The sequence below is a fragment of the Odocoileus virginianus genome, chromosome 30 (assembly GCF_023699985.2).
Source record: "Odocoileus virginianus isolate 20LAN1187 ecotype Illinois chromosome 30, Ovbor_1.2, whole genome shotgun sequence".
Taxonomy (NCBI): Eukaryota; Metazoa; Chordata; class Mammalia; order Artiodactyla; family Cervidae; genus Odocoileus; species Odocoileus virginianus.
In genome coordinates, this window is record NC_069703.1 from 1,307,757 (window position 1) to 1,884,472 (window position 576,716).

Consider the following 576,716-nt stretch of genomic DNA (forward strand, 5'->3'; position numbering starts at 1 on the left):
TAAGTTACTGAGGAAAGATATAGAAAAGAGAGATACATTTTATGTAAGTGTTCAAGGAAGCATAGCTTATTTCAAACAATGGTTTCTGAAAATAACCTTTCATTCTTTGCCCTTATATTTTTCCTAATGGATGGCATAGAATGGATGCTCAGCCTGAACAGTGGCTTTCATTCAATTTTAAGTCACCCTGTCATGTTATGTACTGCTGCTTTCCACGTTAGCTGACATTGCAGGATGTAACACAATGCAGAGTGAAGAGTTAGAAATGTGACATGGCATGTCGGAAACAATGCTTGCTTTTTGCAGATCAGTTATCATTTAAAGGCTGGTATTTAGAACCATCTTTAGATAATTCAATAGCTCTGCATCTCTCGTAGGGAAGACGTCAACCCGAGTTAATTTTTTTTTGCTTATCAGATATGATGGGACAAGATGACACTAAAATGGTTGAAATAAACTATCCAGAGTGTGTGTAAAAAACCAAGCGAATCTTTAAGGAGCTTAGGGGTTGCTTGGACTGATTTACTGCAACCATGGAAATCAGAGAAAAGATGTTAATTATCAGAAACCGTTCTCCAGGATAAATAAACCCAGACATTTCCCATTGTTATCGTCTGTCCTGGTACATCACACATCACAGTCTTCTGTGACATTATAGTCTTCTAATTTTGATTTTCTGGTGGCTCAGAAGGTAAAGAATCTTCCTGCAATGCAGGAGGCCTGGGTTTGATGCCCTGGGTCAGAAAGATTCCATGGAGAAGGGAATAGCACCCCACTTCAGTATTCTTGCCTTGAGAATTCCGTAGACAGATTAGCCTGGCGGGCTACAGTTCATGGGATCACAAGGAGTTGGACATGACTGAGTGGCTAACACACACACACACACACACACACACACAATGTCAGGGAAAAGGTGTTTTAAAGTGATTAGGGTTTACTCATGTATTTGTCCTCTGAGTTGACCCAGGCTCACTAATCTGTAGATACAATGCAGTCACATTATCACAGATATCTCCAATTTGACAGGCTCTCACTATCACCTGCTCAAGCATCATGCATGCTTACTTGAAATGGTCATTCCAGTGATTCCCACATGTGCCTGAGGGATGACCAGCCAGCAAATATCGCTCTGCTCTCCCTCAGGCACTCCACCCCTCTGATGGGCACTCTAGGGACCAGGCAGAGCCCCTTCAGCAGCCAAACTGAAAGACAGTCTGTAGCAAAAGCGGGGAGAGGACTGTCTCCCACTTTGTGTTGGGATCTCTTGGGTGGACAGACCATGGTGATGCTGGTGCCTATATTCCCTGTCCGCATGGAGTTATGTGAACTAGCGTGCTGGGCTTTTGCCTGGAGCCCTTTATTCTCCTGGGTGCCAGACAGAGAACGCAAATAAGTAAGTGCCAGCACCTGGGTCGTCTCTTCAATCAGCAAAGTCACTGATGGTTTGGAAGTCATTTTTATTCTCTTAGGATGACTTTCTTTGGAAAGTTCTTTATCCCCTGAAGCAAATAAAATTCTATCAGGTCCTCTTTACTGGTTTTCCTGAGATGTCCAGACAATTTTCTGAAATACAGCAGTGATGTCATTTCAAGTTAGGGTCCCTGACACTTCATTCAACTAGAACTTCTGAAATATATTTTATGCGTGGATGATTTTCTTCTTATTCCTCTCCTCTCTAAAATTTTTTTTTTCTTTACAAGATTGGCTTAAATTGAAGAGCTGAAATTTAGAGGTACTCTTAACTGAGACAAGGAATCCATTTCTAAATAAAACACAATTAGTAGAGAAGGGATATACTTTTGGAATTTGGATTTCTCCAGTTAGCACCTTTATATATACAGAAGACTATTTATTATTAAGTAATTTTGATTTAACTGACTGATCACACATCCATGCAGAGGAATGGAAATAATTAGAAAAGTGCAGAAGTAACCAAACTCTTCAGAACAAGCTAATGATGGATAATATATAATCCAACTTTCTTCTTAGTGTTTGAGTAGATCTATGTCTATACAAGGAAAGCATGTTTGGGTCATTTTAGAATTGTCCAGCATTTTAACTGATATTTATCTTAGAATCTGAACATTATTTCAGTGACATTTTTTATATATATATTGATGCAAAATTATTTTAGGGCATTGCATATAATCACACTTACATAAGTGGAGTGTGCAATAATATTTACTCCTGCATGTATGTTGCTATTAAAGTTACCTGCATTAAAAAAGAGCTTTGTACTCACAACCTTTCATAAATTGTATGTTAACATTAAGGGACTAAATGTTGATTTAGAAATGGCTAGGCACTGACATGTTTCATTTATTGCTTATATAACATTCTCTGCTTCAGTAGAGTGTCTCTTGTCTGTGTTCTGCAATATATGGTAGTCTTTCATACTAATGGCAAAATATTACTGCCCTTCATGGTCATAAATGATAATACTGACAAAGATATGTAGGAATATATCTAACAGATCAATATGTGATCAATAGTTTGTTGCACACAGAGTGGAAAATTCTATAGCCACTACTGGCAGAGTCTCATAACTTTGTCTTAAACTTGGGGGTTCCATATACAAATAAATATATGGACTCAAGTAACCAATCAAGAAATAGTCTAACTGATAAATGTGTACATGTGACACCTTGGTCTTTCATCTTCTCAGGCCTTTGTTTGAAAGGATGTGCCACCTCTGATTGCGATGGAGTTGTGTGGTCAAGCCACAGGGTACTTCTCTCGTTTCTTCTGTTCGTTCTATTTCTGTTTGTTTCTCTACCAGGCTTGGGTTCATCCATTGTCTCCCAGCACATCTAAGTTAGTCAAGTTGTGTTGGATGGCACTGTCTTTCTACTTGGCAGGTCCTTGCTTGTGGCAAGACCTGTGGTGGCCAGTGTTAACATCCACTGTGCACACTTCTCAGCCAGATCCTCCACTGTGCTCTGTGGATACTGAAATGAATGAGCCTCTTTTAGTTCAGTGAAGGAGACAGGAGAAGGCCTCTGTTGATTTTCCTGCCCCAGCCTTCATTCTCCAGTTGTCTTCTTTTTTTGGTCCTCATTTTTGCTTTGGGGAAATAATCCTCCCCACAGGTAAGCAACGCTAAGCTTGTCAATCAAGACCAAGGGAGGGGACCCAACCCAAGTTATATCACTGAGATTTCTGGGGGAAAGGAGTCTTGGGCAGAGGAAGTGAGCACTGAGAATAGTCCCAGGCCATTCCCCCTGGTGGTGGTACCCTAAGACATCATCCATTTGTTCCAACACCACGACATCTAATGCTGCTCAGGTCTCCACCCTTTGTTAAGCTCTGTTCTTCAGCTTTTTCTTCTTCCCTGTAAGCAATCCTATATCCTTCCAATGATTTCCTTTCTAGATTAAGAAACTGTTGGTTCCTGCAGTTTGCCACCAAAGAACTACAACCAAGATATAAATGGTTAAATGCCACAAGACAGAATAGGACATTGTCCAGGAAAGGTAACACAGTGTTTATCTGACTTCTAGAACACGTTTGGAAGTTTGTTGAAGAAACAACTCATGCAGTGGTTAAAGCAGGTCCGTCTTTCCCATTGTACAGCACAGTTTTTGGAACTTGTGGCCACAGTACAACAAAGATTTGCTTGTTGGCTTTCTTGTTTTAGAGTTATCTCAATCTATTCCCTATGGCTCGAATGGAAAAGAATCTGCCTGCAATGCAGGAGACTGGGGTTTGATCCCTGGCTCAGGAACATCTCCTGGAGGAGGGAATGGCAACCCACTCCAATATTCTAGCCTGGAGAATTCCAAGGCCAGAGGAGTCTGGTGGGCTACAGTCCACGGGGTTGCAAAGAGTTGGACACAACTGAGCAACTACACTTTCACTTTTTCTTTCATGTTACTCTATAGCAAATGATATACTGCTGTAAAAGTCAAGTTTAAATCTTAGAATATTTTCTGGTAGCAGGAAACAAGTCAAAATGTATAGGTAGCAAATAATCACACTGCATGAACAATTAACATTTATTTTAAAGTCTCTCTAATTATGTGTTTACAAACATTTTCAAACTTAGCATGCAGGTGGAAATGACATTTTTTAGACCATGAGACCCATACCTAAGGCAACTTTCAGGATTTGAGAATAGAAAATAATTGCCAGGACTGCAAACTGTCAAACACAGCTGAGAGACTGAGCATACACACACACAAAATGAAAAGAGGCCTCACAGAAAGATACACATTCGACCTTAGTGAATTTAGGAACCTATCTTTACAAATGTTGTCAAACAATTAAATTTTCAAAAAGTTCTACTATGGAAAATTTTATGGATAAATAGAAAGAATATTATAGTAAACTCCATGTACGTATTCCTTTGCTTCAACAAGTATTAACTTATGGACAATTTTATTTCTCTGTTCCTCACAGAAGAAGAGAAGTCTTCCTCTCCATTTATCTTGGAGCAAATCCCAGATGTCATATCAATTCATCTGTGAATATTTCAGAATGTTCCTCTAGAACAAGACTTTTTTCTCTCCCTCTCTCTGTTAAACATAACAATATGATGAGCACATCTAGCAAAAGTTTCTGATCCTTCCTCTGTGGCATCAATATACAGGCAGTATTATTTCCAGCCTGGTCCTCTGTGGGAGAGGCCTTGGGGTCCTCAGATCACAAACTCTCAGCCCCTTAATTATTTCAGCCTCGGAGTTTTATGCATGCTCAGGCTCCTCTTGCAGGCAGTGTCTCACTCTGAGCGCGAGTCCCATGTCCCTAGGTACCAAAGGAAGACAGCATACCATTGGGCATACAGTCCATCTCAGAAGTGGAAGGCCATTAAAAACTCAGGGGCAACACTGTGCCTCCTGTATTGCAAAGACAGCTCTCAGCAGCCTGCCATATGCTTCCCAGAGGCCCAGGCAGAATCAGCCCTTAGGCATAGGCAACTTGATGTCAGCTTTTCCTCCTTTCCAGTGATACTTTTCCCTTCCTACAATTCTACTTCCCGAAGTGACAGCTCAAGCCCTTGGGGAATAAACACTGTGATACCTTATACTTCTGTTTTTAAATTCTGAATCTGGATCCAAATAACATTAATTACAGTTTGTTGCTATGTCTCTTAGTTCTCCTTTTAAAAATTGTGGCCAAATACATATAACATAAAGCTTATACCATCTTAACCATTTTTAAATGTACAGTTCTGTTCTGTTAAGTTCAATTCACATTGTGCAGCCATCATCTCCATCTATTTCCAAAACTATTTTCATCTTGTAAAACTGAGACTCTGTGTCCATTAAACAAGAATTCTCCATTCCTCCCTCCTCCCAGACCCCTGGCAATGCTGTTCTATTTTCTGTTTCTATGAATTTGACTATGCTATGTACCTCACACAATACGTGTCTTTTGGTAACTGACTTCTTATACTTTGCATGATGTCCTCAGATTTCATCTGTGTTACAGTATGTGTCAGAACTTCCTTCCTTTTTAACACAGAATACTAGTCCATTATATGTATATACTACATTTTATTTATCCACTTATTTATGGTGGACACTTGAATTGTCTCTACCGTTGGGTTATTGAGAATAATGCTGCTATGGATATGGGTATATGAACATCTCCTCAGGACTTGGCTTTCAATTCTTTTAGGTATACGCCCCAAAGTGGAATTACTGGATCAAATGGTTATTCCATTTCTACATTCCCACCAACAATATTTTGGCCACTTGATGTGAAAAGCTGACTCATTGAGCCAACTCATTGGAAAAGAGCCTGATGCTGGGAAAGATTAAAGCTAGGAGGAGAAGGGGGTGACAGAGGATGAGATGGTTGGATGGCATCATGGACTCAATGGACAAGTTTGAGCAAACTCCAGAAGATAGCGAAGAACAGGGAACCTGGTATGCTGCAGTCCATGGGGTCGCAAAGTGTTGGACATGACTTAGCAACTGGACAACATCAACTAACAGTACACAAGAGTTCCAGTTTCTCCACATCCTCACCGATACTTGTTATTTTGTAATATATTTTTAACATGATCAGTAAAATTTTATTTTTTAAAAATCTGAAATAAAAAAAGCACAATATCAGAGTATTTGAAATACTGGACTCAGAGGGCTGTATTCATTCCTCCCTCCTGGGTGGGAGGAGAGGGGTCAGGTGTGCTGGTAAATGTCCATCTCTACACTAAAAGCTTTTTGTTTTTGATAATAACCATCCCAATGGGTGGGTTTTAGTTCTTGTCTAATCAATAAGTTTCTCCTTTCTCTGTCTCTATCTTTCTCTTTCTCAAAGAAACAAGATGGTTCTATTTTTTTTACATCATCAGAGTTTTTCAGATTGTATGCCTTAATAGCCAGTTTATAATGCAAGACTTGTAAAAACACATCAGTCCTGAATTTGAGTTGAACTATCAGTGAGGTATGGACACATGATATATTTTATCCTTTTTCCAAATTCAGTTCAGTTGAGTTCAGTCACTCAGTCGTGTCCGACTCTTTGTGACCCCATGAATCGCAGCACGCCAGGCCTCCCTGTCCATCACCAACTCCCGGAGTTTACTCAAACTCATGTCTATCGAGTCGGTGATGCCATCCAGCCATCTCATCCTCTGTTGTCCCCTTTTCCTCCTACCCAAATTACATATTTCCTAATTTTGTTCCCTATAAAGGCCTAGAAAAGTGACCAACCCAAGCAGCAAATGACCACCACCAGCTCACATTTTCCATTTCCTCCTATACATAAGCCATAACTTCTTGGAGAAGAGGCTGATTTCAGATTTGGGGTAGAAAATGCACAAATAAGCATAGAAATCTTGTCATATCTGAAGGTAAATCCACTATCAAAGACTACTGAGATTGTTTCAAAAGGACTCTGGCTAAAGATGGCCTAACTTGGGCACAAATAAAGATAATAGTTGCAATGAATTAAAACACATCAAATACATTTAAAGAAATCAGTTAAGAATGACTTTTAAAAGATTCATTAGTCATCTTGGGAGGATCATATGAATCCAATTCATTATTTTAAAAGCTGGTAAGTAGATTAATAGAGTAAAGCTTTTATTCTGCCTTTTCTATACTAACTGCACCTGAGATAATCACATTACTGATCAGCTGGTTTCTTTTTATAAAATACTATAGTTCATAAGTGAAGAAAAACAATATTATAGTACTATTTTGCAACTCCAGCTTGTTGGATGGAGCAGGGTATTGAGCACCAGAGTCTGCTTCCATCATAAAGAAGACAATGACCAGACGTATGTGCCTTCCAGTGGAAGTTCATGGCATCATCTCTAAAACAATCTTGACAGTAAAAACTGAATCACATTAAACCTGTGGATTTACCTACCAATTTATAAGAAATATAGACAAAAGGGAACAATTGTGTTTTCTTCTTGAGTTATTTTATATGATTAATTTCAGAAACATAATAGACATGAAAGCTGAATGACTGCATATTCTTTGTGCAAAGTAAGCCTAGACTTTTTCAGAAATTTCATACAGAAGCACATAAGCATTTGCCTGGTTCAGACTTTTGTCTTAAGAAGGAGTTAATCCTAGTGGCAAAGAAGACTTTTTAAAAGAGGTTGGCACTTAACACAATGCCTATTATTTCTCTAGACATGCCATCTTATCTTGCTCTTGGTTTTGTGGAGAAAGATGAAAGAAAATTGCTAGCACTCGCAGCACTGTGTGCTTGATTTTTAGTAATCTCAGTTTGGATTCAGAAATTTTAAATGTTTTCCCTTCTGAAAAAAGGAAACAAAAAATAGAGTGAGATTCAAATAAGGGGCCAACAGGGAAAGGGACAGTTAAATTGGATTCTGTAGTGTTCAGCTCCCTGACTACAAGAATAATCCCGTGAGTAATCTTGTCTTCTGACTTTATGAAGCCTGGATTCTTTGTTGTCTATCTGCTGAACACACACATCTTTCAGTGAATAGTGAAAATCTGAAAAATTTGAAATAGCAACTTAAAATTTATTTGCTTTACTTGGAAACCAAGAAAGAATCCTAGGAGCTATGCCCTATGTCAAGTCCAGGAATGTTAGCGTATTATTCACCTCAGTGATTAATACCAGAACTCTTTTTGTATGAGAGCAAGCTGTAAACTGCAGGATGACTCATGAATCCACATCTGAGGGCAAGTTATTTACTGCTTGTTTCAAATCTGTTCATGATTAATGCTTATTGCTAAAAATATATTGTGTGGTGTCAATTTAGTTCTTCAAACACTTGACAATTATTCATTAAATATGTAGTGAGTGCCAGCTCTGTACTGGGTATTATACTGGGTGATGGGACTGTAGAAATGAACAAGATCTACACATTCTCTCCCCTCTGGGAGGTCTTATTGGGTTAGCCAAAAAGTTTATTTGAGTTTTACTGTAAGGTGGTACAGAAAAACCTGCACAAACTTTTTGAGAGCCCCTTGGGCAGCAAGGAGATCAAACCAGTCAATCCTAACGTGTAACTCCATGGCTGATTCATGTCAATGTATGACAAAACCCACTGAGATGTTGTGAAGTAATTAGCCTCCAACTAATAAAAAATAAATAAATAAAATAAAAAAAATAAATAACAAGGAAAACAAACAAACAGAAGATACATGCTGTGTCATTGAATTAAAATGTCCTCAATAAAAGGAGAGAACTTCCAAAAATTAAAAAAAAAAAAAAAAAAGGAAATGAACCCTGAATATTCTTTGGAAGGAATGATGCTGAAGCTGAAGTTCCAACACTTTGACCAATTGATGTGAAGCGCTGAGTCATTGGAGAAGACCCTCAAGCTGGGAAATACTGAGGGCAGAGGGAGAAGAGGATGACAGGGGATGAGATGGTTGAATGGCATCACCAACTCAATGGACATGAGTTTCAGCAAGCTCTGGGAGGTGGTGATGGACAGGGAAGCTTGGCCTGCTGGAGTCCATGGGGTCACAAAGAGTTGGACACAACTTAGCAACTGAACAGCAATAGTTTGGTGGATTTTCTAGGCAAGCACATGCCAGGATGGAATTAGAAGTTCAAGAGGTTAGAGGAAATACCTGTGAGGGATTGCAGGAGAAGGGAGTGAGGGTAGATGAGCCCAGCCCCTGATGCAGGTCTAACAGTGCTGCAGGGAGAGAGGAAGAAAGGAGAGTAGGTAGGAGAAACCCATGTCTACAGTGCAGCCCTGAGAAAGTCTCATCCAGGCTGAGGGGAAGCAAAAAGAGGAGTCACATCCGTCCTAAAGTCCGTGAATGGCCCAGCTTGAATACCTCTGCTGTGCTTAGTCACTGGCTCAGAGGAGCTCTGGCGAAGCATGGCCTCGGTGTGAATGCTATGTGGAGCCAGTAGGTGCGGCAAATGGAGGCAGTCAGCTCACTGTGCAGGTTCTTTCCAGCAGGCTGATCTAAAAGGTGCAATGCTATACATGACTGTAGCAGTGGGGGAGGCACACACTGAACAAACGGATGCAAGGTAGGCTGCATTATGGTAGGGATAGTACGTGGGCATTTGGTGGTTTAGCCGGAGAAGTTTACCGCAGTGGTTCACTGTCCTTCTCCTGTTCTGCTCTCTGTCATAGGGAACAACATTATCCCGGTTTCTTTAACCTGTGCCTTTCAAATGGGTTCGACCCTGAGAGGTAGAGCCAGGAGATTGAAAGATGGCTGGGGAAGAGTCCAGTGAAAGTCTCCCTTTCTCTGTCTGTCCCCTCCAATCCCTCCAGCAGTAGCTCCATCTCTTCTGGTGTTCCTCATTTTAGGGTCCTAGCTTCCTCCGAAAAGCCATGATTTCTGGGACCCTGCTTGTTGCCATCGTCTTTTTATTGCACAGAGATAATAATAGCCTCATGCTGTTATGAATCTCTGTTATTAACCTTTGTCTTCCTGTCCCCCTATTTATTTTCACAGCTTTTTCATCATCTTTGTAACTGTTTCCTTGTATTAAATCCCCTCTGTTTAAAAGACCAAAAAGAACTCTGGTTTCCTAGATATACCTGAGTGGTAGACCTGGTCTGAAAGATGTCATAGAGAAGATTTCTCTAATGGAATGACATTTAAGCTTAAACCTGGGGGATGGGAGGAGCTATCCAGAATGGATTTATCATAATGCTGATGTTCAGTCACTCAGTTGTGTCCAACTCTTTGCCACCCCATGGACTATAGCATGCCAGGCTTCCCTGTCTTTCACTATCTTCCAAAGTATGCTCAAACTAGCATCCATTGTATCAATGATACTATCCAACAATTTAATCCTCTTCTCCTCCTGCCCTCAATCTTTCCCAGCATCAAGGTCTTTTCCAGTGAGTAGGCTCTTTGCATCAGGTGCCAACATATTGGCGCTTCAGCATCAGTCCTTCCAATGAATATTCAGAATTAATTTCCTTTAGGATTGACCAGTTTGATATTCTTTATGTCCAAGGGCTGTCCTTGGTAATGACCTGTTCATTACCTTTTATTTTAGATGATTTGTTAGTTTTCAAACGGTGTAATGATTCAAAGTACAAATTTTGCAGCTGGAGTGTTTGGGTTCTTTCTAGATACGTGATTTCAGGCAGTTAACTAAGTTCCCTGTGCTTCAGCATCCTCTTTACTAAAATAATAATAATAATGTCACCTCCTATGGAAGCTATGAGAAGCAGTAAGCTGATATATATATAGACAACTTAATGTTCAAAGTTATTCTTTTTCATATGTGTGACAGTACTTTGTAGAAGCTTTCTATGTGAATGTACACTCTGAGCCTTAAGAAGGGTGTTGCATTTAGGACAGATGCTGCTTCATTTTTATCTAGAATTTAATGTCTCAGGGGAGAAATCTGAGGACAGCCTGATTTTATGTTACTTATTCTATGTCACCTTCTTTTTATGCCTGGATACTTTGGGGTTCTTTCTCCTCCTAGAAATTCAGTAATTTTGTTAAGTTATGTCAAGGTGTTAATTACTTTTATTTCTTTATTTTTTTTTAAGAATTTTGTTGTTTTGATAAACATACAAGTATACCTATTATTTTGTAGGTTTATTCATTTCTTTCTTTTAGGAGAGGTTTTTGCTTGTTTTTCCTTATTATGTCATTGACACATTTTTCTGATCTATTATATTTGTCTAGGGGAAGCCAGTGTTTTCCTTTCAGTTTACAAATTGACTCAATGAGTTTATTTGACATTTTTCATGAAAAGCAGCAGGCCCTTATAACCAAGTTTATGATTATGGTATCAGTACATATCATCAAAAGTAAAGGCAAATAGAGATAGCTTTATTGTTCCTTGGATATTTAGTGACCTCTCTGGTACAGATGGCACCTGTCTAGCTGCTGGAGTTTGTGTGATCAGCTGGAATCTGCTTGGTTGCTTAGAAAGCTGCATTTGCTTTCATAGTCTATTGTCTATCCTCTGCCCCTCATCTCTCTTTTGTTATGTCTTCTTCATTTGAAACAGTTCAGAGTTTCACTTACACTCAATATCAGGCTTTATTCAGTGACAATATAGTTTTGGGCTGTGTCAAGTAACAGGCTACAAATTTCTGTGCATCATAGAAATCATCAAAGCTTAGCTGGCCAAAACCAACCCCTCAGGGGTTGATTTGCACACGCCAGAGATCGACTGTCTTCTGATTCTTCATTAGAAAAATCAGAAACTTCAGGCTGTGGATCAACCACAAAGGAATATCTTAGGAACAAACATAACTATCCAAGATAACCTGGACTTTCAGAACCATTGTTACTCAGTGATGATGTCCTGGCTAAAAGCATGGACTCCAGAGAAAGATAAGCTCAACTCAGGTCTCTGTTCTTCCTTTTCCAAACTGTGTGATCTTTAACTTCTGCTAAACTTTAGGTTACTCATCAATTAAATGGTGATAATAATAATAATAATAATCATAATCATAATAATACTTTCTTCATATGGTTGTTGGTGATTATTAAATTAGCTAATACTTCGTGTGGTGCCTTACACAATATTCAGTATTCTTACGTTGTTCTTATTGTCACTTTGATGATTATTGCCCACTATTTAAATCAGCACTGTATTTTACTGCTGGGTCTTATTTTTATTTCATAAATGCACTCTATTCTCTTTTAAGACAAGACATTTGGGTGGTGACTTTCATCATTGGCTCCTGAGGAAAATAACCCATGAACTGGGCAAGAAGATCAATGCACTGGACATCTGAGCTAGCATTCAGTTTTTTAGCAAGAATAAACTGAAGGAGAATGCTAGAAGCCTAAATCCCTATTTCTTAAATGGCTTTGGACTGGGGTATTCTATTTTCTCCTCAAGGAAGATCAATTATCCAGATGTCAGATTTCTGCTGCTTGCTCGACTATTCTATCCTTTCTCTCTGACTTTTTCATTTCTTTTTCCTTTACCTTTTCTTTCTGGAAGAACATGTCAAATCTCTCTCCACATCCCAGCTTTAACGTTCTGCAAGGTCACTTTAGTTCTCTGCAGCTGTGAGTGTTATTTTAAATATGTCATGACATTATTAGTTACCTTACATGCTTTACGTTTTTCCCCTAGTGTAGTCATTCTCTTTCAAATACATCTTCCTGTATCTTATCTTTCATTTCTAATAGTATAAAAACAATGGTCTAAAATATTTGGTATTTGCTTTTTGGAACATATCTTTGTAAAAATACACTCTTCCAGCTTTATCATGTTATTTTTATTTTCTTGCCAAAACTTTTCAAAGGACTTAACACTGTTTATTTTGTGTATACTTATCTTTGATAGAAGGCAGGCCTATTTTTATCTGTTATTTGAGCAAAAATTTAAAATGATGTATTCTCTTTGGGTCTGCTCCCTGTTTAGCTTGATTTTTTTTTTTTTTTACTCTTCCTTTTCTATCTAATAGTAAAAGAGATAATAGAGATTCATACTAATAGTTTGAGTATTCGGCAGATGGATAGGAATGGAGAGGAAAATGGGGCATGGGAAGTTCCAGAAGGGGATAGCACTTTATAAGCTTTTGAAACCAGTGGTCAGACTTCCACATCTGATTTTCCTTTTAACCTGGTCATTGCTTTTCGGTGCATGATGTCATTTTTCTGTTATCTACCTGCCAATCCACATAAATGTCCTTTTGTTTTAGGAAAATGCCTCAGAGTCAGGAATTTGTCAGTTGGTGAGAAGCTGCCTGTCTGTACTTTCTTTTGTGTGACCTCATATATTTTCTCAGCCCTATACTTTTGCTTTGGAGTGTTTTCATAAAACACCGAAAGTGACTCTAAGGCAGGAAGTTCCTGTTTCTCCTAAATTTCCTCTGTCCTTGCTCTCCCTCTTTTTCTCAATCTCTATCTCACTTTCCTTTTAGGAAAAACTCTTCTTCAATTTAGACCCATATTCCATCACACTGGGGAAGGGAATTCGTAACAGAAAATTGGGGCCAGGAAAACCCCTGCTTCTCCCTGGTTCACATGCCTTGCTCCCACAACACTGATGTGGTACAAGAGGATCCACGTGGCCTTGTCCCTCCCTGAGCCTTGCCTCACTTTCTCACAGCTCAGAATGGTTGGTGAAGGCATTTGGCTGCGTGGGGGCTGACATGCATGTTCTTGCTGACCGAGCCATGTGCCCTGGAGTAAGGCATTGAGGGGAAGAGAAATCATCTAAAATTATCATAGGTACACTGTTTACTTGCCCAGGCTGGGGGAACTGAGTCTGACTCAGTATGGGGATGCCGATTTCTGTTTGCACAGAGGTTTAGCATGCGGTCTTAGTGACCCTGGCAACATTAGGTGTTTGTAGAATGGAGATTATAGCAGCTAGCTCTTGATAACTCACTTCAGTCTTGTTCATTTGGGCCAACTCTGGGAGAAATCCCTTTACACACTTTTCTTATTTTTCAGTTGAAACAAAAGACGGATTTTGATCAGTTCTTCTGTTCTCACCTTTCTGAGAAGTCATTACTTTATTTTAAAACATTTATTAATTTGTTGAAAAACTTAAATGAATGAATGAATGAATAAATGTATATAGTAAAATGTCTTTCTCCCAACCCTTTCCCCAGTTTACTGAGTTCTCACTCCACTTCTTATAGGTAACCATTATTAATAGTTCATTGTGTTTTCTTCTGCAATTTCTTTATATAAACACAAGCAAATGCAAACATAAATTATTTCTTATTTCTCCATTATTCTTTAAAATAGAAAATGTATACCATATGACCTACATTTCAATTTTTATTTTCTCTGTTATATGAATTGTAAATACCTTCATTGTTACCAGTTTATTTTTTGTCTTTTGGCCTTATTTTATTTTATTTCTAGCTAGAAATCATTTAAGGTGTAATCAAATTTCTCAACTTTTTAATGGCTTTTTCATTTTGAATAATATTTTGAAAGAAATCCTTAAAACTAGGTTTATAAAGAAGTTTTCTAATATTTTCTTCTATGGCTTAACTATTTACATGTAAATCTTTGATTGGTTTGGAATTTATTCTTGTATAATGCACTTTCCTGGTGGCTCAAATGGTAAAGAATCTGCCTTCAATGCAGGAGACCAGGGTTCAATCCCTGGGTTGGGAAGATCCCCTGGAGAAGGAAATAGCAACCTACTCCAGTATTCTGGCCTGGAGAATTCCATGGACAGAGGAGCCTGGTGGGCTGTAGTCCATGGGATCACAAAGAGTCATGACTGAATGACCAACACTTTCACTTTCAATGTGTAAGTTTATAACATATGAATATAATTTTTTTCCTAGATGGATAACCACTCTAAACAGGGATAAGATATCAATTCCTACTCTTACTACTTTTATTTGCCCTTGTGCTGGAAGTAGTAATTCATGTAATTAAAGGACAATAGAGTTACAAAAATTCTAAAGAAGGTTGAAAAAATTACTATTTCTGGGTGATATGATTTATACTTGGAAAGCTGAAGAGAATGAATAGATAAATATTAAAACAGTAAGAGATTAAGTAAAATAGTGTAATAAAATTATATACATATAAACCAATAGCTTTCATGTACAAATAACAAGTTTTAAGATCTAATATAATTTTTAAAAAGCTTATATACATTGTGGCACCGTAAAAATAAAAATAAGAATACACTTAATAAAGTATAGGAGTGGTCTATATAAAGAAAAGTTTAAAACACCGTTAAAAGGCACCAAAAACTATTGAGCAAATGAAAAAAATATATCTTACTTTGGATAGCCATAGTCAATAAAGATATCATCCTTACTAAGTTAATTTATACACAATGAGAAGATCAACACTATATTTAAAAAGTGCACGTATTGATGCAGGCTTCCTGGGCGGCTCAAATGACAAAGAATCTGCCTGCTATGCAGGAGACCTGGGTTCGATTCCTGGGCTGGGAAGACCCCCTGGAGGAGTACATGGCAACCCACTCCAGTATTCTTGCCTGGAGAATCCCCATGGACAGAGGAGCCTGGTGGGCTACAGTCCATCGGATCGCAAAGAGTCGGATACAACTGAGTACCTAAGCACAGCACAAACTGATGCAAAAGAATATTTGGAAAAATAAATATGAGTAGCTAGTGAAATTCTGGAAAAGAACATTGAAGAGAGTGGATATTACCAGATATTAAACCTATTATAGAACCTCAGAATTTAATGCAGTATGCTACCATTGCATAGATAGACAGACCAGAGAAATAAATAGGAAGTTCAGAAATGCACTCCAAAAAATAATGGAAATTTTGTACATGATAAGGGCACAGTCTTCACCTAGCAGGGAAAAGATGATGTTGGAAAAACTCATTTATTTTAAGCAGCAAGTTGTGAATCATCCTATAAGCATAGTGAAAATTCTAAAATGCATCACAAAGACCCCACATCCTAGAAAAGCTAATGAGGCTGAAGAGGCACTCTGTGTTCCTAGCAACCCTACAACTTCAGCAAAGAAATAAGCTACTTGTTCCTATGTCACAAAGAGGGGCTTCCCTGCTGGCTCAGATGGTAAAGAATCTGCCTGCAGTGCAGGAGACCTGGGTTCCTGGGTCAGGAAGATCCCCTGGAGAAGGGGATGGCTACCCACTCCGTATTCTTGCCTGGAGAATTCCATGAACAGAGGAGCCTGGCGGGCTGCAGTCCATGGGATCACGAAGAGTCAGACACGACTGAGTGACTAACACTTTCACTTTCACATGTCGAAAGGAAGCAAGTTGCCAAATTTCATCTATAGAGATTAGAACATAATTTATTTGTACCATTTATCTACTCTCCAATGGATAGGTATATAGAGGAGAGAGGAATTAGGCTTTTTGCAAAAATAAAGCAGAATACTTATAAGTTCTAGAAACCACTTGCTTTTAAACAATCTATGGCACATTGGGGAAACGAGATGGCATTCTTCAATGGTTTTAAAAATACCTGTTTCACTTAGCATACAGAAACCTTAGAGGATTGTTGGCTAGCTACCCTTTATTATCTCCCAAGTAATTTTTGCTTAGTTTTAATGCTATCATGGAGATGACATGTAGGCCACTGAAAGTCCACCAGCAGGCAGGATACAGGGAGGCAGGCAGTATGCAGTGTTAATTGCTTTCATTAGCGCTCAGGAATTCTTAGGGAAGTAGTTGGGCTTAGAGACTCGGCTCCAGGTTTTTCATCTCCAGGTGTTCTTATTCTAGGCTTGTTGCTTTATTGCCTTGCTTGCCTAATTTCACTTTCACCCATTTTCTAGGTTAAATTTGAATAAAATTCCTTCATATCTTTCTGAGCTGTTGTGCAAGGTAGCAGTGTTGTATAGATTAACTAATTCAGGGTCTTAAAGTCATTTGATTCAGGGTGCAGTATAAATGCAAAGCAGGATGCACCGTAAAGCAAAATGCTAATTATTGCAGGCAATGCAGATGCTCCTTTTAAAGGTACCAGATGTGTATCGCCTCTCAATATCATGGGCTGGCTCCTAGAAAACAATATGAGGCATGTGAATGGTATAAACTGACTAAAACAAATCACTCGCAAGAATAAAAACCACTGAGCAAGCAGAGTTACAATTACCCTCAGAAAAATTAGAATGCTACTTTCTGGGAGAGAGTCAGGTGAAATGGGCAACAGAATATCTGATAAAATACTAGATCCAAAATTTTGTTTTAAAAAACACTGATGAATTATACTTTTGTTTGTTTTCCTTTGTACATTGTTGTACAGTTTAGCAGTTTAGTAAGAGGCTGGAATGCCACTTAGTAGACTTGGACATAGTACTATCTAAGTTATGAAAAGTTTTCAAGATAATTTTTTCTGATGTAGGCTCAGGATGTTAGAATATTTAGTTTATAACAATTTATTATGTGTCTGAGTCCCTGGGATAGCAGAGATCAAACCAGTCAATCTTAAAGGAAATCAGTCCTGAATACTCATTGGAAGGACTGATGCTGAAGCTGAAGCTCCAATAGTTTGGCCACCTGGTACTAAGAACTGACTCATTGGAAAAGACCATGATGCTGGGAAAGATTGAAGGCAGGAAGAGAAGGGGACGACAGAGGATGAGATTGTTGGATCACTGACTCGATGGACATGAGTTTGAGCAAGTTCCGGGAGTTGGTGTTGGACAGGAAAGCCTGGTATGCTGAAGACCATAGGGTCACAAAGAGTTGGACACGGCTGAGCGACTGAACTCAACTAATTATGTACTATGAAGACCAGGTAAACACAGTGTTTAGGAAGAAATTGAACTTGCTTTTGACTATCCACAAGATTAAGTTGGTCTACTAACTATTTTATTTCTATTATATATCCCCCAAATTTTGTCCATTTGGGGCACATTAGTTCAGGCTACAGACTAGAGGAAATGGAAAGGGAAGAATAGATTAGCTACAAGGGTAAGTAGAGTTGCTCTGAGTAAATGTAAGAATTTCCCTCTAACCATGTCAAAGGAAGAAATCTAGTAAATTGCCTAACTTTTGTTATCAGGGAGGAAGGAGCATATCAATTCTTCAAAAGAGTTAATTTAAGCATTTGATTCTGAATGAAATTTAATACACAGGATCTAATAAAGGGATAGCTAAGCAACATACTGTACTGTGTTGAAAGTTTTACAAAAATGAATTTGAAATATAAATTTAAATAAATTCTGAAAATTGTAATATCCTATTGTAGAATATGGGAGATTAAAAGAATTTGCAGTTTCACAAATAGTTACAGCTGGGCCCTTTTATCTTATGGCAAAATTCTCCATATGATATTGCAGAGACTCCTGAAGTCCAATACGGATATAGAAATAGACAAAAAGAGTGATGCTGGATGGTTCTGAAATCCATCCTATGTAGAAATATTTCATCATTTCAACTGAAAAAGGAGCTTTATAGTAGGATAATTTCTTGATTTTTTTTTTCTTGACAGGCTCTATTTTCTCCTTCTGTAACTCCTTTTTGTCTAGCATAATTTCATTCATGACATTTAATATTTAAACTATTCCTCCCAAAATAATCAAGCAGGATGTACCTGAAGAGCTCCTGTGAGTGACTCGGCAATTTCAGGGACAGAATTGAGCTGCCCACACAAATGGTCCGTGAAGGCGGCAAAGAAGAACAATCACTTTGAATCGTGCCTTCATCCTCTCTTCCTTCCGGCAGATAACCTTGCCCCCTGTTTCTAAGGAAATAGAAGCTGTTACTCAGAAACGGCATCTGCTTCTTGCTCTGCTGCTACCAGATGCCTGTCTTCCATCCTTGTTCTTTTCCTCTCTTAAAAGATAAACTGAAGCATATTAAAAATGGTAAGAGTTTATCTGAGCAAAAATCAGTTTGAATCAGGTATTGCCCAACTGTAAGTGGTTAGGAGCACTCCGCCAATAGGAGTTAGAAGGAGACTTTCACAGAGAAAAGGAGGAGCTGGGAAATTATTGATTGGCTATAGCTTAAAGCTTCATTGGCCATTTGTGATTGGTTGTCCACAGATTTCAAATTTGTAAGCTTGAGACATTACAGGCTTAGGTTTTGTTTTGCTTCTGTAAGGTGCTTCAGCATTAGAGCCAATTCAGTGTTAGGGCCTCCTTGTTTAGTTAGTCCCCTGGAGAAGGGAACGGCTACCCACTCCAGTATTCTGGCTTGGAGAATTCCAAGGACTGTAGTCTGTGGGGTCACAAAGAGTCAGACACGACTGAGCGACTTTCACGTCTTTTCATCTGGGCCAAGGGATTCTTCTCTACCTGGAATCTCAATCCTGCCTTCTCTGGGACCTCTCTTCATAAACACTCTTGGTTCTCTGCTCATTTCCATCAATGTTTGTGTTCAGATCTTTGGGCAAAGCAACAGTTACAAAAATGATCACAAATATGATGACAACCATACTCTTCTGCCTGATTTCTTCTTCCCCTTCCCCACTCAACCTCCTGACATTGACAGCTTTTTTTTTTTTTCTTTCCCCCAAGATTTACAAATCTCTTAAATGTGGGAGAATTTTCTTCCCAGCTTTCTTTTATTTTCATGTAGCACACTTGCTGGGGTAAGGGAATCTCATCTACTCCAATGATTGTAATGACTCTCTCTCTTAACTTCGGATGTTCACATCTAGTTGCCTACTGGTCAGCACCTGCTGGATAAACAGCATGTCCAGGCACGAACTTGTGTCTGTCGCTTAACTTGCTCCTTCTGTGTGCCCTCAGATACCATCCACCCAGAAATGTGGGTTTCATCCTTGACTTCTCCCTCCCCATCAACCACCTCCAGTTGGTCACTAAGTTCTGTTGATTCTGCTTCCTAAATACTCTCGAATGTGTATGGTTGTTCCCATCTTTCCCGCTACTATCCTAGATCAAGCGGAATGATCTCCCACCTGCATATTTCTATCGCCTCCTTGTCTCGCTGCCCAAAGCCTTGTTCCTCCCTCATCTATTCTCACTGCAACCAGGGAGATCTTGGTACAAAGCAATTCTGATTATGTCATGTCCATGCTTAAAAACCTTCAGAGACTCCCCATTCTTCTCATGAAGATCTTAAAATTCTTTGATTTGGCTTATAAGACTCTTCATGATCTCCTTTTCCTCTCTAGCCTAGCTTTTTAAGTATAAAGCTTTTAAGCCATAGGAAAGTTACTTCACTTTCCTAACAGTATCAGCACATAATTTATGGTTAGAGGCACAGATTTTAGCCCAGACTATTTAGGATTCAAACCCTAGCTTTGTCACTTAATAATGTTGTGACCTCAGGCAGGTTACTTCTTTGTTTCAGTTTTTCCATCTGTAAAATGCAACAATAGTAGGATTATTGTGAGGATTAAATGAGCTGATGAGTATAGTAGAACACTTGGAAATTCTGGGTCAGAAATAGCATTCAATAAACATAAACCTTTATCATTCCTGTGGTTCTAAACACTGAAAAGATTGTGTTGATCCCATATTTGGGATTCAAAATAAATATAATTTAGAAATTTGAAGTACATTCAGGCAATAAGTAAGCCTAACAATGGTGTGCTATTTTTAAAGATTACTACTTTGTAGGTTCTTTGTGAAAATACTACATTGAATAAAAGGAGAGAAATTTTGTTGCTTCTGCTTTGTTGGTGATTGACCCTGGGCTTAATCTGGGGCTTTGATCCAGTACATGCTTTTCCCTCTTCCTGGAACACTCCGCTTATTTCTCGCAGCCTCTTTCTGAGCCAAATCCTCTCCGTCACTTAGGTCTCAGTTACATGAAAATTTTTCTCAAAGACTGTTTTTTACCTTGGATCTGAGCCACACCCCCACCTCCAACTGTCTTTGCCTGCTGTATTCTCATCACTTGGCACGTCCCATTCGTGTCAGAATGTCACTTTTACTTGTTTTATCTCTCATGGTAATACTAGTGCCATGAATGCAGAGACTGCGTCCACCTTGTTCACATTATTGTCCTCTGCGCCTGGCATTGTATATGCTCAGTAAATCAGTGAATGACTGTCCAAAACTTTTTCTTTAGGCAACATCTCACTGGAACAGAGATAATTCTGTGTAAGAGTATATTCATCTTTTTAAAAAATGGTTTGTTTATTTTCTTTTTTCTTCTGGCACTAGGGTGCTCTGCCTTAAACACCACTCATATCCCCAAAGAATTAGTAGCTTGGTCTTTGCTGTTTTCAGATTTAAATAACAGAAATGAGGTAACATGTCTTCTAAGAGTGTGTGTTTGAAAACCTTTGCAAAGTGTGACAGGATTTTCTCTGTGCTGGATGTAAGACACTGGTGTGGAGGCTTTGCTCTTGAATCTGTTGTCTTTTTCAAAAATTGAGTTATAATTGGCACATAATATTACTGAGTCTACTGTCTTAAGTCTATCTCAAGATCTGTAATGGTGGGAATCTCCATCTTGGGCAAACTGACAGGGAAGACATCTCTGGTTAGGAGCCTCTGATGCCAGGGTTTGGGGGCAATTACTCGTTCGTGTGCACACAGAGCAGTTCCTGTGTTTCCGACCTGAGGGCCCTGGGAAGCCTTCGATTCCCTGTTCGGTAGTTAGGCACTGGGATTTCATCTCACTATTATAAATTATTCATCACACATTCATAAGTCCTTCCTCGGAGGTCTGTGCCTGTGGAGGCATGATGTGATACACAAAGACAAGGACCTGGTCCTGCCCGCAGAAGTGCAGTCCAGATATCCCCTGCTGCTCTCAAGAATGGCCACCTGACGGCTTCAGGGAAAAGCCAGTACCTATCCCAGGAGTTTTGTACGTGTCTGGGGAGTTGGCTTCATCTTGTCATCTTGGGCTCTGGTTTCTTCCTGATGATAGATTTTCATTGTTTATTTTGTGTTTTGTGGATGTTCCTTTATCTCTGCCTCGGCATCAACCCAGACACAGGACACTTTTCTTCTACTTGATTCTTTCTCTCACACTCCTAAAATATCACCCTGGAAGCAGCTGTGTTTAGTGGCGTTTCACTGAAGAAATGGGCAATGGTGAGGAGAGTTGTATGGCATTCTGTAGTCTGATAATCTAAAACTGAACACGGGGCTTTTTAAAACATCCCTCCACCATTCTCCCAGCCTAAATTTCAGATGCCTGCTATTTTTTTTCCTCTCTCTCTCTTTCCTTTCTGTGCTGCCTTTCAGCCACTCTGAAAAGGAAAATAATATTTTCTCATACTTGTTTATGCTAAGCCATCCAGCTCTCTCCATTTCCTACCCATAAACCTGCTTGAGCTTCCTCTGCATGGCTGTTATTCACCAGTGCACTTTGCTAAACAAGGCATCAACTGTTCCACATCCCCCTATTCTTTCTCCCTGATGAGGTGACTTACGTCACCACCACCTGCACCCCCCCTCCACTGCAAGCGCATATAGCCACATTTGGTTTAAATGTCATTTTCTCCCATTTACCTGACAGAAGTTTGAGACCTAGGGAAAGCTTGGAAGAAAACGAGCTAATTTTTTGAATGCTTTGCTTCAACACTTGAAGGATAAGGACCAAGGCTTGTTCACCATTGTATTCCTATCCTCTGTGCATGCTATACGTAGTTATTACATGGCTGAGTTTACAAGCCCAGGAGAGCTGCACTGAGGTTATGTCCCTCTTTTCCTTTCTTTTTTTCTTTAAATGGCTCAGCACCATCTGATGTGCCTCTATCTAATCTGTGGTATATTCCAGTATATTCAAGGCACTATTAATTTGAAAACAGGTATAGCCACCTGGCTTGCACTCTTGTCACAGCATTCTTATTGACATCTAAGGAAAACAGTGAGGATCTGGCAAAACCTTTTGACTTTGCTGAGTGTGGCAATGTTCTCTTCAGGGCCCCTGGCTGCCAGTATCCCTGAGATGGAATGAACTTTTGACTCTGGGCACAGCACAGCGCCTCAAGCTGTGCCCTGTAGGGGTGAAGAGCTTGGATGAGGTTAAGGACTTGTGTGGCTTCTGCGTGTGTTGTAAGTCAGCTTTACCTGTATTTGCATCAGCAACAAGGTCTGTGCTGGAGAAGCATGAATGCCAGCCAAAGACCAAGGCTTGTTTTGAATATGTCATCCAGGATTCCTGGGACGCCAGCTATTGGAACCAATGTCTGACAATTATGTTTTTCTTTAAATAAACCCCAACAGCTTTGCCACCAGCAGTTGTCTCCCATGCGTTTTTAAAGCATCCACAGCGTCCTTGAAAGGAGTTTTGTCTCTTCCATATCCTGTTTATTTTCCCAGGTAAAATGATCTCACAAAGCCATTTGAATTTAATGAAACGATTAGCCTGGGCCGAAAAGCTTTACGTTTGAATAGGGCATTTCTTTACTTCCAAAGTAGCTTTTCAGTGAGAAAACTGACGGTGATATAGACATTGACCTTAAAGATGAAATATTTGCCCTTCTGCACCATGTACTTTCTCAGGAGAAAGTTATGTTATTTTCCTGGCCCTCCAGTGAAATATTGTGGTCCTCCACAGAGGTAGAACACTGTGGGTTTTAGATCAACAATGTCACAGTTTTCTTTACTTTCATCACCCGCTGCCTGCATTTTGTTTGGAAGCCAGAACAGCAGAGCTGCTGGTGCCGTTTGAGCGGATTTCTTTGTTGTATTCTCTCCACACTTTGAAAACCTTAAGAATTGCTACTCAATAAAAAAATAACAGTTGGGCTTCATTTCAGTATTGGTGTCGCAACTCCAGCAGTGCGCAGTGCAGCAGGCTCTGGAGGAAGCTTTCAGGAGACTCCATAATTTCTTCCTGACCCCAGCTGGTGATCAGTTTATGTCCCGAAGCTTGCAGATGAATAGCCCTTGTAATTCCCATCCTAGTGTGGGTTCATTCTGGCTTGCCCCTCTCTGGAAAGAAAATCTGAAAATGACTTGACAGTGTTTTGAAACGTTATTCCTCTGTAAGCAGGTGGAGAAACACCTTCGATTAATAGCCTCTTATCCACTAAAAAGAGAAAGCATTTTGTGTATCACATTAGAAAGCTGTTCAATGACCGTAACCCATTAGGGTGTTTATGCTCCATTTATGATTTTGTTCTCTTCCCTTCTCTTTAACATATTATTTTCATTTGTTCGATAACAATCATTCGATGATTCTTGGATTCTTTATTCATGTATTCTTTTATTCACACATCTATTAAGCATTTTTTTACTTACAAGATACTATATAAGATAATTATTCTGTCCTCCTAAGAATAGAGAACAAAACAAAACCCAAGAAAGAGATTGCTGACATCCATGGGCTTACAAGCTGACAGGGCAGATAATAATTGAATATGTACAACATAGGGTGGTTAAAAATACCTTTACATTCCATGCTTTTACAATTTTTTATTTTATTTTTTTTACACTTTCCAAATTTCCCCAGGTCATCTGGTGGTCATACCAATTGCAGAGTTGGGATTGGAGCCCACATCTCTTCTCTTTCCTCCTGTTTTTTTTTTTTTTAATTTTTTATTGCAAGATGTTTGCTTTACAATATTGTCTAGTTTCTGCAATACATCAACATGAATCAGCCACAGGTATACATATGTCCCCGTCTCTTTCCTCTTGTGATTTTGACTTTACCATCCTTGTGCCAACTGTATCTTACTTAGCATTAACACTGCACTTAAAGGATGCATTTCTTTTTCTGAAGATTTTGTCAAGGAACATGGCAGGACCTTTTATTTTATCATAATAATTATCCCCGTATCATCAAAGTTGTTAATGATGGTGTTTCTTTGCATGCTTGTTTATTTCACTCATCCTGAGACCGTTTGGAAAAGGGGGCATATTGTAATTAGATTGTTCGCCTAGAAAACTGGATGCCAGACTTCATTTCTGGCAGGGATGGCAGCAAGAGACAAACAAAGCCTTCTAAAAGGTACCAGTAACTACTGCTTAAAATATCAATATGTGCAAGAAGAAAAGAATTCCCTTTTTTAGAAGATAGAGTTAATTTATTTTTGAGAAGGGACACAGCAATCTGGAGCAGACTGTACTGCTCGCTTAACCCACAAAGGGGAAAAATAAAATTATATCTCCCAAATAAACTTTACTCTCAATTATAATCTCTATGGCCTCTCCCTTCCAGCTCTAAAATTCTACAGTTCTAATTATGTTCTCTGTGATTGTGCATCTCAATTTCTCTATCAGAAACAAGCAAAAAAGGTCATGAGGCTCAGGGTAAAGTGGGTATCTGAAAGCCACCAGCTAACATGACATCTGGAGAAAGAGAAGGCAGGTGATTTTTTTTCTCTGCCCTGACTTACATGACTCAGTTCACTTTGTGTTGTATAAATTCAATCTGAAAGGAGATCTGTATGGATGAGCCTGTGTTGGCAGAGTCCAAGTGAATTATCAACAACAAATTATTCTATACCGGGTGGATAGACATTTAGGTTAGTAAAAACTGTCAGCTTAATTTTTTCCTAGTAAAATATTTTTGTATTTGTTATCATAACAACTTGGTGATATAGGCTATGTGATAAGTAGCATGACCAAATCAGAGATTCTGAAAAGAAAAAAAAAAATCTTTTTTTCTTTTTCAAAATACCTGAGAGACACAATCCTCTCAGTCAGTACTAGTGCTCCTGATGGCAGTGATTTTCAACAGGAGGGCTTTTTTTAATACTCTCCAAGGATGCATATTAGAAATCTGAGGAAGGGGGAGGGTCTGCTCCATGGTGAATTTGATTTACAACTTACTGTCAACTAAAAAAAAAAAGATATGTTCTTCCCAACATTTCTCAGTTGTAAATGTTTATTTCTTCCTGGATGACCCTCTCTGATTATCTTGGAGTCCTATAAATGTCAGCTGATGGAGATCAAGGGAGTCAAGGGTCTGTTTACAACTTGAGTGGAGGGGCCAGGAGAGAGGAACCCTGGGGACGTGTCACTTATCCAGCTAATCTCTGCCTCAAGATGGTTTGTGGGGACACAAAGACCTTGTCATGGTACCGTGGAGAGAGCCCTTGTGGCGAACACTGAGGCTAATCATTGGGCAAATCTCATCTCCCAGTTATTTGAACTTGTTTGCTAACCTAATTATGTATATATTTTCCCCTTATATCATAGGAAAGAGTAATAGCTACATGCTTATCTCTATGTGGTATGTTTCATAAAATGATCTCAGACACAGACCCTCCTATCTTTCTTCAAAGAAAGAGAATACTGGAAAAATGTATGTATGTGAGCTTATTTATTTTTCAGGGTGGTTGCGTTAGCAGTTAGTTTATAGGGGGGAGCGGTTGCGAGGAGAAGACTGATAATATCACTACCCCCTGAGGGATATAGGATTTGAACAATCTAGAGATGAGTAGGATGTGACAAGAAGAAATTTATAGTTGGGACCCCAATGGTTCAGTGGGTAAAGAATTCACCTGCATTGCGGGAGACACAGGTTTAATCCCTGAGTTGGGAAGATCTCCTGGAGAAGGGAATAGCAACCCACTCCAGTGTTCTTGCCTGACAGAGGAACCTGGTGGGCTACCATCCATGAGGTCACAAAGAGTCAGACATGTCTGAGTAACTAACACTTTCACTTTCAAGCAGAGGGAAGTGGTTGTTTTGAGAAGTCTCTACTGTATTTTATTTGGCAAAAGAAAACCAGATGGATATCAGAATAAGTGTGGAAGGAGGGAAAGTGGGAAAATAGGTTTCTGCCACATTACAAAAGCTCTTTGATGCCAGATTAACCATTCTTGAGGTAGAAATATTATAGGAGGTTTTTGAGTAGGGGTATGTCATGCCCTGCATCTGGCTCAGATGGTAAAGAATCTGCCCGCAATGTGGAAGACCTGGGTTCTCTCCTTTTTTTTTAACTTTACAATATTGTAGTGGTTTTTGCCTGGGTTCTATCTCTGGGTTGGGAAAATCCCCTGGAGGGGGACATGGCAACCCGCTCCAGTATTCCTGCCTGGAGAATCCCCATGGACAGAGGAGCCTTGCGGGCTACAGTCCATGGGGTTGCAAAGAGTCGGACATGACTGAGTGACTAAGCACAGCACATGTCATGATTAGATAGATGTTTTTAGAAGCTGCTCTTCTTGCAGTGTATGTAACAAAGGTCAGTTAGGAAGTTTTTGCAGTGCTCCAGGTGGAAGTTTTGAGGATAGAAGTGCAGGCAGAGTCTTTACCAACTGAGCTACAAGGGAAGCCCTATCTGGAGATAACAGATATATAATAAGAGAAATGGAGATAGAGTCACAAGATTAGAAACTGACTGGATACAAATTTGGGGTATTGTAAACAGTCAGAAATGAGCTGAAGTTGGTTGGCAAGCAGGTATATAGAATGTATTTTCCCTGAAATACTATTATAGTGGTTATATTTCCAGTTTTATTCATGAAACACCATTTAATTCAAAATGTGGCTCCTAAATGAGAAGTGCATGGTGGAAATGGCATTCAGGGATCAATACAGGAGATGTAACGGTGGTAATCAAGGAAGGTTGCATCAAATTGGGTGTGGGAGACAAGAAAGAGAGAAGAGGATTACAAGGTTTTGAACTGGGTGATTAAAGATGTAATGATGTTATTCACAGAAACAGAAACACAAAAGGAGTCATGGATCTGCAGAATTGCTTGGTTTCTGTGTATCAGAAGGTACTGCTTTCCCACTCTGGGTACATCATTAGTGCCCTACAAAGGGCCAATGGGGATGTGCCTGGCATTTATAGATATCTGGGTTTTAGAGAGAGGTTGGTAATAATTTCTGTAGAGGTGATGGTTGAAATTGCAGGAAGGAATGAGCTGCTACTGCTCAAGAACAAATATAAAAAGAAGAGAGGAGAGGGAGGCCAGAAAAGATCTTTGGAGGAAATATGAGTGTTCTAGCTGATAAACATACTGGCTGAGTTTTGTTATATGCAGAAATCAAGAATTGAAAGTACACCACTGGAGCATACAGCTTCTCTGGAATCAGAAGTGTGTGTGTGTGTGTGTGTGTGTGTGTGTGTGTGTGTGTTAGTTGCTCAGTCATGTCTGACTCTCTTCGAAGCTGTGAGTCCAGCAGGCTCCTCCAGTAGCCTGCCAGGCTCCTCTGTCCATGGGATTCTCCAGGCAAGAATAACAGAATGGGTTGCCATTCCCTTCTTCAGGGGATCTTCCCGACCCAAGGATCGAGTCCGGGTCCCCTGCATTGCAGACAGATTGTGTTCAAACATTATATTCTGGTTCCCAGTTCTTAAGCCAGGCAGGGCATGGGTGATGTGATTTATCCATGTTCTTAGTTGTCAGTCCTACGGTAGTGTTTGCTTTCAGCTGGGGAATGTTTTCCCTCGTAAAGATTTTTTAAAAAAGCTAAAGCTTTAGGTTTGTGCCCACAAAATAACTCTCCTGGTTTGTAACATGCATGCTTTCCAGTTTGTTTAGCCAGTGACCTCCAATTTGATTCAGAAAGAGCAGTAGTCACCGCAGAATGAGAAATGATTCATTTCTGGTTCAACTTTAGCCTTGGGCCTGTTCCTACATAAAGAATTGCTGGGTGAGCCTGATTATACGCAGTGGGTTAGAGGCTTGAACTTCCAGAAAGTGCTCTCTTAATCATTTCACTCAGGTCCTCAACCTGACAGAGCCAAGAGCCCCAAAGGGAAAATGCCAAAGGCTTATCTGTTTTCACCCGACATCTTAAGGGATTTTACTGCTCTTGGGGCCTCTGGGGCCTGTGGTGTCCTTCGCCTTGTCCTCGTTCCCTTCTCCCCAGAGTGGGCTGAATGTAAAGACTAATTGATGAAAGGTACGTCCGTTACCATCCTTTCTGACAGAGATTCTGAAACACCTCACTTAATCCTCACTCTCTTGCAGGGCTCTGACAACCTCTCTATCTTGTTTCTATCTTTTTTTTTTTTCAGTTTTATTTCCTTTCCCAGACCCCTTCCCAGTCTCCCCTCCCTTTTGACAGCCTATTTAGGACTCTGCACTCCTGAGTGGAGAGAGAGTTGCTCGGCTGAGTGTCACGCTGTAATGGAAACTGGGTCCCACGGGTGCCCACTGCCTGTCCCTGAAAGCTTTTTCATCTTGTCCCTTGTTACCCCAGAGAATAATTACTTCAAAGACCAGTCCCAGTGCCTGGCATTTCAGTTTATCTCATTACCTCCGTTTTTTTTTTTTTTTTTTGCCAAGCCCGCCAGTGGTGCCAGAAATCAAATCAGGCTTGCTGGCAGGATTGCCTGCCTCGCGTGTTCAGCCTCTCCACTGCCCGACACTCTAATGTTCCCTGATTGCAAACCCTGTCATCATCTTCTTTGAATTAGCTGTGCCTCCTGAAATGGCATAATGGCTGTGCAGTGCTGGAGCGCTGATGTAGAGTCCTGTTTTAACTGTCTGTCAAAGCCCAGGCTAATGAATTCTATTAGCATATTAGCTTGCCAGCTTTGGGAGCCCAGAAGAAGTCAGGCAGCCAAACGCAGTTGGCAGAGCCCAGCCGCAGTGCTTCAGAGAGCTCCTTGGCGATTGTGGCACCGGAGACTCCAGTAATGTAAATGTACAGACACAGGAATGTATGCAGAATTAGAAAGGTTATTTGTTATAATATACTTGAACAGGAGAACATGGGATAAGAGTTGACATTTTTTGACTGTGGGGCCTACCTTAAGCATTTTAAAGAATAGGATAGCCTTGAGAGTGCCCCAAGGCACTCATAATCTAATGTTACATTCTCTTTGGAAATTAGAATGTATGGAAGCAAGGTATTCTTTCCATGTGGCTTAAAAAAAAAAAAAAAAGATGGCTTTTGTTACTCATCCAACATTAATTTCATTTTAACTGTGATGACCAGTGATTGGCATCATCACTTTAGTAATGAGTCACCATTCTTGGGACTGCTCATTGAGAGTGAATGATCACTTAACGACCAAGACACCCCCTTCTCCACCTGTACATTGACATTCAGCTCCCCAGGAGAGCAAAATACAGAAGCACTAATAACAGAAAAAGTGTGTTTTTCTAGCAAACAGAGACTTGAAGTGGATACATAATTATCTCTGATTTTATATTAGTGTTTAGGATAGACTTACTGTAAGCGCTGATACCAGGGTTGCTAGGCAACCACTGATGATTGTTATGCCCAATATTCAGTTCTTAAACGTATGCTTAATGGATGTAATCTTTGATTTATTTTGAGGTTAATTTAAACATGTATAGCTTGAAATACTTTATGTTAATAAACTTTTAAGTATTGCAACATGGTATTAATGCTAAATGTGTGACAGGCACTGAATTCCAGAAAGATTTCTTAAAACTGTATTAACTTGTGGTTAGAGCTAAACTATTATGCCCACCAAAATAACTTTTGAATAAATTAACAAGTTAATTAGCATTATCCTCAAAGATTTGGCGAAAACCTGCATATGTCTGGGTAAAGGATTGTAGACAGAGCAAATGTAATTATAAGAACTGTAGCTGGAAGTTCGGTCTCTGGTTGTTTTTCTTTAAATGTGTTTTGTGTTAAATATGATCACTTTTCAATCTTTACTGTCAACAGAAGAAATATATGAAGGAGCTTTGACTTACTGCATCAGATGCAACACTGAAATTTTAGTATTCATTTTAGAAAGATAACCCATGATAGTCAGACATAGTATTTTTTCTCTCAAAGATCATAGTACTTAAACTTCTTTATGATCTTATTTTAGTTTTCATCCATTTGCTTACTTTTTTTATTGAAGGATTATTTATTGTTTCTTCATTCTTAAAAGTAAATACAGTTAGGCCTCTTTTTGTGGAAAATGCAGTTTACTTGTTGCTTATTTGACACTTTGGAAGTTCACTGAGTGCAATAGAATGAAGTTAAATAGGCTTTGGCTATCACAGACACTCATGCTCAGTTTCCCCAGTCCTGTCTGACTCTTTGCGACCCCATGGACTGTAGCCCATCAGGCTTCTCTGTCCATGGAATTCTGCAGGCAATGATACTGGAGTGGGTTGCCGTTTCCTTTTCAGGGGATCTTCCTGACCCAGGGATCTAACCCATGTCTCTTGCACCTCCTGTGTTGCCCGCGGATTCTTTCCAACTGAGCCACAAAGGAAGCCCCATTGTGGACACTACTGGTTGCTTATATAATAGCAAATCCTGTCTGTGTCTCCCCACCCCGTTAATTTTTTCTTCAGAGCCCTAATTTTGTTCACGTTTTTGGAGGGAGATGGACTCCTCTCCAGTCCCTCAGTGAGGTGGATCTTCATTAATCCGTGGTTGAGTCAATCACAATAATTCCAGCTCCCTTGGCTGCCAGGGAGGCCTGGTGTGCTGCAGTCCATGGGGTTGCAAAGAGTCAGACACAACTGAGTGACTGAACTGAACTGACTGCTATTGGCTTAGGATGGACACATGATGCAATTCTGGCCAAAGAGACATGACAAAAATTCTAGAAAGAGATGTGCTGTCATTTCTCAGTCTGTCATTTGGATATTATGTGATTGTGTAATATTTGAAGCTACTGCACTAAATTATAACTATGAGAGAGGCAAATAGGAATAAAAACCTAAGGGTGGCAGATAAAATGTCACTATTGAGCCACTGAATTTATCAACCTTGAAACTTTGACTTCTTATGTGAGATTATACATTTCCTTACAGTTTAGGCAATAAACTTTCCATTTCTTATACCAAGACATCATAACTGATATACCTTGCCATTATTTTATTTTTAGGTAGGATTTATACAAAGATAAATATATTAATGTATGATTCCTTGTATGTCCTATTCTCAGATCATTAAAATCGAAGAAAATGCACAGTATTTTTCTTTGCCTTAGTTGGCTGGTTCTGTATGGCATACACTTACACACTTGGCCTTCTATGCATCAGTCAGATGAACATTGATTGATTGTTCTGGTCATCAGTCATTTGTAGGTAAGCCTCTCCGCCAGCTACCTAGGAACAGCTATAAATATAGTACAATCCCTATAATTAAAGAGTATTCAGAAAGGCAAAACTTTGTTTTTTGGCATATACTAAGAATGCATCTTTGACTAGAAAGTGGAGGAGGAAGTTGGATAGGGATAAGAGGGAGGAAGAGACTTAATTTGTATTTTCAGCCATAAAGCCCTATTGCGCCTATGTGCCGTGCTCATGTCGTGTCAGACTCTTTGCAACCCCATGGACTTTGTGACCTGCCAGTCTCCTCAGTCCATAGGATTTTCCTGGCAAGAATACAGGAGTGGGTTGTCATTTCCTCTTCCAGGAGATCTTCCCAACCCAGGGATCGAACCCACATCTCCTATTTTTCCTGCATTGCAGGTGAATTCTTTACTGCTTGAGTTGTAGGGGAAGCTCTACTGGTAATTACATTTTCATAAAAATGTATCAATTCTCTCAGGGTCAAGTTTCCTTTTAAGTGTTTGCAACCAAGTGGAGCAGTGGTCACAGCGCAGCTGGAGGTTCATTCATGTAACATGGTTGCTGGTAATCAGGAATGACAGCCCCAGGTGACTGTGGAGTGATAATCAGAGCTTCAGTTTGGACTGAAACTGCACAGCTGGGGGAGCCCAAACAGACCCAGCTCAGTAAGTAGCCCAGTCAGCGGAGCGATGGATGGATGATATACTGACTCAGAGGGCAGAGGCTTTCATTATTGTTCGCTTTTCATTCCAGCCAAACCAATTATTTACAGTTCCCCGAATACTAGGCTACCCCGTGCTCTGTACCTTTACACAAATTGTCCTCCATTCCTTGTTTGTTGGCTAAATGTCATTTGTTTTTCAAAGACATCTCAGCCACTAGTACTCAGATAATCACCTCCTCTGGGCCTTTTCTGGATCCCTTCCTGTTAAAGCATTAATGACACTGTTTTGCTGCCTGTTTCTTATTCAGTATAATATTTTTCACACTTGTGGCAGTGACTGCTTTCTGTGTCCTTCCCCATCACCCCTGGAGCTTCTTTGGGCAGGGCCCCAGGGTCTGTTCCTCTTTGTGTTTGTAGCGCCTAACCCAGTGCTCGGCACACAGTGGGCAGCCTGTACATGCTACCATCCTGGTGAAGAAAGCTGAGCACTGAAGAATTGATGCTTTTGAACTGTGGTGTTGAAGAAGACTCTTGAGAGTCCCTTGGACTGCAAGGACATCCAACCAGTCCATCCTAAAGGAGATCAGTCCTGGGTGTTCATTGGAAGGACTGATGCTGAAGCTGAAACTCCAATACTTTGGCCACCTCATGAGAAGAGTTGACTCATTGGAAAAGACCCTGATACTGGGAGGGATTGGGGGCAGGAGGAGAAGGGGACGACAGAGGATGAGATGGCTGGATGGCATTACGGACTCAATGGACATGGGTGTGAGTAAACTCCGAGAGTTGGTGATGGACAGGGAGGCCTGGCGTGCTGCGATTCATGGGGTCACAAAGAGTCGGACACGACTGAGTGACTGAACTGATCCTGGTGTTACGTGGGAAAACTTAGTGCAACGATGTAGCAAAGAATGAAAGAAATTAAGCTTTATTGTTATACAGGTACATACACTCCCCTTTCACCCAGCACTGGACTGCATTTGCCAGTCTAGGCTTCATACCAACAAATACGATGAACTGACTCACTTCAATGAATATTATTGAATTTATGATTATCTGTGCCTTTTATTTTTCTCCGTTACTGTTACCAGGGACTTTCAAGCATTGATTGCATGTTGTAATGGAGCAAACAGGAAAGATGAGACTCCGAGTTATTGTTACTCTTAGTATGTGAGGGGAGAAGTGAAGTTAAATTTAAGAGCTAATGTGAGAGGTTTTGATTGCCTGTGGGGTTTCATTTTTTCTTTCCCTCTGGCCCTACAATTGAGTTAATAGATGGGTGAGGTCTGGGCCAACATTGGTAGGTATGATTGGTTGGGCCCCAAGGAACTTCATTTCATTTTGTTATTAGGAGCTCATGGAGTAGGTGAGTCAACTCAACTGCTGCCTTTATTCCTGTTATTCATGGGATGACCCCAGTGGAGTCTGTCTTAGCAGTCTGTTTGGATCTTTGATAAACAGAGCAGTTAAAGACTGCTCTGAACTATGAAATGAAATGAATAAGAGAATATTGATGCCCCACTATTTAATTGCCTTTTAAATCTATGGTAAATATTTCAGTGATTTTAAACTCTGAAAGAATAGCAGACTCATTGATTTCTATAATTCATTTATTTAGGGATTTCTATTATCAACTGAATTTGATTGATGACTTCATGACAAACAGCTGTGTGTTCAGCATATAGCAGCCCTCTGTAAGCTCATTCAGCCATAAACAATGTGTGATATAATTCTTGGGTCCTTTTGCTGAGTCTGTACTTTGCTATTTGGGGAACAACTGATTGAGGTTCCTTAAGTGAATGAGGTAAAGCGAAACTCCCACTTAGTTCACTTAGCTAAGGAAAAAAAAAAATAGGTATCTGTATATGAACACCAATAATCCTCAAGTCTCATTTTGAGATCCTGTGGCATTTTACTTCAAAATATCAAACTCCCTCTTGTCATCCAGAACACAGCAGAGTCACTCAGACAAAGAAACAATGTTTTCCTCTGCATGCTACCGGTGCTTGACTGTGTCTCCAAGTCTGTTTAGTGATGATACGTCTTCATCAAAAATTCAAGTTGGAGGCCTTTAAATCTTTAAGTTTGTTTTTCTTATAAAGGCCTTTGATTCACAGCTTCCTAATGGATGGAAATCAAGTGCGTTTTCTATTTTAGAGAAAGCAGGAAGTCATTATATAAAACTACAGTCTTGAAAACTTGTTTGCCAGTGAGATGTTATTGACTCTAAATATTCCTTCCAGATCATATAAATGGAAATTTATGACATGTATTTTAAAATACTTTTAATCTCTACTCAATATTTTGTAATAACCTATATGGGAAAAGAATTTGAAAAAGAATAGATTTATGTGTGTGGATAATGGAATCACTTTGCTATACACCTGCAACTAACACAACATTGTAAATCAACATAATCCAATATGAAATAGAAGTTAAAAAATACTCTGAATGCTTTTCCTGATTATAAATCAATCTGTATTTTTTAAGTTTGGAAATAAAAATATATAAAGAAGGAAATTAAAATTATCAATAGAACCAGTAACCAGAAATCATGATGGTTAATATTTTGCTAATTAGCTGTTGTGACTGAATAATTTCCTTCTTGAATAGAATGAAGGCAAAAGTTATTAGGCAAGGGTTAATATTGGTTATAATGATAATGAGGCTTTTTTGTTTTTGCTAATTATCTGACATTCATCAAATAGCCTAGAGGCTGAGCCTGAAAGTTGAATCAGGGACATTGTGGCAAGTTGGACAAGTGTGTGGCTTCACTGGTTACCAGACATCCTTTGTCTCTTGTGAAGTAGCAGATGAAACTATCATCACCATCAGTTGCAAGAGAGGAACCGGAAGTTTCACTTTAACCTTACTTTTGGCTTTATAATTTGTAAATTCACAAATACAGTTTTTACCTATTAATAAGCAGACTTGAAAGAGATTATGAAATTATGCTATCTTTTTACATATGTAGTGTGAAAATATTTCCACTTGGATTGCAATTATTAATTGATTTTCTTCAGTACAGATTATAAAATTGGAAATTAGTACAGTAATTTTACAGAAAATCAAAAAAACAAATATCCTATTGTCATTTTATGTCTAACTTTTTTTACACTAATTTTATACTAACTTCCCTGAATGTAAAATAATCACTCTTGGTTATTGGATGACACAAGTAAACCATTTCAGTTTCTTAGGATTTAAAAAACATGGTATGTGTAATATGTTGAAACAATAATCTCTTAAAAGAATATCATTTGCTTTTTAGGATAAGTAAAGAATTTAGTTAGCTAATGTTTATAGAATTACTATAGCATTTAAGGGAAAACTAAAGAAAATAATTTAGTTATACTAATTTGCTAATCATTGCTGAATTAGATTCTGTATAAAAATAGTAAATCATAATATAAATATGTGGGACTTTTAATGAACCCATTTTTGTCATATGAGCTATAGTATACTAAATCTTCATAATTAGTAAAGTTAGAGTTTACAATATTGAGTTATATAACTGATATGTTTATCATTATAGTTGATTTTTAATTATAATGAGGAAAAAAGTTATACCAGTAAATAAAAAATGAAGTTAACTAGTAAAACTTGTCTAATTGTCCAGGTAGTCTACTGCCATTCCAACTCAGAGAAGCACTAAAGACATTGTAGTAATTTTCTTTGACCCTTCTTAGTTTCCTCCTTTTTTTTTTTTTTGAAAAGAAAACAAGAGAGAGATTTTTTTTGTTTTCTAAATATTTATTAGCAATGCTAAGTAAACTGGACATCAGTTCAGTCGCTCAGTCATGTCAGACTCTTTGCAACACCATGGACTTCAACACGCCCGGCTTCCCTGTCCATCACCAATTCCCTGAGCTTACTCAAACCCATGTCCATTGAGTCAGTGATGCCATCCAACCATCCCATCCTCTGTTGTACCCTTCTCCTCCTGCCTTCAATCTTTTCCCAGTCTTTTCCAGTGAGTCAGTTCTTCACGTCAGGTGACCAAAATACTGGAGCTTCAGCTTCAGCATCAGTCCTTCCAATGAACACCCAGGACTGATGTCCTTTAGGATGGACTGGTTGGATGTCCTTGCAGTCCAAGGGACTCTCAAGAGTTCTCCAACACCACAGTTCAAAAGCATCAATTCATCACTGCTCAGCTTTCTGTATGGTTCAACTCTCACATCCATACATGACTACTGGAAAAACCATAACTTTGACTATATGGACATTTGTTGGCAAAGTAATGTCTCTGTTTTTTAATATGCTGCCTATGTTTGTCATAGCTTTCCTTCCAAAGAGCAAGCATCTTTTAATTTCATGGCTGCAGTCACCATCTGCAGTGATTTTGGAGCCCAAAAAAAGAAAGTCTGTCCTTGTTTCCATTTTTCCCCTATCTATTAGCCATGAAGTGGTAGGACCGGATGCCATGATCTTAGTTTTCTGAATGTTGAGTTTTAAGCCAGCTTTTTCACTCTTCTCTTGCACTCTTAAGAGACTCTTTAGTTCCTCTTTGCTTTCTGTCATAAGGATGGCATCATCTGCATATCTGAGGTTATTGGTATTTCTCCTGGCAATCTTGATTCCAGCTTGTGCTTCATCTAGCCAGGCATTTCACATGATGTACTCTGCATGTAAGTTAAATAAGCATGGTGACAATATACAGCCTTGACATACTCTTTCCCCAATTTGGAACCAGTCTTTTGTTCTGTGTCTGGTTCTAACTGTTGCTTCTTGACATGCTAAGATTTCTCAGGAGAACATAAAATTGGACATAGAATTATATAAGGTTTGCTTGGATCCTTTACATTGTTAGTTTAAATCCTTTCTTGGGAATAATGTCTTTTTTAAGCTTGGTCACAGTGTATGGGCTTTTCTGGTGGCTCAGACAGAAAAGGATCTGCCTGAAATGCAGGAGACCTGGGTTCAATCCCTGGATTGGTAAGATTTCCTGAAGAATGGAATGGCAACTCACTCCAGTAGAATGCATGGACAGAGGAGCCTGGTGGGCTATAGTCCATGGGGTCACAAAGAGTATCTTACTTATTTTATTTGTCGAAGAGATAAACCACTAGCATTTCAAGAAGTAGCTCTTAATTCTATGTACTGATAAAGTCATGATCAGTTTATTTGTATTCTTTTTATTCAGTAAGAAAGGATCATACGATATCACTCAAGCTCTGTGATTCTAAGCTAATAGGTTTTAACTGTTTGAATCTAATATGATGCAATCTGCTCAGCTCTCTTACTGATTCTAGATGTTGCTCTCCAGAGTCATTTAGTTTAGAGGTACTGTCACTGAGATATGGTGACCAGGCAAAGCAGACACTCTGCTGCCTGAGACATACCTAGTCTTGAAGATGTTTTATTTCCAAAACACTTTCCAAGATTCTTTAGTGTTCTTTTTCTCTTTAGCCATAGAAGCAAAATAAGCTATTTTAGGAGGAATGGTTCATAGTTCTTCCTGAACATTTTTCTAGAATTGAGTGATTGGTGAGATCACATATCTTATACATATAGTCCTATATTACTATTTTCTAAAATTAATCTTTTAATATTGGTACACATTAAAAACCATATATTCATCTATCATTTTTTTCTACTTAGGCAGACTTGCAAGCTATATTTTTTTTTTTAGCATTTTTTTCCTCCCTATAAGCTTGGATGGCTCACTACTAAGATGAGTTTAATACTACCTACAAACTTGATTTTTCCTTTTTGCCTTTTTTTCTTTAATGAGTCAATGTAAAACTAATTCATCAGAATACCAGAGTTAGCACTTCATTATCCAAAACAGTTCCCATTTATCTTTACTACTGAACCACCTGGGAACAAAATAAAATTTTATTCATAAATACTTAGTCTGACTTCTAACAGCTAAGCACTCAAAAAGAAAACAAAATTTTGAAAATTTCTTATTATCCAGTTCAAGTATCCTGGATCATCTAAAAAATGCCCCTCGTAGATTATTAGAGAAGACGTTCCTCTGATAAACCATAACTCCCCCAGGTACTGCATTTTCAGTGTTTAAGTAGATGCCATCACCTTATCAAACTTAGAAACCAGACCAAGAGACTTTTGTTTCAGAATCTCCTCTGGAGGCCTTCTTGTGAACATGAGTCATGCTGGCAACCTGCCATGCCTCCCCCACAGTGGGATTAATAGGAACAGGTTATACGTTTTGGCCAACAGGTACATATTTCACCCTTGATTGCTTTGGAAGTCTTGGGTGAAAGTCGTCTGGTCTTGGTGATTTATTTACATTTAGTTTGTCACTTAAGTATAGGAATGTCCTGTATTTTCCACTGTTTGTTTTAATACTTCTGACTTGTCTGCTTTAAAGGAAAATGGGAGTGAGACTCTAAGGCCTTCTCCAGTTGAGAATGAGGCAAATAATTCAGTGATTCTCCCTGCCATCCCTTTGTCATCCTTGAGTGACCTTGGCCTTTTCCAGCTGGCTTCCTGACTTAGTCATACTTAAAGGGGTTTGCATTTTTCTTTGAAGTCCCTAGTGAGGTGCTCTGCTGATTTCTTCATGGGCCCTTTGTTTTTAGTTTGGCTCTGACCTGCTTCATATTCCTTTTCTTCAATAGTAGCAAGTTCTACATTTCAAAATATTTGTATAGCCCTTTTATGTTACCAGCTTGGCATGAGTGGCTTTTGTTTAAGTGCTCTCTGTTTTAATTGCTGCTCACATTTTTCTTGGCTTTCCAACAAGGTGTTTCAACTCACCTTGTTTATAAACAAGTATCCCAACTCACCTAGGGGTACTTGTTTATTTTGAAAATACTTCCTATCCAAAGCATACCTTTTCTCTTTCCTTCCTTTGCAAGAATTGTGAAACCACAAGATGAAATTTGAAGTGTTCTCTATCCTGACTGAACGTGTGGCTCATAGTGTGATTTCTGTTAAAGAATGTTTCTACCCCTCTTACACTGTTGGTGGGAATGTAAGTTGGTTCAGCCACTATGGGGAACATTATGGAGGTTACTTAAAAAACTAAAAAGAGAACTACTCTATGACCCAGCAATTCCACTCCTGGGCATATACCTGGAGCAAACCATAATTTCAAAAGATAAATACACTCTAATGTTCATTGCAGCACTATTTACAATAGCCAGGATATGAAAGCAACCTAAATGTCCATCAACAGAGGAATGGGTAGAGATGATGTGGCACATATGTACAATGGGATATTACTCAGTCATGAAAGGAAGGAAATTGCGCCATTTGCAGAGTCACGGATGGACCGAGAGACTGTCATACAGAGTGAAGTAAGTCAGAAAGAGAAAAGTATTATTTAATATCATTTACATGTGGAATCTGGAAAAAATGACACATATGAACTTTTGCAAAGCAGAAATAAAGACACAGATGTGGAGAACAAATGTATGGAAACCAAGGGGGCGGGAGATGGGATGAACTGGGAGACTGAGACTGACACATATACACGACTACGTGTAAAATAGATAACTCATGACTGCCTACTGCATATCACAGAGAACTTTGCTCAGTGCCCTGTGGTGACCTAAATGGAAAGGAAATCCAAAAAGAAAAAGAGGAGATATCTGTATACGTCCAGCTTATTGACTTCGCTGCACAGCAGGAACTACCGCAGCACTGTAAACCAACTATATTCCAATACATTTTTTTTTTAATTTTAAAAAAGAGTGATTCTCTCACAAGATCCTTCTAACTTCATTTCATGATCAACTCCTGAGAATCACATAACCTGTGTCTGGCTCTGGAAGGTACTGTCCAACTTTCTTCTGCACCCACAGCCCTACCTCGTAGCATCTCTCTTAAGCTGCTGTTAAGACTGCCTTTTCCATTTTTCCATTTAACTTACTGGACAGTGGAGAAAGATAATTGGGAATTTATTCAGAATTTAGATGGAGCAATTGGAGATTTATCATTTATGTTTATTATTTAGCATGGATATCTTACAGAAAATTAGAATTTGATCTTACATATTATTTAGATGAGATAGAACATCAGTATCCAGTAGAAATGTGTGTTACATGCAGAGCTTAAAAGTTTTTGGAAACCATATTTAAAAAGGGAAAAATCAACAGGTGAAATTAATATTAACCCTATTTTTATTTAGCCTGAATAGCCAAAATATAATTATTTCAACATGTTTTCAGTATTTGCAATATTAATGACATATTTTATATATTTTATACTGAATTTCTGAGATCCAGTGTGTTCTTCATATTAATACTTACAGCACATTTCACTCTGAGCTGGTTGTCTTTCAAGAACTCAATAGCCACGTGTGACAGTGGCCACCATATTGAATCCTCCTTAGAAAACTCATTTAATGCTGTACAAACCATTCAAAATTTATACAAGTATGTATTTAGTGTTTTTTCTTTTACTGACACCTGTGGCAGCATATCATTATAACTCTGAAGGAGCTGTTTTACCTGACAAGAAGAAAGTTGATGAATATATTTAACTGTATTACTCTAATATACTTGGTATAGCTCTTCTAATTAAAATAAGATTATCTTACAACTTATGAAATGAAGATCTGGCATAATAGACTCAGAACGTGATGAAAATGTTTTCATTAAGTGCTAAGATACCCTGCAAGGCATGGCATTTTATCTCAAGTCTCTAATAACATTAATATACCCTTTTAATCTCTGAAGCATTTAAGACTTAATAGGAACTCCTTTAAGAATGACAGAATTGTAAGACTTACAAGGTTACTTTAACTTGAAAGTACTCACAGTCTTCCATGAATTTAAGTAAGTGTGAAATTTTTCATTGATGGGAAGTCCAAGTAGAGTTTGTTTATTCAGGGACAAGACTCAGAAGCCACACGTGTGCAGAAGGGTGTGGAAGCAGGAAAGCAGGGTAAATGGTATCTCCAGTCATTGTCATGGCCTCAGGTCAAGCAGTGTGACTTGGCTGCCATTCTTGTGGGGGCTGGTGGCTGTGTGTGCACCACTTGGGAACTCAGTACAAGTGATTTGGTAATGTTACTATCACTTTGCAAAATAATTTGTGGGAAAACTTCCATTACAAATTCTTTCCCTTCTTTCACATTGTTTATTGGATATATGTCTATTTATTTGTTGTTTTCCTTTAGTAGATGAGCTATGCATGGATAGTGAATATTATTTTGTTTTCTGTATTGGGGCACATCTCATTTTCCATTCAAATTACAGAAAGCAATATGGGGATATTCCATGAGTGTTTTTTGCAATGTCCTACACTTGATGTAGGATACAGAAATAATCTGATGAGGATGAGGAGAACTGGACTCTGTTCCTTCCTTCTGTTACTAGTAGTTAATATCCACTTTGGACAGCTCTGTTTACTTTCTCTTGTCTTATTTTTACAGCTATTCTCATAGAACAGCTTACAGTTCATTAGGGGAGAGTTGCTACATTAATCCAAGAGACCAGTATAGCAATGTTTTGCTACTCTGGTAAGAAAATAATATATTCTGGAAGCATATCTTTCTAGACATTATGACGCCACTGGCCTGTACTGTTTTGGTCCTGTAACTTTTGTTCTATAAGAAACAGTAACTGAACAGTCTACATCCTTGTGAGAACCTTCACTCTGCTAGATGCAATATGTTTCACAGGAACTAGACAAGAGTCCTGTGATAAATACACTGACATCTAATTGTATTAAATGATATGGGAGAGGTGGAGGAGGAGAGTAGAATGAAGCTTAGTGTGTGAGCCACTTACTTGTTGGTTCTCTGAACATACAGATGGGAACACCAGACCACCTGACCTGCCTCCTGAGAAACCTGTATGCAGGTCAAGAAGCAATATTTAGAACCAGACGTGGAACAATGGACTGGTTTCAAATTGGGAAAGGAGTGAATCAAGGCTGTATATTTTCACCCTGCTTATTTAACTTCTATGCAAATTACATCATGTGAAATGCTGGGCTGGATGAAACACAAGCTGTCAAGATTTCCAGGAGAAATATCAATAACCTTAGATATTCAGATGCCACCACCCTTACGGCAGAAAGCAAAGAGGAACTAAAGAGCCTCTTGATGAAAGTAAAAGAGGAGAGTGAAAAAACTGGCTTAAAACTCAACATTCAAAAAACGAAGTTCATGGCTTCTAGTCCCATCACTTCATGGCAAATAGATGGGGAAAGAGTGGAAACAGTGACAGGCTGCAGATGGTGACTGCAACCATGAAATTAAAAGATGCTTGCTCCTTGGAAGAAAAGCTATGACAAAACTAGACAGCATATTAAAAAACAGAGACATTACTTTGCCAACAAATGTCCATATAGTCAAAGCTATGGTTTTCACAGTAGTCATGTGTGGATCTGAGAGTTGGACTACAAAGAAAGCTGAGAGTCGAAGAATTGATGCTTTTGAACTGTGGTGTTGGAAAAGACTCCCTTAGACTGCAAAGAGATCAAACCAGTCAATCCTAAAAGAAATCAATCCTGAATATTCATTGGAAGAACTGATACTGAAGCTGAAACTCCAATACTTTGGCCACCTGATGTGAAGAGTCAACTCATTGGAAAAGACCCTGATTCTGGGAAAGACTGAAGACAGGAGGAGAAGGGGATAACAGAGGATGAAATGACTGGAAAGCATCACTGATTCAATGGACATGAGTTTGAGCAAGCTACAGAGATGGTGAAGGACAGAGAAGCATGGTGTGCTGCAGTCACTGGGGTCGCTAAGAGTCAGACACGACTGAGCGACTGAACATAGAGCCAGCCACCCTTTAGACTCAGTTAGTACACCCTGGTAGAGGTGCACAACTCTGCATTCTTTACCAGTAGCCTGGAGGAAGTCAGTTATCCCAAGACCTCACTTTGGGAAACAGTGCCCTGTTCAGCAGAAAGAGAAAGACCCTTAGGCACGCTTTTCCTGATTCCTTGGGTCTAGCAGCTAATGAACGTGGAGGGTTTCATTTTTTTGCCTTGCTGCCTTTCAATGCCTCCAGTAACTGATCTTGACTTTCTGACTATAGAGCTACTTGTTCATTTTTTGTCTCTAGTGGAACAAGAATTCACACTTCTTTCAAAGGCCTGTTTACTCAGTATGGAGCTCTTGGCCTTTGACCCTGCTCCTGACCACACCTCTGTCTTATCTTTCACCCCCTGACCTGAATCCCTGAGTTTCCCTTTACACTTGGCCATCAACCCTGGTCAGTTGAATCTTCATCGTCATATAACTTAACCAGCTTTGCTCTAGCATTCTTTGCCAGTCCATCATCCTCGGAACCTGAACAACTATTGAAAGCCAGCCACCCTCAGGGTGAGTTTGGGCAAAACAGATAGGTCAGTTGTGCTAACTGCAGGCTTTTTAAGAAGCACCTCGCACTGCAGCTCTGGAAGAACAGAAGGAGGAAGCACTGCGTGGAGATCACAGTGGCTCACACCTCTGCTGAGAACATAAAGAAGGTCAAACTGCGCCTGACACACAGCAAAGGTAGCAGAGCTACAGGTCTTAAGGGGCTTTTTGATAACATCTTTCTAAATGCAACCAAATCTACAGAGTTGGTACCAATAAAAGGATATTAATATGTGCTCATTTCCTAAGCATTATAAACAGAAACTGTTTCTTAAAGCAAAAATGCTTCTTTTTTCTTGTTTGACTAGCATTTAGAACACTTCCTCAGCTGTTGCTGAGCTGCACAAGACTTATTGCCAAGATACTCAGAAACCCAGGCTGAGGGGCCTCATGCTCATTTTGACCTTTTCTCCTTCTTCAGGTTTTCTTTGGTTTGACCTTGTGTCTGGCTTGATCTTTTCACTTAGTGCAAGCCTCCATGTCAGAAGTAATTCCTTTTAGACTACCATATGGCTAGGTAACGTGGTTGGGTTCACAAGAATTAGAAGGGGTTTTCTTGTTGTTGTTTTTCGTATTTATTCAGCCAAGAACTGACCGGCTTAAATTCTGGGTTTACTTCAGTTTCTACAATTATTTCAAGGCATATATCTTTCATCAGAATCACCTGGGGGTGCTTACTAAATATTTAAATTCCCAGGTCCATCCTGGATCACCTGAATCTGAGTTTAAGGGTCTGGAGCTCAGCACTTTTATCAAAACAGCTTCTTTAGATGATTCTCATGCACACAAAAATTGAGATTCATTACCCCAGTTACCAGATTGCCTCATTTTTATTTTTATAATTTAAATACCTATGAGATAGTTTTAAAAATATGAAGCAAAGGACAATACCATTTAGTGAGCATTCTTTTAGCACAAGTTCACAAGCATATTGTACACATTTAAGCAGATGTACAGTGTTCCCATCTGTGTACCCAATAACTCCTATTAAACAAAGGCTCTCAATGCCTGCAGAGATATCTTTAGACTTTCTCATTACTACAACAGCTCTTGCCCTTATTTGGCAAGAACATTATTAGAGACTTACAGCTCCTTTCTTATCAGGCAATCACTCACTAGGTGAACAAACATTACTGATAGTGAAAGAATGGGAATCTAATTTAAAAAGAAAATTATACTTCTCTATTTATAATGTCAGAAAGCATCTCCAGGTAGCCTTTCTTCTTATGGTACCCTGGCCAAAGTGTGGTGACAGTGAGTGTTACTGAATAAAAATGAGACAACTGTATAACACATTTAAAAGCTTAACTCAATTTTGAAGCCTATAAGTAATGATAATAAAAGTCCAATTGGGTACTGTTGTGAATTGCATACACATGCAGCTTTATGGGGTTTCAAAGTGGCCTGTGCCTATCAGCTGTGGATTACGAACCATTCTGATGAATTAGCTGAACTTCAAATGGTAGTTTTAGACCCTGCTGTGATAAACCCTGAGTCATTTGTAGGAGTTATGACCCCAGGGGGTAAGACAAGTCAGAGAAGAAAGACTGAGGGTAGACAGACCTTTGGAAAGATGTAGTGGTCTGTTGGACACTAGCCCTGATCTTTTCTTCTATGTGTTTTGTGTCATGTAATACTCCCAACCCCCAGGTTGTTAGTCAAAGAGAGGATAGCTGATCCACACCAGATCAATTAGATAATCTTTCAAGAGTATGAAATCTTGGATTGGGAGCCCTAAGAGGGGAAGCTGGTAGCTCAAAGTTGGGTTTAGGGTGGAGCTGGAGAAAGTTGTTCAACAAACTCTTGCTGCTGGCTCCTGATTTTCATAGGCTTTTTTGGTGAAAATTTGTGTTTTGTTAAATGTATAAAATTCATGATATTTGACCTTACACAACTGTAGGATCTGGTTTAGCAGCCTCCATATGGCTGTGAACTGAGCACACACATCTGTCCCAGGATTCAGAGAAGGTGAAGGGGAAGCTGCAGGGGAAGATGGAGCAGTGGCAGATCTGGCCACTGCCTCATGCCAATGGGCAATGGGTGAGCCAGCAGATCAGCAGTGGTGTGTGTGTGCTATACAGTCACTACTACATTTCCACAGTCCAACTTGCCTACAGGATTCCCAGAACTCAGAACCAATTCAGATAACTTAGCTTTGACATTCTGTTCCTTTGGAACCACTCTCGGATTCAAACTCTAATTTATTATTGCATAATGCATTATAATAATACATAATGCAATACAAAATGTGGTAGCTGAAAATAACAAACATTTCATTTACCCATGGTTTCTGTGGGTCAAGCTCTGGGAGCCACTTAGCTGAGAGATTCTGGTTCAGAGTCTCTCACAAACCTACACTCAAGTATTGGATGGAGTTGCAGTCTGAAGTGTCAGCTGGGGAGGGTCCACTACTGAGTCAGTCTTGTGGCTATTGGAAGGCCTCTCTTCCTTGTTATGTAGGCGTTTCCTCAGAGTAACTGGCTGTTCCCAGAGAGAATGATCCACAAAAGGATAAGAGAAAATATCTAAGATAGACACCATTAAAAAATAACATAATCTTGTGCCATCCCATCACTTCTGCCATAATCTATTTTTGTTGTTCAGTCACTTAGTTGTGTCCAACTCTTTGTGACCTGGTCCCATGGCCTGAGGCACTCCAGGCTTTCCTGTCCTTCACTATCTCCTGGAGTTTGCTCAAACTCATGTCCATTGAGTTGATGATACCATTCAGTCATCTCATCCTCTGTTGCCCCATTCTCCTGCCCTCAATCTTTCCCAGCATCAGGGTTTTTTCCAATAAGTCAACTCTTCTCATCAGTTCAGTTCAGTCACTCAGTCGTGTCCGACTCTTTGTAACCCCATGGACTGCAGCACGCCAGGCTTCCTTGTCTATCACCAACTCCTGGAGTTTGCTCAACCTCATGTCCATTGAGTCGGTGATACCATCGAACCATCTCATCCTCTGTCATCCCCTTTTCCTCCCGCCTTCAATCTTTTCTAGCATCAGGGTCTTTTCAAATGAGTCAGTTCTTCCCATCAGGTGACCAAAGTATTGGAGTTTCAGCTTCAACATCAGTCCTTCCAATGAATATTCAGGGTTGATTTCCTCCAGGACTGACTAGTTTGATTGTCTTGCAGTCCAAGAGACTCTCAAGAGTATTCTCCACCACCACAGAGACAAAGCATCAATTCTTCAGTGCTCAGCCTTCTTTATGGTCCAACTCTCACATCCATACATGACTACTGGAGAAACCATAGCTTTGACTATATGGACCTTTGTCAGCAGGATAATGTCTCTGCTAATCTATTTGAAGTTAATAAATCTAGTTGACACTCAAGAGGAAGGGGTTATACAAGGACATAAATACCAGGAGGTGGACATCATGGGTGCTATTTGAGGCTTCCCACAGCAACTTAAATTTATTATTATTATTTTTTTCTTATGCTAACCTGAATTATTTTCTGTTAGCTAAAACCAAGTAAATATTCCATAATGTCATGGAGTTGTAAGAATTTGTGATAGTCTAAGCAAGAATTTCTAGTTTTGCAATGATAAGGGAAAGAGATAGAATAGTACAAAAAAAATAATATTTTATCAATAAGAAAATATCATGAAGTTGGAGTTTATCATATTGCCAATATTGGGTACTGGGTTTGCCTTTTGGTCATTGTTTTCACCAGATACATGACCTGGAGAAAGTTCTAAAGCAGTTTAAGTCTTAGTTTCTCCACCTACAAAAGAACACCTACATCTCAGGGTTGTTAAGAGGATTCTGGCATGTACATCAGAGGGTCCCAGCAGGGAATGGGTGGCCCACCCAACCCAAGTAATTGAGAAGAATTTAATAAAGGGAATGTTCACAAAGGGATAGGCAGGGCTAAGGAAAGGGACATGGGATGCTGAAATAATTGTCACCACTAATAGGCCTGAAGGGACGAGAGGAGGAATCTGTAGCTACAGGAGATGGTTGCTGGCTAGAGTTTTCCATGGGGGAACACAGCCAATCTGCTGTGATGAGGCAGGGAGATATAACACCCTGATCTGATTGCTCTCCCTCCCACTGAGCTGCTGCCAGGGACTTGAACATGTAGGCTCAACCTATCTAGAAGTCAAAAGGCAAGGGAGCTGAAAGATGCAGTCCAGAGTGGTCTGCCTCCTAGGGCACTGAGAAAGACACAAGAGGGTGAGGACACCTATAGAGTGGCTCTGAAGAGCAAATAGAAACTATTCAGCAATAAGCGCTTAACACCAATTATGTCAAAGACTAAGTGCCCAATTAATGCTAACTATTATTATCATTATTATTGGCTGCTAATAGGGTACATGAATGGAGACAAGCTGAGCAGAAGGTGTGTGTGGGGAGGGTAGAGAGACCTCAAAGAAACCTCCTTTCTCTACCTGTGAAGATGAGGTCTGGCTTTCCCAGCATCAGGAATTCAAGCAGAGCAGAGCTTAATGAATTGTTTGGCATCTTTATTTAGGTCAAACTAAGAGAAAACTCTCCTTCATTTCAATTCTCCATCCACTGGCTTATTAAGAGGAGTTCTCCTCTTCAGTTTCTAATTATTTTGGAATGACAGAAGCTTCCTACATGACATCTTCTAGCGACTTCTGAGCTAAGCCCCCACCTTTGAGAGCCAGCCTTGCTAGGCATGTTGCCCCAGCAAGGCTCTGCTTTCCAGCTTTCCTCCCACCCAGCTGCCTGCCTCGCTCAGTTCAAATAGCTGCGAACGGGGCCACGCCCACGTAATTCCGCGCGGAGCATTCTGGGGCTTTCTAAGGCGCAGGCTGGCAGCCAGCCGCAGATGGGGAAGCTGTGTAAACCTGAGCCGAGGCGGCAAGGAGAGGTGGGCAGCGAGGCGAGCAGCCAAGCGGGCAGTGTGGGCGACGGAGGGCCAAAACGCGAAGAGGGCTCTCACTGCCAAAAATGGAGTGATTCCTGCGAAGCTGCAGGCTTCGCAGCCCGTTCTCCGGCCCCTACTCTTCCCCTCAGCGCATCTCCCAAATTCAGCAGACCTCACTTATCCTTTTTTTCTTGGGTAGTAATGTGCCGTCTCTGGCCCCGAATCTGATTTTCCCTCTATTGTGCCTTTAAGGAAGAAATCAACATGGTGCGGATGGCAGTTCAAACGTATTTGTTTCTGTGTCATCTGCTCCGAGTGTAAATATCACTCCAGTAACTTCACTGTTGTATGTGATAAGTTGAAACATCATCAGTTGTTTTTTAGTTAAATCACAGTAACAAAATGAAAATCACCATTAAAAAGGCTATATTTGCATATTTTGATACTGTCAAAGAACATGGCACTAATGTAGCATAAGGAGAATTCTTAAACAGAAACATCACAGTTTTCAAAATCTAAGGAGGATCAAAAAATAAATGCTGAAATTTCATTTATAAAAAGAAATAGGGAAGAGATATTCCACTGGCAGAATAATAGAAGCACTTTCTAGTGACATTTTTATTAGCATATTAATTCAAAATTGTAATTTTGAGAAGGAGTGAGTCTACATAAACACTAAATGCATTCTAAATGCTTGCTGTTATCATAATGACTAGAAATTAAATTAATAATGCTAGGATAGTTAAAAATCTGATGTAACCTCCTTGAATCTTTTCTATCTGCATGAATTATTTCTCATTCTTATTGAACTTTCATCCTGAACTTCATTTACTGTTTTAATTTTTCAAAGATCTGAATGATTCTTCAATTTTGGGAATGTTTCACTTTTGAAAGTTGCCTTCAAGAGGCATTTATAGTCATTTTGAACCCACCAAGCATTTTAACAGCTGCAGGGCCTGAATGTCAAGCACATATACCATACACGTGTATGATCGTGACGTTTCTGGTAACTGTCTTGCTATGCTGCTGTATTTTCCTGTATTTTACAACCAAGATGGCTGAACTAACTAGATACTATTTCAATACTGAATGAAGAGAGAGGGAAGACTGTCTTTTCAGCGAACTTTTAATATCTGAGCAGTGTTTCATAAAATCAAGACATCCATAAGTCAGGGGAAAATGTTTCTAATCTCTTCCTAAAGAAGACTTTAAAAACACTGCAAAAGGTTGTGGTAAAGAGATTCCTTAGGGAGAGTTCTTCATTTCTTTTCTTTTCTTTCAGGTATTCATCAGATGGTCAACAAATCTAATCCTGCTGATTGTAGTGCCTTTAACAAGACATAGGGCAGCAGGCAGTCTTGCTTTCAACAGGTATGTACTACTGAGGGCTTCATAGACTCAAATTTAGAATTTGGTTGTCTGATGTATGAGTATCCAGAGTAATTCACAGAGAGTGGATATTTTCCCCAGGAAGTGTAAACATGATCCAGAAACTTAAACAGTATGCCTTGTCCCACAATTTGGTAAGCTTTGGTTTTTATTGAACAAATGCTCAGGTCTCTTTGTTTCCTAGACTATATCACACTTTAAAAAATGATTAGGACATGCAACTGATTCTGAAACACTGCACAAAAAAGGCAGATTGTGTTTTGCCCAGGATTCACCTTCCCTGCCAAAACATCCTGCTGCCAAAATGCCACTATGTTGTAATCTTTGGCCACAATAGCTGGGCCTTCACAACACCCAGACAAGACTTTACAAAGACTGTACAAAACAACCACCCTCTCAAAGCTGGGATCTGTGCTCTCAGGCTTGGGTTCTCATCACCCTTTCCCCCAGATCTCCCCAAACCCAAGTCTTGAGAATGGAAAAAACATGGCAATGCTAAACTGTAAATTTGCACAATTAGAAATCATATTAAATGTTTCATTGTTTTTTTTTTTATCTAGGAAACCATTCTATTTTGTTTTTTCATTTATTTTTATTGTTGGAGGCTAATTACTTTACAATATTGTAGTGGTTTTTGCCATACATTGACATGAATCAGCCATGGATTTACATGTGTTCCCCATCCCAATCCCCCCTCCTGTCTCCCTCTCCATCCCATCCCTCTGGGTCTTCCCAGTGCACCAGCCCTGAGCACTTGTCTCATGCATCCAACCTGGGCTGATGATCTGTTTCACCCTTTATAGTATACTTGTTTCAATGCTGTTCTCTCAGAACATCCCACCCTCGCCTTCTCCCACAGAGTCCCAAAGTCTGTTCCGTACATCTGTGTCTGTTTTTCTGTTTTGCATATAGGGTTATCATTACCATCTTTCTAAATTCCATATATATGCATTAGTATACTGTATTGGTCTTTATCTTTCTGGCTTACTTCACTTTGTATAATGGGCTCCAGTTTCATCCATCTCATTAGAACTGATTCAAATGAATTCTTTTTAATGGCTCAGTAATATTCCATGGTGTATATGTACCACAGCTTCCTTATCCATTCGTCTGCTGATGGGCATCTAGGTTGCTTCCATGTCCTGGATATTATAAACAGTGCTGCGATGAACATTGGGATGCATGTGTCTCTTTCAGATCTGGTTTCCTTGGTGTGTATGCCCAGGAGTGGGATTGCTGGGTCATATGGCAGTTCTATTTCCAGTTTTTAAAGAAATCTCCACACTGTTCTCCATAGTGGCTGTACTAGTTTGCATTCCCACCAACAGTGTAAGAGGGCTCCCTTTTCTCCACACCCTCTCCAGCATTTATTGCTTGTAGACTTTTGGATAGCAGCCATCCTGACTGGTGTGTAATGGTACCTTCTTGTGGTTTTGATTTGCATTTCTCTGATAATGAGTGATGTTGAGCATCTTTTCATATATTTGTTAGCCATCTGTATGTCTTCTTTGGAGAAATGTCTGTTTAGATCTTTGGCCCATTTTTTGATTGGGTCATTTATTTTTCTGGAATTGAGCTGCAGGAGTTGCTTGTATATTTTTGAGATTAATCCTTTGTCTGTTGCTTCATTTGCTATTATTTTCTCCCATTCTGAAGGCTGTCTTTTTACCTTGCTTATAGTTTCCTTTGTTGCCAGCACCACTTGTTAAAGAGGTTGCCTTTTTTCCATTGTATATCCTTGCCTCCTTTGTTGAAGATAAGATGTCCATAGGTTCATGGATTTATCTCTGGGCTTTGTATTCTGTTCCATTGATCTGTATTTCTGTCTTTGTGCCAGTACCATACTGTCTTGATGACTGTGGCTTTGTAGTATAGTCTGAAGTCAGGCAGGTTGATTCCTCCAGTTCCCTTCTTCTTTCTCAAGATTTTTTTGGCTATTCAAGGTTTTTTGTATTTCCATACAAATTGTGAAATTATTTGTTCTAGTTCTGTGAAAAATACCATTGGTAGCTTGATAGGGATTGCATTGAATCTATAGGTTGCTTTGGGTAGTATAGCCATTTTCACAATATTGAGTCTTCCAATCCATGAACACAGTATATTTCTCCATCTATTTGTGTCCTCTTTGATTTCTTTCATCAGTGTTTTATAGTTTTCTATATATAGGTCTTTTGTTTCTTTAGGAAGATATACTCTTAAGTACTTTATTCTTTTTGTTGCAATGGTGAATGGTATTGTTTCCTTAATTTCTCTTTCTGTTTTCTCATTGTTAGCATATAGGAATGCAAAGGATTTCTGTGTGTTAATTTTATATCCTGCAACATTACTGTATTCATTGATTAGCTCTAGTAATTTTCTGGTAGAGTCTTTAGGGTTTTCTATGTAGAGGATCATGTTGTCTGCAAACAGTGAGAGTTTTACTTCTTCTTTTCCTATCTGGATTCCTTTTATTTCTTTTTCTGCTCTGATTGCTGTGGCCAACATTTCCAAAACTATGTTGAATAGTAGTGGTGAGAGTGGACACCCTTGTCTTGTTCCTGACTTTAAAGGAAATGCTTTCAGTTTTTCACCATTGAGGGTAATGTTTGCTGTGGGTTTGTCATATATAGCTTTTATTATGTTGAGGTATGTTCCTTCTATTCCTGCTTTCTGGAGAGTTTTTATCATAAATGGATGTTGAATTTTGTCAAAGGCTTTTTCTGCATCTATTGAGATAATCATATGGTTTTTATCTTTCAATTTGTTAATGTGGTGTGTTACATTGATTGATTTGTGGATATTAAAGAATCCTTGCATTCCTGGGATAAAGCCCACTTGGTCATGATGTATGATCTTTAGAAAACTAGAGTGATGTTTGTTGAAAAAAAAAAAGGAAACTGTGCCTTATTCATAGGTAGCTTGCCTTCATGGATCTTGTATTTTGTTTTTGTTTTTAGAGCAAGTCTCCACTCGGAGATTAAAAGTGCATTGCTAGCATTTGGCCTTGGTTTCCATGTACTCACTATGGAGGTCCTTGCAGTTGCTAACTAAATCCCTGTATAGTTAGCTAAGGCTGTCCTTGTACTGAATTTGTAGCTCTTAATATAGTTCTGTCCCCATAGTCTCTTCTTGGAGTAGTTCATTGGACCCAGGACAGATCTGAATGGACCCAATTCAGATAACAAATACAACACAATTAAATCTCCTTGGACCTTCAGTTTACTTTTCTTATACCAAAGAGGGATTTTAATAATAAATGTGCAAACACGTAATAGTAATACATGTAATTAAGGAGAATTTTCTCTCCTATAGTATTGAGTTGGCAAAAAAAAAAAAAAAATTCTTTTGGTTTTTAAGTAAAAACATAAGACATCTTTTTCATTTTCAGCAAGAACTTTATTGAATAACATAGTCACCGTTTTGTTCTACTACTTTCTGCCATTTTTCAGGCAACTTCTTAATTCCATCTTCTAAAATTTTTTATCTTTTTGAGCAAAGAACTGTTCTAGGTGCCTTTTACAGTCTTCCAGGAAATTGAAAATTTTTCCATTAAGAGTATTTTTTAAAGACTAAAATAAATGGAAATCAGAAGGTGCAGTGTCTGGTGAATACGGTGGATGAAGCAGAACTTCCCAGCCAAGCTGTAACAGTTTTTTCCTGTTCATCGAAGAAACATGCAGTCTTATGTTACCCTGATGGAAGATCATGTGTTTTCTGTTGACTAATTCTGGACACTTCTCCTTTGGTGCTGCTTTCAGTTGGTCTAATTGAGAGCCATACTTGTTGGAATTATTTCATTTTCTGAAAGGAGTTCATATAGAGGACTCCCTTCCAATCCCACCATATACACAACATCACCTTCTTTGGATGAAGACCAAAGAAGGTGATGGTGGTGGTTCTCTTCTGTTCTGCATTATTATACAGTATCCACTTTTCATCACCCTCCCAATTTGTTTTTTTTTTTTTTCATTTATTTTTATTAGTTTAAAGCTAATTATTTTACAATATTGTAGTGGTTTTTGCCATACATTGACATGAATCAGCCATGGATTGACATGTGTTCCCCATCCCGATCCCCCCTCCTGCCTCCCTCTCCATCCTATCCCTCTGGGTCTTCCCAGTGCACCAGCCCTGAGCACTTGGCTCATGCATCCAACCTGGGCTGGTGGTCTGTTTCACACTTGATAGTATACTTATTTCAATGCTGTTCTCTCAGAACATCCCACCCTCGCCTTCTCCCACAGAGTCCCAAAGTCTGTTCTGTACATCTGTGTCTCTTCTTCTGTTTTGCATATGGGGTTATCATTACCATCTTTCTAAATTCCATATATATGCATTAGTATACTGTATTGGTCTTTATCTTTCTGGCTTACTTCACTCTGTATAATGGGCTCCAGTTTCATCCATCTCATTAGAATTGATTCAAATGAATTCTTTTTAATGGCTGAGTAATATTCCATAGTGTATCTGTACCACAGCTTCCTCATCCATTCGTCTGCTGATGGGCATCTAGGTTGCTTCTATGTCCTGGCAATTATAAACAGTGCTGAGATGAACATTGGGATGCACGTGTCTCTTTCAATTCTGGTTTCCTTGGTGTGTATGCCCAGGAGTGGGATTGCTGGGTCATATGGCAGTTCTATTTCCAGTTTTTTAAGAAATCTCCACACTGTTCTCCGTAGTGGCTGTACTAGTTTGCATTTCTACCAGCAGTGTAAGAGGGTTCCCTTTTCTCCACACCCTCTCCAGCATTTAGAACACCTTCTAACACCATACACAAAAATAAACTCCAAATGGATTAAAGATCTAAATATAAGACCAGAAACTATAAAACTCCTAGAGGAGAACATAGGCAAAACACTCTCCGACATAAATCACAGCAGGATCCTCTATGACCCACCTCCCAGAACATTGGAAATAAAAGCAAAAATAAACAAGTGGGACCTAATGAAACTTAAAAGCTTTTGCACAACAAAGGAAACTATAAGCAAGGTGAAAAGACAGCCCTCAGAATGGGAGAAAACAATAGCAAATGAAGCAACAAAGGATTAATCTCAAAAATATACAAGCAACTCCTGCAGCTCAATTCCCAAAAAGTAAATGACCCAATCAAAAAATGGGCCAAAGAACTAAACAGACATTTCTCCAAAGAAGTCATAGAGATGGCTAACAAACACATGAAAAGATGCTCAACATCACTCATTATCAGAGAAATGCAAATCAAAACCACAGTGAGGTACCATTACATGCCAGTCAGGATGGCTGCTATCCAAAAGTCCACAATTTGTTTTAAAAATGGAATGTTTTTGTTACGTTTAAGTAAGAGAGTCACACATGAAAATACAGGGTTGTTTTTTTTTTTCCTGTTTAACTTATGGGGAACCCAAACATCAAAACAATTAACATAACCAAGCTTGAGTAAATTATTTTCAGTGCTTGATTTGGATATTTTGAGTATGTCACTATCTTCTGTGTGTTATAATGTTGATTATTCCCAATTAATGTCTTGCTTTGAGCACTATCAACTTCAACCAGTCTACCTGACCATGGAGCACTGTCCAGTGAGAAATCTCCAGCATGAAATTTTGCATGTCACTTTTGACATGCTTGATCAGTCACTGCACCTTCTCCATACACTGCACAGATCTGCTTTTGCATTTCTGTTGTGTTCTCTTAATTCCTTTCTTGAAGTAATAAAACATAATATGCCAAAAATGTTACTTTTTTCAAACTTCCATGTTTGATATTAAAATGGCTACACAAAAATGTACTAATTTTGAAAAGTTTAAAAAATGCACATTTATATAACAACTCTCACAATACAACAAAATTGTTTTGAGTGGTGTTAAAGATAGCTAAGCACTACTGGAGCCATTTTATGGAAAAAACCAAATGAAATTTTTGGCCAACCAAATGTCTTACAGATTGTTCTCTCTGGCACATCTTGGGTCTGACAGATATGCCTTCCACCTACTAGTCATTTTTATTAACCATTAACTAAGCAGGTGGGCTTTCTAGTTGGCTCAGTGGTGAAGAATCTGCCTGCCAGTGCAGGAGATGATGGTTCGATCCCTGGGCCAAGAGGATCCCCTAGAGAAGGGAATGGCTACCACTCCAGTATTCTTGCCTGGAGAACCCCATGGGCAGAGGAGCCTGGCAGGCTACTGTTCATGGGGTCACAAAGAGTCGGACATGATTGAGCATTCAACATTCACAACAACACTCAACTAAGCAGGTTTTTTTTTTTTAATTTGAAATTTTAAAATAGGCAGGGATTGCAATATAGATCCTTAGAATTAGGTCATTTAAAATGATTTTTCCTGATAAAGGTTGGCAAGTGAAATCCAAAGGTACTCACTTTCCTCACCAGAAAGGGCTCTCTGTTTGCCTTTGCTGATGGTAATTTATTAAGAATATATCCCTTTCATTTATAGCTGACCTCAGGGAAAGCAGGCTTCCTTTTATAGATTCTACCTCAGTAACTTTGGATGAAATACCACTTGTTCCTATATTCCTACCTAGATTTGTGTTTGAGTTTTATCTTACACATCAGTTCACCTTTTAGTCATTCTGATCTCTGCCATGCAGAGCCCCTTAGAAACTTTCCCTTCTTTGAGAAAAGGTCACAAATAAGGGGTTTTAATAAAAAGTAAAATGAGGACACGATTCCATCCTGAGTAGTCTTAAGTGTATGTGTATGCCACCTCCAGATTCCGACAATTAGCATTTGCTCATTTTCTTAAATGGGTTGTATTATGCACCTTTATTTGGCAGTCAAGGTGGCCACACTGTGTTGTCCCCCTCATGCTGCTTTGTACTGGATGTTGAAAGTACAGAATGAGAGGCAGGGAAAGAGAACAGCTTTTACAAATGAATCTTAGAGTTCTAGTGTCTTTCAGAAGCAACAAATCATTTTTAATCCGACAGCTCCTAATTAAATTGATTGTGAGATAAAATGCACCCAATAAGTGTCAGGCTCACATGAGTTAAAAAGCCTGGTGGGTTGTGAAAGGCATTTAATGCTCCTAAACCTTCCTGCAAATGGATGCCCTTGAAAGCTCTCCTAGCAATGAGTTAAGGATCTCAACTGGGGGCTGCTGACACGTCGTAATGACTATAATTTACAGCAACCAGCGCCATACTACCCTTTGCCCCACCAGGGTGCTGCCTGAAGCTGGCCGGGTTAGAAGGAAAAAAGGGGAAAGAAAAAAAAGACTCAAGGGCCCTTTTAGCAGCCTCTCTACTATCAGTTTAGACTTTTGGGGCCTTTTTCAGAGGCTAGTAACTTTTAAACTGAAAATGTCTTATTCAACTTCTACTGATTTATACCATGATGGTATAGTTGCTGACTTGCTCGGCCAGTTATTCCAGGTAGGTTGGCAGAAGCTCAGAGAAGACTTTAATGTAATTAATTAATTCATTTGTTCATCAGTTATTAATTGAGCATCTACAATGTTTTAAAAACTGTTCTAAGCACTGGGGTCATATGAATAAGACACACTTCTTAATCTCATGAGTTCAACATTCCCTGGGGCTAGAAGGGGCTAGAGACAAAAAAGGGATAGGAAACCAAGTAAACATATAGACAGACAAGAAAATGTCTGATATAATACTATTTAGAAAAATCTGAAATTATCTTGTTTCTTTCCCTTGGCGTGAATAACTAAGTAGAAAGAGCTATGTGGCTAGCTGAGGTTAGCTGAGTCCCTAAGATTGAAATAGTGAATAGGAGGAGAGAAAGGAGAGAAGGGTAGGAACCCAAAGACGGTATCCTTGTAACATATTGAAACAGGTATTCTTGGGTGGCTCAAAAGTTGTCTCTGAGTATTATTTTGATAGCAAAATTTCGAAGTAATTGGAACAATGACAGCATTATTGAAATGAGCATTTGTTTAGTCAATAGGTAAATCTGAAAGATAATGGAAACAGCATGCTATAAAGGAGCAGAATGGATTTTGTTTCGATCTGGGCTCAAACTGTGACTGTGGCTTTTCCTGGCTCTGTGACCTTGGCCAAGATATTTACAACTTTACAAGTTGCATGCATGCTAAGTTGCTTCAGTCATGTCCGACTCTGTGCGACCCTGTGGACTGTAGCCCATCAGGCTCATCTGTCCATGGGATTCTCTAGGCAAGAAGACTGGAGTGGGTTGCCACGTCCTCTTCCAGGGAATCTTCCTGACCCCAGGGATTGATCCTGACTCTCTAGTCTCCTACATTGGCAGACAGGTCTTTACCACTAGCACCACCTGGGAAGCCCTACTTTACAATTACTTCATAAAAATGGTACAGAAATAACATGTTTCAGGGGTTTATTGTAAGAAATAAGTGAAATAGTATTCATAAAGTGTCCAAAATGATACCTCTCCTATAAAAGAGCAATGAGACATCAATAAAGCAGGTCTTGTGTTTATACTTAGTCATGAATTCTAATTTTATGTACAACATACATTGTCACAATCAGTAAATCATAATGTCAATTCTTAAAAATCTTCAGACATAGCTAGAAAAAAAATGTCCTTAAGGACAGTTTCATTCCATTACTGTTAGGTCAAACAAAGGGTTTTGCCTGAAATGGAAGGAGTTTTGATTTTGTGTGTTCTGGATCAAATTCAGCATAATGTTCCTTTGAGTGTGGCCACTATTCAAGTCACAGCTTTTGAGGCTTTGTGATACTGTGAAACAACAACTCAATGAAGGATCAGAGGATGAAAAATTCAAGGTTGATTCATGCATTTTAAAGTGTGAATGTCTTATAGCATCAGACACAATGTGAAGCACCTAGTGCCAGGAAGATGGTAACCCAAGAGAACAGAAAGACCTTCATCTCAAAGAAGGAAAAAAAAAAATCAACAGCTTAATCTCTCTAAAGCCTCAGATTCTGGCAGAAAAATTTGTACTGATGAAAAGAAGGAAACAAAACACAGATGACCAGACCAATTTCCCCCTGAAATTACCAGGTGGCTATATACTACCTCCAGCCTCTCCAAGGATGTCTTTGAAAATCTTTCACATAGAAGCCCTTCTGGATTCCAGGACTTAAAGAAGGTCTCATCACTTTATGTTTTGTTGCAGAATAAACAGGGAAGGGTTATGAAGTAAAATAATTTTGTATAGTGTACCATGAACTCGCACATGTTAAATGTAATTTTTGGTTAATGACCCTCCTAAACAAGTCCTTGGTATGATACACATATCTAGTTTATTATGCATAGTGTTTAAAGGTATTGCTAAAGAAATTAACTTAGGCCCTGAATTAGGAATGGATTTCTCTCTTTTTCAGTTTTCTGAAAATAAGAACCAGTTTGCCTAATTTCAATTTATGGTCTGTTCCTGGCAAATGCAATCTGCTCTGAGTATAAGATCTTGCTCTTCCATGAATTTTCTTAGGAACTCACAGGTTATCTTGTCTCTCTTTTTCCCCTTCAAAACCCTTTCTTATGGGATCCGGCACTTCTGTGTACCAGGTGAAAAGCGAGTTGACAAGGTGGCAAAACGAAATTGCCATCTTTTGTGGTCAGCCAGTGCGGTGAGCATTCGGCCCCTCGAGGTATTTTTGTGCAGCTTTTCGGAGAAGCATTGCCTCATCTCCACTGAACTGATAACGATGAAACTTCAATCCCTGTTGCCTTCAATCATTTTCTTATTGTGCCAGCTCACTGCCTTTTCTTCAGTTCCAGTTTTCTGGCACTGAGTCTGGCAGAGACTAGGGAAAAAAGAAGGCTTTAGGTGTGTGTTGCACTGAACTTCACTTTTAATTCCCCATAAATGTGCAATCTGAAGTCTTATTCAGAGAAAAATTGTGTTCATGTTTGTGGCCAAAAGGGATGCAGAAAAGTGACAGATGTAAGATGAGAGAAGAGGCAGCCTTTAATCATTTTGTTGTCAAAACAGCTTTGGATCGTCCTTTGATGAAAGCATTTTCCTTACTGCTTCTGGAAAAGTAGAGACTCGTTCTCTTGCCCTTTGCAGATTCCTTACCCAGGCAGTTTAAATCCTGCACTAAATATGAAACTTCTAAACCCTAGAGCATTGCTACAGAGCGTTCCAGTTTATATTAAATCATTCATATTGTGGATGAGTTGGATTTCTGGGGAGAGACTCCGGTGACTCAGTTTATACATAATCCTCATAGAAGGGATGGCAACATTTGGTAATTCCAGTGACCAAGGAACTCGTCTTCACTGCGATTGGGCCAGTTGCATTTCATAGAGACGCTAAGCATTAAAGCATATAATGTTTACAAAGTAAAAGCCCTTTCTCCCTTAATCCCTGCATGCCTGTAATTAAGCAGGACAGTTAATTTTATGTAAATCATGCATTACTGTAATTGGGCGCAAGTGAACATTCGTGTACATCTTATTTAAAAGAGAAATATAATGTTATTATGTGGATGCTGGTGCAGTGAAGTCTTAACCCTCTGGGGGATGTCGACAACGTCGCAGGCTGTTTACAAGGCTTGGTCTGGGAGCTTAATTACAAGTCGCTGGGTTCTGTTGGTGCTGTCTTGTGAAGAGCGGAGCCACGTGCCTTCAGAAAGTCTGGGCTTCTCTTCCTGTTTCTCCCCTAACTTCCACTTTATTGAGCCATCATTTTTGTCTTTCTACTCAACTTTTCAGACCTCAAGAATCCTCTCCAGTGGTTTGCTCCTCTTGGCAGTTCTGACCTGTATTTCCCCAGGCAGAGCACAGATGGTTTTGTCGTCTGTAAGCAGGGGCTGGTCTGAAGCAGACCAGACTTTTTTCACACTTCTTTTCTAAGGTTGCTCAGGGCTGCTTTAAGACCCTAGGATTTCCTCTTCCAAGTGTAGCTCGATCACATAGCGCTTATGTGATGGCCACTGTGGAGCTACAGCAGGAGACGGAGGGCTTGCCTCTGGGTGGGGAGGATAAGCTATTCCTTTGTTCTGTATCTAGAGAGTAGATCCAGTGCTTTGTGACAAGCTTGTCCAGCAGAATATAAAGAATCTGATCTGCATATCTTCAAGGTTAAGAATTGTGAGGAAGAAAATATGCCCATGACGGGCCTTTTACTTTAAACATTTCTCCTCACCCGGAGGCCTGAACAAACATCTTTGGAGTAATGCCTTGGCCTCATTCTGCCCGGCTTGACAAGCCAGCTCTTCACCTCCCAGCCCTGTACACGCAACAGGTTGGTCTTTTGAGACTTTAGGGTGAGAGACCTTCCCAGAGCACCACCTTCCTGCCCACTGCTTACTTGCTGCCACCACATATGCCTGTAGTCCTCCTTAAATGCTTTAGATGTGCTTCTTTTTGAAGGACTATTTGAATGAACCATCTTTTACACTCCTCTAGTCAAGGCTATGGTTTTTCCAACAGTCATGTATGGATGTGAGAATTGGACGGTGAAGAAAGCTGAGCGCCGAAGAATTGATGCTTTTGAACTGTGGTGTTGGAGAAGACTCTTGAGAGTCCCTTGGACTGCAAGGAGATCCAATCAGTCCATCCTAAAGGAGATCAGTCCTGGGTGTTCATTGGAAGGACTGATGCTGAAGCTGAAACTCTAATACTTTGGCCACCTCATGCAAAGAGTTGACTCATTGGAAAAGACCCTAATGCTGGGAAGGATTGGGGGCAGGAGGAGAAGGGAGTGACAGAGGATGAGATGGTTGGATGGCATCACCAACTCGATGGACATGGGTTTGGGTGGACTCTGGGAGTTGGTGATGGACAGGGAGGCCTGGCGTGCTGTGGTTCATGGGGTCACAAAGAGTGGACTGAATTAAACTGAACTTCCCATAACTGCTCCATTCCTTCCAATCCAGTTGTTGGCTGTCTCCCTCCCTCTTACCTTCCCCCTGCCTTTTAATCCTCTCTCAGCTCTTTCTTGCCTCTTTGCTTGTTCCCCATCCCCCATATTGTGTTTTCTCACTCTGAGGTCTTACTTGAAATGCCATTGGTCCAGAGATTATAGATCTAACCAGATGAAGTAACTTCTAGCTAAGAATTTTTTTTGGTTACAGTAATTAGGAGGTAAGTGTGTTCCCTAGTGGCCATAGCATTTTCTCTTCATCTTTGTTCTTATAAAGAAATCCCTTGACATACCACATAGTAAAGCCTGTTGGACGAACAAATGTTCTTTACTGGTCTAGTTCATCCAGTAATATTCAGTGCTTTTTTATAGTAGCTAACTTCAGCTCACTTGATGTGTGGCACTAATTTGTGCATTCCTTTAAGTGATGTAATATTCTTATGCTATTTTTAACTATTCAGTCTTGTGCTCAAGTTTAAAAGTTGGTTGCAAGTATCTTTCAGTATAACCAGGATATATATTTTTTAATAAATAAAAGTAATAAGTACTATCTTTAATTATTTAATGTGTTATTTAAATGTATTTAAAGTGTTATTTAATGCTACACTTTTATACTACCTGCTGGTTCTGAACCAAGATGATTGCCTCAGTTAAGGCTAGTGAGCAACCTTTTACTCACAGCATACAAGGAGGGAAGAGGAGCCCAGTGTGGGAAACAGCTCAGCACAGAGGTTAATACCCTCCTGAGCTGAATTTAACTGCAATGTGAATTCTTTTAGCAATGACAGCTTTGACATTAGTACCTTGAAGCTAAGTGACGGTGAAATGGCCAAACCCTTCTCTAGACTAGAAATCAGAGAGACCCTTGAGGTTGTTGCTGTTTAATTGCCAAGTTGTATCCAACTCTTTGTGACCCCACAGAGGTAGCCTACCAGGCTCCCACAAAGTGAAAGCAGAAACAAAACATCCTCGTGGTGAGTGGAGGGTAAAGCTGGTCTAGCATCTCTAGATCTACATAGATTCAAGTTGGCACAGGGACAATTAAGGAGAAACTCTGTAGATGAGGTCACATGCTTTGGACAGACTTGGAGACTGAGAATAGCTTACCAATAGTATGTGTACTGGGGCTGCAAGGGTCCCTTGTAAGTAGTGTGGGAGATGGCAGGAAATTAGTGTTGTGAGGGGAAAGAAAGATAAGCATACAAACAGATGGCCTAGAGATCCTCATCTAAACTTTTTGAAGGCCTCACTGATTTGCAACTGAACGAGATTGAAACTTACACAAGAGCCACACCATGTATCTGTATGTAGTTTGGTAAATTGTGCTTAAATGACTGTGAAACTCTATAGCTTATTATTAGTGAGCATTCAGTTTATTAAAAATTATTTTATTGTCTTATAAAAACCTCAACATACATTCACCAATATTATTTGAAAGGATGTATGTCAAAACCTTGGTGTTTATCTTTTGTCGGTGAGATTAATTTATGTGTTTGGCTTATCTACATTTTCTAATTTGGCCAGTTAACCAAGTGTTATTTATGTAATCTGTGTATTTAATGTACTGTGGTGACCGTTTGGGTCATTACTCTCTGCTTTGTTTTCATAGCCTGGCTTATAAAAAGGTCTTTGTTTTCAAGGTCTAAGTCCAGGGAGTATGGCCGAGAAGTGTTTTAACAGAGGATGGAGGCTTCATGAGGTGAAGGAAAAAGGTGGTTGGGATCTGGAGAAGGGGAGGAAGCCTGGCAAGGGGAGACACCCAAGGGGAGGCAGGGCACAGAGCCGTCTCCAAATGTGCCCTACAGAATGGGTTGACTGCTTAAGGATGGGTGCTGAGAAGCCACCGCCTCCAAGATCACTGTGGGTAAAGCCCCCTTGTGGAAGGAGTGCCTCTGTTGAATCAGGAAGACTGGCAGGTTTAGCAATGGTAGTGGGACCACTGGGAATAGAGGACTAGGACTGCCCCTGTCCTCTCTCCCCCTCTCCTATAATACCTGATATTGGACTCTCAGTAACTCTGAATTAGGTTCTTATGCTGGATTGAGTTTGGTTACATTCCCAAAGTAAATGGACCAGTAAAGTTGATTTCTGTCTAGATTGAGGCTGGAAGAAGGCCTGACTCTGACCCAGTGGGTTGCACATCATCCCCACCTTCCTGATGTTGCCTTCAAAGGGTCTTTCTCATTGACATATTCACACATAGGGTATTAAAAAAAAACCAATACCATTACCTTATATAATCCTTCACACTTCATATAAAATGGATGCTCATTTAAAGATATCAATTAATTCAATGAAAAGGTTCTTGTGATTGATATCCAGATGATTAATTATGTAAGTGAAACATCTCCTCTAATTAAGGAAGAGAAACAGCTGGTGCAGTGCTGCATGGTTTTGGAAAATGGAAGTAGCCTCTGAAGATAAGCATTAGTGGAGAGTCTAATGTGACTTTGAGATAATCTCTGTCATATTTCAGTAGTCTGTACTGACTTTTCCTCGAGGATTCATGAAATTGAAGAATTTGGCCTTGCAAAGTCACTGAAATATTGACTCACTCATCCCGTGCCTAGAAACACATGAGAGGCTTAACACTATGTGCGTTATCAGGACAGACCTCTTTTAAAGTGAAAGAATGATCACTCCTCTTGTTCAGACATGATGCCAGTGGACCCATTTGATTAAAAAAATAAAAGAGGACAGGTATTTTTTAACTCTACATTGTCTTATTTTCCCAGAAATAGCTCTCTTCTCCTGAAAAAGACAATAAATGCTCCTCTGAGTGAACGTGATTGCTTGATTCCTTCTAATTCTAACCATATGACACCTATTATGCCTTATTTAACTGATGACATATGGTTTTCCCTTCTTAACTACTTTTACAACAAATCTTTATTACATCCCTCAAAAATAATTTCCATACATTGCAAGTTCACGCTGTGTATGTCCTTGTTCTATGCACAACATGGACTTCCTTGTCTCTTAGAACAGTCATACTGAGTGTGGGAAGCATTTTTCTCTTGATTTTTAAATACAAGGCATAAAGTAATTAGGTGACTTGCCCAAGTCTAAATTCAAGTGGAATTTAGACTGGGACCATTTGTGTCTGGCTTCAGAGGCCAAGCTTTAAATACTACCCTCTCCTTGAAGGGATCCAGTCCCCCTCAAGCTCAGTCACCCTATACCTCATTCTATTTTTAATTTTTTAAATAGAGTTTAAAGCTTCCTAGCTTCTGGGTGTTGTAGACTGCTGTTTGATTAATCCTCACCTCCACTTCCGCTAGAATATGAACCTGAGTGTCGAGATCTCTCCTTTTCGTTGCTACAGAACAGCACCTAGAATGGTATCTGGAATGGCAGAGGCATGTTTGTCCAATAAATGGAAATAATTGGCAGGGCTTTGATTTTCTGCCTTCTTGTTCCCAGGCTAAGAGAAAGACAGACTTACGTGGACAATTAAGGAATAACATGAAAAGTACCCTAAGAGAGTTAGGAAGACGGCTAGTGAAATCACAGAGATCTCACTGATGGGCTGTTACTCGCTCTGAGTATTATGGATCGAAGAAGGGCGTGGAGAGCAAGAGCAGATAAAATCTCAGAAGCAAGAAGTCGGGGTTTGAGTGGGAAATGGTGAAGTAGTCTTATGTGTCTCACAGCCTGTGAAGAGGCACATTACTCAGTCTGGGGGTTCGTCCTGCAGGGTCCCTAAGGACACTGAACCAGCGGTTATCATAGCCTTTGTTATATTCTTTATACTTTACTATTTACCTCCCAGTCTCACCAATGAGGCTGCAAGATCTTTAATGCAAGGACTATGATGATTTGATCCCTTTTAGATAGGGACTTTGCCTTAATTATTTTTGTCTTCTCATAGCTTATTATGGTGCTGGTACTTGGTGGTCCTCAGTACCTGTATTGGGTCAGTCATTTTCATTTAGTCATGTGTGACTCTTGTAATTCCATGAACTATAGCCTGCCAGGCTCCTCTGTCCATGAGATTTCCCAGGGAAGAACACTGGAGTGGGTCGCCATTCCCTTCTCCAGGGAATCTTCCTAACCCAGGGGTCAAATCCAGGGCTCCTGCATTGCAGGCAGGCTCTTTATCGACTAAGCCACCAAGGAAGCCCAGTACATATATGTGCTGTGCTTAGTCAGTCAGTCATGTCCAACTGTTTGTGACCCCACAGACTGTAGCCTGCCAGGCTCCTCTGTCCAAGGGGATTCTCTAGGCAAGAATACTGGAGCGGGTTCCCATGCTCTCCTCCAGGGGAACTTCCCTTCCCAGGGATCAAACCCAGGTCTCCTACACTGCAGGCAGATTCTTTACCATCTGAGTCACCAGGGGAGCCCAGTATATGTATAATGGATAATAAATGGACAACGAATGAATTAGTGGTGAATGAAGGAATGAGTGAATGACATGGCTTAATAGCAGTTTATTTAAAAAGAGTTTTGAATTTAAGTTGAGCAGCAAAAATAGCTAATGTGGTCTTAGGTAGAATAACAAAAGTATAGTGCCTGATATCTGAGTATCTAGAATCTTGGAATTTCAGAGATTAGAAATGATGGGGAAACTGAGACTAGACGTGTGAGATGCCTTGCTCATGGTTCCACCCCAAGTTTGTGGTCAAAGTAGGATTTGCATTTAGAGATCACGACTCTCAGTTAAATTTGCTTTTTACAAGTTCTAAAAATACTATATATATATATATATATATATATATATATATATATATGTATATTCTGTGCTGGTCAGACCACAACAGTAGCAGACTGTGCAGTTCTGAGCTATACACTTAAAGATCTATAGCTGCAAAGTAGCATCTGTCCACGAAAGGATGATGCAGATGCTAGCGGAAAGTGGAAACCATATCACGTGAAGATGAGATGAAGACAGTAGGATATTTCACCTAGAGAAGAAAATACTTGCAAAGGGTCAGAATGTACTTTCAAAAGTGAATGGGAAAACATAGTATATCTGTCCTAATATTTTAAAATAGATAAGTTATTCTTCCTTTGCTCCAGAGAGGAAAAACAGAAGCCATGTGTAGAAACCATAGAGAAATAAATTTCAACTCAATATGAAAAAAATGGTCTTTCAAAATTAGAATTGACCAAGAATAAAATTCCAATCGATTAATATATATGCAAGAAGAGGGTAGATGATTATGTCAGGATGAGATTGTGAGATCCTTTAGAGTAGAGATCATATTTTAGTTGTATTTCCCTTAGACCTTGAATTATGCCTGGTTTGGCTTTAGTTACTCAGTCATGCCCGACTCTTGTGACCCCATGGACTGCAGAACGTCAGGCTCCTTTGTCCATGGGATTTCTGAGGCAAGAAAACTATAGAGTGGATTACCATTTGCTTCTCCAGGGAATCTTCTGGACCCAGGGATGAAACCCGCATCTCCTGCACATGTCTCCTTCATTGCATGTGGATTCTTTACCCCTGAGTCACCAGGGAAGTCCCAGGATAATGCCTGGCACATAGTATATGCTCTCTTAAGATTTGTTATGTGTCTTTTTAAAAAGAATTCTTTCATGGGTTCGGTGAGCATGGAAGTGAATAGGAATATACTGTATTATGAACTCAAGGGCTTTTGGAACACTTAGGTTTATGATCCTTTGATAAGCAAAGTAATGTATCAATACTTAATGAAGCAAGTCATTTCATGCTATTACAAGTAAAAGCCAGTGGAATTGTTGTTCCCTTCAAACTTTGCTAAGCCCTGTGGTGTTGCATTTTTGTTCTTCCCTTAGGAGAAGGAAAGATTTGCTACAACCCTTGTCTTACACAAAGGCAATCACAGCTAGTTACATCTCTGTACCTGGTGATGAAACTAAAATTTCATGTGGAAGTTTAAATAGAGTTTGTTTGTACAGATAGCCTACGACCAATTTATGGAAACATGTGAATGATGGTTATGTCTATAGATTCACACTTTTCAAAGTGATGACTAACCTAGAAAAGCAGATTTTTCCACAGAGTCCTATATCCTATTTAGGCTGTCACCTTTAAAAAATGTTTTAACAAATATCTTAAATATCACTTCAGGAAACTTACTTTTCACTGAATATTTTATTTTCAGAATGTGTTGGTTTGACATTTGTCCTTTTTTTGTGTGTGTGTGGCCACAGAAGTGTCATTCCTTTCAGTATATGCAGAGGTCATTTGAAGGAGACAAAGAAAGCTTTCTTTAGATTACTGTGTTAGCCACAGAAAGCTGTGAAAATCTAAATAATAATAAGGCAATTATTTGATTTGTTATTTTCATCTTATTCCTTGAGAATTTTTACAGTTTACTTTTTCCAAAATGGTCATGCCTATTTATATGCTCAAAAATCTATATCGATTTCCCACTAAGGTCTTTCATATGCTATGGGATTAATTTTCATTCTTATCACATTTATCTGTTTTTATGAAATATTATCATCTTAGTTCCATTTCAAATAATGCTGCTGCATTAGCCATAAAGTTATTCATGAGGTATTTGGTTGTGATTCTAACTTATTTTTAAAGAACCATATACTATAAATATAGCAAGGTGCTTCTGAGAATTCATGATTTGGTGTTACCCATTTAATGATGTTATTAAAAATTTTCCCTAGTTGTTAATTCCATGCACCTAAATGGAATAGATTTTGTGTTCTGTGCATTCCTAATATGTAGCTTGTTCAGGACCTTTCATATATATGCACTTAACTGGAAGAGTCTAAGGTATTTCCCAAATAAAAACCAATATCTTTTTTCTCTCTCCTTTATGAGTTATAAAACACTTTTCCTCCCCTTCTTCTTTAATTTATTTGCCAGAGATTTTTCTGCTCTGGGGATGAAAATGGAAGACCAGGGAAGAAAGTTGATGAGACAGAGATGATTCAAATATCTGAAATATTTTATCCTCACTCGATATAAAGTATTTTTTCTCTTTTCCAATAACCATCATTTTCCTTGATCTTGGAATCACTCAAAACCTAGCCACTGAGTCCTGTATAAACTAATGCTTTGTCTCAAGATGTGGAGAAAGATAAAATACTGATACCTGTACAGAGGTACTAGCTTGATTATATTTACAGTTATGAGATACTGCAAATTTAAGAATGCCAATTTTTTCTCATCACTGAGTATTTATTATATATAACAAATACATGGGAAAGAAAAAACTATATTGTGTGATATAAATAGTTTATTTACATTACAGAAAAAACATCAAGACAATGTATACTATTTCAAATATATCCATACATAATCAAATATAGCTGTAGTACATGTTTTCATTGGTGTAGATTACCACAAATGCAAGGCAACATGTGTAGATCTCTTGTCTTATTCTTTTGTCTATAATACTGTATTGTGTAGTCCAAGCTTTCGGTAGTCCAGCCACTGTGCAACATGCTCCCTTTAGATTAACCTCGTGGACGCTCTTGTTGTGTTGTCTGAACTGTAGTGCCCTGTATTTTGCTTCTGTCTGTGAATTCTGTTGCTTCTGGGGCATTTCCTAGAAGGTTGGAAAGTTTACAAATCTTAGTCCAGTGCTATTACCTGAAGTCCAGTCCCACAAAAACAGAGTGAAGTTGTAGATTAAGCAAATCATTAAAATATTTCAGATGTAAGAATTTATTAGCAGAAGCTGGAATTACTTTGGAAGAGATTTTTGGTTTTGTTTTTGCTTCTCCTTGCAGTTGTCTTTAAGTGTCTATGAAGGAGAACTGAAGATCAGAGATGGGAGTTCAAGAGGAATACATGTACCTAGTCTGCGACTGCTTACTCATTAAGGCAAGAAGAATGACTCAGCACAATGCAATCAAGCAAGTGTGAGCCCATCTAATCTCACGTTAAAGTCTTCAACAACTTTATATTTTAAACATCCCAAGGGTGAATGTTATATTGATATTTCAATGCTAAAAGTTTAAATTTTATCAAACCAGAGAATGAGCCAACTGTTAATATAGGATCTGTAAAGAAAAGGGGTATTGTTTTGGTTCAACCTAATATCATTTTTGTATATGAATACTATAAGCTAGAGACATAAATTGGTACTGATTATTTAGCTTCTATACAAGGCTAATACTCAAATTATTTAAAGAGCTCTGATCTTTTATGATAAAGCAATGCTTTGATGATACAAATAAAAATAATAATATAGAGTTCATATAAAATCCTATTATAATAGCCTATAGAGTATCAGAAAATACATATTCATATATATGTTCATATATGAATAAATGTATATAGTGTATATATGTATATATATATGATTTGGAGAGGGAAGCAGATCTGTCAAAATGAACATGGAGCTGGAAGCCACATTCCTCAAAAGTAAAGAGAAGACAGATTTTGTTTTTACATGGAAAGTGAAAACAGATGTGTGCCTAAAAAAGTGGCCAGCCTACTGTGGGGCTCAATTTAGGTTATCTTGAATAGCATAATACAAACATTATGACCAGTGGAAGGGGCAGTATGAGTGATGATGAAATGCACAAGCTCTGATATTAGGCGACCTAGACTTCATTTCTGCCCTGGTTGCTAACCTGTGTACACTCAGCAGCTTGCTGTCTTCTCATACCTGAGTGCCTATCTTGAAAATGGGGATAATTGTTCCCTCTTCATAAAGTTTTCACATGTATATTTATTTGTGTGTGTGTGTGTACACATATATGACACACACACACAGACACACACACATAGAGACACACAATTTCTGGGGGGATAAGGACCCTATGTATCCCAGGTTTTATTATGTATGGAAATGAAACTGTGATTAATAAGACTTTTAAACATCTGCTCAAGCATTGAAAGTTCTGCATTTTTGTTAGTACATGAAGTAGCAAATCAAATTATGAGATTAGATCTATTACATATGAATTTCATTTTTCATATGCTGATATTGCTTAGATATTAGAAGGCTCAAGACCCTTGGAGTAATATGGCACAACTTCCTGTGTTTTAGATGCTTTTCTATCTTTTCTTTTACACTTAGTGTTTTTGATTTAGGTTATTTTTACACTCCCCAGAATCTATTTTAATGTAATCCATTGACTCACTTGGCATCTAAACATGAGAGTCGAGTTGATGAACTCAACTTGGCTTCGAGCAGCACACAGCTCCCGTTGATGATCTTCCCTTAAGCCTCTAGGCCAGGGAAGGATTTATGAACCACATTTTGTCTTTTTTCAAGAGCAAATGCCACACTTGTCCTCAAAGAAGATAGCACAATACAGATACTGAGATATATTAGGACTTTTATTTTCTACAGATATGATACTTTTATTTTCTTGTCTTCTGAAAATAATTTTTTGGGAAACATTTTGATTTACTGTAGAGCTGCACAAACGATTGAAAGTCTAAATGCCTTGTGAATTTGGCAGAAACCTTGAAAAACTTCCTTGGAACTCTTCTCTTGAGCAGAGTGAAATCAGATCAGAACAGAATATCTTCAATAACATTTCTGGTTAGACCAGGATATAAATAATATGCATTTGGTCTGGAATTTATTTCTTGGTTACCATGAATTTACACGCTAATGAAGTTAAGCACTTACCCGGGCTCTGTCCTCTACTCCAAGCCCATTGTCAGAGATTAGTAATTATTCTTTTTTTCTGTTGAAACTGGATGAGATCTCTGTATTGCTCTCAACCCAACTCTCCAGGAAATAATTACTGTTTGGATTGTTCTGGGGTTTGATATGAAAGCTTCTTGTGAAATTTGCTGTGTGTTTCCACGTTTTCATGTACTACAACATGATCATTCTCACCATAATTATTTTCTTTGAATTTTGTGATTAAAGTTATTTTGCTAAGTTAAGATAAACATGAATTTGTTGTTTATATCAAATAAGTTAAAAATGGTTATACCTGAGAGTTATACTTAGAAATATAAGTGCTATAAGTGAGAGCTATAATTTAATATTTTCCTGGGTCTTCTATAAAATCTATTCTGATCTTATTTGGCATGCTGAGATCTTCCCAACCCATGGATTGAACCTGGGTCTTCTGCATTACAGGTCGATTCTTTACCTTCTGAGCCACTAGGAAGCGTGAGTAAGGAAATGCTGGTCATTTAAACAGTCTGTTAGTAGTTTGAATGAAGACTGACTTTATAGTTAGAAGTGAAGAGCATATTTAAACAAAGACTGGCATTACACATTAGAAGAGGAAAGAAAAGGTCTTTTCTTAGAAAATAAATAATCCTCATCAAAATGCAAAAATAAGGAAAAAATTTGTACTACTCCAGCGGGAAAGTCATTGTCTTTCCATTTGGCTATTTAAATGTTATGATGAAGAAATAGGACTCTAGAGAATGGATGGTTGTGGAGTCCATGAAGGGACCTGTAATTAGAGTGATTTGACTCAGACAAGGAGGAATGATGTATCCCTTTATGTGGGTGACCATTGAGTGTAGTTACTGACCTTGTGATGCAAAGAACTACCACACAGATGACGGCAATCTGAATCGTTCCAATCACAGCTGCGATTAAGACGTACTGAAATCTGACAGGGCCAGGAACAACATACAGTACACTGTAATCCTTTTTTTCACAGTGTTGTCCAGTATAACCAGCATCACACCTGGAACAAATGATAGCGTCCAGTTACCTAAAGCCGCAGTACTCATTTTTATAGTTGGCCTATGGCCATTTCTCTTCATTTTGAAATTAGGGCCTTTTGTTTCCTTTTCCTGCCTTTAAAAAATAGTACTTTGTAGATTTGTTTCTCAAATACTTATTTTCAATAAGATATCTTTGTGTTTTTTATTTCAAAGATACGTGGTTTCTTTTTATACTTATAATAATAGAGATTGAAGATAGGAGGGTTGGTAGATGATAGTGATAGTATAGGGAGATGATAGAAGCCCAGGAATAACTGTTCTATTTTTTTTCAGGTGAGCTTTACATTTTATTTAACTTGCTCTTTAATTAACCTAAGTCAACATAATTACTTGGGAAAAGGCTTGTTCCTGATGACATGAGTATAAAAAATAATGCTATTTATTTATTTTTTGGATAAAGCATTCTCTATTGAATAGTTAGAATGTGTTAAAAGATATCTTAGGGCCAGAGGTACAGCAAGACTGATTTCTTTAATTTACTGGTCATAAAGTTGTCTGCTTATGTTAGAGAGTTGAATTTCAGTAGTAAAAAGGTAATTACAATGTAGGCAACAAGGTTTAGCAAAACAAGCCCATGTGTAGTCATCTGAGAATGAAGACTGCCTCTCTGTCAATCAGCCCTCATCAGAAAGCTCAGGTAGATGTGTTAGAATCAGCAGTTGACCATGAAATGAGGAAACAGCTCACATGAGAATAACACTAGTGGGGATCAACTTGTCATTGACTTTGTGCAACTATTTTAGTACCTCACTTTGAATGTCTCATAACTGTATCCTAGGACCTGTGGTTTCTGCATCAGGAGGATTTAATGATGAGAGCTCTGCTGAGAATGACAGAATAGTGAGAGCAGCTCCTCAGTCGGCCCGACTCTGCTGGAAGGCAGGTGCTCATGTGCTCAGTGAAGGAAAATATGAAAGGAAGATAGATCTTGAGAAAAAGAGAGAGAGAGGAAGGAAGGAAGACAGAAGGATAAGATGAAGAAAATGAAGGAGGGGAAAGAGATGAAAAGGGGAGGGGGAGAAGGGAGGGAAGAGAAAAAGAGAGAGACACTCCTTTCCCTGTATAGCAATATGCAACCTGTTTCACCATTTGCCACTTGTATGTGCTGTTAGTTTGGAAAAGATGACCTACCCAAAGCAACCATGTTATCTGACTTAGAGTGAGGCCTCATCCAGTCATTTGAGAAATATTTGTCAAGTCTCTAATCTGTGCCAAGCACTGCCTTGCATCCATGGGAAAGAGTGGTGAATGAACCAGAGGAAGCCGTGACTTTAAGGAACTTGTAATGCCCAAGGTACAATTTCAAATTCTACCAGCAGAGTGTATATAATGATGTGTTACATAGTACTTGGGTATGGAAGGTACACAGATATTGTTTTCTTGTGTGTGTGTGTGTGTGTGTAGGAGAGGCAGAAAAAAGAGTGGCTGCTGATCACCCACTCAGGCAGATACCATCCAGAATTTAGTTTCTACATTTTTACTTTATGCATTTAAAAGTTAAAGGGTGAAATCCTTACCTGCAGGATGGCTCCTGCATATTGATGGAATGTTCACACTTCCCATGCATGCAGAAGCCGTTGTAGTGTTCTGGGCAAGGGATGTGGTGTTCTCTGGCACTTTCTTCTAATTTGTTAGCATTCTCTGTGAATACAGATAAAAGCAACATCCCCTGTAAATACTTTCTTAGCCCGGTAAGATCAACCAGGATATTAAGAAGCAAAGCTACAGTAGGCAAAAATATTTAAAAGGGCAAGAATTAAAAGGCCATATTTCAGAAGAAAGACAGAGAAAGAACTGAAAGACAGATGTCTTTCAATTGTGTTTCGAGATGAAACTGCAAAATTACCCAGTGCTTTTCATGCTTTTATGTAATTTCCTACATCTTTAAGAGCCAGTAATGTTTCTATGAGTTGTCAGACAGCTTTAACTTTCCTTGTGTAGAGACAGTACATTGATCATAAAATAATTCAGGAAGAAATATCCTATTTTGTGAATTTCAAAACCCCGCATAATGTCCCTAAAAGTAAATTGCTGCAGTGCCTTGACACTCTCTCCATGTGGGAGCTTAAAAGTTAAAATATGGCCGTGTTCAATTGTTAAACAGAAGTTTTCCAAACCAAATGCAAATTTCAACAAATGTATTCTTTCAGGCTTTTTTCATCTACAGTGAACATGAATTTTCCTAGCACCCGCACATTTTCTTATTGCCTAAATAATGCTATTGAAAGAGCAAATGTTATTTCAGAATCACTTATATAGATCCTAACACAGTATTTCTAAATGCTGTGAGTATATTCTAATTCATAATATTTGGCCTATGTTTACAATGTCATGTGAAACTTAAACTTATGATAAAGAAAAAACTTCTGTTCTAAAATGAACCCTTTCCTCTGTCATTAAGTCTTGTTTTCTCATGTTTCTATAAAGATAGTAAATATTTTTCCTGACCTTTGTTAGTTTAAATACATTTGCTTCCCGTTTGTAATACTATCTCTAAGCAGTCTTTTGATTCTTTACATGTTCATTTTATAATGTAAAGTTTTGCCTTTTTTGAGTTTCTTCTATAATCTGAGACCTGATATACTTTAAGATTCTTGCCTAAAGTATGAGAAATGTAAGTCTCTTGACTTTTCATTTCCCTGGAGGTCCAGTGGTTAAGACTCCAAGCTTCCAATGCAAGGGGCACAGGTTTGATCCCTGTTCAGGGAGCTAAGATCCCACATGCCATGTTGCATGGCCTCCAAAGTATAAAAATAATAATGCTTTTCAGGACCACAGTAATTGGTCAGCAGTATGGTTTTTTTTCCAGCGATGGAAGATTGAGAATAAATTACTATTTTTATGAAACAGATTATCTCCTACAATTTCTATACAGGGGTATAGCTTTTCTTTTATTATAGTGCATTCTTATAATTTTTTACTGTCCATCATGTGTGCATGCCAGGTCGCTTCAGTCGAGTCTGACTCTGTGACTCCATGAACCTGCCAGGCTCCCCTGTCCATGGGATTCTTTAGGCAAGAACACTGGAGTGGGTTGCTGTGCCGTCCTCCAGGGAATCTTCCCAACCCGGGGATCGAACCTGGGGCTCCTGCGGCTCCTGTGCTGCAGGCAGATTCTTTACTGCCGAGCCACCGGGGAGGCCCCTTACTGTCCATCATAGATGATTACTATATTCATCATGAGAAAAAATGTTCCTTCAGTATTATTGAAGTAGGCAAATGTATTATTTATGTTTAAGCAGAGCTATAAAAACCTTTAAATTTCAATACCTAGGTTGTCATCTGAAAAATATTAAAATTTGAAGTAAATTGTTAAATATGTTACGTGCTTTCTTGTATAGGGATATTTGTGCACAGAGGTATGAGGGTAATATTTCAAATTGCATACCCAAAGAATAAAGGACTAATCATAAGGATGCTGAAGAGACTGGCAATGGCATTTCAACCATTCCTTTGTTTTACATCTGTGTCTCTTTACCTATTTAGGTGATCTTTTGTTTGCTTTGTAATATTTCTACTTTGATAATTACTATTAAACTGCAAGAACCATTTTCATAGAAAAGACAAATATATAGAACTTTCTCTTCTGGTTTCTTCCATTCTTCCAAGTCACTATGGTGTTTTTGGTAACAAATAGTGCCTGCAGGAAGCAAACAACACCCAAACTGAAATGGATAGTGTGGAGTCAGATTTCCAATATGGGAGTATGTGACCAAAATGGAAGCAGGATGACTGCAGAATTTGGATACACCTTGAGAGGGCTTGTGGTCATTCATGAAGCCATGAAGACTGGACTCATCCTGTGCCTTGGTCAGAAGGCAATAAGCCAAAGTGGACAAACTGCACACCTGCTGCTGAAAGATGACTTGAGCAGTGGGGTTTGCCAGCCTCAGTGCTGATGTAATGAACCAGCACTGATTTCCACTCTTATTTCTGGATCTTCTCCCCAGAACAAACTATTCAACCTTCTATTTAGTGTTCGTTAGTAACTCTTCAGTGCTTCTGCACACCTGCATGTCGGGGAATTTTCTGTAACTTCCCTACAATCCACGTATATACTGTGATTTCAGTGGTAGTCTTTTTCAAACACATCTTATTAGGGCTATTTTATTTTTCCGTCAGTTGCAAAAGTAGAGATGAAGAAAAGAAGATCAAGCTTTTCTTAACTCAGATCCATTTTTATTTATTTATTTATTTTTAAAATTTTTTTATTTTTTCATTTATTTTTATTAGTTAGAGGCTAATTACTTTACAGTATTGCAGTGGTTTTTGTCATACATTGAAATGAATTAGCCATGGATTTACATGTATTCCCCATCCCGATCCCCCCTCCCACCTCCCTCTCTACCTGATCCCTCTGGGTCTTCCTAGTGCACCAGGCCCGAGCACTTGTCTCATGCATCCAACCTGGGCCGGTGATCTGTTTCACCTTAGATATTATACATGTTTCGATGCTGTTCTCTCGAAACATCCCACCCTCGCCTTCTCCCACAGAGTCCAAAAGTCTGTTCTATACATCTGTGTCTTTTTCTGTTTTGCATATAGGGTTATCATTACCATCTTTCTAAATTCCATATATATGTGTTAGTATACTGTAATGGTCTTTATCTTTCTGGCTTAACTTCACTCTGTATAATTGGCTCCAGTTTCATCCATCTCATTAGAACTGATTCAAATGAATTCTTTTTAATGGCTGAGTAATATTCCATGGTGTATATGTACCACAGCTTCCTTATCCATTCGTCTGCTGAATGGGCATCTAGGTTGCTTCCATGTCCTGGCTATTATAAACAGTGCTGCGATGAACATTGGGGTGCATGTGTCTCTTTCAGATTAACTCAGATCCATTTTTAAGGCTATTTTATTTTTAACTCTGTCCCTCACCCCATACTGTTTTTTGTTTTTTCTGAATTTGTACCATGTCCACAATTAGGAACTGAAGTTTAAGGGCAAAATGAGAGCTTATCTGAGTGGTATTGTTGCCTTACTGTAGTAAGAGCTGGATGTTTTCACAAAGTTCATTATCTAGACAGGATGATCAAGTGGGAGGGCAATAGTCTCCATCATAAAATCTGCTAATTAGTTTACATCATTCCTTATGAGCTTGGAGTGCTCTGTTATGCTGCTCATAGGATACTGTCAAATAAGAAAGTTAGATTGAAAATAAATGAGTAGAAGAAATGATCCCTGGGCAAGAAAATGAGGAATCATCAATATATGTCAACAAATTTATAGTCAACCCAAACAAGCAAACCAGTTGATTGAAAACCTGAATATATAACCACTTCTAGTAATGCAATAGACATGTTTCAGAAATGAGATTTGAGTGTATTAAGAAGGGTAGAAGCGCAGAAATCTAATATACAAACCAAATGTGTGTATGAACCGTAGTGGGTATTTGTGATCCTGATGTTTATGCATAGGCACTGAAGCAATAACAAAGCATTTAAAGATTTTAAATCATAGAAAAATGATACTTTGGAAGTCTGTATGTTTTCTCCAGTGGTTGATGATTTACGTATCAACTTTTCTCCATTTAAAAAGAGATTTAATGTGAGGATTGTGCACCTTCTTCTAAGAGAGCGAGTGATGATGCTAGAAACTTTCCATATCTTTGTTTAAAATCTTTGTCCAGTTTCCTGTTTTAAATGTTTACAAATGGTTTGTTCTGAATGAGATCCTGACTTCTTAAAGGAACAGTTTCTGGTATAATCTGAGTTACTTGCAGCCAGTCAAGAGCTATAGAAGTAGTCTGCTTTAAAACACAGCTACATGTATAGTTTCTGTCCTGGTGCTTTCAGGGAAGAGACACAGCAAGCTGAAGAGACAGAAGAAATGGTGAATGGCAAAACCTGGCTTTAATCACAAGTCTAGTAAGATAAGTGGACAGAAAGTGGACAGAGCCAGGCATAGCAATTCAGAGACTTAAATCAGTGCAGCCCAGAGTAGGGTGTGTGTGGATGTGTTTTTCATTACCCCCACTTTCTTCCCCCAGAGTTAGAAACAAGATGGCATTCAGGAATTAATCTGTCAAAGCAGGACATGATCTACTAAGCAGAAATGTGACTGTAAAATTCAACTAAAACTATCCCAATGTCTGAAGGAAGGAGGATTCCCTTAGGATAAGGGCTAGAGCTTGGCAAAAGAAGCATCTGAATGTCATGTTGTGTCACCTGTTCCAGTGCTCTCAGGCTTCTGGGCCCTGGGAAGCCAACTTTAGCTAGTAAACCCAGTCCCCAGCTGCAGATACGGCTGCACTAGACTGTTAGTGTCTGATGCTAGGACATATTCACGTAGTCAACAACCGAGTTCTCTTGTTTTGATGTTCTGCTTCCTAAATAGTCTTAAAATAACTGGACATTTATGCAGCCTACACATTGGGAACGACTTTGACACTACCACCTGGCCATCTTATCCACTTGACAGTTATATATTTCATTGGAGTGAACTGATTGGTTCTGCGCTTCCATACATGTTAGAGGCACAAGTCACCTTTCTTCAGCCTACTGAATTCTGAGGGTTTGTAAGGTCAAATTTCTGCACCTAGAGGCTAAAGGACCAGACCCTATCCACGGTGCATCACAGTCTGGGAGGACTTTGGGGGCTGGTAAGATGATATTTGTCTGGAGATATTCCTATTTTGCTTTAATCAGGACTTTTAAAAAATATATAATTTTTAAAATTTATTTTTGGCTGTGCTAGGTCTTGGTTGCTGCACAGGCATTTCTCTAGTTGTGAGTAGGGGCTACTCCCCAGTTGCAGCGTGCAGGCTTCTCATTGCAGTGCTTTCTCTTGTTTCAGAACACTGGTTCTAGGTGTGCAAGCTTTCAGTACTTGCGGTTCCCAGGTTCCAGAACACAGGCTCAGTAGTTGTGGCGCACTGGCTTTGTGCTCCAAGGCATGTGGGATCTCCCTGGACAGGGATCGAACCCATGTCTCTTGCATTGGCAGGAGGATTCTTTACCACTGAACCACCAGGGAAGCCTCAGGACTTTCTTTAGAATATGTCTACAAAGTTTTTAGGCTCTCAATTCCCCAGGGGGAGTCTGATTCTGTGTAAGGCTTTTAAAGTAAGTTGGAAAAATCCTAGAGATATCATCAGAATTTAGAGGATGCTTTAGAGAGGGAGATTTCCACTGCACATTTTCAAGCAACCAGATCTGTTCAATAGGGGAAATGAGTTAAAGAGTGAAGTGGTGAGTTTGAACATTTTTCAGATGTGTTACTATTTCTCAGATACTATAGAGTGTTAACGGTAGATTGGATTGTTTCAGACCTCTAGGTTCTTTGATTTTTAAGAGTAATATTTATTTGTAATATGAATATTTACTTGCAATAAATTACTAATATTAATATTTCTTGAAAAATATTACTTTTGATATCCTAGGAAAAGGAAGTAGAGAAATAATGACATTATTTAGATAAGAAAATCACTTTGCTTAAATTATGGGGACATCTTACTATTTTAAAGGGTGTAAAATATCTTATTTAACTTATATGCAGAGTACATCATGAGAAATGCTGGGCTGGAAGAAGCACAAGCTGGAATCAAGATTACCAGGAGAAGTATCAATAACTTCAGATATGCAGATGATACCACCCTTATGTCAGAAAGTGAAGAGGAGCTAAAAAAACCTCTTGATGAAAGTGAAGGAGGAGAGTGAAAAAGTTGGCTTAAAGATCAACATTCAGAAAACTAAGATCATGGCATCTGGTCCCATCACTTCATGGGAAATAGATGGGGAAACAGTGGAAACAGTGTCACACTTTATTTTTGGGGGCTCCAAAATCACTGCAGATGGTGATTGCAGCCATGAAATTAAAAGACACTTACTCCTTGGAAGGAAAGTTATGACCAACCTAGACAGCATATTAAAAAGCAGAGACATTGCTTTACCAACAAAGGTCCATCTAGTCAAGGCTATGGTTTTTCCAGTGGTCATGTATGGATGTGAGAGTTGGATGGTGAAGAAAGCTGAGCGCTGAAGAATTGATGCTCTTGAACTGTGGTGTTAGAGAAGACTCTTGAGAGTCCCTTGGACTGCAAGGACATCCAACCAGTCCATCCTAAAGGAGATCAGTCCTGGGTGTTCATTGGAAGGACTGATGCTGAAGGTGAAACTCCAATACTTTGGCCACCTCATGCAAAGAGTTGACTCATTGGAAAAGACCCTGATCCTGGGAGGGGTTGGGGACAGAAGGAGAAGGGGACAACAGAGGATGAGATGGCTGGATGGCATCACCAACTCGATGGACATGGGTTTGGGTGGACTCTGGGAGTTGGTGATGGACAGGGAGACCTGGCGTGCTGCTATTCATGAGGTCCCAGAGTTGGACACGACTGAGTGACTGAACTGAACTGAAAATATCTTAAGTATTTACTATGTCTATAATTCAGACATTCTAGCATAAAATGATCTTCACCACATATTGTCTTCCTTGTGGGGAACAAAATGCTGTGGATCTTACTTCAGTTTTTAACGTCATGAATTATCTTGACAAATGGATGCATATGAATTGTACAATGTGTATTATCTTCTCAAGTCTCTTTTCCTGTGGGTATACAAAATGTGCCGCATTTTTCCAGAAAAATGAAATTTCCATTTTGGGTGTCTTTATTTAATACTTTTATTTTTCATATTTATAACAGTACAAGGAAACCCTAGCAACTGAGATAGTCCTATACCTACACACCTGTTGTGATTATTTGATTTTATTCTTCTCTTGCTTACTGCCCTATTGCTAAAGAAGTTTAAAAATAGTTTTGTTTAATCAACTGGAAAAATAAAAATTATCTTTTTTTCCCATTATATTTATATTGTGCCTAGGACAGGAAACAAATTATGAATTTAGAAGTAAAGGCATGATGGTCCCCTTGTTGATTAGAGTTGGTTTCAAAGAAGATATACAATTCTTATGATTGTCTGTCCTTATCTTATCAGGTATAAACATATGAGGTGGCAGGAAAACCTCATATCTAGCTTGAATTGCAATCGAACTTTTTTAAAGACCAGAAAAGCATTCCAATTGAACGGATTCTGAATGTAATGCAATCTGATTTCTTGCAACTTAACAAATTCTATAATAGCCTCACCTGCTGTCATAGTTTCTTCAAGGCACAGATGAGTAGATGAGAAGAGTCTCTCCTTTTTTAAGCCTCTAGGACAGTCAAATGAGAATGCTCGCTAAAAGTGACAGCTTAGCACAAGGGACATGGAGGCATGTAAGGACACAATCAATTCTAAAGTTTTGTCAAGAGCAGAGGCCCAGTCTAGGAATAACAGTATTATCATTTATTTCATCTGTTAAAGATTTAGAAAAAATAACCTCAAAACAGAGATCACGTCTTTCAAGTGCTACATTTCTTCTGCAAGTTGAATATTATCCTATTTTTTCAGAAGAGTAATTGGAAATATTTTGATCCTAAAGTATGCTAATGAAGCAAAAATATGAGTTGGGAGCAGGATGGATGGGGATGCAGAGAAATTCTTTCTGATTGTACTGTTGATCAGGCACTAATATAAAATGTGAAATGTGATTATCTACATCATCACTTGGATATATAAAAATTCTTATTGGACATAAAATGAAAATGGAAGAAAACTAAGTTTCATGTTACTAGATTCTCAGGCAAGACCCTTAATGGCATTATTCAAGAATTGCTTGAATTTAAATTGGAAAAAGTATCAGTGTCTGAAATAGACATAGTAATTTGGGGACTGGAGTGAATGAAATGGAACAATACTGGATGATTATTTTCATGTGCTTGTATTATATCAGTTTCTACTGGTAATGTATTTATATGGATAAAAGCTGAGAAATCTATAAAATCTTGGGAAAGAAACTTGTATATATCATTTTAACTTATGACATCCAAATACAGTATTAACACATTTAAGAATTTGACATCACGTTTCATACTTGTGTCTAGCCAGAAATTCTCGACCTCTGAGATAAAAAGGAAAAATAAAAGTTGTTTGTTATCGAGAGAAAAATAAACAGATCTTTAGCCTTTTCTCTGTCTTGCCTTAAAATCGCCCTGCGTGGCTTCAGATGGCAGAGCCCTCCAGAGAGTGAAGAACTGAAGTGAAGTACTGGGGGAACTGCACTCTGCCTGTAATGGCCCTTTAACAAACTTCACCATTCAGTCAAAAGCCTATTAACGCTCAGCAAGTGGGTAACTCCTATAGGTTTAGAGGATTAAGCTTGAAGACCTTTTAAAAATATATGGAGCTTCCAATGTCTTCGACAACACTTCATAAACATCAGGCCTTAGGAAGAGGCAGGGATCTGTGGTTCATTAGTCTCTCAGGAGTCCAGAGCTGGAGTTGCCTTAAGCTTATCTGGGGCAGTCTGTTTCGGCTCTCCTTACTGGGCTCTTGCTGGAGCAACGCTGTTCTCTTCCAAGACAGTTTACTGTGAACCTCAGAGAAAGAAAGAATCCTGGGAAGCTATTTTATGCCAAGGATACTCTCCTCCCCCTTTTCTTTTGTCTTGAACTAAACCTAAGCATTTCTGGCCAAACTTGGCTCAGTGGCTAATCTGGGTGTCCTTTCTTCATGAGCTTCTTGGGTGACAATGTTGAAAATGACACCACCAGTAACAGAGGGCTCAGATCCTGTCCACGTTTGCCTTCTGGGCTAAGTGAGTCAAGCTCTTTTTTTCCTTTATGGGCTGCATATGCAGCAAATGGATGAATAGTTGAGATAAACCTTCTCAGGTGACACCTTTGTTTTCCTGTGTGACTCTGAAATTATTAGCCAACAGAGAATGAGGAGGATTTATACTGGAGCTTTCACTGAAATAGCAGAAAATTGTAAGGATTTTGATAACGTAGATAAGAACCAAAAAATTGGTAATGTATTATATCAATATTTCTTAAATACCTACTATGTGTCTGGCACTGTGCTATGTACTATGTGTAATATATATCTATTGGTTGTTTCCAGATGATTTTGCTTGTTGTTTTCTAAACACAGCCAAGAAAACAGATTCCCAAGACAGGATGATAAGTATATCTACAATTCCTGGAGAAACTACAACATGCCTAGCATTGTGTTAATACTTAACATGACAAAAATATATTCCTTAATATGGCCCTTCAAAGTGGATTTATAAAAATCTCATTTTATATAGATGATGAAATTGAAGGTCAAATAAGCTTCATTACTTGTCTCAGAAATTTATACAATTGATAAGCAGAATTGGCATCAAAACTAGGGCTCTTTCCAGTATAGCATGCAGACTATGCATTTAAGAACTTATTAAAATACAGGACAACATCTGGCTTCCGTATCTCATTTACTGTTTACTTTTTATAACTCCTGACACTTTACCTCACCTCGATCCCACTGATGCTTTGAAAAGCAATCTTTTCTTTTTCTTCCTTCTACCTTGGGAGAGATTTCTTATTGAGGGACAACCTATCATGCATCCCAACCCCTCCATCCCCCTCAAGTGTTCTCTCCATCAATTATTTCCTTTCTCTCCAGTATCTTTAACTTTCTTTACTCTTTGCTCCCAGCCATCAGTATTTAAATATTTTCAAGTACCTTCCATCTTAAGATAAAAATTCACCAACCTCTCTCAATCCATGTCCCTTGGTAGACCTCTTGTCTCCTTTCCCCCATTTACTGCTGAACTTCTTAAGAGTGCTATCCCTGCTCCCATTCTTCACTTCCTGAGCTAACTCCCACACACTCTTTAACCCACCACACTCTCTGGTCATCCCTTCAGAGAATCTGTTATAACCAGGTCAGCCAACAACATCTTTATTGCTAAAATTTAGCTATTCTTCTCGGAGCTCAACTGTTTCAATCTTTTAGTAATCAGCAGTTTCATACAGCTGACCACTTCTATCTTTTTGAAGCCTTCTCTTCCCTGGGCTTCCATATCATCTACCACTTGTTTCTTTTTTTGTTGTTGTTGTTGTTGTTTCTTCATAGCCTATTTTGAGGGCTCTTTGTTTCCAACTAATTATTAAAGTATTGGTGTTTTTCTAAAGTTCTTTTCTTTTTATACTTTAAACATTCTCAGAGAGGGAGCTCATTCTTACTCACTCAAGGCTTCTATTGAAACCTCAATGCCTCTGACTTCCAGATTCTGATTAACCAGCTCAGAACACCTTTTAATAAATGATCACACTTTCATAGAGTTTCATATCTATGTACTGAAGTACCAAACGTCTCACAGGCATCTCAAATCATATCTATGTACTGAAGTACCAAATGTCTCACAGGCATCTCAAACTCATCAGCTTCTCCCACTCCTTCCAATATTTCTTAGGCAAGGCATATTCATCCACTCACTAACACAAACCAGAAATCTGTTTCACTTTCAAATTCTAACAGAGTAAATCACCAAGTCCTATAGTTTCTGCTTTTTATGTTATCTACCAGATTCCTTCATTTTCCTACATTTTGGTGGCTATTCTCTAAGATCAAACCATCATTATCAGCTAGTCTTCAGTCTTGCCCTCTCTGGGTCAGTTTTCCACACTAGAGCCAGAGTGATCCTTCTAGAAGAAAAACATGGATGCATAATGACCCTGCTTAAAAACTCCAAAAGAAAAAAAAATTCTTGTTATTTCTCGTTATTCCTCCAATGAATTAAATTTTAACATTACTTAGAAGGTTGTTCAGAATCTGTTCCAGCTTTTCCACTCTCACCCCTTGTAATTCTCTTGCATCCTCCTACACTCATTACATGAATTTTCTCTCTGCCCTCTGGGACCTTCCATATGCAGTTTCCTTTATTGGGAATATTCATTTCCCCCTTTTATCATCCATCTACGTAACTCCTACTCATCATTTAGGTCTCATCACTGACATTACATTTTCTGAGGAGCTTCTGTAATTTCTCCCCTGCCCACTCATTCTGGACTCACTGCCTCCCTTACTTAAAACCATTCTCCTCTCCTAGTACTTTTCACATGAAATTTTCATTGTCCTTTACTTGTCTGATGCATTCGTTTAGAAACTCCTTTTTAAAGGCAAGTATTGTTGTCTTGTTTATCTTACTGTTGTAGTCTTTATGCCTATCACAGACCATAGCACAGGGAAGATGATGAACACATATATTCTTTTTTAAGTTACCTTTTCCCTAGGTTATCCCCTTACCACAGTTACCAGCATAGAGAACCTGCCAGAAACATCCAGAATTTATATCAGTAGAAAAAGAATCTTAACATGGTGACATGGGAACAACTTTTTGTAGGGTGAGAATGGCATCAGAAAATGAGGGGCGAGTGAGGAATACCTTAGAAAAGAATGTCTGAAGAAGTAGGGCTACAGACCCTGTAGAAATGGATCAGGAGAAAGGGATGAGGGTCCTTCTTTCTACAGTTTCTGGTAGGGCTAGTGGAGGCATCAGTATATCATCTGGTTTTTAAAATAGCATTCCCTCTGTTAACAAAGGAGGTGTGGTTCTAAACAAAGCATTTATAATCACCTTCATGTAATGACTGAAGGATATGGACAATCTAGTTCTTATGGGTAGAAAAATGGAATCCATATGTGTGTACTCCCTCAGAAACCACACTGGAACCATGTTGGCCAATTCTGAATTCATAAATTCTAATCTGGTCTCCACAGTCAAAGCTATGGTTTTTCCAGTAGTTATATACATGTGAGCATTGGACTATAAAGAAGGATGAGTGCCAAAGAATTGGCGCTTTCTAATCGTGGTGCTGGAGAAGACTCTTGAGAGTCCCTTGGACTGCAGGGAAATCAAACCAGTCAATCCTAAAGGAAATCAGTCCTGAATATTCTTTGGAGGAACTGATGCTAAAGCTGAAGCCCCAATACTTTAGCCACCTGATGTGAAGAGCTGACTCACTGGAAAAGACCCTGATGATGGGAAAGACTGAAGGCAAAAGGAGAAGAGGGTGGCAGAGGATATGTTTAGATAGCATCATCCACTTAATCAACATGAATTTGAGCAAACTCTGGGAGAGAGTGGGGGATGGGAGAGCCTGGTGTGCTGCAGGCCATGGAATTGCAGAGTCAGACATGGACTTAGCAACTGAACAACAACAATCTGATCATTCACACTGTTATGTACAGTATTATCCAGAAGTGAGAAATAATGGTTGAACCTTTTCAGGATAACAAAAAAGAAAACATTTTAAAAACAAAACACAACACAGGCAACTGTATTTCAGAATAAGAACTAAGATTATATATTAATAAAACATTTTCCCTAGTTGCCTTTTTCTGAATATGACCATGCATTTATTCTCATACTTAAAAATAATAGGTGGTAAACACCAAAACTATAAGTACAGATAAACTTAATGATATTGTTATGAATATGGCTAGCGATCAGCTTGGTTTTCTACAAGAGCCCTCTGAAAAGAATTGGAGGGCTTTTATAGTTTCTTAAACTAAAGAACAAAGGGTACCGTTTTTATTCTTTAACAGACTTTTGTGAGCAGAGTCTCAGAAGTACTTCAGAAAATACTAGGAATAAATGCAAAATTCTCTATGGAAACAGCTTTATAACTGAATTTCTCTTCTGGAAAAATAAAAAGAAATAAATAAGCTCTAAAAATTATGGGACAAGCACTTCAAATAGCTAGAAATGTCATATAATATTTAAGTGGAATATTGAAGTTTAATGTTTAATTCTAAACATTAATAAAGTGCCTAGCCTAAAAACTGTAGACAACCACAGTGGGGGATATTTATGCAATGCTATATACCTGAACAACATTGATAGGTATAGAACCTTGGCATTGACATGTTACAGCATCTTAGGAGATATCCTGGATACTCTGATACCCTCACAGAAGTGTGTGTATACTTGTGTGTGAGTTTTGTATAAACGCAATTCTACTGTAATTTCTCATAAATGACAAAATTTAATGAGTTGGTTAGTGTCTTCAAATTCCTCTTTTAAGGGTAATGTTGCTTGTTCTAATGCAGATACACCTTAACTGCTTGTCAAAAATAGATTTCCAGGGTTCAGTTGGTCCTGATCGACTGAATCAGAATCACCAGCTGAAGGATCTGAATTTTGTCTTTCAAAAAAGGACCCCAGGAAATTCTGGTGTTCAGATGATTTAGATCACAATACTTCTGACATTTCTCATTTCTCGTCCTTCTGTCTCTGACCAGCTCATGCTAGGTTTCCCCACTCCCTGGGTCCTGCTTGCTTCCCCTGATAGCTACACTGGCGCTGGGGCTGCACCACCTCTGTGGTCTCGAGTCTGTCTTGGCTCCTTCACATGAAGGACTGATCTCAGCCAGCTGCTCCATGTCTGGGAGAGTGTGAGCCGTGTCTTTCCCAGTGCTGCTCTGTCCATACCTGCCTTGGATGTGATGAGGAGTCATCAGGGGCCTTCAGCTATCAAGCTTTCCTTGAGTTTGGTAGTCAGCCTTACCAATTCATTTTATTTTAGAATGTCTTTGCCTCTTTTGAGAACACAGCACTCAAAGAATAGGCGGTGTGTCTGCAACAAATGCCAGCATCTGTGAGAGACTTCTAAATGTTGTCAATTCCTAGGTATCCTGAGACCAACTCTCACAAATCTCTAGGTTTCCTTAATGGCTCTGTTAGCAGCTAACAGAATAGCACAAGAATTAATTCCCTGTGTGAAAGCAAATGAAGCATTCTCTTGGATAGAGAAACAAATAGCCACAGCCAAGAAAAGGTATGGATTATATAAAGAATTGTGATTGGTTCGATTTCCAAATAGGAATAAAGAAGCTTTGGACAACTGGTGATATTGTTAGACATTCAGCTCATCTGTAGAAAAGATACAATTATAAGAGAAACAACGGGAGCAGGAAAGAAGAATAAATGGACGCAATGTCGCCATTTGTGGCTCTATGAAAACGGAGAGAGGTGATGCTGCAACAAACAGCGGGTGTTGACAGCACAGAATGGGGCAGCCGGGGAGGGAAATCTCTCTAGGTTCTTGGGCTGGACAAGACAGTCACCCTTGCTTCTAAATTACAGGCTTTAAAGACAATGAGCACAACTCCAGACCAGTGTTTCCCAAGGGGAGTTCTGTTGACACAGTGCTACTTCTGGAGCAGGCTTCATGGAAAAAGGAGTTCTATAGTCAAAGAAGTTTGGGAAAGAGTGGATTAAACACAGTTATATGTATTTCTTTATGGCTTGTTTTCTGAGTGTCTCAAAGGCTAAACTGCATTGTGAGATGCCTAGAAAGGACACATAGCATGGAGTGATCCTAAATTCATCTGCCTAGGAAGCTTCCATCTTCTATTTAGGAACATTCTGTGGGACTATTCCATCAGACTCCATTCTGACAAACATTGCAATAGACCATAGCATCTCCAAATTTTTCACATTAACACGCACATAGAAAAGGATAAGATCTGGTTTAGGCAAGTGGAAGATACAGCAAGCCTGGACGCTCCAGCCACCACAGCCACCTGACAGCTAAGGTGAATCTATGAGTTTACGCACCTGTTATCCATCCAAGACATGAGAAAACTTGGCAATAGATTATTTCTCCTGGAGCAGAGACTATATTATTTACTGTAACAGCTCAAGGGTATGGAACAAAAAGTAGCAATAGTGGGTGTTCAACCAGCAGAATGAATAAATGAATTAGTATGACAGGCATAGGCAATATATTTGGAAGCCACCTGTACCTTAGTGTGGTGGCTTTCAAAAGATTAGTCCCTCTTAGTTGTTGCATCAAAGAACCAGCTGCACTTCAGTGCAGACACAGACAGTCCCTGCGTTAAGTAACAAGGTAAGGTACAATTTGGTGAAGAACTCTAGTTCACCCAGTAGCATGATATATTCAGTGTGACAGAATTAGAAGCAGAGGTAAAAGCCATATTTGCTATGCACTTCAGGCTTATTCACTGAAAGACAAAAGGCTGGAGGGCAAAAATGTGTTGCTAACCATAAAAGAAAAGAAAGAGATCTATAAGTGATTTCGAAGAGCAAGTATAGGCAATTGACAGGTTGATGGGTTTGCACATTTCTCCTGTATGATCTCATGGCCCAAAAAGGATAGTCAGAAGATTTACAGTATAAAGTTAGAGTCATTTATAAATTTGGACTACTGCCATATGTTGGTACCTGACTAAATTAATATAATTGATTATCATTGAGAGCATTAGAAGGTATACCATCTCTTCTAAATGTTCAAGGATAATATAAAATAATTTTAAGAAACAAGTGCAATTGATTGTGCTATGAGTATTTCTGAAAGTTGGCTTGACATTTTAAACACACATTTTAGATAAAATTGATATTGAAAAAGTCATGGAGTCAACTCTAAGACAGAATTTTGTAGTTTTTTCTAAGAAGCAATTTCTGAGCATGTAGCATAGCCTCTGAACAGTTTCATGGTGTTTAAAGTTATTCTGTTTTGATGATATTTCTCAATGATGTCTTGGCAACATGTCTGTGAATCAAGTATTTTTGTATTTAAGCAGAGTAAGATATCCAGAAGAACATTTACTTTTGCTTAATTGCCTACACTAAACCCTTTGATTGTGTGGCTCACAAAAAACTGTGGAAAATTCTTAAACAGATGGGAATATCAGATAACCTCACATGTCTCCTAAGAAACCTGTATGCAGATCAAGAACCAACAGTTAGAACCAGACATGGAAAAACTGACTGGTTCAAAATTGGGAAAGGAGTATGACAACAGTATATATTGTCACCTTGCTTATTTAACTTCTATGCAGAGTACATCATGGGAAATGCTGGACTGGATGAATCACAACCCAGAATCAAGATTGCCAGTAGAAATATCAATAACCTCAGATACGCAGATGATACCACTCAAATAGAAGAAAGTGAAGAGGAATTAAAGAGTGTGTTGATGAGGGTGAAAGAGGAGGGTGAAAAAGCTGGCTTGAAATTCAGCGTTCAAAAAACTAAGTTCATGACATCAATCCCATCACTTCATGACAAATAGAAGGGGAAAAAGTGAAAAGTGACAGATTTTATTTTCTTGGGATACAAAATCACTGCTGATGGTGACTACAGCCATGAAATTCAAAGAAGCTTACTCCTTGGAAGGAAAGCTATGACAAACCTAAACAGTGTGTTAAAAAGCAGAGACATCACTTTGCTGACAAAGGTCCATATAGTCAAAGCTATGGTTTTTCCAGTAATCATGTATGGATGTCAAAGTTGGACCATAAAGAAGGTTGAGTGCCGAAGAATTGATGCTTTTGAATTGTGGTGTTGGAGAGGACTCTTGAGCGTCCCTTGGACTGCAAGGAGAACATACTAGTCAATCCTAAAAGAAATCAACCCTGAATATTCATTGGAAGGGCTGATGTTGAAGTTGATGCTCCAATACTTTGGCTACCTGATGTGAAGAGCCGGCTCATTGGAAAAAACCCTGATGCTGGGAAAGATTGAAGGCAAAAGGAAAAGGGGGCAACAGAGGATGAGATGGTTTGATAACATCACCAAATCAATGAATTTGAGCAAACTCTGGGAATAGTGGAGAGCAGAGGAGTCTGGGGTACTGCAGTCCATGGGGTCGCAAAGAGCTGGACATGACTTAGTGACTGAACAGCAACAACAAAGACTGTTATTAAAGGTGGTATTGCTTTCTAAAATAAACCTTTTGATGATTTGATAATCCATCACAGATTGCTGTGTGGTCTCTGTTTAACTTGTTATAGAGACATGAAAATACCAACGAACAAATCTTTTTCATTGTTCAGTATTATACATTTGTTTTATTGTCAATAATATCTTATAGCTAATGATTATTTGGTAAAATATTAACCAAATATTTTATTGGTCACTGCATTGGGTTGAATAATGTCCTCCAAAAACTCATGTCTATCTGGAACCTCAGAGTGTAAGCTCACTGGGAAATAATTAGTTCAAATTCTTTCATACTGGATTAGACAGGACCCTAAATCCAAAGACTGGTGTTCTTATAAGGTCATATGAAGACACATAATAGAAGGTCAGGTGAAGGTGGAGGCAGAAACTGGAGCCATGCTACTATAAGCCAAGGGATAGAGGAACCACAGAGCTGGCAAAGGCAGAGGAGGGTTCTCTGAGAACTTGGACCAAGTGTGGCCCTACCAGGGCTTTTCAAGTGGCACAAATGGTAAAGAACCCACCTGTCATTGCAGGAGACATAAGAGACGCAAGTTCAAGCCCTGGGTCAGGAAGATCCCCTGGAGGAGGGCATGGCAACCCACTCCAGCATTCTTGCCTGGAGAGCCCATGGACAGAGGAGCCTGATGGGCTGTGGTCCACTGGGTCCCAAAGAGCTGGACACAACTGAAGTGACTTAACAAACATGTGTGCATGCACCTGGCTCTACTAACACCTTAGTTTCAGAGTTTACCCTCCAAAACTGTGAGATAATACGTTTCCGTTAAATCACTCAGTTTGTGGTAATTTGTAATGGCAGCCTTAGCAAGCTAATAAAACTACCATTTAGCAACCAAACATTCACACTGATAAAATACACTTTTTAATAGTCCACATGGAATTAATGAAAATGAGCTGACAGATTGGATTCAGCTAGTATGCGACCTGTACAATGTTGGTTTGTGTTTATTTTCCCAGCATGATGACTCACAATGCCTCCTTTCACTCTCAAAAGTTTCCTACTTAGGGTGGTAAATTTTATGATGTCCCTAGTTTAGGCTTACGTTGACATCTCTATATATCTATGATTCATTGCATTGGAAACTTAGAAATTATGTTTTGAAGGTGCTAATGTGTCAAAGTATGCTAATAGCCACTGAAGAATTTTTGAAAAGTTAGGGAAACTTGATATAAGGGTCTGGATTCATTTTTTGACTTATTAATTCATTTTATAAGAAAGGCAGTTATCTTGCATTGTTTATTTTGTCATACAACAAATGATACTGCATTTTACCTTTATTAGAAAGAAGCAAATGACCAAGAAGCAAATTGACATCAATGACCTTTTCAATGAAATTCCAGGTCACATCTGGAGTGTAATCTCCCCCATTATCTCTATCTGCATTTTCAAAATTCCTGAATTACTGATGCTATTATGCAATTCTGAGCCATTAAGAAAATGCTGGAGTATGTTTAGCACCTTCTCTTTAAGAAGAATGGGAATTTGAGTACTCTGTTAAGAAAATTTGAACATTAAATGTTCTCATCTTTGAAGCATTATCCTTTGGTTAAGTACCAATGTTTTTAATCTAAGACAATTCATTCCTCAGATATTCTAAATAGCTATGAATTCTCTCTCACTCTCTCCTTCTTTCCAGTTTTGAACAATTGATTTCTTGTGATACTTCCTTCATTTCTAGTCAGTGATAACTTTGAGTGCAAAAACTGCTCTAGAAATAGTTAAGGATGAGATGTGGATCTTAACAGTTTCTTTCCACTTGGACAGTATTTAGGACCTGAAATTAGTTAACTAAATGCTGCTTTGTGGTCTCATACTGTCAGTTTACCTTTTAACAGGTCTGACACTCTCCCAGTGTATAATTTACACTACCCAAGTACATGGTTAACCACTCAAGAAATCAATAGGGGTTATAAAACATGTAGAAATTTGAATTTGGAGAGAGTCAAAACTTCATTTATCCATCAGAAATAAAATAGCTGGCCCTTAGATTCAGGGCTTACATGGAACTATTTCTTTTGAAACAGGAAAACCATAGAGTGGCTTTATCCAGAGATAGGAGTTGAGTGTGACCCAGGTGATTCAAACACCCTTTCCTTTTGCTGTAGTCAATGCTAACAATATCAACCCACAACTTCTGGCTCTTGGTGTATGACCATATAACCCCTTGGATCCAGAAAAGGTAAGAAACATGTTTTCTCTTACGAGATCTTGAAATTTACTAGTCTTTGCTTCTACCTGTACTGTACCTAATTAGTTCATCAATTTATTCATTCACTGAAAAAATGTTTCCTGATCTTCTCCTATGTGCCAAATGCTGTAGGTACAGGGTACACAGTGGGGATTTAAAGTTTCTCTCATCAAAGTCATACAAATTCATGTCAATGTATGACAAAACCCACTACAATTGTAAAGTAATTAGCCTCCAACTAATAAAAATAAATGAAAAAAAATGACAAAAAAAGTCATACAAATTATACATGCAATATACAAATTGAAAACAAAAACTGTGCATCTAAATTAGAAATGTTACAGAAAAAAAAAGGGTCTTCAGATACAGCAGAATAGGGTGGGAAGCTTGTTTTAAAGAGGTAAGGTGAAGGTACTGAAGAAGGAAGGATGAGAAAAGGCTGGATAGGTGACGAGTCCACTGAGTGAGTGACAAACAGAAACAGACTCTAATAGGGAAAACTGAGAGTCCAGGAGCCAGCACTGTGGCTGGAGAAGAGGGTTTCCCAGAGCAGTACAGACAGCCTAAGTCAGAGGAGAGGGCAGCAAGGTTCTTACCTTGTAGAACTTTGCACGTCACATTAAGGAATCTCGATTTAGTTTAAAGCACAATGAGGAACAATGTGGATAGTTTCAAGTAGATCTGACCGGTTGGAAAATACATCATTGAGGGCAAACAGAACAAGCAGGGAGAACAAATAGGAGACCATCACATGGTGCAGGAAAAAGTCTGTCCACGTCTTGGACTCTGGTAGCAATGGAGGGAGGAAAAAAAGACTTCTCTTCTGCATAGATCTTGGCAGTGGACTGAACATGACTTGTTGGTGTATTGCAAAATGAAAGGAGTGAATCAAAGATGCCTAGGATTTTGGCGTGAACCTCTGGGTAGTGCCATTTTGTATAATGGGGAAGACTACAAGAAAAACAATTGAGCTCTGATCGATAAACATGACAGATCTCTGATTTTGATTTTTGAGACTGAATTGAAAACAATGTGTTTATGATTGGGTATCTCTCCAATAGAATTGATGTTAACTGAAATAAATTAATTGTTTAGTAGGAAAACGATCAGCAGTGAATGTCTCTTAATAACATTAAGCAAATTTAGGATTATTAAAAGGACATCTTCTACATGATATCTAAACTTAAGAACATTTGTAATGGTCTACGAGAGCTGTGGAGGTATACATTTAAAAGCAAGATAAGAAATATCATAAAATGAAAGAGGAAAATTAGACTATGAAGAAACATCAGTGAGGAATACTTTTTAAGTAAAGCATTTTCCTCTCTTCTTGAAAAAGTTATTATGAGAAAATAAAAGTTATTTAAAGATAAGAAGTATCTAGATTTGCTCTCTTCAATTCCCATTATGTAACATAAATTCTATTTAGGCCATAAGATTATTCAATTACATTATTATCTTTTTCTACTGATTTGCATTTTTAAAATTTTTTTGTAGCTATGTTTTTACTTAAGACTGCAACATCCCTAAATGTTAAGTTAAACATGTGTGTGTGTATGTGTGTGTGTGTGTGTGTGGTGTATTTTTTCCTTGATGTATTTAGAGGATGAAGATCAGGAACACTCAGTTAACCCTTAATGGCTCACAGGGTCAAAGGGCATCAAGCTAGCTCCAGAAACCATATGTTCTCATTTTTGAAATAATTTTTAAAATTTTAGAATAGTTTAGATTTATAAAAAAAGCTACAAAGAGAGTACAGAGAAACCTCATATACCCACAACAAATTTTTCTCTGTATTCTCCTTTTTAATCTGTTGTTTTCACCACAATTTTTAAATGGTAAAGAATTGTCAGAGTTGTACATATAGACTTAAGGGGAAAAATGAAAGAGGCAGTCATCTGGATAATTCCAGACCAGGAAACAATTTTGTCTGAAAGATACAGATAATTGAGACAGAAATGTTTTTTTTTTTTTTGCCTGGAGAGATTCCTATGATTGTCTTCCTCCTTCACTTGAATTTGTGGGTACAGTTATGAGCATTGGTATTTCACTTACTAATAGGAAACTGTGTATCATTCATTGTGAAGCTTGTGTGTTTTTGAGGGCTAAATTGCTTAGTTCTACACTTCTTTTTCCCTTAAAGTATATAGGGTATTTTCATTATAAAAGCAATTTCACATTGATTTAAGGATAGTAGAAAATATAGAAAATAAAAGAAGGATAGAAAGCCCTCATTGTTTACACCCTAAACAAAACTACTATCAACATTTATTTACGTCCAGTCTTTTTACTACATGAATTGTTTGTGTCTGTGCACTTAGATTATGCCATGCATAAGGCATTCATTCTGCATATCAGGCCATGTCTCAAAGCTGATCTCAAATAGTATGATGGTGAAATTGTTTAGCATGGTACACTATAAGGAGGCCATTTAGTCTATCTGGAGAGAAGCTGTAAACTACATCTTATGTTAGATGGGGCCAGGGATAGATGGTGCAGAGACAAGAATTTGAAATATCATCAGTGAGAGAGAAAATGGTACAAACATTGAAGACCTACTATGGTATCATATATCAAGAGCCTCAGAAGCAGGCAGAGACTCATGTTATAAATAAATCAATAGCAACATCCTCTATAAAAATGAAAACTGAGAAACTACCTAAACTTCAGCAATAGTAGAATACAGTTAAGTAATTTGTAGTGTTAATTATATGATAAAATATTATTCAACTACAAAAATTATGTTTTTTTGATGACATAGAAAAATGAGTAAGATACTAAGATGTATAATGTGTGAAAAACATAAAAACTTGCAATGAAATTCACCCCAATTTTGACAGTGATAATTACAACAAATATTTCTATGTAGTAGAGATAATTTTCTATAATAATAGGTTTTATTTTTACCAGAAAAATACACACTTCTTGAAAAATAAAGGTCATCAAGTGATTCTTTTTTTGGGTGGGGCGATTCTTAAAAAGGAATGATTAGGTCTTCTTATTTGAGATTTTTTTCTTACTTGTTCAGTTTAGATTGAGTATATTCAAAGCTATTTATCACTTATTAACACTCTCAGAGTAAAAATTTGAAATCTTTCTTCCTCAGCCTACTGAAATGCTTTTATATATTCACTGTCATCTTAATGTCCTCATATGATTTTTAAGTAACATTCCCCAGTTCCCAAACGTGACTGGTGGATTTACATGCCCTTGGAGCTCCACGATCTTTTCTGTCATAGTTGGCAGTAGCAGGGATGGGCTAGTTGTTTTCAAGGGTTAGGATTCCTTTAATATTTCTATTTTTATTTTGGTCTTGGGTCATCAGAAGCAAATACTACCATCTCCTATCTGTGGCTAGAAGCATCCCTTCAGAACCCCTTCAGGCTTAAATTCACACAGTGGAGGGATCTTCATCTGAGTCTTGGAAGAATGAATCTTCTGCACGAATTAACGGAGATCAGTTTATATAGGAAAGATGAAGTATGCCTAGTAGAGGAACAGCTTTCCAGAGCCTCAAGATCCCATCTGTCTTTCTGCTAAAAAAAGTTGGGCCCATCTAAGCCCTTTATCATCTTTTCAAGCTAGGTCATTCCAAAGAAATTAGGAGCAAAATATGAGCATAAAGTGCTTTAGGCGCAATCATTTCTCTTATTCTCTAAGTATTTCTCAGAATTCTCTGAGGGGCAGTGAGCATAAGTCATGTTTGCTATTAGTTTCATAATATATAATTTATATCCTAAATAAGTCAAATGTTTTTTGGTAATTGACAGTGAATTTTTGGTAACATTGAAAAAGTCATAACTCCTTGATGGATCAGTTTCCTCATCTGTAAAAAGGGGATGACCGAGTATTTGCATTATGGGGTAATAGTGAGGAATAAAAGAGACTATCCATATGAAATTCTCTGAACAATAACTAGCAAATAATAAACACTTAGTAAATGCTTTGGTTTTTGTCAAAACCAAACATATCATTGTCATGTTTTCAAACAAATCTAAAGGAACTAAACAAGAATAGAGCAATAGACCTAGAACTAAATATTCTCTGTGTCCTTTTGTGTCCCTTTGCTTTCGTTTTTCATGGAAATGCATGTCTGCAGAGAAATGCCCTGGCTTGCATTTATGAGTCTGCAGAGGGGAAAAAAGCAGCCTTTGGAAGAGAGAGTCAAGCTCAGTCTCAGCAAAGCCATTTTATTGTTAACCTTTTTTTTTTTTTTTTTTTGGCAAATTACTTCACTCGTCAAGGCCTCACTGAAAAAGAAGGAAACAGAAAAGCCACAGGCAAACACACAGCCATGTGATAGCTGGGTAAAGATAAGGGTCAAAGAGCAAAACAGAAACGCCCAGACCCCGCGGGAGTGAAATTCTCCTCAATTTTCAAATAGTTGAGACAATGGTACTACCTGTTAACACTTGTGAGGCAATAAGATCTCAGGCTTGGGAGCCTGACTGTGTTCAATTCTGATTTTTTTCTACCCTCCAACACTGTAACTGCAACCAAGTTATTTAATCTTTATGCATGTTGGTAAAACATTTATAACAATGTCTGGCACACAGTAAGTACCTAATAAATTAGAGCTGTTTTAAACTAATATGTGTAATAAGTAAATGAGATTTTAAGCGTAAAGAAGCATCTAGCACAGTGCCTGGCACATAGTAAACTCAATAAACAAAAGTGGCTGTTATCATCTTTCCTGGGGGAAGGCTATCTAAGCTGAAACATGAAAGATGAACAAGAATTAGACAAATGAAAGAAGAATGAGTATTCCATGTTGGAATAATACATACAAAAAGTCAGATGGGAGTCAGAGCATGGCTTGTAGTGAAACTGGCAGTTTATGGAGGTAGGGACATAGATTAAGGAGTGTGCGTACTCAGTTGCTCAGTCAGGTCCAACTCTTTGTGACCCTCTGGACTGTATGTATGCCCCTATGGACTGCGGCACACCAGACTCCCCTGTCCATGGTTCTCCAGGCAAGAATACTGGAGTGGGGTTGCCATGCCCTCCTCCAGGGAATCTTCCTGACCCAGGGATGGATCCCACGTCTCTTGCATTGCAGGCAAATTCTCTACCCACTGAGCCACCTGGGAAGCCCGTAAGGAGTGTGGTATATGCTTTAAAGTTATTGGTGTTTAGTTGCTAAGTCATGTCCAACTCTTTTGGGACCCCAAGGACTGTATCCCACCAGGCTCCTCTATCCATGGGATTTCCCAGTCAAGAATACTGGAGTAGATTGCCATTCCTTTCTCCAAGGGATCTTCCTGATCCAGGGATCAAACCTGGGTCTCCTGCATTGCAAGCGGATTCTTTAGCACTGAGCCACCTGGAGCCATTTGTAGCATCCTTTAATAAAGCTGGCACACACTCACGAGCACATCTAAATATGTGCAGTGCTCCCACTGGTGGGGAGGCTGTCTCTCCAGCAGGATCAGCAGGTCCATGCCATGCTGGTCTTATCCAGCCTTTGAGCACGTGTCACTGCTGGCATCCTATGGAACGGATTCAGTTATATTCAGCAGTGGATTCTGGCAAGTATCCTGGGTGACTAAAGAACCCTCAAAAAAAAAAAAAAAAAAACAAAAGCCAGTGGGAGGGATTATAAGTTAGTAAAGATACTCTTTGTTTTGACAACCTACCAAGGAGACAAAAGCCATGGTGTTTCTATCTCTAATGAAAGAATCTCTTTTCCTTGAAGTTTGATAAAAGAAATGGAACTCTTTCTTGGCAAAACAACTATATATCAGGTTTCGGTTATTTCTCAAGCTTCTAGCAATGTTAAAGTGTAATTTAAGTCACTTATTAATAACAACAGATCCTATGACTTGAAATGTATTCTTAACGCATAGATACAAGAGTTGCTGACTTGGTCTATTCTTATGGAAACAAGTTTGTTACAGTAAGATAACATCCATATTCCTCTTCTTAAAAATAACTATGTTTTTATGTTTGATGGAATCATGAGATTCTGTAATGTATTAGAAAAAGCCATGCATGATATTCATCCATTGTGGCAGTATATCATAATTATTCAGCTTTCTTTTATCATTAATGACAGAAGATTCTGAATAAAAACATACTAATATCTACCAGATGTTCAGAAAAACATAAATATCTCCACATCAGCACATTTTAGCAAAAAGTCAACAAAATGTTCTCAACTTCTTTTTCCATTTTTAGTTCTCAGAACATGCTCTTTGATATGATATTTTTAATCTTCATTAGGGATTTGCTTCTGGTTCCTTTAATATCCTCCACAAGAGACTGACTATATAGTTTCAAATATAGCCAACATGCATCTTGCTACCTTTTCCCCTATTACTCTATATGTCAAGAGGTAGGCTGGTATAATGGAAAGAGATCAACCAGCTATGTGGTCAAAGACATATCAGTTTACACATAGTCTCATCTTAATAGTTAGGTGGCCTTGGGAAAATTGCTTAAACTTTCTGAACCTGAGTTTCTTTTTCTTTACAATGGTGAAAATAATTCTTTCATTGAAGGAAATTCATTATTTCAAAGAAAACACTAATAAAGTGCCAAGTATTCAGCCATATTCAATATAAGGTAGCAATTATCTCAGTCATCTGAAGACTATTATGGTTTCTTGGTTTCCTTTGATTATTGGATTTTTCATTTTTTCTTCCCTATTGATACCTTAACCTTATTAAATTTCTTCTTTTTTTCTAAAATTCATGTTTTTCTCTTCAGTTATCAGTCTAGAAACTTATCCTCTTAGCCCCAGCTCCTTTATAAACATGCTATGCCAGGATGAGGACCTTGTTGTGCTTTATAACACCCAAGACAGAACCCTGGTGCATGTACTACCTGACACATTGCAGTTAGTTCTTCCTGCTAGGAAAACAACTCCCACACGGGCTCCATGAAACAGCAAGTAAAAGTGGAATAAATCATTCATTATTTTTTCCTGTGGTGAATTCCATGCTGTCAACTTAGGCAGGAGCAAATGGCCTATTGTAAAAATTATACTTAGGAAACCTGGTGCTCAGGAATGGGCTGCCTATCCAGGTGAGGCTAATTAACTCCTCTGGAAGCTAAGAGCACCTAAACAATGCAGGAAAGACTTGTTTTTAGAATGGCACCCTGGGATCCTGGAAGGATAATTCATTTAATATAGAGGAATCCCTATGTGATAGTTTACATACTATGGTTTACCAGAGGAATTTCCCCAAGGTGACCATCTTGAACCATCTTGAACCAAGACAACTGAACAAATAATGAAGAAGAAAGAGGCAAAAATTAAAAGTCTTTGCTTTTCAGTCCAAAGTTTAGAACCTCACAGAAAAAACAATCCTGATACAGAGGTTAAGCAGAAAAGACATTATGAGACTCCTAATTTCCAAGTCCATATTTAGAAGGAAGCAAACCCTTGACAGGAAGTTGTCATCCTTTTGGATTTGTGAAATCCTTTTCTTCTACTGGTTCACATCTATTTCCATTCAAATACTGTGGGATTAGATTTCATTTTGGCCAGGTGGTCTTTAACCTGGAGGGCTACAGCTGTATTAAGAGGTAGCAAAGATGTGTTCTTCTATGTCTTGACTCACTGCTATGCTATCAGTTTATTTTGATTTAGAAATTGGCTAATGCTACACAAAATCTTCCTTCCTGGAATTCAGAGAGCAGCTTATTTATATGTAGATGTAGCTATATGACATTTTCAAATGCCATACATTTGCATATGAAGGTCTCTTTCTTCCCCTTTCAGTAAACAGTCTCTGCTATTACTTCCAAAGCAATGCTTAGAATTACATTTTCTATACAAGTCTTTCCTTAAATGTTTTTGAAATGCCCAGTAGAGATAAAAAATGAACCCCTCAAGTTGGAATCCACCTTTTAGGGGTGAGTATATGTATGCTTATACACACACACACACACACACACACACACACACATATAAGAAAGAGATTGATTCACCTGTTTCCGTGCCTTTGGGCTAAAAGTTTTAAAAAATGATAAATACTATCATTATGGTAAAAATTTCTCAAGAGTAAAACAAAAGTGGCATTAATTTGATATGGAGCATCCTTTAAACATTCATAGAGTTTGTTTTCTACATAGATGACTATCAGCCTAATTCATTTAGTCAACAAATAATTATTGAGTTATCTCCTATATACCAGACATTTTTTCCTAGGCACCCTGTCTATAGAGGAAGACAAGACAAATTCCCTGTCCTCATGAAGTAAGTCTACATTGAAACAAAATAAGACAGAAAATAAAAAGGTAAAAATGAGCACATTAAAAACATTCTGTCCTCATTCAGTGCTGTGAGGAAAACCTAACAGTACTGGTGGAGAGAATACATGGGCTGCTGGTGGACATTGAGCAGAATGGTTGGGCAGGCTTTTTCTTAAAAGATATGAAGGGTCCTACCAGGGAACCAGATGAGGGGTGTATCTTTAAAAACATAGAACAGGCTAAGGTCAAATAGTACTCTTTAAATATAATACACAGAAAAATAAGTTTGCAATAAGAAGGGTGTTTTAAAATACAACTCAGAGTGAAATGACCATTTTTTTGACATTAGAGTTTGAAGAAACATAAAAGAAGAAGGAGGGCTTTCCTGGTAGCTCATTGGTAAAGAATCTGCCTGCCAATGCAGAAGACACAGGAGCTGAGGGTTCTATCCCCCAGTTAGGCAACCCAGTATTCTTGCCTGGAGAATCCCATGAACAGAGGAGTCCATGGGGTCTGAGTGTTTCCACACTTTCCATTTGCTTTCAGGGCTCCTTAGAATGGGCCCCACTGTTTCCCAGGGATATATCCTGGGTTGTCTCTGCTTTTCCCTCACCTGCGTTCCCTGACAGCCCAAAGCTCAACATCCTTTTGAGGATGACCAATGCAAAGAAATAGAGGAAAACAATAGAATGGGAAAGACTAGAGATCTCTTCAAGAAAATTAGAGATACCAAGGGAACATTTCATGCAAAAATGGGCTCAATAAAGGACAGAAATAGTATGGACCTAACAGAAGCAGAAGATATTAAGAAGAGGTGGCAAGAATACACAGAAGAACCATACAAAAAAGATCTTCACGACCCAGATAAACACGATGGTGTGATCACTCACCTAGAACCAGACATCCTGGAATGTGAAGTCAAGTGGGCCTTAGGAAGCATCACTATGAACAAAGCTAGTGGAGGTGATGGAATTCCAGTTGAGCTATGTCAAATCCTAAATGATGATGCTGTGAAAGTGCTACACTTAATATGTCAGCAAATTTGGAAAACTCAGCAGTGGCCACAGGACTGGAAAAGGTCAGTTTTCATTCTAATCCCAAAGGAAGGCAATGCCAAAGAATGCTCAAACTACCACACAATTGCACTCATCTCACACGCCAGTAAAGTAATGCTCAAAATTCTCCAAGCCAGGCTTCAGCAATATGTGAACCATAAACTTTCAGATGATCAAGCTGGTTTTAGAAAAGGCAGAGGAACCAGAGATCAAACTGCCAACAGTTGCTGGATCATTGAAGAAGCAAGAGACTTCCAGAAAAACATCTATTTCTGCTTTACTGACTATGCCAAAGCCTTTGACTGTGTGGATCACAATAAACTGTGGAGAATTCTGAAAGAGATGGGAATACCAGATCACCTGACCTGCCTCTTGAGAAACCTATATGCAGGTCAGGAAGCAACAGTTAGAACTGGACATGGACCAACAGACTGGTTCCAAACAGGAAAAGCAGTACGTCAAGGCTGTATATTGTCACCTTGCTTATTTAACTTACATGCAGAGTACATCATGAGAAATCCTGGGCTGGAAGAAGCAAAAGCTGGAATCAAGACTGCCAGGAGAAATATCAATAACCTCAGATATGCAGATGACACCACCCTCATGGCAGAAAGTGAAGAGGAACTAAAGAGCCTCTTGATGAAAGTGAAAGAGGAGAGTGGAAAATGTTGGCTTAAAGCTCAACATTCAGAAAACTAAAATCATGGCATCTGGTCCCATCACTTCATGGCAAATAGATGGGGAGACAGTGGAAACAGTGTCAGACTCTATTTTTTTGGGCTCCAAAATCACTGCAGATGGTGATTGCAGCCATGAAATTAAAAGACGCTTCCTCCTTAGAAGGAAAGTTATGACCAAGATAGCCAGCATATTAAAAAGCAGAGACATAACCTTGTCAACAAAGGTCTGTCTAGTCAAGGCCATGGTTTTTCCAGTAGTCATGTGTGGATGTGAGAGTTGGACTATAAAGAAAGCTGAGCACCGAAGAATTGATGCTTTTGAACTGTGGTGTTGGAGAGGACTCTGGAGAGTCCCTTGGACTGCAAGGACGTCCACCCAGTCCATCCTAAAGGAGATCAGTCCTGGGTGTTCACTGCAAGGACTGATGCTGAAGCTGAAACTCCAGTACTTTGGCCACCTCATGCAAAGAGTTGACTCACTGGAAAAGACCCTGATGCTGGGAGGGGTTGGGGTCAGGAGGAGAAGGAGATGACAGGGGATGAAATGGTTGGATGGCATAACCGACTCAATGGACATGAGTTTGGTGGTAAACTCTGGGAGTTGGTGATGGACAGGGAGGCCTGGCTTGCTACAGTTTGTGGGGTCACAAAGAGTTGGACACGACTGAGCGAATGAACTGAACTGAACTGAACATCATTATTTTCAATCCATTTCTCTCCTGACTTCTATCTCCATGTGTTCCTTTCTATGCTGATGTCCTCAAATAAAACAGGTAAAAAATGGACTCAATATTTTGTCCCCAAATATTTTCTTCCTTATACTGTTTTCCTTGTCTTAGAGAATGGAACTATCATTCATTTAGGCAGCCAAGCAAAAATCTGTCACATTTTTCTTGATTCTCCCTTTCTCTTGACTTTCATACTCAGTCAGTTGGCAAAACTGATAACCTTTTAGCTCTTAAATCCATCCCAGATCTATTCCTCCCTCTCCACTGCCACCACCATCAATGGCATTCATGCTTCATTGTTCTGTAGTTAACGCCATGTTCTCCTACCTCATTTTGCCTATGTTTCTCTCTCTTTAGCCTATTCTTTACTTTGCTGTCAAGTTTTTTTTCCTAATTAAAAATATGACATCATTTAAGATACTTCAATGGCCCCTTATGAGCAGAGTAAATTTCAACTTTCCTTGAAAGTGGAAGTGAAGTCGCTCAGTTGTGTCCAACTCTTGGTGACCCCATGGACTGAACCTGCCAGGCTCCTCCATCCATGGGATTTTCCAGACAAGATTACTGGAGTGGGGTGCCATTTTCTTCTTTGCAGTTCCTCATTGCCATTTCCATCTTGGCCCTCTTTTCCCTTTCCTTATCCTATATGTCAGCCACTCCAGACTATTTGCCGGCCCCTAAACAAAGCCTGCTTACCAATGCCTCTTTGCCTTTTCAAATGCTGTTCCCTAGTTTTATAATGCTCTTTTCTCTGCCACCAAGTTAAGTACCAACTTCTCTGTAATGCCTCCTACTTCTCTTATTGCCAGTTGCAGTCACTCCATCAGCTTGAGTCTCTGCTCTGTTATATAAGCATCTCTGAGCTATACTTTATTTCTAGAAAGGACACCTTCTCCCCAAGCAGGTTGTGAGGAGATAAGACAGCATGTTGTGTGTGTGTGTGTGTGTGTGTGTGTGTGTGAGTAAACACAAATATAACACAAATATAAATATATATGCATGTGTGTTAGTCACTCAGTCGTGTCTGACTCTTTGCAACCCTATGGACTATAGCCCACCAGGCTCCTCTATTCACAAATATAACACAAATATAAATATATATGCATGTGTGTTAGTCACTCAGTCGTGTCTGACTCTTTGCAACCCTATGGACTATAGCCCACCAGGCTCCTCTATTCATGGAATTCTCCAAGCAAGATATTGGAGTGGATTGCCATTCCCTTTTCCAGGGAATCTTCCCTACCCAGGGATCAAACCCCAGTCTCCTGCACTGCAGGCAAATTCTTTACCATCTGAGCTACCAAGAATGCCCATATATACTCATGACACAAAGTAAATGAAAAATAAATATATTTTTCTACTGTTTTCTATTGTTTTACTTCTACTTCAGCACTCTTAGTCCTTTATTTTCTAATTACTATAAAAGTTATTTGAATAATCATCATTTAGTAAAAAGGGCTTGTTAGAATAACATGACTCTCTTTCTGAGAGACAGGCCTGGATGTAGTTTGCCTCTGCATTCTCTAATTTATAAAAAGTAAAAACAAATATTACCAGAATCAGTAAGAAATTGCTCAGTTTTCATAAAAATTCACTAATATTAAAATTCTGCAATGCATCTTCCTAATGTATAGATGGGGGGGCGGGTCTTGGGTTGTTCTGTTACATCTGTGACTTTGAAGTCTTGGATTCTGCAGCCTGAGAACCAGGGCACTTTATTTTATGGGTGTCACAGTTAAAATCATATCCCGTGAGAGTGTCTGAAATAGGTGGAACGTTACTAGGCTTAGAACTTGCTGTTTTGATGAGTTCGGACAACAGTGGTGACTACAGTAAGAAAGATTCTGAAGAGGCACTCTGCTAATTTGCTAATCATTTTCAGGATTTTAACATATTGAGGCAGATTCTGGGGAAATTCACTGGGCTCACTCTTTAGTCTGTGGCTTTATGTGTCATTGCTGTCACAGTAATGGATGAGATTGTCATCTGGAACAGACACTGATATCTATTCAAGGCCTATGGTTTACAGAGAAGACAACTAACACTCTGGGAGGTTACGATCAAATACGGGACCTAACATGGGTCTCTCTGGGGCTTAGTGCATGGAAATGATGAGAATCACAGGTGCCTTAAATCCCAAGATTTTCCCACCTACATGGAAATGCCTCTGTTACTTAAAGATACTACAACCCTGATGTTTATGACCCACCTCCCAGAATATTGGAAATAAAAGCAAAAATAAACAAATGGGACCTAATGAAACTTAAAAGCTTTTGCACAACAAAGGAAACTATAAGCAAGGTGAAAAGACAGCCTTCAGAATGGGAGAAAATAATAGCAAATGAAGCAACAGACAAAGGATTAATCTCAAAAATATACAAGCAACTCCTGCAGCTCAAATCCAGAAAAATAAATGACCCAATCAAAAAATGGGCTAAAGATCTAAACAGACATTTGTCCAAAGAAGACATACAGATGGCTAACAAACACATGAAAAAATGCTCAACATCACTCATTATCAGAGAAATGCAAATCTAAAACCACAATGAGGTACCATTACATGCCAGTCAGAATGGCTGCTATTCAAAAGTCTACAAGCAATAAATGCTGGAGAGGGTGTGGAGAAAAGGGAACCCTCTTACACTGTTGGTGGGAATGCAAACTAGTACAGCCACTATGTAGAACAGTGTGGAAATTCCTTAAAAAACTGGAAATAGAACTGCCGTATGACCCAGCAATCCCACTTCTGGGCATACACACCAAGGAAACCAGATCTGAAAGAGACACGTGCACCCCAATGTTCATCTCGGCACTGTTTATAATTGCCAGGACATAGAAGCAACCTAGATGCCCATCAGCAGACGAATAGATAAGGAAGCTGTGGTACAGATACACTATGGAATATTACTCAGCCATTAAAAAGAATTCATTTGAATCAGTTCTAATGAGATGGATGAAACTGGAGCCCATTATACAGAGTGAAGTAAGCCAGAAAGATAAAGACCAATACAGTATACTAATGCATATATATGGAATTTAGAAAGATGGTAATGATAACCCTTTATGCAAAACAGAAAAAGAGACACAGATGTACAGAACAGACTTTTGGACTCTGTGGGAGAAGGCGACAGTGGGATGTTTCGAGAGAAGAGCATCGAAACATGTATATTATCTAGGGTGAAACAGATCACCAGCCCAGGTTGGATGCATGAGACAAGTGCTCCGGGCTGGTGCACTGGGAAGACCCAGAGGGATGGGGTGGAGAGGGAAGTGAGAGGAGGGATCGGGATGGGGAATACATGTAAATCCATGGCTGATTCATGTCAATGTATGACAAAAACCACTACAATACTGTAAAGTAACTAGCCTCCAACCAATAAAAATAAATGGGAAAAAAATAAAAACAAGCAAACAAAAAGACAACTAAGTTCTAAGGATGTAATGTACAGCATTAACACTGTTGTATGGTATATATAAAGCTGTTAAAAGAGGAGAGCCTAAGAATTCTCATCACAGGAAAAAATTTTTTTTCTTTTCTTTTTACTGTATCTATACAAAATGATGGATGTTAACTAAACCTATTGTAATCATTTCACAATATATGTCAATTAAACCATAATGTTGTATACCTTAAACATAAAAAAAAAAAGAAAGATACTATAATCCATGTCACAGGTATTAGCAGAAGAGAATGGAAACAGGTAAATGGGAAAAAAAAGTCAAAGAGGATGGAGAAAGTGTTATACTAGTTTTAAGATTTCATTAGACATAAAATAGAAATTTTAAAATGATTTGAGATCAGTGAAATACTTGACTTAGCTGATTTTAGGGATTGTGACTTTTATACTAAGAATAATATTTGAGATATACCATCATATTACTTAAGTTTCTGTTGCTGAATATATTTTCTTATCAAAATTTCTATTTAATTTTAACATAGAACACAATATTCCTTGGCATTTGAGTGTTGACAGTTTTATCAAAACAGTTTTTCTTTAACCCCCTTAATTTAAAGTTTTCTTTCCTTGTAAGTTGTGTTTTAACCCCTCGGAATCATTTCCCAAGAGAGAAATACTGTGGAGTTTATAATGAAAATCATTAGAAATCAGAATTCATTTGCCAAAAATTAGATTGAAGTGAAACCTGCAGGAGACAGAGGAACCCCAAACATCTTCAGTTCCCATTAAGCATGAAGGGACTCTGAGCAAAGTAATTTCTTGATGAGAACTCTGGCCTACTATAGGATTCCACTGCCTCCTTTGTATTTGACAGTTTCAAACACATGGTATACCCCAGTGCTCTAAAAACACAATGCAGGAGGAGAATGACCAATAATAGACACTGGTACATCAGAATAATATGACAAATTGGATGAACTGACAGGCAAGTGATGAATAGTTTTAACATGACCCTAAAAATAGTGAAGGAATGTTTGCACATTGACACTTCTCTAAAGGCAGATGGATATGCATGACCTGAGCTTTTAGACAGGTGTCAGGAATATTGATGGTTGATATAGGAATGATCATTTTCTTGGCACTGTTGCAGTAGACAGTTTGCATGATTAATGATGCATCTTAGGCTTTTTTTTTTCTCCTCAGGGCAGAAAAGGATATGATCCTTTGTAACCCCAAGGAATGTAAGAATTCTACCTTCAGGGTAAGGCAGGAAAGCTTTATTCACCTAAAAGCACCATTTTCTTTTGCAGGGGGGTGGGGGGTGGTGGTGCTGAAGAAATAGTAGGAAAATAAACATGTGATCGTGACATATGAGATGACAGTGCTTGGCAGGATGATTATAACACACTTCTTATGAACAGGGTTCTACCCCAAGGGCAGAGGAGTCTTGCACAGATCTGAAAGCACAGAGTGCAGAAAGCCCGGGCTCTGACAAAACCAAAGCAAACTGTTGCTTTGGAGTGGATCTGATCACATACAAGGCTTGAGTGAACATTTAAGAACCACTTCCAAAAGAAACAGTACAAGACCAAGGGCAGGAAATAGGAGGTGAGATCATCTTCCTAATGTTTATATTCATTTCAGGTTTTTGAGACAATTTTCTGATTCAAATCAACTCAATATTGTTTCTAAATGCTAAATCTAGTGAGAAAGGGCTTTTCTTTTCCAAGAATAATACTGTTTGCTCAGGTTTTTAAAATGTCACATAGAGCAGTGAATGAACTCAAGGCTCAAGATTAAATACAGAGTCTAAAAATAGTTTGTAGATATATTCTGCTAAACTCTGAGCATCCCGTCTACTAAAAATATTGTAGTAGATAAAGGCAAATATAAGCTATGGGTGTAAACTCCAAAAGTTTTTTTTTTTTCCTTTCATTTTTCAAGGAATAAAGGGCAACCATGGAATTCAAGTTCCTATAAAAATCTTTGGTGATTAAGGTGATCAAAAAAACAAGCAGTCTAGTTCTCCAAAGAGATATAAATATAGGATGGAGGCTCACTTGTAGGAGGGAAAGTGGTAAGAATTTCATCTTCATGTACACAAGTGATTTGGTTATTTCTTTATTTTCCATTTACTTGGAGAGAGGACAAGAGTTATAACTTAAAATCTGTGCTGGTACTAGAAATGTTTACATTTGTATTTATTGATTAAATTATCAGTGGGTAAAACTCATATCCAAAATGTAGAAATGATGGAGTGTGTCTTACCTAGAATAGGCCTTTAACAAATTTAACTCATAATTTTAATTGGTACCTTGCTACTTTCAAATTCTGTAAGAGAGTTCTCTTGGTGGTGGTTTGCTGGTTTAGTTGCTAAGTTTTGTCTGACTCTTGCGACCCCATAGACTGTAGATCACCAGGCTCCTCTGTTCATGGGATTTTCCAGGCAAGAATACTGGAGTGGGTTGCCATTTCCTTCTCCAGGGGATCTTCTGGACCCAGGAATTGAACCCCGGTCTCCTGCATTGAAAGTGGACTCCTGCATTGCAGACAGATTCTTTACCAACTGAGCTACCAGAGAAGCCTGGTAGAGTTCTCTTAATAGAGCTAAATCATATTACCTTAAACTAATACAATTTTTACTCACAAACATTCTACACATGTTGAGTACAGTGAACTCTTCTATTACTTAGGAGCACATTGAAAGAAAAAATAAATCATTGTAACAGTATGAATGGTTGCCCCAAATAGCCCTTGTGCTTTTAGAAAATGGAGCTTGAGCTTAAGCCAGTCAGTAGGAAACAGAATTACCTGAAGCACAAATTCTAAGCTTTGTACACATTCAAGGGAAGACTGTCTAACACAGCCTTGCCATTTTAAAAAAAATGATCTAACTAATACACATAGAAAGAGGAAAATAGAAATCTAGAACCTAAAAAATTTTAATTAAAAAAAAATTAGATACAATTATGCTATCCAAAGTAAATAATTATTTCAGTCTTGAGAACAATTAAAACTTCAATGACAACATGAGAAACATGTTAGAATAAGAAGTATCCATATCCTAAATTTGTGCCAATAATAATTCCTTATAACTCCAAATGAATCTCATCTTACAAAGGATTTTCATTTTCAAAACATGTGAAAAGACAGAAAAGATATAATCTTCATTTATGATTCTCAGGGAGGTTAGGAGACTTTCCCAGATGATATAATATTTGTAAGTTGAGCAAGTAGGTTTAGAATTTAGGTCTTTTGTCAACGTATCCAGTATGTTTCCCACAATAAAAACATTTCAATGGGGAATTAACAAACTGTATACAGAATAATATTCAATAAATGGATATAGGGCTTTCCTGGTGGCTCAGTGGTAAAGAAGCCACTTGCCAGTGCAGGAGACATGGGTCTGATCCCTGATCCAGGAAGATCGCACATGCTGAGAAGCATCTAGGCTTATGCGCCATATTACTAAGCTTGTGCTCCACAGCCTGGAACCATAACTACTGAAGCCCAAGCGCCCTAGGGCCTGTGCTCTGCAAGAAAATTCCATGCAGCAAAGAAGATTCAGCACAGGCAGGTTAAATATATTAATTACCTAAATTTTAAAAATAGATTATAGATACGTGTATGTTATTTCATTTGTCTATACCAGACAGATTTAGTTCATTTTTTTTTAGTGACTAACTTTTGGCATAAAACTTGTACAGATGAAAAAAAAAATTCCCATCTTTCAGAGATAGTTTTTAGAAAGAACATCATAAGTTTTTCAAAACATTAACATATATATCTCAGACAATTTATTTACCAACTCTTCCTTCTTAGATTCTTTTGTTTGTTTATTTCGGATAAAGCCCAATGGTACACGTACTATATGAATAGGTAGTAGTATAATCTAAGACAGAAAATAGCACTGCTGTGAAAGTTCTTCATTTGTTTCAACACTAAAGTAATTACTGTAGCAAAGACTTGCTCATTTATCATTTCCTGTTGTCTTTGCTATTATTCCAAGTTGTCTTTTAAAACAAATATCCTCATTGTCCTTGTTGCAAAACCAATAACTTTATTTCACTAGGTATGAGAGCAAACCCGTGCAGTCAAGTTCATTCCCCATTCCAAGGAGGATCTGTGCCTGGGAGCCGCTAAACTAACACACATAGCTGTCCTTTCCTGAGAAAGGGCTAGCTGAGTTCTAGGTTGCTTTTTAAGAGGCTTCTCCAGGCTCACCTCCACTTTCAACTATGAAGGTTTTCATGAACACCTGAGATCTACAGCCATTATCAAGCATGTGGTTCCATGAACAACACAATTTCAGCCTTAAGAATTGCTGTTGGACACTTAAATAGAATTTAGCCAGCCTGATTTTAAATATATTCCTCTGAATCAGGTTTATAAAGATTTCTACTGAGGAAGGGCCAGACAATAAAAGAAGCTTTGAAATAGTTGCTGTTGCCTCCTCAGAGAATGTCATTAAAGATCTTTCAAAGGCAATGTTTGCCTCAGCGATTTAGTCAAAATGTTTTAAGGAGTAACTAATATGAACACATCTGCCTACAACGCGGGAGACCTGGGTTCTATCCCTGGGTCAGGAAGATCCTCTGGAGAAGGAAATGGCAACCCACTCCAATATTCTTGCCTGGAAAATCCCATGGATGGAAGAGCCTGGTAGACTACAGTCCATGGGGTCGCAAAGAGTTGGACACGACTGAGCGACTTGACCTTCACCTTAATATGAACACAAGGATGACACAGCTTTGCAGTGAAACAGAGCAGGGACCTGGGTTATCAGACTACTAGCTAAGAATACTGCATAAGATAAGGATCCAATTATGACTAGGGGACTTTCCTTAGTAACTTATGATAATTAAGAGTATAACTTCCTTTTTAGCTAGATGCACTTTCATCATTCAGAAAATGCATTCCTTCTTACTGTAAAGATATTCAGAAACAGACATTCCTTCTTATTTGTAAAGCTCTAAAGGATATTTCTATTTATGAGACAACCATCGTTTTTAAAAAAAGACTGTATGTTTCAAACAGTAAGATAAAAAGAAACTTGGACTAAGCCAGCAATCCTTGATTTAGGGTTATGTCTCCTCTGTGGCACGGGAAAACTGAGAAATGATTAGAGGACCCAGTTGCAGACTTCATGGTGTCACTTAATGTCTAGAACCTAAAAGTAATGTATATGCGTGCGTACTAAGTTGCTCCAGTTGTGTCTGACTCTGTGACACTCTGGACTGTAGCCCGCCAGGCTCCTCTCTCCATGGGAATTCTCTAGGCAAGAATATTGGAGTGGGTTTCCATGCCAGTATTCCAGGGGATCTTCCTGACCCAGGGATTGAACCCTCGTCTTTTACGTCTCCTGCATTGGCAGGCAGGTTCTTTACCCACTGAGCCACCTGGGAAGCCCTACTTTCCTATAATTTCTAACACCATTAAGCAGGGTTTGCAAACCTTGACACTATTGGCACTTTTGGCTAGATAATTCCTTGTTGTGCGGACCTGTCCTCTACGTTGTAAGATGTTTAGTATAGCAGCAACCCTGGCCTCCACCTACTAGATGTGTGTGTACCTCCTCATCCCCAGACAATTAAAAATGCCTCTAGAAATTGTCAACTGTTGCCCCGGCTGAGAATCACTGGCACAAGGAAATGGTCAATGACTTTCCCTCAAGATCATGCTTTTTTTTTTTTAAGATCATGCTTTTTGAACTAAAGTTGTGTATTTGATTATAGAATCCTAAATCCAGAAAGACTTCATTATAATATAATTTTACTTTCAAATTTTACTGATGAGAAAACTTAAGCTTCTTAGAGGCTAAATACCCATCTAAGTTTCAACAAGGTAGGTTAGAATAAAGATGACACTAAGTCAAAATTTTTGCATTCCTATTCCAGGCTCTTTCTCACACAAAATGCTCTTTGTAAGTTATTTGCTCTGAAATTAAAATAAATTAAGCAATAAATATGGCTACCTATATCATTGGAGAATATCCTTGTAGAGAATTTAAAACAGTAGACAATACACATAAAATTTCTACTTGATTTTGGAAAGAGCTAAGTGATCCTATTCCAGTATATTATTTTCCTGATATGATGATGATAATAATCATGATTATAATGAAGATGACAGTGGTTTTCTTAGGATAACATTACAATTAGCTGTATTTCCTAAGCATATAACAATTCATGGCTAATGGGAACAGCTAAGAAGCATATTAAATTGCAGAACACAGTCAGCTTGAATGTTAGAATAGACTCTCAACAATATGCTTAGATAAGTGAGAGGTAATGGTTGTCTATCATTGTTGATGGATGCTCTGCCTACTATTAATTATTTTGCATGTAGAAGACAGTGTGGACACTTTCTTTAAATGACTTTACAGATAAGTTTCCCTTGCCTGCCTGTTGGCTCCTGCTCATAGTTCTATTTACATTTCATTAAAAATCAGAAACAAAGGCATATGTCCCAACTGGGGGGAAGGGTGAGTGGCTGGGGTTTGGAGACAGGAGTGAGATTTGCTCAGAGATCATTTCAAACAACTAGAAACCTTCAACTTCCCTGGGGCTCTTTAAATAATGGAAAAATAAATAGGAGAAAACCCGCTGGTGCAAGATTTGTAGAATAATTGTGACAGTACATGAACAGTCAATCTGCAGAAGTGAATTTGGATGTGTACTGCCTGACAAAACACTAATTGCCTGTTGGTTTAAACTCTGTAGACTAATAAAATGATCTTTCTGGAATACTTAATTTCTGGAGGACAAATGGAGCTTGTTTATAGGCTTCATTTTCTGAATGATTTTTAAAATTTTACTCAAAAAATTTTTTCGTTAAACAGACATTTATTTCTGTTATTAAATGAAATGCTCTCGGGAAGAGATTTTCTGATGTATGGCTGGCACACACAGCTTTGAGTCTTAGAAAATGTGAAAGATAAAAGCAATGCATGCGTGCTAAAGTTGCTTTAGTCATGTCTGACTCTTTGTGGTCCCACGGACTATAGCCAGCCTGGCTCTTCTGTCCATGGGATTCTCCAGGCAAGAATACTGCAGTGGGTTGCCATTCTCTTGTCCAGGGATCTTCCTGCCCCAGGGATGGAAACTGTGTCTCCTTTCTCCTGTATCAATCGCCAGGTGGGGTTCTTTGCCCCAGCACCACCTAAAAGCAGTTGATTTTTTTTTAAATTTGGCCTTGAAAATGTTATATAAAATATGTTATAGAAAATGGCAATCCACTCCGGTATTCCTGCCTGGAAAATTCCATGGACAGAAGAGCCTAGTGGCCTACAGTCAGTCCATGGAGTTGCAAAGAGTCAGACATGACTGACCAAGTAACACTTTCATATGTTACAGGAATATTATATAACACTGCCAAACACTGATGATTCATTCACAGTTCCCCACAGAATCCTCCATCTCATTCTGTTTGGAATAATAAATAAACTTGTTCTGTTTGTATTAATGAAATGAAACATTAACAATGTCACCATAAAGGAAATTTATTGGCATAAATGCTAAGAATTATTTTAGGATACACCCAAATATTAAACTTGCTTTCTAAGATTTACTCATTTTTCTTAGTTATTGGTCAGACCTCTTTGAATTATATGTTAAGGAAGGGCTTTGAAAGATAACTTTGCATAAAAACTTTTGCAACTTTCAAAATGTAGAAGGACCTATCAACCCAATATGGTTAATATTGATATTCATACCAATATTGTAATTTCTTGGGGGAAAATCCCAGAGGAACTCAGAAGTAGGAAGAAGGGATTGCCCTGTGCTTTTCCAGAGCACTAGAAAGTCTTAAAGTCATGAGTTGGCTTTTAGGAGAGCATGTCTAAACTTTACTGTATCTAGAAAAATAGGTAGATTGGACAAGAACACCCAGAAATGGAAACTCATCAAAGGAGAGTTACATAGGCCAATAGCGTTACTGTTAAGTGCTAACCATGGAAGAGGAAATCCTGGCTGAAGGCACTTATTATCAATATAAATTTGAGGACAAGGATATCTCTATTGTATAGTCTTTTGTATCAGGCTGTCTTAGTTTGATTCCTTAAACATCTAAAGAAAACACGCTCTGTTCAGATTCACTAAATGACATCATTATAACTGGGCTTCTTGGAGAATTCAACTCTAAGAAGAGAATGCATTGGCTGAGGAACCAAGAGCTCTAGACAATTCTATCTTATTGCAAATCTATACACTGACATTGAATCTTGGTTTACCGGGGAGGTAACAACTTACTTTTAGAGTGGTGAAAACGTAGATCTCTGAGTCCACAAGTCTAAGAGACCTGTCATGAATTTAGTAAATATCCAATTCTTGCGCTGTCCTATCCCAATAGTCTTCCCCCTGCTCCATGGCTCAGACGGTAAAGAATCTGCCTGCAATGCAGGAGACCCAGGTTCCATCCCTGGGTCAGGAAGATTCCCTGGAGAAGAAAATGGCTACCTGCTCTAGTATTCCTGCCTGGAGAATCCCATGGACAGAGGAGCCTGGTGGGCTACAGTGCATGGGGTCGCAAAGAGTGGGACAGGACTGAGAGATTAACACTTTCACTTTCACTATGCCAGTTGCCTCTCTCTACCAATTCATCATCTCCACTATGTGACGTGCTGCACTTGCTGGTTCTCTGCCCTTGACTAAACTTTTCTCTGTCTCCCAATTCCAGCCACTTCCCAAAGCTCACCTGGAACTGTGCTCCATAATTGGCAAAATCCCCTCTATCGTCAGATCTGTCACTCAAATTCTCATCTCTCTTCTTGCATCCTGAAGCACTAGCTTTCCCCGAGAGTACCGAGTCCCTTCAGCTTTCAGGACTCAGAGGTGGGGATGGCATGCTTTCCTCTTCGGTCTCCCTTACTATTTTCAGGTTACATTCCTCAAGCCTCATTACAGATCTTCATGCACTTTTATGCCTAGAGTTTAGCTCATAAGTTAGATTTCTCTTGGTTCCATTTGAGTTCAGACTGAAAGTCTGAGCGTCTTACAAATGATCAACTAGAGGGAATAAGCTACAACCCATGAAATGAGTAACAGTGTTTAGAAATGCACTTTCTCTGAGAGATTTTAGTTTTTCAGATATTTTAAAATATTTTTAGTTGGTTATGTTTGTATACAGTCTCAAATTGTCAAGATGTGAGAATTGAATTTTTAATGTGCTTGATAATGTGGGTTCATATATTTGGGGCATGTCAGACTCATTAACAAAAGAAGTAAATCAAAGTGCTGTAGATACTTTGGGTTTTTTGAAACTGCTTGAATTCTAGATATTAGTTTTATGGAGAATTATGTGTCTTGAAATCATACAGAGAATTTGAACATATCCTGCTCTTCTTTCAGCTTCACATATTCTATCCATACTTAAACTACTGTTCCTTAGGAACAGAAATGTCATGTTTGAGGTAAAAAGGTAAACCATAATGGAGAATTATTTCAGTTTCATCAGTGATACCTAGATGTTTAAATTCAAACAGCTTTTCCTCTTTCCTAGGCCAAGAAGACTTGTTTTTCCTCGACGGTTAGTTTTTGTTAAAACTATTTATTCTGACTTTGACACTTTCCCTAAATACTCTGCACAAGTGGAAAAAATTCCTGTATACTCTGGGATATAAATGACTAATTTTAAAGCTCAACTAGAAAAAAAAAAAAGTGACACCAAGATCTTGTAGTCCTGTCAAATGTTATGTCCTCTTATTAAATTCCTATTTGGATCACATAGTGTAATAATCTGGTGACCACGTTTTTTAAATGGTCAAAATAAACCATACATAACATTGTGTTGACTAGAGGAAAACTGAAAAAAATGACCATGTGATAAATTTGACATACTAACATGTCAAAGACTTAGAGATGGCAGGTGCTTAATAAGTGTTTCTTTATAGGTGAATTAAAAAATCAGCCAAAGGATCTTGCAATAAGCTGTTATATGACTTGGGTAGGAAAAAATAAAACTTTTGTACTTTTATGATCTTATAAATGACAGTATATATATAAAAACTCTGAACCCATATGTGAAGAGACCATATTCCATACAATGTGTTACATTTCCCATAAAATAAATTCTTTTAAGTTGTCAGACCAAAAGGAAACTAACAGCAATAGCTAGCTTACTTGCTGCTTGCTAATGCCTTATGTAACATCTTTTTTTTTTTTTTTTTGTATAATTGCTTTACAATGGTGTGATAGTTTCTGATGTACAACAAAGTGAGTCAGCTATATGTATATATGTATCCCTACCCTCTTGAGCCTCCCGCTTCCCTCAACCCCACCCCTCTCGGTCATCACAGAGCACTCAGCTGAACTTCTTATGCTATCTGGCAGCTTTCCACTAGCCAATTATTTTACATATGATAGTGTCCATAGGCAGATGAATGGATAAAGATGTGGTACACATATAAAATACAACATTGCTCTGCCATAAAAAGGAATGAAACTGGGTCACTTGTAGTGATGTGGATGGACATAGAGTCTGTCATATAAAGTGAAATAAGTAAGAAAGAGGAAAACAAATATCGTGTATTAACACGTATATATGGAATCTAGAAAAATGGTACAGATGAACCTACTTCCAGAAAAGAATAGAGATGCAGACATAGAGAATGGACATATGGACACAGGAGATGGGGAAGGGAGGGATGGGATGAATGAGGAGAGTAGATAAAGAAACTGAGGCTCAGAATGGTTAACTAACTGATTCAAGTTTAAATAAGCAACAATAACATGTCCAGTGTTTCAACTCAGCCCTGTCTGATCTGTAATTGCTTTAACCACTAAACTGGCTGCCACACCTTCACAGGGACGGAAAAGTTGATAAGTAACACCTCATGGTGAACAATTTGTTTTGGAAAAAGAGTGTTTCAAATAGGAAAAAAAAAAGTGCACATAAATGAGGCAGGGTGCTTTTATGAACTGGGGTATAAACACAAAGTTTTCCAGCATGTCTAGCAAGGCCCAAGGCAACTCTTCAGTAGAAAACCTTCATCTGTATTGCAAATATTATTTCTGTGTTTATATATAACCATGAACATAACATTATATTACAGATGACTGGCTACATGATTTTATGGGGAAAACAATGAAAGCACAGAAGTTCAAGAGAGCAGGAAAAATTGTGAGTTAGAGTTCATAGAAAGCTTTATGAATTTTGCAGTACTCTAAAGTAAATCCCAGAGGGGAAAATACTCAAATTGAGACACTTTCCCTCAGAAATCTTGAAAAAATCTTGACATCTTAATTCATTTCCTGAACTTAAATATTCTAGGCTAGTCTGGTGGCACTGTAATAGCCCAGGCAAACATTTTTATTTATTTCACTGTTGATACCAATATTTGTGCTACAAGCTGCTGTCTGTATTTGCTGCTATTTATTTATTTATTTCCTACAGATCAAATTATTGGCCTAGACATAACATGCTTTCCAGTGAAGTGTTCCTTGTGATCACAAGCAAATAGAAAAAGCTTCCATTTTTAAATGCAGATTTTTGCCACATGACTGAATTAGTTTGTATTAAAAATATGATATGTAATCACTTGGCATTCATATATATATATATGGAAGGGCAATCAAGGCAAATAGTAAATAAATCAAGCAAGTGCCTTTTTTGCATGGATGGATGGTCAATATGTCAAAATACTGCATCCAGCTCCAGGTCAACCATTTAGCATCTTTGAGCCATGATTGTATTTCCCCTAACTATTTCTAACACTATTTTATTGAATTGATGTTAAAGCAAATAAGGTAATGTGGATGGATCTTTGTAAAACTACAAAGTGTCACATACACATTTTCTATTAATGCAGGATTACTTGGTAACAAATCCTGTTTCCTTTGGCTTCTCCTGTGTATGTGGATAAATAGGAAACAGAACAGGAGAATTTTAAAGCCAAACAATATAGTGCTTATAATATAAAGACATAAGTTCAAAGAGAAGAGTAACTCTGGAGCATCTCACAGCAATGGGGATATCATGGTGAAACAGTTTTGAATCTGGATTCAAAAGGGGTTAACCTATAAGGTGCAGTGTCAGTCCCAAAGCCTCTAAGAATGTTAGGTAGTGACGCTTCTCCCCTGATCTCTCACCATTCACATTTTGCTGGAATCTGAAATTAGCAAAGATGCTTTGAGCCTTAGCTCTATCACATAGTCTTTTTACTTAATCTTCCTGAACCTCCATTTCTCACCTGTCAAATGAATATAATATCTCCCTCACATTTCGGTTGTCAAGACTGAAGGAGACAATATATGTGAAAAGCCTTTGTAAATTGCAATGGCTTCTACAGAGAACAAGTTATTATGACAATTCACTTAGGCTATCTAGATACCCTTTCAAGATGTCAGTTTCCTCTTAATGTAGAAAAATGGGTTGATGGAATAATAATAGGATGGATAGAATTTGGTTTAAATGTGTAGTTCTGGTTATTTTCTTCCATATTTCAGACCTGAGCTTAATAACTAAGTTATTGCTTAAAGATAAGGAAAAGAGAACATTTCCTAAAAATTAATCCTGCCTAAATTTTATAAGAAATAGTGAACAACCCAGTGTAACGTAGATCAAGTAGACACACGGACTCCATAACTAGACTCAGAGCTAAGAAGAGCCTGGCTCCCTCCCTAGAGTGGGAATGACTCAGGACTTATTTTCCTCATTAACAACTAATAAAAACAGGGGGATTTCTCTCCCCCATATACAGACTGTAATCTAACATATCCTTTATCTTTACTCAAGCTTTCTGACTGTTCTGTTATCCTGTTGAAACTGTAGCTACATGAGAAAGACAGAGTGTGCATTCTCTTGGAGCTATTTTCCTCAGTATTCTGGGTTACTTATTTTTCAATTTGAAAACATACATGAATGTAACACTAATTACTTTAGTTTGCCACAGGAACCCTATCATTGAGTTATACATATTTTAATGCTATGGTCTAGAATGATATCAAAAATTGATTTAAAAGTCCCCAGCCATATAGAGATACTCTTGGCATATTTTATAAAAATCGCTGTTGAAGATCTTATCCATTCTATATTTTCCAGTGATGCCTTATAAGATCTACACTAAATATTTCCTTAGAATTTAGTTCCAAAGAAACTGTGGCCTCTGAACTGATTATTTTGATCAGACAGTGAAAGAGCTAAGCTTCATTTTAGCAGAGATTTCCATTGATATGCTCACCTTTGTAAAGCTCAGGACATCAGAATGCATATAACAGACCAAATATTTGTTGAATGAATTGATTCAATCATGATTTCTCTTTTCATATTGATTGCAAGAATGCTTAGGGCTAAATGCAGTAACTGTAATAGTCTATGTTGCTGATATATTTATTTTCCTCAACAGTTCTGCTTTTATGTTTTCAATTTCTCTTTAAAAAAGTTCATTGACTATATTTTAATTGTAAGTTGCTGCAAATACTTTTGGAAATCAGTACAGAATGGCATTAAAAAATATATTTTATTTTCCAGATGATAAAAGACAGACTAGTTTAACTTCATGATTGTTTTGCTTGTTTTTTTTTACATCTAATAACTTATAAAATTAAGCATATTTTTACCAGAAAAAATATATAGTCATTTTTATGAAGCATGACCAGACCTTCAGACAGAAAAGCAACCCAATTAGAAAATACGCATATCAGATGAAGAAAAACAAAATAGTTGCACTTCATTTCTTTTTTCATTACAAGACATGAGGGCAACACACACATACACACATCTATGAAGACAATGTTGCAGATTTCAAGAGATGTAAAACATTTGCTATTTAAAAACTTCCAGAAGGAAAGTTTAATATTAGCATTTTGAAACAATGGAAATCCCTGAAAGCCCCAGCTTTGTGGTTTTATAAAATTGAGTTCTCTGAACCTTTCTGCTAGTGAACAAGAAGACCTAAATCTAAGCCCATGTTAGACTGATGAAGGGAGAATAGCATTAAGTGGCTTGTTTAGCTCATCAGACAGGGATCCTGTCTGCCTTGAAACAAAGAGACCCAAAGCTCTTGATTCAGGACTCACTAATGCCTTGAGTCTCATTAAAGAAGAGAAGGCAAAATAGAGACCCAAGTCAGACACAATCAGCAAGTGCTGCCGACCGGGATGATCCGACAAGTTCTTTGGTTTTTAGTGTCCATTTCAGGTTTGTGTCTGGAAGAGCCTGGGGATTCACAGCTCTGCATAAGCCCAGTCAGGATCTAGTCTTGCTGGGGGCATGGTTCTCGTGGTTTGCATTTATTTTTTCATAAATGAGCCCCTACTAGTCCTTACTTGGAGTTTCTCTTTTTAAGGTTATATAAAAAATGAGATACAGCATATTTATTTTTAGATTTAGGCTTTCTTTAAAGTGTATTTCCATTTTTGTAATCATATATATGTGTTCTTATATTAACAGCTTCAAGGTAGGCTCAAAGTGAAGAAAGTGGGGGGAAGCTAAAAGTTTTAAAGTATAATATTAAAGACAGGTAAGGAAAAAAAGCAGAACGCATTAAAGATCTGTACCTCTCTGTGGTGCAAGAGCACATGAATGTTTGTCTAACAGGGAAAGTGACGGACATTAAATTAGCTGTGAGCACTAGCAAACTTCTAGGAAAAGGAGTCACCCAGTTCCTGTTTTCCCTCCTTGGGGAGTTTTGAGCTTGTGAAACAAATTAAGAGGACAATAACTACTGAGTCTCGATTTGGTGCCCTTTTACTTTTTCTAAAGCTTGAGTCCCAAAATTCAGGAAAATTCAAATACTATGGGAAGCTTGGAAATGCTGAAAAGTGAAAGTGAAAGTCGCTTAGTTGTGTCCGACTCTTTGCGACCCCATGGACAATACAGTCCAGCAGTATTCTCCATGGAATACTGGAATTCTCCAGGTCAGAATACTGGAGTGGGTAGCCTTTCCTTTCTCCAGGGGATCTTCCCAACCCAGGGACCGAACCCAGGTCTCCCACATTGCAGGCAGATTCTTCACCATCTGAGCCACAAAGGAAGTCCTAGAAAGGCTGAGGGACAGGACTATTTTTTGGACACAGGAGCCCGGCAAGCTACAGTTCATGGGGTCTCAAAGAGTCGGACACGATTGAACGACTAAGCACACACAGCATGACTATTATTTAAATAATGTCTCAAAAGTGTATGAAAGTGAAAGTGAAAGTGAAGTTGCTTAGTCGTGTCTGACTCTTTGCGACCCTATGGACTGCAGCCCACCAGGCTCCTCCGTCCATGGGATTCTCCAGTCAAGAATACTGGAGTGGGTTGCCAGTGTATATATTACATTTTAATAAGATCATTGATGAAGATAAACATCTAAATTAAATCCAGGGGAATTTTAAAGTTTGCAATCAATGTTTAATTAGAAATTGCAAGCTTCCATTGACATTATCTTTGTTTCTATCTTAAATCTGGATTTCAACACATGTTATTTTTAAACTTTACTTTTTATCTCAAAGGTTTTTCTTTAGGATTTACTAGATAAATCTGATGTCAAATTAGAACATCTTTGACAACATTGAGTGTCTAGGTAGTTTTCATTTGCATGTACTTAAAAATACATTCTTATGTTCAATAAAGACATAGATAGGAAGGAAACAATGTCAACTAAAAACATTGACACTGAAGACCAGAGATGATCTGTTTGAAACCAAACTCAAATATAAAATATTTTTTGGAATAAAAATTCAGCTTCCCAAATTGTTTGAAAATGGATAAACCATTAATATGCAGTATGCATAATGTTGAGAGAATTGCATACTCCATTCCATTTACTGATACAAATTTATACATGCAAATATATTTGCCCATTGATGCTAATTAACTTGAACTGTTCTTTGTTTCAGGGACAAAATTCTCAGGAAGAGGTTTGTTTTTCCTATGAGTTCAATGGAGAAGATATTCACAAAACATAACATATTTGAAGATTTTTTTCTAAATGAATTACTTTACAAAACAGGTATAAAAATATTTTAAGTGCATTTAGTAACTTACTCCTTGTATAAAAGTGAGATTCTTATAAAATATCCAAATATTTTAGGCTACAGTAAAATTAAATATGTCAGGTGGTGATTTAAAATGCCAATATACAGTTATTTTTTATAATAAAATATAGAATTTAAATTTGACATCATTTAATATGTAAAACATGCTATTAGCTCCAGACTTCAATGTTCCATTATTATCTTTCATTACTTTCAGTATTTTCCTATAGATCAGCATATTCCAAAGTACATTCTTGGTGACACTAGCAATGAAAACTATGCCACAAAAAATGTGTTATTCATCAATAAATTTGATAAAAGCTATGTGTTATGAGGCATTATTCACAACTGTGTTGTGTGTGATAATGACATGATTTTATTTAAAAAGAGTTGATCTTTTAGAGATGTAAGCTAAAGTATTTATGAATAAAATGATGTAATTTCTGGAATGATTTCCACATATTTTGAAAGTGGAGAAAGATGGGTGTGGGGATGGGGTTAAGTCAGCCATGGATTGATGTTACTAGGTTTGAGTGATGAGCACCTTTGGGTTCATTTTACTATATGGCCTATATTTGTGTGTATTTTGTATATATGAGAAATTCTGCACAAGACATAAAAAGCATTAAATAAATAAAAGATGCATATTTCTGAAAAGTTTTATACTGCACGTAAAAGCTATGAGGAGTTCCAGGTTAAAAGGAAAAAAAAATCGTTTGTTTATCTGGAATCTTCTCAAACTACTGACCATGGACTGTTCTTTTCGAGGAACGTGTATCAGTAGGTCTCCTGGACATTTTGGAAACAGCTATACAATATCTATGCAGAACTAATGTCTTTTTCCATGGATCATTGTTCATGATAATTCCAGACTACTGGCATACAAAGAAAATTTATTTATGTGTTGAAAATTAAGGTAAAAATGGGAAAATTTTAAAAAGAATTATTTCCAAATTCTGAGACGTTTGAAGTATCTATAAGTAAAATATCCAATTTTAAAAAATTTCATCAAGATTTATTATGTGTATAAATATACTGGCAGAAATAGTGCTAAAGGAAATGCAGTTTCAAAAAGAGTGAAAATAGTCCATATTTCAAAAGATAAGCATTTTTCCATTGGATATTAGCCATAAATCTAGTTATAGATATTTAAAAACTAAATGAAAAACTGTTTTAAAAAAACTACATATCATTATCAACCTCAATGATTTTATTATATTTTTATCCTAAATTTCTATGAAATTTAAGAATCTGTTAAAAATCATATTTGAATACCCATAAATTATTTCTCAAGCAAACTATATTAGGCAAAAATATTCCTCAGGATAATATTCTATAATTGCTAAATAAGATTTACATTTCTGCATAAAATGTTTTATAATTTTGCATGTGTCAGAGTATAATTTTACTCTATAAAATTATAAATGCATAATTTTGCATTTTAGTTTCTAAGTAAATTATTTTATTATTTTTAAAATAAATTAACCATACCTTTTAAACTTTGCATCAGAGTAAAGACAGCCTGTACTACTATTTATAGATGTCCTTTCTTTCCAACTTTTTTAGAGACTAGAAGACTTCTTTATTGTTGACTTTTATAAAAATTCAAACTAGAACATTTGCATTAATTACAATATACTGCCAAAAATTGCATTAATTTCCACTGATGCCCATTAATTTGATAAATGTTTTGTCATTTGTACTATTTGTGCTGTCAAAACAAGTTAATTATATCTTACTGACATTTTTGACAATTGCTTTAACTGCAAAAAAAAAGTATCTTATTTGCTTCTACAAAAATTCAATCTTATCTACTGAAAATTTGAAGTAAAGCAAGAGAAGACTAGCCCATGTCAGGAGTCTTACAAGATCAACTTAGGACCAATGGTAAACAATGATTCCTCAGAATTCTTTAATAGTAGTGTTCATATTTTGTAGTAGAAAATATTATGTACCTGCATAATCTGTTCTTGCATAATGCCCATCTTCAGATTTAATAGTTGTAGTTGTGTTATCTGTGTTAAAAAAATTAACAATAAAGATTGATTAACTTGTTACCCAGATATCTTTCTAACAGTATTTTCATTACAATTAAGGAATTTTCAAATATATTTCTAAGCAATCTTTACACAAAACAGATTTATAATATCAATTTCTGTTTAAGAGTGACAAATAGAAAGATATAGGCTTTCTAATGCTTAGGGCAAGGAGAAGTTTCAAACTATAACTGAGATAAGTTGTGTAAAAAAATAACAAATCAAAACCCAAGAAAATATTTGTTTCTGAACAAGAAACAAAATAGGACATTCTGGGACATCCCACTTATAAAAATGAACTTGACATATTTCTATTGACTCAATATATAAAAATGGTGTGATTTGTTTTGATTTCAATGTTATACAATAAATCTTTATATCTTTGCTAAAAATGATTTTAACTTTCTTTTCACCCTGTTCAAGGAGTGTATCTACAATCTCTTGAATATTGGACTCAGTGTTGATGGCATTGTGAATATGCAGTGCCATTATACAGAAAAAAAGTATGGACCGTTGCCAATAGGCTCTATGATCACCACAATTGGTACAGTAAAATTTACTGTCCATTGTAAACCAAACTTGTCTTTCAAAAATGAAGTCCCTGCCTAAAAAGGGATTATCTCCCCTTTTCATTGCTATGTAAAGACTGAGTGAAGTGAAGTGAAAGTCGCTCAGTATGTCTGACTCTTTGCGACCCCATGGACTATACAGTCCAGGGAACTCTCTAGGCCAGAATACTGGAGTGGGTAGCCCTTCCCTTCTCCAGGGGATCGTCCCAACCCAGGGATCCCATGTCTCCTGCATTGCAGGCAGATTCTTTATCAGCTGAGCCACAAGGGAAGCCCATGCAAAAACTAAAGATATTCTTTAAAATGAATTTTGGTGTGAGTATTACCTTGACATCGACCCAATGACATGACTTCAATTTTCTCCTGTTTCTGACATGATGCTTCTTTGATTTGACATGCATTATCATAAGATTTCCCATCAGAAGCACAGAGGGGATTGAAGTTGGTTTGAGAACAGTCAATGTTGCACACACACCTAAAGGGAGAGAGAAATAAAATGTGCAACATCAATGGTGTTGTTACCACATTACAAATCAAACACAAAGAGGAAGAACTGCTAGGTTGGCAAAATGCAAGTTGGCAAAATTGAATTATATCCTTCCAGGGGAAATTCCTTCACTCTTCTACCTGAGATGAAAAGAAACATAGACCTAATCGAAAATAATTCAAAAGACTGAGCAATGGATAAAAAATAAAAAAGGGGAAACTCAGAAAATAATCATCAGTTAATCTCTGCCACTGGAACTTTTAAAACACGTACATAAACTTCCCTGCTGATGCCTGCAGAATTTGAATAGGCTGAAGTAGCCATGAAATTTTGCTTTACAATTTCCTTAAATGAAATCTACTGTGTTACTTCTTTTCTCAGGATATTTGAATGGTGAAAGCTTGAGGAAAATGACTCAGAGGACATTTCAGAGAATGTACACATGGAGATTATTTGGAATGAAATGAGGAGTTAAATTTCTTCAGCATATATGAAGATACACATAAGATGTGCTAAATAGCAATGGCCAGTGGTCCTTAGTATTTTGAGATCACCAAACCCTTTGAGAATCAAATAAAAGGTACAGATAGACCTCGCCTCAGAAATACTGTACTCATGTAAACAACTCTGCATAATATTTTAGGGGTTTCATGGGCCCCTTATAGTCCATGCCATTAATCTCTTTCCCAAATACATACTACTCTCTCTGTTTTCAGTTTTAAATAAGTTGCTTATCACTCATGATTCTAATAGATTTCTTAATAGAAATAAAAATCTGGTGAATTAATGAAAATTAGTTTACTTGAATTAAGAGAAATAGATATTTTAAAGCAAGCTTCTTAGGACTTTTCCTATGTCCTTGTATTTTACTGTCTACTTTTTCACTCAGAATATTGTGTTTATGTGTGCAAATATGTTACTGCTTTAGAATATAAACTCTTGTTTAAAATTTTTATTAATATTTATATTACTTTTCTAAACAGATGATAAGATTCTTGAAGTGATGAATCACACATTTTACTTCTGTATATTTTACTTGAAGCTGAGCATAGGATGTAGGGATAACAAAAACAAGCAGCTGACAACATGCTGGGTTCTGAACACACATTGCTTTCTTTAATCTTTGCAACAGCCATTTTACAGACCAATGATATTACATAAGGTCAGAGAGCTAGTAAACTGTGGAACAAGGACCCCCCACAGATGTGTTAAACTAAAATACAATTCCTTTCCACCCACCACAGGCTATGTATTAGTTTCCTGGAAAACTTTTAAACATAGTCGTTTATAAGCAGGTTTCTGGGCCTCCTTAAATCTGGGGCAGGGGAAAGCCTAGGGTTCTGCATTCTTACTTAGTTAATCAGCCTGGCATCAGACTCACTTCCTGGGAATCACTGCTTGATTGGTTTGTTGACTGAGTGAAAGAGGGTTTGTCTACACACTAGTGTCTCTCAGAGTGTAGTCTTGAAACCACCTGTATCAGAATTACCTAGATATTGGTTAAAAATGTTGGCAGATAATGTGCTAATCCATTTATTATTATTATTATTTTTTTGAATAAGAGAATTGCTCTAGGAACACTTTGTTATTTTTAATAGTTCACTTAGGTACAAATAAGAGAGATGGCAACCATCTCTAATGCTTAAGTCATTGAGAGCAGTGTTCCTACCCTGGCCATGATGGTGCTACATGATGACAGCTACTGGGATCACAATATTGCTTCTTTGGCTGATTCTTGGCATCTGAAAAATCTGAGATCAGGAGCTGCTACATGTTCAAAGAGCTTTTGGTCCTTGTGATAAAGAATTGGGAGAAGTGACTTTGTAGCTCAGGCGTGTTCTCCTTAACCATTTGTAATAAATAAAGAGGAAAGGGGACAGATTTTTTCATTTTTAAAAAGATAGTTTCATTTATGTTGAGGACAGTTGAGGTTTTGACTATTGTTGTGTTGGACTCTAGAGACCATCCCTTTGAAAGACACTGAAATAATTATCTGTTAGCAGCAGCAGAACAGAGAGGAAGGTATGTGAGAACTTATGAACATCTTGAGCAAATTAGGTAAGATATCAAGGGATTTTCAGGTTTCTCCAAGTTGAATACAACGAAATTTAGGGAAGTATATCACATATAATCTTGCCAAAAAAAAAAAAAATGACTGGCAATTCAGAAATCCATTTGATATCATAACAAGATAGCAAATGAGAATAGAGATGGAAAGATAAAATTTGGTTGAATTGAACTGGCCAGATTCAACATTTCAGTGAAGAACTCAACTAAACCATAGTACCAATAAATTAAACAATTATTCGGAAACTCTAACAAAATCACCCTTTTCCAGTGGGCTATTTCTTTCTTCCCTTTGACTGATCTGATCTTAGTGCCATAGACTTTTTGCTGCCGATACCTTCTTCCCTTTCCTTTTCCAGCATTGCTCCTTCAGGGATATCCTCTCAAGGTTTATTTCCTCTTTGGAAATTCCTCACTCTTGCTGCCTCAAATAAAGCCTTTCAGGAAATGGCTAAGAAAAAAAGTACAGATATTTGCCATTTCTATTCTCATCTCAAAAGGAGGACCCAGATTCTTTTAGGTGAAAGATAAGAGTTTTGCTATAAGCTTCAGGCAAGTATGGGTTACACTCATCTTTTCTCTACTGCATAGTGTCATTATATAATACTTCCCCTCCTTCCTCCCTTCTCTTTGAGCCTTGCGTATGTTAAATAAATACATGAGTATAATAACTTTGCTCATGAATTTCAGCACCAATTAGAAATCTGAAATCTATAGAGAATATTTTTCTTTCTTTGAATAAGTTGAAGAAGCCTCATTGATTGCTGAAATGGCTTAAAAAACTATGTAGATCAGGGAAAAGGAAACATTGGGCTTGGCTTAAAAAGACCTAATATTTCTATATTATGAAAGACCAATGAATTCTGATTATATGATCATTATTTACTATATTTTTTGTACCTAAGTATATTAGGCTTAACTAGCTAGAAAACCATGCAGAATTCCAGGATCAGAGTCTCAAACTCTAAGTCCATTTTGGCTCTTATCAGTAGTGGCTAATCTTTGTGTTCCTGCCCTGCCCAATCCCTTTCACACACTAAACTTTTAGTAACTGTGGTTTCAATACGTACATAAGTGAAATGAGTGAACAGAGCAAAAGGATTTTATATTTTTAAAGAACAGATAAAATTAATCCAAATTCTCATCACTCTACTGCCATAAAAGTAGACATAGGGTAGCTAATAAATGTTTTTCTTGCCAAATATTAAATGTCCTCACTGCAATCAAATGAATATTCAATTGAATTTAAGAATAATGGTAATAATAATAATAGCTTATTCAATGACAGTGCCTGTCCCAGAGTTATATGCTTCACATGTTACTACTCTTTTCATCCTTCTATCTCTGTAAAGTAGTTACCATTACTATCTCCATCCTGGGCTTCCCTGTAGATCAGATGGTAAAGAATCCACCTGCAACATGGACACCTGGGTTTGATCCCTGGGTCGGGAAGATCTCCTGGAGGAGGGCATGGCAACCCACTCCAGTATTCTTGCCTGGAGAATCCCCAAGGACAGAGGAGCCTGGTGGGCTACAATCAATGGGGTTGTAAAGAGGCAGACACGACTGAGTGACTAAGCACAGCACACACCATTTTCGTCTTACAGATGAGAAAATGTAGGCCTAGAGAAGTCACACACCTTGTAAGGGGAAGAACCTAATTTCAGATATAGGCAGTCTGATGCCAAAACCTGCACTGTTCTACATACTGTTCACTACAATGAAAAACAAAAAAGATCCAAATTCCTGCTGTTAACTAACTAAAAGAATACTTTGGATGAATAAGGCTTGAGAAAACAAAGTTATGTCTACTTTGGGGATATTTATTATGACTTTATGAATTTAAATCATGTTGACTCAGTCTCTGTCTTCCCAAACAAGTGATGTTGTCAGAGACTATTAGTGAATATGTGAATTAGTGACTATGTCAGAGACTACTAGTTTTAAAAAATTCTGAACAACATCTGGTATTAGAATGAGTAACTGAGATGTATTCAATGAATCTGGTTATTTAAGGCATCAATTGTTCAGAATATTTTATCTTTAAGGAAACCCTATATAAAGGTGGCTCCACAGAAAAACACATAGAGACAGGCACACATGAAATGATTCTATTGAAATGACAAAATCTAGCACTAAATCCAAGTCTTTGCTTCAAAACTTAGAAAGAGTCAGGAAGTCCTAGAAGCTCATATTCATGGCACAAGGGGGCTTTGTGTGTTTATGTGAGTGAATGAATTTGTGTATGTATGTATGTGGAGAGGGGGCTGCCTGTGGCACTGACTACATTGTTAATGTGCCTATTCTTTAGTTCATAGCTTTACCTTTCTGCAACCTCCTCAAGGGAAATGTACCTCTTTTGCCTTTGAATTTTACCTGGTACCTAGGACAGTGCGCCATAGCAAGTCTTGAATAAATGCTTGCTGAATGAATTACTGAGATAATGGCAGGATGGAGGTGGAAAAAATTAGTCATTGTCTAGACATCAACACATAGAAGAGAGAACCATTGCTATATTCAGATAGACTCTCACCTAACTTTGTGCTACTTGGCACATGGAATCTCTAAGGAAGGAGAAGGACCTTGAAGAACTAAGGTTCACCTCCCTTCTTTTATTTGTGTCTACATGGACAAAGGAAACAGAATCCTCATTAGCCCTTAGCCGCGTCAATGGCACAGAAGTCCAATCATAACATAAAAAGAGGTTTTCAGGTTATTACTTATATTCTGTGGTATTTGGGTGCAGTTTTTAAGAACAACTTGAACACGCAGGTGACTTGTCAGTTTAGTGATGTTTCAAACTATTGAAAAATATAAGACTCTGATAAAAAAAGGTGACAGAATTATTGTATTAATGGTGAGAATGCAGGTCACTCTGTGCTTTCACAGCTTATGTAAATTAATCCAGGATTTTTCTTTCTATAGAAAGAAAAAAAATGAAAGGCAAACATTTTTAAAAACAGAAACTACCCCTTCTTCCCTGCATTTGGCAAATAATTGCATTATTATTCATTCTGAGAGGAGTAACTGGTTAATTATAGCATGTCACAAGTATTTTATACGAGCCAAGAATTTATAAGGCTGAGGACTGCATGCATGCCTTTAAGGTTTTTGTGTTTTCTTTTCTTTTCTTCTTTTTTTTTAATCTATCTCAGTCTTTTGACACTTTGACACCGTGATTACATAGATCTCTTTTCTTCTATGCTACAAAGAAAAAGAATCAGCCCTACTTGAAAATAATAATTTCAGGGGTCTCTATGTGGAAATACTCCCTTCTGAAAATCCTTCGAAGAAAATTAACATTGACTGAAAACCTTAGGTCTCTGAATTGTAAGAAAGGAGAGAAACATCCAATAATTTTAAAAGACCCCTTGATGGACTGAAGAATCTAAATTATACTAAGTAAAAGGTGCTATCTAAGACAACTCACATACATTTATAATTACCCCATGAATATTTCGGGGTGTCTGACATTAATTTAGTTCTCTACCTCTCCTGAAATGCCTCTTCCAAGGATGTTCTGAGATGAGTTAAGCCTTTCCCATTGTATTTATGAATGACTCGTCATCCACCGGAGAGGATGCGAGTGCTGCCAGGTAGCACATTACTCATTCATGTGTCTGCTTTGTGGCTGCCCTCTAATTTCACTAGATTTTGTTTCATCTATTAAACATGCCTGTCACTTATTCCTCTCCCAAGGTCCTTGATCTTGTGTCCATTCAGAATTTTACCATACAACACTCTTAATCAGTTTGAAATATCCCACAAGAGGTTTTGATCTGCAGTTAGTTGCACTGCAGTGTCGGTGATTTCGGGGCTGTTTCAGACCATGACTGGTTTGTTTCCCCAGAGCTTGTCTGTCTCTGAGGTCACGATGCAGAACCCTTCTGGCCCAGCCAGTAAATGAGGTCAGAGCTGCGTCAGTGTCCTCTGTCAGAACTGTAATGGATGAGCTGCATGATATTAGTAACAGCAAAAAAACAGTGTGTATTTTTCATTCAAGAGTTCTGTGATACTTTACATGCATTTATTCAATTTTCATGTCACTCCTTTTGATGGAACTTGATTAGAAGTATTTTACCAGCAAAGAAACTACAGGAACAACTGAATTGTGGGCAAAAATGAGCTAAAGAGATGTGAAAATTCATTAAAAAGTTAAACCCTTTATACAGAGGGTGGAAAAGTGCTGACTGGGAGGTGAGATGAGAAAGCCTACTGTGTTGTTACTCAGGTGAGGTATGTGAGCTTGGGCCAATACTTTTTTTTAATTTGAGAAAGGCAATCTTTTTTGTTTTAAAACCTAGGAGGAAGGACCAATGCCCTTCTCCAGACAAGTAACCCAGGATTACAAGGAGGGGGACCAGGCTTCCCTTGTACATGGAAAAGATTCAGTTCCTATAAATGTCTATCTACGGGGCTTCCCAGGTGGTTCAATGATAAAGAATCTGCCTGCCAATGTAGGAGATGTGGGTTTGATCTCTGGGTTCAGAAGATCCTCTGGAGAAGGGAATGGCAACCCATTCCAGTATTTTAGCCTGGGAAATCCCCTGGACAGAGGAGCCTGGAAGGCTATGGTCCATGGGGATGCAACTGAGTCAGACACGGCTTGGCAATTAAACAACCATAACAATATAACTATAAGGATTAAAGTACAGAAATTGGCCTGTTAGATGAAAAGAACTGAGGAAAAGTATAAAACTACAAATGGGTATCTGACTGAAGGGAAACTAAGCTGAGAAACCCTTTCCCTAGGTGATGTCAGAATTTTCAAAAGCAGAATCACATATTTAACAGGAGGATCAATTCCTGGGAAAGGGCTGCCAGCCATGTATTAAAATAAGGTCTGAAATAATAGAGGCAGCTGAGAGTGACATTGGAGCTCATTCTGTATCAAACTGTGCCTAACTGAGGCTGGTCACTCACTAAAGTTACGGCATCGGACTAGTTATTTAACCTCCCTAAACCTTGGAAATAGTCTATAAATGTACATAAACTGCTTAACACTGTTTCTAGAAGTTGTATTTACCTAATAAGTATTGGTAATCATTAATTTCTTGACTTAGTGGTATACAACCCTGGATGCAGATCAAAATCTCTTGTGGAATAGTTCAACCTTGGGCACCAACCCAAAGGTTTTCACTTAGGAGGTCTGATAACAGGTCAAGGTAACTGTAGTTGTCGAAAATGCCACAGGTGATTCTGATGTGCAGTTGTGATGAGTTGCAATCATTAGTAAATGCTCTTTCTTACCCTGTAACACTAAGAGATTTTTCCAAATTTAGTGTAAGATTTGTCATGGGAAGTTCTGATGCATTACTCTGGGAAGGGACTCAGAAATGAGCATTTTAAGCAAGTTCCTTGGCTCTTTCTAAGGCAGATAACTTGCATAGTCTCTGAGAAATCTCAGCCACATCCCCTTTCTCTTTCTTTTTTACTCCATTATAAGCAATTTAATATTCTTGACTAATGTACATGCTTCAGTTACATGCCTTCTTCCACATGCTCCAGGTGCTATGTGTGTGGTTTCAGGTGACAGGGACAGGTGATTAAATGCACTGATTCCAAAACATCCATGGTGGAGAAACCAGGACTGATTCATCAAGTAAAACCAAGATGGAGTGACGAGAAAGGAGATGAAACTCTGAATGGGCTCCCTGTGCCAGATAGTTAGTTCCAACTTCCACATGACTCCCAGGTTTAATGCTCACAAGGCAGGAAGGATAAGGCTTCCCTGGTAGTTCAGATGGTAAAGAAAGTGAAAGTGAAAGTGAAGTCGCTCAGTCGTGTCTGACTCTTTGTGACCCCATGGACTGTAGCCTACCAGGCTCCTCCGTCCATGGGGTTTTCCAGGCAAGAGTACTAGAGCGGGTTGCCATTTCCTTCTCCAGGGATATTCCCGACCCAGGGATTGAACCCGGGTCTCCTGCATTGTAGGCAGACGCTTTATCGTCTGAGCCACCAGGAAGTCCATAGAACCTTCCTGCAATGCAGGAGACCCGGGTTGGATCCCTGGGTCGGGAAGAGATCCCCTGGGAGAAGAGAATGGCAACCCACTCCAGTATTCTTGCCTGGAGAATTCCATGGACAGAAGGGCCTGGCAGGTTACAGCCCTTGGGTTCACTAAGAGTTGGACACAACTGAGTGACTAACATCTTTTCACTGGGGAGAATACCACGGAAACTGGATTATCTCAAAAGATGGGTAGGATTTAACAGAACTGTGATGGAGTGAACGACACAGGGAAATGTGTGGAGGCAGACAGTGCACTGGGTGTTGGGGGAACAGGAATAAATCAGTATGATTGAAGTGAACTCCCAGTAAAAGTGGCAGAGTCCAACTCTCTATAGTCAGATGATAAAGGGCCTCAATTTCAGTGCAAAGAGTGGTCTTTATTGCCCTAGAAAGGCAATGGGGAGTCCAGAAAGCTTTTTGACACATGGTGATGAGAAGGTCAACATGATGAAAGGCGCACTTTAGGAAGACAAGATGGTAGGGGAGCATAGGCAGGGCCTAGTCACCAGGCTATCGCTGTCAGCTCACTGGACTAGCAAGGAAAGCTCAGGAGTGAGGCAGTCACGCAGAGGAAGGATCAACAGGGCTTGATCCTTAAGGCATATTATAGCAAAACGCTAAGGTGAAAACGATACCCTCATGCCTTTCCTGCTTTTTTTCCTGACCTGAGTTCTGTTCCAAATCGGAAACTTGGGAGAAGAACAGCCAGGCTCAAGGAGGCATTTGGGTGTGGGATTCAGGAAGGCATTCCTTCTCCTGGTGGGGACAACTTTCTTCCTTTGCTCCTGGGACAGAGGCAAACAGGGTTCTATGATGACGGAGATATCATGCAAACACCTTCATTGCAGTTTAGAGAATTCCTCCTTGTATGAATGTATTCTCTTGCCTGATTCCAGGACTGACTGAAGATGACTGTGGCAGCAGATATGTATTAATGCCACTGCCCCAGAGAGCAGACAAGGCTCCCTCCAAGGCTGTGAGTGCTCCTGCGCCCCTCTGCAGTCTATACCATGTAGCTGAAACAGGATTTAACTCATGATCCATTTTCATGTATCACAGTTGCATTTTTCTCGGGATCATCTTTTCCTTTTTGAAGCAGCTGCATTTACATCTTAAAATAATCAGAGAAAACAATTCTTCTTACTCATATACATTTTTAAAAGTATCTTGAAGCAAAAATCCCTCATTAGCATCATGTGTATGCTCTGCTCATTAAGCTAGAAAACATATTCAATAACCAAGGGTGACTCTTTGATTACTAAGAAGCGTGGTTGCTCTGACTAGATGGGTCTTAGTACACAACAAAGTCAGAAAGCATGAAAACCCCAGAATAAAAAGTTGGAAGGAAACACAATACGATGAAAAAAAATCTCATTTGAATAACGTGATAGACTGAGTTCCCACTCACTCCTTCCTGTCGCAGTCCATGTTGAGTGTTCCAGCACATTCCTTGAGGACCAGCTGCGGGATTCCCACCCCTACTTCAGCCAGTGGGGTGGCTTCATGTTTGTATTTTACAGACTGGCCCTCTGTTATGCTTTCGTTTGCCAGGAGACTTTCAGGAGTAAATATGCACCAACATCATTACCGTCTAGATTTTCTAGAAACCTGTAATTTGATATCATGAACTTGGATTTAATTCATGAGCTATAAGAAACAGCAAATGAAAATAAGCTCTGCACTGTGGTAAAACTGCTAGTTTGAAAACACTGTCCATGTGTCACCTGAAAATCAGGTGATTTTCATTTGTTTATTTAATTTTTATTTATTTTCCTATAAGGACACTCATAATATGTTTTTCAAAGAAAAAAAGTAGTCTTACTTGATGATCTGAGCATATCTCCTTTTATTAGGTAATGCCAGCTTAAGACCTAATATGTTTTCCCTTACTCGGCTCTCAGGGAGCTAAGAAGCTAAGAGTAGTAAGTATGTGTGTGTGTGTATGAATGATGAGTGATAAATAGAAGCAATAAAATATCCAACAAGTTTCAGTCAGTTTTATTGATCTTATGATATAAAGGCAGGAAAATAGGTGATATTTGTATACTTGCAGTGTCTCCTCATGAAATTAATTCTCAGTGTTTTTGCTACATGTTTTTTCCAGAATGGTATCCACAAAAGTTTACACTCTTATAATTGAGTGTAAAAATAAAGTGTCAATTAGATTATGCTGGCATGAACTAACAACATTTATAATTAAAACTTGTATCAAATGATCTCCTGTTATGATTATATCATCTTTTATCTTTCACTTATTAATTTTAGGGTCATTTAATTTAAATTTGCTTCTAAAATAATATCAATACATATTATAACATGCTATCATAAATTCCATTATTTGATGAATAAAAAATATAATTGCAATATTCATAAGGATGTTATACACCAACTCTGAAAAGAGAAGGTGGGAAAGATGATTAAGGAAGGAAGATGACTTTATCTGTAATGTCTTTCAGATCAAAAGCAAATATGGTTAAATAAGTTTGCTAAAACTAGGTGGTGGATGCACATGTGTTATGTTTTTGATAGTTCCAAAATAAAATTAAAAATATTAAATTTGACATTTTGCTTAAATGTCAAACTTAGCAAATATTTGTTGCATTCATTTAGATCTGGTTAATTTATTTCTAAATTGTTTAAGTCACATAAAAAATAATATGAGCATGGAGAAATTCCAGCGGATTAAAATGTGTCTTTGTAAATAACAATTGTTTAAGATTGAGCTTCTTATGTCTGAATAGAAATGACTTTCAAGCCGAGTTTGTTATATGAAGGGAATCATCTCTGTCCTTCTCTGTTTCTCTCATCTTACTTGTTCACCCACTGAAATGTTAAACTCACAAACACATGGTGGCATTTTAGTTTACAGGCCAAGCCAGCATTCTTCATTGACTTCCTGCAGTGTTGCCGGTGAGTTTTGATGCTCTGAAACAGGGCTGTAGGCAGAGTTGGCAGCCAGAAATAGTCGTGAGCTATTCGAAAACCCTTGGGATGAAGGACTTTAAGTAGAAATGTTTGAACATATTGCCTTGAAATAAGAATGCTTCAGAGTTTCTCAAACCTATTAAGCTTTAAAAGGTAAAAACGTACAGGATGTGTGAATACCTCCTGCTTTGAACTCCTGATCAGGTCTTCTTGTTAAAGATGTTTGGGAGGCTGCAACTACTACTGCCACTCTTTTTTGTTTTGTTTTTGTCTTTTATTCCTAGGCACATGCATTTTCATTTATCATGGCTCTCAATTCAGTCTAACCTCACATGCATAGTTGAGCATTTACTTGGTGCCAGGCACTGAGCTAGACATCAGAGACACCAAGATGACCCATGTGATTCCCAGATGGTAACAGAGATCACAATGAAATGAGAAAAAAAGTATCCATAAAACAGCATCATCAGAGTTGGCATGAACAATGTTTTGAGAGCATTGAGGAGAAACAATGATTTCTACCTGGAGGATCCTGAAAGGTTTCATGGAAAAGGTGATGCTTAAACTAGAACTTTAAAGAAGAGTAGAATTTTAACAGGTGGTTTCCATGGTGACTTGTAGCAAAAGAATTTCTAAATCCTTTACTGCACTGAAGATAACTCTCTGACAGGATCATTTCTCATTCTTTTCCCTCTTGATTCTCTCCCATGTATTCATGATGAAACATTTTTCATCTTCCCTAAAACTAGTGTCTCCTGTTTCACATTAGAAACGACAACATATGCATCCTGTTTGGGACCCAGAGCCATAGAGGCTACTGGAAATCAGGCCAGGTCATTAAAGGAACCTTGCGCCAGGAGTCAGGACTCAGGGGCCTTTGGCATTCTTGCTCTCTAGCTGCTGGGCATCTGCCACAGGATACTGGAGGACATGTGTGCAAGCGTGCTCAGTCAGGTCCAACTCTTTTCGACCCCATGAACTATAGCCTGCTAGGCTCCTCTGTCCAGCTGACTAAATATGATATCTACAGTGGTCAGTTCTAAAATTCTGATACTTTGTGTTCCTCTATTGGTATCACCCAGCACTTCTGTTTACCTGGCACATCCTCACTTCCTACCATCTTCCTGGTCTTTGCAGCATCTTCTCTGTTAAAGCCTCTGCTCAATGAATCTGGCATTCTCCTCGAACTCAGTGATTTGCAGATAGTAGACATTTACATATAACTGTTGAATGAATGAATGAGGGTTCTTGTTTGATTTTCCAACATTGCCTTAATGTTCTTCTAATCGGTGAATTAATCAGTGACTCCTAACTGCCCAGTACTCCAACCATGTTCTGCATCTTCTGATAGCGCTTTCTCCCTGGGGCTGTAATTCCTCTGCTATAGCGCTGGCTGTCTTACCAACTGCATCCTCACTCACTTGCTGTCATTCTGCCCTGTGTCATGTCTCCTCACAGTTTAGTGGAAAGACCATGGCCATTTGTATATTGCCTTTAAGGTCTCAGCCAGTCATCTGTACCTAATAAATGCTTGGTGAATGAACAACAAACCTGAGTTAAAATGCTTTTAAAAATTTATTTCATTGAGATATAGTTGATTTAGAATGTGTATATTTCTGCTGCATGGCAAATGATTCAGTTTTATGTACATTCTTTTTCATTTCTTTTCCACTATAGTTTATCATAGGATATTGAATATAGTTTCCTATATTCCTATATTTCCTATATTCCTATATTCCACTTTCAGTAGGACTTTGTTATTCATCCATCCACTATATAATAATCTGCATCACAATCCATCCCTCCATCCTGCCCCCTCCTGGGCAACCACAAGACTATTTCCTATGTCTGTGAGTCTGTTTCTATTTTGTAGATAAGTTTATTTGTGTCCTATTTTAGATTCCATATATAAGTGATACCATATGGTATTCGTCTTTCTTTTTCTAACTTACTTCACTTAGTATGGTCATTTCTAGGGCCAACCATTTTGCTGCAAATGGCTTATTTCATTCTCATTTTATGACTGAGTAGTACTCCATTGTAGATAAGTACCACATCTTTATCCACTCCTCTATTGATGGATATTTAAGTTGCTTTCATGTCCTGGCTTTTGTAAGTAGTGCTGCAGTGAACACTGTGGTATATGTATCTTTTTGAATTATAGTTCTCCTGATATATGCCCAGGAGTGGGATTGCAGGATCATATGCCACTGACCTAAAAAATCTTAATTTTGTAATTTACTTGACTCATTCGTAAAATGTGGAAAATAACTCCTGTCTCATGATAACTCCTATCTCTAAAGGTTGCCTGAGGGTATGAATGGAAAACAAATGAAAATAACTTCATATGATATTTGTTCCATAGCAGGTTCTGTTGCCTCACTTGCTTATGAGGAATTAATTCATCTTTTATTAAATTGCTTTAGTTCATTCCAGGCTGACCATCACTACATTATCTTTCTACTTACACCTAACTGATCATCCTCAAATAAACTTTGATCAGTTGGATAATAGAACTATTTGCCATGTATATTTATCTAAATCTATAAATTGAGTTTTTTTCAGCCATGTTTGGAGTACAAGACTAACGTCTTTTTGTTTTTTGCTTAAAGAAGAAAGTCAACAGATAACATATATAGTATATTCTATTTTAAAGATGAGATATAAAATATTATAGATTTTAATAATTTAAACTTTTATGAATTCTTAAAATATAGAAACCATTAGTTTATTTATCTGATTTTCCAGAAATATTACACATCTTGGAAATTCTAATACCATTGTACTGAGTAATACTGAAAACAAATTTGTCACTCTTACTCCTATTTTTTGTAATCCTGCTTAATACTGTCCTTCATTTCTTCCTTACCTTTCTCTCTTTCTTTATTGCTTTCTCTCGCTTCAAATATTTAAGCCAACAAGAGAGAGAAAGCAATAAGAAGGGCTTCCCTGGTGCCTCAAGCAGTAAAGAGTCTGCTTGCAATGTGGGAGACCCAGGTTCAGTCTCTGGGTCGGGAAGATCCTTTGGAGAAGGCAATGGCAACCCAGTTCAGTATTCTTGCCTGGGAAATCCCACACACAGAGCAACCTGGTGAGCTACAGTCTACGGGGTTGCAAAGAGTCAGACATGACTGAGCAACTAACATTGTGCATACAATCTAAGCACTGTGGACCAAAAATATTACCTGCCATTTTAGTAAACAAAGAATGCTGCCTGTCATTCTGATCAGCTACTCCTGTTGCCCACCATCAAGCCATTGGGCCATCAGCCACTGCGGCACCCTCCCCCCACCCCCCGCCACTGATGTGCCCTGAGTGGAATTCAGGGTGGAGAAAAAGAATTCACTGGCCCTAGGTAGTTAAGATACATATCAAAAGAATAATTTCTATGAGATAAAACTCTTTCATTTTCCTCATACACAGAAAGGTACTAAAGTCATTAACTTGGGGTGACTAGGTTTTTTCTTTTTTTCTTTTTTTTTTAAATTAGCAGTAGTCTTTTGATGTTCAACATGTTTGAGTTTTTCTTCAGCAAAAGTTCCTATATTTCCTGACTTTTCCCTGAACTCTTTGGAACAGTTCTTTAGAGTTATCAGAGAGGCTTATTCTGGGCTATAGTCCACAGTAAGTCTACTGAATAAAATGTAATTTTCAACTTTCAGCCTGTGCATTTTTTTTTTTTTCAGTTAGTAGCACTTAAGGAAAAAAAAAAAAAAATTCCCTGCCATTCATAGAGCTTACCATCTAGCAGAGAAATTGCTTTTAGAATGTGGAAAGAAAAAAAAAAAGAATGTGGAAAGGTTCAAGACAGAAATGTAGAAAAACATGTTTTTAAAATACTGTCTATCAGTTCAGTTCAGTCGCTCAGTCATGTCTGACTCTTTGCAACCTCATGGACTGCAGCACACCAGGCTTCCCTGTCCATCACCAGCTCCCAGAGGTTACTCAAACTCATGTCCATCGAGTTGGTGATGCCATCCAACCACCTCATCCTCTGTCTCCTTCTCCTCCTGACTTAATCTTTCCCAGGATTAGGGTCTTTTCCAACAAGTCAGTTCTTCACATCAGGTAGCCAAAGTATTGGAGGTTCAGCTTCAGCATCAGAACTTCCAGTGAACACCCAGGACTGATTTCCTTTAGGATGGACTGGTTGGATCTCCTTGCAGTCCAAGGGACTCTCAGGAGTCTTCTTCAACATCACAGTTCAGAAGCATCAATTCTTCAGTGCTCAGCTTTCTTTATAGTCCAACTCTCACATCCATACATGACTACTGGAAAAACTATAGCTTTGACTAGATGGACCTTTGTTGACAAAGTAATGCCTCTGCTTCTTAATATGCTGTCTAGGTTAGTCATAGCTTTTCTTCCAAGGAGCAAGCGTCTTTTAATTTCATGGCTGCAGTCACCATCTGCAGTGATTTTGGAGCCCAAGAAAATAAAGTCTCTCACTGTTTCCACTGTTTCCCCATCTATATGCCATGAAGTGATGGGACCATCTATAAGATGATGATGTAAATGTATTTATATGCAGATACAATATAAATGAAATGACAGATGAACCTACTTCTACTCACAGTAGAAACAAACTCAATTTATAGATTTAAGATTAATGTACATGTAGCAACATGCATAAAGTCACATTGAATTCTTTTACTCTCATTTATTTTTTCATGCTACGGTTACTTGCTAACGGTGCTATTCTTTTTATTCTAATTAAAATGTCTGCATTTCTATTCTTAAGCTTAGCTGTGCAAAATGGTTCTGCTATTGGCTTCATCTCAGAAGGCTTTTTAAACTGCATAATCAAATGTGGACTTTTCTTTCAGTAAGTGGTCACCATAGGAATACATTATATTTTGTAAAAACAACTAACTTGAAGTCTTCTAAGGGCTTCCCTGATAGCTCAACTAAGTTGGTAAAGAATCTGCCCACAATGCAGGAGATCCCAGTTCGATTCCTGGGTTGGGAAGATCCTGTGGAGAAGGGATAGGCTACCCACTCCAGTATTCTGGCCTGGAGAATTCCATGGACTGTATAGTCCATGGGGTTGCAAAGAGTTAGACACGACTGAGTGACTTTCATTTTCACTAAGAAGAAACAGCATTTTAATGAAACCAAGGTATTCACTATAACAAATACTGGGGCTCTCATAGGTTATTATCTGAAACTTGGCAATATTTTTATTATTTTAACTTTATTGTGACTATATATTTCATACAGTCTATGTTAGGGATTTAGGGCATGGCAACCCACTCGTGTTCTTGCCTGGAGAATCCCCATGGACAGAGAAGCCTGGAGAGCTACAGTCCATGGGGTTGCAAAGAGTCAGACAGGACTGAGTGACTAAGCCCATATTAGAGATTTAATTTATCCTTACCCATTTTACCCATCCATTTCGTAAGCTGTCTGCCTTCTATCTTAGGCAACCTAAGTTATAATTTCTTTGAATTCAAAATGATATCTCTTATTATCACGTATCTTTTCTTTTTCAAAATAAGTACATTTATGTGGCACACTATGAATTGGAATGACAAAGTGTAGAGAGATTAGTAAAACTACATACAAATTAAACACTCTCTTCTCTGATAAGAAAAAAGGAGCGGCGAATTCAGATTTAGGACACTAACATGCTAGGAATTAAAAGACAGCTAAAGATGAGTGTACATACATTCTAAATCACCAGGGAAATGAATGAGTCTCTGAATTGCTCTCTCTGTTTCTACTTTGCCTCCCTAGAGTCAGTTCACAGAACAGCCAGAGTGATGCTTTAACATGTAAACAAGATCAAATCATTTCCTTGCTCAAAACCCAGCAAAGTCTTTCCATGGAGCTTACGATAAATTCCATGGTTTGTGCCGTGGTGTATGAAGCTCTGCATGCTCTGGCCCTCGGCTCCCTATTCAATTTCATTTCCTATCAGTCTTCTCTGTCCCTCCCATACGCCAACCACACTGACTGTCTACTCTTCTGAGGACACACCGTGTAAGTTTGTGCCATCAGAATTTTTCACCTACTGTTCCCTCTGTCTAGAGTACTCTTAACTCAGTTATTTTCATGACTCAAATATGACCTTTTCAGAAACATTTTTTTCATTAACCACGGTATCAACATCAGTATTTCCATTTCTGAATCCTAACATTATATCACATACTTGATTTTTAAAAATTTTGTTTTCTCCACTTCAATATATGCTACATGCTGTGTTCATTGTTATATTCTTCAGACCTAGAATATCTGGCACATAGTAAGCACCCAATAAATATTTGTTGAATAAGTGAGCAAATAAATGAATACATATCTGATTTCAAATATGCTTATGTATGCATATATGTACTATTTTAGTGGTTTAGACAAAGTTTTTATTTGAATTATGTAGATAATTGATGAATTCATATTTTTTGCTTCAATTATCAAGAAAAGCATTTCTTCATTCTTATGAACAATAAATATTTATTAATTTTTGTTAAATGCTTAGCTTATAGTGGATGTGCAATAAATACTTGCTGAATAAGTAGATTACTTACCATGTACAAGTTATTAGATATTTTGGTACTTGATTGCCTAAAAGAAAATGGACCCAAATCTCCCTGTTATGTGTACTGGGTTATTTTAAATATAATGATGAATTTTGTATCCCAAGGATCAATGTTCAATAATTAGTAGGAATGGTAAAAGTCCTCATAGTTTGACAGTCCCTGGCTACATGCAGTTCATACAATTCACGTTTTCATTATCTCTGTACATTTTGGGTATTGAAATCCATATAATATCATTTCAATCTTTTTTTTTTTCCCCATTGAGGTGCTCAAAATAGTTTAGATTTCCTCTGTCAGAATCTTCTTATTCTGAACAAAAACTCAATCAGCCTTGTTTTTTTTAATGATTATTTAATTTGTACCAACTGTTATTATTGCTATCCTTCATATCATCTATCCTTCAAAAAATGTCAGTGTTTACTGCAGAGGTAGAAAATGATTGAAGGTTACTGTCTGCTGTAAGCCTTAGCCAATCAAGCAGTTTCTTCATCTTTAGGCAATTCAGTATGTGTCTAATTTAAGTAATTTGATCATTTGATGATTCTGATCTAACTTCCAATTATACTGGTATCAACAGATCTATTTCACTTCAAAGATGCAGCAGAAGCTATTGAAAACTGAATAAACGGATCTGTACTGGTTCAAAGCACTTTCTGTAGATTCAAATATTTAGATGGAACAAGGAGAAAAATGTGTATCAATTTATGGCTTATATGCAGCTATTACTAAATCATGAATTAGAATCAAAAGACTGCATGAATATTTTGGAGAAAAAGGTGTTGCCTTTTCCCACGCATTATCTTTATTTTGACTGTGGCTCCCGGAGACTATTAGTCAGAGGGTATGTTCTGCATCATGTGTGGGTAAGAAGGAAAACAAATGGTAAGCAGACAGTGCCTCCCTTTGCTTAGCAAGATTTCTTAGGCAGCAGTGCTCTTCTGCTTTCATAACACATATGCTGTGCCTGGGCAGACAGCACGCTGTTAGGGTGGTGGTTAGTTAATATTAGGGATTGGGCTATATGTTGCTATATAAAGTTTTATCTACAGAAATGATTTATAAAAGTTAAGTAAAAAATTTATATCTGTGACATGTCATTGGAATGTTTTTTGTTGACAGAGGGACATTGAAATGGCTGCATGGCATTCTAGAGGCAGTCACAGATGCTTTCTTTGCCAGGTTGGTAAGAACTAAAACAGGGTTTTAGATGCTAATTCTGAACTTGTTCCATTTGGCTACATATTCTGCAATATGTGTGTCCCTTTGAAAAGAATCTATGATTAAAGACCAAAACTGTGGCTGAATTGCACAATGTTAGTCTATCTGATCATCCTTTGGTAATATTTTTAAATAGCAGAAAACAACCCTGTTAAATATAATACACTCTGAAGGAATATTATTCAAATGATCTGCACTAAATAAAAGGACTACTGTATTTTTAAAAGAATAATGTAAATGCAGAAAACAATGGCATTCTCTAAATAAGTAGCTCAAACCATTTGAACAATAAATGTGACATTTAGAAGGCAGCTCCTTTCGATGAGAAGGTACACACCATTTTACTCGGCATCATATTCAGGAAGATAGAATTGGAGCTGTCAGTTAGCTTGAGAGACTCGGGTCCATCCTCTTTTCCTTGAAGCATAATGCCAGTGTCACAAAATGCTGGTGGTGTCTCACTGTATCATAACACAGTGGCATAGTTCAAGCAATCACCATGTCAGCCCAGCCTAACTGCAGTGTATGCTTGCAGTCAGAGATAATGAAAAATTTCACAGGACAAGACACTGAAAATGAATGTTGGCTAAATATAAGGACTATACAGAGATGAGCCAATGTATCTATACCAGACCTTGAGTCACACAGGAAAATACTCGCTTTTAACCTATAACTTCTACAGATTACTTTAAATGGAGAATGATGATGCTACCAGTTTTTGGAGTGGTGGTCGTATCATAAGAAAGAATTCGTACATGGACCAAAGAGGCTAGAATTCCATGGGTTGATATATTAAATCAAATTAACTCTTTTAGAAGAAAAAATATTAGAGAGATTTCCACGGTGGTCCAGTGGTTAAGACATTGTGCTTCTTACTGCAGGGGGCACAGGTTTGATCTCTGGTCAGGGAGCTAGGTTCCCATATGCCAGGAGATGCAACCAAAAAATGGAAAAACATTATCAGAAATATACAGAGGTATCAGGCTACAGGGAACTGAATGGGATGACTCTCATTTTTATTCAACATAGTATAATTACCTAGTGAATACATATCTACTTTTGTTTATTAACAATTCATAATTAGATTATATTGGTTAAGGGTCATTTGCTCTTGGAATCACTTTGAACATCACAGTTTGACCACGGTAACCCAATACTCTTCAGTAACTATCTGTGTATGGCACTCAGTCAAATAACTAGCAGCATTTTAATCCCATGCCTCATCAACTGAGATATGAACTGTGAACCCCTAATCCTTACTCCTAGCCTGAGACTCTTCCCTCAATAGTAAAATATACCCAGGACCCTGTGAGTCCATCTCAGGGCCTTTCGTACGTTCCCTCGTGTTCTTTTACAAGCTAGTTATTAGAAATTCAGTGAAGCTGGACATCCCCTGTTTCAGCCAGAGTGAGATTCAGACTCCAAAAGGTAGGTGCTTTCCTCAAGTGGAGGGAATAAAAAGAAACTAAGTTACATTTTCTTTGACATTTCTAAATATTACTTTTTCCAACTAGGTAATAATAAGGCAGCATGGCAGAAAGCTCTGAAAACTGAAAAAAGGCAGAATTTTGGTGCCATCATTCATCCAGTCGTTCATTTAATAGCTCTGTGCTGAACATCTAATGTATGGAAGCACTGGTTCAGGGATATAAAGGTGAACAAAGCACTACCTAGAGTGAAGAGCAAGGAACAGAAATCAGTCAAAAAAGGACTGATTTAGAGGCAGAGGCAAAACTGAGAGATTAACTGAGCTTGGGCGTGGTAGAGTGTCCAGGCTTCCCAGAGGAGGAATAAAGGTTGAGGAGGACACAGTTGGGAACAGGTGTGGGAGACACATCTTCACGCAAGAGGGACGAGCTTGTGCCCAAGGGCAGAGGCATGAAACTTTGGTCAAGGAGCTGCAGGCGGCTTAGTAGACCTGGAGGTCCCCAGGTGCCAGGAAAGGAGGCAAGCGAGGCTGAAGAGGTAGTGGGGCCAGATCCAGGGGCAGATCTGTGACCTGAAAAGGATGTTGAACTTGATTGCAAAGAATCAGAGAGCTTTGAGGAATGGGAGCAGAAGAGTAACAGGAGTGATAGTAATGGACTGATGGGACTGGGGCCAGAAGCAGAGATGGCAGTGCAAAGGTCGCATATCAGTACAGATGATAAACGATGAGACCAGAGTGACATGATCACACCTGTGTAGCACATTCACCTGGTGACCAGTCTTTGCTTCTTTTCTCTTTTTGTGTTAGCACTCTTTCTGGGTTTTTCTTGTACTCCTCTGGCTCACCCTTTTCAGCCTATTTGATATCTCTTTCTCTTTCTCACACTCTACAAGTTGGTGCTCTTGAAAGCTCAGTTCTTATTTCCCCCTTTATTCTCTTTTTATAGTCTTTCTCTAGGCAATCTCTTCTATTCAGTCTGACACATTAAAATATATATATATATTTTTTTCTTCCAGTCTTGAATCCACTAGAATCCAGCTACCTATCTGACCCACCCGCTTGGGTGCCTCATAGGCACCATAAACTAACATTAAACTCTTGTTCTTTCCCCAGAAATTTACATCTACTTCACTTTTCCCACCTCAGTGACTGGCACCTACATTCCCCAAGTGGGAAAGGCAGAAGGCTAGGAGTCAGGATTGATAGTAATTCTTACTCTGTCCTACCTCACACTCCAATCTTTCAGCAAACCAATTCCTCATTTTCCTCACTGCTATGTAAGATGACCAACCTGCTTGAGATAAGCCTCTGGCTTGTTGACAGAGGGCAGCAAGGGGCTGGCAGGATGAGGGGTGGGGGATTTGTACTGTTTTATTTGATGAGGATGATAAGTTCTATTGGAGCCTGTAAAAATGCAAACTCTGTTAGAGGCAGTTTTAGTTTCTCTGAGCCTTAAGTTTCTATTCTTTGTTAATAAACAGATGTTCTTTCTAACTGGTAAAGTCATTTGAGATAGCCAGCAAAAAAATTCTGTATAACCGTGTTGGACTTTTTACTCAGCAAAAAGTTAAAGAGGTTCAACATTTTCCCTTTGCTTTTAGCTTAACCTCAGTACACTTAGTTTCTTTTTACCCTTACACATAAAGATACTATAAATATCTACTTTCTGGTTCTCCTTCCTTCTCAGTTTTGCAAACATTTTTCATTTATTCCCACTTATCATTGAGCATTCAATCTAGTACACTTGTCTTCCTCTCATTTTATTTTCTTCTGTCATTATTTAAAAGGGGATTTGATTGACTCTGTCCTGTTGAACTGGCATCCTGCAGCTTGGTAGTGCCAGGTGGGCGCAGGCTGGGAATAGTGCTACGTTTTCTTTTTTCTCCCCTTTTACCCTTCCCCGTTCAAGTCCTCTGATGATTTCTGTGTGCAACTTTGATCCACTATATTTTTACGCAGCAAAAGTATAATTATTTCAACATTTCAAAGTCATAAATTTGAAAAACTCATAACTGGCAAAATCACAGTTTTTCTGTGAATTTAGACAAATTATGGTTTTGGTTTATTTGCAGTTTTTTTTTTTAAGGTAGCAAAATTAACTACCTTTAAAAAATTAACTACATTGCTGCACTTAGAAACTAGTCAGAATATGCTAAGATCTTCTTAATTCGCTGTATCTATGTGATCAAAAAAATTCCTTTTAAGCATAATAATAGTAATATTAGTACATAATATTGTTACTTATCCTACACGCATTCACACAACATCACTGTAATGCTTGGTATTTAAGGCAAAATATTTTTGGAAAGAATTCTTCTGGATGGAAAACAGGTGAAATTGTTATGCTAATAGTTACTTACTTTTGTTTTATTTATAACAGTAACTTATAAATAAAGCAAAAGTAAATATCTGGAAGATTGATAGTTTACTACTTATAACTATAGAGATGGTTATATTACTACCCCAAGGTATTATGTTTAATGAGTTCTGTTTTATATTAATGATTACCTGCCAAATTTTTGATTTCAGTAAAGGAGTCAGCCAAAATGGATGTTGCTTTTTAAAAAACTTTTATTATTAGAACTCTTAAAGCATAAAAGGTGTTAATAAATTACTGAACGCACTTCATCAGAATCATTGCTGGAAGTACTGAGAAGATCATCACATGGATATGTTGTACAGAATTTGCCTTTTCAGCTCATTGTGCCTTCACATGTATGTATAAATGGGCACTCTAATCTAACATTAGCTAAACAATTTAAATAAAAAAATAAAGGCACACTGCATACCAGGAAATTAACTTTGACATCTCTGAACTTAAGGAAGGAAAAGATAACTCTACCATAATGGGTGTGCATTCAGAAAAAAATAATGTTAGTGTAAAAATAGCTTTTACTCATTTGTTTTTAGAATTGCTTCCTTCCTCTGAAATGATGGTTATAACATGCACAAGATAATGCATTTAGAAATATTGTCTTTGTTTTTTTTCTCTTCAGGGTCCTTGCATTTTGCATTGGCTTTTCATGATAGCATATCTATATTAAAGTTTGCACATTCTTCTTTACTAAGAATAAAAGGCATTGAGAAGTTGTTAGATGATGATTCAATAGGACAGATGAGATCAGTCAAATAATTAGAATAATGTATAAATTATGTTTAAAATGATCAGAATATTACATGGGAAATTGGTTTTACATGATGAGAATTATTTTTAAAGGCCTTCACTTTCATAATGTGAAGAAACTTGGGTAATTATGTTATTTTTGTTTGCCTCATATAAAATGTTCTCCTTTAGAAATGTGTCTGAACAAACACACACTAAAATAGTAGGTTTCATATTATGCTTCTAGGAAATAATTCTGTTGGGAGCTCAACCAAGATATTCTGCCACTAAAATAAAATAATAACAGCTTTTACCCAATTCCTTAAGAAAAACAGAGAAAACTTTTTTATAATCTGTAAATTTCTCTCCCCACACTCCCCTCCCCTCTTTTAAGTTTCATTGATTATCAATTTGTTTAGTGGCATGTGCTGCTGTAAGTTGACAAAATGAATGAGCCAAGAGCACATAAGAAATGAGTCAAACATTGTATGTGTTAGTTCTCAAATATATGTTATGGATCATTACTTTTTATGTGTAGAGACTTGCATACATACACAAACTGTCATATTTCTGCAGGTGAATTTCCTTCTAATTATTTCAACTCAATTAAAATATTATTTAATGGAAATCTGCAATGAATGTCATAATTTTCAAGTGCTTAAATGTTTAAGCATGACTGAGAATCACTGAATTAAAATGCTAAATTTATTTACCAGTTTTTATTTTTTGAGTCTAACTTATAATGCAGAGATGTGCAGCTGTATTTCAGTGGACTGATTATGATGGTCATACTCTTTTATGTTTGGGCTCAAAACTTTCTCTGTAATAGCAAAGAAAATACAAAGAAGACAGAAAACATAAATAGTCCATGTCTATGTTGGGAAAGTTATTTTCATAAAGCTGTATGTTAAAAGTGATATTATTAATGGCTGCACATCTAATTTAACTTGTGACCTTGAATATGGTATCTAGCTTGCATTCTGTTAAAAGTTTTTAATAAGATTTCAATGAAAATAATAATAAAAAGTGTTCAGCTTCACCTTTGCTTCTCTTTAACAATTCAGAGTACCAATTATAACATAACCTTCATTTGACTTGCAACCATCCCTGTGCTCTCAACAATATATTGAGTTGTATGCTAATACTTAAATGGCAGAATAAGTATCTTCTATTTTTTTACTTTTGCTCCATTCTAAAGTGACCTCTCAAATGTTTAATACTCAACTATTTGTTATCTATTAAATAATTCTTTTAAGCATTTATATCCTTATTTTTGATCATTTAGAGTTGCTGAAAAAGCATTTTAAAAAGTTCAAGAATGCATATCTTCATTTGTATCTTAAAGAGAGGCTATATCTTCTAAATATGGTATGGTGTCAGAGGAAGAAAAAGGAATTTTGATTATTGAAGGTCCCAGAATTCTCCGCTCCTTTAAAGAAGTGTAGAAATTAAGGGAAAAAATTGAAGAGAAAGAAAAATGAGAGTATATGATAAAAGCTGAAGGATAAAACAGGTGAAACATTTTGGCCCAGAGAATTATCATTTTTCAAAGCAGATTCAACAGTTCTTATCCTCTGTTGATGAGCCAACAAATATACCATAAACCCTCTTTCACAATAGTGTTTCTCAGAGTCTGGTCTGAAAATAATGATTCAGTGAAGGCCTCCTGGAAATCTACTCCAACGGGCAGGGTTGTGGAGGGTGGGTCCTTTCCTTGTGGCAGGGTTAGTCCCACAGGGGAGCAACAGATAAAGGATGGGAACTCCAGACTGATTACTAAGGACAGTTTGCTTGGAGGATATAAAGATTTTAGAGACATTTTCATTGATTTAACTTACTAAGTAGAAAATGAAACTGAATTTGTCATTTGTTTATTACCAGCACACAGTCAGAACTATTTGAATCTTGGTGAGAACAGCTTCTACGTGACTCGTGAAGCAAAGTCGCTTCAGTCACGTCTGACTCCTTGAGACCCCATGGACTGTAGCCCAGCAGGCATCTCTGTCCATGGAATTTCAGGCAAGAATACTGGAGTGTGTTGCCATTTCCTTCTCCAGGGGATCCTCCCGACCCAGGGATCAGACCTACATCTCCTGCGGCTGCCGCATTGCTGCATCACCCCCGAGCCACTGGGGAAACCCACACGTAGCTCCAAGTGAGGCCAAAGGAAGCTAAATCCCAGTATCATACACATCAAAGTTCATACTACAAACAAAGCTCATACAAAATTTATTTACTCTATTTTCTTTTTGCTGATGTTTTTAAAATGGTAGATTTAATTAATGGTATCTTGCTGATACATCCCATTGATTTTAATTAGAAGGGAATGAAAACACTAGTTCTTCTTCTCCTAAAATATAGTATTTAACTTATACATTAATTGATTTAAGGAGGGTATAAACAAAACAAACATATATTATAGATAGCTATAATTTATGTGGTAAATATGGTGACAAATGGAAACAAAGTTTAAGAATCATATGGAGAAAAGCAGGGCAGGAATTGGGATCAAAAAGATAATGAATCAAGAGGGCCTGAGATTTTATTAACAAACCAAGCGTGGATGACCTGAAGATGGTCTTTTTAGCTACCAATTTTGTGGTAAACCTTGTCTTGGATTGAATGAACCATAAGACATCAGAAGAGTGCTTTCAGACTGCAGCTGAATATGACATGGAAAGAAAACATAGAAAGATACTCTCAGTCTCTTATTCTATGACTGATGACTTCGTGTACCATAACTAACAAGCAACCAGACACAAGCAGAACTGTGAGATCTGGAGAACTGCCCCAGGAGCTTCATCATCTATAGCAACACTGAGCTATCAGAAAAGGACCGGAAATAGAGGAGGAGCAGTGGCAGGTGAAGAAGTGGGAAGTCTAAGAACATTTTGAAAATCTGAATGAACTGAAGATGACAGGTGTCTTCAAAAATGAACAAAATAACTAATACAGGAACTAAATCTTTAGCTCATAGCTTATTTCTCCCCTAATTCAGTTGTTACTGTTCCATTGTCTTCTGGAATTTAATTTTGTAGAGGAGAAGTCTGAGGTTATTTTCATGTTCTTTTGAAGGTACATAAACTGGAATTACATGGAATTTATTGGAATAAAAACAGAATTACAATTCCCAGAAACTGCCCTCCTGTACTGGTTCTGTGCCACAAGAGAATAACTGGAATAAAGCAGCAGCCATTCTCCTGTGAAGGTTCACGGAAGGCACCAGGAGCAGCTGCCGGCCACACTGACAGTTGCCACCTCACTTCAATATTGTAGGGCAGCAGTGAAGGCTGTGGCATCTCAAGTTCCCACTAGATTTCCCCCATCAGTTTCTCTGAGCCCTAAGCCAGTGGGTATGTAGCTCCATAATAAGACATATCAACTTCTTCTGCAAGTCACCCACATTGTTGAGGTTGGAGGTTGTCAGAGGCAGATGTGCATTCCAGTTGGTCCTTGCTGCCTTCCTTATCTCATACCCAGCTTATGTTCCTGACCAATGCCCCTGCTGATCCATAGCACCATCAGGGCCAACGCTGGATTCAGAAGCAGCAGTCTTCTTACTTCTTCAGCAACTCCACCAGTGCATAAGGTCTTAACCCTATAAAAAAGCCCCTAATTCAGTAACATTCATAGTGCTATTTTTTTTAGTTGAACCCTTTTGAGGGAGTAAGTAAATTATTTCTTCCTAGCTAGATGTTTGTCAGTTTTTTTTTTCTATTTTTATGATTAAAAACATTTTCAAGCATATGACTTGGAGTGGGTGTTGTATGCGTTTGCTAATTCATTGATTCTGCCTCAGAATTTTTTCTTTTAGTCTGCACTCATTTGTTTTGAGGATTGTTCATTTACACTCAAGAAAGTAGTTTTTGATTATCTCTTTTATTATTAATATCAATAATAATATTCACTCTTTATTGAATTTACTACCTACTGGAAGTTAAACCCTTTAGAAGCATTATATTCTTGTTTTCACTTCAATAGCCCTGTGAGACACTGAGATATCTCCCAATGAGCATATTAAATATTATGTTGGATTTCCCAATTTATAGAGTTTGAAAAATAGAGATGTTGGCAATTTTTTGGTTGGTTTGTTGACTTGCTTTTTCTTCATTAGAATAAGTTCTGATTTGCCTAAAACTAGTTTGCCAATATGCAAGTGTGTGGACTATGGTGTATCCTATTCTCTGCCCTTTTTCACACCTACGCACTCCTCTCTCATGTCTACATCTGAGGGCTGGGGTGACGGCCACATTTCCTAGTCCAATGTTCAGTGCCTAGGCTTTTATCTAAAAGAGCCAGCCTTCCCACCATTCTTCTAAGACACCTGGAATAGATTCAGACATAAAAGTAGACACTAATGGATATGTCCATCACAAGTCTCTCTATATGCCCATTTCCTCTGCCTGTGGCATTTTTTTTTTTTTTTGTGGGGACTATACCAGCACCAGGTATACCCCACTTCTTACTCCATTCTAGGGATTGTAGTTTCTGCCTGCACATTGAGAGAGAGAGGTGATCATGGGAAAGAAGAGGGGGACAGCAACATTTTGGCTTTCTACAAAAGCATCACTCATCTCTAGAGAGAAGGCTGCTAGTTTTCTGGCTGGTTTGTTCTTAAGTTTTTCAAAACAGGCTGAATGTACAGGTGGGTAGTCTTTGTTTCTGCAGGCAAAGAATTAGTAGCTGTTGACTGCATTTTAAAACTCCATTGTATTAGCCTTTTAGCTAGTAAAAATCTGAAGGCTTTGATAGTTTAAAAAACAGCTATCTATCTAACTATCTATCACCTATCTGTCTATCAATCTATCATCCATCTCTATCATTTTATTCACGGGGAAAACTTTAATTAGCTTTGCTAGCTGTACACAGTATTAAACTGGGAGATCTTTCCCCTCATCACATTTATAATCTCCTTTGCAGTGATGTTTCTATTATCCTTAGGTTACAGGAACTTGGGGCAGACTGTACTTGTTGGAGGAAGGCCTAGCAACTCTCATTGATTAAAGATGATCACACATTTCAAAGTAATTAAGAAGAATGCTAATGAAAGATTAACACTAAATAGAGTCTTTCCTCAAATTCTGTGAAGGAACACTGCAGAGAGAAGGAATCTGGAACCAAAGCATGATCAGCTCACAGATATACTTTGTTACAATCAAAATCTCTTATACATTTATTTATTGCTGAAACACAATATTCCCATATTTCTTTATTCATGGGGTATTTCTGAATATATCTCCCATACATGAAGGTTTTCCATGGTTGATTTATCATAAATACTAAAATGGAATTCTATTTTACAGACACTTCCTGCTCTTCATTTTGCTACAATTTGCGTTAAGTCAACACAAGCTGTAATAAGCCAACACATCGTTTCAATTTAAATATAGCAGTAGGTTGCAGTCTGCTAAAAAAAAGTCATGAGTGCCCTTCAGTGTTTTTTATATATTTATTTATTAATACGGTAGGTCCTTGACTTTTCAAGAGTAAAATCAAAGAGAAGCTGAGAAATGTATCAAGTGGATTGCTTTCTTATGTTAGTGTCATACTGCACAGTGCTGTGTCAGGCATGTGGAGTACACTGTTCTTGAAAAGAACTTTAAAACAGTCATCCTACGGTTAAGCTTCAACATTTGATTTAGAATTTACCTATTATAAATCTTGTTTAATATTTCCTACTATTAAAGACACAAGTTTTAAAATATATACTCTGAGTATATAGTCAATATTTTGTATGAGCACACATTAAGAATAAGGAAGATGGATGCCACAGTTTTCTCTTTTTAAGCACTTAATTTAGAATCTAACCTCAGATTTATTTATTGGTTGTCCAATAGCTTCTGCAAAAAGATTTTAAAATTCAGGGTCTAAATCTTTGTCACTGACCACTGAGAGGCTTTAGCGTAAAAGTAAACATAGATGAGGCTCTGAGAAGAATAATGTTGCCACTTCTTTATGCAGCTGAGTTTTCTAAATTAAGTTCATTGCATGGATAATTTCCTATAACCACAGGGGGCAGAGCTGGCTGGTTGACTGTGAGAAAATTAATGAGCAGAGAAGCCTGAAAAAAGAAAAAAAGAATGAAGTAAACTCTTGCCTAATGTAAAGGAAATACACTGATGTCCAGATGAAGAGAAGTGATCAGAAGTTTACTCAGTCAGGACTAAATAACTGATCTGGAGAAAACGCATTGACAGTAAGAAATCCAGACCTCGGCTTTGTTGGGCTTTGAGTTGGTAACCAAGAGGGTGCTGATTGCTGTTTTGCTTGAATGAAGACTACTTTTCTAGGACTGTTAATGGTGGTTTAATTTCAATCTAAAGCATTTCTATTGAACTTTTGAATTATTGAGCAGGAATGATGAGGGATGAGCCTATGATCAAGTGTGAGGTTATTAGTTAAGTTAGTGATGGGCAAGGTCTTATTTGACCAGGAAATTCAACACACAGGAAGGTCCTTCATTATGTTACAGGACTTTTGTCAGGAAAAACAAACAAACAAACAAACAAACAAACTGCTAGATGGGGAAGACATGGAAAATAGCACCGTTCAAATCCAAGAAGTTGGTGAAACTTACTCAGGCATAGTTATAAAGGGTAGAAATGTTTCTCTATGTAATGAAAAGCAAAATTTCTACTTCAGCATATTATCATGGGGTATAAAATTCAGTATTGCATTTTCTCTAGGAAAAGATCTGAAGTTGTACCACAGTAATTGAAAAATCTGTCTGGAAGCAATACATTGATTTTTGGCATATATCTTTTTAAATTGGGAGATTTGGAAATGCATAAACAGATTCCTAGTGTTTCCTTCCTACGTAGGGGTAGTACCAGTCTAAAATGAAGCAGGATATTGGATGGGTGCCGGCTCAAGGGGGTGGGATACGCAGCAGGGAGGAGGAACGTATGAATGCAAAGCACGGCTGCAGCATAACTGCTTTTGTAGCTTTGTACAAAGAGAAAAATACATACTAGATTGAACTATTTAACCAACACTTATTTCTACACTGCAGAGTTGAACTGTTGCTTGGTTTATTCATGCATTCTTACATGAAACATGATAAAAACACAATGTATTTATCGCTAAAATGCTAGTGAGCAATTGCTGAAGAATAAAGACACATTACTTGTGAACTTCTGCCCCCTCTCCCAGTCCCTTGCAGCGGCTCTCTCCTCTGCTGAGTTCACAGTATCATAAATCGGAAACAATAAATACCATCCTTCCTTTGATCACACATTAGCTGATGGATGTTCTATTGTATGTAAATAGGCCACCATGGAGACACTAGTTACTTTGCTGCCAGCACTTTTTCAGAGTCGCTGGTGAGGTTACAGAGTGCTTTGTTCTGTTTGGACAGAGAAGGAGGAGCAAGAGCTGAAGTGTGAAGATAAAGGTGAAGGAAGGCATTACCCTAAGCGGCTCAGTACAGGCAACTTTGCCGCTGTAATAGATGATTATGTGTCGATGCACATTAATATTTGATGTGCATCATCATATTATCCTTTATGCGCACTTTCACAATATTGTCAAGCAGCAAGGCTGCTTTAGACAAGGATTTCTATGGCCAAGTGCAGTGGCTTTTACTTGGCGAAATTAGCACACATCCTGTCCTTCCAACGTCAAAAGGGATGCTTCTGTTTATATTGAATAAACAGGCAGGGGCTGGGTCCAGCCTTCTTTTAAAACACGGTATTATCTTGAGTGCATAAACAAAGACGGACAAAATAGTTCTTCTTAAAAGGCACACTGATGTATTTTGTATTCTGCTCCTTGGAAACAAAGACTTAGCTTCTGTCGCTATAAAAGACCCTTGAAACAGATCTGGAAGTAAAAGCGTATGCATTGTGGGGAGAGACCAATGAAGAAAACTGAAGAAAATGCTTAGATCTACAAAGGCTTCTGCTCATTTTTATTTTCTTTTTCTGAAAATTGAATACAAGCTCTGGGAAGCTTTATTTGCTCACACAATGCCTGACCACATGTGCGAACCATTAAAAGGGCGTAGCTCCCCTGCCATTTTGATGCGGCCCAAAATAAAAAATGTAAATGCTAATGGAACAGTTTCTCCAGATATGTTACAGCTGTCCTTTGTATCATTAATTCTCTTCTCAAGTACATTAATTCTCTTCTCAAGTACAATAATTCAGGACAATAACCTAAATAATATTTTTTTAGCAGTCAGAAAGAACCTCTAAAAGTGGACACTTAATGACAAAGGGAGTAAAAAGAAAAATCAGAGTATGTGGTTGGCGGAAAGACAAAAATCTGAAATCATAAGGGCAGTCAGTCATAAGATCTGGCAACACTTGAGGAAAAAACGAAGCTCAATTTCTTATAATGATTGTTTTTCACAAAGACCACTCTCCAGAATAGAAATCAACTTCTATTGCATCATTTATTCATTCATCCATTCACTCATTCCATAAGCATATTTTCAGTGCTTGCTAAATGTTGCATATTACGTGAGACAAAAGAGTCCAGAATATATATCAGAGAGAAACCTTGTCCTTAAAGAAGTTACAGTCAGGTACGATGGTACCTAAGATAATACGCACATAAGTAACTATAGTGTGGCTTTCCTGGTGACTCAGATGGTAAAGAATCTGCCTGCAATGCAGGAGACACATGCTTTATCCCTGGGTCAGGAAGATTCCCTGGAGAAGGGAATGGCAACCCACTCCAGTATTCTTGCCTAGAAATTCCATGGACAGAGGAACGTGGCAGGCTACAGACCATGAGGTCATAAAGAGTCAGACATGACTGAGCAACTAACACTTTCAACTACAGAGTAAAGGGAGAAATCAAGAGAAAAATGATACTGGATGAGGTAGGAAGCATCGAACATGACTCTTAATGACCCCTGCCTCCTGATAGTCATGCCCTTGAGTATTGGTTGGACCCAGCAACTCTCTTCTAACACAGCAAAAGTGAACAGCAGGGCTGGTTTCATGGGCATGTGACATGTCCACATAGGTGCCTGCATTTAGTTTAATGTCCTGTTGTCATCAACTCGAAATTTTACCTTTGAATTCCATAAGTGACGTCCAGTGACACAATGGAATGTGCACATGAGCAGAAGAGGTGGGCTGAACATGTGTATCTGCTTTGTTTCTTGGCTCCCCCATTCCTACACAGGTGTTCTCAACAACACAGGATTCTGGCAGGCCTGTGATTCATAGGAGTTCATGAGCCTCAAAGCAAGGCAAAGAAGGCGGGCTACTTGCACATTTAAGGGGAGGCCCTGAAAGCCTGACGAGGTGGCCTTTCCTTTCAAACCAGGACTTGCTTAGGAGACAGGAAGAAACCAATAGCATCCTAAGAAACAAAAATGAACCAGGAACTCTATCATATATATATATGTATATATATATATATATATATATTTTCATGTTACTCTTCTGGATTAGCCAGTCTCTTGTGCTAAAAATTACGACTTAATAGGAAAGAGAAGAGACAACCCATAGTTCCTTTTTCTTTCAGTCCTGGCTTGCTCGTTAGTACCTTGAAGGTATAGAGGGTTGGTATAATGTGTGACCATCAAGAAATGAATTAAAAAGAGTTGAATTAGTTTTATGCACAGATTCTACTATTCCGGAAAGAACAAAATGGATGTGCCTGTATGAATTACAAAGTACGATCATGTAATGATTCTGTATACAATTTAATGTTCTTACATTTGCATTTAAACCTGGCTTTGTACAATATAAAATTAACAGTAAAATTCATGCTAATAATTTTAAAAGTTTATCTTTCTCTATTCAGAATGACAGAGCAAATAAAAGATCACCATGACAACTAAAGAAAGGGACTAACAAAAAAAAGGGGGAAAAAAAACCTTTGATAGAATTTTTTCCTGCTTTTTGAACTAGAGTCTTTACTTTGCCTTGGGTCCCACAGATAGCAGGCCACAGTGATGGGCTGTCACTCCCAAGAATAGGTTGTAAACTGTTAGTCACTCAGTCGTGTCCAACACTTTGTGATCCCATGGACTGTAGCCTGCCACTCTCCTCTGTCCACGGAATTCTCCAGGCAAGAATACTGGTGTGGGTTGCCATTTCCTTCTCCAGGGGATCTTTCTGAACCAGGGATCAAGCTCAGTATCTGTAGGCAGATTCTTTACTGTCTGAGCCAGAAAAGAAGCCAAGATTAGGTTATATCAATAAAAATATTTTGACTGCAATCCCTCTCTCTGTCTCTCTTTTTCACCTTCTATGTGGAATCTTTCTCTGAGGGTTGACATAGAAAGCAAACTACCATCTTGTGAGAAGACGTTAGCCAAGAGCCACAGGGACCTGCGTCTTGTCAGCAGCCACAGGAGTGAGGGTGAACGTTGCCTTTCCCTAGTTGAGCCTTGAGATGACTTGAGCCTCAACTGACATCCTGACTGCAGGCCTGGGAGGGACCCTAAGTCAGAAGCACATTGCTAAGCCACACCCAGATTTCCAACCAACACATGCTAAACACATTATGTGCATGCTCGGCTGTGTCTGATTCTTTGCAACCCCATGGATTGCAACCCACCAGGCTCCTCTGTGCATGGAATTTTCCAGGCAGGAATACTGGAGAGGCTTGCCATTTCCTACTCCAGGGGATCTTCCTAACCAGCGTAAAGCAACAATATTTATTACCTCATAGGCTCAGCGGTAAAGAATCTACCTGCCAAGGCAGAAAATACAGGTTTGATCTCTGGGTCGGGAAGATCCCCTGGAGTAGGAAATGGTAACTCATTCTAGCATTCTTGCCTGGAAAATTCTATGGACAGAGGAGCCTGGCAGGCTACAATCCATGGGGTTGCAAAAAGTCAGATACAACTGAGCACACATGCATGTTACCTGGAAGATTTTAGAGTAGTTTGTTTTGCAGTAATAGAAAACGAATGTATTGGGATTCAGTAGCATAAAAGCTTATTTCTAAGGACTGAGGAAGATCTTTTGACATGTCTTTTGGGATAAGCATTTAGTGATGAAGGACATAGCACTGCAGAGAAGAGTGTGCAATCTAGGCTAGGGCAACACTTCTCAAGCTTTTTGATCTCAAGAACCCTTTATAGTCTTAAAAATATTGAGTACCTCAAAGAGATTTTATTTATGCAAATTATATCTGTCATAGTAGAAACTAAAACTGAGGTATTTAACATTTGTATTAAATTCATTTAACACATGCATTGCACATTAACACTTTTTTTTATAAAAATAAGTATATTTTCTAAAAATAAATTTAGTGATAGGAATGGCAATATACACATTTTTGAAAACACCTTCAGCATTTCACTTAATAGAAAAATGCTAGATTCCAATGTGTTTCTGCATTGAAACTGTTGGATAAATGTTATCAAGTAGCTTTTGGAAAATTTCACTGTGTATTTGTGTGAGCATGAGAATTAAAACAGACAATATCTTAATTCTCAGACCACACATGGAGAACAACTGAAGTATAGAGATGGGAGAGTTCAGAGCACATATTGGCTACAGCATGCTGAACAAGGAAAATCTCAGGAAGGTAGATCTCACAAGGCTTGAATATCATACTCAATAGCTTACTCAATAGAGGGTTTGGCAGAAATTATTTGTCAATCCAAAAGCCATTGCTGCTCTCCTTCCTTGCTAAAGAATCTTTGATTCTATTCAGATGTTGGCAGTGTGTGTATTGAGCAGGTACATGATGATTAGCCTTCCTTTTTCCAGTGATTGTTACAAGTGCAAACATGTGACACAGCCATGGCAATAAAAAGAAGTCTGCCATTGCAGGTGGTTATGGCAATGTGTAAGTTTTCATTGAGACAGAGACTTGCTCCTTTCTGACCCCAGAGGCTGTACTGAAAGAATATGATGCTGCAATCACCCTGTTTCAGTGATTCACTCAAGGGAATCTGAGGGAGCTGACCCAGAGCCTGGATACTGTTGAACCAATAAGTTGTTGAAGATTTTGGAACTGTGAGCTGATAAGCCCATTGACATCTATGGAGACTGAGTTGACTTCCATCGATTGGACTTTGAGGCACCAGCTAGGTGGTTATTAAAATAGTCAGGTAAAGCTAATATGGGTCTGAAATACACTGGTATCAACAGAAACAGAATACAATAGAATTAGACATGAAAGAATTGTGGAGATAAATTTTGCAGGTAAATTTTGGAGGTAAACTTTGCTGTGTATATGGATATTGATGTGTGTGGTTGCATGATGGAAAGGAAGTGATAGTTATGATGTGGTTAATTGCCTGCTTGGCTAATTAGAAAGACAGTGGTGCCAGAAACACTGCAGATGTAATAGGTTTGGGAGGGAATATAATGAATTAAATTTGGACATACAGAGTGAAGGAGATACCTAAAATACATGGTACATGGTTGGTATTCAATAAATGTTTATTGTGGTATTGGACAGAATTGATCTGATATCCATAGGATTTGCTTCCTCATATCCTTCACATTTTCACTAAAATGTTGCTTTCTTAGGAAAGCCTTTTTTGATCACTCTATCTAAAACTAACATTCATGCTCCACGTCTTAACATCTGTCCACAATGTCTTGATAAGTTCTATGTCACTTCTATGCTCTTTTTTAAAGCTAGGCACTTCTCTAATAAACTACATACATGTTTATCTGTTATGTTTTCTTAATAGAAAGTAAGCTGAATGATGGAAATTTTTATCTGTTTTGTTTACTTCTGTAACTCCAGAACCCAGATCAATACCTGACAGCTAGTGGATACTCAGAAAAATATGTATTAAAGGAGTGAATAAATACTCATAGCATGAGGCTCGGGGCAGCAAACATATTTGGCCATCATATGCCTAAAGGTGGTAATCGAAGCCTCAGGATGAGATGAATGTATTGTAATTGAATTCTGAACTCACAAAGATAACTCCAGATACTTATTAACAGGGCTCATCTTAAACATTTTATATACATCTGAGCATCTAGCACATAAAATTTTTGTGGGTAGACAGTTATCTCTCCCACTTTACAGGTAGACAAGCCAAGACTCCGAGAAGTCAGGTAACTCAACTCAGGTTAAAAATTAGTGAAGGGGCTGGTCCTTTAGGTAAAAGACCAGAATAGCTCTTGTATAGAATTTTCAACAGAAATTTTATCTAAGGGATGGACTTTTAAATTATGTTCAGTCATGGTATGCAGTTTTCAAGGAAAATTATCCAGCATTGTTCTTGCTTTCTGGCTTTGTAAAAAGTAGAGGTCACCCCCTTCTTATTATTTCAAGAAAAAATAATCCCTGATTTTAAAGTCAGAATATCATTCAGCTAACTATCCACTCATGTAAACATCTCTTCTAGTGTCTGAATAAAGAAGGAGTAAAAACTGGTCAAACAAACAAACAAAATTAACAGTTAAAAGCAAAATCAATTTGTCTATTGAAAAGACAAGGCACTTTTGACCCCACTGGTTTTCTAGCTGGAACCATAGTGAAGTGAGATGGGGGATCTTATAAAGTACATAACACTAGCAGGGTAGAGAATACTAGGATTTTCTTAAACTCAATGTGTTGGCTGTAAGTTAAAGTTACATGACTTCAAAGGCCAGTCGAGACATCTTTTCCCTTAATGCTTTTCACAAGAAAATGACCACACACTTATTTCATTTAAAACAGACTCAGCCTAAGGATTGTTTTTCTCTTTCTAGGAAAAAGAGGGCTATTAGTGAAGATAAGGACTCTTTTGGCTTTGTGATACATTTTTTACATTTCGTTCATGGGCATAAGATGGAAAAACAAGATGAAATGATTCTTTTACTGGGCATTCAATTAAAAAATGCCATGAGTATGCCATTAGTTTGCATGAATCCTAGAAATGTGTTTCAAGCAAGTGTGTATTATGTTGAGGAAAAGACAGAAGGGAATAACCTTGGGCAGACCATTTAACTTCTCTCTGCTGTACATTTACAAGCAGTAATACAAAGAGACAGGATTACATGATCTTCAAGGTCCTGTCCAGATGGATTTAAGACATTATGATTATGGGAGAGGCATTTAGTGTAGCAGTAGAGAGCCTGGGCTGTGGAACCAGAATGCCTACGTTTACACCCTGCCTCTCTTCCCTGGTGGCTCAGAGGTTTAAGCGTCTGCCCTAAATGTGGGAGACCTGGGTTTGATCCCTCGGTCAGGAAGATCCCCTGGAAAAGGGAATGGCAACCCACTCCAGTACTCTTGCCTGGAGAATCCCATGGACGGAGGAGCCTGCTGGGCTACATTAGTCCATGGGGTTGCAAAGAGTTGGATACGACTGAGCAACTTCACTTTTCACTTTCACTTCCCTTACTCATCACATGCTATGGCACGGGCACTCTGTAACCCCTTAAGCCTCAGGCTTCTTTATGGCAAAATGAGGATTGCAACCTTTGCAGAGCCCCTTTGAGCATTACACATAATCATCATTGTAAACTATTTAGCATTGGGTTTACTGAGGAATCAATAAACAGTACTGTGAACAATTGATGTTTATATTGTAAACTAAATTTTTTTTTTTATCCTCTAACAATGACAAAAACTTTCCTAAGAATACAGGATGGTATGATTTTCCTTGGTTAAACTCTTTAACATAGTTGCACTGTTTTAAAAATCTATTTAACACCTACACTATTATTCAAAGTATAAAAAGGTAAATCAAAACATTCATTTTATTTATACTATCACAAACAATTGGCTTAATTGTTTTCACTCCCTCCACCATCCCCAACACCTCATTAACTGGAGTAGTGATACTATTATTATGTATCTTCTACACACCCTCATATAACAGATGCCCAAGTGGCCCGGTGGTAAAGACTCCACCTGCCAATGTAGGGGATGCAAGAGATGCAAGTTCGATCCCAGGATGGGTAAGATGCCCTGAAGTAGGGAAGAGCAACACACTCCAGTATTCTTGGATGGAAAACTCCATGGACAGAGGAGACTGGCAAGCTATAGTCCACGGGCCTGCAAAGAGTGAAACATGACTGAGCACATACACACGTGCAAAGTTTCCTTAAATGGATGAGAGCACGGAGACTCAGGAAGGTTAAGGAACTTGCTGAAGACTGCAGAGGAGAAAATGGCAGCACCAAAATTTCAGGCAGCCTGACTTCAGCATTTGAGCTCTTAATTAGATGGTTTTAACACAAGAGCCCCTTGTTTGGGTTTGTTTCACACAATCTATGCTCTTTCAAGAGATCAAGCTATCCCATTATATAAATCGGTCCATCCATCCAAGCATTTCTTGGTCTCTTAAAATATGATCAACAGGATTTGAACTCTTGGTTCATGGTTTGTAAGTAAAGTGAGAATGATGTGTGACTTCAATATAGTGTGATTATGATGTATCTGACTTAGGTACAATTCAGCAGCAAATTGGACATCTCTCCTGGTGGGCTTTTTGTTAGGCAGTGAGAATTCTCTTCTTGTGAAATGAATTTGCTAACAGAATGAATTTTATTAGCTTGTTCCGCTTTCCTCCATTGAAAAGAAAATAAAATTTTTTCTTTCCTATAAACATTTTGAGTTTTAAAAATAAATAAAAACTGATTAATGTTTCCTATTTAAAGTCTTAGAAGTCCATATAAAATATGAAAAACCCTATCTCGAATATAGTTTTAAGTATAATTTCTCAAATTGAAAATTAGGTCACTACAAGCAGTCAAAGATTGAGCTAAAAAAGATATTCATTTCCTTGCCCTTTCACCCTCCTCCTCATTCTTCTGTGGGAAAGAAAAAATTCACTAATATGCTGCACATTGTACATTGCAGTTCCTTTTGCTGGTCTCTGTATTTGTAGGTCTCATATGGAAAATCAATTTCTGCTTTATTCTTCTAAGCTTGGTTTTATCTTCCTAAATATATCCTTGTTGTCAGAAGCCAATCAAGCATTTCGTTCTTCCTGTTTATAAATCATTCTTCTTTACACTTTTGGTTCCAACGATCTCTGCTTCTTTTCTCTCCTGTGTTGTGGGTCCTGGAGATTTGCAAGCTCCACTCAGTGTCCTCTTAACTCTCTGATGCTCAGGTAGGTCAGCCTGACTCATGCTGGCTGTGAAGAGGAGGCGGGTGAGTGACACATTGGCTCTGGGAGGGGCTGACCAGCCTCCCTGAAGAGACGGCCTCTCCCAAGTGCCACCTGGGTGGAGCATGCATGAGTAGGTGAACACTCCTGCCGTTGTGTCTCTGGGGCCACCCCACTGCAAGGCCTTGGAAGATAAGCATGTTGGAAGCTTGGTCAATGCTTAGTCATGGGTTTAGTCGGTGCTCAGTTCGGTTCAGTTCACTTCAGTTCAGTCGCTCAGTCGTGTCCAGCTCTTTGCGACCCCATGAATCGCAGCACACCAGGCCTCCCTGTCCATCACCAGCTCTTGGAGTTTACTCAAACTCATGCCCATCGAGTCAGTGATGCCACCCAGCCATCTCATCCTCTGTCGTCCCCTTCTCCTCCTGCCCCCAATCCCTCCCAGCATCAGGGTCTTTTCCAATGAGTCAGCTCTTCTCATGAGGTGGCCAAAGTACTGGAGTTTCAGCTTCAGCATAAGTCCTTCCAATGAACACCCAGGACTTAACTCCTTCAGGATGGACTGGTTGGATCTCCTTGCAGTCCAAGGGACTCTCCAGAGTCTTCTCCAACACCACAGTTCAAAAGCATCAATTTTTCAGCACTCAGCTTTCTTCATCATCCAACTCTCATATCCATATATGACCACTGGAAAAATCATAGCCTTGATTAGACGGACCTTTGTTGGCAAAGTAATGTCTCTGCTTTTTAATATGCTGGCTAGCTTGGTCATAACTTTCCTTCCAAGGAGTAAGCGTCTTTTAATTTCATGACTGCAATCACCATCTGCAGTGATTTTGGAGCCCCCCAAAATAAAGTCTGACACTGTTTCCACTGTCTCCCCATCTATTTGCCATGAAGTGATAGAACCAGATGCCATGATCTTAGTTTTCTGAATGTTGAGCTTTAAGCCAACTTTTTCACTCTCCTCTTTCACTGTCATCAAGAGGCTTTTTAGTTCCTCTTCACTTTCTGCCAGAAGGGTGTTGTCATCTGCATATCTGAGACTATTGATTTTTCTCCCAGCAATCTTAATTCCAGCTTGTGCTTCTTCCAGCCCAGCGTTTCTCATGATGTACTCTGCATATAAGTTAAATAAACAGGGTGACAATATACAGCCTTGACGTACTCGTTTTCCCATTTGGAACCAGTCTGTTGTTCCATGTCCAGTTCTAACTGTTGCTTCCTGACCTGCATACAGATTTCTCAAGAGGCAGGTCAGGTGGTCTGGTATTCCCATCTCCTTCAGAATTTTCCACAGTTTATTGTGATCCACACAGTCGAAGGCTTTGGCGTAATCAATAAAGCAGAAATAGATGTTTTACTGGAACTCTCTTGCTTTTTCGATGATCCAGCAGATATTGGCAATTTGATCTCTGGTTCCTCTGCCTTTTCTAAATCCAGCTTGAACATCTGGAAGTTCACGGTTCACGTATTGCTGAAGTCTGGCTTGGAGAATTTTGAGCATTACTTTACTAGTGTGTGAGATGAGTGCAATTGTGCAGTAGTTTGAGCATTCTTTGGGATTGCCTTTCTTAGGGATTGGAATGAAAATGGACATTTTCCAGTCCTGTGGCCACTGCTGAGTTTTCCAAATTTGCTGGCATATTGAATGCAGCACTTTCACAGCATCATCCTTCAGGATTTGAAATAGCTCAACTGGAATTCCATCACATCCACTAGCTTTGTTCGTAGTGATGCTTTCTAAGGCCCACTTGACTTCACATTCCAGGATGTCTGGCTCTAGGTGAGTGATCACACCATTGTGATTATCTGGGTCATGAAGATCCTTTTTGTACAGTTCTTCTGTGTATTCTTGCCACCTCTTCTTAATATTTTCTGCTTCTGTTAGGTCCATACCATTTCTGTCCTTTATTGAGCCCATTTTTTGCATGAAATGTTCCCTTGGTATCTCTAATTTTCTTGAAGAGATCTCTAGTCTTTCCCATTCTGTTGTTTTCCTCTATTTCTTTGCATTGATCACTGAGGAAGGCTTTCTTATCTCCCCTTGCTATTCTTTGGAACTCTGCATTCAAATGGGAATATCTTTCCTTTTCTCCTTTGCTTTTCACATCTCTTCATTTCACAGCTATTTGTAAGGCCTCCTCAGACAACCACTTTGCCGTTTTGCATCTCTTTTCCATGGGGATGGTCTTGATCCCTGTCTCCTGTACAACGTCACGAACCTCCGTCCATAGTTCATCAGGCTCTCTCTCTATCAGATCTAGTCCCTTAAATATATTTCTCACTTCCACTGTATAATCGTAAGGGATTTGATTTAGGTCATACCTGAATGGTCTGGTGGTTATCCCTACTCTCTTCAATTTAAGTCTGAATTTGGCAATAAGGAGTTCATGATCTGAGCCACAGTGAGCTCCTGGTCTTGTTTTTGCTGACTGTGTAGAGCTGCTCCATCTTTGGCTGCTAAGAGTATAATCAATCTGATTTTTGTGTTGACCATCTGGTGATGTCCATGTGTAGAGTCTTCTCTTGTGTTGTTGGAAGAGGGTGTTTGCTATGACCAGTGCGTTCTCTAGGCAAAACTCTATTAGCCTTTGCCCTGCTTCATTCTGTACTCCAAGGCCAAATTTGCCTGTTACTCCAGCTGTTTCTTGACTTCCTACTTTTGCATTCCAGTCCCCTATAATGAAAAGGACATCTTTTTTGGGTGTTAGTTCTAAAAGGTCTTGTAGGTCTTCATATAGCCATTCAACTTCAGCTTCTTCAGTGCTACTGGTTGGGGCATAGGCTTGGATTACTGTGATATTGAATGGTTTGCCTTGGAAACGAAGAGAGATCATTCTGTCGTTTTTGAGATTGCATCCAAGTACTGCATTTCAGACTCCTTTGTTGACCATGATGGCTACTCCATTTCTTCTAAGGGATTCCTGCCCACAGTAGTAGATATAACGGTCATCTGAGTTAAATTCACCCATTCCAGTCCATTTTAGTTCGCTGATTCCTAGAATGTCAACATTCACTCTTGCCATCTCCTGTTTGACCACTTCCAATTTGCCTTGATTTATGGACCTAACATTCCAGGTTCCTATGAAATATTGCTCTTTACAGCATTGGACCTTGCTTCTATCACCAGTCCCATTGACAACTGGGTGTTGTTTTTGCTTTGGCTCCATCCCTTCATTCTTTCTGGAGTTATTTCTCCACTGATCTCCAGTAGCATATTGGGCACCTACCGACCTGGGGAGTTCCTCTTTCAGTGTCCTATCATTTTGCCTTCTCAGACTGTTCATGGGGTTCTCAAGGCAAGAATACTGAAGTGGTTTGCCATTCACTTCTCCAGTGGACCACATTCTGTCAGACCTCTCCACCATGACCCGACCGTCTTGGGTGGCCCCACACCACATGGCTTAGTTTCATTGAGTTAGACGGTGCTGTTATAACAAAAATACCATAGCAACAACAGAAATTTGTTTTTCACAGTTCTAGAGGCTGGGAAGTCTCACATCAGGGCAGCAGCAGATTTGGTGTCTGGTGAGAGCCATTTTCTCAGGACAGCTGTCTTTCTGCTATGTCATATAGCAGAGGACTTCCCAGGTGGCAAAGTGGTAAAGAACTTGCCTGCCAATGCAGGAGATACAAGAGACTCAGGTTTGATCCCTGGTTTGGGAAGATCCCCTGGAGGAGGTCATGGCAACCCACTCCTGTATTCTTGCCTGGAAAATTCCATGGACAGAGGAACCTGATGGGCTACAGTCCATGGGGTCACAAAGAGTCAGACATGACTGAGCACACAGCACAACAACAAACAAAGAAGGGACATCGTAGCTCTCTGCAGTCTCTTTGATTAGGATGTTAATCCCATTCTTGACAACTTCACCCTTATGATCGAAACATTTTCAAAGGCTTCCACTTCCTAAAACCATCATCACCTTGGGGATTACATTTGAACATAAGAATTTCGCAGGGGGACACAAACATTTAGACCATAACAGTCAGTTATCACTTGCCAACCTGTGTCTCTGTCTTCTGTAACAACTCAAATTTCTCCACTGTTTCTTATCAAGAGCCTTTCTCACTCTAAATCTGTATTTTTCTCACTGGTGTTGAATTCATCAGTCAGGATAAGACGTTACACTGCAGCAGCCTGCAACCTCTGCATCTCAGTGGCTTAAAACAACACAGATCTATTTCTAATTGATGCTACGTGTCACCCAAGGACCCAGAATGATGAAGCAGGTGTCTACTTGAACAGTGCTGGTTACTGTGCCAGAAAGAGGAAAGAAAGAACTCTGCAGAGTCTTGCCTTTGGCAATCAGATATTCAGCCCCAGGTCAAGATCTTGAACAGGATTATGAGCTTCCTCAACCTTAAGGGAGCCAAGAGTGGAATCTGTTATGCAAATTTATTTCCCCTACTCTAGGGATGGGAAGTTAACTTATATGCAGAGTACATCATGAGAAACGCTGGGCTGGAAGAAGCACAAACTGGAATTAAGATAGCTGGAAGAAATATCAGTAGTCGCAGATATGCAGATGACAACACCCTTCTGGCAGAAAGTGAAGAGGAACTAAAAAGCCTCTTGATGAAAGTGAAAGAGGAGAGTGAAAAAGTTGGCTTAAAGCTCAACATTCAGAAAACTAAGATCATGGCATCTGGTCCCATCACCTCATGGCAAATAGATGGGGAGACAGTGGAAACAGTGTCAGACTTTATTTTGGGGGCTCCAAAATCACTGCAGATGGTGACTGCAGTCATGAAATTAAAAGATGCTTCCTCCTTGGAAGGAAAGTTATGACCAACCTAGATTTTAAAAAGCAGAGACATTACTTTGTCAACAAAGGTCCGTCTAGTCAAGGCTATGGTTTTTCCAGTGGTCATGTGTGGATGTGAGAGTTGGACTGTGAAGAAAGCTGAGCGCCGAAAACTGAGGCTTTTGAACTGTGGTGTTGGAGAAGACTCTGGAGAGTCCCTTGGACTGCAAGGAGATCCAACCAGTCCATCCTAAAGGAGGTCAGTCCTGGGTGTTCACTGGAAGGACTGATGCTGAAGCTGAAACTCCAATACTTTGGCCACCTGATGTGAAGAGCTGACTCATTGGAAAAGACCCTGATGCTGGGAGGGTTGGGGGCAGGAGGAGAAGGGGATGACAGAGGATGAGATGGCTGGATGGCATCACCAACTTGATGGACATGTGTTTGGGTGGACTCTGGGAGTTGGTGATGGACAGGGAGGCCTGGTGTGCTGCGATTCATGGGGTTGCAAAGAGTTGGACACGATTGAGCGACTGAACTGAACTGAACTGACTGAGGGATGGGAAACAGAAACATTTGGTGAGCAGCAGGGCGGTAATTTTATCTTTTAATTAAACAAACAGAGGATAGCAGTTCTTCAGTTTTTTTTTTTTTTCCTTCTTTGGTCTATTTTGAGTTTATTGCCTTAATTAAAATATTGTGATATCTTTCTATTTTCCATTACTTAGTCTGTCCTTTCTTTCCAGTCTCACATTATCTGCAGTAAATATTTTTGTGTCCTTTTGCTCAGCAGTCTAACTTTTTGATGCCCCAGTGTCTATTCTCATTCCTCAGCCCCAGATCCATTTTCTTTTTAGATTTCTCTGAACTCCTGCAGCTCTTTCTGTCTGTACCCCACATCTTAACCTTTAATTACTCGCCTACTGGGCTTTCCAGTTGTTTCTGCCTTTTGTTAGCTGAGTCAGAACATAAATTTCTCTCACCACTTCCTTCCCCTACTCCAAATTGAGTCTGCCTCCCAATCTCGATTTCCAAATTTCTTCCATTATTCTTTCCAGCACTCAGCCTCACAATCTTCATTTCTTGCTCACTCTTTTGCTAGTCTCTTGTGTCTCATAATTGTGTAGTTACCAAACTCTTCCCCATGCACCATTATGCTCATGTGAATCAAATGACATAGTGAAAGTGAGAAGCCTGTTGCAGACACTACATATAAGAGAATACTGCTCTCTCTTTCTTTAACTATTTTTCATGCCTTCCTTCATTTATTTCTTCATCATTCATTTATGCATGCACTTGTATTGGACCTAAGTGCCTTCGTGGAAATGTGTTTGCTACTGAGGGAGCCACAAGTTAAATATAAGCCTCTGATCTCCAGGAGGTAGGTAACGTTCTTGTTGGAGAAATCATGTATGCATATTTATAGGTACCTAGGTTCTGATATGGAGAAGGCAATGACAATGGAGAAGGTGATGGCACCCCACTCCAGTACTCTTGCCTGGAGAATCCCATGGATGGAGGAGCATGGTAGACTGCAGTCCATGGGGTCGCTGAGTCAGACACGACTGAGAGTCTTCACTTTCTTTTCACTTTCATGCACTGGAGAAGGAAATGGCAACCCACTCCAGTGTTCTTGCCTGGAGAATCCCAGGGACGGGGGAGCCTCGTGGGCTGCCATCTATGGAGTTGCACAGAGTTGGACACAACTGAAGCCATGCAGCAGCAGCAGCAGGTTCTGATATGATTGAAACAAGTGGAAATGTTCTAGGAGATGGAGAAGGGGGCAATGCTGATGTTCTGGAAAGGTCTGGGAGGGCTCCAGGAAGAAGTGAGTGGGGGGTGACTAAATCACATCACTTGCAGATTAAAACATCTGAAGGCTTCTCTACATACTTAGAGTAAAACCAGGTTTCTTCTTTAGCGGTTACTAGAATCTTCATGATCAGGGCCTTTTTAAATTTCATCTAAGACTTTCTTACTTGGGGGGTGGAAGGGGGCTCTAGCCACAATAATCTTCTGTCAGTTCTTCCAGTGCCTCAAGCTCATTTGCATTATTGTGTCTTTGGACCAGAGGTTCTGTTTGTGCAGAATTCTGTTTCTATAGATCTTTGCATGGCCTGGTCCTTTCTTGCTATTTGACTCAAACGGCAATGCTCAAAGAGCCGCCATTCCCTAAATACTCAATCTTAAATAGCATCCCCCTTTCCCCGGACCCTGTTTTTCAGATATCTTGTATTTATTTGTAAAAGACTTACTATCTGAAAACATCTTGCTTGCTCACTTGAAACATCTTGCTTGCTCATCTATTCCCTTCACCCTACCCACTTCTTAGGATGTCCATGTCTCCATCTTGGACCAGAACCTACCCAGGATGTAAGTGCTTTACAAGTGTAGACCTGGTCTATGTTATATACTATATTGTCAGGGCTGAGATAGAATGTGACTCATATGTACTAAATAAACATTCACCATTACCACACAGCTCCCTTGGCTCCAGTCTCTCTCTCTTTTAGTGACAATCACCAAATTTCATTACCAGGCTCTTTCTCCTTAATGCTACTTTTACTGTATAATATATATTCTGGCCATAGGGATGTACATGGAAGGAAGGAATGCCATTTCCAAGAGTGGTTGATAAAAACTCTTTCCTTCTCTTTTGATTTTTATTATGTAAGTGAATCTGACCCTAAGGATTTAGGGAATGTCATGATATGGAAAGAGACATGGTTCCTAAAAGACCATGTATAAGATTAAGAACACTTGCCTTGAACTGTGATGAGAGCAAGAAAGAAAGGTGTGAGTCTGTCATGTCTACATAAATTTAGCACTTACATGTTTTAACATTTAGTGTTACTTATCCTAACCAATATACTTGACAACTAAGACTTCCATCATTTTGCTGTTGTTGTTCAGCCACTAAGTCATGTCCGACTCTTTGCGACCCCATGGACTGCAGCACCAGGCTTTCCTGTCCCTCACTATCTCCTGGAGTTTGCTCAATCTCATGTCATTGAGTCGGTGATGCCATCCAACCATCTCATTCTGTTGCTTGCTTCTCCTGCCCTCAGTGTTTCCCAGCATCAGGGTCTTTCTTAGCTCTTTAGCTACTACACACATTCTCAGTTATAAGCTATTCCTTTCATTAACTACCTTAATTCTACCTTAACATCTGCTCTCTAGTATTAAACAAAGAAAAGTGCATGGACCTCAAAAATATCTTAGAAAAACATGAGGTTGAGTTCAAGAATTGCCCTTACCTACTAATGTACACTTAGCATGTTATTTACTTTCCCCAAACTTAGTTCGCACCTTTATTTAGATGGAATAAAATATAATTCACTACACTGTTGTGAAGAATGAAATGAGATGGAATACTTGACTTCTGTGCTAATTAAACATCTTTCTTTATGTTTCTTCTTCTCTATACCTACAAAACTCCTATGAGTCTTGCAAATTCTCCACCATGCCCCAAGTTTTCTGGAGCACAAAAGAGATTAAGAGCATGGCCTCTGCATTCAGATTTGACTTTGACCCTTAATAGCTAAGTAAACTTACACAAATTATTAATTCCCTTATTGCGTCCTATTTAAAGCTAGAATAGTCCTCGTACCTAATTTCAGTGTTACAGTGAAGGTTAAATGAATTAAGAGTGCAGAGCCTGTTGAGGAGTGCAGGGCACAGAGTAAGTGCTCACTAGAGCATAGTGGTTATTTTATAATTATTCTCTCAAATCTTTTAAATCTAACTATCCCGCTCATGCTGACATGGCCTTTCTCTGTACTTAAGATACTTGTGTCCAGTGTATTTCCTCTTAAAAAGAAAGTCTTCTTGATTAACAACTTTTCAGGCTCTGAAAGTGAAAGTCACTCAGTCATGTCAGACTCTGCAACCCCATGGACTATATAGTCGATGGAATTCTCCAGGCCAGAATACTGGAATGGGTAGCCTTTCCCTTCTCCAGGGATCTTCCCAACCCAGAAATCGAACCCAGGTCCCCAGCACTGCAGGAGGATTCTTTACCAACTGAGCTACCAGGGAAGCCGAAGAATACTAGAATGGGTAGCCTATCCCTTCTCCAGGGGATCTTCCTGACCCAGGTATTGGAACTGGGGTCTCCTGCATTGCAGGCAAATTCTTTACCAGCTGAGCTACCAGGGAAGCACTTCTTAATATTCACAGTGCTCCAAACCAAACCTCCCAGCCAATGTTCAGTTCAGTTCAGTTGCTCAGTTGTGTCCAACTCTTTGCGACCCCATGAACAGCAGCATGCCAGGCCTCCCTGTTCATCACCAACTCCCAGAGTCTACCCAAACACATGTCCATTGAGTCGGTGATGCCATCCAGCCATCTCATCCTCTGTCATCCCCTTCTCCTCTTGCTCTCAATCTTTCCCAGCATCAGGGTCTTTTCAAATGAGTCAACTCTTCGCATGAGGTGGCCAAAGTACTGGAGTCTCAGCTTCAACATCAGTCCTTCCAGTGAACACCCAGGACTGATTTCCTTTAGGCTGGACTGGTTGGATCTCCTTGCAGTCCAAGGGACTCTCCAGAGTCTTCTCCAAAACCACAGTTCAAAAGCATCAATTCTTTGGTGCTCAGCTTTCTTCATAGTCCAACTCTCACATCCACACATGACCACTGGAAAAACCATAGCCTTGACTAGATGGAACTTTGTTGACAAAGTAATGTCTCTGCATTTTAAAATGCTGTATAGGTTGGTCATAATTTTCCTTCCAAGGAGTAAGCATTTTTTAATTTCATGGCTGCTATCACTGTTAGGCAACACAAATAGAATTAAACTAAATTCCATTAAAAAATGCAAGTCTACTGCACTGGTGCACTGTAGTTTATTACCATGTGCTGTTTCATCCTAAGTGCAAAGATTTTTCTCCCTCTAATTTAACACTCAGTACAAGATAGTAATTTGAAGCTCTACTTCAGTTTGAGAAAAAAAAAAAAAAACTGGGGAAAAAAGATGCAATCTATGAGTAAGTGGGTTAAAATTCCCAGAAGCTTGGGAATAAAGGACTATGAATCCCCTTCAGTGGATGTAAAAAATATATAGCCATTAGGTACTCTGGGTTTGATCCCTGGTTGGAGAACTAAGATCCCACAAACCACGGGGCTGGCCAAAAGAAAATGTCTGTATGTACATGCTGTGCCTCGTTCAGTTGGGTCTGACTCTTCAACCCCGTGGACTGTAGCCCACCAGACTCCTCTGTCCATGGGGATTCTCCAGGCAAGAATACTGGGGTGGATGGCCATGCCCTCCTCCAGGGGATCTTCCCAACCCAGGGATTGAACTCAGGTCTCTCACATTGAGGGCAGATTCTTTACTGTCTGAGCAACCAGGGAAGCCTGTCTGTATGTATATGGTCAAATATATCTAGGAAACTGTTGGCTATATATTAATTATCTAACTAAAAATAGAAAGAGCAGAATTGATTATAAGCAATTGTATCTTTAAGTCACATTTTATATTATAAACTCATAATAATAATTATTAGGCTCTATATTATGATACATTGCTATTGTTTTGCATACTTTATATTTGCTTCTCATTTCCACTTTTTAATTGTTTAACTAATTATGACCAAAGCAATAATATCTGTCATAAAACTCTGATCAATGTTTTCCCACTTTGCACAAACTTGTATAACAACCACACCTTTTATCCTTCATTAATAGTAAAATAAAATATCTGTAGAAAAAATGATACAAGGAAATGACACTTAATTGTCACAAACAGTCATCTAATTTCCAATTTGTTCATAAATGTTTTAGAGAAAATGAGAGAACAGTTTAAGAAACACTTTTCTAGGACTTACTTACGACCTGGCACTCTTTCTTACTCAGATGTTTGAACAAGTTAGTTCTCTCTCAGCAACTGTTTGGTTTTGCTTTCTGTATATGAGACTCATATGAAATATTTTGGGATATCTGCTTAGCCTCTGGCTGAGATAACAATAATTAAGAGAAAAAGACTAACAGATAGGTTGGCCATCTATTCATCTTGCTCTAATCCTGCACTGAATCAGATACCTTAATAATGACACATCTGGATATCATTATTCAGGTTTTTCAGAGAATAACTCATACAGACGTAATCTCATAACTTCAGAATTTATCATTAATATATTACATTAAGATCCAATAAGTAATTCTGCATATTTATAAGGGAGTTATCAAGGATGCTGCATTTTATTTCATTCAAAATATTAAAGTTATACAGTATAAATTTTTGTGGAGTTTAGAACTTGTTAAAGGGTCTCTTGATGAATGAGCTGTCTTTTCTAATTACACCAGAAGAATTATTCCTTTCCTTCCTTACCTTGAATTAAGGATATTCAGATATATGGTTTCTGATTAATTGTAACAGCTTCTCTTAGTTTGATTTGTCTTTAAAATTATTTTTCTATCCTACTTTTCTCCTTTTTCCCTGTCAACATTGTTTATTATTAAATTTGTCAATTTTTTCCATATTTAAAATAACTTCATTGTATTTTTACCTTTTGGTGTTACCGATTCATATTCTTTGAAGAGCCTCCTATTTTCTATGCTTTCTAAAGAGATGATTAGTCAGTATGAAAATCTTATTTCTGTTGATTTCTGCATGAGGGTTAAAATACAGAGTTGTAAATGCTAATTTTTGCATACAATAGACCATCTTATCTAATTTAAAACTGATGGTGAAAATTTTAGGTCAAAACACAAGGGGGAACAATGCCACTGGGGCCACAGGGGATGCTTGTGGAGAAGGTCCACATAGCTTACAGCAATTCTGTTCCTATCTTAGAGGATGCTTGAATTCAAAAGAACATTCAAAAGGACATTACCTATGCCAATACCCTCATTTCCCATATTTTACCTATGAGAAAATGGATTTTGTTCTGGTATGAGGATAGACATATACACCAATGGAATAAAATGAGAGCTCAAAAATCAACCTCACATACAGAACCAGTTGTTGTTTACAAGGGTGCCAAGAGAATTCAATAGAGAAAGGATAGTCTTTTCAATAAATGGAGTTGGAATAACTGATAATTTACATGTAAGAAATATTCCTGAGCCCTTCCTCCTTCTATACAAAAAAATTAGCTCAAAACGAATCAGAGATTTAAATGTAAGAGCCCAAACTGTAAATCCCTTAAGAGAAAATATAGGAGTAAATCTTTGTGACCTTGGGTTAAGCAAAGTCTTCCTAGTTGTGACATAAAAGCACGTGATAAAAGACAAACTGAAATTCATCAAGAATGGAAACTTTGGTATTTTGAACGATATCAACAAAAAAGTGAAAAGACAACTCAACAGAATGGAGAAACTATTTGCATATCCGGCAGATACAGGAAAAGTCTTATACCTACAATTTCTTTAAAAATCTTACAACTCAGTGGTAAATACTTCAATTAAAAAATGAGTAAAAATATGAAGAGATATGTATTCAAAGAAGACACACACATGATTATCAAGCACATGAAAGAGATTCAACATCTTTAGCAATGTAGAAAATGCTAATCAAAACCACTACCAGATAACAACTTTATACCCACTTGGATTATATTGTTCTAAAAGATGGTAATAATAAGTGTTGGCAAGACTGTGGAGAAATATGGATTCTCACACATTACTCATATAAATATATAAATATACATACCAAACATAATTGGCGCAGCCACTTTGGAAAGCTGTCTGGCAGTGCCTCAAAAAATTATTCATGAGGTTACCATTTGATTCAGCAGTTCTACTCCTAGGTATATACCCAGGAGAAATAAAAACATCCAAAATAAAGCTTTCACATACACATATGAATACAAAAATGTATACACATGTTCATCACAGCACTATTCATCAGAACCCAAAATTAGAAGCAAACCAAATGTTCATAAACTGATAGAGAGACAAAATGTGGTATATCCACATAAAGAAATAATTTTTATCAATCAAAAGAATCAAATACTGATATATGATACAATATAGATGAAACTTCAGAATATTTAAGTTAAAAAAAAGCTAGTCACAAAGGACCACTTATTGAATGAGTCCATTTACATGACATGTTATAATAGGGAAACCTATACAGACATAAAGTAGATTAGTTGTTGCCTTAGGATGGAGGAGGGAAGCTTGGGGAGGAAATGGAGAGGGGCTGCTATTGTATACAAGTTTCTTTTTTTAAGTGATGAAAATACTACAGAATTGTTTGTGTTGATGGTTGCATAACTTGGTGAATATATTAAAAACAACTGAATTGTATACTTTACATGAATGAGTTTTATGTGAATTATATTACAATATGACTATAGAACTATCTTTCTATTTATCATCTAATTATCTATGTAATAAAATCTGTCTATAGAAAAAAAAAAACAGGTCAAGGGAAATGACATGATTTTATCCAAGATGGAATCTCACTTCTCTGAACCCAGTGGTCTTTCCATTGTGTCACACCAACTTTTTTCTCTCTTTTCAAACTTTCTCTTAGGTAGCTTTGATGAGATAATGGCATAAATCACTCAAACCTTTCTCTTTACTACATGTTTGTTACCCTTAGCCTTTCAGAGGCTTCATGTATTTATCTGTCAAAGGAAGATAACATTACCAGCCCTAACTACATCATAGACATTTCAGAAAGTCATAAGGAAGGAGAAAGTAGTCTGAAAAATGTTAGGTTTTAATATGTTAGAAGGTTTTATTTTTTCTCTGGCTATCACTTCATGCCATGTGCATCTCAAAAGAGAAATACTTTCTCCAACAAAAGTGCATAAAGACAATTGCTAAAGGACTTAACGAATTCAGCATAAAATACACCATGGCATATTCCCCTAAGCACATAATAATACACAAAAGTGTCAGATACTGATATATTGATCAATACAGGTCTTCTTTTTATTTATTTTTACCCCTAAGTATTTTGCTGAGTATGACGGCTATTCCATTTCTTCTAAGGGACCCAGATAATCATGATGGTGTGATCAGTCATCTAGAGCCAGACATCCTGGAATGTGAAATCAAGTGGGCCTTAGAAAGCATCACTATGAACAAAGCTAGTGGAGGTGATGGAATTCCAGTTAAGCTATATCAAATCCTAAAAGATGATGCTGTGAAAGTGCTACACTCAATATGTCAGCAAATTTGGAAAACTCAGCAGTGGCCACAGGACTGGAAAAGGTCTGTTTTCACTCCAATTCCAAAGAAGGGCAATGCTGAAGAATGTTCAAACTACTCCCACATGCTAGCAAAGTAATGCTCAAAATTCTCCAAGCCAGGCTTCAACAGTATGTGAACCATGAACTTCCAGATGTTCAAGCTGGATTTAGAAAAGGCAAAGGAATCAGAGATCAAATTGCCAACAACCTGTTGTATCATTAAAAAAACAAGAGAATTCCAGAAAAAATATCTACTTCTGCTTTATTGACTATGCCAAAGCCTATAATTGTATGGATCACAACTAACTGTGGAAAATTCTTGAAGAGACGGGAAAACCAAACCACCTTACCTGCCTCCTGAGAAATCAGTATGCAAGTCAAAAAGCAACAGTTAGAACTGGACATGGAACAATGGACTGGTTACAAATTGGAAAAAGAGAACGTCAAGGCTGTAAATTGTTACCATGCTTATTTAACTTATATGCAGAGTACATCATGCGAAATGCTGGGCTGGATGAAGCACAAGCTGGAATCAGGATTGCCGGGAGAAATATCAATAACCTCAAATATGCGGATGACATCACTCTTACGGTAGAAAATGAAGAAGAACTAAAGAACCTCTTAATGAAAGTGAAAGAGGAGAGTGAAAAAGATGGCTTAAAACAACATTCAGAAAACCAAGATCATGGCATTGGGTCCCATCACTTCATATCAAATGGATGCAGAAACAGTGGAAACAGTGAGAGACTTTATTTTTGGGGGCTCCAAAATCACTGTAGATGGTGACTGCAGCCATGAAATTAAAAGACACTTGCTCCTTGGAAGAAAAGCTATGACCAAACCTAGATAGCACATTAAAAGCAGAGACATTACTTTGCCAACAAAATTCTGTCTAGTCAAAGCTACGGTTTTTCCAGTAGTCATGTATGGATGTGAGAGTTGGACTATAAAGAAAGCTGAGTGACTGAAGAATTGATGCTTTTGAACTGTGGTGTTGGAGAAGACTCTTGACAGTCCCTTGGACTGCAGGAGATCCAACCAGTCCATCCTAAAGGAGATCAGTCCTGGGTGTTCACTGCAAGGACTGATGCTGAAGCTGAAACTCCAATACTTTGGCCACATGATGTGAAGCACTGACTCATTTCAAAAGACCCTGATGCTGGGAAAGGTTGAAGGCAGGAAGAGAAAGGAATGACAGAGGTTGAGATGGTTGGATGGCATCACTGACTCAATGGACATGAGTATGAGTAAGCTCCATGAGTTGATGATGGACAGGGAAGCCTGGCATGCTGAAGTCCATGGGGTCGCAAGAAGTTGGACACAACTGAGCGACTGAACTGAACTGAACTGAATCCCTAAGTCTGACCATCCAATGTCACTGTAGTGCAAATAGCTCTGTTGTATTTTCTTTCCCCCAAATTGACAAACCTTTTTAGAGAAGGAAAAACATATTTAGTTAAAATTAAACTGCATACTTCAATCAAATATATTATTTTTGTGTAATTGATCATTTGATGTTATATTTGAACATCTTAGAGTATCATGTTTATGTAGATATCTATGTTTAAAGAGAAATACATCCCTAATTTCTGCTAATGGGAAGGTTAGCAGAATCTAGCAGAAGAATTAGCAGAAGAATATTTTATTTTATTTCTTGCTTTTCCCCCCAACTGTTGTACATGTCTTCCTAATATACATCTTTTAATATCTGCTCATTATAGGCACTTATGACTAGTTGGGACCTAGAATTACTTTTATTACCCTGGATAATACAATTTTGATTAGAGAAAGTTCACTTTAGGGTGAGCTCAGAGAACAGGGTAAACTATTATGTTAAAAACTTTGAAAAGACTGCAATGAACACAAAAGAGCTATGGTAGATGATCCTCCATCCCAAGTGAATAGTCATGGTTTCTTATATTTCATTCATAGCTTGGTGGTGAAGGGATGAATGGACCCACTCTTGATTAATTTTACTTTGCACAGGGGTGGGAAACAGGAAGCTAGAAAAACCAGATATCTGTTTCCTTTATTTTCTTCTGTATACTATAATAAACATTTAGTTCTTCAGCATTATTGATTTTTGGATTGGATGTTGCATATAATTTTACAATTTGTTAAATCACTTATTCGATATTACATATCATGTTTATAAGGGAATGTTTCTGGGGAAGACTGATGTGGCTGCCAAGGACTGCTTGTTGATTTGTTGTTTAGATGAACGAACACATACAATATATTACTATCTGAAAGTAAAACACTGAAGACCAGCAAGAGCATCTACCCAATTTAAAACACCTGTGGGAAGACAGTTTCTCAGTAAATAATGCTTATACCCCAGAAAGTTATTTGTTATGAATGCTCTGGATACAGACAAAAGAAATGTTTTCAGTACACATACTGTCTAGCCTTCTGGAGCTAACCAAGAAAGATGTTAATGATAGACTTAAAGGGGACTTACGTTTTGGTAAATTTTTTAGATCACAAATGCTAGGACACTGCCTCAAATCCACTTGCCTTGAGAAATGAAAAATTTTTGAAAGCATAATTAGAATTTGGGCCACAGAAATTATGTTCTAATTGAAATACATTATTCATAAATTCGTTTAGCATTCGTAAAAATCTCCACAGCCCCAGGGTTAAGTAAAATTTTCAAGAGAGAGGATTTGTTGATCTACAAAATATGATTAGGCTCATCAAAAATACATACACACACGTGTGCAGGTACAGATACACACAGACATGGGGGAAACATACCTCTAAATTTTATAGTAGTTATCTTGGAATAGTGGAATGGCATTTTAATATTTCTAGGCTTTTGACATTTCTATGATGAACATGTACAACTTCTATAATCAGAAAAAGCCACAGCAAATTCCATTTTTATGTAATTATCAAAACATACAGTAGATTGGGAAATAAGCTTGGAATTATATTTATAAGTGCTAAATAAAAAGGCATAGCAGAACATTGCCACTTAGATAGGGATTAAGGCCCACTGGCATATGGGCCATATTTATTTGCCATTTAATTTGGTGACTCTTCCTTCCTTTTTATATCTCATAATTTCTATTCTTGTAGTGAGAATATGGATGTGTAATAAACCTTCTATTCCATTTGGGAAGGCATGTGTAGCCCATCAACTATTCCAGAAATACTAAGGAATGAAGTCCTACCTTTCTTAGTGAATGGCGTACTGAGCAGTGAGTGCCCTTGCTGTTCTGGGTTTCGCAATGGACGGCCTTCTGTACAGCCCTTTGAAATATTGCCAGTAGTGGCCCCAGCATTAAAGGAAGGAGGGGTGTTCAAAACCATCCCCAAGAAAAAGAAACGCAAAAAGGCAAAATGGATGTTTGGAAAGAAGAGAAGTGAAAGGCAAAGGAGAAAAGGAAATATAGTCCCATCGAACGCAGAGTTCCAAAGAATAGCAAGGAGAGATAAGAACACCTTCCTAAGTGAACAACCCAAAGAAATAGAGGAAAACAACAGAATGGGAAAGACAGGAGATCTCTTCAAGAAAATTAGAGATACCATGGGAATATTTCATGTAAAGATGGGCACAGTAAAGGACAGAAATGGCATGGACTTAACAGGAACAGAAGATATGTAGAAAAGGTGGCAAGAATACATAGAAGAACTATACAGAAAAAATCTTAATAACCTGGATAACCATGGAAATGTTATAACCATAACCTCTGGACAGTGTGATCAGTTCACCAGAGCCAGACATCTAGGAGTGCGAGGTCTAAAGTGGACGTTAGGAAGCCTCACTACAATCAAAGCTAGTGGAGGTGATGGAATTCCAGTTGAGCTATTTCAAATCCTAAAAGACGATGCTGTCAAAGTGTTGCACTCAATGTGCCAGCAAATTTGGAAAACTCAGCAGTAGCCACAGGACTGAAAAAGGTCAGTTTTCATTCCAATCCCAAAGAAGGGCAATGCCAAAGAATGTTCAAGCTACCACACACTTGCACTCATTTCACACGATAGAAAGGTCATGCTCAAAATCTTCCAAGCTAGGCTTCAACAGTACGTGACCATGGATTTCCAGATGTTCAAGCTGGATTTATTTAGAAAAGGCAGAGGAACCAGAGATCAAATTGCCAACACCTGTTGGACCATCGAAAAAGCAAGAGAGTTCCAGAAAAACATCTGCTACTGCTTTATTGACTATACTAAAATCTTTGACTGTATATATCACAACAAACTGTGGAAAATTTTTAAAGAGATGGGAGTACCAGGCCACCCTACCTGCCTTCTCAGAAACCTGTATGCAGGACAAGAAGCAACTGTTAGAAATGGACATGGAATAACTGACTGTTTCAAAATTGGGAAAGGTGCACAGCTAGGGTGCATACCATCATCTTGCTTATTCAACTTATATGCAGAGTATATCATGTGAAATGCCAGGCTGGGTGAACCACAAGCTGGAATCATGATTTCCAGGAGAAATATCAATAACCTCAAATATGCAGATGACACTACCCTTATGGCAGAAAATGAAGAGGAACTAAAGAGCCTCTTGATGAAGGTGAAAGAGGAGAGTGAGAAAGCTGACTTAAAACTCAACATTGAAAAAACTAGGATCATGGCATCAGGTCCCATCATTTCATGGTAAATAGATGGGAAACAATGGAAGCAGTGACATATTTTATTTTGGGGGGCTCAAAAATCACTGCAGATGCTGACTGCAGCCATGAAATTAAAAGACACTTGCTCATTAGAAGAAAAGCTATGACAAACCTAAACAATGTATTAAAAATGTATTAAATGTATTAAAAAGCAAAGACATTACTTCACTAGCAAAGGTCCATATAGTCAAAGCTATGGTTTTTCCAGTAGTCATGTGTGGATGACTCTGGATGTGAGAGCTGGACCATAAAGAAGGCTGAGCACCAAAGAATTGATGCTTTTGAACTGTAGTGTTGGAGAAGACTCTTGAGAGTCCCTTGGACTGCAAGGAGATCAAGCCAGTCCATCCTAAGGGAGATCAGTCCTGGGTGTTCACTGGAAGGACTGATGCTGAAGCTGAAGGTTCAATACTTTGGCCACCTGATGAGAAGAGCTGACTCATTGGAAAAAACCCTGATGCTGGTAAAGATGGAAGGCAGGGGGAGAAGGGGACGACAGAGGATGAGATGGTTGGATGGCATTGCTGACTCAATGGACATGAGTTTGAGCAAGGTCCAGGAGATGGTGAAGGACAGGGAAGACTGGTGTGTTGCAGTCCACGGAGTCTTAGAGTTGGACATGGCTGAGCGACTGAACAACAACTCCATGTTATATGCCTCTTTTCTGGCTAAAAATCTAAAGCACAGAGGACCCTGGTGGGATACAGTCCATAGGGTAGCAAAGAGCTGGACATGACTGAAGCAACTTAGCCTGCATGCACATCACTTGCTTTAGATATAAATTATGTTCACTCTGTTTCATAATCACGGTTGCTATTGCCTTACTCAAAACCAGCAAACTGAACTTGAAACACCTCAAAGAACCAGGTTTTGGTCAAGATATGTCTCTTCTCTACAACCTCATGGTTAATAACCTGTTTATCTATTTGGGCACACATAGTCAGAATAAGGATATCCTTCATCTATAATGATTCAATACATCTGCAAAGAACAAATAAAAACCATACAATCTGCCAAAAATAAGGTATATATATTTAATGGGAAAGAAAATATTTCCAAAGGACATCGTCGGTGATGTGAACCTGGTAGTGTTATCACAAAGTGGTTGCATTTTCTATTTCGACAACAACAAAAAAGTGTGAAATTTCTACACTGAATATATCCAACATGCATATGTGTGCCTTATATACTTAATACACACTGCACACACACACACACACACACACACACACGTCATTAAACATATGAGAAGATAATGAGTGGTGGTTAACAGCATGGTGTCTGGAGTCAGCCTGGTAGGGTTCAAATCCTAGTTCTTCCACTTACTGTTTGGTTTTGGGTGGTTTGCTTAACCTTCGTGTGCCTCAGTTTCCTTTTGTGTAAAATGAAAACTGTTAGTGTATCTAACTTCATAAGGTTGCATGCATGTGTGCTAAGTTGCTCAGTCATGTCTGACTCTTTGCAACCCTATGGACTGTAGCCCGCCAGGCTGCTCCGTCCATGAGATTCTCCAGGCAAGAATACTGGAGTGGATTGCCATGCCCTCCTCCAGAGGATCTTCTTTACCCAGGGATTGAACCCTTGTCTCGGCATCTCCTGCATTGCTAGGCGAACTGTTTAGCACCACCTAGGAAACCCTTTATAAGGTTAGCAGGAGGATTAAATGGCTCCATGAATGTAAATATTACCACGGTACTTGCCACACAGGAAACACACGCTTTTGAAAATCCTGCCATCTTTTGATGACTAGAATTCAGATTCATTCTTTTTTTTTTTTTATCTTCCAGACGGATGTTATGTTGTGATGTTGGAACATGGGGCTTGTATTCCCTGATTTAAGGGACAGGACTCTCTGAGTTGGAATATACTAGAAACTGAGTGAGAAAACTCAAGAAAAATTTGTGTATGGTAGTTTGGTGAGTAAGCACTGGAAGTAAGGCAGGCATGCCCCATTAGCAGAGTACAGTTTACCCAAGCAGGTAAAAGGGAAACAAGTAATGAGAAGAGTTAATTTAGTGGTAGAAATACAATCTAGGCTTAGAAGTTTTGTTTCCTTTATTCTACCTTCATGTAGTATTTCATTATTTTTATATAAAACGGAAGTTACCTGATTTCTACTGTCTGAACTAAATAAAAATTATGAAAACATATGAAATATATTAATGTTTCCAATACTTTCTTCCTGTATATCTTGGTACTCTACACCAGATCCACATCTGCACCCATCATGTCCTAATTAAGTTTCACTAATCATTGCATGATAAATAGCATAGTTGAGGCATAATTACTGAGAAAAATTCAAAAGACTCTTCAGAACTTATGTGAAAATCCAATTCTTTTCTAAGTAGCCCAGTACGTGGAAGACCTGAGGTATGTCTTTATTTTAAAGACTATGATTTATTTTCAAATTTCAATTTTATTTTGAAAGTCTCACTTCTTGCAAAGCCCAACTCAAATTTGGAGGAGGGTTAGTTGTCTATTTTTTGGTTTGTCTTTTTTTGGAATGACCTGTTGTGCATTTGAAGAGGCATCATTATTTATTCATCTTGCTAAGTAATACTTAAAGTGTTCAGCTTCAGTTTGAAGACCTGACTATTTGCCTGGTGGCTCAGATGGTAAAGAGTCTGCCTGCAATGTGGGAGGCCGGGGTTCTATCCCTGAGTTGGGGAGTTCCCCTGGAGAAGGCAATGGCAACCCACTCCAGTATTCTTGCCTGGAAAATCCCATGGACAGCTACAGTCAATGGGGTTGCAAAGAGTTGGACACAACTGAGCAACTTCATGCTCTTTCTTTCTATTGGCTGAGAGGTGTGTGAGTCATAGACATGGTGTTTGTAGGCACAGACCATTGCCCAGACTGTGTTACAAATGCTCCTCCTATTTATAATGGTACTTCTTAAGTTGTGCGAAATCTTGAAAAAGTACAAATTATTTTTTCTTGTTTAAGATAGGTAGATTAATACATAAAAGAAAGAAATAACACAATTAAACTCTTTTATATTAGGACATAGATTTGCTAAAAATGCAAGCATCAGCATATTTTTCTTGAAATTATGGAAGAGGAAAGCGGTGTGTTTCCCTAAATCAGGAGCTATATATTTCCCCCTCTCTCTGGAAAAAAATTTCTGGGCAAAAGGAAGTGTTAAAGGAATGAGAGATGTCTCCTCTTCAGACCCCGCCCATCTATACAAACAGATAATACAATGCCACTTTGCACAGGTGACAACCTTGTCTTCCTAGTAGAGTAGAGGCAATTTGAGGGAGGCAGCATACTAACTATAGGTGACTTAGAACTAAGAAAGTTTTCTTGTAAAGCCTTAGATCCAACTAAAACTTTGGATTTTCTGGACTAGAATGATTTTGTATTTTTGTGTGTGTGTGTGTGTGTGTGTGTGTGTTTTATTCTCTCCATGAATAAACTCACATTAGAAGCCAGTCCTAATTATGGTAACCGCGTTTACAGTTCTAAGGCAAGAGAGCAAAGGGAATCAATAGAAAGAAAACACCCTGGGGGGAAGACTGAATGAACTCATGGTTCACTAAAATTTTGTGACTAAGCAGCATCTTCTTTAGATATCCCACATACAACCCCAACTGATCCTTTTACTTGGGAGAAAACATTTGGAAACTTTCCAATTGCAACACAATCTTTTTTTCAATTGTCAACCAGTAGCAGTTTTAAAAAGAAATGATTTCGAAATCTTAAGACTTAGAGGTGTCCTAATTTTCCCTATTAAACTCATAACCCAAATGTACTGAAGTCAGCAGGATCTAATGCCTAATTCACTTATATGCATGGTGAAATCTAGTGCTAAGGAGCATCCTCGGCCATTGCCCCGCTTCAAATATTCATGATTCTCCACAGTCCAAAATGCATTAAAGGCGGGAATGATGCCAATGACACACAGTCTTCCTAGTGACAAGAAGCCTTCTTAGATCAAAGGAGCAAGATGTTAAAGACTTCAAACTAAACTGTCTTTGTGAGAGAGGCTCACAAAAGGGATGCCAAATCCCACACCCTGTTTTCAGTTACAGAACATCAATGAAATAAAGGAAAAAATAGATGCTTTTCATTTTCTCTTCTGAACTCTTTTTACTAAATGACTTTGCTTTTCTCCTTTCTTACCATTACAGTTAAACACAAGGATTTGATGCGTAAAAACTGAAAAACATCATTAATGCTTTCAAAGACAAAATGAATGACTACTGAGGAATTAATAGCATTTAAGTTAATATGATTTTGCTAAAGGGGGCTGTGTGTTGAGAATAATACAAGAGCAATGTTAAGATGGGCACAGGAGCCATAAAGCACATGTATGAAGCAAATATGCATAATAATTTAGGCTGCTCCTTTATGTCATTTGTCGTCCAGCTCCATATGTTCTTACACCTGAGCTCCCTTCCTTGATCTAGTCTAATACCTTGGAAATGTTAGGCATGCAGCCAATTTCATACTCAGCCATTCCTATGACCAGACCCAGCTAACAACTTGCTTTTTTCTTATATTAAATCAGGAATCAACCCCAGGGCTCTGAACTACTTCTGACTGACAGGACCAACAGAAAGTTCTAGGCTAATTACTTCTTAGGACTACTTTCCAGCACAAAGAGTTGCTGCTGACCTACTTTGGACTTACTGAAATAATTTATCAGGTAAGATAATTAAGGGAATATAAAACTGTTTCTAAAACCAAGCAAGTACCAGAAATATTTGTTGAAATCATAAGTCAGTATTCCCAGTGCTATCAGATGGGGCTTTATTGCTTTACAATGAGTCAATTTTATTATGCCTGACTTAGAAGCCCTTCTTTTTTTATAAATTATACTTGGCAGAATGTATTTGAGAGTCTCTTTGATGTATAAATGTATTATTTTTGACTCTTTTTCAGCCTATATATAAAGAGAAACAATCTTCTAAGCCCTCCTTTTCTTTGCCTCTTAACCCTTTCCCCATAAATAGGTATGCGCATCCCTTCGCACAGGTGTTCCATTATTTTTGAAGTCTGTTCTGAGTAAAGGGATGCCTCATTGTGAGAGTAGATTTATCTGTGGTGTGGATCACTTACCATGTGGACTTTTAACTCTCTTTTGAAAGCATAATTGGTTCTTACATATAGGTAAATATCTATAACTGAAGAGTCTTTTGTAGCAATGTTCTTTCTTTTCTGCTGAGAAAATCTGCCCATTTTCTATAGCCTTGATATTTTCCATAAGAAAAAGAAAACAAGAGGAAAACCTTGAAAGGACACCATAGAACATAAGGGAGAGGTTGTTTAAGCTTAGAAATCATCTGTTTTTTCCCAAAATAAAGGCATTAACATGTTATATTATTAGTATCATGGTTTATCAATGTCATTCTTTGTTATTTTTTCTCCTATTCCTCTACTCTTCTTACCCTTCCCCCATTTACTTTTTAAAATTTTCTTTCCCATGTCCAATGTAACTTGCTTCTTAACTAAAAAACTCATCTAACTATGAAAACAAGATCAGTTGATTGCATACTGGCTTTTTAATTCTAACAAAGGTTTACCTTCATCTAGAAAATATCTGAATATCCCTGAATAGCTAGATTTAGTCCTTGTAGTAAAATGTAAATATTAATTCCTTAATATAGGGTTAAAAAAATCAGGAATTAATATTTTACATTTGTTTCAGTACTGCAGTTACAATAATATTATTTCTCAGTAGAATTTATTCACTTATTCATTTATCTTGCTATTACTTTGTAATGTAGAGTTGAGGAAACTTTATGCATAAAACTAGTTTAGTTAATGCCAAAGGAAAAAACAAAGCTAAACACTGACTTGTAGTCTTTGTTTCCACACAGCATACACAGTGTTTTATATTTGTGAGAGAACCTGACCATTGTTTCATCCAAAATCAATAGCACATCAAGCTCCCCTGATCCAGTTGACTAGTACTAGTCAGATCACTCCCCTATTGCTTCCTATCTTACTTTATAGCCTCTTGCATTCCATGCCTATTTAATTTCATTTATTGCTTTATTCTTGTGTCCTTCAGCTGTTTTCAATCTGCCCTTCATGGCCATAGCTAAATACAATATGATAACATACAAAGGTATTTATGTAAATGAAAATCAATACACTTCTCATTTCAGCACCATTCGTTCTTGCTTACATTGGACATTTTTAGTACATTTTATTTAAACGCGAACAACTTTTCATTCTTGCCGGGGAAGTATAATCATCTTCTTGGCTCCCTGCCCCCTGCATCCCTCTAATCTTCACAGCTATGGCCACTTAGCCCCATCTGGAGGTTCAGCTTTATTCTGCATTTTGGAACTAATCTTGTCTCTAGGCTGGGGGCGTACAAGATGTCCTAGCCAAAAACTAACTGATTCATCCACCAGCAGCCTTGCTGCTGGCTTCATTCTGACCCTGTAACTTATTTCTGAGATCCAAGGGCTTGTCTCAGCCCTTTGTAGCCAAGACTTGGCTCTGTACACTACTTCCAGTAGGTGGGTATCCAGTATCCGTCCTTGGTTCATTTTCCAATTCATTGATGACTAAGGTTCTGCTTTGCCCTTCTTCCTGTTCCCTTTGTAACTGAATTTGTTGTCCTAATTCCAGTAGCCATGGCTGTTGAATCTTTCTGATGCTGCATAACTTGCTCTAATCTCCTTGTTCTGTCTACCCACATACCACAGGTCTGAACTTTCGCTAGAACACCAGAGTGACACTGCTTGCCTGGACATTTTTGCACTGCCTGCTGCAGGCTTCTCTCTTGTCCCCAGCTCTAACCCTGCAGGTCTTGAGTCACTGGATCTAAGCTGCCTGCAATCTGTCCATCACATTATTCCAGACATGACAGGGGAGAAATATTTTAATTGCATCTTTGGTTGAATTGTTATGCTAACATCCTCGAGTTACTTTTACCTCATATCTTTATCTTGACCTGCCACTTAAACACTTTAAAATTCAATTTCCTCTTTGTAAAGTGATCATAATAGAATCTACTCCTAGGGTTATTATATAACTGAGAAAAAAAAGAATGCATACATATAGGTCAAGCCCATAGTAAATAATCAGTCATTTTCATCTGCTATTATTGTATCATTTCTTAGATCTTTGCAGTTGTAAAGTGAAAACATGTCACTTAAAAGTGATCATTAGACAAGAATGGGGAATGGGAAATTCTTAAGAAAAATTAGGGATCCGTGTGAATTTGTTAAAAGTAAAATAGCTGATAGCAAGATATTTAATATCATTAAAAATAAAGTTAAACTATAGATGTAGTCATCAACAAACATTAAAAACCAAGATCTTTTAAAGATACATTTCCTATCAATGTGTCTTAATATATAATGACTAAAACTGCACAGAGCTTTAAAGTACTTCAGCCAGTTCAGTTCAGTCATTCAGTCCTGTCTGACTCAAAGCATTTCGAAGGAGAATAATTCTCTGAGTCAGTCATTTATCTTAGAGCAATATTTATACAACCATCTGGGGAGTTTTAAAAAGTAAAGTTTTAAGTCCCACTTCTATGAAATTCTGATGGACTAATTTTTGACATGGAACTAAAGATGTGTTCCAAAAATTCCCTAAGTAATCCTGATGATCAGCCAGGTTTGGGAACCAAAAATTCATCAGTCATTAAGATGTCCAGGAGATTCTTAAGAACACATATGTTTGTTTACCTCAGGATGGTCAAGCTAGTGCATAGACTCCCTGACTTGGCTCCTAGCTGACCACTGGCTAGAAATGTCTGACAGGCACGGGAATGCTACTGAAGCCAGCTTTTATTAATGGGTGACTGTTTCACCTCGCTGGGTAACTAACAGCAGTGCCTACTTGTAAGTACTTTGTTAATTTACCTTAAGAATCTCAGTTTGCTCAGTTGGAATCCTCAGTTTAATCTACATTAAAAATACTCTAAATTGTTTCAGGCACAGACTGTTTCATGTTTGTCAAATTTTTTAATTTTTCCTGTTTCTTAGCTAAATTCCCTCCACCCACAAAGTGTTTGATCAAAATGGCCATGCTTTTCCCCCAATTTTACTGAGGCATAATTGGTATATAAGACTGTAAATGTTAAGGTATGCAATGTGTATATTGCAATGTGATCACCACCACAGTGTTAGCCAACACTCCCATCCCCTCACATAATTACCAGTTATTTTTTATGTGTGGTGAACATTTAAGATTTACTCCCTTACCTACTTTGATCAAAATGATTGTTAACTGCTCTAGGCAAACACACACACACAAATGAAAGGGCTCCTGTTTGCTTTCCTGAAAGGTATGTGTATAAAAGTTGTATATTAAGAGAGAGAGATGGAGAGAAAGAAAGATTGCCTCTTTCTACTATTACGCCACACAAAGACCTTTGGGGTGTTCACTGTGGGTATGAGAGCTGGGTAGGGCCAATACATGTGGCCCCTGGAGAAGGAAATGGCAACCTACTCCAATAGAACAGTGGATGCCCTAGAAGGCAGACCTATTTAAAATAATGAATATTCAAGATCTGTTCAGTGTATCTTTAAAGGAGAAGCTGGGTAACACCCGGGTGAAGGGAGTAGTTGATCCTAGACGGTGGCTCAGAAACCATGCCTTGCCCTAACAGCTCCCTAATTCAGCTATGGGTGTACATATATACACCTTTAAATAAAATCTCTGTGGTTACCCAAATCCACCATCCTGGAGCAGATTAGCAAGTATCCATTGTTTCTTGACCATGCTTCTTGAGAGATACTCTGGTAGATACACTTTTTCTCTCCATCTCTTACCATTGACAGTATTTGGGAGTCTCAGTGATATCTTACTGTACCTTATCAAGTAATTCCCTAGAGAGCGGTTTGACTGACCCAACTCTTAGTTTAGCTGCAGAAATTCCTTCCTGTTATTGTAGCCCTCATCTTTCTTAGTTGAGAACTGGATTTAAAAAAATGCTGAAAATGTCTTCTTTTAGGAAATAACTGATACAGTAAAAATAAATTATTTATCATTATTTTGTTTAAAAGAATAAAACAGCACATTACCAGACATCCTCAGCATCTTCATCACATTCTGCACCAAACTGGCAAATATCACAGGTGGATGTCTCCTTTTGACTGGTTTCTCCTGAGCCTTCATGGACTATAGGACAGAAAAAATGGAACAAAAAGAATTCAGATAAGTGCACATAATATCAATTCCAAGAATATTTTATATGAAAGTTGCTACTTTTCCAATGGACTTCTTTGCAATTGGAGCTCCATTAAGATTGTCATATTCAACACTCTTCTCTAAATTTGAAGAAAACAATGATATGCTAGTTACTGAAATGTAGTGAATAATTCTTTTTACCACAAAAATAAAACAAACAAGATAGTTTACTGGATTTATCAAAATGGGTTGGTTAATAAACCATATGAAAGAATTAATTAAGAAGAATTTAAATTGGATGGTATCTCCGACTCAATGGACATGAGTTTGAGTAAGCCCTGGGAGATGGTGAAGGACAGGGAAGCCTGCAGTGCTGCAGTCCATGGGGTCACAAAGAGTCAGACATGACTGAGTGACTGACCAACAACAAAACTGCTACTGGCCTAGAGCAAAAATCTAGTGTCTATAAGAAAATTTTCTCAGTCCTAAGTTATAGACTTTTTTCATTCAAAGGCTTTAATATATAATTTATAAAATTTAGGAGGGCAGCTTTGACTTTTTAGATATGTCTTTTCCCCACCTCAAGATGTAAAAAGTACTTATAAGGAAAAATATATTAATTATAAATTTTAAAAAACACATTTTAATTGATTTTTACACACTTTCTTGAACCTTACATAAATGTTGCACAGAGCCCATCATAGTGATTTCTTCTATAAGGGCTATGAACATATATTTTATTTAAAAATATATACTTATCACTGATGATAGTTATTCATGTAGACTTAGACCATAAAGCACAAGTGTAAAAATGTGCTGCATACAATTTACTTATAAAATTAAGCTTTCAAAATCAGGAAACAATAGTGTACATCAATTTTAAAAATTTAGTATTTGAGTTCAAAAAATAAAAATCTGAGCAATACTTTTAGATGAAGATTACTATTTACCAATTAAAAAATATGTAGTTGACAGCAAAAATAACTTTGCTTATAGATGAAAAACTGCAACAACCTAACAACTGCATAGATAATATTATTCCATGGACAGATTATATACTTAAAAACATGTTTAAATCTAGAGATCCTTAAAAAGTGCACTTTTGAAAAAGGTTATGCATTTTAAATAGAAAAAGAACATAAACAATTAAGTATGGCACTGGCTTCTAGCATTATGAACCCTAGTAAGGTACTTTTTTTTTTTTTGTAAGGTACTATTTTTAACAAAGACATCATTTATTAAAGTGCACCCTGAACCTAACATATTCAACCTTACTTATTTAATATGATATTTTCATAACTTATTCTTTGTCTATTAACATGAGAGTTATTGATAGTTACAAAAGCAAAGCTCTTTATTCCTTATTTTCCAATTTACTGCTCTGCAAATAAGTGATATGATTTACCAGAATAACAACAACCAAACCAAACCATCATTTAGAGTTGTGTTTTACAGTTTTTCCGGGAAAGATAGATTTAGTTTTTCCAAAGCAACATTTTTCTCCCACACTTGATTTGCATTGCACTTTAACAAAGTTATGAATTAAACAGACCAACTTCAATTGCAAAAGGATTGATGGTATAGTTTTAAAATTGAAGTCTAAAATAATGGTGTTCCTCCCCAGAAAGAAAGAGGAATTCTAGACTCTGCTAAAATAGACAGCACTTATTATCCACTCTATTACATTAATAGAGGCGAGACCATTAGAGTGGACTATGGGGATAAGAAGGAAGCTGGGGCCTCACCTCAGGGGAGCCTGAACAGCTGAGGCCCATCTCTTTATTACTTTCTTATTATTAATGCAACACAGAAACTGCTAATGGGAAAGAGCCTTTTAGTGTTAGCAAGATTAGCAGCTTCTAGACTAAAACTTCACATCACTCAGGAAACATACTAACACAATGGGAAGGTCCTTAGTGAACAGTTATAGCCACTTATGGGCAGCCCCATCTTCCTTCACAGCAGGGATCCTTGATTAGGGATCTACTGGAAGTAATCCAGGCAATGAATCCTGCTAACTCAGCGGAACTAATAATAATATTTCTACTGGAAGTCACATTACATTTCTATAAAAGGGCAGTTACTGGTAGACTTGAGATGTTTAGAAATTCTCCCACATGGAGAAGTAAGCCCAGAAGTAGCAGTAGCAAACCCTCTCTCAACAAATATTCTGGGAATAAAATGTGAAGCAATCACAGTGAAAAATAAAGTATTTCCATACTTTCTGAAGCACAGACTTGCCCCTTTGCAATAAGCAAATCAGCACCCAGCTTTCATTTAACACTATAGACCAATGGTTGGGCTCAGAACCTCTGGTAGATCTGGTTTGTTAATTTATGTATTTTTTTTAAAGATGAGCTGCTATCTTATCTTAGGTCGCTCTGTCATGTCAAACTCTTTGCCATCCCTTGGACCGTAAGGGCTCTAGGCTCATCCGTCTAACAGATTTCTCAGGCAAGAATACTGGAGTGGTTTGTCATTTCCTTCCCCAGGGGATCTTTCCGACCCAGGGACTGAACTCAAGTCTCCTGCATGGCAGGCAGATTCTTCACCACTAAGCCATCAAATAAGTACTCAGGGTGCTATGGCTGTAGACTATGTATTGTTTTTTAGATAAATGCCTTGAGATATCCTTGGAGGTACTGAATTTGTAGGGCTGGGGGTTGGAGATACATACATATACATACACACACACACACACACACACACACACACACACTCTTCACAACTTGCCCCTAAGCATCTCTGCCTAAACAATACTGAGAAGACTTCCTCTGTCTCAAGCATCCTCCTCTTGCAGTGAATGTCTGGCTCAGGACTTCTGTCACTTTAAAGTGCACAGGACGAGATCAGGCGTGTTCAGGGTGGTATGGCCGTAGACTCTAAGGAAGCCGTGGTACATATACATCATGGAATATTACTCAGCCATTAAAAAGAACTCATTTGAATCAGTTCTAATGAGATGGATGAAACTGGAGCCCATTATACAGAGTGAAGTAAGCCAGAAAGACAAAGACCAATACAGTATACTAACACACATATATGGAATTTAGAAAGATGGTAATGATAACCCTATATGCAAAACAGAAAAAGAGACACAGATGTACAGAACAGACTTTTGGACTCTGTGGGAGAAGGCGAGGGTGGGATGTTTTGAGAGAACAGCATCGAAACATGTATATTATCAAGGGTCAAACAGATCACCAGCCCAGGCTGGATGCATGAGACAAGTGCTTGGGCCTGGTGCACTGGGAAGACCCAGAGGGATGGGATGGAGAGGGAGGTGGGAGGGGGGATCGGGATGGGGAACACATGTAAATCCATGGCTGATTCATGTCAATGTATGACAAAACCCACTACAATATTGTAAAGTAATTAGCTTCCAACTAATAAAAGTAAATGAAAAAAAAAAAAATAAAGTACACGGGAAGCACCTGGAGGTTTTGTTAGAATAAAGATTCTGATTCAGTAAATGTGAGGTGTATCCTGAGGCTCTAAATTTCTTACAGGCTCCCAGAAACTGCTGCTGCTGGTCCATAGATCACATTTTGAGTAGCAAGGATAGCACTGTGTTTTTCCAACCACAATTCACAATGTGTTAGTGGGTAGGGAAATAGAGTTAGTGGGTCACGATCAGCATTTTTACAAACATTTTTGTAAACATGAAGCAGAAGGTACTGGGACAGAAAACACAGACTGCATTTTATTTAGCAAGTATAGTATTTATTTTATAACACTATTTTTGTTGTACATATAATATCTCACCAGGGCTACAATGTAAATTTCATTTCTTTCTAAAGGTCATAGTCACAAAAGCTTGAAAACCATTGAATTAGCACATGCTAGATGCTTGGAAATCATGTGTTGAACTGTACTGTTCCTTTTTCCTGTTCTTTTCAAAGTATAAAAAACAGGAAGAAGTGGTGCTTAATTATTTGCATTCATTTGCTGATTATGCGGGAATGAGATTAATTTATAATAAAGTATTATTTTAACCATACATTTGCACTTTAAACCTTTTATTCTGAGTTGTAAAGTAAAAGAATTATTTCCCTCCATTCTATAAAACACTGGAGGAGGGCATGGCAACCCACACCAGTATTCTTGCCTAGAGAATCCCATGGAGAGAGGAGACTGGCAGGCTGTGGTCCATGGGGTCACAGAGTCAGACAGGACTTAAGTGACTAAACACAGCACACATTCTACAAAAGGTTAGGTTTCAGCACATGATTGAGGGAAATTTGAGGAGTAAGGGAGGTGGAACTCCTGAAAGCATATTTTATATAACTGTGTGGTTTAGCTGCTAAATTGTGTCCAACTCTTTGCGACCCCATGGACTGTAGACCACCAGGCTCCTCCGTCCATGGGATTTTCCAGGCAAGAGTACTGGAGTGGGGTGCCATTTCCTCTTCCAGGGGCTCTTCCTGAGCCAGGGATCAAATCCTGGTCTCCTGTTCCCTGGTCTCCTGATTGCTGCAGGCAAACTCCTGCATTGCAGGCAGATTCTTTGCCAACTGAACCACCAGGGAAGGCCATTTTATGGCTTTTTAATATATTTTATATATGCTACCCTTCCCTGGTGGCCCAGATGGTAAAGTGTCTGCCTACAATGCGGGAGACCTGGGTTTGATCCCTGGGTCGGGAAGATCCCCTGGAGAAGGAAATGGCACCCCACTCCAGTACATTGGCTAGAAAATCCTATGGATGGAGGAGCCTGGTAGGCTACAGTCCACGGGGTTGCAAAGAGTTGGACACGACTGAGCAACTTCACTATGCTATGCTATAGTTATAAGTGATTTAATTAATTCCTATAAGAGTTTTCTGGATTGGAACATAATAAGAGATGATTAAATTGCCTCTCTCCTAAATTTTCCCTGCCCTCATGGTTTCATCCGGAAATTGTTACTAAAATTCCTTTATAATGACCCTGTTCTGGCCCCACTCAGCTTCTCACAGTGGATGTGCCTGCCTATTAGTACAGTTCTCTTACGAACTCACTATAATGCCTCTGTGCCTCTTATAATATTCCTAACTTATACTATTTCTTTTTTTGATTCTTTAAATCAGAATTTCAAGCTTTTTAAAATTTTATTTTTAATTGGTGTCACGTTGGTTTCTGCCATACATCAATGTGAATCGGCCATAGGTATACATATGTCTCTTCCCTCTTGAACTTCTCTCCCCATCCCACCCTTTTAAAAAATATGGAATTTTTCACATGCACAGGGGCCATGCTAATCTCTTTATCATTCCAATTTTAGTATATGTGCTGCTGAAGTGAGCACACTATGGTATACTATTTCTGAAAACATGAAATATTAATGTTTAAACAGTTATTCAATGTCATTTATTTGATTCAAAATTTCAATAAATTTGACATTCAGTGAAACATTCATGTCTTTCAATCAATATTGAGGAACACATGCCAAGGACCAACTCAACCATTCCAGAAAGTTTGATTTTGCCGCCTTTTCAGCCATTTCTCTACCACTGTTCTTTCTATATAAGCTGATCAGTAATCTGATCTGTCACCACAGATGAACTAGTCTAGAATATCACATCAAAGGCATCATACACTATGTAATTATTGTGTTCAGCTTCTTCCAGTTGACATCCTAGTTTTTAGATGAATTTGGGCACTTTCCCACATCAGTAGTTTATTTCTTTTTGTTACCTGGTATTCAGTTGAGTGAATATACCACAGTTTATTTTTCCATTTTTTTGTTGAAGGACATCTGGTTGTTCAGTTACTGGCTGGAAACAATAACTATTTAGGAATAAAGCTGTTATACATTCTTGTAAAAGACATTTTGTGTACATGAGTTACTCCTCTTAGACGAATACATCACAGTGGGATTCTGATATTCAGATAGCCATCCATACCAGCTCTCATTTGCTTATTGTTTCTATCAATTTTTTTTTTTTACTTTCAACTTGTATGTTAGCTTATGTCTAAAGTGTGTTTTCTGTAAACAACATATAGTAGAATCTCACTTTCTAAAAATTTTATTTACTGTTAATTCTGACCGTGCTGGGTCTTCCTTGCTGAGCATGGACGTTCTCTAGTGGTGGTGGGTGGAGGTCCCTCTAATTGCGTGCAGAGGCTTCTCCGGCTGCAGAACACAGGCTCTGGGCGCTCAGACCTCAGCTGTTGTGGCTCCTGGGCCCTAGAGTTGGGGCTCAGCAGTTGTGCACATGGGCTTAGATGTCCCAGAGCGAGTGGGGTCTTCCTGGACCAGGAATCAAACCCATATTCCCTGCACTGGCAGGAGAATCCTCAACCACTGAACCACCAGAGAAGTCCAGATCTCACTTTTTCCTTTATCTAGTCTGAATATTTCTGCATTTAATCAGGGTATTTATTTAGTCCATTTACTTACTGTAATTATTAATGTGTTTGGTTTTAAATCTCCCAAGTTGGTGTTTGATTCAACATTTTTTTTTTGTTTAACTCTTGAGTTGCAGAAATTTTTAATATATTTTGAGTACAAATCTTGGTCAGATACAATTTATTGGGACATATTTTCCCAGTCTATTTTCTTGAATGCATTTATTATTTTTTTTTGTGGATGTGCAGACATTTTATTTTGATGAAATTATTTTTTATTTTTATGATTTGTCTTTTCTGTGTTATTTCTAAAAAGTCTTCTACTCAAAACTCATATGATATTCATCTGTGCTTTATTCTATTCTCTATGTGTATTAGTTTTTAAATTTTACTTTATGTTTAAGTTTGTAATCTATCTAAAATTGGATTTTGTGCATGATGTGAAGCAGAGATTAATATGCTTTGTTCTTCCCATGTGGATGTGATTTTTCTCTCTTGATCTGTCAATGTGTTGAAATATATTGATTGATTTCCGTAGGTTAAACCAACCTTGCATTTTGTGAAGTGAAGTGAAAGTCGCTCAGTCATGTCTGACTCTGCGACACTGTGGACTGTGTCCATGGAATTCTCTAGGCCAGAATACTGGAGTGGGTAGCCTTTCCCTTCTCCAGGGGATCTTCCCAACCCACCCAGGGATCAAAGCCAGGTCTCCAGCGTTGCATTTACCAGCTGAGCCATAACAAACTTGATCATGGTATATAACCTTTTTGCATATACTGCTGGATTTCTTTTGCTTGTATTTTGGTGAGCATTTTTGTGTCTGTGGTTCACAAGACATGCAGGCTGCAATTTTCTTTTCTTGTATTGTTCTTGTTTTGTTCTAGTATTAGGGTTAAAATGGCCTCAAGATATGAGTTGGGAAGTATTCCCTCTTCCTCTATTTTATGAAAGAGTTTGTGGAAGATTATTATTTCATTGTTTATACAAGGCTATTTAAATTTTCAGGCTTCCTCATGGCTCTGGAGAAGGAAATGGCAACTCACTCCAGTATTCTTGCCTGGAGAATTCCATGGATGGAGGAACCTTGCAGGCTACAGTCCACGGAGTTGCAAAGAGTCAGACACAACTGAGTGACTAACACACACACACACACACACACACACACACACACACACACACACACATTCATAGCTCAGTTGGTAAAGAATCTGCCTGCAATGCAGGAAACCCTGGTTCAATTCCTGGGTTGGGAAGATCCCCTGGAGAAGGGATAAGACCCACTCTAGTCTGTTTGATTGTTTCCTTCTCATTTTTATTATTTTCCTTATGCTATAGAGTTTAATTTATTTTCTAGTTTCTTAAAATGGAAGAAGTGCTTGATTTTATACCATTCTTATTTTCTAATATAGGTATTTATATCCGTACATCTTCTTCTAAAGACTTTTTTTTGTGAAAAATATAAATTGTAATATCCTTTGAGATTTCTTCTTAGACCCATGGGTTATTTAGTAGTGCATTTTTTAACCTCCAAATATTTGTGAATGTTCAAAGGTATATTATTTTTATTTATATTTAACTTAAATATCCAAAATTCATTGGGATACAAATTCACGCAAAAGAGTTGTGTGGTCTTCAGCACACAGAGAAATGTAGAAAAGAGTCACTCCAGGTCTTAAAATTAAATGAAAAATAACAAACATAATATAGGGTTTCATTAAATTAAAAAATTTTAGAGTTAGGTAGGAAGACTTTTAGATCTTTTTACCCAATCCCCATCCCCTCAATGCAAAATTCAATCAAATGATCAACCCGAATGAGAGTTGAAATAAAAAGTAGATTTGTGTGAGCTACAAGAATAAATTGTTTTGAAGTGCTGAAAAGTCTGAAGTATTAAAAAGAGCTCAGTCTGATTGTCCAGGCTTTGAAATAAATCTCTCTGGAGTTTGACAAGTCTATGTCTGGTGTTCAAGATGTTATATATATACTAAAAAAATCCATCCAGAGTGATCTATCCATCATAGTTAGAGAAAATATTCTGTTTAATTTAAATCCTTTGAAATTTATTGAAACTTGTTTTATGGCCCAGAATATGATCCATCTTTTTGACTATTCCATGTGCATTTTAGGATTTGTAACCTCTTACGGGGAGTGATTTTCTATAAATGTTAATTAGCTTAAGTTGATGGTCCAAATCATCCATAACTCTTTTGATTTTTTTGCTTAATTGTTCTATTACTGAGAAAGGTGTGTTAAAATCTCTATTGGTGACAGTCTTTTGCTCTTTTGCTTCATCTTACATTTGGGAGCTCTGAAACTGGGTGTGTAAATGTTTAGTAGTCTACGTCTTCTTTAATGAGTGACTGTTTGGCATTATAAAATGTCCTCTTTTACTCTCTGGTCACTCTATTCATCTCGAAGTCTACTTTGTTCTGATATTCAGAGAAACATACCAGCTCTCTTTCACTTATTGTTTCTTTTTACTTTTAATCTGTTCATTCATTTACGTTCAAAGTGTGTTCCCTGTAAACAACACACAGTTGGATCTTGCTTTTTTTATATAGTCTGAATATGTCTGCATTTACTCAGGGTATTTAGTCCCTTTACTTTAATGTAATTACTGAAATGTTTGGCTGTAAGTCTACCAATACGATGTTTGATTCATATTTAGCCAATCTTTTTGTTTTCCTCTGTTCCCTTTTCTTTTTTTATTTTTCCTGGAGAAGCAAATATTTTATGGTATTTATTTCATCTTACCTCTTCTAATAATTAGTTTGCTATATTTTTTGGTTATTGTTTTGGTGTCTGATTTAATGATTGCAATACACAACTTTAAATGGTAATCTATTACTTCATGAACATTTTTTCAACTTTATAATTATACACTTATCATAGTCTATCTTTTGCATTCTTATTATCATATATCATACTTCTACCTGTGCTACAGCAACTCATGTTCCTTTTAAACATTAGTTTTACTTTAAACATCTGTCCTACTCTAATTTCATAGGCAAAAAGCCAGAAATGTCAGTGCTAATGGAGACTCCTGCCTGTCATTGTTAAATGATTATTTGACTTCTGATTCACATCTTCTCCACTTTTGAAGATTTATCTATAGTCTTACACTCTCCATGGAAGACATTATAGGCATATGGCACTTGTTATAGATTGAATTATTTTGCCTATAAAAGGGGATTGTACATTCCTCTCCATGGCCATATGATTTGAAGTTCCATGACATCACTTATAGGCTTATGACTTGATTTGTCGTTGAAATGTCAGTGGAAGTGAGAATCTATATGAAAGCCAACATGTGGATTTCTACTTTGTTGCTTGTCCCCTTTGCATAAAAAAGACACATTCCAGAACAGAAGCTGTTTCTTCAACCAGTCCCTGAATAAGAAGATAAACAGAGTAGGACCAGGATTGACCATGGCCATGGGAGCAAGAATTATGCCATGCATTGATGTTGTAAGCCTCTGAGGTTGTGAGGTCATTTGTAACCATAGCTTTCCTAGTGAAAGATGGCTAATATGACCTGAATTAATGTTATTAATAAATTCTAAGGCAAGATGTTTCATATCATTTTCCACACCTCAGATTTTGGGAGCATTACTGTACAATTTGGATCTGCTTTTAGTCGTCTCTAAATCTCTCCTTGAACTTCTATTTATTTTCCATACCTGCATAGACTTTGCAATAGTTAAGGCACGTTTATTTTATTATATTTTCATTTTATCTTACCATAGCACTACCTTTCCCAGTCTAGGCACTCTTCCCACTTTCTTCTCCATTTGACTCTAGTACATCACTTTGACAGATATATAATTTGTCCCACTTAAATTAGCCATAGTATACACACTAAACCTAATAGACACAGTAAAGGAAGCCATAAACAAAACAAAGACAATCTACAGGATGAGAGAAATTGTTTGTAGGAAATTAATATCCAAAATATACAAAAATTTACAAGTTCAATAACAACAACAACAAAAACCCCACACAACCCAATCAGAAAATGGGCAGAAGACCTAAATAGAAATTTCTCCAAAGATGACAAACAGATGGCCAACAGGCACATGTAAAGATGCTCAACATCACAAATTATTAGAGAAATGCAAATCAAAACTACAATGAGTTTTCACTACCTTTACACTGGTCAGAATGGCCATCATCAAAAAGTCTACAAGTAACAGATGCTGGAGAGGATATGGAGAAAACAGAAATAGACTCACAGAAATAGAAAACAAACTCATGATTACCAAAGAGGTAAGGCAGGAGGGATAAATTAGAAATTTGGGACTAAGAGATATAAAAACTACTACATATAAAATAGATAAACAACAAGGACCTATTTGTGTAGCACAGGGAACTATATCTTTCAATATATCTTCAATATCTTTCAATAACCCATGATCAGAAATAGTCTGAAAAACAGTATATATGTATAACTGAATCACTTTTTGTATACCTGAAAATTGTAAATCAACTGTACTTCAGCTAAAAAAACAAAAACCCACAAAAAACATAGTATAAGTATGCATAAATAGAAACCTCCATGTGCATCAAGTCTGAAATAAAGTAAGGGGTCCCTGAAACAATCATAATGCATCAACAGAAAGAGTGAGATTTCTAAGCTTAAATATGATTCATAGATACTGGTTCTATACTCACTTAGATTATTAAAAAGTTAAAAAAAATTACACACATTTTATATAGATCTTAATCTGAAGTTTTCAAAATTTAGAATGCATTTTTTTCTTTGCATTTTAGAGTCAATATTAATCTAGTAGTCAGTGTTTTGTGTTTTTGTTTTTTAAATAGATGACAAAATAATCATGCCTTGGTAGGCATGTAATTTTTTCCACTTTATTTACATAGATAAAGGATTTGTCAGTGATACCATTCAATGTTATCTGTTGTAACTAAAATTACTTTATCAAATTGTAAACAGTGATTTTTCTTTCTGAATTACTTGCATAAATTTCTAGCTCATTATCACCAAAAAGCTGAACTTTTGAGTTTATCCTCCAATGAAGGAAAAATTACTCTTAAAGAATAGAAACAAATCAAAATCCTCCATTCCATTTTTTAATTTATACAGTTTTGTCTGTTTTGCCTTTTGTATGGCAGTTTTACCTCTCACTTGCCTCTCCCACATGTAAGTTGAATTTAAATGATGGAAGCTGCTGACAGTTTCTAGAGGCTCAGACAATTCTAAGCTGTTGTTTATGCGCCATAGTCATGTTCTCTTACATTTTCCAAAATTTCCCTAGAAACCTCAATGTCTTTAAAGAAAAATAAGAATAAGAAATACTTTCTTTTTATTCATATTATAATGTGATGATATTGTCATATGAATAATAAGTACACAGTTATCATATTATCGAAATACTGAAACAAGGGGAGTAGCATTTTGGTCTCCTATTTACAAAACTAGCACAGATTAATTCTGTGTGGGTATCAGGGCCATAATGCAGTAGGATGTATTCAGATTTGGGGAAGGAAATTCATTATCTTTGCTTCTTTTTAATTAAAAGAAGTACAAATCCACTGATAATTTTTAATAAGTGATTTAAATGCCAAAAAACTAAAGGAAGGTTGAAATTACAGTTACAGAAAATGGTTTAAAAGAACCAAGTTCATGACTGAGCAAATGTAATTTTATATTAAACACTCAAAAGAAGAGATCATTACAGAAAATCTAATTTTTCATAATTAAGCTAGTTTGCTAGAGCTTGACAAGGATTCTTTAGAAATCACATATAATTTATCTTCTGCACAACTGAAAATAATTTAAGACATTAATACAACATTACTATGTTGAGGCATAATTCTATTGTCATCATTTAAATCTGACTGATTTCACTTAGCCCTGAGTTAGAACTAAAGATACTCAGTTGATTAGAAAATAAAGAGAATGAAGTAAAGAAAGGAGAAATGACAGAAGGAAGGATGGAAAGAAGGAAACAAGGAAGGAAGAAAGCTTATTAAGCTTGATATCAGCCTTGGCAGAATTCATCAGAGCAAGTCACCATGTCAGGCTTCATGAAACTCTTATTGCATCAATCATATGATAATTATACCCAAAGATGCTTTTATTATACTCAGTATAATTAATTTGTATCATTTTATGTATATTAATATAAATAATTAAATTTTTCCTTATTAAATGCCTCAAAGGTGAGAAATTTATATTTTATTGGTAAGTGATGAACATTGACTTGGGCTGAATGAACTACAGTAAAGCATAGTGGGTACCAAATTCCAATTAGAGGACATTAGGTGAGACTAAGAGTTAGTAAGTGGAAACAGTAAATGTACTTGGCACTTTTTGCACAGATTTGCTGATGAGGAAAACAGAATGAGGCATTAGTTAGAAAAGGTCTTGGGTTCAAGAAAGGGATTTTTTTTTTATGAAAGCAAGAAGTTGAAGCATCATTGTCAGGCTGAGAGCAATGATGAAACAGAGAGGAACAAATTTATGGAGAAGAGAAAGAGCCTAAGCATGAAGCCAAGTCCGTGAGAAGGGATGTGTTTACACATGGGTGGAATGTTTGGTCTTAGAAATACAAATATGTCTTCTGGCTCATGGAAGTTATCAACAGATGTAGGCAGGAGGTGACATTGGAAAGGGGAGGATGAAATAGATCTCTCTGATTGTATTTATTGCCTGTATTGTATTTGTACTCAAAAGAAAGGTCATCAGTTGAGAGGAAGTGATAGGAAGAGACAAAACGTGAAATACAGGGGAGTAAATGTGAATGAAGAAAGACCAAGTCTTTGTAAATCATTTTTTAACACTCATTTGTGTTTAACTCTTCTAAATAGTAAATCTCTGGTGAACAAAGATAGAGCTTTATTAACTTACACTTCTGTATGTCATTAGTACATGAGTTTTCGTATTGACAATTTAAAGACATTTTGTGATAGAGAAAGTTTCATTTGAATCATCAGATAAAGATTAAATTGTCAATACAGTCAACTTTAATTTGCTTAATATTTGCTTTGGTAGAGGGACTTTACGATCTAGTAACAACCTATCTGTCATGTTTCTTTCCTATTTTCCCAATCCATCACCATAGTACTAGTTCAGATTCTCATCATACTTACCTAAACATCTAACTACCTGATCTCTGAACTTGTAAACTTGCCTCTCTTAAATATACCTCCCATGTATTTATATTAAAATCAAAATCTTACATGCCATTTAAAGTTGAAAATGACATGAAGTAATCTAAAGGCAGTTATGTGATAGACAAAGTTTAGGCCTAATGCTACAAGAGCTGGATTTGGTTTACTCAGGTTCCTTCTTGATTCCCAGGTGTCTTGCTCATAAAATGAGATGGCTGCCCTGTTTAGCTCATAGGTGGTGGTGAGAAGGTGTGAAAACGCTTTGCACTCTCTAAATCGCTCTGCCACCTTAAGGTGTTAATACCTAAATATTGTTAAAGTTGAAGTAAAGTCATTTTTTATTCCAAGTAAGAAGGTTCGTTGAAGGAAGGTCAAGCTTGGGCATCACAAACATGAATTTTTGGCTCTTGTGAGTGGCCTTACAGTGATAGTGAAGGAGTCTGTAAGGGAGTAGGGAAATACGAATCACAAAACAATATAAAAAAATAGAGGAATAAAAATATTGAGAGAATTGTAGAAAAAGTTTTGTACCAAAACACACTCATTTGGTTTCTCAAATGATAGGGTGAGACGACTGAGGGAGGAGCCGTAAGGGGCGGATGAGAAGTCTCAGAAACATAGCCTCAGAAACTGCTCAAGGAGCTCTGGGCTCTGTTCATCCTGGAACAAAGAAAGCACTCAAATGATCATTTCTTTCTTACTGTTGAAGATAAGAGTAAAATAAGAGCTTTGCATTTTACTTTTCGACCTGCCTGTTATGGGCATAGGCTTTCACGATAAAGCCTCAAAAACATATTCATCTAAGTCTAATTTCTAAGTCTAAATGAGACTTAAGAATATAATTTATAAAGATCAAGGCTTGTTTAAATATATAACTTATTGATATAAACAGGCCAGTGAAATAAAAGAGCAGCAGTAATAACGAAGCCAATTTTAAGAGGTCAAGGCATTTCATAGAATTGGTACTTGCAGCAATATTTTTTCTGAATTGTCTATAACATTTCCAGCCTATTTTTGCTATTAAAGGTCCGGTTCCTAGTTTTTGGACTCACAATAGCCAAAATAATGGGAAGAATGTCAGGGCTGGGATTCTGTGTTGGTGTTTAGTTTCAATCTTGAGTTGGATATAGCCACACTCCTTTTTCCGCCTCTGCTTGTTTTATATTGAGAGATCCCTGCTTTATCTCGCCAAGTGCCCTCTGCCTATTGGCTCTGCTTGGTGGAATTCAGTGACTCTTGTGATTTCCTTTTCCAGTCTATAGCTGTCTCTCTAGCTCTGGTTTCAAATCTGTAACATATGGCCTGTTCCCTACCACTCTTGAAGACCTTTCTTGTGACACTCCATCTCAGAATCAGCCCCACTAACAGTCATGCCAGTAAGGCCCTACTAGGCTCAGCTGCACTGAAAAAGCACTTGCACCTACCTTATTTTGAATCAACATAAGCAAAAGAAAGCAATGAAAAATGTAGAGTCAAAAGTAAGGATAAAGAGATCAAAATGATCCAACCTGAAGTGTGAAAGAAGACAAGAACATCTTCCACAAAATGGAAAAAAGGAAAAGACAAAACCAAACCCAACCCACAAAATGGTCTAAGAAAGCTGAAGTGCTGGAATAGGCTAGAAATTGACTTCAATCTAATCAATATGACTTCTTACAGAACCATGAACTCAATCTAAAACTGAAAAGTGGAAAGAATGAATAATTGTGGAAAAGACATCTAGATTTTTAAAAATTGTATGAGATTTTAGAGAAATGTTTACCACCATTAGATCGCCTAGGATATCCAGAAATAAACGAAGGACATAAATTTTAAAAAATTAACAATGCTTTATTTGGAATCTCATAAGGAGACCAATTTCCTAAACTCTGAGTTTTTAAACTCAAATAGCTTTCATTTATAGTTTCATCAAGATTCATGGACCTTTCATTTTTTAACATCTTACACCTGAATTGTAATATCCATGGACCTTTCATTTTTAAACACTTTACACCTGAATTGTAATATCCATGGACCTTTCATTTTTAAACACTTTACACCTGAATTATAAGATAATTGGAACTATATTAATTTCCTTGTTCTTGCAAATTTGGGGAAGAGTTCCTTCGAGTTTTGGGGAAACTTGTTGGTCAGGCTAAAACATAAAAATTAAGGTTTAACAGGGACTACAGCCTATTCTTCTTAATGTTTATTTTAAAAATTATACTGTTGAAGGACATACATGCTAAAATTCTCAGGCATAAAAGTATGACTCAATTTTGTGAATAAGTAAAAACATATTGATGAACATAAAAAATCCAAGAAAGAAACATTTTAAAAGATCAAAACATTTGTATTATTTATAACATTGTGGGTTTAATTCATGGAATTAATAACAAAATCAAAATCATACTTTTGTAAAGCATTGCTGTTGTTCATTTAATTGAGTCAATGAAGTATATCAAATGACTAGGAAATATTGGTCAATAAGCAAACTTGAATGACACTTTAAAAACACAAGTCTTGTTTAGTTCAAAGGTTCCCTATACCTTCAGGATAAAAATCCACAGTCTTTATCATTGTTTTCAAAGTCTTTCATGATTTGCTCCCATCCTATCTCTCCACGTTCATCTCTAGCACCCCTGGCATGCTCCTTATGTTGACAGCTATTCATTTTGCTGAGCATTACATGAGCTGTCACCACTGTCTAGAATAGCATGTCTATGGCTAATTCTGATTCCAATTTGAAGATTCTGCTGTAGCATAACACCATTCAGGAAAGGTGTCCTCATCTTTCACCCTCTTCCTTCATCCTTGGGCTGTGTTGGGCCCTTGGTCTGTTTTCCCACACGTTTTCAGAAGGTCTCATATCATAGAGGTTATATAGAGCTTTCCTGATGCTTCCACCATCCTGAGAATTCTTCAGTGTCAACTCATGTGTCTCATTTGCTTTGATATTCATTCTTAGCACAGTGCTTCAGAGATGACAGAAATTAATGGTCAGAGAAGGGAATTTCAGGATTCCAGATCTTTGTATTGTTGTAGTTTTAGGTAATAACAAGGTATGACCACATTTCCATGTGGCTAAACTGAAGTTAGGAGACCTGGGGAATCATGGGGCCAGTTTGAAGAAATATCAGATACATCCTTGGTAGTTATTAATGTTGGGCATTAAAATGCTCAGGCACAGGGCAAGATTGCATTTCTTGGATGGCTTGTGGTTGAACAGGCTATGTAACTAATTCTGGTTAATAAGTTGTTGAGTGAAAGTGTCATGAGTCGGTTCAGACTAGAGGATTTAATTGTTGGTTAGTGACCTTCCCTACTACTGAAGGGTGCCTAAGTTGTGCAGGAAAGGGAGCCAAAAAAGGAGGCTATCACATGAGGATAGTAAACAGTGGTCAGATGCAGCATACGATTTTGAGAAAGAACTGGCAAGGTTTACTGGTAAGTTGGGTGCAGGTAGATAATCAATGTTTAAGACAGCTGCTCCATGGGTCCAGGTCCCCATGTGACTGCAGTAGGCAGAGCCAGCTGCCCCCAAATAGCATCTCACAGCCTACGGTGAACATGGAGTAAGAATGAGAAATGAACCTGGATCCTTTGAAGTCACTAAGTTTGGGGGATATTTGTTATTACTACAACCTTGCATAACCTACCATAACTGGAATATGTCAGGGAATGAGGTTAAGAGGCATGGATGCAATCTGTTTATTGCTGGAAATCACCAGCAACTCCCAAGTACCCAACTACTGATAGCTACCCTGGAAGAGAATATATGAAAACAAACCAGGTGCTGAATCATTGAGAAAAAAATGGCAGTAATGGGGAGTTCAGCAGCTTATACCAAAAGTATGGGTAAAAGATGGTATCAGCAAATAGCCTGATTTTGACTAAGAGGCAGTTTATTGAATGACAGTGCCAGGCTGCATTGATGGTAGTCTGAAAATGACAGTATGAAGCCAAATATGTATGGCCTGATGTGCGAAAGTAGAGCTGCGATAGATATGGTTTGAAGGAGTGTTACTCTGTCACTAGGAAGACAAGAGAAAATTACTGAAACCTTTAAGACAATTTAATCTTAGTCTTTCACTAGACACAAGAGTTAATATTGGTAATAACTATCAAAAACTGTTAAGAATATACTAAGTTCTTGTATCCTTAAATAGACTTAATTTTACTTTCTTAGAGCATATCGGAACGATTTTCTGGTAATTATTGGTATTTTAAAATCTATGCTCACATGCATGCTTTTAATGCCTTAAAGCCCCTTGACATGAAGGTCAGATTGTGACTGATTCAGGGTATCCCTAAATGGAAGGACATATTTTTTCCTATCTCAAACACATTCTGCTTCCTGCCCCCACCCAATTCATACCCACACAACATTCTGTACTGTCACTTTCAATTTTCCCCAGTGCCGCTTAGATTTCTTCATGCATATTTGTATTTTTAGATCAGATAAAATGAATAGAAGGTTCTTTCCTTGAAAAACATGTAGTGTGATTCAAAGAAAATGTTAATGAAAAGAAATACTTAAAGTTTTGTGAAATACTGATATGTAGCCACTAATTTTGTCTCCACAATCAATTGCTTTTTCTTTGTGTATCTCAAGCACCGTTCTTATGGAATTATACAGCTATACAGCACTAGGATCGACAGAATTTTTAAATGGAAGAGAAGGGGGTGGGGAAACAAGCTACTAAACACCATTTCTTTCAAAATACTCCTAAATTTGGAAATGGTACGTAAGGACAAATCCTGTCTTTCCTGCATTGTATTCATTTTTGAGAAAAAACCACCTCCTTACAGAACTACTTTCCATCAGCACAGATACAGGTATCAAAATGAAGAGGACTTCTACTGGGCTGGTAAATTCCTTAGAAACATGGGCTGTCTTTCATGACCACAGACTCCTTCCTCTTCTGTTCCCACACAACTTGACAAGCAGGTCTCAAGAGGGTCAGATGGCTGAGGCAGTGATTTGTTTGTGTACAGATGGGCTCATGCAGAGGAATGGAAAAAATACTCGGGTGAAGAATTTTCAAACAGGAGGGTGCGTTTTAAAGACAGCTTCTATTATATGCCAACTACCTCTGGTGGAGTCACAGGGCAAGGCGAACATACTATAAACAATGAAGTCTCCTGAGGGAAAAAACTGCTGCATATTGAGAGAGAACTGTGGATGGGACAGACCAGCCAAGAGTGTCACTTGTATAGTATATGTTTTTATAAGCAGGTTTCATATCAGTTTTAGTGTAACTGGGAAGGATTTCAACTTTTTTTTTTTTTTTAAGACAAATTACTTGGACTTAACTCCTTCTGAAAAACCCAAGACTCTTAATATATGATCAGTAGATATATTAAATTGGAAATAAAATTCAGTTCAACAACTTCAATGAAATTGAGAAGCCAGGTGCATTATCAGTGCATAGCAAGGTACATTAAAAACCTACTAGTCTGTTTAGTGTCTCTCTTAAATGATACAGTATCCATATGTATAATTACTCCAGAGATCAAATTAAGTACATTCCTCATTTGTTCTTTTGTCTCTAAGGAAGATACAGGAAAACAAATGCTAATCAAAAGATTAATGGACTTCTCAATGTATAATACATTTAGCCGCTACTTTGAACTTTGAGACACAAACTATAAAAATCATATAAAAATAAGATGTTGGCTCACATATTTTTGATAAATTTCATGCAGTTTCAAGGTCCTTGTCAGTATGGATTTGATTTAAGGCTGTGCATCTTTTCTGGATATTCCCATGACTATCCAGATAGAAACATCATACATAAAAAGGTTCTTTATTCCAGAACAGATAAAACTCCCAGTGCTAAAAGGAGATTTAGGTATCTCTGAAGGTTTCTTATCACCCAGCAACATAACTCTCTGATGGATCAGTGCCTGAAAGGGTCATCTGAGATCACTCATCAAATAAATCAAATAGTTGGTTAGTGAAAAGAGGGGGAGCCTATAGTAATCTCATGTCTTTGCTTCCAGACATCAAATATTTCTTCTAATAAGTCAGTAGAGAAGTTAATGTCACTTGGTGTGGCATATGCCAACTCAAGTCTCAACCTGTCTTCAGTTTCTGCTACTAGTTCTGAGAATGTTTAACTTGCCCAAGAAGAGATTATATTTAGTTTTAACATGTTAAACCACAAATCCCAAGACCCTGAAGTGCTGAAGTGGTTGCAAGAAGTCTGGAAATGTACTGAGTTTTAGCTCTAAATTTCTTTGAGGAATTTTATTGCAACATAGAAATCCACTTAGGTGGGGTGATGTTTAAATATTCATCGATATGATGATAAAACCAGATTTATTTTATATATTTTGGTTAATATTTTATTAAAAGCTCTCTTTTACACTTTGTAAAAAAATGTCTTTTAAAACTTAGATATCAAATGTTTTAGAACTGTGTGGTCCAATATAATAGGCAGTAGCTACTTTCAGCTATATAAATTTACCTTAGTTAAAAACTAAATAAATTTTTAAAAATCCAGTTTCTCAGTTGCACTAGTGACAGTTCAAGAAATTCAAAGAAACACATGGCTAGTGATTACTGTATGGACAGGGTGAATATAGAACATTTTCTTCAGGATGGAATGTTCTATTGGATAGCAGTGCTCTAGACAGCTGTAATTCAAGTATCGCATATGATACTATTCACGAATGGATCTTCCGAATTCAGTACTTTTGTTTCAGTTCAGTTCAGTTCAGTTGCTCAGTCACATCTGACTCTTTGCGACCCCATGGACTGCAGCACTCTAGGCTTCTCTGTCCATCACCAACTCCCTGAGCTTGCTGAAACTCATGTCCATCGAATCAGTGATGCCATCCAACCATCTCATCCTCTGTCATCCCCTTCTCCTGCCTTCAACCTTTCCCAGCTTCAGGGTCTTTTCCCATGAGTCGGCTCTTCTCATCAGGAGGCCAAAATATTGGAGCTTCAGCATCAGTCCTTCCAATGAATATTCAGGATTGATTTCCTTTAGGATTGACTGGTTTGATCTCCTTGCTGTCCAAGAGACTCTCAAGAGTCACTTTTGTTTTAGAGTCTTCCAGCTTACAAAACTAAGATATGGCATGACCCTGATTTTCATCTTCCAATGAAAATGGAGAGACTGTCTTACCACAATCCCTGCATGTATGATTTGACTATGTGTGTAACTTTTGTATATAATGTCCCTTGATTATAAATAAACCAAACAGAAATTTTTAATTAATAAACCTTTGTATCCTTACTCTATCTCAGGTGTTCAAAACATAGCTATCTTCTAATTTATTCTCTAAACACTTTGATAATGAGAACTAGTTTTACTGTGTTTGAAGTTCAACAGATTTGATGAACAGAAGGCGGCATAATAGAGTAAATGTGCTTTTAATGAACATTTTCTGTTCCTCTGTCCAAAACTCTGGCTACCAGTTGTATTTATAGTTTGGGTTAGCATGCCTACCTCATACACTGAGATTAGTTATTGTGCCTAGAAAACAATAGCAATATATACATACTGCTTAGCATACATTGTTGCAAAAATGTTTCTTCTTTATGAAGACCTAATAGTTCTATATATAAACTTAGCCATATGACCATAAACCAAGACAACATAGGAGCCTTGAGCAGTATATTATTGGTAATGGAACAGACTTGGCTTTTGGTGGCTAAAAATTTCTTAGCGAAGAATTATCTTCTCAAATGATAGCAGCAGGCCTCTCATTACTAGCAGCTTGAGGAGGGAGGTTAAAGCAAACTGAAGGCATGGCGAGACTTAATTCCCTGTTCACATCTAGAAGCAGTGATAAGCTGGGCATCTGCCATCACCCTGATATTTTGGAGATAAATGGGTATCTGAATAAATAGAAGCCTTCAGTTTCTGCAGCTGTCACTAACATATTTCACCCTAATTGCAAAATATTTATTTTAAACTCTAAAATACACACTGAAGAAGCTAACCTCAGCTGGTGAAAAGATTTCAATTGCTAACTTTTCCATAGTAAATCAAATAGTTTGGGAGATATTAAGGATGCCATTTTACTCTTCATACATTTGACTTTGTATTCTGTACATGAGGAAGGAAGGAAAGATGGGAGGACTACCTTTACAGTCTCTCTGTGGCTGTGAATGTTTTGGTTCACTAGTTGCTTTGTTTTGCTCTATGCCCTAGTACCCATGTATTAGTTGGCACATGGCAAGGCATTTAAGAAATATTTGTTGAATCAGAAAAAGAATGAATCTTGGCAGAGATAAGAAAAGGGTAATTTTTAAAGTTAGTATTTATGTGTAAATTATAACATTTCTTTATTCAAATACTGTTTTGCTGTTTTAGTCACTAAGTCGTGTCTGACTCTTTGCAACCCCACGCACTGTAAGCCCACCAGGCCCCTCTGTCCAGGGGATTTCCCAGGCAAGAATGTTGGAGTGGGTTGCCATTTCCTCCTCCAGGGGATCTTCCCAAACCAAGAATCAAACCTGCGCCACCTGTATTGGCAGGTGGGTTCTTTACCACTGAGCCACCAGGGAAGCCCTTTCTGATAAAAGGAGAGGGAGAAAGGTAATCAGGAAGATATGAAAGGAAAGAAAGGTGGGACAAACAGTAATACTTATCAGCTCCTCACACATAATAAGGCAGTATACTGTTTCTCCCACCCTCCCTTCTTTCCATCTCTCCCTAATTCTCTTTCTCTCTCTCCTTTTATTAGAAAGGTTTAGATTAACCAAGCCTATGGGAGTCTGCATCACCACAATTTCTTCCTTAAATGTTTGCTTTAAAAATATAATAACATTGCAGAATAAGGGTAAAACTAGATATTGAATTTTTAATTCAGTGATCACAGACCAATTTTGGTAGTACATTCATTCATCCTCGCAGCGTTCACTGAACACATTCTCTCTTTATTGCACTTCACAGATATTGCATTTTAAAAAAAAATAAATCGAAGGTATGTGGCAACTCTGCATTGTCAGATGATAGCTACCATTTTTTGGCAATAAAAAGTTAAGGTATGTACATTGGATTTTACACTTAAAACTATTTCATGCTTAATACATTGCATAACTATTTACACACTTGAAAACAACACAATTCATGTGACTTGCTTTATTGCAGTGATTTGGAACTGAACCTGAAATATCTCTGAAGTATCTCTCTATTGCGAGGAAATATCTTTAGACATTTTTGAATAATTTAAGACTACATGTTCTGTCATTTGAAAATCAGCAAGTTCTGTCTATGGACATACCACCCTGAACACACCCAATCTTGTCTGAAAATCAGCAAGTTTGTCTACTTTTTTAGTCCAATTGATTCCCTCTACCCAACTACTACCACCTTGTTAGGAAGTGATGGGGAGACTGAAACTGAAGGAAAGAATTTTGTGTATCTGGATGTTGATATTGAGGAATCTGTGTTCTGGGGGTCCCCACCGCAGGTGGTGATATGACATGTGGGTAAGCAGGGAGCAGCCAGTGAGCCAAAAAGTCTGCATAGGAAGTGCCTAGGTGTGTAATTAGGGTGTGAGTGAGGATAAAGCTCAAGGCTGAGTCTGCTGACCACAGGTCACCTCTCCCAATTCTCCAAATGGGCCAATCTAACTTCAGTTTGACCCTATGCCCACTCTTTGCATTTTGTTTCTTTCACAGAGAAATCCAGCTTCAGAAAATGATATCTAAATGATAATGTGTCATTGTGCTGATGAGTAGGGGTTACAATGCTCAAGACATATAGATAAAAGCAAGAAAGGCAGATCAAAGGCATTTCCTGACCAGAAGGTGGAAAATAGCAGTTGGGAATTTTAGCAAATGCACTTAGGAATGTAGGAGATTCTCAGGCATTTATTAAAGGCTAATTCAAACCCTTCGGGTTATGGAAGATTTTGTGAAAAGCACCTCTTAACTGACCAACTGTCAATTAGCAAAGGAAAAATGCCTCAAGTACTCCATTATGATGATGATCAAATAAGTGAGCTTTGATTACTATAATAATGGTAGTATAATTTCTAAAAAATCCTGGTTTTAGATATGAAAATAATTCATAACGTGATGATCTGTAAAATCTACTGTGGAAAACTACAAGTATAATTGCCCAATGATGCTAATTTATTTTTTCTTCCCCAAACTTTTCAGGTGATCTAATATAATGAGAAATAATAATCATTAAGGTTTGATCATGCTAATCTAATTTTCTGGATGGCTTATTAACCTTCCAAGGATGTCTTTCCTCTACTCCTTGATCATTAGATCAGGCAATAATTGGAGCAAGAATGAGGAATGTCAATTATATAATGATGTGTGATACAGAGTGGTATCATGGATATTTAGGCTTATGTTTTCAAGTTTGGCTATATTCATGTACATACACACACACACACACACGTAAGCACACTTTCTGATTTCTTATAAGAGAGAGATTTAACAAAACATTGTATTTCAAAACATGATCTGAATATTTTTTCCTAAACTGAATCTGGTTCTAGCATATGAGCTCCAGAAAATAAATAGCAAAAAGTTCAGAATTTGCATTAAACAGCTTTACACAAAATTTTCCCACCTCTCTCCCTGAAAACCATATTCTATATAGTGCCAGCTTATAAACAAAAAACAAATCACACGTTTGACAACAAAGTGGACTTGATTATCAGCTGCATGAATTTTGGTCTGAAAAAAGGAAAAAAATATAATATGTCATTCAAACTCAGAAGAGTATGATACAACCTCTTCTTGATAGATTAGTGGGGTTCATCCAGTGGTTAAATCCATACTTCTTTGTTTTCTGTTTCTACTAATGAGGAACATATTCTGTGTCAACTGCTAGTGCTCCACAAATCCACTCTCCCTTTTCATATAATAAGGCAGGTATATAGGTACCGAATTCAGATTTCATTTAAGAAAGAACCCGCCTGTAAGACATGCAGCTAGCTGGGATCCCCCACCTGTCAGTGACTTCAAGATTCATCTTGGCTTTAAAGTCTGGGTGACTAACTTCTTGTGTAGCCACAGGCAAATACTGAGCATGGTGGGGACTCTAGGGCCTGCCATTCCTGCCCAAGATAAGAGTCCTCTAATGGGTATTCAGTCTAGAGATGCACGTAGGGTTGACCTAATTTTTTCCACATTTATGTCTTGGTTGGAGGTTTTCTCTACCCAATCCTGCATCCCTTCCTCATTACTTTCATAGTTATCAGCTCTGCATCACAGTTTGAGGACTTTTCCAGCCCAATTCTGCTTCCTCTACATTTTATCTTTCACTTCCCCAATAAACCTTTTTCACTCTTAAATCTGTCTCCGTGTCTACTTCCCAGAACACCAAGCTAACACATACAGTAATGGAATCTTATCAGGGTACCTGGGAATCTACTTAGAGACTTCATTTGCCAGCCTATTTTGTGCCTAAATGGCCATATGGCTAAGTTCTTGGCACCGGAATATGACTGACAGTGACACATATAACTACTGCTTCACTTCCTTAAGAGGAAATTACCTGCCTTCTACTTCAGTTATTTCCCTTTTCCTGAAAGCTGGCACATTGGGTTGGCATTGATTGAGCTTCTAATATGCTAGAATTCCCTTGAAGATGGGGTCAGCAAACTGTAGCCTACAGGCAAAAGCTGACCTGTGGCCTATGTACGGTTTGTAAGCTAAGAATGGTTTTTGCATTTTAAAAGCATTGTTAAAAATAAATAAAAAGAGGCAGAATGTGTCAGAAACCATATCTGGCCCACCAAACCTAAAATAGCATCTGGCCCTTCATGGATAAAGTTTGCCAATCCTGCTCCAGAGGACTATGGATTAACAAGCTAGAAAACACCTGGGTGTCTGAATGATCATCTAGAGCAAAACCATTCCTCTGTCCTGGAGGGATGGACTGTAATGTGAGAGCAAAATAAACTTTTTTATCCTTGGAGCCAGCGTATTATTCTGTCTCGCTGTTATGGCAATAGGCCCCAGCTAACATACACACAAATAAAAAGATTAAGGCGATTTTCCCTTCTTTCCCAAATGTTATACAACACAGTCATTCCTTCATCTAAGCTTTGAGCAGCTTTCTAAAACTAAATTCTTCATTTGTTCATTAACTTTTAGAAACCTAAACCATTTTCATTGCTTGTTACTTGTATGTCACGTTGCACAAATACTGTAAACAGAAAAATATGTAAACTTGAGATTGCACCACAGTCATTATAAAGTCTAATTGATTAATTACATTTAATCTAAAGCATATTTTTTAACATTATTTTTAAAACTGGTCTCTACCTTGCACAAAAGTATGATGAAGATAGTGATAGAGTTGAAGCTGCGGGAACAAAGATAATTGTATAAATGTCTAAAGAATGATTGCATATGCTAGAGAGTAGTTTATTATAAAAATAGGGCTATTGACTCACATCAATTAGACCATAGTATAAAAAAATCCCTGATAGCTCAGTTGGTAAAGAATCTGCCTGCAATGCGGGAGACCTGGGTTCAATTCCTGGGTCAGGGAAGACCCCCTGGAGAAGGGAAAGACTATCCCCTCCAGTATTCTGGCCTGGAGAATTCCATGGACTATATAGTCCATGGGGTCGCAAAGAGTTGGACATGACTGACCGACTTTCACTTTCACTTTTCATAACAAAATCATTTACCATCACATAGGTGTTCTGTAGTTAATTCAGTTGCTTATTCTATCAGATTCTTCACTGTTTGAGCCTCCAGGGAAGCCCCATCCTATCAGTTACTTAAGTTAATTCAGGAACTTACATAGCACATATTTCTTGAACATTTCTGTGAGCCCTGTTTTGAGGTAGAGAAAATAAGCTGATTTGGTAGTTTTAGATACCAACAACTGCACAGATTATATACATATCGATTTAAATGACCAGTTTTGCTGCTTCATGGTTTTCTTTTTTGACAGCAATAAAGGCCTGAACTACATAAAATAACCTTTTTGCTGAACCCAAAGCATGTGCTCATTTAGGCAACGTTTTATATACTCCAAAGCATACTTGTTTGCCAATGCCTCTCATTACACATAATTCTTTGCCAAGTATTTGATCAAACAGATGTCATATTTACAAGCAAATTCTTAAAAAAAAATCTACCTTTTGTAATTTTATTTGTGCTACTTGAATAAAGTTTTTTTAAAAAATTAGGAATGTTGTAAGAACAGAGTTTTTGTTACGACACACAGTGAAGAATGTAAAAAAGAACTTCTTGTGACAGGTATTTTCAGCTGCAATACTAGGGCCTGTGAACAACATATTTAAATAACTGGAAAGTTAAAGTATTACTCTGTTTTTCTAGCAGCATCTTGGTACACAGCTTACTGGTTTGCCACAAAACTGTAGGAAATGCAGTATCCTTTGTAATTTCATCTTGAAGATTTTTCTGAAAAATTTCTTTGCCAAAACCCTGTCTACTTTAATGCTAAGCCAGGAAATGCAAGGCATGAAACTATATTTTGCACTTAAGGAGTTTGAGGTTTTGTTTAATTAGCAAATTTCAGTATAAAGAAGCATAAGATGGAAGTCATTTCTTTCCAGTCATATTAGTTCTAATTTAAGAATGATGAAACAGTTGGTCTGATGACATGCCAATTTATTAAATTCATATACCTGAAACTTAATTTATACACAATTATCTGTGATAAAATATCAGGCTTTCCTTTCAAAAGAATCAGTGCATCACAACTCTTAACAAAAAATGCCATAAGGAAGGGAGACAATACAAAACATTTCAGTGGCAGAAGAGTCTTCAGTTATGTGGAGACTATGAGCATGTTATATGGGGAAAGTACTAAAGCCTTCTATGTGATCTTTAAAACAGTACTTTTTAATGCATAAAAATCAAGGTGAAACATCATAATATTAACCCATTTTACTTGCTTTTGAAGTTGCTCCTTTGTTGGACATTATAGTTAATTCCGTGATGAATGTCTTCATAAATATACCCTTTCTTCCTTGTGTTGAACGTGTGTTAGGAGTGGAGTCTTCTTAATCAATGAATTTGAAAATGTTTTATGTTTACTTTTTGCTGTTGTGCCTTTACCCATGGCAGATGTTTCTGTTCAAGCCTAGTGCTCTTTCTTGCTAAGACCCATGTGGTTCAGAATTCTTAGAGTAACAGCCGTTAGTCAGTTAGCATGCTAAATACAACCACTCTGTCATCTTCCTCCTATGATTTCCTAAAACAACTATCCAAATCCCAATGCTACTAAAAACAAATGAGTTTAGTAACATCATTGAAACTTTGCTAACATTTAATCACTTTTTATCATTTTTTTTAACATTTTATCATAAAGTTATTGCATTTATGTTCCTTGTTCTATGTGTGAGGATAAACTTTCTCCTATATGTGTTTGCTAATTACCACTGCTCAAGAATTCATTTTTATACAAACTATTTTGCACATTAATTGGGTTTCGACAGACAAATGACCTTCCTCGATAGTCAGTTCTCTAGATCTTTATTACTCCATCTGGTATTTATTTTTGTGCATCTTCCCAAATTGTTATTCCTAAAAAAACACTTTTTATCACTTTGTGTAACATGGTTTATTTTTAACCATAAAATATGTTTTAAATTAAATAAAAACAGAAGACAGCAAAGGATGTCAAAACACTGAGCAGAATATTGTATTTTATCAGTTGTTTCCTACATTTTGGCACAAGTGTAGCATTTTAGACAGTTTTAACAGAAAAGCTGTTTCAAAATCAAAAAGCTATAGGGAAAAAACAATCCTCTACATGGTGGTTACCACATTTAGTGTTCAGACAGATCATCAGCTCTCAAAAGCAGACGCAAAAAATGCAACAACAAAAAAGTCCAATATATTGTTTCTTGAATGCCTTAATTGTATTTTCAACTTCCTAACTTTGTTAATTCTTTATCCATATCTGAAATGTCTGCCTCCATTTGTAAACTTATATGATCTATTTTGACTCAGGTTCAATTCAAGCAGTTAGAGAATTAGATGGTATATTGTAAGTAGAGGGAAGGCTTAGAATAGGAAACTAAATTTCATCTGGGGCTTTTTCTATGCCAGGCTCTGGTCCCAGGAGTTTCACAGTTGTTCTTAGCACTACTATCACTAGAACCATTGCTTCCACTGATTTGCTTGCTGCTGCTGTTGTTGTTCAGTAGTTCGGGTGTGTCTAATTCTTTGTGACTCCATGGACCCCGGTATGCCAGACTTCCCTGTCCTTCACCATCTCCAGGAGTTTGCTCAAGTTCATGTCCATTGAGTTGATGATGCCATCCAACCAGCCCATCCTCTCTCCCCTCTTTCTCCTCCCGCCCTCAATCTTTCCCAGCTTCAGGGTCGTTTCCACTGAGTTGGCTCTTTGAATCAGGTGGCCAAAGTATTGGAGCTTCAGCTTCAGCATCAGTCCTTCTAATGAATATCCAGGATTGATTTCCTTTAGGACTGACTGGTTTGATCTCCTTGCAGTCCAAGGGACTCTCAAGAGTCTTCTCCAACACCACAGTTCAAAAGCATCAATTCTCTGGTGCTCAGCCTTCTTTATGGTCCAACTCTCACATTCGTACATGACTACTGGAAAAACCATAGCTTTGACTACGCAGATCTTTGTTGGCAACGTGATATCTGCTTTTTAATATGCTGTCTAGGTTTGTCATAGCTTTTCTTCCAAGGAGTAAGCCTCTTTTAATTTCATGGCTGTAGTCACCATCCACAGGAATTTTGGGGCCCAAGAAAATAAAGTCTCTCACTGTTTCCATTGTTTCTCCATATATTTGCCATGAGGTAATGGGACTGAGAAATGGCAACCCACTCCAGTATTCTTGCCTGGACAATATCAGGAATGGAGGAGCCTGGTGGGCTGCAGTCTATGGGGTCGCACAGAGTCGGACATGACTGAAGCGACTTAGCAGCAGCAATGGAACTGGATGCCATGATCTTAGGTTTTCGAATGTTGAATTTTAAGCCAGCTTTTTCAATCTCCTCTTTCACCTTCATCAAGAGGCTCTTTAGTTCCTCTTCACTTTCTGCCATTAGGGTGATGTCACTTGCATATCTGAAGTTATTGATAATTTCTCCTGGCAATCTTGATTCCAGCTTGTAACTCATACAGCCCAGAATTTTGCATAATGTCCTCTGCATAGATGTTAAATAAGCAGAGTGACAGTATACAGCCTTGACATACTCCTTTCCCAATTTTAAACCAGTCTGTTCTTCCATGTACAGTTCTAACTATTGCTTCTTGACTTGTATACAGGTTTTCAGGAGACAGGAAAGGTGGTCTGGTATTCCCATCTCTTTAAGAATTTTTCAAAGTTTGTCGTGATCCACAGATCACAAGTTAAAAGTTTAACATAGTGAGTGAAGCAGAAGTAGATGCTTTTCTGGAATTCTCTTGATTTTTCTAAGGCCCAATGAATGTTGGCAATTTGATATCCAGTTCCTCTGCCTTCTCTAAGTCCAGCCTGTACACCTGGAATTTCTTGGTTCATGTACTGTTGAAGCCTAGCTTGAATGATTTTTGAGCATGACCTTGCTATCATGTGAAATGAGCACAACTATGTGGTAGTTTGAACATTCTTTGGCACTGCCTTTCTTTGGGATTGGAATGAAAACTGACCTTTTCCAGTCCTGAGGCCACTGCTGAGTTTTCCAAATTTGCTGGTGTATTTAGTGTCACACTCTCACAGTATTCTCTTTTAGGATTTTAAATAGATAAGCTGGAATTCCATCACCTCCGCTAGCTTAGTAATGCTTCCTAAGGTGGTTATGTACACTTCCTAATTTAATATTCAAAATGACTTTATGGGCTAAGTATTATCATGCTCACTCATACATTTGGAATCAGAGAAGTGCTGCTTAAATGCATACAGCTAATAGTGGTTGAGATGGAGTTTCAGGCCCACTGGGATCCTGAAGTAAAACTCTTTTCACTTTCCCTCGTAGTCTCTTGTGCCTCTGCTCTGATTGGGAATGCTCATTGTTGTTGTTGTTGTTGTTTTTATTCTACCATTATCTTTTTCTCATCCAAACACCTGTGCTTCCTAGGTGGTTCAGTGGTAAAGAATACTCCTGCCAATGCAGGGGATGAGGGTTTGATCCCTGGATTGGGAAGATCCCCTGGAGAAGAAAGTGGCAACCCACTCCAGTATTCTTGTCTGCAGAGTCCCATGGACAGAGGAACCTGGTGGGTTACAGTCCACCGAGTCGCAAAGAGTCGTACATGACTTAGCGATTAAACAACAACTAAACACTTGATTATTTACTGTGTGTACAACTTATGTGGCTTTCTCCTCCTTGAGTTAAAGATGTAAGCTTGTATTATTAAATATATCCTCTGTTCCATATTAGAGAATAACTTCCTTGAGAGAAAATATGATATTTATTGTCCAATAGTGCCAACCAAATCTGATAGGCACATTTGCACATAGTGGGTGCTTAACAAATGATTTTTGCTGAGGATAACTGTTAATGACTTTTGCTGAGGATAATGAAATTGTATGTGAAACAAGACTGAATGTTCTTTATACATACATACATATATATAAAGATTGGATTCAGAGTAGGACTCTAACTGATAGAGACAAAAAACACAGAATCACACTATAATTTCTTTGCTTTTATTTTTATCTTCCTACCTCTTGACTGTAATCTTAAATACACTTATATTTGAGTTTTTATTTCTTGTGATACTATTTTGTACTGGGATATATACTGGTTACTTTATTATCATTTTAATTCTCTATTTAAACAGAAATTAAGATTCCACCAAAAGAAAGAATCAATGCTATGCAGTTTATGTGATAGAAAGTACTTAAAAATGTGTGAGTGGGTGTCTAGCACAGGTTGATTTTTTAAAATTTAGTTTTACATTAACTTTTAATCTGGAGGGAACTCATTAGATTCCTGCCACTGAATTACAGGCACTTTTTAGTTTTCATGCTTTACCTATTGCTTAAAAAATGCAATTGTAGCTATTCTTAACCTTAATACTGCTTGGTTTTCCTTTAAATATTTTAAACCAAAAACTGGAATAAAAGCCCTTTTAAGATGAACCAGCCTCTGATACAAGTAAAGCTTTAACTTCTTTTCTTGTCTCCTTCTCAGAAATGAAATCTGTATTCAGGATGTAACGCTTCTTCTGAAGTGCTTGGAGAATCAGAGAAAATGGCCCATTTTCATTTTAATGAATCATGCCGGAGAATAAATTTACATGATGTTAATACTGAGACCTGGAAGATGGTATGGTGTAATGCTCATAATAAAGGATTTAGGAACCATGACAGTTCTGGGGTATGAATTCTGGTAAGCCACTCATGTGTGACTTTGGATAAGTTACTTGAGCTCCCAATACCTCAGTCAACTGAGATGGAGTGGTAAAAAGAGGCATCACTGAAAACCAACTCTGCAAGGCCAGAACGAGATAAACAATGCAACAGGGCTATGCGCTCCTTATGTACCCTAGGATTTTCTGCACATAAAACAGTGCTCCACAGTTAGGCACCACTCACTGTGAGTTCTTTAAATAAAACTGACAGCAGCTGAAAGGCTTTGTTCAGAGAGATGGTGAGGCGTAATCCCACCTCATGCAGCCATAGGCGGAGTAACCTGGGAGAGTGCAGACCTCCAAACAGTATGTTTTGTTCTCTTTCTCTTGACTCTGAAATTGTAAGCAGGTTACAGCTGATAATCATATTCAAGAGGTATATGAAGGGGAAATCCACATCTATTGAGATAGAGAGAGGGTGAACTCATGAAACCAGGAAAAAACACACTGAGAAGGTAATTTCAGGGTTCAGTAAACAAAGTTGGGTCAGAGAAATCTAGGGTGTAAATGTATGAATTGGATCACAAAGCTCTTAGGAGATGACTTTCATCATCATCTCACAGCATTCACTGGTCATGCAATTAGCACTCCAGCGAGCTCTGCATTTCAAAGCTTTATGCCCATGGAAAGGATCCATCTCCAAAATACGCTGTGGAGCCATTGAAAATGGCTACTGTGATCTTTAGGAGACTTTTTCATCTTTCTGTGTGTCAGTTCCCTCATTAGGAAAATGAACCCTATCAAATTCCACAGGCCATTGTAAAAAATCAAGGTAGTTAACATATGGCACATTAAATTTTATTATTACTCTTTGGTAAAATTTGTACCTTTGGCCAATATAAATCAACAATGATATTAGAAAATAAAGGGAATTATTTAACAAGTTACTCGTCATAGAATTCATTCATATCTATCCATAACTAAGAACATTTAAGTTTTTGGTACATCCAGTTATGTGTTTTGGGATTTTTTTTTCTAACACAGGTTTTGTCTTGAGTCAAGGTTTATGTAGATTTATTTCAAATCATTGATTATGGATGTTACTTACAACATGATCGCTCATGTTATCTCCCCATTGTAATTCTTATCTAGCAGTATCTCCTCTGTAGTATGTATCATCTTGGTAATACATCCAAAAGGGATGTTAGCTGAGAGATGAGGTGGTATTCATGGGTTATAAGTTTGGGTTATAAAAAATGTTCATAGTAATGATCAAACCTTATGATCCATCTCATTATGATAGGAATTAGACAAATCTCCTTGCAAAGGACAAGCAACCTTAAGTTCACATGTCTTTATTCCTATGGAATATACCTCTCATTGTATTTGGCCTGTATGCAACCTCTAAAGACATCTGCCTTGAAATATTTTTATTTTGTTAGGATACATCACTGCAATTTATTACCTAAGTGTTATATATGGCAGAAAAATATATTAAAAAGCAATTTTCTTTAAATATGACATATGTATAATAAAAATTTAGATATCATTTTCTAGGTTGGACTTGGGAAGAAAAAAACTGAAATATACATTTTTTGACATTAAAAAATTCCATCTTATACATAAAACTAAATTCTCAATGTGAGAGCTTGTGGATAGACAATTATATTCTATGTTGGGTAAAACTTCAAGGAAAAATAAATTAATCAATGAGGAAGACTTTGCCTGTTCATTGGGAAAAATTATATAGTAATTCATTCATTCATTTCTTAACTTTGGAAGATATTCAATAATGTTCTAAGGCTCTAAGGAAGGCTATGCAATACTCTGTGAGAAAACAGCTCATAATTCAATAAAACGCAGGATTGTGAAATAGTTTCCTTAGGTAAAGGAAAGACAATATCCAGGTTAAAAAAAGGAGATAATCTAAGGAATAAACATGGGTCCCAAAGTGCATGGCTTCTACCTCACAGCGTCCCGAGTCCCAGCACCAGCAGAGTGAAAAACCTCCTTGGGAGAAACACTACAGCTGCAGGAATTACCCAAGGGGCTGGAGTTTAGAGACATGGGCTTCTAAGGTGCTGCAGTAGTAAGGAATCTACCTATTAATGCAGGAGACTCAAGAGACCTGATTCAATCCCTGGGTGGAGAAGATCTGGAGGAAGAAATGGCAACCCAATCCAGTATACTTGCCTGGAAAATTTCATGGACAGAGGAGCATGGCGGGCTACAGTCCATGGGGTCGCATAGAGTCAGACATGACTGAGCACACACAGAGTCTAGAAACAGTCCGTCAAATCTTTGTTTGTTTAATAAACCTAAGGCATAGTGCCAAATTGGTTAAATGTACCATGTCTGTGTTCACTCAAGCATGTTACCACAGTGAAATTAAAGAAGAAACAAAAAGGGAGCTGATCCATTATAACTAGATGCAATGAAAGAGAGCAAAGATTATATTAGAAACTTGTCTATTTTTAATGTACAGTATGTATGATACTGATAAATAACACTCCTAAGTTCTTTATATTATCTCTGATAGACTCAAATCCCTGTTTGAAGTCTATTGACTTTTTCAGTTAATACCTTTATTAATAAAACCGTATCTTTAATCATTCATTATTTTCCACATAGGATATTTAAGTTATGTGTTTGAATACAAAAATGAAATAGCTTGTTTATTAAACCCTCAATAAATTTATTTATAAAGCAGTAAATGCTGGGAGGCGATGCTAGTACAATTAGTTCCTATTCCTCTCCTTGAGCCAAACATTGATTTAGAGAAGATAAACTCATTCCAGCATAGTTCAAATGCCTGGTTCATTAGGCAATGTCAGTGTTTATGTGTTGGATTTTCCTTTCTGTGGTTCAACAATGAGAAAATCGTTTCTTCTAGAGGTTCTGCCAGACAATACAGGTGTTGGGACTTCAATTCTTTCCATTACTTCCAGGAACTTGTTATCATCTCAAAGCAAATAACATTTTTTTTTTTAACATATGCAATAAGACTAAATTTTTCCCTCAGGTAAGAAGTAACTGAATCTGTGAAGGGAATGGAAAGTAGAAGGGGAAGGGAGAAATGATAGGCTCACATTTAATTAATACTATTTCCAGTATCTATCTCTCCTCCAGCCACAGCAATATGTAGTTCATGGATTTTTAGCTGGTGGAGTCCCTGCATTTTCCCAGACCACCTCTAGCTAGCCTAGAAAGACATCTCTATAAAGAGAGAGGGGTCTTATCCCACTTGGTTGACAGAAACAGTGAGCGACATTTGGGTCAGGGCAAGTTGACCCTGATAACATTACTGGTGGTATCAGTATCAGCTGTTTTGAATGAAATCACAGATATGCAGAATATAATACAAAATTGAATCAATTATCCTGATATTTTCTGAAATATTCATGTACCCGTTGCTCTCCAGGCAAACCCAAGTACTCAATAGTACTCAATGTGTTCCTTACTCATACTTCATGCTTTCCCGCCTTTCAGTCTTTTAACTCATGCTATTGTTTTGCCAAAACCTGGTCTTCTGTCTTCTTCCATCTCTTCTGTCCAAAGGCTATCACACACATTTCAAATATCACCTCCAAAGTATTTCTTATGCTTGGCCTTCCATCTATACTTGCCCCGTCTTCTTGAAGTAAGTCTTGTCTTGAACTCTGGAGCACTTTGCCCCTAACTTGGGCTTTCAATCATGTTCACCTTGGCAGAAAGATTAATTATGAGTCTGTGGTCTCATAATTCTTAATGAAATCTTGGAAGGTAGGATCTATGTCTGATTTATACTTTTTTGCCTTTAACCACTGAAAGTAGGCATTCAGTAGATTTTTGTTTAACAAACACGCATATTGAAAATCAAGACAAAAGCGAGATTTGGAGATTGAATTAGCAAATGGCTCCAATTCTTCCCCGAGTTTAGAGTATCTAGGCAAAACTTCTGCTCCCTGAACTCCAGCATAGTCCTTCCTAACCTCCTTTCCTTTTGTTTTTAAATCCTTCTAGGCTTAAGACCTCTCTCCCCACCTCCACTCACCCATCCTTCCTCCAGCTTGACCTAGTTACTCTGATAGAAGAACTAGATCAGCAGTCTAGGGACCAACAATCCCAACCTTTTTTGCTCCCAAAGGTGAGGGGGACTGAAAATTGGTCTCTAAGTGGCAAAGAATCCTGCTCTTGAATTTCCTTGAAAACTCCAGAGAATGTAGGACCTAAGAAAAAAGACTCTCTCCTCTCTTTCTGAGTCTCAGAGTTAGCACTCCGCTTTCAGGTTGAAACCCATAGAGTTTTCTTTGACAATCCCCTTGCCTCTCTCCACATCCAGAGAGCCCTGAACATTTCCCTGACAATAGCATCTGTGATCTGGGTCCACCTCTGGGTTCCCACGGCCACCAACCTAGATTGAGCCTGCATGTGCCCACCATGTGCTCTATGCTCCCCTCGGGTCACATGTCACATGGCCCTGCCCAGGATGCATCTGAGTCCAGCTTATTCTGTTTCCCAGCTGTGTGACTTCATAGATCCTCTCTAAGTTTTTGTTTCCTTATCTGTAAAATGGGGATGATGATGTCTAATCTACTATACTGAGAGAATTAAACAAGAAAAGGAATGTAAATCAGAAGACACATTCCTAGAACATGGTAAACTTTAAGCTTAAGAACTAGACACACCTGTTCCCTGCATAACCACGTTCCTCTTTCCATTCATTGATTCCCCTCCCACCCCCACCGCCATCTAAGTTGCCTTCTTTTCTCCTTTGTCTTAACAAAATACTATTCTTCTACTGGTTGACTATCAAACTGTCCTATATAAATCTATTTCTATTGATCTGCTCCTCTTTTCCATAAATAACATTTATCTTTTGTAGCAAACACATTTGAACTAGTATGTGCTATCTTTTATTTTTTACGTTGTATTATACAGACTTGACTGTCAGATCTCTGGGCTCTCCAGGTGGCGCTAGTGGTAAAGAACCCAACTGCCAATGCAGAAGACAAAAGAGACACAAGTTTGATCCCTGGGTCAGGAAGATTCCCTGGAGGAGGGCACGGCAACCCACTCCAGTATTCTTGCCTGGAGAAATCCCATGGACAGAGGAGCCTGGAGGGCTGCAGTCCATAGGGTCACAGAGTCAGACACAACCGAAGTGACTTAGCACACCAGATCTTTAAGGATGGAATCATGTTTACAGCTAAATGTTCTACAAGAGCCGAGCCTAGTGCTAGCACATAAAGAGTAAACACTGAACACTTAACTCGCTCAACAATTGAAGGAAATGCCAAGAGATAAAAATTGTGCATTCTTCAGTGGAGTGACTCTGAAATTTCCCAGAATTGTTTATTACTGTTCTGGCTTGCTAATTTTAAGTGTGACAAAAATGTACTAGCCCATACATAAAGTTCCCTGGCATCATGACATGTCTTTAATCTTCGGTAGTTAAATATCATCACAGCCAAATGCAGTGATATAATAAAAAGCAATCTATTATCATAATAAGTTGCCAAGAATACAATCAGTCAAAATGGCAGCTCTCTGACACTTTGCCATCCCCAGACTCTCTCTCCACAATGTGTGACATAAGCTAATTTACATGTTTTCTGTATAAAAAAGAACCAAGGAAGTCCGATAACTGATGTAGAAATGCCAGGAATAGCTTAAAAATGGTAACATCAAATTTCCCCATTATATCCAGGAGGCAACTCAGACGCAAGCATTTGTATGTGAATTTATTACAGTGTTAATCAATTCTGAAAATACCTATCTCCATAGTTCAAGTACCACAGGTGGTTGAACAGCTAAACTAGTGTAAGAAATTGAACAGAGCAGGTATGATGGCCCAGAAGTCTCATTAGTTATACAAGGATTTCTTATAGGCTAAGAAAGATTTCATTGCTCTGACAAGAAGTTATTATCCACATTTTAAAACTGGCAAGACATTACCAATTTCATGGTTCTATTCCTGTCACTAAGCATGCCATGCACTCTAATGCCCCGTTAATGTGTTGGAAATATTACACGTGGGAGACGGTGAACACAGCAAGAAAGCAGCATCTGTCTCACACACTCAAGCTGTGTGTTCTTTCGCCTCCAATCTTTGGACGCTATTGTCAACTCCCAGCTCCCAAGACTCCTCCTCCAAGGAGTATCACACCTGCTGCAAGGCTTAGGGATTCTCTGCAACCAGCTTGTGGCAGTACTTGTGGTTGGTTCCCACATGTGTAGCTGTTTAATGCTTTGATGGTTGTTTAATGGTTCCTCTCAAACACGTATTCCTGAATGACAGAGTCATAAATCTCAGCCTAAGCAAAAGTCGTACAGTAGCAGAAATGTCAGGGAAACCACAGAGATGATCAGGAAGAAGAGTAGTTATTCAGCAGATACTCCCAACACCCTCCTCTCCTTGACCTCCCCGCCAGCTTCGCACCCCCAAGTCACCTGCTAAATTCGTAATTGCACGGAAGAAAGAAAAGGACAGAGTATTAGCTAGCTCTCTAAATGATAGAAAAAAAAATATTTACTTCCTTTGCTTGTCTGCATTCTAGTAAGAAGCTTATTTATGCATTTTTAAATTAAACCCTTATTTTAATAGCTAAACACAAAGAGCAAACACTCAGAAAGTGGACAGACTGTAAGATTTGCTGGGAGAGAGTTTTCCATGCTATAGTTGGCATTATGGTTTTATTATGTCACTTTATGAGCAATAAGATTAGATTTTTTTCCATTGCAATTTTTCTGAAGGAAAATATTAATTTGGAGTTTATTATCACAGTACTGAATTTCAATGTAATTCTCCAACTCATTAAAAACCAAGAAATGTTATGTACACTTCATTCCAAAGTATCAAAACCCTGGGGGGAAAATGGGAAAATTCCTAAAGTCCAGTGACATCCTGAGATCCTGCTCTCTTGCCAGTAAGTGTGTGTTACTGCCTTTTCAGAATAATTTTTTTTTTATGAAAGTGTAACTACTTTCTCTTAAAAGTTAGTCATGAAAACATGTGGCTTGCTTTCTTCACCAGAAACTTAAAGATATAAAGTCCAGGTACTTGCCCTGGATTTGAACCTTCAATTTTCAGCTCTTTTCCTCTTCAGTCAATTCAGTTCAGTTGCTCAGTCATGTCTGGCTCTTTGCCACCACATGGACTGCAGCATGCCAGGCTTCCCTGTCCATCACCAGCTCCTGGAGCTTGCTCAAACTCATGTCCATTGAGTCAGTGATGCCATCCAACCATCTCATCCTCTGTTGTCCCCTTCTTCCCCTTCCTTCAATCTTTCCCAGCATCAGGGTCTTTTCTAATGAGTCAGTTCTTCACATCAGGTGTCCAAAGTACTGGCGCTTCAGCTTTCAGCATCAGTCCTTCCAATGAATATTCAGGACTGATTTCCTTTAGGATGGACTGGTTTGGTCTTCTTGCAGTTCAAGGGACTCTCAAGAGTTTTCTCCAAGTCCACAGTTCAAAAGCATCAATTCTTCAGCACTCAGACTTCTTTATGGTCCAACTCTCATATCCATACATGACTACTGGAAAAACCATAGCTTTGATAAGATGGACCTTTGTCAGCAAAGTAATGTTTCTGCTTTTTAATACACTGTCTAGGTTTGTCATAGCTTTTGTTCCAAGAAGCAAGTGTCTTTTAATTTCATGGCTACAGTCACCATCTGCACTGATTTTGGAGATTTTTCTCTTTCTAGAGCTCAGTTACAAGACATGACATTCCTGGATGGTGGGCTAGACATTTATTGGTAATGACAAGTCCTGTTGTATTCTGTGTGGTGCTTGCTCCTACTTCTGACTGAATTAGTGTAAACAAAGTGGAATCAAGGTTAAGCTTGACTTTGCTACTCAGGAATTCTCTTCAATATTCTCCTTCATTTATTTTCGACTGTACAGCATTCTGTATATTTATTTTCAAATATATAAGGTTCTTGTATATTATGTGGTAATTTACATTTACCAAATGTGTGGTATTTAAAGACAGTTGATAGATTATCTAGAATTTTAAGGAGAATTTTGAGACTATATTAATGGTCAAAAAAAGAATGTTCCATATTTTTAAAAAGTCTTCAATGTTCTGAAAGACCAACATTTTTTTATCATTAATTGGGTTTGACCGGGAAAGTGGTTTGTGGGACTTTGTCACAGCAGCAATAGGAAACCAGTACAAACCCTAAAATAAAGGATTTACTTCAGAAATCACCTCTTGATATTTTCTCCAGCTTCCCCTTTCCTGAGCAGATGCGCATCACTGCTATTAGTTGCACTGTTCCTCCTTGTCCACTTTGTTCATAGACCAAAAGTCACTTCAAAGGCCTGTGCTCTCCATGTCCGTGTCTATTCTCATGAAGGCTTCAATTAATGGGAAGAAATAGATGCTAACAAAGGGAGTAATAGATGTAAGATACAGTAGGTGGTAATAAAAATAAATTAAGACAAGGGGATGGAGAGTGATATTTTAGTGCTATTTATTTTGGAAGGAGCATTTGACCTAGTTTAATAACTTTGCTCTATAATAAGTCTCAAATCTGTTTCTATATTATCAATTCCCTGTCTATAAAGAAGTACTCATTTGGTATTCCCAAGTAGACTCTGGTTTGTTCCCATATAACATCTCATTTCTCTTCAGTTCTAGGCCAGGTGTTCCTCATCTCTAAGAAGTGGCCATCATTGAATATGCAGAAAATAGTATAAGAAATTATTTGGATATAATTTCCAATCTGAATTCCAATACCTCAATCATAAGAGCACAGAAAAACACTTCTATTCTTTTTAACAGCAGTGGCTAGATGAGATTCAGGTAAGAACTTGTGCCAGAAATCTCTAAGTAAACTTGACCATTTGATGACATGTAGACCAAGGTCCAATTAGACCTCATTGGTCAGTTTGAGGCAGGGGATAGATGGCCTCCAGGTTAGACATTTACAACTGGCCTCCTATTTGCATTTCATGGGGCAGGAAGAAATAGACTTCAAGCTGGATACTTACAACTAGCCTCCAGTTAGAATCTGCAGAGAGAAGAGACAGGTGGTCTCCAGTTAAGGCATTTATCATCAGCCTCCGGTTTGCCCTCCAAATGGAAGTAACAACAGAAACAGGATAAACAGCTTATCTTTGTCTCTTGTAAACACTTTAAGGTAATAGTCATGGCCAGGACAAAGAAGGCCAAAACCCTGCTTGAGTAAAAGGCTTAAAGGATTTCCACTCCACCCCGCCCCGATCTTTTTGAAACAAGGAAGATACTACACATGCCCAGAAGGGTTTCTTGGAGGTCAAAAGTCAGGGGGATGACTCCAGGCCATAATGAGTCTTGCTCCTCCCAGAAGCCTTAACTTTGAGATCCATCTTGGCTGAGGGGTGCGTGTGCACCCAGGGGACGGTCCTGGGGTAGGGCAAGTGTGGAAAAAGGATCCATCTTGGCTAAAGGTAAAAACAAAGACCTGGAAGAACTAATCTATATAAATGATCTAAACCGCCTCTTTCCAGCTCTCCTCCTCCCTAGGAGGGATGCCCTCACACTTTCACTCTGGGTGCGTGCGTCTGCCTTGCTTCTGTCTTCTAATCAAACTGTTTCTCTGTGTGTTCTCCCACTTGGTGTTGTGCTCTGTCTTTAATAATAAACTTCACGCCTGCATTTACAGTTTTTGCCTCTGTGATAAACGCATTTTTTCACAGGGGGCAAAGATCCAGGGGAAAAAAGCTAACCTTTAGCCCTTACTGGCCTGGTAGCTAGGACTCCTGGTTTTCATCCAGGCTGCCCAGGTTCAATTCTCAGGCAAGGAATTAAGATTTTGCTTCATGAGACTCCTCACTGCTGCCTCACCAAGATCAGTTTCTAGAACTGCAGTAATTTTAAAATCTTTCAGATTACATAAAGCCCTGAGAATTCTAAGTTAGGAGGAATAAACAAGAATAAAAAGAGTAATGATAGAATAAAAAGGAATAAGGTAGAGAAAAGTATATGATAAAGAAGGGGTAGAAAGTTCTAGATTTTCATATATGTTGGGACTGGTCTTAGGGACACAAGTATTAAGTCTAAGATTAGGTTTTTGATGTGTTTTGTGTGGATTGTTTTTAGACTCATGGTATTAGACTCATGGTTTTAGACTCATGGCAGGAGGTCATGGTAACTCTCTACAAGGCATGTTTAAGTGTCTTGAACTTTGATCTTCCAAGGGGTTATTTTTGAATGTACTTATTATTAATTTCGCTTGAATGAAGCTTATCCACTTTATTTACATAATCTTTTGAAAAGGAGGAATGTTGATAAAACTATTTTGGTTGTGGTTGAGGTTTCTGAGGTCTGCTTAAACTGAAAGGATCAGTCAGAGCTGGGGAGCTGGGGCTCAGACAGAGACCAAGTTTCCTGTTACATGACTTTCATTACATTGCCTTTCAGATCACTTGCATTCTTAGTTTAATGTCTGATACAGCCTGTCCGTCCACCTGTGTTCCATTTAATGTAAAATGAGGCTAAGTTCCAAATACCCTGATCCAAACACGTATCTAGTGGTGTTTGAACATCTACTGTTTGAAACACACTTCTACTACACAGCCAAGGGGCAAACATTCTCAGTAAGTGTGTGTGTGTGTGTGTGTGTGTGTGTTGATATGCATGAATCAATTCTTATCTTGACTCTAAGCTATTTGTGGCTGATAAGGATGCTACTCTGGTAGAAAGAAGAAACCATTTTCAATGTGAAAAAAGTCTCCTCTTAAATCAGTACATATCTGATTATAGATCACATTCTAAAATTTAGCCAGATTTTATTTATACTCAGTTGTAGCCCTTTAAGTGTATCCTGAGATTTTAATATGTAATTAAGAAAGCATCATTTGGAAATATCATTCCTCCCCTCTAGTAAGTGTTAAATTCATCCTTAAGAATTATTATACTTTCTATTTCTGTCTTGATTTGCAAAGGGCACAGTAATCAATAATAACTGTAAAATAATGTGGAACAATTAGTTTTTCTTGCATGCTCATAATTTGTGCTGACATCAGTTGGCATTATTTAATGCATATACTGGAGAGGGGGAATTAACCTGCCAATAATCAAGTTTCATGTTCACTGCTATTAATAGCATTTTTGCTTTAAACAAATAATTTCTGAAAATTTGTATTCTAGCATTTAACTAGCAACAGAATGGATGCATTTTCTTCTAGAACCCAATGACTTTCCAAACATAATGATTCAAAAAATAAGATGAGTCAACATGTTTCTCTGAGTTTTACAAGATTAACTGCTTATGCCTATTTCAAAACAGTCTCTGCAACCCTTTCTATTCCTAGAAGTTCATGGTAAATTCACTCGAGTTAAGATAGAGTTTAAACATTCATTCAAGCACAATATTTGATCACAAAAGCTGAATTTGTACATCAGGTTGAACTTTCCTTCAAGATACATGGTTCTGTACAATCACTGATGGTCTGCCATGTTCAATTGTTTTTCTCATCATTCCTTTCTTGCCTTTATTATGTCCTGAATAGGTTTGCTATTGTTTTCTTACTTATCCTTCATCTAATTTTTTCCTCATGTGATTCTGAGTCATTCACAGACAGCTTTCCTTTCTCTAGAGGCAGGAGAGTCCTCTCAAACTTTTCCCTTCAGATTCTATTAATAAACAGGTGGGAGTTCAGAAGGTAACTTTGATAAGAGTATATAGCTGAAGCCATTTAGAGGATCTTGCTTTGAGGCTCAGTGCCTGGCCTGATGATATTTTACAACTAAAATTCTAGAGATCAGCAGAGTTGATTATATATACTTTATTATTTTGGCTCAGAGCTTGATGATTATTTTGCTACTGAACAAAAACCCTCAGTGATCAACTATAAATTTTAATTATATTTAGGAGGAATATTAATTAAACAGGAATATAATTCAATTTCTTTCAGCAACATATTTATTGGAGATGGTGAAAATTTTTGAAAATATAAAGGAAGTAAAAACTGATTCCAATGAAGGGCAGAAATGGATGGAAATATATGCTTCTAGCAAGATAGAGGCTTTTTTCTACATGCTCCCATGTATCATTTTATGTAAATGGCATGGTAGTAAGGCCTTAAGGAAGTTTTGAAATAGTAACATCATGGAGTTCAGTGTGAGAAATATATGTTCATTGTTCTTGCTTTGAAAATAAATTCTAAATGTGTGTTTTTTACTGACAAATATAGTCACACATTTATTCTAATTTTATTTTCAAGAGTGTTTATGGCAATATTAAAATCATAAAGTTATGTGGCAGCCCATCAAAGCTGACACTTTTCCTTCAGCAAAAGAAACACAGAAAACAATTATTTAAAATGAAAATAAAGATAAGATACAACAATAACAACACAAATCCTCATAATACAGAGAATCTTATCACGAACTTACTTTAGAGGCAGAGATCAAAATACATATTAATACTGGGGATTAGCTAATGGCAAAGTCAGATATTATCAGAGTATTCAATTTAGGACTTCTAATTCAAGCATAGTGCTTCCTGTACTCTGGGAATAAAAGTCTTCAGTAACTTACTTTAAACATAAAATAAATAAATAATCGACTGCCAAAATCTTTAGAAACCACAACCAACAAATGAAATGTATGTAAGATAAATATGCTTCACAGTTTTTGACACAATTCATAATTGAGGTTAAGGTATATTCAAAGTTCATATGACTAACTTGAAAAGCTGCTGTGGGCATTTGTTAGGGCTTAACCTACTGTTCCTACCCTGTAAACTGTGAAGAGGTTTCATAATGAGGAGAAGGGGTATTAAGGGGTTTGGAGACACTGCTCCACAGAACACAGAAAATGGGATCTGGATGGGCATTCCACTGCTCTGGAAGAGGAGGCAGTTGGTGTTAGTTAACTTTCTCCTCTGCTCATGCTGTGACTTGGTCATCCATTAACAATGAAATAAATGGAATATTAATTGGGTCTTATTCATTCCAAAGGACAGTTGGGACTTTTTACCTGAAGAGATTTCAGCTGAATTTAAAAATTTTATAGACATAAATGTAGATGAAGCATTAATATAAAACAACAGAAATGTGACTGTATTTATTAGACAGGTTAATTTTTTTAAATGGTTTAAGAACAATTCTATGAGCTTATTTCTTAGGCCATTTAGAAATTAGATACTCATTCTGCATATAATAAAATATTCCCTGCATGAATGATTTCTTTCAAATTAATCCTCTATACTTATTAACTTAATTTCAGTTTATCAATGCACTCATTATTTAAAAATTATAAAAAGAAAACTATATTTTAAAATGTGGATGTATCTTCAAATTTGAGTTTCTTAAGTGTTCTAAAACACACAAGTATATTTTGCATTGATTTTTAGTAATATTATTTCTTCGTATTACTATATACAAATATAGTGTTAACAGAGAGTTTTCAGGTTTGTGTATACACCCAGTTTTGCAGCTTCCTTAATTGTTTATTACAAGCGCATGTACCACACTCTGCACAGCATGCTTTGCAAAGGACTGCAAGCAAAGCCATCTCACAATGGAATTCTGTGGATTTAGTTGTAAGTCCAGCTTATTCATTTACTAATTCACGTATCATATCATCTCATCTACTCAGCCAAAGCCTATGAAGAGCATATATTCTTTAATGTAGACCCTCCCAGGTTATGCTAACAGAAATACATTGTTAGCTTGGATAGGAATCACCTGTCAATTTAGACAATAATTCACTCAAACATTTCAAATAGATTTTAAGATACAACAGATACCTTCAACTGACCTACCATACACTCTTCTCTCAGAGAAATAAGCATTTGATTGCTCTAACCAAAATGGAATAAATCTTCACTGCAATTTTAAATACTGTCTTTTGTCCTTGTGGAGGAGCAGGAGTAGCTACAATTGCAGGGCATCATGTCTTAACTGCACTGCACTGTACGCTCTTTGACCTCCATTGTTAATATCTCTTAAGGTCCTCATGTTTTTGCTTTTAATCAGATTATGCAAGTACACCACCACAAAAAAAAAAAAAACCAAAAAAAAAACAAACCCTTCACATTTAGAGCTCATGTAAGCCTAAAAATTGTCTAAATGAAGTGAAGAAAGTGCAAGGCTAGGATTCTAGGTCCATTACATATACTATCACATTCAGACTTCACCAATGTGGTAGTAATAGTCTCCATTTACATAGCAGCTTAGAGGAAAGTGAAGATAAAGAAAAGAAAGGTTGCAAGCATTAGGCAAATGAGAACTACAATTGACTCAATTAACCAAATACAGATATACAATGCATATAGTTCTGTGCTTGCTATTTAGTACCATATATCATCATTTGTTAATGCTTTAAGATAGGAAATGGTCCCCGCAAATAATAATCTCTAACTTGATTTTAACCACATTAGCAGAGTAAGTAAAACAAAACACTAATCTATAATCTGAAAGTGACTTTCTACTCAGGGAGTAGTGTCAAATGCAAAGTAATACTCCACTGAGTAAAACCACTCTCAATCTAGATATTTGAATGGAACCCTGATCTCCCTGTATAGAAAAAAAATATGTTTCTCTATTTTATGTTAATTTTTGAACTGTTCAGTCAATATAAAATCAGTGTTTTCAAAGTATTTAATTTGCCCATCATTTAGAATTAATACAATTGACTACAAACAATTCTCATTATTATCTGATAAGTCAATTGTTAAGTGAGACTAGGCAAAGTGCTAAGAAAACACGTTTTTAAGAAAATACTTTGGGTTTCCCTGTAGATAATTACTGATTATATTGGAGAATTTTTAAGCATAAGGTAGTGCCACGGTTCTACCATGTTATCCAGTTTTGATTACAGCAGGGAAGCTGAGCGAGAAGAGGCAGAGATAGTCTGTTGCTCTTCCCTCAACTGGATGATAAAAGTGAAATTTGAAAAATAAAGACAAATTAGCTAAGTTGACAGTGCCATAAAATTTCAAATTCTGAAGGTTTTTTCTTCTGCATAAATGGCAACCCTATGAAAAGCAGCAGAATAGAATTCTCTAAAAGCATGCCTTCTGTCAACAGATCATCATAATTCACTGTATATAACTAAGGGAATGATACAAAATCTGTTTAGAGCAAGTACTGAGAAAACTTTGGTAAAATATTACTTAGATATTGAAAATAAATTAATTTGAATTTTTCAGAGTATTTCAGTTATAGAAACCAGGTATGAAATTGTGTTTATTAGTTGGTTTTTAAAAGCAGAGGTATTATATTTTTGAAATTCCCAATAATGTCTCAAGATTTTAAAACTACATTACCATGCATTTAATATTCTTAAAAGACAGCAAGTAAGAGCTACAGGGCTTATACACTGAAAGAAAGAAAGTGAAGTCACTCAGTTGTGTCTGACTCTTTGCGACCTCATGGACTGTAGCCTACTTGCCTCCTCCGTCCACGGGATTTTCCAGGCAAGAGTACTGGAGTGGGTTGCCATTTCCTTCTCCAGAGGATCTTCCCAACCCAAGGATCGAACCTGGGTCTCCCCATTGTAGGCAGACGCTTTACCATCTAAGCCACCGAACTGAGCAAAAATCAATACAGGCCTCCTACTTTGTTTTTCCTTTCCTTCTTTCATTGTTTCTCCCCCCAGTTGTTTCTATAGAGCAAACAAATGCTATTTTTTCCCTCTCACTAGAGATGAGAACGGAAAGCCTTGAGTAATGTTCATAGTTATATTACATTTTTCAGTAGTCAACAACTGTTTTATTTGTTTGTTTTTTTAGGATCAGAGTAATATCTAGTCAGGTGTCATTCCTTGAAGATAAGTCCATGAATTAATTCTCTGGGAAGCCTAGCACATTAAGAATACAGCTTTCAGATCTTTTTTTTTTTTTTTAATTCTAACCAGATGTGTTTGTATGTATATCTCATTTCTGTTGTGCTTCAAGCTTTCTTGGATTGGTTGCACTCTATTTCTCTAAACCCTTGAACTCAGACCAAAACGAGTTTTCTTATTCACAACTGTGCAGGTGTAACTTAAATTGTCCTGATTATCTGATAGTTACAGATGGCTCATATACAGAGCCCCACATCTTAGAGAGATTGGCTTCCGTTTTTTAACAACTATATCAAATTAATTACTGGCAGCTTCAAAGGCTGTTTAAGGGAAAACGAGTTTTCCACCCAATTTTCTCAGTTTGGCATGTAGAACTGCATCATATGCCTCAGACTTTGCTGCTACCCAATATATTTGGGTACTGAAAGCACACAGACATGTATGTTCATTTCAAGATTTATTTCCCCCAATTTCTTTAGGAAGAACTAAAACCACTGGCTCCTTCTACATCTAAGGAATCTATGGCACAAAAGTATTTAGTGACACAGATTTCTCCAGATCACACTGGCAATACAAATCAGGCTTGGATAAGAAGCTAGTGTCTTACCTCTATGCCTCTGCATTTCCACATTGAGTGATAACAATTTTATCACTTTTTCCCACCTTCAGAATGACAATATATTTTGTTTCAATAGTACTTCTGAATATGTATAATTGATTAATGCAAAATATTTAGACAGCTTTAGCTTTTCCAAACTGTTTTACCTATAAGGTATAACTCAAGCGTATTACAAAAATACATACTACCCTATATCTAGGCCAGAAGCTATTGACATATACTCACAGGGGGAAAAATGTTATCCTAATAATGAACTATGAGCCTGTTTGTACTTTTATTGTCAAAGTTGGTAACTGCCTTCAAATAGCCAAAAAATAAATTTTTACATTCAATAAACCTCTCCATATTTTATACCAAGGAACCAGCCTTACTCAATTTAATTCAAATCTAATTCAATTGAACAAACATAGAGAGAGTGCCTAGCAGACTGGTTTTGCTTAAAATATATGTTGTACACATTTCAAGATAAATTCTTGATTGACTTAAGAGGCTAAAAATCTGATCTTGTGAGTGATGCTGTGTCAGAATAGTGGCCCACTGGAAACCTTTGTCCAGAAAGACCTGACTCATCCCTGGGTTTCCAGTAAAGTCTGACTCCAGCCATCTTCCAACAGTCCTTAGTTGTACCACTTTGACTGTTGGGCAAAAAAACAAGACTATTTTTTCTGGAGTTTATAATATTTGAAGTATTTGTCAGCTATCTTAAATTTGTATTTTGCTATGTTTTCGTTCCTCCTCTAAATAAATATTCATTTTTGTACCTAATTTTATGACTTTTTATTAAACTGTGAGCTCAAAATTTTATTGGCTTGGATATTGCTTTAGGTACTATTCTTTTACAAAAATAATATAAAACTAGAAACTGGGAAATCATGGAGAGCTGGTAAATGAATGAGCTAGGATAGGGACTCCTGTGTTCTAAATGCAAATGCTCATGTGCTGAGTCACTTGACTATACTGTGTCCTGGGCAGTACCTCAGGCTGTAACAAATGTCTGGGGATAGAGATGATGTCTTCTCACTGAGGAATCTAGTCCCACATGGAGAAAGCACTCTCTCCTACCTAAACATTAATCAATCTAAAGAAAATATATGAAGAGGGAACGCAGGCCCATAAAAACAAATATTAAGTCAATCATATGCCAAGCACATGCTCCAAAATTCCAAAGTTCTCTGAATTAGCTTCTCCATCAATAAAATGAGATAATGATTATACTTATACTAAATTGTTGGAGGAATAAATGAGATTCTGCAAATGAATCAGAGAGCACAGTACCTGGTGCATACAAAGACTCAATAAATGTAATTTAATTTAGCTTTAGGGCAGCTAATCTAAAAAAAAAATTAGAAGGTTTAGAATGTTAAATAACACTAGCATGTCAGGGAGATGTGTTTGAAACAGCACACATGAAATGTCAAACTCATGTAGCAAGAGATGATTATCACATAAAAAATAAAAAGAAAATGAAAGCCTCCATATGCTTATTGAAAAGATGACATTAAAGCAAAATTTTAAAGAGATGAGGGAGAGAAAGCCATGGGGGTATCTGGGTGCACAGCATTCTTGGCTCCATTTGGATTGCAGGAAAGCTAGCATAGCAGGAATGGAGGGAAGGCAAGAAAAAAATGGAGAATGAAGTTGAGGTCAGGGCACATTCTGTGGGATCTTAGATGCCACCATGGTGAGGACTTTGACATTTATTGTGAGTGAGATGGCATGCCACTAAATGGTTTTTAATAGAAGAATACACAATCTGTGAACTGACCTCATTCCTGCACTAACCCCAGCAGAATGGTTCACTAAAAACCCAAAGGCACGGTTAGATTTTCTCCCATCTCCTGTCCCACCTACACTTGGATCACGGTCAGGATATAAACCTTTTGGTTTTGGATTCACCTTCAGACATGTGTCATCGTGTGTTGTCTTTAGAATGATTGGTCTTTGTCTTATTTCCATTTTGGAACTGCAGAATCTTCTTCCAGTTCCCTGAAGAGTCAGATCTAACCTTTGTACTTTGTCTAGTTCTTTCGCCAATTATATATTAACAAAACCCCAGTAGTGACCCAGGATCTAATTCTTAACAGTATAGAAGCTTAATTAGGGAGGTAATCTTGCTTTCAACTCTGCAAGTGAAACACCTAGCAGAGTGCTATATGAATCATCAATTACTGTGTGTACTGTCAGGCAGTCAGTCTGTTAGCATTTAGAGCTGGGTTCCAGGTTCTCTTGGTGAGAATCAAAGCAATGGTGCTGTCATTAGCAGACGGGGAAGGAAAATGAGAAACTATATTTCATATGCAGAGCTGCTATAGCTTTGAGGTGAGAGCATGCTTGGTATATTTGAGGAAAGAGCTGAGGAAAAAAGGAGAGTGGTAGGAGATAAAATCAGAGATGTGGCAGAGGGTAGCTCATTATGCTGCTGTGAAGTTCATTATAAGACCTGTGGCTTTTACTCCGGGTGAGATAGAAAACCGAAAGCTATGGAGACTTCCGAGTAGAGGAGTGACACATTCTGACTTCTATTTATAAAGGATCATCCTGGCTGCTCTATCAGAAAGAGACTGGAGGAAAGCAGCTGCCAAAGCGGAGAGAAGCAGTAAGAGGCTAATAATCAGAGGGAGAGAGAATATGAATCCCGGAGAATGACGGTGGCTTGGGTGAGGCTGGCAGCAGGAGGCGTTCAGGAGAGTATACTGGATGTGTTTTGTAGGTAGCTTCCGACAAGATTTTCTGATGGATAAGATATAGGGTTTGAGAGAAAAGAAGTTAAAGGTTTTTGGCAAAACTCCAAAGTTTTTGGTATGAAAACTGGAGAATGCTTTTAAACAGAAATGAGGAGAACAGGGTGAGCCAAATTTGGGGTGATAATCAGAATTTCTAGTTAAGTTAGTTTTCTTTGCGTGAACACATAATCTACCTATACAAGAGATTCTACTCTAATGTCTGAAGATGTAGGTCAAATATTTATAACCCTTCAAATTCATTATAATATGTACTTTATCTTAGTCTTCTAACTACCATACTTCAATGTATAAAACCATTAAAATAGTAATAAAAAAACCAGAAAGTGGTGATTGGCAAACATTTTAATGCAAAAACCCGACAATTTAAAAGCTCTTCTATTCATATTGTATTCATCTTGGATAGTTTAACAGGATGAATTAAAGAAAACATAAATTATTCAACTGTAAATGATTTAAAAGCAAACAGCACATTCATTTCATCATTTTTTTTCTTAGAGTCTTTCATTAAAATTCAGTCATTCTGCAATTAATTGTCATAGTTTTCTGGCCAATACATTCATTTCCTATCAAATTCAAAGAAAATTATTTGAATTTAAAAAAATATTACTCTACATGTAGTTTATTGAACATTTCAAGTCTTGACAGTTTAATTCTGTATCTGTGTTATGAAAGGCAGTTCTTTTATTTTTACCTGTCTTATTTCTTTAAGTTAGTTATAGGTGAAATTGTAACCCTGATGGTTATCTCAACTCAAAACAAGAAAATATATATGAATATTGTGAAGAGATTTGACCTGTGAACTTTTCATTGATTGAAAAGGCTGCTTTTGGATTTTTATGACACAAATTATTACCAGAATTCTTTAAGTATTCATAGGAAGTCTAATTGATGTAATGCTGAGCGGCACACTCTTTTCAAAATGACACAAAATTTGTTAAACCAAATTATTTTAATGTTCATAAGATATACTGATTTCATATTATTTCATAAAAGGTTACTGAAATGAACATAAAGTTTAATATTGTTTTTGCATGTTTCCTTCCCTGAAGTAATATATTATTCTACAATAAATAAAACATTTATTGAAAATGCCTATCAAGTAATGAACCTGTACTTTAGGTAAATATTTTCCAAATACTACAAAGTAAAAGTAGTAACAGCTACTATTTTGTGGATATTTTCTATGTGGCAGGCCCTCGGCAATAAATTTTCTATGCATTATCTAACCTAGCCCTCACAATCACCCTGCAAAGAAGGTACCATCATGACTTCTATTAATGTTTGGTGAGCACAAAAACAGTAGCTAAGAACTGCTAGGCGTTTGGTCCAACAGCCCACAATGGCAAGTGGTAGGTATCAGTTTAACTAGGGAATATAACCCCATAATTGGAATACTAAAAGCCAGTGGCATGATTCTTTAACTCAGTTGGCGTTTCTGAATTTGCAATGTTACTATTTGCTACCTGCCATCAGTGTGATGCAGTACAACTAACTATAAAACATGCATCTTCAGATATGTAGAAAATAAAAGATAAAGGAGAATATAATTTATTATGTAATTAATCCAACGGCTTTAGCCAGGACTTCTCATGTCTTTTGAGCAGACAGGACTTATATCCCAATTTTGGGGAATGCTTTAGAGAATGAATCTTGAGTCAGAAAAAAGATGGTTAAAGATGTCACTATTGGGGACTCTAAAACACTATGCTTGCCAAAAGAAATTATCAAAAGAGAAAAAGATGTTTGAACAGACAGATATTAATGCATATGGATATTTTTAACACTATATATGTATGTCCTGGGTGAGACAATCCTATTCCTAAGAAACGAAACTAAGATGAGCATAACACTTAAACCACATGAAGGAAAGTTAAAGTGATTTAGATGTAGTAAAAAAAAAAAAAAATCTGCCTGCAATGCGGGAGACCTAGATTCAGTCCCTGGGTTGGGAAAATCCCCTGAAGAAGGGAAAGGCTACCCACTCTAGTATTCTGGGCTAGAGAATTCCATGGACTGTATAGTCCATAGGGTCACAAAGAGTTGGATGTGACTGAGTGACTTTCACTTTCACTTAAAAAAAAAACCCCCTAGTATTCAAAATGTTCAAGTAAAGGGATTATATAGGTAAGAAAGCAATGCTAGGCATTCATAAAAATGATTTTGAGAAGCATATTTATTGATAAATAAATACCTGACAAATAATGACGACCTGTTACTAGAAGAACACAAACTACAGAAAAATAAGTAAACTGCTCCCCTTTGAGGGGTTAAAAAAAGTATCTCAATATATCTGGGGTTATCTTTGGTAATGCAGGTAAAAGTATTTTATTCCTGTGTATTTTTTCTCATTACTTTATACAATTATCAATAAACTTGATGATACAACCAAAAAGTTATTTTAAGAAATCCACTGTTTATTCCTTTCCTAAAGTGTTGCCACTACTTAGCTTATTTTCAAAACAGGTCCATGATTTACTAAATGTTTCTGTTAATTATTTTACTTAATGAAGAATGAATTTTACTCTTTTTAAAATGATATTTTTAATCTAAACTTGAGAATATGAATTTCATTCAATTCAAAATAATAAACTTTAAGTATTCTCTGTCTGCATGACATTCTTTCAGTACTTTGGGAAATACCAAGATGAAGAATCCATGGTCCCATGGACTGCAGCCTGTGAGGCCTCCCTGTCCATCACCAACTCCCAGAGTCTACTCAAACTCATGTCCATTGAGTTGGTGATGCCATCCAACCATCTCATCCTCTGTTGTCCCCTTCTCTTCCTGCCTTCAATCTTCCCCAGCATCAGGGTCTTTTCAAATGAGTCAGTTCTTCGAATCAGGTGGCCAAAGTATTGGAGTTTCAGCTTCAGCATCAGTCCTTCCAATGAATATTCAGGATTGATTTCCTTTAGGATGGACTGGTTTGATATCCTTGCTCTCCAAGGGATTCTCAAGAGGCTTCTCCAACACCACAGTTCAAAAACATTAATTCCTCGGTACTCAGCTTTCTTTATAATCCAACTCTCACATCCATACATGACTACTGGAAAAACCATAGTTTTGACTAGATGGACCTTTGTTGGCAAAGTAATGTCTCTGCTTTTTAATAAGTTGTCTAAGTTGGTCATAACTTTTCTTCCAAGCAACAAGCGTCTTTTGGCTGCAATCACCATCTACAGTGATTCTGGAGCCCCAGAAAAATAGTCTTTCACTGTTTCTCCATCTATTTGCCATGAAGTGATGGGACCAGATGCCATGATGTTAGTTTTCCGAATGTTGAGCTTTAAGCCAACTTTTTCACTCTCCTCTTTCACTTTCATCAAGAGACTCTTTAGTTCCTCTTCCTTTTCATCCAGCCCAGCGTTTCTCATGATGTACTCTGCATATAAGTTAAATAAGCAGGGTGACAAAATACAGCCTTGACGTACTCCTTTCCTGATTTGAAACCAGTCTGTTGTTCCATGTCCAGTTTTAACTGTTTAGAACAGTTTAGACTACCTGACCTGCATACAGATTTCTCAAGAAGCAGGTCAAGTCATCTGGTATTCCCATCTCTTGAAGAATTTTCAACAGTTTGTTGCGATCTACACAGTCAAATGCTTTGGCATAGTCAATATAGCAGAAGTAGATGTTTTTCTGGAACTCTCTGGCTTTATCAATGATCCAATGGATGTTGGCAATTTGATCTCTGGTTCCTCTGCCTTTTCTAAATCCAGTTTAAACATCTGTAAGTTCACGGTTCATGTACTGTTGAAGCTTGACTTGGAGAATTTTGAGCATTACTTTATTAGCGTGTGAGACGAGTGCAACTGTGCAGTAGTTTGAGCATTCTTTGGCATTGTCTTTCTTTGGGATGGACTTTTATAGATGAATTCAAAGAGTTAGGTATTTCCAGCAGGTGGGAATTAGATGAGAAACACTTTGGAGGGAATAAAGCAGAATGAACAATATGGTTTGTTTCACATATTGAGTATTTGGCAAGTAAGAGTGAATAGGCTGAAAAGGGAGTTGAAACAAGTTCGAAACTTTCCAATAACAACAAAAAGGCTAAACTGTTTGGTCTCTATCATTTATTTATTGTGGCATTAATAAAAGCTTTTGAGTAAAGAAATGACATTATATTAATTATAAATAATATAAGGTTAAATGCACTTAGGATCAAGGGACTGTTAATTCATGTACAGATCAATTAAGCCCAAGATTCTGGATTTTTCCAAATCACATGAGAATAAAAAATCTTGATAGAATAATACAAAAGTAAAGGTGCTCTATTTCAACTAGAGAACCAAGAAAATTCTTTGTTCTCTTCCTACAGTTTTTTTTTAAAACAGTCTCAGATTTAATGTTCTATATCTTACCATGAAAAAAAGCAAATACTTATGCTAGTACAATCATTTGTGAAAAATTAAGAACCACAATTAGGAAAAAAATAGCTTTCTAAAGTAGAACGGCCCAATTTATATGATATCATGTGCTGATAAAACAGTTTATCAAAATAAGAATCAAGTGTTTTTGTGGACTTGTAAAATGTTCATGCATTCACAAGATACTTTTTTTCTCCAAGTATAAGACACTGAGGTCTTTTTTAATTTCCTAAATATAATAATTCAAGTGACTTCCCCACATGTCAGTATGAGTGCATATGCTCCAATAAGACTTTGCCTTTCTCTGCTCCAAATAAAATTGCCTCAGTATATTAGTAGTGTTGGACAGTCAACAAGGGAAATTAAGAGATCATCTTGTTTATCTTCTGCTTATTTTATAAACCACACTGTCTCTGATTCTCCATAAAAGATAGCGACTGTATGACTTCTCTTTTAGAAAATACTTAAAACAGATAATTTCTTTTTAATAATCTCATGATGATTATCTGTTATAAACTATGTTCCTTTTTCTGTTGTTGTTTTGGAATTGAAAAGAAAAAAGAAACAGCCAGTCATCCATTATACGTGATCAATTATCTTAGCTAGTTCAAATGGGTCAACCTTTTAAATTGATTTCCCTAGCAGGCAATTGCTCATCTAGTTACTATCAGGTTACTATTTTAGCCAGCAAGTTCAAAATGGGTACTTTTAGTAATATGGAGCTTGGATACAAAAAAGTGTCTAAATCAGGAATATGTTTTTATTAGCCTAACAGAAATTTGAATTGCATACCATACCCACTTCTGTGAAGGACAGGGTTTAAACATAAATCCTTTTGTAGTAAAACTGAATGTTAGATATTTCCATAGTCTTCTTCAGGGTAAAAGATTTTTTCCAGGCCATTGCACTATGACTTATAACTTTAATTTTTAAATTCTTTAATGATCTTTGTTAATTCATTGCAACAAAATATCTAAAGCAATTCTAATTATTAAGCTTCATGGGGATTCTCCAGGCAACAACACTGGAGGGGCTGCCATGCCCTGCTCCAGGGGATCTTTTCAATCCAGAAATCAAACCCAGGTCTCCTGCATTGCAGGTAGATTCCCTATCATCTCAGCCACCAGAGAAGCCCTCAATTATTAAGCATTAAAGTCATACTATTATTGAAAAGGCATCAATGAGAGGAACTGTTGTATACTGCAATGCAATACACTGTATATAATGCAATTGTTGTGGAAAACAGTTTGGTGATTCCTCAAAAAGTTAAACAGAATTATCATATGACTCAGTAATTCTACTCTTTGCTGTTTACTTGAAAGAATTGAGAGCAGAAGCTCAAACAGATACTTGTATGCAAATACTCATTACAGCACTGTTCTCAAAAGTCAAAAGGTGGAAACAATCCTAGTGGTCCTCAATTAATAAAAGATGATTAAACACAATATGATCTACACATTCAGAAGGAATATTATTCAGCTATACAGAAACAATGAAGGTCTAATACATGGTACAATATGGATAAACCTTTGAAAACCTTATGCTGAGTGAAATAAACCAGATAAATATTATATGATTTCACTCATATGACATGCCTAGAATAGGCAAATTTATAGAGACAGAAAGTAGAGTTTACTGGCGGGAAGTTCTCATTAATGGGTAGAGTTTCTGTTTAGTGTGATGAAAAAAATTTTGGATATAGAAAGTTGCACAATATTGTGATTGTAACTAATCCTGTCAAATTGTACACTTAAAAATGGTTAAAATGGCAAGTATTATATATGTTTATATTTATATATAAATGTATTAGTGAGAGTTATATATAATACATAATTAGTATGAGAGTCCATGTGTCCATGTACTGTATTTTTACTTTTGAATCCTATATTATGCTTTTAAAAAATCAATGGAGCCATATATTCACTGTGCATGCAGTCTACTGCAGGCCAAACCTCTGCGGATTCCTTTCTGCTATTCTGATGCATTGCTGTTTGCCACTTCTTATCAATTGCCCATCCCCTCAAAGTAGTTTTTTCTTTAGTACATTGATCCTCACTGCATTTATTTCTAACCACTTTTATTTGAACTAGACATATTAAATTGTTAAGCAAGTAAACAGTTAATTATTGAAGATGTTCCTGGACTCAATGAACATTGTGTTTAAAATATTATCTCTCTTACAGATGGTGAAGAAGGAAAGAAGTGGACAACACCAAGACAGACTTTGCCAGGTAAATGTTACCTGTTCTAGCCAGAATATGATAGAGAGGTTTGAGGAAGGGACACATACCCTAATGAGTTCTAGGTTTCTGGATTACAGAGTTAATGGAAATAGTGAAACTATGGAAAACCAGATTTTGATGTGTACAATATGTGTGCATGACTGCTTATGGGAAGATAACTAACTTGATTTGGAACATAGTAGGTTTTCAGGGCTTTTAAATCACTTTTGAGACACACCTAATGGTCTTTTTTTATAGGCAGGTCCATTTCTAAGTCTGATCCTCAGGGAATTCTGTACTACAGACAAGAATTAAGAAGTCATTAGCATACAGAGTACAATTAGAATCACAAGTACAGATGGTATGACTTAGGTGGAAAGTTTAGAATAAGAAACGGAGATGAAAGGTAAAGACAGGAAAGGAGACAAGAGACTCTGTGACTGTCCACTGAGGACATTTAACGCCTGGATGATGAGGATGAGCCAGCAAAAGAGACAGAGAAGTTGCTATCAGAGCTCTAAGAGGACATTAGACCAGGCAAATTGGAAACTGAAGAAATAGGGTTTTCAAAGACTAAGAGGTCAATGGAGTCACCTCCTTCTGAGCAGTCAAACTGAGGATTAAAAAACGTCCATTGTATTTCATGACTCAGAGGTCAGTGATAATTTTATAGAGAGCTGTATGTATGGCACAGTAAGGTAGAAAACCAAACTGTTGTGGTTTGACTGGTGAGTAGGAAGTGAATTAGTAGAGCTGGAGAGTATAGACAATTCTAAACAAGAAAAGAAAAGGAAGTTAGTATCTAGAGGTGGAGGGAGATGTCTTATTATTATTTTAATCTGATACCCTTCATCTTTAGAATAAAAATCCAATTGGACTTTTACTCTTCTTTCTGTCTAAACATCTCTCTTACCTTTCAAGACTAAACCTGTGCCCATCTCTTCCTGCCTCCTCTTGGGCATACAGAACATTTTAAGTATTTACTATACATTAGTTTGTTGGAGAGGGAGGTGGGAGGGGGGACTGGGATGGGGGATACATGTAAATCCATGGCTAATTCATTTCAATGTATAACAAAAACTACTGTAATGATGTAACGTAATTAGCCTCCAACTAATTAAAAAAATAAAAAAATTAAAAAATTTAAAAAAAAAATAAAAGGAATTTTAAGATTTGTTCCATTTCTTGCACATCCCTTCATATTAATTTCTCATTCATTGCTACTTGTTTCTTTTGAACTTAGGCAAATCAGTTCTTTTTTAAGATGCTTTGTCTGTTATTCTGCACATAGGTATTTTTTGATATTAACTGTAAATACATGTTCCACAAGTTTCATGTGCTTCCCTTAATGCTGAAGATTGTATGAATGCATGTAGGCTCAGCCGCTTTGGTCATGTCCAACTTTTTGCAACACCACGGGCTGTAGCACATCAGGTTCCTCTATCCATCGGATTCTCCAGGCAAGAATACTGGAGTTGGTTGCCATGCCTTCCTCTATAGGATCTTCCCGACCCACGTACTGACTTGCATCTCCTGCGTCTCCTGCATTGGTAGGTGGACTTTTTAACCACTGAGCCACTGGGAAGCCCTGAAGTTTGTATAAAAGCATTTAAAATAATATTATCATTTATTAAAGATATTTGTTAATTTCAAATGTTAAAGCTTATGTACAATTGCAAAAAATACTGTCACTGTAGCAAATATCAGAAGTATTATTTGTTCTATTATTTTTACCAGAGATTGCTAATATTGAAAATATAAATAATTGGGCAATTTGAAAAGATAAAGAGGTTCTCATCTTGATATTTTTCAGGTAAATTACAATGTTCTATAGAAAAGATTAATCATCTTCACATATTTTTGAAAGTCTTAGTTATCATGTGTCATATATTAACACTAAACAAGAAAACTAATTTACATAAATTAATACCAGTTTTATGATTATGAAAAGTAAATGGATGCACAAATAATGATATATATTTTTGTTTTAGATACTTCCTTATTAAGAAATTTCTCTTAATAGGAATGATATGAAATAAATACAGCATTTAATCAGATTAAATCAATTCTAATAAGCTATTTAGATTGTTTTGAATACATGACAGTAAATAAAATTAGCATCCTTATAAAGAGTAGAAAAAAATGAAATATATTTTTCAATAAATAGTGAACTTATGAAATGAACATAATACAAGTTTTAAAATAGTGATTTTAATATGAGCAGTAGCTTAAAAGCAGGTGACAGTAGTAGCTAACAGTTGCTGAGTACTTAACATTCCTCAGAAACTTAATTTTATTATTTGTCTATAACTTCCTAATAAGTATTATCATTATCATCCTCATTACACTGACAGCAACTGAAGCTCAGAGTAGGGCCACATCACTGATAAACAGTAGAGCAAAAATTGGAATTTAAGTCTGACACTTCACCTTTATGCTTTAAAAACATCCACAATTAATCTAATTTAGAATTATTCTTTTCCCCGAGAACAATATTGGATCAAGTCTGTAATGTGTCTATTATAGCCCTTAACCAATACAGTCATTCTTCAGTATCAGTGGGGTATTGATTCTAGGATACCTACCCCTCCACAAACACACACACACACACACACACACACACATACACTGTGAATAGAAACATCTGTGGATGCTCAAGACCTTTATATAAAATAGTTTAATACAGTCGCCCCTCCATATCTGCGGGTTTAACATTCACGGATGTAGAGAGCTAACTGTAGTAAGTTTGGGGTATTCTTCATAGAAAAACAAAAAATAAGAAAACCATAAAGCCAATATCAAACAAATTGCTCAGATTGCAGAGATTATGAATATAGTTCTTAATTCAAAAGAGTCATGTGAAAATAAAAGGAGTTTTCAGTTACATGAAAATGCGAAAAAAAGTTTTATGTATGTGAAAATAAAATTCCCATAATGCTACCTATTTTTGTAGAAAATAATTTTATTTTGTTAGTACAATATCTAAACTTCAACTTTGAGAATATATTTGGATTAAATAAAATAAAAATTAAAAATATAATAATACATGTAAGCTTAATTTAATAAAATAAAAGTAAATAAAAAAACTTGCCTGACAGAATTCTGAATGTTATTCCATAAAACAAAGTGATGACAAATGAACGAATCAATTCAATGAATATTCAGTGTTACTGAATATTCAGTTTTATGAAAATATTATATGTTGATATTACTCATTGGATATAACTATAAAGAAAATATGTCTTTTACTTTTCGTTGTTGATTTCAACAGAATGACAAAACAAATACATGATTTTATTTAAAATACTTCTTTCTAAGAAAGTATTCCCTGAAATCTGGTCTGAATCTGTGTGAGATTTTTATAAATATTTTGATATAAATAAATATTACTGCCTATGATGTAAGAAAGGACGGAATCAATTCTCACTTGAAGATCAGAATTATTAAAAATGCTAAATCTCAGTATACCATGTTATTTATGATTGCTGATAAGAATTTATAAACATTCTAAGTCAAGTATTAAACATCTACATCTCAAGAGTCATTCAAAATGATAACATTTTATTTCAGTACTCATTTTATTGAAAAAAGTATTTTTTCTTACTTTCATCATTATTTAGTAGCTCCATTTTAACAAGTGCTACTATATATATTCCCTATTAAATTATTTTTGGTTTAAAAAATGTCATTCTCTTTCTTAGCTCTGATACTTGTGATTTTTAAAGCCAACTATATTTTAACAAATGAGAGTACGATTTTCAACTCCTGGGAGTTATCAGAGAATGGCAATAATTTGAGGTGGTAAGATCTATTGTGTGTTTCAGAAATTTTATGTAAGTGCAGTGCTCTCTTGGGGGTGAACGGGGTGGCTCAGTGGTAAAGAATCATCCTGCCAGAGCAGGAAACACAGGTTCACACCCTGGGTTGGGAAGTCTTCCGGGAGAAGGAAACGCCAGCCCACTCCAATATTCTTGTGTGGAGAATCCAATGCACAAAGGAGCTTTATGGGCTACAGTCCGTGGGGTTGCAAAGGGTAGGTCACGACTTAGTGACTAAACAACAACAAAAAGTACTCTCTCAAAGCTATGAAAAGCTATAGTTAAAGAAATTTCTCATAAATTGTACACAATATAGGATTTGTTACTGAGACCTATAGTCAATTCAATAATAAGTAAACTTAAAAGCTATTTAATATCAAATTGATATTTTTGTTTAGTTGCTACGTGGTGTCCCACTCTTTAGCGACCTAATGAACTGTAGCCTGCCAGGCTCCTCTGTCCATGGGATTTCCCAGGCAAGAATACTGGAGTGGGTTGCTATCTCCTCCTCCAAGGTATCTTCCTGACCCAGGGATCAAACCCATGTCTCCTGCATTGGCAGGCAGATTCTTTACCACTGAGTCACCAGGAAGCCCATCTAATTGATATCTATTTATATAAACCTGTGATAAGAAAAATACAGATACTGATAAGTACTTACCAAGTAGAAATGAAAGTGAGGGAAATGGCAATTCATTTACAGAAAACCAGGGATTCCAACAGAATATTAGGAAAGGGTAAACAATGAGTTAAAATGGTTGAAGTAAATGGAAGTTTCCTGGTTTCTATTGATAAAAAGTAGAATTAGAATAAAACTAATCTACTAGAAAATAGCTTGGCTTTATTCCTTTATGACTTACACCTTAAAGATTATGAACATTTTCAGTCTCAGTTTTGTAAACTCAACAGTTCTAATCAAAATAGACAGTCTTGTTTCAAAAACATCAGAGTAGAGATCATTTCATAACAGTATGTGCCAACAGATTCCTTTGATCCTCTTGAATTAACTATGTGGAGTGAGGGCTAGCTTTTGAACAAGTTGTCTGAGGATGTGTTTTTAAAAGGCAACCACTTTGTGGTGAGAAGTTCAGGAATGACATAACTACTCCACTGTAATTGCTCTAAGAAAATCAAAGTTTCAACACAGAAATTGCCTTGTTTTTAAGGGATACAAGTCATGGTGAAACAAACCCCTTTCTTTTTTCTCCAACTCTGAAGAGCCCTTGACATGAGTTCAGAGATGCTTCTATACAACAAGATGCACAGTAAACAGTGAAGAGATATTTTCTGAGCTTAATTATGTAAGTTGTTTCAGGAACTGAGAGCTTACTCAGCACACCTAAATATGAACGCTGTTTTCAGATTTTAAAAAATTGTTAACAATTTACTGCCCGAAAAGAGAAATTCCTCGAAGACTAGGTTTCTTTACACAGCAGATATAAAATGTCTGTAAAGTAAATTTGATCTAAACCTGATGCCTATTCTCAGGAAATAATTCAAATACATCTTTAAAAATATGTTTCTTTGTTATGTATTTTAACAAGATTATTTATGAAATATGTAAACATACTATGTGATAACATAACTTCTAAATTGGTGAAATTGTCTACACTTTATTCCCAGACTTATTAAATATATTACCCATTTTTTATTGAAGTATAAGCTGACTTACAACATTATAATAGTTCCAGGTGTATGACACATTAATACAACATCTTTAACAACTACATACCATACCAAGTTATAATATTGTTGACTATATCCTTGTTCTGTACATTACATCCCCATGACATTTATTTTATGACTAGAAGTTTGTACCTCTTAATCCTCTTCACCAATTTTGCCCATCCCCCATTACCACCCCTTCTGGTTTGGCAACCACTAATTTGTAATTTGTATCTGTGAGTCTTTTTCTATTTTGTTTTTTAGATTTCCCATATAAGTGAAAACATGTTTATTTTCTCTGCCTTTGCTTCTAGAGCAGAAGTCAGCAAACTTCTGTATGGTGCCAGATAGTAAATATTTTAGGATCATGGGCTAAGAGACAAAATCAAAGTACTAAAAATCATTATGCAGATACTTATATGACAAGAGAGAAACTAAATTTCCACAAATTTTATATTGACATTCAAAATATAATAATAAAAATTGAGTATGGTTTTGTATAATACAGATTTGTGAGAAAATACAATTTTGGTGGGGGGTGGTGGGTAGTGAGATATCATTTTGCTTAACTGAGGTCCAAAGTTGCCTATCATCAAAATCAATTGCAAGTATTTTTCTGTAATGTGATTTTATATATTACTTTTGAATATATTTTTGAATATCTTTGAATGTATTTCCTCACCCAGGTAGAAAGTGCCAAATACTGACATAAATTCATGAACACATGGTTTCAACTGAATGTATTTACTGCTTGGAAGGAATTTACAGAATTGTACTAGATCATCTTGATATTTGCCTTTTAGCTTGTCTTTAAATTGTAAATTAATGACTTCCAATTGAAGGTTAGGTGGAAGCTCCTCAATTGCACAGTTAAATGCAGTTTGAAATAAATACACATATTTCCTTTGCACTTGCATCAAGGCCTGAAAAGTGCTTCAGGAATGTAATTTGAGCTCTTAAAATATATCCATTGCAGATATGTGTGAGAATGAGGATTGCACTTCTTACTTTAACTTTGACTGCACCAGGATAGTCTAATGAAGCTTGACATTACTTGTGATTCAAACGACATTAGTTGTTCTTGACATTATAGCAGTGCAGGTTGCACATGTGGCTGCTGTTTGCCTTGTGATTTTAAGTTGAATTTATAAAGAACCATTATCAAGTTTGCAGCAGAAGCTAATTTCCAATACCAACTTGGCTTAAATCACAGTGGCCAAGGGGATGTACTTGACCCTGGACCCCTGTTCCCCTGTTTTAAAGGATATGAAAGGTAATTGCTTACATTGTCCTACAGTAAATATTTATCATTTTTATTTGCCTTGAGCAAGATGTAGAGAACTCTTATAGTGTCCATTCTTTCATGAATTTCTTGAATAATCATTTGTTAAAGGTTTACTGTGTTTTTTGAATGCTAAGGAGTATCAGGGAACTAAAAAACAGAGTCTAGTAAGGGAAAAAGGCATGCCAGCATAATATGACAAATGTCAGAAACATGTAAAGGTACTACAGGAATAAGGAGGGGAAGACCAACTGATTGTGATTTATCCAATGCCATAGTTAAAAAGAGATGCCATGTGAGAAGACACTTGGTTTTGTTCATAACGCACTTATAACAGTTTCTTAGGCAAAGCAATCAAGAAAGGAAATTCTGGACAGAGGTTGCGTTGATAGAGGACTGGAGGCATTAAATATATCACTCCATGTGCAGAGACAATGCGAGCAAGCAGAAGCAAGGTGGAAGAAGGGAAAGAGGGTAGTGGCAGGGTGTGGCTGGAGAGGCAAGGTGAGGTTAGACTGAGGTAGCCTTTGGAACCAGGACTTCATAAACTTTAACATGCAAAGAAATCACCTGAGCAATTTGGTTAAAATGCAACTTTTGATTCAGTTGATGGGGTCTCCATTCTGCATCTCTAACAAGATCCCAGGTGGCGTGATGCTACTGGATGTAGCAAGCCTCTACACAACACTAAGGATTTTAGCCTTCTTCCCTCTTCCTGTTATCACTCCCATGATAATGAAGATAAGAGTTTTTAAAATGTTTAACAGAAAAATATTCAAATTACGTGGAATGGATGGATAAGAAGACTGAAGTGGTGATCGCTAAGCTCCCTGAAAACTATTCATCATGCAGCTATAATAAAATCTGGCCCCACTCCATGCCAGCACCTCTATTCTCCAGTAAAAAGGCATAAACAGAATTGGATTTCCTTAGGGCTAAAAGAAAGTACTAGAAAGTACTTAGAAACAGGATTCATTCTAATGGATATATACAAAAGAAATGTTTTGGCATATTATAGCTAACCTCCACTCTGCTAAAACTGATGTCAGAGGAATTCAGACTCTGCCAATGTAAGAGCTTTATTTTAAGTTACAGGAAAAAAAAAAAAACAAAACAGATGGTAAATTACGTGGGTATTCTTAAGAATGGGATAGGCACTTCTCCTCTTGCAGCGGCTCAGTCCTATCAAAGAATTGTGTGACTTTATGGTCTGTTTAAAATCCCATGCATGGCACTGCGCTGTATGGTATCTCTTGTGGTCAACAGGTGAGGAAATGAGTTTGTTCAGGAAACTAACTCTATGTATCTGCTTGGTCCAAAGACTAATTACATATAGAACAATGAGAACATAAGACTACCTTTACAGAATAAATATACACATAAACACTACATAGAAATGAAAATATCTCTTGTTTTATGTCTTCTAAAAGAAATGTTATCAGGTATTAATAAGTTGATAGAACTATATGCTTGCTCTAGTCAATGTGATTTAATGCTTTGTAAATACAAAAAATCAAAAACTCCATTACAGAATGGCAAAAATGCAAGGGGAAGGTATAAAAGTCAGATTGGAATCCAGAAATAAAATTAAAGAATATATATTATTTTAAGATGTATATGCAATAGCAAGACATACAAATTGGGCTCTGAGCTTTATAGCAGCCATGAAATAGATAAATCCATTTATCTATTTCTCTATGTGACTATTAAAACAACTTCTCTCTTATACCAAGTGGAATAAAAGTGAATGAACCACCACATAGCTGCTCTGTAAAATTATATTAAGGAGAAAATTACTTTTCAACCTTTGGCAAGTTAGTTGCTCATTCTTGTCGCATTAATAGCTGCTGTTTTGTAGTTTCTCTGAAGCAAAGATTTGTTCTTTAGTGTATTTACTGAGGCAATATCTGTGATAATTGGCATCTTTACTTCACATTTACTTATCGTGTGCAGAACTTCTGATGTGATGTGCTTATTTGATTTTCTCTCATTTGTTTTGATAAATAAACTTACATTTTCTTCTACAGTAAAAAACTGATGTACTTCCTCTGTGTTATAAGAACACTTATAATTGAGTGAATCATGGTAAGTCAACAACACTTATTAAATCTTTGAAGTTTAAAAACATGACTTAAAACATGTATACAGAATTGGTTTTCCTACTGCAGCTGTAGTGAAAGGCAGATTATATAGGAAATCCACATAGACAAGTAGCAGATGCATTATTATCATTATCACTATTTACTATTAGAAAATAATAGTTTAAAATCGATCTTGCTACCTTGGCACTGATTTTCTACTATACCACTACAAGGAATTCCTTAATGTAAGGTTTCGACGTCTGTATCAATTGCTATTCTCAACTAAAACTTATTCTCTTAAAATCAATATTCTTATTTATAAACTAGTTCTCTGAGTTATTACAAATCATGATGATCCTTTGAACAAGCTAATGGTTACAAGAATGTTAATCGATTTTCCCACTTGGAAAAAGTCGTGCAGAGAACTGCCTTTTATTCAATATTGAGTTGGTTCATTTGTAGACTGATTTAATTTTGAATCAGTAGGATTATGAGAAATAAGAAAATGTTTGAGTTTTCAGCTCACTCCTTTCTGTTGTGACATTTTGTTCTTTCGTTCCATCATCTCCATTAGTTTGCCAACTGGCACTGACAGGAGTGTAAAACTACTGCAAATTGTTACTTCAGCAGCACTCCGCCTGCCAAGAGCTGATCAGCTGCTCCTGAAAGTGCACCTTTCACTCTTTCCTAACTGAAGCCGCCTAAGCGACAGTGCCGCTGGATAATAAATCTCACCCAGCAGCACTTGAATTTAATCACCTGGTTCCTACCACTTTAAGATATACATGCACGAATGCAATCATTATGAAAACGAATGTCTGGTCTGCAAATTGGAGGGGGTGTGAGATACAGGACCACAAGGGCAAGCACTCACAGTCTTTTCTATTTATGGCTTCATTTGAACTGATTTATCCATCTCTTTCTCATTTCCCCTGTCTCAGCAGTTATAAACTGCATCACCTTTCCTTAACCTGAGAATGCAGTCAAGCTTTTCCCCGTTGAAGACATTCTAATGGGGCTCTGTGGGTCACCTGACAAAGGGCTGGCAGAAGTGATGGATGTTGCATTCTTCTCCCATGGATCTGGAGGCATTGCACCTTCTTGGGTCAAATTAGGACTCCTGAGGATAATAACCAGATTCCCTATGCAGTTGTGAAACTGCCAGGATCTTTTGGATGGATAAGATCAGCAAGTATTTCAAATTTATGCAGTCAACCTCAGAAGCAGACTGAACACATAAAAATTTTCAGATGACAGAAAACATGAATAAGCAGATAGAGAATGGGTTTCTTGGCTGACCCCTGGCTAGTGGAGTTTAAACATGTAAAGGCAGAAGAGTAATTCATATTGACCATAAAACTAAGAGGAAACACATATTCTATCAGTATTTCAAACTCTGTCTCAGTCATGGCCGCCTCCTTATTTCCCATAATCTGTCCTAATTGCCCAACAAAGCATATCCTTTTGAAGACTAGATACTAGTCATCCTAGGACTGTTTTGCTTCTTGTATAGCAGCACCCTTTTTAATTCTTACCTAAATATAACCAGAATTAACTCTTCCTCATTTGGGGAAGCATACCACGAAAGAAATCATTACCAATCCTTGTCTCAAACAGCATCAGTTACATTAAATTATATTTATAGCACAAAATTATTATTTTAAAGTTTTCTCGTTTAGAAGAAGAAACACTTAGAAACTGGCATGTCTTAAAGATCTGAGAAATTTCCCTCTTTGTTTCTGGTCTCACTGGATACTATTTTAAACTAGAAGTCAGGTCTTAAATATATATAGCAGAGAGGGGACAGGCAAATAAGTAAAATAAATAAAATTATTCTCAAGTTATTATATAAGGAAAGTCCATCTATGAGCTTAAAAAAAGGTTCTAGCATTATAACCAATTTTATATTGCAATTCAAGTATTTCCTTTTACATGCCCCTTTAAAGGATTAATTTTTAAAGTCACCAAGTACCTTCTTAAATTTAAATTATGCTAAATATTAATTTTATTTAAACTTCAGACAAAACTAAAGTATTTTATTTATTTTGTTTTATTTTTTAAATTGGAATATAATTGCTTTACAATATTCTGTTAATTTCTGCCATGCAACTACATGAATCAGCTATATGTATACATATATCCTGTCTCTCTCAAGCCTCCACCCCACTGCCCACACCCCCATCTCTCCAGGTCACCACAGAGTACCAAGCTAAGTTCTCTGTGCTAGCCAGCAGCTTCTCACATATCTATTTTACATGTGGTAGTGTATATGTCAGTACGGCTCAGTTCATTTCACATTCTCCTTCTTACTCACCCCATGTCTACAAGTCTGTTCTCTACATCTGCATCTCCATTCCTGCCCTGCAAATAGGTTCAAAAGTAACATTTTTCTATAATTCTGTATGTATGCATAATATGTGATACTTGTTTTTCTGTTTTTGATTGACTTTGTATGACAGACTCTATAAAGTATTTTAGAGGAAATGAGCTCAGTTAAAAAGTACCAATAAATATGAACATATCTACCAAAAATTCTGATGGAAGAATTTAGTTGATTATTCAGATATATGAAAAATAATCAATATTCTCCCTCTGTGTGAACAAACAAAAAATAAGGTATTTATAAGCCACTTTCTGAAATATTTTTTAATCTTTGTTCATTATATCTAGTTGAAAATTACTTAATACATAAAATAAGTCCTTAATATGCTGTGCTAATTATTTAGGTGATGGAGAAAAAGTACAATCTGAATAACTTACCATTTTTTTTCCCCATGGGAATGTTCCTAATTATAAGTACATTTGCCAAGTCTATATGACAGCTTGGGTAACAGAGAAAATCCTATAAATTATTCACATGTCTCAAATACATTGAATTATTTTTATGGAAATATTATATGATATATTTCAGAAAAAAAATCAAGATTTGTATGAGAACAATAAAAGGTGACAACTAAAACTGCTAGTCACAAACTGAAGGCATGGACAGCATTTTTCAGGTTTTATATCACAGGTTGATGCATTGTAGATATTACCATACTGGTCACATTTGAGATAAAGGAAAAGACAAATTTGCAGCTAGAGGGAAGATGATCAAATTCAATTAAATTATTTGTTGTTTTATACTCAGGACCTGGGTGCCTTTCTCTCTCAATTGTGTTAAGCAAACTGAGGCTCAGAGAGGCTTAGCGACTTGCACCTGGTTTGGTGAGACTCCAAAACTCGTCCTCTTTCACTGGGTGGCGTTACCTTCCAAGCTACAAAGAAACACTTACTTTGGATGCTCCCTCTTTCCACTCTGGGCAATTCATTTCTCTATTGTATTTATTCATTTTTGTAAATATCAAAGTAATGCTCACTTTGGGGTTTTGAATTTTGTTATTTTGCTAAATCACTTAGAGCTACCATATTTAGTTATGTGTTGTGTTAGCAAAGCGTTCTTACCCTGACAACTATAACACTAAGTACATGAATGAAATTACTGGCAGCAAAGGATCTTTCTCTTCACCAGGGTTTCTGACAGTCTGCAGGTCCTCCCTCAGTCTTGGGAAGATCACTAATGGCATCGCCTTTGCTGCAGTCCATTTCCAAATGATTCTCTATCAGCGGAGAGAAAGAAAAATTTACCTGGCCAAACTGTTCATCAAGGCACAATTTTGTAAATGCTCACAGAAAGCCACATACTGACAATAATAGATCAAATTATAAGGATTCATTAAACATCACAAGCCACCTAGTTCGCAACTTTTATGGGCATCACGTCTTACAGGCTTTAAAATACTTTCCCTTCTGTCTTTCAGTGCCCTATCTCCTACTTCTTTCCTTCCTAAATCTAAAATGTAAAAGCTAAACATTTGGGGAAATTTGAGAATCAACAATGCAGTTTTTGTTTGTTTAAAAGAGATCAGAAGTCTTTCTATTTGTTTTGGGGAAATCAGTGACTTGCTGGTGTAGAACAATTATTTGAGGCAAACATTGAAACTCTGTGCTAAGGCAAGACAAGACAAGAGCAGAGTTGGCCATGTCTAAAGTTAAAAATGGGGCAACAGTATAATTCTGTAATTTTAACTTTGGTTTATATTCATTGAAAATCCCTACCTTTTTATTTAAATCTTAAATATGCTAGTTTAAGAAAACCTGGGCATTTTAAGTAATAATCCCTTTATACTGTATTTGTGTGTTACTCTTCCTGGTAATAGCTGACCATCAGCTTAGCAAAAATTCTTAAAATTACACGAAACGTTTTCTATCCAACATAACTTACAGCTTTACATCCTTTGGGCTTCGCTTGTGGCTCAGCTGGTAAAGAATCCACCTGCAATGCGGGAGACCTGGGTTTGATTCTCGGGTTAGGAAGATGCCCTGGAGAAGGGAAAGGCTACCTACTCCAGTATTCTGGCCTGGAGAATTCCAAGGACTGTATGGTCCATGGGGTTGCAAAAGTTGGATTTGACTGAGTGACTTTCACTCTTACATCCTTCTCATCTGAATTAAAAAAAAAATTAGTTTATAGAAGTATAGTTGATTTACATTGTTGTATTAATTTCTACTCTACAGCAAAGTGATTCAGTTATGCATATATATTTATTCTTTTTCATATTATGTTCCATTATGATTTCTCACAGGATATTGAATATAGTTCCCTGTGTTATACAGTAGGACCTTGTTATTTATATTCTAATCTTAATTTAATTTTAATGGTGATGTCATAAGTATATACTCTGGAAACTCTTTAAAGTTTTGGGATACAGAGGTCGGGGATGTTTGGTAGTATTTCCTAATGCAAAGTTGCACAATTCTCCTGCATGGAACTGTGTAATGATAGGATTCATATTTCCAGCCCTGTTTCTCCACTGTTACTTTAAATTTTAGATTGTTTAAGTTTTCAGGCTTTTATGTATGTTTAGCTTTTCACTGATTAAACTTAAATCCAAATAAATTGTACCTGTCACAATTTTTTTAAAATTTGCCATTCCAGATAAAGCCTATCTTCAAAGAGCTAAAAAGGCAATTTTTATTCAATGTCTATACATATACTTTTATTTTTTCTAACTCTCTCAACTGTAAAAATATTAGAGAACTGACAAATGAAGTAGCTGATTCAGCATTAGCATAATATAATATTCTTAGTTTTTACTTAGATTACTGACAAATATTCTAACAAATCACTTGAACCTTCAAATTTACTTTTAATATTATCTACTATAAACATGTACAAATTGGTTTTCCTTTATAAATTAGTGTATAATCAGATAAAATATTTGAACCAAAGAAGATATATGCTAAAAATACTTGAATTTCTAGATAGAAAATTAACTTCAGAACAAGTTAACCATTGCTACCTTATCTCAAGAAGAATGTAGACAAACAGCACATATTTTAATTCTGTGCAACTCAATTGTAATAAGAAAGAGAGTGCTGGGGTAGTCAGCATTAATAATGCTACAAGATTTTGCATATGCCAGAAGCTTATCAGGTACAACACATTAACTTTTTTCTAATAGTGTAATGAAGTCTGAAGCTTTCAGAGAGATGCAACTCTGATAACAGGACTGTTTAAAGCAACATTAAGAAAACCTTGAATACGGGGTGCTCAACAGCTTCCAAATGTTTAAGGAAAAAGTAATTTCTTCATAGGAGGTTGTTGCTCACAGAAAATGCATTTTCATTCCAAGTGTGGCAGCCGCACATTCTGGTACCCCTCAGGAGACGGTGGAACTTTCCAGCAAGTGGCACACAGCATCCATTCTGAGGGATTGCTCTATCTGATACACAATTGCTGTAGTACAGCTTTCAAGAGCCACACATTTCCTCTGGGACATTCCTAGTGCTCCATATGTGTGTTTGTAGAGCACAGAGTAATCATAACCTGTCCTTGCCTAGGGTTCCTAAATGAGGTGCCAGTTTACCTCTGGTGGCCGTATATAGGGCTTCCTTGGTGGCTCAGTGGTAAAGAATCCACCTGCAATGCAGGAGCCACAGGAGACACAGGTTTGATCCCTACGTCAGGAAGATCCCTGGAGAAGGGTCTGGAAACCCAGTTCAGTATTTCTGCCTGGAGAATCCCATGGACAGAGGAGGCTGACAGGCTACAGTCCACGGGGTTGCATAAGAGTTGGACATGACTGAAGTGACTTAGCACGCACTCAGGCCAGTTAATATGTCCATCTACCTGGGTGGTCTGAGAATGAACAAACTACTAGAGATCTCTTGTGATTTTCACGCAGGCCTTAGAAACACTCCTGGAGTCCTCCAGTGTATATTCTAGATTTTTGTTGTTTTTTTTTTTTAATGTCTATCAATTGGGCTTTACCTCTGGTAGCTCAGGCAGTAAAGAATCTGCCAGCAATGTGGGAGACCTGGGTTGGATTCGTGGGTTGGGAAGATTCCCTGGAGAAGGAAACGGCAACCCACTCCAGTATTCTTGTCTAGTGAATTCCATGGACAGAGGAGCCTGGAATTCTACAGTCTATGGGGGTCCCAAAGAATTGGACATGACTGAGAGACTAACACACCAATTCTCTAATTTGGGTACACAGATGTACAGAACAGAATTTTGGACTCTGTGGGAGAAGGCGAGGGTGGGATGTTTCGAGAGAACAGCATCAAAACATGTATATTATCTAGGGTGAAACAGATCACCAGCCCAGGTTGGATACATGAGACAAGTGCTCGGGCCTGGTGCACTGGGAAGACCCAGAGGATCGGGTGGAGAGGGAGGTGTGAGGGGGGGTCGGGATGGGGAATACATGTTAATCCATGACTGATTCATGTCAATGTATGACAAAAACCACTACAATATTGTAAAGTAATTAGCCTCCAACTAATAAAAATAAATGAAAAACAAAAGAAAAAGAAAATAAAACCTAGTGGTAAATTTTTAAAAGGAGAAAGTGAAACAGGCTGACACTTTTTATCAGCTTGTTAAAACAAATGGCATCATCCTCAGAGTACTGTGTTCTGTCCATGAAGCAGGTATTAATAGTTCTTGGGCTATCCAAAGAGTAAGAACATTTTTGGAGGAAAACATTTTAATACTGTAGCTCGTATCACCCCTGAAAATTCCCCAATGCAGTGGAGCAGGAGTTTGAAGTCCTCATATTTGTTCTTATATTTCAATTTTAAGATGCATTCTGATTTCAAAAATGTTAAAATATGAAAATACTATAGTACAGAATTAAGAAAATATGACACCTATTATTAGGGATTTGCCTATATTGCTCCAGAATTTCCCAGTCTGAGGACTTGATATTAATGTGCACATCATTGGAATGAAGCCCTTTTAAAATATATTTCTAGGACTAGCTGAAAAGAATGGAGGCACACCACAATGTATAATCTATTTTATGCACAAAATAAAACAGTCCTTTAATTTTATTTGTATAATTATTTGCCATACCAATAATCATTAATCTTTAAAAAGGTCTCCTTTGTTAATATTTATTTCTATAGCTTTTCTGAAAAAATAAACTATACTAACATTAAAATATTACATTTGACGCTAACACAGGTCACCTGTTCTAATTTAAGTGCAGCTTTATGATTTTCCTTAAATATTCAGCAAGTAGATATAAAATGTCAACATGTGACTTAGTTGTGTTACACTGTGATCTATAATCTGACAAAAGTAAAAGTATACTTAATACTATTATCATTATTATACCATTTTTATTATTATTCAGTATATAATTAATAATATTAAATTTTCCAGGAAAAGAAGAAATTAAAAAGTACTAATATATTTTCTTTCTAGATCAAGGTTATAAAATAATAATTTAAATTCAATTAATATAAAATTGGGAACTCAAATTTCATATATGCCATTATTTTTTGTGTTTCTTCTATTTTGTGCTTTTTTTTTTTTAACGCAATAGAACTTCCACAGTTTTAAGTTTGGACAAAAATTTTAAAGGGTTTTTACATAATATTTTTAAATTCTTTTTAATTTTTTTCAAAATAAATAGGAGTCTGCTAATTAAACTCAGTATTTCATGACTTATTAGTTCAACAGTTATTATAATCTATCTTTAATTGTATTAGCTATAATTACAATTAAATGGCTCTCTGAGTCATAAAAGGTTAAATACAAGTCATTTTCCATTAAATGACTTAAATATGAGTTGATCAGGGTAAGAAAGGAAAGATACTTCATCTTAATGTTAATTTCTAAGCTTTCTCCCTTATTTTCATGAAGTCAGCTTCCTCATATCTTGCTTTTTTATGACTCATAAACTCTCTCAACTCTACAACATATTGTCCAAATACACAGTGTATTTTTAATAATTTTATAATATAACCACCACTTACCTATATATGTGTGGAATAAAAGAATTGTTTTCTTATATTTATTAGCTCACTTTTCCTCTTAAATTGAATATTTGTAAGTGGTATTACTGATAGAAGGGGAAAGAATCATTAAAGATCCTTATGGTCAACTCATTCTTTGTGAATTGTTTCTTTTTTCTTCTCTCTCTTTCTCCCCTTTCCTATCTCCTCCCCTCCTTCTCTCTCAACCTCTCTTTCCCTCTGTCTCTCTCACACATACTCATTCACTATGCCATTCTTAGAATACGAGGTGTTTTTAATTAGTATTTTCTACCTGCTTTCATTTGGAAATAAGTCATTCAAAGGTGAACAATTAATTTTAGATTTATCAAAAGAACACTATACTCAAGGGACAGTTCATAAAAAAAGTAATACATTATTGTATTGAATCACTAAGTTCAAGTAATTTTGAGTTTCAAATCAAGTAAAGCCCTTGATTTCCTATTTGAAAGTGTTTGTTCCTCAGTTGTGTCTGACTCTTTGCTACCCCACAGACTGTTGCCCACCAGGTTTCTCTGTCCATTGAATTCTCCAGGCAAGAATACAAGAGTGGGTAGCCATTCCCTTCTCCAGTGGATCTTCCCGGCCCAGGGATCAAACCTGGGTCTCCCACATTGCAGGCAGATTCTTTACCATCTGAATCATCAGGGAAACCCTAATTTTCTATTTAGGCTCTATGAAACTATATCTTTTGAGAAAATTTTAGGAAGGGAATAAAAGAAAAAGTGCTTAGAAGAAATGATTAAATGAACTGCTGCATCACATTGTTTATTGCAATGCCACAGATATTGTTGAGTGAAGCATGCATCAGAAGTTCTTTCTTAATAGTCATGTGATAAATGCCCAATCACATATTGTCCAAAGTTGTATTAATAATGGAACATAAACTACAACATTCTATGTTCCACTGGTGTTCAGTAGAGGATGAGAAGGAGAAATGACATGTAACTAAGTCATATAGAAAAGAATTCATGAGGATGGGGCACTTTAGAGATACAAGATAAGGGTTATGACAAGAAAATGAAGGTAAAAGGTACATGTATCAAGAGGAAGGAGAAGCATAAACAGAGGCTGGAGGGCAGGAGAGTCCCAGGAACAAAACTCAGTCCCACTGAAATAGAATGTGGACGCTAAAGAAGGAGGTTGTGAAATAAAATTCTGCAGAGGATAGTTGAAGCAGTATGCTGCTACTGCTGCTAAGCTGCTTCAGTCATGTCTGATTCCGTGTGACCCCTTAGATGGCAGCCCACCAGGCTCCGCCGTCCCTGGGATTCTCCAGGCAAGAACACTGGAGTGGGTTGCCATTTCCTTCTCCAATGAAGGAAAGTGAAAAGTGAGAGTGAAGTCGCTCAGTCGTGTCTGACTCTCAGCGACCCCATGGACTGCAGCCCACCAGGCTCCTCCGTCCATGGGATTTCCAGGCAAGAGTGCTGGAGTGGGGTGCCATTGCCTTCTCCAGAAGTGGTATTCTAGAAAGTCTCAAATGCCAGTTTGAGGAATTCAAAATTAACAAAGAATTTCCAACAAGGGAATGACATAATTAGGGCTGTGTTTCAGGTTGATTCATATAGGAAGAGATCAGAGTAAGAGGAGTCTGGGCATATAGAGAAGTGTAAGATGGTTTTAATGGTCTGAGCAAGACTAATAATGGAGGCAGTGCTAAGTTCTCAGGCAGAAACAATCCTGAATGAGTCAGACTACATAAAAGGCCACAGATATTTCTGTGTTTATATACTGAGCCTGATGGGTTATACATTTTTTAGAAACATTGGCAATTTAACATTAGAAATTGAATAATCTTCCTGGCATCAGAATATTTGTTAGGATTCAACTACATTTGTGATATAAGATGACTACTTGTATAAAAGAAATAGGTCAACAGCAAAGGCAAGAGCATTTTACTATGCGTTAAAAACTTGCTAAGAAACTGCTTAGAAACTTGTGACATTAGTAGAAAATGTCTGAGCCAACATAAGTGGCTAAGAGATAATGTTCTACATTGCTTCACAGTCAGAGGATATGGGTGATGCTTTACAATAGTGCTTAGGCAGGAGAATGACCTAAAGGGCTTGTTGAAACACAGACTGCTGAGACTCACCTCCAGACTTTCTGATACTGTGCGTCTGGGCTGAAGCTCAGAATGCACATTTTTAACAAGCACATACATAATGCTGATTTTGTATTACACAAATCACACAAGTGTGATTTGAGGCAACTTACAGGAAATTCAACCACATGCACAATTACTGGAAAGCCTTTTTTTCCAATAAAGAACATGAGAAAACTGTGCTGTCTTACTGAAACAACATCCCTCAGGTTGAAAACAAAACAATGAAGGGAGTTTCTATTCCTGATTTAATTTTTACCAGCAAAGAGGAGCTTATTCTGGAATCCGAAATAATGGAAACTTGTAGAGAAAGCATCCCTGATATTTTAGTAATCAAGAAAAGGCTACTAAAGCATACCTTAGTCTTTAGGAAATTATATTGAAAAACAATTTAAGAAGCAATAGGTATCATAATTCTGCTGGGGGTTCTGTGGCCAGAAAATTTAAAGGAGGTAGAAAGTAAAAATTGAAAATCTGATAATACAATCACAAATGATACTGATGAGGAAAATAATCGGTATCCAAGGAAACCAGCGTGGTTGCTGAGGGCTCTCTTTCTTCTGATGAGCTCTGATTTAAATGAAACATGTACAAAATATGAAGGGAAGATCATATAACCAAAGATGAATACAAAAGAGGAGCAACAATCTTTAAGAACAGGACCAAGAGGCTGAAAATCTGATATTTCTTACCTATACTAAGAACACAAAAGAGTTTTCTTCTAAATGTGCATGAAATACATATATATGATATGAATATTATATATGTGTGTGTTAGTCACTCAGTGATGTCCAACTCTTTGCGACCCCATGGACTATAGCCCGCCAGGCTCCTTTGTCGATAAGATTTTCCAGGCAAGAATACTGGAGTCGGTTGCCATTTCCTTCTCCAGGGGATCTTCTCGGCCCAGGGATTGAACCCATGTCTCCCGCATTGCAGGCAGACGCTTTACTGTCTAAGCCACCAGGGAAGCCCTATGAATACAATATCAGAGTAATAAAAGATTGTTTTAATGATGGACACAATTACTGCTTGGAAAAAAATGTTATACTGTTAATAGTGGTAAAATAGTGGTTTGCTTCCACTTCTCTCCACTGGGAGAATTATCTTCACATTAGGAAGGATAGCACTGTAAAGAAGTAAATTGAAGCACAAAATAAAAGCAAAGATTATGAGAGCATTTAGCCTATTTAAATGAATGCTCAAGTTCAGACACAAATGAATTACATTTGAAAGGTTGTGAAACAAATCATTCTGGGTAATCACTGGGAAATGATGGTGAATAGAGGAAATTCCATAAGACTAAAGATCAGCAAATGACCCCATTTTCAAAAATGCATAAAAATCAAAGTATGGAATCTACAGGCTTTCGAATTATTAACTTTGAAAAAAATCTATAAAGTATTATTAAACTATTGGTTTGGACCCTCTAGTAACTGGTGAATATGGAAATCAAACAAATAGATGAATAAATAAACATTTAACCCCAAGTGTGCATGCAGACAAGGGTATAGCAAGCCCATCTCATAGTTCATAGGCTTTCTATCATATTTTAATTTAGACACTTAAAGAAAGTTCATGATGCCCTTGTAGCTAAGAGAGAATATGCAATATAGTGGAAGAGCCCTACCTTCGGGATTCTAATTATGAATCAGTATAGTCTCTAGAAAGGGTAGCTTCCCTCTTGGCTTTGCTCTATCAGTTAAACACTTTTTTTTTTCCCCATTAGCATCTTAGTTGAAGATTAAATGATGTCTTTATCAAATATAAAGTTGACTGGAAACTTGGAAAACTGACTACTATCTTTGACACCAGAAACTGGATCAAAATGGATCTTAACAGACTAAAGGATTGAGGCAAATCCAACATAATGAAATTTAACTTGGATAAGGGATGAGACAATACGAACATAATGAAATTTAACTAGGATAAATAAAAAATCCAAATGAGGATAGCAATCATACATTGCTTCTCTTGATGACTATTTGTGTGACAATAACTAGGGAGCTTTAATCAGCTACACATTTGCTGAGGTAATGCATGTGGAAGGGACATAAAACGCCTGGCAGATAACAGACACTCACTGAGTAGTTGTTTTTTGCTGAAGCTGACTATGAGCCAACCATATGATTTGGCTGCTAACACTGTAGCCTGAACTGCAGGAGTATGGTCCACACTGAAGGAGCATCAAGGACTGGTCAGATCATTCACAGAGCAGTCTGTCCAGTTCTAGGTTCTTCATTAAAATCAGTAAAATTTTAAAATAAGTAAGATTTTTAAAGAAGGTGACCAAAAATGGTATCATCTTAGGAAAACAGAATGTAGGGGTGGGAGGTAAGAGATGGGAAGAGAATGACTGGAGTAAGCGCTATACTAACATTTAAAAGGCAGGAACAGAGACACAGAGGTGGAGAACTGCCTTGTGGACACAGTGGGGGAAAGGAGTCGGTGGGCTGAATTACGGGAGTAGTATTTAAATATTAAATATTACCATGTGTAAAACAAAGAGCTAGTGGTAAGTTGCTATAAAGCACAGGCACTCAGCCTGGCGCTCTGTGGTGACCTAAAGGTGTGAGATGGGGGTGGTCGGGAGGGAGGATCAAGAGTGAGGAGATGTATGTATACTTACAATAGCTGATTTATGCTGCTTGTTGTAAGGTAGAAACCAACACATATTATAAAGCAATTATCCCCCAATTAAAAATAAACAATTAGGTTGTCATTGGGAAGAGAGAAATGAGAAATTTTTAATATTTAAACTCCACAGAAAGAGCCGACAGCAAGGTGAAAAGAAGAGGAAAATATTTCAGATCAAAACAAGAAAGAACTTTCTAATCATTTTAATTTTTACCATAAGGGAAAAGACTATATCATGAACTGATGAGATCCCACATTTCTATCAGAAGCCCGGCAGTGGGGAAGGTATAGAGGTGATTTCTGAATTGGGTAGGAAGCTTCTCTTAATGGCTCCTGCGGTTTCTACCAAGTCAATTCAATAAACATTTATTGAACTTTTATTATATGGAGGGCACCCTTCCCCTTTTGGGGATATACAAAAATGAATGGGATAAAGACATCAACCTAAACATACCTGTGGTCTTCATTAATTTTAAGGGTTATAATACTCACAAGTAAGTGGTCTAAGAGCCACACAGTGCTCTGCTAGTAAAGAAGGGGAAACACGTCACTGAACTGGACCTCAAGGATGTGTAAGATTTTTATCAGGTCTAAATGGTGATGAAAAGAAGTAGCAAAATAATTCCTAGTAGATGGGAAATTAGAGTAAAAATACTGACCTGAGAGAGAAGCTACACAGACAGTTTAGTTTAGATAAAGCATGATGGGAAAGAGGAAGCAATGAGGAAGAGGCTCAGAAAGGGTCTCTAGAGGCAGGAAGAATCCATAGCACATGTTGGAGCATAGAACAACCATGATCAGACTTTTGTTTCAGGAATTGGGACAAGTGGATATATTTCATAAAATAAGTGTGTTTGGAAATAAGATAGGCAAAACAGAGGCATTTAAGAATATTTGTATTTAATGAATATCATCTGTATTCCAGGGCACTAGGTGAGGTCCTTTACATAAAGCATTTCTCTTAATCCTCATAGGTATATAGACTACATGTAACTGAAAAACAGTTCTATAGAAATGAGTATATATGACTATACTGTGATAATGTGTTCAAGAAACACAGCCCTAACTTTCAAGCAATGGAGTCTTCCCAGGAAACTAATCCATTAGGATACATTTGAAAGACCTTTTTTTGAGAGTTGGAGAAATATGTTTTATGTTTGTTTTATTATATCTAATATCTGAATGATTATATTTGGATCTTGAAAGAGAATGTAGTTTGTAAATTTTAAGCATTAAATAATCATTAGATATCATGCATTTATTACATGTAGATTGAAACTTGGACTGTCCTAGAAATGATGAACTTAATCTGGCATCTGCAGATAACTCTGGTGAATGAATTGCTTTTCAGTGAGTCAAATGTGGTTACTTTTGTTTTAAAGATCATATTTTTTTTTTCCATTTATTTATATTAGTTGGAGGCTAATTACTTTACAATATTGTAATGGTTTTTGCCTTACATTCACATGAATCAGCCATGGATTTACATGTATTCCCCATCCCGATCCCCCCCTCCCACCTCCCTCCCCACCCCATCCCTCCAGGTCGTCCCAGTGCACCAGCCCCAAGCACTTGTCTCATGCATCCAACTTGGGCTGGTGATCTGTTTCACCCTTGATAATATACATGTTTCGATGCTGTTCTCTCAAAACATCCCACCTTTGCCTTCTCCTACAGAGTCCAAAAGTCTATGCTGTACATCTGTGTCTCTTTTTCCACTCTGCATACAGGGTTATCATTACCATCTTTCTAAATTCCATATATATGCGTTAGTATACTGTATTGGTGTTTATCTTTCTGGCTTACTTCACTCTGTATAATGGGCTCCAGTTTCATCCATCTCATTAGAACTGATTGAAATGAATTCTTTTTAATGGCTGAGTAATATTCCATGGTGTATATGAACCACAGCTTCCTTATCCATTCTTCGTCTGCTGATGGGCATCTAGGTTGCTTCCATGTCCTGGCTATTATAAACAGTGCTGCAATGAACATTGGGGTGCACGTGTCTCTTTCAGATCTGGTTTCCTCGGTGTTTATGCCCAGGAGTTGGATTGCTGGGTCATATGGCAGTTCTATTTCCAGTTTTTTAAGGAATCTCCACACTGTTCTCCATAGTGGCTGTACTAGTTTGCATTCCCACCAACAGTGTAAGAGGGTTCCCTTTTCTCCACACCCTCTCCAGCATTTATTGCTTGTATACTTTTGGATAGCAGCCATCCTGACTGGCGTGTAATGGTATCTCATTGAGGTTTTGATTTGCATTTCTCTGATAATGAGTGATGGTGAGCATCTTTTCATGTGTTTGTTAGCCATCTGTATGTCTTCTTTGGAGAAATGTCTGTTTAGTTCTTTGGCCCATTTTTTGATTAGGTCATTTATTTTTCTGGAATTGAGCTGCAGGAGTTGCTTGTATATTTTTGAGATTAATCCAAAGCATTTCCCCTAAAATCAGGAACAAGACAAGGGTGCCCACTCTCACCACTACTATTCAACATAGTTTTGGAAGTTTTGGCCACAGCAATCAGAGCAGAAAAAGAAATAAAAGGAATACAGATAGGAAAGGAAGAAGTGAAACTCTCACTGTTTGCAGATGACATGATCCTCTACATAGAAAACCCTAAAGACTCTACCAGAAAATTACTAGAGCTAATCAATGAATATAGTAAAGTTGCAGGATATAAAATTAACACACAGAAATCCCTTGCATTCCTATACACTAACAATGAGAAGCCAGAAAGAGAAATTAAGGAAACAATACCATTCACCATTGCAACAAAAAGAATAAAATACTTAGGAGTATATCCACCTAAAGAAACAAAAGACCTGTACATAGAAAACTATAAAACACTGATGAAAGAAATCAAAGAGGACACAAACAGATGGAGAAAGATACCGTGTTCGTGGATTGGAAGAATCAATATTGTCAAAATGAGTATACTATACAAAGCAATCTATAGATTCAATGCAATCCCTAGCAAGCTACCAATGGTATTCTTCACAGAACTAGAACGAATAATTTCACAATTTGTATGGAAATACAAAAAACCTCAAATAGCCAAAGCAATCTTGAGAAAGAAGAATGGAACTGGAGGAATCAACCTGCCTGACTTCTGGCTCTACTACAAAGCCACAGTCACCAAGACAGTATGGTACTGGCACAAAGACAGACATATAGATCAATGGAACAGAATAGAAAGCCCAGAGATAAATCCATGAACCTATGGACACCTTATCTTCTACAAAGGAGGCAAAGATATACAATGGAAAAAAGACAACCTCTTTAACAAGTGGTGCTGGGAAAACTGGTCAACCACTTGTAAAAGAATGAAACTAGAACACTCTCTAACACCATACACAAAAATAAACTCAAAATGGATTAAAGATCTAAATGTAAGACCAGAAACTATAAAATTCCTAGAGGAGAATGTAGGCAAAACACTCTCTGACATAAATCACAGCAGGATCCTCTATGACCCACCTCCAAGAATATTGGAAATTAAAGCAAAAATAAACAAATGGGACCTAATGAAACTGAAAAGCTTTTGCACAACAAAGGAAACTATACGCAAGGTGAAAAGACAGCCTTCAGAATGGGAGAAAATAATAGTAAAGATCATTTTTTATAACACTGAAGATACCACCTTTATTTTTCTTATTCCAAAACCATGAATGGATAATGAAAGTTACTCAGCTGTGTTCAACTCTTTGTAACCCCATGGACAGTACTCCACCAGGCTACTCTGTCCATGGGATTTCCAGGCAAGAATACTGGAGTGGGTTGCCATTTCCTACTCCAGGGGATCTTCCCAACTCAGAGATCAAACCCAGGTCTCCCAAATCATAGGCAAATTCTTTACTGTCTGAACCATCAGGGAAGTCCATGAGGGAGAAGTGTGCATTAATTGTATCACAAAAATAGTGGTTCCTTGCTGTTACTGGATTGAAAATTTTGTCTTAAGATTGACAAATGATGACTGAAGAAAATATAAATTCTCTGATTGGAACCTATTAAACTTCTATTGTGAACCATAACTTTTTATTTTTTGTTATTAAGAACTGATGGTCTGGAATGCCAGAACTGATAGACAGGATTTATTAGGTATGCACTTGAGATCTAGTGACCTTATGAAAGGAGACTTACACCCACGAACTGAAGGAGTTATTATTTACTAAAAGCCACCACTGATAAAACACAGTAGACCATCTCATATTTATAAACACTGAACTGAGAAAATACAATGACTCCATCCAACAAATTCCCTAACTGGTCAGATTTTAGCCTACTTATTAAAGACAACTCTTATATGAAAACCTCTAAAAAGGTAAAAAACTAGTTACTGACAATTTATTCTTCTCTTGGTCCACTAGATGATTTCACCTGCCCTTATTTAAAAATTAGAAGCTATTGCATAAGAATCTAGAGCTCCAGCTTTCCATGAAAATCAAATCTAGCATTTGATTTGATAGAATTTGTGGATACAAATTCATGCTGGACAAAAATTAGAAAAATTAACTTGTTTATTTAGAGAAGGCATGAACTCTTTAGTTTACCATTGACCTTACCCATCCCTATTACTCCTTCAGTTTTTTGTTTGTTTTGTTTTGTTTTTTAATACCCATGTTGTTCACTGATTTGCCTGATCTGTTTCTCTAATCTAATCCAGATCTGTTGCTTTTCTGAGTTAGCAGTAAAGCTGGGCATTTGAAAGCTGCTTGAATTTCTGAAGATGTGATGTATTGTTCAGTATTATAGCAGTTTTTTACACATCAGATTACTTTTGGTGTATGCGGGCTATTAAATTTACTTCGATTTATTTTTTCCTATTAAATTGCCAAAAGTAACAAAAATCAGCCTTTTATTTTTATAAATGTATTTCTTTATATAAAAACATATGAGAAAATTAAAATGATCAGTGAGTAACTCTACCTTATTGTATTTTCTGTGATCTTCAATGATAAAATTTGCCTAATTTACATACATTACAAATTTGGTATTTATTCATTCTTTTAATATCACGGGTGGCTAGACATTCACATAATAAATATCCTTTTACCTTGCATCAGTTGAACTTCAAGAAAAATTAATTACATTCATTATTTTCTGATTTATTTCTTTCTGTAATTTAAGTATCCCCATGACAACCACAAATTTTGGCTAATTTCAGAACAGCAGACACACCTTTCTGTAGCATTCTCTGCATTTATCAATTGGTTTTTTAGAAGGTTAGAAAGCCTAAAGGCTTTGTTTAGTGATATTCTTTAATAATATTCTTTAATTTAGAATGAAAAATCATATGTACATCACAGCTGTTTATTTCACTTGACATTCTACCTCATTATGTCCTGTTCTTAGGCAAGTCTGTATTCCATTTAACCATTACCTAGAAGTTACAATGAAAAATAACTCTACATGTATATTGGATTCTTTTGAAACCATGGTGGACAAAAAAAGACTTAAAAAATTATGACTTGAGATATCTTATAGGAAAAACACATAATTCCCGTTTTTGTTCTTTTTAAATTTCTGTCCATGTGTGCTAAGGAGAACAAAGAAAATTCTCTTTCATAAGGGCTTACAGTCCTCCCCAAATTGTCACCATCACCATCACTCTCCTCATTTTCTGATTTCACTTGTTAAATATCACTTGGGTAATTTGTTTCCTCCTTTTTCTGTTTTAGGAAAGATTAAAATGAAAAATAATTTTTTCTAATTATCGAAGGCATGATATTGGAGAATCAGTAAGTGGATTTGTCTGATGTTTAAATAAATTGATTCTACACTTTTCCAAGGCTTCCCAGATGGTCCAGTTGTAAAGAATCTGCCTGCCAAGATGTGTGGGTTTGATCCCTGGGTCAGGAAGATCCCCTAGAGTAGGAAATCGCAATCCATTCCAATATTCTTGCCTAGAAAATTTCATGGACAGGGGAGCTTGGCAGGCTCCAGTTCATGGGGTTTCAGAGTCAGACACAACTGAGTGACTGAGCATATACACATTTGTGTTCATTTCTGCTGTATAATAAAGTGAATCAGCTATATGTTATCATACATCCCCTCTCTTGGACTATCCTTCCACCCCTTTCCATCCCACCTATGTAGGTCACAAGAGAGCATCAAGCTGAGCTCCTTGTGCTATAGAGCAGGTTTCCACTAGCTATCTGGTTTACACATGGCAGTGCACATATATCAATCCAAATCTTCCAAATCACCCCCCTGCCTTCACTTCCAGGTATCAGGATGGTCAAGTGATCTAAGATACCAGACTCAAGCAAGGAGATCAAACCAGTCAATCCTAAAGGAAATCAACCCTGAATATTCATTGGAAGGACTGATGCTGAAGCTGAAGCTCCAATACTTTGACCACCTGATGCAAAGAGCCGAATCATTGGAAAAGACCCTGATGCTGGGAAAGATTGAAGGTAGGAGGAGAAGGAGATGACAGAGGATGAGATGGTTGGATGGCATCATCGACTCAATGGACATAAGTTTGAGCAAACTCCAGAAGATAGGATAGTGAAGGACAGGGAAGTTTGGCATGCTGAAGTCCATGGGGTCACAAATAGTCAGACACAACAGAGCTACTGAACAAAAAGCCTCCATTTCCACCCATCCATTCTCTATTCCTGCCCTGAAAATAGGTTCATCTGTATGATACTTCTAGATTCCACATATTATATGTTAACTCATGTTAACTCATTTTTAAAGTAGCATGTCCACCATCTGACAAAAAGGACAAACCATTCATTTTACATAACCATATGGGAATATTGCTTCTGTATTGCCAAAAAAAAAACATGTGTAAATTTCTGCATAAGGGAGAGGAGAGTAGTGACTAAGGTCATAGATTTCAGATTCTGACTTGGCAAGGTGTCAGGTGTGCTATTTTGGGAAATGTTGTCTAACTTCTCTCTGCTTCAGTTCTCTTCTATATATTCTATGTTTGTCACAATGATTAAATGTTTACTTTTACCTATAGAACTTAGAATAGAGAGCAGGTATAGCAAGTACCATATATATTTGTTCTTATTTTGTCAATGAGCACTTCTAGAAGTGGGAGTCCTTTTGAAGAGAGAAGAAAAAACAGAAAAGCAACTTAAGCGAAATGATTAACTAAAGAGCCCCTAAGTCCAAATGGTAGCAAGTACATGAAACAAAACATGCTTACTTCTCTATTTATTATCAGGACACATTTGGAAGAATGAGCTCATGAAGCAGGATATAAAAATAAGGACATAAAGAATCTTTGCAAAAATGTAAATAGCATGCAAGACCAAAATCCTACCATCATGCAAGGTGCCATCCCTATAGCAACTATATAATTTTTTTCTTTATAGTCAGAAAAAATAGACTATTCTCTGAGGAAGATAGGCCACTGATGAATAAAAATATTGTGGACAAATAAGTAACAAAAACTCCAGGCTTTGTTTTTAAAAAGTTTCTCTGACTTTTGATATGTTTTTGATTTGGGGCTAAATAGAACATAAGAGAGGATGGGTATGGAAGGAGAAAGGGATGTAAGAGCTAGAAAAAACTAATGACCTAAAAAGTATTTTAATTACCTTTCCACATTGACTTTCTTTAAATGACAATTACATTAGATTTTTAGAGTCTGGTGATAGCATTTTCCCTACAGCCCAATTTGCAAACTCCTCTCCAGAGTGTCTGCTTAGTCATCTGCTTAGTCATGTGGCTTGCTACATTTCTGATTCATTGAGAGAATGTGAATATCCTATTTTCTGAATTTGTAAGCTTTATAGAGTCCCATAGTGACAGCCTGTAATTTGTATGTGTAAATTATTTTCCAATTGCACATTTTCTAGCAACTCTTTCAAATGTTAAAAAAAATAAAATCTTCCAACAAACTGTTGGAAAATACTGGCTGGAGAAACTTGCATAAGAGCACCCAGTGCCAAAGCAATGGTTTGGTGATTACCCTTGAACTACTTTCTACATTTATGGGCTAGTGGAGGCTAAGCAGTGTTGGTTCCCTATGAAGCTGCGTGGGAATATTTCATTTGGAAAATTCAAGGGAGGACTGCAATTAGAATAAAGAAAACGTAAGTATTTCAATTTTAAATTTTAAGACCTCATATGCAATATTGGGCTTACCTGGTAGCTCAGTGGTAAAGAATCCTCCTGCAATGTAGGAGACAGGAGTTCAATCCCTGGGTTGGGAAGATACCCTGGAGGAGAGCATGACAACCCACTCCAGTATTTTTGTCTGGAGAATCCCATGGACAGAGGAGTCTGGTGGGCTACAGTCCATAGGGTCACAAAAAGTTGGACATGACTGAAGCGACTTAGCAGGCAGGCGTGCAGTTTTAATTTTTAGCCAGAGTAACATATTTAGAGACATCATTAAGATACTATGAGTATTATAAAGAGATCACAATTGGACCCCACACTAGGTTGCTAGTTTTAGGGGGCATTCTTCATCTTTAGAAAAAGCTTAGGACTTCTCATTCCAGTTTTGTTGGCATCAGCAGCCATAGAGACAAGCAGGAACTCTTTTAAATGTATTAAAAATAAGGACTGGTATTTAACAGTTATGGCCAAGTACAAATCACAGAAAATATGCATATATTCAGGCATACATTGTAGGTGAAAAGTAGCATACAGTAGTTTGAAGGGATTATAATAACAAAATAATGTACTTTAGTTAACTTCCCTCATGTTTTATTTTCAACTAACATTAAATAGAATTAATATCTAACTGTTCTACATCTTGATTCAATTTCAACTAACCCTTCCATCTCGTTACAAGCAACCCAATCATCTGATTGGGGTCCAATGAAAGCATTTTTCTTACTTCCAACACCACAGCCATTTGTAATTGGATGGCTATGATTTTTCAAGCAGTAAGCAGTTTGCTTTTTTGTCTTACATCCCCAAGGTACAAATAAATAGATGCACTACTGTATTAATGCCTGTTTTACAAAACTGCTTCAGTTGTAATATACATTTTTAATATAATAAACTGACTGCATTATGAAGAAAAATTCCAGAATGAATAAATTCATAAAAATTCATTGGTAATGCCTGCTGCTCAATTAAGGAAAGCATGTCTATCGAGCTTAGAATTGCTTATAATGAGTGGAAAGCTTTATCATGTTTTCCACAATCACTGCAGCTAATGCTTACTTTTAGGTTGGCTAGTTATTCATTTGGGCTATATTTCAAGGTCAAGTTCCATGGACTCTTTTTATCAGAATCAAAAGAAAAAAGCCTGATTTGTCAGACCCTGTTACTATTCCATCTGGGGAGGCAGCAGTGTAACTTGTCCAAATATAACATGCATTCTGAAGAGAAGGTACTAGATCTGAAAGGTTTCATAGTCTCTACCATTACATGAATGTCACAGAAGGGGAAGAAGGGGTTATCAGAAACTATAATCATAGAGTTGATCGACAGTCCATGCAGAAACTCCAGATTTCTGCTCCCCTGGGCTTCCTTTTCCTTGCCTTGTCCTTCTTCCCACACCTAACATGTTACAGTATTTTGACAACTGAAGTACATCTCTGGAGTACTGATTACTCTGCCTACTATCTCCTTGCCTATGAGAAGCTATATGCTAAGTCACAGACTACCAGAAAAGCCTTTCAAAAGACAGTTTATTCTTCATTATTATTGAAGAATGCTACAGTGAGTGATCTGAGGAAGTGTAAGTGGCCAAAAGACATATTTTAAATTTGTTTTGTCCCAAGGCATTACAGAGTAAAATCATGGTGTGAAATTAATCTGGTCAGCAAGAGAATGCAGGGGTTCACAAAGCATCTGCCGGCTGCCTCTGTAATAAAACACTGCATTTGTCTAGACTTTACTTATGATCTATTTTTGCATAACTAGTCGTTACTGCTGAAAGCCAAATTACAGCAGCCTTGTGTAACAGATTACCTCAAAAGAAAACAAATTCTGGAGCAAATGGTTTTCTAAAAATTTTAAACAAATATATTTTTAGACTATCATTTGTGTCCTGGAGGCCCCTAAGTCCCGCAGTACCTCCAGCTTTTTTAGAGTGACAAGAGAACCACAAAAAGAAAAGATAAAGAACAGAAAAATGGCGTTATTTCTTCCCTATTTTCCGAGATCACAACCCACAATTTGGGACTACCATTTTCAGACTTTTATTTTTCCTTCAAATCCAGTTCATTGTCCAAGAGGCTTTGAGGGACTGGAAGGTCCTGTGTCTCATGTGGAAGCGAGTGTTTCTCAGGATGACATTCAGTGAAAACTTTTCCAGAAGCACTTGTTAGTCTGATGAGTGCATTTCAGCTTCACATCAACATTTTTTTTTCCTTTTTGCAATTTAATTTGCACGAAAAGCAAACAGTGCTCTTCTGCCTCCAAAAATATGTACGGGTGGGTGTGTATACAAGAGCAAGACAGACAAGCATAGTGAGGAGAGAGGAAAGAGAAATTGAACAAGAAGCTCAAATTCCACTTGTTCCACCCTTCAGGCTTCATTTGGGCTTTTCTTTATTAGAGAACAGTGCTTATTAGAGACCCTTCTGGGAGATTTTTAACATTTCAAGAAATGGAGCTTTGAACAAAGAAACTGGGGAGGAAGTATTAGAGGCATACTGAATCTAAAAATTGTCTTAGATGCGAAGTTCAGAGCAAGAGCTTAGCTGGTGAAGCTGTTTCTATACTTGTACCATGTAATCGGACTCAAAATTAGTGCTTATGGTAATGACAGTGATGGTTACAGTTTTAAGCCCTGAAGAACAGAACATAATCTGTCATGAAATGTGTTGCAATCATACGATCCAGTGAGAGAAGGGTGTTATAATAAGCATATCTTATACTTACCATCCAATACTATACACAATTTCTTGGTGAAGGCAGTGACTACACACATGATTCAATGAAAGCAAAATCTGATATAACTTCATGGCTAACTTTCACTACAATGAACTAATATGTTGGTGCCTTACTAGGTAGAACTTCCACTGGTATCAACTGGTGCAGAAGGCCCACCATAGGACAATCTCATCTCAAACTCTGGAAACCAGTATTTCCTCGCCATACACTATTTACAGTTGACATTAACAAATTATGATTTTGAGATGTATCTTATTCTACATATGTATGGATGAAAAATTAATTTAAAAATTAATTAGTGAGCAAATGAATGAAGTGCAGTATCTTCTGATTTTTTAAAAATCTGTTTTTTTCTTAATTGAAACACAGTTACCAAATTGTCTCTTTAAAAATATATATAAACAAGGATGATAACATATGAGAATTGTTATTACTGATAATAAAACATAGACCTGCATTGCCCAAAGAATAAATGGAATAGCCAGGTGATAGACTTGACCCTGAAAAATAAGGACCAGAGTGGGAAGTCTCATTTGTCTTAATTAGGCTCTGATTCAGTATCTTGAATACCCTCACTTGCTCAGCCCAATACTGTCCAGTTGAAGACTCAAAGTTTATTAAACAAATCTAAGTAACAGAAATTAAAGCCATCCCTTGCAGGGTGATTTAGGTGTATCTCACAGTGCAAAATGATTCCCCAGTGACATACAGAAGAGTATGTATAGCCCCTTGACATTGCATCCTTAGGTCTTTGCTTCACTCTTGGTTTTCTTCTGATTTGGCTCACTTTTCCTAATGTGTCTCACACTCAAGCCATTGGAAATGCTTCCTGGGCACACATTCCATGGTCTAAGCAGCCAGGACCTTGCAGTCTTCTTTACATTCAGCCCTACTATAGGTTCCTAAGGACCATGGGGCACCTGGCATGCTTCTTTTCGGCCTCTCTCTGTCTTTGGTGTAAGTCCTCCCTACTGCTCTAAAGTCTTGGAAAATATGCTGAATTTAGTGCACTGAGTTTATATTTTCATTCTCTTTATAAAATTCAGAATGAGGTAGATCATCCAGCATTATTTCCTTGGAGTTTTTCTTCCCTAGAGATGACTTATAACCCAAGTTTAAAGCATCAGGTATTTTTTTAAAAAGCTACAGGTGATTCCAATGTCTAGCAAAATTTGCAAACATTTTAAGGTGGTCACCATGACTACTGTATTTGTTTGAAAAAACTAAGCATTCTACTTTTGCTTTTTTTTTTCTTTGACTGTACCACGCAGCTTGCGGGACCTTAGTTCCCCAACCAGGCATCAAACCCGTGCCCCATGCAATGGGACAGCTGAGTCTTAACTATGAGCCTTGCTGCAAATGCTGATTAAAGAACCATAGGGGAAATTTAGGAAAGGTGAATTGTGTTTTTTTAGTGAAAATCCAGAAAGAGATGATTGGGGGTTTATTTCAAAGACTCGTCCTCTAAATCACTGGTTTCAGCAGAATAAAGAGTAAACTGTTCTCACACAAACCTTTTGGTAGTGGGAAGTGCCAACCCCTAGGGACCATCCTGCCACTAGCCCCCTTAATCTCCCCACTCCTGAAGAGGGGCGTTAGTGATGAGGGTCCATTTAGAATGACTTTGGGGTAGCATGAACAGGTGGCAGCACCAAGGGGTTGAAGCTAGGGGGCCTGCACTTGGCTTTCTGAGTGATATGACCAAAGAGAGTTGGCCCCAAGAGGAGGAAAAATGATAAACATTCCACAGTTGGCTGAGGGTAAGTATTCTGGAATCTTGCAAGTCATGTTCTTAGGGGCTTCTAGAGTGGTTGGGAAAGACTTGTTCAGGGAGAAGGAGGGCTGGAGGTCCCATAAAAGCAATTAGGGGGTGGTAATCCAGAGAAACATGTGCTACCCACGAAAGAATAATGCATTCATACATAATAAACCACTGACTGCACTAGGAAGGCTGCCAATTTTTATCTCATGCATAACTCAGTAATCCATTCTGTCCAGCTCAGGACAACACTGGGGTGATTGTGAGTGACTGTGAAGAACTGTCTTTTGTGTTGTTAAATACTAAATGCAAGGTTTACATCAAGACAGAATAACTGGCTGTAGGATCTCTTCGCCTCCCTATCTTCACCATTTTCAAAGGGCTAATATAGGCACTAGAATCAGAGATTTCTCTCCATCTTGTTGTACAGGCACTAGTTATTTGGTACTGTTGCTGTTGTAACTATTTCTAACCTCATGGAAAGTAAGTTAAGCAAGAGAGAGACCAGGATATCACACAATTCAGTAGAGTCATGCAAACAGAATTTGATACTGCTGTAAAAGTAACGAGTGACCTTAGGGAGCAGAGTTACACTATCAATTGTAAAACTCCTCATTGGGTGTCGTAAAGATTGCCAAAAACAGCATCTATGAAGGTAGCTAGTGTGGTGCCTGCACATAGCGGATAGTCACTAACTACTTAGTTTAATAGAGGGGAGCATAGATTATAGATTAGTAAAAAGAAAAAAGTTATTTAATAAACTCAAAGTCATTTGATTCATTAATGATATGTGATTTATTAACTAACAATTGCATTTATCTAATAAGTTCAAAAGAACTATGTTGGAATAATCTACAGGCCACTAATATGAAGAAGTTGAGAAATGATGAAAATTGTTTTCTAACTTTTATAATTGATAAAAGTAGAGAAAACTATACTTAGAATATAGTTATTCAAAACTTTGTATCAGTGAGTTAATTAGCAGGTACAGTAGGAATGAACAAATCATATGTCAGTCTCCTTTGGAACCTACAATTTAGAACCTCACACATAAAAATATTAACTTTGTATCTCATTTAAACCATGTGGTAATGCTAAGTTTAAGAAAATTCTTCAGTGGTCAATAGAGGGCCTACATTTAAATATGAATTATTACTTTTGATAAAATTATAAGTCTAAGAATTAGCTTTTGCTCAAGACATATATTAGATGTTTTAAAACATATATATTTTAGATATGAAAAAGGTAGAGACTGAACCAAATTATATGTCCATGTAAGTTTTAATGCTAACATTTGTATATAACTTGCATTTTATACAGCAGGATATACCTAAATAAGGGTATTATTTTTCAAAAGTTATGAATTTTCACAGATGATTGTGCATCCTAACTTCCATTTCATTTTTCCCTAGTATATATAGTCATGTCATCTCTGCCAATGTATTGATGCACAGCCAATTCTCCAATGCTTATTTGCTGAGGCACTACCATTTTTGAGCAGACTCGCTGGTGCTGGCCAATGATCAGGTTTCAAGTGTCAACTTTACTCCATCCAAGAGAGAACAACTGTTGAGCTGGCTGACCATCACGTATTTTGCCAACCATGGGACATTCTAATAAAGATGGTTTTAAATTGTCATTCAGAAGACAAATCTTAACTCATGATAGCTACTATCTGTTGATTTACCATTCTTAGATTTTTCTAGGGGAGAAATCAATGACTATGGTATGAAAGATGCATACTCTAGACTGTCTTTTTGCCAAGAGAAGGCACTGGTCATAGCAAACACCCTCTTCCAACAAAACAAGAGAAGACTCTACACATGGACATCACCAGACGGTCAATATCAAAATCAGATTGATTATATTCTTTGCAGCCAAAGATGGAGAAGCTCTATACAGTCAGCAAAAACAAGACCAGGAGCTGACTGTGGCTCAGATCATGAACTCCTTCTTGCCAAATTCAGACTTAAAGAAAGTAGAGAAAACCACTGGACCATTCAGGTATGACCTTTGATTTATCAAATCACTTACAATTATACAGTGGAAGTGAGAAATAGATTCAAGGGATTAGATCTGATAGAGTGACTGAAGAACTATGGATGGAGTTCGTGACACTGTTACAGGAGGCAGTAATAAGACCATCTCCAAGAAAAAGAAATGCAAAAAGGCAAAATGGTTGTCTGAGGAGGCCTTACAAATAACTGTGAAAAGAAGAGAAATGAAAGGTAACGGAGAGAAGGAAAGATATACCCATTTGAATGCAGAATTCCAAAGAATTGCAAGGAGAGATAAGAAAGCCTTCCTCAGCAATGAATGCAAAGAAATAGAGGAAAACAATAGAATGGGAAAGACTAGAGATCCCTTCAAGAATATTAGAGATACCAAGGGAACATTTCATGCAAAGATGGGCACAATAAAGGACAGAAATGGTATGGACCTAACAGAAGCAGAAGATATTAAGAGGTGGCAAGAATATACAGAACTGTACAAAAAAGATCTACATTACCCAGATAATCACAATGGTGTGATCACTCACCTAGAACCAGAAATCTTGGAATGTGAAGTCAAGTGGGCCTTAGGAACCATCACTACAAACAAAGCTAGTGGAGGTGATGGAATTCCAGTTGAGCTATGTAAAATCCTAAAAGATGATGCTGTTAAAGTGCTGCACTTAATACGCCCACAAATTTGGAAAACTCAGCAGTGGCCACAGGACTGGAAAAAGTCAGTTCTCATTCCAATTCCCAAGAAAGGCAATGCAAAGAATGCTCAAACTACTATACAATTGCACTCATTTCACAGGCTAGCAAAGTAATGCTCAAAATTCTCCAAGCCAGGCTTCAACAGTATATGAACCGTGAACTTACAGATGTTCAAACTGGATTTAGAAAAGGCAGAAGAACCATAGATCAAATTGCCAATGTCCGTTGGATCATCAAAAAAGCAAGAGAATTCTAGAAAAACATCTATTTCTCCTTTATTGACTAGGCCAAAGCCTTTGACTGTGGATCACCACAAACTGGAGAATTCTTCAAGAGATAGAAATAGCAGAACACTTGACCTGCCTCCTGAGAAATCTGTATGCAGGTCAGGAAGCAACCATTAGAACTGGACATGGAGCAACAGATCGGTTCCAAATCAGGAAAGGAGTACATCCAGGCCGTATACCGTCACCCTGCTTATTTAACTTATATACAGAGTACATCATGAGAAACGCTGGGCTGGATGAAGCACAAGCTCGAATTAAGATTGCTGGGAGAAATATCAACAACCTCAGATATGCAGACACCGCTCTGATGGCACAAAGTGAAGAAGAACTAAAGAGCCTCTTGATGAAAGTGAAAGAGAAGAGTGAAAAAGTTGGCCTAAAACTCAACATTCAGAAAATTAACATCAAGGCATTTGGTCCCACCACTTCATAGCAAATAGATGGGGAAACTGTGGAAACAGTGAGAGACTTTATTTTGGGGGGCTTCAAAATCACTGCAGATGGTGATTGTAGCCATGAAATGAAAAGATGCTTTTTCCTTGGAAGAAGAGTTATGACCAACCTAGACAGCATATTAAAAAGCAGAGACATTACTTTGTCAACAAAAGTCCATCACATCAAAGATATAGTTTTTCCAGTGGTCATGTATGGATGTGAGAGTTGAAGTATAAAGAAAGCTGAGTGCTGAAGAATTGATGCTTTTGAACTGTGGTGTTGGAGAAGACTCTTGAGAATCCCTTGAACAGCAATAAGATTCAACCAGTCCATCCTAAAGGAAATCAGGCCTGAATATTCATTGGAAGGACTGAGGCTGAAGCTGAAACTCCAATACTTTGCCTACCAGATGCGAAGGACTCATTTGAAAAGACCCTGATGCTGGGAACTATTGAAGGTGGGAGGAGAAGGGGATGACAGAGGATGAGATGGTTGGATGGCATCACCAACTCTATGGACATAAGTTTGAGTAAACTGCGGGAGCTGGTGATGGACAGGGAGGCCTGGCATGCTGCAGTCCATGGGGTCTCAAAGAGTTGGACACGACTGAGCAACTGAACTGAACTGAACTGAGACTGTCTGTCTACAGCATTTGTTTTCTGTTTTGAAAGATGCTGGGCTGCCACAGATGCTGATGTACATTCTAATGCTTGAAATACTGTACTCTCGAATCCGGGTGAAAGTGCTGACTCTACTCAAATATGCACGAGACAGCTGATGCCTACTCGGGAACCTGTGCCAGCAGTTCTGGCACAGGTTCAATCAGTAAATAAATGTAAAATAACTTTTTCATTTTTAGATACAATTTTATAAAAACCAGCTTATATTCTTTCATGGTGGAGGGAGAGGGTGAAAATAAAACAGTACTTGTGTCATAAATATGAAGGCAGAGGGAATGAAATGCAATGCTAATTCCATTAATAGTTTTTGATTAGAGATATGGTTGCTCTTGAAAATAGGGAAGATTTCTTGTGTGCTCCCAGTGGTTCTCTTGAGTTTCTTTGATTAGAGGAGTCAAAGACTCTAAGAAAAATGGAACTGACTTGGCAGAGTTACAATTCTGTATTTAGGGTCTGGGTTTTTTGACTTGTCTTGACCAGAAATGGAAGGTATGCATTGAGGGCAGCAGTGGGGGTTGGGAGTACCAAATAATATATAACATTTTATCAACTATCTCTAATGAATAGTGTGGAGTAGAGATTTGTGTAAGAGGGAGACAATTCTGACTGAGGATATGGCTTGAGTGCTTGAGGACATAATAACATGAATACTTCTCACATTAGAGTAATAAGTATGCTAATTTAATTTTCTGACTTAGATGTAACTGATATTCATTCCTCAAATCACACAGATCAAGAGCAGTGCAGAGTTTCTGTTTAGAAATGACTTCAGTGATGCCTGGGTCTCCTTTGACCACAGAGAACTTTGTATCAACTTTAACACATTTTATCATTATATCTCATATTTCATTTGTTTGGGGGGCAATGAGTAAAGTAGTATTACAAGGAACCCTTATAATACCTATCTACATTATTTGGACCTTCATACTGCTGAGAGCAGTCACATTCTTTTCTCTGTTTTGTCCGGAGACTCTTCAGGCAGGCTCCAGAAGTTTGGGTCTGCTGGGATTCTACCTCCCCAGTCTAGTAAAACATAGAAGTACCCCCATGAGGCTGGGGACAATGCAGTCACCAACTGCATGCAGCTGATTCTGAAGGTTTCTTGGGTTCTCCCACCCACTTTGGAAAGCCTTTTCCTCCTTTCTGACAGGTTTCTGTAACTTTGCATCTTGGGGAGAAAGGCTTTAGAGAAGTTTTTTGTCTTTTTCCCACCAGAAAGCCCATGGAATCTTTAGGCAAAAATTTCCATACCCTTCCCAGAAACTTTAAAATTGTATATCCCTGATTGTTCCTGCAACAAAAACAAAATTTCCCTCATTGGCCAATGTACCCCACTAGATGACAACCATCAGATTTTGGTATTGTCCCTACCACTTTGTTTCTTTCCAAAACTTCTTTTTTTCCAACAAAATCATTTAGACAATATTAAAATATTTAAAATACATAAAGCTGGAGGCCACCTTAAATATCAGCATGTTTTTGACTTTGAGCCTATTTTGGAGGAGTAATTTAGTTTAATTAACTGAAGTGGCTGTCTTCATTATTCTAGAAAATTAACAGTGACTTGGGAACAGTGTTTGTACAGGAAAGAATAAAGAGGAGAAAGCATGTGTTTTTAATAAAGTAAGATAAAGACTGTGAAAATCCTATAAAGACTTGATTAACATAACTGTAATTCTGAAGTATTATTACCAAAACTAAAAGATGTGGCTTTGCTCCGTCAGCCAGGAAGATGTCTCGAAGGAGGGCATGGGAACCCATGGACAAACTAACCTGGCAGGCTACAGTCTATGGGGTCACAGAGCTGGACATGACTGAAGCGACTCAGCACCATGCAAGATTGCATGGAAGACTTTTCTCAAGCTTAGACTATTCAAGGTAAGCGTGAATTTGTATTCGGAAGGGTAGGAACCTAAATTTGAAATCTAGGGTTCTAGGTTATAGCTTCTAATTGGATAAGGGAATGGAGAAATGGATCAGTATTTCTGGAATTCCAGATTGTTCTTCTCTCTGAAATTAGTTTAAAACCATCTGAGGTGTTGGCAATGCTGCCCAGCAGCTGCCCTAGTAGTCCCTGCAACAACTGGATTAATATAGCTATTGCTATGACAGAGGACTGCCAAAACCCAGGAAATGGCTAAATAACTAGAGGTCTGATTTTTTTTCTTATTTGTCAAAAAAGAGAGAAAGAGAGATGAAACCTAACAATTGTTCCCATGATATCTAATTTTTTTTAGATATTTTTTCATGCAATATCACAAAGAAACTGAAGCAGGAGCAAGTCTAGAGGTCAAAGCTGTTAGTTATCATTTATTATGTCATACAACTTACAGCATATGGTAAAGTGTTTTTGAACATAAGAAAAATTAAAATACAGGGTAAAGTCTGGAATAAATAGGATAACAGAACGTTCAATACTGTCTAGAACTGACCTATCCTTTCATTTAACTAATATCTATGAAACACCTAATTAGAGCTAGGTACTTAGGTTACTGAGGATATGGCTGGGAAAACAGATATAAAACCCCCTTGCTTTCCTGGAGTTTACATTCAATATTTGTATTTCATCCATTAATTCTATAGTTCCTCTAAGGCAAATAAATGAGCTCTTATCCAAAAATGCTGACATGAGACATCTCCTGAATGCTCATATAGACCAGGCACTGTTCTAGCTACTCTACATGCACTGGCACATTTACTTCTCACAGTAACTCTCCGAGGCAGAAACTATGAAAAAATGAAGGCACGGAGCATGGAATTCACTTGCCAAAAGCTCAACAGCTGGGGAGTGGCAGCACCAGGACTTAAACTCGCAGAGTCAGGCCACAGAACTTGCAGCCATATCCTTTCAACCCACTGCCTCCCCACATTGCCTCTGCAATGCTAGGTATTCCTGATTATTTCATTACCATTGACTTAAAAATTAAACACATTGGTACTTTGTTTTTAAAGAACAATTTTCTGTTTATAAACCGGGTATATCACCAGTAACAAATCCTACATATGCCAGCAATATGCAGGCCATGAGAGTACTTAAAAATAAACACAAAAATCACAGTTCTCAAATCTGATTCTGAATTTGGCAGTTATAAATAATCACAGTTAAAGTGTTCTCTCACCTCTAAGCCACCATATACTGTATCTACAGAATTAAATGTTATTTATTTTGGACTCTGTGCAGAAACCTGGGGCCATGCAAAGGGGCTGTTGAGGTTGTTAGTCCAAACCCTTCATTCAGAGGCAAGAAATTGAAGTCAAGAGATGTTTTCTGAGATCATGCTGGAGTTCTATCTTACTTAGAATCTTTGTAATATTCCCATTTGTTCTTTAACTTAATTTGAGGATTGATAGGCTAAGATGCAGCTTGTATAGAAAGCTGAAGATCAGACAGCTATGAAATTCTCTCCCTGGCAACCCCCAGAATGTTTAATGTAAATATTGTGATTTATGGAAATCAGCATCGACATTTCCCAACACTCGGGACAGTTTAATGATGGATTTAAATTTTCTTCAACAGAGTGTACTCACATCCACATATGATATAAAGGAAGTGTGACTAAGAGAAAGTGTTAACACACTATAAACCATTAACCTTGGTGATGAACAGATCTACATTTGAATCTCAATTCTGTCTCTTAGTAACGTGGAAATCTTGGGCATTTTCCCCCTGGGCCTCAGTTTTCCCATCTGTAAAATGGGGAGATGAACATCTATTATGAGGCTGTTGTAGGCATTAAATAGAATAAGGCATTTTAAGTATCAAAACAATAAACACATACAAAAAGATGAGCTTCAGGACCCTCTATGGTTTGCTTAATTATTTGAACTGAACAAGGAAATAATTAGCTCACAAGAAGATACCACTCGATCCTATATATTGTACTTCTAGAATAATCTATACCATTTTTCCTCCTGTCCTGAATCGTTCAAATTTCAGTAAAGGTAAAGCAGCTTTCCAGACTATGGCAAAAAGACAGATAAAATCTTTGATACTAAGAACTCTTTTTAAGCTTAAAAAAAAAAAAACTTCCATTGTCTGGCTTAAAATAACATTTTCAGCATCATGTGCATCCTTCCTCTCCCTGCATTTTACTTTCTAGTCATGCCAAACCATCTGTTGTTCCCTGAAAATGCCATGCTGTTCCACACTTCCCTGTATTAACGTGCCATTTCCTCTGTCTCTGATGGCCTTTTCCTTCTAAATTGTTTGCCAAACTCTTGCCTGGTGGTGAGCTCCTTAGAGGCAGTATCTGTGCCTCCCTGGCACAGGGCCTTGAACACGGAGGGTAGGAGGACCATGCGAATGCTTGTCACATGAATGAATGAGGAGGTGACCAAGAAGGGTCACTTTTTTTGGCTGTGTGGAGAGGCTTATGGGAACTTAGTTCCCTGACGAGGGATGGAACTTGTGCGCCCTGCAGTGGAAGCACAGAGTTCTAAACACTAGACTGCCAAGAAGTTACCAATGCCATTTTTATATAAATTAGATTTCACAACAATGTAAGGAAATTTGTGCAGTTGTATATTGGCTCTCTAAGAAAGACTGAGGCACAAACTTAGAAAATCTATTGACTGATAGCACTATATTATTCAAGTGTGTTTATAGTTTCATGAAGGATCAAATTTGAAGGACAACCCTTATTGGGATGTTTGGATATGTGTTTAGGAGATTATATATCTAATACATCATGTATCAGGAAGTTTGCAAATCTAGGTATATCATTTTTAATGCAAAAACTAGCTAGCTTTGATACTAGCCAGTATTTTAGCCATCAGTAAGGTACATACAAGGCACATAGTTAGCTCTTATTACGTCACATTCAAAATAATACTACATGGTACTCAGTGGAAGATAATATATTCAAAAATCTACCTTAACACATTTATATTGACTATCACATCATAAAAATTACCTATGGGTATAGTGATGATATAGTGATGATATATATTACTTCACATTTCAGTACCTCTAGAATCAGTAAGAGAGAAGGCAATGGCACCCCACTCCAGTACCCTTGCTTGGAAATCCCATGGACAGAGGAGCCTGGTAGGCTGCAGTCCATGGGGTCACGAAGAGTCGGACACGACTGAGAGGCTTCACTCTCACTTTTTACTTTCATGCATTGGAGAAGGAAATGGCAACCCACTCCAGTGTTCTTGCCTGGAGAATCCCAGGGACGGCGGAGCCTGGTGGGCTGCCGTCTATGGGGTCACACAGAGTTGGACACAACTGAAGCGTCTTAGCAGCAGCAGCAGCATCAGTAAGAAACTCAAAATGAAGCATTTAAAGTACGAATCCTCTCCTACAGTTAGAAAAATAACCAAAACTACTCATAAAATGGTCAGCTGAAACCAGGAATAAAAACTAATTGTGGACAATCTATGCATCAAGAGGAACTGCTTACTTTGTGAGTTTAGAAAGAAAGCAAACTTTAAAATGACAAAAATGCTAAATTATTCAAAGCTTAAACTATTCTTTAATGTTTAACTCATGTCTTATCTCTTTTTTGAGGTTTTCCCTACTGACTACCTGTCATTCTATCATTTGATCAATCATTGCTTTCTGAATGACTACATATCACATTTCTTGATCTCATTATTTCATGTGTGTGTGTGTGTGTGTGTGTGTGTGTGTACATATACAAAGAGTCATGTCTGACTCTTTGGGACCCGATGGATGGTCCCTCCAGGCTCTTCTGTCCATAGGATTCTCCAAGAAAGAATACTGGTTTGCCATGCCCTCCTCCAGGGGAATCTTCCTGACCCAGGGATTGAACCCACATATCTTATATCTCCTGCATTGGCAGGCAGTCTCTTTACCACTAGCACCACCTGGGAAGCACATATATGTGTGTGTGTGTGTGTGTGTGTGTGTATTCATTCACTCTGCTAAAGACTACAAGCTCCTCTTCAAAGAGAAGACATTATCTTATAAGATTCTTTCCTAACACCACCATGCTGTAAACGCATTAGATGAATAATAAATATTTGGTCCTTACTTGTTAACAAATGCCAAATGGGGAATTGCAACCACAATAATCAAGACCGTTTTGCTCTCACTGTTTGTAGTTAAGGAAAACCTTCAGGCAGGAGTGCACTCAAGCTGGAACAGAGCAGACAGTGCTGAGAGGGGAGTCAAGACAGAAGGACAGAGCTGGGCACTGATTCTTCGCTTGAAATCCAGATTGTCTCCTATTCCCTAGGCAATCTGCTGCTGAGCAGAGATGAGTTACAGTAACCAGACTGGTTCACTGAAACATGGCCCCTTTCATTCACCATGACTCATCTTCATGACGAAGCTGTGATTCTGCAGACTGAATGTGCTAGTTTTGCTACTCTCATGATACCTAAAAGAAAAGATAAAACTTAATTTCTAATGACTTCATCATATTGACTTGACTGCCTTTGCATAGCTTAACCTCTATAGCTGTGCTCCGTCACTTCAGTTGTATCCAACTCTTTGCGACCCTATGGACTGTAGCCCGTCAGGCTCCTCTGTCCATGGAGATTCTCCAAGCAAGAATACTGGAGTGGGTTGCCATGCCCTCCTCCAGGGGATCTTGACCCAGGGATGGAACCCACATCTCTTATGTCTCCTGCATTGGCAGGCAGGTTCTTTACCACTAGCTCCACCTGGGAAGCCCAACCTTTATATAGATTCAATATCTAATAAAATTTGGTAATGCAAAGAACAGTCATAGTCGACTCTTTGAGCAATGGGCTACTCTAACTGCTTAGTATTGAAAGTTTCTATATTTGCTCAAGGAACTGCTCCAGATAATTAAAAAGTCTTTCCCTCATCCTTCAATCTCTCTCATCTCACTGCCCTGTTCCACTAAACTTCACTGCCATGTTAACATTATTGCCTGTTTTATTCACTTCTATATCCCCAGAACAACTGCCTGATACATAAAATGTTGAGTTAATGAATGAAAGTCATTTGCCATAGCAGTTTTTTGGAGGCCTGGAAGTCAAAACCAAGGACTTGAAATTTTGTCCGAGATTGGAGCTGTTGATGTAAAGTTACAGGGCCAGTGAGAAGTACTGGGGTCACCATTTCTTTACCAAGGCCTTAGACAAATCTTCTGGGCTTCCCTGGTGGCTCAGATGGTAAAGAATCTGCCTGCAAGGCAGGAGACCCAGGTTCAATCCTTGGGTTGGGAAGATCCCCTGGAGAAGGAAAAAGCTACCCACTCCAGCCTTTGTTTTATAGATAGACTTTATGATTGCCAGAGGCTCAGTATTCTGAGGGTATTTTCCACTGTGACATTTCTGGTTTAGAAAGGGACACCTTGTTGGTCTGCTTTTTAAGATTTTGAGAGCCTTATACTCCTGAGGTAGAGCAAGTATGTGTGTATATGTGGGGGGGGTAGGTCAAGGTAAGTGGAGAAGAGAAAATATCCGGAAGGTTTGGCAGGAGCCTAGTTTCAAAGCCACTAATGAGCCTGAAATATGAGTCTCTGAATGAGTCAGTCATATTAATGGTGTTTGTCACCATTTGGTTTGGCTCAAATGCTGTGCAATTTGTTGAATTTGTTCTCATATAACATCTAGAGATAGAAATTTAAGATAGCACATTTTATCAGAATTGTTGAAAAATTCATTAAACTCTAGTAGAAAAACCACTTTCTGACCCAAGTCAGAACTGAGAAGCTGCTCGGGGAAGCACACAAACAGAAAATCTAAAGTCACTCACTAAGGAAAGAGCCAGCAGCGCACCAACCCACCCACAGAGCCACAAAACCACAGCAAGCGACACAGCAACTGAAAAGGAAGCCAGAGATCTGTTTATCAAAGCTCATGGGCAGAGACAGACCCAAGTTTCTGTAGAGCTTGAGTTCATACAATTTTGTAGAACTTCAGACAGTAAAGAATCCGCCTACAATGTGGGACACCTGGTTTCGATCCCTGGGTTGGGAAGATCCCCTGGAAGGAGGCATGGCAACCCACTCTAGTATTGTTGCCTGGAGAATTCCATGGACAGAGGAGCCTGGCAGGCTACAGTCCATGGGATCCCAAAGAGTTGGACACAACTGAGCGACTTTCACTTCACTTCTATGAAAAAAAAAAAAAAAAAAAAAACCGAAAATGCTCAATTATACATAGAGGCCTGGAAGGGGACTGTGCAAGAAGTGAGGGGCCCTGAAGTTGATGTTACATGCATTCCACAATATAACAGCCTCTGTGCAAGGCCATGGTCAGTCTGCCCATGCAGCACTGATAATTTTTTTTTTCAATGTTGTTATTTATTTATTTGGCTGCACTGGGTCTTAGTTGTGGCACACAGGATCTTCCCTTCTCATTGTGGCATGAGGGATCTAGTTCTGAGACCAGGGATCAAACTTGGGTCCCCTGCATTGGGAGCACAGAGTCTTAACCACTGGATTGCTAGGGAAGTCCCAGGACTGATGATGTTCTTTAGAACAGCTTCTTCAGGTAGGTCCAAATCAGGAAAAATAAGATCTATGGGAAAAGAAATGAGGGAAGAACAGGGAGAAAGGCCGCTGTGGCAGCACTGATGCCCTGGTAATTAAGCGCTGCAGTGGAAGCAATGAGCAGGAGCAGTGCTGACAGCACAGGAAAGTCCATTTTGGAGAGAGAGAAGAAAAGAGCTTTGCCTTGTGGGAACCAAAAAGCTATTTAAATCTGAGAATCCAGATTTAAATGATGATCCAGATGGGTCATCACTCCGTCATGCTAAAGGCTTATCAACCATAGGACAGTTATTTTATGGCTAGAAAATTGCTAGACAATTGTGGAGCTCGCCCCTAGGAAATAGAGGAAATGCCCAGGAACATTTTACAGGCTTCCAGTCTCCTTCTCCCATCCCCCTCGCATTTGTCTCTGCTCCTCCCTCCCACTTTGCCACCTCCACACCAGTGTTTCCACACAGACTCAACCTGTGAAATCACACATTCATTTGGATGAAAATTGTACGACAGAAGTAGTTACATAAAGTCCATCCAAATGCAGCATTGTGTACTTTCAAATTCAAAGACTTTCAAATTTGTGATGCATAATGTAAGCAATTAGTCAACTGGCTTGAGTCAGGAATGGTTTGAAAGTCAAGTATTCAGACCAGTTGGAGATATGAGCATGAAAGTCGCTCAGTCGTGTCCCTTTGCGACCCCAAGGACTACACAGTCCGACGAATACTGGAGTGGGTAGCTGTTCCCTTTTCCAGGGGATCTTCCCAACCAAGAGATGGAACCCAGGTCTCCTGCACTGCAGGCAGTTTCCTTATCAGCTGAGCCTGAGTGTGCCCTTTGCTTCTGATGAGTAAAACAGTCTTTGGAGCCACGCTTCTCCCAACAGCCTAAGTGGCAGTGTGTAGGTCATGAGTCTGGTGTGAGCAAAAACCAGCCTTTTGCATCCTTCATGTTTAATCTCTGGTCTTTTGCTCAGTGCCTGGCTTTAAATAGGTGCTCGATAAAGTATTAAAAAAGTGAGCATTTCCTGTGAATGCATTAAATGCAGGGGGAAGGGAAATGTCCATTCAGTACAATGAGGCACTTGATGTCCACAGATTCCAAAATTAAGAGAGTATTTTGAAGGGTGCTGATAGGAGGACAGTCAAAACAACCTCACAGAATAATCAGGAGTAGGAGAAGAGTGCTTCAGGCCCTGATTCCTTATTGATTTTGGTGAAAGTTAGCTAATCAGGTTACTGGTGCCCATCAGAGGATGCTTAACACTAATTTTGTGAGAAAGGCAAATAGCCCCAAAGCAAGCTTGCTTAAGAGATATTTGAGAAAAACAAATTCAAGAATGCAAGCAGTGTCCTTTCAACCCCATCTCCACTGCCACTTACACCTGCACCTGCCATGTTTATGTTGACCTACACTCATAAGCAAATTATCAACATCCATTAGATCATCAAAAAACAGGAGAGTTCCAGAGTTCTTCTGCTTTATTGACTATGCCAAAGCCTTTGACTGTGTGGATCACAACAAATTGTGGAAAATTCTTCAAGAGATGGGAACACCAGACTCCCTTACCTCTCTCCTGAGAAATATGTACGCAAGTGAAGAAGCAACAATTAGAACTGGACATAGAACAATAGACTGGTTCCAAATGGGGAAAGGAGTTGGTTAAGGCTGTAAATTGTCACCCTGCTTATTTAACTTATATGCAGAATACATCATGCAAAATGCCAGACTGGATGAAGCACAAGCTGAAATCAAGATTGCCAGGAAGAATATCAATAACTTAAGATATGCAGATGACACCAGCTTATGGCAGAAAGCAAAGAAGGACTAAACAGTCTCTTGATGAAAGTGAAAGAGGAGAGTGCAAAAGTTTGCTTAAAGCTCAACATTTAGAAAACTAAGATCATGGCATCTGGTCCCATCACTTCATAGCAAATAGATGGGGAAACAATGGAAACAGTGAGAGACTTTATTTTGGGGGGGCTCCAAAATCACTGCAGATGGTGACTGCAGCCATGAAATTAAAAGACACTTGCTCCTTGGAAGAAAAGTGATGACCAAGCTAGACAGCATCTTAAAGAGCAGAGACATTACTTTGCCAACAAAGGTCCATCTAGTCAAAACTATGTTTTTTCTGGTAGTCATGTATGGATGTGAGAGTTGGACTACAAAGAGAGCTGAGTGCGGAAGAATTGATGCTTCTGAACTGTGGTGTTGGAGAAGATTCTTGAGAGTCCCTTGGACTGCAAGGAGATCCAACCAGTCCATCCTAAAGGAGATCAGTCCTGAATATTCATTGGAAGGACTGATGCTGAAGCTGAAACTCCAAATCTTTGGCCACCTGATGTGAAGAACTGACTCATTTGAAAAGACCCTGACACTGGGAAAGATTGAAGGCAGGAGGAGAAGGTGATGACAGAGGATAAGATGATTGGATGGCATCATCCACTAGATGGACATGAATTTGAGTAAGCTCCGGGAGTTGGTGATGGACAGGGAAACCTGGTGTCCTACAGTCCATGGGGTCACAGAGTGTCAGACACAACTGAGGGACTGAACTGAACTGGACACTCATAACCAGACAAACAAAAATCCTTAAAATCAGGGGTGCATCTCTTATTTCTGGAGGAAAGTAACATATGTTCTCAGTCGGGTCCCTCAATGTCTGACTCTGTGACCCTGTGGACTGCAGCCTGCCCAGCTCCTCTGTTCATGGGATTTTCCTGGCAAGAATACTGGAGTGGGTTGCCATTTCCCTCCTCCAGGGGATCTTCTCCACCTAGGGATCGAACCTGGGTCTCCTGTCTCCTGCATTGCAGGTGGATTCTTTACCAGTGAGCCACCAGGGAAGCCCAATATTAATATATACCAAGAAAAAAAAATTTTTCAACATGTTTTAAAGCCTCCAAATTTCAGCTCTCTGAAAAATTCAACCAAAGCATGCAGATTCATTCACCAAAACCATCTAAAACTCTCACTCTAGTTGAGATTTACAACTTTAGCAAATTTTTACTTTTCCACTGGAGAAAATAACTTTTATTCCAACTGCAAATCTCTGTTGGTGTTAGAGTTAAAACAGCTCCACCCTAACTACACAAACCTACGAAGTAACTTTTCTACAACCCACAAAATAGGCATGATATGAGCTCCCCCTACTGGTACAAGACTGTTCCCACTTCATGAATCCAGTAAGGAATCCCTTCTGTGCATTCTGCAGGAATTGCAGTTTAGGCTTGATCAGGAAGAAAAGATAAACAAGTAAAAACAAAAAAAAAGCCAATTCAAGCAAAACAAGAAAACTACCCACTGTCAAATAATCTCTGTGAAATAAATATGCATGTTTACAAATATTTGACAGTAACTTTTAAGCCCCCATCCAAGAGAACAGGTGAGTGAACTAAAGTGGATGTCACTCTCAGTACACTCTGGTGTCTCATTTGCATTTAGATGTAAAGACAAGCAGAAGTTAATTGTAGAGTTGCTATATACCAACAATAAAATTTTTCCCTCTAATAGCACATGTGAAAGGCTACAGGCTTTAGAGAAATAAAAGAGCAACACCATGGAAGCTGAATGAAATCTGTTTGAGGGCCAAGGGTTTTCTGCATTTGAAAATGACTTCACTATATTGCTATGTGAACTGAGAAACTAAAGGTGGAAGTTATGTTTCAGATTTAAAGCCACTCAAATTAGTTGTCTCCAGAGACGAAAACCCAATGTAAGAATCAATGGCAAATATGGGGAAAGTGCTATGGTGGGGACATTCACACTGACAAAGCAGGAGAATGGCCATAAAGGTGTTTCTAGTGATAAGCTGTTATAGAAAAATATAATGAAAGAAGGAGAACTCCCACTCTTTGAGTCAGCAGAAGAGACCTATTTCATGATATTTGCTATATTTGTAAGGCTGCAACTTGATTATACCTGATTCTGTTATCACAATCTGTTACATATCCTACATAGAATACAAATGCATAAAGCCATTTAAAGGCCAAATTATAGAGCTGTCTATTTTATATTTTACCTTTTACTGCCATACCAGTGATGATGCTCAAGTGGTATAAATTTAAAATGGTAAATGAAAAACAAAAACATCAGTAGATCCAGGCTTTATTGAAAAGCCACTGGTTGAAAATTCCCAAAGTACATCAATCTGCTTTCCCTCTTGAAGTCTGAGAAACTTGCCTTAGATGAATACGATAGGCTGAATACATGAGCTTTGGTTTTTAAAAATGATGCCTTTTACGAAACATTTTCATGTCTTGGAAGTAAACCTATATATTCACTCATGCCAAATGTGTATGGAGAATTTTAAGGGCACACAATGAGGTGATAGGATTTTAATCTTTTTTCCCTTTCCTTCCTAGATCCTTCTTTGTGTTGGCATATAACATTTTTGTTCACACCGATGCCCATATGGAGAGGAATGAAAGGTCATTTGAGTAGACCTGGGATATCAGCATATCTGTCACCTTCTCACCATCTTTTTTGCCAGCACTCCAGTTAGGTTTGGATCATCTTTACCTTTTCTACTACAATAATCCTTTTTGCTGATTTTTTTGCTTTCTCTCTTGTTTCATCTATAATTCATTCTCCACATAGCAGCCGGACCAGTCTCTTAAAAATATAAGCCAGATTATATTACCCTCTTCCAAATGCTTCCCATGACACTATAAATAAAACCCAAATTCTTCCCCACTTCTCCACTCTCTTATCCTAACACTTTCCTGCTCAATCACTGTGTTCAAACTATATTTACCTTCTTTCTCTTTCTGGATTTCACTGAGGTCTTTAGAGCATTGACATTTGCTTTCTCTAGCGCCTTGCCTTGGAATCTTGGTGCACAAGTTAGGCATTCAGTCCAAATCTCGGGGCTTCACCAATGACTCAGTAGGTAAAGAATCCACCTGCCAATGCAGGAGACTCAGGAGATGCGGGTTCAATCCCTGGGTAGGGAAGATCCTCTGGAGGAGGGCATGGCAACCCACACCAGTATTCTTGCCTGGAGAATCCCCATGGACAGAGGAGCCTGGCAGGCTGCCGTCCATGAGGCTGCAGATAGAGTTCTGGACTTGACTGAGTGTCTGAGCACAGAACACAGCAGGTCTCACTCTTCCCACAAAACTCCGGCACTCTGAAGTGCGTCACTGTTTCACTTTACTAAAGGCAATTATCACTCTCTGAAATGTTCTTGTTTATTTATTTGCTTGGCTTATGTCTTTTTCTTTCCTTTAGAAATAAGCTTCAGAAACAGGGACTTTTTTCTGTATCTCAAGCATTTAAAACATGGTTGGCACAAGTATAGTAATATTATGACATATTATTAAACCAAAAGAGTTTATAGTGTAACACAGAAGGAAGTACTGTATTATCAATAAATACTAGTGAAATGAATGCTCTGAATAAAAAAACTGTGTGTGTGTGTGTGTGTGTGTGTGTGTGTGTATGCACCGAGGACTAATAAACCAAAGGCACGTCACACAAAACAAAAAGCATACACAGTTTTCTGATTAGTGCAAAATTCCTACTTAACAACATCTTCCTTTAATGAAATTAATACCTGCTTAATATATTTCCATATGAAAAGTTACATATTTTAAATCTCTGACTTTAACATATACGGTAGACTGCACTGGGAACAGTGGAGAAAAGAGTCACAGTGGAGCTTCAGGGCGTGGGTTAAACCCTAGCTGCCCCACTAACCACATGGCTAGACATAAGCATGTTAACCTGTGTGCCATTTATTGTCTTCACTGGAAAATGGAGACACGTCTTTCTTGAATAGTTATAACAAGTATGTACTATGTGGCTGTAAAGTATCTTAACACAGAGTAGGTGCTCATTATAAGATCTTAATACAAGAAGAGATGGGAATAGCAGACCACCTGACCTGCCTCTTGAGAAACCTATATGCAGGTCAGGAAGCAACAGTTAGAACTGGACATGGAACAATAGACTGGTTCCAAATAGGAAAAGGAGAATGTCAAGGCTGTATATTGTCACCCTGCTTATTTAACTTATATGCAGAGTACATCATGAGAAACACTGGGCTGGAAGAAGCACAAGCTGGAATCAAGATTGCTGGGAGAAATATCAGTAACCTCAGATATGCAGATGACACCACCCTTATGGCAGAAAGTGAAGACGAACTAAAAAGCCTCTTGATGAAAGTGAAAAAGAAGAGTGAAAAAGTTGGCTTAAAGCTTACCATTCAGAAAACTAAGATCATGGCATCTGGTCCCATCACTTCATGGCAAATAGATGGGGAGACAGTGGAAACAGTGTCAGACTTTATTTTTTGGGCTCCAAAATCACTGCAGATGGTGACTGCAGCAATGAAATTAAAAGACGCTTACTCCTTGGAAGGAAAGTTATGACCAAGCTAGCCAGCATATTAAAAAAGCAGAGACATTACTTTGCCAACAAAGGTCCATCTAGTCAAGGCTATGGTTTTTCCAGTGGTCATGTATGGATGTGAGAGTTGGACTGTAAAGAAAGCTGAGTGCCAAAAAATTGATGCTTTTGAACACAGGAGTTGTGGAACACCACAACTCCTGTGGTGTTGGAGAAGACTCTTGAGAGTCCCTTGGACTGCAAGGAGATCCAACCAGTCCATCCTAAAGGAGATCAGTCCTGGGTGTTCATTGGAAGGACTGATGTTGAAGCTGAAACTCTAATACTTTGGCCACCTCATGCGAAGAGTTGACTCACTGGAAAAGACCCTGATGCTGTGAGGGATTGGGGGCAGGAGGAGAAGGGGACGGCAGAGGATGAGATGGCTGGATGGTATCACCGACTCGATGGGCATGGGTTTGAGTAAACTTCAGGAGTTGGTGATGGACAGGGAGGCCTGGCGTGCTGCGATTCATGGGGTCGCAAAGAGTCGGACACGACTGAGCGACTGAATTGAACTGAACTGAACTGAATACAAGACAGTATAAAATAGTCTTTAGAGTGTTACACGAGGCTTATCAATTGTTCAGATAGGTAAGCCGTATGAGTTTTAGTGATGTGTCTACTGCTATGCATATGTAAATTAGCAGGGATGTGTCTCTACCACTGTTTCTATAATTGCCCAATTTGAAAGCAGCACACCTAAAAGCAATACACTATTTGAGGTACTTTTCCAACTAGTCCTTTTCATTCTGGTAACTTCAGGGAGTGGTATGAAGCTAAAGCCTTTTTCTTTTGCTTGACCTCATCCCAGAGGTATGAAAATTAGAAATTTTATTAAAAGGAATGTTCTCTCAGCATTATCAGTAAATAATGTGTGCTGGAAATGTCAGAAATAGTACTTTTTAATTCTCAGATATTTAGAGCTGAAGAGTACTTAGAAAAACTTAGGAAAAACATCTCTGAATTTAGAAAAGTTTAAGGTTTTCTTGGAACAAATACATTATTCAGCATAACAGAGTCCCTTTCATGAATCCACTCAGCTAATCCTTTGTAGATCACTAAAATGGGCTTGCCTTCTTTAACCAAATTTGCAGGTGCAGGAAAAGGCACCTGTCCTAGTTTGTGATGTGGTGACAAGTACAGAATGAAACTAAGAATTGATTTTGAACTGTGATGTTGGAGAAGACTCTTGAGAATCCTGTGGACAGCGAGGAGATCAAACCAGTCAATCCTAAAGGAAATCAGTCCTGAATATTCATTAGAAAGACTGATGCTGAAGCTGAAGTTCCAATGCTTTAGCCACCTGATGCGAACAGCTGACTCATTAGAAAAGACTTTGATGCTGGGAAAGGTTGAAACCAGGAGGAGAAGGGGATGACAGGATGAGATGGTTGGATGGCATCACCGACTCAATGGACATGAGTTTGAGCAAGCACCAGAAGATGGTGAAAGTTGGGGAAACCTGGCATGCTGCAGCCCATGGAGTCGCAAAGAGTCAGACACAGCTGAGTGACTGAACAAGCAGCTCTGAATCTGAATTTTTCTCCATCTCCAGACATTGCAAAGGTTTCTATTCCATTCTATGCATTTTTATCTCCTTGTCCTCTCTCCTCCCCTCTGTTGGTATGGTTATTCCCACACAGAAAACAGGAGACACAGGTTCCATCTCTGGGTCAGAAAGATCCCCTGGAGAAGGAAACGACAACCCACTCCAATATTCTTCCCTGGGAAATCCCCTGGACAGAGGAGCCTGGTGGGCTACAGTCCCTGGAGTCACAAAAGAGTCAGCCAGAACTTAGCAACTAAACAACAACCACCTGAAACTCCTAAAAGATCTGCATTAAGACAGGTAAATATTTGTGAAAGAGAATGATTTTGAAGTGGTGAAATTATTTCTATATGGAAATTCTTCTAAGTTTCCAGCCTGAGGCTTAAGCAGTCTAAGGTTTAGAAGGAGACTCAGTCACAATTGGTAGATCATTCCTCAGGTTTCCATATGCCCTGTAACACATACTGTTAATGAGATTGCAGGGGTCAAGAGAAAAATGGTTAGGGTTGGAGCAGAGTTTCCTAAAGTATGTATCCTAAATTACTAATTCCTATAATTTTTAAAACATATTTGTTTAAGAAAAATGATTCATGGTCAGGTGTTGTTTTAAAATACTTTTTAAATAAAATTTAGCAAGTTTCTAAACCGTAAGACTTCTTAGCCTTTCCTATGTGACTTAGGTGTCATATCATCCTTATTTCTGCATCGTTATTTTTGTGGAGTCTCCTAGGAGGCAGGATTTTCCATGTGAAAACTGGAAAAGTATTGGAGCAAGTCGGAGCAAGTTCTTCACCTTATCTGTGACTCTTCAAAATAGGTCAAATTATGCTCCATTGCTCCATATTATTTAACTGGATACCCTCTAGTATAATAGCATCCTGAGGCATTCAAGTTCTGCAAACACATTGCAAAAGCGCTGGGGTAAGGGCAGGTTGTCAGATCTCCTACTCAGCAGTCTGAAGCATTGATTTCAACCTTTGTCTTGTCTAGCAAGAACAAGATCTGTTTTTCCTAATGAAATATTCTCTGGCAGCATTAAATACTATTTTATATGGGTGAGAAAATATTTGTGTGGGTGGAGTTAGAAGGAAAATCTTTGCCTGCATCAACTTTTTCTTGATTTTCTTCTCAAAACATGTGTGTGTTGGGGTATAGAAACTATCAAAGGAGAAATGCACTAAATGAGTAAATATTTGATGTGTTAATATGGAAAGAAATATTAAAGAGTTGGAACATATTAAAAAAAAAATAGTACTGCCTACCCAAGTCTGAAGCTATTTCAGTTCAGTTCAGTTCAGCTGCTCAGTCATGTCCGACTTTTTGCAATCCCATGAACTGTAGCACGCCAGGCCTCCCTGTCCATCACCAACTCCTGGAGTCCACTCAAACTCGTGTCCATTGTGTTGGTGATGCCATCCAACCATCTCATCCTCTGTCGACCCCTTCTCCCCCTGCCCTCAATCTTTCCCCGCATCAGGGTCTTTTCAAGTGAGTCAGCTCTCTGCATCAGGTGGCCAAAATACTGGAGTTTCAGCTTCAACATCATTCTACATTTTTTGTCCTTTCGATGGACACTAAAAACCTTTTTTAGACAAGATGTTGAACACCACCACTTTCTCCTTTTTTCTGATATTTTGCATTGAAAAACTCTTCTCTCTTACCAGATTGCTCTCCTATCTTGTTTCTCCAAACTCGCCTTTTTATCCCCTATAAATATCTCCTTTTATATCTGAGTACAGCATTACCATATTGTTCCAGTTTCATTCATGGGGAAAACAGATGAAAAAAAAAAAAAAAAGAGCATAGGGATGTGGGGAAGAGCTGTGACTCAGAGCTGGTAGAAGAAATAGAATCACTCTTCAGATTTCTTGAGGAATGACATCTCATGGCATTTCTGATGCCTACTCTAAGTAAGTCGAGGGCCACAGTTAGCAGTTACTGGGAGGTGGGAGCATGTCCTTGTTCACACATGCATCAGTTAATTGCTATTGTAGGAGTTCATATCGCCGCTCTAGCAATTCATTCATCCATGCATTAATCTCACAAATACTTATCAGGCACCTACTACATGCCAGGCCCACTTCTATGAAATTCTGCTGGCTGGATCTTTACTTTCAGTCTGATGATAGCACAGTGACTTACTTTAAAATCATTTCCTCTAAAATCTTCATGGCATCATATGGAGGAGGCCCTTTCCTCTTCATATACCATTGTATGTTTCGTAAGCTGAAAGCTGAAGCTCACAAGAGTTCTGCTTTCTTACTCCATTTAACGAAGAAACTTGCTAGCTCTGGGTTTCCCTGGTGGCTCAGAGGGTAAAGCATCTTCCTGCAATGCAGGAGCCCTGGGCTTGATCCCTGGGTCAGGAAAATCCCCTGGAGAACTAAATGGCAACCCACTCCAGTATTTTTGCCTGGAGATCCCATGGACAGAGGAGCCTGGTAGGTTACAGTCCATGGGGTTGCAAAGACTTGGACACGACTGAGCGACTTCACTTTCTTCCTTTTCTAGCTCTAATAAATTAATATCAAGTGTTTTACTCTTCAGGCAGTATTAGTCTATGATTAAAGTACATTTTATGTGGGGTAATCATTTTAATTCCCTGAAAACTCAGAAAAAACAATCTTTTATTTTTCCCCCACTAGTTCCATGTCAAACTAAATGAAGGTACCAAATGGATTTCCAAATGATTTTATTCTCTGGCTAAAGTCATTTGGTATTTTAATAAGTAATTTGGAACTGGGATAAAGTATTCACATTGGGTAAAATTATCTCAATTACCTATAAACTAACTAGAATCCTAAAATAACTTCAATTTTTTTTCTTTGCACACCACTTTTAGAAGAATGAGGCAAATCACAAATGAACAAATTGATATTAATAGTATCAGATGCCTTGTACTTGAAAAATAAAGGAAATGCAAAAGGAAAGCTTCTGAGCTTAAGGTGGTAGCCTATATTTTTGCTAGGCTCCTCTTGGATTCCCTTGAATTTCCTTAGGTCTTGGATATTTTTGAAGCTGTTTTGGGCTTGCGAATATCATCTTCTTGTCTTATTCTTGGTGGCATGGATCATTCTCTTACTTTTTTTTTTTTTTTAGTCCTTTTCTATTGAGTTAAAATAATTCTACAGTTATTTTAGCATACGAAACTCTTCACATTTAACTTTTATTTCAGAATTTCAAATAAACTGTAGTATCCAAATGTGAATAGAAACAATTCAAAATTTTAGCATACTTTTTTTGTTAGTTTTAGAGCCTTAGCTCAGCTGAGCAAAGGTTCGATGATATCCTCCTAAGCACATGGCCTTGCGGTCTGCATCTAAGGGTGTTAATAATTAGCTGTAAGCACATACATAAACATGCTACTTCAGTGAATCAGATTAGTGATACAAAGCAGAATGGCATTTAGTCCAATCAGCAGATTTACGGCAATCTCCCTATATTATACGATCCTTGATTTAGTTTTGGAAGATGAATACTATTTAGGCAAAAGCGCAGGACAGGTTTTAGGAAGAGGGAAGAGCATTAGCAAAGCAAAGAGGCATGAAACCTACTGACGTTTGTCTCAGTGAACTCTCAGTGCAAAGGTACAATGGAGTTGTCAGTTCTGAGGTGAAGAAGATTAATGATGAGGATGGTGAGGCAGGTACTGGAGCAATTCTGGAGGCCTTTGTACTTCCTACTGGAGAGACTGACTTTTATTCCAAGGATGATGGACAGCTATTGTGGGGTTGTAGGCAGGGGAATGATATGCTCAGATAAGTATTTTCTATAAATCATTCTGACTGTGCAAGAAAGAAAAATTTTAGGACAAGACTGGAAAAAAGGAGACATGTTAGGAGGCATTTTTTCAACATTATAGACAAGAGATGACGAGGGATGAAATAAGGGGTTGGTGAAGGGTCTGGACACAGAAATCTGAGAGCTATTCACAATAGAAAATGCACAACGTGTCCTGATTTATAGGACTGAACTGGGTTTATAACTCTGCCATATTCTATTTCAAAGCAGAGTTTGGTGAAAGGAAGCTCTCTCTTCGTGAAAGGTCAAGGGTGTTTTCTCAATCAATGCCTGAAACTGGTTGTTTGGGCAGCATGGGCCTCAAAAGTAATTAGAACATGAGTTTCCAGAATATAACCATTTAATATCATCCCACTGTTCAAGATACAGTATAATTACTGCCACTAATATCCCTTTTCCTCTAAACTGCCAGTTGTTTCTCTTTAATTATATTTAAAAATAACAACTACTTTCAAAGAGGAGCACATTCAAACTGCTATTATGGTTGTCTTTTGAGTAACTTAATAAAATCTTCACCATTGTAAACTCTCCAATCCTTAAGGATTAGATCTTAAACTGCATCAGAAAGCTCCAAGTGTTCAGGAGAAATGATACTATGTGGCTCAACATGTCTCTTTACCAAATATTCACCACCACTGCTTAAATCAGTGTGTCAGAAACTTCTACTTGCCAAAGGCCGTGGCTTTCTGTTAAGGTTACTGTCTGTGGAATGTGTCTGAAATGACTCTCACCCTAATTCAATGTTTCCAAGATGATGCAAGATGTCTCAATTTAGCCAGGATCAAATACATGCAGAGTACATTAATTTTGTGTAGAGGCCATACTAGAAATGGGTCCCTTTTAACTGGTTCCACTAATATGAATTTTTGTTTGTGGCCTTCCCCATCAGAAGGTAATCTCAGAACAACCATCCAATCAGTCAAACTATGAAATTAAGGAGTGAGAAAAGCAGCTGGGAAATGAGAGAAAATGGGGTAGAAGTTTAAGTTTATAAGAACTGTACTTATTATTTTATATTAAATAAATATTTAATTATGAATAGATCCAATTTAAATGATCCATCTGCTAAACAAGTTCTTGGAATCATCTGTTCAACCTTACTTAAAATCCAGTTAATTCCCCTTTTATTCTTCTCAGAGAGAGATCCCAGCAAGGAATACAAAACGAAAATTATCTTCAGAACCAGCTGACTAACTGAAAGTCACTGGAATAATTCTTCTGGTTTGACTCACTGAGCCAGAATGCTAACATTATTTAAACATATTGTTTTCTATTTATTCCTGGATTTTTTAAATCCCAAAGCTATAACAAGTGTGTAATTTACCAGAGAAAATGAAATTGCTCTTTGTTAAGTACACATTGAAAATCATATGCTACGATACATACTGTACATCTAGTACACTAAAAAAAAATGCTATATTTTCAATCCAAATTTGAAACAAAAGTCAATGCAATTTGGCACGCACTGCAGCATGCAGAGAGATTCCTACGTATTAAATACTGTCTGCTAATGTCTGAAATGTTCTGCTTGCTTACAAGCATCAAAACAAGAGAAGGACATCTTAAATAAAACCCTAAATATGAAAATACCCTAAGAGAAAAAAAAATTGATTCGGCTACTGCACAATATCTATAGTAGGATACCTACTTAAAGGACCACAGACAACATCTTTCAGGTGGGTAGCAGATTGGTACATCTGGAATGGACAAGAGACATTGTGGAGAATATATCACAGACTTCTGAACATTGACAAGCAGGAAAAAGAATCATTATCTTTTTTCTTCTTTAAATATTTTCATTCTTTTTAAAAATATTTGTTTACTTATTTGGTATGCAGGGTCTTTTTCAATTGTGGCACATGGGATCTAGTTCCCTGACCAAGGATCCAACCTCAGTCTGCTGCATTGGGAGCACAGAGCCTAAGTCACTGGACTACCAGGCAAGTCCCATCTTTTTTCTTTTAATTACAGTAGTCTTTCCTAATTCTCCCCTTACTTCAACACACCGTGTTTTCAACACAGATGTGGTAAAATCACTAGTCAGTTCACAACATTCTCTTTGCTGTAGACCCTTGATGGCTCTCGACTCACTCACAGGACGAGTCAAACCCCACAAGAGGGTCTGTAGGTTCACCTCCATCTCTCTTCCTTATCTTCAAGCATCCTCTCGCTCACTTCAGTCCAACTAACATCTGAGAACTTCTGGGGTTATGCACCTTCAGAGCTTTTGCACTGCAGTTCTTCTGGAATGCCCTTCTTTTGCTTATTTGCAAGCCTCAATCCTGAGCCTTCACTTCTTTATCTTTGCCCATGTCTTCCTTTTTTTTTTTTTTATTTTTTTTCCATTTATTTTTATTAGTTGGAGGCTAATTACTTTACATCATTACAGTAGCTTTTGTCATACATTGAAATGAATTAGCCATGGATTTACATGTATTCCCCATCCCGGTCCCCCCTCCCACCTCCCTCTCCACGCGATCCCTCTGGGTCTCCCCAGTGCACCAGGCCCGAGCACTTGTCTCATGCACCCAACCTGGGCTGGTGATCTGTTTCACCCTAGATAATATACATGTTTCAATGCTGTTCTCTTGAAACATCCCACCCTCGCCTTCTCCCAGAGTCCACAAGTCTGTTCTATACATCTGATTCTCTTTTTCTGTTTTGCATATAGGGTTATCGTTACCATCTTTCTAAATTTCATATATATGTGTTAGTATACTGTAATGGTCTTTATCTTTCTGGCTTGCTTCTTTCGCTCTGTTCTGGCTTGCTTCGCTCTGCCTTCCTGATCACTCCAAATCCATTAGCAACTTTCCACCTTTGCTTATCTCACTTTTTCCCATCTGACAATCTACATTTTTTCTTGTTTATTTGTTTACTGTTTGGCTCTTTTCACAAGAAATAAGCTCTGCAATAAGCTCTGCAAGAGCAGGGATTATGTTTTGTTCCTTGTTTTAAATGTTACAGATCGTAGAGCATGCCATGCTGCAATGTGCACTGTTGCCCCTTCTCTGTGGGGAATGTTGTACACAGACAAATCACAGCAGAGTCCCTCTCCAGGTCTAGCCTGCAGTTAAAGAGAGCCACCTGGTCCAAGGTAACACTCCCTGGGGGTTCACCCACATCAACAGTGATCAGTGGTGGGATGTGAAGGCCCAGCCCCATCAACCCAATTTTAAGTACAACTCAGAGGGGCCATCCCACATTGAGAACTCCTTATGGCGCCTACTGAGGCTTTTTAAAACTGCACAAAAAAAGAAAACTACAGGCCAATATCACTGATGAACATAGATGCAAAAATCCTTAACAAAATTCAAGCAAACAGAATCCAACAACATATTAAAAAAATCATACACCATGACCAAGTGGGCTTTAACCCAGGAATGCAAGGATTCTTTAATATCTGCAAATCAATCAATGTAATACACTACATTAAAAAATTGAAAGATAAAAACCATATGATTATCTCAATAGATGCAGAAAAAGCCTTTGACAAAATTCAACACTCATTATGATTAAAACTCTCCAGAAAGCAGGAATAGAAGGAACATACCTCAACATAATAAAAGCTATATACAACAAACCCACAGCAAGCATTACCCTCAATGGTGAAAAATTGAAAGCATTTCCCCTGAAATCAGGAACAAGACAAGGGTGCCCACTCTCACCACTACGATTCAACATAGTTTTGGAAGTTTTGGCCACAGCAATCAGGGCAGAAAAAGAAGTAAAAGGAATCCAGATAGGAAAAGAAGAAGTGAAACTCTCGCTGTTTGCAGATAACATGATCCTCTACATAGAAAACCCTAAAGACTCCACCAGAAAATTACTAGAGCTAATCAATGAATACAGTAAAGTTGCAGGATATAAAATTAACACACAGAAATCCCTTGCATTCCTATACACTAACAATGAGAAACCAGAAAGAGAAATTAAGGAAACAATACCATTCACCATTGCAACAAAAAGAATAAAATACTTAGGAGTATATCTACCTAAAGAAACAAAAGACTATACATAGAAAACTATAAAACACTGATGAATGAAATTAAAGAGGACACAAACAGATGGAGAAACATACCGTGTTCATGGATTGGAAGAATCAATATTGTCAAAATGACTACACTACCCAAAGCAATCTACAGATTCAATGCAATCCCTATTAAGCTACCAACGGTATTTTTCACAGAACTAGAACAAAAAATTTCACAATTTGTATGGAAATACAAAAAACCTCAAATAGCCAAAGTAATCTTGAGAAAGAAGAATGGAACTGGAGGAATCAACCTGCCTGACTTCAGACTATACTACAAAGCCACAGTCATCAAGACAGTATGGTACTGGCACAGACAGAAATATAGATCAATGGAACAGAATAGAAAGCCCAGAGATAAATCCACGAACCTATGGTCACCTTATCTTCGACAAAGGAGGCAAGGATATACAATGGAAAAAAGACAACCTCTTTAACAAGTGGTGCTGGGAAAACTGGTCAACCACTTGTAAAAGAATGAAACTAGAACACTTTCTAACACCATGCACAAAAATAAATTCAAAATGGATTAAAGATCTAAATGTAAGAACAGAAACTATCAAACTCCTAGAGGAGAACATAGGCAAAACACTCTCCGACATAAATCACAGCAGGATCCTCTATGACCCACCTCCCAGAATATTGGAAATAAAAGCAAAAATAAACAAATGGGACCTAATGAAACTGAAAAGCTTTTGCACAACAAAGGAAACTATAAGCAAGGTGAAAAGACAGCCCTCAGATTGGGAGAAAATAATAGCAAATAAAGAAACAGACAAAGGATTAATCTCAAAAATATACAAGCAACTTCTGCAGCTCAATTCCAGAAAAATAAATGACCCAATCAAAAAATGGGCCAAAGAACTAAATAGACATTTCTCCAAGGAAGACATACAGATGGCTAACAAACACATGAAAAGATGCTCACCATCACTCATTATCAGAGAAATGCAAATCAAAACCTCAATGAGATACCATTACACGCCAGTCAGGCTGGCTGCTATCCAAAAGTATACAAGCAATAAATGCTGGAGAGGGTGTGGAGAAAAGGGAGCCATCTTACACTGTTGGTGGGAATGCAAACTAGTACAGCCACTATGGAGAACAGTATGGAGATTCCTTAAAAAACTGGAAATAGAACTGCCATATGACCCAGCAATCCCACTCCTGGGCATACACACCGAGGAAACCAGATCTGAAAGAGACACGTGCACCCCAATGTTCATTGCAGCACTGTTTATAATAGCCAGGACATGAAGCAACCTAGATGCCCATCAGCAGACGAAGAATGGATAAGGAAGCTGTGGTTCATATACACCATGGAATATTACTCAGCCATTAAAAAGAATTCATTTGAATCAGTTCTAATGAGATGGATGAAACTGGAGCCCATTATACAGAGTGAAGTAAGCCAGAAAGATAAAGAACATTACAGCATACTGACACATATATGTGGAATTTAGAAAGATGGTAATGATAACCCTATATGCAAAACAGAAAAACAGACACAGATGTACAGAACAGACTTTTGGACTCTGTGGGAGAAGGCGAGGGTGGGATGTTTCGAGAGAACAGCATCAAAACATGCATATTACCTATGGTGAAACAGATCACCAGCCCAGGTTGGATGCATGAGACAAGTGCTCGGGCCTGGTTGCACTGGGAAGACCCAGAGGGATTGGGGGGAGAGGGAGGTGGGAGGGGGGATGGGGATGGGGAACACATGTAAATCCATGGCTGATTCATGTCAATGTATGACAAAACCCACTACAATATTGTATAGTAATTAGCCTCCAACTAATAAAAATAAATGAAAAAAATGAATAAATAAAACTGCACCAGTCCTACTCCATCTGCCCATTCCTACATCCTTCTCTCCTACCGATGCTGATCCTGAAAGCCCTACTAGAGAAACTCAAATGTACAAATCTAACCTCAGATTCTATTTCTTGGGAAACACTGCAAGGATCATGGATGAAGAAACTAAAATAGATTGTGTAAGTAACCTGTCTGTGGTCAGATAGCTAGTAAGTCGTGGAATGGGGACCAAACCCACAGTGTCCACTTCCAGAGACTGAGTCTTAACTACCACTTCCTACAATCACTTACACAATCATATTCTGCCCCCCCCCCCATCAAGTTAAAGGATACAAAATACATTTGAGTGAATACTTCAAATGGGAATAGGACCAGAGATGGGTAATGAAGGGAAAATTAATAGAGAAGAATAGATGGCAAACCATTATAGATTGATGAGTATGATTAACTTGATGACAGACCACCACAAAAACCCATAGGGGTTTGAGTACTACCTTGAATAGAATGGGTTTCCCTGGTGGCTCAGATGGTAAAGAATCTGCCAGCAATGCAGGAAAAATGGGTTCAATCCCTGGGTCGAGAAGATCCCCTGGAGAAAGGATTGGCTGCCCACTTCAGTATTCTTGCCTGAAGAATTCCACGAACAGAGGAACCTGGAGTTCATGGAGTTGCAAAAAGTCGGACACAACTGAGTGACTAACTTAACACTTTGAATAGAATAGATGGTTTCAGAAATAAAAATGAGAGTAAGAAGGGGGTAAGGAGAAGAGATAATAAAATTTCATATGATTGTTGATAAGATTTATGATTTATATAAACAGAATATGGGGTCTGTTGGATATAGTTGTTGCAAACAGCTACTGCAAGAGGTAGGGTATGTTGTAGACTATAGTTTCCTTCCTTCTTGAAATTCAAGGACTGGCATAGTTAACATAATATACTGTTGCTGGGATTATGGGTAAAATGCTTTTTTTTTTTCTGATTATCTTCTACATATCCAAAGGTTGCTATTGTGATTAAATGAATTAGTGCTTTTTATAAACCACAGGGCATTTTACAAACAATTATACCTGAATTAGGTATCCTTATGGATTGATCTAATTCATGCTCTGGCATCCAGTAGAACTATAATAAAGTATTTCCACCTACTTTAACTTTTTACTTTAAAAGTTAAAATCCCCTTAGAAAAACTTTGCAATGCTTAGCATCCTAATGAAAATTCTTCCTTGTGAGTATACCAAATCCATCATATTGTGAATCCCTCCCGTTTCTTCTCCCATTTTTTTTTTTTTTTTTTTTTTTTTGGATTTCTACAGAGAGGCAACTGACTGCCATTGTAATCTTAAGAATTATTTACTGTTTTGATCATCCATTGGATCACAGAAAAGGCAAGAGAGATCCAGAAAAACATCTACTTCTGCTTTATTGACTATGCTACAGTCTTTGTGTAGATCACATTTAACTGTGGAAAATTCTTAAAGAGATGGGAATACCAGACCACCTTACCTACCTCCTGAGAAATCTTATGCAGTTCAAGAAGCAATAATTAGAACTGGACATGGAACAACAAACGTTCCAAATTGGAAAGGAGTATGTCAAAGCTGTATATTGTCACCCTGCTTATTTAGCTTCTATGTAGAGTACAACATGTGAAATGCCAGGCTGGATGAAGCACAAGCTGGAATCAGGTCTGCCAGGAAAAATATCAATAACCTTAGATATGAAGATGATACCACCCTTATGGCAGAAAACGAAGAGGAACTAAAGAGTCTCTTGATAAAAGTGAAAGAGGAGAGTGAAAAAGCTGGCTTAAAACTCAACTTTCATAAAACAGAGATCATGGCATCTGATCCCATCACTTCATGGCAAATAGATGGGGAAAGAATGAAAACAGTGAGGGACTTTATTTTCTTGGGCTCCAAAATCACTGCAGATGGTGATTGCCCCCATTAAATTACAGGACACTTGCTCCTTGGAAGAAAAGCTATGACCAAGCTAGCCAGCATATTAAAAAGCAGAGACATTACTTTGCTGACAAAGGTCCGTCTAGTCAATGCTATGTTTTTTCCAGTAGTCATGTATGGACGTGAGAGTTGGACTATAAAGAAAGTTGAGTGCTGAAGAATGAATGCTTTTGAACCGCGGTATTGGAGAAGACTCTTGAGAGTCCCTTGGACTGCAAGGAGATCCAACCAGTCCATTCTAAAGGAAATCAGTCCTGAATATTCATTGGAAGAACTGATGCTAAAGCTGAAGCTCCAATACTTTGGCCACCTGATGTGAAGATTTGACTCATTGGAAAAGACCCTGAAGCTGGGAAAGGTTGAAGGCAGGAGGAGAAGTGGATGACCGAGGATGAGATGGTTGGATGGCATCACCGACTCAATGGACATGAGTTTGAGTAAGCTCAGGGAGTTGGTGATGGACAGGGAAGCCTGGAGTGCTGCAGTCCATGGGGTCACAAAGAGTCGGACATGACTGAGCAACTGAACTGAACTGTTTTGAATTTTTAAAAAACTGTTCCCTATTTCTTACCTGTCATATAGAACTGCAATTTCTCCAATATCAAATCTATGATTTCACTCCCTTTCAAAAAGTGCAAAGCTAGCTATCTCCTCTAAATACTGAAAACTGTGATTGGATTTGTAGAGTTGTTATTATCTTAGCATTAATACTTTAGACCATGAACTTAAAACTTACTAATTAAAAGATCCAAATTTCAATTAAACCCTTCAGAGAAATTATATTTTTAAATTGGAAAAAAGAACAAAGTTAATATAAATTCTTTTCATTTCATTTTTTGGAATCCAAAGTCCTTTCCATTAATTTATTATAATCATCTTTTCCTATAAGTAGATACTATTCTCCTTTACCAATAAAATAAATGAATCTCCAAGGAGTTTGCAAGTAAACTCAAATAGGCCTTTAAGCCAATTAAAAATTTAGAATACAAATCTCCTAATTCTTAGCCCAAAGCCATGTCTATCACATTGCACATAATGATTACATTTACTTTCCTAGATACGGTTTTTAGAAATCTGTATAAGTGATTCAGAAAAAGAAAATGTTTGTGGTATCCATTTCACATCCCCAAACAATCTTCTCTGGAAATTCAGTCAATTATTATCATTTTACTCGAAAAAAAAGTTATTTTTCTTTTTAAGATGGTAGTCATGTGTGAAGATATGTTGGTAACAAAGACTTGTTCTCCCTTTTCATTTTCCATTCTCACTTTGTTTTCCTCCTTTTGTTTGCTTGTTTTATTTTTCCATTTTCGTTATCCATTATCTTCATTCATCCTACCTCTATTTCATCACTCCATCACAATATTGGTTTTCTTTGAGCTAGAAAGGAAGCAAAATAGATTCTACTCCATGAAAACCTGAGATATATTTCATCTATGGTTCAGACGTCTATAAACTCATCTCCAGTCAGAACAGCTGCTGTAAGGTGTAGAACAGCGAAAGCAAGAGCAGTTTCTGCTTCCTCCTTGTATGTATTGCCATGGAAAAATCTCAAACTTTGCGTACATGGTAGAATTTTTCAGCTAATCAGTATTTCAGATGAGGTTGCTGACAACTGATGCCTGTCAGACTTTGGCTGTAATGTGTACCCAGGAGAGAAAACACACGGTGAGGCACACTGTGTCTGCCAGAACTTGACTATGACAGTAAGGTGGAGAGGTACAGATTGAGATCAAGAAAGGGAACTGATATTGCAAAGTGGAAGAAAAATTACTTAACCTGATATAAGAATATTTTATGGAATGAACATTCAGTTCCTTGTTATTTATAGTATACTTAACATTTTATTTCTACAGGGGATTATTTCTCTTTTGATAATTAGAATCATAATTTTCACATTGCGTGCTAAGAAAAGAATTTACATGTAAATCTCCTTGAGTATAAAGAACTGTGTCATATTCAGCTTTAGAGCTCCAGAAACCTTGTCAGGGTCTCCAGCTGATAGGAGGCTTGTTCAATTCAGCGTAATTCCTGAATATCATCAAATCCACATTAGAAATTTAAGAATTGCTTAAAAATAATTTTTCAGTTCTCAAACTTGTTACAACACTGTTTTCTGGTTTTTAGCAATCTACATGATCAGAAACAGCCTAGGGTCTACATTTAGTTGTGATGTAAATATTTCTTTTTCTAGCCAAAGTATATACAAAATAAACGTCTTAATTATGTATATCCAAGTAAAATTATACAAAGATAATATGTACAGGACAATTTTGCATTAAATAAAACACAGCATAACTTATTTTGTGCATTAAAGTCATCATAATAGCCATTATCTGGATTATTAAAATAAAAATCAGACTTTATACAACTAATAGATATAAATTTAATTTGATATGTTGCTGTACATATCTGACATTAATCTCTTGATTAAATTATTAAAGAAATCTCTTAAAGCTATATAATTGTATAAGTTGTATGAAGCCCCAGAGCTTCATTTTACCTCATGAATTAAAAATACACCCATTGCATCCATGTTGCATATCTTAGAGACATTTTGTTTCTATAGACATTATCATACAACTGCCCATAAGATGTTATTAAAATTTAATCATGAATTCTTCCAGACTTCTAGCAGGATAATATGTTTATCATTCTTTTAATTGTTAAAATATACTTTTTTTTTCAGGACTGGTTTTTGTTTTTAGGAATCTGTCAGAAGTCCAGTTAATCCAGAAATATATGTTAAGTTTAATGGAAAGTATTCATGGTCTTATCTTATAATATGACTGAAAGACTCTGAAATAAGAGCAGGTGTTAGAAATTATCCCTTAACCACCCACACAGCCCTAGATTTTGAGAAGAGGCTCCTTTAATACTTCTTTCACAGTGCAGTGTTTGTTGCTTAAGGAAGTCCGTGGGTGGAGAAGATGTTATTATCCCTCCTACACACACCCGTTTTCTTATTTACAACATTATCTTCATATATATAAGTACTTGAAACACCAACCCCTTTCTTTTTACTACTTTCTGAAATTCTTTGGAATTTTGTCCACATTTTACTACATATTACCTTTCTATCAGACACATATATAGCTAATTATAGTTTAACCTGAATTGTTTTTTCAAGTGTGAGTCTATCCAAATGGTTATTTGGTGAATATAATATGAATATATTTGTTTAGCCTTTTCAACTAAACATTTTTGCTTGAAAACAGAGAATTCCATAAACAGCTGGTGTTTCACTCAAAACTAATAACACAAGATTATTCTTTATATTAATATTTCCTTAATAAATAAATAGATCAATAGTTAAAGATAGTTAAACCTTCTATAAAACATACAAAAACAAGTTAGCATAAATTTTATGAAACATTTAGATCCCTTTTATACTGTAAAAATGTTTCCTCAAGTGCAATAAATGATAGATACATCCTTGTGCAAATAAGTTAAACTTAATTTTTAAAAAAATCAGGTCTAACATTCAATGCTAATATTTATTTGTTTAAGAATGCAGGACAATCTAAAAAAGTAAAACCTTACGTATTTATAAAGTGTTTTGGATTTGGATTTGATTTAACCATATAATTTATGATAGTCACACATATGTGTTTTCCAAATAAAATTGTTCACTTCACTATTCAGATCAATGCACTACATTTGGGAAGTATATTAACTTTTGTTAAAAGAAATTAGATAAATAACCATTAACTATCCAAAGTGCTTGCAAAGATACCCTGATTATTAACCAAATCCATGTTATTGAGAATATATCCTGTAGAGACTGGTTAGGACAATCACTAACTAGGACTGTTGGATTAACTAATCATAGGTAATTCAATCACTTCTGGTTAATTCAAAGGGAATTGATTCTGGCTTTTCTAGATATCTTGGTAATAGGAACTCGGTCAGAATACAGAGCAAGTCCATCCTTTACATAGCAGAGGTAGCAAGTCAAATATATTTTCCATATAATCCAATCAATATGTGAACTAGAATCGTGCAGGTCACTCTGAACTATGCTTTTAGGTTCTAGTTATTAAGTTTTCTATACTTTTGTACTAAAGTTAAAAAAATACAGAAAATTAAAACCATTAGTATTTCAGAGCAAAGAACACATAGACTAGAAAAAATAAATTCAAGTAAAAACAAAACAAAACAAAAACTATTGAGTCTCTGACTAAAAACAAAACAAACAGCTAGGAGTAAATACTCATCTACCACAACTTTCAGAAAAACAGCTCTTTATAAAGAATACAGCTCAGAATTAAATGGGTTATATGCTTTTATTTTCTTTTCAAAGCAATTATGTCTTAAGAAGTTGTTTTGTTTATTTTTCCTCCAAGTTAATATAAAGCACATATAATTGAAGAGAAATTTCTTAAAAGGAGAAAAAATAAAGGAATATAGTGTGCAACTAATATATGAAATTTAAGTTATAAATGTCTTATTCATGAAATTAAAGTGATTTCCTTAAAAAAATCACCTTATACAGATCACAGGAAAAAATAATGAACTTAATATTTCAGTCTAGAATTCAACAAGGAAAAGTGAGGTTGACTTTACTGTCAATTGCATGTGCTAAATACAATGAAGGAAAAACTGGCAACTAGTATCTGATACACCCACTACACCTTATTATTGAAAACAATGATGAAATGATGTATGATATGAAGAAAAGACTCAATTAGAAAAAAGTATACCATGATGCTTTAACAAAAGGAGCAATGAAAATAATTCTGTGTTTTGCTTTTAAAGATGCCAAAAAATTAATAAGACATGTGAAGAGTGGAACAGCTGAAACAATATAATATGTTTCAAATTAAGTAGTCTACACATAAAACTAAGTAGCCAGTAAATAATGCAGAATTTTTCATAGAACTGCTCCCTTCCAAAATTGACATTTTAACAAACTGATGGATTTCTTAATAGTCTGATAGTGAACTACCTACTCAAAAAACTTTTTTCCTTTTTCTCTTTAAAGTTTGCTTGATCTTAGAAGCTCATCTTTCCAAAACTTGCAGGGAAGCTTTCTTAGGAATATTGTATTAATCAGCCAGAGGAAAAAATAATTTCTTAGAAACAGTAAGATTATCTTAATACCAAATGACTGTCTAATGTCATGTGATATGGAAATAAATTCATACTCTCATGGTACTGAATCATGACTCCTATTCAATTTCAGTCTTTATGAAAAAAAACTGTGCTCCAATATGCTGCTCTAATTTTATTCTCTGGGTGTTGCTTATTTGAACTAGTTACACCTTTGATAAATCTCTAACTTGTTGCCCAAACCAGATAAGGTAAGCAGTAAAATTTGACTTTCCTGACTCCAACACCTTCTTTCCTCATCTTTTATCAAATTCTTCACTAAAAAATAAAGTTTAATAGAAACATGCATTTAATCATTTTATATAACTTAAGCAAGGTCCTGAGAGAATGTTTATGTTTTTCTTCATTCTCTTTTCAGTATTCTTGTTGAAATTATATTTAGTTGTTTCTATTTTTTCTTGTTGTAAATAAAGATAGAATTTTGTTTGAATTTCAACTGGAAAAGTATTTGGGGAAATTTACAGTGAAGGTTCAATCCATAAGTAAAATATTATTTGGCAGTAAGTATATCATATAAAATTTTGAAAGTTTCTGCCTATCTCTTATATACTTCTTTAAACACACAACTAAATCATGAAAACATATCTTGTGTTAGTAAAAATAACTATAGATTAATCAAAGAAGTAAAGACATTATCTTATTTTCACTGGCTTAAAGTTTCTTTATCTTTTTTATTTTTCTTTAATGAACTAAAGCTCCTTCAGTTTCAAACTATTAATTTGGTAATTATGTTCCTGTTTACATAATAGCTATGTATGTATTAGTATCAATACCTTGTCATTATGTATTTAAAAAAAACAACATTTAAATGATTTTCTATGAGTATTCTGTCCTGACAAATATGCTTGGAGGCTTATTATGAAGTTCAGTTACGCAGGTTTATCTCAAAGTTAATTCAAATGCAAATGTATAAATGAATAGGAATATTAGATAGAAAAAGTTCTTAAGTATGATTCATAAATATATCAAATAATTTACATGGTATACACATTTACTCAATAAGAAGAATGATTTTGTTTTTAATTTTCCCTTTCCTAAAATGCAAAATGTGAATTCATCTTAGATATATGTAATGACAAATACATAAGTAAATATCCACAAGTAACATCCACATGTAAATCTTTCAATATATAAAAAGGCAACTCCTACCTCCATCTCCAGATCCTGATCCTGCATCTGGGAGGAAAAGAGGAAGTAATTTGTTTTAGCTTAAAAAACATATTCAAAAAATACTTATGAACTTTTAAATTAAATTCAAAATAAAATAAATTTAAAATAAATACTTTCTCCATTATATATTAATATAATTGAAAAATTACTAATATTTAATTTTAAAAACATTCATATCAATATAATTTAATATCTATAATATAGCTAATAAAATAAATTCTCTATTATTTTCAGCTTAAATTTCATGAACAATGTATTATCCAGCTTTGGAATTAATTCTCAAACTTGACTATGGAAAAATTCTCATTTTTATTTTAGTCAAGATGATTATGGTGCCATTAACAAAAAAATTAAAAACAAGATACTTATAACAATCAGTGAGATTTAGAAATTAAGTAGTCTAAGACTTGACAGCGAATACTCATAATTAAGGCTTATATTCTGGTACATTGCATTACAAAGGGAAAAAGTTTAAAGATGAATATCTTTTTATATAAGAGCTAATACATTTTCCAAATACCACAACTCTGAACGAGTCTATCTGTATCCAACAGCATCTATTCCTTTTCAAATCCAGAGAAGGGTGAGCTTCAGGTTTGCCTTTGTGATTAAAATTGGCTATATCCTGGGTGATGCTGGCAGAGAAGACAATAACCTCTCTCTGCCTTTCTTTTTCTCCAGTCCTTTCCCCTCCCTCTCACATAATTACAACTTGGGAAAGTTGTCAGTTTCTGACAACTCATTTCCCAGAAACACTCAATTTCTTAGTTGGAGTCAAACCACTGAGTCTCCATTTGCTTCTACCTGTTAAGTGGAGACATCACCTTCCTTCTGCACCCCCACTTCCTTCCATTCTAAATACATTTGGCTATGTACTTTTAATGTTAATAATGGGAAATAAGACTAACACTGGTATTCTTTGTCTGACTGGCCTTCATTTTACATTGAAATCTCAGCCAGAGTTCAAGAGCCATTATCAAATGCCATGTCTATGAATCTGTGTTTGTTGTTTTAGACCAATTAAAATAAAATAGTACTTCTACTTGTTTGCCTCAATGACACTTTATTGAAAAGCACTCATAGAAAGAGGCATGATGTATGAAAATCTATAGAAGACTGACACAGGGAAGAATGAATGCCTCGCCAATAATTCTCCTTGTCATTACGTTAGACACTAGCATTGTCGTGAAGGAGCAGCAGTTTGAATTGTCAGCCTTGGTGGATACCCAGACTAACATATTCATAAGATTTAACAGTTTATTAAATCTAAACCTCAAGTCATTAACTGCTTACATGACTAAGGAGCGAGTCTTTGGGTCAGGCTATCTTTCCCTTATAGGCAAGTTAATTGGTAAAAAAAATTTCATAATTAAAACCATTCTTGGTAAAAGTAGACTCAAATAAGGATTTAATTATTCAATTTGACTGGTTTAAGAGAACAGAGGAAAAAAGGCTGATGCATTCATCTCAATAGCAGGAAAATAGTCCTGTCAACTGAACTGAGTCCTAAATCACAAAGCAATCACTTTTGGACGGGACACTGCTTGAATGGTCAAAGTTGGTAAAGCCTACTTTTTGTATCTTTTCACAGCTAGAATTTTAATTGACTTTATTTGAATTAATTTGAAAGCTTAAGTTATAAAGTTACTTATAGAATCATCAGAAGTTAATAACAGGTTGTATTATTATAGCATTTATACATTCTACCTTTGTTTTAGTTGCATGTATATAGCTTCTTTATTCTTTCCCACTAAGAGTGTAAACATCTTTAAATCAAGAACCATGTCTTGTTCACATCCCTACACTTATATACACCTAAGAGGAAATGCATAAAAGCTTATGGACTCCAAACTCCAAACATACTCATCGGATAACATTAGGAATATTATTCAACCATTCTAAGCGTATTGGTCCTCTAATCAATGGGTAATGTCTATCCTACTGGACTACTTTGAGGATAACTGCACAATGGCACATTTAAAATGCTTATCACTGTGTCTGGAACATAATAACTAAAATTCTGAGTGAACATTTTGCCTATTCATCTATGTTTTCTATTAAACACATATAGCTGGAGAAAATTGGCAGTAGTATTTTGGCTTGTATTACCCATGTATGCTCTAAAAATTCAAGGGGCATGATTCTTAAGAACATTTGTGTTTGATTTGAGCCAAATTAAGTAGCTAGTGAAGACAGAGGAATAGACTGAAAAAAAATGGTCACTTAAGTCATGGCCTTAAGTGAAGTCAAGTGGGCCTTAGGAAACATTACTACAAACAAAGTTAGTGAAGGTGATGGAATTCCAGCTGAGCTATTTCAAATCCTAAAAGATGATGCTGTTAGAGTGCTGCACTCAATATGTCAGTAAATTTGCAAAACTCAGCAGTGGCCAGAGGACTGGAACAGGTCAGTTTTCAATCTAACCCCAAAGCAAGGCAATTCCAAAGAATGCTCAAACTACCATACAATTGCATTCATTTCACATGCTTGCAAAGTAATGCTCAAAATCCTTAAAGTTAGTCTCCAGCAGTACAAAAACCAAGAACTTCCAGATGTACATGCTGGATTTTGAAAAGTCAGAGGAACCAGAGGTCAAATTGCCAACATCTGCTGGGTCATAGAAAAGCAAGGGGATTCCAGAAAAAAAACATCTACTTCTGCTTCATAGACTAAACTGACGTCTTTGGCTACGTGGATCACAACAAACTAAAAAATTCTTCAAGAGATGGGAATACCAGACCACTTACTTGCCTCCTGCAAAACCTGTATGCAGGTCAAAAAGCAACAGCTGAAAATGGACATGGAACAATAAACTGGTTCTAAATTGGGAAAGGAGTATGTCAAAGCTGTATTTGTCACCTTGCTTATTTAACTTCTACGCAAAGTGTATCATGTGAAACGCCAGGCTAGATGACTCACAAGCTGGAACGAAGACTGCCGGGAGAAATATCAATAACCTCAGATAAACAGATGATACCACTCTAATGGCAGAAAGTGAAGAGGAACTAAAGAGCCTCTTGATGAAAGTGAAAGAGAAGAGTGAAAAAGCTGGCTTAAAACTCAACATTAAAAAAGAAAAAAAACTAGGATCATGGCACCCAGTCCCACCACTTCATGGCAAATAGATGGGGAAACAATGGAAACAGTGACAGACTTTATTTTCTTGGGCTCCAAATTCACTGCATATGGTGACTACATCCACAAAATTAAAAGACGCTTGCTCCTTGGAAGAAAAGCTATGACAAACCTAGACAGTGTATAAAAAGCAGAGACATCACTCTGCCAACAAAAGTTCATATAGTCAAAGTTATGATTTTTCCAGTAGTCATTTACAGATGTGAGAGTTGGACCATAAAGAAGGCTTAGTACCTAAGAATTGATGCTTTCAAACTGTGATGCTGGAGAGGACTCTTGAGAGTCACGTGGATAGCAAGAAGATCCAACCAGTCAATCCTAAAGGAAATCAGTCCTGAATATTCATTGGAAGGACTGATGCTAAAGCTCAAACTCCAGTACTTTGGCCACCTGATGTGAAGGGTTGACTCAGTGGAAAAGACTCTAATGCTGGGAAAGATTGAGGGCAAGGAAGAGAAGGGGATTGACAGAGGATGAGATGGTTCGATGGCATCACTGACTCAATGGACTCTGAGTCTGAGCAGACTCTGGGAGATAGTGAAGGACAGGGAAGCCTGGAGTGCTGCAGTCCATGGGGTCACAAGGAATCAGACACGACTCAGCAAGTGAACAACAACAAGTCAAGACTTCGTCATAAAATCATGATGGGGAGCTTTAACGGTTCTTTGCTACAAAATGAGTCATCTTGGCAAATCAGAGACAAGTAGCCTAATAAAGCCTTATTAATGAAAGGGAAACCTAAGAAAAGAAGCCATGTTATTGGACCTGAATCTAGACTCTTAGTCAAAACATTTCTTATAAGGCAAAAAAGGGAAAATGACAGTGAGGCTATTGAGCAGACTGCTCAATAGGAAACCATTTTCCAGACAAAAAATGATTTGTAGATTCAATGTAATGTAATAAATATAATGTTATTTTTAATACAAGTTTTAAGTTTGTATTTTTATATTTTAGTATCAATATAAATCTTCTACTGCCTTTTATTCTTAGAAATCACAACTTGCCATCTCCATTCAATGCCAAACAGCATTAAAAAATGCAAAATCTATGAAGAAAATAAGAATCTCTTTTAGATCAAAAGTCAGAACTCCAATTTATTTAGTCAGACCTGGTTAATCAAAATTACTTTAGTCCTTCCATCATTATTCAGATCAAAACTCTTTTAGATTTACAAGTCAATGGAAGATGATTCAGCAAGACCAACTTACTAATTAAATCCTGTAGAAATTTAAGTCTGTGAATAAGCTAGGGACAGGTTACTCAATTGTGATTAAATGTGGTTAAGTATTTTCATAGTATAACCAATAAATTAGGGACGAGAACTGAATAACTGAATGAATCAAAAGAATGTGATTGCATGTTCTGATAAAAACTTGGAGGTTGGCAAGTAAGCAAACAGAGATTTTGCTATCCAACACTGTTAATCAAACCATAACTCCATGACTGCTTATTATGACTACCCAGTGATCTTCATTGCCTATTGTCAGAGACAGACAGATATCCTATATGATTTTGAATGAGTAAATCCATTCCTTAGTACTCTAGTATTTGCCTACATCATTCCTGGTTCTGAGAGTCAGAGGTTCCTTTTTTTCCTATTCCATTTGTCCTAAAGTGTCATTTTTCAGTAGCTATGATGGATTGATTTTTTATAATTAGTTTGCTCCTTGTCTTTCTATTTTCCCCATGCTTACTATAAGAGTAGCATGCTGGCCCTCCTCTTTTCTTACTGAGAAAGATGGTCCAAGTGGCAATGATCTATTAGCTCCAGCAAACAAGAAAATGGTGCACCAGTCCAACTTGCCTCCCAATCATCCTTGCAGGAAGGACATCCACATTGTCAGACAAAGAATCAAATAGGAGAAAAGCTACTTAAAAACCAGAACCAAAGAGCCTACGTCATTGTTCATGAGGAAAGATACCTTTCTCTTCTGCTAATTCTTAGAAACTTTGGTAATTACCAGTGCAAATTGGAACAATATTATCAACTACTAACAATCAATAGGTCTAAGGTAATCTTTTTTAAAGAATATGAGACTGTCTCTGCTCATTTACCACTCTGCTCCAGCCATCACACACATGATCTTTAATATAATTCCATAGTGTTATCTAAGAGGGGATTTTCAATAAAACAGACCTTTCTTGACATTATTCTATTTTTTTTGAAGAAAAAATGATATATCATTTTAATGATAATAATAATATAGCATTATTATTTTTCTTAAATATGTTATATCATCAAATTCCTCTGAAATTATGACTCACAGAAAGATGCTTATTTGCCATTAGGAACAAATTTCAAGGGATACTAAAGTTTCTTTAATATATGTGATTTTAATGTCAGCCCTAACCTGAAAATTCAGCTTCGTTTTATAGCACTGGTTTATCAAGTTGGGCTTTATTCTTGTTTTTTCTCTTCTTGTTTTTATTCAGCTCTAATAACCATTGTAAGCAGAAGGAAGACCTGAAAAACTAAAGAGCACATGAAGGTGCTCTTTGTCCTTCCTTTCTTTACAGCATTCTTGGTACAGTATAACTAAAAAGTTTCATGGGACCCCAGGCTCACTAGTGGTTCTAGAAAGGACAGATGTCTTTAGAAGTCATGTTTGTCCCCAATATATTCTTCAGTGTAATCTGTTCAATGTAATGCTGCTCTACAGAATTTTGTAGAGCTGCTAAGATTAGGTACATTTTAACCTTCAAATCCAAATCTGCAATCTGCCTGTCCTCCAGAAAACAATCCTATTGTTACAAACAATCAAACAAACACAATTTACTCCTGCATAGATTACTTCATATATATTTGGCAGCTGAGCAGTCAATCTAGATTTTTAATTGTTATTCAACTGCCTGTACTTCATTAAATAATATAGGTATTAAAATCTACCAACATCCTTTTGGTAGATTTATCTTTCTTCCAGAAATAACTTGAAATGTAAAGAGACATAGAATAGGAATAATGCATGTTTGGTACAAAAGTATAAGAGGCTAGTCTAGCCAATATATAGTCAAATTATTTATCTGGATAATAATAAACAGGACATAACAGGAAAAGACATGGTTTTTGGATTCAGTATCCATTCCAAAGGTTTTCGGGAGTCATCAGGATGACATACAAACCTGTGGCGCACGATCCTTCAGACACCACCAGTATCTCACTCTGCTGTTTGCACGCGGCCTGCCGCAGATAACACTCATTCTGATAGCTCTCCCCATTGGAACCACACACAGGCACATAGTCATTGTTGCACTGGGGAGAACACAGATGTAAGCCTGTGGTTAGTACTGGAGTCTACATGCCTCTGACATCTTGAACAGAAATCATCATTTACAAAAGAGAGCACTTGTCTTCATTTTCAGTGATCCCCATTGTATCCAGCAACTCTTTGACCTTGTAAGAATATCATTCAAAGATATACAAAAGCAATGTCCAGTGAGTCAACTGGTCATCTGATTCAGATGGGGGGAAGTCAGCTTCTAAATCAGGAAAACCCAAGAAAGTGATAGGATAAGAAATAATACAAAGATATAACAACAAAAGTATCAATATTATTAACTTTTTTTTTTCTGATATATGGCCCATCTGGCTTGGTGGAAAAAATAAGAACATGTTATGACATTCTAGATATTCAAAAATAGTGTCTATCTGTTGTTGGAGCAGAAGTATATAGTTGAAATGCCAAAGAACTCAGTTACTCTTTAGTATGTTGTTCCTCTGTTGAATTTGAATCTTTACAAATTCCTAAATATTTGGATAAGACATCTGAGTTACTAATTGAAGGTTCATATATCTTTATATCATTGGATATTGACAGAGATACAGTGTAGAAACAACAGACTATGTAATACAGAAAAAAAGTCAACTACTGAACCATATGTTAACTTGATTGACTATTCAAAAGTATGAGAATTAATGTATATTTCATAAAGTGAAAAGTTCATTTTAAAACAACTTCCTTCCAAAAATGTACACATTTTATAATGGTAATCAGGCAACCTACAGGGTATACTCATTACAGCATAATCACACTGTAAGGCCTTAGAGATACTTGGCTGTGTTCTATACCTGCTAATTACACCAGCAATATGATTATCTCATGATTACTACTACTGATGGGCTACATTGTTTAATTATAACAAATGTAATGATCAAAACAATTATTTATAAATACCCATGCCAGAAATTAAGTACAGTAAGGGAAATCATGCATATACATGCATGTGAAAATGCTTTTCTGTTTTCTACTTCTTATTAAAATACTTGGATTTTTGATCTGCTAATTCATAACATATAAAGCAAACCAATGATTTAGCAAAATAGCTAGTGTTTTAATTTTTATAATAATATTTCCAAAAATCTCTCAAAAGTTAAATTCAACTCAAGGATTTTTATGCAAAAAAGCAAATTTTAAACACAGTTATAACCTGATGATAAACCTGAGGTTCATTTTCTCACTCTATTTTCTTAACATATCTGTACTTCCTTTCCCAATCAACCAGAGCTCTTACCCTTTGCCTTTATGAAATAATAGATTCAAACGATTTTTTTAAATGATATAACACAATGTTCTCTGAAACGAAAGTTTTGAGTCTGACTTTGCATCTGTTATTGAAAAACTTAAATATAATTTTTCATTAATAGTTACATAGTATTTTCCAAATAGTAAATTCAAATTGTATGACACTCATAATCACCATAACTGCTAACAAGGTAATTTAGATACCAAATTATATCTATTTAGAAATTATTTAAATATGATTAGATTGAAACATTTTAAATATGACATATTTTGAAAATCTTTATTTCTAGTTTCTAGTCTATTCATTTTAGAAGTTTCTATTCCTTTCCATAGTTACATTGTATGGCTCATGGACTCAGGCTATCTACATTATTATATTTGAAAACTATTTTGATAGGAACTTTTCACTCATGAGGATCTTTAATTCAATAGGCAACTCACTTTCCAAACATACATATACCTGAAAATTGACCCACCATAAAACTGAACATTTTTATCACTATTGAAAAAAAAAAGACAATAAAAAAATGTCAGTAAAGAGTTAAGTTTTCCAATAAACAGTACTGCAGAGACATCAAATCAATGTGAGTGGTGCTGATGTCGGAACTGTGGCCAGGGAGGCAGGTGGATGGACCAGTGTCTGATACATGGGCTGTGTTCAGGATCAGGGACAGGACAATGTAGGGAGGATTTACGAGGACCGGCTACCGAGAACACGGAAGACAGACCAGAAAGACGTGAACAGCTGGTAACACAGTCAGCAGACTTGCTGACCCTTTCAGGAGGCTGATGACAGTCACATCACTGCAAATGGCTGGGCTAGCTAGCTCCTCACTCTTGGGTCCTAGCATTCTTGTTCTGGGTTACCTTTAAATCTTCATCTTCAACCCTGGTTACAATATTTTGGGTGTAGATGATCTGGATCCACATTTTCTTCTTTGTAATCCCTAGAATTTCTCTATTTATGCTTTTCATCTACCTCTGTAGATTATTCAGATATAGTCAGTAGATGGGGAGTGAGGGGTAGGAAGTATTTATTACCTCTGTCAAGTGCTAGTATACAATGCTATATGCATCTTAAAATACGAAATAAACTGATAAAGTGCTCATATGCCACTTCTGAGGGATGGAGTAAGCCAAATGTGAACAGTGCTAAAAATGGAGCTGCCAAGCTCCATGCACAAGCCAAAAGGGAGATTTGTATGGAGTTGAAAAGAGCTTAACTGCAGATTATCAGCACGCTGTTTTTGGCCCTCAGTACCATGACTTGCACTCATTAAAATGAATAACACACGGAGGAAGTATACTCTAAATCACTAAGGCTTAGGAGTGGAAGTCTCGTCCCATGTTCTCCCATTTCTGAGTGTAGGACCTTGTGTATATCACTCAGCAATAAAATATTTAACAAGTTTATAGCTCAGTTCCCCCATTTGAAATGGTTAACTGGGGCATTTGGGAGGATTAACTGAGTCATGTTTCAAAATGCTTCGGAATATTCATTTATAAAAAGAAATGTAAATTATTTGCCTTCCATGCTATATACTTTAACTAGCAGAGTTACCATCTAACATGGACACCAAGGCATGCATGTCTAAAACTGGAAAAATAAAGGAAAACAGGCTATCCCTAAGTATAAAAACGAGCTTACTACTGCATTAAAATATGCCTAATTTTGAAAATAATTATTATTTTTTTTAAGTGGCAACCACGAATATTGCTCAGTTTCAGAGGAAAGGACAGATTCAGATGTTAGGTGACTTGCTAAAGGCCACACTGTTGGCTGGTAAGAAAGAAAAACAAGACTCAAGCCCAGATGGTTAAGCTCATAAATGTATGTGTTGTCCAAACTTCCTCTCAGGGGAAAAGTGATTCTGCTTTCCTTCAGATGTTTTAAAAATCTTAAGTTTATTTTCCAACTTTGTGTTTTTCAGTGAATGATTTTGTTCCAAAATTTCCACATTGCTTAAGAAAGCAGCAACATGTTACACCAGTGAATTCAATGACTGGATGCTCTAGAATATATGGAATTTGTTTTGCTACAAATGAAGAAAAAATTCATGTGAGAAGTTTTTCATATGATTTATTGCTTGTTTGATTAATAAGAATTTCTTTTAACTGAGATTTCAGCATCTAGGAGCTATGTATAACTTATATTTTATATGTTGTCGGCACCTTCCCCAGTCTGGCATGTAGAAGGTGCTCCACAGATGTTAAGTGAATTCTGTTATATTCCCACTTGTCAAAGGCTTAGGGATAATGGTTTAGGATATGGTGTGTTTCTCTTCCAAAAAAGCAAGAGATAAAAAAACCTGCATATATCCCAATCCTTTGATCATTCCATAGGTAACTTTTACTTCTCTGTGACTACATTTTTCCACATGGAAATTTTTTATGATTTTAAATGAGTGGGCAGGCCTGTGATTATGGTGACTCATATGACTTCTGACGCTAGGTCATTAAAGGATGTAGCCTCTGCCTTTATCTTTCTCTCACTCTCTGGATGCTCGCTTGCCCTTTAAACCCAGCCACTGTGCTATGAGGAAGCCCAAACTAGTCCAAACAGAGAGATCTACATGGAGAAGGACCAAAGTCCCCAGTTGACAGTCCAGTATATGAGTGAATCCTGAGACAGTACAGAACCAAGCCTCTGAGTTCCCTCCCCGAACTCAGCTAATGCCAAGAGAAGCAGAGATAAGACGCTTCCATTAAGCCCTGTTCAACTGCAGATTCATGAGCAAAATAAATGTTCATTGTTTTGAGCCACTAAGTTCTGGGCAATTTGTTCTACAATTCTAGTTACTGGAACTATTGTAGATCTAGAGCGTGGCTTATTCAGTGAAAACAATCAAATTAAATGATATTTGTAAAACATAAGGCTTCACCATATTTTTAAATTATAAAGTGATCATTGACCATTACATATTAATTGATATGATCAGTGCTATCTATGAATAGATGCATCTGTGACTTCTTTTCTTCCTCTCTTCCTTCTTTTATCCATTCATTCAGCTAGCCAGCCATTTGTCCATCCACTGTCTCTAAATTTTCATCCCATGGTTATTTACCAGAATGACCAGGATACCATTTGGTATGCAGAGAGCAAGGTAAGGTGCATGAAATTGCAGGCTATTTATGGAACTTGTATCATCACCTAAGAATTAGTTGCACTATTTTTGATATCAAGTTGTGTATAATAAATTGGCGCTTTTGTTGTTATTATTAATGTTTTTATTTGCATGTGGGCTTCCCAAGTGGCTCAGCACTAAAGAATATGCCTGCCAATGTAGGAGACGGAGGTTCGATCCCCGGGTCAGGAAGATCCTCTGGAGAAGAAAATGGAAACCCACTCCAGGATTGTTGCCTGGAAAATCTCATGCACAGTGACTAAACAACAACAACATAATGTCCTAGAAAAAATTAGATTTGGTGTCAAAGGACCTAGATTCTTGCTGTAGGATCACCACTTAGTTGTAAGTTATTTATATTTATGAGCCTTAATCTCCTCATCTGTAAAAGGAGGAGAAAATAATTACCTCACTCAGATATGAGAAATAAGTGAGAAAACATGTTTGAATTGTAGAATATGATTATTAAAAATCACCTAAGAGAGGTGAAGATAAATATTTGTTCACCTTAATGTTCCAATAGTAATTCAAACTGGAAAACATCAATTACACACACATATACCCAATACTCTTTGAAGTTTATCTCTCAGCCAGAAACCATAGTTTTCACACCATTTTGAATAGAAGAATTTGGACTTGTATCTGAAATCAGGAGAAAGAGAGTAGATGACTTAAGCTGATTTAGAACAGTATATAGGAAAATGGATTTTTCAGGACATCAGCCTTTTCATCAGACTGAGCAAAATAGAAAAAAATTCTCAAATCCATTTGAAAGTATTGGAAACACTGAGTCAAGATACTCCTAGCTTAAAATATCTTATCTATTTTTCTTTGCACAACTTGTACATTTTCTTTGATCTTGAACTTAATTCAGCCACTCTATATTCCTGGTACGTGCAGAGTCTAAATTTTCCACTAGGGAAATGTTTATTTTCACCTGACAGACTGACAGCTATTGCAAAGCACAAACTAGTAGCAGCAATAATCTAGTAGTAAATTTAAAATGCTACAGGCATTAGGAAAAGAAAATTTACATTTTAGTTTCTTATGCGAACTTGCATTCACTCCCCCAGCCCTGTCCCCGGCAATCTATCCCACTTAACGATTATCTAAATTAATGACAAATGTAACTGGCTAACCAAATGCATAAAAAACAAATATCTTTGTTGATTAAAGTTTTACTAAAACCCTTTGTGCAACCTGAAAACTGAATGCAATTTCTCTAGAAAGAAAATTATACATTTTCTCTTAATAGCATGCATCCATTTTTAATTTTATGAATTCCTTTTTTTTTTCCTCTTGGTGAAATCTTGTTATAATTATGGGTTTCCATTTGAGGAACATTCTTCTTGGTTCATTTTATATCATTCATGGGTTCACATCTTATGTCTACCCTTGGTTACGAGAATAAGATATATTTCTGGGAATTACAAACTAAAAAGAAAAAAACTGACAAAATCCTGTGGGCTTTTAATTAATAACTTATCCAACTTATTTTCCTCTCAGTTAACGCTTGGGGAAAGTATGACTTGCAGGTTCTTATGCTCCATCTCTCTCAAGCAGTTCACTGAAAGAACATAATTAAATTGTTCAGTATGGCTGGAGACCTTAGAAATTGGTATGCATGAATATCAAATATGCATGAATGTTTCCAATACTCTCGTATGGTTTAAAGACTATAGTATGTATGGGCACAGCAATACGTACCTACCAGGTGGTGGGGCACTGTACAAGTATCAGCTGTTTATTAATTTTCTTGGAAAGAAAAAAATAATGTCCGAGAAGTTTTTAGCTTATTTATAAGCCATTCAAACCATATGTAAATGTGAATTCCCTTCTATCACTGGGAGGTGACGTTAATCTAAAATATTTTAATTTCATCAACAATTCTAAATACTACATATAGTTGGCCCTCCAAATCTGGGGCTTCTACATCCACAGATTCAACCAACTTCAGATTGAAAATATTTGAGAAAAAAAATTCCAGAGAGTTCTAAACAGCAAAACTTGAATATGCCACTTACCAGCAACTAATTTGTATTTACTTTGTATTTACAAAGTTTAGATTGCCTATATATTATATAATAAATAATCTAGAGATGACAAAGTGTACATAAGGATGTGCATAGGTTATATATAAATTCTACATAATTTTATATAAGGGACTTGAGCATCCTTGGATTTTGGTACTTGTGGTGGTGGATACTGAGTGACCTATGGATACTGAGTAACCATTGCACTGTGACATATTTTAGACTTGAAGCTGAGTTCTAATATTTTATTTGTTTTATATCCTTTTTGATTTTTTTTCAAGTTTTGCTTACAATCTTGGAAAAGTTTTTGTTATTTCCAATATATACTTTCCTTAATGGGAATATTTTCTGATTGAAACTTATCTTAGATTTCATGTGTATTTTAAAAAGTAATTCAATAACACTTTAAGATATCAGTAAGCATCTATAATACTTGAGTTATAAAAAACATACTGAAAGAAAAGTTTTAACATTCACATGGTAGAAAGCATTTGTTGGATGACGACTATAATAATGACATTGAGCTCTCTTTTTAAAAAATACTGATAATCTAGTTTTGATAACATCACTGGGCAATCTCTCTTTTAATTTTTATTTATGTTTTTAACATTAGGCAAAGCACATTTTCCTCAGGTTTATGAAATGATTTTTGTTTATTTGCATTCTTTCAGATTCCTAGGAATTGTAATTGAATGTGGTATCCATGAAAAGTTGACAAGTACTAAGTGTCATGATTTCCAAACTAGCACAGTAGTTTTGAAGTCACATTGATAAGGAGTTCATTTAAAAACTCAACTAGATTGCCAAAATAATAAAATCCAATACCATTAAAACAGAGCAATATGATCCAAAGAAGATAGCTTTGATCAACAGAACAAAAGTATAAATCCACATTTCTAATCCAACAACAATTTTGGCTATTATGTTGACTTACAGTATGCATGTTAGAAGGGACACAGAAACCTACTTTTCTGTTGATACACCAAAAGGACAATCCGAAGCTTTCTACCCCCAGTGGCATTTATAACTATGGCACATATATGGCACATATATATATATGGCACATATATCCAAAAAGCTGTGTCTTTTTGACATCAGTTGGCTCTCTTGCCAGTACTTTTGTTTGATGCCAGCTTTCCTCTTAGCTTGCATAGCTATAAATTGCCAAGTGATGGGCTGTAAAAGAAGATCTCTGTTTTGCAGTCTCATTAGTAAATTAGAAGATGCAAATATCAGATTTCTTACCTTGAACTGACAGACGCATGTCACAGTGTCTCCAATTCTTAAACATTCCCCATCAAATTTACAGGTGTTAGTGTCACAGAGGAAGAGATCATTTTCTCTGTCATCATAACCTCAAATTTAAAGAGAACATGCCAGTCATTAAATGTTACAGACTTCAACAACAATAACAAAAGAAATATCTTGAAGCTTTAAAAGAATTGCCCTAAATTTCAATTCCAACAACCACAGCTGTACTACAAGGTCATTCTTTACTGATAACCTAAAAAAAATTCTAGTTAAGTGATTAATACTAGTTTCTCTTTCACAATTCTTTTCTAGTCAGTTGTCTTTGAATATTCTTTTTTTTTTTTGATGATGCTATTTTATTTTAGTTTGGGTTAATACTGGTAGTGGTAAGTGAATATTTAACATTGCTTCGTAGTTTCATTATTTTTTCTCTTTAAGTAGACTATAGTTTATGACCCGCAAACTTCACATTTTAGAAAAGAGTTGGCGATGGTTCTCAGAATGTCCTTTCATTATTCCTCCATTTTTAATCATTCTTTTGCTTTAAGACCTGCAACAACCCCTTATTTGGAATTTCTCCAGACAAAGAGGAAACAAAGCTCCAATAATAAAGATAAACAGGCACAGTGCTTTTTCTGATGGTCTGTCTGACTCAAACGAAGATTGATCACCTCCAAGTTATCAGGGGTAGAGGGGATACCAGGTTCTTGACAATCTGCCTGGAAAACCAGTTTATTTTCTTTAGTTTCTCCAAATTCCTGTTAGGTATCTGGTAATAATGAATTTCTTAACTGTCATCCTCAATTTCATATTTAAGTTAGTTATTTCCTAAAACAGTACTATAGTTAGGGATGAAGCAAACTAGTCATGTTGTGTTACAAATCTATCAACATTTCAAATAATTGATTTGACAGGTTGCTTAATATTCCTACAATAAAGCACCTAAAAAGTGATTAGGTACCTGCAAAGTGGGACTTAGTCTTTCCAAAATAACATAGATGCATGCATAAGCCATGAGTAAGTTAAAGAAAACACATTTAGCTTTATGAAAATGCCAAATTTAGAAATTCCCCAAAACAGAACAAAGGCAATATATGGACCCAAATCTAACAGGGTTACAAATTTCAACTCTTCTTTAAAAAGCACAAGCCACATGATGTATAATAATTTTCCTCGTGGAATTTACATCAGTCAGTACCCAGCATGGCATATTCTTTTATCCCATGAGTTACAGTTGGTCATTCTCTCTTTTCCAAAGTTACACACACTTCAGCTCGCATGCATCCCTAAAAGCCACTTTATTCAGAGCTAGATTCAACTTCGGCAGAATTATATATACAGGAGATGAAAAATTACATACACACTGGCTAAAACTAGAACAGACCAGACCTAGGGGACAATACCCAGGCATGCTAATGGAGTTTAAAATGCCCAAAACACCACAATCGCTCCGGTAGTTATGGGCTGTCAAGCTGAAAGGCGAAGACAGTGCAGCAACTCCTATCCTCGGCCCCTATTTAATTAGGAGACTTTAGCAGAACCAAGCTTGCCAAGCTCTCGCATTCAGACTCTGAAGGGACCCAAGCAAGAAAGAAAAGCGCCTGATGCACTCCAAGGAAGCCTGCCCAGAAATGGAGGAGCCGGCGCCCACTCGGGTCGGTTCCGCCCTCCGCCCGCCTAGGCGTGAGCCTGCCGGGCCTCGGTCATACCCACCCCGGCCTGGGAGACGGACGAAAGATTCTTGTCTCAACTTCCTTCGACCATTTAGGAGCTAGGAGAGGCAAGAGGGAGGCATCTCGGTGAAGCAAAAAGAACGTCTTTTGCAGCCAAGTAGAGAAGGAGATGTATATGCGAGTGGGGGAGGGGGTAGAGGGGCTGAGAGAAACTGAATATCTTGGAAATCCAAGCTCCTCTAGAATGTGTGACCCGGTCTTGAATGCCAGACAAGTGCACTCTCATGGTACTTTTGCTAGCAATCAATGTTTCCCCTGCAGTCACCGTTTGATTTATTGCTCTCTCGCTCGTTCTAGCTCATAAAGTTATTTCTCTCTGGTTTCAGCTAGACTTCTTTCTTTAACGACAGAAAAGGTTCTGATTTAGTGTTTCTTCAAGGACTGGTCCTCTTTTCAGTGAATCCACAAAACCTCCTCGTTTACTATTTCTTGAAATCTCCGCAGCTCCAATTTAAGTGCACTTTCTGTGCACCGCCACCTCAGGACCCCCGCCCCTTTCCTTGGCGGCCTGGAACAGTTCTCCTCTGGGTGGAGGTTGGTGGTCTCAAAGGTTTGGGAGCATTGGAGCAGAGGAGCTGGGGAGACGCACTTGGGTAGGTCGGTCTGTGCCGGAAACAGCGCGTTTCCTCTGCGGGGCTAAGAGGTCGGGGGCTGGGGTTTCGGACTTACCAGAGCAGTTCCAGCCGGTGGGCGTTTGGCAGTCACTTAAGGAGGTAGGGAAAGCTGCGAGCTTCACCGGGCGGGCTACGATGAGCAGCATCACCGGTAGCAGCAGCAGCCAGCAGAAGCCCTCGCAAAGTGTCCAGCTGCTGCACTGCCGCGGGGATTCCCACAGCACCATGACTAGTTCGCGCAACTCTGCAGCAGCAAACGGCTTCGGGAGAACGCAAGATCGCGGGGGTCAGGCAGCGGGCTACTGAGCATCCCGCGGTCGGCGGCAGCAAAGGCGGCGGCGGCGGCAGTGGCACCTGACGGGGAAGCAGCAGCCAAACCCGTGCATGATCTCCAGAGTTTCAGCAACATCCAGTGACCCGGCTCAGCCCCGGGAGCGAGAGGGTCGTCCACGGAAAAGCTGCGCCGGGGACGCGGGAAGCTGCTGCCATAAGCAGAGGGCTCTGGCAAGCCAGGTCAGCAAGAGGAGACCGGAGTCCAGAGAGGAGACGAGAGGAGCCCAGAGAAACTGGGTGGAGGGAGAGTCAAAGCGCCCCGCAGCCTAGCAGCCGCCTCTCGCGCTCTGCTGCCCGCATCCCTCTGGCGTTTGGGAAGCAGCAGGTCCTTAGCCCGCCCGGGATCACGTGGCAACTGGCAGTCGGGCGTTGATTGGTTGAGCGGGATGCAGGTCCCGGGAGGGAGGGGTCGGCGAGGAGGTGCTAGGAGGAGACGACGGCGGATGCCACAGATGGGCTAGCTCACCAGGCGCTGGCCCGAGTGGAGCAAGGCGGGGATGGCTCGAGCGAGAATTGCGGGCTGCAGGGCAGGCGACTCCCACACCTTTAAATACCACCTGCTGTTTCACTCTCTGCCCCAGGACGCCCCCTACCGAGCGCTGGGTCAGATCTAGCGCCCCTCTTCCGTGCGTGACCCTGGGCTGCTTGCGCCCGCCGCGGCTGGGTGGCGTCTCTCGGAGCTGGAGCTGGCGAGGGTGGAGGTGGCCGAGGAGCGGTCGCTGCAGACAGGAGAGGGGAAAGCGGGCGCCGAGGAGAGGGCGTCCTGCTGGCGCCCGGCGCTCCAGCTTACGGGAGCGCGCCGCCTGGCTGCGACGGGATACAGGCTGGGAATATCGCAGTGGAGAGCCCACGGACGTTTCTCTAGGGAGTAGCAGGAAGCAGGAAAGGGTGAGAGGCGGTGGTGTGAGAACAGCTCAGGCTGGCCTGGAAGCAGCAGCCGTTCCCACAGAAGCCTGCGAATCTAAGGCTGCTCGCCAAGCTGCCTCAACCAGCCAGCCAGGCTCTCCCCGCTCTCTCTCTCTCTACTCCCTTCCCTGGCTCCCTGAAACCCCGAGTCTACCCGAGGAGCTGGGGGTCTGAAAGCCCTCTCCCCACCACACACTCTTTTGCAGCCGGTAGCCTGTTTGTGTGGCTGCCTGGGAGGTGCGGGCAAATGGGTTTCGGAGGTCAGGATGGGTTGGGACAAGCAGTCAGAGGGAGGAAGGAAAGGCTGCTCTCTGCATCAGCCACCGCGGACTGCCAGGCGCATCCGCGGGTTGCGGCGTCTGAAAAGAGCGGCTGCCTTAGGCGGCGCGGGTAGTGGTCCTCGGAGCTTTACGCGGGTCTTTACTGGCTCTCCAGCAACCTGGAGGTGGCAAGGAGGTCTCATTCTGCGAGTCTCTGGTTCTGCGCCTTTCTTTCTCCGGCCCCAGCCAGCGCCGGCATACGGCGTGCTGAGACCCGCCTTCCGTCTGCTGCATTCTTCAGGCGGTTAGCCTAACGGCATTTTAGTCTCTAGTAACGAAGGGGACCCGGAGTTTCCCGGGACAAGGATGCAGAGGAGCGTTTTTCTCTCGTGACCCGGGTCGCCGTTGCGCACTGATTTGAATGAGCTTTCTGTGTGATCGTTCAGTGTTTCTATTCTGCGACTGTTCTGTGATTCAGGATTTTTTTTTCCTCTTCTCTTCCCGTAGCCTCCTTTCTCTTTCCCTTCCTCCGCTCCTTCCTTCCATCCCTCCCTTTCCTCTTCCCTGCCTTCCTCCCTTCCTCTTTCTTCTTTATGTTTTTCCTTCTCTTTCTTTCAAGAACCCTCATCTCCTTCTTTATTTTTCTTTTAAACCTCACCTTTCTGTCTCTCTTGTGTCCCCTGAATTTAGAACATTTCGTGACAGCGCCTCAGGCAATTAGTGTCCATTCTCAATCACTTAAAAGAGGCACCAATACACTTTGAAAACAGGGGCTATCTGTCCTTTGCAGTACCACCGGAAAAACAAATTGTACCCGAGCTATCCTTTTAAGTACTTTAACCTCCAACCTCCTCCCACTTCCATGCTTTTTAACTTCTCCTTTGAGAGATGTGATCGTGCAACACCTCAGTGCCTCAAAGAAATCTTTTTTTTTCCCCCTTTATCCTGTGTGAAACCCATCCCTTTATCTTACATCTCCGCCTCCGCCCCGAGATCCCTCTCCACATCCCCCCGTCCACCTCCAACGATTTCTGAATCTGTGTGTGTCTGCTCCTGGCAATTAAGCAGCAGATCCCAGGATTCTAGTCGGTGGCATCGCGCTCATTACAGACTAAGGCTCCATTAAAACAAATCAATTTGACCAGACATTGGAGGCATCAGAAAATCGGCTTCTAGACAGTGCAACTAAAAATTAAGGAAACGGAATACCGATTAGATAGAACTGTCAGCGGATATCACAAAAACAAGGAATCAGAGATGTCTTTTTCCCTGCACTCTTTTGGCAGAGAGGGCAACAGAGACATACGCCTAATGTAGATTAAGATTGAACAACTCCCCAGTTCAAAGTGAGGACATGTCATTTTCCATAGTAAGGCTGGTGTGGTAACTAATCAGGCTTATGAAAATAAGTCATGCTTGAAACTGAAGGCAAAGTTCTTCAAAGTGTTTACCCAGGAATTATGATAATGAAACAGGACCTGCTAGGGTATGAGTGCTTGGCTATAGATGTAGGATTTTACAGAACCTCTTAGCCGAGTGAAATTGTTATTGAATTCTCTGCTAAGTAAATTTTTGGCATGCTCTCTAATAATATGTACTGTTCCTAAGACATTTTTCCCAAAGTAACTTAAAACTCCAAAGGAGTAAATTGCTGGTTGTGACTGGTTAACAAATGCAGTTGCTTCCACAGAGGTTCTTTAAATTATTAAACAGTTTGAAGCAAAACCTTTCCAGTAGGAATGCTGTGATTTTGTTCAGCTTACTTTGTACTTAGTGCTACAGTGCCACCAAGAACAAATTCTGAAACTGGCAAGCACCACCAAGTGGCAGAAGAACATCATTCACTGAACAGAGCATCATATTATTGAATATGTAAATAAAAATGTATACACTATTTAGCCTCATCATTAGTACCAAGGAAGTAGACTGGCCTTAATTTTTATGGCAGTGAAGATTGGATTAGTGCTTCAACTGTGCTTCCAAAAGGCTCAAATCCACTTACTTATTAGAACTGAATTTAAAACTAAGTCTATGAATTGTACTTGGTATGGTATATTATATGATTACTAGTAATGAAATCCAGCATATCATGCATTTGTAATACTTCTTATTTTAAAATTCTACACAATATTTTCTTTCAATACTTATTAGCTAAATCAGTTTATTTGTGGCATACATACTCTAGAATCAACTCTGAGAGAGTAAAATTAAGTTATATTTTTAGGAAAGTAGCACAAAAAATATTTTTCTAGAAAACTTCTTTTAAAGTATTTTCCCCCACATGGAAAAGACATCATTAAGAAGTGTGAGATAACTCAGAGCTTTAATGGGAGGGAGGGAAGTTATTCTAGAACAAGAATAATTTAGGATAAATAAACAAACCTGGGAAAATAAAGGCACACTGACAGTCAAAGATCAGACTCCTTTTTGCTCTCTAATACTTTCTGGATGGACAGATGGATCATGGTGGAGAGTTCTGACAATATGTGGTCCACTGGAGAAGGGAATGGCAAAACACTTCAGTATTCTTGCCTTGAGAACCCCATGAGCTATATGAAAAGGCAAAAAGATAGGACACTGAAAGATGAACTACCCAGGTCAGTAGGGGCCCAATATGCTACCGGAGATCAGTGGAGAAACAACTCCAGAAAGAATGAAGAGATGGAGCCAAAGCAAAAACAACACCCAGTTGTGGCCGTGACTGGTGATGGAAGTAAAGTTCGATGCTGTAAGAACAACATTGCATAGAAAGCTTGAATGTTAGGTCCATGAATCAAGGCAAATTGGAAGTTGTCAAACAGGAGATGGCAAGAGTGAACATCGACAATTTAAGAATCAGTGAACTAAAATGGACTGGAATGGGTGAATTTAACTCAGATGACCATTATATCTACTACTGTGGGCAAGAATTCCTTAGAAGAAATGGAGTATTCATCATAGTCAACAAAAGAGTCTGAAACACAGTACTTGGATGCAATCTCAAAAATGACAAAAGGATTTCTGTTCATTTCCAAGGCAAACCATTCGATATCACAGTAATCCAAGTCTATGCCCTGACCAGAAATGCTGAAGAAGCCGAAGTTGCTGAAGTTGAACAGCTCTATGAAGACCTACAAGACCTTCTAGAACTAACATCCAAAAAAGATACCCTTTTTATTATAGGGGACGAGAATGCAAATGTAGAAAGTCAACAGATACCTGGAGTAACAGGCAAATTTGGTCTTGGAGTACAAAACAAAGCAGTTCAAAGGCTAACAGAGTTTTGCCAAGAGACTGCACTGGTCATAGCAAACACCCTCTTCCAACAACACAAGAGAAGACCATACACATGGACATCACAAATGGTCAACACCAAAATCAGATATTCTTTGCAGCCAAAGATGGAGAAGCTCTATACAGTTGGCAAAAGCAAGACCGGGAGCTGATTGTGGCTCAGATCATGAACTCCTTATTGCCAAATTCAGACTTAAATTGAAGAAAGTAGGGGAAACCACTAGACCATTCAGGTATGACTTAAATCAAATCCCTATTGTTATACAGTGGAAGTGAGAAATAGATTCAAGGAATTAGATCTGATAGAGTGCCTGAAGAACTATGGATGGAGGTTCGTGACACTGTTACAGGAGGCAGTGATCAAGACACCCCCAAGAAAAAGAAATGCAAAAAGGCAAAGTGGTTGTCTGAGGAGACTTTACAAATAGCTGAGAAAAGAAGAGACGCTAAAGGCAAAGGAGCAATGGAAAGATATACCCATTTGAATGCAGATGTCGAAAGAATAGCAAGGAGAGATAAGAAAGCCTTCCTCAGAGATCAATGCAAAAAATTAGAGGAAAACAATAAAATGAGAAAGACTAGAGATCTCTTCAAGAAAATTAGAGATACCAAGCAAAAATTTCATGCAAAGATGGGCACAATGAAGGACAGAAATGGTGTGGACCTAATAGATGCAGAAGATATTAAGGATAGGTGGCAAGAATACATAGAAGAACTATCCAAAAAAGAACTTCATTACCCAGATAACCGCGATGGTGTGATCATCCACCTAGAGCCAGACATCCTAGAATGTGAAGTCAAGTGGGCCTTCGGATGCATTACTATGAACAAAGCTAGTGGAGGTGTTGGAATTCTAGTTGAGCTATTTCAAATCCTGAAAGATGATGCTGTGAAAGTGCTGTACTCAATATGCCAGCAAATTTGGAAAACTCAGCAGTGGCCACAGGACTGGAAAAGGTCAGTTTTCATTCCAATCCAAAAGGAAAGACAATGCCAAAGAATATTCAAACTACCACACAATTACACTCATCTCACATGCTAGCAAAGTAATGCTCAAAATTCTCCAAGCCAAGCCTCAACAGTACATGAACTGTGAACTTCCTGATATGCAAGCTGGATTTAGAAAAGGCAGAGGAACCAGAGATCAAATTGTCAACATCTGTTGGATCATCGAAAAAGCAAGAGAGTTCCATAAAAACATCTATCTCTGCTTTATTGACTACGCCAAAATCTTTGACTGTGTGAATCACAATAAACTGTGGAAAACTCTTCAAGAGATGAGAATACCAGACTATCTGACTTGCCTCTTGAGAAATCTGTGTGCAGGTCAGGAAGCAACAGTTAGAACTGGACATGGAATAGCAAACTGGTTCCTAATTTGGAAAGGAGTATGTCAAGGCTGTATATTGTCACCCTGTTTATTTAACTTCTATGCAGCGTACATCGTGTGAAATGCTAGGCTGGATGAAGCACAAGCTGGAATTAAGATTGCTGGGAGAAATATCAGTAACCTCAGATGCCACCACCACAGATGACACCAACTTTATAACAGATAGTGAAGAAGAACTAAAGAGCCTCTTGATGAAAGTGAAAAAGAGTGAAAAATTTGGCTTAAAACTCAACATTCAGAAAACTAAGATCATGCCACCTCATCCCATCACTTCATGATAAATTGATGGGGAAATAATGGAAACAGTAAGAGACTTTATTTTTGTGGCTCCAAAATCACTGCAGATGGTGACTGCAGCCATGAAATTAAAAGAAGTTTGCTCCTTGGAAGGAAAGCCATGACCAAGCTAGACAGCATATTAAAAAGCAGAGACATTACTTTGCCAACAAAGGTCTGTCTCATCAATTTTGGTTTCTCCAGTAGTCTTGAACTATAAAGAAAGCTGAACACCGAAGAATTGATGCTTTTGAACTGTGGTGTTAGAGAAGACACTTGAGAGTCCCTTGGACTGCAAGGAGATCCAACCAGTCCATGCTAAAGGAAATCAGTCCAGAATATTCATTGGAAGGACTGATGCTGAAGCTGAAACTCCCAATACTTTGGCCACCTGATGAGAAGAACTGACATATTGGGAAAAGCCCCTGATGCTTGGAAAGATTGAAGGCAGAAGGAGAAGGGGGTGGCAGAGAATGAAATGATCAGATGGCACCACCAACTCTATGGACATGAGTTTGAGTAAGCTCTGGTGATGGACAGGGAAGCCTGGTGTCCTGCAGTCCATGGGGTCGCAAAGAGTTGGACACAACTGAGCAAATAAACTGAACCGAATACTTTCTGATGTTTCAATAATGGTAAGATATGTAGTATGGTTTTTAGATATCAGAACTTGTGTCATGCAGTAAGGAATATATTATTTTTGTCTAACCACCACAACACCGCCAGCATCTACCATGAAACAAGGAATGCTGTTATTATCATATGAAAAAATGCATATGACTTAAAGCGTCAAGCAGCTTGCCCCACTAACAAACTAACTGTGGCACAGCTAAGACTCAACGTAGTTCTGTCTGGTATCAGAGCTGAGATTTAAGTCTCCATATTCTCCCATAGGGCTTGCCTTTCAGCCCTCAGAAAGGAGACTGTAAGTAGGAACATACCCTCTCTGTCCATGCAGCCTCTTTGCCCTTTTAATGAAGAGCCAGTAAGAACCACACTCATTAAATCTCAACCATGAGCAGGGAGATTGTGGTTTCTAGATTTGTAATTCATACTTGAAATTAATATGAGTTACTTAAGAAGCTTTTTAGAAGGTAGACAAATTCTAGGCCTCATTAGCATGGATTCTAATTCAGGAAGTTCACCAGTTCTGGTGTTCTATTGTTTTTTTGTTTGTTTGATTTTTTTTTTGGTGTTATATTGTTGAATCTATATTTTAATATTCATTCTTGGAAACTAAGGTACTTCCTACTCCTATATGAGAAGTGAAACAATATCTGGATTCTTGCTCAGTGTTCATAAGACTTTTGGCACAGAGTATTCTAAAACAGGAGAAACGCTTATACTCCGTGAGCAGATGAACATTACCTGTACATTACCTGACTGTCTATCATTAAGTATTGAATTTCCACATGCATATGTTTACCAAATATGCATTAATCTTCTAATGTATCTGACTTACTAACTTTGTGACTGTAGATTGTTTCATTTGTAAAATTTAGATAATAGTAATACCTATCTCCTAGGGTTATTTTGAAATTTAAGGGAGGTATAATGTATGATTTAACTGTAATGGCCTTGGGAAGAATACTTGTATAAATGGATGAATGAATACATATTTGTGGATGTATTTATATGCATATATATAGTGATTAAGGATATATAGGTCATATATGTATGATATCAAAATACACAGTATTTTGATTTGATAGTGAAGTAGAGTGTCAATTTCAAGTCTAACTCAATATCTTAACATTTTGTCCCTTAGTTTATGGCCTACCTCAGATCAGTAGATAGATAATGTCCCAAATCATTATTCCCTCAGTTTTAAGTGATAATTTATTAACATAAAAATGTATATTATTAATAACTAATAAATATATTGACATTAAGTGTTTAATTTATGGGTCAACTCCTATCAACAGTGTTTCGTAGAAGTTGTCTTCATTTCTGGTTGATTTTTTTTTTAACCTGAGAGTAATTAAATTTGCTATTTTTCCACCCTTTGCCACCATCTGTTAATGATGCATAAATAATAAGCAATAATTTAAAGAAACAATTTTATAATAGAACGTTTTCTCTGTCCCTCATCGACTCCTGTGTCTTTAATTATTTTTGATAAATTGAAACATAGAAAACTATGTGTCAAATTCAGCACTGGTGAAATAGTTTATTTCCTCTTAGGGCAGTGAGGCCTAGCCATGAATGTACACTGTAATCACCTAGGGAATTAAAAAATACTGCTGCAGAACCTCCACTCCAAGACTTGATATCTCTGGAGGTTAAGCAGAGGCATCATATATATGCATATAGATTGGTGACTGTAATGCATAGCCTTTGTTGATAACCACTGCACTGGGAAGTGAATCAGTGGGCATTTCCAAGTTTTATCAGGTTGAAGAGTGATTTTTTTTTCACTCTTTTTAAGTGAAGTTTTAAGATAAACATCTCATGAAAGCTACTCCTTGATTAAGATACTTAACAAAAGCAGAATACAGCAGTTAATGTTTGTCACTAGTTTGCTAATAGTTTGGGAAAAGAAAAAACACTCATTTAAAAAGAACTAGATATACAAAGCATTGGGGCTCGCCAGGTGGCACTAGTGGTAAGACACCCGCCTGCTAATGCAGAGACTTAAGAGACGCAGGTTCGAGCCCGGGGTCAGGGAGATCCACTGGAGAAGGACATAGCAACCCACTCGAGTATTCCTGCCTGGAGAGAGCCCATGGACAGAGGAGCCTGGTGGACTGCCGTCCATCGGGTCATGAAGGGTAGGACACAACTGAAGCGACTTGGCCCGCACAGATATACAAAGCAGTAGGCACCTCAACACATTTTCATGTGTTTCTATTTACAGATTCAAAACAGTTTGCCACTGCTATTTAATTTATCACAGCCTTATCTTAGAGTTTAGTTTGATACTGTTCTTCAAATCATTATGATTTTGTTTTTCTTTATTGCAATCAGAAACAGAAGTTTGAGTCATTTTGGAATAAAACTGCTTTTCATGTCTGTCTTTGGCTACCTGTGGCTTTTACTGAACTCAGTTAGAAGTTACTAAAGCCAGGAGTTCTTCCAGTTTGTGTTAGTATCATTTCTCCCTCTGTTATCTGTAACACTGATGTTATCTGTAACCAATTGTTTTTGGTTTGGGGTTCCCCCGCCTCAAGTTACTTGTTAGTGGCAGAGCAATTCATTCAAGATCTGATATTCTCAACCATCTTGCTGCTCCTTCGACCCAAATGTTTCTCTGCTGCCTTGTCCCCCAAGAAAGAAAAGAAAAAAAAAGAAGGGACAAGGCTTCTGTCATGAAATAAATTTGCGAAAGTCTTCCTGTAAATACGGCTCAGCCCTTTTACTTTCACAATGCATATTTGCAGTAAAGGCTCTGAGGAGCGCTGCAGTAAAATCAGACCAAAACACATCAAATAAAACTAAACACCTGTTTAACTTTATTGAACTCAGGTTTTCTAATAGTATTTGATCATGGGATCCCTTTTAGCAAGAAAACACAACAGTAAACTACAGCAATAGATTTCTAGGTCTTACACCATTAGAAACAATAGTCTAGAGAAGTGGAGCTTCAAAAAAAATAGTGTCAGCATGTTAGATGAGAAAGATAATCGTTCCCTCTGATTTCTCTTTTCACAGAAACAGTACTAAAGTCAGCTCATAGAGGGTAAATATTCCTCAACCCTCAACCATATCTTCAGTTGACAAGGATATGATTTTCCCTGTCATCACAAATATTTTGAGAAGATCATTAAAATGTCACCCCTACCATGTTACAACCTTTAAAATTTTTTCTCAGTTTTGTTTGATGTAAGCTCAAAATTAGATGCTTTAATATCCTTAGCAGTGATTGTGACATCACTGATACAGATTTTTTGATAATACTACTTTCTGAAAAGCTATATCTCACGTTGTTTAATATGCTAGAAATGTTTAAACAGAAAATTTCACAAGATTTTAAAGAGAATTTAATTGACTTCTTTACACCTCTATACTTATCTTTTTGCTTTGCAGCAAAAATCTGGACACTTAGCCACTCACTGGATATTATTAGAGCTTATGGTATAATGGTAAGACAAGACTGCACAACAGGGTCCAGGCATGTATACATACATGAGCTGGAGTCTTTGCCCTGACACTTACAAGCTGACTGTCCTTGGGCAAGTTACTTGCTTTTCTATACCTTGGTTTTCTGTGTTGGTTAGAGTTCATCACTTGAGTTACAAAGAAACATAGCCTATTGTAAGAGAGAGAATTTATTTTGGAGCTCTAGCAGAGAAAGGAGGCAGGCTACAGGAAGGACTGAAATCTATAAATAGAAAGTCATCCAGAAATTAAGGTAGATGGTCATTTTATCTTTCTGGGGCAGCATCTTCTTTTTCTCTTTCTTTTTTTTTTCTTCTTACTTTAGCTATTTCCACTCTTCTTCCTCCCCAAACCAGTTTTATGTGCAATTCTGACATCCCCATCTCAGAGGTGAGTGTTTATAAATTGTATTTTACTGCATTAGATGTTTTTTGTGTTACATATGGATTATTATGAAATTGTATATACTTTAAATTTTAGTGCATCTAATAATGGAGAAGAGATGTCTCCATGGAAAGTTATTTAATCACTATAAAACTAGCTTATTTTTTAGCTTATGTAAATTCTCCAATTTACTTTTTTATAAATCCTGATTTTCATGTGTAAGATTTGCTCCTTTTTTGACTAAAATAATTAATCAAATAATATTGAATTTCAAGGGTCTTTAATTTCAGCTCAAGAGCATCATTCTTTTTCCATGTATACCCCAAGGATATATCAAAATGTTTATATGTAGTTGACATTCAGTGGATGATTTTAAATTAAATTAAAATGCTAAAGCTAACCACATTAATCAAGACACTCTAAAAAGAATGCACCAGGAAAGTTAGTAAAAATCACCTTATAGTAACCTGGAAATTCAGTGTAGACCTTTTTGTTGTTTTCATAGTTTAGTCTCTGTGTCTGACTCTTTTGCAACCCTGTGGACAGTAGCCTGCCAGGCTCCTCTGTCCATGGGATTCTCCAGGCAAGAATACTGGAGTGGGTTGCCACTTCCTTCTCCAAGGGATCTTTTAGACCCAAAGATTAAACCTACCTCTCCTGCTTGGTAGGTGGATTCTTTACCACTGAGCTACTTGGCAATATACTTTGTTGTTGTTTTTGTTTCTTCTGCCATACCAGCTGTGGGATGTGGGCTATTAGTTCCCCCTGCAGAGACTGAACCCGGGTTCTTGGCAGAGTACAGAGTCCTAATCACTGAACCAACCAGGGAATTCCTGGTAACACCTATTTTGGGTTAAAAAGTCCAGTTGAAAAGGTGATGTTTGAACATATCAGGGAGCACCTCAGCAATGGTTGGTGGTGTTGTATTCATAGGTGTTCCCTCAAGAGTGGTCATTAGTCACAATGCCTCATGTAGGCAGAACTTTCTTCATGGTCTCCGCCTATAATTGTGCCTTTATTTTTCACTCCCTTTGTATTTACCATTGCTTCAAGTCAGGAGACCAGCCACCCAATTTTTCAGATCATAAAACAAAATAAAAATTGTCAGGATGTGAAGCTTGAGATTTTCAATGATATGAGCAAAGAGAGAAGATAAACAGCAGGTGATTTTTTGGGGCCTCTCTCACACACGTATGTATGTGTAAATATTATACACGTGTATACATGTTTGTATGCATGCATACATTTACATATGATGAACAATTCAAATCATGAAGAGATTGTACAGAGTCATCATTTCTTTCTAACTTCCAGGTCTTCTTATTCCACAGAAGTAACTGCTGTTGTTAAATTTTTAAATCCCTTCTAGATTTCTCCAGGCATATATTGTCTCTCTCTCACATTAAATATACAAACTCATTTAAAAGTTTGCTGAGTATAATCTTCTATTTTTTACATATATATATGTATATGTATATACACCTTATAGTAACCTGGAAATTCTGTGTAGACCTTTATGTTGGGAAATCAAAATATAGATGCATCCATATAAGTGTGAACAGGCACTGTTGTTGCTTAGTTGCTAAGTCCTGTCTGACTCCTTTGCGACCCCATGTGCTGTAGCCCACTAGGCTCCTCTGTCCATGAGATTTTCCAGGCAAGAATATTGGAATGGTCTCTCATTCCCCTCTCCAGGGGATCTTCCTAATCCAGGGATTGAACCTTTGTCTAGCACATTGGCAGGCAGATTCTTTACCACTGAGCCACCCATAAACAGGCATCAGTTCAATTCAGTCTCTCAGTCGTGTCTGACTATTTGTGACCCCAAGAATCACAGCACGCCAGGCCTCCCTGTCCATCAAACTTCCAGAGTTTACACAAACTCGTGTCCATTGAGTCGGTGATGCCATCCAACCATTTCATCCTCTTGTCGTCCCCTTCTCCTTCTGCCTTCAGTCTCAGGCATAAACACATATAATTTATATAGGCATACCTTGGAGATACTGTGGCTTTGATTCCAAAACACCACAGAAAATACTGCAATAAATTGAATTACACTTTTTTGGGGGGGGGTTTCTCAGTGCTTGTAAAAGTAATGATTACATTATGCTGTAGTCTTTTAAGTGCAATATGTTATGTTTAAAAAAGCAATGTGCTTACTTTAATTAAAAAAATATTTTATTGCTAAGAAATCCTAACCAACATCTGAGCCTTTTATGAGTCACTTTTTGCAGTGGTAACAACAAAGATCATTAATTACAAAGCACCAAAGTGAAACTGAAAGTCATGTCTGTCGGACTCTTTGCAACCCCTTGGACTATAGCCTGCCAGGATTCTCTGTCCATGGTATTCTCCAGGCCAGAATACCGGGGTGGGTAGTCTTTCCCTTCTCCAAGGGACCTTCCCAACCAAGGTTTCAAACCCAGGTCTCCCTCATTGCAGGTGAATTCTTTACCGTGTGAACTACCAGGGAAGCCCAAGAACACTGGAGTGGGTAGCCTATCCCTTCTCCAGCGGATCTTCCCTACCCAGGAATTGCACGGGGATCTCCAGCATTGCAGGCAGATTCTTTACCAACTGAGCTACCAGGGGAGGCCCACAAAGCACCAAAACAAATACAATAAGAATGAAAAGGTGTGATATATTGTGAGAAATACCAGTGTGTGACAGAGACACGAAGCGAGCAAATGCTGTTGAAAAAAAATGGCACTTTGGACTTGCCACAAATCTTCAATTTGTAAAAAATGCAATGTGTATGAAGTGTAAAAAAGTGAAGAACAATAAAATGGAGGTATGCTTGTTTAAATAAATTTTTGTGTATTTATATGTGCATGCATGTTTGTTGTCCTTTGATTTACAAATGGTTTTTAGGGTTTTTATCATATACATTGTTCTATTTCTTGCTTTATTTATTTACTAAACACAAGGAGAGCTACTTCATTTAGCTGGGTAGAATTCCATGTTGAATGTCTCATAATTTATTCAGTGCTTTATTTATGAATATTTATTTTATTTTATTTGCTAGTTAAAATTAATGCTGCATTGATATATAATCTGCTGTCTTTTCAACAAGGATATCTACCCTATTCCCCAATAATGAGACTAAAGGCCACAGTGATAGTGTGAGTATGCTTTTAGGGGAAAATACTAGCTAGCAAACAAAGTGTTACATTTTGTTCTTAACTGCTCTCAATGAGGAATGCACTTAACCTAGCTGTGTGTTAGTGTCCCCGTCCTGTCCTACTCTTTGTGACCCCCTCGACAAGCCTGCCAGGCTCTTCTGTCCATGGAATTCTCCAGGCAAGAACACTGGAGTGGGTAGGTATTCCCTTGTCCAGGGGATCTTCCCAACTCAAGGATCCAACCCGGGTCTTCTACATTGCAGGCAGACACTTGACCACATGAGCCACCTTGAAAGCCCTAACTCAGGTACATTACTAGAAATAATAGAAATAGCTTTCAAATTTAACTCTGGTATTCTTGGACCTAAATATTGTAGTTAGAACATAATTTCTTACAAGCTGATTTTCTCCAATAGTACATAATGATCCCGCTAAAATCTAATGTAATGTTAGTCACTGTACTATAAAATTCAACGTAATGTGGGTTGGTCTTGAACTCTTTCCAAGGGCATTTAATTATATCATACAAAGATAGTTGCATCTGTTAGACGTACAAAGAACTGTGTTTAACATGGCATCAGTGTATACAGAGTGAATTAGCTCTTTCCTCTCATGAAACCAGATCTTTTTTTTTTCCTAAATTATAGAAACTTTTAAAATGGTGCTTTTCCACTCACATAGGCATTTGGATATTGATTAGCAATCACCTGGGCAGCTTTAGGGTAATGTCCAGGGCTCTGAACCCCAGTTGAAATCTAATTTAAGTTCTGGCTGTGGTTCTCAAAGTCATGTGGGCCTCACCGCACTGGTCCTGCTTAGAGCCTCCTTATATATATAACTAGACAGTTACAATATGAGGATTAAATGAGAGGGCCTTGAAGAGAGCTACCTGCAAGGCCCTCTGCAACTGAACAGGTATTATTTGCTACTTGCTGAAGTGTGCACAAAGCAAAGAAAATTTGTGTGATTTGTTCTTTCCTGTTAAAGTCTGAGTCAGAAACCATTAAAATTATTGGTGACATCTCAGCTGTCAACACTCTGTATTGAGAAATCACTCTTAATTGAAGAGCAGGATATAAGTTTATTATTAAATCACTGTATATATGATATTTTATACTTTTTTACATGTAGACTAATGAATTCCAGAAGATTAGTAAACTTTAGAGGTTAAGACCTATGTACTTTAAAGACAATTAAGTCATTTGTCTGAAGTAAAAAATAAGAAGTTTTCTTCATAACTCATCATTTTTTTGAAATTTTGAACTGCAATTTTCCCTTATTAAGTGAAACAATAATTCAGAAGTTTTAAACATCTTTTAAAGAGTTTTGCCATTGATTTATATGTCTTTAAGATATCTATGATACATGATGCCTTGTATAGATGGGGAGAGAAATGATATAGTTGGTGAGTGTGGAAAAAGCCAATGTTAATTTTATGACCAAATGATTCTTTTGGTAGGCTAACTTTTTAATTATGTATTAGTGTTAGAGTTAATCACATTTACATGCACTTGCTTTTTACAAACGTGTTTAAATAATTATCATTCTTACAACATCAGTATTTTTATTGCCATTGTAGAGGTTAGGAAATTAATATTAAAAGATCTGTCCAATGATTTCCAACTTAAGATTCAATGCTCTATAAGAATGACCTCACTTTTTGAGTTGTCAAGACAACTACCAAGACCTATAAGAAAGCTTTTATAGTTAGACTACATGGATTGTAAACATCAGTTTTTTAAACTGTTATTATAAGGTAAGTGATTGCTTCCTTGTTGCACACGTTCACTTACTTGCAACGTTGTACTGGAAATGGATGCTAATAACTTGCATTTGGCTGGTGTTTTAATGCAGTAGAATGGCACATTTCTTAATTGCATATCACTTGGGATGGTCTAGCATTTAGAAGAAAGCTCTGTCCAGAGGCATTGCACACATGACTGGGAGGATATTGTGGTGAAAAGATATCAATGATAGCTCCATTAGTGTTTAGCTTATACCTGCATCTAATGGCTACTAATGCATCTTACATGACATATGTGAAGATAAATTTACAGCTTTAATAGGCTTACAGTCCATAACAATAACCTATTTCTCTAACAAGTTCTACATCTCTAATAAAACATTGTCTTGCCAGTGTCCTTTGATTGAAAGGTAAGGAGATAGATGCTGCTGCTTTTATTGACATCAACAAAATGCCCTCCTCTTGGTGTTCCTTAACGTAATTGTATTACACATAACATATTAAGAACGTTGCCATTTTGTACATTTCACAAAAAGGTATATTTTAGAAACGCTATCTGTCTGGAGCCATAGATCATTTCAGTTCAATTTTTAAATGTTATTTATTTTTCCTCCACTTTATTTCAGAGAAGATATAAGACAAATTTAAGTGAGTTGATTTGTCATTAGATATCTCTGAAATAGTGCACATGAGGTGGCAGTCAGTTCAATCATTTAAAAATCTGACTTCTCCAGATATATTGAAAATTATTTAAATCATAGATTCCTGTTCTAAAAATTGCTTACCGTATGTTACAAATGCATGAAGGTCTAAATAATGTTAATTCAAATATAAAATCATCTTACATATATTGTTTCCCCCATTTTAGCATTATAATGATAGCCTTGTGTAAAAAGTCTTCTGAAATCTCATTAATTTCATTACCTACTTCACTGTGGAACCCTAGGTTCTTTTCTATTAATATGTACCATTTGTACTTATATTTTTGAGACTCAAATAACTGAGAAGTGGGTAAAAGATAAGCTTCTTCCAGAAAAATACTCATAAGCTTCTATCAAAATATTTTGTGTGTAGTTTCTGGAGAGTCAAAGACCTCTCTTAAACCGCACTATTTTATGTCTTTTTTATTATTTATGGAGAAAATAATATCACCAAATTATATAAGCCATTTTCATGAAAAAGAAGAAATTTGTTATGGAAACATGATAATATCTTTCCAAATGACTTGGTTCACTTTCTATTTCTATCATATAGATCTTTTGAGTCTTTTCAAGCATTTCAGCTGAAGAAGTTGGTTGCATATTATCAATGAACTATTAGCATTATATATAGTTTTCTTTTTTTTTAAAACCACATAACATTTTCAGTGGGGGAGTACTGGAAGGGAAATAAAATATGAAGAACTAGAAAACTGTGTTGAATCATATCTTATTACCAAAGAATATATTTGTATATTATTCCTGTGATCATTTCAATATTTGTGTTTATATTAACCTAAAGTCTGATAAGAGAAATTTGAAATATATGTACACTGGCATAGCTAACAGAGCAGGTGTATTAGTACACTTTTTTCATTATGAATACTATCTTTAAAAATAAAACTTCAAACAAAAACCGAAAGAAACAATGTCATCAAAAGAATTTGGCAGACCACTTTAAAAATTATGGTGACTGAAAATACTTCTATATTTGAGTAACCTGTATCTGAGAATCTAGAATCAGGTGGCGTTACTAACAGGCAAGCGGGTACAGAAGTCCAGTCCAGTCGTTGCTTGGTGCGTTTTTTTCTTGATTCACATTACTTGTTACAAGAACATCCAGTGAATTTAGGATAAGTCAAAAAAGTAAAACAAAGAAATACCTCTTACACTAAGAGGAAGATGAGAATAAAAATTTTATCTTTATGTCAGTCTAATATTTAATTTTCTCAACTTTTAGCCTCATTTCTCTTCTACAAGCTCTCATTCTGCAACTTTTTTTTTGCTATCTGGTTTTTCTTTTTTTCCCTAGGTTAATTTAGGGTTGAATTTGAAAGTTTTATTAGAACAATAAAATAGCAAATTTTTAAATTTTTTATTAATGATTTTTTTTAAATAGTAAAGACTATAATGCTATGGGATTAACTACAAATTATGAATAGTTTTCAGTTTCAGTTGTTATAAATAGTGTTCACTTTCAGTTGCAACCTTGGGAGTCTCCTAGGTGAAAACTGAAATTGGCCTCTATATACAGAGGGCAAAGAGAGTCTGAAGAAAGGCAGACAGAGAACTCCAGAGTGATAGGTAGTGGGTTTAATAAGACAGGAAATTTATAAACAACGCTTGGGTGATTGCAAGACAAGTAGATCTCTGCAACCACTCCTACCCTCCCCCCTACTGAATTTTGCAAGTTTATATAGAGTTCTTAAAGCGGTTTAATCACAAATACTGTCCAGATGGTTTCAACAATGCCTAACCTTCTCAAAGCTGCATCCTTGAAACCCTTTCCCACTGTGAAAAGGGTAGAAGCTACATTCCAAGGCCAGGAGAGGGTGTGAGGCACCTCCATTGCTTGGGTCCAGCTGTTGGGTCATCCGGAGGTCACATCCTTTTTACAAGCTCCTCCAACGTCAGTACATTGATTTATTGTTAATAATTAGGGGTATTAATCTACCTTCTCATCACCAGGTTTTATACACACAATCGCCACAGCTACATATTGAAAAGTATGTAGATGAGTGAGTATGTAGATGAATGTACAAACGTGTGGTAGAATCGTATATTCATTTATTCTATGAAGTTGAATGTCTACTATGAGTCAGAGTCAAGTTAACTCTGAGGACTCAGCAGGGAACAAGATTGACAGTCTTTAGAGGTTTAATAGGAAAATGGGTTTAATGGGTAAGATAAACATTAAATATGTAATTATACAAATAAGTCACTCTGAAAATTTTCATGGGGAAGTAGTACAGTGTCCTGCTGCACTTGAGTATAGAGTATGTATAATAGAGTAAACTGATCTGATCTAGGGGCTCAGGCAGCTGGTAATTCTTTTTTTTTCATTCACTCATTTAAATATTAAAGTTTCTTAGAGTTTCTGTCTCCTTCCCATCTTTTTCTCATCTTCCACTTAGGTAGAGTTGAAGGTGAATTGTTATAGGTGCCCCTTTTCAAGCTGGGGAAAATCATGGCATACAAGTTTTATAGAGGACTGAATGGACATTGTGTCATTGGTTTTGGAGATAATAAGTTAGATGAGGGTTAAAAATGTGCCGCTTGAATTTTCAACATGATGTTCACTGGTGATTTATCAATGACAATTTTAATTGGACAGAATCCAGAGAGAAGACAGTGGGTTGGGAGGTGGTATGAAGAGACTTAGTTCATCTGACCAGCAATGCACACTCTGTGAGGGCAGGAACTCTGCATCCCCAGCACCTATAATAGTACCTAGCCTATTTTGCACTCATAAATATTTGTCAAATAAATGAATGATGTGAGTTCTGAAAAGTAAGAAGAAGATCATGCAGAGAATTGTAAATCATATTAAGCCTTTTGACTTGCTGTTTCCTAAGTATAATGCTTTCAAGGGTTTAACTGAGAGCCTCGCCAGATTGGATTTATGTTTTAAATTGATCATTGTGGCTTTTGGGTGTGAAATAGATTTTGAGGGAGCAGGCGGATCAGTTGCAATGCTTCTTCAGTTTTCCTGATTGGGAAGGAAAAAACCTCGAGGAACTGAGCAAGCCACCTAGCCCAAATGAACCAGAGAATGGGTAAACAGAAAGTGGACTGTTTGAATCATTTTTGGTTAATGACCAGATCAATGACACTAACAGGCAAATGATAAATGATGAAAAGGAGAGTCTATACTCAGATGACTGACATTTGCAGGTGGCATAATTCCTGTTGCTTTTATTCTTTAAAAAATATGATTGCTCCATGTGACTGATGAATGGGGCTGCTACAGTATAACTCTGAACTCCTAGGGACTATTACAAATCTGTCTTAGAACCTGAAATTATTATTATTATTATTTTTAACAAAGCAGTAATTTTGTACTAACTTATTAGTACATCAGTTAATGGAAGTACATAAACTCCCATAATATTCAAGGCACTATGCTAAGTATTAGAAACAAAAACATAACAATATAGACATGGTCTTTGCTCTTAAGGTTTTAAGTCCAAAAATGAACTTAAATCAAATATGATGAGTTGTATGAGAGGGTAAGATCCAGAAAATGTTTGGAGACAGTATAAAACATGGACATTAAATCTAGTCTAGGGAATCTGGAAAGCCCAATTGGAGGAAACATTTTAAGCTGAGGTGTTGTTATTGAAGCAAATGGAAATGGGGAAGGGTAACATTTTTGGTAAAGAAAAGATGAAATATTAGGTTCAGGGTTTATATAGTTCAACTCACTCATGGAACTTCGGTAGCTAGGAAACTATGAGCAGTGATTTTGTTTGGTAGATAGGGGTTAACTGGAGTATAGTTTGATAATTTATGCCAATAATTTTTGTTGTTATTCCCAGGATAATGGAGACAAGAAGAGGTTTCAAGCAGGGCAGTGATGCCACTCACAGTTTGGAATTGTAAGGCAGATGTCATATCAGGATTTCTTACTTTGGAAGATTTTGTTTGGCTTGGCCTGAGTTCCAATTCCTCCATCTGTGGTAGATTTCAAAGCCTTCCCCGCATTTTCTGCAAATTTCAGAAGCTTACTATCTTTTGCTTCTTTCTGATCGCATGCTCCAGTCTGCCTAAGGATTGTATCTGCGTTTCTCTCCGTTGGCACAGGGACTTACAATTCGACTGCTTCATCTATTCTGTAAGCAATCTACACATGAAGCATTTCGTGATTTTAGTGGGCTTTACCACATCTTAACTTGGAAGAAACTCATCTTAAAATATAAGTGCTCTTTTGCCGTCTTCCTTGTCTCCTTGCTGCCTCCTTTCCTCCTCTTTTCTATTGCCACAGCAATATTTTCCTCTGTCTTAATTAGAACTATGTCATTCATAATTATAATTCTTAGGGTCTTATCTTCTGTAATCAAACAGTGATCAATATATTCCCCAAACAATACAGTTCTCTACCTAAGATGAATTTTGGTGACAGCTGTTTACATAGACTATATTTTTCATCCTGCAATAGAATAAACACTCTGCTGCGTGGAAAAATTGTAGCTTACTAGAAATGATGGTAAAAGGAAAGCTTCACAAAGATATTTTAATCTCATTCTGTAGGAGATGAAGACTTAGCTCAAAGAGGTCAAGTTACTTGCCATATTGCTAATGGCAGAGTCTGAACAAATATTTATGCTGTTCCCTAATCTAGCATTCTTTCTCTTGGGATGGTGGCCTTCTTATTATGTTTTTATCTCTCAGGACACATCTAAGCTCATAAATCCTCTCATGGATATAGCTTTGGCCCTAATTCCAAATTGCCTATGTGCCTCAAACAAAAAGTGTCAGTTAACCAAGGGAATGATAAAGGGCAGCTTTTATTGCATTAACTTTGTTGCAGAAACATTTCTGATTTTTCACACACCAATGTTCTGCCATCATATGTTTATTTCCCACAATACTATCTACTTCAATATACCAATGTCTAGTTTTGAGACTGCAACGTGGTACAGGCATGATAAAATTCAGATTCAAGGTTAAAAATCTAAGTTGAAGAACCCCTGAGCTAGTGGTATAAAGGAAGTGAAATAATATATGAAATACTATGAAAAATCATCCATAAGAAGAATAATTTTAATGGAGAGTGTGTACAGTTTACAGGAAACAGTTATAGGGCAAAGGCACCATCTTCTGGTATTGCTCATCAAGATTTTATTTTTTGACAAAGTTTTCTGTACTACAGGTGAATATTTTAAATATAGAAATAAAATAAACTTTATGTCTGAGAAATATAAAATTGTAACTAGTAACAAATGGGTCACAGAATCAAAGTGATAATAGCAGTGCTGCCTTCTTAAACAAAGATAGCAATGAAAAGATTGCTTATTTATTGAAGTGCTTTACAAACGTAAAACAGTATTTTCTTTGTCTTGATTCTGAGGCTACGTTTTGACCCTCGTCTCCTCCTGTCCTGTCTCTTTATGACTCTGTGTTCTAGGCTCTTATCTGGCTCCACTTTGGTTTGGAATTAGTCCCACTAGAAAGAACAATCCTTAAATCTATATCTATAACTTTACTCTTACAGTTTTCAGATAATAGTTTGCATTTTTAACAACCTTTTGGAAAATTGGAGAAAGATATGCAATGATCAATCGTGACATGTTTAAAACCCTCCCTGTCTTTCCTCTAATTTTCTTCTCAATGTTTTTCTAACTTTACTCTCATCACTCCATGTGGGCTATCATCCTATTAGCCTTCCATAGATTCAACTTTATCATGACTCTTCAACCATCAGAAAGGAAACTCTGTTGTTGAAAAGACATTGTAATAAAGAGTTTCTCTGGAGTTTTTATTGAAAAACTCCATCTAATACCTATTTACCTGAAAATAAGAGAGCAAGGTTGCTATTTCATCTTACTAAGTGAAATCATGAATGCAGAAGCTGTCTAAATTCTAAAGAAAGACTGAGATGTGATATATTTTTATCATTAAGCATATTGAAACCACAGAGAATGCCACTAAGGTGAAGCAGCAAAACTGTAAATGTTCCACATTAAACCACATATATAAGTAATATATTTGGCAGCAGGTAAATTTAGTTTCTTTTATTTGTTTTGCTTTTTGAATTATTTATTTTTGCTCTTTTACAAACAACCCTATGTTCTATTTTAAGGATCATAATGCATAACATAAGTACATAACTTTTTCCCTGCTTACATTTGTTACATATTAAATTGCCTTGGAGAAAAATGTAAATATTTAATGAGTAACAAATTTATTGAATTTTTCTCAAAACAGAAGACTTCCATAGTAGCTGTCTTCAAATGTTAGTTTTCAATTTCTCTTTGATCCTGTATAGTTGATGAAACTTACCTAAACAAAACTGTAGAAAAACAGTTGTTTTTTTTAATTTGAAGAATTTTCAAGACCGATGACTCCAATCTTTACAGTTTACTCCAATCTTTTACAGATCTAAGTACCAGTTTAAAAGAGAATTGAGGAATAAATAGCATGTACTTAATTTAAAGGAGTCTGATTTTTTTTCCTCTGTTTAATGAAAAAGCTTTTGAACGAAATCTTCAACCACTCTTTGACACTTGGAGAGACATCAGATGCTATATAGTCTTGGTCCAAATCCCAATTCATTACTTACCAGTAGTATGACTTTGAGCATGTTGATTAGCCTCTCTGTGCTTTTTATTTCTCAAATGTAAAAAGTGAGGATAATAAGAAAATTGTAAAAAAAAAAAAAAAAAATTACACCGGATAACACATAGTAGACAATACTAAAAAACTTCATGTAGTGTCTGCCGTAGAGTAAGTCCTCACTAAGAGTTAGCTGCTATCATTATTATAAAGAAAACATTATAGAATAAATAAGAACTTGGAAACAACTTATAGGAGAAATTCTCTCATTTCATTCACATCACAGAATGTCATAATTGTTCTGTTTACTAGCATGAAAAAAGATGATCAGGTCACTCAGTACATTTTTTAATGAGTCTGCATAGGTTGCCTTAATCCATTACAGGTGTTTTCTGACTCTTTCTTTACCCAGTTCTTGGCACTCAATATTGAATATTTATGCCTTCAGTCTCCTTTTTGTAGTTCCTTTGTGAAGGAAATATATCTGTCATGATAATAGGAGCAATAAGATTGTAAGTCCTTGTACCAAGATTAGTATCAAGCGAGTACCCTGAAACAAATTATATTTAATAAAGTGCAAGGTCATCAGTATATCATTTATTTTAAAGCCTTACTGGAACATGTAAGATTATCATAATCAATAATGATAAAGTAAATTTTAATTCTGAGAAATTATACTATCTAAAGCTTTCTCCTAAAAATGAACAATGCTTTGTTGACTGTATTTTAAATTATGGAGCAGATTATTCACAAACATCATAAATCCTAAAGAAATGTGATACTTATTGCACCCAGGAAGCTAATACAAACATGGACTGAAAAATTTAATCAGGCCTATAATTAAACTATTTTAAGCCAATTAGTTATTCTCTAGTAAGCATTTCATTAGCAATAGCATTTTGTATTTATATCAGATCTCTTTTCTGCTAAGAAAAAGAAGCAGTAAAAAATTTTGATGGATATTTATCTTTTTAAAAGTTACTTAAAAATTAAAAGAAAAAGAATAATGTGACATTTCTACTTTATAGTTTCTGACAGATCACCTATTTGTCTTTAGTAAAATGAGAGAACTAAACAGGATTCTTAACTATAACCCTTAAAAATGTGTAGTTAACTACTCAGACTGTATCAGGAAAGAGAGATAACATCCCTTTCTATAGGTCTAGGTCAGTGCTTCATTCGCATGCTTCCTTAGAAGAGCAGGTTGCCCTGGATAATGCAAAACAATGCTAAAATTGAACAAAAATTCCAAGGATTTTATCTAGTTCTGCTGGATATCTTAATAGTATTAGGATGAAAGAGGTTTGTTTTTGAGGTTAATTTCTTTTTTCTTCTTAAAGCATAAAATCTGAACAGATGGGAATCACAGATTCGGCTTAGTGAGAACTGAAGTTTTTTTTTTTTTGTTTTTAGAAACAAAAACCAACAGCATTAATTTAGCCTGGATCTGTACAGTACTAGTATTGTCCATCATCGCTCAATGATTGAGTGTTAACTGCAGCTGTAGATTCAGCATCTAGGCCTTTGTTGTATTTTTCAAGAAGCCATTAATAGGGCTTCTTTTCTGATTTAGGACCGCCCCCCTTTTTATTTGCATGTGCTCTTTCAACAAAATACTTAAGTTGCTGAAAGCTGGCATCAGCAATAAGAAGGATACTTAAACTATTTTTGAAATTAAACTTGAATTAGCTCCAAGTTATCTCCTGTTTCCTTAAGACAGAGGGAAGAAAAGATTATGTGTTGTTAAATTTATGATTATATTTATTGGCAGTTATTTGTAAACTTCTGTCTTGTTAGTGACTAGTGGGTTATAAAAGATTTCTGTTATTTCCCTTCTTGCTGGGTAAATCATTATAATTAAGTCTCAGAATGTCTCCTATATTAGGTGTGATATAACTTAGAATCTCCTGTGTTCTCATTTGCCAAAAATGTGTTTTATATCCTTACACTTTGAGAGTCTTTCTCAATATATCTCAAGATATTTAGGGCATTAATTAGAGATATAGAAAATGTTCAGTGGTATCTCTCACAGTACTTTTGTGAGCAATAATAATATATTCATTCATCAGGCAATAAAAATTGTTAACCTCATAGAATTTTAGAGCACATCTAAAACACAGAGTTCATGTAATACCCCCCTTGGTTTTCAGATGAGGCAGCATAGTTCCGGGTAGGTTAAGTGAACATTTTCAGGTCACATACCTGCTCAGTAACAAATCCCAGAAGAGACCACTGAATGTCAAGACAGTCTATGCTTTGAGATCTCATAAGAGTTCTCAGTGGATTTGATCCCTTTGTTGTTGCTTTCCCCCCCCATACAAAATTACACTCATCCACTGTTTGACACTTAGTTATGTTAATTATTTAACCTACAATTCATCCATTGCATGAAAGCATAATAAAGCCATTCATACATGCCAAAGTTGAAGCACACTTTGGACAATACATTTTATTGTGTTTTGTGAATAAAGACATTTAAATGTTCATATCCTGTGAGCGAAGAGCTCATGTATATCTCTCAAACCTGAAAAGGAAACTTCTCAGAAAAGAGGAAATTCTTGACTATGTCTTATGTCAATTTGTTGTGTTATCCTTTTTACTCATTACATTGAAGTATTTAGTTCTTTATAGTTTATAATCACTTATTCAGACTTCTGGACACAATTCTACATTTTTTTTTTTACCTGACTCAGTCAAGAAAGACAAACTTGGATTAACCTTAATGAGATTCATTAATTCTGAATGATGCTTACAAATTTGTCACTGGCTCCGATGTTTTGATAAAAAGACTTTAATTTTTAGTTTCCCCTCTATAAGAGCAACATATTTTTTATTGTAACTATAAAGAAGCTGCAATGAGCAGAACCACCATTCTAAGAATTAAATCAGTTTCTAAGTCTGGGACACTGAAAGTGAAGCCCTGAATTCTAAAGGATTCTTTGCTGTTGTACCTGTCGTGTCCGACTCTTTGCAACCCCATGGACTGCAGCTCTCCAGGCCTCCCTGTCCCTCACCATCTCCTGGAGTTTGCCCAAGGCAAACTTGAACATTACATCAGTGACATAATTTTATTTACCACTTTACCTTGTATATTCTAACAAATTTTATTGATTTATTTGACTCCTTGGTCTTCATCATTATATGGGCTTTTCTCTAGCTGCAGTGAGTAGAGGCTACTCTCTAGTTGAGATGCAAAGACTTCTCTTTGTGGCAGCTTCTCTTTCTGAGCACAGACTTTAAAGTGTTGGGGCTTCAGTAGTTGCAGCCCCTGGGCTCTAGAATGCAGGTTCAGTGCTTATGGCACACAGGCTTAGTTGTTCTGCTGCATGTGGGATCTTCCCAGACCAGTGATTGAGTCCATGTCTCCCGCATTGGCAGATGGATTCTTTACCACTGAGTCACCAGGGAAACCCTACCCTACGTATTTGTATTATCACTTTAGTAAACATTATCTTATATCTATATCTACATCTATATATAGATAGATATCTTCTTGCAGAGTTCTCCCTATAGAGAGATACTCTCTATGTTACTGACTCCAGTTTCTCTCTCTCTCTCTGTTACTGACTCTGCTTACTGCTCAAGAGGCCAATGAATCCAAGAGAGGAGGTGTTGAGGCAAGGAATAACAACTTTATTCAGAGAGCTAGCTGACCGAGAAGATGGCAGATTAATGTCTCAAAATAACCATTTTACTTGGTTCTGGATGCCAGGTTCTTTTATGGATCAGAGGTGGAGGGAGGTGAGGAAACAAAGTAAAAAGGCCTTTAATCTAGCAAATATCTCCTAGAATGGCAAGCCTCAGGCAGGGGGGTGTGTTATTTTCATCCGTCCTGCCATCTACAGGTGGACAGTGTTCTGCACAAAGGCACTTTAGTTTAACAGTCAGGCAGAAGGCCAGCATTCTCTGAGGCAAGCCATTATGTATGCTTATAATAACAAAAGCAATGGAAAGCTGGTCAAAGATACAGTTGGAACATGGAGTTAGAATTGACTTCTCCATGCAACAATATTAGTAATTCATAGCATTCCTTCTTTGAAATTCCACCTTCAGGTTACCTGTAAGAACACTATTATCCAGTGCCCTCTCCAAAGCTATTAATTAAATTGCTCTTTTTTTGCTGTATCCCAACAGTGAGATGCTCGATTTTCATTACCTATTTACTTTTCTGAATCTTAGTCTGGATTGTGAACTCTTCAGTGATGAATCCCCATCATATTCTTATTGTTTATCACATTGCCTGGAATATAATATATGCTTAACTCTTTTGCTGCAAAAAAATAGTGAGTTAGCCAACCTACGTGCATGCTCACTCATGTCTGACTCTTTGGAGCCCGTCAGGCTCCTCCGTCCATGGTATTTTCCAGGCAAGAATACTGGAGTGCGTTGCCTTTTCTTCCTCCAGGGAATCTACTTGACTAAGGGATTGAACTTGCATCTCCTGCATTGCAGGCGGATTCTTTACCTGCTGATCCATCAGGGAAATCCCAATAGAATAGTGAGGAAGGCATGTTAATTATTGAATCAGTATTTTAGTACTTACTTAATTCCATAGAAACTTCAGGAATCTCAAATAGAAGGAGAAAAAAAACCTACATGTAGATGGTAAGTGATGTGGTGGCAATAAATTCAAATCTGATAATGTATAGGTTGGTAATACCATAAGAGTTCCAAAAATATATTTTAATTCCAAAATAAATTTACATAGAAATGAATTCAGTATGATTTATCAATTTAGAAAAATCTTATTTGCTATTGATCCCTAATTTTATATTCATTTATTTAAAAATGATTTCCAAATATGCAATAAAATATTATTTCTCAAATGTCACCAAAAGGATCCCTGGAGGAGGGCATGGCAACCCACTCCAGTATTCTTGCTTGGCCAATCCCCATGGATTCTCACAGAGGATTCTCACAGATTCCCACAGGGGAGCCTGGTGGGCTAGAGTCCATAGGGTCGCAAAGAATCAGACAGGACTGAAGTGGCTTGCCACACACACACCACTCTTTTCCTGAGAAGTTTTTCTGTTCTGTAGTGTTCTTGAAATATCATGCTAAGAAGTACTCCAGTACCTTTGAAATTTTTATTCCTAACATAAAGAAGAAATTTTTATGTATCTATTATTTTAAAATTAATGTATTAAATTTTATCTGTTTAAAAATATTGACATTAAAATAAGCCAATGTATTTATAATTCAATTATCTGGTATTCCAATCTTGTCTTTAATTAAAAGAAATTGAATTTCATGTTTGAATCTAGTTGTACTTACACTAGTTGAACAGACAGAAACTGGAGTTTGTAGAAGTCAAGATAACTTGGAGAAAAGGGAACCCTCTTACACTATTGGTGGGAATGCAAACTAGTACAGCTGCTATGGAAAGCAGTGTGGAGATTTCTTAAAAAACTGGAAATAGAACTGCCATATGACCCAGCAATCCCACTTCTGGGCATACACACTGAGGAAACCAGATCTGAAATAGACACGTGCACCCCAATGTTCATCGCAGCACTGTTTATAATAGCCAGGACATGGAAGCAATCTAGATGCCCACAGCAGACGAATGGATAAGGAAGCCGTGGTACATATACACCATGGAATATTACTCAGCCATTAAAAAGAATTCATTTGAATCAGTTCTAATGAGATGGATGAAACTGGAGCCCATTATACAGAGTGAAGTAAGCCAGAAAGATAAAGACCAATACAGTATACTAACACATATATATGGAATTTAGAAAGATGGTAATGATAACCCTATATGCAAAACAGAAAAAGAGACTCAGATGTATAGAACAGACTTTTGGACTCTGTGGGAGAAGGCGAGGGTGGGATGTTTCAAGAGAACAGCATCGAAACATGTATATTATCAAGGGTGAAACAGATCACCAGCCCAGGTTGGATGCATGAGACAAGTGCTCGGGCCTGGTGCACTGGGAAGACTCAGAGGGATCGGGTGGAGAGAGAGGTGGGAGGGGGGATCGGGATGGGGAATACATGTATATCCATGGCTGATTCATGTCAATGTATGACAAAAACCACTATAATATTGTAAAGTAATTAGCCTCCAACTAATAAAAAAAAAAAGATAACTTGAATTTGTACTATACAATACCTAACAGAAAAGGAGAGAGAGAAAAAGAGCTATAGAAATCTTCGAAGTAGTTCCCCTGAGTCTTTGGAGTAATAGCCATCTATGCATGCATAGGTGAGACCTCATGAGACAAGCATAACTTCTGAGGAAAGAAAAATCAATCTGGTTCTGTAAGATAGAAAATTCCCAGAGATTATCTAAGACTGAGAATCATTTTATCTCCTACCTTGACTAGCTACCCTGGAAGGGCAAGGCCTTGTGCGAAGCATTTTATCAGTCGTAGAATAAAGGTCGCCCTAAGACTTGCCCTAAAATAATGTAAAGGAGGTCAAAAGATCATAGTAATCTGCAAGTAATTCAACTGCCGGCCAGGAAAAGTTAATTACTCATAAAAATACCAAAATATCCAGCATTCAACAACATAAATTCATAATATCTGTCATCTAATTAAAAATTATTAGATAACAAAGAAGTAGAAAAATATAAAACAACTCCAAATATAAGTTTTTAACTTTCAATTTCAATTTATCCAAAAGTGGGAATTCAATTACAATATTAAATGAATAGCTATAATCTTACTGTCATATATTCTATATGCAAACACTACATGTTATGGGTACTTTCATTTAAAAGCAAGCAATGTATTTATAGCATATTATCACTGGTCAGGAGCTTTCTAAACTCTGTGTGTGTGCTCAATTGTGTCCGACTCTTTGCAACCCCTTGGACTGTTGCCTGCCAGGCTCCTCATTCTTGCCTGGGATGAGGTTTTTTTTCCCTGCCTGGGATTTTCCAGGCAAGAATAATGGAGTGGGTTACTGTTTCCTACTCCAGTGAATCTTCCCAACCCAGGGATGGAACTTGCATCTCTTGCATCTCTTGCATTAACAGGTGAATTCTTTACCACTGTGCCAGGTAAGAAACTTTGTATCTCAATAAATATTCACAAGAACTTCAAGGTCACAATTATTATTTGCTAAAATTTACATTCTGGACCAGTAAGTCTCATAAAATCACAATGCTTAAAATGTCAGAACTCAGACTTGAATCCATTGATTCCCAAATAAACATTATTTTTTTATCCCATCACATTATCTCAAGTAGGTTTATAACTATTAAAAGTTATATATATTCCATTAAATAAATTTTCCTATTTTTAAAATCATCACTTAAAAATTTTTAAGCTCTGATATCTATTTACTTATTTGGCCATACCACATGGCATGTGGGATCTTAGTTCCCAGAATGAAGAGGAAAATTTAAAATTTACATAACCTCCTGCTTCTGTAACTCATTTTGCTCCTTGCAAAGTCTAGATCACGTAGGTCTCAGAAACTGGGACTCACAGTACTAGGAACTGGATCTTATCTCACTCACCCTTGTCCTGCTCTTTGCAATTTCCCAGCCCCTGCCAACTCACAAACCCACTTAATCATGTGTAAAAACTCTGTAACCCTTTATTCGGGGCTCAGAGCTTGGAGTGTTAACTCCTCTGGGCCCGCTGGATAATAAACAGGAGTTCTCCAACTCCCCGAGTGTGGTGCGTGGTTTCTCGAGTACTGTTTTCTGTAACGAGACCAGGGATTGAATCCTTATCCCCTGCATTGGAAGCACAGAATCTTAACCACTGGACTGTCAAGGAAGTCCCTAACAGTTGATGTTCATAGTTTGTCTCCTAAACATTTCTTTCACATAACTAATACTTGTACTGGGTTTGATGCATCCATAAGTTAAAAATAAAATACATATATATATATGAGTTATATATGTATATTTACATATATGTGTGTGTATATATATAAAGTTGGTCAAAATGTTCATTCAAGCTTTTACATAGTATCTCACAGAAAAACTTGAACAAACATTTCAGCCAACATAGTCCCATTTCATCTTAAAATAATATTAAGTCCACATCTACAGTAAGCCAATATGGAGCTTCAATGGTGTTTTCAACAACAATTTCAAATGAATGAGCAAGAGATTTTTACATATTTATAAGTCTTAAGTAGGTCAGAATAGGATATTGAGAAGAAAAAGTAAAATTCAGATAAGAAAGGATTTCTTAGAGAAATCTAAAAAACACCTGTGAAGAAACACAGCCAAGGGTAATTGACCTCCTGATGGTGAAAGACAAAATAGAATAGACACTTATCTACCTAGAAGTTTGAGTGTTTTGTTGACTTTCCTATTTTTAACTTAAAAACACATGTTTTAAATATCTAGTCCTTTCCAACTTCTTACTGCCTTTGGAAGGAAAAAGAATTCAAATTATCAAAACCATGTTCAAGCCCTGAAATTTTATTCCTGATTTCAGATGATGCAATTGCCATCAAAGAAGTAAATAAGAAGTCTTATTTTGATATGCAAATTAGAATGTCAAACTATCAATTTTGTGCATACTTCACATATTCTGAAATGCCATAAAAAGGAACATTTGACTTGTAGAAGGCCAGGTATGCAATCAGAGATAGGCTTTTTACCCAGCAAGAGTGATTAATATGACTTAATACTTTGCTTGATAGATAGGAACTTGGATATATGATTCCATCCCAAAGAAATAACTATAGGAAAAAGCTAAGACAGTGGACTTGGGTTTTCTCTAATTTTGATTTTTCTGGGTTTATTATCACCATTGATATTACTTTAGTCTCATTTGATACTAGCAAAGAACTGACTCATTGGAATAGACACTGATGCTGGGAAAGATTGAAGGCAGGAGGAGATGGCAACGCCAGAGTTTGAGATGATTGGATGGCATCATTAACTTGATGGACATGAGTTTGAGCAGGCTCCAGGAGTTGGTGATGGACAGGGAAGACTGGTGTGCTTCAGTCTATGGGGTCACAAAGAGTCAGACATGACTGAGTGACTGAACTGATTTCATTTAGTAGATAGAGCTTCCTATAAGATAAAGAAAGAAAATTCACTGGAAAAGACCATGATGCTGGAAAAGATTAAAGGCAAGAGGAGACGGGGACTACAGATGATGAGATGGTTGAAGGGCACCACTGACTCAATAGAGATGAGTTTGAGCAAGCTCCAGGAGATAGTGAAGGACAAGGATGTTTGGCATGCTGCAGCCCATGGGGTCACAAAGAGTTGGACATGACTGAACAACTGAACAACAACAACAAGAAATGAAATGCAAGATCTTTAGATGCATATACACCAAAGATATTTTTGTGTAGGAAATGCAAAATTACGTAAATTACTGGCTTCTTTTATCTGGCTTATGGCAATATACGTGACCAATGTAAATATATATCAGGAATGAAGACACTTATCTGAAAAATCCTTTTTGATAGAACTCCATAGTAGTTCATTTTAATACCTCATTTTAGCTGTTAAGAGAGGTTTAGAGATCTGATTCAGAGAAATTCAAGTTTGGGTGACCTGGATTTTTTGTCCTTATTCTGACCATATCTACATGCATCAAAGCAAGTTTCTTAATCTTATTGGATCTCATTTTAAAAAAAAGTCTGAAAGATGGAAGAGTTGGTCTTTATAATCTCTGTATACAGAAGTGTATGTTCTGTTCAAATGCCAAATGCATTGATTTTTAATGAAGAAAAAGTAAATTATGACATTTGTCTTGCTAATGCTAGTGCCAAATTTTGATTAGAGTGATGAAACAAATTTCAAGAAACTAGAAGCCACCCTACCAACGTGTTTTTTTAGGTTAGTCAATAAGTGTTCATTGAGTTCTTTTGGCTGTGGTGGTACTACAAAAGAACATAAAGTATACTAACTTCTCCCAAGGAATTTGAAATTACTCTAGTATTCTTGGGCTTCCCTTGTGGCTCAGCTGGTAAAGAATCGCCTGCAAAGTGGGAGACCTGGGTTTGATCCCTGTGTTGGGAAAATCCCTTGGAGAAGGGAAAGACTACCCATTCCAGTATTATGGCCTGGAGAATTCCATGGACTGTATAGCCCATGGGGTCGCAGAGTTGGACACGACTGACTTTCACTTTCACTTCACATATATAAAAGACCAATAAAGGGGGTATCATGTATCTTAAAGAGTAATGTTGACATATTAGTTTCCTATCTTTTACTTTCTATAACAGAAGCCAGTTTTGAACTACTTTATACCAAAAAGAATATAATATCTAACATAAATCTAACAAAATAAAAAATCACAGGTGTTGAGGGATATCGTTGGACCTCATACATGATTAAAACTGAAACTGCAAATGCTTCTCTATAAAACCCAATCTCACCTGTCTCTCACACTTGTTTCTCTCTCTCTTCTCCCTACATGCCAGTTTTATTCTCTGAGATGAGCCACTTCAACTAGGAGATGGATTCCAAATTCACATTTCTTAGATTTGCTATAAAAGATAAATTATGAACGATCTTCCTTCCTGTTCCAAGTTAAAAACAAAATAAACCACATCAACTAATAAAACACCAAGAAGGGAGCAAATTGGTCAGGCAAAGGTGTACAATAATATATTTGGCCCAGTGTTGGTGAGATGCTTACACCCGATTATTCCGTATTGAGAAAGGACGGTGGAGTCTGTAACCCAAGACTGGGAGCTTGGGCAGGAGGCAGAAGGAGCTTGCACTGGACATGGAGTACTGTCCTGAGCAACTGGAAAAGAGCTACCAATAGAAATAGATAATAAGCGTATTAGGGAAACAAAATGACCAGCCCCAGCTCCTGAACAAGTAAAGCATTATGATTACATCCAACGATGTAATCCAGCTGCGGAACAATACGAAGTTAGCCCAAGAGCACCAGCTTGAGGAGTGCCGGTGTGAGATGGGCTCGGGGGCACTCGGTGTGTTAGTTTGATGGGACCCCTGTACAAATTCAATCAAGCAAGGTCACTTCCTCTGGAAACGCTATTATTTTTATTCCCTCTTCACTTTTCCACTTCGGAGCACATTTCCAATCTATCTATCTTTAGAAGTTCCTATGTGTTGCTCTTTCCCTTTGTCATAAATATGACACCTGCAAAAACCATGTACACTTGTTTTCTGAAGAGCTCAGGATTAGTATAACCTGGGGAGGCACAACTGATCTAATAGGAAAGACTTGGAGAGCTTGTATTTAAAAAAAAAAAGAAAAGAAAAGAAAAAGAAAAAAAACCTACTTAAACTAGGTTATCTGGGCCAAAAGAGAAGAGGGCTTAAAATTACTGCAGGCATCAGGTGTAGAGCAGTGGTTTGTTGGTAATTCTAATCAAACACTAAGAACTTAGACTTGATAAAATAAATTTTATTTCACTCTCCATTGGGAAAATTATTTCCATAGAAATAGTAATTTTTCTCTCCTAAATACCAAGGGAACTTAAATGTCAGGTAAAATTTTGCATGCTTGGTTTAGTTTAAAATATACATTTTAAGCCGAGTCATTATTGTAGCTATTTTATTTTATTTTTAGATCCCATTTAATATTTTCTGAGAGTGTTGACGTCTGTTTCATATATGATAAAAACACATTACTCTGAGATAGGAATAGATCAGTAATAGAAATATAGCCTCAAATTGATTATCTTCAATATGAACTCTCTCTTGGGATAAAAATGACTTTCTCATTCCAAAATAAATTTGTATTTCTTGTCTTTTATGACTAACTATTTGATTATACAGCACTGTCTTCTTTCTTTCTCTGAAGTATTTGGACATTATGCCTCTGTATTTTCCTTGACTAGTTCACTTCCAGTTGAAATCCAATTAAAATCAGAAGTTCGTTTTTCATTAGCAGAAATTGTGAGTTCTTTTGTGACTCAGAGAACAAGAATGAAGGTAAATCAACAGTAAACTTATTAAAACCTTCTAAAGGCTTCTAAAACCTTTAGAAGCAACCACTTCTAAAGCTCAGAGACTCAGCGTGGAAGAAGAAGTGTGTATTAGTGTTCCTTTCCAAGTTTCTCTGGTGGCTCAGACAGTAAGGAATCTGCCGGCAATATAGGAGACCTGGGTTTGATCCCTGGATCTGGAAGATCTCCTGGTGAAAGGAATGGCTACCTACTCCAGTACTCTTGCCTGGAGAATTCCCTGGCTAGAGAAGTCTGATGGGTTACAGTCCATGGGGTTGTGAAGAATCAGACACTACTGAGGGACTAACACTTTAACTTTTCAATAGACCTGAGAGTGAACCAATGAGGTCAACTCTTAGGTCTGTCCTAATGGAAAATCTGAGGTACACAACTATTCACAAACTTGCCATTCTCATTGGATCTTGATGTGTTGAAATAGCACACCAGACCACATATTAAAGCAATTTTTAGTTGTTACTTATAATCCTAAAGATTAATTATGTCTTCATAACTTTCTCTTTCAGTCATGCAATTTATTCCTTCTTGCTTTCTGTTTGACTAATTGGGAATTCCTACTAAAACATAGAATAGAAGTAAATAAATAAAAAAATATTTCTAAGGGAAATTTAATTCAGTGCAAAATTACTACTTGGAGAGAATATTGTTAAGAAGAGTCTAGGGGCTGATATCTCCAGACAAAGAACACCCTGAACTCTCATTCAATCTGAGTCTCTCTGGGATCATCCGATTTCTGATTTGTTGAATAATATTTAAACAAATGAAAAATATGAAAATGGCACCAAATATATTTTGGAATTCTCAAAGTTTATTAGTAATAAAAGTTTTATATATTTTAAAATAATAAAATATTTTCATATACCAATAAACAGCATATGCATATACATAATTTCATTAATTCTTCACAGTAATCTTATGAAGTAATACTATCAGCTTGTAGAAATAAAATTGGGAGTAGTATATGCTTAATTTCTCTAAAGTTAGAGTTCAAATGTTTAAATAAGTGGCAATCCCAAGGTTTTAAGCCAAAAATATTTGACTAAAGCCACATGTTTTCATATAATCTGTCATGTGACTTCTTAACACTGAGATTTAAGTGCAAATGAGAAGAGGAATATTAATCTTATGAGCTAATTCATAGCCTTTGAATGCAATCAAATACATTTCATTTTAAATCCAGAGAAGTATAGAATGTAGGCATTTTTTGAGAACCCAAAGAAAAAAAACACAAAAATTTTGGAGAAAAATATTGGGCCAGTAATGATGAGAGGATTATACAAGAGCCATCATAAGCCAAATTTTTAAAATCATCCAATAAACACTGAAAACAAAAGAAAAATAAAAATTCATTAAAAAATATGTCAGGAATCAGCAAGCAGCTTGTTGATATCAACAGTCACTTTTCTTTAAATCTCATTGCTATGTCATTAAGAAGAAAGAGTCTGCTACTGTGGCTTTCCTAGAAAATAAAGCATTGTCATTTCTGCATTTATTTTTATTAAACTATTGTTACGCTAACCACTCAATATTCGATCTGTACACACAGAAATTACAATGTAACAGAGGAATAGGGTTTATGTAATACAAACAGGGGAGATACTAGTTTTAATGGAAAGATTAAAACTTATAAAGAAGCGGAATTTAAAGAATGGGAGAATAAAAAAAGGAAGACAGGCCAAAAATTGCATGAGGAAACATGTGTAAATGTTAGCCCATTTCTATTATCTTCAAAAGCAAAGAGTTACATATATTTTAGGAAACTGTATTGAGCTGAGAAAACAACAAAACTAATCTTTACTGATCTCACACAAGAAAAGTCAATGTTGCTGGTTAATAAGTTTCCTTGTTATGTTATTACAATCACCTTCTAAATTAAATATAGCTGCACTTTTCAGTCAAGAAACATGTCTTTAGACCTGTCCAGAGTTGAACCACTGGTGGATATTGACTTTGAAAGTTGACCCCAAGGTCCTAAAATTCCAAGTCTGGTGCTTGTCCCACCATCTCAATTTTTCTTAAAGTATCTCGTTCAGAACATTGTTCTCAACAGGTACATCATTTTTAAAAAAGCTTTGTGAAAAAATCCATTTGGGAATATTTCACTCTATATCCACTTCCCCGCTATTCTTAATTCACACTACTATCCTAAAGGGTTTGAGAATTAGAGAAAAAAAATCTGATTAACTTTGCTTATCATATCATTTTTCAAATGTGTTTTACCTTGGAGAATTTTTTTATTAAAATGTAACACCTATTAGTCTCCTGAAATTAGCGTTTTCAGGGACATCTTGTGGGAAAGACAATCTTATTGAAAATAGTGTAGAGTGCATGCTTGATACTGTGGAGAATTCAGGAGACAAAATCAAGGGACTAAATCAGCGCCAGGTCACAGAACACTGACAATGAAGAGCTGAGGAAAATGGACTTAAGTCTGCAAGCAAGTTGGAAAAAAATCTTGAAGAATTTTGCAAAAGAAAGTGATGTGGTAATATCATACCCAGAATATCCCTTGTATTTGAATATTTAATAATACTCACAGGTACTTCAGTAACAATTTTTCAGACAACAAACCTCTGCTAACATTTAGTGCTTCAAACTTCCTATAAGAAATTTTGCATGTTTTAAGTAGATTGAGTGCGAACTTTACTAGAATAATGGTCCTAGAGTATTTAGTCTACCATCATCCATCTTTTAAAATCATCATTTTAATGGATTTATGATGTGCCATGATGAAAAATTATTGAAAATAATACCCAGGATAACTTTAGTAGAGGCAGCTGAATGCAGTTAATAGCTAAAATGTTTTCAATGTTGACACACCAATTGAAGTTTGCTTTTCTATAAGTTGTGTGAATTGTTTTTATTTATAAGTAATGATTTAAATGGTAAGTTTATAGCTATTTCTGTTATACCTGCCTGCACCACAGAAGGATAAATCCTTTATGGAGAGAGACTGCATATAATGAAGTTTTCAAAACCACTGAAGTACCAAAATTTCATGTTGCTCCTCATTTGTTGTTGATATAATGTTATTGAAGAGTGTGGTCATCAGATAACCTCTCAAAATGGTCTGGGAGGCCAGTTAAAATACAGATGGTGGTTTCCTCTCAGATCACCTGAAACAATATCTTGATTAGAGGTGGGGGGAAATATTCAGAAACTTTTCTGGGAGCTACAGATGCCCATGAAGGTTTAGAAAACCCTGGCCTATTAGGTCAGAGAAGGAGAAAAAAATCTCATTCAGATTTCAAAAGTAGTTGCACAAGACTAGTAAACCATTTAGTAAGACTTCTTAAGCAACCATTATGTATGGCAACTCCAGTAGTCTTGCCTGGGGAATCCCATGGACAAAGGAGCCTGGCGGGCTACAGTCTATGGGATCGCAAAGAGTCGGACACGACTGAGCGACTAACACACACAGCTGAGACTTCACAAGATGCCCTCTCAAAGTTGTAAAAGTAGAAAAAACAGCATAAATGAAAAATATAGTAAACAGTGCATATGATTTTATAAATACACAAGATACATATGTGCAAGTATTATATATAACAGCCTCAGATTTTTATAAATACTGATAAATTATTCAATCATTGCATTTTATAGACCTGAAAGCCAAGACTTAAGAACTTAGCTGGATCTCAATAATCCAAGCCTGCTCCTGATTCAAGAACTTGAACAGTTCCCTCTGCATACCAGGCTCTTTCTCTAGTAATTTTACTGGAGTTCTCACACAGAAAAGCCTTATGTGTTATGATATAATTTGGGAGTGCAGTCCCAGGGAGGCAGGGCTGAAGGAAAGAAAGATTAAAGGGAAGGGAGTAAAGAGAGGAAAAGTAAAAAGTCAACCACTGCTTAGTATCAAGTGCAGATAACATCTCCATCTCATGGTGCTTCTGAGGGCATAAAAGACTGTGTCTCAGGATTTGCTTCTGGGATGAAAAAGTGAAAAGAACGTATTCTTCAGCTCCCATCTCCCTTTAATCAAAATATGCGTCCTGAGACATTGGCTCCTCTGCGTTTCCAGACTGCATGTGAATAGGTACCAAGCAATTCAGGCAGTGTTTCACGCCTCACCATCAACAGGTGAGCCACCATTTAGAGTGGTTCTGGGGCAATGTTTTATCTGCTTGAAGTTGGTCAGAATCCACATGAAGTTAGTTTACAGAGTAATAGCTGGAGAGAAACTAATGTCTGAAAGACCCAGACAGGTGAGTCTGAGAGGTTCCATGAACATGTCTTCATCTCCCCAATGTCATTTCCATGAAAAGGACTGTCTGATTCACTTAGTAAGGTGCAATATTTGTTATGGCAATTAACATTTTGTGCTATTATATTACAATTTTTTTGACTACTATTTTCTTCTCTCTCTGGGATGTAAGTTTCATGAGTACCAGGACTTTGTTTAGGTCACTGCCTTCACTCCAGTGCTCAGCACAGTACTTTAACCATAGTAGATGCTCAGGAAATACTTGTTGAAAAAAATTAGTAGATGAATTGGTTACGTGACTTGTCCAAGGTGGCTCAGTCAATTACAGAGACCAGAGTAGAACTTAGTTAATATGGATTCAAATCATTTAACATTGTAATGAAACAATGTTACAGAGAATTGGATTATAATAAAGGGAATAAAATAAAGTTAAACATGGAGTGTTTCATATGCCATAAATATTCACATACATGTCTTCATTTATCTAGGTCAACACTGTCCAATAGAAATTTGCTAGATGATGAAAATGTACTATATCTGTACAATATGGTAGCCACCAGCCCCATGCAGCTATGTATGGAGTACATGATATGTGGCTAGTGTGACCAAGTAGATTTTAAATGTTATTTAACTTTAATTTAAATTTAAATAGCTACGTATAGCTGAAGTGAAGTGAAGTGAAAATCTCTCAGTCATGTCCAGCTCTTTGTGATCCCATGGACTATACAGTCTATGGAATTCTCCAGGCCAAAATACTGGAGTGGATAGACTTTTCCCTTCTCCAGGGGATCTTCCCAACCCAGGGATCAAACCCAGGTCTCCTACATTGCAGGCGGATTCTTTACCAGCCAAATCACCAGAAAAGCCCATGTTGCTAGTGACTGTTGCATTAAGACAATGCATCTGTAAGTGTGCCTGTATTTAGTCACTCAATCCTGTCCGACACTTGCGACCCCATAGACTGTAGCCTGCCAGGCTCCTCCAATCATGGGATTCTCCAGGCAAGAATACTAGAATTGGGTTGCCATTTCCTTCTCCAGAGGATCTTCCTGACCCAGAAATTGAACCCTAGTCTCCTGCATTGCAGGCAAACTCTTTCCTGACTGAGCTACAAGGGAAGCCCTTTACCAACTGAGCTGCGAGGGAAGCCATGCATCTGTAAGTTTTTATAATTTAACACCCTAATCTTTCTAATAACTGCCAACTTGACAAATGAGTCAGTTTAAAATGTTTAAATCAAGTAGGAACAACAATTTGATGCATATTTTGTATTTAAAATTTTTCCTCTAGAAACTTGCCTGAGGTTTAAATAAATAAAGGGAAAGTTTGATTCAGAACATTAAAACTCTAAGTGCTTAGGGGCAGGAGAGGCAGAGTTCAGTGGATTGTTTGAATAGTGGAAGGCCTTTTAATTTCTCCCTGAATTATCTAGTTGGATTCAGTACTTTCAAGATTAGGCCAAAAGTTCTTACAAATGAAGTTTTTCATTTTTAAATTTAAAATAATACTTTTTTTTTTGACTCTCTTCTCTTCCTGAAGAAAAGTATTAAATTTTTTAAGCCTGAAGATAACTGCTTCAACTCTGCTCAGACAGCTTGGTTTCTTTGCTTACTAGGAACGGCATCCTGTGGATGGGAAACCACTGGTCCTGAGGAGGGCACTAGCGCAGTGAGCCTCCCCAAGCCTGCTCCCCACACCACCCGCCAGAGGCAGGGGGCTGTTTCAAAACTCCACAGGAAACTCGCTGAATGCATCATTGGAATATTATTTCACTTTCTCCCAGATTTCAGTCTTCCTAGAAGCAGTCAAGCTGTCCTAATCTTTTCTAAAAGTGAAGTCAACGTGGAGATAAGAATATTCTCTAAAATATCTCTGCTGAAAAAAACAAAGAAAAAGGCACTGGACTGATACAAGCCATTTTGGCTTTATTCTTTGTATATTTTCTCCTGCTAAAAGGAGAGAGTGAAACCATTCAGTCAAAGGAATAGATGACAAGATAATAAAAATATAATTTGTTATAATACCAGAATAACAAGGGCTGTAATATGACAGAACTGAAGGAAACACGTGATAGAAAATTAGAGACAGCATTAAACTTAACCCAATTAAGATGGCATACATTTAATGACCTCCGGAGAAAGTTAATTTTTAAACCACTCTCTCGCTCTCTACCTGGAAATATCTCTTTATGTCTAACTTAAATATCTCCTAGTGCAATTTAAATTCATTTCCTTTTTGTGATGCCCAATGGAGCAAAAAGTATGGACTACTTTCCTTTGAGGGATAAGCCATAATTTGTTTAAAGATCAATAAATATGCAGCTTCTCAGATTTCTCCAGCTAATGATTGTGTTTAATGTTTCCGTAGAGGTCTCCATTACTGTCATTCTACTCTGAAGTCTGTCTAAATTCTCTGCGTTCCTTTGAAGTTGATGAGCCTCGCAGTTTCTTCAGACCGCAGCTGTGACTGGCGCACAGCGCTCAGCCCTAGGCCTGGCCGCCCTGCGAGCGCTGCCGTTACACGTGACATTCACTGTGCACATTGCATGCGTGCTCTGCCGTTACACGTGACATTCACTGTGCACATTGCATGCGTGCTCTGCCGTTACACGTGACATTCACTGCGCACATTGCATGCATGCTCTGCCGTTACACGTGACATTCACTGCGCACATTGCATGCGTGCTCTGCCGTTACACGTGACATTCACTGCGCACACTGCACGCGTGCTCTGCGGTTACACGTGACATTCACTGCGCACACTGCACGCGTGCTCTGCCGTTACACGTGACATTCACAGCGCACACTGCACGCGTGCTCTGCCATTACACGTGACATTCACTGCGCACACTGTCCTGCTTCTCCTAACGTCCTACCCTGGTGTGAGTCAAGTGTGAACACAAATGCTAAGCATTTGACTCCACTTCAGTGATTTCTAGATCTGTAGGTAAAAGCTGTCTTTCAAGTCTTTACCTTTCCCACTTGATTTTTTTTTTTTTCTCTCTTTATTTTTTGCTCTCTTAAAAGGTGAATTGTCACGATCTGGCTGTATATGACTTGGCTGCTATATTTTAAAGTTTCCCCCAGTGTTGTTCTTTTGAAAGCTTTAGTAAATAGATTAGAATACCTGATTTGCTGCATTTTCTTCCCTATTGCGATTTTCATTTTAAAGCCTTGAGAAAACGACTTGACATGGTGTACAAATTACAACTTTCATTCCTATATGCTACCTCTGACTTTTATGGTTTTATTTATTTATTTTTCAAATTATTATTTCGTCAGTTATTTTACTGCTTTCTTACTGGTTCACAAGAAAATTTCTCCTTTACTTTCTTACAGTTGTACAAAAAAGTAGTAAAATCATGATTAGCCTGGAGGTTTTTTAAATGTGGAACAGATATTAATTGGACTCAAAATCTTCTTAACTATCTTTTGGGCTTCCCTGTTGGCTTAGAAGGTAAAGCGTCTGCCTGCAACGCAGGAGACCTGGGTTTGATCCCAGGATTGGAAAGATCCCCTGGAGAAGGGGAGATGGCAACCCACTCTAGTACTCTTGCCTGGAAAATCCCATGGACCGAGGAGTCTGGTAGGCTACAGTCCATGGGGTGGCAGAGAGTCGGACATGACTGAGCGACTTCACTTCACTAACTATCTTTTAGGCTGGGAAAGATTATTGAATCTGGATAGCAGGGCACAAACACAGTATGGAAGCTTTACATATGAGCAAAAGCTATATCTCTCAAAGCGTTACTTTGTATTTTTGCTTCTATTTTCCCTCTTGTGAATCTAGTGTAATGAGTTACAAATTCTCAATTTGAAATTTTTGGTAAAATCACTGAGGTTATTGCGGGGGAGTTTTCTTTCTATTTGCAAATCAGGCACTTAACTGTGACTTGTCCAATAGCCTATATTTGATGACCATAAGAACACATTAAAGAATATTTCTTTAAAAGATTATTTGACTGTGCAATATTTTATGTGTTGTCAAGGCATGTCTTCAACAAAACAGTCTGAGGTCTTTAATTTCATAGTTTCTTGAATAATTCTCACTTCAAGCTCTGGAATGCTGATAATTTTCACTTATTTTAGTACAATTGTCATGTGAAAGTGTTCGTCTCTAAGTTGGGTCCGACTCTGAGGCATCATGGACTGTAACCCGCCAGGCCCCTCTGTCCATGAAATTCTCCAGGCAAGAATACTGGAGTGGGTAGTCACTTCATTTTCCAGGAGCTATTCCTGACCCAGAGAGTAAATCTAGGTCTCCTGCATTGCAGGCAGATTTGTTTACTGTCTGCGCCACCAGGGAAGCCCATAATTTTCATTGTCTGTTATTTTTGTTAGGAGATCTGATACAGTCACAAACTCAGGCTTACTAGTTTTCTTAGAAACAGTTCAATGTCTTCTAATGAAACAACAATTTTTACATTTTTTAGAATGTCATCATTTATCCCCCCTCAAAGAATTTTGCATTCTAACTGAAAATGATAAATACCTACATTTATTTCAGAACCAAATACTTTGCCGTAACAAATTAACATGGGTGATTATTCTTATTTTGTTTAGTGTTCCTATCAACAGCTATGCCATTCTGTAATAGCAACAATTAACAGCCAATATTAGATTACTATGGATAACAACTTATACTATGATAACAAAAATTACCTAATAAAAATAAATAATATTTTCCATTGAGTTCAGACAGTTAAAACTTCCATAGCTAGTTTCTCTACAGGACTAAATGCATTATTCAAACAGACACTGAAACTAATTCTTAAAAATGAGGCATTATTGCAGTCCTAAAAATGGTGAGGATCTATGTTAGCACGATTGACAATACCCATAAAGAAAATATGAAGTGATTTACAAAAAGTACTTGATCAAAACTTGGGAAGTGTTTATTAATATATTTATTATGTAATTACCAAGCCAACATTACCTTAATTGATCTGTGTGGTGAAAGAGGACAGGTTTAGGATTAAAATACATGCTATACCACTGAATAATTGTGTGACTGAGAACAAATTACTTTGTAGAATTTATTTCTTCCGAGTATAAATGATTATTACTACCTTGTACAATTAAATGAGATTAAGTGTTAAAATTATGACCAATAAACTATCCACCCAACATTGTTTTGTTTTTTGTTTTTTTTTTTTTATAAAGGAATCTACTCATATGGGGAGATTAAGGCATATATGAGAAAGCAGTGTTTTTCGCCCTCTGCTTTTTGTCTAGTTGTCAGAAAGACGTTATTCAGTTACAGGCATACTTCATTGTGAAAGTGAAAGTGTGAGTCACTCAGTAGTGTTGATTTTTTGCCACTCCATGGACTGTAGTCCACCAGGTTCCTCTGTCCATGGGATTTCCCAGGCAAGAATACTGGAGTTGGTTGCCATTTCCTTCTCCAGAGGAGCTTCCTGACCCAGGGATTGAACCTGCATTGAAGACAGGTTCTTTCCCATCTGTACTTCAAATTGTTGTGTTTTGCAGATATTGCATTTTTCACAAATTGAAGATTTGTGGCAACCTAGCTTCGAGGAAGTCTTATTTTCAGTAGCATTTGCCCACTTTGTGTCTCTGAGTCACATTTTGATAATTCTGCAATATTTTGAGCTTTTCCACTATTATTAGATTTGTTATGGTAATCTGTGATCAATGGCTGTTGATGTTACTGTTGTAAAAATATTATAATTCACTGAAGACTCAGATGATGGTTAGCATTTCCTAGCAATAAAGTATTTTTTAATTCAATTAATTTATTTTATTTTCAGCTGTTCTGGGCCTTTCATTCTATGAGCAGGCTTTCTCTGTTGGTCTTGAGTGAGGGCTCATTGCGATGGCTTCTCTTGCTGTGGAGCATGTCTCTAGGGCACACTAACTTCTGTAGTTGCGGCATAGGGGTTTAGTTGCCTTGCAGCATGGGGAATCCTCCTGGACCAGGGATCAAACCTGTGTCTCCTGCATTGGCAGGTGGATTATACTATATATTAATTAGGGTATGTACAATACTTTTAGACACAATGCTATTGCACACTTAATAGACTAGCATAGTATAAACATAACTTTTACATGCACTGGAAAAAGAAAGAATTGGATGACTTTCTTCTTTTTTTCCATTTATTTTTGTTAGTTGGAGGCTAATTACTTTACAACATTGCAGTGGTTTTTGTCATACATTGAAATGAATTAGCCATGGATTTACCTGTATTCCCCATCCCGGTCCCATGACTTTCTTTTAACTGAAATGTTTGCTTTATTTACATGATCAGGAACCAAATCCTCCATATCTTCACAGTGTACATATAATTTACTGCAATTGTGATGGGTACTATTAAGGAAAGGCAAATAGGGCCAAGATAGTAACTATATCTGAGAGCTAGCCTAGTCTCATGTGTAAATGCAGCCACACCCAAGGAAGTGTGAGATTTAAAGCAAGAGGAGTGCACGTGTCTCTTTCAGATCTGGTTTCTTTGGTGTGTATGCCCAGAAGTGGGATTGCTGGGTCATATGGCAGTTCTATTTCCAGCTTTTTAAGAAATCTCCACACTGTTTTCCGTAGTGGCTGTACTAATTTGCATTCCCACCAACAGTGTAAGAGGGTTCCCTTTTCTCCACACCCTCTCCAGCATTTATTGCACTGTTTATAATAGCCAGGACATGGAAGCAACCTAGATGCCCATCAGCAGACGAATGGATGAGGAAGCTGTGGTACATATACACCATGGAATATTACTCAGCCATTAAAAAGAATTCATTTGAATCAGTTCTAATGAGATGGATGAAACTGGAGCCCATTATACAGAGCGAAGTAAGCCAGAAAGATAAAGACCATTACAGTATACTAACACATATATATGGACTTTAGAAAGATGGTAACGATAACCCTATATGCAAAACAGAAAAAGAGACTCAGATGTATAGAACAGACTTGTGGACTCTGTGGGAGAAGGCGAGGGTGGGATGTTTCAAGAGAACAGCATTGAAACATGTATATTATCTAGGGTGAAACAGATCACCAGCCCAGGTTGGGTGCATGAGACAAGTGCTCGGGCCTGGTGCACTGGGAAGACCCAGAGGGATCGGGTGGAGAGGGAGGTGGGAGGGGGGACCGGGATGGGGAATACATGTAAATCCGTGGCTAATTCATTTCAATGTATGACAAAAACTACTGTAATGATGTAAAGTAATTAGCTTCCAACTAATAAAAATAAATGGAAAAATTAAAAAAAAAAATAAAGCAAGAGGAGGAGGTATTACCCTAATAAAGAATCAAAGATGCCTTTATTCCAGAAGAAAGAACTGAAAGTCCTATGATTCAAAGTTGAGGGTCAGTGAGATCATGTTGTTTTTTAGTTGCTAAGTCGTGTCCAACTCTTTGAGATCCCAGAGACTGTAGCCTGCCAGGCTACTCTGTCCATGGGATTTTCTAGGCAAGAGTACTGGGGTGGGTTGCTATTTCCTCCTACAGAGGATCTTCCTGACCCAGGGATTGAACCCTCATCTCTGAATTGGCAGGTGGGTTCTTTATCACTGAGCCACCTGGCAAGACCAGTGAGATCATGAGAGAATCTTAAATTTCTCTTTTCTGTTACTCACCTATTTGTGAACTCCCTAGTATTGGAGCATAGCATGTCTTCTTTTTTCCCTTTAATGCTAATTTAATATGTAGTATTGTATATGACAGATAAAATAATCGCTGGATTGAAGTCTAGTTATTTTAGGTGGGAAGGGCCAACTGAAGTGTGCTTCTGTAAATATGAAGCAGTCATAATTATATTTTCATTTGACAAAATATTTTTATGCTCATTTATGTGAATAAGAATTCATTGTCAGTCAGGGCTGAAGTCAATAGGAATTACTGGAATCTCATGGGCCTATTTCACATTTTAAAATTTGTTACTGTCTGTAGTTAATAGCAGTCAAAACAGTGCATCTGTATTTAGTGCACCATTCTTTATCAAACCAACTGGGATATCTCCAGCTGAAAATACTTTTTGAAACATGAGGAATTTTTACTAAAACTATATAGTCTGTTTTTTTCTTTTCAACTCCCTAAAGAATTCCTAACTTAAAACTGTCCAACTCTTTATATGGGAGTGAAAGTGAAAGTCGCTCAGTCATGTCCGACTCTTTGCAACCCCATAGACTATACAGTCCATGGAGTTCTCCAAGCCAGAATACTGAAATGGGTAGCCTTTCCCTTCTCCAAGGAATCCTCCCAACCCAATGATCCAACCCAGGTTTCCCACATTGCAGGCAGATTCTTTACCAGTTGAGCTACAAGGGAAGCCCAATAATACTGGAGTGGGTAGCCTATCCCTTCTTCAAGGGTTCTTCCCAACACAGGAATTGAACCGGGGTCTCCTGCATTGCAGGCGGATTCTTTACCAACTGACCTGTCAGGGAAGCTTTATGTGGGAGACTAGTTAATATTTTGTTAAAAAAAAAAAAAAATTTCTGAGCTATCTTCCAGAGCCCTCTCACTAAACAATGTGCTTATTATTTTTAGTTTGTATGTGGATGTTTCCTTATTTCATCTAAGAATTAACATTATCATAAGCAATTTACAGACATTCTGCTTTAGGCCGAAGGAGTCAATAAATGTTTATTGTAACTGTTTTGAGTGGTCACTTCTAAATTAATCTTTTCTACTACTACTACTGACTTTTAACATACTGCCTTAAATATGGAATTTAAAAGGGAAATTAGCAAATGTAGCATAGCTATAAAAAGATCAAGTTGTTTCAGTTTTTATACCTCTTTGGAATATTTGTAAATCCTAATTCCATATTCCATATGTTTTGTGAGGGTACAAAACATTAAAAGAATTTTCTTGATTGTTTAGTTTAAAAATGCTATTGCTAAGCAGCAAATATATTCAGAATAAAATCTATCAAGTCAAACAGTACTTAAATGAACAGGGAAAAGTGTGACAAATAGAGGTACTAAAATTGCATCTTTTAAATCAGTAACATCAGTACCAGTTGAAGTCGACTCTAATTGAAATGCATTTTCATGTATTCAGTGCATTCCAAACACAGGCTTCATGCAATTACCTCGTTAGCCAAGAACGGACAAACATGAAAACACGCTATTTCTGCTGACATTTAAAAATTTGGATATTATTGACACACATTGATTGATTGCCGAGGCTACGCAGATATATCCAATTTCTTAGGAGCAAAATTGCAAATCTGCCTGTGAATTTCTGTTATATTATGATCTTATTTTGGGAGAATGTCATGCTTTCTCTTCCTTATAACACTTTCTTATCTCATTATATCCTGTTATTTCATTTTCCTTGGCTCTCTCTTTTTACCAATCTGGCTCTCAGTTTTTTTGTAGTTTAAAATCTTCCCAACCTAACAAAGAACTTTCCTCTTTCGTTTTATTCTTTCTGGTTCCATTGTTCACACTGGCTCTCCTTTTTACTTGACACTCAGTCCTGTTAAAAAGTATATTTATTATGTATTATCTCAAATGTTTATTCTAATACATTGAACAACTAAAAGGCAATGCTGAATGTAACATGATTTTTCCTCAGTTTTTACCACTGACATCTTTTCCTCTTTTATTGAAACTCTAATCTTCAACATTACTTGGTATTTTAATCCTGCTCCAATTATCTAAATATTTAAATATTTTATACATATATGTAAAAATTCCTTTATAAGTCAAAATTTGCTTTATTCCTTCTTCCAAATATGAATGAATGCTGCTTGACATTTTCAAGATTCCTACTTCTTGACATGCTTAATGGATTAAAATTTCATAAGGTTTCATGCCACAAGTATTTTATGAGAAACAGTATAAGGCTGCTTTCTCTTCTGCTGACTGTTTCAGTGATTATAATTTTGACTATTAATGAATTACAAAACCAGGTTAGCATGAAAGGGTTATCAAAATTTCTATTTTCATTGCAAGAATTTTCTCATACTAAAACAGAGTCCTAAGGGGCTAGAATTTAAATCAATCATTTTTATTTTGTTGGTGCTATTTATTATTATTACTAGATAAGAGAGGAAAAGTTATTATTACAGAGAAAAAAATGCTCCCTAGGGTAATAGAGGATTGGGAATAGCTAGGAGAGAACTTCAAGAGATAAATGACTGTCATCCTTTGGGCCTTAGGGAAACCCTAAAGAGACACTGCTCATTTTCTGATTTTACTTGAGCGTGACAATGGAAGAAAGGGACTTTATTGTTCTTATTTTTCGTCTGTACCTCTCACTATTCCACTTTGAATATCTCATATTTTCAACTCTGGATATCCCTCTATCTCCTGCATTTCTTTATTTTTCCCCTTTCCCTGTGATTCTGATTTATTAGAATTTCTCTAGTATGTAATAGAAATGCTTGGAGAAATATTTTGGTACAAATGATTACAAACTTGCCCCCAAGACCAAGTGATAAGAGTGTTTCTACACATGACCACATTTATATTTAAAATTCAGTTCTTTGAAATACTGCCAAGTTCCCAACATATTCATAATACTATCCCATCTCCCCCTCCAAAACACTAAAGCTATATGGCTATTGGTTTCCCCCTGATTTTTGTTAACCTTTCTTTACTTGTAGCATAATGTATCCTTAATATGTAATATTCACCTTGTATTGAGTTTCCTTATATAGCATTTTCTAAAATAAGATTTGTATTTTTCAACATTTCTATTGAAATTGTTAATTTAATTTTGTTCTTCCTTTCTTCTATACTTGAAATCTTAATGTCATTTTATATTTTAGAACTGTATCCAAGAATGCTTTGTGAAAACAAAACTTGACTAAGTTAATTGTAATCACTTTCCATTGGAATAATCTAGATTTTCCATTGTATTAACAATTGAAGTAAAATACTTTAAAAATATAAATGTGTTATTAATAATTAAAGTTAGAAAACAAAAATATCATTGTGGTCACTGTTCAGTCGCTAAGTCGTGTTTGACTCTTTATGATCCCATGGACTGTAGTGTGCCAAGCCCCTCTGTCCTCCTCTGTCTCCTGGAGTCTGCTCAAATTCATGTCCATTGAGTCGGTGATGCTCTCTAACCACCTCATCCTCTGCCATCTTCTCCTTTTGCCTTCAATCTCTCCCAGCATCAGGCTCTTTTCTAATGAGTCAGCTCTTAGAATCACATGGCCTAAGTTTTGGAGCTTGAGCTTCAGCAACAGTCCTTCCAATGAATATTCAGGTTTGATTTCATTTAGGATTAACTGGCTTGATCTCCTTGATGTCCAAGGAACTCTCAAGAGTCTTCTCAAATCACAGTTCGAAAGTGTCAGTTCTTTTGTGCTCAGCCTTGTTTATGAACCAACTCTCACATCTCTACACAACTACTGAAAAAACAATAGCTTTGGCTATGTAGACCTTTGTTGGTAAAGTGATATCTCTGCTTTTCAATACGCTGTCTAGGTCTGTCATAGCTTTCTTCCCAAGGAACAAGTGTCTCTTGATTTCATGGCTGCATTCACTGTCCACAGTGATTTTGGAGCCCAAGAAAATAAAATCTATCCCTGCTTCCTCTTTTTCCCGTTCTATTTGCCCTGAAGTGATGGGATGAAATGCTTTTCTTAGTTTTTTTTTTTTTTTAAATGTTGAGTTTCAAGCCAGGTTTCACCCTCTTCTTTCACCTTCATCAAGAAGGCTCTTAGTTCTTCATATTCTTCCATTAGAGTGGTATCATCTGCATCTCTGAGGTTGTTGATATTTCTCCTGGGAATCTTGATCCCAGCTTGTGATTCATCCAGTATGGCATTTCACACGATGTACTCTGCATGTAAGTTAAATAGCAATATACAGCCTTGTCATATTCTGTTCACAATCTTGAACCATTCCGTTGTTCCATATCTGGTTCTAACTGTTGCTTTTTGACCCACATACGGGTTTCTCATGAGACAAATAAGGTGGTCTGGTACTCCATGTTTTGAAGAATTTTCCATAATTTTCTGTGACCCACATGGTCAAGACTTTAGTGTAGTCAGTGAAGTAAAATTGAATGTTTTTCTGGAATTCCCTTGCTTTCTCCATGATCCACTGAATATAGGCAATTTAATCTCTGGTTCCTCTGCCTTTTCCAAACTCGAACTTTTCTAAACCCAGTATTTCACATGCTACTGAAACCATAACCTTGCTATCATATGAAATGAGTGCAATTATATGGCAGTTTGAGCATTCTTTGGTATTGCTCCTCTTTGGGATTGAAAAATATTATACCTTGTCTAAATATAACTATGTAGAAAATTTTTGGAAATATAAACAATAAACTATTGAGTGTTACTTCTTAAGCAGAGTTCTTGGAATTTAGACTAGGAAGAGACTTATTATTGCATATTCTTTATCACTTTGTTTAAATGGCTTTGCTGTCATAACAAGTAATTAGCATTTATTTTTGAATAATGGATGATGAAGACCACTGAACAGTGCCTGACATGTGAGGTATAGATTTGTAGCTTTAGAAATAACAATACAACCCAGATAGTCAGAAAAATGTATTTGCTGAAATAAGAAATGTTTCCCAGAATGTACTTACACTGTACACTCAGAAACTCACACACACATGTGTGCACAGTTGAATTAGAGTTCAAATATTAGCTAATAAGTTGATCACCATTTACAAAGTAATATGATTTCACACATGTATCATATTTACTCAAAGGTCTGAATCATGGACATCAATTTTCATTATTTACAAAAACCTACTAATCTTTTGAAGTGTGACTGTATATATTTGTTTCTAATATTGATTACACTCCTGAGTAGCTATGATTTTCATTCATCAAGGATTAATCTCAAAGCCAGCTGCCTAGTCCCTTGCAGACATAGTACGTGCTAGGAATATTATAGGATGTCACAAAAACTCATGGAGACTGAAGTCTCAATCCTCCAAGTGAAAGGATAATCTTGCCCCTTACCCTTTTAAAGATGGACAGGCTCTGGTCCCTGTGGGGAAAATGGAGCCAGAAACAATGCTATCTGAGCCTTATCATGACAACTTCTCTGTTTGCTCCATCAACCCTACTCAAACTTGCTGAGAGAAATAAACACAGTTGCTTTTCAAAATGATTAGGACTTTAACGATCTTTGGAGATGAGATTCTTGGTTGAGAATCTAAATTAAATGATCATATTTTAAACTACAAAGAATTCAAAGATAGTTTATGTTGGGAAGAAAATGGGAATAGCCAGTGATATTCTCATAATGTTAATTTGATTGCATGTTGGTCTGCTTACAGCCAGATGTCCTCCTTTGCTATTGAGCACATTGAGAAATTAAGATTCCATGCACTTCTCTAATTGCTCCCTTGAAATGAAAACCTCTGTGCTTTTCTCACAACCATATCAAAGATGAAAACTACACATCTATGTTAATACACTCATCTTTTTAAACAAAGATTGAGAGATAAGAGTATTATTTAGTTTAATCAGGAGTCTGCATGATGATAGCAATTATAGTTTCTCCCTGAAAGTGTCAGCTGCCCATATGAAGTGAAACTGGGAAAGTTACAGCTACATTTTCGCACTTGCCTAAGAAATGCAGATACATATAAATCAAACAGTGCTCTTGACTAATTATCTAGGCAGTAATCACTCTCCAATTCTCTACAAAGAAATCAATTCTTAAAATTCAGAAGGAGATATAATAAACGCAGCTTTAGTCACTAACCAACAAAAAAGCATGCCAAGTCCAGAACTCTAGGCCCTAGGAAAAAAAAAGATGTTAAAATGTAGAGATTTTGACTGTATCCATGAAAAAATTTTAAATTAGTTTAAAAAATTCAACCCAATAGCCTATATTGTCAGTTGTCTAAAAAAATATGCTATTCTGTATTAATTTATCTTGGTCATTTTAGGTTAAAATCGGGCATGTAATACATTAATTTCACTTTTTCTTTTAAAAGTTTTAACTAAAGCATTGGACTGTTAAGTTCCGACCTATGTTCTTTCTCTGTATAACGAGAAGGTTAAGAAGATTTGTTACTCAAATCAATATGACTTATTTAGAATTAGAGAAATGTTGTGTATGCCTATCTTCATATTTCCTGAGAAGAACTAATTAATTACAACTTTTTAATTGTATTTTACCAGTCTGATTGTTAAGTTTTATTTAGATGGAGTTTCTTCTTGCTACAACTACCCCTTTTATAATTGCTTTTGTGGTATTAATTCTCTGATTTACGCTAGGCAATTTGAGAAAGATGAGAGAAAATTGACGTGTTAGCATTATGGGTATATTTGAAACAGGTAAAGAAGGTGTTATTTTTCTACAATAGGAAATAAAAATGTGTGACATAGAACTGTTACTATAAACAGAAAATATGTTTCAATAAAATCATGAAAATATGAGTATAAGACAAACCTGGAGAAAATGGAGCATATCTGGAAGATAACTGCTAAACTAATAGGGTGAAAATCATGTCATATGATAGATAATTAAAGGAAATGGATATATCTGGTCTGGAAAATTATAAACTTTAAAGAAAGTTAAATTGCCCACTCCCAATCCACTGCCTACCACTGAGTTTAAGGCAGACCCTATTTATCTTTCACTTGCACTATTATGATACCCAGCTTACTGATATCCATGCCACATTAATCAGAGAATTAATGTTCATCCTTTATTTTACTTTCAAAAGAACTTATTGAAATATGTATACGAGTATGTTTTTCTCTTTGGAAACATTTAGTTTTGCTTTCACCTGGAGGATAACACCTAAACCTTGAAACACATTGAAAGCCTTCACAGAGTTCATCACAAAGTACATTTCAGGTGTCTACTTTTGTCTTTCCAGTCACTTCATGTCTCTTACATGTAAGTTCTGGAAAACTGATTTATTTGGATTACCATGCACACTCATACTTTTAAACACTTATTACTTCTCCTATGCTTTCTTGGATTACACTTTCTCATTTAGTTTTTAGTTATGTGGCAAAAATTCCTTGGCTTCTAGCTCAAATATTGTTTCTTTTGTGAGTTCTTTTCTGAGTTTCTAACGAACAGATAGTCTCTCTTTGCCTTCTATTGATTTGATTTTACTTTGATACACATCCTACCATTGTCTAGTTATTTATTTGGTTCATTTCTCCAAGGAGAAAGGAATCTCTTTGGGAATCAACACTCACAGTTCTCTTGTGGATAACTGCAGCAATAAGACAGTGTCTGGAACATAGTTGATTCTATATCTATCTTATTTTTTTAAATGTAAAAAATAGATGTGCTCATGCAGAAAGTAGATATTGGTTTTCAAGACTATTAGACTTGTTGTATTGACTGAGGCTGAACTTGAAGTTTCCCCAGGACACTAGCAAAACACTGAATTTATGTTTGAAGAGTAGTTGTAGAATATCAAGTCATACACACACACAGACACAAACACACACATAAACATACATATGTACAGAACTCTAACAATAACACAAAAAGATCTCTCCATAGAAAATCACTAGAATCAATAATATTCATGGAGTAATCATACTGGAGACATAACATGTTGGAAATTTTCATTCATTATTGCTTCCTGCTTAGTCTGTGGTGAAACTTCATTAAAAAAGCAGATAGATATAATGTGATATGAAATATAAGAATTCGTGAGACATTCTTGACTAACTGGTGTGGTAAAACAGAAAATTTCAATAATCGGAACTATTTCTTTCCCAATAGACAGCATAAAAATTTTTGCTCTATTATTACATTATTAAATAGAAACAAACAAACAAAATTCAACTGTTTACTGCTCAAGAAAAAATGGGACTTTCTATATTCTACAGAATGAAAACATGTGCTGGACATCCTGAAAGATAACTACATGAAACAAAAAGAACTCTTGGAAATGTATATAATAAAGTTTGAAACATAAACAGATGACATTCATTTTTGGTTTTACCTGAGATCAAAAGAAAGAAGCATATATTAAGATAAACACTAATATATAAACATAAAGAAAATGCATACAAGAAATCAATATATTTAAGATTTAGATAAAATTCAAATTTGATTTCATTCTAGATCAGTATATTAGTACAGCCAAATGTCTACTATATTTTAGTTCTCTGTCAGTCCTTTACTTTATCCTTATATTTTGAAAGATGCACAATATAAATTACATATATTAACAACCATACAATAGCAAAGCATTATGTTTCAGCTTTGCCTGTGATGGGAAACATATGAACCCAGTGATACGTGGTTGAGAATGTTCTGCTGGCATTCTAAAACTATATTTCTATTGTGACACAGTATATTTTTCTCTTTCTGCTTAAAGAACAAGTAAACATTTTGCAGGAGAAGGGATGTACAGATGGAGGTGGACAGAGGCATCTTAACTCTTAAATTAGTTCTTCACAACTTAGTTCGCCGATGTTTGTTTCTCATGCCCCCTGCTATATTGAGGAGAATATGCTATTGTTTGTCAATGAGTCATATACTGTCTTCACAAACTTGGAAAAAATGCAAAGCTATAGTTGGGTATAGCATGAGTCACTGACAGACCATGAAAAGCTCCAAGAGATATACTCAGAGCTACTTTGCATTTTGAGAAAACTGATCCTCTTTTTCTGACAACGTCTTCCAAATACTCAAGGTTTTCCTTCCTTGTCAATGGATGCAGTCATCAAGAATAGGTAATCCATTCAAATGATAAACATGTTTTAAATTCAAGCCATTCTTTTTCTTTCTGGCATCCTGCTCATCTCTCACTGCAAACCATTTTTTATCATATATACAGAATATCTTTTCCTATCCTCAAGGTGCAATACATTACATTTGACAAAGCATACAGATGGTAGCTTTTCACTCTTTCTGTATAATCCTGGCAGATGGAATGAGTCCCTCTCACTACATCGGGTCATCTGCACTAGGTTTCCTAACTGTCTCATCACAAGGCAGTATCCTGAGAATCACATTTTAACCTGCACCCACCAAAGCAAAACCAAAATAGGATATCTAACTACACCTTTAAAAGGCAGAGAATTTGAAAAGTCTATTTTTTAACAATGGAACATATAAAAGCAGCTACTGCATGTATAGCTCTATCATATTAATGTGTATAAGAGGAACAATATAAAAATAAGATGTTATGATATACTAGAGTTTAACAGAGAAAAAATGCACAAACATTAAACTTCATTTGGCCTAAGCAGCTACTACTCTTTAAACTTCAGATATTTGGATTTTCAAATATACATATAAAGTTACTGAATTTTTAGCCTGATTAAAAGAAATGAAAAAAAATAAAATAAAAGAAATGAGAGTGGGGGCTGGGTGGGATGCCACAAGGAAATATGCAGCCCTACGATAAAGGGTGAAGATACACACTGTGTCATTAAACTAACGAATGTCCTTCATGGAAAGACAAACTTCTATACTATATAAATAAATATTTTGTTCCACACAAAAAAATACAACATCATATGGGATCATAATCTTACTGACATTGGCTAAAGAATTTGTTCTGAATCCCTTGAAGAATTTGTTGGAATATAAACTTCTGGTGGGAAAAGTTTTGTTTTGTTTGCTCAGTCACTCAGTTGTGGTTGACTCTCTGTGAACCCACTGATTGTAGCCTGGCAGGCTCCTCTATCCATGGAATTTTCCAGGCAAGAAGAATGGAGTGGATTGCAATTTACTTCTCCAGGGTGTTTCATTTATTGCTATCTTATTCCCTTTGACTAGAATAGCATTTGCCCCATGGTAGACTCTTGATTTATCCTACAAAGAATCAAAATAACTAAGGATACTAAAGATTTGATGGAAAGTTTTTAAGATTTCCTCGAGAAATTCCCTTTATATTCATGTCTTACTCATAAGCATAGACATTAATAGAGAACTAAATTTTTGATTATACTTTAAAACAAAATGATCTTTTAAAGATTAGTTATTACAGATGTATGGGGGGTTGTTTAAATAGTGTTCAAAATTTCTTTCATCTAATTTTTCTTAATGTTATCAAAAGCTAAATGTGAATTGTAAATGAAATTCAGAATGGAGGAACTAACTATGGATGATAACCAATGAGGCATCTCCCATCTGATGTCTCATGGACAAACCAAATATATACCTAGACATTTTTGTTTGTATAGAAGAGTTTTTCTATCAGATTTGCACCATGAAAACGGTATTAGCTCTGCATAGTTATATAGCAAATTACTTTGAAATTTATCAGCTTAAAACAAAAATTTATATTATTTTCACAATTTCTGAAGGCCAGGAATCCATTAGCAGCTTAGCATAGTGCTGGCTTACAAGGTTGCAGTCAGTCAAGCTGGAAACTGGAACTGCGGTCAGATCAAGGCTCTACAAGCTCATGTGTTTATCGACAGACCTTGCTTTCTCAGTTCTGTGCTGCTTGTTGTCCAGCCCGCAGTCCCTCAACACGTGGGCTTTTCACAAGGAGAGAGAAAGAGAGAGAGAGGATCTGAGATGGAAGCTGCAGTCTTTTATAACCTAATCCCAGAAGTGAAATATTTATAACATTACAGCATGTGTTATTGGTCATACAAGTCATCCCTAGCACAATGTAGGCCTGGACCTACATGAGTGTGAACACCAGGAGAAAAGAGTGATTGGGAATCTTCCTAGAGGTTGCCTACTATAGGAATCACTGAATCAATAATTTGTTAGTTAAATTATAGACACTATGGGACAGGTGGCTCTAGTGGTAAAGAGCCTGCTTACCAATGCGGGAGATGTAAGAGATGTGGGTTCTATCCCTGGGTCAGGAAGATCCCCTGGAGGAGGGAATCGCAACCTACCCCAGTATTCTTGCCTGGAGAATCCCCTGGACATAGGAGCCTGGAGGGCTACAGTCTATAGGGTCGCAAAGAGTTGGACATGACTGAAGTGATTTGCCACACATTCATGTATGCATAGACACTACGGTTGATTACACAATTGAAGATAAGATTTGGAAACCACAATGGTGGGAGGGAGGCCAAAATGAATTTTCTGGCTTGTTGTCTAAATGAATCAAAATTCTGTGGCTCACGTTTATGTGATTTTTTAAAACTTTCATTTTAGTAAAAATTGCTAGCAATATAGAGACACATATAAGAAATAAAGAAACAGACATTTTCATTGTGTATTATGATGCTGCATACTTTGAAAGAAAAAAAGAAACCTGAAACAATGACTGTTAACCGTTCAGAATATCAAAACAACTCCCTTCATTTGAAAGTTCAAGTAGTTGAAATAACTCAGGGACTGTTTCTAGAGGTTATGCTTCTGTAATGCATACATGTAGTATTAAAATATCACCCTCATGACTATTAATATCATCAAGCAAGCAAAAGAATGTTCTTGTAACTGTGAGTCAGAAGCAAGGTTTCTTTGGTTTCTATTCACATGCAACAGTTTGTTGGCAATTTTTCTACAGAAATGCATATTCTCCTCAAGTGTAATGTCCTTTGGAATAATAGCCACAGAACAAAATGCTGGGTTTGTAAAACATTATGAGCTCTGTGGGGAACAAAAGTTGCTAGGAAAGTCAAAGAATTATTAGCATCAAATTTACAATTTATTCTGATTCTCTCCCCAAATCCTTTCCTTTGCCCTAAGGGGAGAAAGTTCCAATAAAGGAGAGATGGGGCCGTGAGCTGTGAAGTCTAGTTATGTTCCTGGGTTAAACCCTTCTCTGGGCTCCAAGATGCACAAGGATTCTCTGCCAGGATTCCTAGTTTCAAGAACAAAACTTGTCTCTCACAAATTTAAGAGGAAAAAGACATTTGTTAAAAAAAAAAAAAAAGTGTTGGGCAGTCCAAAGAATCCCTGAGAGGTCTAGAAAATCTAACTTGGAACATAAGCAGCCCAAGATAATTTCAAACTAAATAAAGAGAAGAGGGCTAAGAAAACATAGCTTCCCCAGGTAGCAACAATACTTTGTTTTTCAGCCTTTGGCATACATTTCATAACTAAAGACAGACTGTAAGCAGGAAAAATTATCTACACATTCGTTATTCAACGTGCACTTGACAATACATACCGAACTATAAACATGAACCAGGTATTAATTTAAGTATTGGGGATAGATTTGTTACACAAAAAAATCAAAGCTCTCGCCTACATGGAGTTTATATTCTAATGAATTCTATCAGGTAAAATCCTGTTTATACAGTTTTGATCAATTTTACTCAATTTTTATCAATAAATAAATTTATTATTGATTTATCAATTAAAGTTTTAACTATACTCATTAAGGTTATTGTTCTTCTCTTATATCTCCACTCCTGTTAGATTACTGGGAATAGTGGAAGCCAGATCTCATCTGGGATTATTCAATGTGATCCCATAATACCAGACACAGTAAAAAATAACAAGATCTGATATAAGAATTTTAAACTTTTTCTTCACAGCAAAATGATAAGCAATACTTTAATTGTAGGATTTGCCAAAAAGTATTGATCTAAGCTTTTTTTGGTCATTACATGGAAGAAAGTTTCCATGATTGCAAATATCAGTATTCCATTGACTAATGTGCTGTGCTAAGTTGCTCAGTCATGTCTGACTTTTTGAGACCCAGGCTCCTCTGTCCACAGGATTCTCCAGACAAGAATACTGGAGTGGGTTGCCATACCCTCCTCCAGGGAATCTTCCAGACCCAGAGATTGAACCTGTGTCTCTGAAGTCTCCTGCACTGAGACTATTCATAAACTCCTCCATTGACTAATACTTAAATATAATCAGTAGTTTAATAAATTCCACTTTTTCATGAACTAATATAATGTTCTCCTACATGAGAGATAAACACGGATATTTTTAGTAGATCTTTTGAAAGTTATATAATAAGTCTAACATATGTTAAAGCAGAGGCATGACTCTTTTATGCCTTATTCAACCTGAATTGATGTCCATTGGAAGCAGAGGATTAAGACTCTTTGAAGAAAGCTGAGAGCTTGGGGACAAAGTGTTTGTGAGGGCTCTTAGACAGGGAGAGAAAACTCATTGTATCTGACTCATGCTTTTCTCAAAGTAAACTCACACAGGTTGTTATTTCACAAAACATATTATCTATTTTTGAAGGATAATTGTTTAGAAAACTACTAAATTATGGGACATATGGGTGACTTAGAAAATGAAGAGAGATAAGTAACTCTGGCTCTGAAAAATCAAGATGTTACAATTAAAACAAACAAAAAAACATCAAACCGGTCGAACCTAGAAGAATTTGAAAGTCATTTTATACACCAAAACTTTTCTTGACTTAAGAGCTACATGAAAGGACAATGGAATTTTAAACACTACAAAATTTAGTGGTTTGCAATCAGAAAAAAATGTCCATGTAATCCTACCATGCTGATTTATCCTTGTAATCCCACTTGTTTCTTGGAAAAACTGTTGGTGGTTTTAGCAAAGTTCAGAATCTTCTCTTAATGACTTTATCAGATTTCATTCCCTTGCATTTACTCAAGGACTTATCTCCAGCAATGGTTCTAGCTGACTCTTGTATTGCATAAAACATGCTGTAAACTTTGTAGTCATTGCAAAAACATCACACACCTTCTTAAGCCCTCTTTCCTCTTCTGTTACAAGTATACTTCTCTGTTCCCTTTTATTACACAATGTACTAAAAAGTTGTTCCCACTTCATCTCTTTGGGTTATGTAATTGGAATATATGTATATTCCAATAGGTAATTAATACTCAGTTCTTATTTTACTTGTTTAGCAAAAATAGTGGGAGAAACAAACTTAATTGAAATACTCCTTTCCCACTACTCTACTGGTTCCCTTCTTTCCTCACTGGCTACTCACATGCCCTAAGTTCCAATGGTAGTCAGATCTTGTATGTCTTTTCTTCATTTCACTCACTCCTTAAGTGCCCTCATAGAGTCTCTTGGTTTTATTACTGATAACTTCCAAATGTTCATCTCCAGTTTAGATTTCTCCTCTGAACTCCTGAGTTCTAGATCTGTTTGTCTACTTCAGAGTCTGGGGTCTTTGTTCTATGTCTATTAGAGACAAAGTGAAGTCGCTCAGTCGTGTCTGACTCTTTTCGACCCCGTGGACTGTAGCCTACCAGGCTCCTCCATCCATGGGATTCTCCAGGCAAGAGTACTGTAGTGGGTTGCCATTTCCTTCTCCAATTAGAGACAAAAGACAAGCTCAAAAGCAATTCCTAATCTTTTCTTCTAAGCTTGCTCCCACATTCCTTTTCACTCCTCACTTCAGTTATGGCAGCACCATCCTTCTTAGACTGAAACCTTGGTGTTACAATGAATTTTCTTTCTGTCACACACATTTAATGTAATAATGAATCCTGTTGACTGTCTTCCAAATAGCTTCAGAAAATGACCACTTCTCGCCATCTCCACCACTTCCACTGTGGCTCATTATACCATCTTCTCCCACAAATTACTGTCAGAGCTCACAAGTGGTCTCCCTATGTACAGTCTTGTCACTCCTCACACAATTTATTTTCCACACATTAGCTGCCAGCCAGAGCTATCTGTTTCTATGTGTAGGATCGTATCACGTCTCTGATAAAAACATTCTGCTTTACTCAGAGTGTATTAAGCCATTATAATAGCCAGTAAGCCCACATTTCAGTGGTTCTCAACACAGGCTGCATATTAAAATCATCTTGGGAGATTTTAAATGATACCAGTATCTGGGTCTCATTCTCAGAGATTTTAGTTTAACCAGTTTTATATGAGATTGGAGCTTTGATATTAAAAATATGTTGCTGCTGCTGCTAAGTCACTTCAGTCGTGTCCGACTCTGTGTGACCCCATAGACGGCAGCCCACCAGGCTCCCCCAATATGCTAGGTAACTATAAAAGGCAACCTGGATTGAGGCAACTTAACCCTAAAACTTTTCCCTCACACACACAGTCTGATTCATTGGCTCGAAAACATGGAAACCTTTGTATCATGATCTGGATCCACTGAGTCTTTGAGGTACTTTCTCTCCTCAAGTTCATTCTGCTTTAGTGCTATTCAGTTTTTGCTATTCATAAAATATAGCAAACATTTGTTCTCCTCAGAGGTTTTTCATTTGCTTAACTTTTTTCCATAACTTTATTGCCTTCCAACATAGTATATGTCTGACGTGTTTATTTCAGTAATAGTATAGTAGAATATATGCTCCAGGAGGGCTAAAATTGTTTTTCTGCTATATTCCCAGCCCCTAGGGTGCCTATTGTCCATAATTAGGTCTCAAAAAGTATTTATTGAAGAAATGGTCTATTTCATATTCTTTAGCTCAGTGCAAACGTGTAAGATACATTAAAAAAAAAAAGTCTTGAAAGAAAGAAGTTTAAGAGGAGTGGAAATGGAAATGTTCTCTTTTTGATGTGCTGATGTGAGTCACCAGTTAAATACTCATGTGAAGATGTTCACCACTAGGATGAAAAACGACTCTGTAGTTCATGAGAGAAGCCAAAGGTTTAGGCATATACTTTGTTAGTTGTCCAATTAGAGCTGATGGCTGAAACCCTGGGAATGAATTCCAGTCCCAAGAAAAAGCATTCAGAAGGAAAAAGGAGATTGATTTAGGAAAAACAAAACAAACAAAAAATCACAAGAGGTTAAAGAGAAAGAATTCCTGAAAGAAACTGAGGTGCCAGAAAGCGTGTCATGGCCAGCTCACTGTGAAGTGAACTTTCCACAGGAGGTGGCCCAGTTTCCTTGGCTTCCCTGATTTTCGCTTGATCGCTGAGTCCAGAGGCCAGGAACCATCTGCACAAATGTGGTTCCTTGTTCTATTCATGCTGCAGTATGAGATAAGTGAAGCCATCAGAGGCCCTCTGAGGCTTCATCTCTGTGAGGCGATGAGGGACTCCTTTGTGTTACTCAGATACAGAGTGCCTCCTTTGTATTACTCAGGTGAAGTCTGGGGCTGCATCCTGCAAATTTAGCCGGGACTCTTTTGAGTTCCCATGAGGTAATAATGCTACTTTGTATTCAAAATGGAGTTTAACTGGTAATGATAAGCATCTGCAAAGACTTCACAGAACCCTCAGCAGCAGGGAAATGTGGAGTGGAAGGTGCTAAAACTGTAATTAGAATAAGGCATCTGTCTCCCAGCTCCTACAGAGCAGCTACTAATCAATGTGATCGCTTGTTCTGAGTGGGGAAGTGCTCACCCATGGTTCTGTTGGACTTTTTCCCAGCCACCAGCCGACTGAATACTGGTGAGCACCCTTGGCTATGGAGAGGGAGAAGAAAGCATTATTGCTTAGCAAATGTAGCTGTTCACTTTTAAAAAGGTGTTTGGTGGGGGCATGTCTTGATTTCCATTTCCTGTAAATAGCCTATTTGCAGAACAATCTGGAGGCCAATTTTTTTTCTATAAGTATGGTTCACTCTGAAGCAGTTTCAGACTGATTATTCGGGATTTTTTATTTCTTCTCCCATAAGTTTACTTGCCCTTCGTAATTTTGATTCCTTCTGGCAGGTTTATTGAGGAAGAGAAAGAAGATTTAATGCAATCATACAAATTTTCCATCTATTACCAATTCTGATTTGGGCAGCATTTTCCAATGTATGGAAAATTAAAATTCATCTTCTATAAAATTCATCTGTAAGAATCTTCTTGAAAAAAAAAAGACTGCTTTAATCCAATACTTTGGAGAATGCTGGATATTATATCTCCCTTTTTAGACATTCACAGTGCACACAAGGGTATTAAAGGCTTCTAACTGTCCTACAATACAGAAACTGGTTTAAACTCTGTTGAACCCAGCATGGCTCAAACTTATTGCTCTGGGAAGTTTTACTTTTCTTTTCTTTTTTGAGGACATAAAACAGAATTAATGTTCCAAAGAAAAGGCTTTAGTAAAAGCTAAATTAAATATTTCTTATCATTGACATTTAAATTATGCTTAAAATGAGGTACAGAGATTTCCCGAGAATTTCTTCACTTCCACTTTCTATTACCACTAATAACTGCATGTTATGTAATCATTTGGGATAAGTGGGTCAGAATTCTCTCTCATTCTTCTCAAAAGAATAAAAATATGTCAATCCTTTTATCATGATGATCAGCCTACTTAAAAACTGACTCCTATTCTCATCCAGTATAGCCCCAGAAGACAGCCTAGTGTACAGTCTGTCTTTTCTACAGATGTTGATGCCTGGTGTCTCTGAGAATTCCACACCAGGATGAGACAGCCTTCTCTTTCTTTAAATCTTCACATTGGAGAGTATTCAGGAACTGACAGCATTTAAGATAATTTCCTAAGAAGCTGAAAAAGAAGGCTCACTCACCAGGTTACATGTTCATGTAAAGATATGAGACAGGTATTAATAATGTAGCATATACCCATTTCCATAAAGAATAAGAGTACAATTAACTGTAAAGTAAAGGAGAGAAAATTTAAAAGACCCACAAAATAAGTAGTAGGAAGAATATGGTTATGATGACTATAACATTAGTAAAATGTCTTACAGGGCATGGTGGAGCACTAACCAAGAGAATTATTAGACATTTCTGAAATGTAAAATCACGTGACTCAAGATAGAGTAAGTCAATATGAAAAGAACACTTGGAGAAGCCAACAGAAATACATCAGAACTCTACTGAGAAAACCAGATAAAAAAGTAAGGAAAAGTCACCAAATGATTAAAAAGCTTTTATTTTATACCTGAAAAGTCAGTTATAAAGATACATAAACTTTAGGTTTTGCCTTAGAGAGATTATGGTTAACAGGAAGATTCTTTTGTTTTTCCAAAATGAGGAGATTTATGGGTTACAGAAGGAAATCTCAAAATAAAATGTCCTAGAAATGGTTTAGGGTGTGAGTGTGCATGCATGTGTGTGCGTGCTTGTGTGTTGTGGTGTGGGGAGTGAAACGAGGAACAAGGGTAGGGGAGAGAGAAATTTTAAAAGTTACAGATGACTACAAGACCAAAATATATATATTTGTAAATGTGGTTGGATGTGTAGTATGTTGTGTAACTCTCCTTTCTCTGTTTCCTCAAAGGTTTTCAGAAAACAAGGAAAAACAAACCTTTTTTCCAGTGCTTGCTTTCTGCAGTTGGATATATTTCTATTTAATATTTCATTCTTCCTATGAAGATTTAGACATTTAGTTTCTACCTAAACAGGAAACATTAGCAACTGGATTGAGGAAATTTTAATATGTAGCAGACTTAAGGAGCAGTGAAAAAGCAAGATTACTATTTTGGTATGAGAGATATCATCATAAAAGTTATGTGACTCTACCTTGAAAGATAAATACTATATTGTTTGAATTCTAAACTTATATTTGAATTCACCTTAATTCACATTTATTGAAGAAAGTTTACACAAAGACTATTCCATCTAAGGTTCTCACTTTAGTGGTATGTGCCTAGACTCAAGGTGTCAGACATTCATTCACATTGAGCATATTAACAGTTTTAAAAACAAACTTGATTCTGCATGGCTAACCAGCTTTGTTGATCTTTTCTCCACATTCATAATTCATCTCTGCACAGAGTTGTTAAGTGTCTCAGTCAGTATTCTCCAGAGAAATGAAACCAATAGGACGTATGTGTGTGTGTGTGTGTGTGTGTGTGTGTGTGTGTAAAGAGATTTGCTTTAAGGAATTGGCTTAAGTGATTACAAAGGCTGATACATCCAAAATCTGTAGGGTGGGCTGTCAGCCTGGAGGCCATAGAAGAGCCAACTTCAAGTCTGAAGGCTGTCTGCTTTGGATAAAGTAAAGGATAAAAGATAAGTAAAGACAAGAAGATGATGGTGATGTAATCGAGAGGAACAACAATAACAAGGGAAGACTGTCTATAATTAAAGCAAGAAGAAACAATAAGCCTTGGTATTTGTTAAAAACTGTAGAACTCCACCCTGAGTGTTTTTCCTCATTTGTATTCTATATGTAAAGAACAATGTTAAAGTTACTTCATACACACAGTGATCTTGAAAATAACAATGGCAAAGAGCTATTTACCAATGAGAAATACACACATGCATTTGCAGGCTGTTGATTCATTTGTTTTACTTGAACTACATATCTTTTGTTCATTTTCCAATCATGCTCTTGGAAGGAGAAATTTTACCATGTTTCTCCAGACTCATAAAAATCCAAGGTAAATTCTAGATTGAAATAAGTAGGATTTAAGTTTCACCTTGCCAGTAGAAAGTGGGATTGTGTGAATTTTTCCACCCTTTCAATAAACGCTGTCAAAAACATTCTACTTTGATATTCTTAAACCTAAAAGATTTAAATTCATTTAATGTTTTTGAACAGAGTGTATCTGTTACCTCTAGGGAACATTCTCTGTTCTTCTTTCTCCAATCCAACTCTATTCTCCATAGGGTGTCTATATTATCCTCAAATTGCACTATCTTTATTCCACATACTTTAAACTCTCCAACGGTTAAGGTGTACACAGCAGGACTCAGCAGTTACTTGTTCTAAATCTGTTCAGAATCTTCCCACCCTAACTGTTGGCACGGCTGGGTCCGGTGCCAATCAGATAGTTCATTGTTCTCGGTAGCTCACACAGCTGCTCATCAAATGCACAGCTGTGGTGCTGACCTTTAATAATATTATTCAGAGAATCAGCCTCATTTTATGAAACAGGCATGTCCTCATTTAAAATTCCCCAGAATCTTCTATTGGCTTTGTAATTGAATCTATATTTTGTTAAACTGTCAAGGAAGTTTTTTTAGAAATCAACAATCAAATATTATATTAATAAAACTTGTCCAGGATCCGTACAGTGCTGGCTAATATAACCAGGATCAAAATGGTCTTTCTGCATATGAAATTCAGGGAAAGTAAAACAGAAGGGGCTTAAATGACTTGAGAAAATGTTCATATGTTGCTGCCTCAGCATTCCTGAGGAAACAGAAAATTATTATTAAGAGGTTTATTGAAGATATGGCTTAAAGCAAAATAAGTCTAGTGTTTATTGGAATGAGAATTTTAGGTAATTGGATATCTATCATTGGCTAGGTCATATTTTTAGCTATTTTGAGGCCTATTTTACAACTTTACAAGATTTCTGTGAGGTGATTTTTTTTTTTTTTTAGTTAACATGACTATTCAATAAATATATATTACCAAAGGGATGAGGCTTGATACTTCTTTTTAAAATTTTTATTTTTAAGTTGTCATGCATTAAAACTGATTTTTTCAGTTATATAGCTGTACACCCAAGATGTGTGAATTATAACACATGCATAGATTTGTGTTACTACCACAATCAGGAGACAGAACTCTACATAGCCCTTCAAAATTCCCTCATGCTATATATACAGAGCTTCGTTTTTCCCAGCTTCTCTAGCCTTAACCTCATCACTATAGTTATGTCTTTCTTGACAATGTCATAAAATATAATTATCAATAAAGGTGATTATTTAACACTAGCTTCTTTCACTTAGCATAATGACCTTAAGATTTATCAGTAGCTTGTCCCTTTTTGTTGCTGGATAGTATTTCACATATGACTTTACCACATTTTTTTTTTTTTAAATTTTACCCATTGTAGGGCATTTGGATTGTCTCCAGTGTGTTAGTCACTCAATTGTGTCCAACTCTTGGTGACCCCATGGACTGTAGCCCACCAGACTCCTCTGTCCATGGAATTCTCCAGGCAAGAATACTGGAGTGGCTAGTCATTTCCTTATCCAGGCGATCTTCCTGACCCAGGAATCAAACCCAGGTCTCCTGCATCGCAGGCAGATTCTTTACCCTCTGAGCCACCAGGGAAGCCCATCCAGTTTTGGGTAATTATAGAGTTGCCACTGAAATTTGTGAACAGGTTTTTATGTGAATATATGTTTTCATATTTCTGGTCTACATACCCAAGGATAGTGATCTGGTAAGGATGTTTTTAACTTTATAAAGCACTGCTAAATTATTTTGCAGAGGCGTATCCGTACCTGCAATGTATGAGAGTTCCAGTTGTTCTATATCCTCATTAGGATTTAATATAATCATACAACTTTGGCATTACTTACTTAAGTCATTCTAATGTGTATGTAATTATATCATATAGTGATTTCAATTAGCATATTATTAACAGTTAGTGATGTTGAACAACTTTTCATGTATTCATTAAACATCCATAGAATCTCTTAAAGTATCTGCTCAATCCTTTGCTCAGTTTTTAATTGTGCTGTTTGTTTTCTTGAGAGTTCTTTGTGTAGTCTTTTAATGATTGTTAATTTGCAAATACTTCTTTCAGTCTGTGGCTTATATTTTCATTCTTTTAGCAATGCATTTCACATAGCAAAAGCTTTGGTTTTTAATTAATTATTTTATATATATTTTTCTTCTGTAGGTCAAAATCTATTTGTCTGAAAATCTAAAAATATTTTCATTTTCCCCTCAAATTTCATAGATTTATATTTTCTACCTGCATCTATGGTCTGCTTTGAATCAATTTTTCATATGATATTTGAGATCTTTTTTTTTTTGCATATGAAATTTTTAAAAAGAATTATTTTTTGCAGTCATGTCAAAATCAAATGGTCATAATTTGTGTGGTTCTATTGGCTTGGCCAAAAAGTTCATTTGAATTTTTCCATTATATCATACAACAAAACCTGAAAACAATTTTTGGCCAACCCAATATTTCTGGACATGTTATTCTGTTCCATTGATCTATGGGTCTATCCTTCTGCCATACCAAAGTCTTGGTTATTGATGCAGATATCTATTTGATACCCAAGGAGTAATATTCTGTACAGTTTTATTTAAGTCTGGAGAGGAGAGAAGAGGTTGAGGTTGGGGATCTAAAGTAGTTATTCTGTAGAGAGACTATTTAAAAATAATGGCACTGAAGGAGAGAAAAGAGGGGAGAGAGAGAATGGCAGGAAGAGAATATGGGTTCAAATTAAATCCTTTTATGCTCTAACATTTAGAAGTAAAGTAGAAGAGGTTTAGATAGAGAGGCCAGTTAGATAAGTGAAAAATAAGAGTGTGATATCATAAAATATGGAAGAAAAACATTTCAAAAAGCAGCATGTTAGAAACTGGCAAACATAGCTGAGAGTTAAAGGAAGCTGAGTATGAAGAAAGGAATGAAACAAATCTTAATTTTCATATTTAAGAAATGAACAGGAATTGAGGAAAATGATAAATGGATTATATCAATAACATTTTGGAGAAGTTTCAATATGAAAGATAGCACAAAAATAGAGAATTAGCTGGAAGGGGATACCAAAGTAAAGAGAGTTTTTGTTTTGGCTGTTTTTTGCTTTTTCAGTTTTGTTTATTTTGGTAACATGAAAGCTTGTTTGATGCAAATGGGCATGACCTAACCAGGAAAGATAATTGTTGATTCATAATTGAGGCACTAGACAGGAGCAGAGGTTGGGTGAAGGAATTGTCTGAAGGGGATTTCCCTTGGTTTATCAGCTCGGGGGGAGAGGTGGGGGAGGAGGTCTTGCTGGATCCCTTTTAAAGTGTAATGCAAAAGGGATACAGGGTATATGCAGCATCTGTTTTGTTGTTTCTTTATATTTTTTATTCTGTTTTTCTTTGTAGTTGTTAAATCTGTATACATGGAGTTTATTGATTGATTGACTTTTTTTGTATAGATGAAATTTAAAACCTCTGCTATACATATATCCACCAATGGGCATTATTAGCACACTGTGTAGAGGGTTGATTGTGTAACTCAATACTCAGAAGGCTGTTTGGCCTTATTTTTCCAGAGTTGTGTTGTTGTTTGTTTTTTGGCAGCGTTGAGCGTGGATTTGTGCATCTTAATTCCCCCACCAGGAATGGAACCTATGCCTCCTGCAGTGAAAGCTAAGAGTCTTAACCACTGGACCACCAAGGAAGTCCCTCAGAGTTATTTATTCAGTCATTTCTTCAAGGGAAATGAAATGATTTAGTTGGAGCTAAATAAATTAAAAAGTAAAATAAAAAGGCATGTTAACATATGTGGCTAAACAACTGGAAATCCATAGCAAATGAAACCACTTAGATCCTTTGTGAAAGACAAAGTCGCCCAATCATGTCTGACTCTTTGCAACCCCATGCTGTACAGTCCTTGGAATTCCCCAGGCCAGAATACTGGAGTGGGTAGCCATTCCCTTCTCCAGGGGATCTTCCCACCAGGGATCAAACCCAGGCCTCCCGCATTGCAGGCAGATTTGTTACCAGTCGAGCCACAAGGAGATCAGTCCTGGGTGTTCAGTCGAGCCACAAGGAGATCAGTCCTGGGTGTTCATTGGAAGGACTGATGTTGAAGCTGAAACTCCAGTACTTTGGCCACCTGATGCGAAGAACAACAGACTGGTTCCAAATAGGAAAAGGACTACCTCAAGGCTGTATATTGTCACCCTGCTTATTTAACTTCCATGCAGAGACCATCATGAGAAATGCTAGGCTGGAAGAAGCACAAGATTGAATGAAGATTGCCGGGAGAAATATCAATAACCTCAGATATGCAGATGACTCCACCCTTATGGCAGAAAGTGAAGAAAAACTAAATAGACTCTTGATGAAAGTGAAAGAAGAGAGTGAAAAAGTTGGCTTAAAGCTCAACATTCAGAAAACTAAGATCATGTCATCTGGTCCCATCACTTAATGCAAAATAGATGGGGAAACAGTGTCAGACTTTATTTATTTGCACTCCAAAATCACTGCTAATAGTGTTTGCAGCCATGAAATTAAAAGATGCTTACTCTTTGGAAGGAAAGTTATGACCAACCTAGATAGCATATTAAAAAGCAGACATTACTTTGCCAACAAAGGTCCATCTAGTCAAGTCTATGGTTTTTCCAGTGGTCATGTATGGATGTGAGAGTTGGACTGTGAAGAAAGCCGAGCGCTGAAAAATTGATGCTTTTGAACTGTGGTGTTGGAGAAGACTCTGGAGAGTCCCTTGGACTGCAAGGAGATCCAACCAGTCCATCCTAAAGGATATCAGTCCTGGGTGTTCATTGGAAGGACTGATGTTGAAGCTGAAACTCCAATACTTTGGCTACCTGATGCAGAGAGCTGACTCATTTGAAAAGACCCTGATGCTGGGAAAGATTGAGGGCAGGAGGAGAAGGGGATGACAGAGAATGAGATGGTTGGATGGCATCACCGACTCAGTGGACATGGGTTTGGGTGGACTCTGGGAGTTGGTGATGGACAGGGAGGCCTGGCGTGATGCGGTTCATCGGGTTGCAAAGAGTCAGACACGACTGAGCGACTGAACTGAACTGAACTGAGCCACAAGGGAAGCCCAAGAATACTAGAGTGGGTAACCTATCCCTTCTCCAGAGGATCTTCTTGACCCAGTAATTGAACAACGGACTCTTGCATTGCAGGCAGATTCTTTTCCAACTGAGCTCTCAGGGAAGCCCTTCACTAATAGTAAATTAAAGAGAGCAGTGATTATTAGTCCATTGCAGATATCAGTTATTACCGTCTAACCTACACTGCCACACCATGTCAGCAATGGCTGGGCCACCATTGTCAATGCCTAGCATAGCACCATTTTCATAGAAGATTAAGAAAAAAACTTTTTGGACCTAAAAAGTGAATACTTTCTTATATGTTTAGTAATATCTATCTAGTCAAATAAATATTTTTATTTAGTATAATTTTGATAAAATAAAATAACCTTAGGATACAGTTCTTTGTCCTTTTACAATGATTGAAGACTTACATGCCTCTTGGTGTAAATGTAGATAGTAAATCTTGTGGTAAAGTAATTGATGATCAGGGGAAACAGAAAAAATAATACATAAAAGTATGACATATCAATAAATGCTATTTCTTTTTTTTTTCATTTATTTTTATTGGTTGGAGGCTAATTACTTCACAACATTGCAGTGGGTTTTGTCATACATTGACATGAATCAGCCATGGATTTACATGTATTCCCCATCCGGATCCCCCCTCCCACCTCCCTCTCCACCCGATCCCTCTGGGTCTTCCCAGTGCACCAGGCCCGAGCACTTGTCTCATGCATCCAGCCTGGGCTGGTGATCTGTTTCACACTTGATAATATACATGTTTCAGTGCTATTCTCTCAGATCATCCCACCCTCGCCTTCTCCCACAGAGTCCATAAATGTTATTTCAAACTGCAAGTGAAGATTTTTCCCTATCACACTATTTAAAAAGAATTATGATCACTTTAATTTCATAGGTAAATAATGTATTTTATATGTGAAACATGATTGCAAACTATTTCCTGTATAAGGAGGGAGAAAAAACACTTTCTTTCCTATGTTCTATATATTGGTATACGTATATCTTGCTTTTTTTCTGAAAGATTTATATCGATAGTCCTATAGATGGCATAGGCTATAAGGAGGCATAGAAAGCATTCAGTCAAAACTGTTGCAAACAAATATGCTGGCAGCATAACCTCTATTGATTGGATTTTGTGAACTCATAAATCAGATTTTCCCCACACATTCATTCAAATTGCAAAGTCAAAAACACGTTATAAGTTGTTTTGGACTTTTTTTCCTACACTAAGAAAATGATTTTTGAAACATGTAAGTTTTTGTGTCAAAATTTAGACATTTAAAGGTCAATTTGTATACCAGTTATCTCCTCAAAACATTATTTGTATAAATTTTAGGTACATCAAAGTCATAGTTTTGTATTAAATAAATCTAAAAAGCATGTTCTTTTTATTGAAGTTTTTCTAATAAGTAGTCTGATCACTTATTTTGATTATTCTAAATAGCATAGTCTTTCGTTCCCAGATAATATTTCATGACCATATGGTGACTAATTTTGAATAATGCCTGGCAATTGAAGTGACAATAGCTATTTCTTCATAATTCCCAACAGAGATTAAAAGTGAAAAATTCAATCTTATGAATCTTTTCAGAAATCTTGGCACCTAATTTGCCTCAAAAATAAAGACAAGCAAAAAACTTACATTTTTTTATGTAAAAGGGAGTATACTGTGGAGGAAGAAGTCCTGGAACTGAAGTCAGAGGAACTGGAGATCAAGCACGGGTTCTATCACTTTCTAAGTGGGATGCCTGGATTCCCTCTATCTGTCTAACTCTCGACTTTCTCAACTGCAGGACAACTTGGTAGCACCGTTTACTTCCTCTGTCACAAGGCGATGGTAAATATCAAATCAAATGAAATAGTGTATAATTGCTATTACTGACAGGGCCTGAATACTGTGATAAGTATGTTTTCACATGTGCATTTGCTTTTGATCTCCTCAACAATCCTATGAGGTGTGCGTTATGCTTATCTCATTTTAGTAGTAAAGAGAGTCAGCCCGAGAGAGTTTATACAACTTTTTCCAGGTCATATGATGATAGAAGAGCCAAGATTTTGCTGTTGTTTGTTGTTAAGTTGCTAAGTCGTGTTGAACTCTTTTGCAACCCCATGAACTGTAGCCCATCAGGTTTTTCTGTCCATGGGATTTCCCAGGCAAGGGTACTGTAGCAGTTGCCATTTCCTTCTTCAGGCGATTTTCCTGACCCAGGGATCACATCCAAGTCTCCTGAATTGGCAGGAGGATTCTCTAACACTGAGCCACCAGGGAAGCCTGGGGAGCCAAAACCATATACCAGATTTTGTGAAGCAGAAGCCCAGGCTCTCAAAGCACCCACACTTAACAGATTTTAACTGCTTTGAATAAAGAGATTCAAGCTATTTGAGAGCTGTTTTCATTAAACAACATGTTAGAATTTTAAAGAAACATTTGGAAAGCCTAATCAATTTGGTTCCTTTCTCATCTTGGACAGAGTACTCTCTTTGCCTTGGTTTCTGCCAGTGAAAAATAAGGGAGATATTCATAGGTAACCTCTTCTAAATTCATTTAATGACTAGATTGAAGAAAAGAGAAATTATCCTTTTTTTCAGGGATGATTTTTTTAAAAGAAATAATTTGATTTTACTTATATCTTAGAAGTAAGGTGATCAACTGTGTCAATTTATATAGGATTCAGGAAGGAGGACATGGGATTTTGAACGCTAAAACTAAGAATCATAGCTTATGGTCAGTTGCTCAATTGTATCCAACTCTTTGCAATCCCATGGACTGTAGCTCATCAGGCTCCTCTGTCCATGGGATTTCCCAGGCAAGGATACTGGAGTGGGTTGCCATTTCCTTCTCCAGGGCATCTTCTGATACAAGAATAAAACTGAGAATGTCCCAGGCAAATCAGGATGAGTTAGTCACTATACTTATAAGCTTAGAATCAATCTTCTTTTATTAAATAGATCCAGGCTTAATTTCCACAGACCAGGTATCCCTTGATTTCCTTCTAATTCATTAGACAGTCTTTGCCCCCCCCAAAAAAAAATTAAATTGGAATTCTGATCCATTCCTGTTGTTAAATCCAGAATTAAACTGGAATAAACAAGCAGAAAACCTCAAATCCTGCTGTATTATATACCAACAGCATAGTCTTTTGGCTGTAAGTAGTAAAAACTAATTCAAGGTTGCATCAACTAGAAAATCAATTTTGTCTTATCATGACATGGGGCATCTCATGGAAGCCTATGCAACAGGACTACAGTTGAGTCTCAGAAATGAATTGGAATCAGAGACAAGTTCTCTTTGTTTCTCAGTTGCTCTTCTTTTTGTATTTCCTCCAACCTCCCTCTTCCCAACTTTGTGAGCCTCAAGTTCACGTGGTGAAAAACATGACAAATACAGCTAAGATGCAATGTATTACAGCCAAGGTGACAGACCTTCAAAGAGAAGTTGTCTCTTCGGGCCCAATTTCAAATTCCTAGGAAAGAGACTGACATTGTCCTTCAATCATCGGCTCAGTCATTGCCTGAAACTAGGGTACAGGGTCATGAAACAGGAACAAGACTGCAGAGAATTACTTCTGTAACCAAGTGGATAAGCCCAGAGAGGGCCAGTTCCCAGAAAGAAAAAAAGAACTAGGCAGACAATATACATGGTATCTATTATGCTATCTTAATTAGCTTTCAGAGACAGAAAATAGCTCACACACATTTACTGAAAAATAAAATATTAAAATGAAACTATATGTTCATGTCTGATGGTAAACAGGAACTTGTTCATGTTTCTCTTGCTTTCATCTTAAAGTTGTTACTTATTTTAATTGAAAATTCTGGTGCAGAGTTATGTCACACAGACACACAAAGTATTCAACACTATCATTTGCAATATTTCTGGAGACACAAGAACCTCCTTTTCTAGGAAGTTAATTCACAAGTAAAATAATTCAACTTACAAAAATGCAGATATGTTTAGATAGCCTAACCAAATTAAAGTTGTGACTGATGTATATCAGACTATTTTGATTTTTTCTTTCAGAAAAAATGAAAGATAGATAAAAGCAAATACTATTATGCTACCAATACCTTGAAATCATGTGGCTATGGGTCAGCTTCTTTAAGCAGTCTCTTCTGATAATTTCAGTTATTTATGTTCTTTTCTTTCTCTGAATTTGTTTATATTTAGAATTAGTGCCACTGTATATTACCTGATTATTTTAATTGATTCTAGTAATGTACTGTAAGAATATAAATTACTTGAGAGTTGGGCTAATATTTTATAGTTTTTAATAGTCTCCTTTTCTTCTTGACCTTTATTTTTCTTTTCCTCCCAGTCTTCATTCTGGCAATCTCTACTTCATCATTTATGAAACAATAAATAAATTTGTGGAACAATATACCTTTCTCTAACTTGGGTGCTAGAAGAGACAAAAAGAATAAATAAGAACAAATATCTATTGAGTGGTTACTATGCACCTGGCAACTTTGTAAGTGCCCTTACATTGATTGTCTCATTTAATCCTTCTAGAAGCCTTTAGATATTAGATGTTATTTTGCTTGTTTTACAGATGAAGACACTTTAATGGGTGAAGAAACAAAGAAACCAAACTGAGACTTTAGTAATCTTCCCTAAACACCAGGTAATAAGGAGATTTCAACACTTGGCATGCTCTTGACTCTTATATAATATGCCATTCCCATATTTCAGAAAACTTTAGATTCAAAACAAATTTTGCAAAAATTTAGGATGAATACTCAAGTAATTTTATTCTCTCCTTAACTCCCACATTTCATATTGCCTAATGGCTAATTTGAGCTGTAAATATAGTTGGAATCAAGTGAATATTTTTTGATTACTTCATAGTTTACAATAAAGAATAAATAGTAATAAAATTGTATCCACCTGGAATTTGCTTGCTTTGATCTGATGCTCCATTATAGAAATTTGCTTTTTGTGCTCAGAAATTTTGTTTAGTTTGAATTCTGATGACATACTGTGTTTCATTGCCAATGTCTGACTATATAGAGAAAATAAAAATTACTTATTTCCTGTGCAAAGTTTATGTATATAAGAACTAGTTTTAGTCTAGCTGGGTCACATACTGAGAAAATGATGTACATTCCCCGGCAAGGTCAGGGAGCACACATTCCCCAGAAAGAAGAATCGATGATTAATTGAGTGATCAAGTTAATGCAAAAATATTTACATTAAACATAATTTAACTTCAAGCCATATTTTCCAACACATATATAAATACAGATGGCATATTAGTCTTGGAAAATTAAGATATGGAATTTACTAACAGAACAAGGATAACATTTAAAGTGAAGAATTTCTATTTTAGTAAGATTCTATTTCTTGGCATACAGTATCTTCTATATATGCCGTCTTCAGCCTATTTTCAATTATACCAGATACTTTGCAAACTTTTTCTAATATCAGTTACTTAAGTTAATAGTGTTTCAAACAGAGTCAAGGTGAGAAGTTGTGATAAACTCTACTGTGATCATGTTAAGGTGTTGTTAACTTCCTTTAACAAAAATGGACCAAACAACAACAGAAAGCCAATTATGCCAATAAAAATAAGGACATCTATAGAAAATGGATTAATTGTTCAGAGTAAGTTTCTTCTAAGATTTTTGCTTGAACAACTGAAATATACTCACCACTACAAAATGTTTTTTGAATAAATGACAAAGACTTGAGTTTTTTATGATGTATCTAGAATGGTAATGAAGAACCAACCATTTGACAAGCAACTAGAGAATGAGTCTTACCTAATGTTTCAGAACTGAAATCCTCATTCTAGAGGAGGCAGAAAAACATGGCAAAAGGACACACAGTTCTTACAACAAAGATAGCCAGCTGTGCCCACTTAGAATAGGAGTGACTCACTGGCAACGGTTGGAGAAGGGTGGGACGTTCCCATGGTTCCAGTTAATGTTTCTGTTGGTAGCAAGGCAAACCAACAGCAAGGAGGTCCAGAAATCTCTAATTCTTTGCTGGCAGAAAAAAATCTATGGAAGAAAGAGGAACAAAATCAGAGAAGGAACAGAAAGGCCAGTTGTTGAAGGCAACTAGGAGATCATCTTGCCCAAGAGAAAGCTGAAGGCCAGAAAAATCAACCAATATACTCAGACACATAACTCATAAGGAAAGGTCCTGTTTTTTTTTTTTTTTCCTACCAGCTCTGAGAGTCCTTGCTACTTTGTAGTTTGCATTTCTCTTGCACCCCTATAAGCAAATGAGAAGCCTCCTCCTATCTCCACCCCTTAAATTCCTTCAATTGCAAGCAACTTATCTTGTGATTTCAGGAAAAGGGGCTGTAAATATTCTTTGAACCTCTCAAGAACTGCCAGCTAATTAGTTGATCCATTACTCTTTTAAGCAAAAGGGAATATTTGTTATTTTATTTATTCTATACATGAGATGTTTTCTTTATTTAAAAAAAGCACAGTTTTGCAATTTATTGATTTATTCTGGAATGGCTTTAGTTATGCAGAGGCATAACAAACAAAATAACAAGACAAAAATAACATTTTCTTTTGAAGCTTAATATCTGTAGGGAAGATTATTAAGCTATTGAATTCTCCAGATGTAAATTCCTTGAGTATTTATGGAATTATATTCAATATAATTTGCCAGCACTGAAATAAGCTAGGTGCAAGCTATGTGCAGATAAGCATTCTGAGATCTTTTATGACTTCCGAATCAGACTCCACTCTAACATTTCAACTTGTTATCCAACTTTATAACTCAAAATCCTCTCAAGCAGTCTAAGTGCTAGAATGTTTTACATTATTGAATATGCTATTTCAGGTACTAGGTCTTGTCACCACATTATGTGCATTATCTGATTGTATGTTCAAAGCAGCCTTATAAGATACATAGCATTCTAAGCCTCACTTTCAGATATAGTGCTCAGTCAGTTCAGTTCAGTTCAGTCACTCAGTCACATCAGATTCTTTGTGACCCCATGGACTGTAGCATGCCAAGCTTCACTATCCATAACCACCCCTGGAGCTTGAGCTTGCTCAAACTCATGTCCATCATATTGGTGATGCCATCCAATCATCTCATCCTGTCGTATCCTTCTCCTCCTGCCTTAAATCTTCCCCATCATCAGCGTCTTTTCCAGTGAGTCATTTCTTTGCATCAGGTGGCCAAGGTATTGTAGTTTCAGCTTCAGCATCAGTCCTTCCAATGAATATTCAAGAAGTTATAGTGATCAGGATGCAGGATTTATTCTACACTTATAATAAGTGAAAGAACCAATATTGGCATTCACGTGTGTCTGAATCCAGTGTGCCTGTACTTAAACACTGTTATATGAAGTATAAATTATTTTTATGTCCCATTCCCAGGACATACTATGCCTTGTTTTGACCTCATGTCTGTGTCCTTAGTTATACTAATTGCTAGGATTCAACTGACTGGTATTCAGTCTGACGTTTTCTACTGTTGAAATAATTTCACAGTATAAGAGGCTCACCACTGTCAATTTTTATATGAAACCTACTTGGATGCTTCTAATTAGGATTAATCATATCCACTTATGAGATTCTCAAGTAGTATTATGCAACTTATGGGACTTTGAATGGCTACACATCAATTCATAAACTCCTTAATGGTGGAGCTGGAATCTACTCGTCCTTGAGTCTCCATGATTTGAGTCAGCATGTAGAAAGAGCTTTGGTTTAAAATTAATTGAAGAAAAGCCTGCATGTGACTGTATTTAATAGCTCCTTCCCTATTTGTCTTCCTTCTGATGTTGTATGTGAAAAGAACAATTTTGTGACCAAATAAGATATGTATTTTCCTTTGGCAAAAAGCTATTCTGTCTTTTGTCTTTCTTATCATTTTTTATTTTCTATGCAGAAAATTTCTCATAAGGATGAACCAAAGATGAACAATGAATATTCAAAACAATGTGTGAACATGTGTAAGCATCATGTGAGTGTGACTGTGAAAAATCAGAAAATTACCTCTCAGGAATCAGTGTATCTTTAGATATGCTGATCGCCAGCCACACACCCCAGGAAAGATCTTTTGTCCTACTGCCAGATTCTGATTTTGTGATGGGTGTGAAATGACAAGATACCATCGTAATTTTGTTTGCTGTCAATGCCCTTATGGGTTTTGATGAGTGTGTCAAACAGTAGAGTGCATAGCACACTTTAAGAAATAGAACATTTGTTTCATGAGGTAAATGTTGACATTCTTTTCAGTTTTGTTAGAGGAACTCCTGGAACACTTCAGAAGGTGAAATTCTTGTATGGAGTCTATCAAACATTTCATTTTCTAATCCTTTACGCCTTATAAAGCTAAACTGGAGTGTGCCCAGATTTTCTAATGTCTTACTCAAAAGAATATCAGTAATTATTGAAAAAGCAGCTTGACAGCATTTCAAATGCACCAACTTTGGAGTTATATTTGAAATTTGATATGATATATATATATATATATATATATATATATATATATATATATACATATATATATGGCTCCGTGGTTCAATTCCTGGGTCAGGAAGATATATATATATACCAAATTTCAAGTGTGTATATATATATATATACATATATATATATACATACACATATATGGCTTTCCGGCTCAATTCCTGGGTCAGGAAGATCTGCTGGAGAAGGGATAAGCTACCCAGTCCAGTATTCTCAGGCTTCTCTTGTGGCTAAGCTGGTAAAGAATCTGTCTGCAATGTAGGAGACCTGGGTTGGGAAGATCCTCTGGAGAAGGGAAAGGCTACTCACTCCAGTATTCTGGCCTGGAGAATTCCATGGACTGTACAGTCCATGGGATCCCAAAGAGTTGGAGGTGACTGAGTTTCAGTTTTCACTTTCATGGCGTGTACACACACACACACACACACACACACACACACACACACACACATATGAAGGAGTCAAACCCAGTCAAATAGGGCCAAATCTAACCTAACTTATTCTTGATTCTCAGAACTATTGACCCTGTTCTTATAAAAAAAGGCATTCTCAAACACTGAAATATCTCTGAAGTATTGCATGGGCAAGTAAAACAAATGTGTCTTCATGAACTGGCAGTCACAGGAATGTGTTAAAACACCTTGGAAGTGGATAGGGGTGACACCAATGGGCTTCCTATCAATATGGAATAAATGTTACTTGAAAACATTGTTATACCCTATGTGTGTTAATCCTGACAGGAAGCAGAATCCGTTTTGATAGACTCAATACAGAGATTAAAATGAAGGAGTTATTTGTGGAAACCCAGGCAGAGAGAGTTACCATCATCACTAACCCTAAAGGCAGGAAAAGGAGAAACTGTGAAATAGTGAAAACTGAAGTCTTTGAGGAGGGGCTACTAGACAGAGGTTTAGGGACAGAGGGACATAGCCTCTAATAGAAATGCAGATCAGAGCAGGGTGGGAGCAGGAAAGATGGGCCTTTAACTCTGTGTTTCTCTCTGACTTTCTGACTTCCTCCTTGTGTCTGCTTTGGAGAAAGGGGTGACAGAGTATGTGAGAGGCAGCCTGAAGTACAGGGGCAGAGAAGGGCAACCAACCAACCGGCAGAGAGAGGATGCTAACAAAGTAGAAACAATGTTCTCTTCTCAAGGCTAAGCATGAGAAAAAATATATACATATGAAAAGGGAAACCCAAAACCTTATACCTAGAAAAAAATCAAAATGAACTTCTCCACTGATCAGACATTGAGTGGTAACATTAAAAAAAAAAAAAAAAAAAAAAAAGGAATGGAGCCACAGACCAACTACCAGTAATTTCATACCTATAGTGAGCTTGGTTGTGAAGTGTTCATCTAATACCTTCATTAAAGAAGGCTTGGCTTACTGTCATGGGTGTCATCATTATTGCTGTTAAATTGTGAAATTGTGTCTGGCTCTTTGCAACCACATGTACTATAGCATGCCAGGCTCCTCCGTTCTCCACTATCTCCCGGAATTTGCTCAAATTCATGTCCAGTGAGTTAGTGATGCTATCTAATCATCTAATTCTCTGCAGCTCCCTTCTCCTTTTGTCTTCAATCTTTCCCAGCAGCAGGGTCTTTTCCAGAGTTGTCTGATTGCATCAGGTGGCCAAAATACTGGAGCTTCAACTTCAGCATCGGCCCTTCCAATGAATATTCAGGATTGATTTCCTTCAAGATTGACTGATTTGATCTTGCAGACCAAGAGACTCTCAGGATCTTCTCCACCACAATTCAAAAGCATGCAGACTTTTGTTGGAAAAATAGTATCTGCTTTTTAATATGCTGTCTAGGTTTGTATAAACTTTCCTTACAAGGAGAAAGTATCTTTTAATTTCATGGCTGCAGTCACCCTCTGCAGTGATTTTGGAGCCCTAGAAAATAAAATCTGTCACTGCTTCCAATTTTTCCCCTTCTATTTGCCATGAGGTGATGGGATCAGATGCCACAATCTTAGCTTTTAGAAAGTTGAATATCAAGCCAACATTTTCACTCTCATCTTTCATCCTCATCAAGAGGCTCTTTAGTTCCTTTTTGTTTTCTACCTTTAGAGTGATATCATCTGCATATTGGAGGTTGGAGATTTTTCTCCCAGAACTCTTGATTCCAGCTTGTGAATCATCCCAGCCCATCACTTCATTTGATGTGCTCTGCATAGACGTTAAATAAGCAGGGTGACAATATACAACCTTGTACTTCTTTCCCTATTTTGAACCAATCAGTTATTACATGTTTTGTTCTAACTGTTGCTTCTTGACCCACATACAGGTTTCTCAGGAGACAAGTAAGGTGGTCTGGTACTCCCATCTCTTTAAGAATTTTCCACAGTTTGTTATGATCCACACAGTCAAAGGCTTTAGCATAGTCAATGGAGGAGAAGTTTTTCTGGAATTCCCTTGCTTTCTCCATGATCCAACAGAGAAATCGGCAATTCAGACATTTGGCAAATTAGACTCTTCTGGTTTCTCTGACTTTGCTAAACTCACTGTGGATATCATCTTCTCTCAAAGGGGCAACCCAAAGAATTTGCAACTAAAATACATAAATCCATTCTTGTTACATTGGAACAAAACTGCAAACATCAAGGGTAAAAAGACAATCTTAAAACCTACTATAAACCCTTCATACTCAGGAATGGCAAATAAAATACTGGCAGACCTGGTCTAGAGGGGGAGGGAAGAGGAGGGTGAAGCCTCAAGAGGAAGGGGATGCGTGTACCTGTGGCTGATTCACTTGACTGTACAGCAGAAACTAAACAACGTTGGAAAGCAGTTACACTCCAATTCAAAATGAAAACAAATGGGAAAGAACCCACACACGAATACTACAGACCTCTCCTTGGCAACTACATATGATGAAAAACAGCAAATAGACCTACAAAGTACTGGTGAAAAGTGGACATTGTACTTATCCAAATTATCATTCCACAGAGTGAAAAATTTTCAGATATTTCAGGTGTTTCGAAGACTAAAATAACATACCATGCACAGACTATCACTGAAAGAATTATTAAAGGGCTTTTTTTTTTTTTCAGTTGGAAACATTAACATGTACAGTCTGGAAGGAGGGGCTCTGGGATTTGACTTGGGTAGTCAAGCTCTATTTAATGTATTAGCTCTTTCTGCATTTTTCCATACCTGATACTTGCTCTATAGCACTCCAGAAGCCCCAGATGGATCATAGGGCTTATAATGTCTTGATATCAAGATCTCTAATTATACATACACATGTAAAGCACATATATTAGATGAGACAAATGCCCCTTTTAGATAAATAAAACATCATGGGCAGGTGTGAAAGTGGATGTTTAATTTTTTTTTCCATTTATTTTTATTAGTTGGAGGCTAATTACTTTACATCATTGCAGTGGTTTTTGCCATACATTGAAATGAATTAGCCATGGATTTTATTTTTAACAAGTTCCATGCGGGCAGGAAATTTACCAATCTATTCTTTTTTTTCTCAATTGAGATATAATTGACATGTAAAAGCACATCTTTTTAAGGAGAAAAAGCAAGCCCAAAGGGAAAGCATGTTATGTGAGAAGCAGAGAGCAAACGAATCAATTAATGGATATAAGAGGATGGTACATTTAGTTGACTGTTTATTATAAAAAGGAACACCATGACGTGTGTAAAATATAAGCAAAACAAAACTTTAGAATATAACAAAAAGAGTTTAAAATTGAAGAGTTGTGTAATAATTTGAACTTATAAAGTCCACATTTTCTTTAAAAGAAGAGTAAAAAGATGATTGACTTTAAGAGTTTACAAGTGAATATTTATAACTAAAAGTGCATTTAAAAAATTATATTTTCCAACTTTAAAAAATTGGAGAGAAAGCAGAGCATATTTGTAGCATCCAAACTACAAGGATACAGGTGTACAATGGAAAATATTATTAATTCAGTATGGTAGGGAGGGAAAGAAGAAGCAATGAGAACATATAATAAACAAAAAATGTAAAGTATACAAATTTGCATCAATAATTCTAATAAATGTAAAATATGTAATATTACCAAATTTAAAACCCAATGGCAATTTATTTTTAAGAGAATATTTTAAAAGAAAGGTAAAGTATACAGAACAACTAAATCAATGAAGGAAAACGTTATACATCCCAGTCTGTAAATAGGGTATAAACATATTTATAATAGTATGAAATTAAACTTTATTTTTCAGAATTTCTCATGAAAAATGACATAGCATATTTAAGATGGTAAATGGGAAATTTTACATTATATTTTCTTTACCACAATTAAAAAGAAGTACATCTCTATGCTTCCATTTAAATAAAGTTCAACACACACATACACACACACCCAATGATAAACCTTATTGGAAAAATGATATTGATGCAGACCACTCAAAATCAGTATGAATTCATAGTGAATTGGGAGGGTGTAAAGTTCAAGCTTTCCTGGTATCTCAGATGGTAAAGCGTCTGCCTACAATGCTGGAGATCGGGGTTCGATCCCTTGGTCGGGAAGATCCCCTGGAGAAAGAAATGGCAACCCACTCCAGTATTCTTGCCTGGAAAATCCCATGGACTGAGGAGCCTGGTAGGCTACGGTCCGCGGGGTCACAAAGAGTCGGACACGACTGAGCGACTTCACTTTCACTTTCGAAGTTCAAACAAATACGTCAGCCATCAAAATAATGTAAATGGACTAAATTGGCAAGTTAAAAAAAGAGAACTGTTATAGTGTATTTTAAAAATTTACATATTCAATTCAATAAATGTTAATCATTAACTTTAACTAAATGTTAACTTATGTTAATTCAATAATTACAACTAAAATAGAAGGAAAGATTGAAAATATATAATATTGATACTAAATTAAATGGACCAATTAAAAAAGATAATTCAGGAAATTCTATACTATTAATGCTACATGGAGGCTGGCCAGCTACAGAGCATAGGGCCACAAAGAGCTGGACAGAACTGGACATGCACTCGTGCACACACCCACCAGCATGGTAAAATGAGGAAGGCTAATGCAAACGATCGCTGTGAAGGTAGAAAAACAGCACAGTGCAAAGGAATGCTATAGGTGTCTAGGGGGCAGAGGCCAGACTTGTTGCTAAACATCTTACAGGTCACAGGGCAGGCACTGTCTGTGTGCTAGTCACTCAGTTGTGTCCAACTCTCTGCGACTCCATGAACGGTAGCTTGCTAGGCTCCCCTGTCCATGGAGTTCTCCATGCAAGAACACCAGAGTGGGTTGCCATTCCCTTCTCCAGAGGAACTTCCCCACCCAGGGGTCGAACCCTGGTCTCCCACATAGCAGGCAGATTCTTTACTGTCTGAGCCACTAAGGAAGCCTGGACAGACCCTACCCTCCCACCAAAAATTTTCTTGCCACAAATAATAATAGTGCTGAAGTTGAGATATCCTGGCGTAGACTCAAGAGAGGCCTAAAAATATGTATCCAAAGTGGTTGTATTAATGAGAGCTGATGCATATACAACACTCTGAGACCTGAATTATGAGAGTTTACTTGCAATATGTATCCGTTGTTTTGCTGTTGTTTAATTGTTAAGTCATGTCCAACTCTTTTTCAACCCCATGAACTATACTCCACCAGGCCTCGCTGTACCTGGGATTTCCCAGGCAAAAATATGGAACTGGATTGCCATTTCCTTCTCCAGGGGATAGTCACAGTGTTCATCACAGAGCCACATCAATATGATAACAACAAAGGGGTGTGTGTGGGTGTGTGTGTGTGTGTGTTAGCCACTCAGTTGTGTCCAACTCTTTGTGACCTCATGGATGGTAGCTTGTCAGGCTTCTCTGTCCATGGAATTTTCCAGGCAAGAATACCAGAGTGGATGGCCATACACTTCTCCAGGGGATCTTCCCCACCTAGGGATTGAACCCTGGTCTCTTGCATTTACCGTCTTAGTTACCAGGGACGCCCAGACAAAAGTAGCAGTATCTGATTCCTTGTCAGAAAGTAAAAACAGGATTTCCCATCTTCAACAGAAGCAAAATGAGACAAGCACTTATCCTTTTTGATTATTTATTGGCAAAATTGGATAATGCTAACAATTTGGTATGGTCCATCACAGGTGATTGCGATAGGCAGTGTCTTACCTTCTATGACCAGGAAGTGACAGTTCTAAGAAGAACCGACCCCATCACATTTGTTCAGACAGTTAAACACAAGATGTTGTTATTGAAAACAGAGTTTTATTTTCAGAGAGGGTACAAACACTGGTTAATCGTGGATTTTTGCCATGTTTTATATTCTTGGTGAAAATGGATAGGCCACTTTGCAAACTGTGGAGAAATATATTGATTAGAAAGGTGGGCATGTCAACCCACTCCAGTATTCTTGCCTGGAGAATCCCATGGTCAGAGAAGCCTGGCAGGCTGTGGTCCATGGGGTCACAAAGAGTCAGACAGGACTGAGTGACTAAGCACATATTGATTAGAAATAAATATATTATTATTTTAGTCTTAATACTTTCATAATCAGGGTGATTTTATGAGCCACAAATAAAAAAAAAATCAATGCAATCACATAGGCTATTTAAATGCCTAGTGACCAATTTAATCATACAAACAGTGGTTCTGGTGGTATTTAAGATGAATAGAATATATGAATAGTCCACAACAAAATTAAGTTTATTTGATATTAATATCTATTTATCCATCTATTAATATCTATCTATCTATCCATCCTTCCATACAATTTTAAGAGGTTGTTACACCTTTCTCTATTGGCAAAGTTAAACATAGTAAGTATAAGTGTCTTATAGTGAAGGAGGAAGTTTGGTGTTTCTTTTATATATTTTCATGTAACCTAGTATCAAGAGCAAATCTCAGTAATTGGTAGACATGCTAAATACATGCTGATTATAGTAGTTGAACAAATTCTCTGTAACACTTTCTGACAAGTTTGTAGACAACGTACCTTGTAATGAAGAAAGATCTGTAAAACAAAACAGGCCCTCTATCTCCTCTCTATTATAACATATGATTCATACTTTATATTAATGTACAAATTATACAAGTTATTGGGAAACACTTAATCTTATTATAGAAGTCATCACTGTTGCTGGATACAGTTTAAAACCACACACTTAATAGTGGAGTTTGCCGACAGCAGAAACTGGCCAAATTAAGTTGCATACATAATAGGTTGCAAAATTGCATATAGATTGACTATAGAAATTTGTGAAGCAACAGAAAAAAACTATGTCACACAGACATTTCAATTCTGTGAGTTACTGAACAGCACACTAAAATGTCCACTGATTTCTGTAATGTAAGCTGCTCTTCTTTTTCTGAATTCTTAAGATATTTTATCTGCAGCTTGGCTTTACATACAACAGTTAATTCTTCATTGTCAAGTAAGAAAATAGCTAAAGAAGTAAATAGTTGTGGAGAATTCTGTTGCCTAAATAGTGCTTTTATAGGGAAGTTATATAAATATAGTTTTTATTGGAATATAATTTTTTATAATGCTGTGTTAGTTTTCTGCTGTAAAACATCGTGAATCAGCAATAAATATACACATAACATTTTCCCTTTGAGACTGCCTCTCACCCTCCCATCCCAGCCCTCTAGGTCATCGCAGAGTACCAAGCTGAGGTCCCTGTGTTATATAGCACTTCCAGCTAGCTATCTATTTTACATATGGCAGTGTAGTTTTAAGGCCATGGGGGACGTATCATAACCCTGTCTGTGAGTGTGAGAAGTGCAAGACATCACCTAAGACATCCTAAGAAGAATAAGAACATTGTTTCCAGCTTTTCATTCTTTGTGTTGTGTGTGGGTAATATTGCTGCACTTGAAACTTTGTAAAATAGAACTGATCAAGACTGTTATTGTGTAAGGCAGTTTGTCCAAGGAAAACATGATGGTTTGTTATCTTAGCCATGAAAATAATTTACATAGTGAATTGCCCATCTGTACAGGCTTGGAATCGGAGAACACAAATATCACATCCGAGCTTATTTTACCCTTTTATGAATTTTCCGGTAAACCATTCATAAAACCCATTTCTACAGTTGATCTCAGTCACTGGATTTCCTGAACATTTTTATTAGGGAAAAAAAGCTTTCTACCTTTTTCTTTATTCCACTATTCACAGAGAAGTAAGCTTGACCTTAAACAAACTAAAGGACCTAGTCGTCACATTATCTGCTCCGTGTGGGATGTGGGTCGGTCAGCCGGATGCTACGAGCGGCGCACTGGGCGACTGTCCAAGTCCTTGATGCCGCTGCTTTCTTTATGTTAAAAGGAAGGATTCTGAGCAGATAAAGAGACAGATTGTTATAGGCTCTAGTTTAAGAATTCTAAGAAATCCTTTTAAGGTCCACTATTTCTAGGATATTAAGATAAATTTGAAAACAATTTTTATGCATTTCTTGCTTATTCATTATGGCTTATGCTCAGAACAGGCAAATAGAGAGAGACAGAATGTTGATTATGCTTGCTAGGGGTTGGGAGTAATGGAGGACTGGGGATAATAGCTAAATTGTACAATGTTTTTAACAAGACAAAAGTGTCACATTACTAAAATTGATAGTAGTTATGGTCGACAATTTTGTGATTATGTTAAAACCATTAAATTATACATACTAAATGAATGAATTATGTGTTGTATGAATTATACCTCAAAAAGGCATTAGAAAATAACTTCTTTACAAGCATATTGCATAAAATATTGTTTAATCTAGCAACAAGTGCAGTTAATATATATTGTATGCTTAATGTATCTCAGCTACATTAATATGTCCAAAGCACAATACATATATTTAATGCTTTTCAAATATTATTTCATTTAATATTTGTAATAGCACTATGATGTTAGTGCATTATTATTATTATTATTATAATTCTCACTTTATTGATGTGGAAGTGGGACACAACAGTGAAATAACTTGACAAGTATACACAGCTAAATTAGGTATCTCCTCCTGAGGGGAATGTAACAGGTTTAATAAAGTGGAACATACTATAGTGATAGCAATCTTTAGAAACACAGTTCAATTTTTAACGCTTTTACAAAGCATAGAGCAAGAGCTTCTGTATTCTCCATCATTTCCCAGGTTAGAAAACATCAATTAAGCCTTGCAGAAAGAAATGGATCCAGATGATAACTGGTACATGAAAAATGTACATGTAAAGCAACTCTAAAACAGCTCCTATATTCATTTCTATAAATCATACATTCTATGTATTTGTCTGCAAGCACACTTTCAAACTTCATTTGGTTCATCAAAGAAACAACTGTATGAACAGCAGACTTACTGCTCAAGCACAATTTTTGTATGTGGTATATAGTTATGAATATAAGAATATGATAACAATGCATGATGCATAATTTTAAGAGTAGGAAATAAAAGGTGATAAAATTAGGTACTGATAGACAAATTACTTTATTAACTCATGAGTCTTTTATTTTGTACTAACTTAGGTTCTATAGTTGCAACTTAAATTTTCAACTGAGCATTAAAAATATATTTATTAAAGGATGCAAAAAGTAAATATTAACACAAACATCCATGTGGAGGAAATGAAATCCAACTAAATTCTGAATGTAAAAAGTCATGAATCAAGGTTTCTTTCTCAGTCTTTCAGGGGTTGTATGGTCTTTCACACATCAAACTCTCCATCTTTTAATCTATACTTATCTGCTTCTTAAAGTAACTTGTATTCCATATGTGCAAACATGGCAGCCTCAGTCTCAATTTGAGAACTGTCATCACCCCAGATATGCAGATGTTACCACTCTAATGACAGAAAATGAAGAGGAACAGAAGAGTCTCTTGATAAGGGTGAAAATTTTGGCTTAAAGGTCAACATTCAAAAAACGAAGATCATGGCATCCAGTCCCATCACTTTATGGCAAATAGAAGGGGAAAAAGTGGAAGCAGAGGCAGATTTTTTTCTTCTTGGGCTCCAAAATCATTGTGGATGGCAACTGCAGCCATAAAATTAGAATACACTTGATTTTTAGAAGGGAAGCTATTATAAAACCTAAGGCAACATATTCAAAAGCAAAGATAGCACTTTGCCAGCAAAGGTCTGTATAATTAATATGATCTTTCCAGTAGTTATGTACAGATGTGAGAGTTGGACCATAAAGAAGGCTAAACACCCAAGGACTGCTTACAAATTGTGGTGCTGGAGAAGACTCTGCAGAGTCCCTTAGATGGCAAACCATTCAATTCAAATCAAACCACTCAATCCTAAAGGGAATCAGTCCTGAATATTCATTGGAAGGACTGATGCTGAAGCTGAAGCTCTGATACTTTGGCCACCTGAAACAAAGAATCGACTCTTTAGAATAGACCCTGATGCTGGGAAAGATTGACGGGAAAAAGAGAAGAGGGTGGCAGAAGATGAGATGGTTGGATATTATCACTGGCTCAATGCATATGAACTTGGGAAAACTCTGGGAAATGGTGAGGGACATGGTGGCCATGGGGTTGCAAAGAGTTGGACATGACTGAGTGACTGAATAACAGTCTCAACGTATTTTCTATTATAAGCTTTAAGTATTGGTTAGCTATACACTGTGACTTTTAATCCCACATCTTGAAAGAAAGAATCTGATATTACTAAGCCATTGCTAAACCATTACTAAGCCAATGGATTGTCTAATTTTGGATCAAATGTATATTTCATATAATCCATGGCTGAGGGTGCATCAGCCCTCTGTCTCTGTGGGCTCCACATTTGCAGATACAACCAACTGCAGATCAAAGCTATTTGAAAAACATCCCAGAAAGTTCCAAAATGCAAAATTCAAATTTGCTGCTCACCACTACTTATATAGCATTTACATTGTATTTGCTATTAATTACATAGAATTTACATTGTATTAGCTGTTAAAAGTAACCTGGAGATAATTTGAAATGCACTTGAGGGTATGATAGAAGCAAGGTCCGATGCTGTAAAGAGCAATATTGCATAGGAACCTGGAATGTTAGCTCCATGAGTCAAGGCAAATTGGAAGTTGTCAAATAGGAGATGGCAAGAGTAAACGTTGACATTCTAGGAATCAGCCAACTAAAATGGACTGGAATGGGTGAATTTAACTTGGATGACCACTATATCTACTACTGTGGGCAGGAATCCCTTAGAAGAAATGGAGTAGCCATCATGGTCAACAAAAGAGTCCGAAAAGCAGCACTTGGATGCAATCTCAAAAATGACAGAATGATCTCTGTTCGTTTCCAAGGGAAACCATTCAGTATCACGGTAATACAAGCCTACACCCCAACCAGTAATGCTGAAGAAGCTGAAGTTGAACGGTTCTATCAAGACCTACAAGACGTTTTAGAACTAACACCCAAAAAAGATGTCCTTTTCATTATAGGGGACTGGGATACAAAAGTAGGAAGTCAAGAAACACCTAGAGTAACAGGCAAATTTGGCCTTGGAGTACAGAATGAAGCAGGGCAAAGGCTAATAGAGTTTTGCCAGGAGAATGCACTGGTCAAAGCAAACACCCTCTTCCAACAACACAGGAGAAGACTCTACACATGGACATCACCAGATGGTCAACACCAAAATCAGACAGATTATATTCTTTGCAGCCAAAAATGGAGAAGCTCTATACAGTCAGCAAAAACAAGACTGGGAGCTGACTGTGGCTCAGATCATGAACTCCTTATTGCCAAATGCAGACTGAAATTGAAGAAAGTGGAGAAAACCACTAGACCATTCACGTACCTAAATCAAATCCCTTATGACTATACAGAGGAAGTGAAAAATAGATTTAAGTGACTAGATCTGATAGATAAAGTGCCTGATGAACTGTGGATGGAGGTTCATGACATTGTACAGGAGACAGGGATCAAGACCATCCCCATGGAAATGAAATGCAAAAAGGCAAAATGGTTGTCTGAGGAAGCCTTACAAATAGCTGTGAAATGAAGAGAAGAGAAAAGCAAAGAGAAAAGGAAAGGTGTTCCCATTTGAATGAAGAGTTCCAAAGAATAGCAAGAAGAGATAAGAAAGCCTTCCTCAGTGATCAATGCAAAGAAATAGAGGAAAACAACAGAATGGGAAACACTAGAGATCTCTTCAAGAAAATTAGAGATACCAAGGGAACATTTCATGCAAACATGGGCTCAATAAAGGACAGAAATGGTATGGACCTAACAGAAGCAGAAGATATTAAGAAGAGGTGGCAAGAATACACAGAAGAACTGTGCAAAAAAGATCTTCATGACCCAGATAATCACGATGGTGTGATCACTCACCTAGAGCCAGACATCCTGGAATGTGAAGTCAAGTGGGCCTTAGAAAGCATCACTATGAACAAAGCTAGTGGATGTGATGGAATTCCAGTTGAGCTATTACAAATCCTAAAGGATGATGCTGTGAAAGTGCTGCACTCAATATGCCCACAAATTTGGACAACTCAGCAGTGGCTACAGGACTGGAAAAGGTCAGTTTTCATCACAATCCCAAAGAAAGGAAATCCCAAAGAGTGCTCAAACTACCTCACAATTGCACTCATCCCACATGCTAGTAAAGTAATGCTCAAAATTCTCCAAGCCAGGCTTCAGCAATACGTGAACAGTGAGCTTCCAGATGTTCAAGCTGCTTTTAGAAAAGGCAGAGGAACCAGAGTTCAAATTGCTAACATCCACTGATTCATCAAAAAAGCAAGAGAGCTCCAGAAAAACATATATTGCTGCTTTATTGACTATGCCAAAGCCTTTGACTGTGTGTATCACAATAAACTGTGGAAAATTCTGAAAGAGATGAGAATACCAGACCATCTGACCTGCCTCTTGAGAAACCTATATGCAGGTCAGGAAGCAACAGTTAGAACAGGACATGGAACAGACTGGTTCCAAATAGGAGAAGGTGTATGTCAAGGCTGTATATTGTCACCCTACTTATTTAACTTAAATGCAGAGTACATCATGAGAAATGCTGGGCTGGAAGAAGCACAAGCTGGAATCAAGATTGCTGGGAGAAATATCAATAATCTCAGATATGCAGATGACACCACTCTTATGGCAGAAAGTGAAGACGAACTAAAAAGCCTCTTGATGAAAGTGAAAGAGGAGAGTGAAAAAATTGGCTTAAAGATCAACATTCAGAAAGCTAGGATCATGGCACCTGGTCCCATCACTTCATAGGAAATAGATGGAAAAACAGTGGAAACAGTGTCAGACTTTATTTTTTGGGGGCTCCAAAATCACTGCAGATGGTGATTGCAGCCATGAAATTAAAAGACACTTACTCCTTGGAAGGAAGTTATGACCAACCTAGATAGCATATTAAAAAGCAGATATTACTTTGCCAACAAAGGTCCGTCTAGTCAAGGCTATGGTTTTTCCAGTGGTCATGTATGGATGTGAGAGTTGGACTGTGAAGAAAGCTGAGTACCGAAGAATTGATGCTTTTGAACTATGGTGTTGGGGAAGACTCTTGAGAGTCCCTTGGACTGCAAGGAGATCCAACCAGTCCATCCTGAAAGAGATAAGTCCTGGGTGTTCACTGGAAAGACTGATCTGAAGCTGAAACTCCAATATTTTGGCCACCTCATGTGAAGAGTTGACTTATTGGAAAAGACCCTGATGCTGTGAGGGATTGGGGGCAAGAGGAGAAGGGGACGACAGAGGATGAGATGGCTGGATGGCATCACTGACTCGATGGGCATGAATTTGAGTAAACTCTGGGAGTTGGTGATGGATAGGGAGGTCTGCCGTGCTGCGATTCATGGGGTCACAAAGAGTTGGACACGACTGAGCGACTGAACTGAACTGACCTGATCATAATCTACTCCAATCATGTCTCAGGTAGTGACAGGAATGGAAGGTACTGATGTTCCTTGCAGAGAGCAGCTAGGATAAACTGGCCAGTTCTCTTCCACCTGGGTCTTAGAATGAGAAATTATGAAAAGACTAAGGGTTACTAAATATTTTACAATGGTGATTATCTTTCCAAATCTGTGTACTGCCTGGATCACTCGAAGTACAAACTCTAACAGCTGTTTCCAGGCATGCACAGCTGTTAGGAATGTGTGGGACTATCAATTTTAGGTTTCTGTATTGCAATCTAGAAGCATCATTAACTGCTAATCCAACCCCTAAAAAGTGGATTCCCCCCCTCCATCATTTACCTATCCTCACCCAGCCTAAGAAAGTTCCAGAATTTTTAGTTGTCATTTATAAAATGAATACAACACAACTAAGTCCCTATGTATAATCCAAAATGACAGTTTATTTATAAGTATTTGAATTAAGAAAGAACCTTTACTTATAGACTGAATAATTCTACATGATACCCCATAATTTGTTTAATCTTTTTCATTTTTAAGTTGGTAGCTTTGAAATTTTCTGATAGCTCAGTTGGTAAAGACTCTGCCTGCAATGCAGGAGACCCTGGTTCGATTCCTGGGTTGGGAAGATCTTCTGGAGAAGGGATAGTTTATCCACTTCAGTATTCTTGGGCTTCCCTGTGGCTCAGCTAGTAAAGAATCCAATTGAAATGTAGGAGACCTGAATTCTATCCTTGGGTTGGGAAGATCCCTTGGAGAAGGGAAAGGCTACCCACTCCAGTATTATGGCCTGGAGAATTTAATGGACTGCATAGTTCATGGGGTCACAAAGAGTTGGACATAACTGAGCGACTTTCACTTTTTTCAGACTCACAAAAGTGCAGAGTTGCTTTTAGATACCACTATGGAAAAGGCAGAGGAACCAGAGATCAAATTGCCAACATCCGCTGGATCATTGAAGAAGCAAGAGAGTTCCAGAAAAACATCTATTTCTGCTTTATTGACTACACCAAAGCCTTTGACTGTGTGGATCACAATAAACTGTGGAAAATTCTGAAAGAGATGAGAATACCATACCACCTGACCTGCTTCTTGAGAAACCTATATGCAGGTCAGGAAGCAACAGTTAGAACAAGACATGGAACAGCAGACTGTTTCCAAATAGAAAAAGGAGTACATCACAGCTGTATATTGTCACCCTGCTTATTTAACTTACATGCAGAGTACATCATGAGAAATGCTGGGCTGGGAGAAGCACAAGCTGGAATCAAGATTGCCTGGAGAAATATCAATAACCTCAGATATGCAGATGACACCACCCTTATGGCAGAAAGTGAAGAAGAACTAAAGAGCCTCTAGATGAAAGTGAAAGAGGAGAGTGGAAAAATTGGATTAAAGCTCAATATTCAGAAAACTAAGATCATGGCATCTGGTCCCAACACTTCATGGGAAATAGATGGGGAAACAGTGGAAACAGTGTCAGACTTTATTTTTTTTTGGCTCCAAAATCACTGCAGATGGTGATTGCAGTCATGAAATTAAGATGCTTACTCCTTGGAAGGAAAGTTATGACCAACCTAGATAGCATATTAAAAAGCAGAGATTACTTTGCCAACAAAGGTCCATCTAGTCAAGGCTATGGTTTTTCCAGTGGTCATGTATGGATGTGAGAGTTGGACTGTGAAGAAAGCTGAGTACCGAAGAATTGATGCTTTTGAACTATGGTGTTGGGGAAGACTCTTGAGAGTCCCTTGGACTGCAAGGCGATCCAACCAATCCATCCTAAAGCAGATCAGTCCTGGGTGTTCACTGGAAGGACTGATCTGAAGCTGAAACTCCAATACTTTGGCCACCTCATGTGAAGAGTTGACTTATTGGAAAAGACCCTGATGCTGGGAGGGATTGGGGGCAGGAGGAGAGGGGGATGACAGAGGATGAGATGGCTGGATGGCATCACCGACTCGATGGGCATGAGTTTGAGTAAACTCCAGGAGTTTGTGATGGACAGGGAGGCCTGGCGTGCTGCGATTCATGGGGTTGCAAAGAGTCAGACCTGACTGAGTGACTGAACTGAACTGACTGAAGGAGCTGATATTCATTAGATGGGGAGAAAGACTGTCAATTTAAAAGTTTAAAGTACTGTATTATTACTATTTGAAATGTTATCTAGCACTAAGAAAATTCTTTAAGAAATAACTTGAGGTCTTAAAATAAATATTAGTCTCTGGAAACATCTTGTTCAGTTTTTTTGGGGGGGTTAACAAGAAAAAATAGTGTTTACTAACTCTCAACATGTTTTTGATGCTGAATACAAATAATTTCATTATCCTCTCTGGGAAAGAAATGGACTGAGACCTCACATTGTAAACATGTGGGGTCAAGAGATCAGCTGTCCTTTTCTATCCTCTAGAGTTTAACGTGGTACCTTACTTGCAACCTGTATCTCTGAATTAAATTAAATGCAGGAAACCAGGGTTTAATCTCTGGGTTGGGAAGATACCCTGGAGAAGGGAATGGCGACCCACTACAGTATTCTTTCCTGAAGAATTCCATGAACACAGGATCCTGGCTGGCCACAGTCCGTGGGGTTGCCAACAGTTGGACACAGCTGAGCTACTAACACAGACACAAATCCCCTCCTTACATTAAGCACAAAGTTGCTAATCAGGCAATGTAGAACCAAGTAGTATTCTCGTGGAAAATAAGTCCCAAGAAGATGAATAATAAAAGAGCCAAGAAGCATTTTAAAACCATAGAATTAAAACTATAATTTAAATTGAAAACACTTAAAGCAAATTAACTGCTTGAAGCCTGTGCCATCCTAGCCTTTTTCTTTTTCCATCATAAGCTAAGGACATTTGATTCTGTAAATATCTTTGTGACCTTGATAAATTATGGAACTGTAGCTTTTATTTTTTGCATTTATAAATAAAAAGATTTAACTAATGGTCAATTAAATGATGTCCAAATTACCTTTGACTAAAAAGTATTATAATTGTGGAACCTAAAACTCTAAAAGATTTCTTTTAATAGTTGGTTCTTTCATGCTGTCTGTACAGTATTTATTTGGACTTGATATTTTCTTTCAATTTTATGTTCATACTGTTTAATAATGTGATGTCTGTGGCTGAATTTCATTCACTTTCTCTACTATATTATTATAGCAATAACATTCTATTACTCATATTTAATATTATTTTATTATTCATAATATATTTATGAATATGCTAAATTACATATACATTCCTCTATAGATTACACATTTAGATCTATACATACTTTCATAATAACTGAAATAAAATTATATCTGTAGTTGATAATACTGTTTACTACTTACATTGTAAGATAATTCTGCAAGTTAATTAAAACTTGTGAAAACAATTTTATGACTATGTGACTTTTGTTTATGCACCATAATTTCCTTAAGCCATTCTTTAATGATAGAACTTGATTTTCCTCCAGTTTTTCCCTGATAGGAAAACACCATAAATATCTTCACATTAAATTTTTTCTTTAACGCTTTATTTTGTATCATTTCCTAAGGAAAGATTCCCAGAAATAGAAATATTGATTCATAGGGAATAAGTATTTTCATGACATTTTAATACTTATTGCAAACTGCTTTTATGAGATTAAACTATATTTTACTTCTACAGTATCTGTATGATAGTAGCTTTTGACTGCATCCTCTTGTCCTTGGGTATTTTCTGAAACAAACAAATAAAAGACAAACACAAATTTTGCCAACTTGTTAGGCAAAATTTTGTATTATATTATTTTCATCTGCATCAGTAAAGTGGATAGTAATTCACTATTTGTTTTCTCCACTTCTATGAAGTGTCTGTTTATTTAATTAACCCATTTAATTCGTTTCATGATGCTTTTTTTTTTTTTAAAGGAGGCAAGACTACCACTTGTCAGTGACTCATTTGATCATGCAGATTGTACCAACCATAAAATGGTTTGTTTTCTGAACTGAATTGATTGCTTTCTTGTGAAAGAACCCAGGGAAATGAATTCTGAGTGATGTGACTTGTCCAATTCCCAGAAGAATAATGATTAAAGTAGAGTTATTTTTGGTGATGGAGTTTTCAGAGGAAAATATTTATATATCTCTGAAAAGTCAGTTTTCACACGCAAATTTACTCATTTGTGTTATATAGAGTCCAGTTGTGGAATTGCCTTATATTTTTTCATCACTGACATTTCAATATCCTTTTATTTCTTTCTAATCTATTTTTCTGTTTTACTCAGCTCATGAAAACCAACAAATATTGGATCCAGACCAAATTTCTAAAGATATTTACTTAATATTTTCCCTCTCTTATAACTGGGTAAAAGTTGCTTTCAAAAGCTCAAGTATATGACTTGAATCTTGCATCCATGACACTCCCTTTTCTTTTCTAATGACTTATCTCATCTTCCTACACATTTTAAATTACTTCCATTTCTACTCAGTGCAGTGATCTCTCTCTGATCATAATTAGTTTACTACAGGTGCTCATCAACAAATAGAGGCTTAAAACATGTTCTAACAGATGATAAATTTCAGCATTTTATTGATATTTAGTTCGAGGATGTTGAAGTCAGCCCATTCTCGTTTAAAATCCCTTTAAAAAGCAGTAAAACATTTAAGCTGTGTAATCTATTAGCTGTATATCACTGGCACTTCTCTGAGCTACAGCTTTGTGAGGATTCAATGATATACTTAGAAAAATTGTTTAGCACAATGGGTGGCAGAAAAGAAGCACCCACTGACTAGTTTCTATCTTAAGTCATCTAAACCATTTTAGTATCTTTTGTTTGCCGTCATCTGAGGGAGGGGACTAAAATATCCCACAATTTATAAAATAAAACAAACAAACCTTTCCAAATAATGAATGGTTTATTTAAAGATATGTGTGCAAATTTTAGTTGTTAGTTTAGTAGAGTACATTCTCAATATTTATTTTCCTGGTTTGTCATTAGGATATTCTTGGTGCCTCAAACAGTAAAGACTTTGCCTGTCATGCAGGAGAGGTTTGATCCTTGGGTTGGGAAGATCCCCTGGAGAAGGCAATGGATACCCATTTCAGTGTTCTTGCCTGGAGAATCCCATGGACAGAGTATCCTGGTGGGCTATAGTCCATGGGGTCACAAAGAGTCAGACACGATTGAGTGACTAACTTTTTCACTTTTAACACTTAGGGCAATGGTTGCCAATCCAGGTTTCATAGAATCTGAAGGTTCAACTGACTTAACATAGGGGCCCACATCAGCAGAGACCAAATGGGTAGAAGTCTATCCCTACTCTGCCAGAGCAGCTCCACTGTTAACTATTATTTATGTAGAGAAAGTATTTTGTTTTTTGTAGGAATCTGCTATTTTGCTTCCAGGTGTCAAAGCTTTTCTGAAATTGACCTCTCAACTCTCTAAGCCTATCAGAGATTTTTGAAGATGGGAAGAAGAAGCACAGTTGGTGGGTCCCTTGAAAAATGACAATGCAGAGCCCTTTGCTGAAAAATTATAAGGATTTTAAGACAGTGACTTCAGACTCTTCCAGTCTGGGGCTTTTCCAAGTGTATAGCCTCAATCGGATGTACATATAACACACCTATGAATCCAGTCCTGAAGTTGGGGTAGAAACATGCCCAGGCAGACACATCTGTATCGGATGAAACTTCTGGGGCTGGGACAAAGGCCATAGGAAGGGAGGGAGGTAGCGGTGTTGCCAAATGCTTGTCCAAATCTGCAGGTTCCTCCTTCCCACTTCTGCCACCAGTGCTGCTGAGCTTCTTGCCACTAAACATCCTGCCATCATTTGAAGGAATCACACCACCATAGCCACATTCTGATGGAAAACAACAAAAAGGCCAGCCAGCTTTATCATGTGAAACTAGGAAAATGGAAAATATTTGAGTAGCTGTGTGTAGGTTATACATATTCTTGAAGTATTTACTGCTTCATTAAAAATACTAGTAAAATATTTGAAACACTCACTTCAAATGAGGCAAATTGACTCCGGTAGGCATCCAACTTCTATCTCAGGATGAGGAATCATTTGAGCATGAGTGTCCAGTCAACTACTGCTTCATGTTTAATTTTGTTCCTTTTCTTTTCTTTCTTTTTTTAAAACACATGTAGAGGTATGTGGTTTAGTCAGTCGCGTCTGACTTTTGTGACCCTGTGGACGGTAGCCTACCAGGCTACTCTGTCTATGGAATTCTCCAGGCAAGAACACTGGAATGGGTAGCCATTTCCTTCTCCAGGGGATCTTCCCCACCCAGAAACTGAACCTGCATCTCCTGCATTGGCAGACAGATTCTTTACGACTGAGCCACCAAGGAAGCCACCACCACCGCGACTTCATGGTTATTTTTTTTTTTCTTTTTCTTTTCTTTCTTTTTTAAAACACAAGCAGAACTATAATCTTGTGTATTGCATTGGACTGATGACCCAACAGTGTCCGAGCTACAGCTGTACTGATGCAGAGTACACGCGATGGTGCTGAAATTTTACGTATCTCCACCTTAACTTGGGACAAAAGCTCTTGTGACAAAACAGAACAGACAAACACAAAACAGTCCCCTTCCTAGTCAAGGGTTCGTTTTTCAGCCTCTTCCTTCTGGGGCTATTTCAAAGCTGGCACATCTGAGAGATTTTCCGGTTCCACTGTCTCTGAGCTTTGACTTAGTATGCTTACTCTTTAGGATATCAGGCTGCCAGATGTCAGATCCTGCCAATTTCTTTTTGATAGGCTTTTCCCTTCCTTTGTGGAAACTGTATTGCAAGTTTTCTTTGTCAGGAAATTCTTATTAAAATTATGCAATATAAAAAGGTAAGCCCTTGGAATCTGTTAGGTACAGCAATACATCTGATGTAAAGTCCAAACTCAAACTCCCTTATTTGTTGATTTAGATGCTGTGCCCAGATCCTCTCGGGACTGAGGCATTCATTCTCCAGCTTCAGGAAGGATGTCTGCTCACAGCTTGAGGCTGAGTGGCTTCCCAGGAGCTGCCCGGGTCTGGAAGGACTGCCTTCCTGGGTCACCATGCCTTTGATGACTGGCAGACACAGAGTATAAAGGCTGATTCTCTCATCCCAGCTGAGAACACCTCTGAAGGCTACACCAGCTTCATGGCTTCTGTGGAGCTGACTGAGGCTTTTGTTCTACTTGTAGCACAGATTCTCCTTTGGCACAATCCTGCATTCCCCTTTCACCCACAGGTGCTGACCCCAATAGCAGGACCAGCTACATAATTTGTGACACCCAGTGCAAAATGAAAGTACAGCCCCTTGCTCAAACAGCAGGAAAAAAAGTTCCACTAAAGATGCTAAAATAAAAAGGTTTTACCTTTTTTACCTCAATATCTCTTGCCTGAGTTTTTATTATCATTGTTGTTATTAAATAATTGATGTTAGTCTAGGTAAAAAAAAAGCATTTACATTATTATCATGAATTTTACTGTTCATCTGATATTGTACAATATCTGCTTTAAATGCAAATATCAGTTCAGTTCAGTTCAGTCGCTCAGTCATGTCAGACTCTCTGCGACCCCATGAACCACAGAACGCCAAGCATCCCTGTCCATTACCAACTCCTAAAGTTTACTCAAACTCAGGTCCATCGAGTCGGTGATGCCATTCAGCCATGTCATCCTCTGTTGTCCCTTCTCCTCCTGACCGCAATCCCTCCCAGCATCAGGGTCTTTTCCAATAAGTCAACTCTTAGCATGAGGTGGCCAAAGTATTGGAGTTTGAGCTTCAGCATCAGTCTTTCCGATGAACACCCAGGACGGATCTCCTGTAGGATGGACTGGTTGGATCTCCTTGCAGTCCAAGGGACTCTCAAGAGTCTTCTCCAATATCACAGTTCAAAAGCATCAATTCAGCACTCAGCTTTCTTCACAGTCCAACTCTCACATCCATACATGACCACTGGAAAAACCATAGCCTTGACTAGATGGACCTTTGTTGGTAAAGTAATCTCTGCTTTTTAATATGCTATCTAGGTTGGTCATAACTTTCCTTCCAAGGAGTAACTGTCTTTTAATTTCATGGCTGCAGTCACCACCTGCAGTGATTTTGGAGCCCCAAAAAATAAAGTCTGACACTGTTTCCACTGTCTCCCCATCTATTTTCTATGAAGTGATGGGACCAGGTGCCATGATCCTAGAATGTTGAGCTTTAAGCCAACTTTTTCACTCTCCTCTTTCACTTTCATCAGGAGGCTTTTTAGTTTCTCTTCACTTTCTGCCATAAGGGTGGTGTCATCTGCATACCTGAGATTATTGATATTTCTCCCAGCAATCTTGATTCTAGCTTGTGCTTCTTCCAGCCTAACGTTTCTCATGATGTACTCTGCATTTAAGTTAAATAAGCAGGGTGACAATATACAGCCGTGATGTACTCCTTTTCCTATTTGGAACCAGTCTTTTGTTCCATGGCCTGTTCTAACTGTTGCTTCCTGACCTGCCTATAGGTTTCTCACGAGGCAGGTCAGATGGTCTGGTATTCTCATCTCTTTCAGAATTTTCCACAGTTTATTGTGATACACACAGTCAAAATTTGGCATATATTGGCATATTTGGCAAATATTGGCATAGTCAATAAAGCAGAAATAGATGTTTTTCTGGAACTCTCTTGCTTTTTCAATGATCCAACGGATGTTGGCAATTTGAACTCTGGTTCCTCTGCCTTTTCTAAAAGCAGCTTGAACATCTGGAAGTTCACGGTTCACGTATTGCTGAAGCCTGGCTTGGAGAATTTTGAGCATTACTTTACTAGCGTGTGAGATGAGTGCAATTGTGCTGTAGTTTGAGCTCTCTTTGGCATTGCCTTTCTTTGGGATTTGAATGAAAACTGACCTTTCCAGTCCTGTGGCCACTGCTGAGTTGTCCAAGTTTGTGGGCATATTGAGTGCAGCACTTTCCCAGCATCATCCTTTAGGATTTGTAATAGCTCAACTGGAATTCCATCACATCCACTAGCTTTGTTCATAGTGATGCTTTCTAAGGCCCACTTGACTTCACATTCCAGGATGTCTGGCTCTAGGTGAGTGATCACACTATTGTGATTATCTGCATCATGAAGATCCTTTTTGTACAGTTCTGTGTATTCTTGCCACCTCTTCTTACTATCTTCTGCTTCTGTTAGGTCCATACCTTTTCTGTCTTTTATTGAACCCATCTTTGCATGGAAGTGTTCCCTTGGTATCTCTGATTTTCTTGAAGAGATCTCTAGTGTTTCCCATTCTGTTGTTTTCCTCTATTTCTTTGCATTGATCACTGAGGAAGGCTTTCTTATCTCTTCTGGCTATTCTTTGGAACTCTGCATTCAAATGGGAACACCTTTCCTTTTCTCTTTGCTTTTCTCTTCTCTTCATTTCACAGCTATTTGTAAGGCTTCCTTAGACAACCATTTTGCCTTTTTGCATTTCATTTCCATGGGAATGATCTTGATCCCTGTCTCCTGTACAATGTCATGAACCTGAATCTACAGTTCATCAGGCACTTTATCTATCAGATCTAGTCACTTAAATCTATTTTTCACTTCCTCTGTATAGTCATAAGGGATTTGATTTAGGTCATACCTGAATGGTCTAGTGGTTTTCTCCACTTTCTTCAATTTCAGTCTGAATTTGGCAATAAGGAGTTCATGATCTGAGCCAGAGTCAGCTCCTAGTCTTGTTTTTGCTGACTGTATAGAGCTTCTCCATTTTTGGCTGCAAAGAATATAATCAGTCTGATTTTGGTGTTGACCATCTGGTGATGTCCATGTGTAGAGTCTTCTCCTGTGTTGTTGGAAGAGAGTGTTTGCTATGACCAGTGCATTCTCCTGGAAAAACTCTATTAGCTTTTGCCCTGCTTCATTCTGTATGCCAAGGCCAAATTTGCCTGTTACTCTAGGTGTTTCTTGACTTCCTACTTTTGTATCCCAGTCCCCTATAATGAAAAGGACATCTTTTTTGGATGTTAGTTCTAAAACATCTTGTAGGTCTTGATAGAACCGTTCAACTTCAGCTTCTTCAGCATTACTGGTTGGGGTGTAGGCTTGTATTACCGTGATACTGAATGGTTTGCCTTGGAAATGAACAGAGATCATTCTGTCATTTTTGAGATTGCATCCAAGTGCTGCTTTTTGGACTCTTTTGTTGACCATGATGGCTACTCCATTTCTTCTAAGGGATTCCTGCCCACAGTAGTAGGTATAACGGTCATCTGAGTTAAATTCACCCATTCCAGTCCATTTTAGTTTGCTGATTCCTAGAATGTCAACATTCACTCTTGCCATCTCCTGTTTGACCACTTCCAATTTGCCTTGATTCATGGACCTAACATTCCAGGTTCCTATGTGATATTGCTCTTTACAGCATCAGACCTTGCTTCTATCACCAGTCACATCCACAACTGGGTATTGTTTTTGCTTTGGCTCTATCCCTTCATTCTTTCTGGAGTTATTTCTCCACTGAACTCCAGTAGCATATTCGGCACCTACCGACCTGGGGAGTTCCTCTTTCAGTGTCCTATCATTTTGCCTTTTCATACTGTTCATGGGGTTCTCAAGGCAAGAATACTGAAGCGGTTTGCCGTTCCCTTCTCCAGTGGACCACATTCTGTCAGACCTCTCCACCATGACCCGACTATCTTGGGTGGCCCCACATGGCATGGCCTAGTTTCATTGAGTTAGACAAGGCTGTGGTCCTGTGATCAGATTGGCTGGTTTTCTGCACACATAAGAGTATTTAATTCACACGCAGAATCACTGAAATCACACTGCTGAATTTTTTGTTGCTCATGCACATATGCTAGTCTGCCTTCCTTTGTGCTCCCTTTGTGTCTTTTTTACACCTCTGTGAAAGGACAGTGCCCCAGTATCCCACAGGATACAATGAAGGCATAATTTAGATAATCTTGGGTTGGGAAGTATGCAGACTATTATTGTTCTGGAAAATTTTTTATTTTTCAATCTTTCTTTCGTAAATCTCTATTAGCTATGATTCCATGGTATGAAGAGCTTCCTCCGAAAACAGAAATATTAATTTCCCTTTAAAAATTCCATGACAGCTATTGTTGTTTTCTTTGTTCAATCAGTAAGTCACGTCCAAACCTTTGCGAGCCCTAGAATGCAGCACACCTGCCTCCTCTTTCCTCCATTATCTCCCAGAGATGGTTCAAATTCACATCCATTGAGTTGGTGATGCTGTCTGAACTACTGCCATCCTGTTCTCTTCTTCCCTTTGATTTTCCCCAGCATCAAGGTCTTTTCCAGTGAGTCAGTTCTTCTCATCAGGTGGCCAAAGTATTGGAGCTTCTGCTTCAGTATCCTTCCAATAAATATTCAGGGTTGATTTCTTTTAGGATTGACTGGCTTGATTTCCTTGCAGTCCAAGGGACTCTCAAGAACCTTCTCTAGCACCACAGTGTGAAAGCATCAATTCTTCAGCACTCAATCTTCTTTATGGTCCACCTCTCACATTTGTACATAACTACTGAAAAAACCATAGCTTCGACTATATGAACCTTTGTTAGCAAAGTGATGTCTCTGCTTATTAATACGCTGTCTAGGTTTGTCAGAGCTTTCCTCCAAGGAGCAAGTGCCTTTTAATTTCATGGCCAATGTTATTGTTTATAAAAATTGTTTAAGACATCTAACACTTAACTGAGCATAATAATTAGGTAATATGACCAGTAATGCAAACAGTATGCATTCGTATCAAAGTAATTCAGTTTGAAGAATAAATTTTTAATTATTTTTGGGCTAGATAAATGAGATTGAAACCTATTTTTTTATGAGCTAATAAACAAATTTGCAAATTTCTTGTACAAATCTCAAAAATAATGAGCTGCATGTATTTGTCACCATTAAGTGAATCAGAAAGGTTATGAGAATTTTCATAGCTTCAGTGCTATGCACTTTATTTCCAAGGTGTATTCATAGTGCATATATCACTTCTATTATATGTCATTAATGGAAAGTAGAAATATATTTATTAAAAGCATGACCATAATAACTTTGGTGGAAATAAAATATATGAACATAATCTTTTGAGATGTATTTTGTCATATTATTTGGAAAGAAGGATTGATATTCCATTATTTAATTATCTTAAGAAAGATAATATAGTACAATAATTCTCTGTTTACAGATCAGTTCTACTTATCAGTTAATTAACTAAGGTCATATTCATATTCTTTTTTAATAAGTTTGAGCAAGATATATTTGAGAGTGTCTCTAAAGCAAAAAATATTTTTCATTTTATTGGTCAAAAAAGGGAATCCTTTTAAGAGTTGTTTCACAATGAATGCACACACATCTCTTGGGAGGAGACAAGCATGAACACACGTTATACTTTAGTGCTTTCGATATTCCCCAGTATGCTTGAATTTCAATGATAGTTTTCACCAACAAGAGTCTTACTTTACCTAGTCTGTGGATAATTATCTTTCTTCCCCGAACCACAATCAGAATCTTTTTTCTTTTCCTTTTTAAATAAAATCTTTCATACATTTTATTATTTTTAAATTTATTCATTTTCAATTGAAGGATAATTGCTTTAAAATATTGTGTTGCTTTCTACCATGCATCAATATGAATCAGCCGTAGATAAACATATGTCCCTGCCTTGTCACAGAGCACCAGTGTGAGCTCCCTGAATCAGACAGCAAATCCCCACTGGCTATCTATTTTACATATGGTAATATATATGTTTCCATGCTACTATTCATTCCCCACCCTCTTCTTCCCCTCCTGTGTCCACAAGTCTATTCTCTATGTCTGTGTCTCCTTTGCTTCCCTGAAAATTGGTTTATCAGTACCTTCTTTATAGATTTCCTATATATGGATTAATAAACAGTATTTATTTTTCTGTTTCTGATGTACTTCACTCTGTATTAGAAGTATTAGGTTCACCCACCTCATTAGAACTGACTCAAATGCTTTCACTTTTATGGCAGAATAATATCCTATTGTATATATGTACCACATCTTTTGTATCCATTCAGAAGCCAGTGGATATCTAGATTACTTCCATGTCCTAGCTATTGTAAATAGTGCAGTGAAGACTGGGATACATGTGTCTATTTTGGTTATGGCTTTCCCAGGGTATATGCCCAGTAGTGGGATTGCCGGGTTATATGGTAGTTTATTCTTAGTTTGTTTTTTTTTTTAAGGAATCTCCATATTGCCCTCTGTGGTATCAATTTACATTGCCAGAAACAGTGCAAGAAGTTTCCCTTGTCTCCACACTCTCCCTGCATTTATTGTTTGTAGATTTTTTGATGATGGCCATTCTGGCTGGTGTGAGTTGATATCTCATTGTAGTTTTGATTTGTATTTCTCTAATAATGAGAAAAGTTGGGGCTTCCCTGGTAGCTCAGCTGGTAAATAATCTGCCTGCAGTGCAGGAGATCTGGTTTGATCCCTGGGTTGGGAAGATTGCCTGGAGGAAGGTATGGAAACTCGCTCCCATATTCTTAGCTGAAGAATCCTCATGGACTGAGGAGCCTGGTAGGCTACAGTCCATGGGGTAGCAAAGAGTTTGACACAACTAAGCAAGCAAGCAAGAAAGAATTTGAGCATCTTTTCATGTTTTTATTAGCCATCTGTATGTCTTCTTTGGAGAAATGTCTATTTAGATATTCTGCCCCCTTTTTGATTGATTTGTTGTTGTTGTTGTTGCTGTTTTTTGTTTATTGAGTTTTTTTTTGGTATTGAATTTCATGAGCTGTTTGTATATTTTGGAGATTAATCCTTTGTCAGTTGTTTAACTTGCTATTATTTTCCCAAATCCTGAAGGTTGTTAGGATCTTAATTACCTTATTCATAGACGTTTGCTTTCTACTTAGAAACAGCATCATGGTTTCTTCAGCTTTAACATATACAAAGGAAAATTTTCAGGGACTGATTATTCAGTTCCAATCTAATGCTTTCTTTAGCAGACAGCTTTGTTTAGCTTTGTATGGCATCATTGCTTCTTCCAGAGCATTAACTCTGTTTTTCTTACTTTCTGATTTCTAAAGTTACCTATTATCCTAAGTTATAGCACCTTAATATAGTAGGGGTCCCTGAGTAAAAGGGTTACTGTAGGAGAATAGGAATATAAAATTATTCCAAATATATCCACTTTTCTATCTTTGATAAATCTTAGGCCTTAGGCTACCCATCATTATGGATAGGGAAATAGGACCAAAATTCAAACTTTAAACAATAGACTTAGAGAAAAGTATATTTGGAAGTTCTCATTTGAGGTTGGCCCAAAACGAATCAAATAAATTATTTCAAGGTCCTCTGAAGTCATCAGGCCATGAAAATTTTAATTCAGAGTTATGTGAAAGGCTGTGCTTAATGGCAGATGCAGCAAGTGAAGGAAGAGGGTAATGGGCTGAAACCCAAAGCTGGGATGGGCTGATGGAGCAGAGCTATAAAGACCTGTGTCTTTAGAGAGCTATAGAGAACTATGTCTCTATCTATCCCTATATGTCAATACCTCTGTCTATGTGTTTGTGTGTGTTGATCGCTCAGTCATGTCTAACTCTTTGCGACCTCATAGACTGTAGCCTGCCTGGCTCCTCTGACAATGGAATTCTCTAGGCAAGAATACTGGGATGTGTAGCCATTCCCTTCTCCAGAAGATCTTCCCGACCCAGGTGTCAAACCCTGGTCTTCTACATTGCAAGCAGGTTCTTTGTCATCTGAGCCACCAGGAAAACCCCCATTCTAAGGTATGGGATATCTAATTAGACACAAGATGTTTGAAATGAACAAGCCAGCTTTACTTCCTTCAATCCATGAGAGGACAGAAGCAGAGTCTGGGCATAAACAAAATATTTGTACTGGGTATGAAAGAATAGAGGATGGCAAAGCCAAGATACAGAGTAAGATTTTACATTCAATATACATGAAACATTTTATTAAAAGCATCAGTTGGATTATTTCTATTTGTTTTGGGAGCCACTTACTTCTGGTTTGTAGTAACTCATTTGGCAGGTATGTTTCAATACTGTGAGGCATTCTCCATGTGGAATATACTCTATGACTTAAGATACCAAAGATGAGATGACCACACTGTTCCAACATATGGAAATATGACAAATATTGTTTGGCCAAATATGAGTTAAATCTAATGGCCCTGAATGGTGCCTTATATTACTCTCTGGATTGGAACAGGCCACTAAACCTTCTTAAATACATTTAATCAGCTTTGTACTGGGAAAGTTTCTGCATACAAAACATAAAATTTTTATAACATATCACCTCCATTTAGAAATTGACAGCAATTGCTACATATTTGGATGAACCTTTAGAAATTGAAATTTATTTAATTTGATTCAGACAATTCCTGATTTAAAAAAGTAAAAAAAAATGATATTGCTATTTCCATTTTGGAGATAAATAAATGTTTCAAAGATCATGTACCCAATAAATTTCCTGTGCCTAATATGGAAGAAAGCAAGAAAGCCAAATATAATTATGAGAAATATGTTTCTGATCACTGGTTAAATATTACTTGTATAAAGTAAACTTACAGTCATAAGAACTACCAGATTCCAGTCACTTACTTTTTCTTTACTACCTACCTGATTTCTTTTTGTTTGTTTAACTTGGGCTATGTAGAATAGATGTAGCTTAATATTTAATTTTCTTAAAAGAGAATATCAATCATATCCACTCCATTGGTAGCATGGGAATAATCTGGCATTAGTAAACTTTTAATCCTGTAAAGGGCCAGAGACAAAATAGTATTGGTTTTGTTGACCACATGATCTGTGTTACTATTCAACTCTCCATAGGTAACATATAAGCAAATGGGCATGCTTGTGTTCCAGGAACATTTGTTTACCAAAACAGACCTTTGCTCTAAATGGTGAAGTGAGCATTTTTTCACACTGACTGTAAAAATACCTAAATGGTCCCCAAAGCAAAGAAAATTCTAGCCTACTACTTATGTCCTTTAGGAATGCTTTTAATGTTCTATCCCTATATATAGTAGTTTCTACACAGATACCAAGATCTCTGCATAGAAAAATAAAGCTGATAAATAAAGGATGAAATCAGAACACATATAGCAAGAAATGGGAAATATTTCCGAGATAGCTTAAGCTATTAACCTTTACATCATTATCTGAATTTAGGGTCATTTTAATGAAGACAATGGAATTTCTAGGAAAAGTTTAAAAACTTAAATTTTAAGTAATGGACTTAAGTATTTAAAAATGTTTCTGGAATGATATGCTAAAATTTTATAAATAGAATAAACCTAGGCTTAGATGTTGGCAAATTCTAATGATAGATCAATTTTTAAAAATGTTTTCATGAAATATACGTGTGTGATTACAACCTAAAGATTAGTTTATTTTAAATATTAAAATATTTTTATTTTATTGCTTATTATATTGTTCTATTTGTCATATTTCTCAAAGATTATCAACTTTTGAGAAATACTTCAATTCTCTCAGAGATTTTAGTTAAAGTTTTTCAACTTATGTTAACTTTCTTTGAAATCATCATCAAAGCCATTTTCCTTAGGTGTATACAATTAGAGCTGAAGTTGATGCAATTTAGAAGTGAATCATATTCACCTCCGGATATTATCAAGACAGAAAGGCATAGTGAAGAAAATTGGAGTGTATACAAATCCCATTGATGTTTTCATTTATATAAAAGTTAAAATACTTTGAGCATAGGAAGTAGTTTTCTACTTTGTCTAATTTATAGCATTGCCTTTAATAATATCCTCAAATATTTATATACAATTCAGCAATTTATACAGAATCGTGGTAAAGAGTCCGCCTGCCATTGCAGAAGATGCAAGAGACGCGTGTTTGACCCCTGGATCAGGAAGAGCTTGAGTAGGAAATGGTGACCCGTTCCAGTATCCACGTCTGGGAAGTGGAGCCTGAATCTGCTTCAGTGTCCTTGCCTGGAAAACTCTATGAACAGTTGAGCCTGGAGGGCTACTGTCCACGGGCTTTCAAAGAGTTGGACACTACTGAGTGACTGAGCATACACACACACAAGCATACATACAAAGTAGAGTTGTGAGAGAACCTAGAAAATCATGATTCTTACTTAGTGCACATATATATATTTAATTTTTTAATAGGGGCTTTTCTTCTTTTATCAAAATATGCAAAAGAACATGCAATATACTTACTAATATTTATATATATTTTCTGACTTTAATGAATTTTTACACATTTAAAATATTTTGAATAACACAAAAAGGAAAATAATTCTTTAAAATATGTTTATAATCTAATTATTTGGTACATATTGTTTTTTCATGGTTGGTTGCTGCCCCGTAGCCATTCTCCTTTTTTTTTAAGTAACAGCTCGATGCTTCTTCTATAAAGAATCATAATTTCCCATTTCTCATTTCATATTTGATTTCATATCTGAAGGACAAGCATTTGATCTAGCCTAAGCGACTGAACTGAACTGAAACTAATCAAATTTATTCTTTTCCCATAGCCACAGTTCAGTAGCAACCAAGTGACACGATTGAAATTAAGAGGAATCATGTCAGGACTTTCCTTGGAAACATTGGGAAAAGGATGTGCAATCGTTGTTGTTTGACAATTAGTATGCAATTTTGTGGTACAGAGCCAACACATAAAGTTTGAGAATGAAGTCAAGAGAAGAAAAAAGGGAACTGTGCACTGATGCCATAATGGGAATTTTCAGTTTTATCAGCTAATACGGCTCACCTTCCCTCACCCACTTAACTTTTCATTTGTTTATTTTTTGCTTAAGCAAGTTAGAACTTGCTTTTGCCACTTATTACTGAAAGTATACTGACTAGTATACCCAGTATCTACAGGTGATTACTAGAAGTAGTTTATTTTTTTCTGTTAAGTGTCTATGGATAAATATATAGACACATTTACCACTATAATTTTTTATAAAATTATATAGTAATTTAAGACAAATAATTATGTGACTTTATTTTTTCTATATAGCTTTAATTAAACAATGCAGTATATTGATAGAAAAAGGTAGGTAAATTCTCCAAGAATGTTTTGCTACTAGAAGAACAAAAATAGCAATCTATTTTTCAATTTAATACAAGAAATACAAGAGAAAATAGGACATAGAACAATAGTTATAAATCACCATGAAGAACAAGGCAATATAATAATCAATCAGGAAGGTAGAAAACATATACCAAACATATCAATGGTAAAATAATATAAATGGCTTAACATTTCTCATAAAAGGGAAACACTTCATAATGGAGACATTTCATTTTATTAGTTTGAAAATATTTAATAATATCAGCGTTGTTAGAGGGTCTATAAATTTATCATTCTTGTACAACTAGAGGGAATTCAAATTGTTTTAACCTTTCCAGAGGACATTTGGTGAAGAATATTGTAATCTAGAAGTTTGACAAGTTTTATATTAGATCTCATTTTTGCTTTTCCCGAAATTTGGGAACAAGTTTTAAAAGTTATACTCTATACTGTAGATTTAATTTTGATTGGTATCATTTCTAATATTTATATTAATAAAAATGAGTCCTGTATTCAAAGTGCAGAACTCTGGATAGGAAAGAATATTTAACATGTAATTTTATATCTTATAAAAATTAGAAAATACCTTTCATGTAGTTTCTTGTAAATAACTTTCTTTTAATGCAAATATTTTAGACACACATGATTTACATAAATAAAATATTTTAGTCCATTATCTTAAATAACTCATTGACAGAACATTCTTTTTTTTTTAAACTCTAGACAAAATCACATGTATTGGTTGGTTTGAGATATGTGTCATGATCAGAATAAAGTTAAATAAATACTATTTTCATTTGTGTGATAGTTTATGTGAACTTAGAAAATTTTAGTATTGGGAATTAGAAAAATAATAATAGTTACTTTATTTTGAATTATGATGTGTAAGACATTCTACTTAAAGACATATACTTTCTCATTTAATTTTCTAATAGATGTAATTATTGTTGTATTGGTTTTCAACCTTGGGAGCTTCCTCAGATGAAATCTGAAGCTGGCCCCCCCACCTTAGAAGGCAGGGAAGAGACTGAAGTAAGAGGCAGAAGAACTACTCCAGATTGGTAGGTGCAGGGTTTAATAAGCAAGGGAATATAACTATGAAGCTTGTCTTGGGCAGCTGCAAGACAAGTAGATCTGAACGAGTGCTTTGTATCAAGATTGGCTGTCTTTAAGCTGGAGTGGTGGCTGCCCAGTGCTGGAGCAGCGGCTGGAGCGACTGTGAGGAGATACCCTGCGTCCAACGGCAAAGAAGCCCCAGCAAGACGGTGGGCGCTGGAGCGGCCAAATCTTTGCAACCCCATGGACTGCAGCATGCCAGGCTTCCCTGCCCTTTGCTATCTCCTGGAGTTTGCTCAGATTCATGTCCACTGAGTTGGTGATGCTATCTAACCACCTCATCCTCTGCTGCCCTCTTCTCTTTTTGCCTTCTATCTTCCCCAGTGTCAGGATCTTCTCCAATGAGTCAGCTCTTTGCATCAGGTGGCCAAAGTATTAGAGAATTGGCTTCAGCCTCAATCCTTCCAATGAATATTCAGGACTGCTTTCCTTTAGGACTGACTGGCTCGGTCTCCTTGCTGGCCAAAGGACTCTGAGTCTTCTCCAGCACCACAGTGTGAAAGCATCAGTTCTTCGATGCTCAGCCTTCTTTATGGTCCAACTCTCACATCTGTACATGACTACTGGAAAAACCATAGCTTTGACTAGATGGACCTTTGCCTGCAAAGAGATGTCTTTGCTTTATAATATGCTGTCTAGGTTTGTCATAGCTTTCCTTCCAAGGATCAAGCATCTTTCAATTTCATGGCTGCAGTCACCATCTGCAGTAATTTTGAAGTGTAAGAAAATAAAATCTGTCACTGCTTCTACTTTTATCCTTCTATTCACCAGGAAGTAATGGGCCTGGATGCCATGATCTTGGTTTTTTGAATGTTAAGTTTGAAGCCAGCTTTTCATGTAGGGTAAATAGCAAATAGGATATATGCATACTTGTAGCTGATTTGAGGGCTTCTCAGGTGGCACTAATGGCCAAGAACCAACCTGCTAATGCAGGAGACATGAGACCCTGGTTCGATCCCTGGATCTGGAAGATCCCATGGAGAAGTGCATGACAACCCACTCCAGTGTTCTTGCCTGCAGAATCCCATGGACAGAGGAACCTGGCAGGCTGCAATCTGTAGGGTTGCAAAAAGTTGGACATGACTGAGATGATTTAACACACAGACATACCTGGCTGATTCACATTATTGTACAGTGGAAACTGACACAGAATTGTACAATGATTTGTTGTTTTGTCTCCAGACTATGTCGGACTCTTTTGTGACCCCATGGACTATAGCCCCCGAAGCTCTTCTGTCTATGGGATTTCCTAGGCTAGATACCAGAGTGGATTGCCATTTCTTTCTTCAGGGGATCTTACCGACCCAGAGAGCAAACCTGCATCTCCTGCTTGGCGGTTTTCCTCCAGTTAAACAAAATAACATACCGTGATAAGGACGTATTATTAAAATAGAAAACTTCTAGATGTCCCACAGAAGAGCACCATAAATTAACAAGAGTATATATAGATCAAATGGCTTCCTTAGTGTCTCAGATGGTAAAGAATCTGCCTGCAATGCAGGAAACCCAATTTTGATCTTTGAATTGGGAAGATCCCCTGGAAAAGGATATGGTTACCCACTCCAATATGCTTGAGTAGAGAATCCCATGGACAGAGGAGCCTGGTGGGCTATAGTCCATGGGATTGCAAAGAGTCAGACACATATAGATCAACATCATTCTCTGAGAATAGAGCAATATTATTATGGTGATAGAAATATAATGAAGAACAAAGTTAATCATTTCAATAAAATGTTAATTGGCATCTATTGCATTAATATAAAAAAATTCTTTAAATTAGCTATGCCAAATTCAAACAGCTCTTCAAGTATCTCCCCCTAGAAAAGTGTAAATATTATTGACTATAACTAAGTGTAATATTTAGTTCACCTAAGTTGTTTAACATTTTAAATTGCTCAGTGGGCATTTTTTTATGCTATTTGTAGCTCTGGAAATTATATTTGTATTTCATAAACTCCATTAAGCCTCTATATCTGTGCTTTCTAATACAGTAACCTCTAGCCATGTATGGCTGTTGGACATTTGAAATGTGGCTGGTTAAGCCACTTAAATGTGACCAGGTACATAATATAGAATTTTATATTTTTAAAAAATAAATTGAAATGTAAAAAAATGGAGTAAAGAATATTTTTCCTTTAAGCATAAGCTTTATTGTTTCAGTAAAACTACATGTCATTTTAACCTTTGCATCACATAAAACATTATTATTGTAGTGTACATTGAGTATGTGTTTCATTTTCAGTATTACAAGTAAACACAGACCTGATCTAGCTGGTGTTAGATTGATTCTGTTTGAATGATTATTTCTACACACTGATGGCACATTGTAATATATTTAATTGAACATATTATACAAAGAGTTATGGTGATATCCAAGTGAATTGTACTTAGTAAAAAAGTGGAAATATTTATTATTATCTTAATTATAATATAATTGAAATTTTAAAAAATTAAAACATTAATTTAGATTTAGTATGTGCTACTGATCGACTTCCCTAGTAGCTCAGCAGTAAAGAATCTGCCTGCAATGAAGGAGACACAAGTTCAATCGCTGGGGAGATCCCCTGGAGAAGGAAATGGCTACCCTCTCAGTATTCACCTGGTAAATCCCATAGACAGAAGAGCCTGGGGGCTACGTACAGTCCATGGGGTTGCAAAAGAGTCCACACGACTTAGTGACAAATACAACAATGCACTGCTGATGCAAAATCAAGTGGAGATTCAGAATGTGTTAGTTACATCTAGAAAACATAAATGAGAAAGAGGCTAGTACAAGGTACTGTTGCTAAGTTGGTCAACAGGATCCACACCTGGGTCTGAGTCTGGGCAGAGCCCCAGATCCCTTGTGACTGCCAGGGAAGTTCTTTTTCCAATTAAATTCGCACAGCCAGTAACAAAACAGATGCCCAGACTGGAGCAGCACAAGCTTTATTCAGTGGCCAAAGAATGGAGAAGTGGGAACCTGGTTCCTAAACAAACTTGTTAATCCAATTTAGGCAAAGACACCAAATATATAGGAGGGTCCAGGTAAAAGAAGGGAGATTGTGTTATCAGAGAACAGGGCTGTGGTTTGAATCTGAAACCAATGCAAACTCTCTTTTTCAGTCCTCCTATGAGCTTGTCCAGTTGTTGTCATGGCAATCATAAACTGTCACAGCTCTGGTGGGTGTGCCATTTAGCATGTTAATGTATGACAGTGAGTATGTAACAAAGTTCAAGATTTATTGGAAGTCAAATACTCTGCTATCTTGGGTCTAGTTGATTCCAACCAACTCTTGTTTTTTTCCTCTTTGAAGCTTCCTTCTGAAACTTAGATAAATGTAATTGGTTTCTACTCAAGGTAGGGGCAGGGCTATGATTCTGTGGCAACAGCCTTGTTAACAGCATGTCACAAATCTAATGATGTATGGTAGTGTGATTTGGAGTGGCAAGAGCAAAATGAAAAAATAGTTTGTTGTAGAACAAAATTTAATGATAATACAGTGAAAAAAGTGTTCTTATAAGAAAGTAGTGAATTTGATGCTTTCTCTTGGTAGTCTAAAAAGAATCAATAAAATTATTCATCTGAAATTAAAACTAAATTTTAAAACAAATTTAATTTTAATAAGATCTGATCTTTCAATTTTGACCAACTTTAAAACTGCTTAGATTCTTACATCTATAAAGACACACACACACACATTTTTAGATCAAAAGATGGAAAACTATTATTTTTGTTATTAAAATTTTATTACAAAATTGTAAGAGATAGATTAAAAACAGCTTTTTTTTTTTTAATAAAGATGTGAATAATCTGGGTGGTCCAAAGATGGCAGAATAGGATGGGAGGACCACTTTCTCCCCTTACAAATTCATCAAAAGATCATTTGAACACTGAGCACATTCCACAAAACGACTTCTGAATGTTGGCAGAGGACACCAGGCACCTAGAAAGCCAGCCCATTCTCTTTGAAAAGAGGTAGGACAAAATATAAAAGATAAAAAGAGAGACAAAAGAGTTAGGGAAGGAGACCCATCCAGGGGAGTGAGTCATGAAGGAGAAGTTTCCAAACACCAGGAAACCCTCTCACCGGTGGGTCTGTGGGCAGTTTTGGAATTTCAGAGGGCAACATAACAAGGAGGAAACAAACAAACAAACAAAAACCCCACAAATCATGTGCTTAAACACAACTCCCAGCAAAGAAGCAGCCCTGATGTTGGCATCCGCCAACTGCACCCAGGGGCTGAGCAGGGAGGCACGGGCTGCATGCCTAAGGTAAGGACAGGGCCTGAATGCCCATAGGACAATCTGAGGGATCTAACTTAAGATAGCAGCCAAACTGTGGGATGGCCAGAGAGAGAAAAAAGAGAGAGGGGGGAGAACTTACTCTTGAAAAGCTCTAAGGCACAGCCTGACCTGCTCACAGAACAAAGGCTTGCGCAAATACCAGAGGAGAGCTAACCAGCTGCAGACTGGCGCCTCCCCACACCAGAGGGAGAGGGGCAGGCAGGTGACAGAAACAGCCAGAAGGTGAGGGGCAATCTTGGCCCCAGAGAGGGCATCCTCCACCAAACTGTGAGCAGGCTCCCAGTTGCTAACCAAGTCTTCCTGGGATCCTGGACAGTTGGCATCCACCAGGAGGGTCTCAGCCAGAGATCAGGTCCTCAGAGGAGATACACGGCCCACCTGAGACGGTGCTCCCACTGCGCACCCGGGAAACTGAGAGGCTGGGACCGGGGAGGTGATAAGACGCACAGTCCACCTGGGGAGCATGCGCTCACCAAGCTCCTGGTCGCCCGAGCTGCTTGGACCTGGGAAGGGGACAAAACGCAGGAACAGCCGAGTCTGTGCCTCTGTGGAGTACCCTAGAACCTGAACCTGAGCAGCTTAGACCTGGGAAGTGCATGCAACCCAGGGCTGGCTTTAGACAGTCCCCCTGCAGAGCAACCTCGAGCCTGAGCAGTGTAGACCGGGAAAGCACACACGCTGTGAGCGGGGGCAAACCCAGTGTGGCCCAGACACTGCGAGCGCTCCCCCCACACTCCAGTGATGTTTGTTTGCAGTAGTCCTGTCTCCCTGTGGCACAACTGAACATGTGAGCCTAAATAAGTGACCACCTCCGTCCCCTTGTGTCAGGGTGGAAATTAGACACTGAAGAGACTTGCAAAGAGAGGAAGCCAAAATAAACACAGGGAACCGCTTTGGAAGTGACAGGTGCAACAGATTAAAACCCTGTAGTTAGCACTGACTACTTTGGAAGGGGCCTATAGGCCTTGAGAACAAGTACAAGCTTGAAAAAGGAACTATCTGAAACCTAACTGACCCCACACTGTCTGCAACAGCTCCAGAGAAATCCTAGATATATTTTACTATTATCATTTTTTAGTTTCTTAAATGTTTTATTATTTTTAAGTTCTTTATTACTCCTTCAATTTTCATTTCTATAACCCACCATTACCTTGCAAAAAAAAGACCCTATTTTTAAGGCAAATTTCATAATATAACTTTTATAATTTTTGTGATTTTGTTTTGTTTTTTTAATATTGTATTTTTGAGAGTCTAACCTCTACTCTAGATTTTTAATCTTTGCTTTTTGGTATTTGTTATCAATTTTGTACTTTTAAGAATCCAATCTTCAGTACCCATTTTTACTTAGGAGTGTGGTTACTGGCTTGGTTGTGCTCTTCCCCTTTTGACTCTCCTTTTTCTCCCCCAGGTCACTGATATCTCCTCCCTCCCTCTTCTCTTCCCCACCCAACTCTGTGAATCTCTTTGAGTGTTCCAGGCTGTGGAGAAACTTATGGAACTGATTACTGGCTAGATCTGTCTCTCTCCTTTTGACTCCTCTTCTTCTCCTCCTGGCCACCTCTATCTTCTTTCTACCTCTTCTTTTCTCTGTGTAACTCTGTGAACCTCTCTGAGTGTTCCAGACTGTGGAGAGCACATAGGGAATTGATTACTGGCTACATTGCTCTCTCCCCTTTTGATTCCCCCTCTTCTCTTCCTGGTCACCTCTATCTCCTCCTCCCTCCTCTCTTCTCCATGCAACTGTGTGAACCTCTCTGGGTGTCCCCACTGTGGAGAATCTTTTCACCATTAACCTAGATGTTTTATCATTGGTGCTGTATGGATGGAGAAGTCTTGAGGATACTGTAAGAATAAGACTGAAAGTGAGAGGCAAGAGGCTTAAATGCAAAACTGTAGAACACAAGAAAACTCCAGACTCCAGGGAACATTAATTGACAAGAGATCACCCAAAAGCCTCCATACCTACACTGAAACCAAGCTCCACCCGAGAGCCAACAAGTTGCAGAGCAAGACATACCAAGCTAATTCTCCAACAATGCAGGAGCAAATCCCTGAGCATTAAAACACAGCTGGCCAAAAGTCACACCAAACCCATAGACAACTCAAAACTCACTACTGGATATGTCATTGCACTCCAGAGAGAGGAGATCCAGCTCCACCTACCAGGACACCAACACAAGCTTCCCTAACCAGGAAACCTTGACAAGCCACTTGTCCAACCCCACCCACAGGGAGGAACTTCCACAATAAAAAGGAACCACAAACTTCAAGCATACAAGAAGGACACCCCAAACACAGCAATATAAACAAGATGAAAAGGCAGAGAAATATTCAGCAGGTAAAGGAACATATAAATGCCCACCAAACCAAACAAGAGGGGAAGATAGGGAGTCTATCTGAAAAATAATTCAGAATAATGATAGTAAAAATGATCCAAAATCTTGAAAACAAAATGGAGTTACAGATAAATAGTCTGGAGACAAGTATTGAGAAGTTGCAAGAGATGTTTAACAAAGACCTAGAAGAAACAAAAAAAGAGTCAATCAATAATGAATAATGCAATAACAGAGATCAAAAACACTCTGAAGGGAACCAACAGTAGAATAACTGAGGCAGAAGATAAGATAAATGAGGTGGAAGATAGAATGGTGCAAATAAATAAAGCAGAGAGGAAAAAAGAAAAAAGAATTAAATGAGGACATCAGAAACCTCTGGGACAATGTCAAACCCCCCAACATTCAAATCATAGGAGTCCCAGAAGAAGAAGACAAAAAGGCCATGAGAAAATACTTGATGAGATAATAGTTGAAAATTCCTTAAAATGGGGAAAGAAATAGCCACCCCGAGGGTCCCAAACAGTATAAACCCAAGGTAAAACACCTCAAGACACATATTAATCAAATTAATGAAGATCAAACACAAAGATCAAATATTAAGAGCAACAAGGGAAAAACAACAAATAACACACAAGGGGATTCCCATAAGGATAACAGTTGATCTTTCAATAGAAACTCTTCAGGCCAGAAGGGAATGGCAGGACATACTTAAAGTGATGAAAGAGAAAAACCTACAACTCAGATTACTGTACCCAGCAAGGATCTCATTCAGATATGAAGAGGAAATCAAAAACTTCACAGACAAGCAAAAGCTGAGAGAATTCAGCACCACTAAATCAGCTCTTTAACAAATGCTAAAGGACCTTCTCTAGACAGGAAACACAGAAAAGATTTATAAACACGAACCCAAAACAACAAAGTAAATGGCAATTGGATCATACTTATCAATAATTAACTTAAATATAAATGGGTTGAATGCCCCAACCCAAAGACAAAGACTTGCTGAATGGATACAAAAACAAGACCCTTATATATGCTGTCTACAAGAGATCCACCTCAAACCAAGGGACACATGCAGACTGAAAGTGAAGGGCTGGAAAAAGATACTTTGTGAAAATGGAGACCAAAAGAAAGCAGGAGTAGCAATACTCATATCAGATAAAATAAAGGCTGTGAAAAGAGACAAAGGACACTATACAATGATCAAAGCATCAATCCAAGAGGAAAATATAACACTTATAAACATATATGCACCCAACATAGGAGCACCACAATTTGTAAGGCAAATGATAACAAGTATGAAAGGGGAAATTAACAGTAACACAATAATAGTGGGAGATTTTAATACCCCACTCACACCTATGGATAGATCAACTAAACAGAAAATTAGCAAGGAAACACAAACTTTAAATGACTCAATGGAACAGTTAGACCTAATTGATATCTATAGGACATTTCACCCCAAAACAATGAGTTTCACCTTTTTCTCAAATGCACACAGAACCTTCTCCAGAATAGATCACATTCTGGGTCATAAATCTAGCCTCGGTAAATTTAAAAATAAATGAAATCATTCCAAGCATCTTTTCTGACCACAATGCAGTAAGATTAGATGTCAACTACAGGGAAAAGAAAAAAAAAAACTTATTAAAAATACAAACATATGGAGACTAAACCAAATGCTTCTGAATAACAAACAAATCACAGAGGAAATTAAAAAAGAAATGAAAATATGCATAGAAATGAATGAAAATGAAAACAAAACAACCCAAAACCAATGGGATTCAGTAAAAGTAGTGCTAAGGGGAAGGTTCACAGCAATACAAGCTTATGTCAAGAAACTAGAGAAAAATAAAATAAATAACTTAACTCTACACCTAAATCAACTAGAAAAAGAAGAAATGAAGAACACCAGGGTTAGTAGAAGGAAAGAAGTCATTAAAATTAGGGCATAAATAAATGAAAAAGAAACAAAAGAGACCATAGCAAAAATCAACAAAGATAAAAGCTGGCTATTTGAGAAGATAAATTAAATAGACAAACCATTAGCCAGACTCATCAAGAAAAAAAGGGATAAGAATCAAATCAGCAAAATTAGAAATTAAAATGGAGAAATCAGAAAAGACAACACAGAAGTACAAAGGATCATGAGAGACTACGATCAGCAGCTTATGCCAATAAAATGGACAACTTAGAAGAAATAGACAAATTCTTAGAAAAGTATAACTTTCCAAAACTGAACCAGGATGAAATAGAAAATTTTAACAGATGAATCACAAGCACAGAAATCGAAACTGTAATCAAAAATCTTCCAAAAAAAAAAAAAAAAAAAAAAAAGCCCAGGACCAGACGGCTTCACAGTTGAATTCTACCAAAAATTTAGAGAAGAGCTAGCACCTATTCTACTCAAACTCTTCCAGAAAATTGCAGAGGAAAGTAAACTTCCAAACTCATATGAGGCCACCATCACCCTAAAACCAAAACTGGACAAAGATGCCACCAAAAAAAAAAAAAAAAAAAAAAAAAAGAAGAAGAAAGAAAGAAAACTACAGGCCAATATCACTAATGAACATAGATGCAAAAATTGTTAACAAAATTCTAACAAACAGCATCCAACAACATATTAAAAAGATTACACACCATGACCAAGTGGGCTTTATACCAGGAATGCAAGGATTCTTCAATATTCACAGATCAATCAATGTGATACACCACATTAACAAATTGAAAGATGAAAACCATATGATTATTTCAATAGATGCAGAGAAAGCCTTTGACAAAATTCAATATCCATTGATGATTAAAAACAAACAAACAAACAAAAAACCCTCCAGAAAGCAAGATTAGAAGGAACATAACTCAACATAATAAAAGCCATATATGATAAACCCACAGCAAACAGTACCCTCAGTGGTGAAAAATTGAAAGCATTTCTCCTAAAGTCAGGCATAAGACAAGGGTGTCCAATCTCACCACTATTATTCAACATAGTTTTGGAAGTTTTAGCCTTGGCAATCAGAGAAGAAAAAGAAATAAAAGGAATCCAGATTGGAAAACAAGAAGTAAAACTCTCACTGTTTGCTGATGACATGATCCTCTAAAAGGAAACCTTAAAGACTCCACCAGAAAATTACTAGAGCTAATCAATGAATATACAAAAGTTGCAGAATATAAAATTGACACACAGAAATCCCTTGCATTCCTATATGCTAACAATGAGAAAACAGAGAAATTAAGGAAACAATTCCATTCACCATTGCAACAAAAAGAATAAAATATGTAGGAATAAATCTACCTAAATAAACAGAAGACCTATACATAGAAAACTATAAAACACTGATGAAAGAAATCAAAGATTGTACAAATAAAAGGAGAAATATACCATGTTCATGGATCAGAGGAATCAGTATAGTGAAAATGATTATACTACCCAAAGCAATTTATAGATTCAATGTATCCCTATCAAGCTACCAATGCTATTCTTCAGAGAATGAGAACAAATAATTTCACAATTTGTATGGAAATACAAAAACCTCAAATAGCCAAATCAATCTTGAGAAAGAAGAATGGAACTGGAGGAATCAACCTGCCTGACTTCAGACTATACTACAAAGCCACAGTCATCAAGATGTATGGTACTGGCAAAAAGAGAGAAAAATAGATCAATGGAACAAAATAGAAAGCCCAGAGATAAATCCACATACCTATGGACACCTTATCTTTGACAAAGGAGGCAAGAATATACAATGGAGAAAAGACAATCTCTTTAACAAGTGGTGCTGGGAAAACTGGCCAACCACTTGTAAAAGAATGAAACTAGAACACTTTCAAACACCATACACAGAAATAAACTCAAAATTGATTAAAGATCTAAATGTAAGACCAGAAACTATAAAACTCCTACAGGAAAACATAGGCAAAACACTCTCTGACATAAATCACAGCAGGATCTTCTATGATAACCACCTCCCAGAGTAATGGAAACAAAAGCAAAAATAAACACATGGGACTTAATTAAACTTAAAAGCTTTTTCACAATGAAGGAAACTAAGCAAGGTGAAAAGACAGCTTTCAGAATGGGAGAAAATAATAGCAAACAAGCAACTGACAAATAATTTATCTCAAAAATATACAAACAGCTCAAACCAAAAAAATAAATGACCCAATCAAAGAATGGGTCAAAGAACTAAATAGACATTTCTCCAAAAAAGACATACAAATGGATAACAAATGGCTAACAAACACATGAAAAGATGCCCAATATTACTCATTATCAGAGAAATGAAAATCAAAACCACAATGAGGTACCATCTCACACCGGTCAGAATGGCTGCTATCAAAAAGTCTACAAACAATTGGTGGGAATGCAAACTAGTACAGCCCCTATGGAGAACAGTGTGGAGATTCCTTAAAAAACTGGAAATAGAACTTCTATATGACCCAGCAATCCTACTGCTGGGCATACACACCAAGGAAACCAGAATTGAAAGAGACACGTGTATCTCAATGTTCATTGAAGCACAGTTTACAATAGCCAGGACATGGAAGCAACCTAGATGTCCATCAGCAGATGAATGGATAAGAAACATGTGGTACATATGCACAATGGAATATTACTCAGCTATTAAAAAGAATGCATTTGAATCAGTTCTAATGAGCAGGATGAACTGTAGCCTATTTTCTAGAATGAAGTAAGTCAGAAAGTAAAACACCAATACAGTATATTAATGCATATATATGGAATTTAGAAAGATGGTAATGATGACCCTATATGCAAGACAGCAAAAGAGACACAGATGTAAAGAACAGACTTTTGGACTCAGTGGGAGAAGGCGAGGGTGGGATGATTTGAGAGAATTGCACTGAAACATGTATATTATCATGTGAAATAGATCACCAGTCCAGGTTTGATGCAGTTCACCAGTCTGGTGAACTGGGATGACCTTGAGTGATGGGTTGGGGAGGGAGGTGGGAGGGGGATTCAGGATGGGGGACACATGTACACCCATGGCTGATTCTTGTCAATGTATGGCAAAAATCACTATAATATTGTATTGTAAAGTAATTAGCCTCCAAATAAAATGAATAAATTATTTTTAAAAAAAGAGAAGTGAACAAACTTAATTTAAGCCACCACACATTTTCTTGTGGAATATAAATGTTTTCTAACCATAAAGAAGATCAACAGATCCAAACAATTAAAAAGAAATCAAATACCTGATGAGTCATATGATATGAAATACAGCTCAATATTTTGGTTGTGTTTTGTTTAGGAAACTGACAAATGTATGGTGACATGTAAATTTATAGCCTAAAAAGTCAAATTTTGGAATAAATATTTTGATTCTTCAACATAAGAATGAATACCTTGATATGAAAAAAAAATATTAGTTTCATTTTGAAGGGCAGTGTCCCAGATATGTTAAATAAAAAAGAAAATCAAAATTTTTGGTATTTTGTAATAAGAGACTGAAATATCTTTTATGGTTTTATTCTATTACATGAAATACTTTAAAATATTGCTGCTCAGTTTGCTGAGGCAGGTCTTAAGAAAAGTATCATGGTTATAGTTGTCAAAATCATTTGGCATGTATAAAGGTTATGAATCTTCACCAGTTTATGGAACCGCTGAAAGAAATAGATGACAAGGACTTTAATAATCTTGTTATTTGTCAGTGTTATTGATTGAACTATGGAAAAGTTTTACAATGAATTACTATGCTGTTATATTTATTTCAAGACTTCTTTACAACAAAAGGAGTAATTGTAAAATATTAAAAAACGGCAGCATGACATAGTGTCTCACTAGTTATCACACTTTATAGGAACAAAATACTTTCAAAACTCCAAGGAAAGGGAACCTTGTTTGTTACCTAGACAGATAAGTATGAGAATTTATGTGGGATTCAAAATTTTTCATAATAAGAGTCAATAATAAAGATTTTATATTTTCTACCAGGAATCTTTGTGCAGGAAATTTAAATTGTAATCAAGTGTTATATAAACTGACTTGCAAAAGCTACAAGAAAAATTTGAAGAACACTTTTGTTTCGTTGTCAATACATTTAGATCACTTTTCAAATTACTCAATACTCTGAATTCAATATTAATAATATTGTGTTGACACAGAGTTTAGTGATATAGGTTTGAAACATATACTTTTGCATCACAGCAAAATCAGCTATTCTGAAAAAGTAATATTTTGAATATATTCTTTTAATAAAAAATATTTAATTTCATGTATCATTTTACTTTTTCACTGTGTCTACTAGAAAAATTTAAATTCAATGTGTTCCTCATCTTGTATTTATAGTGAATGATCGAGCCCAGGCCTCCCACATTGCAGGCGGATTCTTTACCAGCCGAGTCACAAGGGAAGCCCAAGAATACTGGAGTGGGTAGTTTATCCCTTCTCCAGGGGATCTTCCCTACCCAGGAATTGAACTGGGGTCTCTTGCATTGCAGGTGGATTCTTTACCAACTGAGCTATCAGAGAAACATATTGAATGGCACTACCCTACATAAACTAAAGAAATTATTTTGTTTTTCTAATATTATCGATGAATTCTTACCCTCTTTTATGTTGGATTGGAAAATCAGAGAGGATTATGCAAATTCCTTTCCTATTTCACTACTTTTAAATATTCACTAAGCAGAAACAGTCTTTAAATAGCTTAGGCTCTGTATTGAATAGTCATTCTTAGAACTTTTTCAAAGTACAGTACACAAAAATACAAACTGAACAATATGACACATTATGAGGTTAGAAAAACTATTTATATGTAGAATTAAAATTGTTTAAGGTCATTTTTGTTGAGCTGTCTGATTCTCTTGTGGATCAGTTTTCACATTGTAAATCTTTGTGCATCTTCACATTTTAAATCTTTGTGCATAATATTACTTAATTCCTTTAAATCTGTTTTGTAAGTTGTGATTTTCCTCTCCCATTTTACCTGCTCTTTGCTTCATTTAAATTCCTCCATCTATTTTGCTTTTAGGATTTAGATAAATAGCGCTGATGTGAAACTTATAAGAAAAAACAGGGGAGCATTTTGTAAATATACTAATGGCTACATGTTTGTCTAAATTGTCAAGTGACTTGAATGTATACACCTGCTTGCTTTGTGAAACAGGAGCTCTCGGAGAGTGCTATACAGAACCTGATTTCTGTTTCCTTCCTTCTCACTTCTGCTGAAGGTTTCTGAAGCTCCCCTCTCTGTGTAGGTGTCATGCTGCTCTTCTTTTCAACAAGATAGAGCATTGTGGAAAGCTGTTTTTCTAAGCTATGCTTTTCTTAGCGATAAAATAGTTCCTTTTAATTTTTACATTTCAAAGGACACCATATTTATATTTATTTTATTATTTTTAATATTTATTTTATATCAGTACACATTTTCTCCTAAGTTGCTCCTGATGATTCTCCATTTTTCTATATTGAGCAGTATTTCCCAGATTAAATATTCACAATTGGATACTACCTTGAAAGTAAATTTAACTATCATTGTGCTCACTCAACCCTTTGTTTTCTTTATCTGACTCCCAGGAATCAATTTCTGACAGGTACCATACTGCCCAATATGAGTGTGTAGGAAAGGTGACAATTTAAGGTGACCAATCTTGGTTTCATGTCTTCAGCTCATAAGTAGCCTGTTTGGCCAATATATATGTTATACAAACACACATGTAACATGCATACAGCTCATACAACTCAAATCCTCTCAGGTCTTCTTGTATTGGCCTTAGGTCATTAATTTCCATTTATGAAACATTCCTTCATTCTAAAATATGCTTTGCAAAATGAAACTGATGCTTGGGAATTTTAGGCAGAGCTCCTGCTAGAGGTCCCTTTACATTTTCCTTTCGAAGCCTTGGGGATGCATTAAATAACATTCACAAACCATTTCTGAAAGCAAAGCTCTATTTTGAAAGCAACCAAATGATTGCCCTCAAATAGTTTCATTTAATAAGAGTATGCAAATTTTAATTACATTTCTAAGGAGACTATGCCTAGAGTTCTGAGAGAAATAACAACCATAGCAGTATTTGGATTTACATCTTTCTTGCTTATCAAGAGCTTAAAATATTTGAATAAATACCACTGTGTTTGCCCAGATAAATTCTGGAAAAGAGGCATCTGAGTAACACTATCAGAGGGGTTAATTTTATCTGTTTATTCTCTGTATTTGTTGAGCTGAGATTTTCTTCTCCTCGTGGGTCTCAGAAACTGAATCATTCTGTTTACCAATATCATAAAGTAATAGAAAATGTTTACTGTTAATATCTTGCTATTTACAGTCAAGATAAAATATCATTAGACAATAATACACCCATAACGATTTATATAGAATGGATTTACTTGATTTCAATCTTTGAATTTTCTGCCCAAAAACAATATTTATTAGCTGTTTTCAATTATAGATGAAATGATATAGTTCTGAAGTCTACATTGATAGAAATCCTTCATAGTTTTGTAACCTCCTCAGGCAGGTCACCATGCTATAATTTGTGATTCATACTATCATTTTATTAATATAACTACCATATTATTATAAGTATAGGAAAATCATGATGGAGTCCTTTGCCTGTTAGCTTTTTGATCTTCTCTTATGTCTACTATTTATCCCTATGAGTTTATGAACATTCTGAACTACATTGAATATTATTTTCTCAAATGTATTAAAGAAGAAAACTATTTGTCATAAATGGGGCCATAATCCAATTTATCCATGAAGATATGTGGATAAACCATAAGATGATATACCTAAAAGAAGCAATTAAAAATAAAATACCGGTTTCTAGCTTGATAACACTTATTCTTTTTCTTCCATTGTATAACTCTAATTTAAATTTTGGGTATAGATCAATGTTGCTAATTGAATACATTTTTTTGTTTAAATACCTAGCATATTGGGCTTCCCAGGTGGCGCTAGTGATAAAGAACCTACCTGCCAATGCAGGAGACTAAAGAGACTTGGGTTTGATCCTGTGTTGGGAAGATCCCCTGGAGGAGAGAATGGCAACCCACTCCAATATTCTTGCCTGGAGAAGCCCAAGGACAGAGGACCTTGGTGGGCTAAGGTCCATGGGGGTCACACACAACTAAGTGACTAACACTTTCACTTTTTGTCAGGTTGCTTATTATCAAAAAACAAAACAAAGAGGAGTGTTGGTGAAGATGTGGAGAAATTAGAACCCTTGTAATTTAGTTTTGAGGTTTTTATTTTAAAGGTAATATATATAAGCTATAATATACTGTTAGGAGGATGATGAACAGAATAAGATCCTCAAAAAGAAGTACTTAAGAAGTATTAGCTGAAAGGAGAAAGAAAAATTATTTTCTCTTAGAAAGTTTAGGTAGTAGTAAAACTTGGTTTGAAGGGATGCCAAGAAACTTGTCCTGAAGTTGCTTTTGCACAGGAAATGCCAGAGATAAATTGGTGGCTAAATCCACTCATATCAATAATTAAATTAAATGTTGACGGCCCAAACACCTTAATTAAAAGATAGATATTTACAGAGTGGATAAAATGCAAGACCCTACTACATGTGGTTTGCAAGGCCTTAATTTTAAACATAAAATTTATGTAAACATAAAAGTTAGATAGGTTAATGTAAATGGATTAAAAAAGAATCTGTTATGAAAACTGTAAGTATAAGAAATTTAAACTTCAAATTTAAGCTTCTTTTTCAAAGTTGTTTTTGTTTGCCAGTTTCTTACCCCAAAAGGCTTACTGACATTTTCATTGGAATTTGGCTGAATCTCTTTGTTCAGTTTAGGGATGCTGTAACAATATTGAATCTTTAGAGCCATAACACAGGACATCTCTCCACTTATTTATCTCTTTAATCTCGTTCAATAATGTTTTATATTTTTAAATGCAAATACAGGTTTTTCACATCCTTTGTCAGATTTAACCCTAAATATTTTATCAAAAATGGAATGTAAAAATTTTTATTTTCTTATTTCTTATTGCTGTTATATAGGAATTAAATTGATTTTGTACATTGATCTTGAGTCTTACAAGAAAATTTACTCAAGTGGTATTTCTTTAATATTTATGTCCACACAAAGATTTGTACACAAATGTTTACAAGCCTTTATTTGTAATATTTCCAAACTGGATATGGCTTAAATGTCCACCAGCAGGTAAGTGGGTAACCAATTTATGATACATTCAAAAAATGAAACATTAATCATCAATAAAATCAATGAACTTTTGTTACACTCAAAATACATGGACCAATATAAAAATATTCTGTATGAAAGAAACTAGACAAAAAGTACATATGATATCATTTCATTTTGATTAAATGTTAGAAAATGCAAGCTAATGTCAAATGACACCAAGGAATTCAGTGGTTGCCTGGGGATGGGGTGGAAAGGAGAAGCAAATGGGAAAGATTGTAAAAGAGCAAGAGGGAGACTTTATGGTAATGGATATGTTCAATATTTTGATTGTGAAAATAATACCTATGTGCAAAATTTTATCAAATGGCTCCTATTAAGTATGTGAGGTTTCAGTTCAGTTGCTCAGTTGTGTCCAGCTCTTGGAAACCTCATGGGCTGCAGCTCACCAGACTTCTGTTCACTATCTCCCGGAGCTTGCTCAAACTCAAGTCAGTGGAGTCAGTGATGCCATCTAACCATCTCATCCTCTGTCATCTGGACTGTGGGCCTCCAGTCTCTTACATCCATGGGATTCTCCAGGCAAGAATCCTGGAGTGGGTAATCATTCCCTTCTCTAGGGCATCTTCTTGGCCCAGGGATCGAAGTCTCCCACATTGCAGGCAGATTTCTTACCATGTGAGCCACCAGGGAAGCCCCATGTGAGGTTTATGTTATGTCAATTATACAGTTTTTAAAAATGCTTTTAAGCTTCTAAAGATGTCTCAAAATATCAGGGCTGTGAAATGTAAGATTCTTATAGTTGGCATAAATATTAAAAGAACACTCTATTGAGGTGTCATTATTTCTCTATTCAATCATTAATTATTGATTCAATGAAAATAAATACAATTACTTTAAAAACAAAAATATCATTATAGTTTTATTTTTTAGCAGAAAATCATGCTAATTAACTCCTTCTGCTCTCTTTTTTTATGCTAGTGAAATATTAACATAAAATACCACATCTAAAAAAATTCAGGATAGCTCATGGAAAGCAGAACCCCAATTCATTTTTTTTTTTTTCCTGGACAAAGATATAGGATTAAGTCATACTTACTGCATTATTCAAGATAAATGTTTGTGAAGCAAAAGATTTCTAACAATGTATATTTTATGTGAGTCCTTGCCTCATATTGAGTTTAAATATAGACACCCTGAAGTTATCTACAGTGAACTGTAACAACCATTTGCATTTCAAACTTAAAAATAAAGTCAAAACAGATTTGTGTGATAACCTTAGTTATTTCTATTCCTTAATTTCTATGATAGCACCACTGATAGTGCCAAATTTTTTATGAGACTATTGGCAGAAATACAGACTTTAAAAAATTTTCAGAAGAATTTGGAATGTTACTAATTCAAATATATATATGTATAAGTAAGTAAGTGTTAGTCGCTCAGTCATGCCCTTCTCTTTGTGACCCCATGGATTGCAGCCCACCAGGTTCCTCCGTCCACGAGATTTTCCAGGCAAGGATTGTGGAGTGTGTTGCCATTTCCTTCTCCAGGGGATCTTCCCAACCCAGGGATTGAACCCGGTTCTCCTGCACTGCAGCGGATTCTTTACCGACTGAGCTACAAGGGAAGCCTGTATATGTATATATATATATACATATAAATACAAAATGTACATTAGTGAACAATAATGAAGTAAGTATTTAAGGAAGGGCATATTAAAAAATATATATTGTACCTTCCCAGAAGGTATTTATTTTTAAACCAGTACCTTGAGGTATTTACATTTTCATCTTGCAAACTATAATCATTATATGATTGAAAAGAAATTTATTCCAAAAATGTTCTTTTATTATTGTTTTGCAAACTAAGTCTCCTTTATGAATAGAAGGTATTCACTGTATTCAGGATAACACTGAAAAACAAAACAAAATAAATATATGTATGCTTTAGGCTTTTCATCTTTAGTTAATGTATATTCTTTCATGGGTAGATATAATTTTTTTCTCAGAATAATGATTAATCTTGGAGTGTTTTTCACAGAGATTCACAAAACGAATTTTAACTACTGAAGCACAATGAGTGTGTGTAACAATATCATAGCCATAAATCACTGGATATACTGACAAGCACTTAACAAACTAACAGAATTTTACTTAATTCCTATGATTATAAAGAGGTAAAATTCATTTGATTAAGAGTGCAACAAGTTAATTTATATTATTTTTTCAATTTCAAGTTAATGATTAAGAGTTTTAATATTCATGAAGAATGGAATTTTTTTGAACATAGTAACCCTTTTGAGCATTTTTCACTGCCAGATCTCAATTTTAAGAAGCTTCTGATCATTTGCATATATAGATTTTTGCCCTCTTCTCCCTGAGTCTAAAGCCTTAAATTATCAAGGATGACTTAATAAATTTCTGAATAAATGCCTATGGAGAGATGTCTTTTGGTTAATTTTCATGCACACCAGAGTTACTTTATAAATAATCATTATTCTGGCAAAGCATACATTTATACAAGTATACATTATATACATTTGTACACGTATCAATTGTTGAACATAAATGGCATTGAACAATCAGTTTTAAATTAATTTTTGAGACCACCAGTGTTTTATTTTCCTCTGAAATTAAAAAAAAGGAAAAGTCAGAGTTTGACAGCTCATAGAATATTGCAATTTTTGAGTTTGAAAAAATTGTACAAGACTGAACATTTTCATCAAACATACAAATCCTCAAGAATATTTTTAAATCTGATGTGACAAGCATAGTATGCAAATATTAACTTATAATATTATAACACTGACAATCAATTATACAGATATATTCTATAATGTAATCTGACTTAAATGCTTGGGAGGATTTTTTTCCTATTACACTCACTAGAAGTGTTGCAGTTACCACTTACCATGCATTGTGTAATTTACCTTAAGTGTGTTGCCTCATTTTATCGTCACAACAGCCTCATGGGGCAGATTTTAAGATTCCCAGTTTACAAATATAGGAAGTAAAGAATGAGTAGTCAATTAATCTTGCTAATACTCTGATGTTTGTGACTCAGGCCCAGTCTGCTTTGTCTCCCAAACCCAATCTCTCATTTTTTTTAACTTCTATTGAGTTATGGTGATAAAGACTACAAAAGATTAATCCCTTGCCCTCCAGGAGCTTATAAAAGCAGTTGATCGAGATAAACCCATAGTTGGAAAAAAGGAGAGTTAAAAATATTGAAATCTATTGGTTAAGAGGAAAGAAATGCCTGTTGGTATAGTCTCTAAGAAGGGTGATTAACTCAGACACTGCTGAAAGGTTAGAAGAACATGGAAGTTTCCGGGGGTGATTTCCTAAGGTATGAGGGAAAATTGGCCACTGTAAAGTAACAAGAGGGAATGGAAAAGTCACTGTGTTGAATAAGGTCCTTGTAAATGTCTAAAATTTAAGAAGCATAATCTATAAGTTGGTAATATTCGAGAACTGTTTCAGACAGTGTGCTTAGACCTTAATTCAAAGCTGTGAAGGGAAAAAGAAATGCAGGATCCTGAGGGTGAGAGTAAGCAGAAAGCTAACGGTGGGAGAATAGTAAAGGCAAACGATGATATCTTTAGACTTTTTCCAACAGTTTAAAGGCTGTTTTCCAGATTAGTCTGGAAAAAGAAAAAAAAAAGGTTTGAGTCTGAGATTTTACCCTGCTATGCAAGGTTACATGGTAGTTTGTCACCTTTTCATGGAGGCTGACAGAGAATATAAGACCCCTGGGTCAGAGGCTGTAACTTGTAATCCGCAGTGATGGCAGTAGCCAGCGTGTCAGCATGTAGAGTTTTGTTCTCCGAACCGTGGTTCCCTCACGGTGACACTGAGGGGACCACACAGAGAGCAGTCCACATCTCGCGAGAGAGGACCTGGACTTCGTGCACCGGAAGCTTTCTAATGCGCAGAAAACACGCCTACATTTTGTTCCCGAAGGAAGCACTGTCTCTAAGCTTTCAAGGTAGATGGCTATATAAACATCTTGAAAAGACAGTCCAGAACAAATCTAGTAAGTGCCTTACCCATAAGATTTGGAGAAGTGTGAGAGGTTCACAAAAGTTGTCTTGCAACTTTGTCAAATAATAAATTTAGCTGTTTTTAATCACTATAAATTGGGGCTTCCCTGGTGGTTTAATGGTAAAGAATCCAGTTGCAATGCAGTAACTGCAGGAGAAATAGGTTCCGTCCCTGGGTTAAGAAGATCCCCTGGAAGAAGAAATGGCAACACATTCCAGTGTTCTTGCTAGGTTAATTCTATGGACAGAGGCGCCTGGCACACAGGAGTCCATAGGGTTGAAAAGATTTGGAAAAGACCGAAGCCAACAGAACACACAATCACCAAAACTTGGTATTTCTAGTAGCAAATGGAGGCACTGATTTAAAATAGTATAATATAAAACAAGATATACCATTACTTGGGCTTCCCTGGTGGCTTAGCTGGTAAAGAATCCTCCTGCAATGCAGGAGATCTAAGTTTGATCCCCGGGTTGGGAAAATCCCCTGGAGGAAGGCCTGTCAATCCACTCCAGTGTTCTTGCCTGGAGAACTCCCAAGGACAGAGGAGCCTAGAGAGCTGTAGTCTATGGGGTCTCAAAGTCAGACAGGACTGAGCAGCTAAACACAGCACATACCATTGTTTAAAAGAACCAAACAGTACTGGCTGTTAGTTTTTACAATTTTTGAAATAATTTGAAATTTTTGAATTTCAAAAATTTTGAAATAATTTTCCTAATCTGGAATGCTTTACAACTGAATTTAAAATAATATTTGTAATTAATATTTTATGTGCTTTGGCTACTCTCCTTTTTCATTTATTAAAGTTTTACTTTTATTTAAAGAGTACTTTAGGCTTCCATGGTGGTTCAGACAGTAGAGAACCCGCCTGCAACGTAAGAGACCCAAGTTTGATCCCTGGGTCAGGAAGATCTCCTGCAGAAGGAAATGGCAACCCACTCCAGTATTCTTGCTGGAGAATACCACGGACAGAAGAGTCTGGTGGGCTACGGTCCATGGGGTCACAAAGATTCAGACATGACTGAGTGACTCAGAAAGAATACTTTATATAAAATGAAGTTTTAATTTTTTAAAAGTTTTTAACAATACAAACCAACAACATCACAACAATGAACTCAGGCTTTCCCCATCTTTCCTCGGTCTTTTCAAAAGACAATAATTTTCTCTTAGTCATCAGGTTTGACATCTCATTGATGAGTATCTAAGACTCAAAGTTTTCATAGCTAGCCTTGCATATGTTATGTATTTACTATGGACAGGAAAATTTTAATAGTAGTCATTACTCTACAACAAGAACTAAACAGAAACACCATACATGAAATGAGACAAAATTGTGAGTAAGAGATTTAGAAGCAAACCCTTCTAAGGATCACAGCCAGTTCCTTAGTTACTTTTGAGAAAGTGACATAGTTTTAATTAGGAACTTACTTTGTAGTTCAGGGAATACTGACACTTCATGTAACACTACTGAAAAGACAAAACATCTTGTTGTATGACCTGGTGTCTTCATAGCTGAGAAATGGCAGAGAAAGACTCCTACATTTTATGCTGAATGGGACTGGTGTTCTTCACTTAGCATCTGATTTCTCTCACTGAGCAGTGGGTCAATAGCTCCCATCAAGTACAACCTATCATGCTGCTGATAGCAATTTCTGAAATATCTTATTATAATAATGTCATTCTTAAAATCACCTTGCAAACAGAAGGGTCTCAAGGCATTTTGAAAAACTTTGACAACTAATTTGCAACATACACGTTATAGAAATGGCATTGCTTAATTCTGAAATGAGACATCTCTTGGGTGAAAGATGACAGGTGATTAACAGAGTAGAGCGGTGCTACACAAGCGGTAAAGAATTCTCCATGGAGTGGGAGCTGGGGGCTGGGATCTTATCATCAACAGAATACATAATAACAATTAGTGGTTGACTGAGGCTTGGGTTAGCATACTTACTTTTGAAAAGTTTTAATAAGCACAAAAAATTTGAACTCTTAGAAAAAGAGAATCTATAGTGGACTATTGTACCAAATAAGCAAGAGAAATAACTGCTTCGTTGAGCCACTAGCACATGTTTGCATTTAAATGTTTCCTACTTTAGATTTCAACCACCTAAAAGATCCCTTTTTGTTGGTGTACATTTGTGAGTATTCTTTCTATTAAACAGTAAATTTGTCAACAGATATTTTGATGGCATTTACAAAGTGACAAATACTGTTGAAGATACTAGAATATAGACATGAATAAGGCTTTGAGCTTGAGAAATTCATTTCACCTCTATATTTTGTGGAAAGTTTTTAATGTCAGAATTTCCTAGGTGAGATTTTAGAAACATTTGAGGGCAAGATATGTTACAAAAAGGTATTTAATTATACAAGATTAGTATAGCTGTACTCATAATAAAAGCTATTTTCACTCAAAAATATAACAATTACCATAATAACTTGATGCATATTTTTGAATGATTATGGTGCCAGTTTTAAAAGATGGCATATAAACAGTGGCCTATTTTGATTCTCTAGTAAATACTACCGTATTATAGTTTTTTAAAAAATTCAGGATTTAAGGCAAAATTAAAAGAAATTTCTTTCTCTTGAAAGAAATTATTTTAATGTGCGAACGTGTCAGACAGAAATGTACTTTGCTAAGGCCCCTTCTGTAAGGGCTGATTCTAACTCAGTTTGACCACTCTGTACTTTCAGCATTTGATGGTGATCTATTTGACTATATAAGGGGATCTTTTCTTTCAACTTTCAGGAACCAATTCTTACATAGCTTACTGGCAATGATTGAACCCACATTTAGATCAAAATATAAAAAGTTAAAAAATGTATCCATGTATTAATAATATTTTCAACTAAGTGGAGAATGATAAAAGTTTTAGCTGCACCTATTCTCTGGAACTTCCCAGGTGGCTCAGGGGAAAATAATACACCTGTCAAGAATGAGGCTTAGGTTCAATCCTTGGGTTGGGAACATTCCCTAGAGAAGCAACCCACCCCAGTAATCTTGCCTGAGAAATCCTATGGACAGGAGAACCTGGTGGTTACAGTCTATGGGTTATAAAAGAATCAGACACAACTTAATGACCAAAAAAACCCAAACTGCTCTCTGCTTAAGGTTTTTGCTTTATTTTTGTTCTACTTTTTTTTTTTTGCATCAGTAGATAATTCTCTTCTGTGTTATAGTCATGATGATAATTTGATGTAGGGTTTTTATACCAATTGCCAACATTTACTAGAATTTGTCAGAAATCAGTCATTAATCAATAAAAGGAAATATTTGAACCACTTAGAGGAAAGAAAGATCTTTTAGAAATCATTCCTCTGCCTTCTTCTACTACCCTGAAACCAACTGATAGAATATGTGAGTGGGTGCTTTTTAATATCTTTAAGTCATGTGCTTTTGTTTGGGATATTTGAGAGGAGAGACCAAAGGTGAACAGAAGGTTAATGCCTGTGTCATTTTGAGTATGCAGACAGAATGGAGTCTTAATTCCCAGAACCTCTCAATATGTTACCTTACATGGCAGAAAGGGGACTTTGCAAATATAACTAAATTCAAGACCTTGAGATGGTAATATCATCCTGGATTAGGTGGGTGAACCCAATGTAATCACAACTGTCCTCATAAGAGAAATAGGAAAGGCAAAGTCAGAGAGGGTAGTGGGATGTGTAATAAATGGTGCAGAGATTGGAATGATACAGTCACAAACCAAGTCATGCTGGTAGCCTGCAGAAGTTGGAAAAGGCAAGAGAACATCCAAAATGAATCTGACCCAGCGAACACATTGATCCTAGGATTTCTGGCCTCCTGCCCTGTAAGATAATTGTTACTGCTGTTCAGTTGCTAAGTTGTGTCTGACTCTTTGTGACCCCACAGACTGCAGCATGCCACCCTCTCTGTCCTTCACTATCTCCTGTGGTTTCCTCAAATTCATGTCCATTGAGTCGGCGATGCTATCTAACCATCTCATCCTCTACTGCCCTCTTTCCTTTTGCCTTCAATCTTTCCCAGCATGAGGGTCTTTTCCAGTGAGTCAATTCTTTGCATCAGATGGCCAAAGTATTTGAGTTTCAGCGTCAGCATCAGTCTTTCCAATGAACATTCAGGGCTGATTTCCTTTAGGATTGACTAGTTTGATCTCCTTGCAGTCCAAAGGACTCTCAAGAGTTTTCTCCAGCATCACAATTCAAAAGCATCAGTTCTTTGATGCTCAGCCTTCTTTATGGTCCCACTCTCACAACTCTACATGACTACTGGAAAAACCATAGTTTTGACTATAAAAACCTTTTTTTGGCAAAGTGATATCTTTGCTTTTTAATATGCTCTCTACATTTGCCATAGCTTTCTTTCCAAAGAGTAAGCATATTTTAATTTCATGGCTGTGGTCACCATCCACAATGAATTTGAAGCCCAAGAAAATAAAGTCCTCACTCCTTCCACTTTTTACCCATCTATTTGCCATGATGTAATGGGACCAGATATGCAGATGACACCTCCCTTATGGCAGAAAATGAAGAACTAAAGAGCCTCTTGATAAACATGAAAGAGGAGAGTGAAAAAGTTGGCTTAAAGCTCAAATTTCAAAAAACTAAGATCATGGCATTCGGTTCCATCACTTCATGGCAAATAGATGGGGAAACAGTGGGAACCGTGGCTGACTCTATTTTGGGGGGCTCCAAAATCACTGCAGATTTTGACTGCAGCCATGAAATTAAAAGACGTTTGCTCTTTGGAAGGAAAGCTATGACCAACCTAGACAGCAAATTAAAAAGCAGAGACATTACTTAACAAAGGTCCATCTAGTCAAGGCTATGGTTTTTCCAGTAGTCATGTATGGATGTGAGAATTGGACTATAAGGAAAGCTGAGTGCAGAAGAATCGATGCTTTTGAACTGTGGTGTTGGAGGAAACTCTTGAGAGTTCCTTGGACTGCAAGGAGATCCAACCAGTCCATCCTAAAGGAAATCAATCTTGGGTGTTCATTGGAAGGACTGATGTTGAAGCTGAAATGCCAATATTTTGGCCACCTGATGCAAAGAGCTTACTCATTTGAAAAGACCCTGATGTTGGGAAAGATTGAAGGCAGGAGGAGAAGGGGATGACAGAGGATGAGATGGTTAGAAGGCATCACCGACTCAATGGATATGAATTTGAATAAACTCTGGGAGCTGGTGATGGACAGGGAGGCCTGGAGTGCTGCGGCTCATAGGGTTGCAGAATCAGACACGACTGAGCGACTGAACTGAACTGAACTGAATGGGACCAGCTGTCATGATCTTAGCTTTTTTTTATGTTGAGTTTTAAGCCAGTTTTATCACTCTCCTCTTTCACCTTCATCAAAAGGCTCATTAGTTCCTCTTCACTTTCTGCTACTAGAGTGGTATCATCTGCATGTATATGAAATTGTTGATATTTTCTGGCAATCTTGATGCCAGCTTGTGATTTATCCAGCCTAGCATCTCTTATGGTGTGTTCTGCATAGAAGTTAAAAAACAGGATGACAATACACAACCTTATGGTACTTCTTTCCCAATCTTGCACCAGTTTCATGTCTGTTTCTAACTGTTGCTTCTTGACCTGCATACAGGTTTCTTAGGAAATAAGTAAGGTGTTCTGGTATTTCCATCTCTTTAAGAATTTTTCACAGTTTGTTGTGATTCACATAGTCAAAGGCTTTTGCATAGTCAATGAAGTAAAAGATAATACATATGTCTTATTTGAAGCTACCGCATTTTGGGCCATTTGTAATAGCAGTTATAGGAACTAATACTAAAAATACACTCTGATCAGATTTTCTTTATACCTTACCCTGTAAATTCATTTAATATGACAATAATTTAAACAAAAATGGAGCTATAGCTATTTCCCAGAAAAGTATTTATTACATAAGATTATTCACTAAAGGACATTGTTTTTAGGTGAACAGTGAACTGGCCCTATGTTGTAATGTGGGCATGTGATTGTTACTTTACACACACCACTCCCAAGAAAGTGGTCTCATGGAGAGGTATTCATCCATCCGCACACATCTGGCATTCTTTGTGAAAAATTGTTGTGATAGTTTAGGATGCAAACACTTTTTATGATCATCTCTTTCTCCCATTTCCCCCTTGAAAAATCCAGGTAGTATTATAGAAAATAAAATAGCTGCCAAACTGCAAGAATAGCTAAACTCAAAGTCATAGTCAATTAAAACATGACTCAAATAGGAAAAATGATCACAGAGCTGGGTTAGAGAAAGAACTTTGAAAGCAGGAACTTCAATTTTTTCTCAGCTAAGCAGTATTAATATTCTAGAGTTGGATTTTAACATGCCAAAATGATCTAAAAGATTAATGAGCAAGTTCAAAGAACTGTTAATGACAAAATGAAGTCTCTCATTATGGTTTCTTTCTTTCCTTCTTCTGTATTTTTCCCCATCGCACCTGTGAGATGCTCAGATGAGAATACACATGTCCAGATGTTTCCAGATGTTTGTGAGTCCTCTTTTTTTGAAAAACCAGATCGAGGTGAGATATAGAAGTAGTAAAATTAAATGTCTGCAACAGGTATTCCATTAATTGTTTTTCTTTTTCCACTTTCCTTTTGAATAATGAAGTGCTTGAAAAAAATAGACCATTTTTGTTCTCTGGAAAATTCAACAAATTACTTTTAAAATTACTGAGTAGTTTATATAAATAATCTGAAATTCTGAAGGTTAAGCTCACTAAAACTTCCAAAATTCTAATTATGAAAGTCAGCATTTATTTGAAAATATTTCAACATGAATGTTCAAATCTGCAGATTAGATTAACATTAATATAGTATCAGTTATCTTTTGAATACCATGCAATATGCTAGAGATGGAAAAGAGAGGTGAGCAGCATCAAGGAAATCCAAATTCAGTGGGGAAAGCCTATAAAGATGACAATGGTGAATTCAGAGGACAACTGATATTAGATGAATGGTCCTATTATTATGGGTCTAAAGAAATCGGCAATGATACTAGAGGGGAAAGAGATGCTAACGTAAAATAATTCCTTTTGTTTTTACTCTTCACAAATCCTGTTTCTATAATTAGTGGAAAAGACCAATGTTATTGTTTTCAATCATTTATTGCCATTCACAATTCATTACATAGATATCTATTTTTTAAAGAACAGTATTTCTCCTTGTATAATTCTGTCCCCTAGTGACTTAATTATTTTCATGTTTGAAACCACAAGAGGTTGCTAAAGTCAGTACTCTATTTTGAGTAAAGGCAAAAGATTAAACTAAAGGAGCTGCTAGATTTTCCTCACAAGCTAGTGTGTGAGGCGGGAACTACTACTACACCCTCATTCGTCTCTCTTGACCCAGATGCCTTTCTTATTTTTTCTTCCCTCTTTGTCTCTGTCTTCTCTTAGGCTACAAGTAAAAATTGTTGAAAAATTTAACACTCTTCCAAATCTGATTGGCAATATGAGCAATGAGCTGGGGTGATAGTAGATTTTTAACCTTTCATCTCAGCAGATAAAGGTGCTGAGAAAGCTAGAATTGTAAAAGAAAGAAAATTCTCGATGAAAATATTGCTTTGTAATCGTCTATGAATTTTCTCGGTTTTCCTCTTGCTTTCCATTTCTCACAAGCCTATATCTCACATTTTGTTCTAAGACATTCTTCAATAACCAAAGCATTACTCAAGTAAGAGAGAACTACCAGTGGATTTGGTTTCTACTTAGATTTTCTACTTAATTGCTGGAAAGTCATTGGAAAATTTTTGTTTTCCAATGGGAAATCACTGTTTCAAGTAATTATGAGTGAAAAGCTCAGATTTGTGATAGTAATAAAGTGTTTACTAGGATGCAGTTGCTTGAATAACACCAAAATCTTGGATCCAGTTGTTCAAATAATTCACCCAACCTTGTTTCTAAAGTCATCTTACTATGATTTGAAAATAACCCAAGGCACATGAGGTTGTAATATCATTAATTATGCTATAAAATATAAAATGATTAAAGTTCTTAAAGAAAACTAGGAAGAAAAGCTCATGGTAGTAGTCTTAAAACATAAAAAAAGTACATGAAAAGGAAAGATATTCCCATCTGAATGCTGAGTTCCAAAGAATAGCAAAGAGAGATAAGAAAGCCTGCCTCAGCAATCAATGCAAAGAAATAGAGGAAAACAACAGAATGGGAAAGATTAGAGATCTCTTCAAGAAAATTAGAGATACCAAGGGAACATTTCATGCAAACATGGGTTCAATAAAGGACAGAAATGGTATGGACCTAACAGAAGCAGAAGATATTAAGAAGAGGTGGCAAGAATACACAGAAGAACTGTACAAAAACGATCTTCATGACCCAGATAATCACGATAGTGTGATCACTCACCTAGAGCCAGACATCCTGGAATGTAAAGTCAGGTGGGCCTTAGAAAGCATCACTAAGAACAAAGCCAGTGGAGGTGATAGAATTCCAGTTGAGCTATTTCAAATCCTGAAAGATGATGCTGTGAAAGTGCTGCACTCAATATGCCCACAAATTTGGAAAACTCGGCAGTGGCCACAGGACTGGAAAAGGTCACTTTTTATCCCAATCCTAAAGAAAGGCAACCCCAAAGAATGCTAAAACCATCACACAATTGCACTTCTCTCACACGCTAGTAAAGTAATGCTCAAATTCTCCAAGCCAGACTTCAGCAATATGTGGACTGTGGATTTCCAGATGTTCAAGCTGGTTTTAGAAAAGGCAGAAGAAACAGCGATCAAATTGCCAATATCCACTGGATCATCAAAAAACCAAAAGAGTTCCAGAAAGCATCTATTTCTGCTTTATTGACTATGCCAAAGCCTTTGACTGTGTGGATCACAATAAACTGTGGAAAATTCTGAAAGAGATGGGAATACCAGACCACCTGACCTGCCTCTTGAGAAACCTATATGCAGGTTAGGAAGCAACAGTTAGAGCTGGACATGGAACAATAGACTGGTTCCAAATAGGAAAAGGAGTATGTCCAGGCTGTATATTGTCACCCTACTTATTTAACTTACATGCAGAGTACATCATGAAAAACGCTGAGCTGGAAGAAGCACAAACTGGAGTCAATATTGCCGGGAGAAATACCAATAACCTCAGGTATGCAGATGACACCACCCTTATGGCAGAAAATGAAGAGGAACTAAAAAGCCTCTTGATGAAAGTGAAAGAGGAGAGTGAAAAAGCTGGCTTAAAGCTCAACATTCAGAAAACTAAGATCATGGCATCTGGTTCCATCACCTCATGGGAAATAGATGGGGATACAGTGGAAACAGGGTCAGACTTTATTTTTGGGGGGCTCCAAAATCACTGCAGATGGTGACTGCAGCCATGAAATTAAAAGACCCTTACTCCTTGGAAGGAAAGTTATGACCAACCTAGATAGCATATTAAAAAGCAGATATTACCTTGCTAACAAAGGTCAGTCTGGTCAAGGTTTTTCCAGTGGTGATGTGAGAGTTGGACTGTGAAGAAAGCTGAGCACTGAAAAATTGATGCTTTTGAACTGTGGTGTTGGTGAAGACTCTTGAAAGTCCCTTGGACTTCACGGATATCCAATCAGTTCATCCTAAAGGAGAACAGTCCTGGGGTTCATTGGAAGGACTGATGCTGAAGCTGAAACTTCAAAATTTTGGCCACCTCATGTGAAGAGTTGACTCATTGGAGAAGACCGTGATGCTGGGAGGGATTGGGGGCAGGAGGAGAAGGGGATGACAGAGGTTGAGATGGCTGAATGGCATCACCGACCTGATGGACATGAGTTTGAGTAAACTCCGGGAGTTGGTGATGGATAGGGAGGCCTGGTGTGCTGCAATTCATGGGGTCACAAAGAGTCAGACATCACTGAGCAACTGAAATGAACTGACTAGCCTGAGAATTACATCAAAATATTTTTAGGTTTTATTTCCTTTCTTCTATCAAGAGACAGAAGAGTTCTGATTTTTTATTGTAAGTCCAACAGTCTTGAAGATGCTCCTCTCCCATTCAAAATTCCCCAGAATTATTTCTCTTAAGGCCTGTCTTTGGCTCCCTCTAATCTCCCCTTCCATTTCTTTTCTTGAATATCTATTCTTCTTTTCAGTAAGTAGTTTGCCTTTAAATATAAATCTTTCCAGGTTTCCTACCAACATTTTATCTGCATGATAAAGCACAAGACCTAGCAGGCTAGCACCATGTCTTAGAAGGTAGTAGGATTGAAGAGAAAGGTCCAGAAGATATTAATATCAATAAATTATTCTTAATGGACAGGGGTAGAAGATGTCATAATAATATCTGCTCTCATTCCTTTATTTTTCCTTCTTTCCTTGTTTTCTTCATCTATACATTATCTTCCTGTCTTTTTCTGCCACTGCTACACTTATTATACTTTTAGTTCAAATTATACTTCCTTAACCAATTCCTTGGCCACCTGATGCAAAGAGCTGACTCTTTGGAAAAGACCCTGATTGTAGGAATGACTGAGGGCAAGAGGAAAAGCGGGCGACAGAGGATGAGATGGTTGGATGGCATCATTGACTCAGTGGACATGAGTTTGAGCAAACTCCTGGTGCTAGAGAAGTACAGGCAAGCCTGGTGTGCTGCAGCCCATGGGGTCATAAAGAGTCGGACATGACTGAGTGACTGAACAACCACATACCTCCTTCAGAAACTACTTGATTAGATCAGTCACAATTTTAGTGTCTATCTGTTAATATCCTTAGGTATCTTTCACTTACCTATCCACTTTATGCAAATAATCTTAATTTTTTAATTATGTAATGCCATTTCTCCTTCTGATTGTTCATTATATGTCCTTTGTGTTTTTCCTCCTTACCTGGACTGCAAATTATTTGAGGATGGGTCCATATCTTTTTTTTTTTTTAATCCCCCAAGTTTGTCTAATGCAGTGTAAGTCATGCCATAGTGGTTACTGAAGCTTTATTTGGTTCATAAAAAGTAGGGTAGAGAGCTTACCAAGGGACTGGAAATTTGCAGTCTTTGCCTAGACCTGGATAATTATATTATTATAAATATCAGCCTTAAACTACAGTTCTCTGTTGACTAATTAATAAAACCACTGCTGTCTCTATTCTCTAATGAGCTTAATTTACAGATGTGTGTCCTTAACACATGAAAGAGTGTGGACTGGAGGAGTGGACATGGAAGGTGGACTGGAAGATTTCATAAAATTGATGATGACAAAAGCTGTGACAAATATTGGTATTGATAAATGACATAAAAAATAGGAAGGATGTATGGAAGGAAGTGACTTTGTGACATATAAGTGGGTATTGAATGATCTCCTTTCTCTTTTTTCATATTTTCAGAGACATCTAATTAAACATCAGAAAATATATTTGGATAAATCTTTTTGGGGATTAAAAGTTGCAACTGATCCCACCAGTACAACTGACAGGATTGTCTAACATGATCCTTCTTCATCCTCTACATTTTAACCCAAAGGGATGAACAGAATAAATTTCTCAGTGTTTCTTAGGTGATGAATACAGATTCCTCCTGTGTTTTAAAGAATCAAGGAAGAGAACATTCAAATAATGTGAAGGAAATTATAAATTTTGTGAGTTCAAATTTAGGGCTCAATTAGATGTTTTGTGATTCTAAAAAAGCAATGAGTTATTAATTCTTTTTCTTTCTTGATGTGTTAAGTGTAATGTAACATGCCTCTGAACTTTGCCTTTAGTAGAATTGTCTATCAGACTATTTTCATGTGTTGTTTATCAACTCAGGATACAAATACAGTTCTTACCCAAATGATTCAGTTGATTAAATAAACATCAGTTCTTTCATATACATGTTATGGTTGATAAGGACTTTAGAGTTACCCAGAGTTATGTAGTTGGCTTAAACACAACTGAATGATATGGCTAAAGAAAACATCTCTAATTTTAGATAATTAATATAATGCACACAGAACTTTTGCAGAGGATGCCTGTGAAGAATAGCATGAACTTCATAAGTATAAAGTATTTTTAAAAAGAAGTTGCTGTATTGCTTTCTTAATTTAACTCTAAGGTAATGCTTTCATTGAAAGCTTTTCTAAGTATAACTGAGTCTATTTCTGTGTGTAAGGTACAAATACATTAATATCAAAGATGATACCTATAATAAAACTTATCTTTTATGAAATCTTGGATTGAAGTTTGAAAAATCTTTTTGTTGGTGGTCCAGATGAATATATATATAGAGAGAGTATCAACAGGTGCAAAAGCAAGTAAACATATATAAAAGTCAGCTAAAACTAGACCTCGGAAATCTAGGGGGACTTCAGTATCAGTTACCTGCTAGAGATGCATAATACCAGAGGGAGAAAAGCTCACAGATGTACATTCAAGCCATCACAAAGCAGTAGAGCCTGTTCTAAATCTGAGCAGTAATGGTTGTCATTTCTATTTAGACAAATGCCTTCTCTCCACTTTATATTCCTAAACTACATACACCTGGCAATCTTCTTTAGAACCACTAGACTCTGTGCTTGGTTCTGAACTTGGATTTTTTAAAAGATACCGCTGTCACCTAGAATTGAGCATAATCTGTCCTTTTCATCTTGTGTACATCTAAAAAACTACTGCTCTAAATACCATGATTTGAAAGCTATGGGTCAAATTTCTAAGGAAGAGACAATAGGAAGGAAATTTCCATGGGAAAAGGAGTCGGAGATTGTAGGATTATTGATATATTTTGTGAAATATATAGAATGTAGCTATATTACTGGATATGAAATTTCATACCTTTAATATAAAAACTCCCCATTTGAAGTCTTAATTAGAAATTGGTTTTATACTTTTTGGATAATTCCATTCAGTTCAGTCGCTCAGTTGTGTCTGACACTTTGTGACCCCCATGAACTGCAGCACTCCAAGCTTCCCTGTCCATCACCAACTCCCAGAGATAGCTCAAACTCATGTCCATCGAGTCAGTGATGCCATCTGACCATCTCATCCTCTGTCATCCACTTCTCCTCCTGCCTTCAGTCTTTCCCAATATCAGGGTCTTTTCCAATGAGTCAGTTCATCACATCATGTGGCCAAAGTATTGGAGTTTCAGCTTCAATATCAGTCCTTCCAATGAATATTAAGGACTGATTTCCTTTAGGATGGATTGGATGGATCTCCTTGCAGTCCAAGGAACTCTCAAGAGTCTTCTCCAACACCACAGTTCAAAAGCATCAATTCTTAGGCGCTCAGCTTTCTTTATGGTCCAACTCTTATATCCATACATGATTAATACAAAAATCATAGCTTAGACTAGATGGACCATTGTCAGGAAAGTAATGTCTCTGCTTTTTAATATGCTGTCTACGTTGGTCATAGTTTTTCTTCCAAGGAGCAAGCATCTTTTAATTTCATGACTGCAGTCACCATCTACAGTGGTTTTGGAGCCCAAGAAAACACAGTCTGTCACTGTTTCTATTGTTTCCCCATCTATTTGCCATGAAGCGATGGGACTGGATGCCATGATCTTCATTTTTTGATTGTTAAGTTGGAAGACTCGACATTGAATTTTGAGTTGATTTTTTTCAGGCTCCTCTTTCACTTTCTTCAAGAGGTGCTTTAGTTTCTCTTCACTTTGTGCCATAAGGATGGTGTAATCTGCATATCTGAGGTTATTGATATTTCTCCTGGCAATCTTGATTCGAGTTTGTGCTTTATCCAACCTGGCATTGCACATGATGTACTCCCCATATATTTAAGTAAGCAAAGTGACAATATACAGCCTTGATATACTCCTTTCCCAATTTGGAACAAGATTGTTGCCCCATGTCTAGTTCTAACTGTTGCTTCGTGACCTGCATACAGATTTCTCAGGAGGCAGGTAAGGTGGTCTGGTAATCCCATCTCTTTAAGAATTTTTCACAGTTTGTTGTGATCCACACAGTCAAAAGCTTTAGTGCAGTCAGTGAAGCAGTAGTAAATGTTTTACTGAAATTCTCTTGTTTTTTCTATGAGCCAATGGATGTTGGAAATTTGATCTCTGGTTCCTCTGCCTTTTCTAAATCCATCTTGAACATCTAGAAGTTCACAGGTCATGTACTGTTGAAGCCTTGTTTGAAGAATTTTGAGCATTGCTTTGCTAGTGTGTGAGATGAGTGCAACTGTGTGGTAGATTAAAGATTCTTTGGAATTGCCTTTCTGTGGGATTGTAATGAAAACTGAACTTTTCCAGTCCACTGCCACTTCTGAATTTTCCAAATTTGATGGCATATTGAGTGCAACACTTTCACAGCATCATCTTTTAGGATTTGAAATAGCTCAACTGGAGTTCCATCATCTCCACTAGTTTTGTTTGTAGTGATGCTTCCTAAGGCCCGCTTGACTTCACATCCCAAGATATCTCACTTTAGGTGAGTGATCACACCGTAGTGATTATCTGGGTAATTAGTCTTTTTTGTATAGTTCTGTGTATTCTTGCCACCTCTTCTTAATAGATTCTGCTTCTGTTAGGTCCATACTTTTTGTGTCCTTTATTATGCCCATTTTTGTATAAATGTTCCCTGGATATCTCTAATTTTCTTGAAGAGATCTCTATTCTTTCCCACTCTATTTTTATTCTATTTCTTTGCATTGATCACTGAGGATGGCTTTCTTATGTCTCCTTGTTATTCTTTGGAACTCTGCATTCATATAGTAATACAAATTAGAAAGAGGTGATATAAAAGAAACTCTTGAGCAGAGAATTCCATTGACAGAGAAGCCTGGCATGCTACAGTCCACTGAATTGCAAAAAGTCATCACAACTGGGGTGATTTAGCACACAAAAGAAATTGGTATCATTTTTTGCTTTACTCGATGTGTCCGCTTGGTATGTGTTTTATACACACGGTCTCATTTGATCTTCACAATGAAGCGATAATTGTAAAATAAATGTATTTAATTACATAAACACAAAAGCCTGTAAAGCAATTATCCTTCAATAATAAATAAATTAAAAAAATTAAAGTTATTGAAATCTGTATTACAAATAAATGCTCCTAAGAAAACAGGGGTTGGAATTATTTCTTTAATGTGAGAATATGCTATATAAATTAAAAGAGGGAAAAAGGCAATGCTAGTTGAGGGAACAATATGAATAAAGCTTGGGAGGTGGGAATTAATAAGATGTTGGGTGAATATCGATTTGATAAAGCATGAATTCTCAGTTGGAAAGATATTATCCCCAAGAAGACAAAACTGGTTTGGGTAGGAAAAAAAATCTAAGATATTACAATGGTTTGTAGTCCACCAAAGCTCAGCTATATTCGACAAGATCTTTTTTGTTAGTATTTAATTTCTTTCATTAAGTGGAAACTAAATTAAATTAAAATTAATTAAATATATTTCCCCCTTGGAGGTATGATAATGAAAATTAGGTTGAGAAACATTGGCCAAAAATCTAAAAAATTTTGAAAAAATTCATATCATTTTTTTATTTCCTTGGTAGCAAAAACATACATATGAGTAAATGCAATGAAACACTGCAGTGTACATTATATTACTATTATTTGTGTAAGTGTCTATGACTGCAAAGTCAAAGTCCATTGATTTTATTTTGTCCTAGAAGCTAATCCATGTAGGCCCCAAGTAAAACCTTGTTGGGTAAAAGAACTTCTTATAATAGCACTACCAAATGATTATCTTGTCCATACTTACCCTAGAATCACTGATAAATGATTTAGTTTGTAAAGGACATTCTTGAAATGGACTGAACACTGAACTGAACACAGAACTCCCAGCAATAGTCTAACCATCATAAAGTAGAAGGAAATTGAGATCCTATTCATTCTTAACTTTCTGTTTTGACAGGAGCCTAATGTATCATTGACTATATCAAATGCGACATCCACTGTTAATTAAAATCTCAACCTCAAAATTTACTATTAAACCTACTATATTTGTGCTGTGGAACTACATTGTCAGCAGCCAAGATAGAATGTTTAATAAATAAAAGGATAATAAATAATTAAATAATAAATAAACAACAATAATAAATTAAATATTCTTATAAAAATAATAATAAGGAATTAAAATATTTTAGAGTTCCTTGGAAGTACAAACACAGATATGACTATATTTAATGAGAAATTGCAATGCACATTAAAAAATGATAACATAATTTTATCTTACTGAATTTAGTCCAATATGCCAGTCTGGTTTGAATTTTTTAGTATGAAGTTTCCACCTATATTCCTTCTTTAAAACATTATACTATTTGATCATTTGATAACATTTCCACTCATGTGAACATCTAAGTTTTCAAAATGACGTAAGAAATCTATCATTGTATATCTTACTCTGAGTTTACATCCCTTCATTAGTTATCAATCTTTGTTAGAAACATTTAATAAATTAGAAATGCACTGAGTCATATTATTGTCTGTCTCACTTTTAACCTTCTAAATCTCAGCTGTATAATAGGATAATTTAAAAACACATTGTAATTGCTAAAACAAAAATCATATTTGAAGCAGCCTGCTGATCTACTTATCCAGCAATATCAAAAAGAAAGAAAAAGAAGAGAATAAAAGAAAAAAGAAGGAAAGGAAAAATGTTGGAAGATGGTACAGTAAGAGGACTCTGAGTTCACCCCGTCACATGAGTATACCAAAAATAAAGACTATCAGTTATTTTACTGCACACATGGTAAATCTTGCTATTAAAATGCAGAGACTATTAATGTTTGTTACTTTCAGTTTCCCCCAAACAGGAGCTATCTTTGGCTGTATTATGTTTACTAAAGATATGCTCAAAACAAATTGTGATGTGAAAACAGAAGGAAAGATATTTTTTTAAATCACAAAAACATGAGAAAAGATAAAAGTGATGCAGAATGCATGAATGGCAACGCTAACATACAATTAAAGATAATTGACTTGTGGACTCTGGAAGAAGGCGAGGGTGGGATGTTTCAAGAGAACAGCATCGAAACATGTATATTATCTAGGGTGAAACAGATCAGCAGCCCAGGTTGGGCGCATGAGACAAGTGCTCGGGCCTGGTGCACTGGGAAGACCCAGAGGGATGGGGTGGAGAGGGAGGTGGGAGGAGGGACTGGGATGGGGAATACATGTAAATCGATGGCTAATTCATTTCAATGTATGACAAAAACCACTGCAATAATGTAAAGTAATTAGCCTCCAACTAATAAAAAAAAAGAAAAAAAAAGATAATTGAGAGTAAAAAGAGTCATTTATTTTTAGAACTAAACGGTTTATTTAACTGATATATGTTAGAGCATATTTACTCCTACAAGAAAATCTACCTGTAAAGAATCTTTATATAATAGCAAAGTTTCAAAATACACAGAAAAGTCTTTCTCTATGTTTTTCAACAAATTAGTTCTGCTTTTAACTATCTCCCACATTCACTTAATTTCCAACATTGTATTCTTAGATTAATCTGCCCGACTCCCAATGCTCTTCATCTGTTTTCCTGGGCTAGAACCCAGTGTACGCTGGGTCCTACTGAGACAACAACCCCCTCCACCCCCATCTGTTTCTGCTGATAGAGCCCTTGTCAACCATGATTTCATGCATGCTCAGCTGATTGCTTCCCTTTCTCTGTCCCTGGTCTATAGTGCTGTATGCATGGGGATTACATTATCCAGAATACACACACTCATTGCTCCTCTTCTGGTAATTTCTGGTCAGATCTTTTCTGTCTAAAATAATGTAGTGATAGGAAGATGTACACAGGTTAAGAGCCTCAGAGTAACTGCCTCGCGGAGGTGGAGAGCCACAGTGGCCTGTCCTCTCACTGGTCTATGTGTCTTTTTCCCAAAATCATTAAAAATGTTTTGGAAGTGGTACAAAACTGATGTTCCTTATTCTGAATTCTGGTTAGATTTTCATATATCCAGTTCAAGTAGTCAATTTTGTCCAGAATTTACAGAGATTTAAGATTCATTTAGGGCTTCCCTGGTGGTGCTAGTGGTTAAAAACCCTCCTGCCAATGCAGGAGACATAAGAAACACGGGTTCAATCCCTGGGTCAGCAAGATCCCGTGGATGAGAGCATGGCAATCCACTCCAGTATTCGTGCCTGGAGAATCCCATGGGCTTCATTCCACAGGGTTGCACTGAGTCAGAAATGCATGGCAATCCACTCCAGTATTCTTGCCTGGAGAATCCCATGGGCTTCATTCCACAGAGTTGCACTGAGTCACAAATGACTGAAACAACTTAGCACACACACAAGTTTTAAATTAATGTTATTTAATAAGCTACATTATACATTAATGTCCTAAAGGCTCTGAGGAGTTCTAACACAAAGCAAAACAAACAAGCAGAAATAAAACATTTAACTTCATTTAACTAAGAATTTTCAGCTATATTTGCCAAAGTTCCTTTGAATTAATAATATGCATCAACATTAGCATCTTAATTTTAGAATTCATGGAGCTCATTTTGGACAATTCTGATTTACTATAATTTGTTAAAATGTAGCTTAGGCTATTTAATACATCTCTGTCTTTATTTGACCCATAGTTTTATTATTAGAAAATGTCAATATGTGGACCATTAAGAGCTCATTTCATAATTTTTTCCAACACATAAGAATTTTTAACAATTTCTGACAGATGGCTGTGTATCTAGTTAGGAATGTTTTCCTGAAATCTATTCCATAATCTTCTCCAACCACCTGTTCAAATATCCAGCTGTCCCTCCTAATCAAGAAGTATTTATTTAGATTTACCAAAGGAGAAAATTAAATATTTAAAAGCAAAAAAAATCACGATTCCTTGACATGTCCTTTTTAGCAACTTACTCAAGGAAAATGAGCTAGACACAGTTATTTTTTAGGAGATTTAGAATCTCTAATTCTGTTTTCAAAGTTCGAGTTCTGATTCTAGCAGTATTAATATTGAGACAAAAATGTTCATCTCTATCTGCATTATGTCTGTCCAAAAATCTCTAATTCTCAATGAAAAGTTTTGATATAATTCACAGTGGGATATTTGAATTAAAGATCCACTGAGAACTGCTTGGTACACTTCCTTGGATAAGGTGTAGTATTACCATGTGCTGCATGCTACATTGCTTTAGTCTGCTTCTCTGACCTCATGGGATTCTCCAGGCAAGAATACTGGACTGGTTTGCCATTCCCTCCTCTAGGGGATCTTCCCAACTCAGGAATTGAACCAGTGTCTCTTATGTTTCCTGCACTGGCAGGTGGGTTCTTTACCACTGGGGACTCCTGGGAAGCCCATAATCGTAGGAAAGATGCTTCAACCATTTCTGGAATAAGAATAGCTCTGATCTAGGACTTGGGAAGTCTGAGTGGTGGGAAACCTTAGAGGGTGAAGAAGGAATGCCAAGATTTTCCAGCACTTCTTTTATTCATGTTGACGGCATCAATGTTTCATAGTTCCTTGAGAAATTTTATTTATCCACATATAGAAAAGAGAAATGGTACTGTAACATAATACTCTTCTCCTTTACTCAAAACTCTCAACCTAAACTGTCATCAGACACCATTTCTAATATATTTGCTTAGACATTTATGCATTTTCATTTGAAAAAACATTTCTTTCAGTGTAGGTATCTCTTTTAGGCCTTTAATTAGAACCTTATAAAGCATTACATATGCAGGGATTTAGCATATACTATTTTACTTGTTTTGATTCTAAATTTATCTTAGTCACTTAAAAATTCTTTAGTCTTTGGAGATAGAGATTAAGACTGCTCTTCAATTTAAGAAACATTTGTATAACTTAATATAAGCTTCATGTATTTTAACCTTTATTACTCTCCTAATAGGAACTGAATGTATTATTTTCTTCTCAGACCTTATCTTTTCATCAGAATTTTCATCTTGTCCTTCTAGCAGTTGTATCATATCTCCTAAATTCTGGTGCAAAATTTGTATCTGCCAAAAAGATTTTCCAGAGCAATTTTACTAGCTCCAGTCATCTTATGGCATTTTCTTTTAACACCTGTATACTTTGCTAGTCTACATTTGTTATTCTCCTTAATATGTAGTTTGCATGCATGCTCAGTCTCTTGTCACATCCGACTCTTTGTGACCCTGTGGACTATAACCCTCCAGGCGCCTCTGTTCATGGGATTCTCCAAGCAAGAATACTGGAGCGGGTTGCTATGCTCTCCTACAGGGGATCTTCCCAAGCCAGGGGTCAAACCCGCATCCCTTATGCTTCCTGCATTGGCAGGTGGGTTCTTTACCACTAGCGCCACCTGGGAAGTGCAATATGTGATTTACATAGTTATAATTTATAACTTTATCTAAGCAGGAAGAAGAAAATTATCAGTGTCACAGCTTTGTGTACAAGACATAGTGTGGAGAGACTAAAGTCTACATGTGTTACCAAAAAACACTATACTTTTATCTCCTTGAGAATATCTTAGCATTTTTTCACTTGTGGTTAAAATCTGTTAGTTTAAATCTTAGAATTAGGGTTGATTCAAAGTGGAAAAACAAATGAATCCTGAGAGGCACCTCACAACCATAAACCATTATTCATGGAAGATGATATATTCCCAACTGAAAATAGATGTCCTAGATTTTAAGCATTTACAAAAATTCATTGAGAATTATCATAAGCTTCCATAATTTAGCCTCTTGTGTCTCTAACTCCCTTTTCATCTCTTTTAATCAAATAAGAATAGATAATCTATATTATCAAGAATTTCTAAGTTTAAAGGAAACCTAAGTAACAGCCTTCTGATTTTTTAACTTTTATTTTTAAATTAATTGATTCTAAATCAGATGATCAATCAAGAATAAAGACGGAAATTTAGTTAGCCTTGTTTTTCCCCCTAGGTTGAAGACCGACATTGGGCTGAAGAACTAAATGGGCCTCTTGTTCCTTATCAGCTGAATTGATTTTACTCACTCAGTGGCAGGAAAAAGCATCTGGAGAGCTGCAGAGGCGGAGCAGTGCTAGGAGCGTGCGCTGCGGAGGTGACGTGCAGTTAACGGTGAAACACCTCTCAGAGATGGAGCCACACAAACAGTGACTTCTGACTCCTTAATCTCACTTGATGGAGTGACCAGATCTCTTAGTGTTTCTCGCATTAATGAAAGTTTGTTTTGTTGAAGCTGATGGAGAGAAAGACCAGGAATTTACATTTTTTATTGCCTCTTGTGAGAAGCCCACTCATGAAAAAAATGAGAAAGTGAGAACCGTGTCTCTTCTAACAACGTGCTAAGACCCTAAGGGTATTCAGGGATATTGAACCCGTACTGTTTTTGGAGAAGAGGCCAACATGGGACAGGATTTTCCATGTTTGGTGATAAACAGCAAGGAGAAAAAAACTACATGCATGGCACCACACAAACCTGAACAAAACACAAGAAGTAGGACATAGCACACAAAATAGAGTGTTCCAAAGGTTGATTCTAGAAAGCGGTTGAAAATACTATTCCTAAATAAATTGCTCTTGCAAAGAAATGAAAGGAAACATAGCATAAATTGAAACAGGAATTGATAAAGCAATAGAAAGACATGAAAAATGATTTCACAGGGTTATGAAAAGAAATAGGAAAATAATGATACTAGCAACTTAAAAACATTTACATGTAACAAAATGCAGAATGGATATGCAAAAAAAAGCAAACAGCAAAGTCAGTGAACTAAATCATAGCCTCAAAAACAATCATAGGGAAGAGCATAAACTACAAGAGATGAAAATCAACAGAGAAAAGTGAATAGACATGGCCGGAGGTGGAGGGAAGATGATAAAATCTGTATGTTTGCAAAACAAATCCAGACAAATTAAATGGACACAAATTCACAAATAATATTTTTTACGTAGTGAAAGAAATGTAGTTAGTCTAAAGGAAATCACTTTTTGTCTATGATAAAGATCAATTGCAAGGCACTTCTTGGTAAAATTTTTGAACTTCAAGGAAAAAATATCAATTTACGTGAGCGTTCAGGCTGTGCAGCAGGTCAACAGAAAGGACATATTTAAAAACACAAATGCGAGCTTATTGCAGCTAGAAGGGATTTTAACATACAGACAGTTCTGAAGGAAAACAGCATGCTGAGAACTCTGTGAACGGTCAATTTACATACAAAATTAACAGCAAGATGTTCCTACACGTTCAAGAGTTCAAGATTTTTCGTCCACAGTTTCAGGGGTGCCACTTATACCGTTGTGTATATGGATGGACTTGTGAAGCTGTACTATACCAATCTGTGAGTCTGCCTGTGCTCCAAAATGAGTAAAAGCAGTAGGAAATGATCCAGTAAAACAAAAACGAATCAAAATACAGTATCTAATAAATGAAAAAGTCTAAGATTTAACAGTTTGTCTAGAAAATAAATGCAGTAGGATATTACATACTATTATACAAAAATCACAAGTCATGTTTCTATAACAAAAAGTGAAATAACTAAACACAATTTAGAAAAAAAATTATTTTTTACAGGGAGAGAACACATTAACATAACCACTGGACACTTTTTTTTAAAGTAAGAAAGCAGAAAAACCATCAGTTTAAGAACTAATCTTTTATAAACAATGAAAGAGATTACTCCTTGGATTAATCAAGAAGAGAAAATATTAATACATATATTTGTAATTAGGAATAAAAAAGTACATAATCACAGAGGAGAAATAAAAAAGTATTAAATTAAAGTGATTTTTACCAACAATATGAAGAAGTGAAATGAAAATTTGGATAAATATATCCATCTTCTAGAAAAATACAAATTTTAAAAATTGACTCAAAACCCAAAGACATTAAGTAGAACTGTATCTATTTTAATACTCTTTATGTGTAAGCTCCTAAACAAGTGAGGCTAATCAAGTTTTCAAGTTCATATATTTAAACAAATAAATTGTCTGTTTAAATAATATTAAAGCACAGAAAACAAAAGAAAACATTCCACTTGTTTAGAAAAATGATAAAACTTTAAAATCCGAACAATATAAAAGAAAGCATAAAAATTTTTATAAACAAAATATTAGGTAATAAATTCCAGCAGTATACCAAAATCAGTGTCATCTGGTCCCATCCCTATCCTGCTATCCCTGAGAGTTATATAATGCTGAATAATATTGAATACATTATTGCAATTCATCATATTAAAAAGTTAAATGAGAAAAGCAATATTATTACATTTTTAATCCATAAAGATTTGATAACATTGAAAGCCGTCCTGTTAAAACTCATTAGTGAAATAGAACTAGAAAGATTTTTTCCTAAAGGGAAGTATTATGTTTAATAGGAAACAATAGGAACATTTTCTTTAAAGGCAAAACAACATAAGAATGTCAGTCTTTTTTTCATTTCTAGACATAGGCCATTAAGCAAAATGAATTGAAATATAACTAACCAAGTTGAGATAGTAAAATTTAAATCATTTGCAAAGAAAATCAGCTTTAAAAAAATGATGTGTCCAAGGAACTTAGTAAGTAGCTTATCATGAATTAAATACAACCCCAAAGGTTCTCTTTGTTTTTGTAGTTTATTTTAATTAAAATTAGATCTGAATATGGTTTATAAATTTCTATAGTTATACAAGGTTTTAAACAAAAAAAAAATAGAGTAGAGACAATCAATTTTATTTACATTTGCTGACTATTGTATATTTATCTACACTATCTATGGAGTGACATCCTTTTTCAGTTTTAAGTATAAGTTTGAATTCTTAGTAGGGAGAAAGTATTCAGTTCTTTTTCCTATTCCAGTCTCACATGATTGCTTGATTTCCATTATATCATTTTTCTAACAGTTTTATGGTTATTTTGGTTAGACTAAAAAACAATATTTTGGTGATTATTGATATGATTGTATAATTGCCATATACAGTTGAGCAGGGTACTAAACGAGCAGTCTCCAACAGTTTGACACCAGGGATTGGTTTCATGGAAGACAATTTTTCCACGGATGGGGGTTTAGGGCAAATGATGGGAAGCGGCAGATGAAGTTTTGCTATCTGGACCTTGGCTCATCTCCTGCTATGCCTCCTGGTTCCTAACAGGCCCAAGGTTGGGTACCCCTGCACTATACCATTGTTAGTTTATTTTCCCTATACAAACCTTGCATCATAAAGATGTTTTTTTAGTAGGCGACAAAACAACATAAATCTTGAATATTTGACAGATTTGACTACAAAACTTGGAATGATACATCTATGATACATAAGTGTATGTATTTCAAGCACATCATAGAAACACTTTAAAACATAATCAAAGGTTTTATTTCCTTAAAGGAAGAAAGACTCAATCAGTCAGTCAGTATAGTCACTCAGTCATGTCCAACTCTACAACCCCATGGACTTCAGCACGCCAGGCTTCCATGTCCATCACCAACTCTTGGAGTTTGCTCAAACTCATATCCATTTGGTTGGTGATGCCATCCAATCATCTCATCCTCTGTCATCCCCTTCTCCTCCTGCCCTCAATCTTTCACCAGCATCAGGGTCTTCAAATGAGTCATTTCTTCACATCAGGTGGTCAAAGTATTGGAGTTTCAGCTTCAGCATCAGTCCTTCCAATGAACACTCAGGATTGATCTCCTTTAGGGTGGACTGGTTGGATCTCCTTGCAGTCCAAGGGACTCTCAAGAGTCTTCTCCAACACCACAGTTCAAAAGCATTGGTTCTTCGCCACTCAGCTTTCTTTACAATCCAACTCTCACATTTATACATGAATATTGGAAAAATCATAGCCTTGACTAGACAGAACTTTGTTGGCAAAATAATGTCTCTGCTTTTTAATATGCTGTCTAGCTTGGTCATAACTTTCCTTCCAAGGGTCAACCATCTTTTAATTTCATGGCTGCAGTCACCATCTGCAGTGATTTTGGAGCCCAGAAAAATAAAGTCAGCCACAGTTTCCACTGTTTATCTGTCTATTTGCCATGAAGTGATTGAACTGGATGCCATGATCTTACTTTTTTGAATGTTGAGCTTTAAGCCAACATTTTCACTCTCCTCTTTCACTTTCATCAAGAGGTTCTTTAGTTCTTCACTTTCTGCCATAAGGGTGGTGTCATCTGCATATCTGAGGTTATTGATATTTCTCCTGGCAATATTGATTCCAGCTTGTGATTCCTCCAGCCAGGCGTTTCTCATGATGTACTCTGCATACAAGTTAAATAAGCAGGGTGACAATATACAGCCTTGACATACTGCCTTTCCTATTTGGAACCAGTCTGTTGTTCCATATCCAGTTCTAACTGTTGCTTCCTGACCTGCATACAGGTTTCTCAAGAGGCAGGTTAGGTGGTCTGGGATTCCCATCTCTTTCAGAATTTTCCACAGTTTATTGTGATCCTGACAGTCAAAGGCTTCGGCAATTTGATCTCTGGTTCCTCTGCCTTTTCTACAACCAGCTTGAACATCTGGAAATTCATGGTTCATGTATTGCTGAAGCCTGGCTTGGAGAATTTTGAGCATTACTTTACTTGTGTGTGAGATGAGTGCAATTGTGTGGTAGTTTGAGCACTCTTTGGCATAGCCTTTCTTTGGTAGTGGAACGAAAACTGACCTTTTCCAGTCCCATGGCCACTGCTGACTTTTCCAAATTTGCTAGTATATTGAGTGCAGCACTTTCAGAAGAAAGACTGTGATCATTCAAATCAATAAGAGTAAGTGAATTCTTCACTAAAAGGAAAAACGATGAACTAATGCAAATCATAAAAGACTCACTTGAAAAGAAAAACATGAAAGCATATAAACTTCTCTAGCAGTTCTTAAAATGCTAATAAAATACCCACAGGTGTAGTATTATTCTCATCAAATTACCAATAATTAAAAAAATAAATAGCACCTGTTGTTGGAGTTGGTTTGGATATAGATTGACATTACGCTGTCAGAGTCGGACACGACCGAGTGACTGAACAACAGCCACTGTACAAAACTAAAGCTCATCTCTGTTGGGAACTCTGAGGAACTTCGTGTGATCAATCTCAAAGTTTTCCTAACTAATGGACCATGAAGCTGGGGTAGCTGTTTTCCCATCTCCATCTATCATAGGCAGAGAACTGCTCTCAAGAGAATTATCTGTCTGGCACTACCATCCCACTCTGTATGTGTGAACCTAGAGAAAGCCCTGCCTTGAAGATTTACAGATGCTTGCAGTTGGAAAAAATGTTTAGACAAGTGCGTGTGAAGAAAATGTGGATGGGATTCTAAGATTGCCACATTTATATTAAAAGCAAATAAAGGAGAAAAAAGTCATATAAAATAGAAAAATATAAGAAAATTCACATATAAGAGTAATCAATCAGCTTGGAGCTTCCCATGTGGCTCACTGTTAAAGAATCCACCTGCCAATGCAAGAGACATGGATTCAATCCTCAGGTAGGAAGGATTAACTGGAGAGGAAATGGAAACCCACTCCAGTGTTTTTGCTTGAAAAATCCCATGGACAGGGCAGCCTTGTGGGCTAGTCCATAGGTTGCAAAAGAGATGGACATGACTTAACGACTAAACAGCAGCAACAAATGTTGTCAGATGATGTCAATCCAACTATCACTTTATCTATCAGTCTTTTATCTCTGTATCTTTGTATCTACTCCTAATCTATTTACCACATATTTGCCAAATATGTGCCCTTTTATAGTCACATATTCGGTTAATTACACTTTATATTTTTATAACATTTTCTCTCTGAATTTGCTATGTCATAGCCTATACAAATAAGTCTGATTCATTTTCTATTATTATGTTAGGGAATCATTTCTTAAGTCTTTATGCCAATTTTCCAATTTTTCCTTCTGTATATATGCATGCAATTAATCTATCAATCATCATTCAGTCATATTACCTGCTTCCCAAAGTTGAGTTTATTTTAACAGGATTATGTGAAACTGGCTTATTTATGTATTTTCTAACCCCATGATACATACATTTCTTGAAAACACATACATTTCTATTTCCCTACATCTTAGAATTGGGAATTCCTTTCTAGTAGTAAACTTTGATGAAGTTTCAAACTGACATTCCTTAAAACCCCAAATTATTCTTGCATGTAGCTATTTTAGTGTTATAAAATATAACCATTTTATATTATGACCTTGAATCCCTCTTACCTACAAGTTACTTTGTATAATTGTAAAACAATTTGACACTTTAAAACAGAAAATTTACAACAAAATTAATAAAATAATAATATAGCCAACAAATAATTTTCCTGCTCAAAAAGTATTGAGATCTAAGGCTCTCATCTTTTAAAATTTTTGATCTCAGATTTTTTCTTTTGTAAAAAGATAGCTGTTTTATTTTTCTGTAGTTGGCATTTTCCACCTTTTACTTTTCTTGAGCTCTGTTATTAGCCTTCTCTACTTTGAGTTTGTTTCCTTGCTCTTTATTTTTACAAGTTGCATTTAAATTTACTTTTGTCCTTTCTTGTTCTTTTTAACAAAATAGTAGGTTTTTATACTATTTATTCCTAGTTCAGTTCAGTTCAGTTCAGTTGCTCAGTTGTGTCCGACTCTTTGCTACCCCAGGAATCGCAGAAGGCCAGGCCTCCCTGTCCATCACAAACTCCCAGAGTTTGCTCAAATTCATGCCCATTGAGTCGGTGATGCCATCCATCCATCTCATCCCCTGTCGTCCCCTTCTCCTCCTGCCCCCAATCCCTCCCAGCAACATGGTCTTTTCCAATGAGTCAACTCTTTGCATGAGTTGGCCAAAGTATTGGAGTTTCGGCTTCAGCATCAGTCCTTCCAATGAACACCCACGACTGATCTCCTTCAGGATGGACTGGTTGGATCTCCTTGCAGTCCAAGGGACTCTCAAGAGTCTTCTCCAACACCACAGTTCAAAAGCATCAATTTTTCGGCGCTCAGCTTTCTTCATAGTCCAACTCTCACATCCATACATGACCACTGGAAAAACCATAGCCTTGACCAGATGGACCTTTGTTGACAAAGCAATGTCTCTGCTTTTTAATATGCTATATATATACATATACATATATATATATATATAATATATATAAGTTGGTCATAACTTTCCTTCCAAGGAGTAAGCGTCTTTTAATTTCGTGGCTGCAGTCACCATCTGCAGTGATTTTGAAGCCCCCAAAAATAAAGTCTGACACTGTTTCAACTGTCTCCCTGTCTATTTCCCATGAGGTGATGGGACCAGATGCCATGATCTTAGTTTTCTGAATGTTGAGCTTTAAGCAAACTTTTTCATTCTCCTCTTTCACTTTCATCAAGAGGCTTTTTAGTTCCTCTTCACTCTCTGCCATAAGGGTGGTGTCATCTGCGTATCTGAGGTTATTGATATTTCTCCCAGCAATCTTGAATCCAGCTTGTGCTTCTTCCAGCCCAGTGTTTCTCATGATGTACTCTGCATATACGTTAAATAAGCAGGGTGACAATATACAGCCTTGACGTACTCCTTTTCCTATTTGGAACCAGTCTGTTCCATGTTCAATTCTGTTGCTTCCTGACTATCCAGACCTAATTACCTATTTAAGGTTTAGGACTTAATAGCATCAACTTTCAATGTAGCCAAGTTGATTTCTTCCTTTATTTATAATTTCTTTACTTATTAGAAGAATGGTTTCTTGCACCCAAGTCCTAAAGAATATCTTGTTTCCCTAAATTATTTTGTCTCTTAGACTCTCTTATTTTGGAAACTATCCTCATATTTTCCTAAGCTTTCCAATGGCTGGCATAATTGAAATTCACTTAGTGTTTCTGGTTCCCTGTCCTTTTTCTTAAAATCACAAAATTCATTAATTTGTAATTATGTTAATTACTTTTATTTCCTTTGGCTTTAATTGACATAAAGCAACACAAAAGAGCAATATCCATAAGGGAAATCAGGGACAATAAGACCTAGAAACCCAATTCACTTTACTCTTCCCTCCCAATATTTTTCTATACAGATTAAATCACTGAGCCATTCAGCCCTAATAGAAACTTATTTCAAGTTTTTCTTTCTTGCCTCCCCAATTCAGTTCAGTTCAGTCACTCAGTCATGTCTGACTCTTTGTGACCCCATGAACCACAGCACGCCAGGCCTCCCTGTCCATCACCAACTCCTGGAGTCCACTTAAACCCATGTCCATTGAGTTGGTGATGCCATCCAACCATCTCTGTCGTCTCCTTCTCCTCCTGCCCTCAATCTTTCTCAGCATCAGGGTCTTTTCAAATGAGTCAGCTCTTCACATCAGGTGGCCAAAGTATTGGAGTTTCAGCTTCAAAATCAGTCTTACCAATGAACACCCGGACTGATCTCCTTTAGGATGGACTGTTTGGAACTCCTTGAAGTCCAAGAAACTTTCAAGAGTCTTCTCTAGCACCACAGTTCAAAAGCATCAATTCTTCAGTGCTCAGCTTTCTTTATAGTCCAGCTCTCACATCCATACAAGAGCACTGGAAAAACCATAGCTTTGACTAGACAGACTTTTCTTGACAAAATAATGTCTCTGCTTTTTAATATGCTGTCTAGGTTGGTCATAACTTTCCTTCCAAGGAGTAAGCATCTTTTAATTTCATGGCTGCAATCATCATCTGCAGTGATTTTGCAGCCCAGAAAAATAAAGTCAGCCACTGTTTCCACTGTTTCCCCATCTATTTGCCATGAAGTGTTGGGACCAGATGCCATTATCTTAGTTTTCTGAATGTTGAGTTTTAAGCCAACTTTTTCACTTTCTTCTTTCACTTTCATGAAGAGGCTCTTTAGTTCTTCTCCTCCCCAGTACGTCTACAAAATTCAAAAGGGAAAAAAAAAATAATCAGTTTGCATTTGTATCTCTCTACAAATTGCTACTTAAATGTGTACTCAGATGCATAAATTTGTCTTCAGAAACTTGTTAGTGTGAAATGAAATATTTCCTGCCATACTGATGGGCAAGAAATGTTACAGCCATTAACAATTCTGGCCTTCAAATGTGAATGAGAGCTCCCAAAAGGGAACACAGTGCCTGCAATCCTGCAGATGCTGCCATCCACCATGGTGATTGATGAGGATCTCAGAGAGAATACAAGAAGCAGCCATCCACCACACCTTTGTGAACAAGAAGTTAAGGATGTAAACAATCAAGAAACAGTATTTGGGCCTAGATAGCTGAGGTGCATACAAAAGGAATGAATTCAGTGAGCCCAGAGGCTTATATCTTCCCATGCATACAAACACTCTAAATTCCTCAGTGTGATATCTGATTTTCCTTACTACTAAACAATAATCTTTGAAGTTCCGACTGCCTGTCTGCTCTGTTACAAAATTGTATATAGCCTGACTCCCTCTCCTACCACCTTGGAGCAGTTTTCTCATTCAGAAACTGAAGCTCTAATACTGTGGCCACTTGATATGAAGAACCCACTCATGGGAAAGTACCCTGATGTTGGGAAAGATTGAAGGCAGGAGGAGAAGGGGAAGACAGAGGATGAGATGGTTGGATAGCATCACCGAATCAATGGACCTGAGTTTGAGCAAGCGCCAGAAGATGGTGAAGGACAGGGAAGCCTGGCATGCTGCAGTTCATGGGGTTGCAAAAAGTCGGACATGACTGAGCAACTAAACAACAATAAACAATTCTTATAGATTTTAAATTATTATGATGTAATAGTAGAATAGACAATTCTCAATTATGTCAATTAATACCTAGTTTTTCTTCCTTCATTATTATGTTTTTACAAGTTAAATCACAGCATTATCCTTAAATCATTTCACATACACACTCTCTTAATACTTCTACTATTAATCTATTTCTCTATTTTAAAGTGATCACTAATGAATGGTTATGTATATAAATTTAATATCTTTTATGTCATCGTTATTGCATTTGACTTTTGCAGTAGCAATCACTAATTCTTAAGAATTGAATTTTTATTGAACTCTTATTGAGATAATTATTGATTCACATACAGTTGTAGGAAATAATACAGAGAGCACCCATGTATCCTAAAACACATTTCTTTCAAAGGTAAGTAAAGTAAGTAAAGTCTCTCAGTCGTATGACTCTTTCCGACCCCACGGACTATAGCCTACCAGGCTCCTCTGTCCATGGGATTTTCCAGGCAAGAGTACTGGAGTGGGTTGCCATTTCCTTCTCCACTTTCAAAGGTAACATGCTGTAAATTATCTGATGATATCACAACCAGGATATTGACATAGATATGATCCACCAATCTTAGTCAGATTTCCTCAATTTTACTTAATGTGTATGTGTACATTTTGTTCTATACAATTTTATCACATGTGTAGATATATGAATCTGCCACTACAGTCAAGACACAGCCACGAAGATTCCAGTGTTATCATTTTATAGCCTCTTTGCTAACCTCAACTCCTACTGTTTGTAACTCTAGAGGATTGTTAATCTGATTGCCATTTCTAAAATTTTTTCATTCAAAATATTACATAAATAGAATCATCCAATATACTACCTTGCAGGATTGGCTTTTTATTACTCAACACGGTTCTCTGAAGACCCATCCAAGTAGTTGCATATATAGATAGTTTGTTCATTTTTACTCCTTAGAGATGATTCCTAGTATGGATGGATCAGTTTGTTTAGCCATCCATCTGCTGGACATCTGAGGGACATTTTGACCATTTCTAGATTTTGGCTGATTCAAGTGAAGTGTATGAATATTTGTTTCCTGGGTGACTATGTTTTCATAAGTTTTAATTTAAGTTTTACTTCAGTTGGCTGATAGTCCCAACATGTAAAGTACATAAGATTTTCTAAGTTAAACCTATAATTGAAAATGGACAATCAGATAATTATAATTCTGCAGCATGTCTTGTCCATATTACTCATTAAATGGATTACAAAAGATGATAATCAGTGTGATTATGTGATAATAGTCTTGCAGACACATAGTGTTTAATATGACTTTCGTTATTTAACCTTTCAAAGACCAAGAATGAAACTACACTAAATAGAAGATTTTAAATAAGTATTGCAGCCAAATGTTAGTGCTTTCCTAAAAATGCCCAGAACAAGCCTAACTACTGTGCCTATTAAGCTTTGAACAGTTGCACCATTCACCTGGTAATAGTTAAGCACATTAATGAATAGGGGAGAAAAAAAAATTAACCTTCTTTATGACAGATGTTTTATAAACTTCCAATAATTTCATGTGTTTGTATGTGTGTTTGTGTGTGTATGTATGTATGTATATATGTACCTGTTATTAAGCTTCTAAATTTAGTTCATTCTTCATCCATCCATTCAACACATGGCTCCTAAATGTCTGTTATATGGAATTCCTATAATGTATGCTTATGATTTATAGGTTAAATAATGCAATCTTTGGCCTCCCCTGGTGGCTCAGTGGTAAAGAACTGGCCTGCAGTGCAGGAGATGCAGGTTCAATCTCTGGGTCTAGAAGATCCCCGAAGAAGGGAATGACAACCCACTTGAGTATTCTTGCTTGGTAAATCCCATGGAGAGAGGAGCCTGGTGGGCTGCAGACCATAGGGTCACAAAGAGTCAGATATGACTTAACAACTAAACAATGGAGGCGAAATATGACCTTTAGTATTAAAGAATTTCTTGTATAAGGGATATAAATATATATATATATATAGCTGAAATAAAAAAAATCTATGTTGTAGTTTTGACTAATTCATATTGCTAGAAAACAGTAAGGAATAATTTTAGTGAATTTACAACTATAGAGTGAAAATAACTTTTTTTTAGTACTATAAGGAGAACCAGAATTTCTTTGTGTGTGCAGATAGAAAGGAAGACCAACTTTTTATTAAAAGTATTTTTTTTCTAGACAGACCCTGTTTTGAGATATGGATTTATATTTTAATTCCTCTTTACTTTCTTTCCCACACAGGTAGGTGGCATTTTTTATTTAACTCCCTCAGTTATGTGTCAGGAATGAAAGCCAAGATGACCTGCAAAATTTACTGACTTTGATTTTCCCAAATTAAATTCCCAGAGGAACTTAGATTTGCCCAAATGGAAGAAGAGGATCCTTAGCTATAGACTGAATCTATTAAGGAACAAGAGGGTTGGCTGATGAGTCAAGCTTTTTCTGAAACTGAAGCAGATTCTTCTTACTGGAGGAGATGCATAGAGAGACTGATTTCTCTGAATAACATGTCTTGAGACCAGCTTTCTCATGGGAGCACCAAAGATGTGGGAGACTGTGAGACAAGAAGGGGTACCTGGTACATCTAGGCATCGGGTTTATGGTGCCCATCACAGATTTCTTTTACTTATAGTATACCATCCCCAGATCTGAACAGTCACTGAGAAAAGAGTGAGGGACATCTCAGTGACTATGAAACTGCCTCCATATGTGGTGTAAGACCTTGACATGAAGCATAATGTAGACAAAAGGAAAGGCTGTGCAATGGTGGAGATTTATAGTGCCTCCAGCTTGGGAGAATAAGGCACAAAAATAAAATTACAGTGGTCTTTAAGGCACAAAGGGAAGCACTGTTTTGCACACTTGAGTTTGTGGCCTGAGAGTCATGTCTGCTTATGAGGCTACTCTGGAACAGAAATGAGTTTCTCTGTCCTGGGTGTTGGTCTGATGCTTAGGGTTTTTAAGGAAAGGGGCTGTGGGCTTCCATGATGGCTCAGTTGGTAAATATCCCACCTGCAATGCAGGAGGGACCACCTGCAACACAGGAGAGCTGGGTTCAGTCACTGGGTCAGGAAGATCCCCTGGAGAAGGAAATGGCAACCCACTCCAATATTCTTGCCTGGAAAAATAAATCCCATGGACAGAGGAGCCCAGCAGGCTACAGTCCATGAGGTTGCAAGAGTCAGAAAAGACTTAGAAACTTAACCACCACCACCACCTGTGGTCATTTCAGCAGAGAAGAAGGAGGGACTGGTGGAGACAATCACAGCTCAGGGGAAGAGCCAAAACAGAGGAGGAGACAAGTTCGGCTACACTGAAGAAGCAGAGAAAGGAGAGCAGAGTGTCTACAGGGGAAATGGTAAATGTGCATGACGTAAATCTCTCTCTGCCTTCCTTAACAAAACTAAAAACTAAAATCCTGAAAGGAGGAGTGTGGCAGGACTAAAATACAAAGAAGTTCAGTTCAGCTCAGTTCAGCTGCTCAGTGATGTTTGAGTCTTTGTGACCCCATGGACTGCAGCACGCCAGGATTTCCTGTCCATCGCGAACCTCTGGAGCCTGCGCAAACTTGTGTCCATGGAGTGGGTGAGCCATGTAACCATCTCATCCTCCGTCATCCTTTTCTCCTCTTGCCTTCAATCTTTCCCAGCATCAGGATATTTTCCAGTGAGTTAGTTCTTCGCATCAGGTGACCAAAGTATTGGAGTTTCAGCTTCAGCATCAGTCCTTCCAATGAATATTCAGGAATGATTTCCTTTAGGGTTGACTGGTTTGATCTCCTTGCAGTCCAAGGGACTCTCAAGAGTCTTCTCCCACACCACAGTTCAAAAGCATCAGTTCTTTGCCACTCAGCTTTCTTTATATTCCAACTCTCACATCCATACATGACTACTGGAAAAACCACAGCTTTGACTAGACAGACCTCTGTTGGCAAAGTAAAGTCTCTGCTTTTTAATACACTGTCTAGGTTAGTCATAGCTTCTCTTCCAAGGAGCAAGTGTCTTTTAATTTCTTGGTTGCAGTCACCACTTGCAGTGATTTTGAAGTCCAAAAAAATAGTTTCTCACTGTTTCCATTTTTTCCCCATCTATTTGCCATAAAGCGACTGGACTGGATGTCATGATCTTAGTTTTCTGAATATTGAGCTTTAGGTCAACGTTTTCACTCTCCTCTTTCACTTTCATCAAGAGGCTCTTTAGTTCTTCTTCACTTTCTGCCATAAGGGTGGTGTCATAAAAAATCTTGATTCCAGCTTGTGCTTCATCCAGCCCAGCATTTCACATGATGTACTCTGCATATAAGTTAAATAAGCAGGGTGACAATATGCAGCCTTGACTAACTCCTTTTCCAATTTGAAACCAGCCTGTTGTTCCATGTCCAGTTCTAATTGTTGCTTCTTGACTTGCATACAGATTTCTCAGGAGGCAGGTCAGGTGGTCTGATATTCCTATCTCTTTAAGAATTTTCCACAGTTTGTTGGGATCCACACAGTCAAATGCTTTGGCATAGTCAATGAAGCAGAAGTAGATGTTTTTCTGGACCTCTCTTGCTTTTTCTATGATCCAACAGATGTTAGCAATTTGATCTCTAGTTCTTCTGCCTTTTCTAAATCCAGCTTGAACATCTAGAAGTTCATGTTTCATGCACTGTTAAGGCCTGACTTGAAGAGTTTTGAGCATTGATTTGCTAGTGTGTGAGATGAGTGCAATTGTGCAGCAGTTTGAACATTCTTTGGCATTGCCTTTCTTTGGGATTGGAATGAAAACTGACATTTTTCCAGTCCTGTGGCCACTGCTGAGTTTTCCAAATTTGCTGGCATATTGAGTACAGCACTTTCACAGCATCATCTTTTAGGAATTGAAATAGTTCAACTGGAATTCCATTATCTCCACTAGCTTTGTTCTTAGTAATGCTTTCTAAGGCCCACTTGACTTTGCATTCCAGGATGTCTGGCTCTAGGTGAGTGATCACACCATCGTGATTATCTGGGTCATGAAGATCTTTTTTGTACAGTTCTTCTGTGTATTCTTGCCACATTTTCTTAATATCTTCTGCTTCTTTTAGGTCCATACCATTTTTGTCCCTTATTGTGCCCATTTTTGCATGAAATGTTCCCTTGGTGTCTCTAATTTTCTTAAAGAGATCTCTAGTCTTTCCCATTCTATCGTTTTCCTCTATTTCTTTGCATTGAAATATAAAGCAGTGAAGGGGTTAATGTTTGCATAGTGATTTGAGTGAGGTAGACAGAGACAGGCTTGTAGGAAAGGGAAATACCTGACATCTGGGCTAGTAATTGAGTATTAAGGTAGCCAAAAATCCAAGTTTCACTTTGATCTCAATTATCTATATATACAAATGTATATATAATAAAAATATAATATACCTTGTGTTTGTATATGCATGTGTGTGTATGTGTATGTGAGTGTAAATTCTGAAAGCAAACTTCTGTCTGCCTGGCAGTTGCAGATTTTGTTTTCTACTGCTTTGGCTTTATCACAAAGGCTATGTGCAATATAGACTATTTAGGAAGAAGCTAAAGTAATAAAAGTAGCTATGTATTTTGGAAGTCATTACTAGAATAATATATGGAGTCCCCTATCACTGAACACCTCATAGAGTCTTTGATTTTGTGCAATTATATAGAAAAGAAACTGCAATTTTTTTTTAAATGTAGTGAGTTCATTGGAGACCAAGCCCTGAGTAGCTGTCATAGTATTATCATTTGTGCTATAAACATAGGTTTTAAGAAACTGAACAGTGCATTGCTGAGATTTCTCTCTGGGTTTAGAAACAAAAAGAAAGGAACCTGCACATTTCCTATGTTACAGGATCTTGTGAGTATTGGTCTTTTATTTTTCTTCTCCATTCATCACCTGGAGAGTTTGACATTTACTGTTTGCCAGTGATGAGTCTGAGAGGAGAAAGATGAGTCAGTTTGATGCTAAAGTCAGCAGAGGCTATAACATTAACACCAATAAAGTTGTCAAACTATCTTGACACTTTCCTCTTTAGTCCCCTGGTTTCATTTTTCCTGGGAGCACTTGGATGCTGACAGATTTGTGCAGTGCGGGCCTGGGAGTCATTTAATGCAGGCGCACTTCATGGCTACAAATCTCACATTACAGTCATGTGATGTTAGGACAAGTGGAGCGGAACCTTCTCGGTGTGTCTTGGGACAAAAGTTTTCTCCTTGTTCCTGGTGGCTCAGACTGTGAGGAATCTGCCCATAATGCAGGAGACCCAAGTCTGATCCCTGGCTAGGGAAGATCCCCTGGAGAAGGGAATGGATAATCACTCCAGTATTCTTGCCTGGAAAATTTCATGGACAGAGTAGCCTGGCAGGCTACAGTCCATGGGATCGCAAAGAGTCAGACACGACTGAGCAACTAACACTTACACCCCCTAAGAAAGACTCTTCCATGGTGTAACTCTCCCTTATTCAAAGTTGACTTTAGATTGAAGCCTCATCTCACCCCATCTCTAACTTTACAAAATAGTATGAAAAATCGTGTACAATTAGAAGTTGCAGAGGGAGGAGGAGCTAAGATGGCAGAGGAATAGGATGGGCAGACCACTTTCTCCCCTACAAATTCATCAAAAGAACTTTTGAACACTGAGCAAACTGCACAAAACAACTTCTGATCACTAGCAGAGCACATCAGGCACCCAGAAATGCAGCCCATTGTCTTCGAAAGGAGGTAGGACAAAATATAAAAGATAAAAAGAGAGACAAAAGAGCTAGGGATGGAGACCCGCCCCTGGAAGGGAGTCGTAATAGAGGAAGTTTCCAAACACCAGGAAACCCTCTCACTGCGGGTCTGAGGGAAGTTTTCAAATCTCAGGGGGCAACCTAACTGGGAGGAAAAATAAATAAAACCCACGGATTACATGCCTAAAGGCAACTCCCAGCAAAAAAAAGTACCCCAGACGCCCGCATCCACCACCAGCAAGTGGGGGTGGAACAGAGAGGAGTGGGCGGCATTGCTTAGGGTAAGGACCAGGCCCGAATGTCCTGAGGGCAATCAGAGGGAGCTAACGTGAGACAGCAACTTAAACTATGGGATAGCAAGAGAGAGAGAAAATTAACTGGCGAAAAGCGCGCTAAAGCTAACCGAATACACTGCCGGCCCGTTCGCAGAACAAAGGGACTGAGCAATTCTAGAGACGAGCTAGCCGACTGTTGATTGGCCCATCCCTCGCCGGAGGCAGGAGGCAAGGGGGAGGGAAAAGGTGCAAACCTGGCCCCAGAGAGGGCATCGCCTACCAAGCTAGAAACAGGCTTCCAGTTTCTAACCAAAGACTTCCTGAGATTCTGGATGGAGCTAGAGACCAGTTCCCCAGAACAGAAACAAGGCGCACACAACTGTGGAAACTGAGGCTGGGACCGCGCAGGGGATAAGGCACGCTGCACCCAGGGAGGGTGAGCTCGTCAAGCTCCTGTCTGCCTGAGCTGCTCGGGCTCGGGCTGGGGAAGATACAAAACGCAGGCCCAACCGAGTCTGCACTTTTGTGGAATGCCCAGAAACCTGAATCTGAATGGCTTGGGCCTGGGAAGTGCACACAACTCAGGGCCTACTCCCTGTAGAGCAGCCTGGAGCTGAGCAGTGTAGACAGGGAAGCACACGCCGTGAGTGGGGCAAACCCAGTGTGGCCGGAACACTGCGAGTGCTCCCCACACAGGCCAGTGACATTTGTCTGCAGCGCCCCTACCTCTCCACAGCACGACTGAACAAGCGAACCTAAACAAGAGGCCACCTCCGCCCGCTTGTGTCAGGGCGGAAACTAGACACTGAAGAGACCTGCAAACAGAAGCCAAATAAACAAAGGGAACCGCTTCAGAAGTGACAGATGCAACAGATTAAAATCCCTGTAGTTAACACCAACTACACCAGAAGGGGCCTATGGATATCGAGAAGTGTAAGCTGAAACAAGGAGCTATCTGAAACTGAACCAAACCCACACTGCCCACAACAGATCCAGAGAAATTCCTAAATATATTTTTACTATTGTTTTAATTAATTTTTTTTCTTTTTAAACATTTTTTTCTTTTATTTTCTTTTAAAATTCCCTATTATTCCTCTATTACTCCTTAATTTTCATTTTCATATATTTTTACTAATTTTTTAATTAAAAATTTTTTTCCTTTTTTTCCTTTTATTTTCTTTTAAAATCGTCTATTACTCTTCTATTACTCTGTAATTTTCATTTTCATTCACATATATTTTACTATTTTTTTAATTAAAAAGTTTTTTCTTTTTTTTCTTTTATTTTCTTTTTAAGTCCTCTATTACTCCTTAATTTCCATTTTCATTTCACTATAACCTTGCAAAAAAAAAGACCTATTTTTAAAGCGAACTTCATATATACTTCTTAAATTTTTTGTGTTTTTTGTTTTTAATATTGTATCTTTAAGAGTCTAACCTCTACTCTAGATTTTTAATCTTTGTTTTTCAGTATTTGATATCAATTTTGGACATTTAAGAATCCAATATTCAGTACCCATTTTTACTCAGGAGTGTGATGATTACTCTTTCCCCCTTTTGACTAGCCTTTTTCTCCCCCAGATCACCTTTATTTCCTCCCTCCCCCTTCTCTTCTCAATCCAATTCTGTGAATCTCTGTGGGTGTCTGGGCTACGGAGAACACTTTGGGAACAGAGTACTGTGTAGATCTGTCTCTCTCCTCTTGAGTCTCCCTTTTTCTCCTCCTGCTCATCTCTATCTCCTTCCTCCCTCTCCTCTTCTTCATGTAACTCTGTGAAGCTCTCTGGGTGTCCCTCACCATGGAGAATCTTTTCACCATTAACCTAGAAGTTTTATTATCAGTGCTGTACAGTTGGAGAAGCCTGGAGGCTACTGGAAGAATAAGACTGAAAGCCAGAGGCAGGAGACTTAAGCCCCAAACCTGAGAACACCAGAGAACTCCTGACTACAGGGAACATCAAGTAATAAGAGACCATCCAAAAGCCTCCATACCTACACTGAAACCAACCACCACCCAAGAGCCAATAAGTTCCAGAGCAAGACACACCACACAAATTCTCTAGCAATGCAGGAACATAGCCTGGAACATCAACATACAGCCTGCCCAAAGTCACACCAAACACACCCATCTCAAAACTAGAGAAGAAATCCAGTTCCATGCACCAGAACACTGACACAAGCTTCCCTAACCAAGAAACCTTGACAAGTCAGTAGTCCAACCCCACCCACTGGGAGAAACCTCCACAATAAAAAGGAACCACAGACCACCAGAATACAGAAAGGTCACTCGAAACCCAGCAATCTAAACAAGATGAAAAGGCAGAGAAATACCCAACTGGTAAAGGAACATGAAAAATGCCCACCAAGCCAAACAAAAGAGGATGAGATAGGGAATCTAGCTGAAAAAGAATTTAGAATAATGATAATAAAAATGATCCAAAATCTTGAAAACAAAATGGAGTTACAGATAAATAGTCTGGAGACAAGGATTGAGAAGATGCAAGAAATGTTTAATAAGGACCTAGAAGAAATAAAAGAGTCAATTAAAAATGAATAATGCAATAAATGAGATAAAAAACACTCTGGAGGGAACCAACAGTAGAATAACAGAAGCAGAAGATAGGATAAGTCAGGTAGAAGATAAAATGGTGGAAATAAATGAAGCAGAGAGGAAAAAAGAAAAAAGAATCAAAAGAAATGAGGACAACCTCAGGGACCTCTGGGACAATGTGAAATGCCCCAACATTCGAATCATAGGAGTCCCAGAAGAAGACAAAAAGAAAGGCCATGAGAAAATACTCGAGGAGATAATAGCTGAAAACTTCCCTAAAATGGGGATGGAAATAGTTACACAGGTCCAAGAAACCCAGAGAGTCCCAAACAGGATAAACCCAAGGCAAAACACCCCGAGACACATATTAATCAAATTAACAAATATCAAATGCAAAGAACAAATATTAAAAGCAGCAAGAGAGAAACAAAAAAAATAACACACAAGGGGATTCCCATAAGGATAACAGCTGATCTTTCAATAGAAATGCTTCAGGCCAGAAGGGAATGGTGGGACATACTTAAAGTAATGAAAGAGAATAACCTACAACCCAGATTACTGTCCCCAGCAAGGATTTCATTCAGATATGAAGGAGAATTCAAAAACTTTACAGACAAGCAAAAGCTGAGAGAGTTCAGCACCACCAAACCAGCTCTTCAACAAATACTAAAGGTTCTTCTTTAGACAGAAAACACAAAAAGGTTGTATAAAAGCGAATCCAAAACAACAAAGTAAATGGCAACGGGGCCATACCTATCAATAATTACCTTAAATGTAAATGGGTTGAATGCCCCAACCAAAAGACAAAGACTGGCTGAATGCATACAAAAACAAGGCACCTATATATGCTATCTTAAAGACACACCTCAAAACAAGGGACACGTACAGGCTTAAAGTGAAGGGCTGGAAAAAAATATTTCACACAAACAGAGACCAAAAGAAAGCAGGAGTCGCAATACTCATATCAGATAAAATAGACTTTAAAATAAAGGCTGTGAAAAGACACAGAGAAGGACACTACATAATGATCAAAGAATCAATCCAAGAAGAAGATATAACAATTATAAATATATATGCACCCAACACAGGAGCACCACAATATGTAAGGTAAATGCTAACAAGTATGAAAGGGGAAATTAACAGTAACACAATAATAGTGGGAGACTTTAACACCGCACTCACACCTATGGATAGATCAACTAAACAGAAAATTAACGAGGAGACACAAACTTTAAATGACACAATGGACCAGCTAGACCTAATTGATATCTATAGGGCATTTCACCCCAAAACAATCAATTTCACCTTTTTCTCAAGTGCACATGGAACCTTCTCCAAAATAGATCACATCCTGGGCCATAAATATAGCCTTAGTAAATCCAAAACAATTGAAATCATTCCAGTCATCTTTTCTGACCACAATGCAGTAAAACTAGATCTCAATTGCAGGAAAAACACTATTAAATATTCAAACATATGGAGGCTAAATAACACGCTTCTGAATAACCAACAAATCATAGAAGAAATAAAAAAAAAATCAAAATATGCAGAGAAATGAATGAAAATGAAAACACAACAATCCAAAACCTATGGGACACTGTAAAAGCAGTGCTAAGGGGAAGGTTCATAGCATTACAGGCTTACCTCAAGAAACAAGAAAAAAGTCGAATAAATAACTTAGCTCTACACCTAAAGCAACTAGAGAAGGAAGAAATTAAGAACCCCAGGGTTAGTAGAAGGAAAGAAATCTTAAAAATTAGGGCAGAAATAAATGTAAAAGAAACTAAAGAGACCATAGCAAAAATCAACAAAGCTAAAAGCTGGTTTTTTTAAAAGGTAAACAAAATTGACAAACCGTTAGCAAGACTCATTAGAAACAAAGGGAGAAGAACCAAATTAACAAAATTAGAAATGAAAATGGAGAGATCACAACAGACAACACTGAAATATAAAAGATCATAAGAGATTACTATCAGCAGTTCTATGCCAATAAAATGGACAACTTGGAAGAAATGGACAAATTCCTAGAAAAGTATAACTTTCCAAAACTGAACCAGAAGAAACAGAAGATCTTAACAGACCCATCACAAGCATGAAAATTGAAACTGTAATCAGAAATCTTCCAGCAAACAAAAGCCCAGGACCAGATGGCTTCACAGCTGAATTCTACCAAAAATTTAGAGAAGAGCTAACACCTATCTTACTCAAACTCTTCCAGAAAATTGTAGAAGAAGGTAAACTTCCAAACTCATTCTATGAGGCCACCATCACTTTAATTCCAAAACCAGACAAGGATGCCACACAAAAAAAGAAAACTACAGGCCAATATCACTGATGAACATAGATGCAAAAATCCTTAACAAAATTCTGGCAAACAGAATCCAACAGCATATTAAAAAGATCATACATCATGACCAAGTGGGCCTTATCCCAGGAATGCAAGGATTCCTTAATATCCACAAATCAATCAATGTAATACACCACGTTAACAAATTGAAAGATAAAAACCATATGATTATCTCAATAGATGCATAAAAAGCCTTTGGCAAAATTCAACATCAATTTATGATAAAAACTCTCCAGATAGTAGGCAGGCATAGAAGTAACATACCTCAACATAATAAAAGCTATATATGACAGACCCACAGCAAACATTAGCCTCAATGGTGAAAAATTGAAAGCATTTCCCCTAAAATCAGGAACAAGACAAGGGTGCCCACTCTCACCACTACTATTCAACATAGTTTTGGAAGATTTTGTCACAGCAATCAGAGCAGAAAAAGAAATAAAAGGAATCCAGATAGGAAAGAAGAAGTGAAACTCTCACTGTTTGCAGATGACATGATCCTCTACATAGAAAACCCTAAAGACTCTACCAGAAAATTACTAGATCTAATCAATGAATATAGTAAAGTTGCAGGATTTTTATATCAAAATATATAGGAATGCAAGGGATTTCTGTGTGTTAATTCACACACAAAAATCCCTTGCATTCCTATACACTAACAATGAGAAAACAGAAAGAGAAATTAAGGAAACAATACCATTCACCATTGCAACAAAAAGAATAAAATACTTAGGAGTATATCTACCTAAAGAAACAAAAGACCTGTACACAGAAAACTATAAAACACTGATGATAGAAATAAAAAAGGACACAAATAGATGAAGAAATATACCGTGTTCATGGATTGGAAGAATCAATATTGTCAAAATGAGTATACTACCCAAAGCAATCTATGGATTCAATGCAATCCCTATCAAGCTACCAACGGTATTTTTCACAGAACTAGAACAAATAATTTCACAATTAGAATCAATATTGTGAAAATGAGTATACTATCCAAAGCAATCTATGGATTCAGTGCAATTCCTATCAAGCTACCAACAGTATTTTTCACAGAACTAGAACAAATAATTTCACAATTTGTATGGAAATACAAAAACCCTCAAATAGCCAAAGCAATCGTGAGAAAGAAGAATGGAACTGGAGGAATCAACCTGTCTGACTTCAGGCTCTACTACAAAGCCACAGTCATCAAGACAGTATGGTACTGGCACAAAGACAGAAATATAGATGAATGGAACAAAATAGAAAGCCCAGAGATAAATCCACATACCTACGGACACCTTATCTTCGACAAAGGAGGCAAGAATATACAATGGAAAAAGACAACCTCTTTAACAAGTGGTGCTGGGAAAACTGGTCAAACACTTGTAAAAGAATGAACCTAGAACACTTTCTAACACCAGACACAAAAATAAACTCAAAATGGATTAAAGATCTAAATGTAAGACCAGAAACTAAAACTCCTAGAGGAGAACATAGGCAAAACACTCTCTGACATGAATCACAGCAGGATCCTCTATGACCTACCTCCCAGAAAATTGGAAATAAAAGCAAAAATAAACAAATGGGACCTAATGAAACTGAAAAGCTTTTGCACAACAAAGAAAACTACAAGCAAGGTGAAAAGACAGCCTTTAGAATGGGAGAAAACAATAGCAAATGAAGAAACAGACAAAGGATTAATCTCAAAAATATATAAGCAACTCCTGCAGCTCAATTCCATAAAAATAAATGACCCAATCAAAAAATGGCCAAAGATCTAAACAGACATTTCTCCAAAGAAGACGTATAGAGGGCTAACAAACACATGAAAAGATGCTCAACATCACTCATTATCAGAGAAATGCAAATCAAAACCACAATGAGGTACCATTATACGCCAGTCAGAATGGCTGCTATCCAAAAGTCTACAAGCAATAAATGCTGGAGAGGGTGTGGACAAAAGGGAACCCTCTTACACTGTTGGTGGGAATGCAAAATAGTACAGCTATTATGGAGAACAGTGTGGAGATTCCTTAAAAAACTGGAAATAGAACTGCCATATGACCCAGCAATCCCACTTCTGGGCATACACACCGAGGAAGCCAGGTCTGAAAGAGACACGTGCACCCCAATGTTCATCGCAGCACTGTTTATAATAGCCAGGACATGGAAGCAACCTAGATGCCCATCAGCAGACGAATGGATGAGGAAGCTGTGGTACATATACACCATGGAATATTACTCAATCCATTAAAAGAATTCATTTGAATCACTTCTAATGAGATGGATGAAACTGGAGCCCATTATACAGAGCGAAGTAAGCCAGAAAGATAAAGACCATTACAGTATACTAACAGCATATATATGGACTTTAGAAAGATGGTAACGATAACCCTATATGCAAAACAGAAAAAGAGACCCAGATGTATGGAACAGACTTGTGGACTCTGGGAGAAGGCGAGGGTGGGATGTTTCAGGAGAACAGCATTGAAACATGTGTATTATCTAGGGTGAAACGGATAACCAGCTCAGGTTGGGTACATGAGACAAGTGCTTGGGCCTGGTGCACTGGGAAGACCCAGAGGGATCGGGTGGAGAGGGAGGTGGGAGGGGGGACTGGGATGGGGAATACATGTAAATCCATGGCTAATTCATATCAATGTATAACAAAAACTACTGTAATGATGTAAAGTAATTAGCCTCCAACTAATAAAAATTAAAAAAAAAAAAAAAAAAAAAGACGTATAGAGGGCTAACAAACACATGAAAAGATGCTCAACATCACTCATTATCAGAGAAATGCAAATCAAAACCACAATGAGGTACATTACACACCAGTCAGAATGGCTGCTATCTAAAAGTCTACAAGCAATAAATGTTGGAGAGGGTGTGGACAAAAGGGAACCCTCTTACACTGTTGGTGGGAATGCAAAATAGTACAGCTATTATGGAGAACAGTGTGGAGATTCCTTAAAAAACTGGAAATAGAACTGCCATATGACCCAGCAATCCCACTCTTGGGCATACACACCGAGGAAGCCAGGTCTGAAAGAGACACGTGTATCCCAATGTTCATCACAGCACTGTTTATAATAGCCAGGACATGGAAGCAACCTAGATGCCCATCAGCAGATGAATGGATAAGGAATCTATGGTACATATACACTATGGAATATTACTCAATCATTAAAAGAATTCATTTGAATCAGTTCTAATGAGATGGATGAAACTGGAGCCCATTATACAGAGTGAAGTAAGCCAGAAAGATAAACACCGATACAGTATACTAATGCATATATATGGAATTTAAAAAGATGGTAACAATAACCCTATATGCAAAACAGAAAAAGAGACACAGATGTACAGAACAGACTTTTAGACTCTGTGGGAGAAGGTGAGGGTGGGATGTTCTGAGAGAATAGCATTGAAACAAGTATACTATCAAGGGTGAAACAGATCACCAGCCCATGTTGGATGCATGAGACAAGTGCTCAGGGCTGGTGCGCTGGGAAGACCCAGAGGGATGGGATGGAGAGGGAGACAGGAGAGGGGATCGGGATGGGAAACACATGTAAGTCCATGGCTGATTCATGTCAATGTATGGCAAAAACTACTACAATATTGTAAAGTAATTAGCCTCCAATTAATAAAAATAAATGGGAAAAAAAGTTGCAGAGGATGGCAAAAAACTAAATTGAGAGAGAAACACGGCAGAAATGTTTTAGAATTTTAGAGAAATTGCTAAAAAAAAAACACCAATAATTGTATTTTTGATGAAAAATTATATAAAAAATTAGAAAATGAATCATATGCTAATTAATAAAGTCCTTTTAGTCAATTGACAAAATCCAAATCATCAGCTATTTACTGAGTATACACAGAACTGAGAACTTGTCCTTAAATAGTTAAAATCATGTCAGGGAAATGAAACATTCAAAGGCTAAATAAATGAAGTAATGATTAAATTCATGTAATTACAACCTAAAAGTAGTGACAGAGATGGTGAATTAAGACTTTAAAGGGGGACTGAAGAGTTTGGAACGGTGAGAATTGGTGCCATCTCTGCTGGGGAGCAAAGTGCAGAAGAGCCATTGATAACTAGTGGATAGCCTGTATGAAAGTATAGAGGTTCAAGGACACTTTTTTCCCCAAAGAAAGTAAAATACTATTGTATATTATTGGACATGGGCAAAATAATGCAAGAAATGACTCTTTAGGAAGATTAATTTGAAAAATATTCAGGAGAGATGGAAAGGGAAGAGACTGCATGCTTTGTACAAAGTAATAAAGCCAGTTACGGTAGACTACAACAGATGAGAGCGAGGAGAAAACATTGCCATAATTATCACTGCTTGCTAATAGAAGGGAAAGCCATTCCTGTCGTGGCCTTATTGCTGAATGCTAAACTTGACTCTATCCTGATCTGAAACCACCTTTAGAATTTTCATGACCTCCACTTCCTAGAACTCCCAGGGCACATGAGTTCCCATCTAAGTGAATTCCTAGGCCCTGTTTAAGGACCAATGACACATGGAATAATCTGTCCCCATGTGCAGGACAGAGCACATGTATTAAGTCCTTAATATAGAAAGCCACCTCATTTGTGGCTGTCTTGAGCTTATAATTATCCCTATCAGATGATGGTATTTTGTTCATTTTTGCTGTTATGTTGTTCTGAATTCCTTTTATCACTCAAATTTTAATGCCCAATTTTAGTTATTAGGTGTTCACTCTGCTATGCCACTGCCTCTATATTTATTCTCTTCTCTTCTCTGGACACCAACTAAAACCTCAGATTCCCAACCTTTTTCCCAGCTGACTCCATAAGGACTTATACCTTGAATGAAAACAGAAGCCTACTTCTTCAGTTGAATTTAACCTGAACTCCATATCTCTGAACTTGCCTTTGCTCTTGGGGAACATGCTATTTCCATATTCACTCTTACTGCACTTAATTAATTCCTACTTGTCATTGTTGGCTTGCCTGCCATGGTACATACTCTATTTTAGATTTCCCCTGTTGATTTTGAACCCTATCTTCTGTTGGAGAAATTCCCTCCACTATCCCTCTTGAGATCTCATGGCCAGGCTAATAATAAAATTGACCCACCACAGATTAACAGGAAAAACCAAGAAACAAGTTTAAATCATGTGCATGGAAGTCTCACAAAAATGAGACTTAAGAAGTGATCAAAGCAGGCAGTTTTTATACTTTTTAGAGGAAGAAGCAATACCTTTGAAAGGAATTATCAGGACAAAAAAAACGTAGGTTTGGGTGTTTAATTAGTAAGGAATTTAAGCAAAGTTTGGACTTGGGTAGTAAATTAGTAAAGAAGTAATGAGTTTTGTTTAACAGGCTTCTTGGCCTTAAACTCCCTATCTCTGGTGATAGGGCTTCGTAAGTGGCGCTAATGGCAAAGAAAGTGAAGTCGCTCAGCCGTGTCCGACTTTCTGCAACCCCATGGACTGTAGCCTACTACGCTCCTCAGTCCATGGAATTTTCCAGGCAAGAGTACTGGAATGGGTTGCCATTTCCTTCCCCAGGGGATCTTCCTGACCCAGGGCTTGAACCTAGGTCTCCTACCTTGCAGGCAGACGCTTTACCATCTGAGCCACCAGGGAAGCCCAATGGTAAAGAACCACCTGCCAGTGCAGGAGATGCAGGTTCAATCCCTGGATCAGGAAGATCCTTGGAGGAGGGCATGGCAACCCACTCCAGTGGTGATAAGGCTGTCTTTCTACTTCCCACAGGGAGGGCAACTTTCATGTGGAAGATTTATTTACTGATTTCAGGGAGAAATGTCAAAGTTTCACTCTTGTATCTGCTGGTTGCAACTTAAATACTTTTAGTTCAAATAATCAAAATGAAATTGAAGCATATTTTAGGGCAGCCTGTCTGGGAACCCGACACTTCTTTGATCCCCCTTCAAACTGTTTTTTGTCTTATGTCTAGAGTTTCTTCATGCCCATTTTTTCTTCTATAGTTGTCTTTTTTTTTTTTTTTTTTTTTGGTTAGTTTTGAAGAATCTTTCCATATTTTTACCATTGTAGGTCCCTCAAACATGTCAAAATCCATTTCAAAACTGATTACAGAAAGCATTTTTTTTTCCTATTTCCCCCATTACTGTGCACTTTACTTACTTAATAGTTTCATTATTTGATTAACATCCTAAATAAATTAAAGTACACATTTACATTCATTTCAAACCAAACTTATTCTAAAACTGGTTAAATGAGCTGTACACACACACACACACACACACACACACACACACACACACACAAATATAGCAAAGTCAAATTAAAATATTTTAAAATTAAAGCAAATGAAAAAGAGGAACACAAAATAAGATGAACATTATCATGTCCTAAATTCTTGGCTAGAGATTAGACACAAAATAATAAGCAAGAAAGTAACATAGCTATCAGAATCAATTTCTAAAAACAAATTCTTCTGAAAAAAGTACTAATGAGCCTAGACAGTCAGTCATATTTGCATTTCTTCATAGATAAAACCACATACAATGTAAGCCTAAACATCTTTAAGAGTACCCTTACAGTAACCATCTGCAAATTCAGAAGAAATAACGTAACTAAATGTTATGATCTGTCAGGCATTTCTTTAACTTTGTAAGGACAAAATTGAGTGGTTTTATTTTGAAAAAATATATTTAACAGCACATTATATTATAGGCTATTATTTTTTATTCAAGGAATTGAATAATAAAATATTATTTTTATACTTTTATTTAAGAAATTCAAGCTTCAAAATTAAGATGCCAAAGTCTGATTTCAGAACGTCAAGCTAAAGACAAACCAAAACAACAACAACAACAAAAAGCAGGCAAGACAAACTCTTAGAAAATGTCTTCCAAGATTGATTCTAAGGGTTTCCTTTCTTGATATTCTTCTGACTGATTCACCAAGAACTAAACTTGATACATTGGCCCAGTGAAAAGCCAGTTTTGAAGAGTTCTGACAGTCCAGGGAAAAGCAATGAATTCATTGGTCACCTTCTCTGGCAACCTGGCAACCTGCTTATTTCCTCTTGGCTTCTAGGCTTCTCACTGGTTGTCATGTTAAAAGCCAACAATCCCTCATTTATTAGAATCTGAAGCTGAAGAAGTGTCTTGGGTTATATATATACACATATATATATATATGTATGTGTGTGTGTGCATTTTCCCCCCCAAGCACACCCATTGTCTCACAATGTGCATTTTTCACTTTCTTATATGATAGGTCAGAATGGAAACACTCTACTTTCAAGTCCACAAGAATTGTGCAGTGAATCCTTACAGTTGAATCTAGAAACAAGTGTGTTTCTAAAACCCTTTATGATTTTAAATATCTTTGGATTCTTGTTTCAATCTGAATGAAGATTCAAGTCTCAAAACCCACAGATTTTTTCTCCCACAATGTGGCAGTTCTTAGCTATCCCAGTTTTCTCTTAATACAAAATTATTAAGATCTGCAATGACCCAAACTGATGATTTAGTTCTAGATATGGAAAGAAACATATCTTTCATGGTGTTTGAGAGGACTCTTGAGAGTTCCTTGGGCTGCAAGGAGATCCAACCAGTTCATCTCAAAGGAAATCAGTCCTGAATATTCTTTGGAAGTACTGATGCTGAAGCTGAAACTCAATACTTTGGCCACTTGATGCAAAGAATTGACTCATAGGAAAAGACCCTGATGGTGGGAAAAATTGAAGGCAGGAGGAGAAGGACAACAGAGGATGAGATGGTTGGATGGCGTCACCAACCTATGGACATGAGTTTGAGTGAACTCTGAGAGTTGGTGACAGACAGGGAAGCCTGGTGTGCTGCAGTCCATGGGGGTCACAACGAGTCAGACATGACTGAATGACTGAACTGAATAGACCTGAACTGATGGAAAGAAAATACCCAAGTTAAAAGGTGTGATTTGCCAGGATTTAAGTTAATAGATAATAGAAGAATCATACAGCCAGAAAGATGGAATTACTTTCTTTACCTCTTCCTCAGTTCAGTTCAGTCGCTCAGTCGTGTCTGACTCTTTGCGACCCCATGAACCACAACACGCCAGGCCTCCCTGTCCATCACCAACTCCCAGAGTCCACTTAAACCTATGTTCATTGAGTAGGTGATGCCATCCAACCATCTCATCCTCTGTCATACCCCTCTCCTCCTGCCTTCAATCTTCCCCAGCATCAGGGTCTTTTCAAATGAATCAGCTCTTCTCATCAGGTGGCCAAAGTATTGGAGTTTCAGCTTCAACATCAGCCCTTCCAATGAACACTCAGGACTGATCTTCTTTAGGATAGACTGGTTGGATCTCCTTGAGTCCAAGGCCATCTCAAGAGTCTTCTCCAACACCACAGTTCAAAAGCATCAATTCTTCAGTGCTCAATTCTTTATAGCCCAACTCTCACATTCATACATGAGTACTGGAAAAACCATCCCTTGACTAGACGGATCTTTGTTGACAAAGTAATGTCTCTGCTTCTTAATATGTTGTCTAGGTTGGTAGTAACTTTCCTTAAAGGAGTAAGTGTCTTTTAATTTCATGGCTGCAAACACCATCTGCAGTGATTTTGGAGCCAAGAAAACAAACAAACAAACAAAAAAACCAAACAAAAACCATAAAGTTAGCTACTGTTGCCACTGTTTCCCCACCTATTTGCCATGAAGTGATGGGACTGGATGCCATGATCTTAGTTTTCCGAATGTTCAGCTTTAAGCCAAATTTTTCAATCTCCTCTTTCACTTTCATAAAGAGGCTCTTTAGTTCTTCTTCACTTTCTGCCACAACGGTAGTATCATCTGCATATCTGAGGTAATTGATATATCTCCCAGCAATCTTGATTCCAGCTTGTGCTTCTTCCACCCAGCGTTTATCATGGTGTGCTTTAATATAAGTTAAATAAGCAGGGTGACAGTATACAGCCTTGACGTACTCCTTTTCCTATTTGGAACCAGTCTGTTGGTCCATGTCCAGTTCTAACTCTTGCTTCCTGACCTGCATAGAGATATCTCAAGAGGCAGGTCAGGTGGTCTGGTATTCCCATCTCTTTCAGAATTTTCCACAGTTTATTATGATCCACACAGTCAAAAGCTTTGGCATAGTCAATAAAGCAGAAATAGACATTTTTTTTGGAACTCTCTTGCTTTTTCGATAATCTAGCAGATGTTGGCAGTTTGGTCTCTAAAACCAGCTTGAGCATCTGGAAGTTCATGGTTCACTTATTGCTGAGGTCTGGCTTGGAGAATTTTGAGCATTACTTTGCTAGCATGTGAGATGAGTGCAACTGTGCAATAGTTTGACCATTCTTCAGCATTGCCTTTCTTTGGGATTGGGATGAAAACTGACCTTTTCCAGTCCTGTGGCCACTGCTGAGTTTTGAAAATTTGCTGACATATTGAGTGTAGCACTTTCACAGCATCATATTTTAGGATTTTTAATAACTCAACTGGAATTCCATCACCTCCACTAGCTTTGTTCATAGTGATGCTTCCTAAGGCCCACTTGACTTCACATTCCAGGATGTCTGGCTCTAGGTGAGTGATCACACCATGTTGATTTCTGGATCTTGAAAATCTTTTTTGTGCAGTTCTGTGTATTCTTTCCACCTCTTCTTAATATTTTCTGCTTCTGTTAGGTCCATACAATTTCTGTACTTTATTGAGCCCATCTTTGCATGAAATGTTTCCTTGGTATCTCTAATTTTCTTGACAAGATCTCTAGTCTTTCCTATTCTATTGTTTTCCTCTATTTTTTTGCATTGATTGCTGAGGAAGACTTTCTTATCTCTCATTGCTATTCTTTGGAACTCTGCATTCAAATGGGAATATCTTTCCTTTTTTCCTTTTCTTTTCACTTTTCTTCTTTTTCACAGCTATTTGTAAGGCCTCCTCAGACAGCCATTTTGCTTCTTTTGCATTTCTTTTTCTTGGGGATGGTCTTGTTCCCCGTCTCCTGTACAATGTCATGAACCTCTGTCCATAGTTCATCAGGCACTCTGTCTATCAGATCTAGCCCCTTTAATCTATTTCTCACTTTCAATGTATAATCATAAGTCATTTGATCTAGGTCATACCTGAATGGTCTAGTGATTTTTCCCACTTTCTTCAAGTTAAGTCTGAATTTGGCAATAAGGAGTTCATGATCTGAGCCACAGTCAGCTCCTGGTCTTGCTTTTGCTATCTGTATAGAGCTTCTCCATCTTTGGCTGCAAAGAATATGATCAATCTGATTTCGGTGTTGGCCATCTGGTGATGACCATGTGTAGAGTCTTCTCTGGTGTTGTTGGAAGAGGGTGTTTATTAAGACCAGTGCATTCTCTTGGCAAAACTCTATTAGCTTTTGCCTTGTTTCATTCTGTACTCCAAGGCCAAATTTGTCTGTTACTCCAGGTGTTTCTTGACTTCCTACTTTTGCATTCCAGTCCCCTATAATGGGAACAATATTCACAATTTGGCTTTTAGATAAATATATGGAGAATATTTCATTTTCATTCATTCATTTACAGCTTTAAGTGGCTTCCTATCCAAATCTGAGTAAAATCTAGTCTTTCTACCATCTACAAAGAAAGATTGAACATCACACATTACTTTTGTGAGCTCACTCTGAGTCTACTGAGCCTCCGTCATAGTGACTGAGTCAAACTGGCCTCCATGCAGCTTTATAAATCATGACATTATCTCTCTAAGTCTTTGTATTTCTTGTTATTTTTCCTGAAATGCTCTTCTCCAAATATGTGCATGTATTTCTCAGTTCTTTTATGTCTTGCCTAAATATCATCTAACCAGTGAAGAGGTCATGTTACTGTATAAAAAAGGGGAATCTCTTATCCAAAGATAGTTTCCATTTCTCTATTTTTCTTCTTAGTTCTTATCTCCACTCAAAATATTATACATTTTAAAAAATTTATTGTCACTGTTCTTGATAGAATCCAAGTCCCTTGAGAACAAGGATTTCATCATTGTTTTTTTGTTTTTTTCACTGCAGGTTCTCAGTACCTAAAGTAGACTTTCTGAAAAATGTGTCTTTTGTTATATGAATGAGGTGACTTTTAGAACCCGCTTAAGGATGAGGACTGTTTGCCAGGGAAATCAACCATGGGATTTGAAGTTTGGAACCTGATATCCAGGAAGGTGAGACAGGGCTGGGGAGTGAGTTCAATGATCAGTGACAAGTGATTTTCTCATCATGCCTATGTAATGAAGCCACCATAAAAAACCCCAAAAGACAGGGTTTTGGAGAGTTTTCATAGTTTAGAGAGCTCTTGGTAAACACCTGGAGACCCAAGGAGAGTGATATGCTGAAAGACAGCTTGGAAACTCTATGCCTTCCCCATGCCTTGCTCTAGATATCTCTTCCATCTGATTGTTTCAGAATTGTATCTGTTCACTAATAAACCAGTGTGTTAGTAAGTAAAATGTTTCTCTGAGTTCTGTGAGCTACTCTAGGAAATTAATCAAACCCAAGGAAGGTGTCATTGGAACCGATGTTTTAGAAGCATAGGAGACAACCTGCACCTGTGGCTGACAGTTGAAGTAAGTGTGTGTGTGTGTGTGTGCGTGTGTGTGTGTGTGTGTGTGTGTGAGAGAGAGAGAGAGAGAGAGAGAGAGAGAGAGAGAGTGTCTCGTAGGACTGATGCATTAATCTGTGGGACCTAAAGCTACCTCTGGTGGACTGTGTCAGTACTGAGTTAAATTGTAGGAACCCCCAAATGGTGTCAGAGCATTGCTTGGTAGTCTGAATACACACACATGTCAGAACTGGATTCAGAATCCCTTTACCCTAAAAGTTACTTAGTCAATTCAAACAAATGGTGAGCTTTCACATATAATTTTGAAATATGAGATTGCTGAATTCATTCCATTATCTCTAGTAGAGATTTATTTATCAAGAAATCTACTTTGTCTCCTTTTTTTTTCTAACCTTTCCTTCTTAGTGTTACTTAACTACTCAGTTGGAAATCAGCATGGTAGAGCGGGAAGCTCATTTCCTCAAATGGGAATAAAATACTTTTCACATACCCTTATTTGAAATAATAATATTTTTACTAAATTTGGTCTCCATAGGAGAAAACATGCTGACCCTACCTAGGTGATCAAGTGACTGCTAGTATTTCTGCCTATTTCTGTAGTTCTTGGAACTCTACAGAGAAGGGTTATAAAGTTTAAGAGTGTGCTATTTTTAGGAGAATGACTTAGGGTGCACAGTTCAGTATAATGCTCATTTTACAATGATTTCTGCTGGTAATAATGGCTGAGCTGATTGTAAATAAAGAGTGCAGGCGGCCCATTGGTCACCTCTGTGCTGAGTAGCTCTGTCTCTGTGCTATGGGAGCATACTAAGGAAACTTGAGTATGTCTACATGCAAGGTTTTCCACACTGCAGCTTCCATGAATAATAGAAATTAAGTACAAATGAGAGACAATATTCTGTGCTTTTTATAATTAAGTATAATTAACCATTTTTCCAGATAAAGATAAGTAATATTTTCATGTCAGTATCAATAATAGCAGAACTCTTTGTTATAAACACAGAAATTTCTCAAGTGTGATCTAGCCCAACATTTGGGAAGAAAGGCCCTGTCCCTTCCAACATCACTGTGCTAAAAACATCATTCCTATTTGAGTGTTGCTGTGACTTCATCTTTGGAGAAAATGGGGCAAGGAACTGTTTCTGTGGAACTAGAGACCAAAGTAATGCAAAATTTTGCCAGTGTTCTAAAGGTGATGGCTATGGAGAATGCAAGGTGGTAGGATCCAAAACTGGAGACTGGAAGAGACCCTTCCATGAAGTACACTGGCCCTGTTTTTAATTTATCATTCTTCCATGTAGGTGAGATGTTAGTAGGATTTAAGGCTTGGCCAGCTCATCTGAAGACTTTCATGTATCAATGTGTTATTCTGCTTCTGACCAATTAATGACTAATACTTAATAAAAATTCTTATCATTTACCCAGCATTTTGTATTTTCAGTGCACTTGGTAGTTATTAGTGAAACATGAGTATCTTCATGTGAGGTTCAATTTGTATTATATCTGTTTTCTCTCTACTCCTATCCTATATTGTGTTACTAATAAACAAGCTTGTCTTAGTAAAGTTTGTTGATGGCTTAAAGTATGTTCATCCAATAAATATTAATATATGACAGTTTTTAAGTCTCTAGCAGTTTAAAGAAATCTTTTTATACATAAATATCTAAATGTGTATCTATTTTCACAAAATGGAATCATACAACAGAAACTACTTTTTCACTCAATAAATTACGGACACAGTTAACAGACCCATTTGTATAGTACATATTACCTACAAGGTTTGATTTGAAGGACAGTAGATTTTTCTTCTGAGATTTTCAGCAATACTACTACCTCTGAAAGAGTCTTTATCCCCACTTAGCCCCAGAAATGAATGCAGGACCCAAGACATCAGCATGGGAAGGCTTTTCATAGACCTATGGACTTGACATGATGTGGTAGGTAAGTTATACCACAAAGGCAGATACGTAAGCCTTACTTCACACACATATTCACTTCCTAGCTGTCTGATACCAGTGTTATTTGCCTCTTTTCATAACTAGGAAACCAAGACTCATTGGTGCTGAGTAGCTTGCCATATTCAAGTAGCTAACAAATACCAGAAACTTAGATGTAAAATCATTCTTTCATAGAAAAGCCCTTGCAATGCATGTAACCACCATTTTTATGGTTAATATCAATAGTTATTTGGTCTTCTTAACTGAATCAAGATTTGAAAAGTTGTGAACCTAATTTTAAAGATTAGGAATTGCAAATTCTAAATTATCTTCCTTTTCAGAACAGCTGGATATTATTATTGAACTAATTGTTCAAACTACAACTGTGTTCTTAATATATGAAATCAGAAAAAGTCAGAGAAGGATGGATGTGTAAACTGGTTACGATGCTGGTTACTATTTTGTATTAAATCTTGACTTTATAAACTTGGATAACATTTTAAAATAAGAAGAAGACTGAATGGAACAAGAGAGCTTTGAAATAAGTGCTCAGGTGATCTGTGGTCAGATAGTGTCCCACAACTACCAGTCACACTGTAAACAAAGTAAGTATGCAAACTGAAAGTAAGCATTTAGAAATTTTTATAGCAATTTGTGAAATAATTCTATGTTAAAGGTAACCATAAATGAATGTCTACTTTTTTGTCTTTACTTTTAAACTTCATTTATTAAGTAATTTATTTTAATATATAATGTGGAAGTTTTGTTCTTCAAAGGGACTTTGGTTCAATTTTTTAGTCTCGTTTGCTTTTTAATTTTAAGTTTCCAGTATTTTTTAAAAATATATATTGCAAAAGTATGGCCGGGAGAAAAGCCCTGCAAAGAGTTTGAGGAACGCTAATAGAAGAGTTTGTAGGTATTATGAAGCCTCCAGGACAAAAGCGTGGTCAGCAATTAAATTCTCAAATGAAAAAACTGAGAAGGTAAGGAATATGAGGAATTAGGCTAAGAACTCTGGGGATCTATATCATGGAGGAGAACACAGGCAGAGGCTGAGTATAGTTGCAGGAGGAGGTCAGCAGTCAGAATTCCAAATGAGATGGAAGGACACAGACAGAAAGGTAATGAAGAATACAAAGTGTGAAGAGAAGGGAAACTCACATGCTGATCGCAGGAAGGTCACCCAAGATTTTGAACAACCTATGACTGATACATCTTAGTTTCCCTACAATTTACTCCCTCCTTTTAGGTGTGGGCAGAGAAAAGCTGGCTGGGGCTACTTCTCTCCTCAGTTAGACTGGCCCATCCAACTTCCTGGAGTCAGAAAAAAAAAAAAACCACTTTCCTCTGGGACATTCCATGCTCCCTGGTGGCTCAGAGAGTAAAGAATCTGCCTGCAATGCGGGAGATCTGAATTCAATGCCTGGGTTGGAAAGATTCCCTGGAGGAGGACATGGCAACCCACTTCAGTATTCTTGCCTGGAGAATCCCCATGGACAGAGAAGCCTGGAGGCTGCAGTTCATGGGGTGGCAAAGAGTTGGACATGATTGAGCAACTAAGCATACAGCACAGCACCATCACCACCACTACCAAAATATTAGCAAAATCCAATCTTAAACAGAATGGTGAATTGCAGGACTTGTGAATATCATCAAGGAGGGGGTGATTTAATTGCTAAGTCATGTCCAACTTTTGCAACCCCAGGGACTGTAGCCTGTTAGGTTCCTGTCCATGGGATTCTCCAGGCAAGAATACATGGAGTGGGTTGCCATTTCCTTCTCCAGGGGCTCTTCCCAACCCAGGAATCGACCCTGAGTCTCCTGCATTGCAGGTAGATTGTTTACCTACTGAGCTATGAGGGAAGCCTGAATACCATCATACTTGGAGTAATGCTTATTCTTAAGTTGAAAAATATTTTGTATTTATGAAAGTATAATATGTTTTCCCAAATTTGAAAAGAGCTATAATTTTGGGACTTCCTTGGTGGTCCAGTGGTTAAGACTCTGTGCTGTCACTGCAGGGGGAATGAGTTCAATCCCTGGTCTGGGAACTAAGATACCAGTGACACTTGCCACAGTACAAAAAAAAAAAAAAAAGAAGCCATAACTCTACAATATAATCACATAATTTTAAGTGTTTCTTTGATATAAATTACTCTGCTCATATACTGTTTAAAATTTGTATATATCTATCTGGTTCTTTGCCTGTATACATTCTCCCACATATTATATTGCAATTGTATTGGGTTGCTAAAGTTGCCAAACAAATTATCACAAACTGTGGCTTAAACAACAGAAATTTATTGTCTCGAGCTCTGGAGACTAGAAGTTGAAAGTTGAGGTGTTGGCAAGGGTTAGTTCCTTAGGCAGACTGTGAGGACTGTGAGGGAGGAGATATCCCATATCCTTCCCTTGCCTTTGGTGGTTCTCTGGCAATCTTTAGCATTACTTGTAGACACAGAATCCTGATCTTTGCCTTTGTGCCCATGTGACAGTCTCACTGTGTGAGTCTCTGTGGTCAATTTGCTCCTTTCCATAACTCCAGTAATATTGGGTTAGTGTCTATCCTTATGAACTCATTTTAACTTGATTATCTCTGCAAAGAACCAATCTCCAAATAAGGTTATGTTCTGAGATTTGAAGGGTTAGAACTCCAACATATCTTTCTGAAGTGAGGACAAAATTCAACCCATTATTTTTATCAATTCTGAAACTATTCTTTGAAAATCTCATTTCTAATGACTGCCTAGGTAGGATTTTTATTGCTAAGGTAAGCCACATTTTATTTAACCATAACTCATTTGTTGGACATTTTGTTTAACATTTTTTCAGCTTTATACACAATAGAGCTATGAATATTCTTACATAGGAATATTTTGTGTTTCTCTGAATTTATATGTAATTTACATTTTAAGAATAAAAAGACACAGCATAAAAGTATGAATATTTATGAGCTTTGATATTTAATGCCTAACTTTTCCCATAAAAATTGTAGGTGCTATTAAACTAAAAATCTAGTCAGCAAAATTGTAAAAGTCATTGTTGTTTTAATGTGATTTTTTTTGGTTTTAATAATACTGAATATTTTTTGCATTATTCTGCTATTGTTCCTTTTTGTAAGGGCCACTCTATCTATTTACTCTTCCTATGTTAGCAAAAGGGTATGTTACTCATCTTCTTGCTGATTTATAGGAGGAAAGTTTCAGTATATATCACTTTCATATAGAGCTTATTTTAGTTGCCATGCTTTGATATACAATATAAAATTGAATGCACAATTGCTCAAAAATATGTATAGGTTCATTTTTTTCCTCAACAAAATTGCTGTCTAAAAAGATCAAAAATATACTGCACAGTAAATAATCTATAGGAAATATTTAGGATTTTACATTCTGATAAGAAATATAATTCCAGTTATCCAATTGCTGCAGAAAAAGTCTTATACATTCAATGGAAGTTAATTATAAGTTTTCTCTGACACAGAAAGGTGAAGTGACTTTCCAATGTCATAAAACTAGAGAATAGCAGAAATGGGAATAGAATCCAGGTCTCCTGAATCCCAGTGCAATACTTTAGTGAGTAGACAACTATGATTTGTTGTGAAATAATAATTGCTAAGTACTTTGGGTATTACTTTCACCCTTAAAAGCCAATAATGCTCACAAGTTTATAAAGGAGTTTTATCCAATGGAGAACAATGCCTTATAAGAGGATTTTTCCTTTAACATTATGTCAAATAATCTTTTTAAATTTGATGACATTTCCAACTGAATTCTCTAACGCCAGGTGTTGACTTCCTGTCTAAAGTGGCTAATGGCAATATACAGGGTCTCTCCAACAAACGTGCCAACATTATTTGTGTTCCTCCTGACTGCCAAGCATTTACCTTGGTATTTAATTTATTCCCATAAAATTCCAAGAGGCAATAATTTTACAGATTAGATACTGAAGCTGAAATTGTGCCCAAGTCAAGCAGAAGAAACAAGAGAGTCAAACCTGAACTCAGATCAAACGTCTAAGATCCCATTGTTTCCATGAGCTTCCCTGGGGGCCAGACAGTAAAGCATCTGCCTACAATGCAGGGACCCAGGTTCAATCCCTGGGTCCAGAAGATCTCCTGGAGAAGGAAATGGCAACCCATTCCAGAATTCTTGCCTGGAAAATCCCATGGATGGAGGATCCTCGTAGGCTACAGTCTGTGGGGTCTCAAAGAGTCGGACACAACTGAGCGACTTCACTTCACTTCACTTCACTTCACTTCACTTCACTTCACTTCACTTCACTTCACAGTGTTTCCACACGTTGAAAGAGCACATGTAGCTTATCTTCTATCCTGACAAACCACTGAAGAAAGCAGACAGAAACTCAGATGGTATAATGAGTTCTGTGGAAATACAGACTTTAAACAGCATTGTCAGATGGAAAGCAAAGGTGAAAGAAAGTAACATTTATTGAAGGTGTACAAGGTATCATTTAACCTTCACATTCACAACTTTATTATGGCTGTTTCACTCATGGGGGCATTGAATCTCAGAGAAGTTAAATAAATTATCTGAGATCATAAAGCTAGCTCATGGTCGAACCAGGATTGAAAGGACATATGTCTGGCCCCACAATTTGAGAACTTTCCATAACTAACTTTTTGATATCTCCTTTGTTAGAATAGTTTTTCCAAATTGAAGAGGATATATAGAAGGTTGATAAGAGTTACCTCTGATTAATGCATATATGATTTTACCTCCTCATCAATATTATTACCATACAATTTTATTTTTTTAATGTGTGTTTATTAACAGAGTTCAGAATGCATGAGCAGCTATAATTAGTCTACAGTAAATCTTAAGAGACAAATGTAATTGTAACTTTATCTACGTAATAGTTGAGTTTTATTTCTTTTAAATCTCTTGATTAGTACTATCTGTTATGGTAATGGTTCTCTGATATCAGTATGCATAAGACTTATCTGAAAAGATGCAGATACCTTGGCTCCAGCTTACATATTTGACCTAAGTAACTGGGGAAGAACATAATTTTTAACAACTTCCCCTAAATAATAAACAGTGTTATATTCTAAGGGACATACACTAAATAAATTCATATATAAGGCTAAATTTTAGAACTTGATGGAAAACTTTCAATGGAAAGCCCCATTGTTGAGAAGTTTTCTCAGACTTTGATGTATATTAGCATCAGCAGATTTGTTAAAGGTTGGATTTTTGGTGATATCAATTTAGAAAGTCCTGCAAATGGACATGAGTGAATTATGCATATTTATTGATAACAAGCTCACCAACATATTGTATATTATGTGAAAATTGGGAAATGAAGTTATAGAATTATATAGATTAAAAATGCTTATGAGATTATTGATAAAAATGACTTAGGAAGACTAACATACTTTTACATTGTGGTTTTGGTAGAAAAAATTGTGCACTATGTTCTGTCTAGTCACATGTGATTGGTGATATCTGAAATATGTTAAGAATGAAAACTATATATAGTGATAGAAAGAGGACTTTTCAATACAATGAATTCTTGGGAACTTGGCTACCAGACATTACTGGGCCTTCAATTATCCATTTTCTAAAGTAGACACAAAGTTTTCAGCTGGAGTGTTCAGAATTCCATCTCCCCAAAAGTGTAGAATAGTCAATACAGGTACTTTCACAGATCAACCATGGATGTCAATATCAGGTAAATTTTTAAAAATGTGAATTCAATATAATACTTAACAAAGATTTAAAAATACTTTTTCTGAATTGAGTCAGAAAAATGAGAGCCCAGAATACAGAAACTGAATAATTTTAGAGCATCATAGAAAAACTGACTGCAAACTTCTTTAGAGATTATGTAATAGGGCCACATTGAAAACCATTACCAGAAACATCACTAAGCAACTTAATGTTGACTTTTATTGTTGATGTTAACCATAATGATGAATGGGTTTTTCACCAAAATAAGTAATGTTTTTATTAAAAAACACAAGGAATTTTCCTCTCAAGTATAAGAATCAAGGATATTCTTGACAAGATAGTTTACTTTTATTTTATGGACACTCAGAATCATGAGTGATTTAGTTTCCCATATGAGTTAGTCTCCAGAAAGCACAGAAAATTACAACCCACTTTTTAGTAAGACATTAAGTGTCCTAAGGTCTTACCTGGTGGTTCAGTCAGTAAAGAGTCTGTCTGCAATGCGGGAGACTTGGGTTCAATCCCTGGGTCAGAAAGATCCAGGGATTGGAGAAGGAACCCAATCCTTCCCCTGGAGAAGGAAATGGCAAACCACTCCAGTATTCTTGCTGGACAATATCATGGACAGAGGAGCCTCTTGGGCTACAGTCCATGGGGTCACAAAGAGTTGGGCACGACTGAGTCACTAACACTCCCTCACTTTCACTTATGTGCCCTAATATCACACCTAGATATATTGTATCTTTTCTAGACTTATTTTCTTTTTTGTCCTATTTCATTTACTTTAAGTGCAAAATCAAACTTCTTGAATAGTCACTACCTACCATACATTGTGACATGTTCAGGTAAAAGCAAGTTAAATAAACTTATGAATAGTAATAGTTTATTTTTGACTAAACTATGTAAAGGTTAAATTTTTGTTTTGTTGCCTCACATTAATCTAAAGATTGTTTTTTAAGAAAACATTATATTAGCCATGGTCACATATTGTTATAAATATGCTGTTTTTAACATGAATATAAATATTCAAAATGTGTGTCTTCACTGTCTATATCACTTAGGATTTCATGATATTAAAGAATATTTTCATCAATTACTTATCTGCCTTCAAAGAAGTAACAAAAATATCACTCTCAAAAATTATGATCAGATTTTTTTTAAAATCACTTATGATTAAGAATAGCTTTACTGTCTAGGCTCCAATAAACATACTCAGTAAATAATCAATAGCCACTTTCTTCATTGCTAACTTCAGAAAATCCATGAGGGATCCCTGAACTGAGCAGAATAGGCCCTATATTCTTGCATGTAAAATCCGTTATCTCCTGGATATTACCAGACCAGGCTTTTTCATAGAGCAAAGGTAAGTTTAAATAATTTCAATGGGGGAGAAAATCAGAAAGGAAGCTATAAAGTGTAGGTATGTGCCATAATAATTCAGTATTTGCATAGTTGACTGCAGCCCTTATTAAGCAATATGCCAAGTGCCAGGTTGTTTTACATAATGGATGTGGGAGAAGTGTCACACTCCAAAGTAATCAGTCAGTTCAGTCGCTCAGTCGTGTCCGACTCTTTGTGACCCCATGGACTGCAGCACGCCAGGCCTCCCTGTCCATCACCAACTCCTGAAGCTTACTCAAACCCATGTCCATCGAGTCAGTGATATCATCCAACCATCTCACCCCCTGTCGTCCCCTTCTCCTCCTGCCCTCAATCTTTCCCAGCATCAGGGTCTTTTCTAGTGAGTCAGTACTTCACCAAAGTATTGGAGTTTCAGCTTCAGCATCAGTCCTTCCAATGAACACCCAGGAATGATCGCCTTTAGGATGGACTGGTTGGATCTCCTTGCAGTCCAAGGGACTCTTCAAGAGTCTTCTCCAACACTACAATTCAAAAGCATCAATTCTTCAGTGCTCAGCTTTCTTTATAGTCCAACTCTCACATTCATACATGACCACTGGAAAAACCATAGCTTTGACCAGACGGATCTTTGTTGGGAAAGTAATGTCTCTGCTTTTTAATACACTGTCTAGGTTGATCACAGCTTTTCTTCCAAGGAGCAAGCCACCTTTTAATTTTGTGGCTGCAGTCACCATCTACAGTGATTTTGGAGCCCCAAAAAAGTCTCTCACTGTTTCCCCATCTATGTGCCATGAAGTGATTGGACTGGATGCCATGATCTTAGTTTTCTGAATGTTGAGTTTTAAGCCACCTTTCACTCTCTTTCACTTTCATCAAGAGGCTCTAAATCTTCTTCGATTTCTGCCATAAGCATAATGTCATCTGCATATTTGAGGTTATTGGTATTTCTCCTAGCAATCTTGATTCCAGCTTGTGCTTCATTCAGCCGGGCATTTCACGTGATGTACTCTGCATATTAGTTAAATAAGCAGGATGACAATATGCAGCCTTGATGCACTCCTTTCCCGTTTGGGGACCAGTCTGTTTTTCCATGTCCAGTTCTAATTGTTGCTTCTTGACCTGAATATAGATTTCTCAGGAGGCAAGTCAGATGGTCTGTCTGCCTGCCATCTCTAAACATTTCCAGTGTTTGTTGTGATCCGCACAGTCAAAGGCTTTGGCACAGTCCATAAAGCAAAAGTAGATATTTTTCTGGAACTCTCTTGCTTTTTCGACGATCCAGTGGCTGTTGGCAATTTGATCTCTGGTTTCTCTGCCTTTTCTAAATCCAAATTGAACATCTGGAAGTTCACAGTTCATGTACTATTGAAGCCTGGCTTGAAGAATTTCGAGCATTACTTTTCTAGCGTGTGAGATAAGTACAATTGTGTGGTAGTTTGAATGTTCTTTGGCATTGCTTTTCTTTGTTATTGGATTGAAAATTGGCCTTTTCCAGTCCTGTGGCCACTGTTGAGTTTTCCAAATTTGCTGGCATATTGAGTGCAGCACTTCCATAGTGTCCCTTTTTAGGATTTGAAATAGGTAAACTGGACTTGGAAATAGCTCACCTCCACTAGCTCTCTTTGTAGTGATGCTTCCTAAGGTCCACTTGACTTTGCATTCCAGGATGTCTCGCGCTAAGTGAGTGATCACACCATCATGGTTATCTGGGCCATGAAGATCATTTTTGTATAGTTCTGTGTATTCTTGACACCTCTTCTTAATATCTTCTGCTTCTGTTAGGTCCATACCATTTCTGTTTTTTATTGTGCTCATTTTTACATCTTTATTGTGCCCATCTTTGCATCTGTGCTCCAAAGTAATGGAGCACATTGATAAAATTTGCACAGTGTGTGTCCTTCATGCAGGTTGTGGTGACAAATATCCATGCCTTTACAGACTACATGACATTACACTGTTTGGTCCTCTGGGACTCGTCGGCTAATTTGCTGTCTATCATTTATTTTCCACCGCGGGGTGTACTCTTTGAGTGATCTCAACAGAAGGTCACAGCCAGTGAAGTTTCTTTACCAAACATTTCTTTTATTCCTGTCTGGGGCTTTGAGTGTTTCACTTTTAAAGTTTATCGTACTTCATTTTAGTAAACGTCCCAAGGAGATTCAGAGTAGGTCCTGGAACCAAGGTCTTCCATCAATGTGTTTGCTCTGTGTGCTCCTGTGGTCTTCCCAGTTCCCATTTCTATAAATAACTGCTGAAACATTTGCAGTAACACTTTTATTGTCCTTAATTTCATCTCTTGTTACTTTTAAGGTTCTTATAAAGAAAAAAAAAGAGAGAAAAAGGTAAAAAGAAGCCTTTTTTTAGTCTCTATTTTGATATCTATTGGCTATAAGCAGATGGGCAGCAGTATATAATACTGCTCTTAAAATTGCACCTCTGTCTCCATCAAAGTTCTCCTCACTCAGGCTCAGCCATCAAAGTAGAGGTGGGTGACTGACTGATAGTTAAATGGTATGTCACCAGAGATCAAGATCCAGTGTTCTCACTACACAAAATAACTTTGCCTGTTCTAAGCTGAACAAGCACAGCAAATTATCTTTTTTCCCCTCATTTTTATTTCCAAGCCAGTGTTTAACAATGGACCTTTACAAAGGGACATATTAATACATCACTCCACTATCTCAGGTTTGAGTTGTCCAATGGTGAAATTGAAAGAGTGCACACACAGTGGGAGGACACACTGCCTTTTCCAGAAGAGACAATCCTGTCATCTTATGTGAAGTACTCAATTCCAGCCTTGTGATGGGGGTAGTGGACATCAACACTGGGGCTGTTTGAGCACCCCCAAGGCACCAAGACCTGGATAGTCTTTTATCCTCTGCCTCCTCTCCAGCCTAGTATTTTTAGCACCTCACAAAGCTGGAATGCTGGGCATCTGTCCCTCCTACTTCACTATCTCTCATGTACTCTCTTTCTGAGGTGGGCAGGCTCTGGTGTAAAAGCTGAAGAGTAAGCTAGATCCAGACAGATGCATTGTTTCTACTTTTTATGCAAATATTCTGAGCTTGGCCAGAAGAAGAATCAGAAGAAAAGGAGAAATTGGCTCATTTGGGGCCAGATTTCAAGTCTTCTGAGTGTGGTACTCATTTAATTTGGGAGAAATAATGATGTGGTGAGCAAGTCCTTGACAAAACTCCATTACTTGCTCTGTGTTTGAAACTTTTCTTTCTGGGACCCCAGGGAACTGGTTTAAAATATACCAAATATGCAATTATAAGGCATGAATTCTGAATGAAAGGGCTTTGTGTTATTGAATTTTTAAAATGGCTCCTACCTTTTGACACATTTTAAATTCAATCCATTCAAAAACTGCAGCTCTCAATTTGTTCTGTTTTCAACATTTTCATGAATATGCACATTAAGATCATATCTAAATCAACCACCGTGAAACCACTTTTGATCTGTGTACTTCAAACTATCAAACTACTGTTTGTGAATAAAATTCCTAATAATCAGCTTGTTTATTTCTTATGTCATAAATATCTAATATTAAAAATATATCTATTGCTCCTTCATTACTAATTGATAATAGGATTTTAAACTGAAGCTGTCTTTCATAAAGACACATTTTCTCTCTCCTCCAATATGATATGGCCTAAGTAACTTGTTGGCACTTGATTATTTTGATGATCAATGTACTAATTTGTTGGTTAATTCAACATAAATCCAAGAATTTTTAATCCCATGATTTTCTGTGCTAGTCCTGGCTCATTCTCTCCCGGATCCATTGCTGACGCTCCCCTGATCGGCTCTGACCCTGCAATGTTCTCAGTGTCCCTGCCAGCAGTTTGCATTTAAGTTTGTGCTGTGAGAGGTACCAGATGGAGATGAGGAGGAGGAAGGAAGAAAGAGGGTTCCCACTTCCTGCTGCTCTGGTAGATGTCTCTGGGAGTGACAGTCTCTGCTGTGAACCCAGCTTCCATCAGGCAGTTCTCCACTCTGCCATACCAGCTTGCACCAGAGAGAACTTTCTACAGTCCAAGACTGTGTTTGGTGGTTCCAGCTTCTGGTCTTTACTAAAGCCACTACTTTTCTTGGTTTCTGAGGGTGTTGTTCCTGATGCTCCTCATCTCTGGTTTGCTTCAGTATTTCAGCTCAACCAACATCTTTTTAACAAATCCATTGGCATGGCCATGGGCGTGTTCGTCAAGAGAACCCGCCGCGGGAGAATCGTTGACAGATAGCTTCCAGCTGCAGCACATCTGATTCACTGTGGGTCTCACACAGGCTACACTCACTCACACAAGCTGCTCTCAGCAATGAATACAGATGCCAAGTGTATTAGAATCAGACCATTACTGTACAAGGCAGAATTCCTTTCATCAGTCTTTGCTTTGGGACTATCACAGTCTTCAGAAGTGTACTATGCTCGGAGATTTTTCCTGCCCAATATCCCTTCCTTCCTTCTCTCCTCTCACAGCTATAGGCATGCATCATGATTTGATGGCTCTCTCCATTTACTCTTGTTCCTTCCCCTTTTCCTTATTATTTTAATGTGTACTATGAATCTGTAAGAAAGAGGATATAGAATTCCCAGGTGGCGTAGTGGTAAAAAATCTGCCTACTAGGAGATACAGGAGATAGGGGTTCAATCCCTGGGCTGAAAGATCCCCTGGAGTAGGAAATGGCAACCCACTCCAGTATTCTCACCTGAAAATTTCCTGGACAGAGGAGCTTGGCAGGCTACAGATTATGGGGTTGCAAAGACTCATACACAACTGAGCACACACTCACATACACATGCATACTGTGAATCTGTAAGAAAGAGGATATAGAATTTTTTTAATGTATTTATTCACAGAACTCTATTTTAGAGAATGTTTGGGTGATATTATTCTATGCAATATTCTTTGGAAGAATAGTCACATATTTTTTAATCATAGTAACTTATTACCTTGAAAATTTGTTGCTTTTTAAAATTAATCAAGATATGGAAGGTGAAATTGCATTTTGCTGCAATTAGGGTAAGAAGGAGGTCTTTTTAAATGATGCTAGTTGGCACTGTGGAGAGATGACTGTGTTTTAAAGGGATGGAATGTGATCGATTCAAAGAGAAAGGAAATGAGTATGTTGTTGACTATCTCCAAAGTGCCAGGTTATATTTTAGGAGTCCCCATAGTCGCAAGCTTTGTCTGACCTGAAAACCTTGCCAGGAAAGCTCTAAACCTGATTATTATCAAGACAATCATTTGGTATTTCAACTTTGTATTGAGCACTTTGATTAAACTTTGAACATTTCTATGAAACATATTGTTCCTATCATCACTGTTCAGTTCAGTTCAGTCACTCAGTTGTGTCTGATTCTTTGCAACCCCATGGACTGCAGCACACCTGGCTTCCCTATCCATCACCAAATCCCAGAGATTGCTCAAAGTCATGTCCATAGAGTCGGTGATGCCCTCTAACCATCTCATCCTCTGTCGTCCCCTTCTCTTCCTGCCTTCAATCTTTCCCAGCATCTGGATCTTTTCCAATGAGTCAGTTCTTTGCATCATGTGGCCAAAGTATTGGAGCTTCAGCTTCAGCATCAGTGATTTCAATGAATATTCAGGACTGATTTCCTTTAGTATTGACTGGTTGGATGTCCTTGCTGTCCAAGAGACTCAAGAGTCCTCCAACATCACAGTTCAAAAGCATCATCTCTTCGACACTCAGCTTTCTTTATCATCTTTATCATCACTGTATCTTGATTTGGTTTATCTTTCTTTATCATCACTATATCTTGATTTGATTGATTTCTATATTATTAAAAATGTGGAAATGAATTTAATCACTTAACTATGTGGAAATCAATTTTATCATGTATGTATGTCCTTTGGAAATGTGCTTTTGTGTTTTCTTTTTGCTTTCTCTTTTGGAAGCTGATTATGAATTAAATGCATTTAAGCATTTAGTTTCTTGAAGTGTCTAGATAATAACATCTCACTTTCTTTCACAATCTCCTTTTTATTTCTTATGGTGTTCTTATTTTTATATTCTAGATTGAATCTTTTCTATAGGCCTATTAGAGGATGACAATCTGTTATTTGTTTGTCTTTACTTATTGGTTGAACCAGCACATCACTAGGTTGTTCTATTTAATGATCAGAGCTCACTGAGCACACCGCTACATAGTTGTTTGATTATAAAGAGTCAACAATCAAAATTAATGTTAAGCAAAAGTTCGTGTTCATTAAAATAAATGTGCAAATAAAAGGCTTTCCAGCAAAAAATTTATTGCTCCTTGAAGTTTTTTGATTTTATTTGTTTGGAAGCTACATGGAGATCCCCAAAATGCTATTTATTCATTCATTCATAAGTAAAAATAGATTGAATGATTTCTTTGATTTTTTTTGAACTGACAGGAGATAGAATATCTATTTATTCACTAATTAATTCATTCATTCACTATATATTCAATTCCTACTACACACAAAGTACCATGTCAAGAGACTGTGAATATAAAGGAGATAAATAAGAACTAGGTCTGATGGTTCTACTATTTTTCCAATAGACTTTCCTGAAGTATACTAGCTTTGATCTTTTGATATTATTTCAGATTTGTGTGATCATATTCTAACTCTCCAAATGTCTCCGTACTCCTAGACTGACTACCTCATTATTCCATACTTGTTGCCTAAACAATGGGATTTCCTCTCACTGAGATTGGCTATAGTTTGCGGACAATTTTTTTCAAAGCATTAGTGCAATTATATACCTCAAAAATCCTAACATTTTATATCAATAGGATTTAGTCAATCCTTCTTTATTTGGGTGATTGCAAGTATCAAAGGAAGTAATGTAAGTGAAAATTATTTGAAAAAATGCACTGCAAAACTAATACTTGATGAGAATTCATAATTGTGCTGGGCATCTTCCAAAACTGGGACCTCAATTAGTCCTTCAAAAAAACCTATGAAGTAAGTGGCAGAGGTGGAAACTCTCCCACAGCTTTTATCTTGCACAGATGAAGTTCCAACCCCAGACTTCTGGTGTCCCTGGAGCACAGTTTCTCTGTACCACACTGGAGCTTCAGTAGCAGGGACTTTACATATCCTCTGATAGCTTTGTGTTAGGCATATGTTTTCATTTTTATGTTTTCTACTGACTTCCATTTTGGAGAAAAGGAAGAGAGGATATTTAACTTGTTAAGATACTTTGTTGTCAGTCTGATTTAGAGGTTCATTGAGCAAGGGACACCATTAGTAAAAAGAAAGTGATTGAGAATAAAGCTATTGGCAGCAGCATCCATTCAAATTGATTCTCTTTCTATAAAATGCCAATTAAAAAACAAAAATGAAAATTCTGGGCTGGAATGATGTATTTGAAGTACTTTTCCCTTCTGTCAGGTTTAATTATTATCATTGTATTTAAAAGGGATATGTCAGAAGGAGACATTTCCTGACTGTGAATATGCAGATAGAAGTTCTGCTGAAGCTTTTTTTTTTTTTTTTTTTGGTTAAAACTGTTAATAAGAGTAGGAGGGATTCCTTTAGTCATTGTAGGAGTATATCATTATTTTAGATTATACATAGGACAATCTTGTACAATATTTAAATAATTAGCAACTGTGTGTTTATGAGCATTTATGGTTAAATTATTTTCTTTGAAAGATACTTCAAATTGTAACACATTCTCTGACCTGGATGGCATCTGATTCTTTGCCTAGTCTTTCTCTTTCCAGGTTGGTGAATAGTGGCCAAGAAAAGCACTACAGTATGCTTTGCATAAAGCATAGATGGTCATAGGAAAAATAGACAGCTCCTTTTTGAAGAACAAAATGTTTCCCAAGATTCTGTTAAGGAGTGTAGAGGTAAAAAATACTCAGAAACAGACACAAAGCAAATGCAATGAAATAAATACATGAATGAATACACATTTTAACAGGAGGCCTACAGAAAACCTATGACCAACTTAGCATATTAAAATGCAGAGACATTCCTTTGTTGACAAAGGTCCATCTAGTCAAAGCTGTGGTTTTTCCAGTGGTCAAGTGTGGATGTGAGAGTTGGACTATAAAAAAAAAAAAAAAAACTGAGCAACAAAGACTTAATGCTTTTGAACTGTGTTGTTGGAGAAGACTCTTGAAAAGTCCCTTGGAGTGTAAGGAAATCTAACCAGCCAATCCTAAAGGAAATCAGTCCTGAATATTCATTGGAAGGACTGATGCTGAAGCTGAAGCTCAAATACTTTGGCTACCTGATGCAAAGAACTGACTCATTAGAAAAGACCTTGATACTGGGAAAAATTGAAAGCAGAAGAAGGGGGCAACAGAGGATGAGCTGGTTGGCTGGCATCACCAACTCAATGAACATGAGTTTGAGCAAGTCCCAGGAGCTGGTGAAGGACAGGGAAGCCTGGAGTGCTGCAGTCTTTGGGGTCACAAAGAGTCAGACAGGACTGAGCACCTGAACTGAACTGAACTGAACAGATATTTTGTGGATTAAAGGAATCAAATCTGTTTCTATTTGCATTGAAATATATTTCCTAATTGGAATTGTACCTTGGTTTCTTTGCACCTGTGGGACATAAAAGTTGACATGAGCATTCTTTCAAGTTAAAGGAAAAAAGAGCCATGGATAGATGTGTGGAATCAACCTTCTAACATGGATGTTAAGACAAGACAAGGGAGAATAGAATGCAAAGAATATGGATATGTGATTTGAAGCAGTTAGGAAAGAGAAATCTAGAGAGAGTTATAAAGAGATAATTTAGTAATGATACTTTTGCTTCATCAATGCCCATCATATATAAAAATATTTTCTATATATTTTAGTGGTATCTATGTTGTTTCTCCTCAGTGCAGTTCAGTCACTCAATCACGTTCAACTCTTTGCGACCCCATGGACTGCAGCATGCCAGGCTTCCCTGTCACTCACAAATTCGCAGAGCCTACTCAAAGTCATGTCCATTGAGTTGATAATGCCATCCAACCATCTCATCCTCTGTTGTCCCCTTCTCCTCCCACCTTCAATCATTCCCAGCATCAGGGTCTTTTCAAATGAGTCAGTTCTTAACATCAGGTGGGCAAAGTATTGGAGTTTCAGCTTCAGCATCAGTCCTTCCAATGAATATTCAGGACTGATTTCCTTCAGGGTGGACTGGTTGGATCTCCATTCTGTGTTGTTTCTCCTAGTTGTGGACAAAATCCATGCAAAGTAGATTGTCAGTATAAATTATTGCTACACTGAGACTAAAGTAAATTACAAATCATTCTTAGAAGTTATATTTTTTTCCTTATACTACACAGTGATTTAATAGGCAGTTTTCAAGCATAAATTTATTTCAGTTTCTACAGACTTTATGTGGTGATAATATTATTGATCTATGATAGTGTATAAACAGCATGTAGCCACTGAACAACAATGGAGGCAGCAGTAAAAAGCAAATACTTCTGAGTTATTAAAAAAAGGAAAAAGAAGCTTCTAATAAAACCCAATATCACTGCAATTTAAAATAACCAAATATAATAAATAAAAATATGAGCACTGTGGAAAGGAAGATTCACGTTTAAGTCTTATTCTCAGTCTGGAGAAAGATGTCTGTAACTATGTTAGAGGGTCTAGTGAGGGTGTAAAGTGATGAAATAAGTGAGAGTGCTTGGTAAACTAAAGTGCTAAATCAGTGGAAGTACTTTCGTTTTATGTAAACACATTGAATCAAGTTGTGAACTGAGATTAATCTTTTCCGTTATAGATGGAGAAGTCATCCTACGTTAGGATGACCAGATTGAATTTACACAGGGATGGAGAGAGAAAAATTCCTCTGCCCTAACAAATGGTGGTGAGGTCCTATCTGAAAGCTTTTCATTCACATACGCAATCTGTGGATGGTTGGGTTTGGCAGGAGATTCAGAGGCAGGTAACATGATAAGTTTGTGCCCAGTAATTTGAATACTCTTACTTTCTATAAGTCTGTTTTGCATAAACAGATGTTTCAGCCACTGGGAATCCTTCAGCTAAGTGAAGCAAAAATTCTGGGGATGGGATAGTGGTGCTGATGGTACTGGTAAAAACATTCAGCTTGTCAGAAAAATATAAACTATATGAAATAAAAATATGTTTATGCTTGACCAATTTGGGGGTTATTTGGTTTGTTGTTTAGTCACTAAGTCATGTCCAACTCTCTTGTGACCCCATGGACTGTAGCCCACTGGGCTCCTCTGTCCATGGGATTTCTCAGGCAAGGATACTAGAGCAGGTTGCCTTTTCCTTCTCCAGGGGATCTTCCTGACTCAGGGATCAAACCCACATCTCCTGCTTGGCAGGCAGATGCATTACCACTGAGTCACCTGGTTTGGCCATCACTAATACAAAATAAGAAATATTTTATGATTAATATTCAGCATAGAGAGACTTAAATGCTAAATGCCAGTATTATTCAGTTGTCAAAAATTATATTCATGTTACATTTAAAGACACTGTATAACTCCAAACTCCTATGTAAACATAAGATATAAGTCTCAGTTTATAAATTGTGAATGTGTACCAAACATTTTATGTTTCTTGGCACAATATCTCAAGACCTATTGGAAAATTATAACTGTATTTATTTTATTTTCATGAGTTTTTCATTAGTGTCATCACACTTTGAGCAGCTGTAACAATTTACTACAGGAATAATTCCATCCTCAAATTATTACTATAAATTGAAGTCCTATTTTTCCATCCCAAGTGTATTTTTAATATTAACAGTTGGTAATTAGTCTGTCCTTTGGAGAGACTCTGAACGGTTCTGGAGAGCATTCTGTACATTTAATCAGGAGAACACATTCCTTACAAAAGGCGACAATAAAATATAACATTAATTGAATTTTGAGAGTGTTCTCTAATTGCTGATGCTATCTCCATTTATTACTTTTAAAGTACATTCTTTAATATTCCAAGGATAATGTTTGGGGACTGTAATTCCTTCTCAAGAATTTGAATTTAGAGAAAACACAAGGTACTTATATATGCAAAAATAAAAAGTAAGTCGTTAGAAACTGTTCTTTAAAGATAAATATATGTGAAATATTTCTTCTTGAAAACTGGTCATTCATTATAAGGGCTTCCCAGGTGGCGCTAGTGGTAAAGAACCCGCCTGCCAATGCTGGAGACACAAGAGATGTGGGTTCGATCCCTGGTTCAGGAAGATCGCCTGGAGGAGGGCACAGGAACCCACTCCAGTATTCTTGCCTGAAAAATCCCATGGACAGAGAAGCCTGGTGGGCTAGAGTCTACAGAGTTGCAAAGAGTCAGGCAGAACCAAAGTGATTTAGCATGCAGATATTTATTATAATAGTATTTACCTGCCTGGAACATATGTAAGTAAGCACACACTGTTTCTTCATATCAGTCTAGGCAGTTGCAGTCTGGTTTTAGATAGCATGCTTTGGCTTTAGATAGCATATAGGTAGTAAAGTTATCAATTCAGGATAGTCTTTTACTTTTAAACACCTTCATTTTCTTTTAATCATTATGATCTTCAAATATTTTTACTTGATTCAATGCTGCCTTGAGACTTAGGAATTAGACGCATATTTGCAAAATTTTACTAAGTTATTTTATGTTGTTGAGACAGGTTGTCTTTGTAATTTATTAGATTTTTACTTATGAGTGCTCCTTCCAAACCCGTTACTTATAACCAAGTAAACTAAAGCATCACCAATCTCCTCATTAAGTTCTAAATTAAAATTTTGTTCCACAGGGTGATGGATGGTTATGACAAATTAATGGGGTAAAATAAGAAATAATGGAGTAAAATAAGAAAGCGAACAAGATATAAGTGTTATTTAAACTTACCATATTAATAGATTTTTAAAATGTATTCTTCTACTTTAAGGATTGAAACAAATCTTATTAAGAGTAAAACTAAAATTTGGTAAATTATTTTCCTTATTTTCGTGTAGGTAAATAATAATAACTTAGATTTTAATACAACTTTTTACGAGGTTTTATTTATCTGTAGGCACCATATTTATGTTTGGCAGTTTTCTTTCATAGCTACACTAAACGGTCATCTGTTACAAAATTGACAAGATTTTATCAAGCAAAGTCATTTATGTACTTTTCTTTTTTATAATTACAGTTTAGAATATGTGAGAGATTTAGAAAATTGTCCATTAAAACAGTTGCATATAATGAAAAGTCACACCCTGCTGGCACACCTTAATAGATCACTCAAATGTACATATCTGTGCCCACAAGTTGGAGAATATACTTTATTTAGAATAAAGTAACTATTAATAGACCCTTCTGCAAGGTCTTATTACAGGACTTGTAAGAAATTTTTACTAAATGAATCCAGCAAAATTACATATGAAGCACTTATCCACAACTTGTCTTGAAGTTACTGTTGTGTATATATTACTATAATAAGTTTTGCTCAGTCATGTCCAACTCTTTGCGACCCCACAGACTGTACCCCTCTAGGCTTCTCTGTCTGAGGGATTTTTCTGGCAAGAATACTAAAGCGAGTTGCCATTTCCTCCTCTAGGGGATCTTTCTGACCCAGGGATTGAACCCCAGTCTCCAGAGTCTCCTGCATTGGCAGGAAGATTTTTTTTAATCACTTACTTACCTGGGAATCCCCATTAGGTTTTACTGTAGTGAAATAGAGCATATGGACTGTATGGTTCAATGTAAATTATATCAATATGTGCACTGTTTCATTTATGCTTAACCATTTTAATAGTAAATTATTTGGGTAGTAGTTAATATCTCCTGGATATGTGCCAGAGATGAGAGTGATTATGATAATACATTCGGTTACTAAATATGCTGAATACTTCCAAGCTTCCAATGATACAGCTGTTAATGACAGTGGCTTTGCTAGTTAATCAGATGTTTTGCCACTGGGGATTGCCCATGTGAATCAAATCTGACAGAAGCTTCTGCTTCACCTCTAATGTAATGACACAAATGTGTCACTTATTAAGGACTCCAGGAAAAATGCACACGGCATTCACCCTCAAGCAACTAGAGCTCCTATCCAAGTATCATCCCCATTTATGGTATGATAATAAGTCATTCATTAATTGAATAATGATTCAAGAGTGAATGCAAGTATTTTGCATATTTAACGGCATTTATTTTTCTTTTGTATATGCTTCAGTTTGAGCTATTAGAATTTTAATGTCTAGGAACACAGACAACACTATTTAAGAAACAGAGTTTGATTTGTTAGTATTTCCCAGAAGTGAAAATGAAAAACTCATTTGTAAGTAAAATGTGAAATATATCATCTATGTCTTCTCAGCCATAGTGCCATGAGGTGGAAAAAAAAGAATTCTGGCCTTAAATCTACTTCATATTATTTGAAGTATTTTATATTTCTGTTGACTTTTGGCTTTCTTTTTCTGAAAAAATTGTGTCCATTAATTAACCCAAGGGAGGCTTTAAGTAAACACACTTGTGACCTTTATATATTGAGCAAGATTGTGTTCTTGGTGGTGTATCTGAAGCATTGATTTTTTTTTCTAGTGAATTTCAAGGTTGTGTATAAAAGAAAGGACAGAAGCTGCATTTTGTAGGTTTCCACAAGAAACTAGATTCTCTTCTTTCAGTAAGATCAGTTAACTGCCAGAATATTAACTTTGTTTCAATGTAGAAGGTAGGACTTTGGATTCAGGGCCTTCCTTAGGAAAGAGAACAATTTGGGGTTAAGTGACACTTTTCTGTTATAGCCTTTGTAAGGCCGTGGTGATAAACAATAATCCACAGACAGGAGAGCACCAGGTAAGGATTTGTTAATTTTAGGTGAATAGAAACAATTCTTTAAACATGCTGTTGGAAATCAGCAAAGCTGAAATTCATTTTGAGAACTGAATCTTTATTCTCCTTATGACTGAAGATAAAGAATTACCACGCTCAACAGTTCAGATTTTAAAAGAAGCCCAAAATGAAACCAAGAAAGTTCAAAGGAAATGATTTCTATGTTTGTAGAGTATCAGTGATGAAATAAAGCATCTTAAAAATAGCCTTGAAATAGTATAGGGCAAATATCATCTACATGATTCTTCCTCTTTTCCATCAGTTAGATTGATTGCTGTTAGTGACCCATTAGTCTCCCCTGGGTCTGCATTATTCATAGACTAAGCCTTATGCAGACATAACTAGGTCACCTTAATTACCTGTGGAAATAAGGTATAGTTGTGAAAGTTTCACAATGATAATTACTCTAAGATGCTAAAATAGTACATGCAAACTTTGGAGGTGCATGCTGTAAATTATCATACAACCAAGATTAATCAAACCAAATGGCTCATATTTTTTCAATTCTCTAACATTCCTCAACACCTTTCTTTTACCACAATAAAAGTACACTCCTTGATGAGCAACATATTGATTGTACACCTTGTGAATTAGTTAAGACTTTTTCTTTTCTTTAAATTTTTTGCAGTATTTAAGAAAATCAACAGACTATTGTCGAGGAACAAAAGGGAAGTAATCACTTTTAAAAAAATCTAAAATGATAGCATGGAACCCTTGCTAATCAGCATGTATTCTCCCTGCAGACATTTCTGTACCTGTCATTTTGTCATAGAAATGAAGTGAAGGAGATTAGAAAATGTATGGTCTTTTTAAACAGTGAGGGAATGAAAAGTAGAAATGTTTTGCATTTTCATATGAATAGATACAAAATATTTTAACTATCTGTTCACCAATGTATTTTAAAAAATAGAAATTTGACTGAAGAATCAAAACCCCTGTAGATTCCTGACAAATGGCACAATGTGACCTAAAGTAACTACAGTTTGAGTAACATCAGCAATTCTGGATTCTGAAAATTCCTTGAAATTTTTAATGGATTAATCTGTAGGACTGATGAATAATATTGGAGATCATTATTTTTGATAGTAACAATGGATAAGAATTCATTATTCCACAGAAAGGGACCAAGAATTTTAAAGCTGATCAACTTTATATAATAGGAGAGATGATTTTTATATTTGAATTATAACATATTTCCTGAATTTTGTAAGCATATTCTTTGCAACCCATTGACTGTAATCTGCCAAGCTCCTCTTTCCATGGAATTTTTCAGGCAAGAATACTGTAGAAGTTTGCCATTTCCTACTTCAAGGCATCTTTCCAACCCAGGAATCAAATTCCTGCATTGGCAGGCAGATGCTTTATCACTAGCGCTACCTGGGAAGCCCTAAGTGTAAAACAGATATCATACACTTTTAAAAAGAAACTAATTTATTTTAATTAGGAGGATAATTACTTTGCAATATTGTAATGCGTCAACATGAATTGGCCACAGGTATACATGTGTTTTGGAGAAGGCAATGGCACCCCACTCCAGCACTCCTGCCTGGAAGGTCCCATGGATGGGGGAGCCTGGTGGGCTGCGGTCCATGGGGTCGCTGGGGGTCGCTGGGGGTCGGGCACGACTGAGCGACTTCACTTTCACTTTCGCTTTCACTCATTGGAGAAGGAAATGGCAACCCACTGCAGTGTTCTCGCCTGGAGAATCCCGGGGACGGGGGAGCCTGGTGGGCTGCCGTCTATGGGGTCGCACAGAGTCGGACACGCCTGAAGTGACGTAGCAGCAGCAGCAGCAGCAGCGTGCACGTGTCCCCTCCTGGACCCCCTCATGCCTCCATCTTACTGCATCCCTCTGGGTTGCCCCCAGACCACAGCGTTGTGTGCCCCTTCATGCACCAAGCTTGGACTGCCCATCTATTTGACATATGGTAATGTACATGTTTCAATGTTATTCTCGCAAATCATCCCACCCTTGCCTTCTCCCACTGAGTCCGAAAGTCTGCTCTTTACGTCTGTGTCTCCTTTCCTGTCCTGCATGCAGGATCATCAATATCATCTTTCTAAATTCCATATATATGTGTTAATATACAGCATATATATGGAATTTAGGTATCATAAAATTTCACAGAGAATTATGAACAAAAAGAAGTTTATAAAAGAAGTTTTAATTTTTACCTTGAAAGTGAATGGATTATAAGGCCAACTAGAGAAGTTTAAAAACCAGTGGCTACTGTAGGTATCTGAATTGATTCATATAGGAATTTTAGCCTTCTGATATGAGATAGGTGACCACAGTATATTTCAGTTGACATCTTTTCTATAAATGTTCTTATGCTGACAGTGGTCTCCAAAACAGTGTTTTGTTTTTGTTCCTTTTCTTCATCTTGTATCTAAATTGGTAGTGATATAATGCGATTCTCCTAAAAGAATACATTAAATGAGAATTGGTGCTGCACTGAGTGAATCTTAGAGAAAAAACATGATTTGATTTCTGGAATGTTTCTCTTTTAAAACCCTCTCACACTCTCACCTATTTAACAAAGAGCTTTATACAAATTTAGTTCCTCCTGAAGCATTGTTGAGGTATTGTTTGTAAATCAAAACTGTACTTTAAGCTCCAGTGGCCTTATTAATTAATTAATATTTTGCAATATTCGTCTACCTAGCAACGTCAGAAGGCCAAATTAGTAACTTAAGACTCTAATCCCAGCTGCCATCTTAAGCATGCTATCATGATGAGTTAACACTCATTATGGAAAAGACAGAGAGGAACTGTACTGAATATCATCATTTATAAGAAATTGTAATTGCTAGCATTTATCAAACACTTATTCTATTTGTTTAAACTTATGAAATCTGTACTATCATTGTCGTCATTTTGCCGATCATGAACCTGAGCCTCAGAGACAAGAAACATGTCCAGGATTGCTTCTTTGGGGCTGGAATTTAACCTCATCTCCCTGATCGAAAGACTATGAGTTTAACCTCCAAAGGCATTGTCATGTCAGCAACCGCACAAGGATGACAACTTTCAGGCTGCCTACCCACAATTTCTGGACATCTGATCATTTGGGAACCTGAGTGAAAGCTATTTTTACTAAACATTGTTAGAGGCCATCCCTTTTCTATCATTCAACTTACTATCTTATTTTTTGTTATTGTTTTTCCTCCATCATGAGATCCAAGAAAATGTCCTAATAGAGGGCCCACTGATATGAAAAAGTCACCAGTTTTAAGCTTGCAAATGGGGTTTCATTCAGGTCTTACTCTCAATAATTTGCTTGCTGGCATCAGAATATTTCTGTTCCAAAGCCAAGAGTCACATAGGTGTATCATCTAAATTTTGTGGAATGGCTCCCTGGAGTGTACTGCTGCACTTCCCAGTGACACGATATAATTGTCATACCTTGACTCCTTTATAATAGAGAAATTTACTCATTAATTTCTCATATTATAATAAGACTTTATATTTCTTCAGTGCTTTTATATACATAATCTCCTGTGAGCAACTTAGCAATATTATGAAGCAGGAAATACTATCCCCATTTGAGATGAGGGCTTTAAAGATGAGAGTGTTGATGTGATTTGTCCAAGGTTATAAAACTAGTTAAGTGGAATGCTCTGAACCAGGTCAAGTACTTTTGCTACTCCAATGTAGCTCTGGTTTTTTACTTTCAAGGTAGGAAGTGTAATCAGTGTTCTCACATCTGTGTGCAAAAAAAAACCCCCAAACTATAATTCAGACATTTTGAATCATAATCTACAGTTTGGGATTTGTGTTGTTGCATTGCTAAATCATGTCTGATGCTTTTGTGACCCCTGGGACTGTAGCCCACCAGGCTCTTTGGTCCAAGGGATTTCCCAGGCAAAACTACTGGAGCATGTTGCCATTTCCTTCTCTAAAGGATCTTCCTGATCCAGACCCAGGGATCGAACCATGTGTCCTGCATTGGCACGTGGGTTCTTTACCACTGAACCACCAGGAGGCCCTTATTGGGATTTAGACATCTGTATTTTCTGAAAACTACACTGCTCAACCTTGAGAACCCATGTCCTAAACAGTACTTGTTGCTTGCTGATTTGTTTCCATTTTGTCATGGCACAAACAAAAACACAAAAACAAAACCCAGAATAGTCTTAATCATCATTAAGTGTACAGTTTAGAAATGTTAAGTATACTTTTCCCATTGTTGTATATCAACAGCGTTGTACATCAGCTCCCTAGGATTTTTTCATCTTGCAAGCTGAAACTAAACCCATTAAACATCTAAATACCCCTCCTTTTTTATATTATTTTATTTTAAAATAATTTTGAATTCACAGGAGAGTTGCCGTACAGTACTAAAACCTTTTTTTCCTTGCAGTGTTTGACATTAAGCTTCAGTGTATTTTCTGCAAATAAGGGCATTTCCCCCATAAGAGCAGTACAATCATCCAAACTAGGAAAATAACACTAAAACATTACTATAATCAAATATGCAGACCCTGGTCAAGTTTCACCAAATCTTTTTATAATATCTTTTATAGCAATAAGATCCAATTGATTACATGTTATGCTTAATTATACATATAATTAAATTAAATTTCTTTCATATTATAAATTAAATTTCTTTCAGTTTGAAATATTTCTTCAATATTGTCTGACTCTCCCAACCTTGACTCTTACAAATGCTATAGGTTAGTTATTTTATAGAATTGACCTCAACTTTGGATTTGTCTATGTTTCCTCAATTTTCAGATACTGCACTTGATCTTAGCCAAAAGGCCGAGAAGCGATTATGTTTCCTCAATTTTCAATCAAGTATCAGGTTATGCCTTTCAAGAAAAAATATAGAAATGATGCTGTGTTCTTTTTTATGAATCTTGTCCAACGGTACATGGTTTTGAGTTGTCCCATTACCAGTGATTTTAGCTTTCATCACAGATTAAATGGTGCTTTCTAAGTTTCTCCACTGTAAAGTTATATCTTTAAAATTTGCAATTAATCAGTATTTTCTGGGAGACACTTTGAGACAATATATGCTTCTCATTTCTCATCAATCTCTTACATATTAGTTTTAGCATTTGTTGATGTTATGATAATCATGACTATGGGATTCTCCACTGGTGATTTTGTTAAATTTAAATTTCATTCTACTTTTATTAGTTGGCATTCTACTATAAAGAAAAGTGTAGGGTAGGGTTTGAGAAAACTAATTACAATTTTGAAAGAAGTTTTACTGTGGGTTAAATGCTATCAAACACTGTTGCATACTATATAGAAATCATTTGTGAAAGGAAAAGTCAATAAATATAACAAACATCCTTGTCTTGTTTTAAGAAATTGACCCAACCACCCCAACCCTCAGCAAACACCACCCTGATTGGTTAGTAGCTGCTAACAACAAACTAAGACCCTCATGACCAAAAACATTATGACTGGCTGAAGGCTCAGATGATGGTTAGCATTTTTTAGCAATAAAGTATTGCTACTACATACTTAATATACTACCCTGTACTAATAGTATAAACATAACTTTTATGTATACTAGAAAACAAAAAAATATGTGAGACTTGTTTTATTGTGGCATTAGCCTTATTGCTGTGGTCTGGAACAGAATCTTCAGTATTTTGGACATATGCCTGTATTAATATTGTCCAAAACATGGTGATAACTTCTACTGTAAGCAGCTTATTTCCACTACTAAACTGGCAACTTTCCAATAACTGTAAGGATTTAAATTTTGAAAAATGGAGGCAAGATTGTTGAAAGAAGGAATAAAATAATATCTACTCTAAAGTTGCATGTGTTTTTTATATTATACATATTTGAAGGACCTTTCTGTGTCCCTTCTTTCTCTTTCCCTCATTGTTTTGCTCAGCTGAATAATAATGAACCTTATTCTCACAATACAATTTTTGGAGATATACAGATCAAAGACCTGAGTTTTAGTCTCTACTCAGTGATTATATGAGGTTGAAAATCTACTTTCATATTTAAGTATTGATCTATTAATCTATGAAAGTGTATGAGACGTACATTTAGTGTTTCAAAGTGCTTCCCAAGTACAAAATGTTTCACTTCAGAGCCCAATGACCTGAATTTTAAAGGTATATTAAGCCTTTTAAATTATCCATTATTATTATTTATTTACACTCTTTAGTCACTTTTTAAGTGTACATATTGGATTTCATGGTCAGTTTTTAGCACTTTCATCAATAGTATTCTTACTCAGTTGAGCTTTTATTCTGGTGAGTTTTTCTTTCACCTAAGAAACTGGAATATTTCCAATGAGTATGCCAAAAATTCCTCAAAAATTAGTATCTTTGAGCCCTACATCCCCTGATTATATTTTACTTTTCAAGTTGCACATTAGTGTGACTTGGATTTGGAAATACATGATGAAATTCATAAGAAAAAAGGCCCTGAGCAAGAGGAATAGAAAGCACAGATATAATAACATTGAGGGAAAGAAGCCACACATAAGAAGCTATACCTTGTGATTTCATTTATAAAGTGTACAAATACAGGTAAAGCTAATCTATGCATTGGTTATAGGATTATATAGACAGTGACTGGATAGGAGCAGAAAGAAGCTCCCTGGAGTGCAGGTAGATGTTTATTTTTTATTCTGAATTCTGATTGCCAACTTCAACAAGTGCATTCACAGTGCCTAAACTGGTGTTCGGGTTTCCTCCATGGCTCAGCAGTAGAGAATCTTCCTGGAATTCAGGAGACGCATGGAGATGCATATTCGATCCCTGGGTCGGGAAGATCACCTGGAGGAGGGCATAGCAACCACTTCAGTATTCTTGCCTGGAGAATCTCATGGACAGAGGAGTCTGGCGGGCTACAGTCCATAGGGTCACAAAGAGTTGGACACAACTGAAGCCTCTGAGCACGCACACATACTTAAGTTTGGTATGTTATCCTTCAATAAGAAATCTTAAAAAAAAAAACCCAAAAACAAAACTGTGTCCATATTTAACAACTCAGGGGCAAATTTTCACTTGGATATTATCATGTGTTTATCAAGCTTGTATTTCTACTAAAACATAAAAAGTATGGTTAGTAGCTACATCTCTGAGAAGAAATAATTTTGCCAACGTTCTTGCAGAACTTGTGAGTCATCCATTAAGAGACTTTTCTTGGGGCTAACAACTCAGTAAAGTTTGAGGTGAATTTCTGGCAAAGTCGCTTGTCATTTTCAAGTCAGCATGGTTTTGGCACCTGCTTGTCAGCAAAGACTGCCACTATTGGAAACTCACTTTTAGCAAGGTTGTCTGCTTCTGGCCAAATGGATTATGATATGGCAGAAAAAGTCAGTGAAATTGTCCTGGCCATATAAGTAATCAGTACAGGTGGCTGACTCAATAGTTTCATGATTGATATGACTTGTTGATTTTATAGTTTGTAGACAGACTGTGGCAGGCAATATTATCTGGTCACACTAGCTTACAAGAATGTATCTTCTATAAGTGTGTTCAAATTCAGCTTGGACTTGCATGCTAGGTATTCTAGATGTTTATCTTTTAGTGAGATATATTCGTCCCTTAGATCTGATTCATGTTTTTTCTGTTGTTGATGGTGGTGATGATTTTTTGTTTCTTTTTTTTAGGTTTATTTTTCAGAAATTAAAGATAATATCCTTATGGATTTTATCATCTTTCACATTAGCTCTCAATGCAATATGACATGCTTAACAGCTACAATGATTTCATCCAGTTTTCTCTGGAACAATTTGTGTCTGAACTGGTGAATATGTGATGCCCTGCTGCTGCTGCTGCTAAGTCGCTTCAGTTGTGTCCAACTCTGTGCGATCCCATAGACAGCAGCCCACCAGGCTTCTCTGTCCCTGGGATTCTCCAGGCAAGAATACTGGAGTGGGTTGACATTTCCTTCTCCAGTGATGCCCTAAGAGAATGCTAAATATGGCTAATGTTGAACTATCTATTTCACTTTCTTTCTTGTGCACATATTGAAATATAAAATTGCACATAAAAACTGGGCAGCAGAATAGCTGTTCATAAAAATAATCAAGGTAGACATCTGGTTAAGACATGTGCTCAATTGTTTTGTTCAGCTTATTTAGACCTTAGCATCTTTAACATTTCTGTAAGTAATGCTCTAGTCTTTATAAAGCAAATTCCAGTTTGGGTTGTTTATACCTCCAAAAATAACTTATTAGAAAATTTTTCAGTGGTAACTATCTTCTATTTCTTAATGTATTTAGTTGCATTGTTTTCATGTTCACTCCCAATTAAGGATAAAATTTTAAGAGGTTATTTTCATGTTACCATTGGTTACTATGCTATTCTATTGAATTACGTTGTGCAACATAAATTTTATGTATTATTAGAAAGTGGAGAACTGCCTTTATCATTAGAGCTCCTAAGGAGTAGCTATAAGTGATCATTTTTCAATGCTTGATAAATCTTCAAAGTTTTCTATGTTTCTGTTTAACTCAGCTATAATTAATGTCAAAATTGCCTACCATGAGTAATAATTTGGCTTTATTCTCTTAATCTAATAGAAAAATAAATTTTACTTCTGGAGGGATCACGAAATGGGAAAGTAGATAGAGATTCACTTTTAAGTTACTGAAAATATGCAATATTCTGAATACTAGCAAGTATTAGTTGCAGTAATTTACATGGTTTGATTATTCAGCTTAAATCTGAGCTGTGTCTTGTATTATAACTTTCGTTGGTGTGCATTGTTTCTGAAATTCAAAAATCATTTGTTTAGTGAGTAAACAAATGCATAAATAAACATTTACATTTTACCCAATGTTTTACCTTTGAGTAATATATCAGTCTAATTCTGGCAAGAAATAGAGGCTCTTCTCAAGCTGAATTCTTTGAATAACAGTTTGAGAAAAGGAATGTTCAAAAAAAAAAAAAAAGAAAACGGGCAGGGTATTGGGAAATCTCAAGGGATACTTTACAATTTCAAGGCTAATCATCGAACTTAGACCTGAAGGAAGTAGAGAAGGAAGCAGTAATGAAAACTAGACGGAAAGAGCTCATGGGAAGGGCTGCCTCAACTATAACCTTACATGTGTGTGTGCATGGTCTGTTACTTCCGTATGTCCAAGTCTTTGCAACACTATGGACTGTAGCCCACCAGGCTCCTCAGTCCATGGGATTCTCTAGGCAAGAATATCCAAGATTGGGTTGCCATGCCCTCTTCTAGGGACTCTTCCCAATCCAAGGATCGAACCCACATCTCCTGCACTGCAAGCCAGGAAAGCCCAAGCTATAACCTTCAGTTCAGTTCAGTACAGGTGCTCCGTCATGTCTGACTCTTTCCGATCCCATGAATCGCAGCATGACAGGCCTCCCTGTCCATCACCAACACCCGGAGTTTACTCAGACTCATGCCCATCGAGTTGGTGATGCCATCCAGCCATCTCATCCTCTGTCATCCCCTTCCCCTCCTGCCCCCAATCCCTCCCAGCATCAGGGTCTTTTCCAGTGAGTCAACTCTTTGCATGAGATGGCCAAAGTATTGGAGGTTCAGCTTCAGCATCAGTCCTTCCAATGAACACCCAGGACTGATCTCCTTCAGGATGGACTGGTTGGATCTCCTTGCTGTCCGACGGACTCTCAAGAGTCTTCTCCAACACCACAGTTCAAAAGCATCAATTTTTCAGTGCTCAGCTTGCTTCACAGCTATAAGCTTAACTAACTAAAGACAATTTAACAGAGGGAGGCAAGCGTGTGAAGTGGAAACCCTGGGAACTCCCTCTCTTGTCTTACTCAGATCTCTTGCTTGGTGTCCTCTTCAGATGAGCACAACCAGAAGCCAGGGGCCAAGGAACCCACCGATACTTGTTCATGGAGTTCAGCCCCCCAAATACATGGTTGGCTAGAGGGTCATGAAAGGGACAAATGGATGCTCTCTAACTCTATCATAATGCTTCTGGGAACTTTCTTACACTTTTCCTTATGCATATTATTTAGAATTACTTTAGGATGAGTATCAAGAAATGAACTTCGTAGTTTTATCCTACTACACCAAATAATACAAAATCGCTATCCATACCTGAGACCTGTGATCCAGTCTCATTAAAATTTGGGGATAAACAGACATTATCTTCCTCAATATATAAGGAAATAGAATGCCCACATCATCACCCATGAAATAGTCTTGCTTGTGATGTTAAATATGAACCTAAAAATGATCAGTTTCTGAGAGTATAATCTTCACAAGAATGAATGAGATGGAGAACAAGTTACAGAATCCTAAGAGACCATCCAATCAAATCTAGAATGTGGGACAGTCTATAGGACAAATGACCCAGTCTTTTCCAACACAACAAGTACAAGGCAATAAAAAGGAGGGAAAGAGCATCTTATAACTTTTAAAGACCTCGGAGACAGGAGCACTGAATGCAGTATGTACATGTAAGTTGAACTTAATCCAAACCTGCAACAACGCCAATGATATTATTAAAACAATATTAATATGGGCAGGAATTCAGTTCAGTTCAGTTGCTCACTAGTGTCCAACTCTTTGTGACCCCATGGACTGCAACACACCAGGCTTCCCTGTCCATCACCAACCCCCAGAGTTTACTCAAACCCATGACTATAGAGTCAGTGAAACCATCCAACTGTCTCATCCTCTGTCAACACCTTCTCCTCCTGCCATCAATATTTCCCAGGATGAGGGTCTTTCCCAATGAGTCAGTTCTTTGCCTCAGGTGGCCTAAGTATTTGAGCTTCAGCTTCAGCATCAGTCCTTCCAATGAATATTAAGGATTGATTTCCTTTAGGATTGACTGCTTTGATCTCCTTGTAGTCCAGGGAACTCTTAAGAATCTTCTCCACACCACAGTTCAAAAGCATCAATTTGTCGGCACTCAGCTTTCTTTATGGTCCAACACTCACATCCATACATGACTACTGGAAAGACCATAGCTTGACTACATGGACCTTTGTCAGTGAAGTAGTGAATCTGCTTGTTAATATGCTGTCTAGGTTGGTCATAGCTTTTCTTCCAAGGAGCAAGTGTCTTTTAATTTCATGCCTGCAGTCACCATCTGCAGTGATTTTGAGGCCCAAGAAAATAAATCTGTCACTGTTTCCATAGTTTCCCCATCTGTTTGCCATGAAGTGATGGGACCAGATGCCATGATCTTTGTTTTTTGAACATTGAGTTTTAAGCCAGCTTTTCATGCCCCTCTTTCATTTTCATCAAGAGGCTCTTTAGCTCCTCTTTGCTTTCTGCCATAAGGGTGATTTCACCTGCATATCTGAGGTTATTGGTATTTCTCCCTGCAATCTTGATTCCAGTTTGTGCTTTATCCAACTGGCATTTCACATGATGTACTCTGCATATAAGTTAAATAAGCAGGGTAACAATATACAGCCTTGATATACTTCTTTCCCAGATTGGAACCAGTCCATTGTTCCATGTCCTGTTCTATGTTGCTTCTTGACTTGCATACAGATCTCTGAGGAGGCAGGTAAATGGTCTGATATTCCCATCTCTTTAAGAATTTTCCACAGTTTGTTGTGATCACACAGTCAAAGGTTTTAGCATCATTGGTGAAGCAGAAGTAGATGATGTTTTCCTGTAATTCTCTTGCCTTTTCTATGATCCAATGGATGTTGGCAATTTGATCTCTGGTTCCTCTGCATTTTCTGAGTCCAGGTTGAACCTCTGGAAGTTCTCAGTTCATGTACTGTTGAAGCTTCACCTGGAGAATTTTGAGCATTACTTTGCTAGCATGTGAAATGAATACAATAGTGTGGTAGTTTGAATATTCTTTGGCATTGCCTTTCTTTGGGATTGGAGTGAAAACTGACCTTTTCCAGCCCTGTGGCCACTGCTGAGTTTTCCAAATTTGCTGACATGTTGAGTGCAGCACTTTAACAGCATCATCTTTTAGGATTTGAAATAGCTCTGTTGGAATTCCATCACCCAACTGCTTGTTTTTTAAGAGGGTTTTATAAATACACAGGTTAGTAAGAGATATATAGAAAAGCATTTAACAGATAAAAGAATAACTGTTGTATGATTGTCTTTAAAGCAATCCAGTGAACAAACAAGCAAGCAAAAAGTGAGGGAGCTGGAGGAGTAGCAGAAGGTAAATGATATAAATAAATCTGACAAAATGTTGCCAATCATGGAAATCAAGTCAAGTGTTCAGTTCAGTTCAGTTCAGTCACTCAGTCATGTCTGACTCTTTGCGACCCCATGAATCCCAGCACGCCAGGACTCCCTGTCCATCACCAACTCCCGGAGTTTACTCAAACTCACACCCATCGAGTCAGTGATGCCATCCAGCCATCTCATCCTCTGTCGTCCCCTTCCCCTGCCCCCAATCCCTCCAAGCATCAGGGTCTTTTCCAGTGAGTCAACTCTTCACATGAGGTGGTCAAAGTATTGGAGTTTCAGTTTCAGGATCAGTCCTTCCAGTGAACAGCCAGGACTGATCTCCTTCAGGATGGACTGGTTGGATCTCCTTGCAGTCCAAGGGACTCTCAGGAGTCTTCTCCAACACCACAGTTAAAAACATCAATTGTTCAGTGCTCAGCTTTCTTCACAGTCCAACTCTCACATCCATACATGACTACTGGAAAAACCATAGCCTTGACCAGACTGACCTTTGTTGGAAAAGTAATGTCTCTACTTTTTAATATGCTATCTAGGTTGGTCATAACTTTCCTTCCAAGGAGTAAGCGTCTTTTAATTTCATGGCTGCAGTCACCATCTGCAGTGATTTTGGAGCCCCCCAAAAATAAAGTCTGACACTGTTTCCACTGTATCCCCATCTATTTCCCATGAGGTGATGGGACCAGATGCCATGATCTTAGTTTTCTGAATGTTGAGCTTTAAGCCAACTTCTTCACTCTCCTCTTTCACTTTCATCAAGAGGCTCTTTAGTTCCTCTTCACTTTCTGCCATAAGGGAGGTGTCATCTGCTTATCTGAGGTTATTGATATTTCTCCTGGCAATCTTGATTCCAGCTTGTGCTTCATCCAGCCCAGTGTTTCTCATGATGTACTCTGCATATAAGTTAAATAAGCAGGTGACAATATGCAACCTTGACGTACTCCTTTTCCTATTTGGAACCAATCTGTTGTTCCATGTCCAGTTCTAACTCTTACTTCCTGACCTGCATATAGGTTTCTCAAGAGGCAGGTCAGGTGGTCTGGGATTCCCATCTCTTTCAGAATTTTCCAGTTTATTGTGACAAGTAATGTGTACATGGATATTAATCATATAATTCTCTCTACTTTGTGTATTTGATAATTTCCATTAAAAGTCTTAAAGAAAAAGTTAATTAAAATGACTAGGTAAAGAATCAAGCTGATTTAGTCTCACATTAGCAGAATATGAGTGTTCCCACTGCCTTTCATCCTCCGCTTCACCCTTCATCCTCTGAAACATATTCTAACATATGTTTATTTTACTGAACCTGAATTAATTCTCAATAGTTTAATACTATTTAATTTTTCTTTAAATTTTTATTTCCCTGGATAATAATGAGGCTAAGTATTCATGTATTTACTGACCAGTTCATTTTCCTCCTGTGTTAATTGTTTACATAATTTCTATTTGATTTACTTTTTCTTAATAATGCCTAATTAATTTTTGTACATTTTGTCTCTTGCTTGGTAGTTATATTCAATGCAAGTATCCTCCTTCAGGTAAATACCTGTGTTTTTTTTTTTTTACATTATTAATGTTTTTTACACATGATTTTTTAAAGGAAATCACATTTCTAATATTTTCTAAGAAAAAAAATTCCCCCAATATATTTTCTGCTATTTTTTCTAATATTTATAGTTTTATATCTAGACTTTATTTTATACAAAATATGAGGTGAAAATCTATATTTTTTCCACAACAGTATAATCCATCATCTAATTTACAGCATTATTCACACTTCCCTACTGATTTGCAACATGACTTCCTCTATGTACAGTTTTCCAAATCATGTGTGAGTCTGCTTCTAGATCCTGTTCCATTAGAGTACTTGTACATTTCTGTGAAGTTATTATATACTGAATTACTATAGCTTTAGCATAAGACAATGTAGATAATGTGCACATTCCCTGAACAATTTTCTTCTTTAAAACTGTCTTATATATTCATGTCTCTTATCTTTTCTTATAAACTTTAAAGCCAAATTGTCAAGTTCCATAAAACAGTCACTGATATTTTGTGTGTGGATTCAAAGGCTCACTGTTATGTGGAAGACAACGTTTCCCAGATTAATTTATAAATTCAATACAAGTGTAATCAGACATGTGTCTCTCTTAATATATTCAAGTTTCTTCTATGATCTTCAGTAAAGATTTATATTTTTCTCCATGAAGCCTTTTGTATTTCCCTAGGTTTGCTTGAAAAACACATACATTTTTATTGAAATTATGAATTCAATTCTGATATAATATTTAATTTGTTTTAGTACATGTGTAAGAATATGATTAATTTGCATTCTCACATAGTCTATTAGACTTTTTTTTTTTTACTAACTGTAGCTTTTTACAGTATTTTTTAGGTAAGATGACATTAACTCTTGAGCACGTCAACAATTTTATTTTTCCAGTTTTTATACTTCTTTCCCCCTCCCAATCCTTATTTTGCTATGCTGGTTAGGACTTCCAGAACAAGGTGAAAATTGCAATTAATATGTTATTTTTCTTCCCAGCTGAAATGCTGATGCTTCTAAAGTTTTATCAGTAAATATAATAATGTTTAATCTAGTTTCTGTTGCTATCATTTTGGTTTCTGTGCATATGCTTAATAGTTTAGGGGAATCACTGTTTCAAATTTTCTAACTGTCTATATTAGAAATAAGTGCAAAATTTTGTCAAATACTTTTTTGGCTATATTAAAACAACTATCATATTTTTATTTGTTATTAATATGGTAATTTTAAAATTGTTTTCATATGGTGTTTTTAGATTGATCACTTTGGTTAGCTTCAAAATAGATAACTAAAATAATAATAAACATCTGTTAAATTTTATATGCTATTATTTTTGCCTAACATTTTAAAATTGAATTTAAATATCTATTTTTTTTATTTCTTTGTACTTTGTTTCTTTAATTTTTGCTCTTTGAGTGTCTCTTCATTGTCAGTTAAATACTAGATACTTTTTGATAATATATTAACAACTCTAGATTTGGCTCTTATCCCTGTCTAACCTGAATTGTTGCTATTTCTTTGTTTATAAACTTGCCTAGACTAAATCTGTGATGTTGGTCTCCCTACTAACGTTATGGCTACTGCTCTCTGCTCAAATTTTTGGTTAGTTTTATTTCTAAGCTAGAGTTCCTGGGCTTGCATAGGTTAGAGGTCATCCATCTTTGGTTAGAGTTAGTGCTCAAAAATTTCAAGCCAGTAAAGCTTCAACCCTCAGCTGATGAATTTGTGTGTGGGTGAGGGTGTGTTCAAATTTCAGGTCATTTTCAAATCTCCCTTGATTCTTCTGTGTTCGCCTGTATTCGCTTGCCACCCCCTCTCCCGTAAAGCACTGTGGATACATATGGGTGCAGCGTGTCCTCCTGATCCCTTCTGCACATGCCTTTGGTAGCGGTCATTATGGGCTGTGCTGTGCTTAGCTGTCAGTCCTGTGGGACTCTTTGTGGCCACGTGGGCTGTAACCCACCAGGCTCCTTTGTCCAAGCAAGATTACTGGTGTGGGCTGCCATGCCCTCCCCCAGAGGATCTTCCCAAACCAAGTCTCCTGCACTGCGGGCAGATTCTACCATCTGAGCTCCCAGAGAAGTCCTTTGGGTATATGGCAATTTAATCTTGCTATTTATGACTATTTCATCTCACTGGAACTCTGTTAAATATCTTGTTAGACTGATGGTGCTCCTTGCTTGCTTGTTAGTGAATCACCACCTTGACAACACAAATCTAGTGAATCCTCTTCCAGTAGCAGCAACAAAGATGCCAGTTTTCACAGCTTGCCATGGCCATGCGCTCATGGAAGGGCCTGATGACAGAACTCAGTTGCAGATAGGGAGAAAGGGAAGCAGTCTAGGAAAAAAAATGCCATATATCTGCATTGTTGTTTCTTGGAGTTCGTTAATAAATGTGTATTTCAGGAATAATCCCTTCTCAGTTTGTCATATACATTTGGTCAATTTTTCAGAGTGCTCATGAAATTGTTGGTTCGGGATATTTTGTCCCACTTGATAGTTATTTTTTAGCAGGTGGAATTGTCAACCTCATTACTCCATCACAGGGGAAATCAGAACTCTATTATACTTGCTTGTGCTCTATGATTTATAGGACCATCAAATTTGCCCAGTGATCACACCCTTTGAGTTATTCATAAAAGTGTTTCAAAGGCCCCTGAAGTCTGAACACTTTACTTTCAGAGTGCTTTCATTGTGATTCCCCAAACCAGCAAAATGCTTCATTGTCTCCTAAATAGTTTGTATTTTCAGTGTGGATTTGGCCTGTATTTGCTCTTCCCTGGCCAAGCCAGAGTCTTCTTTTGTATAAATTAAATTTGGTTTGTTGATTTACCAGCTTTTAGTGGACTTGAGATGTTGCTCAGAAAACAATTTTATCTTAAATTTCTTCTACCATGTTAATAAATTCATAATTCTCAACTAGCAACTCTGCTACTGCCACTGATCTTCCACATATTTTGTATGGCCTTGCCTTTAATCTATGAATTTATAGAGAACAAACATGGACTTGGCTTTACTGACATACTTATTGAGCTATCTGTAATGTTTCCTTTTCCCTTTCCCATTTTTTGCTTCTATCTTGATACTAATGCATAATTTACTATTGATATTATTTCAGTCTCTAGATTTGCATTGCAGTAGTTTTTCTTTTCATGAATGAATGATTCTTGTGTAAACTTTCCGGTAAGCAGTAACTTCACAAGAGTGTGTGGCAGATTATTATCAAGTAATAAGTGTCAAGGAAAATGACCATGAGATTCCTAGTGATAGCAAATATCAGTTACTATCTCACCCTGATGCTGGTTTCATTGATCTTAAGGGATAATGGGAAGAGAGCAATAGCTCTTGGTCTTTAACTACATGTGTGTATAACTACATGTATGTATAACTACATGTATGTATAACTACATGTATGTATATATATATATATATATATCAGATGCTTTGGATTAGCTACATTATTTTACTCGAATTAGTGTGGTTCTCACAATAAAACTGTGAAGGAAATACTGTTAATAGTCACATTTTTTTTAAAGGTAAGAGATGAATGCATGGGACACAAGTTTGAAATGTTACTGAAGAGACCAGCATGGCATGGTCCATACTGATCAGAATAGATGCTAGCTTCATACAACAGGGATGGGTTCCCTGGTACTTTCAGAACTAGAGTTGCTAAGGAGGAAAGTGAGAAGAGGGTGAATCAGTGCTGCATTTAGCTGCAAATGGCAGAAATTTCAAATAATAACAGATTAAAGGGGATTCTATTTCTTTCATATCACAATAAATCAAGGGTTAGACTGGCACTGGATTGCATATGTCTTTACTATAATGTGTCCATGCACTTTTTATCTTCTTGCTTTGTTTGTAGCTTTTGTCCTCATGATCACAAGATGGATGCTGTATGTTCAGACATCATGTTAGTATTCCCAAGAGGAAGAAGAAGTTGGTGAAAGCAAAGTGTTGAATAGATAAGTGTTGAATAGATATACTTTTGCCTATTATAAACTTTTCTTGATTCTGTCCCATGAATGCATTGAATACTAACACAGACATTAGGTGCCTCCTGATATGATAAGATATAGAGTATCCATAGAATTACATATATATCTATAAAGTATTCTTGCCAAGAAGTTGAACTCAAATTTACTGAATGAGAACTTAGGCTAACATCCAATTATAGTAAATACAGGACTAAAGAAACAGGTTAAATGGCACCAAGAATATGCAATCATATATATTCAGAAAATAGGCTGTTCTGTGGGACAAGTAACTAGATTTCATCAACAATTCAAAGACACACAGAAAAATGATAGAAAAATGGATGGGTATGATTACTATAAAAGAGGTTTAGCAACCAGTCAGAATGGTTACCATCAAAAATATACAAACTCTAATTGCTAGGTAGGATGTTGAGAAAAGGGAACCCTCCTGCACTGTTGGTGGGAATGTAAGTTGATATAAACATTCTGAAGAACAGCATTAGAAACCTTCAAAAAAAAAAAAAAAAGAAAACTAGGAATAAAACTACCATATGACCCAGCATTTCCACTACTGGGCATATACCCTGAGCAAACCATAATTCAAAATGACACATGTACCCAAGTTTTCATCACAGCAATATTTACAATCACCAGGACATGAAAGAAATTTAGATGTTCATCGACAGATGAATGGATAAAGAAATTGTAGTACATATATACAATGGAATATTAGCCATGAAAATAAACAAATTTAAGTCAGTTCTAGTGAGGTGGATGAACCTAAAACCTGTTATACAGAGTGAAGTAAGTCAGAAAGAGAAAAACAAATATCATATAGTAACACATTTATGTAAACTAGAAAAATGGTACTTATGATCCTATTTGCAGGGCAGGAACACAGATGCAGACACAGAAGATGATTTTGTGGACACAGTGAGGGAAGAAGAGGAGAGGATGGATTCAGAGAGCAGCACTGATATGTATACACCACCATGTGTAAAAGAGCTAGCTAGGACAAGCTTCTGTAGAGCATAGGGAGCTCAGCTGGATGCTGTGTGATGACCTAGGAGAGTGGGATGGGGGGTGGGAGGGGGGCTTTAGAAGGAGGGTATTTATGTTTATTTGTGGCTGATTTGCTTTGTTGTATGGCAGAAACCAACACAAAATTATAAAGCAATTATCCTCCAATTAAAAATTTTAAAAAAGAAACAAAGAATTAATAAAAAATAAAAGAGGTTTAGGAGACATTACGAATACAATGAGTATTCTTTTTTGCATCCTGATTCCAAATGTCAGTTTTTGAAAGAAGGAAATTTTATTTTGATTTCAATTTTAAGTGATATTAATAATTGACAACTTTGTGAGTGTGGTAATGGCATCCTGGTTTTGTAAAGAAAATGTTCGTACTTTTGAAAGATGTATATAGATGTATTTATGGATGAAACTATAGTCAGATATTTGCTTTAAACACTTCAGCAACAACAATAACAGGAATGAATAGAAAATGGGGTTTAAGAAATAATTTAGAAAAAGGAAAAGAAGCATAGGACCAAGTCACAGAATCTGCCCAAGTACATTTCAATGCATAGAGTGAAACGGGGTAAAAAAAGGAAGTGGAGAAAAAACTGTTAAAACTAAGAATCAACCTCAAAAGAGTTAGGCTATTTTATTTTTTTTCATCCCATTTTCTTTGCAGGACTAACCTTGAACTAAATCTGCAGATTCCCCAGCATCTCACCTTCGAAGGCTGTTCATTTCTTTCTGCTGCGCCACTCAGATGTTTCGGTTACTCCGTCTCCCTTGGTTTCACCGCTAACCACACGTGTACATTAGAATGTGACCAGACTTGACTGATGTTGGGGGACTTAGCAGATGTCCATGTAGCAGAAACACAAACAACTTAAACTCAGGCTCAGGCTTCGGCCTCCCACACTAGTTCTCAGCCCTTCCTGCTCTCTTTGTTCTCCCTGACAACTCCCAGAAAGTTCCTCTGCCTTGTTATACAGAGAAATGTCGCTGTCTGCGTTCATCTATGTAGTCCCCAAAATCTCAATGTGTCTGGTAAGTGATACACCATCTCTTCTGAGTTTCATCCTTTCTCTTTCCCACATCAGTCTCTGTAAAAAGAGCAAGAAATAACAAGGTTTGCTTCCTCAGTGATGTAAATGTGCTAGGTCCCCACCTCCCTACCTCCAGAAAGCAAAAGTAGATATATAATTTTGGTTTTCAATATTTTTTCTTTCTATTTCAAAGGTGCTCATCTAATCAAAATCATACTTTACATCAGGTGGGATACCTGATGTTACCAATCCCAGGTATTGGGGAGAACTCTAAATCCTTCTGCTCATTGCATCCTGGTGTGGAGTCCAAGGAAACACATACAGTCAAGCCCTGGGTGAAACAATGCTTTACTTATTCAGAGAAGAGATAGAGCATATCCCCAGGGCAACTAACCTGTGTGCAACCCCCTCCTGTGTCCCTGTTACAGGACAGCATCCCTTCTCTGCAGGGGACCGATAAAACAGCGGGGTTGCCCGTGTACCCTGTGATGCATTCATTCTAAACACACACACAGAAAAAGTACTCACTGAGCCTTAGCAAGAAAAGACATTCCCATACAAGGTGACAAGACTGACAGGTTGTGTGGACTCTTCTCTTGTTAAGGATGTGTTCCAGACCCAAGGCTCATTCTCATATGGCTGGGTTGGGGGAGAGACACTATGTCCATAATCTTTCTTAATATCTTGTATATTATTTTAATTTTTATTTTATATTTTTCATGTTCTTAAAAGTTACTGGCAATTTTATCATTCTTGCTTTTAAAAACTCCTTAAAGGAAAGGTTCTTACATATCTTTTGTTATTGTCACCAAGTGTGGAAGATAGATTAGCTATATTCTTCTCTGTCTTCACAATCATGTTATTTCAGAACACTTTGATACAAAGACTTTTCCTTTCTGTGATTGCTGGAATAATATATACTCCATAATAGTCATGGCTGTAATAATAATATTAAACTGTAATGATGAACAAGCAGTTCTGGGCTTCTGATTTTTCATCTGAAAAAGGAAGAATTTAGGATGAGTGATCAATGGTAACACCTCCAAATTTAAGCTTTTTTCAGTGTATTTTCTTTCATTTGCCAAAAAACCAAAACAAAAATGAGGGATTTCAATGGTATAAAATGATTAATCTCCCAAAGACAATATTAAAAGACAAAGTAAATATAGATTTCTGTTCTCTTAGTATCTTTGCCCATGGAGATAAAATTCCCAAGATTTACATTTCCAAGTTACATGAAAAATTCTGTATGGACAGCAAATCCAGGTATGGATGTTATGGACTGGCTTGCTCTATAGAAATCACATACACCATCAGACTTCTGTATGTACACACAGAGTTGGAAATGGATGGCCACTTCTCCTTTTGGGAGGAGTGACTCTAGAGAGATATTAAGCTGGGCACAAAAGTAAAGGTCTATTAAGTGGTGGTGATGTCAGGGCTCTTCAGTGCCTTTAAAGGTAAAGTATTCCCAGAGTTTGAATCAATCTGTTTGAGCAGCACTTCCCTATGAGCTCTAACAAATGTGTATAAATAGAGGACAAGATTCGCATCCACAGTGTCTGTGCCAGCACTGAGATGATGATTAATGAAACACTGCTGAGCTGGAGGTTTGTAAAGAGTGGATGGCAGCAGGATTCCCAAGGAGTTTTTGAATTGGAATTGAAGAAGATAAATTCAAGCAGGGAGGACAGAAGAAATGCTGTAAGGATGAACAAAATTGCAGCTTCAAGTAATGCAACCTAGACGTGGATTCATAAGAAACCATGAATAATGGGGTCATTCTTTTTGTTCAAAGCTTCAGGTTGACTAAGTCTAAATTATAAACCCATGCCTAAGAGCAGACTAAGTCGGTATACTAGAACCACATGGATTTAGACCCGTAAGACAGAACATATGAATAATCTAAACAGTGCTGATTTAATGTATTCTTTTAAACTACCTGTAGGAAAAATTCCTTGCTTAGTCATTTGCAAAATAAATACTTAAATTCCTCAGATTGCACACATTTCCATTATTTTGAAAATCAACAGTTTTAAACAAACATTTGCAAAGTTATTTACTGCAAATCATTCTTTTACACATGTAGTAGGTTTCCCAAATTTTTTAAAATCAGGAAACCCTTTATTCACTGATTTATTTTATAATCTTGAATCAATTAAATAATAATTGTATCATTCACATTTCCATTTAATTGGGAATACATTTCTATATTTGTCTTAATTTGCTGTGATTTATTTCAGACTTATCATGAGCTTACATGTACCACAGGGCCTCTAGTGGCTCAGATGGTGAAGAATCTGCGTGCGGGAGACCAGGGTTCAATGCCTGGGTTGGAAGATCCCCTAGAGAATGGACTGGTAATCCTTTCAAGTATTCTTGCCTGGAGAATCCCATGGACAGAGGAGACTGGCAGGCTATAATCCATGGGGTCGCAAAGAGTTGGACATGACTGAGCAACTAACACTCACTCACTCACTCACTACCTGTATCACACACTGGATTAAGGACTTCATTTCTACTTTAATAGAAAAGCCATCTTACTAAATACTTCTGTATTCACTCACATTTTATAGCAGGAATCTGAGGATAAGGCAGGGTAACGAGTGGTCTATGGTAACAACGAACAACACGCATGCTCAGTCAGACTGGGGTGGGCTGCCATTGCCTCCTCCAAGGGATATTCTGAGCCCAGGGATCGAACCCGTGTCTCCTGCATTTCCTGCATTGACAGGTGGGCTCTTTATCACTTGTGCCACTTGGGGAAATCATATTCTATTACCTCATATAAGCTGTGAAAGACCCAAGTCGTATTTTACCAATCCCCAGGAATTCAATGACCCTCACAGATTTTTTTCCACATTATAAATTTGCAGTGCAAACAGACTTTTAATAATGATCAATCAACATGAATTTAGGAAGTTTTAGTTAATTTTAACACCTGTAATATATTCTGTGGTGGAGTCCCCAGTATTCATTCAGCCCCATCTGATAATAAAAAGTCACATTAATCCCAATCCTCTTGCCTGGCCAGTGAAAGGAAAGGCATGCCTCTTGGCCACTTTGGGTAAAGATAGGAACACAGAGGGCTTCCCTGGTAGCTGAGCTGGTAAAGAATCTGCCTGCCATGTGGGAGATCTGGGTTTGATCCCTGGGTTGGGAAGATCCCTCAGAGAAGAGAACAGCTACCCACTCCAGTATTCTAGCCTGGAGAATTCCATGGACTGTATAATCCATGGGGTGACAAAGAGACAGACATGACTGAGTAACTTTCACTTTTATGGTAGGAACACAGAGCATGAGGATATTCTACCCTCTTCGGATCAACTAGATTTAGAGCAAGGCCAGTAGTGTGAATGAGAGGAAGAACTTAAATCTTTTTTTTTACATGTAAGCCCCCAAAGTTACTGACTCTGAGCCCAGCCCTACTTATAAGCCTTGTGAGCTTATACATGTAACATTTTAAGCCAGTTTATGTAGGGTTTTCTGTTATTTGCAATAAAAAATTAGGAATAGTAAGAGATCAGGATTGGTAGGTATCATAGGATCCAATTAGAGTGAATCTGAAAGCCAGACAAAAGTATGTAACTAGCTCTGCATAAAATGAGCCATTCTCAGTTTTTGAAGTGATAATATCATGATACAAGATGTCGTTACTACTACTGGCCTGGCAGTGTTATGCAACGTGGATTCATTGGTAGAGTGTGGTAATATTTTGGCCTAATATTTAAGACATAAAATAAATAGAGCCTATACTAGAGAGAAGACAGGTGATGAAACCACGATATGATAAGAAATTATAGGATTTTTAATTACTTATGCTGGATTATTAGCTAGATTATTGGGATAAAGAAAAAGTAAAACTCAAGGATGAATATGTGTTTCCCTGTTTAATAACATTTATATAGAGTCTTTCAAGGTGCCTTTCATTGTTCTAGGTTTTTACATATATTGATTCTAACTATCAAACAGCCTTTATGTTGGCTATCTTTCTTTCTCTTTTAGAGATGAGAAAACAGAATAAGTCATCCAAACCTCATAGCAATTGAATGGCAGAGGTAGGATTAAAATTTATGTAAATAAATATCAAGTGTAGAGCTCTGAAGAAATGGCCTTGGGAAAATAAAAAGTCTTAAATATGTAGGGTCTGCGATAACGATGAGGCTCTTAGGTATCCAGGACCAGAGTTTAGGTGAATGAATGTTTGAGGCAGTGAATAATATCAGAATTTTAGATTTAACACCAGTAAATCATAAAAGCAATAACCTAGCAGTATTACATAAATTTGAAAAGCATTTTTCAAGACTACTTAGCAAGAACTCAAGTGACTTACTGAGTTAATAAGATTTTAATTTACAACAGCAGTATAAAGAGTACAAATTTAAAAAAATTACCAGAAACAAACTGGACATTGGCAATGACTTTGCTCTTACTATGATGGTTATAAAAAAAATTTTCAAACAGAAATGGGGTTATTGTGTGACTAACTTTTGTCAGTTTATCTATTATTTTATTTTCTAACTTGTTAGAAACACTAAACATAACGATGTGACCATATTGTTTATGTGCTGAAACTGCGCTCATCTTCTGACAACTTAGCAGTTACTCTACCACTCTGCATTCCAGTCTCTTTCTCTTCAAAGAGCACTCTATTTTTACTAAGTTCCTTTATATATACAATCACTTTAAAAAGTGAGACTTGAAACATTGTTAATCAACTACACTTCAATAAAATATATATATAAAAAATTAAAAAATAAATAAAAAAAATAAAAAGTGAGAAAGATTACAGAGTGTGTGACAAATTACGCATCTTATATGTACTTTATTCTCAGGTTGACTTCGCAAAAATGGGAGAAAGGAGAAGGAAGTGCCTCCATTTATGATTTAAGAAAAATGCCCAGAGATATGCCAGGGAAAATCATCATTTCTTACTCTATCAATTAGAGATCTTTTATAGTTTGGGGACAATTAGTAAGATTATCAAGATATCATTAATTCATATCTGTGTTTCAATTGATTTAATCAGACTCTCAGATGGAAATCTAAGTAACTTGAGGCTTTTATTCAGTGGGTAGATGAAAGGAGGATAACAGTAATAAGGCATCAAACTCTATTTGTGTGGACCAATATTCTAAGTTGGCTGTAACACACTGCCATTTTAAGATTTATTTTTATTTAATTTAAATATATACAAATAATGTAAACATAATTAGCTTTATCAAATGACATGCATACAGGAAGCATTACAATGTATACATGTTCCATGAGGAACTTTGATTTTAACCAGTATCCCCTCCAGACAAAAAGGTTTCAGGATGCACTCTTCAGACTGCTTTCTTAGCATCAGGTCATTCCAGGAAAATGCACAACAATTGAGCTTAAATTTAGCCAGCTAAAATATTCAAGTCATTAGAAGCTTATTGTAAAAATCTGATCATTTTTGTCACCAATCAATATTTAATCTGAATATATAAGCATGTAAACATTTAGTAAAGTGTTAGTTTCAAATGAACTTTTCTTGTTTTTGCTTTTCAGTACGAATTAACTGATATCTACTATGTGTTAGGGATGGGACTACTAGAGGAAAATTGACCCTGATCTCATCCTCAAGTCACTTAGTGACAGTCTAGTAACTAGCAAAGATGACATGGAGACAGAATGTTTTACTTCCAATTTTTTTCAGATTTTGCCACATCTTATTAATGAACTATTTTGTTATCATATCCCCAGGTTGGGAATATCCCCTGGAGATGAGAAAGGCTACCCAACCCAGTATTCTGGCCTGGAGAATTCCACAGACTGTACATGGGGTCGCAAAGAGTCCAACAAGGCTGAGTGACTTTCACTTTCACTTTCTTATCATATGCCCTTGAATTTTGAAGTTTCCCCAAAGAGTTCTACCTTTGAAACCCTCAGGGACAATTTTAACATTTACAAGTTTTCAGCTTCGTGGGAAAATATGCAGTTTTTACTTGAATTGACATTTTTTTTGCAATATCATCTTTACGCCAAATAATATAAATGCAAATAATTTATCACTACTTCAAATATATACTTAATGTAAGCTAAAAATATATTTACATCACTGAATTATTCTATTTCTGTCTTTGGATTAAAGTAAGTAACTAAATGAAATATAGTGGGGGAAATGTTAAACCATTTTACAAGGGAAATATATCACACCAAAATAAGTTGTGCTCCTTTCTTCCATTTTTCTCTTTTCCCAAAATTAAAGTAGGGATGTTCCCTTGTTGCCTCCTAAGGTAAGAACTCCAATCAATCCTTTAAATCAGACATTAATTGCAAATTACTATTAATTACTATTTTATGAATAGTAACACAGTATTCATATGTTTATTTGGAGTGGATGAATAATAAAATTTATACTGTCTATAATAGCAAAGATGTTCAATAGTATGAGATTATTTTTATCTAAGCATAGAAATAAGTATTCAAGAGGTAATTTTTAAAGGACAAATATCCTAGATGTCCAGTTGAGTTAAATTCTGAACAAGTTGGAGAGTCTAATGTTTGTTTAAAGACTTCATAAGAATTTGTTTGGATAGATTGCAAATGTCCTCTTTTAATACTTTGCAGAACTTTGATACTCTTTACTCTGCAACCTTCAGCAGACGATTTTATGTAAGAAGGAGTGCCAATGAATGCATGCGAAGAAAATGAACAAAAATACTTTTATTGGAGAGAACATGACTTAGGTCATGTTTCTTTCCTCCCACCCCCACCTTTGTAATGTAGCCAAAGGCAATTGAATTTGTGCTTTGCACTGCTATGCATCCATTCCCAAGGGCAGCCAGGGAGCAGCAAAAGGAGTTACTGAGGCAGAATTAGACTAATCAAGTTTCCGTTTCCATTCCGCCTAGAGGGAAAGATGACACCTGCTTGTTGCAGCTTCAAAGTGTTGAAATCCTTTCTGCTTTCATGTGGTTACTATGCATATTCTCTGGTGGATTAAATGAGGGGAATGCATTATAGTTTTAAACTTTGATGCCCCATTAAGATGAATATGCACCTAATGAGCTGAAAAATTACCAAGACTACTTCCACTGTTCCCCCCACCCTCACTCTCATGGGGAACTATCTAATCAGGATGGAAGTGCGTCTTCTGTGTTCTTAAACCACTGGCTATGAAATTTGGCCAAAGACCTTATTCAAACACATGTTTAGTATTTAACAATATAAGCAATAAGTGATGCTTCAATTAATAGAAAAGAAAGAACAGTTTGCCTTTTAATAATGAATGCAATAGTAGTAGGCAATTTGGATATAAACAAGATATCAGCACAAAACCCTGAGGACTTATTCATAGGCCAAATATACTTATTACTGTCAATGTTTCATAATTCC

General features: G+C 37.2%; 1 protein-coding gene, 1 long non-coding RNA gene and 2 pseudogenes across 2 annotated transcripts; 1 reads left to right on the forward strand and 3 right to left on the reverse strand.

Moving 5' to 3' along the window:
* Positions 1 to 68,726: 68,726 nt before the first annotated feature.
* On the reverse strand, positions 68,727 to 340,484 carry TMEFF2 (transmembrane protein with EGF like and two follistatin like domains 2). Its single transcript, XM_070458470.1, has 10 exons — positions 339,672 to 340,484; positions 337,264 to 337,373; positions 329,461 to 329,590; positions 323,185 to 323,211; positions 192,844 to 192,940; positions 125,885 to 126,033; positions 124,909 to 124,968; positions 73,684 to 73,807; positions 71,968 to 72,126; positions 68,727 to 69,056 (listed from the first exon to the last, which is right to left on the reverse strand). The coding sequence occupies exons 1-10, from the start codon at positions 339,841 to 339,843 to the stop codon at positions 68,960 to 68,962; spliced, it is 1,125 nt and encodes a 374-aa protein (XP_070314571.1). The 5' UTR covers positions 339,844 to 340,484; the 3' UTR covers positions 68,727 to 68,959.
* LOC139032298 (U6 spliceosomal RNA) lies at positions 198,148 to 198,234 on the reverse strand (annotated as a pseudogene).
* A 41,111-nt stretch (positions 340,485 to 381,595) lies between the features above and the next one.
* On the forward strand, positions 381,596 to 404,255 carry LOC110138659 (uncharacterized). The gene is made up of 3 exons (XR_002314252.2): positions 381,596 to 381,691; positions 403,794 to 403,969; positions 404,120 to 404,255. It is a non-coding gene; the product is annotated as an uncharacterized lncRNA (long non-coding RNA).
* Positions 404,256 to 554,257: 150,002 nt separating this feature from the next.
* Positions 554,258 to 554,431, reverse strand: LOC139032304 (U2 spliceosomal RNA; annotated as a pseudogene).
* Between the last annotated feature and the right edge of the window lie 22,285 nt (positions 554,432 to 576,716).

Coding starts and splice junctions, on each gene's coding strand:
- TMEFF2 (XM_070458470.1), bottom strand. CDS start 339,843: ATGGTGCTGTGGGAATCCCCGCGGCAGTGCAGCAGCTGGACACTTTGC. Junction 329,591..337,263: donor CATGCGTCTGTCAGTTCAAG/GTAAGAAATCTG, acceptor TGTTCTCCCCAG/TGCAACAATGACTATGTGCC. Junction 192,941..323,184: donor ATCAGGATCTGGAGATGGAG/GTAGGAGTTGCC, acceptor TCTGTCCTATAG/TCCATGAAGGCTCAGGAGAA.